This window comes from Homo sapiens, chromosome 1, assembly GCF_000001405.40.
Source record: "Homo sapiens chromosome 1, GRCh38.p14 Primary Assembly".
Classification (NCBI taxonomy): Eukaryota; Metazoa; Chordata; class Mammalia; order Primates; family Hominidae; genus Homo; species Homo sapiens.
Genome location: NC_000001.11, coordinates 145989515 through 146464677, shown reverse-complemented (window position 1 = coordinate 146464677; position 475163 = coordinate 145989515). Strand labels below are relative to the sequence as shown.

The 475163-nt window shown below is 41.9% G+C and overlaps 5 protein-coding genes, 9 long non-coding RNA genes, 8 other non-coding genes and 3 pseudogenes across 40 annotated transcripts, besides 30 other annotated features; 11 read left to right on the top strand and 14 right to left on the bottom strand.

Annotated features, from left to right (window-relative positions):
- Positions 1-12140: 12140 nt before the first annotated feature.
- LOC105371233 (uncharacterized) lies at positions 12141-16219 on the bottom strand. Of its 2 annotated transcripts, XR_922082.3 has the most exons (5): positions 16142-16219; positions 13609-13718; positions 13304-13464; positions 12425-12481; positions 12141-12165 (listed from the first exon to the last, which is right to left on the bottom strand). It is a non-coding gene; the product is annotated as an uncharacterized LOC105371233 (long non-coding RNA). The 2 variants fall into 2 exon arrangements; XR_922083.3 differs by lacking the exon at positions 13609-13718 and having other exon boundaries at positions 16142-16215.
- A 4371-nt stretch (positions 16220-20590) lies between these two features.
- LOC105371235 (uncharacterized) lies at positions 20591-44033 on the top strand. 2 transcript variants are annotated; one of them, XR_001737741.3, is made up of 4 exons: positions 20591-21172; positions 28897-28969; positions 42530-42683; positions 43529-44033. It is a non-coding gene; the product is annotated as an uncharacterized LOC105371235 (long non-coding RNA). The 2 variants fall into 2 exon arrangements; XR_001737742.2 differs by lacking the exons at positions 20591-21172; positions 28897-28969 and adding an exon at positions 36358-36447.
- On the bottom strand, positions 31570-34279 carry LOC124904407 (uncharacterized). Its single transcript, XR_007066579.1, has 3 exons — positions 34118-34279; positions 32516-32671; positions 31570-31652 (listed from the first exon to the last, which is right to left on the bottom strand). It is a non-coding gene; the product is annotated as an uncharacterized LOC124904407 (long non-coding RNA).
- Positions 44034-44821: 788 nt separating the features above from the next.
- On the top strand, positions 44822-87865 carry LOC112268274 (uncharacterized). Of its 4 annotated transcripts, none has more exons than XR_007066567.1 (4): positions 44822-45003; positions 53859-54767; positions 63057-63180; positions 87091-87865. It is a non-coding gene; the product is annotated as an uncharacterized LOC112268274 (long non-coding RNA). The 4 variants fall into 4 exon arrangements; XR_007066568.1 differs by lacking the exon at positions 44822-45003 and adding an exon at positions 64350-64473 and having other exon boundaries at positions 46991-54767; XR_007066566.1 differs by lacking the exon at positions 44822-45003 and adding an exon at positions 64350-64655 and having other exon boundaries at positions 46991-54767.
- LOC124904634 (U1 spliceosomal RNA) lies at positions 54616-54775 on the bottom strand. The gene has a single exon (XR_007067136.1). It is a non-coding gene; the product is annotated as a U1 spliceosomal RNA (small nuclear RNA).
- On the bottom strand, positions 76589-78131 carry LOC100996756 (uncharacterized). Its single transcript, XR_159169.5, has 2 exons — positions 77356-78131; positions 76589-77132 (listed from the first exon to the last, which is right to left on the bottom strand). It is a non-coding gene; the product is annotated as an uncharacterized LOC100996756 (long non-coding RNA).
- Positions 87646-87925: a silencer, noted in NCBI's record as "silent region_1276". NCBI's record gives its function as "represses an Ori minimal core promoter by ATAC-STARR-seq in GM12878 lymphoblastoid cells {active_cell/tissue: GM12878}" and the evidence as "EXISTENCE:reporter gene assay evidence [ECO:0000049][PMID:35858748]".
- On the bottom strand, positions 87708-87871 carry LOC124904613 (U1 spliceosomal RNA). The gene has a single exon (XR_007067091.1). It is a non-coding gene; the product is annotated as a U1 spliceosomal RNA (small nuclear RNA).
- SEC22B4P (SEC22 homolog B4, pseudogene) lies at positions 88116-149121 on the top strand (annotated as a pseudogene).
- On the bottom strand, positions 94504-94577 carry TRN-GTT24-1 (tRNA-Asn (anticodon GTT) 24-1). The gene has a single exon. It is a non-coding gene; the product is annotated as a tRNA-Asn (tRNA).
- On the top strand, positions 119913-120672 carry PPIAL4H (peptidylprolyl isomerase A like 4H). Its single transcript, NM_001368128.3, has one exon. It carries the CDS (start codon positions 119963-119965, stop codon positions 120455-120457), a length of 495 nt encoding a protein of 164 aa, NP_001355057.1. The 5' UTR covers positions 119913-119962; the 3' UTR covers positions 120458-120672.
- Positions 149122-163067: 13946 nt separating the features above from the next.
- NUDT4P2 (nudix hydrolase 4 pseudogene 2) lies at positions 163068-166905 on the bottom strand (annotated as a pseudogene). Its single transcript, NR_104005.1, has one exon. The product of NR_104005.1 is annotated as a nudix hydrolase 4 pseudogene 2 (transcript).
- Positions 166112-167005: an enhancer, noted in NCBI's record as "H3K27ac-H3K4me1 hESC enhancer chr1:145139173-145140046 (GRCh37/hg19 assembly coordinates)". NCBI's record gives its function as "activates a minimal SCP1, AML or CMV promoter by ChIP-STARR-seq in naive H9 embryonic stem cells {active_cell/tissue: H9 hESC(naive)}" and the evidence as "EXISTENCE:reporter gene assay evidence [ECO:0000049][PMID:30033119]".
- Positions 167006-167876: an enhancer, noted in NCBI's record as "OCT4-NANOG-H3K27ac-H3K4me1 hESC enhancer chr1:145140047-145140919 (GRCh37/hg19 assembly coordinates)". NCBI's record gives its function as "activates a minimal SCP1, AML or CMV promoter by ChIP-STARR-seq in naive H9 embryonic stem cells {active_cell/tissue: H9 hESC(naive)}" and the evidence as "EXISTENCE:reporter gene assay evidence [ECO:0000049][PMID:30033119]".
- RNU6-1071P (RNA, U6 small nuclear 1071, pseudogene) lies at positions 175982-176082 on the bottom strand (annotated as a pseudogene).
- On the top strand, positions 179036-183900 carry LOC124904408 (uncharacterized). Its single transcript, XR_007066580.1, has 3 exons — positions 179036-179718; positions 180545-180671; positions 181984-183900. It is a non-coding gene; the product is annotated as an uncharacterized LOC124904408 (long non-coding RNA).
- Positions 183901-202917: 19017 nt separating this feature from the next.
- On the top strand, positions 202918-211376 carry LOC124904401 (uncharacterized). The gene is made up of 3 exons (XR_007066571.1): positions 202918-203003; positions 206372-206471; positions 209792-211376. It is a non-coding gene; the product is annotated as an uncharacterized LOC124904401 (long non-coding RNA).
- Positions 211664-212194: an enhancer, noted in NCBI's record as "OCT4-NANOG hESC enhancer chr1:145185134-145185664 (GRCh37/hg19 assembly coordinates)". NCBI's record gives its function as "activates a minimal SCP1, AML or CMV promoter by ChIP-STARR-seq in primed H9 embryonic stem cells {active_cell/tissue: H9 hESC(primed)}" and the evidence as "EXISTENCE:reporter gene assay evidence [ECO:0000049][PMID:30033119]".
- Positions 226877-235945, bottom strand: LOC105371254 (uncharacterized). Of its 2 annotated transcripts, none has more exons than XR_007066565.1 (2): positions 231222-235945; positions 226877-229054 (listed from the first exon to the last, which is right to left on the bottom strand). It is a non-coding gene; the product is annotated as an uncharacterized LOC105371254 (long non-coding RNA). The 2 variants fall into 2 exon arrangements; XR_922087.4 differs by having other exon boundaries at positions 234944-235543.
- Positions 235539-236039: an enhancer, noted in NCBI's record as "H3K27ac hESC enhancer chr1:145209006-145209506 (GRCh37/hg19 assembly coordinates)". NCBI's record gives its function as "activates a minimal SCP1, AML or CMV promoter by ChIP-STARR-seq in primed H9 embryonic stem cells {active_cell/tissue: H9 hESC(primed)}" and the evidence as "EXISTENCE:reporter gene assay evidence [ECO:0000049][PMID:30033119]".
- Positions 235657-315813, top strand: NOTCH2NLA (notch 2 N-terminal like A). Of its 4 annotated transcripts, none has more exons than NM_001364006.2 (5): positions 235657-235969; positions 275305-275378; positions 299668-299927; positions 307863-308198; positions 308449-315813. In NM_001364006.2, the coding sequence occupies exons 1-5, from the start codon at positions 235967-235969 to the stop codon at positions 308523-308525; spliced, it is 750 nt and encodes a 249-aa protein (NP_001350935.1). In that variant the 5' UTR covers positions 235657-235966; the 3' UTR covers positions 308526-315813. The 4 variants fall into 4 exon arrangements, with proteins under 4 accessions (NP_001350935.1, NP_982283.2, NP_001382160.1 ...); NM_203458.6 differs by having other exon boundaries at positions 275297-275378; NM_001395231.1 differs by having other exon boundaries at positions 307863-315813.
- Positions 236040-236520: an enhancer, noted in NCBI's record as "H3K27ac hESC enhancer chr1:145209507-145210007 (GRCh37/hg19 assembly coordinates)". NCBI's record gives its function as "activates a minimal SCP1, AML or CMV promoter by ChIP-STARR-seq in primed H9 embryonic stem cells {active_cell/tissue: H9 hESC(primed)}" and the evidence as "EXISTENCE:reporter gene assay evidence [ECO:0000049][PMID:30033119]".
- Positions 265733-265932: a silencer, noted in NCBI's record as "fragment chr1:145239247-145239446 (GRCh37/hg19 assembly coordinates)". NCBI's record gives its function as "represses an EF-1alpha promoter that drives an FKBP-Casp9 reporter gene in an ReSE screen in K562 erythroleukemia cells {active_cell/tissue: K562}" and the evidence as "EXISTENCE:reporter gene assay evidence [ECO:0000049][PMID:32094911]".
- Positions 271774-271974: a silencer, noted in NCBI's record as "fragment chr1:145245299-145245491 (GRCh37/hg19 assembly coordinates)". NCBI's record gives its function as "represses an EF-1alpha promoter that drives an FKBP-Casp9 reporter gene in an ReSE screen in K562 erythroleukemia cells {active_cell/tissue: K562}" and the evidence as "EXISTENCE:reporter gene assay evidence [ECO:0000049][PMID:32094911]".
- Positions 281415-281915: an enhancer, noted in NCBI's record as "H3K4me1 hESC enhancer chr1:145254930-145255430 (GRCh37/hg19 assembly coordinates)". NCBI's record gives its function as "activates a minimal SCP1, AML or CMV promoter by ChIP-STARR-seq in primed H9 embryonic stem cells {active_cell/tissue: H9 hESC(primed)}" and the evidence as "EXISTENCE:reporter gene assay evidence [ECO:0000049][PMID:30033119]".
- Positions 281916-282416: an enhancer, noted in NCBI's record as "H3K4me1 hESC enhancer chr1:145255431-145255931 (GRCh37/hg19 assembly coordinates)". NCBI's record gives its function as "activates a minimal SCP1, AML or CMV promoter by ChIP-STARR-seq in primed H9 embryonic stem cells {active_cell/tissue: H9 hESC(primed)}" and the evidence as "EXISTENCE:reporter gene assay evidence [ECO:0000049][PMID:30033119]".
- Positions 286628-287210: an enhancer, noted in NCBI's record as "NANOG-H3K27ac-H3K4me1 hESC enhancer chr1:145260143-145260725 (GRCh37/hg19 assembly coordinates)". NCBI's record gives its function as "activates a minimal SCP1, AML or CMV promoter by ChIP-STARR-seq in naive H9 embryonic stem cells {active_cell/tissue: H9 hESC(naive)}" and the evidence as "EXISTENCE:reporter gene assay evidence [ECO:0000049][PMID:30033119]".
- Positions 308042-308561: an enhancer, noted in NCBI's record as "H3K27ac-H3K4me1 hESC enhancer chr1:145281548-145282067 (GRCh37/hg19 assembly coordinates)". NCBI's record gives its function as "activates a minimal SCP1, AML or CMV promoter by ChIP-STARR-seq in naive H9 embryonic stem cells {active_cell/tissue: H9 hESC(naive)}" and the evidence as "EXISTENCE:reporter gene assay evidence [ECO:0000049][PMID:30033119]".
- Positions 317262-317449: a silencer, noted in NCBI's record as "fragment chr1:145290760-145290947 (GRCh37/hg19 assembly coordinates)". NCBI's record gives its function as "represses an EF-1alpha promoter that drives an FKBP-Casp9 reporter gene in an ReSE screen in K562 erythroleukemia cells {active_cell/tissue: K562}" and the evidence as "EXISTENCE:reporter gene assay evidence [ECO:0000049][PMID:32094911]".
- Positions 319874-399979, top strand: NBPF10 (NBPF member 10). Of its 2 annotated transcripts, NM_001302371.3 has the most exons (90): positions 319874-320083; positions 321926-322028; positions 322860-323074; positions 324122-324194; positions 324658-324869; positions 326233-326442; positions 328223-328325; positions 329157-329371; positions 330413-330485; positions 330950-331155; positions 332441-332492; positions 336396-336559; positions 337599-337650; positions 338270-338442; positions 339162-339213; positions 339818-339990; positions 340700-340751; positions 341400-341572; positions 342287-342395; positions 343008-343180; positions 343902-343953; positions 344550-344722; positions 345432-345483; positions 346136-346308; positions 347023-347131; positions 347734-347906; positions 348628-348679; positions 349276-349448; positions 350158-350209; positions 350854-351026; positions 351741-351849; positions 352452-352624; positions 353346-353397; positions 353994-354166; positions 354876-354927; positions 355564-355736; positions 356451-356559; positions 357162-357334; positions 358054-358105; positions 358702-358874; positions 359584-359635; positions 360282-360454; positions 361169-361277; positions 361880-362052; positions 362772-362823; positions 363420-363592; positions 364302-364353; positions 365004-365176; positions 365891-365999; positions 366602-366774; positions 367494-367545; positions 368142-368314; positions 369024-369075; positions 369726-369898; positions 370613-370721; positions 371324-371496; positions 372216-372267; positions 372864-373036; positions 373746-373797; positions 374444-374616; positions 375331-375439; positions 376042-376214; positions 376934-376985; positions 377582-377754; positions 378463-378514; positions 379165-379337; positions 380052-380160; positions 380769-380941; positions 381661-381712; positions 382309-382481; positions 383191-383242; positions 383901-384073; positions 384788-384896; positions 385499-385671; positions 386391-386442; positions 387039-387211; positions 387921-387972; positions 388637-388809; positions 389524-389632; positions 390235-390407; positions 391127-391178; positions 391777-391949; positions 392659-392710; positions 393359-393531; positions 394246-394354; positions 394963-395135; positions 395855-395906; positions 396503-396675; positions 397390-397498; positions 398117-399967. In NM_001302371.3, the coding sequence occupies exons 1-90, from the start codon at positions 319909-319911 to the stop codon at positions 398358-398360; spliced, it is 11388 nt and encodes a 3795-aa protein (NP_001289300.1). In that variant the 5' UTR covers positions 319874-319908; the 3' UTR covers positions 398361-399967. The 2 variants fall into 2 exon arrangements, with proteins under 2 accessions (NP_001289300.1, NP_001034792.4); NM_001039703.6 differs by lacking the exons at positions 387039-387211; positions 387921-387972; positions 388637-388809; positions 389524-389632 and having other exon boundaries at positions 398117-399979.
- Positions 320228-320729: an enhancer, noted in NCBI's record as "H3K27ac hESC enhancer chr1:145293725-145294226 (GRCh37/hg19 assembly coordinates)". NCBI's record gives its function as "activates a minimal SCP1, AML or CMV promoter by ChIP-STARR-seq in naive H9 embryonic stem cells {active_cell/tissue: H9 hESC(naive)}" and the evidence as "EXISTENCE:reporter gene assay evidence [ECO:0000049][PMID:30033119]".
- A 5899-nt stretch (positions 399980-405878) lies between the features above and the next one.
- LINC01719 (long intergenic non-protein coding RNA 1719) lies at positions 405879-412082 on the bottom strand. 2 transcript variants are annotated; one of them, NR_125967.1, is made up of 4 exons: positions 411730-412082; positions 406690-406984; positions 406217-406365; positions 405879-406120 (listed from the first exon to the last, which is right to left on the bottom strand). It is a non-coding gene; the product is annotated as a long intergenic non-protein coding RNA 1719 (long non-coding RNA). The 2 variants fall into 2 exon arrangements; NR_125968.1 differs by lacking the exon at positions 406690-406984.
- Positions 411764-412495: an enhancer, noted in NCBI's record as "NANOG-H3K27ac-H3K4me1 hESC enhancer chr1:145382090-145382818 (GRCh37/hg19 assembly coordinates)". NCBI's record gives its function as "activates a minimal SCP1, AML or CMV promoter by ChIP-STARR-seq in primed H9 embryonic stem cells {active_cell/tissue: H9 hESC(primed)}" and the evidence as "EXISTENCE:reporter gene assay evidence [ECO:0000049][PMID:30033119]".
- Positions 411764-413224: a biological region, named in NCBI's record as "NANOG-H3K27ac-H3K4me1 hESC enhancers GRCh37_chr1:145382090-145382818 and GRCh37_chr1:145382819-145383547".
- Positions 412345-412584: a silencer, noted in NCBI's record as "silent region_1275". NCBI's record gives its function as "represses an Ori minimal core promoter by ATAC-STARR-seq in GM12878 lymphoblastoid cells {active_cell/tissue: GM12878}" and the evidence as "EXISTENCE:reporter gene assay evidence [ECO:0000049][PMID:35858748]".
- Positions 412434-412597, top strand: RNVU1-6 (RNA, variant U1 small nuclear 6). Its single transcript, NR_104085.1, has one exon. It is a non-coding gene; the product is annotated as an RNA, variant U1 small nuclear 6 (small nuclear RNA).
- Positions 412496-413224: an enhancer, noted in NCBI's record as "NANOG-H3K27ac-H3K4me1 hESC enhancer chr1:145382819-145383547 (GRCh37/hg19 assembly coordinates)". NCBI's record gives its function as "activates a minimal SCP1, AML or CMV promoter by ChIP-STARR-seq in primed H9 embryonic stem cells {active_cell/tissue: H9 hESC(primed)}" and the evidence as "EXISTENCE:reporter gene assay evidence [ECO:0000049][PMID:30033119]".
- Positions 424579-424744: a silencer, noted in NCBI's record as "fragment chr1:145394896-145395061 (GRCh37/hg19 assembly coordinates)". NCBI's record gives its function as "represses an EF-1alpha promoter that drives an FKBP-Casp9 reporter gene in an ReSE screen in K562 erythroleukemia cells {active_cell/tissue: K562}" and the evidence as "EXISTENCE:reporter gene assay evidence [ECO:0000049][PMID:32094911]".
- Positions 425127-425296: a silencer, noted in NCBI's record as "silent region_1274". NCBI's record gives its function as "represses an Ori minimal core promoter by ATAC-STARR-seq in GM12878 lymphoblastoid cells {active_cell/tissue: GM12878}" and the evidence as "EXISTENCE:reporter gene assay evidence [ECO:0000049][PMID:35858748]".
- Positions 425127-425811: a biological region, named in NCBI's record as "NANOG-H3K27ac-H3K4me1 hESC enhancer GRCh37_chr1:145395462-145396128".
- Positions 425145-425811: an enhancer, noted in NCBI's record as "NANOG-H3K27ac-H3K4me1 hESC enhancer chr1:145395462-145396128 (GRCh37/hg19 assembly coordinates)". NCBI's record gives its function as "activates a minimal SCP1, AML or CMV promoter by ChIP-STARR-seq in naive and primed H9 embryonic stem cells {active_cell/tissue: H9 hESC(naive and primed)}" and the evidence as "EXISTENCE:reporter gene assay evidence [ECO:0000049][PMID:30033119]".
- Positions 425205-425277, bottom strand: TRK-CTT2-1 (tRNA-Lys (anticodon CTT) 2-1). The gene has a single exon. It is a non-coding gene; the product is annotated as a tRNA-Lys (tRNA).
- Positions 425507-425616: an enhancer, noted in NCBI's record as "active region_1630". NCBI's record gives its function as "activates an Ori minimal core promoter by ATAC-STARR-seq in GM12878 lymphoblastoid cells {active_cell/tissue: GM12878}" and the evidence as "EXISTENCE:reporter gene assay evidence [ECO:0000049][PMID:35858748]".
- Positions 426517-426716: a silencer, noted in NCBI's record as "silent region_1273". NCBI's record gives its function as "represses an Ori minimal core promoter by ATAC-STARR-seq in GM12878 lymphoblastoid cells {active_cell/tissue: GM12878}" and the evidence as "EXISTENCE:reporter gene assay evidence [ECO:0000049][PMID:35858748]".
- Positions 426563-426634, bottom strand: TRH-GTG1-1 (tRNA-His (anticodon GTG) 1-1). The gene has a single exon. It is a non-coding gene; the product is annotated as a tRNA-His (tRNA).
- Positions 427167-427216: an enhancer, noted in NCBI's record as "active region_1629". NCBI's record gives its function as "activates an Ori minimal core promoter by ATAC-STARR-seq in GM12878 lymphoblastoid cells {active_cell/tissue: GM12878}" and the evidence as "EXISTENCE:reporter gene assay evidence [ECO:0000049][PMID:35858748]".
- Positions 427457-427646: a silencer, noted in NCBI's record as "silent region_1272". NCBI's record gives its function as "represses an Ori minimal core promoter by ATAC-STARR-seq in GM12878 lymphoblastoid cells {active_cell/tissue: GM12878}" and the evidence as "EXISTENCE:reporter gene assay evidence [ECO:0000049][PMID:35858748]".
- On the bottom strand, positions 427546-427617 carry TRG-TCC2-1 (tRNA-Gly (anticodon TCC) 2-1). Its single transcript has one exon. It is a non-coding gene; the product is annotated as a tRNA-Gly (tRNA).
- Positions 428865-429104: a silencer, noted in NCBI's record as "silent region_1271". NCBI's record gives its function as "represses an Ori minimal core promoter by ATAC-STARR-seq in GM12878 lymphoblastoid cells {active_cell/tissue: GM12878}" and the evidence as "EXISTENCE:reporter gene assay evidence [ECO:0000049][PMID:35858748]".
- TRE-CTC1-1 (tRNA-Glu (anticodon CTC) 1-1) lies at positions 428915-428986 on the bottom strand. The gene has a single exon. It is a non-coding gene; the product is annotated as a tRNA-Glu (tRNA).
- HJV (hemojuvelin BMP co-receptor) lies at positions 442943-447208 on the top strand. Of its 6 annotated transcripts, none has more exons than NM_001316767.2 (4): positions 442943-443091; positions 444358-444543; positions 444944-444980; positions 445978-447208. In NM_001316767.2, the coding sequence occupies exon 4, from the start codon at positions 445999-446001 to the stop codon at positions 446599-446601; it is 603 nt and encodes a 200-aa protein (NP_001303696.1). In that variant the 5' UTR covers positions 442943-443091; positions 444358-444543; positions 444944-444980; positions 445978-445998; the 3' UTR covers positions 446602-447208. The 6 variants fall into 6 exon arrangements, with proteins under 6 accessions (NP_001303696.1, NP_998818.1, NP_001366281.1 ...); NM_213653.4 differs by having other exon boundaries at positions 444944-445503; NM_001379352.1 differs by having other exon boundaries at positions 444340-444543; positions 444944-445503.
- Positions 462241-462448: a silencer, noted in NCBI's record as "fragment chr1:145432616-145432823 (GRCh37/hg19 assembly coordinates)". NCBI's record gives its function as "represses an EF-1alpha promoter that drives an FKBP-Casp9 reporter gene in an ReSE screen in HepG2 liver carcinoma cells and K562 erythroleukemia cells {active_cell/tissue: HepG2 | K562}" and the evidence as "EXISTENCE:reporter gene assay evidence [ECO:0000049][PMID:32094911]".
- TXNIP (thioredoxin interacting protein) lies at positions 468099-472243 on the top strand. 2 transcript variants are annotated; one of them, NM_006472.6, is made up of 8 exons: positions 468099-468661; positions 469202-469274; positions 469387-469534; positions 469647-469749; positions 469878-470134; positions 470241-470397; positions 470511-470662; positions 470792-472243. In NM_006472.6, the coding sequence occupies exons 1-8, from the start codon at positions 468412-468414 to the stop codon at positions 470825-470827; spliced, it is 1176 nt and encodes a 391-aa protein (NP_006463.3). In that variant the 5' UTR covers positions 468099-468411; the 3' UTR covers positions 470828-472243. The 2 variants fall into 2 exon arrangements, with proteins under 2 accessions (NP_006463.3, NP_001300901.1); NM_001313972.2 differs by lacking the exon at positions 468099-468661 and having other exon boundaries at positions 468934-469274.
- Positions 470020-470069: an enhancer, noted in NCBI's record as "active region_1628". NCBI's record gives its function as "activates an Ori minimal core promoter by ATAC-STARR-seq in GM12878 lymphoblastoid cells {active_cell/tissue: GM12878}" and the evidence as "EXISTENCE:reporter gene assay evidence [ECO:0000049][PMID:35858748]".
- Positions 471891-471970: an enhancer, noted in NCBI's record as "active region_1627". NCBI's record gives its function as "activates an Ori minimal core promoter by ATAC-STARR-seq in GM12878 lymphoblastoid cells {active_cell/tissue: GM12878}" and the evidence as "EXISTENCE:reporter gene assay evidence [ECO:0000049][PMID:35858748]".
- Positions 472244-475163: the final 2920 nt, after the last annotated feature.

Genomic DNA, 475163 nt, shown 5'->3' with positions numbered 1-475163 from the left:
TTAAATAAAAAATGAGAAAAAGACAAAAGAAATATTATGTGTTCTTCCAAAAAGGATCAGAAGAAAAGGAAAGAGTCAAATGGAATTACAAAGGAAGGGTGGTGATTGTAACCATGGCCCAACTTATTATCCCTAATTCCCTGAAGTTGATTCCACACCTGGTTACACCTTAAGGCATTTCTAGAAACATGCTCAATATCTGATCAACAAAACTCTGAAGTAGAAAGTGAAAAGGATTAGTTTGTGTTTTATTACATTCTCCTCTCCCTGTTACATTTTTCCCAGAGTGGTTTGTTGGGAAAGATTTCTTTTTAGAATTTCATGCCAGCATCAAGGGTAGCATAAAAAAGTATTCATATATCATCTCTTCCTGAGTTTCAGTTTTTTTATTATTATTATTTCTTTTTTTTTTTTTTTTTTTTTTGAGATGGAGTCTCACTCTGTCACCCAGGCTGGAGTGTAGTGGTGTGATCTCAGCTCACTGCAACCTCTGCCTTCCGGGTTCAAGTGATTCTCCTGCCTCAGCCTCCCGAGTAGCTGGGATTATAGGCACGTGCCATCATGCGTGGCTAATTTTTGTATTTTTAGTAGAGACAGGGTTTCGCCATGTTGGTCAGGCTGGTCTCGAACTCCTGACCTCAGGTGATCCACCCTCCTCAGCCTCCCAAAGTGTTGGAATTAGAAGCATGAGCCACCATGCCCGGCCAAGTTTCAGTTTTTACTTATTATTATATTCTGTCTAGTGGAGTGAGACCTACGAGTTCTCTCTGAGGATTTGGCTGAATGACAAGAATTGAGCAAAGCAGAATTTTTACATTGCAGTGCCGAACCCATTAATGGGCTGTGGAATCAGTGTGTGGAAATGTAAACTGCAGGATTTATTTTAAAATTGAAAAGAAGGCTGGGCATGATGGCTCATGCCTAAATCCCAGCTCTTTGGGAGGCAGAGGTGGATGGATCACTTGAGGCCAGAAGTTCGAGACCAGCCTCGCCAACATGGTGAAACCATGCCTCTACTAAAAAATACAAAAATTAGCCAAGTGTGGTGGCAGGCACCTGTAATCCCAGCTACCCAGAAGGCTGAGGCATGAGAATTGTTGAAGCCACAAGACAGAGGTTGCAGTGAGCCGAGACTGCGCCACTGCATTCCAGCCTGGGTGACAGAGCGAGACTCTGTCTTAAAAATAAAATACAATAAAATAAAATTTAAAAGAAAATACTAAATCTGAATATGTGTAATATACGAGGTATTGTTTTCTGTATACTGGGTTTCAATACAATGACTATTTCTTATTTTACTTGTACTCAAAATTAAGCAAGTGTGCTTTAAGTAGAGAGACTACAGGTCTAATCCATCTATTTTCTTGTTTTTCTTTTTAATTTTTTTCTATGTTCTACAAATACTACTGTTGAGAGGTGAATACAGATCCCATCAATGTCTGATGGATATTCCGCCTTTTGTGTGGAGTAGCCACACAAGTGGTCATCTCCATGTTGAAAACCTGAGGTCAGAGTAGACCAGTGGTCCTTGTCATCTTCAGTTGTATATTAGAATATCATGGAAGTTTTTTAAAGGTACTGATGCTCACATCACACCCCAGACCATTTAAGTGAGAATCTCAAGATGTCAGTTCAAGGCATTCATCTTTATTGAAATTTCATCAGGTGCTTATTACATGGTAGCAGGATTTAGAGACAATGAATGAACCAACCTGATTTCCTATCATTTTCTTTCCTATCCTCATTTCTCTCGTGATTGCCTTCATTCTCTGTGGCTCTGTGGATTTTAGTCTTTCTTCTGACTATTTCAATTAAATCTCTCACTTGGGCTGGTCTGAGGCAAAGTCTGTCCTGTAGATAGGTTCTTGTCTATCATCTTGTGTAGACATAAAGCTGGCCCCTGGACTCACTTTTCTCAAAGTTAATTCATTAAATGCTCTCTTATTTCTCTGTCCTCAAGATTCACCTGAGTTGTGTTTTAGACTCTAACTGAGCTTGTAGAAGTAAATATGTGAATAAAAAGGACAGAGGTGAGAATGCACTTTGTGGTCTACGCAGGTTCAAAGTCCTGCCCTGCCCTCTGCATCTTTCTTTGGCTGAGGTCCCTTTGGAATGTCATAAATGTTCTCCAGTTAATGTCAGCTAAGTGAGTCCATGAGGAGCAGACACAGTCCCTGGAAACTTCATCCACGCTGGCATAAGGTTGCCCATCTAGAGATGAAGACACACCTGACTCCAGGCTAGTAGGGAACTCTCTTCTGTGACCCAGGTTCTAATTTAGTTTTTGATTTGGAGTTCTTAGTGCTCAGTTTTAACACTTCTCATTCCCATGTACAAGGTGAGGGTTACAGTTTGACTTAGTTGTGTTGCTCAAAAGCTGTCCCAAGAGAAAAATCTATGTGTAAATGACGTATTAAAGCAATGCTCCTGGCAGAAAGGGGCAATGGAGTTTGGGATGCAGAAAGGAAAGGCAAATTACTCAAGCTGTGCAATTCCAGGCAAAGAACCCTGTGTTTAGCAGCTCACACCATGCACTTGGAGGGGCACAAGGAAGTTGGGCTCTCCTGCAGCCATGAGAGGGACTCTTAGGACAACAGCGGTTGGAACAGAGCAGAGTTCAGAGAGCAAACAGGGGATGGGGATCAGAAGGACCTGGCAGCATGGCAGCCCATGGGACACAGAGGTAATACCAGACAGAGGTGACAGCAGCTGCTGGAGAGAACAAATACAGAAGAAAAAAGCAGTGGGAGAAGGAGCTGTCATCATAGACAGAGAGGAATAAGGAGTGAGTGCAGCTAAGAGCCATAGATGTGATTACCTTCCTGCTCTAAGCTTGCAGGCCAGGGAATCTGCATGCCAGTCTCCACTTGCTGAACAGCAGTTTTCTTTTGATCATCTTCGGTTTTAGGACACTTGAGGCATGAATGTGGCCAATGACTTGATGCCCATGTATGTTGTCAGCTGAGCCTTCAATAGCATCACCTTCCAGCTGGGGAGGGTTCTTCATTCAAGGGAAGGCTCCAAACCCAGCTCTGAAAATGAAACCACACCCACAGTGTTCACTGTCATCCATGATCTTACTGTGACTTTCTCTTCCACCCAAGAGGATCATCAGAGAAGGAAAGCGGCCTTGAATAAGAAAGTCCAATGGGTAAAGGGAAGCCAGGAAAGACATTTTGGTATTTTCTGTATTGTTGATTTTTCATGCATCACCCAGTAATGACAAGATTGCCAGGAGGAAAAGGTGATCCCAACTGACAAACATATTCAAAAAATTTAGGATCAATAAACACAAATATTTTCCAGGTAGATAAGGCAAAGGCAAGGAAGTCAGACTGGATACAGGCTGTGTTTTGGGAGGGAGGAGATTCTAAAACTCAACATTAAATGAACATATGAGAGAAAAGAATTGGATAGACTAAACATGAGATATTGATGAAATGAGCATGCAGATATGTATATAGCATATATCTACATTTTATTAAAAATACATGCCAAATATGCATAATATATATATCCAATGACATAAATGCATATATTTATATATATAAATCTATTGGAAGAAATTGTTACATAAGGATGTGGAAGATGTTGAATTAGCGTTATAATCACTAACATTATAATCTGGTCCACTGAAACTGGAAAAAATTTTAGAAAAATAAGATGAACGAGAGAGAGAAGACATGGTGAGAAACAAATGCCCTATTAGACAGCAAGGAGAAGTCACCAGGTAAAGGACAATGAAACAAAAGGCATTCACTCTGTCCTCTTGCCTGGAACCTGGTTAGTGATCCGGACTCCTGGGAAAGCCAGCAGGTAAGAGTGTTGGAGCCAGCGGGGTGAGTCCTGACTAGGGGTGCAGGAATCCATGGAGAAGCAAAAGAGACACCAGTGGGAAGAAATCAGTTTAAATTCTCAAAGTTATCAGGGCACGTGTCAGGGACTACGCATCCCCCGACACTCACTGAGCGTTTTCCATGTGTCCTCTCCATGGACCCAGATGGTGCTCGTTATCTCACATGACCCTCCCTCCTCCTGAGGACGTGGGTCTCCTTATTCCTCGGCTGGGGGCATCGATTGACAGATGAGCACCAGGCAGCCCCAGGGGCTCCAGGAGTAGATATTGAGTGGGACGGAGAGTAAGGATGAACACAACCCAGGGTTTTAAGGAAATCTGGGCAGAAGTGGATCCCTGTGAGAAGAAAACTGAGGACATGGCCGTGGGCATGAATGGAGATGATGAACTAAATGGAGTTTCATAAAAGAGACAGATTTATACCCTTTCCATGAGAAGGTTGCCCTTTCATTCTTTTATTTCAAAACGAGGGGAGAAAACAGAGCAAGAAGCTGGGTATGTCAGGAGACTGACTTGTGGGCCCAGGATTTGCACTTTTACTAATGTGCCTAATAGGTTGTTACTGAAGTGCATGACCGGGGGAAATTGACTTAAAAAGGGATGCTGAGGAAGAGAAAGAAAACTGGCAAAAGATACTTTCTAAGTAAACACAGGAAGGGAGTCTCTAGAAAGTAGAGATCCTAACAGTTACTCTTCCTCAGTTGAAACAATGCACGTGAAGTCATTTCCTGAGTGCTAACTTACCAGAAAGATAACAGAATTAGATAACATCTATTCATAGATTTATTAAGCAATTTTTACTGAATTAGCCCTTTGGAAATTATCATAATTAATGTTATCAACAATGATGGAATGTAGATATTATTTTTCAGGTCTCTCAGATGACAGGACTGAGATGTAAATGCCAACACCACAAATAACTTGGCCGAGATGAATAATGAGTAAGGGTTAAGCCCAGGACCTGAGAGCAGATTTGATCCTAAACCCCAGGCTCTTGCTCACCTCACTGGGTTGGAACATTGTGGATTTCTGCTTGACTCTGAGGGAGCACGAAGAGACCCCATTGCCTCCTCCCCTCACAGCACCATGACCAGGACACCCGGATTAGAGCTTCCTGGTCCCCTTTCCTTCCCTACCTTGGAAGGGCCATTGGTTCCCAGGATCACCGTTGGTTGTGAAGCTGCAGGTGGTGGAGGAAACATCCCGCCTGGCTAAGCGATAGCCACAGTCAAACCCTTGATCCAGTTGCAGTCACAGACAATTGGGCACCAGGGTTCTTGGCTCCAGCTGTGCCTGTGAAGTCTCCACCTCTGACAGGTGGTGGCTCAAGTCTCCACTCCAAGGCCCGTGAGGACAGGCCACCTGAGTGGGAGCTGAAAGGAGAAGGGGCTTCAGTAGGAATGCTCTCAGTTTTCCCTTTGTTAATCATGCCCAGAACACCCATCTCTGACATCTCCGCCTCTGAGGTAAGCCACCCAGTGGCCCAGGCCACAAAGACAGACATCATGTAAATGGGGTGATGTCACCTTCCTGTCTGTGCCTGGGGATGCTGAGATGGAAGGTACCCAGGCTGGATGACCCTGAAGTGAAAAACCCCCACTTCAGCCCAGAGGGCTTTGGATTGGCTAACAAGGCCATGCCAAATATTCTGTTATTATTAATCTCCATCCTGCAGCCTAGAAAGAATGTTCTGGAGAACCTTCAGAGCATAGGAAATGCTATTTTTCTCAACACACAGGAGTATAAGAACAGGGGAGGACTTAGAGCCTCCAGGCTTTGGGAAGGAACCATAGAAAAGGGTTTTGGGACACTGTAGACCAGCAGTCTCCAAACTTTTTTGCCTCGGGGACTGGTTTCGTGGAAGACAATTTTTCCTTGGACCAGGGGTGGGGGACGTGAAAAGAGGGAAGGATCATTTCGGAATGAAACTGTTCTACCTCAGATCATCAGGCATTAATTAGATTCTCGTAAGGAGCGCGCAACCTAGATCCCGTTCATGCACAGTTCACAATAGGGTTTGTGCTTCTATGAGAATCTAATGCCACCGCTGATCTGACAGGAGGCGGGGCTCAGGCTGGAATGCTCGCTTGCGGGCCACTCATATCCTGCTGTGCGGCCTGGTGCCTAACAGGCCCAGGACAGGTAGCTGACCACAGCCCCCGGGGCTTGGGGCCCCCTGCAAGAAACCAAATACTACATGAGGCGAACTTTTAAGAGTTCTGGAACATTTTGAATTTCCGTTGCCTATAATGGTTTTACCACCAACCCACACATATACATCTTGTTGCCACATAGTGGGTTTCCGCAGCCATACGCAATGTTGTAAAGGGACCAGTCCCTTCACGGACACTTAGGGGCCACAGGTATTACAGATCAGTATGTGTGGTTCTGTAGGGAGGCAACACCGAGCACAATCCTCATCTTACCCACTCCTCCAGTGGGGTCCGGGCAGCACCCCCTCATAAAAATTATTGCTGTTTCCACAGGAAGAGGAAATCACATTCTCAGAAAGTGGACAAAATGCATTATGATTTGCAGTGGTTTTCGTTTTCTTTTTTTTCTTTCTTTTTTTTTTTTTTTTTCCCCGAGACAGACTCTCGCTCCGTCTCCCAGGCTGGAGTGCAGTGGCGCCATCTCGGCTCACTGCAACGCGATTCTCCTGCCTCAGCCTCCCAAGTAGCTGGGATTACACGGACGCACCGCCACCCCCGGTTAATTTTTGTATTTTTTTAGTAGAGACAGGGTTTTACTATGTTGATCAGGGTGGTCTCCAACTCCTGACCTCAGGTAATCTGCCCACCTTGGACTCCCGAAGTGCTGGGATTACAAGCGTGAGCCACCGCGCCCGGTTCTTTTTTGAATGTTTGGAAGAGTTGAGCTGTGAGGCCATTTGGTCCTGGGCTTCTCTTTGTTGGGAGGTTCTTCAGTCCTTTTATTTGTTATTGGTCGTTCAGGCTTTCGGTTTCTTCTTGATTCAATCCTGGTAGGTTGTGTGTTTCTAAGAATTTATCCATTTACTCTAGGTTATCCAATTTGTTGGTATAGAGCTGTTAATAACAGTTTCTTTTTTCTTTTTTTTTTTTTTTTTTTTTGAGACGGAGTCTCGCTCTGTCGCCCAGGCTGGAGTGCAGTGGCACGATCTCGGCTCACTGCAAGCTCCGCCTCCCGGGTTCATGTCATTCTCCTGCCTCAGCCTCCCGAGTAGCTGGGACTACACGCTACTGGGTAGCTAGCTGGGTAGCAGGCACCCGCCACCACGCCCGGCTAATTTTTTTGTATTTTTAGTAGAGACGGGGTTTCACCGTGTTAGCCAGGATGGTCTCGATCTCGTGACCTCGTGATCCGCCCGCCTCGGCCTCCCAAAGTGCTGGGATTGCAGGCGTAGGAGCCACCGCGCCCGGCCTAATAATAGTTTCTTATGATCCTTTTTACTTGTGAGGCTTCTGTTGTAATGCCTCCACTTTCATTTCGGATGTTATTTATTTGAGTCTTCTCTATTTTTTTCTTAGTTAGTTTGCCAAGTGTTTGTTAATTTTACTTTTTCCAGAAAAACAACTCGGGTGCGAGAGGCCTACGTTGCATCACCACTGGAGGCCAGTAGTTCCCAATCAGCCTGGAAAGAATAGTAAGACGTTGTCTCTCCTAAAAAGAGAAAAAGAAAGAGAAAGGAAAAGGAAAAAAACAAAACAAAACAAAAACCAACAACTCACTTTTATTATTTTTCTGTAGTATTTCTGTTCTTCAGTTGATTTACTTCTGCATTGATTTTTGTTTCCTTTTTTCAGTGAACTTTGGATTTATTTTGTTGTTTTTTTCCTGGTTTCTTGAGGTGTAATGTTTATTTGAAGTCTTTCTAATTTTTTAATGTATGCATTTATGGTTATAAACTTGACTCTTAAGAGCTGTTTTTGCTGTTTCCAAAGATTTTGTTATGTTTGTTTTCACTTTTGTTGGCCTCAATATATTTTCAAATTTCCCTTTTGATTTGTTCTTTGATCAATCAGTTGTTCAAAGGCAAGTTGTTTAATTTCCACGTATTTTTTAATTTTCCAGTTTTCCTTATGTAGTTAATTTTTAGTTTCATACCATTGTGGTCAGAAAAGATACTCGATGGGATTGGAATCATTGTTAATTTGTCTAAGATGTACTCTTCATTATTTTAATTGATGTATAATTGTTGCACACATTTTGGGGATACACATGATATTTTGATAAACATATACAATTTATAATGATCGAATCAGTGTAAGTAGTATATCTGTCACCTCAAAACTTTATCTTTTCTTTATGTTAGGAATATCCCAATTCCTCTCTTCTAGTTATTTTAAAATATACAAGAAGTTATTTTGAGTTATAGTCTCCCTAATATACTATCAAATACTAGAACTTATTCCTTCTATTTAACTATATTTTATATGCATTAACCAATATCTTTTCTTCCTTCTCCCCTATCTCCTTCCCAGCCTCTTGTAACCACTAATTTTAATATATGATATGACACATGAATTCAGTTTTTTCTACTTGTTTATTTTTATATGGTTACAAATATGTCACATCCATTGCTTAAAAAGAAAATCTTCAATCGTTTGTTGAAATATTATGCATTTTTAAATACATTGCTTTTTCAAGATTGTCAAAAATCTGTTCTCAATATATGTGTTCATTTATATTTGGACTCTATTTTCTTTTGATCCATTTAATTGATCACATACCAAAGCTCTGTTGTGGCCATTACAACTCTGTGATTGTTCTTTAAATCAGGTGGAGCTAGCCCTCCAATTTTGCACTTCGTTATACAGGCATTTTGGTTATGCTAGTTCATGTTAATTTTAGAATCAGCTGCCATTTTCTACCAACGATGCATGCTGAAATTTTGAGTCGGATTGCATTGAATTCATAGATCAAATTAGGGGAAATGAACATCTCAACAATATTCTTACACATGAGCAAACAATATCTTTCCAGTTATTAGGCCTGCACTATGTTCTCCGTGAAATATGCTCTAATTTTCAGTCATATTCACATTTATGGATTTTATACACTTGACATTATTGTAAATGGTATTCCTTTTACATTTAAATTCTGCCGTGCAATTGCATAAACACAATTTATTTTTGCATATTGATCTTATATCCTGCTAGAAACAAATGCTTTTTGGATTCAGGTTTGATCGGCCAGTGGCAATATCTTTGGAAACTTGCGTATTTACCAGGTATGAAGAGTCTTTCTCATTTCAATTGGAGCTTTATCACCAGCCCAAGGGAGAGGAATGTCCTAACGCATATCAAGTTCTGAGGTTGGGAAGAGTTTGTCCTTTGTAGACAAATGCATGTGAAATGTTCTGTATGTTCACCAATAAGTTTTCCTTAAGATTACTCATGCAGTTATAAGGCTGCCCATCTGCACTTGTGTTTAGCTGCAATACTATAGTTGTAAAATTTAGAAGCCAATGTTCTCCCTTAGTTTAAAATTTAATATTCAAGAATCTATTCCAACATTATGTAGTGCCAAAAACTTTGGGATGATATGCAATGATATGTCCAGCAAGTATGAGTTTGTACCTGATCCTTATTAATCTTCCTTCTGATGTGATCTATTATAAAATGAGACCTTTAAGAGCTTTAAAATAATTAATAATGGCATGCTGAGGAGGTTAGTTTGTGGGATATTCAGTAGCCGTAGGAAACAGTAGTTCCTACTCTGTATCTCAAGTGGGAGTCCACTCTTCAGTATGTCAGCTTCAAGACCCTGATCTGCAGTGGAATTTGCAGCCCCCTGCTGTGTCAGCTTCATTACTTCAAGGGAGGGTGAATGCCTTCAGTTCTTTAGGTCACAATTGACACATGTAGCACATTTTGGTACCTCTTCAGTTACTGACCTTTATGCCCACTCATGTCAGGCTTGCTCACCTGAGTGATTCACAAGATCACATTCCCAATGCATCAGATCACAGTGTCACAAAAAAAAAAAGCATTTATTTTTCGTTATGTATCTCTCCTGAATTTCAACCTTGATAGGCTAACATGGCTCACAAACAGCTTTAAATTTGGTTTCTCAAATGTCTGTCTAATGGTTTACAAAAGTCCAGTTACTCAAATGAATTTATCTTACAGTCCGGTTTTCTATTGTTCCATGCTGTGCCTCAGTGACATAAACCAAGAGTCAGTATATAAAAAAGATTTATTCCCACTGGTTTATAACCAACCAATAACTAGTATGCCTGTTATATATAGTTCTGTGCATTGGGTTGCCAGTCTCCTTCCTTCTTTTGCCTGATTTTTGTTGGAAGTGGAGATGATGTAATGTTATGGGTCACTTCTATTAGTGTCCCTGGACTACAGTTCTACCATCTATTTTTTAAGCTATTTTACCTCGTTATTATAAGATCTGCATATTTGTGAGCATCATTTATGTTATTAATAGTTAACATCTGGGGGGGTGGGGGAGGGATAGCATTAGGAAATATACCTAATGTTAAATGATGAGTTAATGGGTGCAGCGCACCAACATGGCACAGGTATACATATGTAACAAACCTGCACGTTGTGCACATGTACCCTAAAACTTAAAGTATAATAATAAAAAAAAAAGTTAACATCTATGGTAGTCACTTCTTTGGTTATGTCAGAGACTAAAATCTGAAAATCAGAAATTCATTCTTTATTTCAGGTGTGTGCATGCTGTTGTGTTGATCCCTCTCCCCTCCCAGAAAAGTCATTGTAGGCCCAAGTCGATGAAGGGACAGACTGTGAAAGAACAGATGCAGAGCATGGACTAAGTATGCAGTGCCCACTGAATCAAAAACTTTGCTGAAGTTGCTTTTCTGCGATTGTCTAACATTCCTCTGAGTCACCTTATCTGCTGCTTAAAAGCCCCAAAGCATTTTCTTAACTGTCTTGTGGCCATTGTTATAAACTCTGCTCTGCTCTTCCTGTGTCAACTACCACACAGTCTGTTTCATTGCATGGCCCTAAAGGCAGAGCCATTTTTCCAACTTTAAGTGCACTAAGGGTATCCTGTTTCTACAAAACCAGTGGATGTTAGTGGTTCTCTTAGGGATTTTTTTTTCTTTTTTGTCATATAAGGCCATAATTGGAGTAATGTGAAAAATATTTTTTCCTCCAGAAGTTATTAGATGCTGCTATATCCAATATTTGTTCTATCAGTACACTATAATGTATCCCAGCTATGCATTTTATATTTCCTAAAACTTCACTTCTGAGAAGGCCCTTCATGTGTTTTTAAAAATTCATGGCCCACCCAGCAGCATTACTAAGTCTTTTGGAGTCTAGCCTCATGGTCTTTCTGTTGATTTTCCTGCTGTCAACATATAATCTGTGAAATGAAACAAAGGGAGGGGATCCAGGCCAAGACTTGGCGACATTCACTTATGACAGTCAGTAGTCAGACACTATGTGCAGAGATCCTCCAGATCCTGTTTGACCAGCATCTTTGGGAGGTTAAGAGCCCAGCCCTGTCAGAACCACTACTCATTATCATCGACCCTTTCACCAGAATGCACCTGTGGGTGTCGGCTACTGATTTTCTCACCTGCAGGCAACTCAGGCTGAGCTGAGAGCAGAAATCTTAAGCTCTTGTCACTAAGGACTCTTCTGTGCTTCCTCTGTATCACCCGCCGTAACTAGCATAATGCTTTACCCACAGGGGCTCAAGAGATGCATTTGTTGAGCTCAACAAATTGAGAATCCAAGTTGTCTTGATAAGCAGAGATGTTATGGTGTAGAGAATTGGATAGGGTAAGCAGAGGAACAAAACAGGTTGTCATTTTGTTGTTGTTGTTGTTGTTTCTAAGAGTACAAAAATTGTGACTGGCAACTGCTGGGGAATCCTAAGGCAGGACTTTAGTCCCTAACCCCCCTACATTCTCACTACATTCATGGAAGCTGCTTTACTCCTTTCCACCTTAGGTATTTCATCTATAATTAGAGGATAAAACACACAACTTCTAAATGCTAGTACTATGACTGATATAGAATTTATTTTGGACATGGGTGAATCTTGGAGTCTCCAAAGCATTTAAATTACCAGACAGAGGCTGGGAGTGGTGGCTCACGCCTGTAATCCCAGCACTTTGGGAGGCCGAGGTGGGTGGATCACCTGAAGTCAGGAGTTCGAAACCAGCCTGGCCGACATGGTGAAAACCCGTCTCTACTAAAAATATAGGAAATTAGCGGGGCGTGGTGGCGCACACCTGTAATCCCAGCTACTCAGGAGGCTGAGGCAGGAGAATCGCTTGAACCCGGAGGCAGAGGTTGCAGTGAGCCGAGATCATGCCATTGAACTCCAGCCTGGGTAAAAAGAGCGAAACTCCGTCACAAAAAAACAAAACAACAACAACAACAAAAACATATATATATATATATATATTACCAGACAGAAGATAGATAATCTGTGATTACTATGTCAAGGACAATTTTAGAATACTTGTTAAATTCACCCCTTTCTTTTCACAGCTGGCCAGGACATAGTCAGTAGCTACTGATACCTTGAATACCTTGGCTGTGTTAACTGTTTTGACCCATCATGGAGCCAAGATGTTGGTTGTACCTTGAGATGCTGATCTGGCTGAAGTCCAGGGTCACGGGCCCAGGATAGGTCATTCAGCTATTTGAAAAAAACAGAAGAGAGACCAGGCCATCCACTGAGGTCATCTCCATGCAGCATGGGCCACTGGTTCCAGTGAACCCACCATCACCATACTTCTCAGGAATCGCTGGTCACTAGACTGAGAGTTCTGTCAAAGCTGAGATCATATCTTGCTAATCTCTGTGTTCATGGTTCCCAGCTCAGGGTCTAGCACTGAGGGAGTTCTCAGGAGAGTGTTCATCAATTATTGAATAAAAGCGATTGCAAACCTCCTCTCACCTGCATTCCTGTCCCAAATATCCTGTCAGGGATGCTGAGATTTCTCCCAGGATGCAGCAAATCCCTTTCCTTAGACTGGCCCTTGCCTTACACCATTCATGCCCCAGGATCCCTCTCTGTGGGACATTGGAGGAAAATGAGTCTGTTCTGAAGAAGTCCTCTTATGGTTCCCCCTGTCATTAGGAGCAATGTCTTCACCTAAACTCCCACTCTATGGGTTGCCACAGCACCCCAATGTGGGGGAACTTTCATATTTTCTTAAAAAGCTATATTTCTGTTCTTTCTCTCATGGGCTTGAGTTCCTTTGGGGAGACATTAATATCTGAATCCCAAGTGTTTAACACAGCGTAAAGAAAATTAAACACCAATAAATATTTATGAGATATCATTTGGAAACCTCCTTCAACTGTAAGTACAGAAGAATATTATAAGTATCACTGCTTTGTATACTAGCAAGGGACACTTACTCTAGCACCTGACCTAGGGCAGAGCTTTTTAACATAAGAATGGATGTCTCCAACCCTTCTCCCAGCATGGTTATTCCCTCTAACCCACACTGACCTGAAGAGCATCCACTGCTACGGCAGCCCCAAGGTCAAGCCTCCTGGGTCTGGGGCGGGGCTCATGGTCACATCTTCCCCCTCTTGGAGTTGCTGCTGCCCCTCACTATAAACCAGATGTCATCCAGCCTGTGGCTCTCCCTGGCCAGGGGCAGGAGACTCCTGTGGAGTAAATTTCTCTCTCAGTCCCCACTGCTCAGCTCGCGCTGCTCCTTGAGAGTTTGGATGATGACAGGCATTGCCCATTTCCCCTGAGGCTTCTGTCCCAATTTGTCCTTATTCCCCCCTTCTTTGGTTTTCATTTACCAATGGCTTGTCCTTTGTGAGTTGTTCTCATCCCCTAAACCTGCTGACTTTCTTTCTTTCATCTGTTCCCTCAGTTCTGGGCTTCCAGTGTGTGGACTCAGCTCAGGCTCCTGCAGGAGACACACAGAGTCAGGTCTCAGCTGCAGGTCCTGGGTGGCATTAAAAACCATCTCAGCAGAGTTTCACCATGTCTGCCAGGCTTGGCCGGTTGTGGTGGTTCACGCCTGTGATCCCTGCACTTTGGGAGGCCGATGCAGGTGGATCGCCTGAGATCGGGAGTTCGAGACCAGCCTGGCCAACATGGTGAGACCCCATCTCAACTGAAAATGCAAAGGATTGGCTGGGCGTGGTGGCGTGCGCCTGTAGTCCCAGCTACTCGGGAGGCTGAGATAGGAGAGTTGCTTGAACCCGGGAGGCGGAGGTTGTGGTGGGCCGGGATTGTGCCACTGCACTCCAGCCTGGGCAACGAGAACAAAACTCTGTCTCCACCAAGGTGACATTTTCCACCCTGTGTCCTGTTCCCCAATAAAAACAAATTCACAAATTCACAAAAAAACTAAACTAAACTAAAACTGTCTCAAAAAAAAAAAAAAAAAAAAACCAAACAAAAAACCCCACCATGTTGGCCAGGCTGGCCTCCAACTCCTGTCCTCAAGGGATCCTGTAATCTCCCCATTTTGGGAGGCCGAGGTGGGCAGATCACTTGGGGCCAGGGGTTTGAGACCAGATTGGGCGACATGGCAAAGCCCCATCTCTACAAAACATATAAGAATCAGCCAGGCGTGGTGGCATGCACTGCCTGTGGTCCTGGCTACTTGGGAGGCTGAGGCTGGAGGATAGCTTGGGCCCGGAAGCTTGAGGTTGCAGTGAGCAGAGATCATACCATTGTACTCCAGCCTGGGTGACAGAGCGAGACTTTGTCTTTAAAAAAAAAAATAGAGGCTGGGCACAGTGGCTGACGCCTGTAATCCCAGCACTTTGGGAGGCCGAGGCGGGCGGATCACGAGGTCATGAGATCGAGACCATCCTGGCTAACACGGTGAAACCCCGTCTCCACTAAAAATACAAAAAATTAGCCGGGCGAGGTGGTGGGCGCCTGTAGTCCCAGCTGCTCGGGAGGCTGAGGCAGGAGAATGGCGTGAACCCAGAAAGCGGAGCTTGCAGTGAGCTAAGATCGCGCCACTGCACTCCAGCCTGGGCGACGGAGTGAGACTCTGTCTCAAAAAAAAAAAAAAAAAAAAAAAAAGAATTGACTTGAAGGAGTCAGGCCGGAAGGCCAAATAGGAGATGAATGGGGATAGCGGCTTGAATAAGGGCAGTGGCAAGGAAAATGGGCTAGGGGTTAGGGAAGGGGGCCGACTGGCTGTGCACCCAAATGCTAAAAAGGGTCCAGAAAGGAATGTGTTCAGCTATTTTTCAAGGACTTCTAAAACTCTCTTAAATGATGTTTATATTAAGGCTGGTGGTGGAGTCTTTCAGAGGCAGTGTTGGTGCTAGAAGAGCTCTTGAGGATCATACAGCCTCCCCCCTCAATTTCACAGTGAAAGAAAACCTCAGAGAAGCAAAGCAACTTGCTCAAGGTCACACAGCATTTCAGTGGTAGAACATGACTCGTGGTTCTTAGATAGCATTACCCAGCCTCCACTGAGGCTAATGGCTGTAGGCGCTATGCCAACATGACTAGATCTAAGGCGACGCAAGCAATATTTTAAGGGACTGAACGCAGATTCCCTCTCTTCCCCTTCGCCACCCCTTCCTCCACGCGCGACTCCAGTGATCAATGAATAATTGTGGAAACAGTTCCTTTGTGCAGAACACTTCGTTAAAAGAGGTGCAGAGATACACGTCTGCGGTAGGATTCCTTATCCTGAGATCTGAGAGCACCTCGATGCTTCCCCAACCTGCTAGGTGAGGGTGGAAAGGGCATTCCTGAGGCAGCCGGTGCCCCTCCTCTGCCCCCCAACTCCCACGTGGTTTCTCCAGCCAAGTTCTCACGGAGTGGCCCCTCCCTCAGCGGCTCCACTGTTGCCATAGCAATTGGGTGGGTGGACAGCCCGTCCTATCTAGAGGCCACCCAGCCCTCGCGTGGGGAGTTACCATAACAACCCCCTAGTAATAGAGGGGGTTGGGTACCGCCCCCTTCCCCCGCAAATGGAAAGGTGGGTGGCTTGATTGGCAGCTGGGCACACGAAAGAAGGAGGGAAAGGGAAGGAAAAAAATAAATAAATAAAAACCATCTCAGTTCCTCAGAGACTCAGAGAAAACACAGTAGGAAGGGACCTCAGAGAGGAACAATAAGCCCCTACCTCACTGAGGAGGAAAGTGAAGCCAAGAAAGACTAAGACTCTCCCAGGCTCCCTCACCACATGGTGGCAGCAGATCGACCACAAAAGCCTTGGCCTCAGCCTCCAGGTCCAAAGCACCTAACTCACCCACCAGGAACTCACTGCTGCGTTTCAGAAAACTTTGGATCAAAAACAGCAATTTCCACTGTGAAAACAAATAAAGTAAAAGGGCTTTTCCTTGGACAAACCTTTTATCACGGTTCTGTAGTCCTAGTATTTATACTCAGTCAGTTGTCATTCGCTGGCTGGTAGATTCAGGCAGGGAGCACATAAAGATTAAGTAATGCTTAACACAAGCCTGCTCTCCCAGCCTGGGATCTCAGCTCCTCCCTTCTTCAGGGAGTTTCCTCTGCTCTAACTGCTGGAGAGCCTCAGCCCTCATGTGGGTCATTTCTCCATGGTGATACCTATTATTTTCTTCCTCTCTTGGAGATAAGAGAGGGCAGAGATTGGTTCTGGGTCTCCACAATTCTAGGTTTTCTCCTAAACCAGCCAGCTCAGCTGAAAGCAATCATGACAGAGAGGTCAGGTCAGTGAAGAGGGTCCCAGGGGAGCAGGGGGTCACAAGGACAGCCCCTCATGGAGATGGTCAGGACCGTGACGTGGGCAACATTTGACCAATTCTGCTGGGGATGATGTGCCAAGGATTAAGGGGAGGATGCTGCCATAAGGAGAAAGGGGAAGAACCAAGGGAGTAGGAGAGGAAGGAAAATAAAATGATTGCCATAAAGATAGAAAGAAATGCAGACTCCAGAGGCAAAGCCCCATGTCACAGAAGGTTAGTTCCAGGTTGTGGATCCTAACCACGCAATTCCTGCTGGACTTTGCTCAGCCCCATTTCAAAAAGGTTTTGGATCAGTGACTTCTTTGTTACTTCCACTTTCCCCGTTTGTGAACAAGAATCACTAGAATTGTTTTTCTAGGAGGGGGGAGGGATAGCATTAGGAGATACACCTAATGCTAAATGATGAGTTAATGGGTGCAGCACACCAGCATGGCACATGTATACATATGTAGCTAACCTGCACATTGTGCACATGTACCCTAAAACTTAAAGTATAATAAAAAAATTTAAAAAAAAAAGAATCGTTTTTCTATGTCTGTCCCACCATTGCACACTGAGGGCAGATAAGCTGTTTGTTCAGTTTCACAGGTTGATAGAGGGAAGGGAATTATGTCAAGGACACCCTCAGAAGCCTCATTCATACTTGGTGTGGATGATTAAGATAAGATTTTAAATTTTTGATCTGGTGTGGTCTACATACCATTTTTCACTTTGAACTAACGCTTTAATGACATGAAATTTGGAAACCTTAGGGGAGAGGGTGAATGTATTTTGCAGATGGGGGAATGTGAGTGTCCAACTGCGGTAGATGGAATTTCTGAAATGGTCCCCAAACATGCCACACCCTTGTCTCTAAAGCCTGTTAAGGTGCTGAGACATCATTCTGGTGATTATGTTGTTATAAGCCAGTTATACGACTTTAAGATGGTGAGGTTACCTGTGTAAACTGGATCTAATCACACCACTGCATACATGCCAGTGGTTTCTCTAGCTGTCAGAAGAAGGTAACGTCAGGAAGAATGGGAGCTTGAGAAGGACTCCATGAGCTGTTATTGGGACAGCCAGCACAGAAAAAGAAAACCCAGTCTTTCAACTCCCACAAAATGAATTCCTCCTACACCTGAAGTGAACTTGGAGAAGTAGCCTGAGCTCCACATAATTACATAGCCAGACACACCTGGATTCAGCTTCCTAAAACCCTTATCAGAGAACCCAGCCTCTGTTCCAGACTTCTGTGGTTTCAATCCACTAGTTTGTTGCATGTGTTAATAGGCAGCAATAGAAAACTAGTACAGATGCCTATCTCTACTCTTGATTTATTATTTCAGATACATGGAAGCTAATCCCTCTAAGAGAAAAAAATTAAAGAGCAAAGAACTACAGCAAAAATCTTGCACTCACGTTCACCTTTATGTCACTATTCTGGAGCCCTTGCAACCTGAAGAAGATAATGAGAGGCATTCCAAGCATGTGAGGAGTATCTCTAATGTTACCAACCAAATTTCTGAAAGAATAAAGATGGTACAATACTAACTCCACATAATCTTATGTGCAAATTCATCATCTATCTCTATTTCTTATAGCAGATTTTTTTCTTTTTTAGCTCATTCATTTAGGCTTGCCAGACCAGGTTTGGTAGCAACTATCAGTTATCAGCAAAAATGAAACAATTCACGAAGAGCAATGAACAGGACTATTATTAAGTTCATCAAAAAAGTCCCTAAAATGCAATATTTCCTCAAATGTCACAAAAGTAAGACAATGATTCACTACAAAAAATCCCAATCTAAGAAAATTTGAAATTTAATGATGTCGGATTTCCAAATTTTTATTTTGTTGGGGCCCAGTCATGGGCACCAGAGATTAGGAAATGACTGTGCAGAGGCTTTAGGGTATTTGGGGAAATGACAAAAATATTCTAAAACGTGACTCTGCTGATGGCTGCACAATTCTACAAACCTCCTTAAATGGTTACATCGTAGATTTAAAATTGGTGAGTTTTATTACAAGTAACTTTTTTTTTTTTTTGAGACAGAGTTTCACTCTGCATTTTCCTCTCACCTGCCCCACACCTCTTCCAAATCTGTTCTTTCACTTCCAGGTCGTTGAGTTTTTCCATTTAAAAATATAAAAGATACAGAAAGAAGAAGATAACCAGTCATCCATATTCCCATCACCTGGAATTAAGTACTATTCACATATGTACATATTTTTTCTTCCAAATCATTTTGAAGTTACTCTCTTTTTTTTTAATTATACACGCTTAGCATAGACCATACCACCAATACAGAAAAAGTACAGATAGGTAAAATTTCTGATCACCTTAAGTTCAAAATAACTTTTGTTAACATTAGGGCAACACTGATCGAGTCATGTTCTTCTGGTATATCTACAGAGAGAAGAATGTATATTTTAGCTAGACTGTCCCCCCCGCAATAAATAAAGCTCTCTCTATATATACACACACATATATATGGGAGCTATATATTATATATACACACATATATATATATATGCTTTTGTAAAATTGAACTTAGACTCTATTTTTATTTTACAAATATTCCATTTAATAGTGCATGAATTTAACTGAAGACAAAGAGGCAGAAACAGAAATGAAGGAATTCCTGAACTCTCAATCACATTTAGAGAGACGCTTTTCTAAAGGAATCCTCTAAAGCTAAACATTCATTAAATTAAGTAGAATGCATTATGATTTGCTGTGTTTTTTTTTTATTTTTTTTGAGACGGAGGTTTTTTTTTTTTTTTTTTTTTTTTTTGGCTCTGTTGCCCAGGCTGAAGTGCAGTGGCTCGATCTCGTCTCACTGCGACCTCCGCCTCCCATCCGCCTGCCTCAGCCTCCCAAAGTGCTAGGATTACAGGCGTGAGCCACCGCGTCCAGCCTGCAGTGGTTTTCTTACTACTTTTTACAATCAAATTGATTAAGGCATTGGTTGAATATGGTACAATGCATCCATTTCAAGTTTGATGACATGTCTACTACTCCAGAAGGTCCTCTTGTGCCCTTTGCAGTCAGTCCCCTCGACTCCCTGACCCCAGCAATTAATGATGTATTTTCTGCCACTATACAGGTTAGTTTCACCTGTTCTAGAAATTCACCTTGATGGCACCACATAGAATGCACTCTTTTCATCACTCAGCATGAGGTTTTTGAGATTGGCCCATGCTATCTCATGTTTCCATAATTTGTCCCATCTTATTGAGGGTAGTACTCCGTTGGATGAATATATCACAATAGGTCCATTCACCTCTTGATGCATATGAACCTTTTCCAGTTTGGGGACTATTGTAAACAAAGCTGCTAAGAACAAGTTCTTTTTGTGAATATATGTTTTGTAAATTCCACTTGTCATTCTTTAGTATTAACTGATTTTGTAAAATGATGTCACCTTCACAAGTGCAAAATTCATTCAAATGTTACAGAGGCCTGAAGCATAAGTCTACACAATTTCCTTTGTTATATTTCATAATTAAGGGGAAAAAACTTTATCTGGGATGTTGTTTCCTATCAGCAAATCCTTAATGTAAGCCATACAGGATGCTAGCTGTACTATTAGACTATCTTCTGTAATCTGTGCAATAACTCTAAGAAGTACTTCGTATTATTATTTTCCTGTAACACTTTCCAACTTGAAGCCTAGCAAATTGAAGGACCTGGCCCCAGGTCAAACAGAAGGCAAGCGGCAGCGCCAGGACTGGAAGAAGGCCTTCCCAAAGGCAGACAGAAGCTCACGTCTTTGTCAGAACCTCGGTATTTCTGATGCGCCTGGAAGCCAATATCCAAGCCGTTCTCAGCCACTGGATTGGTGGGCTGCTTTGCTCAGAAACTCCTCGATCAGGAATCCCAAGCATACGTTAGTGATGACGGTCCCAAAACAAGGGACATTTCTTAACCATTCTAAAAACCCGTTTGCTCATCAGTAACGCAATAAGAGTTGCTTTCGGTCTTGGTTCATATATTTTATATTTGAGCAAGGCAATGTCCGCTGCTGGGGTTAGAAGTAAATGGCTCGTCTTCAGCAAACTAGATCAGTCCGTGGGACGTACGGCTTCCACTCGCCGTGTCCTGAACACTGGCTGGGCTTCCTGTGCGTTCTAGCCGGTTTTCTTTGGAGCGGCGGGTTTCTGCACGGCTCCGGGGTCGGGATGGCAGAGGCTTCTCGGAACACGCGGATCTATGAGTGCAGTCCCCGGGGTAGCCACCAGGGAACGCCATAGGCTTTCCCGCTGTGTTCCTCCTTGCCTTTTCCGTTTGGGCCAAGTAGTTTCTATTGACCATGACATTACAGATCAGAAGTGGGTGGGGTCAGAAAACACACCCTGGGAGAAGCTGGCAAAATGCCCAGAACCGCCATCACTAGGCCTGGGGTTTTCTTCTGTAGTGGAATTCTCGTGCTTATGTAGTACAGGGAGGAGCGCAGCGCATTTCCGCCAAGACAGGTGAGACTGCAGTTCTGACCTGCGGGCCTCGATGAATTGCTTTAGGGCCCCTGGGCGCCGGCAGAGCCGATCTCCTACACAAAGCAAGCGTGTTATGTCTACGACCGAACGGGGACACTAAGAAAGAGCCCCAAAGGCCCTGCTTTCATCCCAAAGAACAGCGCCTGTCTGCGTAGTTTCTACCTTGCTCTATGAGGTGAGAACACCTTCACCGCTGGCACGGAAATCCTACAAACTCCTGTGGGGACCGCGGTTACAAGCAGACGCTGTGTGAAAGGTGACTCTGGGGGCTAGGGAAAAACACGAAGATTTTCACAGAGCGTGAGACCCCAAGAGACTGGAGACCATGGACCAAATTTCTGCAAACAGTAGCCTTATGTAGAAAGAGCTATGCAATCTTCGTGCTAGTTAGCTTGTGATACACATGCTCACAAAGGCTGGCGCTTCCTTCTCCAGCGAAAAGCGAGGCGATATATCACTTCCCGATTCAAAGCATCCAACTGTAAGAATAACAGTGTAGGGAGAAAGGTCTATAGTCATGGCAATATTGCCTAATGATATTTTTTTCTGTGATGGTCATTTTATAATATTATTTAAAAGTTTTTTTTAATTAAACAAGCAATGGAACTTTGAACAGAAAAATATGAAATTAAAACAATAAAAATTACCCATAATCACACTAGACTGTGATAACTAAACTGTGAATATTTTGGTTTCATAAGCTTTTAATCTTTTTCCTTAGGTATATAAAAATATTTAAGAACCAAAGAAAATTATATCACAATGGGTATATCAACTTAGTATCAGTTTTACTCATTTAATATGCCAAAGGTAACCTACTTATCCTTTGACTACAAGAGCTTTCTAAATGTCTGTATAATATTACATCAGATGAATGCAATATAATTTATTTTAAATATTTCTTATTGCATATTTAGATTGTTTCTAATTTTTGAGTATGATCAACAACTCTTTGACCAGTATTCCTATAGCTAAGTGCTTATGTTGTAGGTCTGATTATTTCCTTAGTACAAATTTCTAACAGTGGAGTGTCAGTCAAAGGGTATGTACAATGTAAACATGTAGATGTGTATTGTCAAATTATCCCCCACCAAGTTCCTAAAATATGCATCTTTACTGTCATGGTGTAACTACCAAAGTCCTGTACCCTTGAAAACATAGATTCTTATTTCAGAACATCTTTATCAGTTTAAAAGATAAACTATGCCATCCTCTTGTTGTTAGTAAAGTGCATTTCTTTGATTACTCCCCTTTTACAGAAGAGTAAATGAAGATTCAGTAAGTTTGTGTGAGTTATGCATGGGTGCATAGGTAACGCGTGCAGAAAGCAATCACTTCAGTTTTCCATATTTGAGGTCCTCTCTGGGCCAGTACAGTTCGAGACACTAGAAATTCAAAACCACAGATAATGCCCTCCTGGGCCTGTAGGATGTACTTGTTAGGTGGCAGGGGCGAGGCCCAACCAGTGCGCACAACAATGTCATAGCCCCAGGTGAGTGTGGGAGGGGAAGTTGTAGAAATATTTTCCAGCCAAAGAAATCAGTGAAGTAAAGATAGGCAGGAGGCAGGCAAAAAGGAGGCAGAACTGGCAGGTTGTGGGGGCAGGAGTGGCCACGGATGAGGAGCCAGGCTTGGCAACACAGGTGCAGGTGGCACGTGTCATAGGCACAGGCGTGGAGATCTGAGGGCGTAGAGGGGAGAAGACCGTGCACCGCCAATGTCAACTGTGTGGAAGCAAACCTGGGCTACATCTAAGAGTCCTGAGAGCAGGGGAGGAGAAGGGAGGAAGAGACAACAGAAGTCCTGGGTGGGAAGCAGAAATATTTCCTGAGTCAATGAAAGAGCCCCAAGCCTCCAGACCTGCCAGGGCTCAAGCAGGCAGCTCCAGAGGCCAAGACCTATAATCCAGCAGTTCAGGTTGATTTTGCCAGAGTAGTGTGAAGAGGCCCTGATTTTCCCCTTTAATGTATACCCATACAAAAGGCAGAAGAGTTGTTGGAAAAGCAGGAGATTCACAGTTACAAGCACATAGGAAGCACAAGAAAAACTGGTAGAAGGGATCTGGGCCCTTCAATGTTGACAGCCTTCTCTAGGAGCCCTGGCTACAACAGAAGGAGAAGGATCCTTGGTGGGTATAAAAAGGTGGGAAGGAGAACAAGCCAAACAAAACACCACCCTCAGGACTACAGAGAAGTTATTTCAGGAGATGCATTGATTCCATGTTTTTGTTTCCATAGGTTGCTGTTTTGTAACTTTTTTTTTCTTAGGTGAAAGAATTAAGTGTCCTCCCCCACTGTCTGAAGAAAGATATGCCTGTCATGAAGCGTGCCCTTACTTACTTTGAAGGGGACAAGCCTTTTCTAGCTTCAATATTTATTTCCTATTTTGATGGGGAAACCTTTAGGGAAGTAGAAAGAGAGCTTAAAGCCTCGGGGGAGACATTTTACGTGCTTGCTAAAAAAATGCATTAAAATATTTAGTACATGTCCTGAATGTAACCCAGCCCTCCAGAGCTATTTTTTTCTCACTGTATTAGTCCATTTTCATACTGTAATAAAGAACTGCCTGAGACTGGGTAATTTATAAAAGAAAGAGGTTTAATTGACTCACAGTTCAGCACGGCTGGGGAGGCCTCAGGAAACTTACAATCATGGTGGAAGGTGAAGGGGAAGCAAGGCACCTTCTACACAAGGTGGCAGAAAGGAGAAGTGCTAAGCAAAGGGGAAGAAGCCCCTTATAAAACCATCCGATCTTGGGAGAACTCACTCACTATCATGAGAACAGCATGGGGGAAACCATCCCCATGATTCAATTACCTCCACCTGGTCTCTCCTTTGACAAATAGGGATTATGGGGATTATGGGGATTACAATTCAAGATGAGATCTGGGTGGGGACGCTAAGCCTAACCATATCAGGGGAGGGGGCTCACAACTGAATATTTCAGATAATTTTAATATGTGCTGGTATCCACAAACAAGAGCCAATGTGGACTCAGCAGGCAATGTCATGGGCCTTCTGTTTCAAAAATGATTCAGATAGACTTTTATGCTTTTACATGTGCCATATGGGAGTGGGGCATTCTCATCTTGTTCCTTGTTTTACCCTCAGCATCTACCTTTCATAGCAGTAACTGATGATCATGAAATGTTTGTTGATTGAATGGCTGAAGTATAGACAGATGCAGCTTCTGTCCATGAAAGGCATCCTGCTTGCTCCTTGCACTGTGTCCAGTGAAAACTCTTGTTTCTCTGAGCAGCTGCAACACGTTTCACATCACAAGGAGCACAAGGCACTGGCTTCCATTTCCACCCTGAAGCTCAGCAGCCCCATTTGCGTCCCATCAGCTGCCTGCTGCGGAATAGAGGAGGGAAGGGCTGGGCTTCAGAGTTTGCTTTTTTTTTCTTGGTTCTGTGAATGGAAAATGTCAAAGGATCCTGTGAAGGGATCCAGATTGATACCTTGGGGTCTGGTGTACGTAGGTCTGTTTGTGTTAACTCACCATTTAAAGACAGAAAAAAGGAAAACATACATATTTATAGCCTCCTAGAGAGAGCCTTGGTGCTAGTTTTGATGGCTTGCTGGGAACACAAGTGAAGCCAAGGGGGGTATTGTGGTTGGGAGCATTGATTTTGGGAGGAAAGTGGTGCTGGTATCATTTAGGGAGGGACAACAAGATGCTCCTGTGGACCACCACTGATTCTCTCACGCTGATGACATCTGGCAGTAGTGACAATGTGATGGGAGCCCAAAGAGGGGAGGGTCTTGTAGAAATTTCACGTGGTTGCATCAACTTCAGCTTTTGGTAACTGGTGGATAGCCAAGCAGCAGGAGTAGGGCAGAATACCATGAGTCCGTGAACCAGGCAGAGAGTTGAATGACATGAACTTGAGTCAGGGAGGAGAAAACTAGGGGCCGGGCACATCTTTGATTAGTGAGTAACCAACAATGTGGACCCCCAGAGGGCTTAAGGCCCTTCGCTGGAGAACTAGATGGTTATCCCTGGGTCCTGTTATTGAGGCTAGCTTCTCTCAAGTTTCAACGCTAGTCAGACCACCATATCTAAATCATGGAAAGTGTACCACTGGTTATGTTAAGAGGTGATGTTTGAATATTTAGATGGAGATAATCAAAGTATTACAAAAATGACAAAGGATTCAATGCAGTAAACAAGTTAATTTACACACCAGAGTCAAAATTTCACAAATATTATTGCATAGAGTGAAGATAAATTTTTAAAATTTAAATTAATTTAACAAAATAAACATAGTACTTAAATGTGGCTTTTTTGGTATAGATTATTTTCTTATTCAAGATTTTTCCTTTCCTAGTTTATAAGTATTTTGTTGCTATTCTTTCACTCTCTGAAAATTGCAAAATGCATACTTAACTTTTCAAATACAAGTTTTTCCAAAAATTGTATACATCTCCTGAAAACGAGTGCCTTTGAAGATGGCAACTCCATTTCTGCTCCCTCTAATTCACGAGTTATTCTTGACTTGTTTTGTGGAATTAATTAGTTTCATCTTTTTCTTAATGGCAAAAACTACTTGTCATGATTTTTGCATGTTTCCTACCTTCTTGATCCTCATCTTTTTCTCTGATTTAATTACATCCTTTTCTGAGGATATGCTGCAGATAAACTCTCTTTTTTTGTTTGCCCAAGAATGTCTGCATTTCATCCTACTCTTAAAAAGTGGGTCCTAGAAATTCTAGGTTGGCAATTATTTTTTATTAGCACTTTGGTGATCTCATTCTTCTGGCATCCGTCTTTCATCATTTCTGTTGAGTAGTTAGTGGTCAATGCCATTCTGCCGCCTTGAAAGTAAGCTGTTTTATTCACTACCTTGTGGATTTATGCATGTGTGTGGTTGTTCTTTGGTTTTACTATTGTTTTTGGTTCGTCCAACTCACCATGACATGTTCAAGTGTAGTTTTATGTTTGTGTACCCTCTATAGATTTAGAAACTTCCCGTTGGCTTTCTTTTGATGTAGGGTATCAGTCATTATCTTAAAATATTACTTACAAACGTTTTCTCTGTTCTATGTTCTTTCTCCTCTTTGTTTAGGAATCCAAGTAAAAATATGGTAAAATGTCTCACTGCCTCGTTTTGCTGTGATGCATTCTACATAATTTCTTCTGACTGATCTTTGGATTCACTAGTACCTACTTTAGCTACTACAAAATAGTGAACAGCCATTGCATTTAAAAATTTATTTTTTGCATCTTTCTATTTTAGAAATGTTCTTTGTTTCCTTTTTCACACATTCCAGTCATTTAAAAAATATTTATTTTATTTTAGATTCAAGGGGTCCATGTGAATGTTTGTTAAATGGGTATATTGCATACTGGTGGGGATTGGGCTTCTAGTTCACCCATTACCCAAATAATGAATATTGTACCTAATAGGTAGTTTTTCAACACTCACATCCTCTCCCCTTTGGGAAACCTCAGTGTCTATTATTTCCATCTTTATGCCCATGTGTACCAATTGTTTAGCTTCCCCTTGTAGGTGAGAATATGCGGTATTTTATTTTCTGTTTCTGAGTTAATTCACTTAGAATAATGGTCTACACCTCCATCCATGTTGCTTCAAAGGACATGATTTCATTCTTTTTTATGGTGGTGTAGTATTACATGATGTGTATATATATCACATTTTCTTTATCCAATCAATTATTGATGGACCCATAGGTTAGACTTAGGTTGGTTCCGTGACTTTGCTATTGTCATGGTATTGTCCTATAATGATTTGTTTTCCTTTGGGTCGGTGTCCAGTTATGAATATTTCTGGGTCAAATGGTAGTTCTGTTTTCAGTTCTTTGAGATATCTTCATACTGTTTTCCATAGAGCTTGAACTAATTTATATTCCCACCAATAGTGTATAAGCGTTCTCTCTTTGCTCTGCATCCAAGTCAACCTCTGTTTTTTTCTTTTTTCAACTTTTTAATAACAGCCATTCTGACTGATATAAGATGATATCTCATTGTGGTTTTAATGAGCATTTCTTTAATGATTAGTGATTCTGAGCATTTTTTCATGTGTTTGTTGGCTGCTTGCATTTTTTTTTTTTTGAAAAATGTCTGTTCATGTCCTTTGCCCAGTTTTTAATGGGGTTGTTTCTTTTTCTCTTCTTGAATTCTTTGAGGTCCTTGTAGATTCTTGATATTAGTCCTTTGTCAGAGACATATTTTGCAATTCTGTTTTTTTTTTTTTCAAGCATGGCGAGAAAGATTTTATTCAGGACCAGAGCAATAGTTACAGGGACCACTGAAATGTTGTCTGACATGGGGAAGAGAGATTCCATGCTGGTCATTTTTAACAGCTTTCTTTTATTATTATTGTTATTATTATTATTATTATTATACTTTAAGTTCTAGGGTACATGTGCACAACGTGCAGATTTGTTACATATGTATACATGTGCCATGTTGTCGTGCTGCACCCATTAACTTGTCATTTACATTAGGTATATCTCCTAATGGTATCCCTCCCCCCTCCCCCTACCCAACGACAGCTCCTGGTGTGTGATGTTCCCCTTTCTGTGTCCAAGTGTTCTCATTGTTCAGTACCCACCTATGAGTGAGAACATGCCGTGTTTGGTTTTCTGTCCTTGCGATAGTTTGCTGAGAATGATGGTTTCCAGCTTCATCTATGTCCCTACAAAGGCCATGAACTCATCCTTTTTTATGGCTGCATATTTGACAGCTTTCTTTTGCTGAGATTGTTTCAAGTATGTTCCAACTTTGGGCGTTATGAGAAGAGTTGTTTTACAACATTTTTCTCTGATTATTTTTAAATCTAGGGTCTTTGTAGAACTGTTTCTTTCTCCACTATTTCTTCTAGTTCTCTGTAACGGTTATATGTATATATATATGATACATATGTACTTATCTATCAGCTATATACATCATATAGGTGATACATACATACGCTGTGAGTGCATTATTTTCCTTGGAATATTATTGTGGAGATTCTTTCAGGATGAGGAGGAACTGCACATTTGTTTCTATTAGGTATTGTGAACTGTTTTAAACTAAATTTATAGCTTGAGTTTTTGAGAATGTAATTTATGCAACAGCAGCATTTTCCCCATGCTTTGTTCAGCACCAACGAACACTTCCTTGCCGACACATGGAAGCAGGAGTGAGGTAGTGTGGGTTTACTTTTGGTTTATGCTTATTGTGAAATTATAGCTCTTTGGAGGTCTTGTTTCATAGGGGGAGAGTCTTCTATTATCACATGCGTGTTGCTGGGGACTTGAGATTTTTTCCTTCTTCCATATCACTCCACAGAGACTGAAAAACTGAAGCTCAAATTCACTGCTTTCATGAATTCTCCAAGGGCCAAAGGGAATTCAACATTTAGCTTTCTTTTCTGAGATCAAGACATCACTTAGATTTTGGTCTTGTAATTCCTTACCATCTTGTATGCTCTTTGTTGCTCCAAAATCTTCTTTTTCTTCTATCTTATGCAGAATTTCTAGTTGTTTTTATCAAGAATGTGGGTTTGAACAACTGAGCATATTATTTTATTGGAAAAGTGCAATTGCTTTTTACTACCGATTCCTAATTATCCAGAGGATCTAGAAAAAATGGATTTAACTCTTTGGCCAATTAAAACACAAATTTATTCCGAAAATGGATTATCTGTTCTTATAAAGCTATAGTATATTAAAAGATATTTAATACATAAATAACAGTAAACAAAGTATCCTCTACTATGGTTTGAAAATTATTTAGAATCTTGCAATTGTCCTGGGTCTCTCTAAATGCTAATGATCACCAATGAGTTTGACAAATAGAGATGTTACAAGTGATTGGTTTAAATCTTTGATGCACCTTAAATGTATTTTAAAATGTGCCCCTAACTCTTTATTTTACCTGACTGTATTTCAGTGCATCAGTTTAAGAGAAGACATGAGATCATGGGTTTAAGTGAGGCTTCATCATACTAAGACAACGTGATCAGGTAAGTACTTGCCCCTCTACATGTCAGCATTCTCACCTGTAACATAGTACAAACAGGACTTTGTCTGAGTCCCTTGCAACATTTTGTGGAGCATGAAATACAATAAAGACCGTGGATATGCTTTGTAAACCTTGAGTTTCTACACATATGCAAATATAAGTACTGGTAAGATATAGAATGAACAAGGGAAATAGAATCCTATTTTTATGTTTCAATTTTATGGATTGCTGGAAAATTGAAGTGTATAGGAGTCTTCCTGTGTTGCTCACTAGAATGCCTTTGGCTGGGTTTACTGGTATTGCACTAAAACAGCTGTTAGCAAAGACAAGACTTAGGCACCCAACAAGACCTTTTATTTTCATATGACTGAGCCTCTGACTTCAATATGCGTTCCGTGTTTTTCCCAGAAGTTCTTTTGTGTTATGTACAATTACTCTGCTGAACAGATTGTATTTGTTTTTTTCTTTGTTTTTTTGTTTGTTTGTTTTGTTTTGTTTTGTTTTACTGTGAGACAGTGATGCCAATGCTTGTGTATTTAGGATGGGGGTCGCAGACTCTGTACTTCCAGGAGAAGCCCCCGGAAGGTCTTAGCTGGCTCCTGAGGGGGCACATTTGCTGTGCTCATTGCACTTTACCTGGTGTCATGAAGCATAAAGAGCACAAACTTGGACACCAAGAGTCTACATTAAAGTCCCACTCCTTTATGTTTGTAAATATGGGATATTGGGAAGTTGCTGCACCTTTTTTTGCTCATTTTCTTCACTGAACAGCAGAAATAGAAAAATTTCTTCTTAATAGGGCTTAAGGGAGACTCAAATACAACACTGTATATGATGTTCTTTTGCAAATTGTAAAGCAAAGTACAAAGTTTCAAATATATTCATTATACGTATATATCTAGCTTTTTATTCCATTTGGTTCAAAAAATTTATGTGCTCCAAAAAATTATGGAGGTGATACATATCTAAGTAGAGGATTTGTCAAATATAAATATCATGATGTACTAACAAGGCTGGACAGCTTTTATTAACACATTGTCTGCAGCACAAAAAAACAATGCCTGGGCCTGAATAGGAACCATATGAAAATATTTCTTAAATCAATGAAAGATTATTTAATAATTAAGAAAAACTGGCCAGGCGTGGTGGCTCATGCCTGTAGTCCCAGCACTTTGGGAGGCCGAGGCGGGCGGATCACGAGGTCAGCAGATTGAGACCATCCTGGCTAACACGGTGAAACCCCATCTCTACTAAAAATATAAATATTAAAAAAAAAAAAAAACTAGTCAGGCGTGGTGGCGGGCGCCTGTAGTCCCAGCTACTCGGGACGCTCAGGCAGGAGAACGGCGTGAACCCGGGAGGCGGAGCTTGCAGTGAGCCGAGATCGCGCCACTGCACTCCAGCCTGGGCGATAGAGTGAGACTCCGTCTCAAAAAAAAAAAAAAAGAAAAAAAAAGGCGAAGACAAGGGTGAGTTTAGAAGGTGAAATCTGTGCTGTATATACTGAGAAATTGCTTGGGATGACTCATTTGATTCTGAATATCTGCATTAGCCAGTGCAGGCTGGCGTAACTAAATGCCACAGACTGGATGGCATAAGCAGCAGAATTTCATTCTCTTACAGTTTTGGGGGCAGTGAAGTCCAAGATCATGAAGCTGGAAGGGTTTGGCGTCTGTTGGGGCCTCTTACCGGCTTGGGCTGCTTTTTCCTTATGTGGCCTTTATACATGTGAGGTCGAGGGGAGAGACATCTGTCTCTTTCTTTCAGTATAAAGCCACCAGTCCTAGTAGACTGAGGTCCCACCCATATGACCTAATTTGACCTTAAGTGCCTACTAAAGGCCCTGCCTGTCTTCAAAAACAGTCACATCAGGGATCAGAACTTTTATACATAAGATTTTTGCAGGGACACGATTCAATCCAAAGCAATATCTTATCAAGATAACGATATGTTTGGCTACGTCTCCACCCAAATCTCATCTTGAGCTGTAGTTCCCATAATCCCCACCTGACATGGGAGGGACCTGGTGGAAGGTGATTTTATCATGGGAGCAGTTACCTCCATGCTGTTCTCCTGATAGTAAGTGAGTTTTCATGAGATCTGATGGTTTTATAAGGGGCTTTTCCCTCCTTTTTCCCACCTCTCTTTGCTGCCGCCATGTGAAAAAGGACATATTTGCTTCCCCTTCTACCATGATTGTAAGTTTCCTGAGGCCTCCACAGCCATGCCGAACTGTGAGTCAATTAAACCTTTTTCCTTTATAAATGTCCCAGTCTTGGGTATGTCTTTATTAGCAGCTTGAGAAGAGACAAATACGGATAATATGATTGGTTAGACAATTTGAGAATCTTTATAATATTTTTCAAAAGAAACATAAATATTGTAATTTTTGTCAATAACTGGTGAGCAAGGAATTTAATTTCTTTGAATGTGTTTTTGTACTTGTGAAATAGGGATTATAATTCATGCATTGACTTAATGTTATTATAACACTCAAAGAATGTATTGTGCACTAGTCCTTGCAAACCCAAGCAAAGCCCTTGGGTTACACATGTGAGTTGTCATCATTCAGTATTCCCCTTGCCATGGGAGGGGAAGGAAGCATGTATGATCTGCACTGCGATGCACACATGGGCCCCCTGGAGATGTGGAGCAGGTGATGGATCTTCAGTCTCCATTAGAACCTTATTATTGGACATTTAGAAAAAGGCAGAAAAAGTTAGCAGCTCCAGAACTGCTGGATCGTTATTGTGCTTCTGTTTTGTATATATCTCCATTGACTTCAAGTTACTGCCCACTCGGACCTATGATTCCAATCCCCCTCCCCATTCACCTACAGAATAATGAGACTGTGATTTAAACTAGAAAGCCAGTAGCTTTTCTTCTTTATTTTCTTTGAGTGATAGCCACAAAGGGGAGAGTTTAAGAAATAAGTCGTTGCTTGCATAAAGACTGCAGAGAAAAACCTTCATTTGTTTATTTTTTTCCTTTCTTCTATTTTCTATTCTAAAGCTGCATGTGGTCTCCTCCTAAAAGGAGTTTACTGGTAGCATATTAAACATGTCTAAGACACTTCTGAATATTTGAATATAAATTATTTACATAACTTGTTAATTTATTTGCTTATGTAAAAGATATGGTGGGTCAATTGGGTAAATAGCTAGCACACTGCAGACTACCTTGGCCTTTTTTTCTACCTGAATGCCTTGTGGCAATGAAAGAGTTGTGAAAAGGAGCAAAGAAGAAAAAGCAATTTATAGTCAAATTTTGAGAATTTTTAAAAGAGGAGGAAGAGGAAAACAATTTGACAGAGAAAGGAGGAAGGGAGGAAAGTAAGAAGAAAATAAAGGATCATATGTTAAAATCAGAAAGAAATATACAAAAACCTAAAGATGACATTGGAATCAATGAAAGCAAATATACTAGGGTCAGATTTTTGCCTCTCATCTCTAATCTAACACAGTCTAACACAGTCTATGTCAAATAGTTACAGCATCATAACTTCTGTCCCCTTTATTCAGAATTAGCAAAGTCTGAACTGACTTACCTGAACAGGAAGAACTAGTTGAGTAATTTCTTTTAGTAGCATGGTAGTGGAAAATTTTAGAATCATATAAACTTAGGTTGAAAATTCTGCTCCTTTACTCTCCCGCCCTGTGACTTCAGGTAAGCTTGTTGATCTTTCCAACTTCAGTTTCTTCTTCTGTAAAATAGAGATAGTAGGACCTGCCTTATATATTAAATATACATATAAACCATAGAGATGCCTCTGAAATTAGCATAAGCTCCTTTGGAAATTGAAAATGGCAATATTTGGGATAACTTTCACTGTTTATGTGTTTGCTGAAGGTAAAAATATCAGTTAAAAATATCTTTCACTGAAACAAGAGGAAATTTACTCTTAAATAGGAATACTTTATGCATCGAGCAGAGATAAAGAGAATTTACATGTGTCTCTAGGTTCCTTGGCTTCCAGTAGTATCTTTATTTGTGCAAGTTTTGTGTTTTGTAAAAGCTAGAAGGTCAATAATCAAAATGGCATTTGATTGCTTATTCATTATTTGGTGGTGCAAACATGTAGAACATTTTCTGTTTCTATTTCTGGCAAACGGAAGGGATGGTAAAACTAGACGCAATATTGGACGAACATTAGCGGCCCAGGACTGGCCTCAGTCATTGAAACTTTGATTAAGAACTCTGGGCATGATGGATAATTTTTGTGTCAAATTCACTTAGACATGAGGTGCCCAGACTAAACATGGGTCCTGGTTATGCCTGTGAGGCTGTTTCTGTATGAGATTAGCGTTTGAATCAGCAGACTGAGTAAAGCAGGTGGCCCTCCACCGTGTGAGTGGGCATTATCCAATTCACTGAGACCCGAATAGAACAGAAAGCACAGGAAGGGTGACTTCACCCTCTGCCTAACTGCTTGAGCTGACACATCAGCCCCCTGTGCTGTTCTTGACTGGGTCTTATACCATCGACACTTTGGTTCTCTCAACTACATCACTGCCTTTCCTGGGTCTCCAGCTGCAGATGGCAGATCGTGAGACTTTCAGCCCCCATAATCACATGAGCCAATTTCTTATAATAAACTCCCTCTCTCTCCTTCTTTCCCTCTCTCTCTGTCTATATATACACACACACACACACACACACGTATTAAATATATACGTGTATATATATATACACACACACACACATGTGTGCACACGCACACACATACTCTTGATTCTGTTTCTATAAAGAACCCTGATTAATACAAAGGGCAATTTCAAGGATTTGATTATATATATAAAATATTAAATCACTTATACATATAACATCGTGTGTGTGTGTGTGTGTGTGTGTGTGTGTGTGTCTCCTTTTACTGAGTTACCTCCTGATTTTTATGACTTTAGGATGAGAACCAGGGCTATTTTTCTAATAACACAGATACCTTTCCTGAGAAAAATCATCCTAGCCATCCACAATGGCAAAGATCACATATGTGTATGCATGTTCATATGGTCACATATGTGTGCATGCATGTATACATGTCTGCATGACCACATATGTGTATGCATGTGTATTAGGGTTCTCTAGAGGGACAGAACTGATAGAATAGATGTACATATAAAAGGGGGTTTATTAAAGAGAATCAACTCACATGATTACAAGATAAATTCCCATGATAGGCCATTTGCACGTTGAGGAGCAAGGAAGCCAGTGGTGCATCAGTCCGAGTCCCAAAACCTCGAAAGTTGGGAAGTAAACAATGCAGTCTTCAGTCTGTGGCCAAAGGCCCGAGAGCCCCTGAAAAATCACTGGTGTAAGTCCAAGAGTCTAAAAGCTGAAGAACTTGGAGTCTGATGTTCGAGACCAGGATGCTTCCAGCACAGGAGAAAGATGAAAGCCAGAAGACTCAGCAAGTCTGTTCTTCCATCTTCTTCTGCCTGCTTTATTCTAGCTGTGCTGACAGCTGATTAGATGGTGCCCACCCAGATAGAAGGAGGGTCTGCCTCTCCCAATCCACTGACTTAAATGTTAATCTCCTTTGGCAACACCCTCACAGACATGCCCAGGAACAATACTTTGCATCCTTCAATCCAATCAGGTTGACACTCAACATCAACTATCACAGCATATATGTATATATGTTTGTTTAAAAACACAGCAAGATATCGGAATAAGCTTTGTACACTAGGACTATTTGCAAAGTTATTGTGTGAATATAAAGAACTAATATATATCTTAAAATTTTCTGTAGAGGTAGTTGTATACACAGGCTGTAAAAGTCAGCATTTTTCCTCATATTATTCCAGAACACATAAAAAAGCAACAAGGAAAATGGAGAAAAAAAGAACCAAATATATCCTTAGTGAAACTAGAAAAAGTTAGAATCCAAAGATTTCAAAACGTATGTAGAGATGACCAAATCTAGTTGGAATCAGGCACAAGCCACATGGGAGTAAATGAAGTATGGAGGTAGTGAGGCCAATGGCTGATAATCTCAGAAAACACCAACAAAATGTACTCCCTGAAAATTTGGGAGTTCACTTCCATGTTCAAAACTTATACCCCTTTTTTTTAACCACAGGAGTGGGAACCAGGGTACACAGTCTACCAGAAAAAGTCCCCTCCTGGACCCAGTTTTGTTCAAGGGAGGAACAAGGGAGATTCAACCACACAGAGAATCACCAGAGGAGCCATACTTGCAGGAAGCAGTCTGTCTCTGTGATAGCCCAGTAGGAAAGAGCCATTCTGGTGTGAGGCCCAGAAGGTTGTCTTAATTCTCTCTCTGAACCTCTGTAGTTATCTAGGAAAACCCAAACCATTTAGTAGTATATTACAAAAATAAAAGGAAATAGATACCCATTTATACAAAAATTATCTAAGCAAACATCTGAAAAGCAAAACTCAAGTATTACAGAGAAAATGAGAACTATGGAAGACCGACAAATGGATTGAACACATACATTACTGGAACATCCAAAGAAGAAACCAAAAGAGACAGAACGAATACTTCAAAATTATAATTCAAGAACACTTCTGTGCAATGCATGAAGACTTGAATCTACCTTTCAAAAGGGCACATCAGAAGCAAGGTATATCCATTCATGACAGGCAAAAAGTGAACCACATCTTAATGAAGGTATTGGACTTAAAAAAAATAAGGTATCTATTGGGCAGCCAGAAAAAAAGAATAAGTCACTCACAGGAGAAATGAAGAAGGCTGTCCTGGCTCCCCTAGCTGTACTGAAGCTGGATGGTCATGAGGGAAGACCAACAAGATTCTCAATGCCAACCAAGGATTTTTATGTGCAGCCAAGCTAGTCTTACTATGCAGACATGATATATTACAATTTGTTGCGGTTTTTATCAAGCAAGAATTCAGGAAAAAATATTTTCATTAATGTTTTTGAGAGAACAAAAACATGGGTATGTGGAGAAAAAGGGCAATACATTTGGTTACAGAAGGAAGGAAAACAATAACAACCAATTAAAGGAAGATGCTTTGGTAAAATACAGCAAAAAAAAAAAAAGTTGTAAGTATTGAATGTATTTTACTGTAGACTGAAACCAAATGTGGATTAGGGTTACAGAATAGGCTGGAAATGTCGTATGCCCCAATAACATAGAAATAATAAACTTTTTTTTTTTTTTTTTTTTGAGACGGAGTCTCGCTGTCGTCCAGGCTGGAGTGCAGTGGCGCAATCTCGGCTCACTGCAGGCTCCGCCCCCTGGAGTTCACGCCATTCTCCTGCCTCAGCCTCCGGAGTAGCTGGGACTACAGGCGCCCGCCACCTCGCCCGGCTAATTTTTTGTATTTTTAGTAGAGACGGGGTTTCACCGTGTTAGCCAGGATGGTCTCGATCTCCTGACCTCGTGATCCGCCCGCCTCGGCCTCCCAAAGTGCTGGGATTACAGGCGTGAGCCACCGCTCCCGGCCAGAAATAATAAACTTTACCATGTCAAAGGTGAAGAAAGATAGTGAAGGTAAGGAAGCCTCATTAATTACCTCACTTGTTATGACTACGGTGCGAAGGATAAATTTTAAAGGTGGCAAATACAGCAAAATAAAAGCCTACTTAGCAGTGCAATGGTAGAGTAAGGAGGATAACATTTACTATCCTCCTTACTTACAAAGGGCACCTGCCACTGTATGGTGGTGGGCTGGTATCAACTCAGTCATACCCCTACCTGGAACCTAGGTTGTAATGTTAGTTCCACCAGTACTCTTCACATCAGGCAGCATGATAAAGGGAAGGAAGGCATTAATCAGCACAAGTAAACAATAGCTGATATAGGTTCTGCCTCTGCTGTTGGTCTATGTTCTATGTTGATAGTTCCTCTTTTTCATTTTTTCAAATCACCTATCAATGCTCCCTTTACCTTCTACCAACACCTTTCCCTATCAGAAATTTTAAACTAGTAGTATGACCAAAATTTTCATTCCAATAGACTGCAAATCCTTTACAGCTACAGTTTCCCACTAACCATTATCTTTGGACACTAGTGAATTAAGGAGCCCCAGTAAATTGCCCATGTTCTAGATGTAATCTTCTTTGCTCCCATTGTATACAAACACTCCAACATCCTTTCGGCACTGTAAAATGCCAGTTCAAAACAGGAATTCTCTATCTCGTAACATGAAAAGCCCAACATGATTATAGAACAGTCTCAGGTTCTCATTGAACGAAACCAGGACTATGTTTCTTGATGCAAAATTCTTCCCTTGGCCCTAGGACTTCACAACACACTGAGTATAAGGAATTAAAAATGAAAAATACAGATCCCATCAGTGTAAGACTGAGGGAGGTCATACCCAATTTCACCCTTTTGTTTTCTGACCGTGTGTTCTAGTATTCTGGCTTTGTGGAAAAGGTGGAGTGAACTTACAATTCAGTTATCTAAGTCAGGTCACTTTTGACGGTGAAAGGGGTTGTTGTTAATAATTATGTTAGAAATTATTATTATTATGTCCTGGGAAAACCGGAGCACATGGTCACACAAGAGACAGAGTCATACATTGGTCATTGCTCCACAGTCATTCTGCATGCTGGAGAGGAGTGCTCCAGGCCTGCAGCACGCCATCTCTCAGCTCGCACTGTGTGAGAACCTCCAGGAAGCCACCTCCCCTTCTGTAAAGCCACTGGGTATCTGCAAGACAGGCTACCAGCAGCAAAGGTGGGCAAAGAGGGCACTGGTCAATGCCCGAACTGTGGGATGTCTTAATCTGTTTGTTCTGCATTAACAGAACATGGACATGGAGGCTATGTAGTCTATTGAGAAAAACATATTTCTCACAGTTGTGGGTCCAAGATCAAGGTGCCAGCAGATCTGGGGGCTGGAGAGGGTTGCTTTCTGCTTCCAAGATGGCGACTCTTGCTGTGTCCTCACATTGCAGAAGGAATATAAAAGCAAACAGGATCTAGCTAGTCCCCTAGAGTGCTGTTATAAGGGTATATAATCACCTCCTCAAGGCCTCACATCTTAATCCTGTCACACTGAGGATGAAGTTTCAACATGAATTTTGGAGGGACACAAATATTGAAACCACAGCAGGAGGCAGGGAGTGTTTTCGTGGAGAGAATACTGTTGCCATCACTGCAGTTCCCACTGCAGAAAAGGAGTGGGAGAAAATTACCCCCAACTCTCTGTCTTCTGAGCATCCCATCACCTTACATTGATCTCCGTCAGCCAAATCCACATGGAAGTTCAAGCCCAGGAAAGCCAGAGTCATGCTATTTATAGAGATATTGGCAGTTTTGGGGTGCATAAAGAGGGGTAGAGAATAAAGAGGGGTTGAAAGACAAGTGAAGATAAGCCATCACTGATATCTGTCAGATACTGTGCAGCAGGGGTTTGGGGGGAACTGGCTGGTTTTGGTCAATGCTGTCTGTGAACACAGCCTTGGGAATGGAGAGACAGGGCTTGCTGGCTGGATTACAAGTGGGGAGCATCAGGGCAGGTTATTTGCTCCATGTGTAGCTGGCAGACTACCATGTGGTTTTAGAATTTGGAAACTTTAGTAACTTTGCAAAAACTGCGAGACAAAATTTGAAAACTATCCTCCATCATATTTTAAAATTAAAGAACACTATCATTTTAAACGTGTTCTAGGAACACATGTCCTTCCTCATGGTACTGGCCTTTTCTATAAATATCTCAAGCTCCGTTAAGCTTTTCTTAATAAAAGTATGGATGCACAAAAGAGGAATATTTTCTGCTTGTTCCAATATCTCTTGAGGTTATTAACATGTTTGACTTCTTAGTCATGATAAAATGGCTTTCAGTTATGACCCCTCCTCTCCTTTTTTTTTTTTTGAACTTTCCCAAGACCACCATCCAAACTCAAGCCTTCATTGCAACTGATCAAATCCAGTGCAAAAGCTTTATGGTCTTATACGTAGCATCTGCCTTCAATCTGCTTGCTTCAGTGCCTCTTCCACATTGCTACCCAAGTATCTTCCTAAAACATCACAATAACTTGGGTGATTTTTCTGCTCAAAAAGCGATCATGGATCCTCTTTGCATATATAATAGAACACAGTTCTTAGCCTAGCATTAAACATGTTCCGTAATCTGAGCCTAGTATGTTTTTTCTGGCTCTACTTCATTCTTAAGCTATCTATGCAATACAGATACGAATTTGAACATGCCCAACCTCTCTTGCCTCAGTTATTTCATTTGTCCAATTCCTTTCATCTAGCATGCAGTCACCAGGATTTGCCTGTGCTGTAAACCCCACTGTAGCTCAAGGCTCCATTCAGATTCACCCTCCTCCATCAAGCCTACTCTTGACGGTTACATTTAATCCTTCCTGATAGATTAAGTCCTTATCTTCATGGTGGACCTTCTGTTCTGGGTGCTATTATTCACCTTGTGGTTTCTGGGCTGTCTTGGCCAAGTCTTCCCCCATAATGTTAGCCATCTCCCAGACTTAAAGTTTACAAAGCGTACATTGTCCTTTTTTTTTGTTGTTGTTTTTTTGTTGTTGTTGTTTTGGTTTCTTTTTTTGAGATGAAGTGACGCTCTGTCGCCAGGCTGGAGTGCAGTGGCGTGATCTTGGCTCACTGCAACCTCCGCCTCCCAGGTTCAAGTGAGTCTCCTGCCTCAGCCTCCCAAGTAGCTGGGACTATAGGCACCTGCCACCACACCCAGCTAATTTTTGTACTTTCAGTAGAGACAGGGTTTCACCATGTTGGCCAGAATGGTCACAATCTCTTGGCCTCACGATCTACCTGCCTCGGCCTCCCAAAGTGCTGGGATTAGAGGCGTGAGCCACCATGCCCAGCCAAAGCATTCATTTTCTCATTTATCTTTACTTGTGATGTGCTACAATCATAGATATTAACATGTTTCCAATTTAGCAAGACTAGGAAACTGAAGCCCGTAGATTTTAGTCACAAAGCTAAGTAGTATACACCTCGGAAAGGAATTAATTCCCAGATACAAGGATGTATCCTGCACCACCACTGTCTCTGTTCTACAGCTGCCAAAGTGTAGAAGTAAAGTGGGTGCACATGCTTCATTCTTCAGCAGTCCACCAAGGATCCCCTGAATCCTTCTGCTCACATAGGTGATGGTAGTCAAGAGACCTGAAATGGGTCCGTCTGGAAAAGCAACTGATGAATTTAACTTTCTACATAGTTAGAAAACAAAAATCAACTCACTTGACAAGTACCTGGAAGAATTTGTATATGATTTAGCATCTTTGTGCTTTATGGACAAAATGAATACTACAGAAAAGCATTTATAAATGATAAATCTATCAATCCAAATAAAATACCATCTACTTTGTGATGTATTTCTTTTTCTTTTTCTTTTTCTTTTTTTTATCTGAGATGGAGTCTTGCTCTGTTGCCCAGGCTGGAGTGCAGAGGCATGATCTCAATTCACTGCAAGCTCCGCCTCCTGGGTTCACGCCATTCTCCTGCCTCAGCCTCCAGAGTAGCTGGGGCTACAGGTGCCCACCACCATGCCTAGCTAATTTTTTGTATTTTTTAGTAGAGACTGGGTTTCACCATGTTAGCCAGGAAGGTCTCCATCTGCTGACCTCATGATCTGCCCGCCTCGGCCTTCCAAAGTGCTGGGATTACAGGTGTGAGCCACTATGCCCGGCCTTTTTGATGTATTTCATAAATAACTAGAGTGGCATTACTTTAATCAGTTAAAAGCTTGTTATATGCAAAAATTTTAAAAGTTTGCTGCATGTAAAGGGCAGGCTTTCTAAGTTTGTGACCAATCACAAGGATCCAAACTATTTTATATTTGTTTCAGATAACTGTAAATACATAGAAATTCATGTTAAAATAAGTAACACACCATATTTTTGCATGTTTTATTTATTAAGCTTGTTATTATACGTTTTCATATATTTTTTCTTCTGTTTTGATCAAAATGATGGGAAAATAAGCTTGCATATTATAAGGAACACATTTCCCCCAATAGTAAGTGGCTTTTGTCTTTTGCTCTTTGATAAGATCTTTCAGAGAGACTTTTAATTTTCATCATTAAGTTTAATTAAATTTTGTAAAGTGGCTGGTTCAATAACACATGGCTTTGAGCATGAGTAATCAAATCGTACGTGTTTCCTGAATACTATCATCAACTTCAAATCTTGAGTTAGAATATGCACTTAGAGTGAGTTGACATTGATGACAATGGATATAACCTATGTTTCAAAATGCTTTCCTGATGATAATGTAGAATTTTTGGCTGACTCCTTGCCATTGTTTTCAACTTTGCTACGTGGTTGACAAGAGTATATACAACTAATTGAAGAAATGTAGCTCTGATATTTTATTGTTCTTGAATTATCATATTATCTAAATTTGGTATTTCTTTGTAGGAAATTTTTTAACCCACTTAACCTTTTGTGAAGTTAGTTTAGTCAAAAGTAGACAATTTAATCCTTGAATTCACTTGCCATGGTTAAGATGACTGTGCCATTTAACAATAGCTGCAAGAGACCCTGTGAGTGGGGCTGTGGGAACTCCTCTGCCCTCTGCAGGGCCCACATTTCTCAGGAAACCAGTGACTTCACTTGCTATGCAAATCTCTGACATGCAGCCTGAGTGGGGAGTCCAGAATCAGTCTACATGTTCAATATTAGTAACACTTAGATATGTGCCTACTTTTTAAGATAATAGAAATAGATACAGAAATTCTCACAATTTATTTCCAGAACCAAATTGACTATTTTTTAAAGCAATTTTGAATACTTTTCATCTTGTAGATCAGATAAGTCCATATTGCTTCTTGGTCCATACTGAGGGTTTGATTCTCTTGGATTCCTGAGGAAAATAGGCTCCCTGGCCCAGTAACTGCTGTGACCTCAAACTCTTTCCATCATTGGAGTGCGGTCAACATCAGCAGTTGATGAAACTGAAAGTCAACATTTCACTTTAGCTTGTCCTGGAACTAAACTCAGAAGACGTCTTTGGAACTGGTCACACAGGGAGAAGTATCCCGGTGTGAGGTCAGATGCATGCACATTTCTCAGTGATGTGACTACACACTGTGAACTCTGCGACTGACGCTTTCTCCATAGTGAGGAAAAAGACCTTGTTGAAAAATGCCAGAGTACTATCTTGGAACCCCAGAGTATTCGCATGACTCAAATATCAAGGGCTGGTTTTTTTTTCTCCCCAAAATGGCTTAGAAAACAAAATGTATGGATCTGATTGTCTCTTATACAAAGGCATGTTAGAGTTTGTAACCTGTGTAAATGCTGTAATTAAAACCTTGTTTTTACATGTATTCATTATGTTAAATTCTTCAGTAATTACTGACATTTTCTTTAATGTGTACATGTGGCGAACATAAGAATATGATTAGCTCGAGTTAAAAGTGTAAGCAGTAATGAGCATATTATGGGTCTCCCTTTGTCTTTGGTCACTCTAAGCTTCTTGACAATAAAGCTTGACTTTTTATAGATTTGCTGCACTATGCAATTTTCTGTAAGCAAATAAATGCATGTAAAGTAAAAATGACAACATTCATATACATATGTTGAATGGTACAGCTTCTCTTTACATTAGCTCCCCGAGTTACAACCTCTCCCCTTGTGTAGGTACAAGTCGGTGATTAAAGTGCAGAACAACTTCCCCAATACAGGAATCCAGCTTCTGAAAATATCTGTGCTGGAAAACTTGCAATGGAGGAATGGAAGACTTGAGAAAGGGAGGGCTGGGAAACAAGAGCTGTGACTCACCCTGAAGACATTCGTAAATATCTATTTTAATATCTATTACAATACAGCAATAAAGGCAAACTAAAAAAGGCTATACAAGGCATTTTGCACATCTTCATGTACTGGGTTCTCTGAAGCCCATTTCCTGTTAATATCTTTTGCTGGAAGAATCTTCTCAGGATCTCCCCTTCTGTCTGTTCCAACCAGACTCCCGTACATTCATTTTCGTTCCTCGTGGGTAATACACCCACTGAGAGACATGTTCCTTTGCTTTTTTTTTTCTTCTTAGGGGGTTTCTCCACAAGATTCCTGGTTGAGTTGATGGAGTGAAGGTCTGTCTGTCCCCCAATTTTTTTTTTTTTTTGGAGACAGAGTCTCACTCTATCCCGCAGGCTGGAGTGCAGTGGCGCTATCTCAGCTTACTGCAACTTCCGGCTCTTGGGTTCAAGCAATTCTCATACCTCAGCCTCCCGAGTAGCTGGGATTACAGACGTGCACCACCATGCCTGGCTAATTTTTGTATTTTTAGTAGAGACATGGTTTCACCATGTTGGCCAGGCTGGTCTCGAACTCCTGACCTCAGGTGATCCGCCTGCCTTGGGCTCCCAAAGTGCTGGGATTACAGGCGTGAGCCACTGTGCCTGGCCTGTCTGCCACCTTTGATGGACAGTGTGACTACAGGGACAGAGGAAGATTCCCCAAAGACCTGCACTCACCCCTCTAATGCATGTCCAGACATCGTCTGGCTCTCAGCACTCCCCTCCATTGCCCAAAGCCCTTTTGCAGGACCTCTGCCTGTTCTGCCTGCTTTGTGCTTTGTTTTGTTGCATTTTATTTCCTTTTCTTTCCTGTTTCTAACCCAGTCATCTCTTTTTCTAGTTATTCCCAACCTATATAACTCACATACACTGGAGGAAATATCTTCATGGAATTAAAACCACATGGAGTAACATTTCACGTAAGCAGAATTCAGGAAGGATTTCAGTAATTCCATCCCAAACACACACAGGCAAAGGGAGTGAAGATTTCTTCAGCAACATGGTGGCAGAAAGATCATGAAAAGATCTAGGCCAGGCAAGTATGCAAACAAGACTGACTCTTCCTTTCCACTGGAGCTTTGGGTAATTGCTCTGACAATTCTATGATTTGCTGAAGCCACAGAAAATCAGTTTTAAAACAGGATTTCTACCCCTGGCTCACTACATGACAAATAATTTTATCCTGTAATCTTCTGATGTTAAACAAAGATGGCCCTCAATGTAATTGTTACAGTGCCTCCTCCCCACTTCTGTTAGCTGTTGCTTCTCTGCCTCCCACGAGTTTAGTGTAATCCCAGAACTTTGGGAGACCAAGGAGGGCAGATCACTTGAGGTCAGGAGTCAGAGACCAGCCTGGCCAACACGGCGAAACCCCATCTCTACTGAAAATACAAAAATTAGCCAGGCATGGTGGCTTGCGTCTGTAATCCCAGCTACTTGAGAGGCTGAGACACAAGAATCACTTGAATCCGGGAGGCAGAGGTTGCAGTGAGCTGAGATAGTGCCACTACACTCCAGCCTGGGAGACAGAGCGAGACCCTGTCTCAAAACAACAAAAAACAAAAACCGAACAAACAAAAACTGTAATTGCTGAAACGCTCTTTTTCATCAATCATATATATTGAACCAGGGTCACGAAAACATGGGAAAAGTGTAATTTCTGCCTCTGAGGAACTCACAGTCTAGTGGGAGACACCATTTATTCATCCATTCTTTCATGATATACACATTGAGAATGTAACACACCCTGGGCAAAGGAGAGGTCATTTGACTATGACACAAGACAATAGTCATAGTCTTTGCCCTCATGGAATTCACAGCCTAGCCATGGAGATTAAAAATAAAAAGATCTAATAGAATAAAGAGTAGTAGATTTAAAAACACTGGAAACCCAGTGTGCAGTAAAACTAAAAAAGAGGGCTACCTAACCTAGTGTGAGAGGTGAGGTAGAGGTTAGGGTGAGAAAGGATGGTATAGGAAGGCTTTCTGGAAAATTTCAAGATAAATCTTGAGGATAAGTCAGAATTATACAGGTGAAAAGTAGAATAGTGCCTGCTACCTTGCAATTGTTCAGCAAACATCTGCAATGATTACTAACTGTCAGTTTTTGGCTCTGCTTCAATCCTCACAGTCCAAGCTCACTGCAGTTAAATCTTCAGTCTCCAGCACTGCACTTGGGAAAGCGTCAAGGAGTTGAATGTATATGTAATTGGAGTGCCAGAAGAAGAGAACCGAGAGAGAGGGGCAGAACAGCTCATGAGGGGAAAACCCACTACATACAATCAAGAATACTGCAGACTCCTCATCGGAATCTATGTAAGTAAGAAAAAAATGGCCAGGAACTATAGAGCTGTTCTTTAAAGTACTTAAAAACATTTTTGCCAACCTAGAAGTCTTTAACCAGCAAAAATGTCTTCCAAAAAGAAAAAGACTTTTCAGAACAAATACTGAGCTGATTCATTATTAGCACATTTGCACTACATAAGTGTTAAAGAAAATTTCTTTAGTAAAAGAAATATAATACCAGAAGGAAAATTTGATCTATAAAAAAAGAAATTAAGAGTCCCAGAAATATATAAAAATTATGTAAAATTTTTTTGTTTTTTCTCCTTAAAAGATAATTGATTATTTAAAGCAAAAACAATAAAGTGTTATAGGATTTGTGGCACATGTTAAATGTATGCATTTGAAGTAAAATGTATGATAACGGTAGTGCAAAGACAGAAGAGAAAAACTGACTTCTCCTGCTGTACATTCTTTATACTCTACATAGAGCTGTGATAAGTTAAAGATGTGTATTGTAAACTCTAGATGAAATAAAAATTTAAAAAATAAAAATAAAATTAAGAAGTAAGATGGAACAAGTAGAAAACAAATAGAAAGATGGTGGATTTGATTTTAGTTTTATCAATAATTATATAAATTCAAATAATCTAAACCCCCAGAATTTTTAAAAATGGGAGATAAAAAAACAATAAATATTATGTATTATTTGTTATCATCATTATTTTATAAAGGGACAGGGCATAGATTTGGACAGAAATAGTAAGTTTTACAATAAGAAATGTTACCAGAATTGCATAACATTTCATGATGTTAGAAGGGTCAATTCAACAAGAAGACACAACAATACCAAATATTGCCCAACAATAGAGCTTTAAAATATACAAAGAAGAAATATACAACAGAAAAAAGAAATGGATATATCCCGTTATTGTTGGAGACTGTAGATTCTAACCCATTTTTTTCAGTAACTAATAGAATGAGATAAGAAACCAGCAAAAGGATAGAAGAAAAACAATACTCTTAATCAGATTTACCTGATTGACTTTTCTAAAACAGTCCACTAAACAGCAATATAAAAGACATTGTTAGCAACTGCACATTTAAAACATTCACTAAAATTGATGATAATCTGGGCTATATAAACATGTCTCAGTACATTAAAAAGAATAGAAATCATACACAGTATGATCTCTAAGCACAACTAAATGAAACTAGAAATAAATAATTTCCAAATGTTCTGAAATGAAACAACACACTTCTAAAAATTCCTGAGTCAAGGAGGAAGTCACAGATGAACTTAGAAAGTATTTCAAAGAGAACGAAGATGAAAACAAAAACAGAATATATCACAATTTGTAGGATGCACTTAAAGTAGCCATTTGGGGAAATGTGATAGTATTACATGCTTATATTACAATGGGAAAAGTTCTGAAATTTGTAAATTTCAAATCATTCATGATATGTCAAGTCTTCTCAACTTGTTTTTCTTAAGGACTGTTTTGGCCTTTATTGTGTAGTTTATAAGTTCCACAAAATGTATTGGGAATTTATTGGAATTTTGTCAAACGTATATAATTTTGTCAAACTCAAGCATAATATAAATATGTTTGAGAATTAACATTATTATAAAAGTGAGACATTTAGCCTATGAATGTAGTACATATCACCCCTCATTTTGATGTTATTATTGTACAAAAGTTTTATATTATTGTATATAAAGACTTCGTAAACTATTTTTAAATTTATTCTTAAATTTTACACTTTTCACGAAATATGAAGTTAATCTTATAAATTATTATTTTTAACATTATTGCTGGTGTAAAGAAATACAATTCCTTTGGACAATGAATTCTGTATCTAGTAAACTCATTGAATTTGTTTATTAATTTAATTCATGTACAAATTTTTGGATTTTCTATTTAAATAATCATATTGAATGAAACTACTGCATTTTAATAGTTTCTCATTATTACATTTACATATTTACTCATCTTATTCCTAAACTCAAAGATAATATAGTTCACTCTTTAGTATAAGTACATTATACATTTAGTGTAGTACAGGTACATTATGAAGTGTAATGTTTACTAAAGCTTTTCTGTAAAATCTTTCTCAGGCTAAGAACATTTTTTTTTTTTACTAGAATATAATATTAACAAAACATATTCTAGAAAAGCGTAAAATTTACCAAATATTTAGATTTTTAATTTAAGCATCATGGAGAGAAATGACGCTCTCATGGTTGAAATGCAGAGGCTGGAGGCACAGATGTTCTTAGAGCTGCTATATTGTTTGAATCAACAGTGACGTATATAAGCAAAATTCCACAAAACCACAGATTTAACTGCCATTATTATTCAGAAGTATCTGGTGTTACTTCTGGTGTAACAAATGGACTATTGTTAGGATAAAGAATATCCATATGAAAAAGTGCTTTACATAAAGTAGAAACTTAAATAGTAACATAATCTGGGTACAATCCAACAATAATAATTAGAGCTTTGCTTTCCTGGAATACTATGTGCTAACCCTATTCTAAGGGATTTAGATAGAGATTTCACTGATTTCAAGAGAAACGTTTGTCTACTTGTTCAAATTTTAGTATCTGAAACTGCAATGTATCTTACATTAGATAAGCATAACTTAATTTCAGCATTATTTAATATTAGTGCATTAAAAAGTGTATGTCATTACCAATGGCATTTTAGATTTAGTGACATTTTGTATAATTTCATGAAACACTAGACACTATGGAATCATCTATAGTGTAAGGTCTACAAAAGCAGGAAATTCTATTTTAGTTACTCTTATAGGAGTCACTTGATAAATATATGTTGAATGAGTTGTCCAATGAAATAAATAAAGGCACAGCATTCTAGCATCATTCGAGGGGCAATAGTTCATCCTGTGGCCTCATAACACTTGAGCAATGATGTGGACATCACTTGGAAATGCTCAATTTAATCAGGTATGTTCATAATGAGGGCTTCTCATTTTTCTGTGAAAATACTAAAATATACTGTCTTTAGGGAGGAAGCAAACAATGTAATAAAATATAGAAAAATAGTTAAGCATGATTCAAATTAAAAGCCCTGGAATTTATAAAAATAAGCTTTATTTGTTAGGGAAAAAATTACATTGTGTAACACTCTATTCCCCATGATTCCTAGTAAATAAGACAATAAACCCTTTAAGAAGAACTTTGTCAGAAACAAAGGATCACTATTTCCCGAAGAGCTGCAAAATACCATAGGCCAGAATTAATACAGGTGATAACTGAGGTCATAAAAGCCATTTAGACAAGTTGAGTTGACAATGATCTAAGAAGGGCCAGGCCACTCTCCTGTGCCCCCTCCCTAAGCAGCTGCGCATTGCTTTGCTTTGACAACCTCCTTCCCATGCACCCCATCCCACACCCACAGCCCTGCTTGGAACTCTCCTAAGTTCCAGACTCACGTACTCGGCTGCCTCCTAGAGCCCTCTACCTGGAGACGTCCAGAACACTTTGAGTTCAGTATGCTCACAAGTGAAGTCATAAAGAGCCAAGAGTGCAGGATTGGGGTCAGGCAGCCCCATTTCTTAGTTATGCATAGACTTCTTAGTTTACTTGACCCTCTTCATTTTCAGATTTCATTTCTGTAAAATAGCAATGGGCTTTGTAGAATTGCTTTTAGAGTATTGTAAGATAACTTAGGTAATACCTCTAACAAAGAGTCAAACAGATATTGGACATATAACCAATATCTGGTACCGGCTTTCCCCTCCTTTCACAAGCTTAATGGCAATGCAGTTAAGTCAAGGACCTGGATCAGAATTACGGCATGAGGAACACACTCCATGTTTGTGCACACCCATTCCTGGATGACTTTTCAAGGGTCTTCTCTTTTCTTCCACCTGACAACAAGTTCTCCAACTTCCCTACTTGGAAGTGGCTGCCTGCCATGAGATAATCCCCTTTCTAATTTGTCCTCCCATGAACAATGCACCCAAGGAGTCCTTCCTCTTACTCCATGTCTCCTTGAGCCTGCAGAATGGAGCTCAAGTTTCCTAGAGCAGCCACGGTTCCCGCACCACCTCCCCTTCTGCCTTGTGGGCTGCCAAGCCTGCGTCCACCGTGCGCATGAACTCCAGCATCAGGAAGTTTCATGCGTGTGCCCCGTGCTCCTATCTGGGCTCACGTGAACGTGCTCTTCTCTCTTTCTGAAATGCCCCTTTCCTTTGAGCGATTGTGGAAATCCTCCTCATCTTTTACAACTAGTCTCAGATGCACCCTCCTTCCCGAAGCCTCCTCCGAATGGCCTGTCTACACATGGCCCAAACTTGGTTTCAGATCATTAAAATAGAAGGACAAAAATGAATGGTGTGCAGGGAACACACAGACAGCCTGTGGCATGGTTGGAAGCCGTGGTCTGATCTATGGCGAGTCCTGAGACCACGACTGTTCTATGATTTTTGCTGCAGCCCTGAGAACCCTGTAGGTCTGCTCAGGCATCTTGCTGCTCTTGCGATCGAGCCCTTTGTTTCTCTGCCTATCTTGTTTCCTGCTTTTCACTTTCTTGTTCTCACCTGGCTGATTTGTAAATAATAAAGTAACCGAAGTTAGACAATTCCAGCTACTTAAGATAACTGTGTTTCCAGGGAATCTGTTTCATGTGTAGAGAGGAAAAAATAAGTAGTCACAATCCTGGATTTTCTATGTGAATCAGTTTGCTTAGAGAGCAGCAGCTGTTAAAATATACATGTGATATTTGAGTTCAAACGGGAGCAGAAATTATACTTAGTGTGGGCCAAAGAAAGGCATTTCAATGACAGGGCTCTTTCATCTGGAGTGGCGTGCCTAATTCTGATTTAGAGAAAAGCAGGTCTGATCTTGTGCGGTGGAAAAGGAGGCCTGGGGCTGGGCATCAGAAAATCAGCTTTCAGACACTTCCTCCAGGTTGTAGCTGAGAAACTTGAGGCTCTTTAGTGAGATGAAAAAATAGTAGGCGTCTCATCCAGCACAGAACCATATTGTCACAGTGTACACACAGATGGCTGAAGGCAGAAAACACCACACCAGTTCAGTTCCCCCCAGTGAAACCTATCTTGCCTTGGTGGAAAGAAGTCACCAAATCTGAAGGTTTATCATGAACAGGCAAAAGAGTTTCACTTGTTTTCATGACTCAAAACATTTGGCTTAAACTGCATATCTCTCCATTTTAAATGTAAATTATAATAGGGAAACAGGAGGGAAATATGCAAGATTCTGGAAAACCTGAAGTTTCCATGTTTATCTTTTCTTTAGTTCCTTGCTCTTTAGAGTCAACCAACCCATTCCCTAGATATAGTTATAAAAAATGGCTGGGGTAAGAAAAACAAGTTCGGTGATATTTTTAAAACTGTATGCACAGTCACTTGGAGACCCTTGAATGATGTTAGGAGACTGAGCTTCCCATACTCACTGGGACACACACAGTTGCTCTTGTTTGTAAGAGAGGACGCTTCTGAAGTGTCATTTCCTCTGTTGCTAGTATCGGCCTGCCTTCCCCTTGACCCCTGCCTTGTGGTCACCACTGTATCACATGTCCACACCCTTCCTTGGCTGGGGCCCTGGAAGCCAGGGCATACTGAGTGGGACAGCTGGCAGGGGCTCGGGCTGGTGCGGTCACTGACAAAGAATCCTCCTCCAGCCTGTCAGTGGCAACTCTGCAGCTGTTGGCCCACATACCTGGCATACCTCCATCTCCAGGCAACTGCTGGGTGTGGGCAGGGATCCCAGCAGCACCCACTGGCGTCGGCTGCCTCCCACAATGCCAGCCCCCAGGTAGCCAAGAGGAGTCATCCAGGTGTCGGGGAGAGAAGCTGAGAGAAGCAGCGAGGGCGGTGGTTGTGGGAGAGAGGAGGAAGTTGGGAGGGTCACCCACACACTTACGGAAAGCTTGGTGCAAAGAGAAAGAGACCGCCTTTCAAAAACAGCCCTGCTCTACCATCCTGAACCTAGTCCCGATCATGCCTTGAAAAAATAGATTCCCAAGTGGGTCTTGCCTAAATAATGTAAGTGGACGTGGGAAAAGCACGGACTTGTCAGCAGTTTCAGAAGGTTCCTTGCTGCTGGTGACTTTGGAAAACTCCCTTAACCAGCGTGAGCCTCCATGTCCTCCTCCAGAGCAGGGGACTGTGTACCTTCCCCCAGGGAGGCCTGGAAGGATTTTGTTGGGTTTTCCTGATAAACTCACTCAGTGGATGAAAGGGGGGATGTTTGTAAAGTTGTCATATTTATGTTGAATGTAAGATCACTGAACTCTCACTGATATGCAGAAATCAACCTTAACGAGCGCTATCTGCAACACAAGAGATTTGTTTTCATGAGTACACACCTAGACGATGAACCTGTGCACACGACTTCACACTTTAAAAATGTCTCTTTTTTATCTTGCAGTTCTTTAAATACTAACAAGAATGGTTTTTAAAAGTGTTTTCAAATGTGAAAAAATACATATGACATAAAATTGATCATTAACCACTTAAGATGTGCGCAGGTCAGTGGCATCATGCACGTTGACAGTGCTGTGAAGCCATGACCACCATCCAGCCACAGAACCCTTTCATCTTGCAAAATTCAAACCCTGCACCCACTGAACAACAACCCCATTTCTCCTTCCCTCCAGCCCCTGGCAAGCACCATTCTATTTTCTCTTGCTATACATTTGACTATTCCAGGTACTTTATATTACTTTTAATGGCAAAAACCACAATAACTTCGCACCAACCTAAAATGAGTTGAATCGTGTAGTATTTATTTGTTTGTTTGTTTGTTTATTTTTTTGACTGGCTCACTTCGCTTAGCATAATGTCCATTGTTTATTATCAGCAATTACATTTTAAAATTTCTAATCTTAGAAAAAGAGGCATACTGTTGTCAATGAGAGGTCAGCAGTTTCAGAATATATGAATAGATGACAGACACAATAGACTTAAAAATTACTACCATTCGTTGTGCCAAGAAAACTTGCAAAAGTGTTCTTTCTCTGATGTAAGCATGCCAAAGGTCTGAATGTGTACACATGTATGTTACTTCCCCCACTCCTCTTTTCTTTCATTTTTATCTTTACTTTTTTCTAGGTAAGGACCGATTTTATTGTGGGGTGAAAAGTAACATAGAGCTGTACATTTTAAAGTGACTTGTATTCTCTATGTTAAGCTCAGTAAGTTGCCTCTGCTGCAGGTTGTAGGTATCTGTGTTTAGCCCTGCATACTATCTGCCCATTTCCCCTGCCTTTAGCACAGCTTGCTTCTCCCCATCCCCACAACCCTGCCTAATTCTACTTGCTTTCTTTGACTCACTCATGAAGATTAAGTAGGTACTAAGTAAAATACAAGTATTTTACTTATATCTAAATCTCATGCCTTTTTAACAATATCAATATTACTTTTCTCACTTCAGAGATAAGGAAACTGAGGCTCGAAGATCTTATGTAACTGCCTATAGCCTAGCATCCATCTCAATGGGCGTCAAGAACTAGATCGAGTGTGTTTTGAGACAAATCCCAGAGGCTGCCCTGCACAGGATGTGGCAATCATCACTGCCTTAGTCATCTGACTTTTGGTTTTTGTTTGTGTGCTTGTTTGAGACAAGAGTCTTGCTCTGTCACCCAGGCTGGAGTGCAGTGGCACAATCACTGCCTCCTGCAACCCTTGCCTCCTTGGTTCAAGTGATTCTCCTCCCTCAGCCTCCCAAGTAGCTGGGATTATAGGTATATCCCACCACACCCAGCTAATTTGTGTGTGTGTGTGTGTGTGTGTGTGGTTTTTTTTTTAGTAGAGATGGGGTTTCACCATGTTGGCCATGCTGGTCTCGAACTCCTGACCTCAAGTTATCTGCCCACCTCGGCCTCCTAAAGTGTTGGGAATACAGGCATAAGCCACCATGCCCGCCCCTGACTTTTGCTTTCTATTGGGCTTACCTGTGTATTCTCACACTCTCGGGAGAACTCAACACTCCTGAAGAACACAGCCCATGACTCCTCATTTCTGTCTCCTGGCAAAGGCTAGCACAATATTTTGTGCAAAGGTTTTGCTTTCTTAATGATAAGTGAATGAAATATGGAAAAGTTTTAACATAAAAATATATTCAAGTTAGCATTTTGCCTGAAATTTATACTTAATTACATCTAGGAAATTAAGTGTACATGATCAACATATATGTATATATCATTTTCCTATTTGAGTACTGACAAGATGGAGGAAAGGCAAGGAAAAGCTGGAGAATTTGAAATATGCACGAGGTCATTTCCATTCCAGAAATAGGAGACATAAAGTAGAGGTCGAGATCATTGACAGTGGGCTTTCTCGAGTCGGGTAGAGAAGGGGTCAGTCCTTCTAGAGCTGGATCCAACCATGTGTGGCTCTCTACCCAAGGGTATCCACCTGCTCTCCATTCCCTCATCTGTCCACTGGGGTGCACACAGCACCTCTCATGGGAATTAAAAACGGTGGTGCCTGAGCAGCTTTCAAGGAGCCAGTGGCACTCGCTGCTCAGTGCACATGAGCTAGAGAGGAGTGGAGGCCTCAGCACAGGGCCTGGTACTAACTCGAGAGATATTTGTTGTGCTCTATACCCAGCAGATACTGAGTACATGCTCAATGTTGTCATTATTTTGATAGATATTTTCTTAAATCTGGATTATCATCCTTCAGTTTGGATAAGACAGACAATATTGATGGGTTGGGGTACTTTGTCAAAGAATGTAAAGAAAGATAATGTGAAGAAAGGCAATTTTGTGATTAAAAAGGAAGCTTTATTCTTAGATTTGTTAATAAGTGTCTCTTACTGAATTATTTGCTTATTAGGCAAAACAGTGATATCATTGAATCATTCTAAAATTCCTTCCCTTTTATGTCTTGAGGTTATGAACACATGTAAGGCACCTCACCTGGCATCTGACAAACTCAACGAGACAATGAATGAACCAGAATAAATAATCATCTATTTTTTTTTCTCCCTGAACATTTCTACAGTTGAGACAGTCTTAGAATTTCTCTCTTGCATGCCAGGATATTAGACTGTTGAAATTGAATTCTTTTTTTTTTTTGAGACGGAGTCTCGCTCTGTCCCCCAGGCTAGAGTGCAGTGGTGCGATCTCGGCTCACTGCAACCACCGCCTCCAAGGTTCACGCCATTCTCCTGCCTCAGCTTCCCGAGTAACTGGGACTACAGGCACCCGCCACGACACCTAACTAATTTTTTTGTATTTTTTAGTAGAGACGGGGTTTCACCGTGTTAGCCACGATGGTCTTGATCTCCTGACCTCGTGATCCGCCTGCCTCGGTCTCCCAAAGTGCTGGAATTACAGGCGTCAACCACCGCGCCCGGCTGAAATTGAATTTCTTTCTTTTCACCAACTCGAATTTCTTCTTCTCATGTAAGGTCATCTTACATAAGTGAGACTCCTTTGTTCCCTTTCCCTTAATAACAAGCCTACACGGAGGCGAAGGTGGTGAACGCACCTCTTCTCATCTCAAAACACCCACGTGCTCTTCCATTTTTTTCTAACAAAGAAGGGAGAGGAGGTGACATGAAAACACACCATGGATATTGCTCAGCATTTGTAAAAGCTGAAAGTATCACTTGGTACACAAACTGCTTTTTGCACTACAACCTCCAGAAGAAAGCGAACGCAATTCCCCACCACCACAAATTACAGTCCAGTTTCCCCACATGTGGAAGTAACAGGAGTCAGTCAGCACATACTGAGTACAATGGAGAAATCGCCCCCGAAAAACACCAACTTCATGGCCGTATTTTCTCCTGTTACGTAAGTATGAATGAACGCACCTCCGCCCTGCCACAGCTCCATACGCCTCACCCCTTACACGCACGGTCACTTGCCCCGCGCATTCCCCCACCCCGCCCCCATGCCGCCTCAAGTCCTCCTAGCCCTGACACACAGCTGGGACTATCACGTCCAACCGGAGGTCCTGGACTAGCTCCCACAGCACGAGAAATCTTTCGTGGCGAAGCAGCAGCCCCTGAGCTGCCTCCTCTGCATAGGAATCGCCCTATCTGTGATGTCACCGACAGCGCCTTTCCCGTCCCCGTCTGCTCTTCCGCCCCACCCTCTGCCACTCGGCCGACCAACCAGCTGCGGGAGCGGGCGGAGAAAGTGACACCTGACTCTACCTCCTTTCCCTCCCATCCCCATCCCTGGTCTCTCCCAAAGAAGTAGGTTCTTAGCCTGTGATGCAAAGGACCCCTTTGGCGGCCAGCTGGAGCCTGTGCGCTTTTCTTCAAATAATGGCTTTTAAAGCTCAGACTAGAAAGTTTAGGATTACAAAGAAAAACGGTTCTTTTCACATACGGTTATCCTTGTGATGTAGCATTTCACTTGACATTTGGAAGTCGTTCAATATCAGAGAGAAACCGTATCTATGAAACTGGAGAGGCTGCTCAGATGACTGCAAACCAGCCATCCTTACTTGTTTTATCACTAGGAGTATTATAAAGACGGTCGTCCAGTTTCATGAATCTTGTAGGGTTTTTTTCAGATACAGCAATGTACAAAAATGTGCTGCCCCAGCAGAGCACACTGGACATTCAGGCATGGTGCTGGAGTTTGTCATCTCTTCACTGCCTTCTCTAGACCTTAGCGCTTACCTCATGTTAACACTTTATATGCTGCGAAGACAGAAACACAGTCATCCAAATTTGGCAAAAATATTTGGGAGAAATTTTATTTCAGGTGTTTAACTGATTACTTTTAATATGTAGACTACAACACCAAACTCTGAGAATACTCCACAGACTTATTAATGGTTTCCACCCCCATCTCTGCAAATCTATCAGGCAAGTTTTTCCCGCCCTTTACTTTCATATAAGCTGAGTCACAGTCTGTAGTGGGTTTTGGGGGGAGTGTTACTGCCCAACAGGTACACCCTGCCTGCTGCCTAGACAGAGCCAATTTTTCGACACAGGGGAATTGCAATAAAGAGCTGCACTCTTTATTTGGTGATTGGGGGCCGGTGAATTGAGAGTTCTGCTTGGCCAGGTCGGAGATGAAATCACAGGGAGCTGAAGCTGTGGTCTTGTGCTGGGTCAGTTCCTGCTTGGGGGCCACAAGACCAGCTGAGCCAGGTTATCAGTCTAGCTGGTGCCAGCTGATCCATTGAGTGCAGGGTCGGCAAAATATCTCAAGCACTGATCTTAGGTTTTCCAATAACGATGTGATCTCCAGGAACAATTTGGGGAGGTTTAGAATCTTGCAGCCAGAGGCTACATGACTCCTAAACCATAATTTCTAATCTCGTGGCTAATTTGTTAGTCCGGCAAAGGCAGTCTAGTCCCCAGGCAGGAAGGGGGTTTGCTTCGGGAAAGGGATATTATCATCTTTGTTTCACAGCTAAACCATAAACTAATTTCCTCCCAAAGTTATTTCGGCCTGTGCCCAGCAATCAACAAGGACAGCTTGTACGTTAGAAGCAAGATGGAATCAGTTAGATCAGATCTCTTTCACTGTGGTAATTGTCCCAGTTGTAATTTTTGCAAAGGCGGTTGCAGAAGCAGAGGCATAGGTCTGACTTCTTTCACTCAGTCCTATGTCTATGAATTTTTCATGTTATTCATATGGTTATTTGGTTCTACGTGTATTCCTTTGTAGGAATATACATTAACTTATGTATCTATTCTACTGTTGTTGAACATGTTGACCTAAAAGAAGGAGGCTGAAGCACAAAATATAATTTAGAGTTTACTTGAGTCAACATGAAGACAACTGCCTGGAAGACTCACACCAAGGAAGCTTGGATTTGAGCTCCCTTTGGCCTTTGTCACAAGCAGGTTTTTATTTTTTATTTTTTATTTATTTATTTATTTTGAGATGGAGTCTCACTCTGTTGCCCAGGCTGGAGTGCAGTGGCGCGAACTCTGCTCCGCCTCCCGGGTTCTCGCCATTCTCCTGCCTCAGCCTCCCTAGTAGCTGGGATTACAGGCACCCGCCACCACGCCCAGCTAATTTTTTTTGTATTTTTTTAATAGAGACGGGGTTTCACCGTGTTAGCCAGGATGGTCTCGATCTCCTGACCTCATGATCCGCCTGCCTCGGCCTCCCAAAGTGCTGGGATTACAGGCGTGAGCCACCGCACCCTGCCCACAAGCAGGTTTTTAAAGTTCAAAAGCAGGGACAGACAGTGGGCTGATAGGTGCCTATCAGGAATTCTCATTGGTTTACAGAAATAACATTGCTTGGTGATTGGCTATATGTTGTTAAGTTATAGGGTATGGGGGTATAGGGATTGGTGTGGCATTATTAGGTTAATTTACAGCTACTTGAGGCAATAGCAAGCAGTTTCAACGGATGAATACATAGCTCAGCGCAGCTCAAAAGGAAGGAGCGGAAAGTGGTTGCTGTCTCGATTTAACGTCTCTCTGGGCCTGATCATTTGAAAGGGCTCACATTCCTCAGATAAAAAGTTTTTTTAATCTTTCTTCTTGAAAGCATCGATGATCAAAAGCTAAGTCAAGGGTGTCCCTCTTTGCCAGAAAGGTTCATTCCCGGATAGTCCTGTCCCAAGCAGGGGACAGGGGAGGAAAGAAGCCACCTCACTGAGGAATTTTTAAGAATGCCCAAAAGTCCAATTGAAAGGGCATTACAGCCAGGCATGGTGGCTCACACCTGTAGTCCCAGCACTTCAGGAGGCCAAGATAGGTGGATTGCCTGAGTCCAGGAGTTCAAAACCAGCCTGGGCAACATGGTGAAACCCCATCTCTACAAAAAATACAAAGTTAGCCAGGTGTAGTGGCACACACCTTAGTCCCAGCTATTCAGGAGGCTGAGGTAGGAGGACTGCTTGAGCCTGGGAGTTTGAGGCTGCACTGAGCTAATATCACACCACTGCACTCCAGCCTGGGTGACAGAGTGAGACTCGGTCTTAAAAAAAAAAGGGCATCATAGAGTGGCAAAAAAAAAAAAAAAAAGAGAGAGAGAGAGGGGCCTCAGTTAAGTCTACAGCTGCTGTCACTTATTGAATCATCTCTACTCTTCAGAATACCATGAAATTAGTTTTCCCAGAAGTAAAACGATGAGAGATACATAACAATAATGACATTGCACTTCATCATTCCATGCCCTTCGACATTTATAGGGCCATGGATGGTGATCTTTTCAAGAGACAAAAATAAACGCCGAACAGGTAAGTGCGCTATAATTTGAGTACATCAGCTTTTGGGCATTTAAACCATGGGTCAGAAATGTAGAGCAAGAGGGCAGGTTGGATCCTGATAGCAGGAGGGAGTGTTTTTCTTTTAACTTTCCAGTGGCATCATGGTGTTAACCACTGTTATTTCAGAGTGAAGAAACAATTTTTTGTTTGGTTGGTTTTGTACTTTTTATTTTTATTATAATTACTTTTTAAGACAAGGACTCTGTCTCCCAGGCTGGAATTCAGTGACAAGATCACAGCTCAGTACAGCCTTGACCTCTTGACCTCCAAGGCTCAACGGCTCATCCTCCCAAGCAGCTGGGACTACAGGCACACACCACCACACGCAGCTTATTTATTTATTTTTTGAGACAGGGTCTCACTCTGTTGCCCAGGCTGGAGTGCAGTGGCGTCATCAGGGTTCGCTGCAGGCTTGAACTCCTTAGCTCAAGTCATCCTCTCACCTCATGCTCCTGAGTAGCTGGGACTACAGGTGGGCACCACCACACCCAGCTAATTTGTATATATTTTATAGAGTCAGTGTTTCACCATTTTGCCCAGGCTAGTCTCAAACCCCTGTGCTCAAGTGATCCTTCTGTCTTGGCCTCCCAAAGTGCTGGGATTACAGGCAGTTATTTTGACAATACGATTACGATGGGTTAAACTGAGACGTGCGGCAGGAAGGTTAGGGTGAGTCAGACAGATTAGATAAACAGGTTTTGCTTGATATGACCCTGAGTTGCATCGTGAGTGCAATCAGGAGGAATACAGGTGAAATTTAGCACAGGATGTACCAATGGGTCATTATGGTCAAAAGTGGTTTGTGGTTTTGAGTGGCAAACCTGGAACCTTGTCAAATTTCCCACAGAGGTAATGGTTTGTGAGATTCTAATCAGAGAATTATCCCTCCCTGCTGTAATCAAATTAATTAGGGACAGTAAAACAGAAATCTGATCACAGGTATTCTGCTATGTATGTATGTATGTATATGTATATACACATACACGCAAGAGGAGTAGTGTGTCATATCTTAAGAGAATATGCATATAGGGTGATTTTACCAAAACCACCAAGAGACAACCCCTACAACTTAAAGGAGCCCTAATGGTGTATGTATTCCAGTCAGCAAAAAAGAGACTAACTCTCTCAGGCACGGTCAGCACTGGAATTGTAACTGATTATACAGGCCAATATCTTGGGTGAAAGCGGACTACACCAGATGTCAGCTACTTGCCATCTCTGTCAGGAAGATTGTGAGTTACCTCTAAGTGAAAATCTCCACTGACAGATGTCCACTCTGGTAGGGTTGCCTTTTACAAGAGAAACATGAATCCATGTGTCAACGCCCTTAAGTTTACTGGCCTAGATTGGTCAGTAATACCTGTCGTCAGTTAGGTGCAGTGGCCTATGCCTGTGGTCCCAAATATTTGGAAGGTTGAGGCAGAAGGGTGGCTTGAGCCCAGGAGTTCAAGGCTACAATGAGTCATGATTGTGCCACTGCATTCTGGCTTGGGGAATAGAATGAGATCCCATCTCAAAAAAAAATATATAAAGTAATAATAATAGCTGATGTGGTCCCTTCCAACAGTCTTGGGGAGAATATTTTATTTGATGTTGTTTCCAGTAAACAACAACATCTCCAGGTTATAGGCCAAGATTTTTGATATTTTCATCTCCCAGGAGTTCATTATGAATGGAATTCTTTGTTAATGTAGAGTTCTTAGTAAGTTCTGTGAGATCTTAGCAGTAATGGAGAATGTCACCTTTAAGAAGTGCAGATTCATAAGCGCCTTCATCTAACCACTGCAAGGGTCTTCCTGTTATTATTTCAAAGAGGGAGAGTGTGGACATTTTCCACAACCAGTGGGAGATCCTTGTCCAAGAAAGGTTAAAAACTTCTGTTAGCTTTGCCAATTGAGTTTTTATTGTATCATTAGTGCATTCCATCGGCCCAGAGGATTAGGGGTGACAGGCACAATGGAAATGTTGGGACTTAGGCAAAAATGTTACAAATGGATCAAATTACCTGACCAACGAAGTGTGTTCCTCGGTTTCTATGGAGTTCAGATGGCACCCCCCATGAGGAATTACCTTTTCTAATCACAATCTACCTACTACTTGGGCTGTGGCTCATCGGCATGGAAATGCTCACCCCAGTGAGCATATACAAATTAGCACCAGAAAGTATCTGTGACCCTGAGATGGAGACAGCTGGATAAAGTCTAACTGCCATTTCTCGAAGGGTCCCAAAGGCAAAATGTCCCTGTGACCCATGAAGGGGTTTTCCAGGATTATGTTTGGGACAGACAGTATGGCAAGACTAAACATTTTCTGCAATCATAGGCAATGATTTTCAATACCATTGCTTTCCCCATGCCAACATTTTGTCTGAATTCCAATGAGTCAGCTTATGAAGTACTGTAAAAGGGTAATTGAAGCCTAAGGGATAGATCAGTGTATCATTGGGCCCATACCATATGACTGTTTCTGGAAGAAATTTGTTCCCTTTATCCTTCCAGAGATCCCTCTCCTGCTTGGGAGCTCCTACTTATGCTTCTTTTTTTTTTTTTTTTTTTTTTTTTTTTTTTGCCAGAGTCTTGCTCTGTCACCCAGGCTGGAGTGCAGTGGTGCAATCTCACCTCACTGCAACCTCCGCCTCCCAGGTTCAAGCAATTCTCATGCCTCTGCCTCCCAAGTAGCAGGGATTATAGACATGTGTCACCACACCAGCTAATTTTTGTATTTTTAGTAGAGACAGGATTTCACCATGTTGGCCAGGCTGGTCTCAAACTCCTGACCTCAGGTGATCCGCCAGCCTTGGCCTCCCAAAGTGCTGGGATTACAGGCATGAGCCACCATGCCCAGCCCACTTGTACTTCTAATGAAGTCTTCAATGGGTCATAAGTCAGCAAGGTCATTTCGAGGAGTTCTGTGTCTGATGTCACCTTCAGAGCTGCATTCTTAGCTGCAGCATCAGCAAAATGATTGTCCTTGCTCTCCAGAATGTCTAATTTTGAATGAACACGAATTTTGATGATGGCCAAAATTTGGGTCTTCAAATTGCTTCTAAGAGGTCAGAGATTTATTGGTCATTTTTGATGGCTTGACCTGATGAAATCAGATACCTATGTTGCTTCTAAAGCATTCCAAAATCATCACCTACTCCAAATGCATCTCTGCTCCCAGTGTAAATGTTAGGCTGAGGTGGAAGGATTGATTGAGCCCAGAAGTTCATTCAGGTCCAGCCTGGAAAACACAGCAAGATGTCCTCTCTACAAAAAAAAAAATCAAAGAATTAGCTGGGCATTGTGGCATGCACCTGTGGTCCCAGCTACTCGGGAGGCTGAGGTGGGAGGATTGCTAGAGCTGAGAGGTTGAGGATGTGGTGGGCCATGATGGAGCCACTGCACTCCAGCCTGGGTGACAGAGTGAGGCCCTGTCTCAATCAATCAATCAATAAATCTTAACCACTTAAAATACCAATGACAGATTTGCTTGGCCTTTTAAGTGCATTGCTGAATTCTCCCATCTACATTTTTGGGAACAACCTGGGGAATGGCAACATGGAGGTATTTGGCCAAAATGCAGACCCTTTCATTGTCTGCTTTAGTCTGTTTTTAAAAATCCTCTAAAGAATTATTCCAATTCGCCCTTTTCAACCATTTAGTGGCCCTGCCTTCTTACACCACATGTGAATTAATTGATAAAAATCAGAATATTCGGGCTAAAAGTTTGGACAATTAAGTCAAATTTTCTCCCAAACCCTATAGGATCTTGGAGGCTGCTTTAGAATTAGAAGGGGAAATTGATTTAAATTTCGATCAGGGAAGTCTTTTTTATTTTTTATTTATTTATTTATGTATTTTGATACAAAGTCTTGCTCGGTCACCCAGGCTGGAGTGCAATGGTGCAATCTTGGCTCACTGCAACCTCCACTTCCCGAGTTAAAGCGATTCTCCTGCATCAGCCTCCCGAGTTGCTGGGATTGCAGTCATGTACCACCATGACCGGCTAATTTTTGTATTTTTAGTATAGACCGGGTTTCACCATGTTGTCCAGGCTGGTCTCGAACTCCCGACCTCGTGATCCGCCTGTCTAGTCCTCCCAATGTGCTGGGATTACAGGCATGAGCCACTGCGCCCGGCCCAGGGAAGTCTTTTATAATATTCTTAATTCACATTTTGGTGAAGCAGTATACAGAATGGTAGGCTCCCCTCTTCCTGTGGAAGCCCCTACCTTGAAAGGGGCTGTCAGAACAGAAGTTTCAGGGGAGGGGCTAGAGCCCTGGGGACTTTCCTCAGGTGATGGTGATGGAAGAAGAGGCAAGGCAGGACCGGAGGGCTCAGGTAAGGGAGACTATGCAGGTGCAGGGGCAGGAGGAGAAGGAGCAGTTGGAGGCAAAAGAGACAAAGCCTCCTCAATATTTCTCAATTCAGAAAACGTGTCAGTTTACCTCCTTCAGCTTACTTCCTCACTGGAGGCAATTTTCGCAGTTCTTTTAGAAATTTCTAGGTATTATTGGAAGTAAGTCTCCCATTTAATTTGGTTCTAAAACCAAATTTTTCCAATTGTGCACACTAATAAATTATTTTAAGCATTTCAAAATATCCCCATTTTCTTCATTCTGCTTATGAGTTTTCCTGGTTAGGTGGGCCCAGTTTCTTGGATATTTACAAGAGGACGCTTCATAAGTGTTATACATAAACCCAGCTGATGTTTCTAAAGGTGGTTGTTTCTTCACAGTGTGCTAAATTTTGAAGCTTGATTTCCCATAATTCAGGAGCTTTTCAGATGACCAAGGCCTGTGATGTGTTTTGGGTCACAGTGTGGTGCTTATGAAGTCACTCTGACAGATAACACCGGAGTTGTGTATCGCTGTCTCAGTGGTTCCCACTGTTTCTAACCACCAGGTGGCCACAGAGTGCATGTGCTATGAGGGACCCGTCCGACATATACCCTCCCAGAAGAGCAGGAAAGGGGGTTCATAAAGATGTTCTTCTGATGGGGAGTGTCCTATAAGGCCACCTTCACATGGTGAGTAATGACCCCAACACCTCTGCAACATCCCCGATCACTTGGAGCACCTGAATGGATCAGCGGGAGCAGATCACTTCTTTTCTTCAGGGCAGGGGAATGCACCTCCATGCGCTTTCCAGTTAAGAACTAACAGGAATTAGTCACAAATGAAAAGCTAAGCCTGAATGTTCAAAACAACATGCTACATAAAATGACACCACCAGGGCCTACCTGCCAATACCTTGACCCAGAACTTCCTGCTGAGGAACAGAGGCAGGAAAGGCAGAAGCTCTCTGGAGAGCTCTTTGCCTGACTGTGACCCAAACTTTCTGTCCTGATGCAGAGGTGGAAAAGGCAGTTATTTCCCCCTGAGACTCAAACCTCTTACCCACAGGGTAAAGACAGAAAACCTCCATTCTAGAAAGGGAGAGCTGGAAAGGACACTCAAGCAAAGTCCAGGCCTTCAACCAAAGAGTGGGAAGGTCCAGATTTCAGGAGGATTCCCCACTTACTACTGCCCAACTGTTTCTCTCAGAGTCCAAACTCGAGGGCTTCAGAGCTGGCCAGGCACCCAGTCCAGGAGGAATGTGGTGTGATCTGAGAGATGAAAATACATGCCCCCTTATAGACTAAGACAGACTGTAAGGTTAAGGAAACAAAAGTTAGCTACAGGTCCAGGGTTCAGGGCTCATCTGGCATGGCAACGTCCTGAATTCCTATGGCTACAGGAAAAAACACACTGTTGCTAAACTCCTTAACAATAGGGGCTAGCAAGCAAACTGTCAAAATCTTCCCAGCCCTTCTCAACTGGATTTACAACCCAGATCACTAGAGCTCTGATGGGACAGAGGAGTGGCCTTCCATTCTTTCCCGATAAGCAACTGCAGATATCAAGCCAGTTTCAGCCATGTTACAGGGACTGCACACAAACTGACTTCGTGTCCAGTAGTTCACCTTTTGACATAAACAGCCAATTTCCACCTCATTTTAATGCTAAAATCCCTTCCCAATGTGAAGATGGGGTGCATGTTACATATATGTTTACCCGTTGCACATGAGCTCAATACCCCTCAGAAATGGCGTTTCCCCAAACCTGCTGAATATGTATGACTCTATTGTGTGATACACACCCTGTGAGGCACAAAAACCAACCTGCCCTCTCTCTCTCTCTCTCTCTCTCTCTGAAGAGAAAGCACCTCTTCAAAGACACACACCAGAGACTGTCTCTTCCCGGACTGCAAACTGATCTCACCAATAAAATTCTACCTACTATGTAGCCACCCTGGAGGCCTTTGAGAGGACGGTCAGATGGTCAGAGATAAGTTGCTCTGAATCCTGCTCCCAGGGCCAAAAACATCGACCTAGAAGGAAGGGGCTTAAGCACAACATATGATTTAAAGAGTTTGTTTGAGCCAGTGTGAGGATAGTTGCCCAGAAGGCTCAGAGCCAAGCAATCTTGGATATGGGTTCTGTTTGGCCTTTGTTACAAGCAGGTTTGTAAAGACCAAAAAGGGAGACAGGGAGTTGGCTGGTAGAAAGTTGCTTGTCAGGAACTCCCAGTGGTTTACAGAAATAACATTGATTAGGGATTAGCTATACATTGTTCAGCTACAGGGAATGAGAGATGGTGTCCAGTGCACGTGATTAGGTTACTTTATAGCTAACTGTGGCAATAGCAAGCAGTTTCAGTGGATGAATACATAGCTCAAAAGTGGGGAAGTGGCCGGTGGTGGTCATAATTCACATTTTGGTGGGCCAAGTTGGGCAGATCACCTTAGGTTAGGAGTTTGAGACCAGCCTGGCCAACATGACGAAACCCTGTATCTACTAAAAATACAAAAAAAAAAAAAAAAAAATAGGGGAGCATCGTGGTTCGCGACTTCAGTCCCAGCAACTCGGGAGGCTATGGCAGGAGAATTGCTTGAACCTGACTGGAGGAGGTTGCAGTGGGCCAAGATCCTGCCACTGCACTCCAGCCTGGGCAACAGAGTGAGACTCCATTTCAATACAATAAAAAAAATTTTTTTAACTTAAAAGATTTTAGAAAGCAGGAAGTAGGATGTGGTTGCTGTCTCATTTTAATGCCTAGCTCTGGGCATGCTAAGTTGAAAGCACTCATTTTCTTCACATGAAAAAGTTCTTTTCTTTTCTTTTTTTTTTTAGAGACACACTCTCACTTACTGTGCCACCCATAAAGTGAAGTGGCATCATCTCTGCTCACTGCAACCTCCACCTCCAGGGATCAAGCGATTCTCAAGCCTCAGCCTCCCAAGTAGCTGGGATTACAGGTGCCAGCCACCATGCCTGGCTTATTTTTGTATTTTAGTAGAGATGGGGTTTCACCATGTTGGCCAGGCTGGTCTCGAACTCCTGACCTCAGATGATCCACCTGCCTCGGCCTCCCAAAGTGCTACGATTACAGGCGTGAGCCACCATGCCCAGCCAATACCATTAATTTAATCTACAGCTAAATCTATTATTTTTTCATGTTACAAATTCAACAAGAAAATTTTTCCCTAATGAAACATCACATTTAAAGCATAAGTAGAATTAAAAAATGTAATAGACAGTGTCTTGCTGTGTCATCCAGGTGAGAGTGCACTGGTGCAACCACAGCTGACCAACCTGGAACTCTGGGCTCAGGCAGTCCTCCCAGCTCAGCCCGCCTTTTAACTTCTTAGAGATGGCATCTTGCCCTGTTGCCCAGGCTGGTCTCCAACTCCTTGCCTAAAGCAATCCTCCCACATCAGCCTCCTGATTTTCTGGGATTACAGGTGTGAGTCAACCAGCCTGGCATTGCAGGAAAAAAAAAAAGTCAAGAAATTATTCTTCATTTTCTTTTATTTTGAGTTGAGGTCTTACTCTGTCACCCAGGCTGGAGTGCAGTGGTACAATTATAGTTCACTGCAGCCTGGATCTCCTGGGCTCAAGCGATCCTCCTGCCTCAGCCTCCCAAGCAGCTGGGACTACCAATGTGAGCCACTGTGCTGGCTAGTTTTTTAAAATCAGCTCATTTTTAAATTTGTAGAGACAGGGGTCTCACCATATTTCCCAGGCTGGTATCAAACTCCTGACTTCAATCCTTCTTCTCTCCTCAGCTGCCTAAAATGCTAAGATTACAGGTGTGAGCCACCACACCCTGCTTAATTTCCATATTTTAATTTTATATACGTAATTATTACTGTCCTTAAGATAATTGGGGCAGTAATCTCTTTAAAGTTTTAGAGACTTAATTTATCTATTCACTCCACTGGAAGAGTATGCCAATTGGTTTCATAAGAAAATATATTTATAAATCAGAAAATTTCTTTCCACCAATCTAGGGGGCATTCGAAAGCAAATAATTGTGTTAAGTAACATCGTTTAAAGTGAAAACAGATGCAATGGTATTTATTAACAAGGCTTATCAGTGAGCGAAACAAACTGAAAAAAGGAACATCATTAGATCCTTGGAAAACCCTCAGTGCTGAAAATCTGAGTGATTCTGTGATACCCTTTTGAGTCTGGCAGGGCATTCTCTTTCCCCAGCATATAAAAGTGAGTAAATCATTTCTTTTCATCCATTTTCATTAAGAGCTGAACTTCCTTGATGTTCTGGAGATTATTAAATTTGATTTGTGGCCAGGCGCAGTGGCTTACGCCTGTAATCCTAGCACTTTGGGAGGCCAAGGTGGGCAGATCACTTGAGTTCAGGAGTTCGAGGCCAGCCTGGCCAACATGGCCAAACGCCATCTCTACTAAAAATACAAAAATTAGCCAGGCATGGTGTCACACGCCTGTAATCCCAGCTACTCAGGAGGCTGACGCACAAGAATCACTTGAACCCGGGAGGCCAAGGCTGCAGTGAGCCAAGATTGTGCCACTGCATTCCAGCCTTGGTGACAGAGCGCGACTCTGTCTTAAGCAAAAAAAATTTTTGATTTGTATAGTTGTGAGAAGTGCTTATGTTGCTGACTCCATTGCTTATTTGTGATCATATAAATCTCTTTTCCCCTTTCTGTAGTGTGATTTAAACTTAATCCTTAAAGGACATGTGTTTCAGCTGGTTAGAGGTTTTTAGCTACTAGAAACCTGAGTATACGAATCAAAGAAAACTGCTCCTTACCTGCCACAGACTTAGTTTTCTTTCTGTACTAAGATTTCTTTCAGGTATAGTAATTTGTTAAAGCCAAGAGCTCCTATGGAATGAAGTTAGGTGGCGGGAGTGGGTGGGGCATTGAGTAGTAAGATCGTCCTTATAATAGAGATGCCGCTCTTGCAGATATTGACAGCTATCGGGCCCAAAAAATTGTTACCAAACATTGGAAAGACAAGATATGAGCAAATTCTGATTGCTGCAGTCTCAAATATCAAGAAATACCATTATCCTCAGGACAATGAATAGACAATCAAAAAAGACTCACAGACTAGATTAGCTGTCATGTATCACCAAACACCTTGTCAAACACCACCCAACAGAGATTGTCCCCAGAAATTCATTTCATAACATCAAAACCAGAAACCCACACTGATGCCACTGATGGCAGAAAACAATGATGCAAGAAAGAGAGAGAGGGAGATAGAGAAAGGAAGGACTTGCCCAATGACCATACTTAGTATATAAAAGCAAAACAGCTCAATTTCTGCTCATGAGAACAAGAACTGAGGGAACAAGAACCAGTGGCTCTAAGGATCCAGGTCTGCACCAGGGGCCTGTTAGGTGCAGGATTCTGTTGGCTCCAATGATGGGTGTCAGATGGATTAATTTTTATGGACATAGCCTCTGAAAGAAATCAGTCGAGGAATAATACAGAGACACTTGTCTGCATGCTCATTCTCCATCAATATAGAAGAGGAACTGGCATTAGATTGTGTTCATCAAATAAAAGTAAAATCAACATTTATAAAGAAAAGAGGAAAGGGGAGGAGAAAAAAATGACTGGGACCATTGTGATTTTGCTCCCTTTGGATAAGCAACTTGGCAGAAAGCTATCAAAGAGGTCACTATGACCTGTCTTCTCCGGACCAGTGTGACTTGGTCACCACAGCAAACAATTACAGGCTGGGCACAGTGGCTCATGCCTGTAATATCGACACTTTGGGAGGCGGCGTGGGCGGATCACTTGAGCTCGCAAGTTGGAGAGTAGCCTGGGCAACATGATGTAACTCTGTCTGTACAAAAAATACAAAATTTAGCCAGGCATGGTGGTGTATGCTAGTAGTCCCAGCTACTCAGGAGGCTGAGGTGGGAGGATCACCTGAGCCTGGGAAGGTTCAGGCTTCAGTGAACCATGATTACACCACTGCACTCCAGCCTGGATGACAGAGTAAGACCATGTCTCTAAAATAAATTAAGTTTGAAAAAGAAACAGGGCCAGGCACGGTGGCTCACACATATAATCCCAGCACTCTGGGAGGCCAAGATGGGAGTATCACTTGAGCTCAGGAGTTCGAGACCAGCCTGGGCAACATAGTGAGACCTCATCTCTAAAGAATACATATATATTTTAAAATAAACATATATAATAAAATATATACTATATTTTATTATACATAATATATAATTGTATATATTTATTATCATATAATTTTAATAAAATATGTATATATTTTATTATGTATAATAAAATAAAAAGAAACAATTACAGATGTTGGAGGACTTTAAAATATCTCAGCCAGGTGCAGTGGTTCAGGCTGGTAATCCCGGCACTTTGGGAGACTGAGGCAGGAGGATCACTTGAGCCCAGGAGGCTGAGGCTTACAGTGAACTATGATCATGCCACTGCACTGCAACCTGGGTAACAGAGTAAGACTCTATCTCAAAAAATAAAATAACATGTCTTAGAAGTTTAGCTGTCCATCCTATGCAACTGAATATCCGTGTGTAATGTCCACCATGTCCTTCTGTTTTACCTCCCCCTTACTTAAACCGGAAAGGCACTTGTCCCCATATTAGAATATCATTGGCACATGGCCGGGCATGGTGGCTCATGACTGTAATACCAGCACGTTGGGAGGCTGTTCAGGAGTTTGAGACCAGCCTGGCCAACAAGATGAAACCTTGTCTCTACTAAAAATACAAAAATTAGCCGGGCGTGGTGGTGCAGGCTTGTAAGCTGAGATCACTCCACTGCACTCCAGCCTGGGCAACAGAGCAAGATTGTGTCTCAAAAAAAAAAAAAAAGGAAAGAAAAGAATATCATGGGCACATGTATAGAAAGTTTGTTAGGCCAGGTGCAGTGGTTCACACCTGAAATCCCAGCACTTTGGGAGGCCAAGGCAGGCAAATCTCTTGAGCCCAGAAGTTGGAGCTCCTGGGGGCAACCTGGGCAACATAGCAAGACCCTATCTCTAAAAAAAAAAAAAAAAGTTGGATTTGATGGTGCACACCTGTGGTTCCAGCTCTTCCGGAGGATCACTAGTGCCAGGGTGGCAGGGGCGGTGAGTTTGCAGTGAGCTGAGATCACGCCACTGCACTCCATCTTGGGTGACAGAGTGACACCTAGTCTCAAAACAAAAAGTAGGGGAGGGGAGAAAATTTGTTGTGTCAGCAAGTAAATGAAGAAAGGGACATTATTAGAGTTGAGAAATAAACTGGAATGTGATTTGGTACCTCTCCCGCAGAAGATAAGTTTGCTAAATGTGCTGAAATTAGAAGCATTGTATAAGGCCCTGTGCAGTGGCTCATGCCTGTAATCCTAGCACTTTGGGAGACCTCGGAGGTGCCCGAGCCCAGGAGTTTGGGGACCACCATGGGCAACATAATGAAACCCTTTCTCTACAAAAAATACAAAAGTTAGCTAGGCCTTTCGGATGCGACAACTAATTGTGCCACAGAGACACAACCCGAGTGGCTTAGGACTCTGGGAAGATATAATCTCCCCCGTTTATCTAGTGATCGATAATGCATGAACGCTTTAAAAGCTGGAATAGGCGGCCGGGCGCGGTGGCTCACACCTGTAATCCCAGCACTTCGGGAGGCCGAGTCGGAGGGACCACGAGGTCAGCTGATCCAGACCTTCCTGGCCAACAAGGCGAAACCTCTGTTTCTACTAAAACACAAAACATTAGCTGGGCGGGGTGGCGCGCGCCTGTATTCCCAGCTACTCCAGAGGCTGAGGCAGGGGAATCGCTTGAACCCGGGAGGCCGAGGTTGCAGTGAGCCAAGATCGCTCCACTGCACTCCAGCCTGGCGAAAGAGCAAGACTGTGTCTCAGGGAAGAAGAAAAACAAAACAAAACAAAACAAAACAAAACACCTGGAGCAGGCGTCCCTCAGTGGGCTCTAACCACCAAACTTTAGATTAACAGCCAAACGCGCTAACCGATTGTGCCACAGAGACACGTAGTGTACCTTCTTCTGGGCGCTGTAGGAAGGGTGCACTCACCAAACACTCCCCAACCCTCCCATCCTCAGAGCCCACCCGGCAGTACAACTGTGAAAGGCCTTGGAAAACTGGAGCGATGAGAGCGGTGAATCGTGTTGGTCTCATTGGAGACCCGCAGATTGGGAGATTCTGGAACCAGGACGACCTTGCCCCTCACCTGCAGCAGAAGCCCCCGGAAACGCCCGGCCCCGACCCGGACCTGAGCCGCCTGGGGGCCCAAGGGAAGCTGAACGCCCGGTGGGCTCCCGCGATGGTTCTTTGTGCCGCCTTGACCCAGTGAGGCAGCCTGTGCCCACCCTGCCCAGTCACTTTTGAGGCCGCTGCGGAACTTCCGCTGCCATCTTCGGATCCTGTGTCCCGCACGGGGGCTCCACCAGGGCAGGGATGGTGGTGAGGGTGGCTCGTGGGTCCCCTCGCGGAGAGCAGGGTCTGGCACTCACCAGCGCGCACGACGACTAGGACTTGTTGAATTAATCCATCGTCACCTTCAGCTTTTAGTCCTTTGAAGAGCCCCGAAAATGGAAATCATGAAATATTTTACCATGGGGAAGTTTTGATTTGTTTTTGAGACAGGGTCTCGCTAGGTCGCCCAGGCTGGAGTGCAGTGGTGCAAACACGGCTCACTGCAGCCTCGACCTCCCGGGGCCATCGTCGCCTTTAGCTTTTAGTCCCTTGAAGAACCCCAAGAATAGAAATCATGAGATTTTTCCATGGGGAAGTTCTTTTTTCAAAGCGTTTATTCACGTTGATTTCTAGGCATCCCCCGGGGAGGGCAACGGGCAGGGCCTCCAGTGCACCTTCTGCGCGGTGGAGCCGCGGGGGCTCAGCTGCGCAGTGGTAGGGTCCTGGGGCGGGAGGGCAGGAGGGAAGGGAAAAGCAAAAGCGGGGAAAGAAGCCGGGGAGCGGTGGAACACACATCCAGACCTCCTGAAAGGCTCGTGCAGAGGCACAGGCTGGATCTTCTGGAGGTGAGAATTGTTTTTTGTTGTTGTTGTTGTTGAAGCAGAATGGGGAGGAACTGAGGGGAAAATTCAGAGAGAACATGAAAGAGCTCCAAACGCGAGGACCTATAACTCCCCAAGAATAACATCTTCCAGAAGAACTAGACAGAAAACTGGGTGTCTGGGAACCCTGAAATCCCTGGAGGAGTAGCATCATCATGACCCTCTGTGTTCCTTTTGGCGAAAGGACTTGCTTCCCTTGTTTGTACAATTGTTTGTGTTTGTTAAATAAATAAAACCCTTTTCATATATCTTTGAAAGTACATTGGCTCTATTATTTTATGATTACAAACAATGCTGCAGTCATCATTCTTGTACACTTCTCATTGGCCACTAGTGTATTTCTATAGGGTAGAGGCCTGGAGAGCAGTTGCTCCAGCACAGTGATTACATGGTTTTTATATCATTCCATGTTCTTCTTCCCTTTGTTGGCTTATTAGCTATAACTCTTTCTTTCTTCTTGTCCACCTCATCCCCGACTTCTTTCCCTGCTTTTGCTTTTTCAGTGATGGCTTTAGGGTTTCCAGAATACATCTTTATCAGTGCCATCTAGTGACATTCTACCTCCCCTTCTGGCCATTATGCTGGTGTTGTCATGTAATTTGGTTTTAGACATGTTATAAACCCCACAATCCATTATTATTGCTTTTGTTTAATCGGTCAAATTATTTTAAAAGATTTAAATAAGAAGAACATATATATTTAACTGTGTACATACCGATTTCCAGTAGTCTCCATTTCTTTGTGTAGATCCAGTTTTCTGTCTGGTATCCTTATCCTTAGGCCTGGAGGACTCCCTTTGCATTTCTTGTCGTGTGGGTTGCTGAATTCTTTCTTTCTTTTTTTTTTTTTGTATGTCTTTAAATGTCCTTATTTCAATCACATTCTTGAAAGATTTTTCATTTTGGCATAGAATTCTAGGAAAACTTTATTTCTTTCAGTACTTTAGGATGTTGCCACTTTGTTTTTGTAAAACTGGCATAAAGCGGGCTTCTTGTACTTGTTATATAATTTTTGGAATGTGTATTTAAATTAAAAACATTAAAATGGGCTGGACAAGGTGGTGCACGCCTGTAGTCCCAGCACTTTGGGAAGGCGAGACAGGAGGATCGCTTGAGGCCCAGAGTTGGAGACCAGTGTGGGCAAGGCAGCAAGACCCTGTCTCTCTGTCTCTCATATATATACATACACATATATATATATATATGTATATATACATATATATATACACACACACATATATATATACACACACATATATATACACATATATATATACGCGCTCATGTGTATGTATATATGTGTGTATATATATGTTCATATATATGTATATATGTGTGTGTATATATATATACATATACACACATACATACATACATCGTGAATGTCCTAGATTCATCCTAAGTTCCACCAACAGTACACTTAAAGTAAAATGTGCCGAACCTGAGGGTCAAACCTACCTGCTGACGTGTAATTTGTGTTTGTGAGACATTCTCAACAGCATTTGCTTTCCCCTAGCATAGTGGTTTTCGTGTTTTCCTCACATCTGAATGTCTTCAGTGCAAAACCTGTCAGAATTCATTTCCTTTGCCGAAAGATTCTAAAATACTTTCTTTTTTTTTTTTTGAGATCAGCGCACTGCAACTTCCACTTCCCAAGTTCACAGGATTCTCCTGCCTCAGCCTCGTGAGTAGCTGGGACTACAGGCCTGAGCCAACACAGGCGGCTAATTTTTGTATTTTTAGTAGAGACGGAGTTTCACCATGTTGGCCAGGCTGGTCTCAAATTCCTGACCTCAAGTAATCTGCCCACCTTGGCCTCCCAAAGTGTTGGGATTACAGGCGTGAGCCACCTTGCCCAGCCTAAAATACTCTTACTTCAAGCAAAAGTGCATTAAAAACTAACTTCTCAGTTGCATCCCTGGAATCCATAGAAAGCCCGGGAGAGACAATCAAGTGCTACAGGATCAAGCGCTAAACAGGGGAGGACAAAGCATGGCTTCCTAACTAGGAGTCAGGGCAAAGTTATCTGCTTTGGTCTCCAATGGAGACCGGCACTTGGTTCACCTGCGACGGGAGGACCCGGCCCAGAGGAGGCGGACTTTCTCTTCATGGTGCCTTCAGACAGGAAATCTCCTAGGATTCCTTTCTTTCCCTTTGATCTACTCCCAACGCTCCCTTTCTGTTTCTTCAAGACCTTTTTTGGATCCCTACTGCGCAGGACCTAAGGGGCTGGTGCCCTTCCCTACCCTCCCTGCCTGGGTGTCTTCAGCACCCATGCTCACCCAGAACGTTACTGCCTGCCAGAGAGAGCGAGAGGACCAAGGAGGGCGGTGGGTGCAGTGGGAACCAGAGTCACCGTGTGCCTGTGCCTCGTGGGCTCCTCGCAGATTGAATAAACGCCCCCTGAAGCTTCTCTGCAGGTCACAGGGAAGGGGAGGGTGGCTGCCGACCCGGCGGGAGAAGCGTCAAGAAGCGTCGGGAGGACCTGACCCTACCCCTGGACCTTGAAGACAGGCCTGGCCAGGCTGATTTTAATGGATAGGCCCAAGGAAAAGGCTCAAGGGCGGCCCAAACCCCGACCCTGAGATTAAGGCTTTCAAATGTCTGAACGTTTTGATGTTGGTCAGTAGAATCCATCCCACCTTTATCACGAGACTCCTTTGCCAAAATTCAGAGATCTGGGATTCCTGCTGGTTGCCGCACAGAAAGCCAATCACCGAGACGCTTATCGCCAAGGAAGGCACTTTAATAGGGTGCTGCAGTGGGGGAGATGAGAACTCAGTCTCAAATCCATCTCCCTGACCAACCAAAACCAGAGGTTTAGATGGCAGGGAAGAAATGTTAACAATGAGTAAGAAAACAGGAAATAGGGAGGAGCAAGGAAGCAATCATGATGAATGAGGGGTCCCAGCATCTCATTTTCTGGATGAATTTCAGTACTTTGATAGCTTTTTTGACAGGCCTGAAGGTCATTTCCTGAGGAAGGAACTCAGATAAAACAAATACTAAGTTTCTTTCTTTTTTTTTTTTTTTTTTTGAGACGGAGTCTTGCTCTGTCGCCCAGGCTGGAGTGCAGAGTGGCGCGATCTCAGCTCACTGCAACCTCCGCCTCCCAGGTTCATGCCATTCTCCTGCCTCAGCCTCCCGAGCAGCTGGGACTACAGGCACCCACCACCACACCCAGCTACTTTTTTGTATTTTTAGTAGAGACGGGGTTTCACCGTGTTAGCCAGGATGGTCTCGATCTCCTGACCTCGTGATCCACCCGCCTCGGCCTCCCAAAGTGCTGGGATTACAGGCGTGAGCCACCGCACCCGGCCAACAAATATTAAGTTTCAAGCTGTAAGACCAGAAGGGTCCATTTCTAGGTTTATCCAAAAAAGCTACATATGGGACTGTGGGGTGGTTTTCAGACCAAGAAAGAAAAAGATTGTGCAGACCAAAGTCTGCAGTTAACCAAAGAAAAAACATAATTTTCTGACCAATAGGATGTATGGGATCAGAGAATGACCAGGCTATAGAAGAACCGTTTTTTGTCCTGAGCATAGGGGAAGGATGAAGTTGCACCAACTAAGGTGGAATTAAGCTGCAGATGGGGAAAAATCTGGATTTTGGTTCAGAGCCCTGGGGTCTTCCTTGAAAGAAGAACCCTGTCTCGGTTTCTGCCTCTCTCTGAGTCCTTTTGGAGGTTGAGGATGCTGAGGTCTTGGTGCTTGGCCCCCTCTAGCCCTGAGTACTTCCCCTCCTGCAGGGCAACCTGGCCCAGTGCCCAGGTCCCAGCCCCAGCGACCATTTCCCCCTACTTTGCTCCTAGCAAAGGCCTGAAGGCCTAGCGGTTCCTGCAGAACCGCTGTCTCCCTCTTTTGGATAAAGCAGAGAGGAAATGACCTGTGTGGAGGGAATCAGGGGCTGCATCTGCACGGAGGAGCTGAGGCAAGTAGGGCAGTTGCGGTCTGTCAATGTAAAGGACATTTGCCATCCAGGAGGTTGGGCTGTTATTATTAGTTTTTAAATTCGTCAATACAAACTTCAGGGAAATGTGTCTTCTTACTTGTAGGAACCTCACAAGACCTCCCATCTTATATTCCAGGGAGAATTGCTGCGTATTACACGAACACATAGGTGAGACTGCCATTCTGACCTGCAGGCCTCGATGCCCTGTGCAGGGGCACCAGGGCACTGGCAAAGCCCTTTCCATACAAAGAGCAAGCGTGTTATGTCTACAACCCAATGGCACCAGTTCCAAGTACAATTTCTACTTGGTTCTATGAGCTGAGTACACGTTCCCCCCAGCACAGAAATCCTACAAACTCCCATGAATGCTATAGGGAAAAGCAGGGGCTAGCCAGGTGTGATGGATCATACGTGTAATCCCAGCAGTTTAGAAGGCCAAGGCAGGGCGGATCACTTGAGTCCAGGAATTGGAGACCAACCTGGGCAACATGGCGAAACTTCAACTCTTAAAAAAACAAAACAACAACAACAACAACAACAAAACAAGAACAGAAATTAGCCGGCTGCGATGGCTCGTGCCTGTGCTACTCCAGAGGCTGAGGTGGGAGGATCGCTTGAACCAAGATCCCACCAGATACAGTGAGACTCTGTCTCAGGGAAAAATACAAACAAAAAAAAGAGGCTCTGTAAGAGGTGACTCCGGGGACAATGGAAAAACACTAAGGTTTTCAAGTGGTGTTAAAAGCCAGTAGGCCTTGGGGACCACTGAGCAATCTACAAAGCAGGGAAGCCTAGATCCCTGAGCTCTGCCCACCAAGTACCACCACAGCTAACATGAGAGACCTCCCCCACAGAGACTGAAATTTGCCTCCTGAGGAAACAAGTGACTACAGACATCTGTCCCAGGACAGTAAACAAGAAAATAAGGTCTCACAAAAACAAAAACAGCTGACCACACCATACAATCACTGAGACTGGGCCTGCGACTATAGATGAAAAAAACAAATGCTGTCTATTATTCATACCATGAAAGACCAGGGGAAAGCACGAACGCAGTCCCCTACTACTGTTGCGGGAATCAGGAGAACAAAGAGACCAACGGGTGGAACAGAAGGATTTTATTGAATGCACTCGGGCCTAGCATGAGCCCCGAAGAAAGACAGGGGGCTTGACTTTTATACACACTTCTGAAAGGGGGTTGGCTAGTTTGAATGGTGCAGCAGGAATTTGATGGTGTGAAACTCGCGGGGCAGGCAAGAGGGCTTACAGAAGCAGAAAGAAGGCAGTTAATCAAACTGTGACAGGTCTTGCAACGCAAGCACAGCTGGTAACCTTGCAGCTGCACTGAATGGAAATCAGGAACTTACAAAACTTGAATAATGACAAGTGGCAAGGGGGAAAGACAAGGCAGTAAAGACATTTGTTGTTTTTCCTCTTATACTTGCTGGGGGCGGACCGTGTTGACAAAGTCGCTGGAAATCACTGTCAGAGATGTAGCTTTTAGGATAGTATTGTCCAGGATCTGCTAGGCTCTATCCACTGCAGGCCTTGGTGGGGGGGAGGGGGGCCCTGCCAAGCACAGGAAAACTTGTCTTTTCGTTGTAACTTCTGCTTCGTTACTACAAATTACACAGCTGAGCTTCCCACCTTGGAGAAAATGACAGAACAGCACACTTGAAATGAAATAGTTGAGTCGGGTTTAAAAGGCATTTCAGTAACCATAATATCTGCCCTGCCACATAAATAAGATTGCACCTATCTCCGCCCCGCCACAGCTCCATACGCCTCACCCTTTAAACGCACAGTCACTTGCCCCAGCACCACTCCAGCCAATCCCCAACCACCCCCAGCCCTCCTAGCCCTCACACACAGCTGGGACTCTCAGGTCCGACCAGCGGTCCTGAACCCGCTCCCACGGCACGGGAAATCCTTCGTGGCGAAGCAGCAGCCCCTGCGCTGCCTCATCTACATAGAAACGCCCTATCGGTGATGTCACCGACAGTGCCTTTCCCAGTCTCCTTCTGCTCTTCCGCCCCACCCTCCGCCACTCAGCCTACCAACCCGCTGGGGGAGCCGACGGAGGAAGTGACGTCTGCTGTCCCACCTCTCCCTCCCGCCCTTGTCCTTTCCGGAGGTGCGCCCAGACCCCGCATCTAGTATCCCCCAAAGAAGCGACTACTTAACCTGTGTCCTGCGGAGGACCCTTCTGGCGGCCAGCTGGAAGCTGTGCGCCGGTCTTCAAATAGTGGCTTTTAATTCGCAGACTAGAACGTTTAGGATTACAAAGAAAACCGTTTCCTTTCAAAGCTGTTTATCTTTGTGAAGTAGCATTTTGCTTAAAATTGGAAGCCTTTGACTATCAGAGAGAAATCACATCTATGAAACTAGAGAGGCTGCTCAGATGACTGCAAACCAGCCATCCTTGCTGGTTTTACCAGTAGTAGTGTTATAAAGAATGTTGTCCAATTTCATGAGTCTCGTAGGTTTTTTTTTTTGTTTTTCAAATACAGTATTGTACAAAAAGGAAGCAGAATGTGGTTGCTGTCACAATGTAATGCCTCTCTGGGCCTGAGAATTTGGAAAGGCTCACACTCCTCATAAAAGTTCTCTTCTTTCCTCATTCTCCCTTTAGATAAAAAGTCTTTTTTTTTTTTTTTTTTTGAGACGGAGTCTCGCTCTGTCGGCGGGATCTCGGCTCACTGCAAGCTCCGCCTCCCGGGTTCACGCCATTCTCCTGCCTCAGCCTCCCGAGTAGCTGGGACTACAGGCGCCCGCCACCACGCCCGGCTAATTTTTTGTATTTTTAGTAGAGGCGGGGTTTCACTGTGTTAGCCAGGATGGTCTCGATCTCCTGACCTCATGATCCGCCCGCCTCTGCCTCCCAAAGTGCTGGGATTACAGGCGTGAGCCACCGCGCCCGGCCAGATAAAAAGTCTTTCTTGAAAGCATTGTCGATCAAAAGCTGTATCTCTCCTTGCCAGAAAGGCTCATTCCCAGATAGTCCTGTCCCACACTGGGGGCAGGGGAGGAAAGGAGCCCTCTCACTAAGGAATTTTTAACAGTGCCCAGAAGCTGAATTGGCATCACAGAATTGGGGGCGGGGGGGGGGGGGAGACAGAGAGATCTCGGCCAATTCTATAGTTGCTGTCACTTGTTGAATCATCTCTAGTCTTCAGAGTACCATGAATTTCGTTTCTCAAAAGAAGTAAAACAATGAGAAATACATAACATTAATAATTTGACTAGTGGAGATATAATGCACACAAGAATGATAATCACAAAGAGAATCTATATCCCGAAACAGTAAGGGAACCTATTCCATTAGGCAGCCAACTGAAAACATCAGGGAAAACATCAAATACCATTTCTTCTTTAGTGATTTCTTGTAGCCAAGTGGCTTCTTTTCTAATTTTTTTTTCTAGAGAAGGTTCTACTGCATGGGAAACATTTATGTATATGCAACAAAAGGTATTTGCCACCACACATACATCTCCCTGCTCAGCTAAATATATCATCTAAAGTGATGTGATTACCTAGTACAACCTTAGCCAGTGAATAAATAGCTTTTTATTGAGCTGCAAAAGAGGCCGCAGTTTCGTCAGCAATGTTTTTCTTTCTTTTTTCTTTTTCTTTCAGAGACAGCATCTGTCTCTGTGGCCTAGGCTGGAGTGCAGTGGTGCCATCATAGCTCACTGCAGCCTCCAACTCCTGGGCTTAAGTGATCCTCCTGCCTCAGCCCCCGAGTCACTGGGATTACAGGCCAGAGCCACCATGCCTGGTTTTCATCAGCAGTGTTTCCTGAGGTTACAGAAAGATTTATAATCCTGGGAAGAAACACTCCCTTGAAGCAAAAGTGCTCTCCCCGCAAAAATGCAAGGAGCTATCTTCTTGCTAGCCGGGCAGATAATTCTCAGGTTTTGCCGCACTGAATCTCTATCTAAAATAGAGCAGTGGTCATGCCTAGTGAAAAGTTAGAGGGAACTCACCCAATGTTGGGTTTCTTCAGATATATGTGTGTATATATATATATTTATATATATGTGTGTATATATGTGTGTATGTGTGTGTATATATATATATATATATATATATATATATATATATATATATCTCCAAATATCTTAAAGACACTGCCCTTCATCATTCCATGCCATTAGACATTTATAGGACCATGCATGGTGATCTCCTCCACACAAAAATAAATGCTGGTGCAGAACAGGTAAGTGAAATTGAGTACATCAGCTTTTGGGCATTTTAAACCATGGGTCAGAAATGTTAGAGCAAGAAGGCAGGTTGACAGCAAGAGGGAGTGTTTTTCTTTCAATTTTCCAATAGCAAAGTGTTGTTTGCCGCTGTCAGTTCAGAGTGAGGAGACAATTTGTTGTTGTTGTCTGGTTTTGTGGGGGTTTTTGTTTGTTTTTTAGTTTGTTTTTGAGACAAGGTCTCACTGTCCCCCAGGCTGGAGTGCAGTGGCATGATCAGGGTTACTTCTGCCTTGACCTCATGAATTCAAGCAAACTTCCTTACCAATCCTCCCGAGTAGCTGGGACTACAGGCATGTGACACCACACCCTGTGGTGTGAACTGCGATTTTATATTTTCAGTTGGCTCCCTAATGGAATAGGTTCCCTTACTATTCTGGAATACAGATTGTCTTCGTGATTATCATTCTCGTGTGCATTATATTTCTACTACCCTGCTAATTTTTTTCTTTTTGAGACAGAGTCTCGCTCTGTCACCCAGGCTGTATTGCAGTGGCAGGATCTCAGCTCACTGTAGCCTCCACCTCCCGGGTTCAAACGATTCTTTTGCTTCAGCCTCCTGAGTAGCCACCTGGCTAATTTTTGTGTTTTTAGTAGAGACAGGGTTTCACCAGGTTGGCAGGCTGGTCTCGAACTCCTGACCTCAAGGGATCCACCTGCTTCAGCCTCCCAAAGTGCTGGGATTACAGGCATGAGCTACCACGCCTGGCCCTCAAACCATTTTAAGTAAGCAAAGACAGATTTGTCTGGCTTTTTAGTACATTGCTGAATTATCCTCCAATCTATATTTTTAGGAAGGACCTGGGGAATGGCAACATGCACATATTTGGCTAAAATGTGAACCTTTCATGTTCTGCTTGAAAATCCTTCCAATTTGCCTTTTGCAACCAGTTAGTGGCCTTGCCTTCTTCACCAGAATGTGAATTAATTGATAAACGTCAGAATATTTGGGCTCAAAGGTTTCGACAGTTAAGTCGAATTTTCTGCCAAAGCCTATAGGATCTTGGAGCCTGCTTTAGAAATAGAAGAACGAAATGTGTTTAACTTTAGATCAGGGAAGTCCTTTATTTTTTTTTTATTTATTTTTATTTATTTATTTTTTTTGAGATGAAGTGTTGCTCTGTTGCCCAGGCTGGAGTGCAGTGGCGCGATCTCGGCTCTCTGCAAGCTCCGCCTCCCGGGTTAACGCCATTCTCCTGCCTCAGCCTCCTGAGTAGCTGGGACTACAGGCGCCCCCCACCACGCCCCGCTAATTTTTTGTATTTCTAGTAGAGATGGGGTTTCACCGTGTTAGCCAGGATGGTCTCCATCCCCTGACCTTGTGATCCGCCCGCCTCCGCCTCCCAAACTGCTAGGATTACAGGCGTGAGCCACCGCGCCCGGCTATAATATTCTTAATTCACATTTTGGTGAAGCGGTGTACACAATGGTAGGCTCCCCTCTTCCTGTGGGTTTGGGTTTTACCTTGAAAGGGGCTGTCAGAACAGAAGTTTCAGGGAAGGGGCCAGAGCCCTGGGGACTTTCCTCAGGTGATGGTGATGGAAGAAGAGGCAAGGCAGGACAGGAAAGCTCAGGTAAGAAAGACTATGCAGGTGCAGGGGCAGGAGGAGAAGGAGCAGTTGGAGGCGAAAGAGACAAAGCCTCCTCAATATTTCTCAATTCAGAAAACGTGTCAGTTTACCTCCTTAAGCTTACTTCCTCAATGGAGGCAATTTTCTTAGTTCTTTTTTTTTTTTTTTTTTTTTTGAGATGGAGTCTGGCTCTATTGGCAGGCGGGAGTGCAGTGGTGTGCTCTCGGCTCACTGCAACCTCCGCCTCCCGGATTCAAGCAATTCTGCCTCAGGCTCCCGAGAGCTGGGACTACAGGAGCCCGCCATCAAGCCCGGCTAATTTTTGTATTTTTAGTAGAGACGGGGTTTCACCATGTTGGCCAGGATGATCGCCATCTCTTGACCTCATGATCCGCCCGCCTCGGCCTCCCAAAGTGCTGGGATTACAGGCCTGAGCCACCGCGCCCGGCGCAATTTTCTCAGTTCTTTTAGAAATTTTAGAAATTTAGAAATTTGGAAATTTCTAGGTCTCATTGCAAGTAAGTCTCCCATTTAATTTGTCTTGTTCTAAAACCAAATTTCTCTCTCTCTTTTTTTTTTTTTTTCCTTCAGACAGAGTCTCACTCTGTCGCCCAGGCTGGAGTGCAGTGGCGCGGTCTTGGCTCACTACAACCTCTGCCTCCCAGGTTCAAGCAATTCTTCTGCCTCAGCCTCCTGAGTAGCTGGGATTACAGGAGCCCGCCACCATGCCCGGCTAATTTTTGTATTTTTAGTAGAGACAGGGTTTCACCATGTTGGCCAGGCTGATCTCGAACTCCTGACCTCCGGCTCCCAAAGCGCTGGGATTACAGGCGTGAGCCACCGTGCCCAGCGTAACCAAGATTATTGAGCCATTCTAATTTGTCAAAAGAGTCACATTGATTTTTAAAAAAATAACGTAATGGGCCAGGTACGGTGGCTCACGCCTGTAATCCCAGCACCTTGGGAAGCCGTAGCGGGTGGATCACGAGGTCAGGAGTTCGAGACCAGCCTGAGCAACATGGTGAAACCCCGTGTCTACTAAAAATACAAAAATTAGCCGGGCGTGGTGGTGTGTGCCTGTAATCCCAGCTACTGAGGAGGCTGAGGCTGGAGAATTGCTTGAACCCAGGAGGCGGAGGTTGCAGTGAGCCAAGATTGCACCACTGCACTCCAGACTAGGTGACAGAGTGAGACTCCGTTTCAAAATGAATACATAAATAAGCAAATAATAATGTAATAAACGTTTTCATCGTTTACATATTAAATAGATGAAGGGGTGGCCTGCCCCTCCATACTTGTGGGCGTTTCTCGTCGGGTGGAAGGAGAGACTTGAGAAAAGAGAGAGACACAGAGACAAAGTATAGAGAAAGAAAAGTGAGCCCAGGGAACCGGCGCTCAGCATACGGAGGACCCGCGCCGGCACCAGTCTCTGAGTTCCCTTAGTATTTATTGATCATTATCGGGTGTTTCTCGGAGAGGGGGATGTGGCAGAACAATAGGGTAATAGTGGAGAGAGGGTCAGGAGGAAAACATGTGAACAAATGTCTCTGCATCATAAACAAGCTAAAGAAAAAAGTGCTGTGCTTTTGATGTGCATATACAGAAACATCTCAATGCCTTAAAGAGCAGTATTGCTGCCCACATGTCCCACCTCCAGCCCTAAGGGGGTTTTCTCCTATCTCAGTAGATGGAATATACAATCGGGTTTTACACCGAGACATTCCATTGCCCAGGGATGAGCAGGAGACAGATGCCTTCCTCTTTTACTAATCCTCCTCAGCACAGACACTTTACGGGTGTCGGGCTGGGAGACGGTCAGGTATTTCCCTTCCGGCGAGGCCATATTTCAGACTATCACATGGGGAGAAACCTTGGACAATACCTGGCTTTCCTTGGCAGAGGTCCCTGCGGCCTTCTGCAGTGTATTGTGTCTCTGGGTACTTGAGATTAGGGAGTGGTGATGACTCTTAACAAGCATGCTGCCTTCAAACATTTGTTTAACAAAGCACATCCTGCACAGCCCTTAATTCATTTAACCTTGAGTGGACACAGCACATGTTTCAGGGAGCACACGGTTGGGGGTAGGGTTACAGATTAACAGCATCTCAAGGCAGAATTTTTCTTAGTACAGAACAAAATGGAGTCTCTTATGTCTCCTTCTTTCTACATAGACACAGTGACAGTCTGATCTCTCTTTCTTTTCCCCACAATACTTACACTATTTAAATTGTTCAAAAGCATCAAAGATTCCTCTCTGCTGTCAACTTCATTCCATTTATTTTATTGTACCAAACTATCAAGACCATTAATTTAATCTACTGCTAAATCTATTATTTTTTTCATGTTAGAAATTCAACAAGAAAATTTCTCCCTAATGAAACCTCACATTTCAAGCATAAGTAGGCTGGGCGAGGTGGCTCACACCTGTAATCCCAGCACTTTGGGAGGCCAAGACAGGTGCATCACTTGGGGTCAGGAGCTTGAGACCAGCCTGACAAACATGGTGAAACCCCGTCTCTACTAAAAATATAAAAATTAGCTGTGTGTGGTGGCGTGCGCCTGTAATCCCAGCTACTCTGGAGGCTGAGGCAGGGAAATAGCTTCAACCTGGGAGGCAGAGCTTGCAGTGAGCTGAGATTGCACCACTTCAGTCTAGCCTGGGCTACAGAGCAAGACTCTGTCTCAAAAACAAATAAATAAGCATAAGTAGTAAAAAAAAAAAAATAAGATAAAAAATAAGGCGCAGGGTCTTGCTCTGTTATCCAGGCTTGAGTGCAGCGGGGCTATCATAGCTGACCAGCTTGGAACTTCTGGGCTCAGGCAATCCTCCTGGCTCAGCTTGCCTTGTATTTTTTTAGAGATGGGGTCTTGCCCTGTTGCCCAAGCTGGTCTCCAACTGCTGGCCTAAAGCAATCCTTCTGCCTCAGCCTGTTGAGTTGCTGGGAGTACAGGTGCAAGACATGCAGCCTAGCATTGTAGTAAAACAATTTTCAACAAATTCTTAATTTTCTTTCTTTTTCTTTTTCTTTTCTTTTTTTTTTTTTTTTTTTTTTTTTTTTTGAGTTGGGAGTCTCACTCTGTCACCCAGGCTGGAGGGCAGTGGCGCAATCATAGTTCACTGCAGCCTGCCTCAGTCTCCCAAGTAGCTGAGATTATAGTCATGCATTATCATGCCTGGCCAACTTTAAAAAATTAGCTAATACTTAAAAATTTGTAGAGACAGGGGTTTCACTATATTGCCAGGCTGGTATCCAACTCCTAACCTCAATTGATCCTCCCTCCTCAGCCTCCTAAAGTGCTGGGATTGCAGATATGAGCCACCATACCTGGCTTAATTTTCTTATTTTAATTTTATATAAGTGATTATTATTGTTCCTAAGATAATTGGGGCAGTGACTCCTTTAAAATTTTAGAGACCTAATTTGTCTATTCACTTCACTGAAAGAGTATGCCAGTTTGCTTCATGAGAAAATATCCTATATTAATAAAGCAAGAAAATTCCTTCCACCAAACTAGGGGGCATTCTAAAGAAACGAATTGTGCTAAGTAACATCACTTAAGGTGAAAACAGAGGCAATGGTATCTATTAACAATGTTTATCAGTGAAGGAAATAAACTGAAAATATTAACATCATTAAATCCTCAGAGGGCCTTCGTTGCTGAAAATCTGAGTAATATTGTGATACCCTTTTGAGTCCGGCAGGACATTCTCTTTCCAGGGCATATGACAGTGGGCGAATAATTTCTTTTCATTCATTTTCATTAAGGGCTGAACTTCCTTAATGTTCTGGAGATTATTAAATTTGATTTGTATAGTTGTGAAAAGTGCTCATATTGCTGATTCCATTGCTTACATATGATCATATAAGTCTTTTCTCTCCTTTCTGTAGTGTGGTTTAAACTTAATCCTTAAAGGACATGTATTTGAATTTTTCAGCTGGTTAGAAACCTGAATATACCAATCAAAGAAAACTGCTCCTTACATGCTACAGATTTAGTGTTCTTCCTGTGCTAAGATGTCTTTTAGATATAGTAAATTTGTTAAAGCCAAGAGCTCCTATGGAACAAAGTTGGGTGGGAGGGGGGACATTGAGTAGTAAGATCACTCTTGTAATAGAGATGCCACTCTTGCAGATATTGACAACTATTGGGCCCATAAAATTTTTAACAAACATTGGAAAGACAAGATATGAACAACTCATCATTGCTGCAGTCTCAAATATCAGGAAATACCATTATTCTCAGGACAATAAATAGACAATAAAAAAGACTCACAGAGCAGCTTAGCTGTCATGTATTACCAAACAGGGACTGGATCCTTGTCAACACCACCCAACAGAGATTGTCCCCAGAAATTCACTTCATAACATCAAAACCAAAAACCCACACTGATGGCAAAAAATAATGCTGCAAAAATGAGAGAGAGAGAGAGACAGAGAGAGAGAGAGAGAGAGAGAGAGGGAGAGAGAGAGAGAGAGACCTGTCCTACAGCCATACTTAGTGGGTAAAAGCCAAAGAGCTCAATTTCTGCTCATGATACTTAATAGAACAGAGGGAACATGAGCCAATAGCTCAATGGGTTCAGATCTGCACCAAGTGCCTGTTGGATGCAGGATTCTACTGTCTCCAATAATATGTCTCAGATGGACTAGTTTTTTTGTTTTTTGTTTGTTTTGTTTTTGTTTTTTATTTTTTATTTTTTAGAGAAAGTCTCCCTCTGTCGCCCAGGCTGGGGTGCAACGGCACGATCTCGGCTCACCGCAACCTCCGCCTCCCGGGTTCAAGCGATTCTCCTGCCTCAGCCTCCCAAGTAGTTGGGACTACAGACGCACACCACCACGTCTGGCTATTTTTTTGTGTTGTTTTGTTTTGTTTTGTATTTTTAACAGAGACAGAGTTTCACCATGTTGGTCAGGCTGGTCTCGAACTCCTGACCTCAGTTGATCAGAAGTAGGTGAGGTCAGAAAACATACCCTGGGAGAGGCTGGCACAATGCCCAGATCCGCCATCGCTAGGCCTGGGGTTTTCTTCTGTAGTATTCATGTAGTGCAGGGACAAAACCAATTAGATACTTCTGGGAGTTAAAAAGAGATTAATTTGCCGGGCGCGGTGGCTCACGCCTGTAACCCCAGCACTTTGGGAGGGTTCACGAGGTCAGGAGATCGAGACCATCCTGGCTAACGCGGTGAAACCCCGTCTCTACTAAAAATACAAAAAACTAGCCGGGCGTGGTGGCCAGCGCCTGTAGTCCCAGCTCCTGGTAGGAGGCTGAGGCAGGAGAATGGCGTGAACCCGGGAGGCGGAGCTTGCAGAGAGCCGAGATCGTGCCACTGCACTCCAGCCTGAGCGACAGAGCGAGACTCCGTGAAAACAAAAAAAAAAAAAAAAAAAAAGAGATGAATTTACAGTGTCATTTGAGAAGCGGTATTAAGGAATTTGCCAGGGTACTGACGCGTGTCAGGTGCAAACTGCAGGTTGAGAGAGAGCTAAGTATTTTCTGTCCATGAAGGTGATAAGCGAGGGCCTGAAGAAAGAGGAAGAGGGGAGGACACTGGCGCCAGAAATAGGAAAGGGCTGCTTGGGGGTGGGAAGGATGGGTCGGGGTGCTATCTAGAAAGCTGCCTGGCAATGGCTGTGGGATGCGGAAGCGAGACATCAAACAAGAAGCTGTCGCTTAAATAAAGTCTGAAGAAAGACTAGATATGTAAACGGCAGGAGATAGTAGGGAAACTGGACCCGTCTCCTCATAAAACTTCCCGCCTTATATTTCAGGGAGGATCGCAGCGCATTTCGGCCAAGACAGGTGAGACTGCGGTTCTGACCTGCGGGCCTCGATGAATTGCGTTAGGACACCTGGGCTCCGGGAGAGCCGTTCCACTCCGCAAAGTAAGCGTGTTATGTCTACAACCCAACGGGGACGCGCTAAGAGCCCCAAAGGCCCTGCTTTCATCCCAAAGAACAGCCCCCGCCTGCGTAGTTTGTACCCGGCTCTATGAGGTGAGAACACATTCCCCGATAGCACAGAAATCCTACAAACTCCTGAGGGGGCTGCGGCTAGAAGCAGACGCTGTGTGAAATGTGACTGGAGGTTAGGGAAAAACACGTAGATTTTCACAGACCCTGAGAACCCAAGAGACTGCAGACCATGGACAGACAAATCTCTGCAAAAAGCAGCCCCGCGTAGATAAAGGAAGAGCTGTGCGGCCTTCGCGCTAGCTAGCTTGTGTAAAGGTCGACGCTTCTTATTTCTCCCGAGGCGGGGAGAAAGCGACATATTACTACTATTCCTCAACCTCCGACTGTGAGAGAAACGATTAAGAGTAAAGCACAAGCCAGTAAAAAAAACAAGTAACCCTCGCCGTGCAGACTGTTCTTTAAACTACAAAAATCAGGGGAAAGCGCGAACGCAGTCCCCCACTACCACAAATTATGCAGTCGAGTTTCCCACATTTGGGGAAATCGCAGGGGTCAGCACATCCGGAGTGCAATGGATAAGCCTCGCCCTGGGAAAACCACCTTCGTGATCATGGTATCTCCCCTGCCAGGTAAGTATGAGCTTTTGCACCTCCGCCCCGCCACAGCCTCACACGCTTCACCCTTTACACGCACGGTCACTTGCCCCGCGCACCCCCCCCCCCCACCCCCCCCCACCCCCAGCCCTCCTAGCCCTCACACACAGCTGGGACTCTCAGGTCCGACCAGCGGTCCTGAACCCGCTCCCACGGCACGGGAAATCCTTCGTGGCGAAGCAGCAGCCCCTGCGCTGCCTCATTTACATAGAAGTCGCCCTATCCGTGATGTCACCGACAGTGCCTTTCCCAGTCCCCGTCTGCCTTTCTGCCGCTCAGCCTACCAACCCGCTGCCGGAGCCGGCAGGGGGAAGTGACGTCTGTCTCTCCCTTTTTCCCTCCCGCCCCGGCATCTGTTCTCGCCCGAAGAAGCTGGTCCTTAGCCTGCGCTGCGGAGCAACCTTTCGGTGGCCAGCTGGAGCCTGGGCACCGTTCTTCAAATAATGGCTTTTAATTCTCAGACGAGAACGTTTAGGATTACAAAAGAAACCGGTTCTCTTCACATCCTTATCCTTGTCATGTAGCATTCCGCTTGAAATTGGAAGCCGTTCAATGTCAGAGAGAAACCATATTTATGAAATGAAAGAGGCTTCTCAGATGACTGCAAACCAGCCTTCCTTACTGGTTTTATCACTGGTAATGTTATAAAGACAGTTGTCCAGTTTCATGAATCTTGTAGGTTTTTGTTTGTTTATTTGTTTGCTTTTGATGTTGTTGTTGTTGCTGTTGTTTTCCAAATTCAGTATTGTAGAAAAATATGCTGCCCCAGAAGAGATGATTGGACACTCTCCAGCGTGGTGTTGGACTTTGTCATCTCTTGCACAGCCATCTCCAGACCTTAGTGCTTACCTCACGTTAGTTTTTTATATTCTGCAAAGACAAAACCAAAATAATCCAAATTTGACACAAATACCTGGGATACATCTTATTTGAGATGTTTAACAAATGTCTGGATCATCTTTTCTTACATTGGATTATAACGCAGGAAACACTGTGAAGTAAGTAAAGTTGGAATCCAAGTCAAAGACCATTTGAATATTTACAAGTAGATTTGAGGCAGGAATAATACAGGGTGGCCGCAGGGTAACAAATTCTAGGCAGCAGATTTACATGACTTGAGGCTATGGGCTGATAAGACGCTGAAAAACCAGGGTGTGGACCAAGCTGGCTAAGACTGACTGGACCCAATGTGGTGCTAGATTTGAGGTAGGTTTTACCTAGGCCCTCATTATACGCTTATTAACATACTAAATCACACACCCACCAGTGCCATGACAGTTCTGAGACCAATATGTGATGTAAAAATGGATGGCACCACAGTTCCGAGAAATCTCCACCTTTACCCAGGAATTTTCACGAATATTCCACTCCTTGGTTAAAGAAACCCATCGAGATGAAACCCCAGAACCCATTGTTCTCTCTCGGGTATGCCCGAACTCCCCTTTCTTGAGTGTGTACTTTCTGCTTTGCAATACATCTCTTCTTTCACTATTTGCTGACTCATCCTTGACTTGGTTCTCCAGATGGTGTCAAGAGCCTGGACACCACAGCTGGGGTCGAGATCCCACCAGTGTCTGGGGACCTTCCCCAGGCCACCAGTATCAGATTCTATTCCATTGCTCAAATCACAAAACATTGAATGGAGAGGTCTCCTCTGGAGAGCATAAAGTAAAGATTCTGTGGCATGGTGGCCAGTTAGGCCACTGGAAGGCATGGCAAAATATTGAAAATGAGGGATTAGGTGACGGTATAGTAACTGCTGAATACTAAATACTTGATCCAGGCCCCATTCCCTGGAGACTGACAGAGAGACACATCGTCCAGGTAGTAGTGGAGAAATACTTTCTGGGTATCTGACCAGCCTTCGTGGAAAGAACTGGCACCATCCTGCAGGTGCAACTGCCTGATGGGTTCTTCCTGCCCATTGTACATACAAAATCAATTCATGGAGACCATGGCATTGCAGTAAAGAGTTTAATTGACACAGGCCAGCCACAACATGTGGGGGACGGAGTTATTACTCAAATCTATCTCACTGAAGGCTTGGAGGTAAGGGTTTTTTCAAAGACAGTTTGGTGGGGAGGGGGCCAGGGTTTGGGCAGTGCTGATTGTTGGGGATGAAATCACAGGGGTGTGGAAAATGGCCCTCCTGCATTGAGTCAGCTTCTGGGTGGGAGCTAAGGGACTGGTTGATTTGCGGGCCAAATGGTGACATCCAGTAGTCAGAAATGCAAAAGCCTGAAAAGGCATCTCAAGAGGCCAGTCTTAGGTTCTGCAATAGTGATGTTCTTCACAGTGGTAATTGGGGAAGCTGTAAATCTTGTGACCTCTGGAATAATGGCTGGTAATTATTTAACGAGGCATACATCTTAGTAGAATTCAGGTCCCTTTCATCCTCCTAACTTGGTGGCCTTTCATTAGTTTTACAGGGGTAATTTAGTTTTGGGGAAGGTTATCATTTAAACCCACCTTTCTGGCTGTCCCCAATGTTTTTGGCACCAGGGACTGGTTTCATGGAAGACAATTTTTCCATGGAAGGGGGTTTCCGGATGAAACTGTTCCACCTCAGGTCATCAGGCATTAGTTACAGTCTCATAAGGAGTGTGCAATCTGGGTCCGAGCTCCGACGAGAATCTAATGCCGATGCTGATCTGACAAGAGGCGGAGCTCAGGTGGTAATGCTCCAAAGCCTGCAGCTCACCTCCTGCCGTTTGGCTGGGTTCCTAACAGGCCATGGACCAGTACCTGTCTTGTGGCCCTGGGGGTTGGGGACCCCTGATTTAAACTATAAACTCAACTTTTCCCAAAGATAGCTTGGGAGAAATTGCACAGGAATGAGCAAAGACAGCTAGCCTGTGAGGCTAGAACCAAAATGGAGTCAGCCATGTCAGATTTCTCTGATTGTCATAATTTTGCAAAAGTAGTTTCAGAGGGACTACCCTGACACCTGTTAAAAGCATGAGGCGGATTTTATTGTATGTACTGCAGTAGGCAAGAGAGACCAGCAGAGAACCGAGCTCAACTCCAAATACAGCAAGAAGAGTTGAAGATTTATAGCCAATCGGCAAGGTAAGAAAGTCAGTGGATGGAAAATTACTAAGAGGAACTTGATTAGCTATCAAAGGTGGTTGGGAGGACTCTTGCTAAACTAGGCTCAATGGTATTCTTTTCTAAAACTGGACTTGGCAGGCCAAGAACTAATAGAGAAAAGGGCTCAGAGGAAACTGACTAAGGTTTGGTCAAAGATGGAGTCCTTGTCAACTCTACATTGAAGCTTCTGCAAATAAACAAAGACCAACCAAATGAAAAAAAGCAAAGGCTATTTATTCTGAGCTTGCTATGGCAGGGAGTCAGCCACTGTTACTTGTGTTTTGGCAGAGACTTGAAGGCAGTCAGAAGGGTGGGAAAGCTTTTTAAAAGGAAAGGCTTCAGGTATGCTTGGATTGGAGGCTGTCAGCACGGTGAAGCTATAGATAGACGAAAAAATCAAAATATTTTACCCCAGAATATATTTCTTTGACATATTTTAAGATGGCTGTCAGAGAGCCAGCAAACAGAAGTAACTCTGCAAAACTGTCTTTTGTAGGGGAAATTTACACCTGCAGAGAATCTGCATTAATCCAGCCTTCCCTTGTCAGCACTGAGAAATAAAAATAAGCCCTAGGCCCTACAACCAACTGAACGGACTCCCTCTTGGCTGACAGGACCACAGAGAAACCTTGAAAGCTGTTTCTGGCTATGACAGGATAGGAGGTCGGACATGCCCCCCTTAAAACCCCTCCCTCACTAACCGCCATTATGAGGCAGGAGAACAGCAGAGGGAGTTGGAAGTTGGATAAAAGGCAGAATGAGTAAAAGCAGAAACAGAAGCAAGGTGATGGGGTGGGAGAGCAAGAAGCAAGATAAAAGGCAGCAGTTGAGTGGCCAAAACAAAAAGTAAGATTAAAAAAAGCAAGCAAGGCCGGGCGCAGCCCCTCACCCCTGTAATTCCAGCAGTTTGGGAGGCCAAGGCAGGTGGATCGCCCGAGGTCAGGAGTTCGAGACCAGCCTGACCAATGTAGTGAAACCCCTTCTCTACTAAAAATACAAAAAAATAGCTGGGCATGGTGGTACACTCCTGTACTCCCAGCTACTCAGGAGGCTGAGACAGGAGAATTGCTTGAACCCAGGAGGCAGAGGTTGCAGTGAGCCAAGATCATGCCACTGCACTCCAGACTGGGCAACAGAGCGAGACCCTGTCTTAAAAAAAAAAAAAAAAAAGCAAGCAAGGACCCCATGGCCAGCAAGATCCAAACCAGGAAAGGGGCAGCTCTTCAGAGATAGGCATGTGCATTAGAGAGAAAAAGTATCCTTAACATGACTTCATATGATAATCAGCTCATTAAAGCTCATGCATACAGACTGCATATCATGCATGTACTTAAAATTATGGGATGGAGGCAGCATTCAAGCACACAAGGGCCAAAGTAACTAAGCAACCCACCTATCAATCAAAAGGCAAACAGTGGCTAAAGATTAGGCATCCTTGGCCGGGCACAGTGGCTCACGCCTGTAATCTCAGCACTTTGCGAGGCCGAGGCGGGAGGATCGTGAGGTCGGGAGATCGAGACCATCCTGGCTAACACGGTGAAACCACGTCTCTACTAAAAATACAAAAAAATTAGTCGGGCGTGGTGGCAGGCGCCTGTAGTCCCAGCTGCTGGGGAGGCTGAGGCAGGAGAATGGCGTGAACCCGTGAGGCAGAGCTTGCAGTGAGCCGGGATCGTGCCACTGCACTCCAGCCTGGGTGACAGAGTGAGACTCCGCCTCATCAAACAAACAAACAAACAAACAAAAACAGTAGGCATCCTTGTGAAGAGAAGGAAAAACACACACACACACACACAAAGACCCCAAGTACACCAAACTAATACTGATCTCATCTCCCAGAGGTCAGCCCACCCTCCCCACTCTGAGAGTGTTACTGTGCTTAATAAACTTTTGCTTTGCTTTGCTGCTTTTTGTGTGTCATGTACAGTTCTTTGTTTGGGACACCAAGAGACTGGAACTGCACGGCACCAGCTGGTAAGAATTAGGCTTTTTTGGCCGGGCGCGGTGGCTTATGCCTGTAATCCCAGCACTTTGCGAGGCCAAGGCGGGCGGATCACGAGGTCAGGAAATCGAGACCATCCTGGCTAACACGGTAAAACCCCATCTCTACTAAAAATAAAAAAAATTAGCCGGGCGTGGTGGCGGGCGCCTGTAGTCCCAGCTACTCGGGAGGCTGAGGCAGGAGAATGGCCTGAACCCGGGAGGCGGAGCTTGCAGTGAGCCGAGATCGCGCCACTGCACTCCAGCCTGGGCGACAGAGAGAGACTCCGTCTCAAAAAAAAAGAATTAGGCTTTTTTTTCCCTAAGGGTTAACAACAAACCAGCCCTTTGGAAAGACTTGCTTCACCACTGTTACCAACCAACGGCCTGATGCTTTTCCTCAGTTTTGTGATTTTGACAAAACAAGCAAGCAGCATTCCCTCCTGATAAGAGACCACCGACCTAGGAATGATTCTGGCCAGACTAGAGAGGATGCACAGTGAGGGTTTTCATGTCCTCTGCTTCAGCTTTTGATGTCAGAGGGCCACAAACTCCACTCTCAGATGATTGCTAATGCCACCATTTTATGAACATGGGCCCCATGGAGAGGCACGAAGCTCAATTGCACTTCTGCACATTTTTCCTCCTATAAATATTGCTATTGGAATATTATTTGGTACGGCTCCCGTGAAAGATACATTTGCAGAATGTACTCAAATTACAAGCATCATGTAAACCCTATAATGTAGCAATAGTGCATCAACTTCCCTACACTATAGAAATATCTGCGGTGTAGACATTTCCACAATGACCAAAGATATGTGTACAAGAAAGGTGGCTGCAGCATTCTTTGTAATCCTAAAACAATGAAACCTACCTCATCTCAAAAACTTTATTTTTTTATTTTTATTTTTTTTTTGAGATGGAGTCTCGCTCTGTTGCCCAGGTGGGAGTGTAGCAGTGCAGCCTCCACTGGTGCAGCCTCCACTGCAGCCTCCACCTCCCAGGTTCAAATGATTCTCCTGCCTCAGAATCCCAAGTACCTGGGATTACAGGCACATGCCACCATGCCTGGCTAACAAAAACATTTTGAAAAGGGTTAAATAAATCATGCACAAACTGAGGAAAAATACTCTTTTCAAAAATGATGGAGAGGATCACTATGATGATGAATGATTCCACTGGTCACATTATTGATAGAGCAATCAGTAAATCCAGGCACATCCTGGGGATATTACTGACCTCCTATTATTAAAATATGAAAAAATGGAGGCATGTAAATTACTCGTTTAAGCGTATAACGGACTGAATTAGAATTTTATCACACCAGAAGTGGGTTCCTAGGTCTCTGTTTCAGGATTCCTGAGTTACACACGTATAAACCCAGGATTTCAGGAGATACCCGGTTAAGAATCCGGTCGGGGAGGTGGGCTGGCCCTTGACATGGATAAGTCACAAATTAGTGGCTTAGGACTCCAGGAAGATAAAATCTTCCCCATTTATCTAGTGATTGACAATGCGTGAATACTTTAAAAGCTCGAACAAGCGTCCCTGGGTGGGCTGGAACCACCAACCTTGCGGTTAACAGCCGAACGCGCTAACCGATTGCGCCACAGAGACAGGTACTGTCAGTTCTACTGGGCGCTATAGGAAGGGCGCACGCACGAAACTTCCTCCGTCCCTTGCATCCTCAGGGCCCTCCCAGCAGGACGACTGAGCAAGGCCTTGGAAGACCGGAGAGATTGGAGCGGTAAGTCGCGCTGGTCACGTTGGACACCTGCGCGTTGGGAGATTCTGGAGCCAGAAGGATAGCCGAATGGCCTTCGCCCGCCCTGCCCCTCGCCTGCTTCAGAAACCCCCGGAAACGCCCCGGTTGAGACCCCGGCCCGAGCCGCCTGGGGGCCCTAGGGAGGCTGAACGCCCGGTGGCTCCCGGGATGGCTCTTCCCGTTCTTTGCGCCGCCTTCACCCAGTGAGGGAGCCTGTGCCCTCCCTGCCCAGTCGCTTTTGGGGCCGCTGCGGAGCTTCCGCTGCCATCTTCGGATCCTGTGTTCCGCACGGGGGCTCCACCAGGGCAGGGATCGTGGTGAGGGTGGCTCGTGGGTCCCCCTCGCGGGGAGCAGGGTCTGGCACTCACCAGGGCGCAGGACTAGGACTTGTCGAATGAATCCATCCTTTTAGCTTTTAGTCCTTTGAAGAGCCTTGAGAATGGAAATCATGAGAGATTTTTCCATGGGGAAGTTCCTTTTACAAAGCATTTATTTACGTTGACTTCTTGGCACCCCGCGGGGCGGCAACGGGCAGGGCCTCCAGTGCACCTTCTGCGCCGTGGAGCCGCGGGGGCTCAGCTGGGCGGTGGTCGGGTCCTGAGGCCGGAGGGCGGGAGCAGGGGAGGGGAAAAGCAAAAGCGGGGAAAGAAGCCGGGGAGCGGTGGACCAGACGTCCAGACCTCCTGAAAGGCTGGCGGGGAGGCACAGGCGGGATCTTCCGGAGGTGAGAATTTTTTTTTATTATAGCAGAATGGGGAGGAATTGAGGGGAAAATGGAGATAGAACCTGAAAGAGCCCCAAACGCCAGAACCTGTAGCTCCCCAAGAATAAGATCTTCCAGAAGAACTAGACCCAAAACTAGCCGTTGGGGAACACCGAAATCCTTGGAGGAGCAACATCCGCATGACCCTTTGTGTTCCTTTAGGCAAAAGGACTTGCTTCCATTGTTTGTTCAATTGTTTGTGTTTGTTAAATAAATAAAACGATTTTCATGTATCTTTGAAATTACTTTGGCGCTACTATTTTATGATTGCAAATAATGCGGCAGTGATCATTCTTGTACACTTCTCATTGGCCATTTGTGTATTTCTATAGGGTAGAGGCCTGGAGAGCAGTTGCTCCAGCATAGGGATTACACAGTTTTTGTTTGTTTGTTTGTTTATTTATTTATTTATTTATTTTTGAGACAGAGTCTCGCTCTGTCACCCAGGCTGGAGTGCAGTGGCGCCATCTCAGCTCTCACTGCAACCTCCGCCTCCCGGGTTCAAGCGAATCTCCTGCTTCAGCCTCCCAAGTAGCTGAGATTACAGGTCCGCGCGAGCCACCACATCGGGCTAATTTTTGTATTTTTAGTAGAGACGGGGTTTCACCGTTTTGGCCAGGCCGGTCTCAAACTCCTGACCTCAAGTGATCTGCCTGCCTTGGCCTCTCAAAGTGCTGGGATTACAGGCATGAGCCACCGCACCCAGCGATTACATGTTTTTTTTTTATATATCATTCTATTTTCTTTCCTTATTTGGCTTATTAGCTGTAACTCTTTCTTTTGTTATGTCAGTGATGGCTTTAGGGTCCCTAGAATACATCTTTATCCATCTGCCATCAAGTGACATTATACCTCCCCTTCTGGCCTTTATGCTAGTGTTGTCAGGGAATTTGATTTTGGACATGTTATAAACCCCAACATCCAAGTACGTACATAGCGATTTTCAGTCGTCTCCATTTCTTTGTGTAGGTTCAGATTTCTGTTTGGTATCCTTATCCTTAGGCCTGGAGGACTCCTTTAATATTTCTTGTAGTGTGGTTCGGTGAATTCTGTCATTTTTTTGTATGTCTTTAAATGTCCTGATTTCAGTCACATTTTTGAAAGATATTTCAATTTGGCATAGAATTCTAGAATAACTTTTTTTCTCTCAGTACTTTAGGATGTTGCCACTTTGACGCTTTGTCATTGACATATATTTGCTGTTTTTGTAAACTTGGCATAAAGTGGGTTTCCTGTACTTGTTATATGATTTTTGGATTGTGTATTCAAATTAAAAGTATTAAATTAAAATTAAAATGGCCTGGGCGAGGTGGCTCACACCTGTAATCCCAGCACTTTGGGAAGGGGAGGCAGAGGATCGCTTGAGACCCAGAGTTGGAGACCACCCTGGGCAAGATAGCAAGACCGTGTGTGTGTGTGTGTGTGTGTGTGTGTGTGTGTGTGTGTGTATGTGTGTGTATATATATACACATAAATATGTATATATATTATATGTATGTATGTATATATAAGTCCTACAGTCACCTTAAGTTCCACCAACAGTGCGCTTAAGGTAAAATGTGCCCAACCTGAGGCTCAAACCTACCTGCTGGCACGCAATTTGTGTTTGTGAGACAATCTCAACAGCATTTGCTTTTTCTAGCATAGTGGTTTTCCTGTTTTCCTCACATGTGAATGTCTTCAGTGCAAAACCTGTCAGAATTCATTTCCTTTGCTAAAATGTTTTAAAATAACTCTTACTTCAAGTAAGTGCATTAAAAATAAACTTCTCAGTTGCATCCCTGGAATCCATGGAAAGTCCAGGAGAGACAATCAAGTGCTACAGGATCAAGCCCAAACAGAACAGGACTAGGCATGGCTTCCTCACTAGGAGCCAGGCCAAAGTCATCTCCTTTGGTCTCCAATGGAGGCCAGAACTCGGTTCACCTGCAACGGGAGGACCTGGCCCAGAAGAGGTGGCCTTCATCTTCATGGTGCCTTCAGATAGGAAATCTAGGATTTCTTTTCTTCTCTTTGATCTACTTCCAACTCTCCCTTTCTATTTATTTATTTATTTATTTATTTATTTATTTGAGACAGAGTCTTGCTGTGTTGCCCAGGCTAGAGTGCAGCGGGGCAGTCTCAGCTCACTGCAACCTCCGCCTCCTGGGTTCTAGAGATTCTCCCGCCTCAGCCTCCTGAGTAGCTGGGATTACAGGCGCCCGTCACCGCGCCCGGCTACTTGTTGTATTTTTAGTAGAGACAGGGCTTCACCATCTTGGCCAGGCTGGTCTCGAACTCGTGACCTCGTGATCCACCCACCTCGGCCTCCCAAAGTGCTGGGATTACAGGCGTGAGCCACCGCATCTGGCCCTCCCTTTCTATTTCTTCAAGACCTTTTTCGGATCCCTCCTGCGCAGGACCTAAACGGGCGGTGCGCTTACCCACTGGTCCCTCCCTGCCTGCTGTCTTCGGAGCCCTAGCTCACCCGGAACATTACTGCCCGCCGGTGACAGCGAGAGGACCAAAGAGGGCAGCGGGTGAGGTGGGAACCACAGAGTCACCGCGCACCTGCGCCTCGCGGGCTCCTCGCAAATTGAATAAACGCCCCCTGAAGCTTCTCTTCAAGTCACAGGGAAGGGGAAGGTGGCTGCCGACCCGGCGGGAGAAGCCGGCCCTGCCCCTGGTCCTTGAAGACAGGTTTGGCCAGGCTGATTTTGACTGGTAGGCCCAAAGAAAAGCCTCAAGGGCAGACCAAACTCCGACAGGCTCCGAGATTAAGGCTTTCAAACGTCTGATCGTTTTCAGCTTGGTCAGTAAAATCGATCCCGCCTTTATCAGGAGATTCCTTTGCCAAAGTTCAGAGACCTGGGGTTCCTGCTGCTTGCCACACAGAAAACCGATCACTGAGACGGTTATTGCCAAGGAAGAGGCTTTAATAGGGTGCTGCAGCGGAGGAGATGAGAACTCAGTCTCAAATCCATCTCCCTGACCAACCAAAACTAGAGGCTTAGATGGCAGGGAAAGAAAGTGACAATGTGTAAGAAAACAGGAACTAGACCGGGCGTGGTGGCTCACGCCTGTAATCCCAGCACTTTGGGAGGCCGAGGCGGGCGGATCACGAGGTCAGGAGATCGAGACCATCCTGGCGAACACGGTGAAACCCCGTCTCTACTAGAAATACGAAAAGAAATTAGCCGGGCGTGGTGGCGGGCGCCTGTAGTCCCAGCTACTCGGGAGGCTGAGGCAGGAGAATGGCGTGAACCCGGGAGGCGGAGCTTGCAGTGAGCCAAGATAGCGCCACTGCACTCCAGCCTGGGAGTCAGAGGGAGACTCTGTCGCAAAAAGAAAAAAAAAAAAAAAGAAAAAAGAAAAGAAAGAAAACAGGAACTAGGGAGGGGCAAGGAAGCAATCAGGATGAATGAGGGGTCCGGCATCTCATTGTCTGGGTGACTTTCAGTTCTTTGATATCTTTTTTGAGAGGCCTGAAGGAAGGAACTCAAATAAAACAAATATCGAGTTTCAAACTTTCAGATCAGAAGGGTCCATTTCTATGTTTATCCAAAAATCTACGTATGGGACTATTGGGTGGGTTTCAGACCAAGAAAGAGTGTGCATATCAAAGTCTGCGGTTAACCAAAGAGAAAACATATTTTTCCGACCAATAGGATGTATGCGGGTCAAAGAACGACCAGCCTACAGTACTGTTTATTGGCCTGAGCATACGGAAGGATGAAGTTGCACCAGCGAAATGGGATTAAGCTGCAGGTGCGGGCTGGGCGCGGTAGCTCACACCTGTAATCCCAGCACTCTGGGAGGCTGAGGTGGGTGGATCACTTGAGATCAGGAGTTTGAGACCAGCCTGACCAACATGGTGAAACCTCGTCTCTAATAAAAATACAAAAATTAGCCGGGCGTCATGGCGGGCACCTGTAGTCCCAGGTACTAAGGAGGCTGAGGCAGGAGAATCATTTATTAGTAAGGTCATTTATTAGTAAGGAAGAGAAGCAAGCACCAAGATTTAAGGCAGGAAGGGATAGGCTAACTCTACTGCTTTGTGCAAATGTAGTCGGGTTTATGATCAGGGCTGCCCTTAACTATAAAGCTGCTAACCCCTGAGTCTTGAAAGGGAAAAGAGAAACACTAGTTGCCAGTCTTTTGGTTGTACAACAAGAAGGCCTGGACTATGAGAATGCTTTTTCTGGATTAGTTCCATCAATGCTTTGTCCCTGAAGTCAGAAGTACCTTGCCAGTAAGGGACTGCTTTTTAAAGTTTTTTGTTGTTGTTGTTTAATTGGAAAATGCCCCCTGGCCACCCAGAACCCCATGAGTTCAACACCAAAGGCACTGAAGTGTTCTCCTTTTCCCCCAAACACATCTCTACTTCAGCCTCTAGATAAGGGAGTCATAAGGACCTTTAAGGCTCTACATATGGCACTCTATGGAAAGGTTTGTCAACATTGCAAAAGAGAAACCCAATAGAGAGAACATCATGGAAGTCTGGAAGGCTTATACCTTTCAAGATGTCATCAGTTGATACAGAAAACCATGAAACTCAAAACAATAAATTCGTGCTGGACAAAAGTACAATTTGTGTCCAGATGTTGTGCATAGCTACAGAATTACGACAAACCCAATTTAGAGAAAACCATGGAAAGAAGTATGGATATGAAGGGAAAAAAAGGTGTGGAGTGAAGGGTTGCAAGATATGGATCTTGGAGGAATTTAAGAGCTAATACACACCACACCAGAGGAATTAACAAAAGATGACTTCATGGAGATGAGTGCTTCCTAACCAGTGCCAGATAATGAGGAAGAAGACATAGGAAAAGCAGTGCCAGAAAACAAATTGGCATTCAACAATCTGGCAAAAGAGCTTTGATTATTCAAGACTACTTTTGACTTCTTTTATGACATAGACCGTTCCATGATACAGGAACTGAAACTAAAGCAAATGGTGGAAGACGGATAGGTACTACACTGAAATGTTTTTAGAGAAATGAAAAAGCAAAATAGACAGAAATAATGATGTATTTTTGTAAAGTTTCACCAAGTGTGCTTGCCTCTTTTGCTTCCCCTTCCATCCCTTCACCCTCTTCCACCTCTGCTACCCTAAGACACAAAGACCAGCTCCTCCTCCTCCTCCTCTGCCTACTCAACACGAAGACAACAATGATGAAGACCTTTAGGGTGATCCACTTCCACTTAATGAATGGGTCATATATTTTCTCTTCCTTACAATTTTCTTGATTATAATTTCTTTTCTGTAGCTTAGTTTATTGTAAGAATACAGTATATAATACACATAGCATGCAAAATATGTCTTAAATGTAACTCATGTTATCAGTAAGCCTTCTGGTCAACAATAGGTTATTAGTAGTTTGGGGGGAATCAAAAGTTGTATGCGGATTTTTCACTGTGTGGGAGGCCAGCTCCCCTAACCCTATGTTGTTCAAGGGTCAACAATATTCTTTCTCACTGGCACTTTACTTTCCATAAATTCAAATCCCAAAAGTAGAACTGCAAGTTCAAAAGGATTTTTAAAAACATAATTACTGTCAGATTACAGAAAGTTTCCAATTTCCATTTTCACTACCAATGTACAATGTTGGCGTCCCTGAATCCTTATCAGCAATGAATTTTTAAATATACTATAAGAGATGAAAAAATTTTTTTTAAATTTGGAATTCCCTGATCACTAATGAAGTTAAGCATCAATATTATTCCTTTAATATGCAAATGCTGAAAATACATTTAACTATAATAGATGTCAAAAATCTGTAAATCAGGCTAGGTGTGGTAGGCACTCACCTGTATTCCCAGCCACTGGGAGACTTGAGTCCAGGAGTTCCAGACTGTAGTATGCAATGATCAAGCCTGTGAATAGCCACTGCACTCCAGCATGGACAACACAGCAAGACCCCATCTTTTTTTAAAAAAAAGAGTCTATAAGACAAAGGTCCTCATAAATTAAGAGAAGCCAAGACAGTCACTGTGACTGCAGAATATTTTAATTTTTTTTTATTATACTTTAAGTTCTAGGGTACATGTGCACAACGTGCAGGTTTGTTACATATGCATACATGTGCCATGTTGGTGTGCTGCACCCATTAACTCATCTTTTACATTAGGTATATCTCCTAATGCTATCCCTCCCCCAGCCCCCCACCACAGAGCAGACCCCAGTGTGTGATGTTCCCTTTCCTGTATCCATGTGTTCTCATTGTTCAATTCCCACCTGTGAGTGAGAACATGCGGTGTTTGGTTTTTGGTCCTTGTGATAGTTTGCTGAGAATGATGGTTTCCAGCTTCATCCATGTCCCTACAAAGGACATGAACTCATCCTTTTTTATGGCTGCATAGTATTCCATGGTGTATATGTGCCACATTTTCTTAATCCAGTCTATCACTGATGGACATTTGGGTTGGTTCCAAGTCTTTGCTATTGTGAATAGTGCCGCAATAAACATACGTGTGCGTGTGTCTTTATAGCAGCATGATTTATAATCCTTTGGGTATATACCCAGTAATGGGATGGCTAGGTCAAATGGTATTTCTAGTTCTAGATCCTTGAGGAATCACCACACTGTCTTCCACAATGATTTAACCAGTTTACAGTCCCACCAACAGTGTGAAAGTGTTCCTATTTCTCCACATCCTCTCCAGCACCTGTTGTTTCCTGACTTTTTAATGATCACCATTCTAACTGGTGTGAGATGGTATCTCATTGTGGTTTTGATTTGCATTTCTCTGATGGCCAGTGATGATGAGCATTTTTTCATGTGTCTGTTGGCTGCATAAATGTCTTCTTTTGAGAAGTGTCTGTTCATATACTTCGCCCACTTGTTGATGGGGTTGTTTGTTTTTTCTTGTAAATTTGTTTGAGTTCATTGTAGATTCTGGATATTAGCCCTTTGTCAGATGAGTAGATTGCAAAAATGTTCTCCCATTCTGTAGGCTGCCTGTTCACTCTGATGGTAGTTTCTTTTGCTGTGTAGGAGCTCTTTAGTTTAATTAGATCCCATTTGTCAATTTTGGCTTTTATTGCCATTGCTTTCAGTGTTTTAGACATGAAGTCCTTGCCATGCCTGTGTCCTGAATGGTATTGCCTAGGTTTTCTTCTAGGGTTTTTATGGTTTTAGGTCTAACATGTAAGTCTTTAATCCATCTTGAATTAATTTTTGTATAAGGTGTAAGGAAGGGACCCAGTTTCAGCTTTCTACATATGGCTAGCCAGTTTTCCCAGCACCATTTATTAAACAGGGAATCCTTTCCCCATTTCTTGCTTTTGTCAGGTTTGTCAAAGATCAGATGGTTGTAGATGTGTGGTGTTATTTCTGAGGGCTCTGTTCTGTTCCATTGGTCTATATCTCTGTTTGGTACAAGTACCATGCTGTTTTGGTTACTGTAGCCTCGTAGTCTAGTTTGAAGTCAGGTAGCGTGATGCCTCCAGCTTTGTTCTTTTCGCTTAGGATTGACTTGGCAATGCGGGTTCTTTTTTGTTTCCGTATGAACTTTAAAGTAGTTTTTTTCCAATTCTGTAAAGAAAGTCATTGGTAGCTTGATGGGGATGGCATTGAATCTATAAATTACCTTGGGCAGTATGGCCATTTTCACGATATTGATTCTTCCTATCCATGAGCATGGAATGTTCTTCCATTTGTTTGTGTCCTCTTTTATTTCCTTGAGCAGTGGTTTGTAGTTCTCCTTGAATAGGTCCTTCACATCCCTTGTAAGTTGGGTTCCTAGGTATTATTTCAAATATTATTGTAAAACAATGAGATATTGAAACATACATTGGAGCAAACTCTTCTTCATTCTTAAATCCTTTCAGCACAGAGACAATCAACTGACTGTGTGGGTACTACCTGACCACTATTGGAGTCTCTTTCATCTGCCTGAGTCTGTGCAACAATATGAAATTATAATTTTACTATGCACCTAAACTTTCCTCAATATATTGAATTCTTACAGAATTTGAAGAGTCAAATTTTGTAAATCCAGTTACCTTTTTCCACTACTCTAGGCCTCATATACTATCTGGCCTAAGGGTTAAAGGTCCACAATTGAATAAGCCAAACTTGTTAATTTGAGGGTAAAGCATGTCAAGAAATCTGGCCTTAATGTCCAATGAACTTATGTCATATTAAGTAGCTGGATAGAAACATGCATTCCAAAGTGGATACTGTTTATCAGGCTCAGTGCTCTATTCTTGACAGTAAATCCCAGAATAGGGTGGATGCTTTAATTTTGTATTAAATAGTATTAGGTGTAATATCAAAACCACTAAGGGAACACTAATGATGAGAATAAGAACACTAGCTGTGGAGCTGGCAATTTTCTATAGAAATCCTATCTCTTTCAATTGCCTGTTTAGTGGGCAAGTGTTTCAGTTCCTATAATATCTAAATTGGAGAAAATCACCCCACCTACTTCTTCAGGTGTTATGATAATTATGAGGGATAACATCTTTTTAAGTGTTTAACACAATTCCTCACACATAGAAAGCAATAATAAACATTGGCTAGCATTGTAAGGATGGATTATTGTCTTCCAATGTGTTTTCTTACATTTTCTTTCTGGGATCTTGAGTGAAACATGTGGATCTAGAACAAGAACAAAATGATGTTACCTTGATGATCTCTATGTAGGGTCACACTCAAGGCATCTTAAAATATTTTGCTGGCCAACAAAAGACACCTCCTGTTCTAATTGGGCATTGTCCTTTTCTTTAAACTATGCAGACAAACAATATTATAAAGTGAGAACATCCGCATAAAAAACCTAAACATAAATCTTAATAGTGAGTTCATGAAAATTCTTACTGATGAAATGGCAATGTCACAGACTGACTGTTTATGTCCCCCCAAATTTGTATATTGAAATCCTAACCCCCAAGCTACTCGTGTTAGGAGATAGAGCCTTGGGGAGGTGATTAGGTCATGAGGACAAGATTCTCATCAATGGAATTTGTGCCCTTATAAAAGAGATCCCAGAGAGCTCATTGGCCCCTTCCAAAGTATGGGGATACAGCAGGAAGTTGCCATCTATGAGCCAGAAGGGTGAACCTCACCCCAGATGCTGAATCTGCCTTGATATTGGACTTCCCAGCCTGCACAACTGTAAGAAATTTCTGTTGTTTATAAGTTACTCAGCTTGTGGTATTTTGTTACAGCAGCCTACACAGACTAAGACAAGTAGCATTTTGAGGATTAAAATTTCTTCATAAATGAATAGAGTATGCCCTGTTAAACCATATTCTCAGCTAACCCCGTTTACTCACTGTTCCTCTTTATTTTAGTTTCACATTTTTGCTATTTATCTCTGTAATTTTATTCATTCTTCACAATTTGCCATTCTTATACTTCGAATCATGTTATCAGTTTATAATACCTCCATCAAATGATAGTCTGCATTTGTTTATCCTTGGCTGATTCAAAACACTTGGCATAATTTCCTTAAAGGAAATCATCTTCATCCCACCTCACAACACTGTATTATTTTCAATTAATTTCCAATAAACTCTTAATTGTCCATGCTCTGTCAGAGTTGGCAGAGTTAATCCCTGTTTAAGCTAATAGGTTCAACTTCTTCAACAAACAAATCTTTCATGAAAGCTGCTGACAAGCCAGAGTATTAATTAAATCTAGTTTCATTGCTTCTCACTTTCCTTGATCTTTCTCTCTTGTTCTTTGGGAAACAGTCACAGAGTTCTGGCACTAATAAATACTATAAAAAGTAGGAAATACAGTCTAAAGAAGCAGAATATTCTGTTTAAAGTTGATGTGGTGCTTTTTGTGCACCAAGCATTGGCTCAAAAGCCTGAAAATTAGGCAGCAATACTTCCTAAGCTCATCTTCAACCATAAGGCAGAAAAGCCAAACATATCTGAAAATATAATATCACTGGTACCTTATACCAGCACTAAGAATAAGAAAACCCTGGAAAGTGGCTTGAGTACAGTATTTTTCTATTGGAATTAATTTTTCAAAATGGAAAGGACTTCATTGTTATTTTTATTATAAAATTAGTATATGTTTATTATTAAAAATAAGTACAAAAATCTCTAAAAGAAAAAGGGAAAAATTACCAGCAGTTCCACATTCCAGATATCATCACTGTTAGCATTTAGGATACAAATATCCAAACACTTCTTCTATCAATACATTTAATTTTTAAATTTGACCATTACGCAATGTACACATGCACTAAAGCACCACACTGTACCCCATAAACATGTGCAATTATTATGTCAATTAAAAACAAAATAAAAGCATTTTACAAAAAATCATGTTATTTTTAATAACTTGTTTTTCTAATTTTATACACCATAAAATAAATGTCTTTACATGACATTTATTTTATGATAATAACTAATTTATTCATTTAAACAGCAAGGTACATTTCGTTCTACAGATATACTATATAATATTTACTCCGATCTCTGGATGAGAATTTATGTTGCCTGTAAATATTGTATCACAAACATTATAAGAATAATCTCCGTAAAGGTTTTCTTCCTGAATTATTATTTGGGTAGAAAAATTACTAGAAATAGAATAACTGGGTCAAAGATTAAAGACAATTTAAATTTCAATATATAGAATCAAATTATTCTCCAAAATATTGTACTCTACAGTATTTGAATTTTGATTTTTTTCTCCATTTTCACTACTGCCAATAACTTTAATCTTTGTCAATAAATGAGACAAAAAAGACAAATAATGCAATATTATACAAGGGAGATTAATAGGTAGAAAAAGAAATGCAATGGCCAAGAGTAACAGAAGATGTTCAACATCAATCCAATCAAATTAATGAGTCTTTAAAATGCAATAGCAGTCAATGTTAGCAAGAGTGTAGGTATTAGACATTTTCATAGGAATATAAACTAGGGCCATGTTTTAGGATCATATTAGATCGCAGCAATTAAAAAATGTTAAATTCATATGTTCTATAGCAACTTCTCAGGTTGGAATTTATCACATGGAGAATCTTGTAAAATACATAAACCAAGATATGTTATTAATGTTATTGGTAGCCTATTGTTTAAATAAAAAATATATTTATACAATACAGTTGTTAAAAGTTAAGAATATCTTGAAGGTAAATTATTAAACAAAAATAGAAAGCCTAGGCCAGGCAAGACTTCATCTCATGCTTATAATCCCAACACTTTTGGAGACTGAGGCGGGAGGATTGCTTGAGCCCAGGAGTTTGAGACCAACCTGGGCAACACAGTGAGACCTCATCTCTAGAAAAAAAAAATACAAAGCCTAGTTCTGAACATCCTTTTGTGTAATACTAAAAGATAAAATTTTATTTTCTAACTTGTTTAAGATCTATATTCTATACGGGGGATGTGTATTAAGGTCATTTTTAAAAAGATACTCAAGAAATTGTCAACAGTGATTATCTTAAGGAGAGATTCCAGATGTCTGGGGGTAAGAGACTAGAGGAAAGAGAATTTTATATTTCATTTTTACCTTTATTTAATTTTTTGATTTTCTTACTGGGTGCATGAATTATATTTTTATGTCAGCATGTTTTATCAGATAAATAAAATTATGAGCTATTTCTGTTTTCTCTCATTTGTTTTATGTTTAAGTAAAGGAAAATGAGATATGTCTTTTTAAATTAGATAATCTTGAGTCCATGATTATTATGAAAGCCCTCTGTTATCTTTTTCCTTCCTTTCACAATGACTATTTATGTTGTAGAATCATTAATTTCTCAAGACAAATGTCTTAGAAGGTAGATACAAAAAAATGGTATACATTTTTTGATTCAAGCTAATTTCATGTTATGAACAAAATTACGTAATGTCATTTCTAAGACCTTTCTGTGATCTATCAATCCACTAGGTTAAAGAGCAGAAATCACTTCCAAAACAAATCCTTTTGCAGTCAGCAAAATGAAGCAATTATATGAATAAGTTTTTCCACTTGGCCTATTTTTCTACCCATGGTTATTAATCAGTCTCACTGACTACATTTTCCGTTTTACATCCCCTTTCAGGCACTACTGCAGATGGCCAAGCATATCACATTTTGTAAATAAAATAAAACAAAATCTTTTCCCATTGAGCAAATGGATATACTTCACCTCTAATGCTTCCAGTCTTTCTCAGATCATTCAAAAAGCATGATATGGTTTCCATAAAAGGACATTCATCCCATTTGACTAACTGGAATTTCTTTACTCCAGCTAATCTTTACCAAAGAGCTGAATTAATTCAAGTTGACACCCTGTTATCTACCAGCTCTTCCAGCCCTTTTGCTTGATTGTTTTGTCATTTTGCCTTTTCTTTTCTTCTAAAGTGGGAGTATGGAGATTTACCCTTCTGAAACAGCTGTGTCACATCATGATCCTTGAGGATACCAGCTCTTAACTGGCTGCACATCAAAATCACTGTTTCCTTTGACCAATACTCTAGACACACTCAAGCAGAGATTCTGGATTCTGATTTAATTGACACAGAGTAGGGCCTGGGCATTTTTACAGCTCCCCACATGATTCTATTGTGCCTCATCTATCCTAGCCCTTAAGCAGGACCAAACATTTGTTCTATCTTAATTATTATTCTCTTAAACTTAGTCCAATTCCTTACAACTGATAGCTTTCTATATACTCATCTGCCTTGAGTGATGACAATTGATATGGTTTGGCTGTGTCCACACCCAATCTCATCTTGTAGCTCCCATAATTCCCACATGTTGTGGGAGGGGCCCAGTGGGAGATAACTGAATCATGAGGATGGGTCTTTCCTGTGCTGTTCTTGTGTTAGTGAGTAAGTCTCATGAGATCTGATCATTTTTAAAATGGGAGTTTCCCTGCACAAGCTGTCTCTTTGCCTGCTGCCATCCATGTAAGATGTGACTTGCTCCTCTTTGTCCTCCACCATGATTGTGAGGCCTCCCCACCCATGTGGAACTGTAAGTCCATTAAACCTCTTTCTTTTGTAAATTGCCCGGTCTCAGGTATGTCTTTATCAGCAGCATGAAAACAGATGAATACAACAATACTGTAACAAATCTACTCACATCTGTTCTCTTTATAGGAATTGCAGTGCTACAATATTAGTGGCTCTTAATTCTAAGAGTGTTAAAAAATATTAATGCTTGTCTCACCCCTAAAGTCTAGGGTGTGACCTGAGTATTAGGTTATTTAAAACTTTTCTCAGGTAATAGACATGTGCAGCCGAGGTTGAGAGCCACTCTATAGGGCCAAGATATGTAAGAAAATTCAAGTCCTTTAGCTGGGCATGGTGGCACGCAGCTGTAGCCCCAGGTACTCTGGAAGCTGAGGTGGGAGGATTGCTTGAGCCCAGGAGAGAGAGGCTGCATTAAGCTATGATCACATCACTGCACTCTAGCCTGGGTGACAAAGTGAGATCATGTCAAAAAAAAAAAAAGAAAGAAAGGAGAAAGAAAAAGAAAGGAAGAAGAGGAAGGAAGGAAGGAAGGAAGGAAGGAAGGAAGGAAGGAAGGAAGGAAGGAAAAGAAGACAGAAAGAAGAAAGAAAGAAAGGAACAAAGAAAGAAAGAAGGAAGAGAAAAAGAGAGAGAGGAAGAAAGAAAGAGAGAAAGAAAGAAAAGAAAAAGGAAGGAAGGAAAGGAAGAAAGAAAAAGAGAGAAAGAAGAAAGAAAAGGAAAGAAAGAAAGAAAGAGAGAAAGAAGGAAAAGAAAGAAAATTCAAGTCCTGCCTTGTAAAATGCAGTACTCCATTTTCCCAAAGAGATCCCAAGGGAAACTTAACTACAGGATAAAGACAGACAAAAGGACATAAATTACAACTACTCTAGGTTCACATATTATTTTGTTTCTGAAATGGGTTTTAAAATATCTATGTCAGAGTTCATTTCTAGAACTTTATCTCTAGAAAACATATTTTCACTTCTCAATACAGGAAAATGGAGATTGGAAAAATGAGGTTGGAAAATGATTTCCATGCTTATCTCTCAGCTTCTTTTTTCAACTTCCCTTTTTTCATCTCCGTATCTTCACTGATACCTAGGAATCTCTGTTACATCACAGTCTTCAAGAGCTTTGCTCACAGCGAATTAGTTAAGACATTAGCTTTCAAAAGTATATGATATTCTCTCACAAGCATTTGTCTACTTTTAATAGGGCAAGCTATGTAAAGATGTTAAATCTCATTCCAGAAATACCACATCTACTCTACCTATTTATGAGAACAGTCGTCTCTAGACCAAGATAGAAATTCATAGTTAGGAAATAAATCCCTGTAGGGTTTTTCCACAGTCCCAACATGTCCCCTACTGTCCCGATTTTAGCAACAAAAATCCCCCATCCAGAAAATCCTTCATTCCTGAGTAAGTTGAAAGATTGGTCACCCTATTTCTATCTGTGTCTCTTTCTTTCATAATTGGCTCATAATCATAGCAGTCACAATTTTGAAAAATTTTATTTTACTGAATTACTCATTGCTGTTTTCTCATTTTTTAAATAATAAACACTTATTAAGAAACATTGGAAATATACCGAAAATAGTAAACAATAAAACAGAAACCATTGGCAGAAATCGTCACTATTAAAATCTTAATATACTCCCTTCCAATGTTGTTTCTGTTAATGCAAATTGAAAAATCAGAGATTCGCCTCTGTGAACTAGATCTCTTTTTACCTTTAGATATTATTTGACAAATACATAGCTCAATCATCTATCCAAACTTCTCTTTTACAGACTCCATGCCAATTAACCTTCTCCTATGAAACTATTATTTCTTCACATAGGATAAATATGGTTATTGACACACAAACTTTCTTAGTTACACTGCAATCCAGTTGTGCGTCCCTAAATTTATACCAATTGGATTTAGAATGATCATTACTAAAGAGGCTTGGCCTTATCTCTTGCAATTTGCTTCTTCCTTCTTAAATTCAATTCTTGTAATGTAACTATAATTTGGGGGTATCTTTTTGCCTCATATTCAAGTTCTCTTTCAAACTGAGGTACATTTCTGTATTTCTGTATTTGTATATTGCATATAATAGTATAGAAAACAATAATGAGATTATAGTGTACATAAAAGTTTTGAAGTATAATTAAATATTTAATATATAAATATATTAAATATGGGCTGCTGACTCACCAAGCCTGGTTTGGCTTCCATCACTTGTGTAATCAATCACCTGTATTAAATCACCTCTGCTTGAAAGACGAAGAATAGTTTCTGATTTATAAGCAAACATTGAAAGCTCTTCTATTTCTTGTTTGCTAAACAAGATTTGTCAAAGTTAAATATTTCATTTTATTGAATTCACTTTTTGCCTCTCCTACAATGATGATTTGCTTTTCCTCCTTTAACTTGTTAATGTGATGAATTATACATAGTTTTTTTTTCTATTGTTAGAAATCCTTGCATTCATGGAACAAACACAATTTTCATACTATATTATCTTTTTTATAGACTTCTAAACTTAATTTGCTAACTTTTAATTTAAAATGTTTGCCGTTAGGTTCATGAGGAAAGTTGGCATGTAATTTTCCTGTCTTACACATTTCTCATATAATATTGGTATCAAGGTTGTACTGGCCTCATGAAATGAACGAACAAATGGACCTTTTTTTATTCTGGAGTTGTTTTTATAAAATGGAAATAATCCATTTCTTGAAAACATTTGATAGAACTCACCAGTAAAAATGTCTGGGCCTGCTGGTTCTCTTCTTCTAAGAAGAATTTGGAACTTATAATTAAAGCTCCTTTAATGTGTTAGAAAACTTTCCAGGTTTCCTTGAACATTAATAAATTCCAATGACGAAAAGCCCTCAGATATTAAATATAACCTTAAATATAACCTTCCCCCAATTCAATTTTTCTTTTGCAGATATGATTAGATACTCTAATTTTTCAACCTCTATTTCACATATCCATTTTCCTTTCCTCCTCTGTACTGTCTTCAGCATAATTTGTTTAGTCTAACTTCCAACTCACTTATTTTCTTTTTGGTTCTATCCAATATTGTGTTTAACCTGTCCATTTAGTTTTTAATTTTCATTATATTTTTTATTTCTAAAAGATCTCTTAAATTCAGTTTCAATCTGCTTAATATAAGATACATACACTGTCTCAATTTATATTCCTGGCACACCTCATTGATTTTTTAAACATATTAAACACAGCTTTTATAGTTATATAATCATCCTAATATCTGAAATCTTTATGGGCATAATTCTGTTTCTGCTCATGATGTTTATTTCCTCATGAGTTTTGTAAGAGTCTTACTTTTTTCTCATTTTGGATGAAATTTTACCTGTGGCCATTCTTTGAGACATGGGCTGAATGTGGGTTTCTCCAAAGACACTTTGCCTTCGTCTTGTGTTTGGTGGTAATACCAACATGGGATAACTATAAAATAAATTATCAGTTTCATGTGTGGGTTTTTTTTAACTTATACTTACAGTGAAAATTTAAACCACAAATTCATGTGAAGATGGCCTTCTCATTTTTCCTCTAAATAGCACCGAGTTTGAGGCAGGAAAATTTCCTGGTTGTCTCCCGCTGAGGAACAGGTTTTTATCTAGTTTATCCTTTCCCTGAAATTATAGTCCTTCGTATCTCTGGCTTTCAGCAGTTTTCTCCTGTAAGACTGCTATAATGGGCAGGCACTAGGTTTTGTCTCACACTCTCCCATATCCCAGGTGGTCATAAAAATTGAAGCTCAGGGTACTAGGGCCAGGACTGTCCTTATGGAAGCTTCTGGTTTGGGGGTCTGCATACCTCTCTGGATTTATGTATTCTCCTTATGCTTGGCCTATGTGGTTCACCTTAGTTTCTATTCAAGTCAGTAATATACTTTTGAAAAATGACATGTACATTTTATCTGGTATTTGTAGATTTCATATAGCAGGATAGTGATTCAGCAAATTTAGTCTACCACAATGCTGGGAATAGAATTCCCCTAATTTTTGAAAACATTATATCAAATCATGTTTATTGCCATTAATAGTCTTATAAATGTGCTTTTAAGTAACTGCATTTTGTCATAGCTCATTGTGATTGTATATTTAACTAGTTCACCCCTACCTCATGTTTTTTGGGAGTGAAGGTTGTACTCAACTCATTATGTTAAGTAATACTACAGTAAACATCAATCTATACATGCATTAATAATGATTTCCAAGAAAGTAGTGACACATGGTCATAATCATCTTTGAGGCTGATGGTACATATTTTCAAATTGCATCTCAGAAATAATATACCAATCTGTGCTCTAATCAGCCGCATATGAAAGTGTCATCTTTCTGTTCTCCAACCAATACAACTACTACTGTTTTTATACCTACAAATCTGACAAAGATGGGAGAAGGGATCTTATAGTTTCAATTTGTATTTCTTTGGTGACCAATGTACTAAATTACTCAATGTACTAAATTACTCTTTTCCTGTTTATCATCCATTTCAAACAAAATGTAAACCATTTTTTAAATTTTTTTATATTAATGCAAATTGTAAATCACTACTTTATTTATTCAACTTCCTAAGCAAAATTATATGTTGTCCCATTTATACATTTTATATTAGATCATTCTGCCTTACATTTATATCCTAAAACTGTCAGAATTATATAATAATTATGAACAGTTGATTATAAATAATGTCTTTATTAGGATATTTCACCATAAATCTAAATTTCATCAATCTTTCTTTAAATATCTCTACACAATGTCCTCTTGTATTATATTAATAATTGCAGATACACTTCTTTTTGCTATTTCTATTAATTCTTTCCTATTCCTATTGTATGTTAGTCTCCCATTTTCTCCCATAAAATAAATAAAAATTTTTCTATCAGATTCTGTGATATATTACTTCTTATTCCCAGCCTTCAACATTTTAAGAATTCAGATTGACCTTTTCTCCCATTCTTATTTCAAGTTATCAGCATGTCGATACTTGGGAAATCTCATCAAGTGTTTAACAGTGCATACCTTACTGATTCATTATTTATTTCAATTTAATCTTTCTTATTTTCATTCAACTTTTTTCTCAGTAATACAACTTTTTCAAGCTTTTTATTTTCTAATGCATTTCTCCAAATAGCAGCCATAACCCTTATATGCCCTCTTTCAATGACAACAACAAAAGTGTGCTAGGCTTCTTGGAAGAAAATAATGATACCAATTTAAGAAGGAGAAAATTGATGTACTGATAAACAAATGGGCATCTTAGGATCATGTTTCTCACAAGTAAGGCAGTTCCAGAAATTCCTAGGACCATAATGGGTTTTATTCTAAATAGGTTAAACATATCACTTAAAAAATTGTTTTCTACAGTTCTCTAATATTGCTTACAATTGTCCACGTTTCCATGTTTATAAACTTGCACTTTTTTTTTTTTTTATGGAGTTTTGCTGTTGTTGCCCAGGCTGGAGCCCAGGCTGGAGTGTAGTGGCGTGATCTTGGCTCACTGCAACCTCCACCTCCCAGGTTCAAGCAATTCTTCTGCCTCAGCCTTCTGAGTAGCTGGGATTACAGGTGCGTGCCACCACACCTGGCTATTTTTTTGTATTTTTAGTAGAGACGGGGTTTCACCATGTTGGCCAGGCTGGTCTCGAACTCCTGACCTCAGGTGATCCACCCGCCTTGGCCTCCCAAAGTGCTGGGATTACAGGCATGAGCCACTGCTCCCGGCCTTATACTTGCACACTTTTTAATTCTAAGACCTTGCTACTCAGTGAGGGATCCTGGGACTAATACCATCAGCTTGACTTGAGGCCGTTTGAAGGCAGACTCAGAATCTGCAATTTATCAGGATCCCCAGGTAATTTGTATGTGCAGTCTAGTTTGGTAGATCTGCTCTGGCAGACTGGAAGACTCTTCTATCTGCCTCACGTAAGGTGCAGGTGACATAATTAGGTAATCAAGCAAAAGATCACATATTTTAATAAGAAAGAGACACTGGCTATTATTTTGAGTGGCAAAACAGGTTATTCAGTCCCAGTTTAAAATGGAAATGACAGAGACCAAGATGAAGATTTTTAATTTGAGATGTGCCTGCGATGCAATTACATTTGCTGAATGAAACTGCTTCAGTAATTAGATGCAGGTTTCTTCTCTCTTCTTTTTGAGATGTAAAGAAGACACAATAGACTCATGGAACTTAAAGAACTAGACGCCAGCTAACAAAACATGCTATCCAGACTCTTCCGTTTCACCATATTGCTTTCTTGAAAACATAGGACAGTGCCAGTTTAGCACTGAAAAAAATCAGTTCTCCTAATTCTAAAAAGAGGAGACAGCCAGGCGTGGTGGGTCACTAAAAATACAAAAAATTAGCGGGCATGGTGGTGCATGCCTGTAATCCCAGCTACTTGGGAGGCTGAGGCAAAAGAATCACTTAAACCCGGGAGGTGAAGGTTGCAGTGTGCTGAGATAGCGCCATTGCACTCTCGCCTGGGCAACAAGAGCGAAACTCCATCTCAAGAAAAAAAAAAAAGAGAGAGAGAGAGAGAGAAACTGTAATTTCATTTCAGAAGTTTTATAGGGTACTATTTCCAATTCTTTTTTTCTTACTCCATTAAAGTGTAATTAGCAGTATGTGAAAATTTCCACTTTATCCTCAATCAGAAGCCTCTCCTTCCAATTAGCATATATTTTTTCTATTAACTTTGTAAAGTGGGATTCTTGTTTTATACATACCCCTGGAAAGTATACTTAAACTGTGAGACCCTGGGATTTTATATTTCCAAATAGAAGATACCATCCTCTTGTATCACAAAATGTACCTAAGATGGTTTGGATTATATTTAAATATTCTTGAATGAAATAGACTTACTGACTGAAGCCAATTATTATATTTTTCCACACCAAAATAAATGCAATAGGAAAAGATGAAAGTTCTATGTAGTATTCCTGCTTCCATATTGCACAAATTAGAAACATACATATTCCATTATGTTACAGGGTCTAGGGCTTTGGGAGGACAAGGCTGCAGGCAGCCGAGATTGTGCCGCTGCACTCCAGCCTGGGCGACAGAGTGAGACCTTTTCTCAATAATAATAATAAAAGTAAAAAGAAATATAATATTTAATCAATATATGCACACACATGGGTTTATCATGACACACATGACATGTGTGTACACTGAAAAAAATGAGTAAATCTAGAAACCTGTATTGCCTCAATAGCTAGCTAAGTACTTCAATATGCATGTTTATTTCAACAATTTTGTGTTAAGCTTCAGTGGTAAATAAGCAGAGTACACTGACCATAATGAATACTTCTTTTGATGAGGGTTATCACTACACAATTAAAATATTACATAGTTGGCTGGGCACGTTGGCTCACACCTATAATCCCAGCACTTTGGGAGGCCGAGGCAGGCAGATCACCTGAGGATGGGAGTTCAATACCAGCCTGACTAACATGGAGAAACCCCTTCTCTATTAAAAATACAAAATTAACCAGGCGTGGTGGCACATGCCTGTAATCCCAGCTACTCAGGACGCTGAGGCAGGAGAATCACTTGAACCTGGGAGGCAGAGGTTGTGGTGAGCCGAGATAGCGCCATTGCACTCCAGCCTGGGCAACAAAAGCAAAACTCCGTCTCAAAAAAATATATAATAATAAATATATATATATTATATATAATCAATATAAATATAATATGTATTATACATATAATAAATATATATATTATATATAATAAATATATCATATAGATGATATAGTTTAGAGTTAAATACTGACTGCTCTTGGGAACTTTGAGGTATTCTGAGGGATATAAATAACACGAAGAGAATAGCACATTGGCTTGAAGCAGATTAGAGTCTGCTACCTGCGTGAATACTTGCTTTTCATGAACTATGAGGATGCCCTTAGCTTTTGAACCACTTCTACTTGTGTTGAAATTTACCCTTTAATTTTGGGGTTTGACAGGCTCTGCCCTTCTGTTATGCTTGAGTCTGGCTTTTCCTACTCTGACTCACTTTGATTCTTGACCTCTGAATCTTATTCCTGTTTTACAATAAACACACATCGCACATACGCCAATTAGTAGAGTGGAAGAGGGAAAAATTGCCAAGGAACTATGTTTAATTTTGTTCCTTTCGCAAACCAGACACCATAACAGAAAAATTTTAGGAACATGTGCATGTTCAGTAGCCTTCAATGCAATTATACTGGTTATTAAAAAGTGTTGGATAATCAATATTTTTTAAAGATTCACTAGTCCCTTCTGATAATTTTAGAACTTTGGGAAGTAATAATACAAATGTATTTTTAGCTGTGTCCTTTAATCTTTTACTGTTTCCTCTATGTGTGGTGTTTGGTTTGTGTGTGTGTGATAATTATTATAAAAATCAGAGGCTAACAGAGGTGTTATTCACGAACTTTTAAATTTTTTTTATTTTTATTTTTTTTAGTTTTTTTAAGAGACAGAGTCTCGCGGTGTTGCCAAGGCTGGATGCAGTGGCGCCAACTCAGCTCACTGCAACCTCCGCCTTCAGGGTTCAAGCGATTCTGCTGCCTCAGCCTCCCAAGTAGCTGGGACTGCAGGAGGGCACCACGATGCCCCACTAATTTTTGTATTTTTAGTAGAGATGGGGTTTCACCATATTGGCCAGGCTGGTCTTGAACTCCTGACCTCATGATCCGCCCACCTCAGCTTCCCTAAGTGCTGGGATTACAGGTGTGAGCCACCGCGTCTGGCTGCATGACCTTTTAACTTGTCTCATACACTCAATATTCTCAAGATATACCTTCCAAAGTGAAAAATTATGGCACTTTGCAGCCCTGACCACTAACTGAGAACTTTGATGCTTTGGATTTTGGAGACCTCATTTTATCACCTGGTCCTTTTACTTCATGACTTGTCATGCTGCCACCTTTTGATGGGATTGAGATCAAGATAATAATTCCCAACTGGTCAGGAATATTGTGCCCCTTTGTTTTTATATCCAGATGCAATAGAGCCTCTGACACACCACTACTATTGTTCTTAGGATTTGGAACAAAATGCTTCTTTCTTTGACAAAATAAATGTTTTCTTTAAAGAACTCTTGATTGATCCTGGACCATTGTAGAAACTGAAGTCCTATCAATGCAAAAAAATATGACAACATGAGCTGCTTATCATGAAATAAGTGTTTTCCAATTAACTATCCTGCTTCATCAGCAGGTAGGAATAATAGAATCTATACCTATGTCTTCATGGGAAGTTCTCTATGGCCAGTTGATTAGTGAGGGAAAAATTGAGCCTGATTTACAGAAGTCACTGTACAACATCACAGCAGCAGCCAAAAGTAGATTGCTTAGGCATTATAACCTACGTGAATGCAATTTTAAAAGAAATTCAGCCTATGTAATTGGTTGTCCACGATGTCTAGAAGGAGAGATATTATTGATGTATATGTGGCAGCTAATAATTTGTCTAGATAATTAGGGACTTGGAGCCAGGCCTGATGGCTCACACCTGTAATCCCAGAACTTTTGGAGGACAAGACAGGTGGATTGTCTGAGGTCAGGAGTTCGAAACCAGCCTGGCTGACATGGTGAAACTCCGTCTCTACTAAAAATACAAAAATTAGCCAGATGTGGTGGTGTGTGCCTGCAATCCTAGCTACTTGGGAGGCTGAGGCAGGAGAATCTCTTGAATCCAGGAGGAAGAAGTTGCAGTGAACCAAGATTGCACCACTGCACTCCAGCCTGGGCAACAAAGCGAAACTCTGTCTCAAAAAAAAAAAAAAAAAAAAAGAAAAGAAAAGAAAAGATAATTAGGGACTCGGAAAGACAAAGACTGAAGGATTGGTGGCAATGAGTTTTGGGGAAAAAATATGTAGATGAACCACAGAAAATGAGCCAGAGTGTAAGAATATTTGTGCTTAATACGAATGCTCACCAAACTATCATCAGGAAGGTTATCAAATAGATATGAAGGTATGAAACAATCTCTTTCACCAGGCACTACATTGCTTGCTCAGAAGGCTAATAAACAGCAACATTGGTGGTAGCAGTAGAGAATACACATAGGTTTAGCAACATGTTGGACTTTACCACTCTCGCTTACAAAAGCCTATTTAGCTGTCAAGACTATTAGGTGTCCAACACACAAGCAACAAAGTCCAAGGCTAAGCACACAATAACATATCCTGGGTGAATAAACCAGTCACCTTTTGTCAGACTTGTTGATTTTATTGGAGCTCCTCTATGATAAAGGCAACAAGGAATTTTGTAAATGGAATCTACCTTTATCCTTGAATTACATTTGCTTTACCTGACATCATTTTTCTCTGATCGCCACTCTCCACGGGTACATTGAATGCCTTATATATACTGCCATAATATCCTGTTCTACATCCTTCTATTAAAAGAACTTGTTGTATAACAAATGAGTAGATATTCATTGGACTCACCTGGTCTGCCATTTATCCTATCACTAACCAAAATTATTATTATTATAGAATGGTGAATATTTTATTAAAGACTCAATCACAGTGCCAGCTGGAGACAATGGCTTATAAGGTTGTACTCATGCTAGAGGATGTGGTGGTGTATCCTCTGAACTAGTAACTAAGTATAAGCTTGTCTGGTGTCTCCCATATAAAAAATACAACAATCTTTGATATTTGTTATGAATGTTGAAGTGACTCCTTTTGTCATTACATCTAATGATCCACTCCAAATACTTGTCTCTTGTCTCTGAGATTCTAGGTTTTTGCAGAATTAGTACCCAAAGGGAGAGTCTTAGCAGTATTCCATTTTACAATCCATCCTTCGTTAGAGGATGAGAGACTTCTATCTAGCCTTTTAGGTTGCCTGAGACCTTTAAACAAACAGTCAAAAATTTAAAATTTAAAATGCGGCTACACTGTTGCATGGGGTAGTAAATCTTGACCTTAAAACTGGTATTTGTAAGAAAAACAGAAAGAATTCAGGGATCCCCTTTGATGGCTCCTAATTCTATACAGTCCTGTAAATATTCCTGAAGACTAACCAGGTGTGGTGGTGCACACCTGTAATCCCAGCTACTCCAGAGGCTGAGGAAGAGAATCACTTGAACCTGGGAGGCGGAGGTTGCAATGAGCTGAGATTGTGCCACTTCACTCCAGCCTGGGTGACAGAGCAAGACTCTGTCTCCAAAAAAAAAAAAGAAGAAGAAAGAAAGAAAGAAAGAAAGAAAGAAAGAAAGAAAGAAAGAAAGAAAGAAAGAAAGAAAGAAAGAAAGAAATGAAGACTGCCAAAGCTTGGAAGCAACCAAGATGTCCTTCAATAAGTGACTGCATAAGCAAACTGTGGTATATTCCTACAGTGGAATATTATTCAGTGCTAAAAGGAAAAAACTATCAAGCCACAAAAAGATACAGAAAAAACAAAGACATTTTGCTAAGTGAAAGAAGCCAGTCTGAAAAGGGTACATACTGTGATTTCAACTATACGACATTCTGGAAAAGGCCAAACTATAAAGACAGTAAAAAGATCAGTGGTTATCTTTGCAGACGCCACCATCGCTGTGAGCCCTGTACTATCAGCCATGGTCAACTCCGTCGTCTTTTTTGACATCACCGTCGACGGCAAGCCCTTGGGCCGCATCTCCATCAAACTGTTTGCAGACAAGATTCCAAAGACAGCAGAAAACTTTCGTGCTCTGAGCACTGGAGAGAAAGGATTTCGTTATAAGGGTTCCTGCTTTCACAGAATTATTCCAGGGTTTATGTGTCAGGGTGGTGACTTCACACGCCCTAATGGCACCGATGACAAGTCCATCTATGGGGAGAAATTTGATGATGAGAACCTCATCCGAAAGCATACAGGTTCTGGCATCTTGTCCATGGTAAATGCTGGACCCAACACAAATGGCTCCCAGTTATTCATCTGCACTGCCAAGACTGAGTGGTTGGATGGCAAGCATGTGGCCTTTGGCAAGGTGAAAGAACGTGTGAATATTGTGGAAGCCATGGAGCACTTTGGGTACAGGAATAGCAAGACCAGCAAGAAGATCACCATTGCTGACTGTGGACAATTCTAATGAGTTTGACTTGTGTTTTATTTTCACCACCAGACCCATTCATTCTGTAGCTCAGGAGAGCACCCCTCCACCACATTTGCTTGCAATATCCTAGAATCTTTGTGCTCTTGCTGCAGTTCCCTTTGGGTTCCATGTTTTCCTTGTTCCCTTCCATGCCTAGCTGGATTGCAGAGTTGAGTTAAGTTTATGATTATGAAATAAAAACTAAGTAACAACAACAACAACAAAAAAGCTCAGTGGTTGCCAGGAGTTTGGGGATGGGTAGGGAGATAAATAGTTCTGAAACAGGCGATTTTTAGGGGATTGAAAATACGTTGGTAATAATGTAATGATGGGTACATGACATTATGCGTTTTGCAAAACTCCTAGACCTGTACCACACAAAGAGTGAACCCTAATGTAAACTGGGGGTGGGATAAAGGTGACAGTATGTGAGAACTCTGTACTTTCTGCTCGATCTTTCCATAAAGCTAAAACTGCTCAAAAAATAAAGTCTATTATTTTGTTAAATGAAAGAAATTAACAATGACCATGGCACGCTCACACAAAAAGATTACCAAGGACATTTCTCTGTCAGGAATGAATATTTGGTCATCTCACAAGGCAAAACCCTGACTAGCAGAGGTGTTAGCTGAGGGCACATGGCCATAGATGCCAATAGTGACCTGCTGGCCACTTGCAGAAAGGAGAGCCTTGACATCCAAACACATTGTTTCTCTTGTATTGTCCTGTGCATACTTATGTATCTTAACAACTTTCCTTCCTTCCTCTCCATTTATCCCTCTTTTTAAAACAGGGCTTATTGAGGGTGATTAACTTAATTTTTAAATGATATATGGCAGAATGTCAAGAGAGTATAGTGAAGAACTTCGTAGAGGAATGGACATAACCCAGAATTCTTAGACTTAGAGTACATGGTGTGATTGAGAATTTTTTATTGTTTCATTGTTCAAGAGATTGTAGGTACATGTTCAATTATTAGAGAAATAGTTGCACTCTGTTAGAAGGAAGCTTGGGTCTTTCGTGTTTACTTTCAAAAGGGAAAGTTTATATTGATATTGAGCAAGTTAAAGCATGAATATTTATTATTTGATGTTTGTTTCTGTGTTTGAGGAATTCCTCAGCCTCTCAGTTTTGACGAAAACAAGAAACCACCTCCTGCTTTAGAAGCTAAAATGCCAAATGCTTGCTTTCTCAGCCTCCTTTGCAGCTAGGGTACAAGCATATGACTTAGGTTTTGCCAATCTGTTTGCCAGTGCTGAATTTCGACTTTGGAATTAATAAAAAAAGAAGCAGATTCAGTTATGCTTTCTCTTGTTTCTGGTGGAGGCCATGTAGCAGCTGCTACAATATCTGTTGCAAAGCGAACAAGTGGGAGTGGTGCTGGTGGCTTTGCAGTTAGCCTAGGATTGAGCAATTGCTGCAATTGTTGCTCTCTGCATCTTCGGTGTTACTTCTTACTGGTGGTGACAGTGGTTTCCTCCCTGGATGAGTTCTACAGCATGGTTTGGGGTACATTTCCTGGCTGCCTAGCTTTGATCTGGCTCTCTAGCCTTCTCAACAGTTCTACAAGTTCCCCACTATTTCTGTGATAAACCTATTTATTGTTAATGTCAGCCATAATTGGCTTCTGTGGTTTATATTTTTTAAAATTCCAAGATATACCAACGTAACAGATAGCTCAACAAACATATGTCTTTTTAAATTAAGATATATTCTGTGTCACATGAAGTACAATGGACAAAATGCAACAAATTGAATTGAGCTAAAGACCAAATATATATTAAGCCTGGCTGGTCTTAAAAATGTAACTGGATACAGCCAGGCATGGTGGCTCACGCCTATAATCCCAGCACTTTGGGATCCTGAGGTGGGCAGATCACCTGAAGTCAGGAGTTTGAGACCAGCCTGGCCAGCATGGTGAAACCCCATCTCTACTAAAAATGCAAAAATTAGCTGGGTGTGGTGGTATGCCCCTGTAATCCCAGCTACTCAGGAGGTTGAGGCAGGAGAATCACTTGAACCTGGGAGGCAGAGGTTGCAGTGAGCCGAGATCATGCCAATGCACTCCAGCTTTGGCAACAGAGCGAGACTTTGTTTCAAAGTAAAAAAATAAAAATAAAAAAATAAAAACGTAACTGGATAGACCTAAGGTTCTTGAATAAGCAGAAAATAATTTAGGTAAAAACCAAATAATAAACTAACATTCTGAAAGGTTTAGGATTTAGAGGCCCAAATGTCTTAGCTAAAAGTGTTCATTCTAACCTCACAGGAAAATTGAAATATGAAAATATACAGAAAAATCTTAGGCAGTATTTATCAATTTTAAGAAACAACTATTTACAGGTTTTTCAATAGGCATTACATTAAAAATGAAATATATAGTTAATAAATATGAAAACTGTGGATATAATCAACACATTTATTTTACTTCTTGAAGTGTTAACATGTGCTGTCTCAAATATCAACAGTGTACACGTGAGAAAAAACATTTTACATAGATTTTCTGCGACAGAAAACAGCATCTCATTAGACATCCCAAGTTTTTTCATTTGGAACACACACCCATTCCCCAGTATATTAGGGGTAATAATAATTTAAAGAGTTTAATTACTTTTTACTACTAGAAAACTAATTTTATGTTTGGCACAAATTTCTGAAATGATATTCCACTGCAAAGAATAATACCTATATATGGCCAGAATTACTTTTTTTCTATAACATTAAGATAATACTTGTCAGCCTGAGCAACAAAGTGAGACCTCATCTTTACAAAAAATAAATAAATTAGATGGGTGTTTTGGTGATGAGGGTCTGTAGTCCCAGATACTCAAGAGGCTGAGGTGGGAGGATCCCTTGAGCCTAGGAGGTCGCGGTTGCAGTGAACTATGATTGCACCACTGCACTCCAGCCTGGGTAACAGAGCAAGATCCTGTCTCAAAAAAAAAAAGATAATATTGGTATAATTCAGGGTTTTTGCCTCAATCCCCATGCTTCTTCATTTGACCTTCCCTGACTCCCTGATGAATTTTAGTTTGAATTTTTGCTATAGTCCAGAAGTTAATTTAAAAGATCTTAAAATTTCCACCTGCCTAGATATTACTTATTTGTTACACTTTAGTCCATGATTTCTATTGTCATTTACATTACCCCAAAAATATGACCTGCTGAATTTCTGCTGTCATGAATTGACTAACATATTTTGGGCCTAAAACCTTTACATTTAGAATCTTTTTGTTTCGTATTGGAAAATATTGTAAGTCCTCCATTTATTGGTCAAAAGCACTGCCTATTTATTTCCATGCTTAATCAGAGAGACTTTCTAATAGTTATTTAATATTATTTACGTTCATTCACTTGTTGACTATAATGACGTTAGTTGCTATGATATTTTTAGGTCATTAATATAATAAAAATATGTCAACTTTTCTCTTCCAATGTGTCTTTGGGTTATTAATTTTTAACTCAGGTATCAAGCTTGTAAAATGTTTAATGGCTTATAATAATGTCTAACACATAGTATCCACTGAGTTCTGATAACTCCGGTTTATCAAATTCTCTTTTTTTGTACCATTCTCCAAATGCAATGCTATTTGGTTTTATTTTTATTTTTTAAAAATGTGCTGCCTGTTTTGAGTCTCTAAAAGTGTGAAATGCTCAGCATTTCCCAAATGTATTTGAACATGGAGTGTTATATTTACTAAAAAGTTAACAAGCAAGTATTCCCCTAAACACTCTAGCAAATACTACTAGTACAGACAAATTATGATGTAACGTTATAGTACATTTTAACTTATTAGGTTAATTTTGGTTGCAAACAATCAAAATTCAAAATGGCTTGTATAATAAAGAGATTTTGAACAATAGTATAGGCTCAAGATAGTTTAATGCAGAAGTTTAATAATGACACAAAATAAATGCTTCTTGTCCTCCCTGTTTCTTCACTCTACCTTAAGTGATATAGATTGAATGTTTGTAGTCCCCCAAAATTTGTATGTTTAAATCTAATCCCTAGTGTGATGATATTTGGCAGTGGGTCTTCGGGGGGTGATTAGGTCATGAGGACAGAGCCCTCATGAATGGGATTAGTGCCCTTATAAAAGAGACCTTAGAGAACTTCCTAGCCCCTTCCACCATGTGAGGACACAGCAAAAAGACAGCTGTCTGTGAACCAGGAAACAAATCCTCATTAGACCCTGAATCTGTTGACACCTTGATCTTGGACTTCCTGGCCTCTAGAACTGTAAGAAATAAATTTATGTTGTTCATAAACCATCCAGGCTGTGATATTCTGGTATAGCGACCTGAAAGGACTAAGACATTAGGTCTCAGTTTTATTCTATGGCTTAAAATATCATGTCATGAGTAGACAACTTCCAATCCTAGTACCTCGTGCTTCCTCTGCTGCATTTGGAAAGAAGGCATTTCCCTCTTCAATCATGGAATGAAAAAGTTGTACTTCATTCTGATTTGATTAGCAGAAGGCACAGGTTCCTTCCATGCACCAATTACAATGACCAAGAATTGGGCATGGGACTCATGTCACTTAAACATTGTGAAGCTGAGAAATTCATTATTTGGTTAGGAGTGTGTGAGAGCAGGGAACACTGAATGCTTGAGACACCACCACGATGTCCACTACATGTATTTCCATTTCAGTAAACATTTCCATTAAGATAATGCTAGAACAAAATCAGAGGGGTAGATCTTGGTGTCCCCAACTTTTGTTGACCTAACAAAGTGAAGTTGCTTCAACTGGACACTTCTGAACCACATTTATGCCTATATGTTCAGTTCAAATCTATTATAAGCAATTTTCAGGTCCATATGTTTAGGATATTTCATTTGTTTGGTTATGCATTATATGTATACATGTTTTTAACATACATACGCCTCTACATATATTTTGGAGGCCTTTACACAAAAGTGTTTTCCCTAAAGGGAGAAGAGAAAAGTTGAATGCAGAAGTAGAAAAAAAAATTCATTTGCACTTGTAGTATTTATAGCTAAATATTTTACATTACAGATGTATTAAAATTTTTATAATTTTAAACACTACTTTAAAACAGGGAGATGGTTTACCTTCAAAAAATTTGGCTCTCAACTCAAAGTTATCAAAGTATATCCTAGATGTAGTTTGCTTGTCAGGCTTCTACATGAAAATCTAAAATGCTCCTGCATTTCAGAATGAGCCTAACATATGTAATTGCACTCATCCACTATGTCTACATTGCCAACCAAATACTGACAGAGAGAGCTAGAGTGCCACAGAGAGCTGGCAGTTCCTCTGTTTGCATTAGCTTCTACTTGCTTCTTCATCTTTCCTCTATGTCTGACACATTTCATGTTACTGTTTTTAAATGTTCCCTTAGCTACAGAGCTAATGTGCTTATATCTGTAAGGGGTCTCATGTGAACCTCTAAATAATTAAAGATTCATTAGCTCCCTGGAGGGCCACCATGATTTCCAAAACAAGTCACAATACCTAAAGATCTAATTGTACAATTTCCCTCAGAAATAGCCTTGAGAAAGAAGTCACATCACTCAGCAATGAGTATTATAATTACTCACAGCAGTTTTCATGGTACTATATAACATCCAATTTACAGAAGTAAAGGTAATGTAATTCGAAAGAAAAATAGCTGGTTTTAAGGAATGAAGGGCCATGTCAACTATTGGAAGCATCTTTGAACTGGAGCCTCTATGTTCGGGTTTCACCAGGTTTATGTTTTTAATTAATATCCTATTCAGCTTGCTGTAATTTCCATTGAGGTTTTCTAGAACAAGACAAGTCAGAAATTGATCTTTAATTATAAGCTAAGAGCAAACTGCCAAAGAACTGAGAGAAATTTTGAAGAAACAGGTCTATCAGGACTAACCATTTTAAGATAATAAAGACTAATCAGACACACACACATATGCACAAAAAGAGGGAGAGAGAGAACAAAAATCCTATGAAATACATTTTAAAAACTTAATTTTTTTAAGAAGAAGCATTTGATCTGCCAAAGAGAAGAGTTAGCAGTTTGGAGATCTGACATTGCTAATCTCAGGGCAAGAAAATAACAAAATAAGACACCAAAGAATTACCTAAACTGTGGAAGATGAAGCTTTCAGAGTTCTCACAGAGAAATGGGATACTAAAGTACCAAGTTTAAGAGGTGTAATCTATTAATGTTTAATTTATGTCCCAAATACTTAAAAACTATGTTTCATTGTTATACATATTTATTTTATTATAAAGATAATGAATGCAGTAGGGTTAGATTTAAATAATTCATTGGGTTTAAAATGAGAAATGAAAGTCTGGCTTTTTACAACCTACAGTCTTATCACCAAAGTTAGCTATTGTTAATAACTTCTTGTCCATTCTTGTATGTGTTATGGTTTCTTTCTTAGAAAGAAGTATGCTATACTAGTATACATGCTATTTATTCATGAACCTTGCACTTATCATGTAATCATATGTCTTAGTGGTCTTTTCATAATAGATGTCTCTCTTTCCCACGCTGTCAGTGGTGATTGCATGAGGCATTGTACAGACGTACCAATAATTACTTACTCTGTGTCATATTGTTGGTTATTCAGATTGTTTTCACTTTGCCCTTGCAGACAACACTGCAACGAACATCCTTATGCATATCTTATTCCAAATACATCATCGTGATGGCTGTGTGAGAGAAATATACATTGTTGATTTTATTTTTTTATTTTTTATAATTTCAACTTTTGATTTTAGATACAGTGGGTACATGTGCAGGTTTGTTACATGGGTATGTTGTGTAATGCTGAGGTTTGCGGCATGATTGATCCGATCACTCAGGTACTAGGCATAGTAGTTGTTTTTCAACCTTTACCCCCTCCCTCCTTCTACCCTCGAGTAGTCCCCAGTTTCTATTGTTCCCATCTTTGTGTCCACGTGTACTCAATGTTTAGCTCCTGCTTATAAGTGAGAATATGTGGTATTTGGTTTTCTATTCCTGTGTTAATTCGCTTAGCATAATGGCATCGAGTTGCATCCATGTTGCTGTAAAGGACATGATTTTATTCTTTTTTATGGCTGCAAAGTATTCCATGACATATATGTACCATATTTTCTTTATCCAAGCCACAGTTGATGGGCACCTAGGTTGATTCCATGTCTTAGCGATTGTGAATTACACTGCTGATTTTAATAGAAACCACTAATTTTTATGCCAAAAAAATCATCAATGTGCACATGCTCCAAGGCTGTGTGAGCATAGCCCTTTTTCTTGGGATGTCAACAACACTGGGTTTTATCAAAATATAATTTTTGCCAATTTATTAGTTAACAAATGCTAACTCAGTGCTACTTGGATTTGAACTACCACTGCTGCTGAGCAACTTTTTACATATTCACTGGCAATTTATTTATCTTTCTCTGTTGTTTATCTTTTTCTGTGTAATAATTTTCCCTATTTCTACTCTTTTAAACATTAAGGTTTCACTGTTTTTTTTTTTTTTTTTTTTTTTTTTGAGACGGAGTCTCGCTCTGTCGCCCAGGCTGGAGTGCAGTGGCGCAATCCCGGCTCACTGCAAGCTCCGCCTCCCGGGTTCACGCCATTCTCCTGCCTCAGCCTCCCAAGTAGCTGGGACTACAGGCGCCCGCCACTATGCCCGGCTAATTTTTTGTATTTTTAGTAGAGACGGGGTTTCACCGTTTTAGCCGGGATGGTCTCGATCTCCTGACCTCGTGATCCGCCCGCCTCGGCCTCCCAAAGTGCTGGGATTACAGGCGTGAGCCACCGCTCCCGGCCTCACTGTTTCCTTAATAATTTTTAAGTTTAAAAAGTGACCTTTTGGCTGGGCGCAGTGGCTCACGCCTGTAATCCCAACACTTTGGGAGGCCAAGGCGGGTGGATCACAAGGTCAGGAGATCATGACCATCCTGCCCAACATGGTGAAACCCCGTCTCTGCTAAAAATACAAAAATTGGCTGGGGTGGTGGCATGTGCCTGTAATCCCAGCTACTCGGGAGGCTGAGGCAGAAGAATCACTTGAACCAGGGAGTTGGAGGTTGTAATGAGCCAAGATCACGCCACTGTGCTCCAGCCTGGCGACAGAGCGAGACTCCGTCTCAAAAAAAAAGTGACCATTTTATCTGCTGCATATAATTCTAATGATATTTCTCAATTTGTTTATCTTTTAACAATGGTAATATATAATGTCTTGCTATTTAGAAAGATTTTTAAAATTATTTTACATAAAGAAATTTTTATTCTTTGCCATTAATACTTGCAGGTTTGGAATTTTCAGGACCTCCTCAAAGGCCACCTACAGGAAATGCTCTTCAAAGACATTTCACTTTTTCCCCACTTGATTGTGGAGCAAAGGCTAACACTGGCAATGCTTTGAAGTACTTGAGTCAAATGGGCCTCTCATGTGGTCATTACTATACTCACTCTTAGGCTCCAATGCAAATTGTTTGCTTACACCAACTACTCTTGCTTTCCTTTAATAGACCTATTCCTCCTGGGCTGTCTGAAACTAACATTTCATTGTAAATAAAGTCCTGCAAGTCCTTGGTATCTCAAAGAACCCTCCTTCCATTTAGTTTTAGGAAAACTCTCCTCCTAAAACTCTATTCTTGTCCCTGGAGTCCAGATCCCCATTCCTTGCAACAAATGAACTCTTGATTTGAACACTGAAGGGAGATAATTGGAAGTTTGACTTTGTGTTCTAGGTTTTCCCTGCCAATATATGCAGCGTCTTTAAAACTAATTGGGCTGAGGCAGGAGAACTGCTTGAACCCAGGAGGAGGATGTTGCAGTGAGCCGAAATTGCACCATTGAACTCCAGCCTGGGTGATAGAGCAAGGCTCCATCTCAAAAAAAAAAAAAAAAAAAACAGCAAAAAGAAACTAATTAGGTTCAAGAAGTTTGAATGAATTCAACTTAAACAAGCTCTTAAGCAGACATGTTGGAAGTTCCAGAAAAGACAGTTTGGGAAAATATTTTATTAAAAAAAAAAAAAAAGACTGTCCTCCACTTCCTCACTCTTTCTTCCCACTTATTTTCACTCCACTGGTGCAGTTTGGTGTCAACTCTCCTCACTCTACTGAAACTGCTGCAGCCGAGGTTACTAGTTATTTAATTAACAAAAGCAATAGATTTTGTTTTTTTTAATTGCATTATACTCTACTATTTTTTGACATTTAAACTATTGACAATGTCTTTCTTGAAAATGTGTCCTTTTTGTTTTTTTCAAAACACGACTTTCTCCTTGATGTCCTCCTTTTTCTCTCATTATTTCACCTTTACATTCTCTGCTGACACCTTTCACCTTACCAAACCTTAATTAAATGTGTATGCTTCCCAGTCTCCCGTTCTTGGCTCTCTTCCCTTCCCTCTTATTGATCATTATTGTATTCTGTGATCTCACCAATTCTCTTGGCTTTAACAATAACCAGATGACTCCAGAAAACTATTCAAAATTCCGGACCTATGGAGACTTTGCACCCAGATATGTACCAACAACTCAACCTCAGTTATCTCTAATATTATCTCATTAAGTGCCCTCTAACTACAGAATGACTCCTCCTTCTGGGTTTCCTCTGCCTGAATGGCACCACCATTCAGTGGCCCACGACAAATGTGGACCTCATTTGGAACTTCTCCCTTTCCCTCATGTTTCATTTTCTCTTGGCTAAAGAGTTATTAGATTCTTCATTTTTAGCTTTTCTCTAGCCTATCTTCAATTTTATAGTGGACAGTTATGTATACCCTATATCCCAGGAGAGAAGGGATATCTTCTTCTATGCCCCTACTATGAACTAGCATATCCTTTGAGTCCTTTCTTTGTATGAAGCACTGGGGAAATTTAATCAACTTCATAATCACTTATAATCCTCACAGTAATTTTATGAGATAAGTTCTATTTATTATCCCTACCTTAAGGATGAGGAGACTGTGGTTTAAAGAGCTTAAGTAATTTGGGCAAATCATAAAAGAAGCAGTGAAGACAGAATTCAAATCTAGGCAACCTGAAATCTGAGCCTGAGCACTTTGCCTCCCTAATAACTATCTCCCTTTGAGAGTTGTATTACAAAGTTGACAACATTTAGCAACCCTTATTCCCCTCCCCACCCCTATCTCTCTCCAAGAAATCTGCTGTGAGGTAGAGAATGTGTTGATTTTCTCTGCAGTTTTTAGTGCATAGCATAGGGCTTAGAAAGGAGAAAATGATGAAAAATATTTATTAAAATAATTGTTTTTCTTTGATAGTTGTTATAACCATCTAATTGTGAGTGCTTAACAATTACTATAAAGGAGAATGGAAATCACAGATCTTTTCACAGAATTTTTTTTTTTTTTTTTTTTTGAGTCAGAGTCCAGCTTGTCACCCAGGCTGGAGTGCAGTGGTGTGATCTCAGCTCACTGCAACCTCCACCTCCTGGGTTTAATCACTTGCCTTGGCCTCCTGAGTAGCTGAGATTACAGGCGTGCACCCCCACGCCTGGCTAATTTTTGTATTTTTGGTAGAGATGGGGTTTCACCACATTGGCCAGGCTGGTCTCAAACTCCTGACCTCCAGTGATCCACCCATCTCAGACTCCCAAAGAGCTGGGATTATAGGCTTGAACCACTGTGCTGGGCCTTTCTTAGAGAATTTATAGTTTACCTGGAAATGTAAACCATATGTACTTAAACTGAGGGATATTTACAAAAGAGCTTTCTACTTAACCCACAAGAAGCTATATTAATAACAAAGCAAATCAAGCTTGTTCACAGGCAACTGAATGGAATGAATGGTTTTGATTGGTCTTGCCAGTTATATTTCTAACAAGAGAAAATTCAATGTGAGCCTCATTTGGAAACAAGATATTACAGAGAGGAAAATTTGGGATTAAGGTCAGATTTGGTGCAACTATGCTAGATACAGAAAAGGCAAACTTTCAGCTCAATCCCCAGCTAAGTACAAGTTCAATGGTGAAGGCATAAGAAAATGAGCCATTATAATAAGTCTGAAATAAGTTTATGATTCCACCTCAATATGGGCATGCAATATATTCTAACATTTAATCCCTGGAAAAAATGATGACATCACACTGAAATCTTGACTCATAAGAGAACTTTTTTATGCTGTTCCCTAAGTCAGTTTATTTCTACTTCATTCTTGTGTTAAGGGTAGGCTCAATTCTTACTCATTCAAAAACGGTATCACCTGAAGCTTTTCTTTAATTCTTGTTTTCTCTGCAGTGAGAAAATTAATCAAGGGGTTAAAATGTATATTAAATTATATATGTATTATATATAAAAGTTATATAATATAGATCAGAGAAGAATATATTGCATATGTTATAGGCTGAATTGTGTCCTTTCCCCAAATTAATATGCTGTACCCTGCCCCCTGCCATCCCAGTATATCAGAAGGTGGCTATATTTGGAGATAGAGACTTTTAAGAGGTAACTAATGTAAAATGAGGTCACATGTCTGGGTCCTAATCCAATATCACTGGTGTCCTTATTTGAAGAGGAAATTTAGGTACAGACATACATGTGCACAGAAAAAAGTCCATGAGAAGACAAGATGAGAAAATGACTATCTAAAAGCCAAGGAGAGAAATTTCAGAATAAAATTAACATATCTGATGCCTTGACCTCACACTTCTAGCCTCCAGAACTGTGAGAAAATAAATTTCTGTTGTTTAACTCATCCAGTCTGCAGTAATTGTTATAACAACCCTAGCAAAGTAATATAGGAAGTATATATATATATATATACACACATACATATATATATATACACATATTTGTGTGTGTGTGTGTGTATATATATATATATATATATATATATATATGTGATAGAGTAGATAGATAGAGACATATACAGTCATCCCTCAGTATTAGTGGGGTATTGCATTCAGGAGCCCTGCATATACCGAAGTCTGCACATACTCAGGTCCCACAGTCAACCTTGCAGAGCTCGCATATGAAAAGTTGGCCCTCCACATATGTGGGTTTCACGTCCCACAAATACTATATTTTCAATCTGTATTTGGCTGAAAAAATCCACCTATAAGTGGACTCACACAGTTTAAACCAGTGTTATTCAAAGGTCAACTGTTGATATATAGATATATAAATATCTCATATGTATAGAGCAAGCGGGAGAAAAAATCTCTAATCTCTCTTCCTTCCTGCTCTTTTTGGATTGCAAACTCTTCTCTCATAAGTACAAAAAGTAATGTTAACAAAGTAAAGAGAATTGGAAATAGTAGTGTTTTTGACCACTAGTGTTTTGTAATTTTAGAAAAAAAATTACTGAAATGTAACTTTTTATTTATATTGAGATGTTTTGACTCATACTCCAATCATACAGAAATAATAGATAAAATATGAAAAAGACTTCTTTTTACATACATAGCTGGATTAAAATATTAGAAATAATTTTCTTCCCTCAAAGGATCCCCTATTTAATAAACGGTGCTGGGAAAACTGGCTAGCCATATGTAGAAAGCTGAAACTGGATCCCTTTCTTACACCATACACAAAAATTAACTCAAGATGGATTAAAGACTTAAATGAAAGACCTAACACCATAAAAAACCCTAGAAGAAAACCTAGGCAATACCATTCAAGACATAGGCACGGGCAAAGACTTCATGACCAGAACACCAAAAGCAATGGCAACAAAAGCTAAAATAGACAAATGCAATCTAATTAAACTAAAGAGCTTCTGCACAGCAAAAGAAACTCTCATCAGAGTGAACGGGCAATCTAAAAAATAGGAGAAAAGTTTTGCAATATACCCGTCTAACAAAGGGCTAATATCCAGAATCTACAAAGAACTTCAACAAATTTACAAGAAAAAAACAACCCCATCAAAAAGTGGGCAAAGAATATGAACAGACACTTCTCAAAAGAAGACATTTATGCAGCCAACAGACACATAAAAAATGCTCATCATCTCTGGTCATCAGAGAAATGCATATCAAAACCACAATGAGATACCATCACATGCCAGTTAGAATGATGATCATTAAAAAGTCAGGAAACAACAGAAACTGGAGAGGATGTGGAGAAATAGGAATGCTTTTACACTGCTGGTGGGAGCGTAAATTAGTTCAACCATTGTGGAAAGCAGTGTGGCGATTCCTCAAGGATCTAGAACTAGAAATACCATTTGACCCAGCGATCCCATTACTGGGTGTATACCCAAAGGATTATACATCATGCTACTATAAAGATGTATACATGCACACGTATGTTAATTGTGGTGCTATTCACAATAGCAAAGACTTGGAACCAACCCAAATGTCCATCAGTGATAGACTGGATTAAAAAAATGTGGCACATATGTGCCATGGAATACTATGAAGCCATAAAAAAGGATAAGTTCATGTCCTTTGCAAGGACATGGATGAAGCTGGAAACCATCATTCTCAGCAAACTATCACAAGGACAGAAAACCAAACACCGCATGTTCTCACTCACAGATGGGAGTTGAACGATGAGAATGCATGGACACAGGGTGGGGAACATCACACACTGGGGCCTGTCAGGGGGTGGGGGGCTGGGGGACAGATAGCATTAGGAGAAATACCTAATGTAAATGACAAGTTGATGGGTACAGCAAACCAACATGGCACATGTATACCTATGTAACAAACCTGCATGTGATGCACACGTACCCTAGAACTTAAGATTAAAAAAAAAAATTTCTTCCCTCATGAGGTACAAAGCCAAGCATTACACTGGGGCCATGATAGTCCAGGTTGCTGAAAGATTTAGATCTAAAGACTGAAAATTGGGATATATATTGAGAGAGAGAGAGAGAGAGAGAGAACAAATGGTAACCTAAATTTAATAAAATAATAATAGACAAATTAGGGTAACAGGCATATGAGTATTTTTTGTTCTAACAATTCTTTTATTTTCAAACTTATCTATAATCTTACATTTATTTCCCAATAAAAAGGATTTTAAGTTAAAAAAAGAAAGTTTTTCTGTAGTAACATTTTCACAACTAGGGCCTTTAAGACTGAGGAAATACTCCAAGCTCTGAGCAAACTCAGTAAGTATAAATCCATATGTAGACATACCACAGTAAAATGCAAGATACTAAAGACTAATACAATATTTTCAAATCAACCAGAGATGGAAGGCAGATTACCTGCAAAGGAAGGACAATTACTTTATCACAGACTTCTCTTCATCAACGAGAACAGACAATACAGGAATAACATCTCCCAAGTTGTGAGGGAGACTAACAGATGACATGAAATTCTACGACCAAATAAAGCATAATTCAATGGGCAGCAGTTAACAGAATTAAGCTGTTTCCAGACATCTATGGAGAGATTTAACTCAAAGATGTCACTGTAAATTTGATTGTTGAGATGTAGTAATGCATACTTGGCAAGGTTATTGAATTAGTTAAACGATCTTCAAAGCTTAGGTCATGTATCTTCATTAAACACATGGTGCTTTGCATTTACTAAAGAAGGGCTTCCGTTTTCTCTCCAAATAAATCATTGCGACCTTAGCACCCCAAGTGTAAAAACCTCTTTTATTTCTATTCTTGATCTCTAGTCCCTGCTTATGTGTATGCATAAATGCATGACACCGTGCTTCTCTTTTAGTTATTTATTTCTAGAGATCATGTCTTTGAAAATCATTATATTCCCAACAACTATTTAGAGTGGTACTAAGCTAACTTGGTTTATGGTGTCAACCGCATAGCAGTTATTTGATTGGCCCATTCCTTTATAAAATATTTTATGCTTAGATGATGAACTCTACATAAATTCAGCCAGGAGAATGTTTTCCTTGGCAATCTCTGGGAGATTACAAATGTTCCTTTTTTTTTTTTTTGAGATGGAGTCTCGCTCTGTCTCCCAGGCTGGAGCCCAGTGGCGCGATCTCGGCTCACTGCAAGCTCCACCTCCTGGGTTCACGCCATTCTCTTGCCTCAGCCTCCCGAGTAGCTGGGACTACAGGTGCCCGCCACCACGCCCGGCTAATTTTTTTGTATTTTAGTAGAGACAGAGTTTCACCGTGTTAGCCAGGATGGTCTCGATCTCCTGACCTCATGATCCGCAAGCCTCGGCCTCCCAAAGTGTTGGGATTACAGGCGTGAGCCACCGTGCCCGGCCTACAAATATTACTATTAACTCCTCCTTCTGCTAAGAAATAAACCAAAATAAAATTATTCACAAATATAACTGTTTTGATCATGCTTTCAGATGATATGTAAAGTAGCCCACAGAAGGTAAATAATATTCAGGGGAAATAAATTATTACTTAAGAGTGGGTGCTGAGAAAAAGAAATGTGTGAGGTGTGAGGTAGGAAGTATGTGAGAAAAGCTAGGGCACAGTTGTGTCTTATATTTTTGTTAAAATCTGCCTGTTAAGACTTCCTGATTGGGTAATGGGAATGATACAGTAAAATACTCTTCCTCAGAGTGTCTGACACCATTGTGATAATTTACTACATAAAAGTACAAGTTACATTATATAAAAAGACAGAATGGCCTGGCTCAGTGGCTCACGCCTATAATCCCAGCACTTTGGGAGGCTGAGGCGGGCGGATCACGAGGTCAAGATATGAAGACCATCCTGGCCAACTAACGTGGTGAAACCCCGTCTCTACTAAAAATACAAAAATTAGCTGGGCATAGTGGCGCACGCCTGTAGTCCCAGCTGCTCGGGAGGCTGAGGCAGGAGAATGGCTTGAACCCGGGAGGCGGAGGTTGCAGTGAGCCGAGATAATGCCACTGCACTCCAGCCCGGGGGCAGAGCGAGACTCCGTCTCGACAAAAAAAAACCAAAAACAAAAAAAAAAAGAATATACATCTAATAATGGGAAGATGTTTGCTTTCTGATTCCAAGGATTTGCGGTTTTAAATTGACTCTCGTTTAGCCAGCCTCAAAGTATTTAGGCTAGATTTTTAAAAAAGTTTGCATGGTACAGAGATTTTGCTTTAAACTGTTGTCAGTGCTATTACTTTACAGACAACTTTGTCTTGCTTTTTATGTCTCACCAGCTACATTATTGAGCAGGGGGTGTGTGATTTGGTTTTATGTGAAGCTGCCTTCCCTAAGAAGTTGGCTTTTGCCTACCTAGAAGATTTGCACTCAGAATTTGATGAACAGCATGGAAAGAAGGTGCCCACTGTGTCCCAACCCTATTCCTTTATTGAATTTGGTAAGTTTTTGCCCCTCACTTCTCTCTATCAAGGGAGCAAACAATATGGAGAAGCTATTTGTTACACTGATATAATATTTATACATTTTTTCTGATGTTTACTTGCTGAAGTTTTAGCTTCTGCTTCCTTTTCCATTCCACTTCTTTTTGTCTTTTTGAGTGACTAAGGCTTTGTTCTGAAAAGTAATTTTCTCTAGTCTTTTGATCTTTCCCCCATAGAAATTGTTGCCTTTTGCCCTTTCTGTTATTTGGTTTGATTCTTCTTTAGAGTCACATGTGACAGGAACTTTGCTAAAGATCTACTTGATTGGCATATAATGGCTGAGTTCTTCTTTACCCCAGTCCACAGACTCACACTCACAATAAGGCTCATTTTATGGAGATCAGAATTGGGAAATCAGAAAGAATGATGTTTTGTTTCTTTTAGTAGAATAAGATCCTCTAATTAAAAAAACAAAACAGAACAAAGAAATAGAAGATACCTGGTACTCATGGTATTGGGGTATAATATTTACTACATTCAGGAATAGTGAGCATAGGTGTCTGTATTTGTACAAGAATTATAGAAAGACTAATTACTAATCAGACCTGGTAAAGTATCTGATGGTAAGGGATCAAAGGAAATGTCCTAAGTACAGTAAGTACAGGGAGTGAGAACAAGTAGGATCAGGCTATATCGCTGAAATTTTTAGTTAAAAGAGAAATTGGTTTTACTGGCTTAGAATTTTTGAAGTGTTTCAAGTTTGCTAGATAAATGGGTCATCTTGCTTTGGAAAAACACTCTAGTGTTTCATAACTATATACTCTCCAAGTGCTGCTTTATATAATGTCCAGTTTTTCAAATTTTATTTTTATAGACAGTAATACTCCCATAAACCTCCCTCAAAAATAAGACAAATGTATCAGGGTCATACAGGAAACAGATGGCACACCCAAATTAGCTTAAGGGATTATATACAAAGATATGACTAGGCTGTAGGAGAATTACAAGGTACAGTAACCTCTGACCAGTAGCATACTGGTTGTTACCATCCCTAGGCCTGAATGTATAAGGGGGAGGAGCAGTTTCTGAAACTGAAAAGGAGAAAATTTCTAGAGAAGGCCAACTTGAGAGGAGCGTAACTTTTGGTAGAGGGATACTTCCAGAAGAAGGTTATTTCCTTCTCTGAAAGAAGCCAGGGGAACAAATACCCGGACATCACTCACTGTCTGTTCTCCTTCTTCCCTACTGTTGGGGCTTCTTCATTGCCTGAACCTAACTGGCACAGAGCAAGGAGTCTATTGAGGCGCTTCATCCAAGTCAGCTTCCCAGTGCAGAAAGCAAGGTGCAGGAGGGCAGAGAGGAGATCTAAAGAGGCAAATGAAAGGGGTACAGCACACTTAAATTAAGATTTTTGCCAAAAGTTGAAAATATCTTTAATAATAAGTCGTTCTTCCTATAGTTTTGAGAAATACTGATATGAGCAAAAGATGGATGAGACTTCAGTTTTTATTTATTTATTTATTTACTTAGAGACAGAGTCTCGCTCTATTGCCCAGGCTGGGGTGCAGTGGCATGATTTTGGCTAACTGCAACCTCTGCCTCCTAGGTTCAAGTGATTCTTGTGCCTCAGCTTCCTGAATAGCTGGGACTAGAGGTGCACGCTGCCATGACCAGCTAGCTAATTTCGGTATTTTTGGTAGAGATGGGAATTTTGCCTTGTTGGCCAGGCTGGTCTCGAATTCCTGGCCTCAAGTGATCCACCCATCTTGGCCTCCCAAAATGCTGGGATTTATACGTGTGAGACACAGTGCCTGGCCGAGACTTCAGTTCAGTTTTATATTGGTATTTTGGAAAACTCCCTATTACATACTTGCTTTACCTGAGGTTTAAGAATGGAATGAAACTGGGAATGTATATTAGAGAAAATAAGGTTAAGTTTCTCAGCTTTTTAATGATCATGAGCCCTTTTGCCATGTTAGGCTGTAATAATGCTAGAGTGTTACCAGCATCCTTTTAAGGAATGTGTAGAGGTAAGTAACACTTAGCCTAAGGGTCCTCAGAATACTGTTTGAAAATTTCTGTTTTCAGGAAAGGCTTACTATAGTGGGTCTTAATTTCTCTAAGGATTCTGATAGCAGCCTTAGATAGCAAATACTTCTAATTTAAAGGTATTCAAAGGACATTTCTCCTGAATGGTCGTCTAATTATACCTTTACATCTTACAAATGAAATAATCAAAGCCTAGATTTTGATATTCAACCAAGAGTTTGGTTAACCATGGACAGTGGCAAATCCAGGAATAAAGTCAGAACTGTTTTGGTTTTTTTGTTTTTGTTTTTGAGACAGAGTCTTGCTCTGTCACCCAGGCTAAAGTGTGGTGGTGTGATCTCAGCTCACTGCAACCTCTGCCTCCCAAGTTCAAGTGATTCTCCTGGCTCAGCCTCCTGAGTAGCTGGGATTATAGGCGTGTGCCGCCACGCCTGGCTAACTTTTTATATTTTTAGTAGAGACGGGGTTTCACTGTGTTAGCCAGGATGGTCTCGATTTCCTGACCTCATGATTCACCTGCCTTGGCCTCCCAAAGTGCTGGGATTACAGGTGTGAGCCACTGCACCTGGCCAACTCAGAACTTTTAATTTCCTACCTCAGTACTTTGATGGCCATGAAAGAAATGGTCAGTTTTCTTCATCATTCTAGATACTTTCATTCAGAAAACCAAGAAGCTCTACATTGACAGTTGTGCTTGAAGAAACCTAGGCTCCATCAACACTGAATTGCAAGATGTGCAGAGGCTCATGGTGGCCAATATCGAAGAAGTGTTACAACGAGGAGAAGCACTCTCAGGTATCTAAAAGCAATGAGTCTTATGAAGAAATGGTTCTCATTCCATAGACAAGGATAGCTTATTTTGCAGTGCCTTTTATGCTATTAGATTCTACCTAGAACTGTTAAGAATTTATCTCCCAGAAGTACATTACATTACAATGCTTCCAATATATTTTTTTTCCTAGCATGATTAGTTTTTATTGAGTTGGAACAGTGTAAAGGACTCATCCATATTAGAAGCAATGATTATTTCTAAGATATTCACAAAATTAATTAAATTATGTAACTTGTATAAATTAAGGGAAATGAGTGAGAGAAAACTCAACAATGTATTGCAGTGGTTTTTTGAGTAGCCTCTTTGGGAGACTTTACTGCTGCCAGATCAATCTTTATAAAATGCCATTTTCATCAAGGCATTCCTCTCTGAAAAACTTTTAAATCTGGGACTACAAGATAAGATCCAGTCTGACTTATTTTTCCGTCAGTCAGCCATTGTTATTGAGAGCTTGTTATTTGTAAGGCGTTGTGCTCTACATATGGAAAATAAGGAAGATGCAAATGTCTGTCATTCTCTAGTTCACAAACATTCTTCTGTAGCCACACCAGCTTCTTTACTATCCTTAGTGGTCTATTCTGCCTTATGCTGGACCTGTTCTGTATGTAAGACCTCCATAAGAACTGTCTCTTTAAAGAACCTTTCTCTGATCCTTATAGCCTGTATCACACTAATCTCTTCTGTCCTTTAAACTCCTAAAGCACTTAGTAACATAATGGTTTTAGCACATATTACATGTATGCGTGTTTACCTAATTTACCTTAAATATATTTATTAAATACCTCTTACCATATTAAATATATATTTAATATATATTAAATATATATTTAATATATATTAAATATATTTCCATATAACATAAGTATATGTTTCATATATTTATATTAAAGTAGGCAAACATATTTGGATAATTAAATATTTTTATATAATTTCATATATTTTTTTGAGACAGAGTCTTGTTCTGTTGCCCAGGCTGGAGTGCAATGGCACGATCTTGGCTCACTGCAACCTCCATCTCCTGGGTTCAAGCGATCTTCCCACCTTATCCTCCTGAGTAGCTGGGGCTACAGGCATGTGCCACCACGCCTGGCTAATTTTTGTATTTTCTTAGTAGAGATGGGGTTTTGCCATGTTGTTCCGGCTGGTCACAAACTCCAGGGCTCAAGCAATCCACTCACTTCAGCTTCCCAAAGTGCTGGGATTACAGGCATGAGCCACAACACCCAGCCCTTTATATAATTTTAAAAGTGTAGGTAATTAGGTAAAATTAGGTTAAAAGTATATGTATATTTACCTGATATTTCAATATTACCTAAGTGTTTAATGTGGACATGTAAGCTCTTTAAAGATAGTGCTTATGTATTTTATATCTGTTTCACATACTCCTTATATATCCCCCACAGAAATGGTCACAAATAGTTTCCTTAATAAGTATTTTTGAATTCAGCCATGCTATATATTCATTAGTAAGTGAGTTTTCTTTTATTATGAACTACAAACTTTAACCTTTTTTTGAGTAGTGAGCAGTTATTCATTTACCTTCACACTCTTTAAATACCAAATTTTGAGTGAGTGAGTGTGTAAGGTTTTGTCATACAGACTTGCAATTCCTATATGGGATAAAGTAGACTAGCACAGGAATTTTTCTTGTATCACTCATGCAAGACTCTAAATTCCTTAAAGGCAGGGATCATGTATATTGTGATCACTGTTGTATCCTCAGCACTTCACATGGTGCCTGTCACATAAATATTTGTTAAATGACTTCTCCAAGCAATAGCTTTGTCTTTATGTTATCCTGTATTTCAAAACGTTCATATATAAATTCTCTCAACTATGACTTGTTTCATAGGGTCTAATAATTGTTCCTCTGCTGAGTTATTCTCAGCAGATTTAGATTCATTTAGCAAATGTTTATTGAGCACTAACTATATACCAGGCCCTGTTCTGGGCATTCAGGATATAGCAGCAAACACAATAATTTAAAATCCCTGTCCAGTGAAGTGTATATTCTTGTAGGCTCTGTAAAAAGATGCCCTGTGCATTGTCATGGTTATTTCTCAGTCCCTGACTCTTCTTCCGTGACTAGATGTTTTTCTTACTCATGTGATCAGTTGCTAATTCAGACGTGGCTGTCATGCCTGTGTTATTAAGTAACGCCATGTTTCCCAATCAAAACCAGTCTCTATTAAGCAACTCCAAATATTCCAAAAGCATTCTTTAAGGAAGAAACAACCGGATTGCAAAATAGTTTTTTCTGAAATTTCAAGAAGTGAAAAGTTTGATCAGAATTTATTATGTCAAATGGAGAGTTTGTGTTTATTATTAAAATATGCCCTATATTTTAATATGGTCTAGCTTGTGTCTATCTGGCTATTTCTCTAAGTGTTTAGTTAACTGTTATAAGAAGATAACAACATTACAAATGTCCTTGGGGGTGAAAAAACTTGCCAGAAAATACTAAAAAGCTTAATTTACTTGCGTTTTTTTTTGTAGTACTTATTGTATTTTAGTTACAACTTTCCTATGTCTTTTGAAATATAAATCCTGATAGCTTTAACTTCATAGTAGTCTCTACTATGTGGAGAATCTTAGAAATGTTAGCAGTCATCATTGAAGTATAGCTTAAGACTGTGTTTGGTAAATTGAATTTTCTGGTTATCTGAGTTTGTTTTACATGGATTATCATTATCGTTTTTCAAAATATAAGAGAATATGATTCAGACCATTAGAAGATTATGAAGATAATAATTATTAACATGTAATAATTATTATAATTTATCATGTGCAGGCATTGCTGCTCACTTTACAGGCAATCTCATGTACATACAACTTTATGACATAGTTACTGTTATTATCCCCAATTATAGATGAAGAAACTAGGTTTTAAATAGGTTACATGACTTGACCAATGTCACATAACTTGTACAGGTGATATCTGAACCAAAGAGTCTGAGGCCAGAACCTGCACTTCTAACCACCTTACTATATAGCCTCAAAAATTCAGACATAATCTGATCAGCATCATCAGTTAATTAGTATATGCAATGTTAGCCTCAAAATAAAAATGATGATTTAAGATTCATGGTTGTTGCAGTGCTGCTCATTTTGGTTATTTTTAATGCCTTAATACTTTCGGTAAAATACTTCCAGGGACTAATTAATGTTTTCCTTTTTTCCTCTTTGACAGCATTGGATTCAAAGGCTAACAATTTGTCCAGTCTGTCCAAGAAATACCGCCAGGATGCGAAGTACTTGAACATGCGTTCCACTTACGCCAAACTTGCAGCAGTAGCTGTATTTTTCATCATGTTAATAGTGTATGTCCGATTCTGGTGGCTGTGAAATAATGAATACAGTCACTGGTAAGGGAGAACCTAGAACCCAGTAGGTGTATATTTTCAGGAAACTGAGCTCACAGAGATGTGTATTAGAATCCAAGTGGAACTTCTGCCTCTAAAGACCTTGCAAGAAAAGAGATGTCCTGAAAATGAAAGGTTGCACCTCATTTAATGAAGCTTAACCCTATGTAGAAAGTCTCTTTCGGGGGCAGAGGCTTTCTCTGGGTGCCAAGCCATATATATTAGGGAATAGTAGATTGTTATTTCGTTTTTTCCCTCCCAGTGCATTTTAAAAACAGCACTGGCTGGGGCATTCTCATTCTCTGATGGAGCCATCAATGAGATTTAACTTAGTCAACCTGTGCTAGCAACATTCTGAAATTCCTTCAAAGAAGGCAGTCCTTTGGGAAGGTGTTTTTTTTTTTTTTTTTTTTTGACTCTAATCAACATTCCTTTTGTTGGTGACATTTGTGATTTTCAGTAATCTGAGTTTTTGATGGCCTTTTAAACAAGACTCCAGTATGTGAAGGTTAATTGCTGTGCTCCACAGATCTTGTCTATTGGCCCCTGTAGAAAGTTAACCTTTGTTGTTTTCCTTTTATAATTTGCTTATTGCACAATTGCTTTAGGGTAAGTGAATTATATTAAGATGCCTTGAAATTATAGCACTCCTTGATTAAGAAGCTAAAATGTTTCTCTCATTTACTCCTTAAACAAAAGACTTAAATTAGTTTGGGTCATTATTACTTTTATTTTGCAGCATTTGGTTTGTTATTAGTGTAAGAGCAAGTATAGGATATGGAGAGGCCCCTGGCTTCATGAGAACAAAGGCAGGCCCAGGTTATAATTACAGCTTTCTCCTGCCCCTTCTTTACTTTCTCTACCACAGTTTTCTCCACTGTTTGTTTTCCTCTTGCCACAATTTGCTAACACTTAAAAAATTTTCCTGCACCCAGTAGTTTCATATCCTGTAGACATCCTCTTAGGACATTCTCAAATTTCAAAATAAAAAATGTTCATCTATGTAGTTAATTAAAGTTAAAGTTTTTGCAGATCAACTACTCAAACTACTAAATACATTTACCTGAGAAAAAGTCTCTGAGAGCACTTCATTCCTGTTTTAGTTCGTGTAAATTCTCTGAGAATGTTCTGGAGATAGATAACTCATTTACAGTGGTTTCTATTAACTAATTAAAGTACCCATGATTTTTTCCTTTTCTGCTCAGGGATGATGGAGATTTCCTTTTACCTTTTTTAATGGGGTAAATTTTTTAATGGGGAAAATAGGCCTTTTAAATATTATTGCCAGGGTCTGCAATATAACTTAAAATTCCTGTACATACTGCAAATATTTCTTTAAATTGCACAGGAAAATGAGCAAACTTTTTATTTCTTAATATCTTTGGCAAAAAACTTTAACCAGTAAGCAATTTTATAACCCTGAGGGATCATCAAAGATACTATCCTGATTCCTGGTAAGGAAAAATATATTATTTCCTTATAACAAGGCAAGGAGAAATGCTATTTTATTCCTGATAATTTATATAACTAGAATAATTTTTTTCCTTTCTTTTATGGACCTAAATCTGCCAATTGGGAATTTTGTGCATGAAATATGAAGTTACTTTTTATAGATAATCAGTGCTTTTAAGTCCCTAAAAGGCTCCTGCTGAAGTAATGATGATGTTAATAATAAAAGCCTTTGAAAGGCTGAAAACCTACATAGTGGTACCATAGTATTTGGAGCTTCTATAGGAGTGGAGAGGGGCAGCTCATTGTTGAGAGTTGCATGCTGCAACCTAATGGTCAGCAATGAAAGAAATACTTGTAGAATGTTCACTTCAGTGTGAAGTTTTGTTATCTAGTTAATTTATATACATATATCCTTTGTAGATACATTTCTATCTAATCTTGTTGAGCTAATTAAGAAATAAGGGGTGGGGTAATTGTCAACAAAGGGAGAAGAAAGTGGTTTAAGATCAGGGCAGCAGAAAAATTAGAGAACAAGAATATCATAATATGGCTCCTGGTTTTCTTTATAAGAGACAGTGGGAAGATCTGACTAGATGAAATGTATCATCAACCAAACTGGCATCTAAAATAGAATGGGATAAATACTGTATGGGGTTATTGGAGGCATATTAAGAAAGGACACCTAATTTATTTTGGGAAGAAGTATGTTAAGAGAAGACTTTCTAGAGAAGGAGAATGGGGCATTCTAGGAAGAGTCAATGGCATGTGCAAAGGCATGAATAAAGACAGTGAGGCATATTTTGGAAATGTAACAGCTTGATTCAGCTTAGCCCATAGGGTAAGCATAGACAACAGAGGAGACTTGAGGAATGAGAACTAGATGGGTACACTATCATAAAGGGACTTGTCTATCATGCTGAGGAGTTTAGACCATCTTAATGGTAGTGGCCAAGGATGGCATCAGATTTATAGTTTCAAGTGATCATAATATTGGCATAAAAGATATATTAGGGAGGAAGCCTGAAGTAGGGAGATGAAAATAAGGAGCCATCAAAGGCAGAATGAAACTTAGGCAGATTTCAAGTGATTTTCAAAAATGATGTGATCAGAGGTACCAGATAATAACTATTACATAACACTTTCTTTGTTAGGAGCTTATTTCTCACACTGACCAAAGCTTTTGAAGTAAGTACTCTTTACACCACTATATAAATAAACCTTACAAAGGATTCTGCTTTGAGGCATGAGAGAGTTAAGTCATTTGCCCAAAGTCACAGAGTTAGAAAGTAATAGAGCTAAGATTTGAACCTAGGCAGTTTGGCTCCAGAGTCTGTGCTCTTACACTATATTACCACCAAGAGGTCAAATAAATACCAAAGAATGTATTTTCGAATTTAACAATGAGGAACTTAATCATACAGGCAGAAGTAATTCCAGAGCACCGGAGACAGAAGCCAGATTGCCATATGGGTTAAAGAGTGTGTAAACCACTAGGAAGTAAAGACATAGAACTACTCTCACAAGTGCTTTTCTGGTTATTGTGACGCTGAACTTCATGGCTTGTTTTAATTAAGACATCTTACAAGTGTCAAAATTTGGAAATATTTGGACACTGTACACTCTGGTTATTTAAATATCTAACAGCGGTTCTTGAGCATTTTGAGAAACCTTTGAAAATCTGATGAAAGGTATGTGCCATTACTCTAGAAAAATGTTCCTGTGTACATGCACATCAAGTATCACATACTGTTTCAGGCTGTTCAAAGACTACAAAGTCTGTTCATGACCTAATGGTCCATGTTCCCTCAGTTAAGAGCTCCAGAGATAAAGGATGTGGAACTCAAAGGTAAGTACCCAGAGCCTTGAAAACTCCATTTGTGACTTGGAAGAATTCTACAATTTGAATTAACTTTGTGGAGAGAGATATATTTTTGAAAAATTGTGTGTACCCAAAAAATTTCATATCAAATAATATTTTCCTGTAGTGCATTCAAGGATCTGGTTCCACAGCAAAAAATTGTTTTGGTCTCAGTTCCTCAAAATCACATTTAAGGAGCTTGAGATTTATATTTTCTACTTAATAAGTCTTACAAAAGCAAGTTAAGAAGGAAAATGGACAATCATTTCTGCACATATAGGGTTTAATAAAACATGTATAATAAAATATCTCATATTTTAAATTTCCACCTTATTGGTAGCTTTCATGACAAAGGGCTAGGGTGCTGGTGGCCATACAATTAAGGTTTTTGGTTAGTTAGTTAGCAGAACTGACTGACTCCTACCTGGTGGGTGTTTCTTTTGTTTGTTTGTTTGGTTGGTTGGTTTTTTCCCAGATGGCTCAGGAGGAAGGTAAATAGCAGTCATTGTATGTGTGACAGAGTTTGAGATAGAATGAGCATATTGAATCTCACATCCTGTTCTTATTACTGTCAGGCAGCGCTGACCTAGCAGTATAAAACTATCTGAAGCAATGTAGTCACTCAGTTCTCATAAAGTTTATTTCAAGTACTGTAACAATTCATGTTTGGATTAGAAAAGTCACTAGAAATTTGACTTCCATATAGTAATCTATACTTTTTTCTCTCATTTCCTTCATTTTTTGAGCCGTAAGTGTAAGGCATTTTGGTGGTATTATTACAATGGTTATGAGGAGTTTCTTTGCTTGCCCAAGGTCACATAGCTAGCAAGTTAAAGTAGATTCAAATCCAGGCCTGCTAGATACCAAATTATTATTTAAGAGTACTTTTCACTACTCCTAAATAATGACACAGATATGTTTGTCTTACACATTTCACTTTATTGTCAAGTTATTAGTATGTTTATTTTCAAAAGGTATTTTTTGCAATTTCTTTTTATTATTCCGTACTTTTTAAATTTACTTCATTATCACGTCTTCCTTTATTCTTTTTAAATAGTTTTTGCTTTTGTTATTTTGTTTTCCCTTTTTTACTCTTGGTTTGTAATACATCTTTCCTTATTTGCTCCTTTCTCATTTGATCTCAATGTTAATCCAACTGTTTTCCACATCTGATTCACTAAAATTTTAGCCCTTAAAAAAAAATTCCTGTTTTTCCTATCTCCTCTTGCCCATTCTCTTCTCCTTGCCTCACTTCTTTTATCTTTTTCCATTTTACTTTCATTTTTTGTTTCTCTAGATGTTGTTTTGACATATGAGTTAATGTACTGGTACAATTTTGCATCTGTAAATTAGAGCTTCAGAATCAACTGAGTGTATTTATTCTTTATTTTTAGGCCTAAATTTATCTTACCTTTTATTGATTTTATAATATACTATACTCTTTCATTTTAGTCTGCATATGTTAGCCAAAGAAGATATGCCCCTGTTTTAAGAAATCTCTGTAAAAAATGTCAAGTGTGACAAGAATTCTTCAAGAAACAAGCTCCTCTAGTTTGTCTTCTATATTTAGAGCTTCAACAGTTACCTATATTACTGGTAACTCCCAAATATACCTTCAAACTTGTTTTTTGGGCCCAAGTTTTTTGCTTCATAGATATCTGTTTTGAATATCCCATAAATAATTGCATCTAAAGCATACCTCCACTCCATTGTTCTCACAGATAAAACCAAACCTGTGCTTCTTCTTATATTTCTAGTATTTAAGCGTCACCTGCCACCCCTTTACCTGAGCTACAAGTCACGCATTGCATTAGACTCCTCTGCTTTCTTCTTTCACCTCTAACTAGACTATTAACCAAAAATTTTTAAATATAACTTTCAAAAGGTGGGGTTTTATTACATCATTTCCATCCTTTATGTTTGGGTTCGAGCCCTCATTAACTTTAACATGGATTCTTGGAGTACCCTCCTTACTGATTTTGTTACACGTGTCCCTCTTTTAGTCAGTACTACCATGATAATACCATGGATAATAATTTTTTCATTTTTATTTTTAGTCTTGCTCTGTCGCCCAGGCTAGAGTGCAGTGGCGCGATCTCAGCTCACTGCAACCTCCACCTCCCGGGTTCAAGTGATTCTCCTGCCTCAGCCTACTGAGTAGCTGGGATTACAGGCACCTGCCACAGCTCCTGGCTAATTTTTGTGTTTTTAGTAGAGATGGAGTTTCACCGTCTTGAACTCCTGACCTCATGATCCACCCTCCTCGGCCTCCCAAAGTGCTGGGATTACAGGCATGGGCCACTGCGCCCGGCCAATAATTTTTCTTTTTTTTGTGCTAATCATACTACATTTTCTTTAGAATAAAAGATCACATACTTCAGTTTGCCATTCGCAGTCTGGCCCCATTGTGCCATTCTAGACTTACCTCCTGCCACTCCCCACCAGCTTTGTTTTGTCTTAGCCACACAAAATAATCTAGCGTCTCTAACCAGTCAAACATTTTACCTTGTGCCTTGGCTCACTCTGTGCCTTTTCTCCAGAATATCTTTCTGTGTACTTTTCTCCCATCCTTTTACCTTTAAACCTGCTGCTATGGTTTGGATGTTGTTTGGCCCCTCCAAAACTCACGTTGTAGTTCAATTGCCAATGTAATAGTGTTGGGAGATGCTGCTTTTAAGAGGTAATTAGGTTGCTAAGATGGATTAACATCTTTCTCTTGACACTGAGACTGGGTTCTCCTGGGAATGGTTAGTTCCCAAGAGAGTGAGTTGTTATAAAACAGTGCTGCCTCTTCTATTTTGCGCTTTTTGTTTGCACAAACTCGGTCCCCTTCTGTTTCTCTACGATGTTTTGATGCAGCATGAGGCAGTCATGAGAACCCACCAGATACAGCTGCCTGATCCTGAATTTCCCAGCCAACAGAACCAAGTGCTAAATAAAACTCTTTTTAATAAGTTACCCACTCTCAGGTATTCTATTATCGCAACAGAAAACAGTTTAAGACACCTGCTAGGCTCCTAACCTTGAGGGGCTAGAAAACAAAGCCAGAGGTCCAGTACCAGCCTCCTCAGAGTTAGAATACACAGCTCATGAGTGCTGAGCTCAGCCTTGGCCCCTACAATCTTCCAGAAATGAGGCCACTTGGCTGAGCCCATTATATGCAACATTCAGACCCCCAAGGGCATCAAAGAAGACAAAAGCAGAAAAACCTATCCAAGAAACAGCAACTTCAAAGGTTGAAGCAACATCAGACCACACAGGTGAGAACCAGCACAAGAACTCCGGCAACTCAGAAAGCCAGAGTGCCTTCTTACCTTCAAGCAACTGCGCTATTTCCCCAACAGTGGTTCTTAACCAGGCTGACATGACAAAAATAGAGTTCTGAATATGGATAACCTTGAGGAACATAGATGCAAAAATCCTCAACGACTCAATTTGCTGGACTAGCAAACCAAGCCCAGCAGCATGTCAAAAACGAATCCACCACAATCAAGCAAGCTTTATCCCTGGGATGCAAGTTTGGTTCAACATATGCAAATCAATAAATGTGATTCATCACATAAACAACTAAAAACAAAAACCACATGGTCATCTCAATAGATGCAGAAAGGGCTTTCAATAAAATTCAACATCCCTTCATGTTAAAAACCCTCAGCAAACTAGGCATTAGAGGAACATACTTCAAAATAAGAGCCATCTATGATAAGCCCACAGCCAACATCATACCGAATGGGCCAAATGCTAGAAATACTCCCTGTGAGAACCAGAATAAGACAAAGATGCCCACTCTCACCAATCCTATTCAACATAGTACTGAGAGTCCTAGTCAGAGATAACAGGTTAGAGAAAGAAATATAAGACATCCAAGGAAAAGAGGAAGTCAAACTATCTCTGCAGACAATATGATTCTGTAGAAAACCCCATAGTCTTTGCCTAAAAGCTCTTTGATCTGATAAACAATTAGCAAAGTTTCAGGATACAAAATTAATGTACAAAAATTAGTGGCATTTCTATACACCAATAGCATTCAATCTGAGGGTCAAAATCAAGAATGCAATCTCATTCACAATAGCCACACACACACAAAAATACCTAGAAATATAGATAACGAGGTGAAAGATCTCTACAAGAAGAATTACAAAACACTACTCAAATCAGAGATGACACAAACAAATGGAAAAAGATTCCATGCTCATGGATAGGAAGAATTAGTGTTGTTAAAATGGCTGTACTTCGCAATGCAGTTTATGGATTCAATGCTATTCCTATGAAACTACCAGTGACATACTTCACAGCATTAGAAAAAAAAACTTTTAAAATTCATATGGAACTTAAAAAAGAGCCTGAATAGCCATAACAATCTTAAGCAAAATGAACAAAGCTGAAGGCATTACACTACCCAATTTCAACTATACTACAAGGCTTCGGTAACCAAAACAGCAGGGTACTGGTACAAAAACAGACACATAGACCAATGGAACGGAAAAGAGCCCAGAAATAATGCTGCACACCTATGATCTGATATTTGAAAAAAGTTGACAAAAACAAGCAATGAGAAAAGGACTCCCTATTCAATAAATGGTGCTGAAATAAGTGGCTAGCCATATGCATAAGATTGAAACTGGACCCCTTCCTTATGCCATATACAAAAATCAACTCATATGAAGTAGAGACTTAGATATAAAACCTAAAACTATAAAAGCCGTGGAAGATAGCCTGGGAAATACTATTCTGGAATAGGACCTGGCAAAGATTTCATAACAAAGATGCCAAAAACAATTGCAACTACAACAAAAATTGACAAATGGAATCTAATTAAAGAGCTTTAGCATAGCCAAAAACAAACAAACAAAACAGTGAACACGGTAAACAGATAACCTACAGAATGAGAGAAAATATTTGCAAACTATGCATCCTAGAGAAGTCTAATATCCAGAATTTATAAGGAACTTTATAAGCAAAAAACAACCTCATTAAAAAGTGGGCAAATGACACGAACAGACATTTTTCAAAAAGACATACATGTGGCCAAGAAGCATATGAAAAAATGTTCCACATCACTAATAATTAGAGAAATGCAAATCTAAACCACAATGAGATACCATCTCATACCAATCAGAACGGCTATTAAAAAGTCAAAAAGCAATAGATGCCGGCGTGGTTGCAGAGAAAATGGAACACTTATATAGTGCTAATGGGAATGTAAATTCGTTCAGCCGTTGTGCAAAGCACTTTGGTGATTTCTCAAAGAACCGGCAACAATTACCACTCGACCCAGCGATCCCATTATTGGATATATACCTAAAGGAATATAGATTGTTCTGCCATAAAGACACATGCACGCATATGTTCATCGCAGCACTATTCACGATAGCAAAGACATGGAATCAACCTAAATGCCCATCAGTGGTAGTCTGGATAAAGAAAATGTGGTACACGTACACCGTGGAATATACACAGCCATAAAAAAATAAGATTATGTTCTTTGCAGCAACATGGATGGAGCTGGAGGCAATTATCCCAAGCTAAATTATGTAGGAACAGAAAACCAAATACCGCATATTCTCACTTATAAGCGGGAGCTAAACATTGAGTACACATGTACACAAGGGAACAACAGACACCAAGACCTACTTAACGGTAGAGGGTGGGAGGAGGGAGAGGACAGAAAAACTACCTATTGGGTACTGTGCTTATTACCAGGTAACAAAATAATCTGTACACCAAAACCTTAAAGAAAAGTGTTTTAAAAATGTAAAATAAAGCATATAGCAAAACAAACAAGACACCTGGTAAAGTTCTGCTCTTCCTTCAAAGACCCAGCTCAAATGTCTCTTTCATAAAGCCTCTCTGACATTCTCATACCCCCCTTCTCTCTGACCTGGGAGAAGCTGTGTTTTCATTCTCCCACAATAACTTGTTCATATTTCTATTATAAAACCTACAAATTTAAACTAGCTGTCAGTGCATACTTGTTTGTCTCCTTGGCTATGTGCCTCATGAGATGCCTGGGATAGAGATCAATTATTATTCAATTTGAATCCTTGGCATTGGGTGCGGTGGCTGACACATTGGAGGTGGGCAACAAATATTCGTGGTATAAGTTCATTGAATTACAGAGATGTATGCATAAGTTTTTTGGAACTGGGTTTCATGAATCATAGGTACACACAATTTGAATAAAAGAAGGAAACAAAGTGGGGCAAAAGGGTGTAGGTCTAGTAATGAAATGGGAAAAGAAAGGCACATTGAAAAGTCGCAACAAAAGAGAGAACCAGTACAATTATATCAACATATAGTAAACACATTGGAGAAGGGAAAACAATACAGCAAGTGAAATTGATTCTTTGGTGGCAGAAACAATTGAAAGGTATGGAGGCAAAGAAGGAGGAGAAATTAAGGCATAGAGATAAATTAGACTTGGGGAGAAAGCACAGAAGTCAAATATAGCAACAGATCTTGGACTGGGAATGTTTCCAATTGACCATTATGCTTACGATTACTTTTATGTTGTGGAGACAATATTTAAGGAGCATTTCAGATCTGTTAACTAATTTTTTGAAAAAGTGACTCCAGTTCACTGATAAATACCTTGACCAATATGCCATATAAAGTAAGAAATATTTTACCGTACCCAAGAAACTGGTTTTACTGGCTTAGTTTTGACCAACTGATGGCAATTTGTACTTGCTAAACTCCCAATTTTTTACTTGCTGGTTGTGTAGGTAGGCAGTGAGGTTTGTTGGACTGGGCATGCAGGGACAAGCAGTTAGGCCAATACATGGACTGAAGATTATATCTATTTTTCTGCCTTTTGTTTAGCTATTTGCATAAATATACAGAGTGGGTTTATTTGCACACTTAGAGCTTTAGAATAAAAGAACTTTGACTTTCAAATTGGTTTTTCTTGATTTTTTAAAATTTTTATACTCCACTTTTTCTTCCGTCTTTCTCAAACTCATTTTTCCCTAGTAGCAGAGTTGAGACTTAATATTACAAAACTCTGCTTGCTTTAAAGAATCTAAGAAGAAGAAGAAGAAGAAGAAAAGACACTAAAGAACTTCCAAGCAGAAGTTTAAGAAGTTCTGCTATAGCCCATCCACTCGTTTGTGGAATTTAAATATATCCGTTTTTGCCACAATAACAGCGTAGCCTTGCTAGAATCATATACAAAGCAGCAGATTTCTTTCTATAAATTACTGGACACTGTGGTGTAATGTAGACATTGCTGAGGAGGGATGTAACTGCAACAGAAACAAATTACTTACATTGCATGCAGTAGGGAAGTGGGTGAAAAGAGCATTGAACTCTGAGTCGGGAGACGACTTCAAGGCCCAGCTCAGCACTCTAGCAGAACTTTAGGTAAGTTTTTTAGACACTATGTACTTCAGTTTCCCCATGTGAAAATGAGAATAACGTCTGTTCTGCCTACTTCACTTGAACTATTTGAGGATAAAAGAAGGTAAAATGCAATAATGGTCATGAAGATTTTATAAACCTTGAAGTGATGTACAAGTATACCATACTGTTTCACTTTTATTACTATTATAACTGTTTAAAAAAGCATTTGTGACCAGTACAATCCTGGCTTTTCTCTGGAGACTAACATCCAGTTTCATAGTTATTTTACTTTTGATAGGGAAAAGGGAATTATTCCTGTTATATATTGCAATATTTAGGATCCTCTAGCAATTTCTCAGGCTATGACTTCATGTTCCCAGAAGAGGGCAGCAACACTCCAAAGGCTCTGCCTTTTCCTCAATTAAAATGTCTAAAGCAGTTTTTCCTTGAGAGGAAAAGAACTATACTGTAAAGAATAGCCCTTTAAAAATGATGGTATTTAGGTGACAAAGCTAATCCTATTACAATAAATATAACATTCATTCCAAATAAGATTTTTCCTTTTCTCTGTCCTGTGAAGAAAATAATTGACTGTTTCTTCAATCTCATGTTAATTATTTGACTTATATTTCCAGAAACTCCTACCCATGTTTTTCCATTTAACTCTAGATTTGTAGATCCTACTTAGCACCAGTTTTTAAATAAATTGTTTTGTATGTGTAAGAGAAAAGGTGTTCAGGCCTGATTTATAGTTTAGGATGCCTACCTAAGTCCAAAGAGTGATCCTCAGCAGTGTCTAAATGTGTTCCTATCATAGAGTATATGTTTGTCATTCAGATAAAATGTTGTCTACATCTAATCTTTCTCATTCTTTCATTATTCAAATATCCCCGTGCCTTTCTATCTTTAGTCAGTGAATTATCTTGTAATGACAAGAGCAGCTAACATTTGAACTGTTCTTAACTCACTTAGGCCGGAGGTTGCAATTTTTTTTTGTCAAAAAATCAGACCTTGGTGATAACTTGAGCAGTAGGCTATAAGTAACTAGTAGGCTAGCCTACTATAAGTAGGCTAGGCATATTAATAGCGTATAAGGTGCTCTCACAGACATGTTTTCCCTTTGATACTCACCATAGCCCTGTGAAGTTGATAGCTACTATCCCCCATTTTACAGATAAATTTTCTAATCTGTAATCAAAATAGCTGCTCTTTGCTTGAAGAAAAAGTCCAGAGGGACACCCTATATGTCAAGAGAGCTCCAGGGGGTGGGTAATTTCTTTCATAATTGCTAGAAGAGCCAATTCTGAATATGAGGCTTTTTCTGTCTGCTTTATTACAACCAGAGATGGAATAGGAAGGCTTTCAGTTACAGTTTATCAATTCCTTCTGCTTTTGCCAGTTAATCTCTAGCTTTACTCTTTTGAAAAAACTACCTGTTTCCCACTCCACTTCTGCTACCACCACTACCAAGTCAGAGTCCTCTTTCTATTCCAGCCAAACCTCTTCCTGTTCTTGAGAATTGCATCACATTCTTGGCTTAACGTAACCAACACCCCCACATTGGCACCAGGGAGTGTGTAGCCCTTCTTTATTGGCTGAAAGTTCTTGTCTGGTGAGCATGGAATAAGTCACTCACTTCCTGAATTTCAGCCCTGGCTAAATTTGCTTCTGGAAAAACATATATATATTCCTCAGATTTTTGTCTGTTGGTTTGCAAATCTCCTTCACTCCAGCCCTGTCCTGGAATGAGCAAGATTTACCAAATAGGGACAGCGTGAAAGGGAATTTAGAGGGTAGAGGTAGAGGGAAAAGGAATAGTATGTGTAGCTTGCTGAATGAGATGTCTGCTCTTGCTGTTTCCATTTCTTCACTTCTCAAACAATTTTTAACCCAATCTAAACTGGCATCAGCTCCCATTGTATTGAAAGGGCTTTCACTCAGGACACTAACGCCCCCCCCCCACCTCCCATATTACTAAATCCAGTGGATACATCAGCCTTGATCTTACTTGGCATCAGGGTAGCATGTGATGCTTTTGGTCACATCCTCTTTGATAGATTCACTCTTCCTTTGCACTATTATTTTTTCTCTATCTTAGTCATGGGTCTTCAGCATCCTGTGCAAGCTCCTCTTTACTCCTAAAGTACTGGTGTTCCTCAGAACCCTGTTCTATATCAGCCTCTTTTCTCTCTAAACATTTTCTGTGAGAAATATCATCCCTTTCCATGGCATTATTGAGATCCATCTGCCAATTATTTCCAAATCTCTATCTTCCCTGACCTCTTTTGACTGCTTTCTAGAACTTCTTCAATTAGAAATTCCTGAAAGCCTGTTAACCAACTCCCTCCCTCAAACCTATTCCTCCAATAATGCTCCTCATCCAAACATATGCCACACCATCTACCCAGTTTTTCTAGGCAGAAATGTAGGATTCATCCTTAATGCCTCTTTTGCTCACCTTCCACATTCAGTCAATAACCAAATTCAGTATAATCTACATATTTGAATCCATCAGTTTCTCCCTGTCCCCACTGGCCTAAGTGATCACCATCTATGTGGCGTTTTGCACATCCCTTTGCTAGTTTCCTGCCCCCAGGTTTTCTCCCCTTGGATCATTTTCCACTAACCACTAGATGGTTCTTTATGTAAATGCAGTTCTGTAAATTCACCACTTGTGTTTAAAATCCTTTAGTTGCTTCTCACCGTCCTTAGGATGGAGTCCGAACTTCTTATCACGGTTCATAAGCCTCTCATGATCAGTAACTTGCCATCAGTCTGAACTCCACTCACACTGACCTCCAGTGTTTCAAACATACCCTGCTTCCTTTTGCCTCTAGGCCTTCACAGATGCTGTTTCCTCTGCTCGGAGCGTTCTACTGTAGGGCCTCTAACATCTGTAGACTAAATTCTAGCCTCAAATTATCAGTTATCTTATTCCTGAATCAGAACTGAACTGGGATTCTTAATATTTTTTTTATTAATTCTTGAATTAAAGCCAGGATTTATATTATCCTATATATTTCTTTGAAAAATGCAAAGATATTTTCTAATGAAACTGTATTTGAACTAATTAACTTAGGGTTCAGTTTTTAAAAATCATAGCTGAATGTAAACTGGAACGTATTTTTTTTCATGGTACTGGAATGTTTTCTTGGTTGTTATTCATCATGACATTCTAGCTTTGGAATTTTTCATTTCCAGCTGACTTCTAGCAGTCTCCTTTCTTACCTCTCAACCCCTTACACTCTGGTTGCCCTATACTTGCCCCTAGATGGATCCAGTTTGCATGCAGTGGTAGTTGCTGTGAGGCTGCGGTTAAATAGAGCTGCTCAGACTGCAACAGGAAAGCATTGAATCGAAAGCAAAGGGGAGGAAGCACAAACCGATACCCACCACAAAGCTGCTGAGTGCCCAGCATGACCCAAGCCGCACCCTCTGATGAGGAGTCTTGTGGAGGAGTAAGAAGCCACAGACTTTAATAAACCATCAGCACAGCCTGTCCTCCACTTCCCTGGTCCAGCCTTCCCGGATCACCATGAGTATCACCGGGTACTGACCTAAGAAGCTGGGTGATGACAGAAAAGTGACCAGAAATGTAGAGTCCAGAGGAAGGTACCCGAAATGAATGACTGTAGACCATTTTATCTCAAACTCCCTACACAGTCAAGCGTGGTGAGCACGAAGGTCCGGGGCATGAGAATGTTTCTGAGGAGCTCCCTGCTTGGGGTGATTCCCAGATGAAGACTCCTAAAAATGTTCCCTAAAAATGCCTTTGCTACCTCCCTGAAAGGCTGCTTCTAGTAGTGGCCAAAACAACTTATAAAAATTTTGTAACTAAAAATAAAGCCCTTGCGAGATACAGTTAAGAGAACTTTAAACATACACTAAGGTACGATGACTATTTTTAGATTCCTGACTTCAATGGAGGGAGGAGAAAGGAAGGAGATGGAGCAGCAAAGACATGTGTTACCTACTTGATTTTGCTCATGGCCTACCCTGTTTACATCTGTCCCTTTTGCTATCAAAGGAGATATTAAGGAATTATAGGAAAGGGAATGAAAAGTGTGGAAAAATATATAGGAACTAAGTACAGATTTTAAACACCGGTAAGGTGGAGAACTCCTTGGAAATCTAGAGCTTCACAGTGGCTCTATAATTCACCTGCTCAGGTTCACTACCTCAGAATCTAAGAAGGTGAGATCTGGGCCCTACTTTTGCAGCTGGAAGGTCAGAACACAAAGAATGGAGGTGACTGACTCAGTCTGGAGGAAAGGTTGCTTGGCTTGGCTGGAAGTGGGCACTTGTGTCATCATAGAGTGCCAACCTCACACTTCAGATAACAGAACAGGAAATATTGTTAGTTCAGATGGGAGAGCAGAGGACTGACTGTGTATCCAAGACCATTAAGTTATTCAGTCACCTCTTTGTGTTGTACTTTCTATCCTACAAGGGACCAGAGCTGGCTGTGGGGAGCTTGGGCAATAGATGAAGCAGGCCATCAGGCCAGTCCCTGTTCCTTGCAGCTTTCTTCTCCCTTCTATCACGTTCAGCTTCTTTAATCTGCTCAACCCAGAAAGTCTTCCAAGATTGACATCATTACCAAAGTTTAAATGGAAGAATCTCAGGCATTTTGATAGGAGACAGGGGTGACAATTCTGGAGTAGAGGAACTGTCTCTCACAAGGCCTCTCTACTACAAGTGGTAAAAATTTGTGCTTTATTTTAACAACCACAACAACAGTGAATTGGAAAGGATCTAATAACAGAACAGAATTTGTAGTCAGACAACTTTGTTTTGAAACTATTCTTCCTTTCTTCCCTTCCTCCCTCCCTCCCTTCCTTCTTTCCTTCCTTCCTTTCCTTCGGAAAGGAAAGGACAGGGAGGATAGCCATAGAATGGGAAGCTCCTTAGACCTCAGAGGAATGCCGCAAGCTTCCCAAGTCTGAGTGCCTGCCCAGAGTTTGCCTACTTTCTTCAGTAGTCAAGGATATTCCTCAAGTTGTGTTTAATATCTATGCATGAGCCAAACTGTGGTAGGTGGGTGACTGCATTCCCCAGGTGCAATCTTTCAGCATGTGACCTGATGTAGTACATTACATTCCTTAGACAAGGAAAAAATAGCGATATGAATGCAAAGAGGGGGAGGCAGAGAGTGTAAGCTACTCTAAAACACTTAGTTATGAAAGAAGAAAGATTGGCTAGAAAGCATGTATAATAAGGAATGAATTCCATTTTTTTAATTGAGAGAGGTTCAGGAATGTTTATATACTTGAGGAAAAAGCATAGTGAGAGATCTTAACAAGTCACTTCATTCCTAAGCTTTGATACCCTCATCCGAGGTGAGGAGGAGAGGAGAAGAGTTTCTATAAAGATTAAAATTGAATTAAAATCATATGCACAGTAGTGGCTTATATGCCACAAAGCCCTTTACACATGTTAATTTTTATAACTATTATCATCTAGTGACTGTACAGATGAGTAAGCCCTGGTCACAGCTGTTCTATATTTTCTACCCTATATGACAGAGCTGTCAAGAGGAGACAGGCTCTTGAGTAGGCAGGGCTAAGACACATAAATAAGAGGCTAACACTGGTGTGATTTGTATCTTGACATGCTTTGAGCTTTTGGAGGATGGTGTGTGTATGTGTCTGACTTACTAGACGCAATGAGTTACCATTTATTTCAACTTGCCCTGTATTCTTATTTTAAAAATCTTACTTAAAACATGGACACATGTCAAATCCAACATGTCTCTAAAAAGAGCTAATGTTTGGAGAAAATTTTAGAAATATTCACAAACTATGCATCTGATAAAGGTCTATTCAGAATCTATAAGGAACTTAAACAATTCAACAAGCAAAAAATAACCCCATTAACAAGCGGGCAGGCCAGGTGCAGTGGCTCACACCTGTAATCCCAGCACTGTGGAAGGCTAAGGCAGGTAGACTACTTGAGGTCCGGAGTTCAAGACCAGCCTGGCCAAGATGGTGAAACCTCCCCTACTAAAAATACAAAAATTAGCCAGGTGTGGTGGTGCACACTTGTAATCCCAGATACTCGGGAGGTTGAGGCAGGAGAATCGCTTGAACTCGGAAGGTGGAGACTACAGTGAGCTGAGATGGTGCCACTGCGTTCCAGCCTGGGCGACAAAGTAAGACTCCATCTCAAAAATAAATAAATAAATAAATAGAATACATTTAAAAAGTTGGAAAAGGACATGAACAGATACTTTTCAAAAGAAGTCATACAAACAGACAACAAACGTGGAAAAATACTCAACATCACTAATCATTAGAGAAATGCAAATCAAAACCACGGTGAGATACCATCTCACACCAATCAGAATGGCTATTATTAAAAAGTCAGGCCGGGCTCAGTGCCTCACACCTGTAATCCCAGCACTTTGGGAGGCCGAGGAGGATGGATCACCTAAGGTCAGGAGTCTGAGACCAACTTGGCCAACATGGTGGAACCCTGTTTCTGCTAAAAATACAAAAATTAGCCGGGTATGGTGGCACATGCCTGTAATCCCAGCTACTCAGGAGGCTGAGGTAGGAGAATTTCTTGAACCCGGGTGGCAGAGGTTACATTGAGCCAAGATCGCACCATTGCACTCGAGTCTGGGTGATAGAGCAAGACTCTGTCTCAAAAAAAAAAAAAAAAAAAAAAAAAAAAAAAAAATAGTCAAAAGCCACAGTTGCTGGCGAGGCTACCAAGAAAAGGGAATGCTTATCTATTGTCGGTGTGAATGTAAATTAGTTCAGCTACTGTGGAAAAGTAGTTTGGTGATTTCTCAAAGAACTTAAAACAAAATTACCGTTCAACCCAGCAATCTTCATTACTGAGTATATATCTAAAGGAAAATAAACCATTCTACCAAAAAGACACATGCACTCACATGTTCATCACAGCACTATTCACAATAGCAAAGACATGGAATCAATCTAGGTGTTCATCAACAGTGGATTGGATTTTTTAAAATAGGGTATATACATAGCATGGTATAATACACAGTCAAAAAAATGAGTGAAATCATATCCTTTGTAGCAACATGGATGGAGCTAGAGGTCATTATCCTGAGTGAATTAAGGCAGAAACAGAAAACCAAATGTGTTAGTAAGATCTCACAAGTGGGAGTTAAGCATTGGGTACTCATGGACATAAAGATGACAACAATAGGTACTGGGGACTACTAGAGGCAGGAAGGAGGAAGGGGGACAAAGCTTGAAATACTTACCTATTGGTCACTATGCTCATTATCTAGGTGAGGGGATCATTCACACCCCAAACCTCAGTGTTATGCCATATACCCATGTAACAAACCTGCACATGTACTCCTGAGTCTAAAATAAAAGTTAAAATTATTTTTTAAAATAAATAAATAGATCGGGCGTGGTGGCTCACGCCTATAATCCCAGCACTTTGGGAGGCTGAGGCGGGTGGATCACTTGAGGTTAGGAGTTCAAGACCAGCCTGACCAACATGGTGAAACCCCATCTCTGAAAAATACAAAATTAACTGGGCGTGGTGGCATGCTCCTGTAATCCCAGCTACTTGGGAAGCTGAGGCAGGAGAATTGCTTGAACCCAGGAGGCAGAGGTTGCAGTGAGCTGAGATCGAGCCATTACACTCCAGCCTGGGCAACAAGAGTGAAACTCCATCTCAAAAAAAAAAAAATTAAAATTAAAAAATAAATAAATAAACAAAATTAAAAGTTGCCATGTTGAAAAACACTAATCCATCTTGAGATGCAAGGATCTGTACAAATAAGACTATATACATGAACTTCAGGTTACATAAAGGAGCAGTTTCTGTTTGTAGGTGGGGGGAGTAAACTTTTTGTGTTTCTTTCTGGCTCATTGCAGGATCACATTATAATTTTGCTTTGATACAAATTTGGCAACAGGAATCATAATTCTTTTTCCAACTGACTACAGTGCTTGTATACTTTTAACGAATAATCGCTGTGAGTTGTACAAAGCCTTATATATTCAACAAATCAGTGAAGTTTTTATCCTCTTAATATTTACTTTGTAGCTTTGCTTTGAACCACCTCAGCCCCAGTTCTACACAGTTGGCAGTAAAGATATCTGCAAATTCCACTCCCCCATTTCCTTTCTGTTTTGCCCTTGGTTTTTCAACAGTGAGATGATTGTGCCTTCATTTCTGGGTGCATCCCTTCACTTATTCCTTATTTCCCTTCTCCATCCCTTACTCCTTCCTTCTCTTCCCCAGGCCTTCACAACCTCTAGATTTTATTACTAGCAACTTCTTAGGCCAATCCCATAGCATGCTCCTTCATGCATTACATGAACAAATTTTTTGAGGGTGCTGAACCAAACAATCAGGTGTCTTTTTTCAAGAGTGAACAAGAAGCCACTTTTTAAAAACAGTTTTACTGAGATATAATTTGTATTCTATAAAATTCGCATTTAAAGTGTACAATTCAATGGTTTTCAGTATATCTATTTAGCAGGGCACCCGTCACCATAATTAATTTTAGAATATTTTCATCATCTCCAAAAGAAACCTTATATTCATTAGCAGTCACTCATCAATTCTGTTCTCCCATACCCCACCCCTTTATTCCCTCTAGTCCTAGACAAACACTAATCTGCTTTCGGTTTCTATGGATTTGCCTATTCTGGACATTTTATATAAATGAGATCATATAATATGTGGTCTTTTGTGACTGGCTTCCTTCACTTAGCAGAATGTTTTTGAGGTTCATCTATATTGTGGCATCTATCTGTACCTCATTCCTTTTTATTGCCAAATAATATTTCATTGTATGGATATTTCACATTTTGTTTATCTGTTCATCAGTTGATGACAAATGGATTGTTTCTACTTTTTGGTTATTGTGAATAAAGTTTCTGTGAACATTTGTGCACAAGTTTTTGTATGGAAATATGTTTTCATTGCTTTTGGGTAGATTCCCAAGATAAAAGAATTGCTGGGTCATATGGTAACTCTATTTTTAGCATTTAGAGGGACTGTCAAACTTTTCCAATGTGGCTACACCATTTTACTTTCCCACTAGCAGTGTATGAGCTTTCCAATTTCTCCACATCCTTACCAACAATTATTATTTTCTGCCTATATTATTATAGCCATTCCAGTGGGTGAAAATTGATATCTCATTGTGCTTTTGATTTATATTTTCCTAGTGACTTTTCATGTGCTTATTTGCATATTTTTCTCTTGAAAAATATCTTGTAATCCTTTGCCCATTCCCAACTTAGATCATTTGTCATTTCTTATTGATTTGTGTTTTTTATATTCTAGTCCCTTAACAGATAGTATAATTTGCAAATATGCTCTCTGATTCTGTGGGGCTGTTCTTTCACTTGTTGGTGTCCTTGAAGCACAGAAGTTTTTCATTTTGATTAAGTTCAACTTATCAACTTTTTTTCTCTTTTATTATTTGTGCTCTTGATGTTGCATCAAAGAAATTACTGCCTAACTCAAAGTCACAAAGATTTACTGCTTAACTCAGGTCAAAAGAGTTAGTTTTCTTCTAAAAGTTTTATATTTTAGCTTCTTTTTTTTTTTTTTTTTCATTTTTTCCATTTTTATTTGATGTTTCCAAATATAAAAAAGTCAGGATGCTTACATCAATTATCTCAAATGAGACCATGCAAAGCAATTCAGTGTATACAACAATCATTTTTCCCCTTCAGTTCTGCTGCTTTATACAACAGTGTGATTGACAGAAAATTGGATGGCATGTGCCTGGTCAGAAAATGTCATCTGTTTACAAAATAACATCATGCAGCACAGTTTCTACTTTGTCTGCAAGTCAATTCACAAAAACTACTTATTTTCTGTTTTTTATTTGGGAGGCACATGGAACTGAAAAATTTAGCTGCCCAATTTTATTCAACTACCCCACCAAAAAAAAAAAAAAAAAATCACAAATGACAGTCCCAACACTCTGCAAATTTTGGAGGGTTGAGATAGTAGACACTATTTGTCATACTCAGCAGAGTTAACTACTTAACAGAAATAAATCTCCCTAGGGCCTTTCCTCTCATTTTGCTAGACTGGGTTCCAGGAGAATCGTGAAGAACCCCTCATGTAAAATTTGAAGTGTGAAAACTGTGTTGTTGCATTATGCAGATTTTTGCTAGTTGCATAGACTAAAGACGTTTTGCTAAATGGCACTGAAAATCCTTACCGAGTGTCACTATTCAGTACAAGTGTTTCTGACCAAAGAAAATTATACAACAATATTTATAGGCTAACTTTAAAGAGATGGTTGACGTTAATACTGTACATATTTTACATGTCAAATACATAGTCCAAGAGTTTATAAAATAAATTCATGCATCATTACCTTATTACCTCTAAGAATATCATGTACAAGATGGGCACTCCCCCACCCCCCCAGTACTTATGACAGCATTTCAGGTGGAAGCAGTCTTATATACAAAAACAATCCAGTTTCTCTGCTATGTTAAGTATATAATTTAAGGAAATTTCAGAGATTACTGACCAAAAAAATCTTAGTCCATTGAAGATAGAAAGTGTCAATTTGTGGGATTTAAAATGTTTCCTTTATAAAAGAACACCCAGAATATGTAACCTCTGTACAAAGAAAAAAATATACAAATTCTGGATGATCATGTTTGATCACACTACGTACTTGAAATGTTGCTGGTTAAAAGTTTTTCTGCTTTACTCATTCCTTTGACAGCATTAATTTGTGAACATTTATATTCAGTTCAGCTGTATTTATGGCACAAGATCTCATTTCCAAAATGGCACTAATTTTCCTTAAGTGTAACAGCACTCTATTTTTAGCAGTAATTATATTTTTAAAGGTTAATTTGTAGAACAAATGTTTTAACTATACTTTTTTTCTACTCTATACTCCCCAGTTACAATATTTACAAAGGGCTGAAGTCTATATAAAAAAATGATCTTTGGCTGGGCATGGTGGCTCATGCCTGTAATACCAGCACTTTGGGAGGTCGAGGCAGGCGGATCACGAGGTTAGGAGTTTGAGACCAGCCTGACCAACATGAAGAAACCCTGTCTCTACTAAAAATACAAAATTAGCCAGGCATGGAGGCAGGCTCCTGTAATCCCAACTACTCGGGAGGCTGAGGCAGGAGAATCGCTTGAACCTGGGAGGCGGAGGTTGCGGTGAGTTGAGATTGTGCCATTGCACTCCAGCCTGGGTGACAAAGCGAGTCTCAAAAAAAAAAAAAACATCTTTTACTTTCCCCCATCCCTCATTTTAGTCAAACTTCTCCCACCTCATTTCTGCCCTGGTTGGGGAAGTGCAAGAGTTTCAGATAAGGTACCTATGTGTTTTAGATGGGATTCTTGATTTTAAGTGAGTATAAAGTAAAAGACTTAATTCTTAGTTCAGGTATGTTCCAGTGCCTCGAAAGTTAGTTATGTGACAAATAGTACCTGTTGACAACCTAGAAAAGATGAGACATTCTAAGGTGCCCTAACAATCTTCAGTCTCTAACAGCTGAACAGGAAGGCCATTTCACTCAACTGTGATGCGATCATCACTGACTGGCATTTAGAATTAGATTTCAAGACTCCACTCCTGTGGGGGCCACTAAATAACTGAATACATTTTAAGAGCAATCTACACTGAGGGAAATAACGGTTCTAAGGTATTCTGCATAGAAAGAGTATCGATAATGGGAACTGGCAACTGAGCATGCTAAATCAAATTCCATGAATACAGTTTTCATAAGATGTCTTTACTACATGCATTTTGCTAATATTTCCCTAAAATATTCACCAACTCTACAGAGTTATACTTTGTGTTAAGGTACTATTGAGTTATAAGGGAAATAGCCATATCAGGTAGCTAGTGACATAATACCAGTTGTGAAAATTCAGACAAAATGAGTCGACAAATCCCCAAAAATGGCAAATTAAGCCCTGTGACAAAATAAGTTATTGGATCATACAGAAATAGCCCAAATCTGGAAATTTTGAATTAAAATTGTAATCCTGTAAAACAAGTTTTGGGGTGAATGGATTTCTTTAAAACCAATAATATTTTTAATTCCCACCACAGATGGATTTGCTGAATATGCTAATGCTGTGAATGAGAAAACAATTTTGGGGTAGGTATACCCACAAGTAATCTGATGACAAAATAAACCACAGACTGATGTCAAATGGACAAAAAACTGAAAATATGCTGTGAGAAATAGACAACCAAAATAATATAGGGGGTTGTGGGGTGTGGCACAGTTAAGGCATCTAAACAAAAATTCCACATGGCTTTGGCTTATTAAAATATTTTACACTATTTTTTTAAAAAAAGATTTGAAAGCATCTGAAAAACATGCAAATTGTTTGAAAACCTTGCATGGCAAATTCAGACAGTTTGCAAGCGTCAATCAGATGTTTGACGAGGAAACGAAAGAAGCCTCTCCCCATGAGACTGCACATGGTGGGAGAGGCCTACCCAGTTCTCTCTATCTTACACTAGATGGCAACCCAGAGGTCTGTGCAGCGGTTACAAACAAGGCATTATTATCCGGAAGGGAAGGGACTGTAGAATTTCCATTGGCTGGGGAACAACCCAGCTTTAGCTTTTCCAGATACTCTGCATGTACAGGTTTATGACACTGGAGAACTTTGATAGCATCTTCTACTTTGAACCACTCTCTCTTCCTTCCAATATTAACAGAATCTTCCCAATCTTCTAATATTTCAGTGACTGTTAGAACATAAACATATGTTCTGTGCTTTCGGTCTTGGTTCTGCTCAAATATGCCCAGAAGTCTGCCTAGTTTTCCTTTGACTCCAGCCTCCTCATAAACTTCCCTCACGGCAGCACCGCCAGGTTCCTCCTCGGGTTCCATTCCTCCTCCTGGGACAATCCACTGGTCTGGGTACCGGCTGCTACTCACCAGCAGCACCTCGTCCTCCTGCTCGCTCCGGAAGCACAGGCACGCCGCCCGCTTCTTGAAGCCCTCGCGGTCGTAGGTCCGCGTCTGGTTGGGCTTGAACTTCATCATAGAGGCGGGCTCCTGCTGCTGCTGCTGCTGCTCCGGCCGCCGCCGTGGGGGCCCGGCCGCCGCCACCCCGCCGGGGAGTGGGGGCGAGGGCGAGTCGGGCGCAGGAGCGCCCGGGAGCGCTAGTCGGTGCGGGAGGTGCGGCGAGGCCGGTCAGTCCCGGGGCCGGCGGCCGCTCCGACGCGGGCGGGACGGGACGCTAGCGCGGGTCACTGGAACCAGGGTGCCGAGATGAAAGCTCCGCCTCTGCCCAGTTGTCCGCCGCTCTCCATGGAGCCCGACTCCCGCTCGCCTCCGCTCCCTCCAGCCGTAGCCGCCAGGGGAAGGGCGGCTAGAGGCGCGCGCCACGCGGAGACAGTTGCGAAGACCCGCTCCCACTGAGCAGCAGCACCACGGCGACTGTATTTTAGCTTCTACATTTAGGCCTATGATTCACTTTGAGTTAATTATTGTGTACAATCTTAGGGGTCCAAATTAATTCTTTTGCGTGTGGATATCCAGTTGCCCAGCACCACTTGTTGAAAAGACCATTTTTTTTTCCCCATTGAATTGTCTTGGCTCTTTCGTTGAAAATCAATTGATTGTAACTGTTAGGGTTTATTTGTGATTCTCAATTCTGTTCCATTGATCTGTATGTTTATCCTTCTGTCAGTAACACACTGTCTTTGTTACTGTAGTTTTGTTGTAAGTTTTGAAATTGGGAAGTGTGAATCCACCAACTTTGTTCTTCATTGTTTTGGCTTTTATGAGTCCCATGCATTTCCATATACATTTTAAGAGCAGCAGAAATTGACAAGTTGATTCTAAAATTCATTAAAAACCCTCACTTCTAAGAAACAATTAAAATATTTTCTTTCCAACTTAGGATGAAATTGGATAAGGAGGACTGAGCAGGTACATTTTTGAGTTGTGGTGATGGGGGATGGGTCATTTGAAAGGGGGACCAACCTGATGGAGGAGGGGAATAAAGGAGCCACAAAGTTTGGTAAACTTCCCACCCTGGTGAGAGGAATGTTTGTTCAGAGGAGGCAGTTTGTTCTAACACCAGGGAATATTATGAAAGATAATTGAAATTGTAAAGTCCATTGATATCTCCCCAGAAGACAAAAAGGTCTCTAAGTAAGCAGTATTGTTAGCTTGTTGATTCTTACAGAAGAAGATTTTCATCCAACTAAGGGAAGCAGCTGGGACTTTCTCAGGGCTGTAAGACAGAAAAAAAATGAAGAAATCCTTCTGTATCTTTTCTTACCTCTCCCTGTGGCCAGCCCTAACTTTTGTCCATTTTTGTTACCCTTCCCTTTTATAAGCTCCCCAAAAAGAGAGAGAGGAGAAAGAGAAAAAGAAGAAAACCACAGTGGGAGAGAGGGTTAGAGATCCTGGGGATGGGGGAGGAATCCTGGAGCATTTCAAATTAAAGATCCCTAAGGTACTATGGGTGGAACCTACTAAGTAATATGACAACTTGTAGCAAGAGTCATAAGGATGATCACATCTTCAACTCAGTGATCCAATTCCTGGGAATTTATGTAAGGAAATAAGACAGGCAAAAAGTGTGAGTGGGAATGTTAATGAAAATATTACCTATAATAGTGCAAACAGGAACAACCTAAATCACCAAAATAGAAGCATGTTTTATGACATCATGGCATGTAAAGATGGCAGATTATAATACTAGCTTCACTGTCAAAATATACTCTGAATTGTATCACTTTTCACTGCATTCTGTATCACTCTGGATCAAGTCACTATTATTCCTCATCTGAATTATTGCAATGGCCTCCCAACTGGCATTTCTGCTTTCACCCTTGTTCCCCACCCCCGGTCTACTCTCAACACAGCACCCTTAGCAGTCCTTTAAAAACTTAAATGTAAAATTCATATGGAATCATAAAAGGGCCTAAATAGCCAAAGCAATCCTAAGCAAAAAGAACAAATCTGGAGGCATCACATTACCCAACTTCAAATTATACTACAAGGTTATAGTAATCGAAACAGCATGGTACTGATATAAAAGTAGATGCATAGACCAGTGGAACAGACTAGAGAACCTGGAAGTAAAGCCAGATACTTAGAACCAACTGATCTTCAACAAAGCATACAAAAACATAAATTGGGAAAAGGACACCCTATTTAGTAAATGGTTCTGTGAAAACTGGAGAGCCACTGGATAGAAGAATGAAACTGGATCCATCTCTCTCACCACATACAAAAATCACCCTAAGATGGAATAAAGACTTAAATATAAGACCTGAAACCATAACAATTCTAGAAGAAAACATAGGAAAAATTCTTCTGGACTTTGGCCTAGGCACAAAATTATGACTAAGACCCCAAAAGCAAATGCAACAAAAATTTAAACAAATAAACGGAACCTGATTAAACTAAAAGGCTTTTGTGCGGCAAAATATATAATCATCAGAGTAAAGAGAAAACCCACAGAATGGGAGAAGATATTTGCAAGTATCCATCTAAGAAAGGACTAATATCCAGGATCTACAAGGAGCTCAAACAAATCAGCAGGGAAAAAAAAACCAAATAATTCCATTAAAAAGTGGGCAATTTACATGAATAGATGCTTCTCAAAAGAAGATACACAAATGGCCAATAAACATGGAAAAAATTTCAACATCACTGAACATCAGGGAAATGCAAATCAAAGCCACAATGAGATACCACTTTACCCCAACCAGAATGGCCATTGTTAAAAATCCAAAAAGCGATAGATGTTGTCACAGATGTGGTGAAAAGGGAACACTTATACACTGCTAGTGGGAATGTAAATTAATATAACATCTATGGAAAACAGTATGACGATTTCTCAAAGAACTAAAAGTAGCAATCCCACTGTTGGGTATCTACCCAAAGGAAAATAAGTCATTATATCAAAAAGGAAAATAAATCATTATATCTGCACATGTATGTTTATCGCAGCACAATTGACAATGGCAAAGGTATAGAACTAACCTAAGAGCTCATCAACCAATTAGTGGATAAAGAAAATGTGGTATATACATGCCATGGAATACTACTCAGCCACAAAAAAGAATGAAATAATGTCTTGCACAACTTGGATGGAGCTGGAGGCCATTATTTTAAGTGAAATAACTCAGGAATGGAAAACCAAATGCCATATGTTCTCACTTATAAGTGGGAGTTAGCTAGGATTTATGTATTTTGCTCACTACTATATCCTCAGTGTCTTGACTATTCCTGGCACAGAGTAGCTGCTTAATAAATAATTTACTGAATGAGTGAATACATCCACAAAAGTAGTGATTATGAAAATTGGGTCATAATTTGAAAAGTGGAAAGTATGTTACTGTAAGCTGTGATGTGCACAGTGGCTGTGGCAATGTGGTGTAGCATAGTCTGGGAGCTGCAGATGAGAGAGATCTGGATTTGAATCCTGAGTCCACTACTTCCTAGTTATGTGAACTTCGGCAAGTGTACCTAACCTCTCAGTTTTATCATCTGTGGAACAGGTAGAATAATACCTCCTTCATAGCATGGTGAAAATTAAATGAGAAGATGTAGGAAAAACCTGGCACATAATAGGTGTTCTATGAACATTAACTCTCTCTCTTCTCCTAAAGAATATATACACAGTGGGTAAGAATTGCAAAATAATTGGGTGTTTCAAAGACAGGGATGATGCACTTTTATAAAAAAATTTTAATACACAAGTCCTCTCTAAGCATGGATATATATATAAAAACAGTGCCAGACTAGGAGTATGGAGACCTGGGTTCTGGGTTCACCTCTGATGCAGGCTGTGTGACATTAAGCAAATCCTAACCTCTTGGGACTGTCTTTTCATCTGCAAAATGAAGAGGTAGAATTTAGTAAGTTTGCGTCCCATCAATGCTTAAAATTCTATAATTCAGAAAGGCAGGCCATTCTACCTAGTTTCATCCCGCTTTAGCTCAGCCTTACTCAGATATGCTGGCCAGATGTTTCTAATCTTACACATAAAAGACTCTGGTATTCAGAGGCCAAAAGAAACTGGACAATTTAAGAAAAGTACTAAGCAGATGAGTTTTCCTTCTGTCTGATTCTTAAACAGCTACATGACAATTATTCAAACTTAAGAAAACAGGAAAAGAAAAGCAAGTATGCACATTTAGGTTTGAATCAACTATGTGAATATTTAGCCATGAAGAAAAATGTGTTTTTTTGTGTGTGTTTTATTAATTATTATTTGTACAACAACCAAAAAGTAGACGTCAGCAGTTTTCAACTGTAACTATAACCTTGTACCATGTGGCTGTGGGCCAAAGTGCAGGAGGGAGTAGCTGGAAGGGAATCTGGCTAGAGCCTTCCCCTGCTCTGGAAAGCTCGTGGCTTTGTTTTTTTCACATTGCTACACCGAGACGGAGGAGGGGAGGATGTTTGGGTTTACAGGCCACCAGCCACTGTCAGCAAGTTTGTAGCCCCAGCTTCACTTCCCTGAAAGGGCGGGGGAGTTTCAGCTGCCCTGGCCTCCCTCCAGCAACTGAGCCACAGAGGATTCAAATACCCCATCAGTTGCAAGGCCCTGACTTTACCCAGCTGAAAACTGACTATCTCATCTGGGAAGGGTCAGTTAAAAAATGACAGAACTGCCTAAAGTAAACAAAGGGAACAACCACAACAGAAACTTTCTCTGCAGTGTTTCCTTATAATTACCGGCCCATCCCACCAGGGCTCTGGCTTGAGTCCCCATCCACTCTCCCTGTTGCCCCCACAGGACCTTGTTTGAGTAAGCCCTAGCTGACCTGAGGATCGCCTCCCTGTCTACATGCCTCTGTCCCACCCTCTCCATGGAGGGGAGGGAGACTCCCGATTGCAGGAAGTTTTGAGAATGGAGTTTGAGGATTGTCAGGCAAAAAGACCCTCTAGAGCTCATTCATTAGGACCCCTAATAGATGAGTAAACAGCTTAAATGAAGTGCCTAAAGTTGAGAGCAAGTATGGGACAGAACTGGTTTTCTTCTTGCTAACCGAGTGCTCTTTCCAGTAATCATATACTGTTGTAAGGCACTAAAGATAAGGAAACTAACATTGAAGTTCTTTCTCCACCTTTTCATTCTAACCAAATCCTACTTTGTTGGACTTTTACACTTTATAGATAGGCTGGGCATGGTAGCTCACACCTGTAATCCCAGCACTTTGGGAGGTCGAGGTAGGTGGATCATAATGTCAGGAGTTCAAGAACAGCCTTGCCAATATGGTGAAACCCCATCTCTACTAAAAATAAAAACAAAAAAAAAATTAGCTGGGTGTGGTGGCGGGCGCCTGTAATCCCAGCTACTCAGGAGGCTGAGGCAGAGAATTGCTTGAACCCGGCAGGCGGATGTTGCAGTGAGCTGAGATCATGCCACTGCACTCCAGCCTGGCTGACACAGCGAGACTCAATCTCAAAAAAAAACAAAAACAAAAACAGAAAAACACGCTTTATAGATAAACATATTTTGAATTTAGACTTAAGGACAAGGACTAAATCTTACACTCTGTGTACCTTGTTCGTACTTCAGAGTTCATGAAGTGTGTTCATGGTCAGCAGCCAAGTAGAGCGGGTAGGACATTTGCTTCAGAGTTGAGCAAGCCTCAGAATCCCATCTCTGCACATTCTAGCTGTGTAAACTTGTAGGCAGATTACCTACTCTAAAACTTAGTTTCCACATTTGCAAAAGGGGAACAATAATAGCTCCACCTCATTATTTTGTCATGAGGATTTCATGAGATGATACATGTAATGCACATTGAAAAACTCAACAAATGTTAGAAATTGTAAATAGTTCTGGAAGGCATTTATCATTCCCATTTTACAGATGAGAAAATTAAAGCTCAGAGAGTTTAAGGGCTAGAGTCATACAATTGGTTAGTAAGATAGCTAGGATTTAGCTCAGCCTCCCAGCTCCATATCCACAGTACTTGCTGCCCCACCATTGAGTGTAGACAATTGGGGGTGGCTCTAAGCCATGGGCCAAGTATGTCTGTCCCTATCATCATGGAATGACATGTTATTTATTAAGCCCATATATGCTTGAGGTGCCAGGAAATGGATGCTTCTGGGGTGAGGTAGGCTCTTCATGTGCAGCCTTCATGTACAGATTCCAGCCAAGGAAACCAAGCCTGGCACTAATCCCTTGTCCAAGCCCAGAGACGCTGTGCCCACGGAGTAGGTCAGAAGTCCTTGAATATCCTCAGCTTTCCTTTCCTCTGGCAATGCTTCCTTGATGCCCTAAGAATATTTTGCTTACCCTGACATTAGAGCCCTCTTCACACTCCCAAGCTTTCTAGTATTTTGGGTGTGCATCTGATTCTCCTGTTGAAACTGGACTCCAAAGTGAAGTGCTCAAAATGGTACATAGAGGTATGAGAAAAACATATGTGAATACTTGCTTCTATTTATTTTTTAATCTAAAATATTAAGAAAATTAGGCTTTACTAATATTAAAATGTCACAGTAGAGTGTACGGAATTTATAGCAAACATGCAATTATTAGGCATGTATGCTGGTTTTCTTTTCTTTCTTTCTTTCTTTCTTTCTTTTTTTTTTTGATGGAGTGGTATGAAGAAAAGAGACTAGAGGTAACTGTTCTAGAAAGTAAGGTCCTACAGGCAGAAGATGTGTCTTTTTCTAATGTGTATTCCACCCCTCCCTCATTAGCACTAAATGACTCCTCCCTGATTAAATAAATTTGGCATCTATGTAAACTTGGTGGTCTTTCTTGTTTTTCCCCTCCTTTTGTCATCCATCTGATATAATGTCTTATTCAATATTCTCCCAAGACCTGAACAAATAATAAAGCTGTGTTAGTAAAGAGTGCAAATTGCCATAAAAAGACTGAAAAGTAAGATTCATAGTCCCCAAGGAGATGGTTAATGGTAGTCAATAAGGCATATAGCGGGCAAAAGAAAAGCTAAATGTAAAACTTCATGGAAGAACTCATGGACACAGTCAGGCAGGGAGCCCCAGCACTACAGCCTGAGAAATCAAATGTAATCTGAGCATATGTGTGTTTTCAAACTAACCACTGCCCTCTCTCTCCTCTGAAACTTGCAGAAAGCAATGCAACACAATGCAATGAGCCAGGGTCTTGGAGAAAGAAAGAAATCCCAACTCTGTCACTGTCCTGGTTGGGTGATCTTGGGCAAGGTCCATAATCACCCCCACTCCCAGGAAAAATAGTTCTTCACCTACAAATGAGGTTGAGCTAGATGATTTTGGAGGTTACTTTCATGCTTTGAAGCAGCCCATGTTTTCTTCCTGAGGCAATTTATACTTCAAGTGACACCATGAAGCTCACTGGACCAAAAATATCACCTTACCACCAAGCCTTTCATGGTTTGTGACATCCTCTCCTCAGGCACCGTGTCTCCATGCGGCGCTTCCCAACCTAGCAATAACTTACTGGCATGAATCCACTTCAAGTATCAGTTATGTCCATGATGCATGTAGAGTGGGAAAGCAAGATATGAAAGGTTATATATGTGGTATGCGTATGTCTATAAATACCTACAAATATATGTGCATACACATAGAAAAAGAACTGAAAGATACTCAGCATACTTTCAACACTGATTATTCCTAGGGAGTAGGAAAGCAAGATGAAGGTATGAATTTTACCATTTACTTTAAATCCTCCTATATTTTTGTTGTTTTTTAAAAATAAATGATTTTACTATTTACAAATAAAAATTTTAAAAAATAAACATTAAAGTCCTATACAAATGTTTAATAATATTTGTAATAAGTAGCACCAGTTTCTTCAAGAAGCCCTACCAGAAGCAAATCTGCATCTTGATACTGCATTAGAGCCTTGGCTGAAGTACTAATAATACCCGAACATTCTATGGAGGATTGGGCCCTGGACTGGGAGAACCTAATCACATAATCAGAAACTCTTATTGAGTAATTTTGGGCAACTTGAGTTTTCCCAAACTTTACTTGAGTTTGTTTTTCTCGACTAGAAAACAATGCTTTTGAACTAAATCCTCTATCGGGAACTTTCTACTCTGAAGTCCTGTGATTCTTAACAACAGTACATGCAAAAGACACAGGAAAGTGAGTATGTCATATGGCATCCAGGATACTTTCCCCCAAAGCAAAGTGAAAACTGATGTGAAACTCCTTCTTCCTTCCTTATTTTCCTCTCTCTCTCTCTCTCCACCTCTGTTATCTAAATGCTCTATATTTGAAGCATTCATCACTTTATAGGCCTTGATGGGATACAGAGGACAACCTTTTACTTTAGAAGCTGAAAATGTCAGATACTTGTTTTCCAGCTTCCCTTACAGGTATGCATAGGCATAAGGATCTGCATTGCTTTTTGACTCAGGAGCTAGTGACCTCAAATAGCAAAGACTGTTGAATCTGTTCTGCAGCAGGGAGTGGCATTAGTTGTAATAACAACATTCATTTTTTAGATGCTACAGTGGTGGTGGTTCTGGTGGTTCTAGCAGCAGGGACCAGCATCCAGGCTTGGGGCATTCACTGAGCAGTGGTTTCCATGCAGTGGGGGCATTGATGACTTCATGATATTGTTCTGCAGTACAATTTTAGGTGTTGCTTCTGGCTATGTAGCCTCTAAACCTGGGTTTCTAGTCCTCCTGGAGAGCTTGTGAACTACCTAATATTTTTTAATAAATTCATTTACCGCTTAGATTAACTACAAATTGTTTCTGTTGCTTGCGACCGAAAACATTTACTAATGTACCTATTATTTTTTTTAAAAATCATGCACTTGGAGATTATATATATATACACACACATATGTTTTTAAGGGAAAAAAACTCCCCTTCCCTTTGTTGATCCCTTATTTTCCCAGTTTCTTCTCTGGAGGTAGTAATAATGATTTGTTTCTTATGTATTCCTCCAGAGATATCTTGTGTGTACACAAGCACATCTATGTATTTAAGAAAAGTTACTTAAAAATCACTCAAATAGGATCACTCCATATACACTGTTCCATAATTTGCTTGTAACCTTAAGACTACATGTTAGAGATAATTCCATAAATATAAAGCTGCCTCATTCTTTTTCTTATTTTTATTTTTAGAGACAGGTCTTGCTCTGTCTCCCACGCTAGAGTGCTGTGGTGTGATTATAGCTCACTGCAACCTCTAACTCCTGAGCTCAGGGGATCCTCCTGCTTCAGCCTCCCAAGTAGTTGGGACAACAGGTACGTGCCACCACTCCTCGCTAATTTTTTATTTTTTGTAGAGTCAGGCCTTGCCATGTTGCCCGGGCTGGTCTCGAACTCCTGGCCTCAACTGATCTTCCCATCTTGGTCTCTCAAAGTGCTGGGATTACAAGTGTGAGTGACTGTGCCTGGCCTGCCTCATTCTTTTTATTGGCTGCTTAATATCCCTCTGAATGAATATACTGTAATTTATGTAGCCAATTTCCTCCTGTAAGCAGTTGGGTTGCTTACAGTTTTTGTGACTACAAATAATGCTGCAGTGAATATCGTTGTAAATATGTATTTTTAAAAAAATATGGAATGCTTCATGCATGTCATCCTTGTGCAGGGGCCATGACAATCTTCTCTGTATCCTTCCAATTTTAGCATATGTGCAGCTGAAGTGAGCAAGTAAATATGTCTTAATGCCCAGTGCAAGCAGATACATGTCTGATAGGGAAGTTGCAGCGTCAAAAGGTAAATGTAACTTTAACATTTTGATAGATAGCACCAAAATGCACTGCAAATTTAGTAACAATTTTTAATCCTACTAAAAATATTTTAGACTCCCCCCCACCAAATCTTTACGTCACCAGTGTATATTATCAGATTTTATAATTTTGCTGTTCTAATAGGTGAAAACTGATTTTCTCATTGTTCTGATTTTCATTCTTTAATTTATGAGTGAGGTTGAACATTTTTCATGTATTTAAAAGCCATTTGTAAGTATTCACCTGTGTAGTATATTCATGTCCTTTGCCTGTTGTTTTCTATTGGATTTTTATCTGTGTTTAATTGCTTTGTAAAAACTTCATCTTTTTTTTTTTTTTTTTTGAAATAGGTTCTTGCTTTGTCACCCAGACTGGAGTTGCAGTCTGGCACCCTCCTGACTTGGCCTTTTTTTTTTTTTTTTTTTGAGACAAAGTCTCACTCTGTTGCCTGGGCTGGAGTGCAGTGGCGCAATCTCAGCTCACTTCAACCTTCGCCTCCCAGGTTCGAGTGATTCTCCTGCCTCGGTCTCCCAAGTAGCTGGGATTACAGGCATGTGCTACCACTCCCGGCTAATTGTTTTGTATTTTTCGTAGAGATGGGGTTTCACCATGTTGGCCAGACTGGTCTTGAACTCCTGACCTCAAGTGATCTGCCTGCCTCGGCCCCCCACAGCACCCAGCCCTGCCTCAGCCTTTTAAAGTGCTAGGATGACAAGTGTGAGCCACTACACCTGGTCAAAATTCCATATTTTAAAGTAAATTTGCCTTTTGTCATACTTGTTGCAAAATTTTTTCCCAATTTGTTTTTGGTTTTCTGATCTTTTTAAATTTGATCTGATTTTTGGTTTTTGCTTTGCATAAATCTTTAATTTTCACAAAGCCAAATTTGTCTATATTTTTGCTTATGGCTCTGGATTTGTTTGGAATGGCTTTTGGCTGGGTAGCTTCTCATGGTTTCAACATTGAAGCTGCTAATTTAGAAAAACAATACTTGAGACTTCTGGTTAAAGACAGCAGATTAAACACATGCTCCACTCCCTCCTAGAACTCAACCAAAATTTAATGTTTTGATTAAGTGATACATTCACATGGTTTTAAAACCAGAAAAATACAAAGATGCACAGCCTGAAACGTTTCCCTCATCTATGTCTCCCATCAGCTCAGTTTCCACTTTCTCCCTGTCCAGAAATAAGGACTGTTATGCTTTCTTATGCGTGTTTCCAGAGTTTCTTTATGCATATGTAAGCAAGTAAGAATTTTGGTGAGTTTTTTTTAAGGAGAAACCTACAAGGACAAAAGAATATAAAAAGGACAAGAGTAAGAAAGATAATTTTAAAAGCTGGAACATAAGGCCGGGCACAATGGCTCACGCCTATAATCCCAGCACTTTGGGAGGCTGAGGCAGGTGGATCACTTGAGGTCAGGAGTTCAAGACCAGCCTGGCCAACATGGTAAAAACCCATCTCAACTAAAAAAACAAAAATTAGCCGGGCATGGTGGCGGGTGCCTGTAGTCTCAGCTACTTGGGAGGCTGAGGCAGGAGAATCACTTGAACCGGGAAGGTCGGGGGTGGGGGTTGCAGTTAGCCGAGATTGCACCACTGTACTCCAGCCTGGGTGACAGAGTGAGACTGCGTCTCAAAAAATAAATAAATAAACAAATAAAAGCTAGAACATAGATGAATGAGTGGTAACTGAATCAAGAGACCTGAGAAAGCTGAATCCTAAGCCTGCAGATGAGAAAGGTAAAGCAACTCACTTTACATTTCAGAATCCCCCAAATGCTCAGCAATTGGTGGCACCAGGTACTTTTGGAAATAAGGGTGAAGTTGTGGCTAAAAACAGTAAGTTGCATTGAAAATCAGTTCAGGAAACAATGAAAGCTCCAGGCCCCCTCTTCCTCTTGCTGTTAGATGGATTGCCCCTTCCCCACGATGTCCAAGAATGGAGGTTTTTCTGGTGGGAGAGTAAGACAGAGAAGGGACAAGGCACTATTGTGTGAAAGGACAACATGCTGGGAAAAAACAGGAGATTATAAGCCCATTGCCTTCTGCCATCTTCTCTTACTTAGGAAACCCTGACAGCCAGCCTGAATATTAGGAAAGCCTTCTCTGAAACCCTGACACACTGGAGAGAAATGCTCCAAAGATAACTCAGAAATGACAGCATCTCTGAAAGAAAAAGAAAACAAGAAGTATTAATAATATCTCCAGAGAAATAAGAGAACTAGTGCATATATGAAATAAGAACAGAATGCTATGTTTTAAAAGGAACATTCAGAGAACAAAAAAAACTTAGAAATTTAAATATGATAGCAAAAATATAAAAAAGCTTAGTAGATTTGGAAAGTAGAAGGGAAAGCAGAAAGATAACAGATAGAAAATAAAAAATATGGCCGGGCGCGGTGGCTCACGCCTGTAATCCCAGCACTTTGGGAGGCCGAGGCGGGCGGATCACGAGGTCAGGAGATCGAGACCATCCTGGCTAACACGGTGAAACCCCGTCTCTACTAAAAATACAAAAAATTAGCCGGGCGTGGTAGCGGGCGCCTGTAGTCCCAGCTACTCGGGAGGCTGAGGCAGGAGAATGGCGTGAACCCGGGAGGCGGAGCTTGCAGTGAGCCGAGATCGCGCCACTGCACTCCAGCCTGGGCGACAGAGCGAGACTCCGTCTCAAAAAAAAAAAAAAAGAAAAGAAAAGAAAAAATATAAGAGCAAAATTAGTTTATTTGGGAGATGACCCCAGTAAACATCTGTACGGGAGTAAAGTAACGAGAAAAGGATCCTACGGAAGTTAATATATCTTTTTTTTTTTTTTTTTTTTTTTTTTTTTTTTGAGACGGAGTCTCGCTCTGTCGCCCAGGCTGGAGTGCAGTGGCGGGATCTCGGCTCACTGCAAGCTCCGCCTCCCGGGTTCACGCCATTCTCCTGCCTCAGCCTCCCAAGTAGCTGGGACTACAGGCGCCCGCCACTACGCCCGGCTAATTTTTTGTATTTTTAGTAGAGACGGGGTTTCACCGTTTTAGCCAGGATGGTCTCGATCTCCTGACCTCGTGATCCGCCCGCCTCGGCCTCCCAAAGTGCTGGGATTACAGGCGTGAGCCACCGCGCCCGGCCGGAAGTTAATATATCTTGCAAGTTACTGTGAACCAGTGGAACTTGACTCCATCGGGGAACTCTGGGAGACCTGTGTAGAAAGCATGCTTCAGGGTTAAACCGCCTCATGGTTGAGCAAGCTGGGATATTTATCTACTAACTCTCATCAGTCATTGGTTAAGGGTCTCTCCCAGGGAAAAGGGGGTTAATTCCCCAGCACTTCCTGAGCAAACTTTCAGTAGCTAGAAAAAGCCCTCAGGCAAACAGACATATGTGCTGGCAGTTTTGAAGGCCTGGATGTTAAGTGCCAAGAGAATTTGGGCAGGGCACTGATGGCAAATGTTATATCTTCCCTGCACTCTCTCTTAGGAAACTACTGAAGAATGTGCTCCACCAAAACAGTGTTGTGAGTCAAGAAAGAGGAAGAGGCGGAATTCAGGAACCAGAGCACTCAACACAGAGGTGAAGAGAGTCCCCAGGATGTGGGTAAAGGGAAGTCCCAAGATGACAGATGCACAGCAGGCCTAGAGGTCAGTTAGCCCAGAGAGGAGCAGATCAGTAGGCTCTGGAAGAGCTCTCTTCCAGATGAAACTGATGGAATACCAAGTTTGTTTGGACATATTGAGAGGAGACTTAAACAACTACAGAGGAGTATGGATTAAATTAGTGGCATATGCATAGAAAAACTAGGCAAATGAAAAATGAGACAATTATTAACTCCAGAGAAAGCAAAATAGTTTTGAAGAAAGTGATCATAATTTATTATGCAACACAGGTGTGAATAGTATTTATTTGATCATAGTAATATAAACACTGAGTGTCAGTTTAATAGTGACGTAGAAATATAGGCCCATGTGGTATAGGAAGAGGCGAAAACTGAATCCCCATCTTCCACAGTGGAAAGTCAATAGAGAAAACTAAGAGGTAGCTATTTAGAGATACAATGATTTCCCTCCTCCCCCTAAAAAAAGATTTAGTGAAAGCATTGAAAGTGATTTCCTCTGAGGAGTGGGAAATGAAGGGGTGGAGTAGGGGAATGCTGTTTCTTGTAATTAGTAATTTAGAAATATTCGATTCTTTAAACTATGTGCATATTTAACTTTGATGTTTAAAAAAACTAAATAAAACTCAGTAATTTTTTTCCTTTGCTGTATGAAAAAGGGAGGAGGTGAGATGGAAAATGTACCTCATTCCTAGCTGATAAGAAAACTGGGCAGGCAAAATGAAACTTGCTTGTTCCATGAGTCCATCAACCCAGCAGGGTCAATGTCTTTTCCATCTTCTTCAGTCAGAAGAAAAGCTATGAGCAACTGGGAAATCAAAACTGAAATTCCTTTGAAAGAGCCATTGATGCCAAACTGACCTGAAATCTGGGGCTACCCTAAGAGGGCTTTGGCCTAAATAAATGGTCCAGGGTAAGTACAAAGAAAGGATTCTATCAAATGCAAAAATGAGACCAGGATTATATTAAGGGAGCTAGTAACAGCACTTGAGTGCAAGTAGAATACATTCTTAATTATGTCTAGTATGAATTTCTTTAAATTCTTTAAAAGCCAGTTGTTTTAAAATACAGAAATTAAAAATATTACTATATTGATTTATAGTTTTAATTTTAAAAACCATGGGAGTACTTTGTACAGTCTTTTAATTAACCGTATCTATGACTGAAATTGCACATCGTTTAGGTCTCTGGCCCGATCATGATACCAGAGTCTGTTACTTTCTGATTGCAGGCAAAATAACTACAGGAATGAGGCCTCCTGAAGGCAGAATCAGTTCTCCTTTCTCTTCCTGCCTTCAATCTTTACCTACTAGATCCTTCTCCTCAGCCTAGAAAAATGCCCAAAAAGTTCCAATCTAAAATAAAAATAAAGAAGGAATTCTCACTTAAGCTATCACCCAAACTTTCTCTTTTCCTTCATCATAATACTTCTAAAAAAATACGCTAACTTCCTTTTCTTCCTTTACTTCCTCACCACATACTACTTCTTAACTCCTTGTAATCTAGCTTTCACTTTGACCGTTGCACTGAACCTGCTGTCTCAGAGGTCTCAAAGGACTTCTTACTTGCTAAATTTCGGTCCTGCTTAGCCCTCATCCTCCTCAACCTCTCTGTTTTTGACTTTCAAAATGTCTCACTGTGTCTCTCTCTGTTGCTCTGTCTCTCTCTCTTCTCTCTGTCTCTCTCACCCACCCACCCTCTAGCCCCCTTATTCTGTGTTATTCCTCTCTTTTGGTTTTCTCTCCTCCCTTATTATTCTTCCTTTGAGTCTTCTGTCCCGCTCATTCTCTTAAGAATAGGCATCCAATGAGATCCCATGACTCCCTGCAATATCTGGGATCTGCCTATGTCTCCAAACTCATATGCACCCTGTTCCCCCTTGTTCATTTCACTCCAGTCACACTGATGTTTCAGTTCCTCTAATGGGCCAATGAGCTCTTTATTACCTTAGGACCTGCTCTCTCTACCTGGGACACTCTTCCCCATGTTCCCCCACACCCAAAGCGCTTCATCTGGCTATTTCCAAATCAACTTTCAGGTCTCAGCTTCATATTACTTCCTCAGAGTGGCTCTCCCTAAGTGCATCCCCTCCCCACCCCTCCAAATTAAATCTGTTTCCCCATTTTTTCTATTTTAGAAATAGTTTTTTTATCAAATTATTATATGGTTTAAAATGAAAGACTACTTGTGTGTTTATTTGCTTAAATCTCTACCTTTCTCTCCAGAGTGTAATTTCCATGAGGACAGGAACCATGTCAGTTTTGTTTAACACTGTATCCTTAGCATTCAACACAGACCTTGAAGCAGCAGACAACAAATATTGGTTGAATAAATGAGTGAACGAAGTGCCAGGCACTACAGTAAGTACTTCTTCCTGCCAGGCGCTATGGCAAGTACTTTACATATATCACCTCGTTTTTATTCTTACCACAACCCTATGCATAGGTACTACTATCAGATGAGGAAATGGAAGCTTACAGAGACAGACCAATATGCCCAAAATCTCACAGAAAAATGAATGTAGCTATCACGACGTGAAAAGATGTAGAGGAACCTTAACTGCAGATTATTAAGTTAAAGAAGCTAATCTAAAAAGCCTTCATACTGTATGATTCCAACTATGTGACATTCTGGAAACAGCAGAACTATAGAGACAGTAGAAAGGTCAATAGTTGCTGGGGGTTGTCCTCGGGAGGGATGAAGAGGCAGAGCACAGAGGATTTTGAGGAACGAAAATACTCTGTATGATATATAATAGTGGATACGTGTCATACATTTGTCCAAACCCATAGAATGCACGATGCCAAGAGTGAATCCTAATTGACACTACGGACTTGGATGGTGATGATGGGTTGATGTAGGTTCATCAGCTGTAAAAAATGTACCACTCTGTGTGGGGATGTTGATAATGGAGAGGGCCTTTGCATGTGTGGGGACAGGGAGTATATGAGAAATTTCTATTCTTTCTGCTCAATTTTGCTGTGAATCTAAAACTGCTCCAAAAAATAAAATATTTTAAAAATGAGTGTCAGAGGTAGGATATGAAAACATTTGTTTGACTCTATGTAGGGCTTAATTATAATATTATACTGCTTCCCAGTTGACAAATCTAATACTTTCACCGTCCAAAACTTCCCTCACACTTACTTCCTGTTGTCTGTTTCTATGGTTTCTCTTGAGTCCTCCTTCCAGGATCCATTCCAAGCCAGACAATGGTATGTGGGTGAGAAACTGTGGTCATGGAGGAGACTGGACAGACCGGAAAGCTTTTCTTTTCTAACACATGTTTCTGAGGAGCCCTCAGGAAGCCTGTGAACCAGGAAAACCACGGTGATGGTCAATGCTCTGACAGCTCCCCTGCCCCTTTCTCCATGCTCTTCTCCTGCCGTGCCTTCCCCAAGGCTGTGGGTTGCTCCCCACTGTGCTGCTCCCCTTGGGCCTTCTCTCCCTGCCCACATATGCATGTGCCAGCCCTTTCCCCTCACAAAAATGTCAACATAGAATGGTAAGTAGAAAAAAAATAAGATGCAATATCGTACAAATAGTTGTTATGGGTTGAATTGTGTCCTCCCAAAATTGATATGTTGGAGTCCTAACCCCCGTTACCTCGGAAGGTGACCTTATTTGGAAATAAGGTTGTTGTAGGTATAATCAATCAAGTTAAGATGAGGTCATAATGAAGTAGGAGGGAACTTAATTCAAAATGACTATTATCCTTATTAAAAGAATGCCATGTGGAGAGACAGACATGCACCAAGGATACTGCCATGTGGAGAGGAAGGCAGAGACTGGGGTGATGCAGCAGAAGCTGAGAAACACCAAAGACTTCCAGAAAAACAGCAGAAGACAGGAGAGAGGCCTGGGACATATTCTTTCTCACAGTCCTCACTAAGAACCAATTTGCCAACACCTTGATCTCAGACTTCTAACCTCCAGAACCGTGAGACAGCAAATTGCTGTTACTTAAGCCACTCAGTTGTGGTACCTTGTTATGGAAGTGCTAGCAAGCTCATAGAAATAACAGAATCCTGATCTTGTAAAGCAAAATAAACTCATGTATTACGGGTTATCATCTTGCATACGCACATACACATATACATAGATGAACACATAGAAACAATGAAAGGCAATATATTTTAAAAGTTATCAATACTTCTTTGGGGATAATGGATGCTGAGTAATTTTGCTTTGTACTTTTCTCTGCACCTTTGGGTATTTTCTCAGTTATCTTACCTCTCTACAATATTATGCATTATTACCTAGACCAGCGGTCCCCAACCTTTTTGGTACCAGGGACCTGTTTTGTGGAAGACTATTTTTTCCACAGGTGGGGCAGCAGTGGGGATGGTTTCAGGATGAAACTGTTCCACTGCAGATCATCAGGCATTAGATTCTCATAAGGAGCATGCATCCTAGATCCCTTCCATGCACACTTCACAATAGGGTTTGTGCTCCTATGAGAATCTAATGCTTCCACAGATCTGACCAGGAGGTGGAGTTCAGGGGGTATATGGCCTGGTTCTTAACAGGCCATGGACTAGTACCTGTCCATGCCCCGGGGGTTGGGGATCTCCGACACAGACAGATCCCCAGACCTCAGTTTCCTCATCTGTAATTTGAGAATAGTTATACCAATCTTCCAGCATTGTTGTGAGGAATAAAGTGCCTGACACAAATAATAGGTCAGTGGGTCTTCCTAGAATAGGGAGAGCAGCTCCAAAGAAGTAAACCTGGACAGACCTCTGTACCTCTATTCATCATCAGGCTTCAGTGTTGCTGCTAAGCAGGCATGCGGATGCTGCTCAGCACTGGCCTCCCTGTGTGGTAAGGGTGGGTGTGCAGAGATGAGATGGCACAGGGGAGCTAGCTGGATGTCTTGGGTTTGGGAAGGTCAGCAAAGAAAGGTAAGAGAGGGTGAAAGTTTGATTGAAGAATGTTGGCTATGTAAGGACAACTTAACCCATTGGGGTAACATTTCTTAGTTTGGGTTGGGGTCCAATGGGGCAACTGAAAAGGAAAAAGGAACCAAGAGAATAGAAAGCATAGCCAAGAAGCCCAACAATCCCCTCCTACAGGAAGAATGCCTTGCCTCCTCATTTCTTCTCTGAAACCCCTCTGGAAATGGGAGTGGACAATGTAACTTACTTATCATTTTCCACAGCCCATGGGAAGGTGTTCTTTCCCCAGGAGGAATGTTTCCCAAACAGCCCTCCTTCTGGCCTTATCTGTGATAAGTTGTTCTTTTCTGGGGACTGTTTGGGTATCCTTGACTCTGACATACTCAGTAGGGCAGGTTAATTCTCTTGAATCTTAAATTTAGCCATCTGTGACTTCATATTAATCTTTGGTCTCCAAAAACATTGGGCTGTTTTGCCTCTTTCTACTCACTTATGTCTTCTTTATCTTAATTCCAAATCCCAGCAACTCAGAGAAGAAATGGGTCCTGCAAATGATATTCACAATCTATTGCTTTATGGGAGGTCAGTGAAGGCCTTTCCCATTTACTTTGTTAAAATCTATATCTATTTTCATTCCTAATTTTTTATCTGCAAGATTATGTAGCAACATGGGAAACATTTATAATATTAAATAGTGAAAGAAGGGGACACAAAAATTGCATGTAAATTATGATTCTATTTGAAAAAAAGACTGAGCAAATAGACAATCAAAAAGACATACACACATACGAGAAAAATAAAACTGGAAGAAAACAGAGCAAAAAATGAATAATGACTATGGTAAAGTGCTGGAATTGTGGATTTTTTAAATTCTTCTCTATTTACCTAAAAATTTTAAGGTAATAAGAAAATACTTTTATAATTAAGAAACAGACTTACTAAAATAAAGTAGGGGCAGAAATGAGGAACAAAGTTTGCTAAAATAAATAAAACAGGAAAGCTTGTAGATAAGGTTTTATGGAAGTAAATATACGTAGCTCCCAGCTTAGTGTGTGTGAGCTGATGGAGAAACACGACTACAGAGCTCTTATGGAAAGCATTTAACCATTTGTCACCCTTGCAGTCTACTTCAAGAGTGACTAAAAGGAAGAACAACATGAGGAAGACTTCAAATGTGTTGAGGATTTGAGAAGAGGGGCTAGAAGTCCAGGCATGTTAGAGGTTTGGGGGCTGTAGAGAGATACTGTAGAAGTTACTAAATTGGGGGTTTTATGGGAAGTGCTTCAAGCATGACATTGTGAGGCTATGATACTGTTTATTTTTAGAAGTCCTGTTGAGAGGAGTATCTTTCACCTCTCACTAAATTAGCTATGCTCCTTGGAACCATGGACATCTTTCTGCTGTAGCAGCAATAGGATCAAAGCACGTGTTTAGAAAGAGAAGTGAAAAACACCAGATGTGAGCAAAACCACAAGGGGAATTTCAGACAGGCAGCATGCACCAGATGACCCAATTTGGAACGTGGCCCAGGCCCCAGGACAGGCAGACCCTGTAAGGATCAGGCTGGACAGTCAGAGGTTATTGATCCCGATTTAAGCCAAATGTTGCTAAAACTTGATCTGTGACCTTGCTTAAGCCATTGACCTCCTCTAAACCACTTTCACCATCTGTAAAATGCAAGGACTGTGAATTTCCTCTCAGGAATAGCTAATGGAAACCATGCTAAAAAGTAGAGATAAGAATGAAGCACGATCTTGCGATCTTGAACAATGGTGGTAAATTGTATTTGATTATATAAATACCACAACATACACACACTTACAGTGTATAGATGCGCACACTTTATGAGAAGAATGTGTATAAAAAACATAGAATTGGCCGGGCGCGATGGCTCATGCCTGTAATCCCAGCACTTTGGGAGGCCGAGGCAGGTGGATATCTTGAGGTTAGGAGTTCCAGATGAGCCTGGCCAACATGGTGAAACCCCGTCTCTCCTGAAAACACAAAAATTACTGGGGCATCCACCTGTAATTCCAGCTACTTGGGAAACTGAGGCACAAGAATCACTTGAACCCAGGAGGCGGAGGTTGCAGTGAGCTGAGATTGCACCACTGCACTCCAGCCTGGGCAACAGAGCAAAACTCCATCTCGAAAAAACAAAACAAAAAAACCCCATGGATTAAAGATTGTGTTCCATCAATTCACAGAGTAAATAATCTATGTGTTGACAATTGAAGGGGTAGAAAAAATATTTTTTCTCTTACACATAGCTCTTTAAGATTCCTAGGGCCAGATTCAGCATACTGTCTAGCACAGTTAGTGACAAATGAATGCTAGTATAGAATAGAGATTATGCTTCAAATTTCAACTGTCTTCACCACTTAGTTGCTATGTGGCTTTGGGTAAGGCACTCCATCATTTTGTGCCTTGGTTTCCTAATCTGTTAAATGGGAAAAATACTAGTATCTACCTCATAGACTTGTGAAGATTACATAAAGTGATATATCTAAAGAGCTTAGATGAGTGCTGGGTGGATAATGTTAGTTATTACTATCTTCTAAAGTCTTCTATGTGGACTTCAAAGCTCTCTGCATTTCTTTATTTCATCTCTGTTTTCTCATTTAAATGTTTCCCACATTCTTGCTCCATTCAAGAATATTTCTTGTTTGTCTTATTCATCTATGTAGGATATTGCTCCCTGTAGACTTTAAACCAGCTTACTCATTCCCCCTCAAAGCCATTACTGTTTTCCTATTTACGTCAATTTTGAGTCAGTCTCTAAGTTGACCCTACAACCAGAAATCTATGAAGCGTCACTCAATCCTCTGTTCTCCCACTCCTGGGCTTCTTATATAACAGGATGTCCTCTTAACCACAGGGGATGTTTCACTAAAATTAAAATGTATATCTTTATTTTCTTTAATAGAAGAAGTAATCAGTTATGGCATCACAGTATATAACAGAAAATCAGCTTGGGATCACTGAGCATGGCTGTCTTTAAGAGGATGGGGCAGTGAAAGGAGTCCTGGGTGCAGTGAAAATGCCTTCTACCCTTTGGAGAGATGTTGACATTGGAGAGAAAGAGGGATGCAGTACTGGGTCCAGGAAGGGAAGATGTTGGAATTCATCCTAGGTCTCATGTACCAAGGAAGTGACTCTGTATGAGAACAGAGGGGAAAATCAACAACTGATCAGTGATAACTATGGTATTTTGGCCTTAGGGCTATTAGGGGATGATGAGGGCAAAACTGAGAGGAATGTTAGGGAATCACTTTCTCTAAAGTATCAATATAAATTGACTCTACTTTTGGCACTCACGGAAACAGCAGAAAGAGGACATCACAACCCCTACCTGGACAACTTCTGATCCAGTTTCACCAACAACAGCGTCACTCCTTTCGAAGAGCACTCTTGTCTTCCACTGTTACCTTGTATGATTATGTGATTGTTATCGTCCTTATCATTATCACTCTCAAATCACTTGAATTTCTTGCATCCCTCCACTATGTTATCTTCTAAAATAATTTTACTATAAGATGATTTAATCCCATGGAAATTTTTGAGCCCCTATTATGAAGGCTAAATCCTAGGGAATACAAAGATGAGTAAAAGAGTCATTGCTCTTAAGGAGCTCATATCACAAGATTTAGGCAGATTGAAATTGCTAACCAACATTTAACCCAGGTCCAGGTGCTCCTAGTTATCTTCCCTATTGGTTTGTCTTGTCCTGTTCATTTATTTAACACATATTTATTTATTTCTTTATTTGAGACGGAGTCTCGCTCTGTCGCCCAGGCTGGAGTGCAGTGGCGCGATCTCGGCTCACTGCAAGCTTCGCCTCCCCTGGGTTCACGCCATTCTCCTGCCTCAGCCTCCCCAGTAGCTGGGACTACAGGCACCCGCCACCATGCCCAACTAATTTTTTTGTATTTTTAGTAGAGATGGGGTTTCACCGCGTTAGCCAAGATGGTCTCAATCTCCTGACCTCGTGTGAAAGTGCTGGGACTATAGGCGTGAGCCACTGCGCCCGGCCTTAACACATATTTATTGAGCACCTACTATGTGCTAGGCACTGGGCTAGCCTAAGGATGCAATAGCAACTAAAATAAGCATCATATTTACTTTTAGAGAATATAACTGCAATGTGAAGAATTAGGCTCAATGATATACCTGGTTGACTACAGAAGAAATATTAAGTATTCCTGACTCTCCTCCACAGAGTGGGGTGCACTCCAGTGCACTCCTCTTCCAACCATTACGTAGTGAAGTTATAGCTGAGACATATTTAGTTCTTATGTGAGTCCAACTTGAGAGGCACCTGACAATAAGAGGACAAATCTCCACTGTAATGCTGAATAGCTGGTAGTCTCATGTCCAGTATTCCTGTGCAAACACCCTTGCAGGAACCAAGTACCCTTCATATTATGCCCTGATTCTATATGGGTTAGACATATACATCAAATAATTTTGGTTTGTCAATAAACAATCTAAATAATAGAAGGTAAAGTCAATTATATAAAGTTTCCAAAGAAGGATAGGGGAAGAGTTTCCAAGAAAAGTTTTTTCTTATTGGAAGAAGCATATCAGATGAAGGCAAGCATTACTTTATGTATATATGTATGTTTGTATGTATTTTAAGGCAGGGTCTGGCACTGTCACTCAGGCCAGAGTGCAGTGGCATGGATCTTGGCTCACTGCAACCTCAGTCTGCTGGGCTCAAGTGATGCTCCCACCTCAGCCTCCCAAGTAGCTGGGACTACAAGCATGCACCACCACATCCAGCTAATTTCTGTATTTTTTTGTAGAGATGGGGGTCTTACCATGTTGCCCAGGATGGTCTCGAACTCTTGGCTCAACTGATCCTCCTGCCTCGGCCTCACATAGTTCTGGGATTACAGATGTGAGCCACCACACCTGGTGGCTCACTAATTTTCACTAATGGCAATAAAACCACTACTTACAATATCAGAGTGTACAACTAATGTATTAGCTGACTAAATAAGGGATGTAGTAAATTTAGTCAGGGCTTCTGCCTATATAGAGTAAGACCCCAAGGCATGGAAGAATGACTCACTGTAATAAACTAAGCCAACTAAATATTGATGAATAGTGCTCACATAACAGCATAATATTAGAACAGAAAAGAAAATTATAGATTGTACTGGATAACTCATTCAAGCATAAAATTTGGAATCTGATGGTCCTAGGTTCAAATTCCAACTCAGCTTCCTCTTTGCCACCTCTGTGGCCTTGGGCAACTTGAGTATTTTTAAATTTGAATACTACAGATCTATATTCCTAGCTAGTAGAGTTCTTTCTCTTATGGATTAAATAAAGTAATACAATTGAAGTCACATGGTGCACAGTGAGCACTTCATAAATACTCTAGTCTTCTTTTCATTGTACAGAAAAGGAACAAAAGCCTGGAGGACTGATCTAACTTTCCTGAAGGCCCACAGTTAACCAATGTCAGATCCAGATGAAAGCCCCTGGCTTCCTGACTCCTGGTCCAGCTGGCTGTCTATGATTTCCAAAACAGGGCTGTGCCAAAGACAACTGAAAATACATTTACCTCTGTTTTTTTAAAGCTGAAGAGAATGAAGTAAAAAGAGAGGAGGAGGCTGATGTGGGGTGAGAGGTATAAGAAGCAGATTTACTTTCCTGGTTTTGCATTACCTTCCTGAGTTTACACTGCCTGAGCACACACCCACTAACGGTGGGGGGAAGTGGCAGAGCGTAGCCAACATGGGATTAAAAATTGTGTTACATCAACCCACAAAGTAAATAATCTACCTGCCCACAGTTGAAGAGGGTGTAACAGGGTATTGTGTTTTTTCTCACACATAGTTCTTTGGGTCTGCTAGGGTCATTCCAGATCTAATTTTCCAGAAGATCCTATATACGCCTTTCCATTGGAGTTTTGAGCTTGCTAATGTGTGGATTTGGCAGACAAATGCAAATTAAAGAAGATATATATGAAAAATCACTTGTAGCCTAAACATGATTTCTGTGTGGGACTGGTGCTCCACATGGATAAAAAAGCCATGGGCCAGAGACAGGATGCTTGACTGCTTCCCTGCACTGCTGTTAACACTCGGGGGGACCCAAGAAAGGAGATTAACTTCTCTGGGCATCTATTTTGTCACCTATAAAATACCATCAAGTAGTCATTTGCTATACATTGAATGCAAGACGTTTGTCACATTTTATTTTTCTGTATCCTTTTAAGAGCTTCATGGGGCAGATTGTACTCCCACATTACAAGTAAAGAAATAAGGGCTTAGAGATATTGTGACTTGTCCAACGTCATTTAGCTGGTAAGTGGTAGAATCTGACAGAACCTGGATTTGAACCCAGAATCTGCTTTCAACCTCCAAGCTACACTACTTAATATTGTGAGGGAGGGAAAGGATGTTAACCTTCAAAGTACTTTACATCAGTTTAAACAAATGTTCAATACAATCATTTATTAGGGGTATAATTCCTAGGAGGTGCCTGTACTTAAGTCATTTTCAGCTCATTGACTTTCTCATTCATTGCCTCTCATCTGACCTGTGAGCCTCAAACCACAGTTATCCTATTTCATTTCCTTTGTTTTTGGTGTCAGTACTCCTCCCACATTGGCTGATTTCAGGGGGAGCCGGCACCACTTCTCTTCAAGTAGGGGAGTGTAAGTGTAGGAAGCCACTCATACACACACACATAAATATGCGCGTGCACGCACACACACACACACACATTCATATTAGTTTGTGATACACATACGTGGTTTCAGAAATTGACAATTTAAGAATATGTCATTATTATGACAGTGCATATATCATGTATAAATAATTCCCCAGAATTGGGGTTGGGTGAAAAAAACGCTGTGATAAGGTGATAGAAAGTGAAGAGACATGTACTAAGGAGAATACTAAGAGACTTAGAACCTTCTGGCTTCAGCCCCCACCTTGAATTTTAAAAGAAGTTCATGAATTTTTTCCTGCTCATTCGGTCTCCTGAAAGATCCTTACCCTTGGTAGGAAATGAGCTTGATACAACCCAGTGTTGTATCAACTGATACTGAGCTTTCACTCTGTTATCTGTATCTGCATTCCAGGTAGTGGTGGTCATCAGACTGTAAACTTTGGAGGCTCAGGGTCACATCTGTGGAATTCTCTCTTCTGTGGTCCGGCATGGCATACAATTAGCAAATTGGTGATGACAACGTTTTTCATTCCTTCTATTGCTTTTTATTTGGTTTGTTCAGGAGACAGACACAAAATATTTTGAGACTCATTTAATTATAGCCCACAACTGTCATGGCATTCAACAAGTGCAGTTATTCGTTAAATATGTACTTGTTGAACATCATGGTACTATTATTGAACATCACAATAATATTTCATTTTTTGCATTAACCCTTAATGGTTACAAAGTGCATCTATAATTAGTGTCACACCTAGGCTTCCTAAGAATCCTTTGAGAAGGGAGAAAGGGATAAAAGCATTACCTACCTTATGAGGATTTGTGAGAATCATACAATAAAAGACAAAAGTGCTTAGCACTGGAAGCTGATGCAGCGTAAACAATCATGAAATGTTACTACTAGCACAGTTATTAGCCCATATTACTGATGATATACCTCACTTCCTCAAGTTTGCACAGTGAAGTAGTAGAATTCAGCTAAGAATCTGTTTCCAGACCCCAAATCTGTCTTAGGAAACTATCAGTTGAGATCGCAATTATGGAAGGCAAAAAAACAGAGCCTTAAAGGGAGAGCAAACATGACAGGTTTTATGGTGGGTGAGTAGGCAGAAGTGTTTAGGGACCTTATGTGCATTGTCAAGTGCTCAGGGGAGAGGGTGAGGCCCAGGCTATGTACCACAGGCAGCTGTACAATTCATTTTTGGTTCCTCAAATGTTCTATCTTCCCTCAGCACCTTCACATAGAATGTGTTCCTTCTCCCCTGTCTTATTCTCTGTCTTCACCTCTCTTCCCAACACTTCACCCAACATTCACGCTTCCAGGCTCAACCCAAACATCTCTTCTTCCAGGATGCTCTCCCTGAGCCCCTGTCTGCACCTACTGACAGGCACTCACAGTACTCTGCATGCCTCCTTTAGAGAATAGTTGTCCAATATTTGTCTTCCCAGCTAGGAGGTAAGCACTGAGAAGTCTGCAACTTTCCCTTGCTTGCCGGCTGATGTCTCCCCAGCAGCAGTGTCCAGCACGTTTGTCAAGTGCGGAGCAGCTGCTGGCCACCTTAAAGATGGAAAGGAACGAGACTGAAAAAAGGGTGGGAAGTCATGAAAACAAATTTAAAATGCTTTACTATTTTGCCCTAGAACCACTCGGGGTGGTGCTATTGGGAAGAGCTAGGCAGTGAGAAAACATAAAGGAGGCAACGGAAAGGAGCGAGAAAAAAGACACAAGAAAGGCATGGAGAAGTCACTTGATGCAAAGAGTAGCAGACATAGGTGCTCATCCTGAAGAAGGCTGGGCCATGGATGCCAAGCCTTCCGCAGACATATGAAAGGTTGCTGAGAATTAGCCGTTTCTCTTTCTTTCAAACTTCCCCTTGTTTATGTCTGCCGTCTTTTGTCAGAAAGAGATGCAGGGGCCCTGCTCTCTCCAGAAGACTAACCCCTGCAGCAGTCCATGGAATCCAGGGCTAAGTCTGCTGAGGGGAGAGGGAGGGAGGGAAGAGTTTCCACCAGGATGACATATTTCTGACTCTGCCCTCTGACAACAAAGGGTGCCGGTGGTGGGACTTTTGGCAGGAAGCACCCACCTTTGGGGGAGTCAGAATCATGTTGCGGGGTGACAGTGACTGAGGCGGACCCTGGAGCCCTGGCCGTCTTCCCTGCGCGGCCCTAGGCAGCGGTGCCTGGATGATCTCCTGGGCGCCTCCTCCGAGGTTCAGGCAGGGCTGAGGGAGGATGCGATGCCCGAGCTCCGGCAGGGCCCATTTTGTTTATGTTCCCACTCCTTCGCCCTGGGAAGCCCCGAGTTCCCACACTCACTGAGGCAGGAAGGTCACCACGGACACCTCATCTGTCTGGGCCGTTGACTAACTACAGATAAGCAGCAGCTGCCACATCCATGTTGGGGTCACCTCCCAGTCTGCCCACCCTGGAACCAGGGGAGAAGCCCCCATCCCCGCCCACTTGCACATGATGCCTCCCCAGCAAGGTCAGCTGCTCCTGAGGCCAGGATGGCGACATGGGGCCACAGAAAAACTTGCTTTTGCGGGAGAAGCAAGACATGACTAAGGGATTGAAAGGTCTTAGACATGACTACCCGAGAGCCCAGGCTTATATTTCCACCTTACCTTTTTTTTTTTTTTAGATGGAGTTTCTCTCTGTCGCCCAGGCTGGAGTGCAGTGGTGCGAACTCTGCTCACTGCAACCTCCGCCTCCCGGGTTCAAGCAATTCTCCTGACTCAGCCTCCCGAGTAGGGATTACAGGCACGCACCCCCACGCCCGGCTAATTTTTGTATTTTTAGTGGAAATTGGGTTTTACCATGTTGGCCTGGCTGATCTGGAACTCCTGACCTCAAGTGATTCGCCCGCCTCGGCTTCCCAAAGTGCTGGGATTAAAGGTGTGAACCAGGGCACCCAGCCTACCTTACATTTGCTGAGCACTTTAGAGTTTCACAGCGCTCTACTGCCTGCATCTTTTCACATGACTCTGACCACCACCCGTGAAGATCGCAGAGCAGGTGTTTTTGTGTCCATTTTGCAGATGAGTAAACAGCCCCAGGATGTTCGAGACGCTTGCCAAATTCACACAGATAGTTAGTGGTAAAAGTCATGTTCACGGGGGCTTTGTGCTACCCCATGCAAACACACCACACCAGCTGAACAATCCCAATTTTTATCCCTAAAAGAGGACTCTTTCTCCCAGGTTTAACCTGTTTTCCACCCAAGCCTGCCGTGTAGTGAGAAACATAGCAGTTTTGGAGTTTGAATCTGATTCCTCTTCTTGTTAACCAAATGATTTAGCAGTTGTGTATTTGGGACTTGATTTCCCTGAATATTTGCTTCCACATGTATAAAATGCAGATAATGCTGCCTAACTTGAACGGTTGTTGTAAGGTTTAAGAATAACAAGAAACATCTATTCTCTGTTTTCCATACCCTAAGCTTGGTTCTAAGCACCTTATGTTCATTGACTTATTAAATTCTCACAACATGCCTGTGTGATTTCATGCATGCTATCATTATTTCATTGTACAGTTGAGGAACAATGGCAGAGAGGTAAAGAAACATACCCCAGGTTACACAGAGAGCAGATGGCAGAGCCAGGATTGCAACCCAGACTACAGAGCCGAGTGCTTAATCTCCAAGCTATATTGACTATGCAAATTATGTTTACTGTCCACAATCGGCACTCAATCAACAGCTATTACTAAGAATTGGGGAAGGGTTTGTTTGAATTACAAGAAAAATGATCAGCTAACTACCTGAACTAATTAGATGAATCAATAGTCCTGTCTACTCAAAAATATTTTCTATGTAGTATTCTGGTTTCTAATTTCTTCCCACTAGATTCATAGCTTTAGAGCACGAAGTCACCCAAGGGACTTTTGGCAATGTCTAGAGACATTTTTGGTTGTCACAAATGTGGGGTGCTACTGGCATCTAATGGGTTAGGCCAGGGATACTGCTAAACATCCTACACAGAAGAGTTCCTCAAAAAAGAATTATCTGGCCCGAAATGTCAATATGCTGAAGTTTAGAAACTACTTTAAAATTGAGTATTTAGAGTTGAGTCATGATTACTTAAGTTTTGAAGTGCCCTGCTGGATCCAAATTTGACACATATACTAATTTGTTTATTCAAATTGGACACATATACCAGTAAAGTAATGCCCTGTTTAATATCTAGTGATACATTAACATGGTTCCTTATATGTGATCATTTGTCATTACTTATTGTTGCTGCTGCTATTGTTACCAAGCAAAGCAGATGTGTGCCCTAGAAATGGCCAGGCTGATTTGGGGTTTGTGGTAGAGTTAGAAAATTGAAGCTGTTTTTCTGTTAAATTACGTTACCAACCTCCAAATTGCTGGCATTTCTTCCAATATATTGAAGTAGGTCATAAATAAACTCACAGCAATGCCATTTCCTTTCAGCATACAACTCTATGAATCCCTGGTATCTTTCAGTGCAGTCAGCTCTTGTTTTGTGTGTTATGTACACACCAAACAGATTTTTAAAGTTTAATTTTGTTGGCCCCTTTTGAAAACTCCTGTAGCTAATGACATTTTCAAAATGATAAAAGTTTTATTTTGTCAAACAGAACTTTGACCAACAGAACACCCTTGGTACCCGATGCACGTGTGGCGCATCTGTGATGCCTGGCAGCATACTGAACTTTCTTACTTTGTTGGAAAACACTGCGTGTCACATCATCAACACTGATTTTCATATCATCATGCATTAGCTTCAAAGACTGTGTTTATAATCCTCAAAGGAGTTGTATCAGTCAGTTTTAGCCAGGTTGTGATACAGTAATGGATAATCCCCATATCCTAATAACAAAATAGATTTGTATTTGTTCATGTTACATGTACACCGTAAATTGGCCACTGATTACTTCATGTCTTTTGCATTCTTAATCTAGACTGAAGGAGCTGGCCCTATTTGGGATATGGTAGCATCATAGCAAGGGAAATGAGAAAGATGAAACCACATGATGGGTCTTAATAGTTTCTGCTCAGCATATATGACATATGTTTGCCTTCTATTGGTCAATGCAAGTCCATGGCCAAATTCCTTCCATAGGCCCCATAGGCAGGGGCAGCAAATATTTTAAACAATAAGATAATCTGCTATAAGAGTCTGTTTTTGCCACCAAAGTCACAAACTTCTAAAGAGCCAGGGACTCAGCCTTGAATCATTGCTTTCTAAAGATGTTTTTATCAAGAAATGGGGAGAGAATGTAAAATGAAAAAGTTGAAGAAGTAAAATTATCAGATTCTAATGGTTAATTTGACAAGGAGCAGAGTTGGGTGGCAATGCCAAGGAAAAGACAGAAATGAAAAATAATTTCTAAGATTCCAGACTGATAAATGATAGTGTCAACAAGTGAGGTAGAGAAGAGAGAAGAAAAAGAGGTTTAGAAGGAGACAAAACAAGTTTCATTTTTGATGCAATGAATATAAGGTGTCTTTGGAACATCCGTGTAGAAATATGCAGTGGACAGCTGGATATACGAGTGTGGCTCCTGAGAGAGTACTAAGCTGGAAACAAAGCTCTGAGATGCAAGACCATGTAAATAATAATAATCACTATTAGGGTTGCATTTATTGACTATTTGCTATGTGTCAGGCACTATGCTAAGAATTTTCATACAATTTGCGTATGTTGTATTATTTAATTTTCATGTAACCATCTAAGCTGGGTATATATATATATATATATATAGTCGATGTTATTTATACTCATTTGGCTGATGAGTTTAAAAGAGGGAAGCTTAGGGCCGGGCGCGGTGGCCCACATCTGTAATCCCAGCACTCTGGGAGGCCGAGTCCGGCGGATCATGAGGTCAGGAGATTGAGACCAACCTGGCTAACACGGTGAAACCCTGTCTCTACTAAAAATACAAAAAGTAGCCGGGCGTGGTGGCGGGCACCTGTAGTCCCAGCTACTCGGGAGGCTGAGTCAGGAGAATGGCATGAACTTGGGAGGCGGATGTTGCAGTGAGCCAAGATTGCGCCACTGCACTCCAGCCTGGGTGACAGAGCGAGACTCCATCTCGAAAAAAAAAAAAAAAAAAGAGGGAAGCCTAAAAGTTGATATAATTTAGCCTAGGTCTCACAGCTAGGAAGTTGCAAAAAAGATGCAAGTGTTTAATCTGTGTAACTGACATTTTAGCCAGGTACAGTCTCAGTTGGAACCATGACGGCAAATGAGAACATCCAGAAACCAAAGATAGAAAGAAAAGAGAAGAGCAGTGGGCCAAGGGCAGGACCCTAAGGAATATGAACACTTAAGGAGCAGGAAGAAAAAGAGCCCTTGGAGAAGACAGAGAAGGAACAGCTAGAGGGAGACTTGAAGAGCACAGTCTCAGAAGCCAAGTGTGCAGAGAGTGACAACGAAAGGGAGGGTCTAACAAAGTCAGGGATAACAGAGTAGCTGAAGAGCAGACCTTGGAAATGTTCCTTGGTGTTGAGAGTTAGGTCTGCTCCCTGACAGCATCTCTAATCTCAGGGAAGCATCTGTAACCAGCCTATTCCCCACCCACAACTCAGGAATAATAATAATAAAAAAACACAGGTGGCTAGTCACACACTGACTTTGGAAACATCAACCTGTTGCTGGTTCACTCTCTGAACTTTGTTTCTCAAGACTGCCTTGAATTTTTTACCTGTCTGGATAGATCTTTGTTTCTGGGTCTTAGTGACCTGGCTTTCAGTCTCTACCTATGTACACTTCTCTGAGGTTCTGGACTGTTCTCTCAGCTTAGGAAACCCAGCCTTACACCACATCCTTATTTTTGGTTACTACCCACTCCCACCTACAGTCAGTGAGGTTGGGCACTGACCCTCAATCCACAGGGCTGTATCTCCAGCTGATTCTCTGAAACTCAGCCTCCATACGGGAAATGAGTTGTGGTCTCAGCTGGTGGTTGCTGTATCTGTTCTGTAGATGTAGCAAATGTCTGACAACAGGGCTGCTGCCTTCGAGATCACAGGTTGCTGGTCAGATTTGCCAAGTCTTGCACTGCCTGTTGCCAGAGCAAGCTGTCTGTCTTCAGGTGGGCCTTCCCAGTTGCCATGTTATTTTTTGTCACAGCTCCAGTAGCTTATGGAGATAGAAGGCTTATATTTGGGGAAGAGGATACTTATGTAAATGGGACTTCTCATGTCTTCTGGATAGTGGCCTGGCTATAGTCTGGAAGCCCACACTGTGTGGACACCACTGGGACTTTCTCATAGCCCTGATTGATTGGCAAGAGTCCTTGAAATCTGTAGAGTAGGCAACTACAGCATCAGAGTGGGTAAGTATCCAGACCTGCCTCACTCTCAGAGATTTGAACCGAATGAGCCAGTATTATGAAGAAAAGCAAAAAGCATCTCCTCGAAAGTCCTGCAAGAAGAGTCCCCTCTGATGTGAGGGCACCAGAAACCTGTAGCATCTCTATTATTTTTGTTTAGTTGGAGGCTGCACCCACCCATCAGCCTTCCCTGACCATATCCCTCAGTGAGGGTTACCAGACTTAGAAGATGAAAATACAGGATGCCCAGTTAAATTTGAACTTCAGATAACAAATACATATTTGGTATAAGTATATGCCACACAATATTTGGGATAGATTTATATTAAGACATTATTCAACATTTATTTGAAATTCAAATTTAATTGGTGTTCTGAATTTTATCTGGCCTCCCTGTGGCCACCACAACACCCATAACTTGAGACTTGGTAGGAATTCATAGGCCTTGAAATCCACTGGGGCCCTATCTCTCCCAAGAAGGCAGTGGAGAACTTTGTGAGGAAGAAAAGCAGATGACTGGGCCTCTGCTAGGATTACTGGGATCCTAATACTGTCTGGTTCCCTCTCCTGGGCCAGCTCAGAAGGACCATAAAATTAGATCTTCTGAGTGCCTAGCACCTTGTCTGCCTTCCATCGTTGCATTTGGATGACAGAGAGTTTGCAGAGAACACAATGCCTCTTGACCTATGGCAGCAGCATGATCAGTATCCTGCAGGACTTTCAAGGGGATGCTTTTTGCTCTTCTTGGAAAATGTCCTAATATATCCTGAAACATCCACATGCAACCTGACTAGCTATGCTTCATACAATACTCTAGCCCCAACAGTTCTGAGTTACCTGAAACATCAGCACCTTCAAAACAGCACAGAAATGTGTGACATTTCTGAACCAAGTTCAGTGTAGCCAGTTATCTGTGATTCTGGAGTGAGAGACACCCTGGTCACTGAGGTTACCTAGACATTTTCAAGAGATGTCTAACACCATTTTGTCTTTTTCTGTGCAACTGCCCTAGTAATGACCTCCTAAAATAGAGAAGGAAGTTTCCTGATGTGCTGAGGTTGACACTATGTTTGGCAAGTCAAGACTCGCTGCACCTCTGCTCCAGTACAGCACAAGCAAGCACTGACGATGTGCCAGGCACTGCTGAAAGGGCTTGCCTATATTAACTAATTTAATACTCATGATAACCCTATGAGCTATATGCTATTATTATTGCTGTTTTGCGGATGAGGAAACTGAAACATGGAGTGATAAAGTAACTCCTATAAAGCCATACAGGTAAAAAATTTACTAAGAATAGAAATGAATGCAAGCAACTCAGCTCCACAGTGTGTCCTCTGCACCTGCATGCCAGCTCTACACAGCTGGAACCTAGCTTCATTCAGCATCACACTGTTGAGACTGGTGCTGCCAACACTGTGGAGTGGGCCACCCTGACCCAGGAGAAGCTTTATGCCACACTTCATTATCCCTGCGTGGAAAGGGGAAGGGCCTGTGGTCAAGCATGTTTTCAAGCCCTAGAGGGTCCAATGTGTGATAGGGACTTCAGTCTGCCATAGCCTGAAAGCTCAGCTCATGCTATGCAAGGCAGCTCACCTTATCTGTGCTTGGGTGCTCCATCAGCTGTGTGCCCAGCACTCAGAATCACAGACCAGATTCTCTATCCTGAAAGCCTGAGTACAAGAGGTAACAGAGAGACTCGCTCTGGAAGACTATGGCTTGAGTATTTCACAATCATTCTGCTCAAATGATGTATTTTAGACATTTATGCATGGTCTTAATCCTGATACAGGGCCTCTTGGGGCAATTTGGATTGATGTTAAATGCCACGAAGCTCTTCATAGGAGCAAGGCAGTGCTCATCCCTGCTAGGAAGGCCAGAATGCAGCCTCAGCACAGCCACTGGCCCTCCCTGAGGTGATATGGTCTGGTACACTACCACAAAAGCACCTGGACCCAAAGCAAAGATACCTCAGGGTTCCTCTAGAGCCGCGGTGACTCCTTCTGATCCACACTCGCATCTGAAACTCCAGTTTTGGGACTTCTATTTGTTGTCTGCCCGCTTCCTGGATTGATTGATTGATTGATTGTTATAGAGACAGGGTCTTGCTATGTTGCCCAGGCTGAACTCAAACTCATGGGCTCGGGTTATCCTCCCACCTCAGCCTCCCAAGTCATTGGGAGGTCTGCCCCTCTTGACCTCTTCCCTGACTCTGCCCTCTTCCCTCCCTGCATTGCTCCTCCACCCATTCCAGTCATTTATACCCTGATAGGTAAAAGAGGGCTTCTACTTTCATGGTCTCTCAAAGCACTGCTTTCCAACCACAGCCCTCAGCTGTGCCTCAGTTTGGGCCTATCAGGTCTACATCCACATACCCACCACCCCTAGACAGGTGACAAAAGTAGTGCTTAAGAAACAAATGTGCTTTTTTGCCTCCCCCACACAACTGACTGCTCTGGCTAATATCACTGCTACACACTTTGCTTTCACTAATTATTATTGCCTGCCCTCCAGAACTGCTTTTTTGCATACAAAGGTTTTTGTCCTTAGTGTTTTTTTTACACCTCTTCTTGGTATTATTATTATTGTTTTTTATTTTTTTATTTTTCGAGACGGAGTCTCGCACTTTGGCCCAGGCTGGAGTGCAGTGGCGCGATCTCTTGACTCACTGCAAGCTCCGCCTCCCGGGTTCACGCCATTCTCCTGCCTCAGCCTCCCGAGTAGCTGGGACTACAGGCGCCCGCCACCATGGCTGGCTAATTTTTTGTATTTTTAGTAGAGACGGGGTTTCACTGTGTTCGCCAGGATGGTCTCGATCTCCTGACCTCATGATCCGCCCGCCTCGGCCTCCCAAAGTGCTGGGATTACAGGCGTGAGCCACCGTGCCTGGCCCTCTTCTTGGTATTATTGATATTCCTGCAGCTAGACAGTACCCGGGAAGGAATGCACCAACTAGAAGGAGCTTTAATGAGCCTACTGTGTTATGGCTGGCATCAGCCTTCAGAGAGGTTTGAGCATAGGATGCCATCTAATTCCCCGCCAGCCCATTCATTCTATCCAACTAATGGGAAAACTAGAGGATTGCTGATAATAATAGCATCAGCAAAAATAGTTACCATTTATCAAGCATTTACTATGGGCCAAGTACTACGCTAAATGCTCTGCATATATTTTCTCACTTAATTCTCAAAAAATGCAATGAGGAGAATGCTATTTTATCTCTAGCTCACAGCTGAGAAAACTGACCTGCCAAAAAAGCCGCATAATGAATAAGTGATAGAGCAAAATTTTGAACGCAAGTTAATTTAAAGCCTGGGCATTCAGCCACTCTGCTGCCATTATCATACATCATCTGACTTCCTTCATGTCCCATCTCCCAACTTCTGTTTTTTATTTTCTCTTTTCCTGATTCTCCAGTTACCCACCCTAGCAGTGGAGGTGATATATATGAACTGCATGCCAAAGTGGGTGTAGACTCATAATGACAACATAATGACACCAACTGGACCATGGGAAATGGTGAAGGCAAGAGTAGTTATTTCAACTTGGCCCTTTGAAACAGAGACCCTGCCGCAAGTTATGAGGGGTTTAAGTATTTTCCTGTTTCATTTGCCCTTAGATCCCAAACACCTAGAACTGTGCCTAGCTCATAGTAGGAGCCCAAGAAATACCAGCATGGAAACCTGGAAAGCTGGGGTAAATCTGATGAAGAGCACAGGAGCCTTAGTAAATCCGGGTGATCTGAAACTGGCTCTTAGTTGAGCCAGATGATAGGATCTTAATGACAATTGTGCACCACTTCTCATTTCTTGCGACTCTTTGCAGGTTTGCTTCTTGCTGTCTTATTCCAACTAAAAAATTCTGTTTACTTTTCATGTATTTTCTCTACCTCAGAATTGTTGCTTATTCATAAATTCTGCCTTCTTATCACATGGTTCTGCTTCCTCATAGTTTTGGTTTGCTATAATCCTCCATGGCTCCACTCCATTGTATGCCATCCTTTCAGCTTCAGCTCCCATGGCTAACTGCTTCTTTCTATCCATGTTTCCCAATTCAAATCCCAGAAGGAGAGAATCTGATTGATCAAACTTACCTTTTCCACTCAAGCCCTGGTTTTTGGGAAGGCAGCCCCTAATGTCAAGGGCCAATCACTGGTCCAATCAGGAGCCATCCCTGGGCAAAGAACAACCTACCTCTGCTTCTCAAAGCAGGGGGCTCTGGGTGGGGCACTTTCATCTCAAAGAGGAAGTTGGGTGTGGCAGGCACTGTGTTGACATATCTCATTTCTGAAAGAGATAGCATTGTAGATCTGGACGTTTCATCACATATTCCCAGGAAAGCCCAGCCAAATGCAGCTGGTAAGTTGCTGAATGTGGAATTCCTCTTGGCCTTCCAACTCCTTGCACTCTTCCTTCTGGGACTACTTTGGTTTTTCAGTTTATTACCTGTTTGGAGTTGGCTTGTTTCTGGACTCTCTCTTCTGCTCAGGTGAGCAGACTTCTAACTGGAACGCCTGGCTCTTGGACAAGGTGAGTGTTTGGATCCAACTTTGGTTCTGCACCATTCTTTCAACTTGGATGACATTGCCTCACCTCTTGTATCCTTGTCCTCTCCCTTCTACTCAATCCACTCTGCTCTGGGTTATTATTTACCTGAGGGTGCCTTCCCTTCCCAGACCCACCAACATACTCCTGAGGGAAGAACATTCAAAAGCAGCTGGTGGCTTCAGTGAGATCAATTTTTAGAGGAATGATCGGGGCAGAAGCTAGATAGAAGCAAGTTGAGGAAGTGGAAATAGTGAGTGCAAGACACTTTTCTGAGAAGTTTAGATGAAAAGGAGGGGAAGAAAACAGCTATGTGTCAAGAGTTTGGTGTGTGTGTGTGTGTTTTATTTTTTTTGAAAGAATTTGCTTCTTATTATATAACACATGATTTTGTAAAACATTTTGAAAAAAACAAAAATTATAAACAATATGTTTACAATTGCCCATTAAACTACTACCTAAGTAATTACAATAGTTACCAATTTTTGAATACCTACTAAACAGAAGAATTATGCTAGGAACTTCATGAATTATTTTTCTATTTCTTGTGCAATACAATGTCCCAGATGGGTCAGAATTCAGACAGATATGGCTGTGATGCAGAATTAGACAATGTCTCTTCCCTTTAAGCAATGATTGGCATCCATTGATTTATAAGGGGGCTGAGAAGTTTGCTGGGGGCAAAATGGAAATATTTGCCTCAGTAGGGTCTTCAGCATTCATGGGCATGTCTGGAGACAGTTCCAGAGGTAGGCAGAGTGCTGGCAGGAATGGTGGGGCCCCTGGAGAGAGCACCGTTGGTTGAGGAAGGAGTTTGTAACGGTAAGACTGGGCTTTAGACCTGGAAGGTCGTGGTAAGTCTGACTGTCACAGGGAAGGGCCTAACCCAGCTTCCTTGCATGTGTCTTCCCAGAAGAAAACAAAGAAGGGCCTCTGAGTCATGGAAAGAGCCATGAAACTCTTTAATGCTCTAGGGCCTATCGCCCAGTAACTGGTAACTCAGTGTTATATTAAGGAAGAGAGCTTTTCTTTTCCCACTTTGAAAGAGGATGCTGACAGACATCACAGGGGCTATCATAGCCCTCAATTTCCCATAAAACCGGCACCACAGTGCCAGCTGTGATTGCAGAAAAAGGTTTTTATCCAAGTTGTGTTAAGGAAATAGTAGTTGATTTCAGTTAATTCAGTCATAACACTTTACCTTGAGCATTAATGCTGAAAAAGTCAACTCTCTTACTTCCTGTTTTTCAAAAGCATTATTGGCTAGGGTAACTGTGCAGGGCTCCACGCTGACACCGTTTGTGGACTTTTAGCTCACAGTGGTGCTGTCAGTGCCAGCATCTTGGTGTCTGGCTAACTATAACAATACACATGATGACAACACTGGCTTAAGAACACAGGTAAGATCTGTCCACCAATGACACCCAAATGTCTTTGTACAAAAACACCTACTCGATGAGGCCCTCCCTGACCACCTTATGTAAAACCGAGCAACCCCTCTGCCTTCCTACCCTCTGCCTACCCCGACTTTCTTTCCATAGCACTTATCATCATCTCATGTTTTGTCATTTTTGTTTCTTTTTCTTCTTTTTTAATCATCGTTTTTCCTGTCCCAAAAAGCAAATGCCAAGAAAGCAGTGTCCAGGTCTGTCTGTTTATTGTTGTGTCCCCAGAGCCCACATCAGTGACTCACACAGAGTGCTCAATATTTATTGAGTTAATCCATTTCATGAATTTCTCATAAATATTTGGGGAAGGATAAGAACTATGAAGATTTTTAATTAACATGATCACATTTGGATTTATGGCTCAGGAGAACCAAGGATATTTGCTTACATTTATACCACCCTTACAAGGTCCATACTCTAATATGGCCACTTTACAGGTGAGGAAACTGAGGATCAGAGTGAAAGCAACCTGCCTCAGCCCCCATAGATAATAACGATCAGAGCCAATATAAACTGGTGTAGTAAGTAAGAAGACAAAGTAGGTAGTATTGCTATAGGTAAAGCAAGAGCTAAGGAAAGCCTTAGTTGATATGGCAGAAATAGGAACAGAGAGAAAGGGACAGAAAAGGAAGAAACTGTGAAGCCTGATTAGAAATATGGAAGGCAGAATTCAATATACTCCTAGAAGCAGCCCATGAAAATAAAATGAAGAAAGAAGGATTGTTTTTCTAAGAGGAGGGTGGCTTCAATTTCTTTCAGAAAAGATTGGCTAACTGAAAACTAAGAAAGAAACAGACCAAATCCTTGTAGCTTCTAGCACATCTATGATAAAATTCTGTTAATTGGATTTCATACTTGGATTATAACTGCACAACACATGAGAGTAAAATGCCTTAAGACAAAAAGAGTAAAAATTGAGTCATAATATGGAGACGATACTATTCTGGCAATAGTATTCAAAGAATGGACCAGGGAGCAGTGCACAGCTTTGGGAAGCAGGGGTTGTCAACATTAGGACTCAGAGTTGTTAGTGATGAGGTTCCCAGGCAACATAAGAGACCCTTGAAAAAGGCTTTGGCTTAGGGAAAAAGAATTATAGGGGCCAGACGCGGAGGCTCACACCTGTAATCCCAGCACTTTAGGAGGCCGAGGTGGGTGGATCACCTAAGGTCAGGAGTCCAGGACCAGCCTGACCAATATGGTGAAACCCCGTCTCTACTAAAAAATACAAAAATTAGCTAGGCATGGTGGTGTGTGCCTGTAGTCCCAGCTACTCCGGAGGCTGAATGACTTGAACCCGGGAGGCAGAGGTTGCAGTGAGCTGAGATTGGGCGCCACTGCACTGCAGCCTGGGGCAACAGAGTGAGACTTCGTCTCAAAAAAAAAAAAGAATTATAGGACCCAAGTAAGAAGGTCTGGCTCCCTTGGCATTTCTCACCCCCTGGCCCATTAGCTGGTGTTGCAGACTCCACTGTGGTACTCCAAGGGGTTTTAGAGAAAGAACCAGGGCAGATGACCATCCAAATCAGAAGGGCCAGGTAGGATGGTCAGCCACACATGTGAGGGGCAGATAGGGAAACAGAAGATTAATGCATATGGGAAGCCCCAGGAAGCTAAATCCATCCCAGATCACACTGGATACTGGCTCTGTTGAGGCAGGTGGTGGGGGGTCAGCCTGGTGACAGCATATTTGTTCATTCAATCAATATTTACTGAATGCTCTTTATATTCTAGGCACTGTGCCAGACATTGGGCTAGGTGCTGGGAATTGAAATAATAAACTATTTCCTGATTTCTCTTCTCTCTTCTGGAGAAAGAATTGGATTAGAACAAGGTATGGTTCTCACTGGCACAGGGATTGGGCAAGGCCGTCTGCAAGAGGCAGACATCAGCTTGGGCAATGGGGTCAAGTTGGGGATGGCAGGCCCTGGCTGATACAATACTTATATTTTACCTGAAATCTGTGTTTATTTTCTATCTTGAACCTGGTATTGTTTATATTTGATAAGCAAATTTTATGTTTTAAGTAATTCCTAGACATACAGTTAGGACATTTTGCAGGGGAGGGCTTTTGATTTTTAATCCTAAAAGCATTAGTTTGTCTGTATTGCCGGGCTTGACAATCACATAAAATAAGTGTATTTCAAATCACTCAATAGGAGTGGCTGCAAATAGGGGAAAGAACATGATCTATTACTACTTTGGATTACTACTTTTTACTGGCAAACCATAAATCACAGTGGGGAAGCCACAGTGGAGTATAAGGAACTTAAATCATGGCAAGAGTGATTTAAGGTCAGTCAGTGCAGCAGATAATCTGGAGAGATGATCCCACTCATAACCCTTTAAGACATGACACTTGGTAAACTACCTAACTCATAAGGGTGTCCTGGCAGTGAACCTCCACACCTCCTGGTTGGGGTGTGTGCTCCATCTCACCCAGCTTAAGTAGGCCTGAAAGACCACCCTGTTCTCTCAGGCAAGAGTATTCCTCTTCATTACTGGAAGGGAATTAAAGACAAAGCTGGTCTAATCAATAACCGCAGGCCCTTGTCTCACTGAGAAGAATAAAAATGAATACGCAATTATTTGCCATTGTGGAATGTGTTTTCCCTAGTATCAATGCTGTATGTAATACTAAGATTTCTACAGCCTATTTAATATAGAATATATACATACACGCACATGCAAACACATACACACAGATATATATATATATATAGTTGCCTCTTGTATGGTATCCAGTCAAGTGTCTTTACTGTAACTGGAAATCAAAATTACATCAATAGAAAAAAATGCTACACCAGTAGAAAAGGTGGGGGGGGGGAATAGGAGAATGAAAAAGGGGAGGAGCAAAAATGAAAATTCACTTTTAAACAAATGTAACTTTGGCTATATGGTTACAGGTATAGGTTCTGGCTGAAAAGATTTCAATGTCTGCTTTAATGTAAATTATAAGTATTCCAGAAGACAGATAATTTTATTTTACTTTTTTTTTTTTTGAGAGGGGGTCTTGCTCTGGCCCCCAGGTTGGAGTGCAATGGTGCGATCTCGGCTCACTGCAATCTCTGCCTCCCAGGTTCAAGCAATTCTCCTGTCTCAGCCTCCCGGGTAGCTGGGACTACAGGCACCCGCCACCACGCCCGCCTAACTTTTGTATTTTTACTAGAGATGGGATTTCATCATACTGGTCAGGCTGGTCTCAAACTCCTGACCTAAGGTGATTCACCTGCCTCAGCCTCCCAAAGTGCTGGGATTATAGGTGTGACCCACTGCACCTGGGTGACAAGATAATTTTAGGAGCCACTTTAAAAAGTTTCCGGAACTGTAGTCTATTATTTCAGTCTCAGTCCCATACACCATGAAAAATTTAGGGCATTTCATTGCTACAAAGAATTTTAAAGCAGAATCAATCCATGTAATTAAATCTTAACATTTATTAAGTGCTTATTGTATATCAGGTACTTTTACTTTTCTAATCATTGTACAGTTATTAATTCATTCAAATCTTACAAAAGTCTATGAGTTATTGTTTCCATTTTACAGATGAGGAAATTGAGGCACAAATATTGCCCAAGATCTCACAGTTAGTGATTGACAGTAAGATTCACACTCAGACCATCTGACTCTGGAGGCCACACTTGTCATTCATGTTAATCTTACTTAACATGCTTCATGCTAACTACAGACTTAGTTATCTCCATATGCATCTTTCAAGTAGATGGCTTATCACAACAGCAATTAGACCTGTTTACATGTTTGGCGCTTATTTATTGAATGATTACCTACTACACACTGAAATTGGTTAAGTTTGTTTCTAAAACTGACAAGCTTTGTTTTAAAAACAATTCATCTTCTTCCGCTCTTTTTTTCACAAGAGGTAGTTGTTTGGATAGTAACCTTTTGAGAACCAAAAGAAGTGAAGGAGAGCTACTTTTGTGAGAATGAAAGGTGGAGGGTCATTCATTCAAGAACTTGTTTTTACCAGGTACCAGTTGTCAGTATGCAAAAGCAGCGAGGTATGCCAATGTAATTCATGTTCAATAAACATCATAAAATTTATTTCTATACATTAAAATCTTCCTGTGTAACAAAATGCATGTTTTATTTTTATCTGCCACTTTTCTTAAGTCAGTAGACAATTCCCTCTTCTTTCTCCCAGGCTTGATATGAGGTTAGCTTTTCACAATTGGTACTTCTGGGGGGGCAAAAAACAGGCAAAATAAGTGAATGGGAAAGCACTCAGACTTATTATTTATTAATTTGTGATATTCTAGCCTTTCAGTGACTCTTTTCATGCTATTTTTTCCAACTTCTGTGGGATGGGGAAAAAACTTATCCGGAGTGACAACATTTCTATTTTCCATTATTATTTCTTGCATAAGATATTCAAAAACAATTGTTTTGGCATCATCTCACTTCGAAGATAAAGAAAGCAATAGTAAATATCAGCCTGCATATTGGGAATTCTTCTAGAGAATATTATTTAGACTTCATGAAACAAAAGAGGAGCTAAAATTATGCTTTGTGTAAATCTCAGATAGTGGTTTTGGCTTAAAATTTGCTATCCCAGCACTTTGGGAGGCTGAGGTGGGCAGATCACGAGGTCAGGAGATCGAGCCCATCCTGGCTAACACGGTGAAATCCCGTCTCTACTAAAAGTACAAAAAAATGAGCTGGGCGTGGTGGCGGGCGCCGGTAGTCCCAGCTACTTGGGAGGCTGAGGCAGGAGAATCGCTTGAACCCAGGAGGCGGAGGTTGCAGTGAGCCGAGATCGGGCCATTGCACTCCAGCCTGGTGACAGAGTGAGACTCCGTCTCAAAAAAAAAAAAAAAAAAAAAGAACTTTCTGTTGTGTTAAAGTTAACTAGCGAGGAGACTCTTGATTCCTAAGAAATATTAACCTTATATCCCCAAATATATTTCATGTGCAGTTCAACAAATGAAAGTTAGGTGCTCTGAATAGGTTTTGGGGTTAATGAGTCTATTAGAATACAGGCTTTTTGTATAGCAGCCTCGGAGAGCTAGCCCAGCCAGGCCCAGTTTCTGCTGTTTCTCAAGCACAGGAGGCTGAGAGTAGAGAAAAGTGCTCTGTAAGAAGGCTGAGCCCCTCACTGGAGGTGGAACTACTACCCTACATGTTTTGTTTGTTTAGATGATACGCTGAGAACCAAATCTACCCTGTCAGCTTACTCTTCAAGAACAAGCCAAGCAACTGAAAACTGAGTCCACGCTCAGCTAAGTCAAAGCCCAGGGGATTACTGGCATCACCACCCACCCCACCTGGAGCATGACAATGTCTGTGAGAGAATAAGAGATGGGTGGTGTCACCACTATCTTTCTCTTTCTGTTCTCCAAATTATAATAATAACAGTCTCTTTTCCTCCTCTAAACATTTTTTATAAAGGAGGTTGAACTCAGTTGAAATATCTTGAAATTACTGTGGCTGGTTTACAAGCCACTCTGGAAAGTTATGCTCTGGCATAAATTTAGCAGCTATGTTTTACTGTAAAAAGAAACCCAGGGACATAGCTTATTAAGAAAATGTGGTCAAAGTGAGAATTTTCTTTGGTTTTATGAATAAATATAGATATTATATTACAAAATTAGATTTATATCGTTGAGCTTGATACTAGACAGTAAATATTATTTCTTAGGAAAAGGTTAATACATCATTAAATTTTAAAAGTTGAACACAAAATCTCTAACAAATTAAATTTAAATATTTCCATTTCAATATCATTGCAGACAGTTCATGGTAGTGAAGTACATTGAGAAAACTTGTTCTTTAAGAAAACAAACTTCTGGGTAAAAGATAGTAATATATCAGCAAAAAAAGATTTTTATCAAGAGGGTTGAAGGCTATAGCATCATCAAGGTAAAGATCAAATAGCATGGAGGCTAAAATAAACCTGTGCTTTTTTGAGCGGGTGGTCAATAGAAATTGGCTCTGTTGCTGGAGATCCTGAATTTTAAATTCTGGTGATCAGGCCAGTAATATGCTGATGAAGCAGAAATGTCACAGCATATTTTACCAAGTCAAAGACAGGCAACAGTTATGAGAGGGACATGGAGAACCTGGTAGAGCTCTGTGTACTATGCTGAATTAATAAATAGAGAACTAACTTAAGGTGGACAAAACTGCTGGGTGTCTCTCAGGCTTCTAATGTTTTCAAAATGTATTTGAAGACTTAAAGCCTTATAATAATAAGAAGAAGAGTAGTCCAAGTTCTGTTTATTTCCTTTTAAAAGGAGTCAACACTTGAGGAGACAATTCTGTACTCCCACAACAGGAAAAATGCATCCTTTTACCGTGTGAATAATTGAACCAGAGTCATTGCCCACTCTTCAGGAAATAGCTCATGTAAACTTTTGGCCGACCTGTGCTTCACAGTGCACTTACCTCTTGACATCCACCTCTGTAAACTTTTATTTGTATTACCAAATATTGACTGCAAACAAAAAAAAAAAAAAGGAAGAAAAAGGAACCTCCCTTATACAATTACAGAACGTTAGAGCAAAAGAGAACTGAAAGATGATCTTGTGCAGGCCACCATTTTATAGATGAAGAAACAAAAGCACAGAGTGACTTGCTAATGCTTCACCAAGCTGGCACAGCCTGGCCTAGAGCTACATTCCCCTGTGTCCCAGACCCACATGCCAGCACCAACATCATGGATCCTCTCTCTCTCTCTCTTTTGAGACAGAGTCTCACTCTGTTGCCCAGGCTGGAGTGTAGTGGTGCAATCTTGGCTTACTGCAGTCTCTGCCTCCCGGGTTCAAGAGATTCTCCCGCCTCAGCTTCTTCAGTAGCTGGGACTACAGGCATACTGCCACCATAGCCGGCTAATTTTTTTGTATTTTTAGTAGAGACGGGATTTCACCATGTTGGCCAGGCTGAAGATCCTCTCTCTTATTGCTTGATGAAAAAATGTATTAGGCACTGGGAGGATAGAAATTAAAGAGCCCCAATACTTGACATCTAGGAGCTCACAACCCAATAAGAAAAGTACACATGTAGACCACCCTCCAATATTTTACTGTACTCTGTACACTGTTGCTAGAATGATCTTTCTGAAAATACAAATTGTAATGTATCTAACCCTGTGTAAAACCGTGCAGTGGCTCCTTGTTGCCTGTAAGGTAAAGCTTTCCCCTTGTTCTCCAGCCTTCTGTCTAACTGGGTCTATGCTGATGCTCAGGATCCAGCCATAGAGAACCAATTGCTTTTCCCTAAATATAGCAGGCTTTTCCCTAAATATAGCAGGCCCTTTCATCCTGCCAGGCCTTTGTTATGCTGTTCTCTGCCTGGAATGACCTCCTCTCATTACCCTCCAGGAGGGTTATCTCTCTTGTAATAGATTTCCTTAGGTTTCTCTCCTTCCACCTCCAACCCCACAGACAGAATTAACCATTCCTTCCTTTGTTTATTTGTCCTGCCCATATTTCTCCTACAGCACCTATAGTGCTTTGTAACATTGATTTTTTTTTTTTTTTGAGACAGAGTCTTGCTCTGTTGCCCAGGCTGGAGTGCAGTGGCGTGATCTTGGCTCACTGCAAGCTCCGCCTCCTGGGTTCACGCCATTCTCCTGCCTCAGCCTCCCGAGTAGCTGGGACTACAGGCGCCCGCCACCATGCCCGGCTAATTTTTTGTATTTTTTTTTTTTTTTTTTTTTGAGACGGAGTCTCGCTGTCGCCCAGGCTGGAGTGCAGTGGCGCAATCTCGGCTCACTGCAGGCTCCACCCCCTGGGGTTCACGCCATTCTCCTGCCTCAGCCTCCGGAGTAGCTGGGACTACAGGCGCCCGCCACCTCGCCCGGCTAATTTTTTGTATTTTTAGTAGAGACAGGGTTTCACCGTGTTAGCCAGGATGGTCTCGATCTCCTGACCTCGTGATCCGCCCGCCTCGGCCTCCCAAAGTGCTGGGATTACAGGCGTGAGCCACCGCGCCCGGCCAATTTTTTGTAATTTTAGTGGAGACGGGGTTTCACCGTGTTAGCCAGGATGGTCTCGATCTCCTGACCTCGTGATCCGCCTGCCTCAGCCTCCCAAAGTGCTGGGATTACAGGCATGAGCCACCGCGCCCGGCCGATTGTTTTAAAATACATAAATGTACTTGCCATTTACACTTATGTCTTTCTCTACTAATTGAAGATAAGCTCCTTAAGAGCCATCTTTGTAAGGGCCATCTTTATCTTTGTACCCCTAGAATCTAGCTCAGTGCCTGGCTCAGAACAACTCCATTGAATGAACCATCCATACAGGCCCTTACATCATGCTATGGGAATGCAACAGAAGGAGCAGTGAACTGTGCTTAGAGGAGTTGCCTTGGAAGCTGAAGCATGTATACCAAATAGAGGAACATCAGGGCAGGGCAAGGGTTGGTTCATAGCTGGTCGCCAGAATAGAATGCTCAAAGGTACAGGGGCCTGAGAAGTGGTGGAAAGGTTGGCAGGTTTGGGAAATTTGAGGATACCTGAGAGGATGGACTGTGGGATGTGGTGGTTTGCTGTTATTATTCTTATTGTTAAACCAGAAGAAGAGGCTATGAGTTAGTCAGGGGCTGTGTGTTAAAAGGCCTGGCAATTCATGCTGAGAAAGGAGTTTTGATTATATTACAAAGAGCTAAAGAAAGAAGAGTTTTGAAGGTCAGTATTCAAGAGTAGGGATGATTGGATATGCCTGTCAGAGACAAAGGACAATGCAGTGACCAGGAGAGGTTGCTCCAGGGAGGAGTGGGACTGCATCTTAGAGTCTGGGTGGGGCATTGGTGATCTGAGGGTTCAGAGAACTGAGAATGGTCCAGGTGAAAACTGATGAGGGCCTGAGGCAAGGCAGTGGAGATGGAGAAAATGAGAATGATTGGAGAAATAAACACAGCAGTGGTGGAATGGTGACTGGCAATCAGCTGAAGATGGGGAATAAAGGGAAATGAGGAGTCAAAAATGATCCCAAGTGTTTATCTTGAATGTTTAAGCAGATGGCGTTGTCCTGATATGGAATGCAGAAAAATAACATCGAGTTGAGTTTGTGATGCTTTCGAGATACTTAAATGAAAATGTTGAGAAAGCAGTTGAAATTACATGTCTCATATTCAGGAAAGAGTTGAGGGCATGAGTCTCTCTAGGTAATAACTGATTCCATAGGACAGGATGAGAGCATCTGAGAGCATGTGAGGGCGAGAGAAGGTCTAGAATGAGGCCCTCGGTTAAGGAGGAGAGAGAGGAGAATGAGACAACAAAGAAATCCAATGTGGAGTCATGAGAGCCATAGAAAAAGAGTTTATTCACAGGGAAGAAAGAGTTTGTAGTGTTAAAAATCAAAGAAAGGATATAGATTGAAAAAAAGGTCCTGAAAGAACTGTAATATAAGGCTACAAACATACTCATTGGGGGCTGGAGGAAGTCCAACATAAGCCAGCCCCAGCGTTGAGCCAGTGAATCGGAGACAAAAGGCTCCCTCTCTTTTTTAGTCCCAGCCAGTTCATAAGCCTGAGGTTGAATTGCAACTATGATTTATGCTAAATAGCTTTATCTAATTAGGGCTGGTAAAATTGAAGTGGTTGGAATACCTCTGGCAAGAACTTGATAAAAATTTGAGAGTCTTTCACGTTAATTTTAATCTTCGTTTGCATGAAATGGGATGGTTAAGGAGAAGTAAAAGAAAAACATGAAAAGGAAGGCACAATAAGAAGCATTCATTCTTTAAAGGAAAATGGTGTACCAAAGAGTCGTCCCAGAGCTCTTCCTTCTCCTGCCTCCACATAGTCTAAGGTCTGTTTACAGGAAAAACCTAAGCTAGCATGGCCAATATAGGTTTTAATGGGTGAGCCAAAAAAAAAAAAAAATGCTTTCATGGCAAAAATACCAAAAGCAATTTCAATAAAAGCAAAAATTGACAAATGGGATCTAATTAAACTAATGAGCTTCTGCACAGCAAATGAAACTATCATCAGAGTGAACAGACAATTTACAGAATGGAAGAATATTTTTGCAATCTATTCATCTGACAAAGGTCTAATATCCAGAGTTTACAAGGAACTTAAACAAATTTACAAGAAAAAAAAAACCCCATTAAAAGATGGGCAAAGGACATGAACAGACACTTCTCAAAAGAAGTCATACATGTGGCCAAAAACATATGATAAAAAGCTCAAAATCACTGATCATTAGAGAAATGCAAATCAAAACCACAATGAGATACCATCTCATGCCAGTCAGAATGGCTATTACTAAAAAGTCAAAAAACAACAGATGCTGGCGAGGTTGTGGAGAAAAAGGAATGCTTTTATGCTGTTGGTTGGAGTGTAAATTAGTTCAACCATTGTGGAAGACAGTGTGGCAATTCCTCAAAGAGCTAGAGGCTGAAATAACATTTGACCTAGTAATCCAACTATTGAGTATATACCCAAAGGAATATAAATCATTATATTATAAAGATACATGCATGTTTATGTTCATTGCAGCACATTCACGATAGCAAAGACATGGAATCAACCTAAATTTCCATCAATGACAGACTGGATAAAGAAAATGTACATACATACCATGGAATACTACGCAGCCGTAAAAAGGAATAAGATCATATCTTTTGCAGGGACATGGATGGAGCTGGAGGCCATTATCCTCAGCAAACTAACGCAGGGACAGAGAACCAAACACTGCATGTTCTCACTTATAAGTGGGAGATGAATGATGAGAACACATGGACACATAGGGGGAACAACACATGATGGGGTCAGTCAGAGCGGGGTGTGAGGGGAGGGAGAGTGTCGGGAAGAATAGCTAATGGATACTGGGCTTAATAAGCAGGTGATGGGATGAATTGTACAGCAAATCACCATGGCACACATTTACCTATGTAAGAAACCCCCACATCCTGCACATATACCCCTGAACTTAAAAGTTGAAGGAAAAAAAAAAAGTAAAAAAATGCCATCATGATACAATTAGGCACTTATAAAAAATGTGTTCCAAATCCCTCAAAAGTGTTTTAGTAAGGGGCTTACTAAGTATGGAGATTTCAAATGTGGTATGTGGATGGTGCTAAAATTGAGAGTAAGCATTTAGAAATTTTTAGAGCAAATCGAGAATGCTGTAACATACAAGCACATTGTCAGTGGACTCATGTCAATGAGCAGGGTATGGACTGGTCTGGGTGTTGTGGAATTCTCATAGTGAGTCACAGGTGGCATGACCTGTGCCCTAGTCATACGCAGGAAGACACTTAGACCACAAGCTTGGAAATTAAAAAAAAATTAACCACACAGATAGTTTGAAAATCACTGCTTTAGATCACAACCTATTTGTAAGTTAAGAGGCCCTACAGCTCGTTTGGTGCAAGGAAGTTGACAGAGAGCTTGAGCATACACCAAAAAATTTAGATATAAAGTGACGGGAAATTTGAAGCCATTGTAGAAGATACGAATTGGAGATGGAACTACCCAAAATTACCTTCTATAAGGATCTTCTAGATTAAATGCAAGCTAACTTATTCTTAAAATTGTTTTGTTCATTATGATATGAACAGAGTCTATATCAGAACCTGGAACATGGCAGGCACTAAATAAATATTTTATGAATATTGAATTAGTTGTTCTAACAACATCGTGGAGAATAGCTTGAGAAGGGTAAAGGCTAGAATCAGAAAAAGTGGCTAGGAAGACTTTAAAGACTGTCTAGACATAGGTTGATGGGTGGATTAGCCTAGTGGATACAGAGATTCAGAAAATATGAATCTAAGAAATATTGGGAGGAACTTCCAGTTTTTCCCATGTCAGTAAGCACATGGACATTCATCAAAGTCCAAATCAGAAATGTGGGGTCATCCTTGACTCTTCTCTTTCTCCTTGCTCCTCATATTTGGTCACTCTCTGAATCCTAAATATCGCTACCCTGCCTTCTCCTGCTATTCACACTGCTTTAGTTCAAGCCCCACCACGTCCCTCCAGGACTTTGTTATAGCTTCCTTAAATGGTCTCCCTGCCCTGGGTTCTTCCCCATTAAGCTTTTCTTCCAAAATTGAAAATTCAGTGTTTTTCCTTTTTTGTGTGAAACCATGAAATGGCTCCTGATTTACCTTCTAAGCTTCAGCATACCTAAGCTCCATGGTAGGGCTGCTCCTTACCAGGCCTTGTGTCATCTGGCACTTGCTTTGCATGCCAGTGCATTCTTCTGCTCCTTACTTGGTGGTTCTTAAACCAGACCAACACTAAACAACTGGTAACCCCTGCCCCAAGGGTTTGCCATGTTATTTCATGCCTCTGTGCCTTTGCTTATGCTATTCCTTCTGCCTGAAATGCTCTCACTCCCAGCACCCTGGCTGCTTTTCCATCTGTATTCATTTCCTGTTGCTGCTGTAACAAATTATCACAAACTTACTCTTTTTGAGGTCAGAAGTCTGAAATGAGGCTATTTCATGAGGCTAAAATTAAAGCATTGGCAGACCTTCATACCTCCTGGAGCTGGAGGAGAGACACTGTTCTTTGCCTCTTCCAGCTTCTAACCACAGTTTTTGTTTTTGTTTGTTTGTTTTTGGTTTTGGCTGATGGTCCCTCATTGTCACATCTCTTTCTCTGACACTCCTGCCTCCTTTTTCTATAAGGACCCCTGTGATTACATCAGGTTCGTCTGAATAATCTAATCTTCCCATCTTCCTTAAACGTAGTCATATCTGCAAAGTCCTCATTGACATGTACGGTAACATTTACAAGTTTGGGATGTGGATATCTCTGAGAAGCCATTATTCTGCTTACTGCACCACCCAACCCCAATTAGTCTCTTAAAGCTCTGCTATCACTTTTTCTCTGAAACATGTTCTGCTCAGAGCTAATCACTCTCTATTTTGTGTCATATACATACTACCTTCACTGCATGGGTTGGCTTGTATTGCACATAATAACTTTTAAAACACATCTACCTCTCTATTATATTTTGATTTCTTGAGGGGACAGCTTATTTATCTTTGTATTACCAGCGGTAAGCATGTTACATGGTATATAGCAAGTAGTAGGAGCTAAATTATACTATTTAAAAATGAATGTCCCAGGCAGTGCAATGATCCATTTGAATGTTAACTAGACATGTAGGTTTAAATGGTGACTACAGTTGTGGTGCATTCCTAACTTTGCAGGGTCGTTGCCTACCACTCTCCCTGCCCACGCTTGTCTGCTTCCCCTCCAGTCACATGGCCTTTCTAACCTTCCTTGGTCATGCTGTTCCTATCCCATCCTCATCTCTCTGTCTGTAATGCCCTTCCTCCAACTTTTCTTTTCATAAATCCCTAATTCATTCTCAAAGCACAAATCAAAACTTTTTCCTTCTGCAATGCCTTTTATTTGTCTCAAGACAGAATTCATCACTTCCTCTTTTGAGTTGCTAAGACATTTTGTACAGATCTGTATTACATATTTCACATTGTGTTTTGCTTGGTTTTATATATGTATCTGTTCCATCACAAGAATGCACAAAAGCCATATCTTGTTTATATCAGTACTAGGCATATAGCAAGCACTCAATAATGTTTATGACCTTAAAGCGAACATATAAACAGATGAGAATGGAGGGGCAACAGAAAGGAACCAAAAGATTAAAAGAGTGCCTTTGATAAAAGATAAAGAGGAAGGAAGAGACTGAGAAGACCCTCAAAGACAGCATTCAGAAGACCCTAGAGGCAGAGTGTGATGAAGGCTGGAGTTAGAGTGGCTGACCTCTAATTAAAGAGGAGAATGTGAGAGGCAGCACCACATGCAGTGAGCTGCAGGCCTGAGAAAGAGAAAGGCTGTTGGATGTGACCACGAAGAGATCCTAATGGTTTTAGGAAGCATAATGAGAATGCCCAGTCAGGACCCTGGGTCTGCTCCTGTTTTTAGGTTAGGAGAGATTAGGTTAGGTTAGGATCTCCAGAGGATAAATGACTTGAGGAAAAGGAATATCACACCTCATATCCAATCAACTTGCTTGAATGCTTGAGGCCATGAACACCTCAGCACAGCTCCAAGTCAGTTTGGAAGGCTTGGTTCTTTCATCTGATACCACGACTTCAAAGTACTAGGAGATGTAGATGGTTCTCAGGGAATACAGAAGCCAACATAATGTATTCCCCTATAATAATCAGAGATTTTCATCAATAGGGCACAGTTGGCTGGGTGGTCCAGGCTCCTGAGGAACAAAGGCAAAATGTCTAAATCTGGCTTCAGAACTGAGAATAATTTCTCTTTCACGGAACTTTTCTGGATGATGATATTTCTCTATATAAAGCATTCTCTGACCCAGTGGACAAATATTTCTCACATCTCTGCCTGCCTTGAACCTTGCCCTCCTATCTTCCATCAACACTGCTGTCAGCTGTATTCTCCAACCTGTGTCTTGTTTGGCTAACCTGTATGGCCAACTGTCTGTCTTTACCTTTACAAAGCCTGATCTAGACAAACTTCTATGCTGGACATCTGCACTGATTTTCGCCCAAATCAATTGTCTAGCATCTATTTCTGTGATCTGCTTCTGCTGTGTCCTGAATCAGTCTGCTGTGGTCTGATAGGTTGCACATTCTCAATGGGAGTGAGAATTGATCTTGGGGGATAAAAAACAACTTAATTTTTTAAATGTACAAAGTGCAGATATACATACAATGCATAAACCGATATCACAATATATCTGCGTGTATTAGGGCTCTCCAGAGAAACAGAACTGATAGCATATATTATATATAGATACACAGAAATAGATTTATTACGAGAGATTGGCTCATGCAATTATGGAACCTGTGAAGTCCCATGATCAGCTGTCTGCAAATTGGAAGCCCAGGAAAGTTACTGGTGTATTATAACTCCAGTCCAAGCCAGAAGGCCTGAGAACCAGGAGAGCCAATCCTGTAAGTCCCAGTCCAAGTCCAAAGGCCCCAAAACCAGAAACACTACTGATATCCAAGGGCAGGAGGAGATGGATGTCCCAGCTCCAGAAGAGAGAGTGAACTTGTGCTTCCTCCACCTCTCTGTTTTATTCAGGCCTTCAAGGGATTGCTTGATGCCCACTCACACTGCCAAGGGTGATCTTTTATTCACTCTACCAATTCAAATGCTAACCTTTTCCAAGAACACCCTCCCAGACACACCCACAAATAATGTTTTACCAGTGATCTCAGCAATCCGTAGCCCACTAAAGTTGACACACAAAATTAACCATCACACTATGGTACCAAAATTTGATAGAGGAGAGCAATTTTTAAAAACATCGGAAAAGCCTCCTTAGGAAGGCAATAATGAAAAGAAAAGGGTTGAGAAATATTGTGATAGGTGATGAGGCTGCAATTCCTGTAACAGAAGGAACATAAGGAGACTGGATTGTGAGGAAATGGAGGTAGTCACAGTTATTTGACTGAGAAGTAGACTACAGAGAGAATTCCGATGAAGCAAACAAATTATGAGCACTTATTATGTGCCATGAACTGTGTGAAACCCTTTCACATTTGTTAGCAAAGAGCTTCTCCTTTAGTAGTAATGTACATATTCCTTGCAGAAAAAACAGTGACATTTTCCATTGAGACAGTAGCGCACCTATCTCTCCTCTGCTTCAGCAGCCTTTATGCTAATTACTGTTTTGGAAGTAACTCCTCATTCACTTTTTGCAACATAAGATAATGAGAAATACAGCCCAGATTTTGTTTGTAGAAGCTCCTTTCATGGCAGCCTTTCAACAGTTTGGGTAATTTAAAAGATGCAGTTGTAATCGTGACTAACTCATTAAGATGCTTGATGAGCATCTTAATGAGTTAAAAAACCTGGACATTTTTAACGCACTTTTGGAAAGAGGCAAGAAAAATATAAGAGTGGGAATAATCCAAGGAAAACATTTCAAGTCTTTGAACAATAGACCCTAGAATTTCCTTAGCTTGAGATAGGTTAGGACAAGAAAACAGAATGTTGCTTAAAAGAAGCCCAGTGATCATTTGTGTCTACTTGCACTTCTGGAATATGACTTTTGTTTGTTAGTTGGTTCATTTTGACTTAAAAAGTGTTTTTCGGCCAGGTGCAGTGGCTCACACCTGTAATACCAGCACTTTGGGAGGCCGAGGTGGGCAGATCACAAGGTCAGGAGATCGAGACCATCCTGGCTAACATGGTGAAACCCCGCCTCTATTAAAAATACAAAAAATTAGCCAGGTGTGTTGACGGGCGCCTGTAGTCCCAGCTACTCGGGAGGCTGAGGCAGGAGAATGGCATGAACCTGGGAGGCGGAGCTTGCAGTGAGCCGAGATCGCTCCACTGCACTCCAACCTGGGCGACAGGGGGAGACTCTGTCTCAAAAAACAACAACAACAACAACAACAAAACCCACAACATTTTTCTTTGTTCTCTCTCAGTACTCATTAAGAATTTACTACTGCGTCTTTAGATTTTATCTCAGGCAGATCAATGCTATGTATTTGTCCCCTGTACTTGATCCCTGTGCTTTCCTTCTCTCCTACTTTCCTACTCTTGTCATGAGTGCTGAGGCAGGGATGATGTTGGGGTGGAAAGCTGAAGGGTGAAGATGAATGAGCCACAGTGTCCACTTAGAATCTACAGCCAACTCTTGGCAGCTTATCCGTGGTAATTCTTGTTTCAGCTTCTTGTTGACTTTATCACCCACTCAATGTGCTTAATTCTATGATGGATGTTATCACCAGCTCTGTTTATTCACAATGCCAAGAACACCAGTGGAACAGGGAAATATTCAGGAAAACCCACTTTATGGTGTCAACTTGACCAGAAAACGAAACACAACTCCATCATTGCTTTATTGAATTTGGCATCGTTCTAGAAATAAACTATCATTTATATTTTGTCAAACAAAAAGAAGAGGAGAAGAGATTTCAAAAGCACTGCTTCTGGGGAGGGTCTGGATCAAAGGTAAATGTGTGACTTTAGGTGACAGAAAAGCATCTCCACTCAGATGCATCCAACTTTGAGGGGGCACTGACTACAGGACAGTAGAGACAAGGGACACTCATGAACAAGCAGCTTTTCCAATTCTGGGTCCTTTTCAAACTGTAGTATCAACATATATTTTTAAGTTTCATAAATTCTTGGAACATTAAACATATCCATTCAAACAGTTCTTTCAATATGGTGGATATTTGTAGGCTGCCCTGGAAATCAGAACACCTTGAATTTAATTCCTGCTATGACACTGGCTGACTCTGTAACTTTCACCTTTTTTAGTTCTCCAAGATGATATAAATAATGGAAAACATATAGGACTCTAAAATGGTTGCAACATAGGTTCAAATCTGACCCCTACCACTTGTTAGCTTGTCAACATTGGATAAGTTATTTGACTTCTTTGAGCATCAGTATCTTTATTTGTTAAATGGAGATAAAGATATCTTTCTTGCAGGAATGTTGTATGGATCTAATGAGATCATGTATGCAAAACACCCAACACATAGTTGTCACTTTATAAATGGCTGTTCTAGTAGCCATTTGCACAGAGATGGGGAAAGGCTAGGTGACAAAAGGCATGGGCATTCTGAGCTCATCAGTTGATAGGGCTTCCTTAATGCCATAGCTTTATTAGAGAAGGAGGAGGATACAGCCCAGCCACATAGGAACTCAGGCCTCTTTTATTTCTGCAGGATCTGGTCACCACAACAATCAGAATGTGCAGGGGTAAGACTAAGGAAGAGAGAGAGAGGAAGAATGGATGGTGGGGGGGGGGCGGCTCTCTTCTTCCTAGCGGCAGAGAATCCCGCAGTATTCCTTCAGTTGCAGAAACTAAATGGAAGGCAAATGGCTGTCTGCTTGTGGTGCATGCACCAAGACAAACTACTAAAGTGTTTCCTGCCCAGTCCCCACAGGTGTTGCTTCTCAGCTTTGGATAAGTCCTCCAGCAAGTACTTTGTTGAAAGCGAGAAAGGCAGCTGCATAACTCTCCAGTCCACAGAGCTGACAAATCACTGTGTCATCAAAGAAGAGGGAATCATGGGAAATAGCCTGTGGTTCACCCTCTAAGGCAGGGAGTCAGGAGGCTGTGAGGTGGCACATTTGATTCTTGCTCATTAACATAGTTTCTCTTTGTGTCCTCCTCCTCCTCTTTGCCTGCTTGCCTGTTCCACTGGGTAAGCAGCAAGTGCCTACTCAAATCATTATTTATCAAATGTGTACTATGTTCCCAACATTCATTCAATACACCTATATTGAAAGCCTTTTATGAGAATAACAAAAATAACAAGATAGATTCAGAGTAAGATTCAGAGACTGAAGCAAGTCCGCATATAGTAATCACATGTTCAACTAGTTGTTAAGTGGTATATATAATACATAGAAACCAACCGTGGAGGACCTCAGGGAAAGGAGCCAGGAAGCTGAGGAAGGCTTTGGAGAGAAGATGACATTGGAGCTAGGCCTTCACCCAAAATTCCATAGGTGTTGGTCCATTTTGCATTGCTATAAAGGAATACCTGAGACTGGGTAATTTAAGGGGAAAAGGGGTTTATTTTGGCCAGGACTGGTGGCTCACATCTATTATCCCAGAACTTTGGGAGGCTGAAGCGGGTGGATCACTTGAGGTCAGGAGTTTGAGACCAGCCTCCCCAACATGGCAAGAGCCTGTCTCTACTAAACATAGAAAAATTAGCTGGGTGTGGTGGCACAAGCCTGTAATCCCACTTACCCAGGAGGCTGAGGGATGAGAATTGTTTGAACCTGGGAGGCAGAGGTTGCAGTGAGCGGAGCTTGCACCAGGGCACTCCAGACTGGGAAACAGAGCAAGAATTTGTCACGAAAAAAAAGAAAAAAAGAAAAAAAGAGGTATGTTTGGCTCACAGTTCTGCAGGCTGTAGGTGAAGCAGAGTGCTGGCATCTGCTTCTGGTGAGGGCCTTGGGAAGCTTACATTCATGCTGGAAGGCAAAGGGGAGCCAGTGTGTCATATGGCAAGAGAGGGAGCAAGAGGGGGGGGGTGTCAGGCTCCTTGTAAACAACCAGGTCTACTGTGAACTAAAAGAGTGAGAACTTGCTTATCACCAAGGGGATGGCGCTAAGCCATCCATGAGGGATCTGCCCTCAAGATCCAACACCTCCCATTGGGCCCCACCTCCAACATTGGGGATCACATTTCAACATGAGATTTGGAGGGGACACACATCCAAACCATATATCACTATGGGTCAACTATATCACTATGGATCCAGGGGAGGATGGGATAGGGGAGGGGAGGCAGCAAGGGCATTATAGGCAAAGGGAAGTGCACATATGAAGGTGAAGAGGACATGAGCCCACAGCATGTCTGGGGACTGGCTGGTAGCTTGATGTGCCTGGAACAAAGGCTATGCAATCCTGGGCAGCAGCAGGGGGAGAGGTAAATGTGGTCGGAATGCCAACGATTTTCCATGCCAGTCTGTCCAGTTTGGGCTTTAACTGTAGAGAATGGGGAGCCATTGGTGAGTTTTAAGTATGAAGTGATGGGTTTATACTTGTATTTTGGACAATCCTGTGGGCTTCAGAGTACTGAATGGACTAAAAGAGAGGCTAAAAGCTGGGAGACAGTTAAGAGCTCACTGAAATTGCCAATGATGTCAAATGCTGCAAACTCATCAAGGAAAATGAAGACTGAGAATGAGTTCATTGCATTTGACAGTTGGAGATCTTTGGTGACATCTAAAAGTAATTTCACTATAACGACTGAAGCAGAAGCTGGATTACTAAGCCAGTAGTTCTCAAAGTGTGGTCCCTAGATCAGCAGCACTGGCATCACTTGAGAATGTTATAAATGTAATTTATCTGGCTCAACCCACACCCCTTTCAAAACTTTGGGAATGAAGCCTAGCAATTGGCATTTTTACAAGTCTTCTGGATGATTCTGATAAATGCTAAAGTTTGAGAACAACTAGCCTAAATGACTCTTCATCTCTTCCCCAGACGTTCCTTACTCTGATGACACCTGAATTATTTGATATTTCCTAAGTAATCATTAATATGGTTTCTCAGTTATCTGCATAAATTGTTCCTGTCAGTCATGTGCAATATATGTACAGTCTCTGCCTGATAATATTGAACTCATTGTTCAAGGCCTAACTCAAATGTCACCTCCCTAGGAAGTCTCTCCAATTTCCTCCAGGCAGCCCCCCATGGATACTTGTGCACATATTTATGTCATAAAATGTATATTATTTGTTGTGTTGATTTGGTTTACTATCTTCCCTACTAACTAGAAGCTCTTCGGGAGTAGGGACTGCTTTATCGATCTCTATTTCCATATTGTTTTTACATCTTAAGTGCTCAATAAATGTAAGAAGAGGAAGCTGTAATAAATTGCAGAAATAAAAACAGAAAGGGACAAACCACTGTTTTAAGAGGTTTGGAAGTGAAAGATGAATTTGAAATAGAAATACAATAGAAAATGTGTGTGTGTGTGTGTGTGTGTGTGTGTGTGTGTGTGTGTGTGTGTGTGTCTGGAAGAAAACTGTTGGCTGAGGGATTAAGCCAGTAGAGAGGGAAAGATGAATGATGAGACAGTGGGAATCAGTGGGTATTGAATGCAAAATGGTCCTGGAGAAGGCAGAAGGGAATTAAATCAATGGCCAATGCTGAAGAATTAGCATTGAAAGAAGGAAAGACTCTTTTTTTCTGAGATACAACACAAGGAAGTAAAGGTGGGTACATAAGTGATGAGTTGTGAGGTTGAGATGGGAGATGGTAGGGAGTCCTTAGATGGCCTGTCAGTGTAGAAATGGTGAGGGCTAGGGAAGGTTTTGCAGGGGAGGTGATATTTGAACTAGGAGATGTCTTTAGTGAAGTAGGAAGTGAAGCCTTTTGCTGGGAAGAAAATGGGGAACAGAAAGAAGGAAAGAGGCTACAGCAGAGAGGTGAAGACTTGTAAATGCTAGGGAGGGGATTGGAGAACAACAGCAGGGGATTCTTTTGGGCTGATCCATCTCCCTGATTCAAGACAAAGAAAGAGTCCACTTATTCATCCAATTGTGATTGGCAATAAAAGAAGTATGGAGGGATTGTCCCCAAAGGCTGTCTTTGAAATAAGATGGACAACTTCTGGATACAGATCCCAATACTAATATAGAAAGTATTCTAGCTCTATATATTAATTAAGGCTGGAATATTTTGCAGACAATAACAATGCTATGTATGGCAACTATGTACAACAAAGGAAAATATTTATGGTATATGAATTGCCTAAGAAATCTGGATAAAAACTATATGTATGTCGGCCAGGTATGGTGGCTCACGCCTGTAATCCCAGCACTTTGGGAGGCCAAGGCAGGTGGATCACCTAAGGTCAGGAGTTCGAGACCAGCCTGGTCAACATGGTGAAACCCTGTCTCTAGTAAAAATACAAAAATTAGCCAGGCATAGTCACGTGCGCCTGTAATCCCAGCTACTAGGGAGGCTGAGGCAGGAGAGTCACTTGAACCTGGGAGGTGGGGGTTGCAGTGAGCCGAGATCGCACCACTGCACTCCAGCCTGGGCGACAGAGCAAGACTCCATCTTAAAAAAAACAAAACAAAACAAAACTATATGTATGTCTTGATTACAACTCTGTAAGAACATACATATGAAGAACAAATGAATAAAACACATGAAAATGCTATTAGTGGTGGTATTATAGGTCATTTTTCCTTTAAATTTTAAATTGATGTTTTAATGTTTATAATTAGTTGGCAATAAATAGAATTTTTTTTCCTTGCTGGCTTTAAAAAATTTACTAGGAACACTTAGAAGAGAGTATTTCAAAATAAAAAGTTGTAAGGTGAAAACAATCAGTAGAATTGTATGAACACCTCCCATATAAGGGACAGATGCCAGGAAAAGAAGTCCTTAAGTTGAGCCAGAGTTGGAAGCTGACAAGCAAGAGGTTGGATGCCACGATATAGAAGAGCACAAAAGAGGTATATGACCTAGCCCTTGACTCACAGTAAACTTGAGAGACTAGGCTTACAATAAATGATTCGAGGATAACTTATTCAGTTATCTAAACAACGGATGGGACTGGATCACTGAGGCAGTGACCTGTGGGCAGGCGGGACAATGCAGAGGTCAATTATGTGCCATCGGAGTTGATCAGATGGACCTGGGCTTAAATCCCTGTGCCACTGCTTAGCAGCTGTGTGATCTAAGACAACTTACTCAGGTTTCATTTTCTGCACTGTGAAGTAGAAATAATAATACCTTCTCATAAGCTGTTGAAGCATTACAAACAATAAAGCAGGTAAAATGCTTAATACAATGTTTGACACACAAAATTGCCATTATCGTTATTAACGCTTTATTGTTGCGTCATCTATGAGTATTTATGATGGAGGAAACTGATTTAGACTAGGGGCACATTGAATTCTTTGGAGGGACTTCAGGGAGGTATCTTAAGAGCCGTGAGAGAGTCTCAGGAGGCAGTGAAGACTCCCTCACTGCTGGAACAATGCTGTGGGCTCACCCTAGGCCTTCAGGAGGGGAGAGAGATGTGCAAGGAGGAACTCCATGGTGGTTCTTCTTTTGCTAGTGTTTGTGCTACTTCCCCACTTCTAAACAGGTGCATAGTACTCCATAGCACCCTTTCATCTTCCTTTCCCACTCTTCTGTTCTGTTTTTCTTCTCTTCAACTCTTCTTACTTCCCTTTTCTCCTCAAAACCAAGTGGTGGATGGGTAAGGAACTATACTATCTTTTGTGTGTTCTAACTTTGCCGTTTTTTTTTGTTGTTGTTGTTGTTGTTATTGTTTGTTTTAATTTTTGTTTTTTCTTGAGACAGTGTCTCACTCTGTCACCCAGACTGGAGTGCAGTGGTGTGATCACAGCTCACTGTAACCTCAACCTCTGGGGCTCAAGTGATCCTCTCACCTCAGCCTCCTGAGTAGCTGGGACCACAGGCACAAGACACATGCTAGGCTAATTTTTAAATTTTTCATAGAGATGGTGTCTCGCTAGGTTGCCCAGGCTGGTCTCGAACTTTTCGCCTCTTGTCTCAGCCTCCAAAGTGCTGGGATTACAGGGTGAGCCACTGCACGTAGCTCGGATATAATTGTTGAGTAGCTGAATAGGAGACCTAAGTCAGCCTTGAAAATCACCTGTTCCTGCTTATTTTCAGGGATCTCTTTCCTATTTGCCAATAAACACATTTTAGTGGACTAATCATGAATCGTTTTATGGTTGGCCTCACATTTAAAATGTTGGTGGTGCTCCTCCTGCCCTCCAAAGCCCTTTATGGAGCACATTAACAGAGCCCTGCCAGCGTTACAAGCTGGGCCCCACCTGAGGTTGTCTCCATTGCCCCCTCCACCCACTTTACTGGCCACAGAATGTTTGTGCTTTGGTGTTTTCATCAGTTGAGTTCCTTTTGCTCACCAAAGAAACACCACAAAAGACACTTTTGCCAGAAAACCTTTCTCCTCCCTTGCTTCAAATACATCACTTTACAAAGAGTGTTTTAATTAAAACAGCTTATAAAAGTTTATGCTTTGGATTTTTTTCCTCCCAGGGAAACAGTATTCAGGCTGCATAGAGTCATTCTACTTGGTGGGATGACTGTCCTAAAGATGTCCTTTCCCTAAGCCCAATTTCCCCACCAGAGAGAAGAGCCTGCCAGGGTTGTTAGGGCCGAGAAGATGGTCTCAGATGCAGCAGCGTGCTGGGCCCATTGCAGAGTGCTCAGTTCATCTTCTGGGTAGTCTGTGTCTGGTTTCATGCCAGGAGGGAGAGCTAAAGGGAAGCTACAGAAGCATCCACGGTTGGCAGGACTGTTGGACATTTGCGGCTTCAGCAGGGTCACCCTGTTTGGTTGAGCAGGTTGTTTCTGTACAAGGCAGCGAGCATCCAGGGTCTGAGTCAGGGACTGAGATCCAGACTGTGCCAGGCTTGACCTATGCCTGCCATGGGGCTGGGTATTAGTTTCCTGTGGCTACTGTGATGAACTGTCACCAGCTGGGTGCCTTAAAACAACACATTTCTTCTCTCACAGTTTTGGAGGCCAGAAGTCTGAAATCAAGGTGTCATCTGGGTTCTGGAGGCTCAGAGGGAGAATCTGTTCTTAGCTTCTGGCGGCTACCAGAAATCTTTTTTTTTTTTTTTTTTTTTAATCTTAAAAGTTGTCTTCTAACTTCAGCACTCAGAGTTTACATAAGTAAGCCTGGGTTTACCCTACCCACTTTTTCCCTTATTTTTAAAATATCTATTTCCCCAACCATTGTCTTTAGTAAGTACTCTAAAATGACAGTCATCAGCAGAAACGCAAGGATTCCAGGCCATAAGAGTTTGATCAAGAAAGGATTTTTTGAGGTAGCTATATCTTGCAAAAGAAACAGAGGTGTGAACTGTCTGCAGGGCTCTTCTCGGCAATGAGGTGTTCCTTCTGGATTCAGATATAGATCTTAATGGGGTAAACATTCTAGGTCTTACCACCATCTGTTCTTCTTTTTCTGCTTAGACTGTTAGTACCTGTTATAAGAGGAAAGGAGGCAAAAGTGTGAAAGAAAAATGGTTGGATCAGTGGTCTGAGAAAGAGGATAAAGTAGTCATGTGACATTATTCTTAACAGAGATTAGAATGATTAAAAACAAAAACAAGTTGGTATCCAGGATATTCAGGTACAACCACCCCTTACCTGCTGATTCCAATTTCACATTCCATTCCACATTGATGAATAATAATAATGATGTACTTTTAGCTTTGTCAGAAATCCTATCTGCATATTTATAAGGTCATTATGTTTAGTTGTTGCTGATACCTGGTCTGAGTCCAGCAATTACCACCTCTGTCTCTTTGCACACACTGGTAGACATACACACCACTGATTTGTACTTTCCTATAAAATTACTCTTCCCCTTTTTAATTAGAGTGTTTTCAGAAGCAAACCCTATCGTTAAGGCCATGTATGCTTCCATTATAAATACCTGTTTCCAGCCATTAATTATCTCCCAATGAATTACTTACTTAGAAGGAGATTTTTAATGCATTTTTTTTTTTTTTTTTGGAGACAGGGTCTCACTTTGTCACCCAGACTGGAGTGGTGGAGTGGTGTGATCACGGCTTACTGCAGTCTTGACTTCTCAGGCACAGGTGATTCTTCCACCTCAGACTCCTGAGTGGCTGGGACCATAGGCGTGCACCACCATGCCCAGCTAATTTTTGTATTTTTTGTAGAGTTAGGGTTTCAACATGTTGCCCAGGCTGGTCTTGAACTCCTAGCCTCAAGTGATCCTCCCGTCTTGGCCTCCCAAAGTGCTAGGATTACAGGTGTGAGTCATTGTGCCTGGCCTGTGCACACTTTTTATAATGGGATTTCTCTTCCTTACTTTTGATGTCCCCTCTCTCATACTTAGTTAACCATTTTGAATTCCACTTAGTAAGAAAAGTTTCCATTTTCTTTTTCTTCGGGGGACTTAGATATGATCTGCACCTAGATGGTAAGAAGATTTTCCATATTTTGAAGTAGAAACTTTCTGTATGCCTGAATCTTGCTGTCAAGAATGTCTTGGCTAATTATGAAGGAAGAATATAAGAATGTGAGTAAAAACAATTCAACAGTCCCTGAGAACAACGTCAATAAATATTCAAAATTGCATAACCATTTTAGTGACTAAAGCACTGAGACTCATCCAATAATACTGTGGTTTGATAATTACACAGTTGTGAATTTATGATACTGTTAAATTGGGGAGACATCTTGGTGCATACAGGTCAACCTTTTCATACATCATTATATACAAAAAGTACACACCTACTTAGGAATTGAAGTGTAATACCTCCTAGCATAAAATGCTTAAAAGAAGATTTTAAGGGAGTGATACAGTGAGCATTCCTATATGAATTTTCCTGCTTATCTCAAGCATAGCAGAAGATGTGAAATTTCTAGGTAAGTTTTTTTTTTTTTTTTTGACAGGGTCTTGCTCTGTCACCCGAGCTGAAATGCAGCAGTGGTAACATGGTTCACTGCAGCCTCAACCTCCTGGGATCAAGTGGTCCTCCCACCTCAGCCTCCCGAGTAGCTGGGACTAGAGACATGCATCACCATGCCCAGTTAGTTTTTTAATTTTTTGTAGAGACAGGGTCTCACTTTGTGGCCCAGCCTGGTCTTGAACTCCTGGGCTCAAGCCATCCTTCTGCCTTGGACTCCCAAAGTGTTGGGATTACAGGTGTGGGCCACTGTGTCCTTCCTTAACATAATAAAATTGAGATAATCACATTCATAAAAGGGCAAAACTATGTCAACAAGCCCACTGTATTAGTCTGTCTTCACAGTGCTGTAAAGAACTGCCCAAGACTGGGTAATTTATAAAGGAAACAGGTTAACTGACTCACAGTTTAGCATGGCTGGGAAGGCCTCAGGAAATTTAACAATCATGGCAGAAGGCAAAGGGGAAGCAAGGTACCTTCTTCATAAGGCAGCATGAAGGAAAATTAATGCAGGAGGAACTACCAAACACATAAAACCATCAGATCTCGTGAACTCGCTCATTATCAGGAGAACAGCATGGGAGAAACCGCCCCCATGATTCAATTACCTCCACCTGGTCTCTCCCTTGACACATGGGGATTACAATTCAAAATAAGATATTGGGTGGGGACACAGGCAAACTATATCGCCCATATTACAATTACTTACATTACTGATTCCCTTAATTAGAGCAGAGGTAATTAATTGGGTCTAGGCTCAGTGGAAGGGTCTGGCTGGTTCTTAATTCTCAGAGCTAGTTTGAATCTTGAGGTTAACGTCTTGCCTTCTAGAACTTGTCCTGTGTTTGGCTGAACTCTGTGAACCTTTCAGAAAGTAGGTCTTTATTGAGCACATACTCTATGCAAGGCAAAGAACCAACTACTGTGGAGTTTACAAACATGAATAAGGGGTAAGAAATGACTCTTGTCACATGGTTTACAGTCCAGCTGTGTGGGCCACCACAGTTCATATCTTTCAGGCTGGGGACTGGATGAGAGGAAAGTGGACTCAAAATTAATCCCAGTGCTCTCTACTTTCCCATATCCCTGTGCTTTATCTCTGTTGTAGTTATGTTATTTGTATGTTGGCCTGCCTCACTGCTCTGTGATCTCCAAAGAACAGGGACTAGGTTTTATTTATTTCTGCATTGCCGCAGAGCCTAGTATGTGCTTTATAGAGAACAGGCTCTCAAAAAAATTTTAAATTAAAAGAATGTATTCACTTGTTTATGTTTCCTAGTTACAGTGGGCCAGCTTGTTCTGTGCTAATATGGAAGTGACAAGAAACTGGTGTCCCTCTACGCAGAGGTCCCCACACTAAATATCATCTTGGATGTGCTTCACATTGTTGCACAAAGGTACAGTGGAGTGAGACTGAGTAAGAGGACAGAAATAGTGGGGGGTTTGTCTCAGCTCACTAATTACTTATTTAACCTTGGGCAAGATACTTAAAGCTCTATCTCAGTTTCTTCATCTGCAAAATGGGGATAATAATGACTGGGGTGCCTATTTCCCACGATTGTTTTGAGGATCAAATGAGATAATATAATTAAAAGTGTTTTTGGAAGGTCTAAATCACTGTGCAACTGCAAGGCATTATTAAAAGAAATCTTCCTTTTAATTCCTGCTTCCACAAACATCTCATCACATATCCTTGGGTTCCTGGGTTACATGGAGAGATTCGTGGTGTAGCTCAATCTATGTGTCATAGCTATCCCACAATCTCTTCTTCAACTTCTCCAACACACCAAGACATTCTTCCAGTCTTGCACTGCTCCCCAGTTTATATAGATATATATGTTCCTCATTCAGCATTTATGTAAAACATATATTATTGAGCACTTATGTGATAGAAACCGGGGCAAAACAGAAAATAAAACAGAGTTTTATTTTGAGAGTTTTTTACAGCTTGTCGGCTCTGAGAGGACAGACATGAGAACAAATAAGTGCCCAATTCTGCATTTATTTTGGAAGGCAGTTTTATGTGAGTTTAAATCAGTAAAGACATAGATGTATATTTTTAGTTTTGATTAAAACTAAAACAATTGGTAGCCCTTACTCATATTTTTCTATCATTAAAACTTATCTTTAAAAAATGTCTTCAGTCATATTTTTCCCTTACTTCCATTCATATTTACTCTTTACTTCTCTTGTCCTTACCAGAATGTATGCAGTAAGTTTTCATATTGTAACACATTCAACAAAAGTTATATGTGAACATAATAGCTGCTTTCTTTAAAACGGTTACTTTGAGAAACTGCATACCTATTTTTTTTTTTTTTTTTTTGAGACGGAGTTTCACTCTTGTTGTCCAGGCTGGAGTACAGTGGCACGATCTTGGCTCACTGCAATCTCTGCCTCCTGGGTTCAAGTGATTCTACTGCCTCAGTCTCCTGAGTAGCTGGGATTACAGGTGCTCGCCACCATGCCCGGCTAATTTTTGGTATTTTTAGTAGAGACGGGTTTTCAACATGTTGGCCAGGCTGGTCTCGAACTCCTGACCTCAGGTGATCTGCCCACCTCAGCTTCCCAAAGTGCTGGGATTATGACATAAGCCGCCACGCCTGGCCTGCACATTTATTTTAATAATGTTGTCATAGCTACAGTCGCTTCTAGAGTTGCTCTTTGGGGATAACTATCTTATATTCTTCTGAATATATTTTAATAGTGACAAAACTTATCTTTGCAGGTGATTTTTAAAATTTGTATGCAGCCAAGTCACTATGAATTATCTTTAGTGAGTAAAGAGGAAGATCGAACTGGTAACACTGTGGGTAAACAACTGAAAAATAATGTTATCTTTCTCTGAACATACTTGCACAAGACAAATTCCAAAAATATTTTGACTACGTTATTTTTGAAAAGGGTTTCCAGTATTTCAATGTGACTACTTTCACTAATGATACTTGCTTACCTAAAGTGCTTGTTAACATGCAGTTTTGGAACTTCATAGGTCTATGCCCATACTGACTTGTACTTGCTTAGTGTTGTTTTACATTCTAGTTCAACATCTATTATGTGATAGACACTGGGGATTAATAGGCTGTGGTCTTTGCCCATGAGGACCTCAAAACTTAGTTGAGAACACAGAAATACAAAGAGTCCTGTGTGAAAAATAAGTATCGGTGTTAAGATAAAGAAGCGGCAGTGGAAGACAGTGGAGGGACTGTCTGTTAGAGGGAGGAATTTATTGTGGTGTCGGCAAAGCCTTCTTTGGACTGAAGGATGAATTATGATTAGAAGTTCATTAAGAGGAGGAGGGAAGGGGACTACAGGAGTCATTCCAAGCCAAAGGAACAAAAGATACAGGGACAGAAACAGCAAGATATGTTTGGGGGAATCTCAAGTAATACTGTTATTGTGTGAAGTTCACAACAGGGGCAGGGAGGACAGGAGATGGGGCCCAATGACGAAAAGGCCTTGTATGTACCATGTTTAGAAGTTTGAATTTTATCCTATAGGAGTCAGGGAGAGGTTCTATGGGTAGGATTTCTCATCCCAACAGGATTGTAAACTCCCACATCCAATTAGTCACACCTCCATTTTTTTTTTCTGTTTCTTTAACATTGTCTCAGATTCATTCCTTCTGAAATCTACCTTATTAGTTCAGGTCTTCTTAAATTTGTGCCTGGACTGTTCACCAACTCTTGACTGGTCCTGGGGCTCCAGTTCACCTCTTGCTCCCAACAATCAATTTTCTACAGAATTATCAGAGCAATCTTCCTTTCCATCAATCTCAACTCTGTTCAAAAACTTTCAATAGTTTTATGTGACCTAAGAGGTAGCTGCCTCCCCACCCTTTCAGCTTGCCATTCAAGGCTGCATAATTTGGTCCCAACCCCCTTTCCGTCCTTGACTCCTCTCACTGCTAACAGAGACAGAACTCATTTACTTACTCTTCTGACTGTACCTTTGCTTTCACGAGGGCTCTTTCCCGGAATGATATGTCCATACAACTATTGTTGTTGTTCTTACTTTTAGCTCTTTTCTTAGAAGCCCACTTGTACCCAGGTTTGATCACACCCCCTACTCTCCTGCCCTGGAAGTAACTACTATTCTGGTTATAGTCTCTTAATATCTATATCTATATATATGCATCCACAGATAATGTGTAGTATTGTCTTGAAAAAAATATACATAAATGGTATACTTTGTCTCCCTCTGCGATTATTTTCACTGTCATTTAGTTTTTAAGATTTATCCCTATTGACATAAATAGCTATAGTCTTTTCAATTACTGTGTTGCATTTCATTTTATAAATATACCATACATTATTCATCCATTCCTCTAAGGGTGGGCATTTATGTTGTTTTCAAGGTTTTGCTATTACAGTGTTACAACGAATATCCTTAGCTTAGCTGGTCTCCTTGTCTTATACAAATTTTACTGACCTTTCAAGATCCTGCTTTCATCCCAGCTCCTCTGGGAAAGCCTTCCCTGAATCCCCCAGCCCACAGCGGCAAAGTCTTGGTACTCAAAGTTGCTTGTGCATCTTTGGTATCATCCCACTGCCAAGCACACAGCTACGCAAAGTAAGGCACTTAAGAAATATTCGCTACACGGATGAACAAATGAATGAATGAATGGGGCAGCACCACTCCGTGATGGCTCTATTCCTTTTTAATGGACTTTGGCGCCTTGGCCCACTTTCCTTCTTTGACAGCACTGGTCCTACTCCAGAGCATTCCTCTAGCTAGCAAAGCAGTGTGTGGATGTGTGGGTGTAGGTGGCGATACAGACCTCACTGGATGAGGACCGCCTCTCCCTGCAAGTTCACGATCCCGGCAAACTCCAGTGCTTGAAGTTCAGAGTCCTACCCCACCCCGCTCACCTCCACGCCCCTTCTGCACTGGTCAAGCCAGCGAGCCGCTGCAGCCCTGATCGAGTTAAGGCGCGGCGGCCCCCGGGGCCGCTGGAGAAGGATGCGGACGGGGCCAGTGACTCGTAGTAGATCCCTCCGCGCGGAGCTCGGGCCGGCGCTTCTTCCTGCGGGAAACCCCTGGGTGCCCAAGGCGGCGGGGCCGAGGCCGCGGCGACAGTGGGGCGGGGCTTGCGGTGGGAGGAGGCGGCTGAGGCGGAAGGACACACGAGGCTGCTTCGCTGCACACCCGAGAAAGTTTCAGCCAAACTTCGGGCGGCGGCTGAGGCGGCGGCCGAGGAGCGGCGGACTCGGGGCGCGGGGAGTCGAGGCATTTGCGCTGGGCTTCGGAGCGTAGCGCCAGGGCCTGAGCCTTTGAAGCAGGAGGAGGGGAGGAGAGAGTGGGGCTCCTCTATCGGGACCCCCTCCCCATGTGGATCTGCCCAGGCGGCCGCGGCGGCGGCGGCGGAGGAGGCGACCGAGAAGATACCCGCCCTGCGCCCCGCTCTGCTGTGGGCGCTGCTGGCGCTCTGGCTGTGCTGCGCGACCCCCGCGCATGGTGAGTATCGGGCTGAGGGGCGCTGTCCGCGGCGCCCGGGGCTGCCACCTGGGGCGACCCTTCTCCCCCTCGGTCCTTCTCTGTGTGGGAAGGCCAGGCTCGGCCGCCGGCGCGGAGCGAGGCCACTCGCTGGGTTCCCGAGAGTTTGGACATCGCCGGGGGCCCCTCCCGTGGTGCCCCGCCAACCGCCGGGGTTCCCCGCCAACCGCCGGGGTTCCCCGCCGCCTCTGCTCCCCGCGGCCCGGGACCCCTCACACGCCTCCTCGGCAGGAGGGAGGCCGGCAGCAAGTCTCAGAAACTCCTTTTTCGTAGTGCCAGGGTGCAGGGAGGTGGGCAGTTTTGCCCTTCAGGTTCCGCGTTTCCTGGGGTCGAGCGAGAGCCGACGGCGGGCCTCGGAGGGGCTGAGCGAAGGAATGCCAGATTCTGGCGTGGAGAGCGGGGGCAGGGCCGCCAAGCCAAACGGCCTGCACCTTCGCAGCCAGCCTCGCCTTTGCCAGGGGGCGGCACATGGGCCGGGTGTGTGGGCTTGGTTTGGATGGGGACGGGGTTTTGCGGCGCGCCTGAGTTTTGACACTCCAACCCCACCGAAAGTCCGGAGGAGCCGGGTGTGCTGCTCGCGTCTTTGAAAGGTGGAGGCAGGAGAAGTAGGGCAACTGGTGTGGCTGCATGCTGAGGCACATGATTTAAAAATCTCAACTGCTGTTATTCTTTCTGAGGCGCGGAGCTCTGCTGCTGTTTCAGGCTGTGTCCAGACCCAGGAATGTGGTGTGACGATCACCAATTCCTCCAACCTGGCAGCAGCATTTGCTGCTCCTTTGGCATGGCTGGGGGTGGGGCACGGGCGGGTGAGAAAAAGTGGATACGTCAATTCAAAGGGCTTCCTTAGAAAGCTTCTTTGTGGTTGGATGTTTCTAACACGGTTGGACCAAGGAAAGGGAATCAAATCATATCTTCCCCATCCCACCCACACTTTTAGATTCTACATTTCTTCAGACCCTTTAGTGGAAATAACTTGGGCTTTGGAGCCCTGCTCTGTAATCCTGGATTCAAATCCAGCTCTGCTATATGAACTCACCAATAAAATGGGAATGAAATTATCCAGCTAATAGGATTAATTAAAATAATGTATATTAAACGGATGACACTCCAAAGGTGTTCAGAAAGTCCTTTGAGGGCCGAGGCTGTGTTTTACTGCTTCTGAGATTGATGCTCCCAGTGGGATGGTGTCTTGTGCATATTTGTTGAACGGAAAGCAGCCCCTTCTTTTTCTGAGCCTAATCTGAATAAAGATTTTTACCTTCACCAAAAAACTAGTACATGAACTACATCTGTTTTCAAAGAAAAGGTTAGGAAGATGATGAGCTTCAGAAAAATATGGTCTTTGTTCATTGTTAACAGTCAGTCGACATGTCAATCGCAGATGTTTAAAAAGAGAACAAGGTTATTTATCACCCGAAAATAGTACTGGGTTGTTCAGCACCAACTAGATACTTCTTGGAAAGTTCAAATTTCGTACACGTCTAGGTCACTAAGAATTTCAGAAGTGGACCAGGAGGCTTTGTAGTGATGAAGCAGAGCTGTTGTTTCTGAAGCATTTAATAAAGAGCATATATGATGGTGTTTTTGCTTTTCCTTTTTCTTTGAGTGAAAGCTTTAAGTGTAGCTTTAGGATAGAGAGGAGTATAATCAATGAGACAGTCTGAGGGTAATAATCCTTGGTCTATCATTAACTTGTTTTGGTAAATAACTTAATCTTCATGATATGTAGTCTCCTCACCTATGAAGCAGGACTAAAGGAATAACCTGCTTTAGAGAATTGTAGGGAATAATAAATATGATTGTAAAGTGATTTGAAAAATTAAGTATTAAATAATATGTCAGAAATGGGATTACTCTGACACATAGGGCTTCTTTTATTATAGGATCTCAGTGCGTAAAACTATGCCCTCCACCTCTGCTCTGCTGAGGTGCTGCGATTATTAGCTAGCTTTTAGGTAGTCAAGTTGAGTGTTAGTCAAGTTGACTCAAAGGATAGGATTTAGATATTTTGATTTTTAGACAGGTGTTCTTTAGATGCTAAACTAATGCAGTAGAAGAGATTTAGAAGCCTGTTTCTTGGTACAAATCTTAAATCTTCTTAGAGTCTACAGTGAAGGCTTCTTGAATCCTCCTAATTTATTATTGTGTTTTGCTAAGGTACCAATTACAGCACACCCTTCTAAACTTTTGAGTGTTCCTGTGTTTGGCTTGTGGCCAATTGTTAATTTAAACATCACGGAGTTTCTAAGGCAAGGAGATGTTAGCAGTATGTCTGATTGTCTAAACAGCTATCCAGGACCATACTCTTGCTCCTTGTTTTCTTTTGCTTTGCAATGGGAAGTGACTCCCTGATTTTGCTGCCTGCTAGATAATTTCTCAGCTGAATTCTTCTCTTGCTTAAACAAAATCGGAGTAATTTTCTTTCAGATGGTGATGAAATTTAACCTAAAACTATTTTTCCTTTCACTTTCTTATTATTCCTTTTTTTTTGGTGTGGTGGAGAGGAGGAGGAGAGTGATTCCTAGTCTCTCTTATTTTTCTGAATGTTTAGATTTAAAAAATATTTACCCATAACTTCTTGGGATCTCTCTGCTCCATTCCCACCCTACTGCCTCTCCTGTAGGCTTCTATGACATAGAGAAGCAACTTTTGGTTCACCTGGATTGTAGTTGCTGACTTCAGGACCTTTAGAGAATGTTTAAATTCAGTGGGATATGCTTGGATGGTTCAGAGCAGCCTTACAATACATTTTAAAAATATCACACCCACAGAAATTCTATTTTGCCCACAAAATTTGCATTGATCTAGTTCCCACTCTGTGTTGCCATTCCTAGTGATCCTCCTCCCTACCTCTCCCATTATGGTAGAAAAAAACTCTGTGTCCTGGCTACATCAAAATCTGTTGGGGTGGATCTTGGACTCAGCACCCAGGGATTCTGATAAGGTAAGTTTGAGAATCCATATTTTTTCAAGGTTTACAGGTGATTCTGACAAGTAACTTGGTTGCAACCCACTGATTAAGTACATTTTTTTTTTACCTTCAGGTGTGTGTATGAGGTCTTTCTAAATTTAAGAAATTTCCATAACAAATGTAACCTTAGTCATTCCAGTGTTTAACACTTCTGACTCAAGAATTTTAAAATTGCTAACGTAAGAGATATAGAATATAATGTCATTTCTTCTGTTTATCTGGGTGCAGTATGTCTGCATTGACCCTTTAGAAGGGCTTCATATATTTAGATGATATAATAAATTCTCTACCTCTCCTTTTCCCTTTTCTTCTGTTATCTCTTTTTCCTTAAATGTCATTCATACATGTTGTTTTTTGACCCTTTATCTATATACGTCTGCAATGATTTTAGAGTAAAAAACTGCAAGGCGTGATTTGAATAAGGATATAAGAAATTTTACATCATTTTCTTTATATTGTGTTCACAGTCCATAGTTACATGCTTCCTTTCTTGATGTCTCAGTTCGAATGCCTAAATTTGAACTATTAATTTTCCTTCCACCCTTTCCTGATTTTCCTGTTTTTGTTTCCCCCCCTTTCTCTGCAAATGACTTGAAACCAAAAGGTCTTCTTTTCTTTCTTTGTCAGTCTACCATATGTGTAGTATTTTGGACAGATCACTGAACTAGGAGCCAGAAGACCAGAATTCTTCTCCAGGTCTGTTATTAATTGGTTTGGTGACCTTGTAGGAGAGCCACTGTTTTGGTCCTCCATTTTCTGATGTTCATTGTTCATGGTCACAGAGCCAATTAGAGTTGAGACTAGAATTCCTTTCTTCTGGTGTCCAGTGCCTCATTCACTGTCCACATTGCTTCCATCTCGTGTACAAATGCGCTTATGTGCACAAAAACTCTTATAACATCCTCAAGTGCTTATTGTTAATGCGTACATGAGGAAGGAATCGTGTATTTTCATTTATGTGTTTATTCTAATGCCCATACCCTACCCCTGTACCTGGCATGATGCCTTGGTATCTAATAGGCACACAATAAATACTTGTTCAGTCGAACAATTATTTTTAGCCACTTTCTTATTTTGGACAACTGTGGTACTCCTAGACATTTTAAAAATAGTATTTGCAGGAGTCATGCTTACCTTACATTTGGGGAAAAACCAAATTTTTCCCTTCCCCAGATGTTTCATTTAAACTTGTAATTTTGAATTTCTTTGTGTGTGGGGTTTCTTTCTTTCTTTTTCTGATCACTTCTGCAATTTATAAAGGTCACTTTGACTTTGGAATCTCACTTCAAAGGCACTGCCATCCACCCCCTGCCTCTCATTCAAGTTTGCTTCCACTGCTTCCTGTATTACTGTATTACTAGGCCAGCAATTTCTGTTATTTTGTCCAGAATAGCCACACCTTATTGTAATTTCATCATTTTGGGGACTAGTCATTTTTGGAATACTATTTTTAAAATTAGAGTTAACTAAGTTTATATTTATTTTGATAATTTTTTTTGAGATTTTTTTCATTGAGTTGGATATTGCAAACTTGTACTGGATTGAGAGAATATGTACATTTAGTAAAGTATATTTGCTTTTTTTTTTTTGAACCAAGAGAGTCCCCTGAACACCCTACTGACAAAAACTAAAGGTGAAATATGATGAATAAATATTTGAGAGAATCACATGGTGTTGAGTTGTCTCTGCCACATGATTTTGATCCTTGAGGGCCAGGTCTGTGCTACACACATTTCTTCTCTGTACTACAGAACTTGTCTGGCATGTGCCCCAAATTCAGAGTCAACTGAGCGGCAGGTCTTAGTCACAGCATCTGTGACTCCTGCTTTCCCACCTTTAGAACATTCTATAGGAGAGGCTGATGGTGAGTTGGAGTGTGTTTCTATGTTCTTTTTTCCTTTGAAGAGATAGGATCAGTTGAAAGCTGACCCCACCCACAGACTTTTTTTGCTATCTCTTTTAATTAATTAAGGAGTGGCTGAAATTTTCCTCTTTGTTGACTTATGCATTGGCGGGAACTTTAAAATTCATCTAGTCTTTCTGTCCATCCCATGCTGGATCTGATGTTTACAACATTCTAGTCAAGAGGTACCATATTTTCTCTCTTCTTGAACATCTCTTGTGGTAGACAGCTCTCCACAGCAGTTTATTCCATCTTTGGCCAGCTCTAATTCTTAGAAAGATCTTCTTATATTCAGCTGTAATCCATCTCCTCATGACTTGTCCTCATTGACATCTACTCAGAAATTTGTCTCAGAGTCCTGAGACCTGTGCAGGTGATAGGGACCCAAAGAGATGCTTGTCTGTAGACTTTACTGAGCTGACACCCAGCTCTCCATAAAAGGAGTCAAACCCAGTGAGGAGCATGTCTGGGGTGATTGCTCAGGTAAAGCATCTTAGCCCTACTTGTTTCATACCTCCCTGCACAGGTGGGCACTGGTGGGAGAATAACATTTATCAAGCAGTGTTTCCCTAACCTCTCTTATGATAAGAATAGCTCAGGTGTTCTCATGGAGATTCTGATTCAGTGCATCTGGAATGTCATCTGGGAATTTGTGTGTTCAAGAAATAGCCAGGTGATTCTTACATTAGGAAAGTTTTAGAATCACTGCAGAGTGAATCTGGGAAATCAAAGTGTTTGTTTTTGTTTGTTTGTTTTTTGAGAGTATTAGAGACAGGTTGCTTTGGCTAGATCCTGTGGTCATTTTTCCCCCTTGGAAATGCCTCCTACTTGCTGGCCTCACTTAGTACAGAGAAGAAAGCTGCTATGGTATAAGGTTAGTAAAGTTGTTTGTTTTGTCTTAAAAGAAATTTGCGAAATCCAGCATTTTCGGACTTCTGTTTGTGTTGTATGACTTTGTTGTAAGCCTCCTTATTCCTCCATTAGAATGTTACCTGAGATGTTAGAATGCATAGGAGTTCCACAGCCTTTTTGGTGTCCACTAAAGAATTCTGTCCTCAGCCGTTGCAAATGGTGCTTCCTTTGAGGATTTCTGCTTCATTAGCTCATGAACACATATTTGGTGTCGGCAGTTTCCCTCAGATGTGTTAGTGTGGAGAGATATAAAGGTCACTCATTTCTGGTGGTCCTGCTTTTGGGGTTTCTGGGCTGCTGCAGCAAATGAAATAAGGAAAGGAAAATAAAGGAGGAATCTAGGGCTTCTTGAGCAGAACAAAACAATCTGCAAGAAGGGGCACAGGATTGCTCCTCTCACAAAGACACTTGATAATACTGTCCTTGATAGGAAGAAGGAAGTGGCTTCAGATCTGAAAGGATATGCTCATAGGCTTGAGACGGGACAAACTGCATCACTGGTAGTGGTAGGAGGTTTGCCGTAGATCTGTTTTTTCTCCTGTCTCTCTTTTTTGAGGAGAATATTATCTGTATGGCAGAACATACATTGTGGTCTTAAAAAGGAGAGTAAAGCCAAGAAAGGGGGATGATAAAGCCATAGCTTGGAATAAGAAAAGCAAAGGAATTATTGTATTAATTTGTGTATGTAAATACATAGGTTTCCATGTAATTCACTGGTAGGATCACTAGCCCTTGGCACTAACATTTGCTATCTTTGTAGCTCTGCTGTCTTAGTGGTGTATTGGGGGAGCATTGTGGTGTGTTGTCACACTTAATTTGTGTGCTTCCCTTGGCATCATGTGGTAGCAAGTACAGGGTATTCTACTCTTCTAGATGTGTGGGAATCATTGACCAAGTAGAAAATATGGTCCTGCTCCCAAGGAGCTGACATCATCATGGAGACAAGACAGATAAGCACACAATTAGGAATATGAAATACAGTTATTTTATCATTTATCTATGCTCTCTGAAAGCAGTTTCCTGCAGTCAGGGTGACTCAGAGCTATAGGGTCTTGGGAGTAAACTTCAGGTCTTAATACCACCAGGGAAAGGCGACCTCCAGCTCACCCTTGCTGGGCTTGTCTGCTGTCGTGAGCTGTCTGCCATTTTCCTCTTTCTGTGTTGTAATTTAGAAGTATTAGAACTTGGCTTGGGGAAAAGACAAAAACCCCTTTGTCTGGTGAGGGTGTAAATATAAATTTGGCACATGTTGTGGTGTCTATTATGTCTGTTAGTGGGTTTGCGGCAAGAGAGAGTGCTGTGTTCTTAGTCCCGAATGCCAAGCCTGAACTAGGACAAGTTATGGTGGAAATATCTTCCTTGGAAGATGCAGTTCTCAGTGGCAGTGGCTGAAGGAACTTCTCGTCACAGCCAGGCAGTGACTGAAGTGTGGTGTGGACACACCCAGAGTTGCTGCCTCAGGTGGCATTGATTAATCATACTAATATCTCCCTCACCCTTTTGTACTTGTCTTGGCAAAACCCTGTTCTACTAGCTCCCCAATAGTTTGGCCTTTACTAGGTATGATTGAACAAGCTCTTGGGGGTTCACCTTAGTGTCCCTTGCCCCTCTCGCATTTCCAGCCAGCTACGTCGCTCCAGCCATGGTACCCCGGGTCCTCTGGCCAGGCAGTGAGGGGCTGGGTTTTTCTTCCCATTGGACTGAAGCACCTTTCCCTGGAGGCTTGCCTAGGGCAGTTTCTGGTCTCTGAGTCAGTTCCTTCTGCAGGATACTGGCAGCTGGCAGAACTCTGGGTTATTTGAATACATCAGCCAAACATCTTGCCAAGATGGACTCATTGTTGCATAACGACAGGTTGGATCTATGGGTGTTGCAGAACCTGTTTCTGGGTTAAGAGTAACTCTCTCACCTTTATTATATATGTTTATTCATATGATGAATGTATGTGTGTATTTTGTGAAGTAAGGAAAACATGATGATAATATTGTGGTTGGAGTTAGATACCTTATCCTAAATATGTTGTCTTTTTAACAAATAGCATTCCTTTAAAATACAGTTGTGCTTGATGAATAAGGTGTTGTACAAGAAGCTGTGGTTACATTCTAAAATAAACTGCCTTGTTCTGAGGCAGGCACGTTTTAAAATTGTTGTTTGCTTCTTTTTCATCTCTTTTTATTTTCATCTTTTTTTGTGTGAGAAGATTCTGGAAGTTTTTAAGCCTCAAATATTTTCAATAATCTATTTTAACGGGTACCTAGCAGGGAGAGGTTGTTCTATTGGTATACCTAACCAACATTCAAATAAGAATAATTGAATACTGTTTACTCACTAATCTATTCTGTTGAGTTTCTAAGTATGAATAATCACAAAACTAGATAGTGCTGATATATTAACTTCTCTAAATGGTAAATGTGGTAAGTAGCAAAGACATTTTTGTTTAATTCTCTCCTTACACATGCTTTGGTTCAGACGCTGTCAAGACACATTGAAGTTTGAGGACATGTGTATTTCGATTATTTTATTATATTTTTATTTGCTGTGAATATGGGTTTATTTATTTGCTAGATCTTCTTTAGTTAGAAACATTAAGGGCATTTACTTTATTACAACATTTAAAGTGCATTCTAATCTTCATGAGGAATTTTAGGTAAAAGACCGTATCCTGAGATTCATGCAAGTCTTTGGCATTATGTTACTATTTAAAGTAAGTAATATGTAGTGGCTTCTCTGACATATTCTTTCTAAGAGAGTTAAGGAAAATAGTTGTAACTAAAAGCAAACATTGAAACAGTTTAAGGTAGGTTTACGTAGCAACAGAATTATTCGTTATGTTTACAGATAATTAACTCATATTTATACTTTGCTGATTTTCTCTGGCACCTTTACAAGATTTTTTTATTTTTGTAATATAAAAAGTAATTATGTTTGAAAAAGTAGTTAAGGATGTTTGAAGAATCTAGAAAAGCATAAATAAAATGTCCACAATCATGCTGCCATTAATTTTTTGGTATACGTCTTTGGTTTTTTTACCCTTAGATTTAGAAAAGCTGTTGATTTATTTATATATATATATATATTTTTTTTTTTTAGTTTATGAACAGATCTACATATATATATATGCACACACACATAATATACTATTGTCAACACTAGGTTTTATTTTTAAAAATCTTTACCATTTGATAAGTGGTAAATATTACTTAATCTTAATATGCCTCTCTCATTACAGTGATATTGAATGTTTTTTCATATCATCAGTGGCGTTTGTATTGCCTTTTTTCCTACTTCTTTTGTAAATTGTGTCTTTTACTCATTTAATTATTTTCTTACTGGTTTGAAAAAGCTCTTTAAATATTAAGGGTGTTAGTCTTTTGTCTTAAATATGTCACAATATGTATGGAAATAATTAGCAGTATATAACATAACATCAAATTGCTACCAATGTTGATATAAAAATTGTTCATTTCATAGGTTAATTTTTTTTAATCCTTTGGTTTCTAATGATATTGGTTAATTCATTTGTTAACTGCTATTTTCTGTAGCTACTTGAAAGTTCTTATCTGACTGTATCGTAAATCAGCATGCTTTCAGCTGTATATGTCTAGGAAATTGACATTTACTTTAATACTTAATAAAAAAATATGTTGGAGAAAAGCAGTGTATTCTGGAGTCAAATACATGATTTTGGGTGGGTGACGTAATCGGCTACTGTCCTCCTTTTCTAGATAGCCAAGATTTTTGAAGCATTTAACATCCCTGAAAGGCAGGACTAATGCTATGTCTACCATGCACTGCTAATTCTGACACTTTGACCTAATGGATAAATGCCAGTACAGTGGGTCTAGCCAGTTAGCTTGGTCAGAGAACAAGATGACTAAGATTCTCTCCCCCTTTCCTCACCAAATTGATTAGTTGTAGGACAGAACTGACTGAAGCAACCTGTTGTTTTGGCAACCCATGGACACCACCTGTTTCTTCCATTCCTCCGTCCAGCCTCTCACTGCCCTAGTGCAGTGCTGTGTGCATAGTGGGTAGGAGATCAATGTTGTTGCTAAAGAAAGTAGCAATAAAGAAGAGTAGATTGCTTTTTTTCCAAGCTTTTGTGTTTTTAAGGCACCCCGCTGGTTTTGACATTCGTTGCTCCAGCTGAACTGCTCTATGCTGAAGCCCTGCAGGTCTCAAGTGTTTGGTTCAGAGTAATTTCAGGCCATATGAATGCTTTCTTAAGTATCATTGGAATTTACTGGGCTGGCTGTCTGCCAGCTATTACCATATTTAGCATGAAGAGACCTGGGGAATGAGGACATTTCTGATCAACCAAGGAAGGAAACCTATTTGAAGGATTACAATATTTTCTTTTTTTTTTTTTAATGGTGTAGTTCAGAAAACGCCAGTTAGACTGAGACTCAGATTTATGTCCACTGGTCTTTGTTTCTGTGCCCCATCCCAAAATTAATTTATGAATAGGAAAAGAGATTTGATAGTGAAGTTCTTTCTCACTCTGAAGTCTAATACTGTTTCTGGGAGGAAGTAAGAGAATTATTATGCCCACACTGTGCACTGAGAGGCTTAACCAGCAGGTGAAGCTGTTGATTAAAAACATAGGTTGATGAGTATTCTCATTTTTCTCCTTTGAAGCTTTCAGAAATTTTCTGCTTTGTCCTGGTCTAAATTTATTTTGGCCCAGCCCTTGTCTCCACCCTACATTTCAAACCAGTAGCCTTCCCTCTATGGCTCAACATTTCTCTGCCTCAGTTTTTTCCATTTTAAAGATGAAGATATTGTTTGGAAGGACCAGTAAATACAATTAATATAAAAATTGCTTCTGTAGAATCAAACAACCTCCAACATTTCTGTTGGAAATTTATAGTTTATAGAGTATTCTTACACAATGATCTCCTTTAATCCTCACAAACTTGGTGGAAATGGAGCCTCACAGGGGCTAGGTGACTTGTATACATTGTTTACCCCTACATAATAAGTGACAGAGCTGGTACTTAAACTTGTGGCTTGATTTTTCTTTTTTTTTTTGAGTTGGAGTTTTGCTCTTGTTGCCCAGGCTGGAGTGCAATGGCGCAATCTCGGCTCACCGCAACCTCCACCTCCCGGGTTCAAGTGATTCTCCTGCCTCAGCCTCCCGAGTAGCTGGAATTACAGGCATGCACCACAACGCCTGGCTAATTTTTTGTAGTTTTAGTAGAGACGGGGTTTCTCTATGTTGGGCAGGCTGGTCTCGTACTCCTGACCTCAGGTGATCCGCCCGCCTCAGCCTCCCAAAGTGCTGGGATTACAGGTGAGCCACCGTGCCTGGTCCTTGCAGCTTGATTTTTTAAACATCAGATTTTTTTTTCTTTTTTGATTTTTATTATTATGTGTCTGTCATTCTGCTAGGGGCTTTGCAAATATTGCTTTATTTAATTCATATGGCTATCCTTTGGAGTAGACAATATTTTTCTACATTATAGGTAAGGAATTTGGAACTTAGGTTCACAGCTTTGGATGTTGGCCTATGGTTAGTGAGGGGTGTAGCCAGGATTCAAACCCCTGTCTGGCTCTAGGGCCGCTGCAATAAATCATGGTGTTTTATGTACATTCATACACTTAACACTTTGCAACAACCCTAAGAGACAGGGGTAGGTATTTAGGGAAACTGGGGCTTCTAACTTGCACAGGATAATGCAATTAGTAAGTGGCTTAGTCGAGATTCAGAGCTAGATCTGTCTCCATAACCCTCACTCATTCCAGGATACTGCAGATGCCTATTTTTATGATATGTATAAGTAAAAATTAATTTAAAAAACTACCTTCTTTGAAGGGTCAGCCAGTTAGAACTCTTTTGTATCTTCTGAATAAGTAAGAAGTGGATGGACATTAGCTGACCGATACATTGATGGCTTTTAACCTTCTATCAGTTGATTTCCATTACCAGGACAAGCAAATATAATTTGGAGGGAAAAGAGGGGAGTTTCCATTAAGGATGAATCTTTAAGCCGAAAAGGGCCACAGTGATGAACTCTTCAGAGGACTGCTCTCAGGAGCAATGGCCCTTCTCCTCTGGGCTCTGCTTGGGGCATTCCTGTTTGTATTTATGGAGACATCTTTTTGAAAGGCAGATGCCAGCTTTGGTGGGGAGAAGGTTGGAAAACATACAAGCCTTGCTCTAAATTTACTAGCCCCGTGTCTTTGGGCTAGTTTCTGAAGCATGGTGTGCCTCAATTTTATTATTTTAAAAATAAAGATAGTAGCAGTATATTTTGGAGTTGTTATGAAGATAATATCAGTTAATAAATGTTAGATTCATTGGACAGTACCAGGCACATAGTTAAAGTGCAGTAAATAGTAGTTATTGTTGGTATTGGTGTTATTTTATGTTGCAGTACAGACTGGCTTCTTGGTGCATTCACTTTTCTTTAATCAAAAGTGGATGAGTGATTGGGAACCTTCATGAGGAAATAGGAACATCATCTTTGCAGCCTGTGGATTGTTCACTGGTTTCCTGTGATCTAATAATTATTTAAGGGTTTCATATTTGAGTCTTTTCCCTTAATGAGGTACACTTTCAGTTTGGGGAGATTTTATCTATAGGCATACCTTATTTTATTTTGTGTTCCCTTTTATTGTGCTTCACAGATTTTGTTTTATTTTTTACAAATTGAAAGTTTGTGGCAACCCTATGTCGAGCAAATGTATCAGCACCATTTTTTCCAATAGCATATACTCACTATATGTCCCTGTGTCAGTATTTTTTAGCAATAAAGTATTTTTAAACTCAGGTATATGCATTATGCTTTAGACATAATGCTGTTGCATGCTTAATGGACTAGAGTATACTGTAAACATAACTTTTGTATGCACTGGGGAACCAAAAAATTTCTGACTTGCTTCATTGTACTGTTTGCTTTATTGAGGTGAGCTGGAGCTGAAGCCACAATATCACAAAGGTATGCTTGTATTATGCAAGTTGCATTGATAGGTGTTAAATCATTTTCCCAATTTTTATTAACCACACATTTGTGATTGGATGTTATGTTTAGTAAAGATATTGTGATTTTCTGAGGTACAGCTTTGAGAACAGTATCAGGTCTAACACTCTTGTTTCCAAATTTCCTATGATATGACAAACATAATCACATGCCATCCAGTGTCACCATGCAGAGTACTAATGTGAAGCCAAAATACTTGGTGTTTTAATTAGCCTTAAAGCAGTTAATGAACTATCTCTGTTAGACATTTTGAAATAATAAAAATATCCCATTGTCTTTTATTACAACCTCAGGGGCTCCTGGAGATTTTGGGATCTTGTGTGGGGAACCACCCATCTAATCCATCCTTGTTTTAAAGAGAGAAAACCAAAGAAGCAAAGTGACTGGCCCAAGTACCTAGAGCTGGGTCAGGGTTGGGGCCAGAATCCAATCTCTTGACTTTTAGTCAAGTGATTTTTCCACTATGCTCAGTACTCAAATTATGTATCAATATGTCGGCCCTTGTTTTTTGAGGTCTGAAAAGGGTTAGTGCCAGTCAACAACAGTAGAGGAGTAGAAAGGGTGTTGGGATGGGAGAGGTGTGGCTATATTTAAAATTTCAATGACAGCAGTGAAAATAATTTGCCTGTGAACCTCTGCCTGTCCCTTTGGACTTCTTTGTAGTAGTTGAGACAGCCCGGCAGGTCTGGTGTCATTAGTGATTCAGAATTGGATTAACCTGGACTGGTGGAGTTACTTTCTCAGAAAAGGGCTTTATATTTTAACATTTGTTTCCCTTGACAGTTTGCTTCTTCTCAAGTTTTGGCAGCCTTGAACAAGTGGTTGTCAGGTTTTTATTTTGTTTTGTTTTAAGAAAAAATTCCAAATTTTATTTTGCCGATTTAGTAAGTTATCCTCTACCTGCCACTCCCTTCTGCTCCCTCTATAATTATTTCTAAGACTTTATTTTTCCATTGTGGGAACATTATGGAAGGTTTTCTTTTACAGTCTGAGATATTTATAATTATGTGTAAGCACACAGTTTATAGAATATGTAAATGGTCCATATGTTAACTTAAATACCCTTAAAATATTTTCCAATAATTTAAATCTTTCCATAAAAGTAGCTGAAGCTGCTTATAATAAAAGAGAAGTATACACGAAGGATAGCAGAATTTGGATGTAGTTAATATAGATAAATATGAATGTCACTTTGGAGGAACTGGAAGTATTTGCATGAATACTGATCAAGTCATGCCTCCTTGTTAATAGAGTGAACAAAACAGATGAATGTTTCTGTTTTCATGAAGTTTATGTGACTATCAGTAGCTTCCATATTCTGAGGGTTTATTATGTGACAGATGCTTGGGGACAAAATACTTTACTTGTTTCCTTTAGTCCTTAAAATAGATGTTAGGATTCTTGTTTACAGAAAAGTTAAGGAATGTTCATCCAGATCACCTAGCCAGTCAGTGGTAAAGAACAGTCACTGGAACCCCTCTTTCCTGATCCAAAGCCAACATACTTAACCATAATAAATAATGCCATTGTCTGGTGGAATCCTGTAGTCCCTTAGATAGTGTAATTTTGTATTTAATGTAAACATTTTGTGCACTAAACTGACTTACATTTTACTTTTTAAAACAATATTTTAATTCTGAATGAACATTTGCATAATAGGAGAATGATCTAAATTGCAAACTTCCATTTTGAAGAGTTGTAGTTCTTTTAAATCTTTTTGTAACTGGGAAGAAGAATGGAATTATGTTTGTTGTAATCCAAGGAAAGTTGGTTAGCATTCTTTCCTGTTACTTTTTGATCCCAAAAGAAATTCTTTAGTAGATTAAGACCAGGAATGAATGTGTGGATTTTTTTAAATAAAAAATTGAGAGAGATTGCAACTAGCAATTCAGAGCCAGATTTATGTTCAGAAATGTTTGATGCCAGCCGTTTTAGTTACAAATAGCTTTTTCTTGACTGTACAGTTGTGTTCTTATGGTACCATTCTGAAAGTGATGTAAGAGACCATGTAAAATGATTGGAATGCCTCAGCATCTGAACAATGCACATAGCCAATTATTAAAATTACCCAGTACTAACCTGTCTTGGCTTAGGAACTATGAAATTAACTGTGGGTAGCATTTCTACACATATCATTACAGAACAAGCATAAAGACAAGCTTGTTTTTTTCCTTTTCTGTGGATTTGTTTTTTCTTATTACCATATCTTTTGTTACTGAAAACTGGTGGTCATCTGTACTAATAGATAAGAGAAGTGTGTTTGACACCAATACCTAATCTTAGATTATCCCTGCTATTTTAAAACACAGTCCTTCGCCTGCATGCTCAGACATGTGGGTTCTTTCAAACATACTGGACTTCCTCCTTAGGTTTTAGTTGTGTTAGTCAATAGTTGAATGTTGAAGGAGAGGATGCCAAGGGATATTAAAGAAGGTAAAAGAGATAAGTGACAGCAAACATTATTTATTTTTAATTATCTCTCAGAATGACTTTTAGATACCCTTCCCTACTACCTTTTGATTTTTGCTTTAGCATAGCTGGTGAGTTTTGGAATCAGAGAGACTGGGCTCTGATTTGTACTAGCTAAGAATATTAGACAAGCCACTTAACTTCTTTAAGTCTCAGTACCCGTATTTATATAATGGGAATAATAGTAATATCTAACTTGCAGGATTGTTTGTAAAGATTGAAAGCAACATATTTAATTGTGCTTGCGTGGTTCTGGGCACAGAATAGGCACCCGAGTGTAGGGGCCCCTGAACTTTAAAGTTCATTACTTTCATGGTAATTCCTCCTTTGGAATATATAGCCTGGGAACATTTGTCTCTAGACCTTGTTTCAGTTTCTTTTAATGACTCCCTTTAGGCTCTGCTTCATGGCCAATGCAAGATTATGGATCACCTAAAGAGTAGACTAAAAGTACTATTGTCTAGTAACTTCAAGTTTGTAGGTTAACTCACTGTGAATCAAAAGCTTTTAAAAATCTTTTGTGTGGTCATAGTTTGTAGTGTCTTGTACCTCTCATCTCAGAAGCAATTGATTCATAGAAAAAATTATTTAGGATTTCAGATTAAAGATGAAGAACTCTTTCAATAAGAAGGAACTGATTTGGTTGGATTATTTGTTTCTTTCACCCCTGAGTTTTCATGGAAATCAGGTTTAAAAGGTTAGAAGCAGTTGGTTTTCAGCATTGGGAAAGCTTATCTGATCAGGCATGCGAAGTGGCCTATGTCGGATTTCTGAGCTAGGAAAGGCTAGGGGAGGTTGAGGAGATTATTGTACTTGTAATTCCTGAGCATGGTTGAGACACAAGGAGAGGATTGTGGAAATTGTTTTTAAAAAATTGTTGAAGTTAATGCATTCTTGGGTGGATTTGCAAAACAGAACAAAACAAAAAGTTGTTGAAGTTAGTTACACTGGTCTAACAACGTATACTTACCACCCCCATTTGGGCTGGAGGAATGGATCTAATAATAATATAGGTGTTTGTGATCTAATTTGAATCATGTAATCATTTATCATTTCTGGGTTAGATGGTAAGGATTTTCTGTTTCACAGATTTTTAGACTGGGAATTGTGCTATTATAAAATAATATTTTACATTAAATAATGCTATCTAGGTTGTAATCACCTTAATAGACATGATTTATTTGGGCCACAAATGAACTCTGGTAAGAATGGAGGGCTGGTTACATTATTTTAGTTTTACAGATGAAAATAATCAGTCTCAAATAGCTTAAGGGAATTCCTTTAGACCATATGGTTAGTATATGGAAAAGCCAGAGCTAGAACCCAGGTTCTGATTTCCAGAGCAGTTCTTATTTCATGATACCGCATAATTTTATAATGTCCCTAAATCCGAATTTCATTTCTCATGATGTGAAAGGATTCTCTTTATTTCTGTTTGGTTAGCTGCATCAGAGCATGACAGAAATGGAGCAGAATTTGAGTATTCTTTCCCCAGATGGGTCAGTTAGCTTTTCTTAAAGCTATTCTGTGCTTACATTGTTAATCAGTTGTCCCTGGTTCCTAGACAGGATGTTGATACATGTGAAATAGGCAGGAATATGTGTCTGACTCAGCTTAACTCATCACAACTTTCATATGTCCTGCTAGTGGGTCTATAACGTCACCCTCGTTTACAGGCGTTTTTAATTTTCTGATGTCTATTTCTTAGTATTTTTCCTCAGCCATTTTTAATGTCTCAAGCCATAGTTCTTCCTGAGTGGCCTGAAGTGATTTTGCTGCTCTTTAAAGCTTCCTTAAGGTTTTTCAAGAGCGTACAACATAGGCTGCTTCTAAGTGTATTTTTATTTCCTAGCTCTTAGCATTTCTCACCTTATCATTATAACTTTAAATTTAAACAGAATACAAATTGTGTACACAGATGGTGTGTCACTATTGCACTGTCACTTATGTAAGTGCAGTTTAGCATTTCTTCTTTCCTTTTAATCAAAATGAGGAAATAGAAAATGTTTTGTTATGGTAGTTTTACACATACACCCACAAGGAAATGTGTATCTAGAGTCTGTGGGAACTGTGACTGATACATTTCAGGGAATAAAATGTATGATGGCTAAAATTTTAACTCTGCCAAATGTTCACGGGGAAAGAAAAATTAACAAACTCACATTTTACACTTTATTTTAGCCTAGTCTCTGCCTTGTTTACATCTATATGATAATGAAGCTATACTTGTCTTTCCACAACAGTGTATTTTATAAGTTGTACCTTTTGTTTAAGGGAGCCTTCTTAACAAACTTTCTTTCAGTTGTCCAGTGTACAGAAGCTTACTGGAAGGAGTGGCCAACTAGTTAAAGGTTTGACACCTCAATATCAACAAAATGCCAAGTGGATCATTTTGACTCTCACAGCAATCCAACTGGACATTTGACCATGCCCCGTGGTCAGTGGAGAGCTTCTTCTCTGAAGGCCACTTTTATCTAGCACATCAAGGCTATACACCTCTTTCACTAAGAAGAATTTGACACTTTTATGTTGTGAGAGCTGAGATTCACCATTCTCCACCATCCTGAGAAGAGCTTTGATAGAAGGGCTACTCGTGAGGTACATAGATTATCTAAAATACATACAATTTTTTCATAGAAAATTATATATGTATTATAATTTTTATTCAAGACAGGTTGAAATTAATAGATTTCTTACATTCACTGCATTAAAGGAATATTTATGGCTTTGGTAATATTTTAAATTTCAAATTAAAAAATTTGAATATCTGAATTAAGTATCTCTGATTTAACTCTGTGTGTGTGTGCGTGTGTGTGTGTGTGTGTGTGTTGGGAGGAGGAATAGACCTTGGAATTGTTTTTTCAAAACTTTTTTTATAATAGTGCCTAATCTCAGTTGGCAAGGAATAGCTGTCCAGAATGCTGCATAGATCTAGTGAAAAGATTTAGGGAAGTTGTAACTAGTTTAATAACCATCTGTGGAGTGACATAGATTGACACACCCAATTACACAAGACCTGAGTCTGAGAACTGTTGATGTGCAATCATCCCATCAGCATCTGCTCGTCATTATCAACAACAATAATGGCTCAACTATTTCTTTGAGGCCACATGAAAAGACAGTGTACCCATAGCAAAGGATAAGTCAGACCTGAAAAAAACATAGCCCTCTGCATCCCCTTGTTCCCAAACTTCTTTTTAAACATAACCTTTTGTGAAGTTCTGAAAGAATTCATTTTATGTTTTCTTTTTATTAATTTTTCTTCTTAAATACCATGTCTTTCTGGCTGAAATCCTTGCCAAAACCAGGAAGGGCCAGTGTACTGTGGGTGATTTTTCTAATTCATTTCTTTGTCATTTGAAGCCTTCTGTGGCTTCATGCTGCTTTATGTGTGTGTAAATATTCAGTATCTTTTCTAGTTTACACTTTTGTCACAACTGCTATTAAGCCACCTATGGACACATTCTAATATAAATTATTTTGGCCACTGTGAGTGGGAGGGAAAGAATCAGTTCACAGGGATAAATTTGCATGTTGAGAAGATAATATATAATAGTTTGCAAAACACTTCTATGTACATTGTATCTTTTATAGAGACAAGGCCATGTTTTTATTTGTGGAGACTGAGACAGAGACCCCATGAGATCTAATGCAGAGTCACATGACTCCAAAGCCAGGTCTTCTATCTGCTCTTTGGTATATAACTGGATCATTATTCTATTGACAGAAATAAGGAATCTTCTTATTTTTCAAAGGCACCCTTTTGCCCTTGGAAGGTATATTTAGAAATCCTTTACCAGACTAGAAAGAAGACAGTTATATTTTCCTGCCTTTTGATAAAAAACAGTGTGTTTTTTCTAAATCTTGTTGTGTTTGACTAGAGTCTGATTAAGGTACCTTTTGGGAAATTAAGGTTCTATAGAAATTACTGGGCTCAATCTAGTGATACAAATATGTGTTGTTTGATTTATCAACACATTACAAACCTTAACTTTGGAGTTTTAATATCTGGTTATCTTTAATATCTGGTTATCTTCTTTCTGAAGTGTATGTACACAAAATTGATGCTAAATAAGGTCTTGTTGTTTTGGCAAATAGTGAAATGCAAGGTATTGGTAGATCAGTACTGTTATAACTTTGGTGCAAAGTTGCTGCATGCAGATTGGCTGTGGGACCTTGTTCATTTTTTGAGAACTAATGTAGAGTTTGAAAAAACACCGTAAGCCTGCATTCCAGAAGTTCTGGTATGGATAGTGTGAGCCCAGGGAATGTGCTTAGATAAAAGATCATTTAACAAATAGGTTTTGCATTTTTTTAGCAATCAGGCTTTGTGCTGAATATTAGAGTGGTTGTTTCAGAGAGTTTGCAGCAATTAGGCTTTATTGGTGCACTAAGGAGAAGCAGAGAGGAGAAGCAATTCTTGGTAACTTCCTTGGAAGTTGCAGCTAACTCTGAAAAGTCTGGGTTGAACTAGGTAAGTAACTAATTCCTAGAATCAATAAACTTTGCAGGAGTCCGTTTGATTGTACATGTAGCTCCCTGGAATTGCTATTGGTCCCTAAATCATCAGTTTGTAATGCTGGTTTTCAAACTTGAGTGCACATCAAGTTTTGGAGGACTTGTTAGAATACAGATTGCTGGGCTCACCCCCAGAGTTTCTGATCTGGTAGGTCTGGAGCGGGACCTGGTAGATTGCATTTCTAAAAAGCGTCCAGGTAATACTGCTGCTGTTTGGGAAAGTACACTTTGAGAGTCACTGGCTTACAGCAATCTCAAGGTGTTTGGATTTTTGGGCAGGGGTGCTGTGCAGGCGTTGCTGGGATCTCTTCACAGCACCTCCACTGCATAGAGGTGAGCCTCCAGATGTTTTCATTCATTCAACAAATATATGTACCTATTGTGTGCTGGGCACTGCTTAAGTTGCGAGGGGATATTGTGAAGAAAGTAAGCAAAACCCCTTTGTTTGTAGAATTTCAGTGAGCATAGTCCTGGGTTAACCTGACAACAGTCCTACTGTTTATTGATGCTTATAGGTGAGCCTATTTCTCTTTCTAGCTTTCTTCCACTTAATTTATTTTCTTTTGGAATTCTTGAATTTAATAATAATAATATTGATGTTATTAGTCATCACTATAACTTTTTATTGAGTATGTATTTTATGTCAGACACAGTGTGGCTAAGTGCTTTACATACATTATCTCATCTAATCCTTAGAAAAAACCCTGGTGTATTAGTCTTAATTTAAAAGATGTACTTTGGAAAGGTTAGTAGTTTAGCCAAGATTATGCAGCTAGTTAAAAGTGGTGCTGGGGCTGGGCTTGGTGGCTCACACCTGTAATCGCAGTGCTTTGGGAGTCTGAGGCAGGAGGATCGCTTGACACCAGGAGTTTGAGACTAACCTGGGAAACATAGCAAGACCCCATCTTTACAAAAAATAAAAAAATTAGCCAGGAGTGGGGGTGCACACCTGTGGTCCCAGCTACTTGGGAGGCTGAGGCAGGAGGATTGCTTGAGCCCCAGAGGTTGAGGCTGCAGTGAGCCATGATTATGCCACTGCACATCTGTCTGGGTGACAGAGCAAGATCCTGTCTCCAAAAAAAAAAAAAAAAAAAAAAAGAAAGTGGTATTGGGCCTGTCTAATTGCAAAGCCACATTCTTTACTGCATGCTTTAGTCCATTGTTTTTTAAACTGCAGATCATGACCACGAATGGGTCATGAAACCAATTTGGTAGGTCTCCAACAGCACTTTGGGGGAAAAAGGGGTAGAATAGAGAGTATCACATAGTATGGACAAGCATTGTTTCTTGAAATTTTTGTTTTTGCTATGCACGTATATATGTGAATATTGAGGTCTGGTACAAGATATATTTCTCACTGTAGGTCACAGTAAAACATGTTGGTAAGCTACTATTTTCTTGGCTATGGGACTATATGTCATCTAATCACTTTTTAAAAACAGATTACAAACTGTAGGCCTTAGAAAGGTAAGTAATTTTTCAGCTGGGCATGGTGGCTCATGCCTGTAATCCCAGAACTTTGGGAGGCCAAGGCAGGCGGATCACGAGATCAGGAGTTCAAGACCATCCTGGCCAATGTGGCAAAACCCCGTCTCTACTGAAAAAAATGCAAAAATTAGCTGGACATGGTGGCGTGCACCTGTAATCCCAGCTACTCAGGAGGCTGAGGCAGGAGAATCGCTTGAACCTGGGAGGAGGAGGCTGCCATGAGCTGAGATCACGCCATTGCACTCCAACCTGGGCAATAGAGAGAGACTGCATCTCAAAAAAAAAAAAAAAAACACCAAGGTAAAGTAATTTTTCAAGAGCACAAAAATAGTCAGTGGCAGTACAAAGACAAGATGACTGACTTTTTTTTTTTTTTTTGAGACAGGGCCTCACTCTGTCACCCAGACTGGAGGGCAGTGGTGCGATGTTGGCTTACCACAACCTCCACCTCCCAGGCTCAAGCGATTCTCCTGCCTTAGCCTCCCGAGTAGCCGGGATTACTGGGGTGTGCCACTACCACCCGGCTAATTTTTTTGTATTTTTAGTAGAGACGTGGTTTCACCATGTTGGCCAGGCTGGTTTTGAACTGCTGACCTCAAATGATCCACCTGCCTCAGCCTCCCAGAGTGCTGGGATTACAGGTGTTAGCCACTGTGCCAGGCCAGATGTCTGACTTTTTAGCCCTTGGTCCATTGCTTTATTCTTCACACCATACCACTTCCTTAGAAGTGCACCTGGGAATGCCTGGGAATTGAATTTTATCTTTCCACATGATGGCAGATATGCTATGGAACCTTCAGGGATGTCGGTGAAACCTGAAAAGGGAAGTTGAATCTCAGCCTGCTCTGAGTAGGTGAAAATTCTGCCTTGGATCCCCCAAAGTCTGCAGATAAAGATGTGACATTTCTCGTGTTCTGCTGTGCTTGAAGGAAAGAGGGTAATAATCTTAACAGTGCCAAGCTGTAAGCATGTTGCATATATTAACTTGTTTAATTACTAATTATTTTGATACAGCGGCCATGCCTGGGATATGAACTCAGCTGTTTTGAGTGAGAAGGGGCATCCTACCAGTGTGAGTTAACACTTCTCTGTACTCTCCCCGGTTCCTCATTTTGTTCCTGCTGAGTTCAGAGCTATGTTCCTCATAGCCTGGCTTACCTGTGGATGTTCTCAGCCTCATTTTCTTTTGCTAGATCATATATCTTCATTAGGTGGGTGATTTTGGTTTCTGTTACTTTTTCCTTAATATTAGTATATTGCTGATTTGGATCAGGGGCCAGGCTGTAGATTTTCAGCATGGTGAGGTGATAATACATGTTGGTCCCCCATGCAGAATGCTGCCTCTAGCACTTTAGCCAAAGGAGCTCTACAGTCTGTCCAGAAGTACTGGGGGACACTGGTAATAACCTGAGAACACTTACAGAGCCTTCCAGAAAGTGCCCTTTCACATCATATAAACAGATCATGGGAAGCTGAGGGAATGCAAAGTCAAGGCCTCATTGGAGAGCGGAAAGGAGGCTGAGATTGGTGGAGAGGAGTGGCTGTTACATTCTAATTAGAAGAATGACATGTGCAGGGCCATGAAGCAACTAAAGATGGGATGAAAAACTTAACTTGTGAATCGCAAAATTTGAGTAGGAAGGAGCTGGAAAGGCCTGGAAGTGCGAAGTGATTGGCCCTTGGTCAGATGGCTAGAAGATAGAGAGCCAGGCATAGAACCCAGAATCCAGGCCATCATTTTGTGGCCTCTTTTATCCTAATGACATGTTAGCCAGAGGTGTCTTCCAAAGCACCTGATTATAGGGAAGAATGAATGTCACTTACCCTAGAGTGAGTGAAATAGAGATGCCAGGAAGATATACCAGGTTTATCCAGTTTCTTTGCATTTTTCTGGCATACTGTATACTCTTGAGCGCATATGTATCCTACTTTGTGAAATCTGGGGGTAAAGCAGGACCCTTCAAACCCTTAAAAAATGTATACCCCAAGAAAAACATTTTTAAAGCATGAACGCTTCCTCAAGTAAATACATATTTATACATTATATAAATGTCTGGCTATTAAACCATGTATGCATATGTTAACTCTAAGTAAAGCTTATTATATGTTTTTTAGCCCATAAATATGGAGATGTTTTAAAATTTCTTCCAGTGCCCCAGTGGATGATCTTACACCTCCCGTGCTTCTGGGATACACACACCTAATTTTGCAGACCACTGGTCCAGAATGTAAATTGAAGAGTTTAATGTCTAAGATATTTGTTCTTTTGTTTGTAGCTTATCTTTTACTCCCCACATTTCAAATATCCGTTTGCAAAATAATTTTTGAGTTAAAATTTTCAATTAAAAAACTGTATCCTTGAGGTAGAAAAGATAAAGATAGAAGATATATGTGAATTAGGTTGTATCTCTCCTTAAGAGGGAATACTGTTTTTTATCTAAGGAGAACTAACAACCCTCCCTTTCATTGTCTGGGTTGGTATAAGTAAAAATCCTTGTTTGAAGTTATTAAGCCTTCCCACCCATATGATGATTAGTTTGGTTCATAAGCTAGAGTTAGGGCTTGGTAAAGGCTCCTTTTTTTTTTTTTTTTTTTTTAAAGTCTTTCCACCTTAACTAGCAAGTAAGCTAGAAATGACAGAGCAGTAGAAGGGGGAATCTACCAGAGTGTCCTACAGGACCTTGTTGAATGCTACTGCTGCATGCAAGGGTTGTGGATTTGGTGTGGGCCTTCTGCAGTATCACCCAAATTTGAGCAGTACATGTAACTAAAAGTAAGAAAAATAAATTAGACAGTTTATTTCATTTCAGACTTTGGAAGCCCAGGACTGTGGGGATTAGCTATTAGCTAAGACAATGATTCACTGAGCAAATGCAGTGAAAGATTCTTTTGTTACACTGATCATCATTTGTGGAGAGACTCTGAAGAAGGATAAAGCTCTGGCTGCATAGTCAAACCAGACCTACTACTCAAGGACATGCATACTAGATATGTAGGTGTTTCCAAATATTTTTTTCAGTTGTGGGGGTGCAAATCATTTCAATAGTAGAGTAACTCAGTTCATTACTGTTACTGGAAAAACAAGTTTAACCAAGCACATATCCTACTGAGGGTGAGTCAACAGTGTCATTTTAACATAAGAAGGACAGTACATGAAGTGAGTTATTCCAAGTCCTGTGGTTTTCCTACAGCTGAGCAAAGACAGCTGTTCTTTCGGAAGTGGGGCTCTAAAAAGAAGTTGCCCATCTCCTTTCTTTCTTGATTATAGCCTTTTAGTTTTCTTTTGGCCTGAGACATTTCAAAAATTCATTTCCTCCTTAGATTTCTATCACCAAATACCCTGAATTTTGATAATTTATTTATAGAGTATATTATTTATTATAGACTTATTATAGTTTAAAACTTTATTTTAATTTATCTCCCATTTCAAGATCCACGTTTGCTATATGTGTCAGATAATAAAAATGCCATAAGGAAAACAGAGGAGTGATCTTTTTTAATATGTCATTATTTTCTATAGTTCTTTAGTGGTATGGACATGGAATAAGGTGGCATTTTGTGGGACAGTATACCAAACTTAGTGATAAAATTTATACTTTTAATTTTGGAGGACAAAAGTCTTGTATTCTCAGCCTTGTGGATAAGACAGTGCTCTGAGCTGTCTGAGGTTTCCTAAATTGGGATTCAACATCATGAAGGGTATGTGTCTGGATAGTTTATTTGTTGGTTTGGGAAGGTGAGTTTTTGTCTTTTTTCCCCCTCTGAGTTGATTTCTTTAGTTGGAGAGAAGCAGACCAGATGAAGAAAATACTTTATCTCTTATGGCATTTTTGGTTTACCACATTAGTGATGACCCGTCTTCTCTGAGCAGCAGGCCATGCTTCTCTGTTCAGTAGTTCAGTTTTCACTAACTTAACTGCAGATGTGTTCTTGGAGGGATTTATTTCTAATCAATTGAATTATGGGTACTTGGATAAAATGATGATGGGTTACCTACTTTTAATAGGGCCGTCATTTTTAAGAGTAAAATCTTGTCAAGATAGGGTATATCATACTTATGATCTGGTTCCATCTCTAACTCCATAATTTCCTTTTGCTCCTGTGTTGCTACTCTATTATTGAGAAGAGATGGTATCTTGTCAGTGTCAATTTTACAAAGAAAAAATTCTAAACAATTTCAGTCATAGGGTAGTTTTTTTTTTTTCCTGGAGAAATAATGCATAGTGTAGTATGTTGAATCCTAGAGTTGGCAGGTTTTCAAAAGTGGAGTTCTTTTGTTGTGTAGGTAGGGGTGATGCTAGTCAATGGGTGTTAGTCATTAGGGCATGTGTATGAGTGGTAGTTCTGAGATACAGCATTGGCAGCCCCTCTTGTCCCTGGTTTTGTTTTTGATAAGCAAGTCCTGGTTTTGTTTTAATAAGCAGGTCATTAGCTGATCTTTCGTGTAAATGTTTTTGATGTGCATAGCTGGTATGTGGGTGGTTACCTACCTGAGAATGTTGTAGTCACAAATGTATATTATGGAAGTTTGCAGATTATGGTGGATATCAGGTTTTTCTAACTGCGTATTTACAGATGTAGTGAGTGAAAGGAATGTTGGGTCAGTAGGTAAAAGACTTGTGCTCTGGTCCTGGTTCAGACATCTTGATTTGTGTGACTTTGGGCAAGCCCCTTATTTCTTTGAGTTGCAGTTTCTTGTGTAAAATGGTGCTAATACCAATTTACATGCCTCATAGTGTTGTTGTGGGGATCAAATGAGATCACTGTTTATGAGCAGCCTTCTCAGGAGTGAGAAATAGAGGGTTGTGAGCTGACTTTCTGATTTGTTTGGCTGAGGTGTTCACACAAGCCATAGAATGCTTTGTAGGCTTGGGTGGAGGAATGTAGATGGAAATCAGCTGAAAATCCCTGCCTATTAGAAGCTGAGATGTTAATCCTAAATATATTCTATGGAGTACTATCAGATGCCTTGCTTTTCTTCATGATGCCCTATTAGCTTCATCTTCAGGTAGCATAGGTGCCTGTTACTCTCATTTTACTTGAAGAAACTGACCAGCCAACTGATTTAGGATATGGCTGGCTATCTTCTGGAACTCACATTAGAGTTACTCCTTGAGAGTAAAGTCTTGTATTTTCTGAAGGTTGCTGCTTTTGGGGTATTTTCCGTGGAGGTGGGTGGGCACACACAAAAACTCACTGTGCTCAAATTTATAAACTTGTTCTTCTTAACAATTTTAAAGCCAGATTACATTGGATTGGGGGAGGGGAGGATACTAGATTTAGTGTTTTTTAATATAAAACTTTGTATTTGAAACTTTATGTGGTAACATATATTTAGGCTCATAGCCAAAGTGATTACAATGCATTGGTTTTAATATTTTCAGTGAGGTAATGTGTGCTTTAGTGGGGAGGAGGAGAAATATTATTTAATCACCAGCACTACACTAATAACCACATTTACTAAATCCTTTGTCCCTTTGCTTGAACTGAGGGTTCCTTGCTTTTATACTGGTTTTCCAAAGGACTTAATCTTGTTAATGTGATGAGGTGATGATGGGAAGGACATTCCCACTGGGCCCGAAGTGGTGAAACTGGTAAAACTCCCTTTGTAAGTCCCTCTTGTTCAACATGAGTGTCACTCCCATGTCCCTAAAGTAGAACGGAGTTTTATTGAAGAGAGAATTTTAAGAGTGATAAACAAAAGAGATGGAAATATCTCCTGTGCCAGGTCATTGTTACCATTAAAGACTAGAATAAACTGTAATTTTGCAGATTTTCTTTTTGTCTTATGGGAAATTAAAGACTTGGTTATCCTCTCTCGGAGGAAGATAGAAAACTACTGGGCCTGCTCATTAACAGTTTAGCTTGGCTGACATTTTTCAAGCACTTACCATGGTATTATAGCTGGGCTGAAGCTAGGTGGAGCAGACCTCACTTAGGTGTTGCCTAGCTCCAGAATCTGTCTTCTGGTGGAATTCCCTTAGGCTTCCAGACAGGAGTGGCAACAAAGCAGATGAAATGGAAGGTAGGCCAGGGCATCTGCTCGTTCGCTCGCTCGCTTGCTCTTTCTCTCTTTCCCTTTTCTTTCCTTTCCTTTCCTTTCTCTCTCTCCTTTCTTTCTTTTGCTTCCTTCCTCTCTCTTTCCCTTTCCCTTCCTCTCTCTCTTTTCTTTTTTTCTTTCTTTTTTTTCTTTTCTTTTCTTTCTTTTCTCTCTCTCTCTTTCTTTAGCAGTTTATTACTCATTTGTGAGAATCAGGGAAGCACTGGGCTCAAGAAAGCCAATACCCCTTCTAGGGCTTACCCCCCATTTTAAAATTTAATATATTGGAATTTATATTGTTTCTTTTGATCCGAGATCTTCAGGCTGAAGCTGGAGAGAAATCTTTTGACCTCTCTAGAACAAAGAAAGCCTTTATCAAAGACAATGTAACTTTTTGAGTTTGCCAAATTAGGTGTTGCTGCAAATGGAGAAACCTAGAGTTCTCTTCTGTGCTTAAAGACACAAACATGGAAAGTTTTAAGTTCCAATATGGTCACTTAATATATACAAAATTTTCTGTCTTTGCTGTCTTTGTCATTCCAGCAACAACTGGATGAGCAAATAGAATGATTGTGAGCACTTGCAAACCAAATTGTGACTGTTAGTGTGTTGAGCTGCTTTTTTATTAAAATGACTGCTACAACTCTGCAGAAATCTGAGTAGTCTTAAAGATAAATTCTTGCTTGCATTTACAATAAAGAAAGAATATGAGTAATCAAAACGCTGATGGAGTTGGAGGACTGGCGTTTTTAAGAGGAACTGATTTGGACATTGAGATTATCAGCTCCTCATCAAATATCATTAAGTACACATTATTATTTTTTTCTGTTGACCAGGAGACCCAAGTTGTGTTGATGTGGGACATAGTTGTATGTCTGAAGAAACAAAGCAAGGGAGAATAAAATAAATAAAAATTGAAGTTCAGGAATATATATATATATATATATTTTTTTTTTTTTTTCTCAGGCAGAGTCTTGCTGTGTCACCCAGGCTGGAGTGCAGTGGCACAATCTCGGCTCATTGCAAGCTCCGCCTCCCGGGTTCATGCCATTCTCCTGCCTCAGACTCCCTAGTAGCTGGGACTACAGGCACCCGCCACCATGCCCAGCTAATTTTTTTTTTGTACTTTTAGTAGAGATGGGGTTTCACCGTGTTAGCCAGGATGGTCTCGATCTCCTGACCTCGTGATCCGCCCACCTCGGCCTCCCAAAGTGCTGGGATTAAAGACATGAGCCACCGCGCCTGGCCGTTTAGGGCTATATTTTATGTTTTCTTCTCCCTTTGGTATTTAATAAAGATTTGATATTTTTCTATTATCTGCTTTCCTCTGTTCCAAGGTTTTTGGCCTCAGGTGTGTTCTCTGGAAATGGCAATGATAGGCATTTATAATCTCCATATTTAGATATTTCCCTCACAGTGCTAGTTTCTGAGCTTATTAGAACCTAATGTTAAATGACGAGTTAATGGGTGCAGCACACCAACATGGCACATGTATACATATGTAACAAACCTGCACGTTGTGCACATGTACCCTAAAACTTAAAGTATAATAATAAAAAAAAGAAATATCCTGGCTATGAGTCAAGGGTTTAGGACCTTTTGAGGCACTTGGGTTTAGACAATTCTCAGTGATGTGTACAGGAATTTGGGTACAGGAATACTATTCACAGGTGAACAGAGTTTGATTTTGGCTGAAGGCATATTATTTGATCCAGATAATAATATAAAAATAATCCAAATGTTAGGACCTTAGCTTCTGCGAACCCTGACTTGAGAATAGTTAGCCATACATGTAGTTGGACTTTATGTAGGACTAACCAATCTCCTCTGCACTATTTTTGCACAGTACATTGATTATGGTATCCCTGATGACCTCTGTCCCCATCCTTGTGAGTAGCCTTCATTGCTACCACCCAAGGATGTTTTAAAAAGGCTATGAGGAAGGATGCATGTAGGGAAATCTGAGGTTGTTCTTTGGATTTTCCCTGTTTTGTTTTAGGAAGTATCCATGATTTTATATAATAATATGTAGCAATCTTAGGTTTTTCCATTTTCATTTTTAACATAATTTTGTTATTCATTCTGTTTGGGTGTCTACCTCTAAATTAACAAACATGAGAAATTGTGTACTCCATTTAAAAAGTGTCCTGAGCAATTTAAGCTAAAAGAATATGTTGTTTCTTTTGTGTGTATAGCAAGAAGATTATATATATTTATAAATTTTTTTCCAGCAAGTGTACTTAAAAGCATGTACTTAAAATTAAGGACTTAAAAAAACTAAGCTGTACTTAACAAAATAATCTTTAGAAAGCTTTAAGGCCGGGCGCGGTGGCTCACGCCTGTAATCCCAGCATCACGAGGTCAGGAGATCCAGACCATCCTGGCTAACACGGTGAAACCCTGTCTCTACTAAAAATACAAAAAAAATTAGCCGGATGTGGTGGCGGGCACCTATAGTCCCAGCTACTTGGGAGGCTGAGGCAGGAGAATGGCGTGAACCCAGGAGGAGGAGCTTGCAGTGAGCTGAGATTGCGCCACTGCACTCCAGCCTGGGTGACAGAGCGAGACTCCATCTCAAAAAAAAAAAAAAAAAAGCTTTAAAAAGGGAGTTTACTAAAAGCACAGGAAATTGGTGACAGGCAAAATTTGTCTTGATAATAGTACAAATACAGATAGTGGAACAGAACAGATAATACAAGATATAAGACAAGACATGGAATAACACTTCATATTCACTTTCTTTGACCACTAAGCAGCACACAAATATATAGCACTTTTTGTAGAGAATAATTAAATTTCTAGATATGATACAGCTTCTTCCTCTCTGTTGGGTTTTATTACACTGAGATCCTGAACCTTTTGGACATGTAAACTGTGATCATGTTGGTCAGTGTCATTTGGATCTCGTTGGTGCTTATTGTTCTGCCGATGTGTATTAGTGAACCTACTCATGGGGAAGATAATACTATACAATGAATTTTCCCATTCAGTTGGAATTTTTTTATTACTCTGTTTTCTATGTTTTTCATTTAGATGTAAATTATTTTGGCTTCCATTCAACCTATTTCAGCTAGTTTTTACCATAATACACATGGCTTAAGATTTATAGGAGGCTAAGAGTGGAGAGTGTATCTTCATTCAAACAAATGGTAAGAAAGGAACTTTCAAAACTGTTTTAGTTTTGCAAAGATTAGAAAAGTACAATTCTACTTTCTCAACTTTTCATCCTTGTTAAAGGCCTGGAAATTTGCAGCATTTTTTTCTTTCTTATTTTACTTTTCTAATTTGTTACACAAAGTGAAATTCCACACATAAACATGCAAGCTGAAGGTTGGGTTTATTCATAGGTTTTGTCTTAATTATAGATATTTAGTTTATTGAATATCTTATTGAGTATTGAGTACCTGCTGTGGTCCAGGCATCTTCTTAGGTCCCAGGTGTACAAAGAGGAGCCAATTGTGGTTACTGCCTCTATGGAATTTGCCTAGAAGTGGGAGAGAGAGAGATGAGTGAGCCAGCACTTATAATACATCTACCTAGGATAAAATGGGAGCACAGAAGAGGAACATCTGTATCAGTGGGTCTCTGAGAGCTTCTTCAGGAAAATAATGCTTTATCTGTGATTTGAAATATAGTAGGAATTTAGCAAGATAGAGAAAAAGGAAAAGGAGGTAAAATATTTTTCAGGTAAAAGAATGTACATGGGTATAGAGGTGATCATTATTAGCAAATTGGCTACATCCTAATTTGTAAGTATTTGTGGATTTTTCAAACCTTATATTTCATGTAGAAGAGCTGAATGCATTAGTCTCATCTCCAAGATCCAGGTATTGAAATTTAACCCATGCATAAATTGAATTTTTTTCTGAAGTCTTTAATAAGAGAAAAATAAAAGGAAAAACTACACAGTGTATAGTAGATTTCAATATAGCACAGCAAACACTGATGAATTTTTTTTGCAATGAGTTCAATATTATAAAATAGAACAAAATTGGAGTTTTTAAAACCAAAAATTATTCTAGATTTATCAGCTAACTGGAATGATTTTTTTATAGTATGAAAAGTCTGTTAGTAATACAAAAAATATTCATTTATAAGTTGTTATCGTTGATTATATTTTCTTAAGGTATATTTTCAGTTTTTGAAAAGCAGTAATAATTTGCTATGACCCTATAGCCCAGTTCTTAATATCTGGATCTGATACTAGCATCTCTTAGGTAGAAAACACACTTTCTATATGATAATATCTGTAAAGAGCACATAAATCCTTGGAACACTATTAGGAAAACAAAATCGATTTATCTCTTATTGCTTTTTTTTGGTTTTTTTTTTTCCTTTTAATCAAGACAAATTTCAAGGAGGAAGACATGTTTCTCCGCTTCGTTTTTATTTAAATGTACCACTTGGGATTTGAAGCTTCCGCACTTCTTCTGTTTGTTTGGATTTTTTTTTCATGGCTTGATCCCAAAAAATGGAATACAAAATTTAGAGAAAGTTTTGTTTGAAATTGCAGGGCGCTATGAGAATTATTGCAAATCCCTGATGTCTCTTTGTCTGCCCTCAATTCTCCTATTTTTGGTAATAATGCAGGCAGTCATTTTAGAAAACTTTGCTTTGTTCATTTTACTGAGCCTCTTCCAGAGGCCATGTGCCAGAATCAACAGCAGCCAACCACAGCCAAGATCCTAGGGCGTAAACTCAGACTTCATCTCTCAAATATTGCTACTTGAAATTTGCATAAACATTGAAGAAAAAGTTAAAAGAGCCTGTATAACTCCTCTTCATGTATTTTAGGAGCCTCAGACAGTCAAGACATTAAAATACCTTCCGATTGAGCAGTGGGTCTAAGCACAGATACCACACTGCAGATAGGGAGAAGGATATGAAAAAAATCATGTGAGATAGACGACAGAGGCTTATTTGAAGAAGCTACAAAGCAACAAGTAATGCCAGTTTAAAACGATTACATGTTAATGCAACAAGTAAAACACATTGAAGGCTGCTCAGATTACACTGGCTGAAGTACAGACTTAATTACTCATGTTAGAGATTCCTAAAACAAAGGGAGGCTTTTAAGCCAGTGATATGTAGCTGGTATGATATTGAAAAGCATTGGAAAACCTAGGTAAATGCCTAGAGGAAATTTTAAGGAAGAGTCCATCAAGTCTGGATACCTTAGCCTTATCCTTAAATGAATAAATTTCTGAGGCGCTGGAGCTGGTTAAAATCAATGGCAGCTTGTTCTGTTGTTGGCAGTTTTGATGTATAATTGGGGCTGATAAACCTGAATAAATAAAAGAGCCTTGTCTGGATTGAGTTACAGTTAGTGCTAAACATCAAGGGTTCCTATTGTATTTCTTAAAAGTTCTTTTTGGAGTGATTCCAAGATTGGTATTAAGAGGGTATGCCAAGGGTATATATTGGCAATTTTTATTTTGTTTGTATTTATCTTAGAGTCATTTGGGTAGGTCACATTCTCTCTGCCCCTACTCCCAACTTCTCATTAGATTGTAAGGACCATGAGGACAGAGATTGTTTGTTTTATTTGTGCTTAGTTTTCATGCAGTGCCTAGTAGGGGACAATGCTGACAGTAGTTTCTCGACAAATATTAGTGGAACTGTATTAAAATTGAGTTTTTGCTCACATATATTGTTTATTTTACCTTTAGTGGATCACTTCTCCTTATGCCTTCAGTGCTATAGTTTTTTAAAAGAAGTATGTTAGTCTGTTTTGCATTGCTCTAAAGGAATACCTGAGGCTGAATAATTTATAAAGAAAAAAGGTTTATTTGGCTAATAGCTTTGCAGATTGTACAAGAAGTTTAGAGCCAACATCTGCTTCTGGTGAGGGCCCAAAAAACTTTCGTGGCTGAAGGTGAAGAGGGAGCAGGTATGTAACATGGCAAGAGAGGAGGGAGCAAGAGAGATGTCAGTCTCTTTCAAACAACCAGCTCACATGGTAGCGAGAACTCACTCATTACTGTGGGTGGGCACCAAGCTATTCATGAGAGATCTGCCCCCATAACCTGAACACCTCCCAGTAGGCCCCACCTTCAACATTGGGGATTATGTTTCAACGTGAGATTTGGAAGGGACAAAATAGCCAAACTGTATCAAGCACAAAGAAGATACAGAGATAGTCAATGGTGGAGCTAGTATTCAAACCCAGATTTGTCTGATTTCTGCATCCGTGCTTTCAACTGCTTAACTGCATTGCTTCAAATACTCAGAAAAGACGAAATGTTTTCCATATCCCAGGAACTTAAAAGTGAAAAAGCAGAGAGCTAGAAGACCCTGTAGTGCTGAATTGAGAGTCATGAGTGTTACAAGGATGGGGGGGGGTGGCCCTGTGAGGACCAGAACCCTCCAGGGGAAGCTTTCTGGGTGAGGCAAGAGGTGAACTGGGCCTTGAAGGAATGGGTAGAATTTAGATAGTAATGAGGAAGGCAGAAATCAGTGGAAGCACAGACATGCATGGAGGAATGGAACTGAGTTCAATGACGATCTATTCAGGAAAGAGGGCATAAACTGGGCAGAGAATGCAGTGGAAGTGGTGGGGAGTAATACTGGGCACGTAAGGTAAGCTCTGATCTGGAAGGCCAGCATGGGAGCCTAGACTGGTTAAAGTAAGAAATGGCTTGTCCTTGGAAGAAAAAGTGTCAAACTTGGTACTGTGTGAAGGTACTGCACAGACCTCCCAACTGGTTCTTAGGAGAGCCAAACTGAGGCTAAGTTCTGAGAACTAAGTAAGAACTGACAGCCATTGTAGGTTAGAAAGTAGTGGGGCAACATGTTACAAGTAGTGCTTCTGGAAGGTTAGATGCGGTTAGAATAAAATCATTGCCATTTTGGGGAGCTGGGAAAATGGATGTCTTCAGTCTAGTCTAAAAAGGGATGACTTGAATAAGCTTATATAAGAAAGAAAAGAAAAACCTTTTTACTCACTGGACCATTTCATAATCTTGACTTTTTTCAAACATAAATCTGTGTCATTTTTCTTATTTAAAACAGCTGAGCAGTTTACTCTCCTACTTAGAGCTGTGATCCTTATCATGGGCTCTTGTGATCTAACCCCAGCCTGCCTCCCTGGCCTCTGTCCTTGCTTAATAACCTCTAGCCATATGAACCTGGAATACCAGTCTAATTCCCACTTCAAGGCTTTTACACTTGTTGTTTCCTCTGCCTGGGGTGCTATTCCCTCATATCTTCATGACACTTGTTCATTTACATTGTAGCTCAAAGCATACCTCCTCAGGGAGGCCTTTCCTAGACACTATCTGAGGTACACTCCTGCACCCCCAGCCTTCATGATTGCTTTTTATACATTACTGGGTTTTGTTTCCAATGGAACTTATCGCTTATTACTGTCCTAAATTATTTTATTTATTAATTTTTTAGCCACCTTTCTCTTATAGAAATAAGGTTCCTGAGGACAGGGAGTTTATTCTGTATACTACGGTATCCCTGACATCAGGGCTTGTGCCTGCCGATAGTAGATGCTTTCTAAATATGTTCTGAATATTAGATAGCTAGTTCCCAAATGCACTGCACTGAAAGTGTATGAAAATTGGAAATTGGCTTCTAGATTTTTGTATTATATTGCCAAATGATGGAGTGATGAGATTGAAATCTACTACTTCTTTTTGCCTTTTTTTTTTTGGTGGAGTAGAGGAGGGCCTGCACAAACAGCAGATACACACACAGTAAATAAGATTTATTTCAGCCAGCAAGTATTTATTGACATGAAAATTGGGGTTAAATGTGACTCTTTGTGAGTGACTAGTTTCTTGGAGTCTATTAAAGCATCAGTTTAAACATCAATTCTCTATGGTATGATTAATGTTTCTTTTTTTACTTTATAAGCATGAAGCTGCCTTCAATTTTATTGTTAAATTTAAGTGTTTTACATTGGAAAAAAGTAAATTGAATTTTGAAATGAGGTCTGTCCCGGTCTCACTTTCATGGCTTCAGGTTATCAAAGTTTTAATTTCTCTTTGTATGGAAGATAATTATAGTATTCATTTTTGCTCCTGAGTAAAGCCACGAGTCTCAAGATTATTTTTCTTTTTTAAAAATTAGAATTGTCAGTTTATAGTTGTATACATTTATAGGGTACAAAGTGATGTTATAATTTGCTAATACAATGTAGAACAATTAAAAGGTAGGTAGTATATCCTTCATCTCAAATATTTAACATTTTTTGAAATTTACTCTCTTAGCAATTTTGAAATGTATAATACCCTATTATTAACTATATTCACCACACTATGCAATATATCTCAAACATATACAAAAAAATTCTTCTTGTGTAACTGTAGCTTTTTGTACCCATTGATCATCAGGCCCACAGCTTCCGTAACCACCATTTTCCTCTCTGCTTCTATGATTTTGATGGTTTTCAATTCTACATATAAGTGAGAACATGCTGTATTTGTCTTCCTGTGCCTTATTTCACTTAGCATAATGTTCTCCAATTCTATCCATGTTGTGTCAAATGACAGAATTTATATCTAAAGGTGGAATAGTATTCCATTTTATGTATCTACCACAGCTTTTTTTTTTTTTTTTTTTTTTTTTTTTTTTTTTTGAGATGGAGTCTCTCTCTGTCACTCAGGCTGGAGTGCAGTGGAGCAATCTCGGCTCACTGCAACCTCCGCCCCCCAGGTTCAAGTGATTCTCCTGCCTCAGCCTCCTGAGTAGCTGCGATTACTGGCGTGCTGTAATTTTTGTACTTTTAGTAGAGATGGGGTTTCATCATCTTGGCCAGGCTGGTCTTGAACTCCTGACCTCGTGATCCACCCGCCTCAGCCGCCCAAAGTGCTGGGATTATAGGCGTGAGCCACTGTGCCCGGCCTATCTACCACCTTTTATTTATCCATTCATCTGTTGATGGACACTTCCATAACTTGGTATGGGTGTACAGACATCTTTTCAATAAACTGATTTAAAATATCTGGGGTAAATACGCAGCAGTGGGATTACCAGATCATGTGGTGATTCTATTTTCAGTTTTTTGAGGAACGTCTGCACTGTTTTTCACAATGGTTGTACTAATTTACATTCCCATTAACAGAGTAGAAGGGTTCCATTTCTCCACATCCTGTTTATTCAGACGATATGTTATCATCTAAATCATCTAAGACCTCTATATTATATAGCTTTTGAGTATTTTTAAAAGTGGACACTCAAGCGTTCATATAGTCATAGTCAGTGTGTGGTTCCTCAGACCTGTGGTATCAACATCACCTGGGAATTTGTTAGGAATGCAGATTCCCAGGCTCCCTGCAGACTTAGTCAGAAATTGTGGGGGTCGAGTCTAACACTCTTTTTTAAAAAGCCCTCCAAGTGATTCCAATGCTTACTAAAGTTTGAGAACCGTGGCTCAGTAAATGCTAAAGGTTCAAGGTAGCATGATCCCACACATCAGCCAAGTGGCATTAATTATTAGCCTGGTAAGCCCACCTTCTTTTCAGTCACTGAGTTTGATTGGTTCACTAGGGCTAGGCTGTAAAGTTATTTGCTAGATTGATTGCTACATATTGACTTTGGGTTGTTTGTATTTCTCTGAACCTGTCACTGTAATGATTTGTCAGGACACTTAATAGGAACAGGCCGTGATTTTTGCACCCATGGCATTCTGAGTCATGGGTGGCTGGGTCATTATGTACTCCAGGTTTCTTCAGGCACTGGGCATGCCATTCATGTACTTATAAGGAGGGAGCTGTCGCTGGTGGATCACAGGGAACCTTTAGGGACATTTAGTTCGCTCTCAGCTTGGTACAGGTAGGGAAATTGAGCCCCCATGAAGTTGTGCTTTGCTTGCAGTTAGGGGTACAGACAGGATTTCAGGTCTCCTGAGTCCCTCCACTGCACCAGGATTCCTGCAGGGGGACAGAGCTACAGCTTTTTCTGTGCCTACAGGACATTCCTTTCCTACTGTGAGGGTTTTATTTATTTATTATTTTATTTAAAGAAAAAAAGTAAATAGAAAAAACCCCGGAAGTTCTCACTGAAACTAATAAAAGTGTCTAAAGAGAATGAAAAAATCAGTTTGAGAACTTTGGTATGGAGGAAATAACCTGACATTAACTGTTTTAATTATAGTTGTTGCATTGGGCTTATCAGTGTGGGAAGAGGGAGCATTTGAGCCTTACAGGGAAGTGGGATATGGACAACAAGATGACCCTCTTCCTGAATTTGCCTGTTTGGGCCTGCAGCCTGGTGACTCTTTGTGTGATCCCAACAGCTGTCATAGAGATGGGTTGGACTTTTACTGAGACCTGGGTCCTAGGCCCAGCACTGCCACCAGCTAGTGGCGCGATGCCCCGTAAAGAGGCCACTTATTCTCTCTGGCCTCTACTATTGGTAAATGGGTATAATAATATCCACCCTGCCAATCCTGAGAAATTTCAGGTAGTGGGAAGCAGTGTATCTTGGTGGTTAAGGGCAGAGTCTCTGGATTCAAATTCTAGCTTTCTAACTCACTGGCATGGCAGTAGGCAGGCCACTTATCCTCCCTGTTTTCTCACCTGAGAATGGGTATAATGAAATTTACTTCTAAGGGTTGTTGTGAAGATTGAATTAGTTAGCTAATTTATGTAAAGTACTTAGGATAGTGCCTGGTATTTAGTAAGTTCTATGTGTTAGCCTATTATTATTACTATTACCATTTAAAAATACTATTTCAAGGATGGGATGCATTTTCTGTAAACATGTTCTCAAATGATTCTACTACTGGATACAATACTGGGCTTTTATGCAGTAATTGTTGTTGGAGGAGTTGTTCTGACATCCAGCTTGCACCTGGGCTACTGGTTTCGTGGCCAGGGATGGCCAGGCCTAGCGTCTCTGATCTTGCACAATTTATGCATAGAGTGGTGTGGTTAGAGGAAACTTGGAGGGGGGAACTTCTCAGTTTTGCTTTCAGGTATTTATACATTAACTATCATAAGAGATGGACATCTTAATAACTTCCAAGAAAGAGTTCATGAGCTTCAATTTGATATTTATTGTTTGACTAGGTTTCTTTCTGTCTTACCTTTCCAGTTGTTAGGGTTCTTGATATGTATTTTGGTGATGAAAATTTCAACTCTAAAAGCTAAACAATCAAGATATTGTAATTATCCAGCAAGTGATTAGCAGATTTCGAGTAGACTTCTTCCATTCTTGGCTGAAATCAATGAAAATGTCTACTATTGCTGTTGTTTTTGTTCTTTTCTCTGAAAAGTCTGTTTTTGGGAGGGCCTGAGATGGTAAAGTGCCTTTTTATTGTCTCTTAAAGGGAATGGGGGAATCAACAGTTTGAGAATTTTTGTTTTATCTGTATGTATAAAATTGCCTTCTCCTTTTATTTCTTTTGATACTCTCTCTGCAGTCTCTATTCATGATCTACTCCCCATCTTTTTATGGGCCCCTTAAAGCTAGAGATTATGTTTATTCGTTTATTTATGTATTCCATTTCTCCTTTTTTCTGGATCCTAATTTTGTGCCTGGTGCATACTAGGCTCTCAATTTTAGTTTGTCGAATTACTGTTATTGCTGTTTCTGATTACTTCTTGAAGCGGTCTGTTTTAAAACTTCACCTGAAGGCTAAGTAATTCATCAGTATAATGGTGATCTATTATTTATCTAGCATTTTCCTAAACACTCATTGATGAATCCTTATAATACTCATCTGAAGTATCTAAATCCCAAGATGATGTGTCATGTCATAGATGGTATGGCTTTAATTTTTAATTGGGAGATGGAGATGTAACAGCTGGAGATACTGAAACACAGAGAAATAAGAGCATGATTCAAGACCACAAACGTGGTTATTGTTGGAAGATAGTTTTGGGATGGGCTTCTGTGCTAGAAGCCAAAACATAAAAAACTGATTAAAACTCTAAAAAGAAACCCAGATTAGGTGGGAATGAATGCTGATCTGGATTGGATTACACTTCTTTGGTGTCTGAGGGTTATGATTAGTGACTTACTTCTAATGTGCATTTGTTTTTATTTTTAGCATTGCAGTGTCGAGATGGCTATGAACCCTGTGTAAATGAAGGAATGTGTGTTACCTACCACAATGGCACAGGATACTGCAAGTAAGTTTTTCTCTTCATATATTTTCTTTTTGCGATAGAACACTGGACAAGATTTGATTCTACTCCTCTATTTTTAATGCTTCTGTGGAATGTTACTGGTTCTTGAGCTTTCCTGGTACAGATTTTGGTTGGGGGTGAGGATGGAAGGATGTGGATGCCAGATAATTGGCTAATAAGAACTTCTTACTATCTTACTGTTATCTTTCTCACTATGAAAAAGACTTTTCAGTGAGTGGCTAGTTAATGTATATGGGGTAGACCAGGCATGGTGGCTCATGCTGGTAATCCCAGCACTTCAGGAGGCTGAGTTGGGCGAATCACGAGGTCAGGAGTTCAAGACCAGCCTGGCCAACATAGTGAAACCCTATCTCTACTAAAAATACAAAAATTAGCCGGGTGTGGTGGCGCATGCCTGGAGTCCCAGCTACTCGGGAGGCTGAGGCAGGAGAATGACTTGAACCCAGGAGGCGGAGGTTGCAGTGAGCTGAGACCACATCATTGCACTCTAGCCTGGGTGACAGAGCAAGACTCCGTCTCAAAAAGAAATAAAAAAAAATAAAAAAATGTATATTAGATTCCCTTGTGTTTTTCAGATTAAGGAATACTCTTAGAGTCTCCCCTTAACATGTTATCTATTATCTTGTTTTTAAGTAAAACCAAATAGATATCAACTTTAATATTCGGCCCAGTATATGTGAATATTATATTCATATTTTTTTCTAGTGTAAAAAATCTAATTCTGAAAGTGAGACAGTGAGAGAGGAAGATGTGTGCATATGTGTAGATTGAGGGGGAGCAGGGGCTTTGGGTGTGTATTATTATATGGGGATAAAAGAGTAAGGATGAAGGAAAATGTAGGCTAGTTCTTGGCTTAAGAGCATTTTTTTTTCCTTTTTCTCCAACCATCTACTCTAGCCAAGACGTTTTGTTTGTTTGAGGAAGGCTGTGAGATAATTTCATAATAGCTTTTCTATGTTTCCTGCAAATAATTTTTTTTCTTCTGCCTCAATTGAAAATTTTTAAGAGGAATATGTATCCATTCTGTTTATTTCAGGGAAGATGCTGGAGAAATAAAATTTGGTAATATGAAATTTCTCTTCTTTTCCTTCATTTTTGTGAGGAGTAGTTCTTCTTTGCTTTGGTGGAGGTACTTGCTTAGTAAGCATTTTAAGTGAGTTTATCCAACACATTTTTATTTCTTACCAGGAATGTAATTACAACTTTTTTCCAGTGAGATCTGTTCTGACACCAGGATTTAGTTTTTTAATGTTATAAACAAGATTTTTTTTTCAAGTCAGAAATAATTTTCTTCACTAAAGTGAAAATTAAGCTGTGATGACAGTAAAGCTTAACAATAGGTTGTTTGGATTGGAATAAAGATAACATTGGAAATAAAGGTTTTATGTAGCTTATTATGGGCTGCTCATTTAGTTTTTCTAGCTGGGGGAAAAAAAAATGTGGTGCATTCTCCTCTAAGAATGGAGATACAACTGGAGATAATAAGGGAGGGAACTTAATACCTTAGAGTAGGCCACTGAAATCTTGTTTAGTCTTTTTGTGGCATTTGGTGCGTTAGTTGCTTGCTTTATTCTGTTATGCAACTCTTGTGGTAGTTAACCCCATTGCATTATGGTCATTTGTTGATGTGTTTCTTTTGCTAGAATGTGAGGTCTTAGTCTTATGCATTTTTTGCATAGTTAATGCCTAGTACAGTGCCTGGTGTAGTTATTGTTCAGCAATGTGTTTCTTAAACTAAAAGGTGCTAAGTAGATACCGTCATGCACATGTTTCTTATCTATTTATGTTAAATAAGAAGACACTGGTTCTCTCCTTTAAAAATTTCAGTGTGGCGATTCCTCAAGGATCTAGAACCAGAAATACCATTTGGCCCAGCAATCCTATTACTGAGTATATACCCAAAGGATTATAAATCATTCTACTATAAGGACACATGCACATGTGTGTTTACTTCAGCACTATTTACAGTAGGAAAGACTTGGAACCAACCCAAATGCCCAACGGTGATAGACTGGATAAAGAAAATGTGGCATGTATACACGATGGAATAGTATGCAGCCATAAAAAAGAATGAGTTAATGTCCTTTGCAGGGACATGGATGAAGCTGGAAGCCATCATTCTCAGCAAACTAACACAGGAACAGAAAACCAAACACGGCATGTTCTCACTCATAAGTGGGAGTTGAACAATGAGAACACATGGACACAGGGAGGGGAACATCACACACTGGAGCCTGTCAGGGGGTGGGGGGAAAGGGGAGGGAGAGCATTAGGATGAATACCTAATGCACGTGGGGCTTAAAACCTGGATGACGGGTTGATAGGTGCAGCAAACCACCATGGCACATGTATGCCTATGAAACAAACCTGCACATTCTGCACATGTATCCCAAAACTTAAAAGCAAAATTAAAAAAAAATTTATTTATTTCACATAGCATTCAGGGTGGTAATACCATACAGAGAGGCAAATTGGTTCTATTTGAAGATCATTCAACTTGGTGACTTATATATGGAGAATTTCAAATATGTTCTAAGTGTTCGCCTATATATTTTTGGTCTGACATGGGGAGAGAAGGTTTCTAGGGGAGACTAATCTCTGAGCACTTACCAGGAGAGGACACCTAAGGGTCACTGTTGGGAAGAAGTCCAATAGTTCTTTGTTGGACTGTTGGGCTGCTAGTCTCATACTCTCCAACCAAGGTTGGAGACCATCCTGGCTAACACGGTGAAATCCCATCTCTACTAAAAATGCAAAAAATTAGCTGGGCGTGGTGGCACGCACCTGTAATCCCAGTTACTCGGGAGGCTGAGGCAGGAGAATGGCCTGAACCCAGGAGGCGGAGCTTGCAGTGAGCCAAGATTGCACCACTGCACTCCAGCCTGAGCGACAGAGCGAGACTGTGTCTCCAAAAAAAAAAAAAAAGAAAATGGAGCTGCCTAAATTCTGTCCCTGGCTACTTGTTAATTGTTGATAGGATGGAATGCTTATGGATACAGTTCTGGGTATGTCCCTCAGATGTCTTTCCTGTTTTGAGGGAAACAAACTCCTTGAGAGAAAGAAAAAATTTGGTGAGGCCATCCTTTTGGGAGACCAAGATGAACAACAAAACTTGTATAAAGAGAGTGATTCCCTACCTCAGCAAAAGTAATATTAGCATATTTAGGAGTGGCAGGGTCAACATAAGTGGACAAAGAAAAAGCAAGAACAATATCAAGGCAGCCACGTCAATCATTCTACAGTGCTTTGCCAGCCTCCACAGAATTTTAAGCAAAATTTTATGCAAAAATAATGTGTACCTAGCAGAGCTTTCAGTGTATTTTCACCAACCTTACCTTTTTTTCTGTGGAGAAAGAAGATGATCTAGCTTGTTCAGTAAATATTATTTTCACAAAATAGAAAATAAATATTAAAACAGAAGATTTATAAAAATTCTATCAGGCATGCAGGGCATGTGATTATCTTTTTATTCATGCGATTGCTTAGTGGATTAAGAAAAGAAAGTTGAAGCCAAATTCCTTTTACAGGGCCAGCGTGGGGGTGAGTGGTGAGTGGTGGGATGGGAACTGGTAGAAAGTGTTTTAAAATAGAAGGAATCTGACTATCTGTTTAGACAGCATAATGCTACTGATTCAGCTAAAATATAATGATTGTTTATAGAAATTATAAAAATCCTTGATAAGATCACATTGACAGATGAAGATAACTACTTTTGAAGATTAGTTTTGTACTCAGCTCAACTGTTTTTTCTCAGTGTTAGGAGCCTAAGTACCCTATCAGTCTGTGATTAGATTTTGATGCCAGATTAGGAGAACTTGTATAATCTTGCATAAAACTCAATTATTGCTGTTAAATAACTACTGTCAAATCTTAATAAAGCCCTCTCACTACAGGGAGATAAGATATTTTATTCTTTCCCTTGTCCTACTGGGAGGTGTAAATATGTAATTAAATTTGATGTCATTAATCACTTTCAAGTTGTTTGCTTCAGATTTTCAAATATAAACCATTCTAAATCCCAATTTGATTAAAGATCATGGACAACTCAAGTTCACTAGGATTCTGGGGGTAGGTTAGGTTATGATTTGTATAATTGACAAAATATGTATTTTAAGGACATTTATTGTAGTTATTTAAAATCTTTGTCTGCTGGTTCTTAACATCTGGGTTGTCTATGGATGTGTTTCTGTTTCTATCACCTGCTCCTTCTTTGGACCATGGGTATGACTTCCCTTTACTTTACACATGTATGGTAGTTTTACATTACTTACTGGACATTGTGGGTGATAGATTTTAAAGTTTATCTCCCACTAAAGAATGTTGAATTTTGTCAAGATTGGCAGATCATCTTGATCCTATGGATGCTAGGTTTTAGGACACGTTAGGGTGGGCCTACTTCTGTTCTGCCCTTAGTCCGATGACACAAATCTTAGTCATGGGATAGGGCTCTTATTCCCAAGATGTGACCCTTCTAGGGGTTCAGTGGAAAGTGTGAGGGGCCTACCAAGCCCTGAGGTGTTCATTAAGCCCCTCTAAGGCAGAACTTGTCCTCCCAGCCCCAGGAGCCTTCTGCTCAGTCTTTTCAGCCGTCCAGCTCTTACTTTCTCTTGGGTTTCTGAATCTTATCTTGCTCATGCATAGTCAGGAATTATTTAAGGATTTGAGCAGAGTTGTATGCATACTTTGAAGCTACCCACTCTGTGGTTCTGTCTTTTCCAGGAATTTTTCTCCTCATATTCTAGCTGCTGTGACAGCTCCAGATACCTCTGACTCCTCAGTATCGCAGGACTTCCGTTTTCTGCTTGCACACTCTTCCTCTTCTGCTGCATGAACTGGGGTGTACCTTCACGATAAAAAAAAAACAAAAACAAAACTGTAAATGTGGGTTTCATATAGTTTGCTTCGCTTTTTCTGAGGCTTATATCCCTTCTAGTTTATGCCTGCTTTCAGTGATTCTCCAGTGCCTTTGATATTTTGTCCAGAGCAAGAGGGCTAGTCTGATATAAGTTACTCTGCAATTATTTTTAATGATGAAAATTGGAAATATAAAGGGGCCTTTCAGAATTTCATACATACCACTTGGTAAATATCTAACATAGTGTTTGTAAAACAGCAGAAAGTCACCGTGAGTTGTATACGTTCCTGTAGATGGGTGCTTGCATTTGAGAATGTCCACTTTTTGCTAAAGTGCTGATCTAAAAACTACACTTTAAGGTAAATTATTATAAATATAAAGTGTTATAAAATATAACTTTGTGTCACATTTTGTCTAAAACTTGTCTGCTAGCTGTAATAAACATTAAACATTAACAGCTAACAATTCTCCTTGCCAGGATTAGGCAGTCATGTTGGTGGTCCAGATTTCCTGAATCCATCCAAGAAAAACTAGAGCCATTGCCTTCTTTGTCTTCTTGGTAAATGTCTGTATAGTAAGTAGAGAGTAGAGACACTCATAATCCCTTAGAACTTAGCTTTTTATGGAGGATGCATTCGCAATGTTTCTGTTGTGGTGCTTCTCCCCCAAAAAGGCGTTTTCAGAAGTCATGGCTGACTCAGCATTTCCCCCTTTCCTTCACCTTCTTGTGAGTGCATTCAGGGAGGCACAGGGGCATTGTCAGATCAAAGAAATAGACAGGGAAAAATATCAACTGTTAAATTACTTTCTCTTTCTTCTCAGCTGAAACTGGTTCTGCCAGCCTAGTTCCTTCAAGTACGGTGCCTATTTAGCTGAACATTGTGTGTATAGTTTTTCTGGAAAATGATAGCAGAAGCTTGGCCAGTTTTCCATAGTTCATTTATCTTTTTAACATAAAACAAAGAATGCTGTTTTTTTGGCTCATTAAATACCTCTCATAGAGTAATCTTTTCTTAAAATGTAATATGTTCAGGTTTTATTAATTCAAGAGTTATTTATTGCATGCTATTTATGCGTACCACATATAATAGATAACTCAAGTCTGTGGTAGTAGTTGCAGTTAATCAATATTGTTATCATATTATTTCACACTTCTTTGGGAAGTCATAAAATAATTACCAGTTCATTAACTTGGGCTTCTTAGAGAGGTTCAGAGTAAAGCCAAGTATGAAAAAAACTGACTATAATGTGGCCTTCTGTACAGGGGCCACCAGTGAATGGCAGGGCTGGGACCATGGTGAGGCAAGTAAGGCACAGGCCTCTCTTGTGAAATTTAAGAGAGTGCCAAAAAACTCACTAATCAAAATAATGTTTGTATGTAGTTGTTCAAAAAATCAAAATTAATGCAAAATAAGTTGAAAATTATCAAAATTTTAAATAAGGAGATCAGTAGTACTGATTTTTTCTTTTGCCTTATGACCTAGTATGGTTCAGCCTGCACTGGTGAGTGGAGTAAGGGTCCTGGAAGATCCTTGACTGGTGACATGAAGAGGACATAGTTTTTTGTTGTTGTTTTTTTTTGAGACAGAGTCTCGCTCTGTGGCCCAGGCTGGAGTGCAGTGGCGCTTTCTTGGCTCACTGCAAGCTCCGCCTCCCGGGTTCATGCCATTCTCCTGCCTCAGCCTCTCAAGTAGCCGGGACTACAAGCGCCCGCCACCACACCCGGCTAATTTTTTGTATTTTTAGTAGAGACGGGGTTTCACTGTGTTAGCCAGGATGGTCTCTATCTCCTGACCTCATGATCTGCCCGCCTCGGCCTCCCAAAGTGCTGGGATTACAGGCGTAAGCCACCACGCCCAGCTGAGGACATAGGTTTTTTTATGCCAGATAGACTTAAGTTTGAGTCCTGATTCCTATTAACAATTGGATCTTTGGCAAGTTAAAGTCTATAATGCTAGCTAACATTATTGCGTATTAGGGTCTGTTCTCAAGTAGTTTACATGTATTTACTTTAGTCCTCATGTGAGAGAGAGACTATATGGAAGCTAAGAGAAGTTAAATAATTCACTCAAGATCCCATCACTCTGTAGCTAACCTGAGATATACTCGTGGAAAATGTACTGTCACGTTGAGTCTCAGTTTGCCTGTCAATAAAATGGGACAGAATTACCTGTTTTAAGTTGGTAGTTCAAATGGAACCTTCTGAAAAGGAAGTGTGGAACATTTGAAAGTATACAAAAAGGGGACTTTTCAGATCAGGAATATGATTAAAACACTGCTTTATGTAATTTCTAAATTTAAAGACAGTAGCATTAGGTAGGCCTGAGTACCTCATATCATTCTAGAACACTAAATCTGCATATAGTTACATGAGTGTACATGGGCCAGGTTTGGTGAATACTGCATTTCTGAGAAATGGCCTTTAACATGAAAGCTCAATGTAATAACTGTGGATGAAATAGAAGAAGAGGGCAGTGAAGGTGGGGATAGAGGATATTGTCTATTAAAGTGTGCTTCAGTAGAGAGAACTAATTTGAAACTTCTCCTTTCTTTTTACTAATGGAACAGGAGCAAGTCCAGACAGATTTATGCAGTTGTGAAATTGAGACAGGTTAAATTCAGTGATTTTTGATAAATGTTGTTGCCAGCACAAAAGTCACAAGTTGTTGAATATGGCACCTTACATTTGCATAGTGAGTTACAGATGCATAGGAGTATGTCCTGTGAGGCTTTTCCTTGTATTAGGACTTGAGATCTGGACCCTTTAACAGTACCATTCCTAAGTGATTCTTATTAATACTTATGTCCTATTAAAATCCTTTATCAAATATGATGTTTCCCTAAGGGGTCTTTTGTAAAGGAAGTCTTGGTTACTAGCATCTCCATCTGTGGCCCAGGCTTGAGTGCAGTAGAGCAATCATGGATCACTGCAGCCTCCACCTCCTAGGCTCAAGCCATCCATCCTCCTGCCTCAGTCTCCCATTTTTAAAACTTTTTATAGAGACACGGTCTCACATGTTGCTCAGGCTGGTCTCGAATTCCTGGGCTCAAGTGATCCTCCCACTTCTGCCTCCCAAAGGGCTGGAATTACAGGCCTGAACCACTGTGCCTGGCCAGTTAGTAGCTTCTTAACACATAGCAACATAATTTCCATACTATTTTCAACTAATTTTTATTCTTTCAGTTGGGACCTTTATATATTTCAGTGTTCAGTGAAGAAGTAGGAGAATCTGGTTCTTAGGCTCTGCCTATATCCTTTTACCTGTCTTGGGTAACTGCCAAGAAATTAAATCAACAAATTTTGGCCTGCAGTCTGGCATTAATAGATGTGAATTTAGCTAGGTTTCTTTCAACACAGTCTCCAGGTCAATCGTAATCTTATGTGAAGTTTCTTATTCAGGCATGTCTCGTTAGCACCATTAATTTCACACAGGAATTCTTTTTTTCTCCCTTTTTTTGTGACTAAGCAAAATGAGAAATATTTCTCTTTCAGGATATGGAGAGGCTTAATTAAATTCTTTAATTTTGTCTACATCTGCCCTTATGAATGATAGCAAAGGAATGGGGGATATCAGAATATGAGAAAAAGTAATCATCTAAAAATTTCCAAGCACTTTAAAATTTATTAAGCTAGCATAAATATGTGGGTGTGATAGAGGTTTTCATTAGGCCTCCTCTCAACATACAGTAGTTAGGAATGAAGTTTAGTGTCTCTCCGTCCTCCTGTCATATGTGTGTATGCACACGTGTGCACATGCGACTGTGTTATGCATTTTGTTTTCATATTTCTTTTAGTTGGGTTTTACCTTACAACCCAACGTAAGGTAAATTAAAATTTCTATTGGATTTCCGCACATTTTCTAGATCCTATTTATTCACTGTCAGTGACCTTCACTAGCACTTAGTCCTCTGAGTCCAAAAATGTATTGCCAATTCTTAGACTCCATCAGCCTTCTCCTATGAAAAAGTAATGCAGTTAATTTCTGCTCAAAATGCTCTTCTCCTAAACAGTCTTCTACTTGATCTTTATGAAAAGAGTTTTATGAAAGAAAAGTGAAAATAAAGACTAAGAAAGACATTATTTAAGTGATGGGTGATATTATTCAGTGAACACATTCAACTATAGCATTCTATCCAGTTTTTTGCCTTCACGTAAATATGAGGAGAAAGGTAGGTGTTAATAAGAAAATAATCTGATTAGGATTTATGTAGAATGGTAGCATTTAGGGTATTAAATCTGTATAGATTCAGGTCATTTTCCTGCAGTCACTGTCTATAATCCTGTGTGCTGAACACTGAAAGTTAGATGGACTCTGAAGCGCTATAGAATCCTCACTTTTCAAACAAAAGTTTAATTTTTATCACACTAGTATTTATTGAGCAGGCTACTATAACTGATCACTGTACTGGGTATTGTGAATAGACAGAAAAGCCCAAGAGGCCTGTGTTACCTGACTTCTTTATTCACAAGTATACGTACCCAGAGACTGTCTGACAGTGAATGCAGTTTCTCCTGCATAAGACATGGTGGCAGTCTTCTGAAGTCTTGCTGGGGAGATGAAGCATACAGAGATGTGTAAAATAAAACAGTTTGTAATATCCCAGTGTAGGGGCACAGATAATAACTATGGACACTCAGACAAAGGAACAAGTACTGTGGGACAAAAGAGTAAAATCAGAGGACTTTTGGTGCACTGCTTAGATCCTAAATCTTTGAATATTAGTGGTGCCTTAGAAGATGGATAGGTAGGAGAAGGGTGAGAGGAAGGGAGCTGAGGAGACTAGAAGGGACTGTTATTTCCTGGAATAATCATTACCAATTTCTTCATCACGTTTTCTTAATGACACGGTTTCAAACGTTTTCTTCATCTTGATTGCTGTCTTCTGTGTATATGCTGGTTTGTGTGAGGTTTTACTAAACCAGTATGTGGATTAATCTAGTTTCACAGTGACAGGTAAGTGATTTAGAAAATCATTCCTTTAGCACATGTTAACTTGAACGTTTGGAGGTAGAATGCCTAGAGTGAGGGTGAAGGAGAGGACCTGGGGACAGGAAGAGAGGGCAGCTGGGAGCAATTATGCTCCTTCCCTCAGACCTTTTTGGCCTTGACTCTTGATTCTTGTACTTCTACCAGACAGAGAGGCGGTAGGCTTGTGGCCATGTTTTGCGAGGAAAATCAGAATCTAAGAATCTCTAAGGCAAGAGCAAGAATGGATTGGGATAGGGGAAGTGATAGGAAAACAGAGGCACTAAGAAGAGGGTTGGTTTTCATGTACTGCATAGTTCATTCCCTTAGTTGAGAAATCAGGTATCTCAACCTCAGATATCTTCTGTCCAGCATATCGCTGGCCAGATCTGATTCATATGAGGGATCCAGAGTAAGGAAGCATCTGTTAGCCAAGTCTTTGGTTACCCCAAATTAGCTCAGGTCCTTTACTGCTTGTTTCCTCTGATTATATAGTACATATCCAAACCCTCAATTTTCCAGAATAAACTAGGTCTGCCTATTCTGTGTGGAAAACATTTGATGGTGGTTAAGATTCTCTTGCCTAGACGATGGTAGTGCCTTAGTCGTTTAACTGCCTGTCACTTTAAGATTTTGAAATACTGGTTCTTGTTGTGTAAGCCAGACACATCTTGAGAATATTTTACGGGGCAACTTGCCCTTTCTGAAACCTCAGTCATCCTGAAAAGTAACTCTGTACCTCCTTGACTTTAATTTTTCTGTCTTAATTCTATTTGTATACAATGTTTGTGGTGTCTGATTCTCTGTCTCGTATTGCTGAAACTCATGGCCTTGAATTTCTGGGTCACTCTTAAAAAATAGACATAACTTGATTACTAATGAAAAAGTGACTCATTTTCTTCCAGGCAAAGGCTGACACTGACTGTCACAGTTTGTGACAGAAGCAGACTCTCTAATTAGGAGACATCACCTATTCTTTTCTAAATTTTATAAGAATTGATGATAGCATCATGAGATGGGAAGTGAGTAAGATAAGCGTTTATGCTTGTAGAGAGGATGCATAAAAATGAAATCTGGATAAAGTTCTATCTGAATTTACCTTTTTAAGTGGTTGATTCCCTGTGAGCTTAAATTTAGTGCTTCTCTTCCCAGACCGTTGTCTTACATACACACTTCAGTCAGTTTTAGCCTTGTATAACTAATCAGCAGGTCAGATTCCATCGAGGCTGAAATACCTACCACCATTCTATGCTCAAGAAAACAGGCTCTCATGTTGGCCAGTTGTTTGGGATAGAAGATGGTTAGACCTTTCTATCCTTTTTAAACACAAGATTCTTTTTCATTCCCCTTATCTTGTTTAAATATATTGTTCCTTCTCTTTGGTTGTTCTTTGCTTTCTTATGCATCTGTGAGGGGCTAGCTGAAAGTGTGAGTTGTGGAACAATTCATTTACATAAGTGTATATTGAATTATCTGTGCACCTAGAGGGTGATGGGCACTGTGAGGGATATTAAAAAAGAGACACAGTACAGTTCTTACCCTAGGATCCCCTGCTTGGAGTGGGACAGTGGTCAAGACATATACAACCACAAACACCCAAACATTAACATCAACAAGCATCATTACATCCTTGGGTGGTATTGCCAAGGGACTTCAAAGGCCAAGATTATAGAGTCATCACACTTAGGAGGTCAAAGGGACTTTGGAAAGCACCTTTGTCACTCATTTTGTTTTATAAGTGAGGAGGCTGAGGTGTAATACAGCTAAGCGAATTAGCCTTTATTACATAACTCATTAGGATGTAGACTGGGACTAAGAGCTGTTTCTCCAGATCCCATTAGGCAATCTAAAGATTCTGCACTATTTCTTTTTCATTTTTGGTATCCAAATAGGTACAGTTGTTTTTGATCTAGGAAAATCCTTTTAGACTAAACAGTAAGCTTTTTAAATTACTCTGCTTTTAGATATTTTTTGGACTTCAGAACTTTGAAGGTGGTCATCCACCAACATTGGGGAATGGAAAGAAGGCTCCAACACTTTTCTTTCTAGAGATCTTCTTTAATTTTCAATGGCAGTCACTACAGAATCTAGCAGTTCATGCTATTGAGGCCACTTTGTAGGATTTTTTTTTTTTTTTAGTCAGGGCTCCAGGTCCCTGGTGGTTTATGTAGTCAGTCTTATCAACAACCGATGAAAGACCAATAAAAGTGCAAGAGGGAATGAGGACTGTGTGTGTGTATGTCTGCACATGCACACATGCCTCTCTGTGTGTGTTGGTTAACTTCATATTTGGTAGGTGGGAGGGAAGGTGATTAAAAAATAATCTACTTTGCATGGAGTTGGCCCAATTTGACTGATATAGGGGTGAGTGGGGGTTAAGAAGTAGTCTATATATCAGGAATCTTAATTAGTTTTGAAAATCCTTTAGGTAAATAGCTCAACCCAGTTGTTCCCAAACTTCAAGTGTATTTATAGGGTCTTTTTAAGGGGTAAAGATTCCACAGAGCCCTTCATTTTGACCTTTTGCTTCTGCACTGAATAGTCGAATGCCTTCTATATGCCAGTCATTGTGTTAGGCACTGGGAGTATGAGAATTAATAATTTTAGTCTGTTGACAGATAATCATAATAAGGGCTAATGAGTAACACAGGCTCAGGGTTATAAGAACAGAGGGGGTGTCAAGGCTGTTTTTCACAGGAAATAACATTTAAGTTCATACAATGAAATTTTAGGGCTTAGCCATGAGAAGGTGGGGAAAAGCATTTTGGGCTGACTGAACAGCGTGTACAGAGGTCTGGAAGTGAGAAGTAGTGTACTATAGCATTTTCTAGGAGCTGAAAGGCATTTAGCAAGAGTATAGCGCATAAAGGAGAGAGCTTGAGATGAAACAATTTCTCAGTGTGTTGTTTGAATACAATGTATACTGTCAAAATCTAAGAATTCAAGAATCATTTAATATATCTTTATGTTTTACTAGTCATAAAAGCATATACATATATTTAAATATGGACAAGATACTGTTTAGTAGTTTAGAAAGTGATTTATGAGGATTGCAATCCCTTGCAATAACTCCACAGCCCATACCTTGGGAACAACTGAGCTAACTCATTCAGTTTTGTCCATTACATCGAAGGGTGTTTTTTGTAAACTCATATGTCTAGAATGTGTTTGCCATGTTTTAATCACAAGTAGATATTTTCTCAGAGTCCAGTGCAGTGAAGTATGGTAAGATCCTGATTGTGTTCTGGAACACAGAGGAAAGACCACCTTCTGTTATAGCAACAACACAAGTCTTTTAACACTGTGTGCCCCTTCCCAATCTTTCAAGTGATGATTGAAGAGACTAGGTGCTCAGCTCAGCCTTTGAGTTCTGATAAATGAGCCCAGACTGTAAACTGGAAGATAAGGATGTTTGTAAAGTTCTTGTATAAATAAAGCATGGTTTCTCATTGCAGTGGTTACTGATTTCATAGTCTGAGTGAAGATGAATGATGCTGTGAATCAACAGCTTTAAAGTCCGTACCACTTCAGCTTCTTTTTGGTTTAGGTTTCTTAAAATCAGTGTGTATTTAATGCTTTATTCAGATGAGGGGGTGAAAAACCTAACACATGTAAACTAAGTGAGGTGGGGTTTCAGAGATAATTCCCAGCCTCACAATTCCTCATGAAGTTCTTTTCCTGTGGGAAACTTTTAATTTGGAAGCATGCAACCTAATGTGGGAACCAAGATTAACATTTTCTGAAATACTTCTACAAGAAAAGCAGAAATGGTCTGTCCAGGAAGCTGAATTTACATAGTAGAAAAATGAGCTGCCCTGCAGTATTTGGTAGTCTTTGTGTATTGGTTGTGATAAAAGTGTGTATGTGTGTGTGTACGTGTGTGAGAGTGAGAGATTGTATACTTGTCTTTGTTTCCTTCACATACAACTAGTAAGGCCCTAGAAAAACTACACTAGAAAGTGTGTTTTACCACAAGCGTCCCAGTTCTGGACACCAATCTATACACAAATACTTTTTTTTAAAGTTCTTTTTGTTTTTCCTTCTTGCTGAGTAAGCTATAGTATTTCCTTTTTTTTCTTTCTTTTTATTTGAGAGAAGGGGGGGTTGAGAGTAGAGTGGGAATGGCAAGAAGTAGTATGACAGAGCTTCTTCTCTTTTTTTCCCCTCTTTACCAGGAAGTTAACTAGAAGTCTTCATGCATGTTTTTAAAACAAAGTTGGTAATTAGCATAACCTAGTTAGTTACCTTTACACAGAGTGACAGAATTAAAAAGTTGACAAGCCCATCAGACCTCAGCCAGGAGGTACTGAAAGGAGGGAGACCAGTGAGTCTAGACCAATAGGTGGGTTAGGCCTCCTGAATGCCAGCCTAGAAGTTTAGACTTGATTCTATAGGCTCTAGGGTACCTACAAGTTTGTAGTCGCAGCCTTGGGAATTGAATGTTACATAGGAACTTTCACTGGTTCCAGCTAGCCTTGGCTGTTAGCAATTATTTTTATCTACTTTAACAGGGGGGACAGAGTAGGGGGGCAGGAAACTAAGCTGGCATTATGGTCACAGGAAAGAACAGACTGATTTGGAGCCTTTCAAACTGCAGACCTTTGTTACTGACCGATGCTTAATTTGGTTTCTGGGTTTTGTTAGTTTTTTCCCCTGCCCTTACCTCATTTACCTTAACGACAGCTCCCCCCTCTAGAGCTCAGCTAGGGCAGGCTGCCACTGTGGATTGGGGGGCCAAGAGGCCCAGTGCAAGAAGAAAGTGGGTTGAAAGCAGAGTTCTGTTTAAAGAATTTTCTGCTGGAAACTAGCCCAGAGGGAGTAAAGAGGAGCTTTAATGAGGAGCAGCTGCAGTGCCGACGCAACCCACATGAGACTTTTTTTTCCCCTTCGTTCCACATTCTGTATAGTTTTTTTAAAAATCATGACTTTGAAATAGCTGTTTTGTAAAGCATGCCTCTCTTTTTCTTCTTGTATGTGGTGGGATTTTGCTTTGTTGTTGTTGTTGTTGTTTCTTGAATGGCCAAATCCTCGTTTTAAAAAAAAAAAAAAAAAAAAAAAAGCTAAAGACAGAGCTGCAGCAAAGCCCTGGATGCAATTTGGCCTCACCCTGCTGATACAGAACATTCGGTGGAGAAAACAAGGGGAGAGAACACTGGCTTTTATTTGGAAAAGGGGCTTATTTCCTGCTCAGACTTCAGTCATCTTGGAGCTGACACAAGCTGCTACACTGTTTTAAGCTTTTCTGTAGACGAGTGGCTATTCACTTAGGAAACGTGAAAGAACAAATTTTTCTGTCCTGTATTACTAGAGAGACTGATCCTGAACTGCAGCCATTGCCAGATAGATTGGAATTGCTATTCAGATCCCAGCTTCGTTGAAATCTGTAAAGTGGCTACATGTAAACTAATCCAGGCTGCTAGTGAGATGTGAGGGTTGGGGTCTGGTTTTCATCTGCTTAAGTGAGAGGAAACTGTAGGGGTATCCTTCAAATGGAATGTTTTCTAGTTCCATTAGGAGGAATCCCTTGTTTTTCTCTGTTTTCTTCCTTCCTTTGCTTTTCTACATCCAACCCCATGCGTATGTTTGAACAGTAACAATGGAAATGTGGACCTCTCAATGTCAGAAATGACACTTTTTTTTTTTTGAGATGGGGTTCTCACCATGTTGCCCGTATTGCCTAGGCAGGTCTCGAACTTCTGCTCTAGCAATCTGCTCGCCTTGGCCTCCCACAGTGCTGGGATTACAGGTGTGAGCCACTGTGCCCAGCTGAGACTTTTAAAGAAAAAGTCATAAATATATCTTTATGGACCTGGTAAGTATTCAGATTAGTTTATAGAGTTTAAAATGGAAAAATGCTCCCCAAACCTTTCTCTGTATTCACAACCTCATCTGCGAAGTATGTTCTTTCAGAGTTCCAATGCTAGAGAAGAGAGAGTAAGTAGAAGTCACTGAGAGACATTGAAGAGACAGTTATGAAAATAATTAATAAACTCCCTACAGGAGGGAAACATTCATATAGTTTTGCGGATGAAAGGCATCTGTTAGATTTTTGTGGTTATTTTTTAGAATATACACCTTTAGTTCAAGTGGTAGACTATTTTCCAAAATGTGTGCTGGGTAGCTTAATGGAATTATAGATACGTAAGGGATGTTGGGTGTTTAGCCATGTTTTCACTCTCTAACCAAATTCAACTTTAGCCATCTCAAGAAGACAGCTATTTAAGCCCTTGTTTTCAAGCAGAGAACCTTACTTTCCACCAAGACTAACAGAGTATATTTTCTCCTTATACCACAGTTGAACAGGGATTTGCAAGTTGAAAGATCTCCTGCCTTAGGAAACAAGGGTCTGTTATTTCTGACTGTCTTAGCTATTACTCCCCTTTCTTCCCATGTCCATAATGCTGCTTAGCTTCCTGGGGTGTGAAGGATAATTCTATACCTCAGGATGACTATTAGGTTGATTTGGCCTGTTATTCTACCAGACAGATCACAGAGTAGAGATGGATTTTGTGGAACATTTGGATTGAGAGACTGACTTTATCCATCACATGAAATTTAGCCTGCTTTGGAACCAGCTGCTTAGTGGGGTTTATGTACTCAGGTATTCAGGGAACCTACACCAAGGGTTCAAGACAGGGTCTTCCCCACAAAAACTATCTAGATGGGAGTTTGAGAAAGGTACAGCAAAGACATAACAGTGGCTTAAATAAAGAAGAACCATACCAGCGGAGACAATGTAGTGCATGACATGGCACTACATCTGCTGTTGGAAGGATCAGAGACAGGTGGGATGATTTGTAGAAGGCTTACTATAGGACAGGTTTACAGCAGATTTTTGAAAAAAGGGTGGAAGAAAGGAACCTAAGTTGGAGATATACCAGAAGGGAAGCATGATGTTTCTCACTGGAAATTAAAAAGATTTCAATATAGGGGACAGTAAACAAGATTGTGGAAATAATATGGAGTGTTCGAGTTATGGATTACTAAAGAGTAAGATGGTTAGATGATTGGAATGGGACAGACAAGCAGATCAGAGATTGTAAAGAACTTGGATTTGAAAGGCTTGGTATTAATACTGTTGCTAGTTTCTGAGCAGAAGAATGACATGAAAATTATGCTTAGGAAAGATTATTCTTTTAGTCATATGCTTAGGTTCAGCAAGGAATTTCCAGACTGTCCTTAGGGAGAGGAGAGGTATGGATAGGATGCTGGTCCATTTAGGATGTTAGAGCTGATTGAATAAGTGCTAGTCTTGGGGCAAGACTTAGTCATACACTTTCAGTTAAGTACTGTTTCATTGCAAGGTCTAGGTGAAGATAGGGATATATTTGTAAAACTGGGGAAATTGCTAGATTCACAGATAACCAACTTTGGGTAGATCAGTTAGCTTTGGTGTCCTTCTCAGTGCTATAGGGGTTCAGACCATTTGGTTTCTGAGATCACTGCTGAAATTCTGTGATTGTATGAGTATAATGTAAAAGTTGTCTCAATCAAGGAAACTTGGAGTAAAGACTCAATATGATGGATTTAAAAGGAATGAATGATAGTTCCAATTATTGGGTTCAAAAAACATGTGCTACAAGTATAAGATGAGAAAAATAGGGTACACTAGTAGTTCATGTGAAATAAGGCTCTGAATATTTTAGCTGAGTGTGTATTCCATAGCACATAGTAGTATTTTGTGGCTTCTAAAAAAGTACACATATCCATTGGGTATGAGTCGGAGCGTTATTCTTTCTTGAACTGCGCTCTCACGATGCCTCCTCAGTTTAAGAACTTACTCTGAAATAGTAAAAGCATAGTGTCCAGATCAGGAGGTCATGGTTCAGCTCTGTGCTGCACTGGTAAGAACATGTGTTAAGCCTTTTTCCATTTTGAGCCTCACTTTTTAAAGAGGTTTTTGATGAACTGGAGTCATCCAGTGATGGGGAGGCAGGATAGCCTAGTGTTGAAGCACACGCACTCTAGAGTCTACTTGGGTTTGAATCCTGCCTCTTCCATCTACTAGCTGTGAATTTTTTTTTTTTTTGAGAGGGAGTCTCGCTCTGTTGCCCAGGCTGGAGTGCAGTGGCGCGATCTTGGCTCACTGCAACCTCCAACTTCTGGGTTCATGCCATTCTCCTGCCTCAGCCTCCTGAGTAGCTGGGACTACAGGCGCCCGCCACCACGCCTGGCTAATTTTTTATATTTTTAGTAGAGACAGGGTTTCACTGTGTTAGCCAGGATGGTCTCGATCTCCTGACCTGGTGATCTGCCTGCCTCGGCCTCCCAAAGTGCTGAGATTACTGGTGTGAGCCACCGCGCCTGGCCTAGCTGTAAAATCTTAATCTTTCTAAGCTTCGAGTTCCTCATATATAAAATGGAGATTATAATATAGCACTGGAGCGAGTAATACAAGAGACAATAGCTATCAAATGCTTAGCAAATATACAATACATAGTTAAGTACTTAGAAAATATGTTTTCAGTTACTTCGGGTATATACCTGGGAAGGGAGGCAGAAAATTTTGGTCATTCTGATTATTATTACTACTGTTAAGCATAGAAGCACCACTAAAAAGGTGAAGAAGCCTGGAAATAACCCTATACTGAGGAATATGCCAAACCATTGAATCCTGGAAAAAAGAAAACAAAAGGCCCACATAACTATCTTCAGATTCTTGAAGGGCTACGTGTAAGAGAAGCAGAAGGCTTGTTCTTTTTTGTTCTAGAGGGTAGAGATAACCTGGAAATTGTAGAGAGACAAAGTTTGTTCTTTTCAAAGTTAAGACATAATTTATGTATCATAAAATTTACCCTTTTAAAGTGTTTAATTTAGTAGACTTCAGTATTTCCAGAGTTATGAGACCACCACCATTATCTAATTTCGAAACATTTTTATCACCCTGAAAGAAATTCTCTACTGCTTAGTAGTCACTGTCTATTTCCCTTTCTTTACAGCTCCTGGCAACACTAATCTACTTTCTATCTCTACGGATTTGCATATTCTGGACATTTCATATAAATGGAATTATATAATATGTGGCCTTTTGTGTGTGGCTTCTTTCACTTAGCATGTTTTCAAGGTTCATCCATGTTGTAGCATGTATCAGAATGTCATTCCTTTTCATGGCCACATATTTCATTTATGGATATACCACATTTTATTTATCTGTTCATCCGCTTATAGGCATTTGGGTTGTTTCTACTTTTTAGCTATTATGAATAATGCTGCTATGAACATTTTTATTATCTGGGCATATGTTTTCAGTTATCTCGGGTATATACCTAGGAAGGGAGGCAGAATTTGAAGAATTAAGAAAGAGCTTTCTCACAGTGGAATCCACCCACATTGAAGACTGTTCTTTTGTTGAAGTAGTCAGCCAGTAATTTCACTTAACAAATGCATAGTGTTTACTATGTGCTGGATAGTGTTCTAAGTGCTTTACCCTTATTTAAAAATCCTATGAAGTAGGCACTGTTATTACATCTCTTTTACGACAGGGAAGTTTAGTACCTTGCCCAAGACTACACATTGAGTAAATGGTGGAGTTGGGATTGAAATCCAGGTGGTCTGGTTCCAGAGTCTGTACTCTTAAGAGCAGAACAATAATAACTCCAAGCATTTATTAAATTCTCAAGATTTATCCGGCACCATGCTACATGCTTGTATTCAAGCAGAGGCTGGTGATCATCTTTTAGAAATATTTTAGAAATGATTACTTAATTGGATAGAAATTAAATTTCTTGAATCTGAAGGTTCTGTTATTCCAAGGATGGCTGGAAATGGGGGAAAAGCCAGCAACAAGATGATGTCTGGCCTGAGGCTTTTAAGATGATCAGAATTTGTATCAAAAAGGAAACTGTGAACACGAATGATAAGTATTATAGGAATTCAGTTAACAAGTCTTGTCAGAATGTGGTAATAAATTATATACAACTTAAAGAGATGAAGTTACTTTAAATTGTGTGTGGAAGCCTTAGAAAAATTGAATAATTAAAGTTTCTTGGGAAGATGATCTCCTTTTACAAATGTTTAGTTTCAAATAGTGGCAGCACATATTAGGATAGAGAGATGACTTCTAGAAAACTGAACATATGGGACTGGAACAGTGTATTTTGGAGTCAGTTACAGGAAGGAAGTTGTTTAAAACCAAGTGAACAACAACAGTAACAAATGCATTTGAGAGAAAGAGCAGTGCAGTCCAGACTTAAACATTAGGGTGGCCATAATAGATGGGGAAGAAGGAGAAATCAGCAATCCAGACTAAGACTTCACTGGGTTTTGAGTTAGACAGAGGGAGGCATAGAAGCCAAGGTAAAATGATTAAAACGGTACATGGAGTGGTTAGCAATTCTCCCTATAGGAGAGAGAATTTCCTTATGAAGTTTCAGATGAGACCACTGAACTTGACTAGAGGAAAGTCATTGTTTTTAGAAAACAGTTTCTAAACAATAATTAGAATTAAAGTTTTGTTGCAGAGGGATAAGTAAGAAGTAGATGGAAAAGAAAGAGGAATATCTGAAATTAGGCTACAGTCATAGAAGGTTAGCTGTGAAACAATAATTTGGAAAGGGAAATGGGACCTCATGAAAGTGTGGGTTAAAAGAGACTTGTATATCTTCTAAGGTAAAAGTAAAGAACTAAGCTGATGTCCAGCCCTCTAAAACATTTTAAATAGAAATCAAACTTTATTAATACAGTAGGTCTAGTTTCACGTAAAGCAAATATATGGTTCTGTACACGGGCTTTAGGAGAGTAAGTCTGTTGTACCTCATATGTAAGTATTATCCCATTTAGAGGAAAACCCTAAGTCTTTCTTTACAGTGGCTTAAAGGCCCCAATTGATCCACATCCCAGTTACAGCTCTCATCTATTTTCTGCTGCTCCAGATATTCTTGCTGTTTCTCAAACACGCTAGGGCTGCTCTCTGTGTTATGGCCTTTGCATTTGCTGTTCCCTTTCTCATGAATGTGTTTTCCTAAGATACCTGCATGATTACTCTCACCTTATTTAGGTCTCAACTCAAGTATTGTCAGTGAAGGTCTTCTCTGATTTTCCTATTCTAAACTGAGATACTTCTCTTTGCTCACCCCACACCCTCATCCCCAGCTCCATTCCTTCCTGTTTAATTTTTTTTCACAGCACTTAACTCCATCTATTGTGCATCTTTTACTTAGTAATTTTGTTTTCGTCTTCCGCTATTAGAATGTAAACTCCAAGAGTGTAAGAATTTTTCTAGCACTGGAAAAATGCCTGGCACATAATAGGCATTTACTAATTGTTGTGTGAATGAACGATTATAAGTTTAATATTCTTTGTGGAAACTAATAAGGTTGATTTCCTATCAGAAACCGATCATTATTAATAAGCATATTGGATGGTATTTATAGAATTAGCCTTCATATGTTCTCTACTCAGAAGTTGGCAAACTTTTTCTGTAAAGTGCCAGAGAGTAATTATTTTTGCAGGCTTTGTGGTCTCATTACAGCTACTTGACTCTGTTGTTGTAGTGGAAAATCAGCCATAGACAATCTATAAATGAATGAGCATGGCTGTGTTCCAGTAAGACTATTTATGGACACTGAAATTTGAATTGTATATAATTTTGAAATGTCAGAAAATATCCTTCTTTTGTTCTTTTTTTCTAATCATTTAAAAATGTAAAAAACTATTCACAGGCCAAACAAAAACAGGCAGTGGTCCAAATTAGACTTGCAAACTGTACTTTGTCAATCTCTGGTTTTACTGATTTCTTAAATATATCTTAGGTTAAAACTTATTTTTCCATACTTGATAGGGAGCAACAATGTGAATTAAACTGTAGAAACAAATAATTCAGAAATACATCTGTTTAGCTTTAGAAACTTCCATTTTGCTTCATTTTTGTTTTCCTGGGAACCTTATATTTCCATTATATGTTTATGATGCTACCATTTAAATGACTTTGCATTCTCTTAGCATATGCCACATGATAGTGTTAGGGTGGTGTAATAGTTCAGGAGCAAAGCTGAGCAAAGCCCACCCACGTTTAAAAATTTGCCATTATTTAGAAGGTGCATAATTCCCATATGGGAGAATGAAGAGTCATCTAATAATGCCCAGAGGGCTGCACTGTGAGTGAGAATTGTGTTGCAGTTTTTAACATTCATAACACATTTCTTGAATAAGCTGCAAATGCTTTTAATAATATATCTCAGAGTTAATTTTAGCTATGCTACATTGGCACTTTTTGCTCCTCCACTTCAAAAAACCAACACAAGAAACTATTCTCAAATCAAGCTGTGATTTGGATGGGGCATTGTATTTTCCTCAATAAGCACAAAGAAGAGAGAAAAGATGTTTTCACTTGGCAAAACTTTTTTTTTTGAGATGGAATCTCACTCTGTTGCCCAGGCTGGAGTGTAGTGGCACAATCTCGTCGGCTCACTGCAACCTCCGCCTCCCGGGTTCAAGCAATTCTCATGCCTCAGCCTCCCGAGTAGCTGGGATTACAAGCGTGCACCACCACCCTGGCTAATTTTTGTATTTTTAGTAGAGCCAGGGTTTCACCTTGTTGGCCGGGCTATTCTCAAACTCCTGACCTCAGATGGTCCTCACACCTCAGCCTCCCAAAGTGCTGGAATTACAGGTGTGAGCCACTGTGCCCAGCCCACTTGCAAAACTTTTTAACATTTATAAGGTTTTTTACATACTTGATTTTGTTCAGTTCTTAGAATAATCTCATGATGTAGGTGACCTTATTAACTATTTACAATGTGAGAAAATGGATAGTCAATGAAGATAAGTAACTTGTCCAAGGTCACAGCACCAGAACTCCAAACCAGACCTTCTGACCTTCTTGATACAGACTCCTCACAGTCACCTGCATGCCATCTTTGGTTTCAGTGCTATGAACTTTCTTCACTGCCTGTTGGTCTGTAGCTACACCTACTCATGAAGATGCCCAGAGCCTTAGCCGCTCCTTGCTCTGCCATGCTTATCTTATGCAGCTCTGGGAGGGGTGAAGAGGCTGTGGCCAGTTACCTCACTACCACTATAGCTATTCACCACCCTGTTTTCTCCTTTAGCCATTTTAGCTACTACACAATTCTTCTGGGCATTTTCTGTCTTAGTTCCCTAGTATCTGGCCTTCCCTCTTTTCTCAGTAACTGTGACCCCTGCTAGCTAGCCTTGCCAACCAATGGTTAATGAAAGGTCTTGGATATGACTGTCAAAGACAAAAGCACTCATGACCCCAATGTTTCAGGTCACAATGATTAGGAAAATCAGGACAACAAGGCTTGGGCACAGAAAAGCTGGTTTTTGAGAGGGGGATTTAGAGTTTGGTTTAAATGTGTAATCTTTGAGGTAATGGTGGAACAGCCTACTAGATTCAGTTTTCTAGTCCCTGAAAACTAAAACGAGGAATAAGTTGAATCACATATTTGGGGCACCAGCCAAATATATAGCAGCATTTATAGTTAGAATCAAAGTGTTTGTGTTTCTTAATTTAAATGCTTCTCAGAGATTCCATTTAAACAACTTCATTATGAAAATGGAGACTTACCATGCCTTTTTGATATTGTTCAGAGAAAATTGTCATAAATAATACACACAGTTTGAAATGGTTGTACATCTTATGAATCAAGGGGTGGCATGTAAAAAGGTTCCTCAGTGCCTCAATGTGGAAAATATCATAGAATGTTATTCTTCAATTGATTCCTTCCTTGACTTTGGTGTTTATATGGTATCTTAGATATTTTATGTTATTTTAATTATATTTTGTGTCTTTTTATTTGGTTAAAAATGCCTACTTAAATATTAACAGATTTTTAAATATCCCTTTGAACTCTTCCCCATTCCTGTACCTCCTTTCCCTTTTTCCGTTGTAATGTCAGCCACCTGAACATAACCCAGAAAACTAGGTATCATCCAATTGATGTTTCAGTGGAAATAAGAGAAAGAAGCACTTACTATTTCTCAATGCTTAATTGAGGAAAAGCACATGATATCTTACATATTTTAAATTGGAGGGGATAATAGGGTCAAGTTCATGCATTATATTGTGGACATCTTAATCCTATCAAATGGCTTAGTCAAAATGAGAAAGTTAATGAATTTAAGCAGACAAGTACGAACAGTGCTCTAAAAAAGGTGCTGTTACACCATCCCAACCTGTACACACATGAAAAAAAGCTGGGGTGCATTTTGCGTTTGAATAAGGGTCATGTTGACTGGCCATGGCAGACCCTGCTAGACCATACACCTGATACTCTGTCACCTGCCAGGACTCAAAAGGACATGGGAGTATGTGGTTAAGTTCTCTAAGGACTCTTTCTTCTAAAGGGAAGCAGTTTTATAGGTGGTCCTTGTAGGTCTGTTGATTCACAATCTCGTGCTTTCTTGATTGGACTGTATTGTTTTACTGTAATTTTTTGGACTTACAAGAAGTCAGGTGTTTTCATGGACTCTTCTCTTTTCCATACAGATGTCCAGAAGGCTTCTTGGGGGAATATTGTCAACATCGAGACCCCTGTGAGAAGAACCGCTGCCAGAATGGTGGGACTTGTGTGGCCCAGGCCATGCTGGGGAAAGCCACGTGCCGATGTGCCTCAGGGTTTACAGGAGAGGACTGCCAGTACTCGACATCTCATCCATGCTTTGTGTCTCGACCTTGCCTGAATGGCGGCACATGCCATATGCTCAGCCGGGATACCTATGAGTGCACCTGTCAAGTCGGGTTTACAGGTAACTAATGAGACCAAAGCCAGTGCTTTCCTACCTTCAGCAGATACCTTTATTTAGCATCTTTTAGATCATGGTGTCTGGCTCTTAAATGTCCCCCAGCTCTGGTGCACATTTAACATTATGATAAGGAACTGGGATGTTCCAGACAACTATCCCTAACTTCCTTTTAAGAGTTTCAGGGGGCAGAGAAAGAGAAAGAAAAAGGACCAAATACTTTGACTGCTTAAAGTATATATGTCAGGGCCAGGTGCGGTGGCGCACGCTTGCAATCCCAGCATTTTGGCAGGCCAAGGCAGGAGGATCACTTGAGGCTAGAGGTTTGAGACCAGCCTGGGAAACATAGCAAGACCCCATCTCTACAAAAAAACAAGAATAAAAATAAAACAAAATTAGTCATGTGTGGTGGTGTGCACCTGTAGTCCTAACTACTTGGGAGGCTGAAGTGGAAGAATTGCTTGAGCCCAGGAGTTTGAGGCTGCAGTGAGCTATGATCGCACCACTGCACTCTAGCCTGGGTGACAGAGTGAGACCCTGTCTCAAAAAAAAAAATATGTACACCAGGATGGGGAATCAGAGTTTACTTCACTAAAAGAAATAAGTACACTGTCACCAGAGGAAAAGTTGCTGATGTTATTGACTATTTGCTTTTAGAAATCTCCCTCCCTAGACATTCAGGGCACTGGCTTTTCTGGTTTTCTGAACCCTGTTCCTTTTGCTTCTTCATTACCTTGTTCTTATCCATTAAATGTTTGTGCTCCCTGGAGCACTGTTTTGCGCCCTCTTTTGAGCCACATCACAGCTCTCCCTAGGGAATTTCACTGTCTGTATTCGCCTCCACTGCCACTGTCTTCATTAGCTTGCTGATGAATCTCACCATCATTCCCTTAGCTCCACCCAACCCTGACATTCAGGCTCATGTTTCTAGTTATCCTTTGTATGTTCTCCTTGGAGATATTCTACAGGTACTTTCAGCTCACCTTGTTGACAGAAATACGTAGCAACCATGTACATCCCAAATACCCACGCTAGAAACTCCCTGTCCCTTGTTCTGACCTCATTTCAACTCAGTCACCCAAGCCAACCTCTGAGTTGCCTTTCACCTGTCTATTCCTCCCATTTCCTCTGCTACCCTGTAGTTGAAGGCCATGTTATCTCTCACCTGGGCTTCTGAAGTAGTTTCTGAATACGTTTTCTTGCCTTTATTCTCTCCCCATCTCATTCACCCATGATATTACTACATCTTTGATTATAAATGCAAATATTCTAACAATCTCACCTGCTTACAATGTCTAATATTTTTTCATCATCCGCAGAATAAACTGCAAACTCTTTTACATGACTTCCATAGCTCTCTACAGCCTAGACTTTACATCTTTTTATAGCCTGGCCTCCCCACAAGCATCTAGGCCTAGTCACACCAAATTCTCCTTATTTCCTGAAAATGTTGTACTTATTATTGCTTCCATACAGTTACACACCCTTTTGCCTGGAATGCCCTTTTCTACAACTGGTGATTGTCCAATGTTATTTAAAACTGTGTCTCAGTGACCCTTTCATGATTCCTTTAGGCAAATGGTCTCTAAGTTTTATTAGTTTTATGTATCACATTTTATTGTAATTTTTTTTACACATATCTCACCTGAATAGATTGTGGGTTTTTCTAGGTGGGTCTGAGCTTTATTCAAAAGTGTTTATTAAATTAGATGAGAAAAGGAGGAACATTCTTCATTTTTTCTCCTGCTTTAAGCACTAAACCAAGAGTTCTATAAATGCAATAAGCAAAAAAGTGAAAAATGTACTCAGAAGACTATACTGGATCAGTTAGTGTAGAATACTGTTATATTAATTTTTCATTGTATTAGGGTTCTCTAGAGGGATGGAACTAATGGAATATATATGTATGTATATATATTCCAACCCAAAGTGTCTTGGTGGCAATCTTAATATATATATATTGGCAATCTTTATATATATATAAAGGAGAGTTTGTTAAGTATTAATTCACATGATCACAAGGTCCCACAATAGGCTGTCTGCAGGCTGAGGAGCAAGGAGAGCCAGTCTGAGTTCCAAAACCGAAGAACTTGGGGTTCGATATTTGAGGGCAGGAAACATCCAGCACGGGAAAAAGATGTAGGCTGGGAGGCTAGGCCAGTCTCGCTTTTTCATGTTTTTCTGCCTGCTTTATATTTGCTGACAGATGATCAAATGGTGTCCATCCAGATTAAGGGTGGATCTGCCTTCCCCAGCCCACTGACTCAAATGTTAATCTCCTTTGGCAACACCTTCACAGACACACCCAAGATCAATATTTTGTATCCTTCAATTCAATCAAGTTGACACACTCAGTTTTAACCACCACAAATCTACCCCTTGTCAACTTGAACCCGTACACATCTCCTGAGATCACACATAATCTTCAAATAAAGACAATAATTAGGTCATAATTACACCTGATGTAGTACAACTATTCTTCATACATCCGGAAACACACTAGTCCCCAACTGAAACACTCTTACATAAAGTTAACGATACTTAAATGCTGATGTGAAGTCAATAAATCTTATGTCACATGATAAAGGAGAAAGGAAATAAAATGAAGATATTTTCTTAGTACAAGTGTGTGCAAGCACAGACATGTTTTTAATAAAAGAAGGAGGAAATACTGAGGACAATTACAGTCCTCATTTCTGCAGCTGGTCACATGGTAGTAGCTGGTATTGATGACTACCTTCTTCTACCCATTTTGTATTCCTTTTGCCTTCAGCAAACACCTCAGCAGGTTGTGTTTTTTTTTTTCCTGATGGAGAGGCCCAAACCATTTGTAGTCCCGCCTGGATTGGGCTGTTGTAGTTGCCCATTGACCTTAATCACAGGGCATGGTAATACTAAGAGACGCCCTAATGGATCTCCTGTATTCCATGAATACTCTTTCTTACCTCCGTTCTGGAGTAGTAGACTGATTTCATCTTGATAGCCTGGGTCTTGATAGCCTTGATGTCCCAGCCAACACTGTAACGCCTTTCTTAGCCTGTTTACTTAAAGGTAGGAACCCAAAGTGTCCTGGTGGCAATCTTAACTACCAGTTTAATGGAATTGTTGTTGTGTCTTCTGATGGCAGCGTTCCTCCCTCTGGAACTAAGACCTCTAGGCCAGCAGAACTTAATGTTACGGGAACAGGAAGCAAACATTTTGCTAGTGGATCACTAGGGGTGATGGTGAGTGGTACCACTTCCATTTCCACCCCTTGATTCCTGGACCTGTGAATCCTGGCTATGGGAGAAACAGTACCACATATTGGACGCTGATTCAGAGCATACACAGCCTTCTTGAGAACTTTGCCCCAACCCTGCAAAGTATTCTCACCTAGTTGGCATTGTAATTGTGACTGCAAAAGGCCATTCCACCGTTCTGCTTCAGGATGTTGGGGAACATGGTAAGACCAGTGAATTCCATGAGCATGAGCCCACTGCTGCACTTCTTTAGCCATAAAGTGAATGCCTTGGTCAGAGGCAATGCTGTGTGGAATACCATGACAGTGGATAAGGCATTCCATGAGTCCGCGGATGGTAGTCTTGGCAGAACCATTGCATGCAGGATAGGCAAACCCATATCCAGAGTAAGTGTTTATTCCAGTAAGGACAAACATCTGCCCTTTTCACAATGGAAGAAGTCCAACATAATCAACCTGCCACCAAGTAGCTGGCTGATCACCCTGAGGAATAGTGCCATATCAAAGGCGCAGTGTTGGTTTCTGCTGCTGGCAAATTGGGCACTCTGCGGTGGCAGTAGCCAGGTCAGCTTTCCACCGGCCCATCTTGTTTTCTGCACTGGGAAGGTGGGGCATGAGCACAAATGTTAGGACCTGAAAGGTGGTGAACTCTGCCTGGGCAGGGCAAAGCCAGAGGAAACTCTGGTGGAGGTCCGTAGCAGTCCTGATGTGCAAATCGGTCATCCAACCTGGGTGTAGGGGCGAAAGACTAATTGAACCATCTAGTAGCTGGTTCCCTCCAAAGTTTCCCTCGGGATAGCTGGCACTCTCGCAAAAACCCCACTCTTGGTACCAATTTACTGTATTAGTCCATTTTCACGCTGCTGATAAAGATATCCCCGAGACCGGGAAGAAAAGAGGTTTAATTGGACTTACAGTTCCATATGGCTGGGGAGGCCTCAGAATTATGGTGGGAGGCAAAAGGCACTTCTTTCATGGTGGTGGCAAGAGAAAATTAGGAAGAAGCAAAAGCAGAACCCCTGAGAAACCCATCAGATCTCATGAGACTTATTCACTCTCATGAGAATAGCACAGGAAAGACTGGCCCCCATGATACAGTTACCCCACTGGGTCCCTCCCACAACACATGGGAATTCTGGGAGATACAATTCAAGTTGAGATTTGGGTGGGGACACTACCAAACCATATCATTCATCAAAAGGTGTTGGTGGGGTAGAGGGTAGTTAGGATGATCCATGATCTCCATCATGATGATGATGGTATTGATGATGTAAGTCACTGAAAATATTTGGTGTTATAAGAATAATTTCTTCCTGATTGTCAGTTTTGAGTTGTTTTGCTATTAGGAGGCAAAGTAGGGGGGCATATACCCACTTAAAATATTTTAATTCTGGCTAGTGGAAATGACAGTAATGCCTTCTTCATAATTAAAATGTCACTCTGAAATGGTCCCAAATTAAAACTTCTTCCTTTGTTGTTAAGAAGGATCTCTTCTTGGTGTGTTCTGCAAGATTCTGATCACCTTTTTTTTTTTTTTTTTTTTTTTTTTTTTGAGATGGAGTATTGCTTTGTCATCCAGGCTGGAGTGCAGGGTGCAATCTCGGTTCACTGCAAGCTCCACCTCCCGGGTTCACGCCATTCTTCTGCCTCAGCCTCCTGAGTAGCTGGGACTACAGGCACCTACCGCCATGCCCGGCTAATTTTTGTATTTTTAGTAGAGATGGGCTTTCACCTTGTTAGCCAGAATGGTCTGGATCGCCTGACCTCATGATCCACCCGCCTCGGCCTCCCAAAGTGCTGGGATTACAGGTGTGAGCCACCACACCCGGCCGATTCTGATCATCTTTTATACATATGCTATTTTTGTCTATCACTTTAGGAATCATCACAGATCAAGGTCATCCTTTTGGTTTTTGTGATAGCGCTATACCTCAGTCAGCTTACTAGCTCATCTCCACTCAGAGATGAAGAAGCATAGGCAGCAAGTTAGTGCCTATACATAATATATATGGAAACCAAATTCAGGGTTGATTCTTTCTTTCTTTCTCCCTTCCTTTCTTTCTTTCTTTCTCTTTCTTTCTTTCTTTCTTTCTTTCTTTCTTTCTTTCTTTCTTTCTTTCTTTCTCTCTCTTTCTCTCTTCCTCTCTCTTTCCCTCTCTCTTTCTGTCTTTCTTTCTTCTCACTCTGTTGCTTAGTACAGTGGCGCAGTCTCGGCTCACTGCAACCTCCACCTCTTGGGTTCGAGTGATTCTTGTGCCTCAGCCTCCCAGGTAGCTGGGATTACAGGCATGCGCTATGAAGCCCGGCTAATTTTTGTATTTTTAGAAAAGATGGCGTTTCACCGTGTTGGCCAGGCTGGTCTCAAACTCCTAACCACAAGTGATCTGCCCACCTCAGCCTCCCAAAGTGCTGGGATTACAGGCATCAGCCACCACTTCCGGCCCGGGGATCTTTCTGTTTCAGTTGTGGGCATCACTCTGAAAATCACACTTGCTAGAAGTGAGCATTTATATCTCTTCTCCACTGTAAATAAGTGCCTCTTAGTGACATGAGTGGAAAGACAAGAAGAATTGCAGTTCCTTCATTTTCTGTCTTAGCTCCCTGAGATGTATATGCTGTGCCTAAATTTGTGTTATAGTTTTCTCCTTTGATTTGACATTCCTTGATAGGCAGAGAGCACTTTTCTGTGCTCATATGTCACATCTCGCATCTTTTTCCCTTATAGAAAAACTCTTGTGTCTCCCATTTACCTTTCTATGAGGTCAGAGATTTAGATACTTTCCTAGACAATCAACTGGAGTATTAACAAATTCAAGGAGTTCTCGCCATCCCATTACTGGGTATATACCCAAAGAATTATAAATCGTGCTGCTATAAAGACACATGCACACGTATGTTTATTGCGGCACTATTCACAATAGCAAAGACTTGGAACCAACCCAAATGTCCATCAATGATAGACTGGATTAAGAAAATGTGGCACATATACACCATGGAATACTATTCAGCCATAAAAAAGGATGAGTTCATGTCCTTTGTAGGGACATGGATGAAGCTGGAAACCATCATTCTCAGCAAACTATTGCAAGGACAAAAAACTAAACACCGCATGTTCTCACTCATAGGTGGGAATTGAACAATGAGAACACTTGGACACAGGAAGGGGAACATCACAAACCGGGGCCTGTCGTGGGGTGGTGGGACGGGGGAGGGATAGCATTAGGAGATGTACCTAATGTAAATGACGAGTTAATGGGTGCAGCACACCAACATGGCACATATATACATATGTAACAAACCTGCATGTTGTGCACGTGTACCCTAGAACTTAAAGTATAATAATAATAATAATAAAAATTCAAGGAGTTCTTATCTCTGTAGTTTAAATAATAAGCGACTTAGACTAATGACAACAAAAAGCCAGCCATGTGAATACCAAATTTACTAGTTCTGTGAGGATATTTTTTTCTCTTTCTCTTTCTGCCTCAAAGAATCTGCTTTGCTTCCCCTGGCATCATGATTTAGTTTTCAACCCGTCAGAGTCTTCCTGCTAGTGCTGGTACTTTCCTACTTGAGAAAGTCCACGGAATACCTTCGAGACCTCTGTCCTCCTGATGGCTTCTATTTCATTTGTTATATAGGGACCCAGAGGTCCTTCATCATTTTCAAACACATCAACAGATATTTATAGCAAGGCCACAATTAATAAAATGTTTCCCAGAATATATGTGTGTGTTACATTTAGAGGAAACAGAAGTAGTATTGACTTGTTTCTATCACCAGAGGTCTATTTAGTAACTATATTTTGTGGAAAATATCGATATATTTTATCCATTCAACAGACATGATTTGAGAGCATACCACGGAGACCCAACCCTGCCAGTGTGGCAGGTGGTATAATAGAAGAAAATAGCAAACTTGGTGTATCTGTCTTTGCGCACATGTATGTATGTGAGGGGCACTAAGGATGACTTTACAGAGGTTGGAACTTTTGAGTAGAGTTGCCAAGATAGGGAGAGTTCACTAGGAAAACAGAAGGGAAGTTGATTTTTTTTTTTTTTTGAAATGGAGTCTTGCTGTGTCGCCCAGGCTGGAGTGCAGTGGTACAATCTCGGCTCACTGCAACCTCCGCCTCCTGGGTTCAAGTGATTCTTCTGCCTCAGCCTTCCAAGTAGCTGGGATTACAGGTGCGCGCCACCATGCCCAGCTAATTTTTGTATTTTTAGTAGAGACAGGGTTTCACCATATTGGCCGGGCTGGTCTTGAACTCCTTACCTCATGATCTGCCTGCCTCGGCCTTCCAAAGTGCTGGAATTACAGGTGTGAGCCACTGCTCCTGGCCCGGAAGTTGATATTCAAACAGGAGCAGCATATGCAAAGACAGTGAGCTCTGAGAGAGTAGATGGATCCAGACTCCTATTGCTGATAGCGTCCTGCAGGATTGGGCTTCAATGTGACTAACCTACAATTGCCTCCAGGTGCTCCACCCACTGAGTCCTTGTGTCTCTGCTGAGGTCCTTGGAGAGTTACTGGAGAGGGCTCTGTGTCAGATGACCTTGAGGAGGCTCTGATTTAGCCTTTTGTAAAATGCAAAGAGTTGAGGTCTTCTCCACGCAAGAGCTCGCTGATGTCAATGAGGTATTGAGGATGGGGCCATCTCCTATTTCTGTGGCCAGTACTGAGTTTTGTTATCCTTCCTTTAGGTAAGGAGTGCCAATGGACCGATGCCTGCCTGTCTCATCCCTGTGCAAATGGAAGTACCTGTACCACTGTGGCCAACCAGTTCTCCTGCAAATGCCTCACAGGCTTCACAGGGCAGAAGTGTGAGACTGATGTCAATGAGTGTGACATTCCAGGACACTGCCAGCATGGTGGCACCTGCCTCAACCTGCCTGGTTCCTACCAGTGCCAGTGCCTTCAGGGCTTCACAGGCCAGTACTGTGACAGCCTGTATGTGCCCTGTGCACCCTCGCCTTGTGTCAATGGAGGCACCTGTCGGCAGACTGGTGACTTCACTTTTGAGTGCAACTGCCTTCCAGGTAAGGAGCTCCCTAGTGTCCCAGGATTAGGGGACAAACCCCTAGCACAGGAGGTAGTGGGTGTGGCTCAATTGCTTTTTTTAGGAAGCGCAAGGAAAAAGGGAAGTGAGAATTTTGTGTGGGGTGGGTTGCTAGTGAGGGAGGAGTTTTATGGGCCCACTGTGGTCCATAAACTGAGCAGGGGATAATTTAGCATGTCAGGGTTTATGATGATGAGTGGCTAGAAAATTGTTTATTGTCCCTTTTGTAGAAACAGTGAGAAGAGGAACAGAGCTCTGGGAAAGAGACAGGGAAGTCTGGAATGGAAAAGAACACGATGAGAATTAGACACTGGAAAATATGTATGTGTGGTTAATAAAGTGCTTTAAACTGAATTGACATTAACAGTGGGTGATCAACTTTACTATGTGCTTGTGCTTTTGCTTTTGATGGAGTAATTCATTGTTTTCTTATCCACCTAAATGCACCCAGCTGCCCTTGATTTTCTCTGGGCTACTGGCCTTCACAACCCTCTCCCATGTACCCTCTCTGACTTTGGGGTAACCCTCCCCTAACTTAAAGCTAGAGAATTCTGAAACTGAGGAGGGGATCCTCTGTTAATCAGTGAGCACTTTTTGATGAGCTGATAGATGATATATGAGAGACTATGCGTGGCACAATACTTTGTTACACTCTTCACTGATACAAGTGTTCTAGAGTGTACACACAACCCAAAGATAGAAATAAAAAGAGGAGCAGTGTCGGGGAGCTTGGGGCCTGGTGTTCCATGGAGAGGGAGAAAGGAACAAGCTTGACCAATTCATTCAACTCCTTATAAAAATGATGAGGAGGCTGAAAACCAAGAATTTTGATTGGGAACAGAATACAAGCAGCTGAATCAGATGAATTACTAAGCAACAAAGATCCTGTTTTTATACAAATATCCTTAGTACAAAAACAAAAGAAGGAAAACTGTAGGGGGGAGTAATGTGCTAAGTAAGCAGAATTGCCTCAAAAAGAAGTTGTTCTAGTTACTCTTTCAGAGTGGGAATCTTAGATTCTGGTATTGTGGATATGGTTCACATATAATGGGATTGTGTGTTTTATTTTGGAGGGATTAAAGGTCATAGTTTGGTCCTCAGTATAAAATCAACTGGTAATTTATTCATTTCATTTGGTAAAAATGTATTGACTGCCTGCTATGTTCTAGGCACCATGCTATGTATTTGGAATACAGCTATACAAAGCATTGTCACATAATTGAAATGAAAATTTTATATTATTTAAGTCACAAGAACAAGCTATTTAATTATATTACTTTTAGTTTCTCTTTTAATAAAGAATAGATAATGCTATCATTCTAGATACTAAATAAGTATTTTCTTAACATAATATTACTATCCACTTTATCTTGTAGAAGAAATAACTAAAATACATCTGTCTTCACTCCTGTATTTGTTTGCATTTTAAGGATTAAAGACAGAAATAGAAATGTAAACAACTTTATTTTGAAAATATTTCAACACTGCAAATATCTCTGGGTCTGATATTCTAGTAATCTAATTGGCTAGTAATTGATGTTAGTGTGATTTATTGTTGAAGGCTAAATGTGTTTTTCAGTTTCAAGAAAATTGCTTTTAATAATTGCCTAGAACAAGAGGTTGATTTGGCAGCAAGATGTTGACGGGAAGTTAGAGAAGTCAATAAAGGAAGTTTTTAGCTGAGAGAGAGTGATTATTCACTCCCATAGCCTCTGCATTGTTATCCATTAGCCACGATAAGAACCTTAGGGAATTCTGAGAGTGTGTCCAGGAAAGGATCTGTCAAACTAGAATAGTATCTCCTCCTTGAGAAAGGAAATAACCAAGGATTCCGCAGCTGAGAGGCTGCCAGGGCTAGTGAAATAGAGTAAGGAAATCTTGGCTGTCTCTTATTCTCTGGTTGTAGTTTAACGCAAGACACTTATTTACTCACTGATGGTGTGTGTGTGTGTGGGAGGGGAGATTAGCATGAGGGGTGGGAATGGGGAGATTCGATGAAGAGAAAACTAACATTTTTTTGGTGACTCAGGAACTGTGCCAGGTACTTCCATGCTTATTAGCTCAATTACACAAAAATCTTGGGACCAGGTATTATTTTTCAAGTCTTCCCACATGAAGTAACTGAAGTTTGGAGATGTTAAGTGATTCACCCAAAGTTGTACAGCTAATATGTGGTTAGGCTGGGTCCTGAAACCGAGGCAGTTTATTTTCAAAGCCTTTGCTTTGTGCATCTTACTGCGCCACATTGCACTGCACATCTGCTTCCTGAAAGCACTTTGTAGGTGTGTAAAACTTTTCGTTAAATGCTTTAAGCTGTTTGGGTTAAAAATATATGTTCATGTTATAAGAAAACCAAGACACTCCTAATTATAATCAAATAGTACTTGTTACATATCAATATGTGTGTGTGTGTGTGTGTGTGTGTGTGTGTGTGTGTGTGTGTGTGTGTGTGTATGGCGTTGTGCAGATGTTTAAAAGTAGTTACATAGACTAGTTCTTGCTTTTCAGGGTCCCATAATCTAAACCAGATGACTTCAGCTTTGGATAAATATATAGAAGGAAATTTAAAGAGAATTCAAAACAATAGATGATGCAGTGACACTGTGAATAAATGTTATTTATACAGTTTGTAAGATTTCATGCTCATTGTTCATATGTCCCAGGTGGAGTTCAGAAAATATTCTCTTCATTTCCACAAAGGGGAATAGTGCCTGGAGATGGTTTTCTTTTAAAAAGTCCTTTTCATAATGCAGTGCCCTTCCTTCCATTGCCCTTCATTCCATTGCTTCCCATGCTTGTCAAGAGACTAAAATGTTACTTATAGTAATAGTCACTATCTCAATGTAAATAGCACCCTTATTTGATGAGAATTATTATTTCAGTTCTAAAAATGGGGAAACAAAGTCAGCAGGAGGCAAAGTAGCTTGTTAAAGTATTCTGCAACTTTCAAATGGTTGCTTCCACTGCATTTCACGTCTTGGCACTTCTAATTGAGGGTTACTCTAACCACCCTATTTAAAATTGTAACTGTCCCCCACCCCCTTAATTACTAACCCTGGTCTACTTTTTGTTTTCTTTTTCTGTAACTCTTATCTTCTTACTATATAATTTATACTATATAATTTACTTCATTATGTCTATTGTTCATTGTCTGTCTTTTCCAAATTCTACTGCCTCTTACCCTCTCCAGAATGAAAACTAGTATCTTTGTTTTTGTTTACTGATGTAACCCAAACACCTACAAACAGTGCCCAGTATATACTAGGCCCACAAATATATATTGGCTGACTGACTGTATGGTTTAGTATCATGTCATAGTATTGAGACTGTAACTTTGGTCTTCTCATTTTCTTCTTTGTATTGTGCGTCCTAGACTTAGTTTGGCCTCTCCTTTTGTCCTTGTATACTCTAATACTGGATAAGAATTTTGGAGTCTTTTTCAACTCTGAGTCAGTGAATGCCACATAACTTAGTGACTATATTTAAATGGTTAATTTACAATTTTTTCCCTGCAAAGGATACTGTAGTCACTGTGAGTATTTTAGTATTATTGTAGGACTCAAGAGGGAATTAAAACTACAAAAATGACTCCTCTTGTATGACACAGAAAGAAATGTTTCTTCACAGAGGGAGGAGAAAAATATCTTCAAGAGAGAACTAATAGAATCAAATCAATGAACCATGTCTCATCTTTTTGGATAAGTAACTGTTAGTAATCCAGACACTTCATGAGCTTTCATTATGTAAAGTCTTTAGCAGAAGCTAAAGGAGGGGCACCAACCACAGTAATTTTAACTTAAGAACAAAATGGAGCATGAAAATAAATTATTAAATCATTTACTCCCACTATTTTTGGGTTAGGGCCAATAATGGGGAGAGAAAGAGGTAGACTAGTTTTGTGTTTGTGGCTATTTTAATAGAGTAGCACAAGTAATCAAAAAACAGTAGGCTGTTTTGAATTTACTGGCTGTCCCTTATGAGTTCACAGTTAGATTGGACTGTCCTCAATGTACTTTCTTTTTTTTCTTTCTTTCCCACATCTCTTTATTTCTCTGATTTTGTTTAAACTTCATAAAGAGCTCTCTGATCTTTCCTTTCCAAACAATGAAGGTTTATCCTTTGTAAACTACCTCTGTACTCCACAGGCTGATGATATGTGATATCCCTATATCATTAAAGTAAAGCCTAAGCACATTCTATGGCTTTTGTGTCTACTCTGTTGTTGCTGAGCTTATGAACTATTAGAAATAACTCCCTCTTGCATTTTCACACATGGGGAATGTGATGTTCTCTTGGGTATTATGCTAATCATATTTTGGCAGGTTTCTCTGGAGCAGATGCAGAAATGATCATACCACTTTCCAGGGTGTATTATTTTAGCTCCTTTGACTTGGGCCCTAAGTCTGTTTTACCTGATGTTCCTGAAAGATGTTCCTGATGTCCTTCACTGTTCTTTCATGCTGGATGTTCTTGCCTATGCTGCCTCCTCAGCTATCACCCTCTCTTCCCCTTTTTAATGTAGAACTCATTCTTAATGATTTGTCAAAGGCACCCTATTTCACTGAAATGCCTTCTATATTCCCTACCCTCCAAGTGGATTGTAGACCTTCTAAGGTCTTTTGACATCTGCATATCTCTAGCACAGCACTTATCACGGTGATTATTTATCTGTTCATCTTTCCAAGTAGACACTCTCATTTTAACTCCCTACCCTAGTCGCCAGCATCCCCAGCATAGTGCCTGTCATAAAATGGTGCCACAATGAAAATTTGAAAAATGAATGAACGTGATAAACATAGATGAGAATCCTATATTCTACAATTTTTTAAATGTACTGAAATTATTCTTTTTGAATCCTCCTATTTATTTCTGTGACTTCTTTGATGACAAAGTTAGAAAAAAGTGGAGGTCAGTAGGGAGATATGAAGGGACGCAGGTGGAAGCAGTGAGCCTGGGCGGGTGATGGAGTGGGAGATACGTGGCACAGGGGTCAGTGAGTTAATCTGGGCTCATTCAGAGAATGGAAGGTGTGTGCCAAGAAAACTGGTTGGATAGGGATAGGTCAGGGATTCCCTCTTGCATTCTCACACTTGGGGGCATGTGTCATTTTCTTTTCTTTTCTTTTTTTTTTTTTTTTTTTTTGAGACGGAGCATCGCTCTTTCTCCCAGGCTGGAGTGCAATGGTGCTATCTCGGCTCACTGCAACCTCCACCTCCCGGGTTCAAGCTATTCTCATGTCTCAGCCTTCCAAGTAGCTGGGACTACAGGTGCCTGCCACCATGCTCAGCTAATTTTTGTATTTTTAGTAGAGATGGGGTTTCACCATGTTGGTCAGGTTGGCCTCGAACTCCTGATCTCAGGTGATCCACCTGCCTCGGCTTCTCAAAGTGCTGGGATTCCAGGCATGAGCCACCATGCCTGGCCGCATGTGTCATTTTCTTGGGTGTTATACTGATCGTATATTTGCAGGTTTGCTTTTGTGACAGACTTCTTCTGGGGGAAAAAAAGTATCCTTCTATCTTTTTACTTTTGTCCAGTTCCAGGTATCCCTGTTTTTTTCTTCACTCTTCCTTCCTTGTTCATGGGAGTTTTTCTTGAGGACTTCAAGCCCAGCTTCGGAGAATCCTGGTTGTGTCATCTCATCTCCTTTCTGCTCTCTTCTCTACCTAGCCTTTCCACCCTCACACCTCCCGGGGTCTGAAAATGGAAAGATAAGGGTGTTTCCCTGAAAGTTGCTCTTCTGTGTGGGGATGACAGGTTCTAAAGACTCTTTTCTGGTCCCTGCCCTCATTGCCATGATTAATCAGTTAAGTGGCCCGAGGTTTTATAACAGCACAGTCTTAAAATGCTTCTCCCAAGTTTAATTTCTCTCCATTTGACCTTTTAAGGATGTGAATTGGCTTTAAGCAGTAGACTCCCTTTAGTACGGTGCTGTGAGCCTCTCAGTGAATCTGCTACATCCATTCCACCCACGGGTCTGGAAACTTGTCTGTTTACCTTTCCCTAAAAACCTAAGATATATTTTTAAGAAGTGCCTTGTAACTTTTCATATAGCCTTTCCCCTACTTTGGGTAGACTGTTTCTTACAGGAATTTGGTAGATCTTTCCAAAGAGAATTCTGTATCTGTATTTTTAAAGCATAAATCCTGTCAACTTTGGAGGAGAACTGATTTGGCTTGAGTTTTCTCAGACATGGGAACTTTTGACCTAAGTTTGTATTTTACATTGTTGAAAGGGAACTCCGGGATCCCAGAAAACATATGGACTGCAATTGGGTAAAGTTTCTGTTCCAGAAATGCCTCTTCTGGACATTTCATACAAATGGAAACATGCAGCATGTAGTAATTTATGACAGCTTCTTTCACTTAGCATGAGGTTTTCAAAGTTCATTGATGTGGTAGCATTTGTCAGTACTCTGTGCCTTTTTATGGCTGAATAATATTTTATCATATGGATTTACCACATTTTATCATTTTATTTATCCATCATCAGTTGATTGACATTTGAGTTGCTTCTACTTTTTGAGTATTATCAATAATTCTGTTATGAACATTCTTGTATAATTTTTTGGTAGACATTTATCTTCATATTTCTTGGATATATACCTAGGAGCAGAATTGCTGCGTCAGATGGTAATGCTGTTTAACCTTTTCAGGAACTGTCAGACTGTTCTGAAGTGGGTACATTATTTTACATTCCAACCAGCAGTGTATGAGAATTCCAGTTTCTCCACATCCTCATCAACAGTTGTTATTGTCTGTCTTTTTTATTATATTCATCTGTAATGTGAAGTGTTTATCTCATTGTGGTTTTGATTTACATTTCCCTGATGGTTGATGATTTTCAACATCTTTTCATATACTTATTAGTCATTATGTATCTTCTTTGGAGAATGTCTGTTCAGATCCTTTACCTACTTTATAATTGGTTTATCTTTTTAATATTGAACTGTAATAGTTTTTAAAAAATATATCCTAAATACAAGTCTCTTATCAGATAATATGATTTGCAGATATTTTCTGTCATTCTATGTACTGTCTTTTCACATTCTTGATGATATACTTTTCAGCCCAAATGTTTTTAACTTGATGGAATACAATTTATTTTTTCTTTTGTTGCTTGTGCTTTCAGTCATATTTGTGAAAACTTTGCTTATCCCACATTACAAAGATTTACTATTTCTAAGTGATTTATAATTTTACCACCTACCTTTAGGTCTCTGATCCATTTTGAGTTAATTTTTATGTGCGAGGAGGGAGTCTAACTTGATTCTTTTACATGTGGATATTTAGTTGTCCCAGGACCATTTGTTGAATTAAGTGCCCAGAACAAGTACATCTATATATAGAGAAAGTAGATTAGTGGTTGTCAGAGACTGTAAGAAGTGGGGAATTGGAGAGTGACTGCCCATAGGTACAGGCATGCTTTTTGGCATTATGAAAATATTCTGGAATTAGGTAGTGGTGATGGTTGCAGAACTTTTGGAATATGGTAAAAGACACTGAAATATATGCTTAAAAATGGTGATTTTTGTGATATATGAATTATACTATAGAACTAATAATAACAGTAATAAAGCAAGGTGTCTTTCCACATCTCCATGCCTTGTATTTTCATTAAAAAAAAAAAAAAAAAAAGCATTTCAGGGCCAGGCTCAGTGGTTTACTCTTGTAATCCCAGCACTTTTGGAGGCCTAGGTGGGAGGATCACTTGAGGCCAGAAGTTCAAAACCAGCCTGAGCAACATAGCAAGACCTTGTCTCCATGAAAAATAAAAAATTAGCCAGAAATGGTGATGTGTGCCTAGAGTTCCAACTACTTGGAAAGCTGAGGCAAGAGGATCGCTTGAGCCTAGGAGTTCAAGGTTGCAGTGATCTATAATCACCACTGCACTCCAGCCTGGGTGACAGAACAAGACCCTGTCTCAAAAAAAAAAAAAAAAAAAAAAAAAAGGCATCTCACTTTAATAGTAAGAGGCCAGAATATGATGCTGGCAGCATGTTGTGAGGAAATGTATTAGATGAAAGAAGTTAAATTCCAGTTCTCCTTTTTTCAGAAATGAGGTATAGGGGAGAGAAACACGTACTTTGAAAGAATTGACCCAGCTGAATTGGAAAATGTGGGAAGGGGATGGGGAAGAGGCTGCTCCACCTGAGATCTGGCTCCAGGACTTACAGCAAGGGGAACTTGGGCAAGTTACAGACTGTCTATGCCTCAGTTTCTTTATCAGCAAAACAGAATCATCCCATAAACTATAAGGTCGATGGTATCAGCGGGTCCCCAAACTGACTGCACATCTGAGTCATGTTAACAAACACATTCCAGGCCCCACCTGAGCCCTCTGAATCAGAATCCCTGTAAGGAGGATGATGAACTTGAATTTGCACTGACTTTCCCAGCTGTTTCTTACTCTGATCAACTTGGGGGTAGGACCCATTGAGCTGCATCACATCATTCCAAAGCCAAAACACAACAGCAGGACAAGAATATTTTCAAGGCAGTCTCTAAAGCAGAGGAGAAACTGTTGAGGGAACTTAGAAGTAAAGGAGATCTGGCTTGCTGGGCTCCATTTGAACTTTGAGTACAACAGAGACATGAGCCCTTCGGGACACATGCCTGAGGTAGTGACAATCCAACTTTGGAAGAGTGGAAGCCCTAGTTTCAAATTCAAGCATGCTTTGAGTATAAATTAAGTTTACCTCTTTTTGCACAGCAACATGGCCAATCTTTCCTAAGCTGCTCAGCTTACAAGAAAAGGAATCATACTGCTAAGAATTCAAACTTCAGCAGTCATAGGTAAGTAAGGAAGTCTTATAAACCTATTCTAGCCACCTAACCAGAAACTCGAAATTTAGCAGGTTCTTTCAGTTTCAGGACAGTTGTGTTCACTAGATCAGAGGCATTGAGACATGAAGAACAGACCCTTAAAAAGGGAAAGTGTTCCCTTCAGTTTGAGGACATCACTGGAACATTAGGGAAGTGGGAACACAGCTGCTCACTCTACAGTGTGGGTTGCCTTTGTGTCTGGAATGTGTCTGACGTCCTGATCCCTGTGCACATTTCAGGGAGCCTTGGGAGGACCCCGAATCACTGATGGAATTGCGCAGTGCATGGAGATGGCTCAGCAGGATGAGGGTAAATGCAGGGGCAAGTCCAGGCCATACTGAGAGACAATGAGTGGCGCTGATGAGGACAAAGATAAAATCAAAAGTTTGTGCTTCATCTTCAAAAACTCAAGCTGATAACAAACTTGGCCTGATGAGAAATAATAAGTATTTTTCTATTTACATGAGAATTTAATCTCAAAACAGAAATCAGAAAAATATGAAGTCCAGGGCATAAAACCTAAAACTATTGCTCATATTTATTCTTTCTAAATAGAGCAAAGTGTACAATCTTCTCCATAAGACATACATTGTGGTTATAAAAAGGCAAAAGTCTTAGTGAGAATCATTGGTATTCCATAGAAGAGTGAATTAAACACAGCCAAGGGAAGACCCACGTCTCATACTTCTCTTGTATATTCCAAAGTTCCAGGGAAATTCCAGGTGATAGAGGTTATTTCCCATACTGTTAAAGCAAGGTTTCAGACACTTCTGAATTTTGGTCCCAGTACTCTAGAAGGGCACACCTCTGTCCTGGAAAATAATACAAGAATGAATACTCTTCCCGTGACCCATTCTGGTCATTCTTCCAGCATCACAAAAACCAAAAAATGGAAATATGGCCAAATACGTGATTAGCTGTCCCTCATCTTCAGGTTTCTTATCTGTTACTTATAGATAATAGCATTACCTTAAGGATTATGATGAAGATACAATGTCCAAATATAAACACAGTTTTGAGCAAAATGCCTTGTACGAATTGGTCAATGAATAATTACTAAATATGTGAATATTTACTGGATTGTATGGATCCTATGAATAATTACTGAATAATTATTGTGATTGCTTTTATTGGCAGTGCTGAAAACTCATCCCTTTGTGACCTCAAGTAACCCATGACACTTTGTGAACCTGCAGTTTTTTCATTTAGAAACTTGACAGATTTTCATTCTGACACAGAATGTCAGGTCTCCCAGACCCTAGAAAATACATTGACTTAAAGCCTTTGATACATCTCAAAGCAGTATCCTTACAGTGTCACTGGAAGATGGTGCGGGCTGCAGAGAGGGATGCTTTCAAATGGGATTAACCAGTCCTCCTTCCTTCACTTCCACATGAATGCTGGGCAGCCCAGGGTCAACCCACTGCACCCTCAACTCAGGCAAGTCCAGCAGCCAATCTTAGGAGACCTGGGCTACAGAACAGTCTCTCAAGTTCCAGGCTCACAAAACCTAGGTGGGGATGAAAGCTGAGAAAGCGAAGAGGTGGTTCAGGGGATCACTCTTTCCTACTTGTTCCTCTCACCTCAAACTCACCTTCTACTGCACAGCAACACTGAGGATCGCCAACCAACCCTGACCATAACCTTGATCTTGCCATGTTCTGTTAGTGGAATGCAACCCAAAATCAATGGTGTTAGGTCATCTCAACAAAATATATATCAAACCATATTCCATAAGAACTGCTCGTGGCCCTGTTCTTTTCAGTATATGGGAAAACAAAATGGAAACAACAAAATAGCATCAGGTTTACAAAACTTCCCAAGATAGATGGTCACACATGTTTTCAGGAGACCTCTATATAAATGACTTTGATCACTTGATACCTTGAAAAGAGGTCTTGGGGCACTAGAATGACATCTATAAGTGACAAGTATAAAATGTAGTGCTCAGTGACATTAAAAAACAAATCAACCCACATAGAGGAAGAGCTTTGGACGTAGGGATGTCAAACTGGTCTAGAATGTAATGAAAACCCAAGAAGGTGCCCCAGTAAGAAAGAAGAAATCAATCTAACAATGGGATGCAGCAGCAAGAATACTGAGACAGGAAAGAAAATATTTTAAAAAAATGAATTATTCATTCACTTTCTAGTGGATACAGAAAAAACTGCAGAAGACCCGGAGGATATCAGGGCAGGCTAAAAGTTTGATATCTTACACCTGTGGAAAAGCCTTAAGCTCTGTTTTAACTGAGAGCAGGTGGGGTGACTTCATGACTACCATTAAGAAAATATAACCTGTTGGGAAACTGTTTCTGCCTTGATGATGTTGTACAGACAAGAGATAAACAGTGAGGAATATGCTTAGATGTATTGGGAAAGACACGGGTCTGTGGCATTGTCACAAGGGTACACGAATACTGAGAGTGAATGCTGAAGGAATGATCCCCATTGGTGGTGACCCTCAGGTGAGAGTAGGGTGCCTGTGTTTCAGCAAAGCCTGGGCAATTGGAATGCAGAGCTCCTAAGATTCCATGACACCCCCACCTTCTAATTCTGTTATTGCAACTGCAGACGGTTACCTGGCACGCTGGCCACATTCTGCCTCACTCTTATCAGAGTCTGAGCTACTGGCAGTGCTTTCAGCTCTGAGTTGAGGCACCTCGAACCTTGTTTTTGTGGTGAAGGATCCTAAAGTGCTGTGGGGAGTGATCACATTTTTCACAACAGTAAGTTAAGAATTTCAGTTACTGACATCCCTCAGTCCTCATTAAACCGATTTGATTTCACCAGTTTTTAACCCATCATATGTTTGGGTTTCTTCTCCCCAGTCCCTGACTCCACCTCTTCTGCCACAAACGTCAGCATGGTGGTATCAGCCGGCCCTTGGTCCAGTGAGAAGGCAGAGATGAACATTCTAGAAATCAACGAGACATTGCGCCCCCAGCTGGCAGAGAAGAAACAGCAGTTCAGAAGCCTCAAAGAGAAATGTTTTCTAACTCAACTGGCCGGCTTCCTGGCCAACCGACAGAAGAAATACAGTAAGATCTATAGGCTCACCATCATGAAAGTGATGAATGATATCCTGTCTTCTCTCTGAGACACTAAATGCTCTCTCCATCAAAAATAATTTCATCCTTCCTGTACTTCTAGGAAAACAGAAATGGGTATTTTAACATTTTGTTAAAGTTGGAAGACAGAGGTGCCAAAGTATTTAGCAACTTTCCATGTTTGCAATCAGATGGGGGTGGAACTAGAGTTAAACTCACAGTTATTGATTTCTAACACAGGCACAGAATGACCTGTTTTCTCCAAGGGGCTCAATCATGTTTTTAAGAATCCTCTCTGTACCATATAAGATCCTGCAGACAAATAACATCTAGTCTGTTGTTCTAAATGTCTAGGACTAGTGAACTTTTATTCAGTTCAAGTTTCTGTTGAGGCCCAACAGGCAAAGCTCTGTTCTAGTGACTCTGAGGGGAACTTGGTGATAGTAGCCAGTACCTGCTCTGAGGGGCTTCAAGGGGAGTCTGCTCCTAATAGAACCTGTGCTATCTATAAGTGACAGCATCAAGAGCAGGGAGTAGGGGCCGTGCAACGTGGCTCACTCCTATAATCTCAGCACTTTGGGAGGCTGAGGCGGGCAGAGCACGAGGTCAGCAGTTTGAGACTAGCCTGGGCAACGTGGAGAAACCCCATCTCCACTAAAAATACAAAAAGTAGATGGGCATCGTGGCGGGCAACTGTAATCACCACTAATCGGGAGGCTGAGGCAGAAGAATCCTTTGAACCCAGCAGGCAGATGTTGCAGTGAGCCAAGATTGCACTATTGCACTCCAGCATGGGTGACGGGGCAAGACTCGTCAAAAAACAAACAAACAAAACGATAAATAAATCAAAAATAAAAATAAAAAGCAGAGAGTACCTTGGTGAGAGTGAAGTCCTGCTTCCTGGTGCACAGGCTCTTGTTCCTAAAGAGGAAAGATCACACCGGAGAATGTGTGGAAGCAGCAGTGCAGTGTGCAAAGCAGGGACCCTCAGCCTGTCTCCTGGGCTCCATCCAAGTTGCTTGTCTTGTCTGTCCCTCAGTTTCCTCATCTGTTCAGAGGGTACTACAATAATACCTACCTCTGTAAATTGCTGCAATGAATTACCTGAGGTATTTCCTGTCAATCTCCTTGAACATTAATTGGCACAGTGTAAACACTATCTATTAGTTCTTCATTCTGATGTTTCTAAATTAACACAAACTAATCTTATGCTGTTTCTAAATTAACACAACTAATCTAAATCTTAATGCTGCCTCTCATACTAATAAAGTATTTGGGCATATTTCCTTCATGGCCTTATTGTCTTATGTCTCACACTTTATGCTTCAGATATGATTCTTAAAACCATATCTGAATATTGATTTAAAAGTGAAATATTTTTAAAGTCCTTGACATATTTGTCCTTGAAATACCCAGTAAAAGGGAAGCCATCAGTCCCATAGTCCTAGGGGCCTTCCCGACTGTACAAGAAATCACTACTTCATGCCCCAGTGCAGTGTTTTAGAGGAGAGGCTGCAAGGCTTGGGAAAGTGGCCCCGCATTCAGAGTCAGACCTCAGGGGCTGTGAGTTCTGACTCCACTTCGTTGTGGTTGAATCATCTTGTCAACTTCCTTGATGTGCCCTTGAGTTTCTCTTTTTTCGTCTTTAAATTTTGGAGGATCAGATGCCAGAAAGTCAGGAGACTGAAGAGTAAAGATGTGGAAATCCCTGTCTAGACCCTGGTACTGGGGAGAGTTTTGTCCTTGGGATGGACCTGGCTCCTGCCCTGTAGGCAGTGACCACAGCAGCATGTCCAGCCTTCCACTGAGGCAGGCGTGTCTGTCTTTTTTCAGAGTATGAAGAGTGTAAAGACCTCATAAAATTTATGCTGAGGAATGAGCGACAGTTCAAGGAGGAGAAGCTTGCAGAGCAGCTGAAGCAAGCTGAGGAGCTCAGGTGAGGGGACCCCATAGGGGGAGGCAGGCGGGTAGGTGTGTAGATCTCTGAAGTACAGCAGCTCGGCGGGGAGAAGTAAGAACGAAGCTGGGCCAGGGGAAGGGCAGAAATTGCCATGGCAGGCTCATGACACACAAATATTTATCAGAGAGCAAGGATAATAATAAGTTCTGTGTTGCAGTTGTTTCTTAGAGCCTTGTTTTCTCTTTTTCAAACAAGTAATTGTTGATGTGAAATTTACATAACACAAAATTCACCAAAGGAGTGGGAACCACCCAGCAGCATTCAGTATAATCAAAATGGTGTGCTATCGCCACCCCACTTACCCTTAGTGAGAATCACCTCCTGACTGACTGCGTCTTCTCATTCTTTCACTCAATCAATGTTGCCTCCTCGACCCTGTCCTTCTTTTCTTCTTTCATCTTTTCAATTCGCCCCATCTGCACCTGGCCTCATTTCTGTACGTGGCTTTGTATCTAGTGGCCGCAAGATGCACTATGTGTATTTTCACATGGAAATGTCCATGGCCAGAGTGAGGAACTGAAAGGATGTCTTTTTGAAACGGAATTAGGAAGACACCTACTTTTGTTTACAGAAGAGAAAGATGAATGGAACATCATCGAGGATCTTGCAGGAGCCCTCTCTGATAGAGGGAAAGCCTGTAGACCATTTTCTATTCTTTCTCTTGGCCACAGTCATTCCTTTCAACATGTGCTGACCTTCTGCTTGGAGGTCTCCTTGACGACATTGTCTCAGAAGTCTCTGTTGCAATATTTGAACGGATCACTCAACCCTTTCTACTCTTAAATTTTCTCTACCGTCTCACCTTAGGCAATATAAAGTCCTAGTTCACTCTCAGGAACGAGAGCTGACCCAGCTAAGGGAGAAGTTACGGGAAGGGAGAGATGCCTCCCGCTCATTGTATGAGCATCTCCAGGCCCTCCTCACTCCGGATGAGCCGGACAAGTCCCAGGGGCAGGACCTCCAAGAACAGCTGGCTGAGGGGTGTAGACTGGCACAGCACCTTGTCCAAAAGCTCAGCCCAGGTAAGGTGGCCATAGGCCCTGATGACCCAAAACCCCAGGCTTATGAGAGGCTCCAGACCTCCATACTTTCACAATGACAGTTGTATCAGTGGGGTTTTTTTCTACTACACCTATGTGGCCATGACATGATCAGGACTTCCTGGGTAAGAACAGAGATGGGAAACCCATGGGTTTGGAGGTCACAGTATTGCAAGTGTCCCTCCTTCCTTGATGGAAGGTGGTCTTTGGAGCAAGAGGCAGCATCTATCTAGTTTTAAAGGACAGGAAGGAGGCTGTGATGGAAGGGTGCTTGTTGGAGTGAAAAGAGCTCTGGGCTAAGAATGAAGGTTCCCAGGCTGTATTTTTGGCAATGTTCTTAGTAAGTGTCAGTGAGTGATTTATCTTTTCAGAGTTTCTCTCTCTCCATCTGCAAAGGCAGACAAATTGTCTCTTGCAAGGGTCTGAAGCATCCAAATATGGGAACACTTACGAATGCTTTTCAAAATGAGATGAAGCCCCTCTCCATGTGGTGTTGGAGAAGGCACTTGATGTGGGGGCATTTGGTGGTAGGAAGTGCTTCAGACTGGAGCACTCCCCATGGATAGAATGTCCCTGAATAACACAGCAGAAGCCACATGGAGGGCCTGTGCAGTCTCATGACGCATAGAGGACTGTGGGACAAGTTTGTCCTCTCCTAAGAGAAAGAATGAGGTTTGAAATGCGAACTGTGACAGGACACCAAGCCTGTTCCTGGGAATCAGATCTGTGGCAGGATGGGGGAGACAGCTGCCAAAGTCCAGAGAGAGGCTGCACAAGCCTCCAGTGATATGGGAAGCAAAAGGTCTTTTCGGTATTTGGCCACATCTTGATGGTGGCCCTCCACATCAGAAATGCATTGCCCGATGGAGCAGGAAACCATGCCAGGGCATTTTGTGAAAGATAAAACATGAGAGTTTTCAGTACAATGCTGAACCATACATAGATGTTCATGTCTCTGTGCACGTTGGGCTGGCTGTGCTTGCAGAATGTGAAGTGGGAAATATCTGAACGAACATTTTGTATTTCTAGAAAATGACGAAGATGAGGATGAAGATGTTCAAGTTGAGGAGGCTGAGAAAGTACTGGAATCATCTGCCCCCAGGTAACACTGAATACTCAGGAGCAAGTAATGGGTGGTAACGTATGAAAATGTCTAGGAGGCACACCCTCTCTGGCATCTATGATGGGCCAAATGCCCGCATTCCCTTGGCCACAGTATGTGAAATTGAACCCAGCTTAGACACAGGGTGCGGCAGCTGTCGTGTTTCTCTATGTGTGCCAAGTGTCATGTCTGTACCATGCAGGGATAGCTGAGTCTTCATCCTCCTCAGCTCCTATCTGTTCAGTGCACTGAACACCAGCTGCTCTCTTCCTCTCTGGCTCCCATGGCAGCCATGGTCTGTTGCAGAGAGAAGAGGATTGCCTGTTCCCTCTTTAAGGGAACCTCCGTTTTGCTTTCTGGAACCACTCTCTTAATGCCGCCTGTCAAAACCAGCTAGGACTCCCTGGGGTCCAATCCCTCTGTGTTTAATCTTCTGTCATCTCTGTCCCACCTGGCTCATCAGGGAGGTGCAGAAGGCTGAAGAGAGCAAAGTCCCTGAGGACTCACTGGAGGAATGTGCCATCACTTGTTCAAATAGCCACGGCCCTTGTGACTCCAACCAGCCTCACAAGAACATCAAAATCACATTTGAGGAAGACGAAGTCAACTCAACTCTGGTTGTAGACAGAGAATCCTCTCATGATGAATGTCAGGATGCTCTAAACATTCTCCCAGGTAGCCTCTATTTTCCTTGTGTCTCATACCTCTGTCTAGGCTATGGAAGATCAATTCTGAGGACAGGCTGTATATACACATATTGTTATTGTTTTAGTCAGAAACTAGGATGGAGCTAGGTGCTGTGACTCACACATATAATCACAGCACTTTGGAAGGCCCAAGTGGGACGATGACTTGAGTTCAGGAGTTGAAGACCAGCCTACACAATATGGTGAAACCCATCTTTACAAAGAATACAAAAAATTAGGCAGGCATGGTGCTGCACGCCTATAGTCCCAACTGCTCAGGAGACTTAGGTGGGAGGATGGGCTGAGATGATCCTCCCACTCTCATTCACTTCTGTCAGGCTAGACTCTCTCTCCTTTTCATTGGCTTGTCTTAGCTATTAATAAGTCTCGGCTGGGCGCAGTGGGTCACACCTGTAATCCGAGCACTTTGGGAGGCCGAGGCGGGTGGATCATGAGGTCAGGAGATTGAGACCATCCTGGCTAACACGGTGAAACCCCGTCTTTACTAAAAATACAAAAAAAAAAAAAAAAATAGCTGGGCGTGGTGGTGGGCGCCTGTAGTCCCAGCTACTCAGGAGGCTGAGGCAGGAGAATGGCATGAACCCAGGAACCGGAGCTTGCAGTGAGCCGAGATTGTGCCACTGCACTCCAGCCTGGGAGACAGAGCGAGACTCCATCTCAAAAAAAAAAAAAAAAAAAAAAAAAGTAAGTCTCTGACCAGGGGCGCTGGCTCACATCTTAATCCCAGCACTTTGGGAGGCTGAGGTGGGCGGAACACCTGAGCTCAGGAGTTCGAAACCAGCCTGTCCAAGATGGCGAAACCCCGTCTCTACTAAAAATACAAAAATTAGCTGGCATGTTACTTGGCGCTTGTAATCCCAGATGCTTGGCAGGCTGAGGGATGAGAATCGCTTGAACCCGGGCGGCAGAGGTGGCAGTGAGCTGAGATTGTGCCTCTGCACTGCAGCCTGCGTGACAGAGTGAGACTCCGTCTCAAACAAAAAACAAAAAACCAAAAAAGAAAAAAATTAAAAAAGCAAAATGAAATCTTTTGTGCTACACAGAAACATTGGCCACTCATGGGGTAAAAATCTCAGGGCCAAGCCTTGCTTTATAGAAACGTATAAGCAAGAAAAGTGTAGAAGTGTTTATGTCCTGGTTTCAAGGTGACTGCATAGCTAAGACAAGTTGACTTAAAGGAGATCAAGACTGGAGATGACAAGAGTGAAACCAGGGAAACATCATCTTCAAATAAGTAAACAAGGCTGCCAGTGACATCCCTCAGTCCTGATTAAGCCTATTTGATTTCACCAGTTTTTAACCCATCATGTGTTTGCCTTTCTTCTCCCCAGTCCCTGGCCCCACCTCTTCTGCCACAAACGTCAGCATGGTGGTATCAGCCGGCCCTTTGTCCAGCGAGAAGGCAGAGATGAACATTCTAGAAATCAATGAGAAATTGCGCCCCCAGCTGGCAGAGAAGAAACAGCAGTTCAGAAACCTCAAAGAGAAATGTTTTCTAACTCAACTGTCCGGCTTCCTGGCCAACCAACAGAAGAAATACAGTAAGATCTATAGGCTCACCATCATGAAAGTGATGAATGATATCCTGTCTTCTCTCTGAGACACTAAATGCTCTCTCCATCAAAAATAATTTCATCCTTCCTGTACTTCTAGGAAAACAGAAATGGGTATTTTAACATTTTGTCAAAGTTGGAAGACAGAGGTACCAAAGTATTTAGCAACTTTCCATGTTTGCAATCAGGTGGGGGTGGGACTAGAGTTAAACTGCCATTTATTGATTTCTGACACAGGCACAGAATGACCTGTTTTCTCCAAGAGGCTCAATCGTGTTTTCAAGAATCCTCTCTGTACCATATAAGATCCTGCAGACAAATAACATCTAGTCTGTTGTTCTAAATGTCTGAGACTAGTGAACTTTTATTCAGTTCAAGTTTCTGTTGAGGCCCAACAGGCAAAGCTCTGTTCTAGTGACTCTGAGGGGAACTTGGTGATAGTAGCCAGTACCTGCTCTGAGGGGCTTCAAGAGGAGTCTACTCCTAATAGAACCTGTGCTGTCTATAAGTGACAGCATCAAGAGCAGGGAGTAGGGGCCGTGCATGGTGGCTCACTCCTGTAATCCCAGCACTTTGGGAGGCTGAGGCGGGCAGATCATGAGGTCAGGAGTTTGAGACCAGCCTGGGCAACATGGAGAAACCCCATCTCCACTAAAAATACAAAAAGTAGATGGGCGTGGTGGCAGGTGACTGTAATCACCCCTGCTCAGGAGGCTGAGGCAGGAGAATCCTTTGAACCCAGGAGGCTGAGGTTGCAGTGAGCCAAGATTTTGCCATTGCACTCCAGCCTGGGCGACAGGGCAAGACTGTTAAAAATAATAATAATAATAATGATAAATAAAAATAAGAATAAAAAGCAGAGAGTAGCTTGGTGAGAGTGAAGTCCTGCTTCCTGGGGCACAGAGTCTTGTTGCTAAAGAGGAAGAAAGATCGCACCCGAGAATGTGTGGAGATAGCAGTGCAGTGTACAGAGCAGGGACCGTGGGCCTGTCTCCTGGGCTCCATCCAAGTTGCTTGTCTTGTCTGTCCCTCAGTTTCCTCACCTGTTCAGAGGGTACTACAATAATACCTACCTCTGTAAATTGCTGCAGTGAATTACATGAGCTATTTCTTGTCAATCTCCTAGAACATTTATTGGCACACAGTAAACACTATCTATTAGTTCTTCATTCTGCTGTTTCTAAATTAACACAAACTTTATTAGCATTTGGGCATATTTCCTTCATGGCCTTATGGTGTTATGTGTCACACTTTATGCTTCAGATATGATTCTTAAAATCATAACTGAAGATATGATTTAAAAATCAAAGATTTTAAAAATCTTTCGCATACTTGTCCTTGAAATTCCCAGTAAAAGGGAAACCATCAGTCCCATAGTCCTAGGGGCCTTCCCGACTGTACAAGAAATCACTACTTCATGCCCCAGTGCAGTGTTTTAGAGGAGAGGCTGCAAGGCTTGGGAAAGTGGCCCCGCATTCAGAGTCAGACCTCAGGGACTGTGAATTCTGACTCCACTTCATTGTGGTTGAATCATCTTGTCAACTTCCTTGATGTGCCCTTGAGGTTCTCTTTCTTCATCTCTAAATTTTGGAGGATCAGATGCCAGAAAGTCAGGAGACTGAAGAGTAAAGATGTGGAAATCCCTGTCTAGACCCTGGTACTGGGGAGAGTTTTGTCCTTGGGATGGACCTGGCTCCTGTCCTGTAGGCAATGACCACAGCAGCATGTCCAGCCTTCCACTGAGGCAGGTGTGTCTGTCTTTTCTCAGAATATGAAGAGTGCAAAGACCTCATAAAATTTATGCTGAGGAATGAGCGACAGTTCAAGGAGGAGAAGCTTGCAGAGCAGCTCAAGCAAGCTGAGGAGCTCAGGTGAGGGGACCCCATGGGGGCAGGCAGGGGCGCAGGTGTGTAAATCTCTGAAGTACAGCAGCTCGGTGGGGAGACGTAAGAGCTAAGCTGGGCCAGGGGAAGGGCAGGAATTGCCATGGCAGGCTCGCTACACACAAATATTTATCAGAGAAGAAGGATAGTAAAAATGTATGGGTTGCAGTTGTTTCTCAGAGCCTTGTTTTCTCTTTTTCAAACAAGTAATTGTTGATGTGAAATTTACATAACACAAAATTAACCAAAGGAGTGTGAACCACACAGCAGCATTCAGTATACTCAAAATGGTGTGCCATCACCACCCCACTTACCCTTAGTGAGAATCACCTCCTGACTGACTGCGGCTTCTCATTCTTTCACTCAATCAATGTTGCCTTCTCGACCCTGTCCTTCTTTTCTTCTTTCATCTTTTCAATTCGCCCCATCTGCACCTGGCCTCATTTCTGTACATGGCTTTGTATCTAGTGGCCGCAAGATGCACTATGTGTATTTTCACATGGAAATGTCCATGGCCAGAGTGAGGAACTGAAAGGATGTCTTTTTGAAACGGAATTAGGAAGACACCTACTTTTGTTTACAGAAGAGAAAGATGAATGGAACATCATCGAGGATCTTGCAAGAGCCCTCTCTGATACAGAGGAAGCCTGTAAACCATTTTCTATTCTTTCTCTTGGCCACAGACATTCCTTTCCACATGTGCTGACCTTCTGCTTCGAGGTCTCCTTGAGGACATTGTCTCAGAAATCTCTGTTGCAATATTTGAGCGGATCACTCAACCCTTTCCACTCTTAAATTTTCTCTACCGTCTCACCTTAGGCAATATAAAGTCCTGGTTCACGCTCAGGAACGAGAGCTGACCCAGTTAAAGGAGAAGTTACGGGAAGGGAGAGATGCCTCCCGCTCATTGAATGAGCATCTCCAGGCCCTCCTCACTCCGTATGAGCCGGACAAGTCCCAGGGGCAGGACCTCCAAGAACAGCTGGCTGAGGGGTGTAGACTGGCACAGCACCTTGTCCAAAAGCTCAGCCCAGGTAAGGTGGCCATAGGCCCTGATGACCCAAAATCCCAGGCTTATGAGAGACTCCAGACCTCCATACTTTCACAATGACAGTTGTATCAATGGTGTTTTTTTCCACTAAGCTTATGTGGCCATGACATGACCAGGACTTCTTGGGTAAGAACGGAGATGGGAAACCCATGGGGTTGGAGGTCACAGTATTGCAAGTGTCCCTCCTCCCTTGATGAAAGGTGGTCTTTGGAGCAAGAGGCAGCATCTGTCTAGTTTTAAAGGACAGGAAGGAGGCTGCGATGGGAGCAGGCTTGTTAGAGTGAAAAGAGCTCAGGACTAAGAATGAAGGTTCCCAGGCTGTCTTTTCGGCAATGTTCTTAGTAACTGTCAGAGAGTGAATGACTTGTCCTTCCTGAGTTTCTCTCTCTCCGTGGCAGACAAATTGTCTCTTGCAAGGGTCTGAAGCATTCAAATGTGGGAACACTTACAACTGCTTTCCAAAATGAGATGAAGGCCCTTGCCGTGTGATGTTGGAGAAGGCACTTTATGTGGGGGCGTTTTGTGGTAGGAAGTGCTTCAGACTGGAGCACTCCCCATGGATAGAATGTCCCTGAAGAACACAGCAGAAGCCACTTGGAGGCTTGAAATCTTCTGATGCATAGAGGACTGTGGGACAAGTTTGTCTGCTTCTAAGAGAAAGAATGAGGTTTGAAATGCAAACCGTGACAGGACACCAAGCCTGTGCCTGGGAATCAGATCTGGCAGGATGGGGGAGACAGCTGCCAACGTCCAGAGAGAGGCTGCACAAGCCTCCAGTGATATGGGAAGCAAAAGGTCTTTTCAATATTTGGCCACATCTTGATGGTGGCCCTCCAGATCAGAAATGCATTGCCTGATGGATCAGGAAACCATGCCAGGGCATTCTGTTAAAGATAAAACATGAGAGTTTTCAGTTGAACGGTGACCCATGCCTAGATGTTCATGTCTCTGTTGCACATTGGGCTGACTGTGCTTGCAGACTGTGAAGTGGGAAATACCTGAACGAACACTTCTGTATTTGCAGAAAATGACAACGATGACGATGAAGATGTTCAAGTTGAGGTGGCTGAGAAAGTGCAGAAATCATCTGCCCCCAGGTAACACTGAATACTCAGGAACAATTAATGGATGGTAACATATGAGGAATATCTAGGAGGCACACCCTCTCTGGCATCTATGATGGGCCAAAAACCCGCATTCGCTTGGCCACAGTATGTGAAATATAATCCAGCTTAGACACAGGGTGCGGTAGCTGTCATGTTTCTCTATGTGTGCTGAGTGTCATGTCTGCACCGTACAGGGATAGCTGAGTCTTCATCCTCCTCAGCTCCTATCTGTCCAGTGCAATGAACAGCAGCTGCTCTCTTCCTCTCTGGTTCCCATGGCAGCCATGCTCTGTTGCAGAGAGAACAGGATTGCATGTTCCCTCTTAATGGGAACCTCCATTTTGCTTTCTGGGACCACTCTCTTAATGCCGCCTGTCAAAACCAGCTAGGACTCCCTGGGGTCCAATCCCTCTGTGTTTAATCTTCTGTCATCTCTGTCCCACCTGGCTCATCAGGGAGATGCAGAAGGCTGAAGAAAAGGAAGTCCCTGAGGACTCACTGGAGGAATGTGCCATCACTTATTCAAATAGCCATGGCTCTTATGACTCCAACCAGCCACATAGGAAAACCAAAATCACATTTGAGGAAGACAAAGTCGACTCAACTCTCATTGGCTCATCCTCTCATGTTGAATGGGAGGATGCTGTACACATTATTCCAGGTAGCCTCTGTTTTCCTTGTGTCTCATACCTCTCTCTAGGCTGAGAAAGATAAACTCTGAAGACAGGCTCTATAAACACAAATTCATTTGAATAAAAAACTGTGATGGGTTTCTAAACAGATATCAGGGAGTTTGTTTGTCCTTCTCAGCTAATGTCATGACTTTGTCTGCCAGTCCCCAGTATCAAGTTACTCAACCCCAGGCAAGTGTGACAATCTCATAGTCACCTGAGTGCAGGAGGTGCACAGGCAGTATCTGTCAGGCCTCCTATCTTCGATTCAGTATCTCTTGTCATCTGTGATTAAGTCATCTGTCCCTGAACAATGTCCATGGAGTTTCTATGCCTGTTTAAGGAAGCTGGCAGCCTTGCCTTTGTATTTGGAAATATTGTTCCCCAGGCTTCACTGCTCTCAGCTTTCATCTGGATCTCCTTTAAGTCAGCTTGCTTAGCTGCACAGTCACCCTGAAATCAGGACGGAAACTTTTCTTCTTTACTTTGCTGATATATTTCCATAAAGCAAGGCTGGACCCTGGTTCTCCACCCTGTCAATGCAATGGCTGATCCAATGTTTCTTTGTAGCATCGTGGATTTTTTTTTTTTTTTTTTTTGCAATGGAGTCTTGCTCTGTCACCCAGGCTGGAGTGCAGTGGCACCATCTTGGCTTGGTGCAACCTCTGCCTCCCAGATTCAAGTGATTCTCCTGCCTCAGCCTCCTGAGTTGCTGGGACCACAGGTGCACAACATCACATCTGGCTAATTTTTGTATTTTTAGTAGAGACAGGGTTTCCCCATATTGGCCAGGGTAGTCCTGAACTCATGACCTCAAATGATTCACCTGTCTTGGCCTCCCAAATCACAGATTCTTTTTAAAGCAAGAGTTGTTCAAATTTATCTATCAGTCGTGTTTCATGTATAGATGCCTCTAAACATTTAATGTCCATGTTACCTGGTGATATAAGTCCGTATCGCAGCAACACTCTTAGAAAATTGTTTGACCAATTTTTGGAGATTTTTTTGGGGAAAAAATTTTGTTTAACTTTGACTCAGGCAGGGAATATGGCATTATGGTCTACACGTAGAGGGAGATTTTGGCCTGTGGGTCTGGAAAGCAGGGTCATCTAATTCTCACCAAAGTTAATCTAGGACACCCTAGAATATTCCTGTCAGAATCCTTATTCTTGCACTGAGAATAGTTATGTCCTTGTGCTATGACTGGACAGTGATTTGTTCATATGTGAAGTATGAATTGCTTAATGTGACCTGCTTCTCTGAATTTATTTACAGAAAATGAAAGTGATGATGAGGAAGAGGAAGAAAAAGGGCCAGTGTCTCCCAGGTAATGTTGTGGAATTGTTGGCTGTTAATTCAGTAGTGACATCTGGAGATTGTAGATTTAGGGAAAATGAGGAAGTGATGAATAGAACTATTTCTTCCATTCACCCAGCTACAAATTGTGCTGATTTACAATGTTGTATGTTATTTGTGGCACTTGTATTGGTTTTAATTTCATAGTCCTCTCAAGATAGGAACTTGCCATCAGATGAGCCAGGTGAACTAGCCAAACAGGGTTTTCTTGTTGATCTTTTCAAAAAACCAGCCCTGGATTCATTGATTTTTTGAAGGGTTTTTTGTGTCTCTATCTCCTTTAGTTCTGCTCTGATCTTAGTTACTTCTTGTCTTCTGCTAGCTTTTGAATTTGTTTGCTTTGCTTCTCTAGTTATTTTAATTGTGATGTTAGGGTGTCAATTTTAGATCTTTTCTGCTTTCTCTTGTGGGCATTTAGTGCTATAATTTTCCCTCTACACATTGCTTTAAATGTGTCCCAGAGATTCTGGTATGTTGTGTCTTTGTTCTCATTGGTTTCAAAGAACATCTTTATTTCTGCCTTCATTTTGTTATTTTCCCAGTAGTCATTCAGGAGCAGGTTGTTCAGTTTCCATGTAGTTGTGTGGTTTTGAGTGAGTTTCTTAATCCTGAGTTCTAATTTGATTGCACTGTGGTCTGACAGTTTGTTGTGATTTCCATTCTTTTACATTTGCTGACGAGTGCTTTACCTCCAACTATGTGGTCAATTTTGGAATAAGTGTGATGTGGTGCTGAGAAGAATGTATATTCTGTTGATTTGGGGTGGAGAGTTCTGTAGATGTCTTTTAGGTCTGCTTGGTGGAGAGCTGAGTTCAAGTCCTGGATATCCTTGTTAAGCTTCTGTCTCATTGATCTGTCTAATATTGACAGTGGGGTGTTAAAGTCTCCCATGATGATTGTGTGGAGTCTAAATCTCTTTGTAGGTCTCTCAGGACTTGCTTTATGAATCTGGGTGCTCCTGTATAGGGTGCATATATATTTAGGATAGTTAACTCTTCTTGTTGAATTGATCCCTTTACCATTATGTAGTGGCCTTCTTTGTCTCTTTTGATCTTTGTTGGTTTAAAGTCTGTTTTATCAGAGACTAGGATTGCAACACCTGCCTTTTTTTGTTTTCCATTTGCTTGGTAGATCTTCCTCCATCCCTTTATTTTGAGCCTATGTGTGTCTCTGCATGTGAGATGGGTTTCCTGAGTACAGCACACTGATGGGTCTTGACTCTTTATCCAATTTGCCATTCTGTGTTTTTTAACTGGGGCATTTAGCCCATTTACATTTAAGGTTAATATTGTTATGTGTGAATTTGATCCTGTCGTTATGATGTTAGCTGGTTATTTCGCCCGTTAGTTGATGCAGTTTCTTCCTAGCGTCAATGGTCTTTACAGTTTGGCATGTTTTTGCAGTGGCTGGTACCGGTTGTTCCTTTCCATGTTTAGTGCTTCCTTTAGGAGCTCTTGTAAGGCAGGCCTGGTGGTGACAAAATCTCTCAGCATTTGCTTCTCTGTAAAGGATTTATTTCTCCTTCACTTATGAAGCTTTGTTTGGCTGGATATGAAATTCTTGGTTGAAAATTCTTTTCTTTAAGAATGTTGAAGGTGCTGGAGAGGATGTGGAGAAATAGGAACACTTTTACACTGTTGGTGGGACTGTAAACTAGTTCAACGATTGTGGAAGGCAGTGTGGCAATTCCTCAGGGATCTAGAACTAGAAATACCATTTGACCCAGCCATCCCATTACTGGGTGTATACCCAAAGGATTATAAATCATGCTGCTGTAAAGACACATGCACACATATGTTTATTGCGGCACTATTCACAATAGCAAAGACTTGGAACCAAGCCAAATATCCAGCAATGATAGACTGGATTAAGAAAATGTGGCACATATACACCATGGAATACTATGCAGCTATAAAAAATGATGAGTTCATGTCCTTTGTAGGGGCATGGATGAAGCTGGAAACCATCATTCTCAGCAAACTATTGCAAGGACAAAAAACCAAATACCGCATGTTCTTACTCACAGGTGGGAATTGAACAATGAGAACACATGGACACAGAAAGGGGAACATCACACACTGGGGCCTGTTGTAGGGTGTGGGGAGGGAGGAGGGGTAGCATTAGGAGATATACCTAATGTTAAATGATGAGTTAATGGGTGAAGCACACCAATGTGGACATGTATACATATGTAACTAACCTGCACGTTGTGCACATGTACCCTAAGACTTAAAGTATTAAAAAATATATATATATATATACATACACACAAAAAATAATAAAGGAAAACTATACATATGGAAAAAAAAAAGAATGTTGAATATTGCTCCCACTCTCTTCTGGCTTGTAGGGTTTGTGCCAAGAGATCTGCTGCTAGTCTGATGGGTTTCCCTTTGTGGGTAATCCGACCTTTCTCTCTGGCTGCCCTTAGCATTTTTTCCTTCATTTCAACCTTGGTGAATCTGACAATTACGTGTTTTGGGGTTGCTCTTCTCGAGGAGTATCTTTATGGTGTTCTCTGTGTTTCCTGAATTTGAATGTTGGCCTTCCTTGCTAGGTTGGGGAAGTCCTCCTGGATAATATCCTGAAGAATGTTTCCCAGCTTGGTTCCATTCTCCCCGTCACTTTCAGTACACCAATCAAACGTAGATTTGGTCTTTCCACATAGTCCCATATTTATTGGAGGCTTGTTCATTTCTTTTTACTCTTTTTTCTCTAAACTTCTCTTCTTGCTTCATTTCACTAATTTGATCTTGAATCACTGATACCATTTCTTGCACTTGATCGAATTGGCTACTGAAGCTTGTGCATGCATCACGTAGTTCTCGTGCCATGGTTTTCAGCTCCATCAGGTCATTTAAGGTCTTCTCTACACTGTTCATTCTGGTTAGCCATTTGTCTAATCTTTTTTCAAGGTTTTTAGCTTCCTTGCGATGAGTTCGCACATCCTCCTTTAGCTCAGAGAAGTTTGTTATTACCGACTTTCTGAAGCCTACTTCTGTCAGCTCATCAAAGTCATTCTCCATCCTGCTTTGTTCCATTGCTGGCGAGGAGCTGCGATCCTTTGGAGGAGAAGGGATGTCAGGTTTTTGGAATTTTCAGCTTTTGTGCTCTGGTTTCTCCCCACCTTTGTGGTTTTATCTACCCTTGGTCTTTGATGATGGCGACCTACAGATGGGGTTTTGGGGTAGATGTCTTTTTTGTTGATGTTGATGCTATTCCTTTCTGTGTGTTAGTTTTCCTTCTAACAGTCAGGTCCCTCAGCTTCAGGTCTGTTGGAGTTTGCTGGAAGTCCACTCCAGACCCTCAAACAGGGATTTCTTGGTGTTGCCTATTCTCTCCCATGTGTTTAAATCCAGGGAGAGGTGTATATATTCTTTCTTCCTATTTGTTGGTAGTATGTTGGCTAGTATTTTTGCAAGAAAAGAAATTGAAAAAGTAAATATATTATATCAAAATATTGGGAAAATGGGGCCCTTAATACACAAGATCTGTGTCTGCACTGCGTCAAGAACTCTCTTCACTTGAATGCTGCATGTAAAATTCAACCCAATTTATGCAAAGTAGTTGAAGCCCTGTGTCAGTTCTCTGTGCTGCAAGTCATGATGGTAGTTTACAGGGAGAGTCCGGGTGCCCTGAGTTGGCTCATCTGTGGCAAATGTACTGAGCACATGCTGCCCATTTTTGCTCTGTCCCCAGAGCAGTCACCCTCCACCCTGTATTTAGAAGGATAGTTTTATTTCTCTTGAAGGAAAAATGCCTTTGGTTTCTGTGACCACTCCATTCTGTCTCCCATCAGATCATCTGGGAGGTTTTGTTGTCTAATGTCTGTTGGTTAAATCTTCTATCATCCCTGTCCTGCCTGGCTCATCAGGAATCTGCAGGAGTCTGAAGAGGAGGAAGTCCCCCAGGAGTCCTGGGATGAAGGTTATTCGACTCTCTCAATTCCTCCTGAAATGTTGGCCTCGTACCAGTCTTACAGCAGCACATTTCACTCATTAGAGGAACAGCAAGTCTGCATGGCTGTTGACATAGGCAGTGAGTACTCCATTGTGAAGGTGATAAAGCTCCAGTTCATGGCCCAGGTAGACCCCATAATCTTTGGGCCTTGTGCCCCTTGTTGGGCTGAGATTTGCCATCACCGTGGGCTGAACCTATATATCAATGTAGACTTCAGTCACTCTGGAGTCAAGTCTGAAGCACAGGCATGGGGTGGGTCAGTGAGCTTTACTCTCTTCCTAGTCTCAGGCCATGCCCGTGCCAACCTGGACTGACTGTCACGACATTAAACTCAAGGCAGGTGTGGCAAACTCACACCAAACTATGTAGCACATGCCCAGGAGTTGTCTGTCAGATCAGCTCATCTGAATTAAATGTCTCTTGCCAGCTACAAAATTCCTTATGAGTTTTGTTCCCAAAGCATGTCTGTGTGGTTCTTTACCTGCCCAAGGCCAGTGTCACCCTTGTCTACCTCTCAGTGAAAGATGTGACCCAGGTTTCACTGAATTTATTCCCATTTTCTGTGTCTTCTAAGTTCGCTTGTTTTAGCTCATCTGTCCGTCATGTTCCTGGTATGTTTTCTAGATAAATGGCTGACTTTTCACCCACAAAAGCCATAATAGCTGATGCTTCTGTGTAGAACCAAGTTTCATTTTGACTCAAGAGCTGGTACATTGCACCCCTTCATCAAATCTCTGTGTCCACAATCTCATAAACTATCAAATTCTGGGTATTTGATGAGAGAAAGCTTAATATTGAAGTATCTCTCCTATGAGGTGTTAGAACTATTTGCCTACAATTTATTGGGGAAAAAATTGCTCATTTGTGTACATAAACCTAGGACAGAGCACATAGGGAAGATAACATTCCAACACAGGGGAATTTTGCCCAAGGCTCATGAAAGAACCCAAGCCAGTTTTCTCAAGACTTGACCTCAGGCCTACTGGAATATTTCTCTGAAAGTCTCCTGTTCTCACACTGACAAGACTGATGTCCCTGTGTTAGGATTGGACAGAGGAATGTTTCTGTGTGCAAGGAAGAACTTAATGTAAGAGGGCACATCTGAATTTATTTGCAGGACATCGGTGGGATCAAGTGAAAAAGGAGGACCAAGAGGCAACAGGTCCCAGGTGAGTCTGAGAAATTGTGGACAGTTAATTTGATGTTGACACCTGGAGATGCCAAGTCCAGGGAAAACAGTACATCCTGAAAATAATGATTTTGTCTTGTCAGACAAGTCTGAATTATGCCTACTACATTGCTTTTTGGTTCTCATTAGAGTAAATGTTTAGGTTTCCATTTCTTCCTACCCTTATCATTTACTAACCTAGTGAAAGTTGACCATACCTCAAAAGCTGTATTCTCATGGTAACTGCCGGGAAACTTGAGCACATTTTATGCAAAATTATTGAGGACATGCTTTTCATGATCACTGTTCACTGTGTGTCCTGAGAGCACAAATACAGAGTGTCCTTTGACTCCCTCATCAGTGTGTCACCTGACCAATTGACTGAGCTCGCTCTGTGTGTGTGTGTGTGTGTGTGTGTGTGTGTGTGTGTGTCTTTCTCGTTCATCCTTTTCTACCTGGCCCTAGTCAATCCCAACATAAAGGCAATAATTTGTTACCTCATTAATGGATCTGTCCTTTTTCTTTTCAAACTCTTCCTTATGTTAGCCATGAAATCTAGCTGGGGCTGTGTGGTTTCTGATTCCCCCTGGCTTATTCTTTACTTTTTCCTACTTTTCCACGCTCAGCAGGGAGCTGCTGGATGAGAAAGGGCCTGAAGTCTTGCAGGACTCACAGGATAGATGTTATTCAACTCCTTCAGGTTGTCTTGAACTGACTGACTCATGCCAGCCCTACAGAAGTGCCTTTTACATATTGGAGCAACAGCGTGTTGGCTTGGCTATTGACATGGATGGTGAGTACCTTTCTATGAAGGTGATAAGGATCCACTGAGTCTTCTGGTTAGGGTCATATTCCTACTGCAAGTGGCCGTTACTGAGCTGAGAGATGTCATTGCCACAGGGAGGACCTATAGGCACATGTAGGTTGAATGAAACTCTAGTTCCACTTGGAAGCCCAGACAAGGGATGGGTCAGTGAGCAAGGCTCTCTTCCTAGTCTCAGGCCATGCCTGTGGCACCATAATCCTACTCTCAAGATGTTGGATCTGGGCAGATATGACAAATTCACACAACTCTGATTTTGTCTAAATTTTGTAGATCTTGTAGATTTCATCCTTTACTCTAATTTCAGCGTCTAAAATCCTCGCTACCATGAACAATCTGAGTATTTGATGAGACAGGGCTGAATAGTGCAGTTTTTCTCCTAGCAACCATTTGGGGGCATTTGCTTTAAATCGATTGGAAAAATATGGCATAACCATTTGCACAAACTTGGGACAAATGATATTTGGATAACGATCTACCAGAATAGGGAATTTTACCCACAGTTTCTGGGACAAAAACCAAGGAATCTCTGTGGTGATCAGCCTTCAGGCCTCCTGAAGAATATCTCTCACAGTGTCCTATTCTCATGCTGAGGAGCCTGAAGTCCCTGTGTGAGGATTAGACAGTGGATTGTTATGTGTGTAGGAGAACGAGCTTAATATGTCTGTCCATGTCTGAACTTATTGCAGAAATTGAAAAGTACCAAGAAGTGGAAGAAGACCAAGACCCATCATGCCCCAGGTAACTTTGAGCAATTATGGATGCTTAATTCTGTGTTGACACCTGGAGATGCCAGGTCCAGGGAAAACAAGAGTGTGTTCAATTTCATGTTTTCAACGAAGGTTGAATTACTCCTACTGACATTGCTGTTGGTTTTCATTGCAGTAGATGTTTAGGTTTCCATTTCTTCCTCCCCTTATCATTTACTCACTTACTATAGGTTGACCATACCTCAAAGGCTGTATGGCAACTGCATGGAATCTTGAGCAAGTTTATGGAAAATTATTGAGCCCACTCTTTTCATGATCACTGTTCGCTGTGTGTCCCGAGGGCACTAACTCAGAGTGTCCTTTGACCCCTTCATCAGTGTGTCACCCGGCCAACTCGCTGAGCTCACTTTCTCCTCTCTCTCTCTCTCTCTCTCTCCCTCTCCCTGTCTTTCTCTTTCATTCTTTTCTACCTGGCCCTGGTCTATCCCAACATAAAGGCAATAATTCATTACCTCGTTAATGGATCTGTCCTTTTTCTTTTTAAACAGTTCCTTATGTTAGCCATGAAATCTAGCTGGGGCTGTGTGGTTTCTGATTCCCCCTGACTTATTCTTTACTTTTTCCTACTTTTCCAGGCTCAGCAGGGAGCTGCTGGATGAGAAAGAGCCTGAAGTCTTGCAGGACTCACTGGATAGATGTTATTCGACTCCTTCAGGTTATCTTGAACTGCCTGACTTAGGCCAGCCCTACAGCAGTGCTGTTTACTCATTGGAGGAACAGTACCTTGGCTTGGCTCTTGACGTGGACAGTGAGTACCTTACTGTGAAGGTGATAAGCCTCCACCTGGTCTTCCAGATAGGGGTGATATTCCTGTTCCAAGTGCCCCTTACTGACCCGAGAGACGTCATTGCCGCAGGCAGGACCTATGGGCGCATATAGGTTGTAATGAAACTGTAGTCTCAGTTGGAAGCCTAGACATGAAATGGGTCAGTGAGCAAGGCTCTATTCCTAGTCTCCAGCCATGCCTGTGGCAACCTGAGCCCGCTCTCAGCACATTGGACCCAGGCAGATGTAAAAAATTCACAGAAGTATGATTTGGACTGAAGGGTTTGTAGATTTCCTCCTTCATTCTAATTTCAGTGTCTAAAATTCTTGCATCCATGAACGAGCTGGGCATTTGATGAGACAGGGCTGAATACTTTAGTTTTCCTCCTGGAAATCATCTGGGGCATTTTCTTTGAACTGATGGGAACAATAAAGCATAACTGTTTGCACAAACTTGGGATAAATGATTTTGGGATAACGATGTACCAGAATGGGGATATTTCACCCTTGGTTCTGAGATGCAAACCAAAGAATATCATGACCAGCTTTCAGGCCTCCTGAAGTATATCTCTCACATTGTCCTGTTCTCATGCTGAGGAGCCTGAGATCCCTGTGTGGGGATTAGACAGTGGACTGTTATGGGTGTAGGTGAATTGGCTTATTTTGTCTGTCCCTGTCTGAATGTATTGCAGGAATTAAAAAGGACCAAGAAGAGGAAGAAGACCAAGGCCCACCATGCCCCAGGTAACTGAGCAATTGTGAACAGCTACTTCTGTGTTGACATCTGGAGACTCCTGGTTCAGGGAAAACAGAGCGGGCTGACATTATCGATTACATCTCTTCAACCAAGCCTGAATTATTCCTACTAACATTGCTGTTGGTTTTCATTGCAGTAGATATTTAGGTTTCCATTTCTTCCTCCCCTTATCATTTACTAACCTACTGTAGGTGGACCAGACTTCAAAAACTGTATTCTCATGGTGACTGCATGGAAACTTGAGCACATTTTATGGAAAATTATTGAGCACAGTCTTTTCATGATCCCTGTATGCTGTGTGTCCTGAGGGCACTAACTCAGAGTGTCCTGTTACTCCCTCATCAGTGCGTCACCTGGACAATTCACTGAGCTCGTTCTCTCTCTCTCTGTGTGTGTGTGTGTGTGTGTGTGTGTGTGTGTGTGTGTGTGTGTGTGTGTCTATCTGTCTTTCTCTTTCATTCTTTTCCATTTGGCCCTGTTCTGTCCCAACATGAAGGCAATAATTTGTTACCTCATTAATGGATCTATCCTTTTAGTTTTTTAACCACTTCCCTATGCTACCCATGAAACCTAGTTGGGGCTCTGTTGTGTCTGATTTCCCCTGGCTTATTCTTTACTTTTTCCTCCTTTTCCAGGCTCAGCAGGGAGCTGCTGGAGGTAGTAGAGCCTGAAGTCTTGCAGGACTCACTGGATAGATGTTATTCAACTCCTTCCAGTTGTCTTGAACAGCCTGACTCCTGCCAGCCCTATGGAAGTTCCTTTTATGCATTGGAGGAAAAACATGTTGGCTTTTCTCTTGACGTGGGAGGTGAGTACCTTTCTATGAAGGTGATAAGAATCCACTGAGTCTTCCATATAAAGATCATATTCCTGCTCCAAGTGGCCATTACTGAGCTGAGAGATGTCATTGCCACAGGGAGGACCTATAGGCACATGTAGGTTGAATGAAACTCTAGTTCTACCTGGAAGCCCAGACAAGGGATGGGTCAGTGAGCAAGACTCTCTTCCTAGTCTCAGGCCATACCTGTGGCGCCCTGATCCTATTCTCATGACATTGGACCTGGGCAGATGTGACAAATTCAGAGAACTATGATTTTGACTCAAGGGTTTGTAGATTTCCTTTTTCACTCTAATTTCAGTGTCTAAAGTCCTCACAACCATGAACAATCTGAGTATTTGATGAGACAGGGCTAAATATTGCAGTTTTTCTCCTAGAAATCATTTGAGGGTATTTGCTTTAAGTTGATTGGAAAAATATGGCGTAACTGTTTGCACAAACTTGGGACAAATGATATTGAGATAACGATCTACTAGAATAGGGACACTTTACCCACAGTTTCTGGGAGAAAAACCAAGGAATTTCTATCATGACCAGCCTTCAGGCCTCCTGAAATATATCTCTCACAGTGTCCTATTCTTATGCTGAGGAGCCTGAGGTCCCTGTGTGAGGATTAGACAGTGGATTGTTATGTGTGTAGGGGAATCAGCTTAATGTGTCTGTCCATGTCTGAATTTATTGCAGAAATTGAAAAGAAGGGGAAGGGGAAGAAAAGAAGGGGAAGAAGATCAAAGAAGGAAAGAAGAAGGGGAAGAAAAGAAGGGGAAGAAGATCAAAACCCACCATGCCCCAGGTGACTTTCAGCAATTGTGGATGCTTAATTCTGTGTTAACACCTGGAGGCAACAGATTCAGGGAAACCAGAGTGTGTTTGATGACATGTTTTCAGCGAAGGCTGAATTACTCCTACTGTCATTGCTGTTGGTTTTCATTGCAGTAGATGTTTAGGTTTCCATTTCTTCCTCCCCTTATCATTTCCTAACGTACCATAGGTTGACCATACTTCAAAAGCTGTACTCTCATGGCCACTGCATCGAATTTTGAGCATATTTTATGGAAAACTATTGAGCTCACTCTTTTCATGATCACAGTTTGCTGTGTGTCATGAGGGCACTAACTCAGAGTGTCCTTTGACTCCCTTACCAGTATGTCACCTGGCCAATTCACTAGGTCACTTTCTCTCTGTCTCTGTCTCTGTCTCTGTCTCTCTCTCTCTGTCTTTCTCTTTCATTGTTTTCTACCTGGCCCTGTTCTATCCCAACATAAAGGCAATAATTTGTTACCTCATTAATGGATCTGTCCTTTTTCTTTTCAAACTCTTCCTTACGTTAGCCATGAAATCTAGCTGGGGCTGTGTGGTTTCTGATTCCCCCTGGCTTATTCTTTACTTTTTCCCACTTTTCCAGGCTCAGCAGGGAGCTGCTGGATGAGAAAGGGCCTGAAGTCTTGCAGGACTCACTGGATAGATGTTATTCAACTCCTTCAGGTTGTCTTGAACTGACTGACTCATGCCAGCCCTACAGAAGTGCCTTTTATGTATTGGAGCAACAGCGTGTTGGCTTCGCTTTTGACATGGATGGTGAGTACCTTTCTATGAAGGTGATAAGGATCCACTGAGTCTTCTGGTTAGGGTCATATTCCTACTGCAAGTGGCCCTTACTGAGCTGAGAGATGTCATTGCCACAGGGAGGACCTATAGGCACATGTAGGTTGAATGAAACTCTAGTTCCACTTGGAAGCCCAGACAAGGGATGGGTCAGTGAGCAAGGCTCTCTTCCTAGTCTCAGGCCATGCCTGTGGCGCCCTAATCCTACTCTCATGACATTGGACCTGGGCAGATGTGACAAATTCACACAACTCTGATTTTGTCTCAATTTTGTAGATCTTGTCGATTTCATCCTTCACTCTAATTTCAGCGTCTGAAATCCTCGCTACCATGAACAATCTGAGTATTTGATGAGACAGGGCTGAATAGTGCAGTTTTTCTCCTAGCAACCATTTGGGGGCAATTTCTTTAAATCGATTGGAAAAATATGGCATAACCATTTGCACAAACTTGGGACAAATGATATTGGGATAACGATCTACCAGAATAGGGAATTTTACCCACAGTTTCTGGGACAAAAACCAAGGAATCTCTATGGTGATCAGCCTTCATGCCTCCTGAAGAATATCTCTCACAGTGTCCTATTCTCATGCTGAGGAGCCTGAAGTCCCTGTGTGAGGATTAGACAGTGGATTGTTATGTGTGTTTAGGAGAACCAGCTTAATATGTCTGTCCATGTCTGAACTTATTGCAGAAATTGAAAAGTACCAAGAAGTGGAAGAAGACCAAGACCCATCATGCCCCAGGTAACTTTGAGCAATTATGGATGATTAATTCTGTGTTGACACCTGGAGATGCCAGGTCCAGGGAAAACAAGAGTGTGTTCAATTTCATGTTTTCAACGAAGGTTGAATTACTCCTACTGACATTGCTGTTGGTTTTCATTGCAGTAGATGTTTAGGTTTCCATTTCTTCCTCCCCTTATCATTTACTCACTTACTATAGGTTGACCATACCTCAAAGGCTGTATGGCAACTGCATGGAATCTTGAGCAAGGTTATGGAAAATTATTGAGCCCACTCTTTTCATGATCACTGTTCGCTGTGTGTCCCGAGGGCACTAACTCAGAGTGTCCTTTGACCCCTTCATCAGTGTGTCACCCGGCCAATTCGCTGAGCTCACTTTCTCCTCTCTCTCTCTCTCCCTCTCCCTGTCTTTCTCTTTCATTCTTTTCTACCTGGCCCTGGTCTATCCCAACATAAAGGCAATAATTCATTACCTCATTAATGGATCTGTCCTTTTTCTTTTTAAACAGTTCCTTATGTTAGCCATGAAATCTAGCTGGGGCTGTGTGGTTTCTGATTCCCCCTGGCTTATTCTTTACTTTTTCCTACTTTTCCAGGCTCAGCAGGGAGCTGCTGGATGAGAAAGAGCCTGAAGTCTTGCAGGACTCACTGGATAGATGTTATTCGACTCCTTCAGGTTATCTTGAACTGCCTGACTTAGGCCAGCCCTACAGCAGTGCTGTTTACTCATTGGAGGAACAGTACCTTGGCTTGGCTCTTGACGTGGACAGTGAGTACCTTACTGTGAAGGTGATAAGCCTCCACCTGGTCTTCCAGATAGGGGTGATATTCCTGTTCCAAGTGCCCCTTACTGACCCGAGAGACGTCATTGCCGCAGGCAGGACCTATGGGCGCATATAGGTTGTAATGAAACTGTAGTCTCAGTTGGAAGCCTAGACATGGAATGGGTCAGTGAGCAAGGCTCTATTCCTAGTCTCCAGCCATGCCTGTGGCAACCTGAGCCCGCTCTCAGCACGTTGGACCCAGGCAGATGTAAAAAATTCACAGAAGTATGATTTGGACTGAAGGGTTTGTAGATTTCCTCCTTCATTCTAATTTCAGTGTCTAAAATTCTTGCATCCATGAACGAGCTGGGCATTTGATGAGACAGGGCTGAATACTTTAGTTTTCCTCCTGGAAATCATCTGGGGCATTTTCTTTGAACTGATGGGAACAATAAAGCATAACTGTTTGCACAAACTTGGGATAAATTATTTTGGGATAACGATGTACCAGAATGGGGATATTTCACCCTTGGTTCTGAGATGCAAACCAAAGAATATCATGACCAGCTTTCAGGCCTCCTGAAGTATATCTCTCACATTGTCCTGTTCTCATGCTGAGGAGCCTGAGATCCCTGTGTGGGGATTAGACAGTGGACTGTTATGGGTGTAGGTGAATTGGCTTATTTTGTCTGTCCCTGTCTGAATGTATTGCAGGAATTAAAAAGGACGAAGAAGAGGAAGAAGACCAAGACCCACCATGCCCCAGGTAACTGAGCAATTGTGAACAGCTACTTCTGTGTTGACATCTGGAGACTCCTGGTTCAGGGAAAACAGAGCGGGCTGACATTATCGATTACATCTTTTCAACCAAGCCTGAATTATTCCTACTAACATTGCTGTTGGTTTTCATTGCAGTAGATATTTAGGTTTCCATTTCTTCCTCCCCTTATCATTTACTAACCTACTGTAGGTGGACCAGACTTCAAAAACTGTATTCTCATGGTGACTGCATGGAAACTTGAGCACATTTTATGGAAAATTATTGAGCACAGTCTTTTCATGATCCCTGTATGCTGTGTGTCCTGAGGGCACTAACTCAGAGTGTCCTGTTACTCCCTCATCAGTGCGTCACCTGGACAATTCACTGAGCTCGTTCTCTCTCTCTCTCTCTGTGTGTGTGTGTGTGTGTGTGTGTGTGTGTGTGTGTGTGTGTGTGTGTGTCTATCTGTCTTTCTCTTTCATTCTTTTCCATTTGGCCCTGTTCTGTCCCAACATGAAGGCAATAATTTGTTACCTCATTAATGGATCTATCCTTTTAGTTTTTTAACCACTTCCCTATGCTACCCATGAAACCTAGTTGGGGCTCTGTTGTGTCTGATTTCCCCTGGCTTATTCTTTACTTTTTCCTCCTTTTCCAGGCTCAGCAGGGAGCTGCTGGAGGTAGTAGAGCCTGAAGTCTTGCAGGACTCACTGGATAGATGTTATTCAACTCCTTCCAGTTGTCTTGAACAGCCTGACTCCTGCCAGCCCTATGGAAGTTCCTTTTATGCATTGGAGGAAAACCATGTTGGCTTTTCTCTTGACGTGGGAGGTGAGTACCTTTCTATGAAGGTGATAAGGATCCACTGAGTCTTCCATATAAAGATCATATTCCTGCTCCAAGTGGCCATTACTGAGCTGAGAGATGTCATTGCCACAGGGAGGACCTATAGGCACATGTAGGTTGAATGAAACTCTAGTTCTACCTGGAAGCCCAGACAAGGGATGGGTCAGTGAGCAAGACTCTCTTCCTAGTCTCAGGCCATACCTGTGGCGCCCTGATCCTATTCTCATGACATTGGACCTGGGCAGATGTGACAAATTCAGAGAACTATGATTTTGACTCAAGGGTTTGTAGATTTCCTTTTTCACTCTAATTTCAGTGTCTAAAGTCCTCACAACCATGAACAATCTGAGTATTTGATGAGACAGGGCTAAATATTGCAGTTTTTCTCCTAGAAATCATTTGAGGGTATTTGCTTTAAGTTGATTGGAAAAATATGGCGTAACTGTTTGCACAAACTTGGGACAAATGATATTGAGATAACGATCTACTAGAATAGGGACATTTTACCCACAGTTTCTGGGAGAAAAACCGAGGAATTTCTGTCATGACCAGCCTTCAGGCCTCCTGAAATATATCTCTCACAGTGTCCTATTCTTATGCTGAGGAGCCTGAGGTCCCTGTGTGAGGATTAGACAGTGGATTGTTATGTGTGTAGGGGAATCAGCTTAATGTGTCTGTCCATGTCTGAATTTATTGCAGAAATTGAAAAGAAGGGGAAGGGGAAGAAAAGAAGGGGAAGAAGATCAAAGAAGGAAAGAAGAAGGGGAAGAAAAGAAGGGGAAGAAGATCAAAACCCACCATGCCCCAGGTGACTTTCAGCAATTGTGGATGCTTAATTCTGTGTTAACACCTGGAGGCAACAGATTCAGGGAAACCAGAGTGTGTTTGATGACATGTTTTCAGCGAAGGCTGAATTACTCCTACTGTCATTGCTGTTGGTTTTCATTGCAGTAGATGTTTAGGTTTCCATTTCTTCCTCCCCTTATCATTTCCTAACGTACCATAGGTTGACCATACTTCAAAAGCTGTACTCTCATGGCCACTGCATCGAATTTTGAGCATATTTTATGGAAAACTATTGAGCTCACTCTTTTCATGATCACAGTTTGCTGTGTGTCATGAGGGCACTAACTCAGAGTGTCCTTTGACTCCCTTACCAGTATGTCACCTGGCCAATTCACTAGGTCACTTTCTCTCTGTCTCTGTCTCTGTCTCTGTCTGTCTTTCTCTTTCATTGTTTTCTACCTGGCCCTGTTCTGTCCCAACATAAAGGCAATAATTTGTTACCTCATTAATGGATCTGTCCTTTTTCTTTTCAAACTCTTCCTTACGTTAGCCATGAAATCTAGCTGGGGCTGTGTGGTTTCTGATTCCCCCTGGCTTATTCTTTACTTTTTCCCACTTTTCCAGGCTCAGCAGGGAGCTGCTGGAAGAGAAAGGGCCTGAAGTCTTGCAGGACTCACTGGATAGATGTTATTCAACTCCTTCAGGTTGTCTTGAACTGACTGACTCATGCCAGCCCTACAGAAGTGCCTTTTATGTATTGGAGCAACAGCGTGTTGGCTTCGCTGTTGACATGGATGGTGAGTACCTTTCTATGAAGGTGATAAGGATCCACTGAGTCTTCTGGTTAGGGTCATATTCCTACTGCAAGTGGCCCTTACTGAGCTGAGAGATGTCATTGCCACAGGGAGGACCTATAGGCACATGTAGGTTGAATGAAACTCTAGTTCCACTTGGAAGCCCAGACAAGGGATGGGTCAGTGAGCAAGGCTCTCTTCCTAGTCTCAGGCCATGCCTGTGGCGCCCTAATCCTACTCTCATGACATTGGACCTGGGCAGATGTGACAAATTCACACAACTCTGATTTTGTCTCAATTTTGTAGATCTTGTAGATTTCATCCTTCACTCTAATTTCAGCGTCTGAAATCCTCGCTACCATGAACAATCTGAGTATTTGATGAGACAGGGCTGAATAGTGCAGTTTTTCTCCTAGCAACCATTTGGGGGCAATTCCTTTAAATCGATTGGAAAAATATGGCATAACCATTTGCACAAACTTGGGACAAATGATATTGGGATAACGATCTACCAGAATAGGGAATTTTACCCACAGTTTCTGGGACAAAAACCAAGGAATCTCTATGGTGATCAGCCTTCATGCCTCCTGAAGAATATCTCTCACAGTGTCCTATTCTCATGCTGAGGAGCCTGAAGTCCCTGTGTGAGGATTAGACAGTGGATTGTTATGTGTGTTTAGGAGAACCAGCTTAATATGTCTGTCCATGTCTGAACTTATTGCAGAAATTGAAAAGTACCAAGAAGTGGAAGAAGACCAAGACCCATCATGCCCCAGGTAACTATGAGCAATTATGGATGCTTAATTCTGTGTTGACACCTGGAGATGCCAGGTCCAGGGAAAACAAGAGTGTGTTCAATTTCATGTTTTCAACGAAGGTTGAATTACTCCTACTGACATTGCTGTTGGTTTTCATTGCAGTAGATGTTTAGGTTTCCATTTCTTCCTCCCCTTATCATTTACTCACTTACTATAGGTTGACCATACCTCAAAGGCTGTATGGCAACTGCATGGAATCTTGAGCAAGTTTATGGAAAATTATTGAGCCCACTCTTTTCATGATCACTGTTCGCTGTGTGTCCCGAGGGCACTAACTCAGAGTGTCCTTTGACCCCTTCATCAGTGTGTCACCCGGCCAATTCGCTGAGCTCACTTTCTCCTCTCTCTCTCTCTCCCTCTCCCTGTCTTTCTCTTTCATTCTTTTCTACCTGGCCCTGGTCTATCCCAACATAAAGGCAATAATTCATTACCTCATTAACGGATCTGTCCTTTTTCTTTTTAAACAGTTCCTTATGTTAGCCATGAAATCTAGCTGGGGCTGTGTGGTTTCTGATTCCCCCTGACTTATTCTTTACTTTTTCCTACTTTTCCAGGCTCAGCAGGGAGCTGCTGGATGAGAAAGAGCCTGAAGTCTTGCAGGACTCACTGGATAGATGTTATTCGACTCCTTCAGGTTATCTTGAACTGCCTGACTTAGGCCAGCCCTACAGCAGTGCTGTTTACTCATTGGAGGAACAGTACCTTGGCTTGGCTCTTGACGTGGACAGTGAGTACCTTACTGTGAAGGTGATAAGCCTCCACCTGTTCTTCCAGATAGGGGTGATATTCCTGTTCCAAGTGCCCCTTACTGACCCGAGAGACGTCATTGCCGCAGGCAGGACCTATGGGCGCATATAGGTTGTAATGAAACTGTAGTCTCAGTTGGAAGCCTAGACATGAAATGGGTCAGTGAGCAAGGCTCTATTCCTAGTCTCCAGCCATGCCTGTGGCAACCTGAGCCCGCTCTCAGCACGTTGGACCCAGGCAGATGTAAAAAATTCACAGAAGTATGATTTGGACTGAAGGGTTTGTAGATTTCCTCCTTCATTCTAATTTCAGTGTCTAAAATTCTTGCATCCATGAACGAGCTGGGCATTTGATGAGACAGGGCTGAATACTGCAGTTTTCCTCCTGGAAATCATCTGGGGCATTTTCTTTGAACTGATGGGAACAATAAAGCATAACTGTTTGCACAAACTTGGGATAAATGATTTTGGGATAACGATCTACCAGAATGGGGATATTTCACCCTTGGTTCTGAGATGCAAACCAAAGAATATCATGACCAGCTTTCAGGCCTCCTGAAGTATATCTCTCACATTGTCCTGTTCTCATGCTGAGGAGCCTGAGATCCCTGTGTGGGGATTAGACAGTGGACTGTTATGGGTGTAGGTGAATTGGCTTATTTTGTCTGTCCCTGTCTGAATGTATTGCAGGAATTAAAAAGGACGAAGAAGAGGAAGAAGACCAAGACCCACCATGCCCCAGGTAACTGAGCAATTGTGAACAGCTACTTCTGTGTTGACATCTGGAGACTCCTGGTTCAGGGAAAACAGAGCGGGCTGACATTATCGATTACATCTTTTCAACCAAGCCTGAATTATTCCTACTAACATTGCTGTTGGTTTTCATTGCAGTAGATATTTAGGTTTCCATTTCTTCCTCCCCTTATCATTTACTAACCTACTGTAGGTGGACCAGACTTCAAAAACTGTATTCTCATGGTGACTGCATGGAAACTTGAGCACATTTTATGGAAAATTATTGAGCACAGTCTTTTCATGATCCCTGTATGCTGTGTGTCCTGAGGGCACTAACTCAGAGTGTCCTGTTACTCCCTCATCAGTGCGTCACCTGGACAATTCACTGAGCTCGTTCTCTCTCTCTCTCTCTGTGTGTGTGTGTGTGTGTGTGTGTGTGTGTGTGTGTGTGTGTCTATCTGTCTTTCTCTTTCATTCTTTTCCATTTGGCCCTGTTCTGTCCCAACATGAAGGCAATAATTTGTTACCTCATTAATGGATCTATCCTTTTAGTTTTTTAACCACTTCCCTATGCTACCCATGAAACCTAGTTGGGGCTCTGTTGTGTCTGATTTCCCCTGGCTTATTCTTTACTTTTTCCTCCTTTTCCAGGCTCAGCAGGGAGCTGCTGGAGGTAGTAGAGCCTGAAGTCTTGCAGGACTCACTGGATAGATGTTATTCAACTCCTTCCAGTTGTCTTGAACAGCCTGACTCCTGCCAGCCCTATGGAAGTTCCTTTTATGCATTGGAGGAAAAACATGTTGGCTTTTCTCTTGACGTGGGAGGTGAGTACCTTTCTATGAAGGTGATAAGGATCCACTGAGTCTTCCATATAAAGATCATATTCCTGCTCCAAGTGGCCATTACTGAGCTGAGAGATGTCATTGCCACAGGGAGGACCTATAGGCACATGTAGGTTGAATGAAACTCTAGTTCTACCTGGAAGCCCAGACAAGGGATGGGTCAGTGAGCAAGACTCTCTTCCTAGTCTCAGGCCATACCTGTGGCGCCCTGATCCTATTCTCATGACATTGGACCTGGGCAGATGTGACAAATTCAGAGAACTATGATTTTGACTCAAGGGTTTGTAGATTTCCTTTTTCACTCTAATTTCAGTGTCTAAAGTCCTCACAACCATGAACAATCTGAGTATTTGATGAGACAGGGCTAAATATTGCAGTTTTTCTCCTAGAAATCATTTGAGGGTATTTGCTTTAAGTTGATTGGAAAAATATGGCGTAACTGTTTGCACAAACTTGGGACAAATGATATTGAGATAACGATCTACTAGAATAGGGACATTTTACCCACAGTTTCTGGGAGAAAAACCGAGGAATTTCTGTCATGACCAGCCTTCAGGCCTCCTGAAATATATCTCTCACAGTGTCCTATTCTTATGCTGAGGAGCCTGAGGTCCCTGTGTGAGGATTAGACAGTGGATTGTTATGTGTGTAGGGGAATCAGCTTAATGTGTCTGTCCATGTCTGAATTTATTGCAGAAATTGAAAAGAAGGGGAAGGGGAAGAAAAGAAGGGGAAGAAGATCAAAGAAGGAAAGAAGAAGGGGAAGAAAAGAAGGGGAAGAAGATCAAAACCCACCATGCCCCAGGTGACTTTCAGCAATTGTGGATGCTTAATTCTGTGTTAACACCTGGAGGCAACAGATTCAGGGAAACCAGAGTGTGTTTGATGACATGTTTTCAGCGAAGGCTGAATTACTCCTACTGTCATTGCTGTTGGTTTTCATTGCAGTAGATGTTTAGGTTTCCATTTCTTCCTCCCCTTATCATTTCCTAACGTACCATAGGTTGACCATACTTCAAAAGCTGTACTCTCATGGCCACTGCATCGAATTTTGAGCATATTTTATGGAAAACTATTGAGCTCACTCTTTTCATGATCACAGTTTGCTGTGTGTCATGAGGGCACTAACTCAGAGTGTCCTTTGACTCCCTTACCAGTATGTCACCTGGCCAATTCACTAGGTCACTTTCTCTCTGTCTCTGTCTCTGTCTCTGTCTGTCTTTCTCTTTCATTGTTTTCTACCTGGCCCTGTTCTGTCCCAACATAAAGGCAATAATTTGTTACCTCATTAATGGATCTGTCCTTTTTCTTTTCAAACTCTTCCTTACGTTAGCCATGAAATCTAGCTGGGGCTGTGTGGTTTCTGATTCCCCCTGGCTTATTCTTTACTTTTTCCCACTTTTCCAGGCTCAGCAGGGAGCTGCTGGAAGAGAAAGGGCCTGAAGTCTTGCAGGACTCACTGGATAGATGTTATTCAACTCCTTCAGGTTGTCTTGAACTGACTGACTCATGCCAGCCCTACAGAAGTGCCTTTTATGTATTGGAGCAACAGCGTGTTGGCTTCGCTGTTGACATGGATGGTGAGTACCTTTCTATGAAGGTGATAAGGATCCACTGAGTCTTCTGGTTAGGGTCATATTCCTACTGCAAGTGGCCCTTACTGAGCTGAGAGATGTCATTGCCACAGGGAGGACCTATAGGCACATGTAGGTTGAATGAAACTCTAGTTCCACTTGGAAGCCCAGACAAGGGATGGGTCAGTGAGCAAGGCTCTCTTCCTAGTCTCAGGCCATGCCTGTGGCGCCCTAATCCTACTCTCATGACATTGGACCTGGGCAGATGTGACAAATTCACACAACTCTGATTTTGTCTCAATTTTGTAGATCTTGTAGATTTCATCCTTCACTCTAATTTCAGCGTCTGAAATCCTCGCTACCATGAACAATCTGAGTATTTGATGAGACAGGGCTGAATAGTGCAGTTTTTCTCCTAGCAACCATTTGGGGGCAATTCCTTTAAATCGATTGGAAAAATATGGCATAACCATTTGCACAAACTTGGGACAAATGATATTGGGATAACGATCTACCAGAATAGGGAATTTTACCCACAGTTTCTGGGACAAAAACCAAGGAATCTCTATGGTGATCAGCCTTCATGCCTCCTGAAGAATATCTCTCACAGTGTCCTATTCTCATGCTGAGGAGCCTGAAGTCCCTGTGTGAGGATTAGACAGTGGATTGTTATGTGTGTTTAGGAGAACCAGCTTAATATGTCTGTCCATGTCTGAACTTATTGCAGAAATTGAAAAGTACCAAGAAGTGGAAGAAGACCAAGACCCATCATGCCCCAGGTAACTATGAGCAATTATGGATGCTTAATTCTGTGTTGACACCTGGAGATGCCAGGTCCAGGGAAAACAAGAGTGTGTTCAATTTCATGTTTTCAACGAAGGTTGAATTACTCCTACTGACATTGCTGTTGGTTTTCATTGCAGTAGATGTTTAGGTTTCCATTTCTTCCTCCCCTTATCATTTACTCACTTACTATAGGTTGACCATACCTCAAAGGCTGTATGGCAACTGCATGGAATCTTGAGCAAGGTTATGGAAAATTATTGAGCCCACTCTTTTCATGATCACTGTTCGCTGTGTGTCCCGAGGGCACTAACTCAGAGTGTCCTTTGACCCCTTCATCAGTGTGTCACCCGGCCAATTCGCTGAGCTCACTTTCTCCTCTCTCTCTCTCTCCCTCTCCCTGTCTTTCTCTTTCATTCTTTTCTACCTGGCCCTGGTCTATCCCAACATAAAGGCAATAATTCATTACCTCATTAACGGATCTGTCCTTTTTCTTTTTAAACAGTTCCTTATGTTAGCCATGAAATCTAGCTGGGGCTGTGTGGTTTCTGATTCCCCCTGGCTTATTCTTTACTTTTTCCTACTTTTCCAGGCTCAGCAGGGAGCTGCTGGATGAGAAAGAGCCTGAAGTCTTGCAGGACTCACTGGATAGATGTTATTCGACTCCTTCAGGTTATCTTGAACTGCCTGACTTAGGCCAGCCCTACAGCAGTGCTGTTTACTCATTGGAGGAACAGTACCTTGGCTTGGCTCTTGACGTGGACAGTGAGTACCTTACTGTGAAGGTGATAAGCCTCCACCTGGTCTTCCAGATAGGGGTGATATTCCTGTTCCAAGTGCCCCTTACTGACCCGAGAGACGTCATTGCCGCAGGCAGGACCTATGGGCGCATATAGGTTGTAATGAAACTGTAGTCTCAGTTGGAAGCCTAGACATGAAATGGGTCAGTGAGCAAGGCTCTATTCCTAGTCTCCAGCCATGCCTGTGGCAACCTGAGCCCGCTCTCAGCACATTGGACCCAGGCAGATGTAAAAAATTCACAGAAGTATGATTTGGACTGAAGGGTTTGTAGATTTCCTCCTTCATTCTAATTTCAGTGTCTAAAATTCTTGCATCCATGAACGAGCTGGGCATTTGATGAGACAGGGCTGAATACTTTAGTTTTCCTCCTGGAAATCATCTGGGGCATTTTCTTTGAACTGATGGGAACAATAAAGCATAACTGTTTGCACAAACTTGGGATAAATGATTTTGGGATAACGATGTACCAGAATGGGGATATTTCACCCTTGGTTCTGAGATGCAAACCAAAGAATATCATGACCAGCTTTCAGGCCTCCTGAAGTATATCTCTCACATTGTCCTGTTCTCATGCTGAGGAGCCTGAGATCCCTGTGTGGGGATTAGACAGTGGACTGTTATGGGTGTAGGTGAATTGGCTTATTTTGTCTGTCCCTGTCTGAATGTATTGCAGGAATTAAAAAGGACGAAGAAGAGGAAGAAGACCAAGACCCACCATGCCCCAGGTAACTGAGCAATTGTGAACAGCTACTTCTGTGTTGACATCTGGAGACTCCTGGTTCAGGGAAAACAGAGCGGGCTGACATTATCGATTACATCTTTTCAACCAAGCCTGAATTATTCCTACTAACATTGCTGTTGGTTTTCATTGCAGTAGATATTTAGGTTTCCATTTCTTCCTCCCCTTATCATTTACTAACCTACTGTAGGTGGACCAGACTTCAAAAACTGTATTCTCATGGCGACTGCATGGAAACTTGAGCACATTTTATGGAAAATTATTGAGCACAGTCTTTTCATGATCCCTGTATGCTGTGTGTCCTGAGGGCACTAACTCAGAGTGTCCTGTTACTCCCTCATCAGTGCGTCACCTGGACAATTCACTGAGCTCGTTCTCTCTCTCTCTCTCTGTGTGTGTGTGTGTGTGTGTGTGTGTGTGTGTGTCTATCTGTCTTTCTCTTTCATTCTTTTCCATTTGGCCCTGTTCTGTCCCAACATGAAGGCAATAATTTGTTACCTCATTAATGGATCTATCCTTTTAGTTTTTTAACCACTTCCCTATGCTACCCATGAAACCTAGTTGGGGCTCTGTTGTGTCTGATTTCCCCTGGCTTATTCTTTACTTTTTCCTCCTTTTCCAGGCTCAGCAGGGAGCTGCTGGAGGTAGTAGAGCCTGAAGTCTTGCAGGACTCACTGGATAGATGTTATTCAACTCCTTCCAGTTGTCTTGAACAGCCTGACTCCTGCCAGCCCTATGGAAGTTCCTTTTATGCATTGGAGGAAAAACATGTTGGCTTTTCTCTTGACGTGGGAGGTGAGTACCTTTCTATGAAGGTGATAAGGATCCACTGAGTCTTCCATATAAAGATCATATTCCTGCTCCAAGTGGCCATTACTGAGCTGAGAGATGTCATTGCCACAGGGAGGACCTATAGGCACATGTAGGTTGAATGAAACTCTAGTTCTACCTGGAAGCCCAGACAAGGGATGGGTCAGTGAGCAAGACTCTCTTCCTAGTCTCAGGCCATACCTGTGGCGCCCTGATCCTATTCTCATGACATTGGACCTGGGCAGATGTGACAAATTCAGAGAACTATGATTTTGACTCAAGGGTTTGTAGATTTCCTTTTTCACTCTAATTTCAGTGTCTAAAGTCCTCACAACCATGAACAATCTGAGTATTTGATGAGACAGGGCTAAATATTGCAGTTTTTCTCCTAGAAATCATTTGAGGGTATTTGCTTTAAGTTGATTGGAAAAATATGGCGTAACTGTTTGCACAAACTTGGGACAAATGATATTGGGATAACGATCTACTAGAATAGGGACATTTTACCCACAGTTTCTGGGAGAAAAACCGAGGAATTTCTATCATGACCAGCCTTCAGGCCTCCTGAAATATATCTCTCACAGTGTCCTATTCTTATGCTGAGGAGCCTGAGGTCCCTGTGTGAGGATTAGACAGTGGATTGTTATGTGTGTAGGGGAATCAGCTTAATGTGTCTGTCCATGTCTGAATTTATTGCAGAAATTGAAAAGAAGGGGAAGGGGAAGAAAAGAAGGGGAAGAAGATCAAAGAAGGAAAGAAGAAGGGGAAGAAAAGAAGGGGAAGAAGATCAAAACCCACCATGCCCCAGGTGACTTTCAGCAATTGTGGATGCTTAATTCTGTGTTAACACCTGGAGGCAACAGATTCAGGGAAACCAGAGTGTGTTTGATGACATGTTTTCAGCGAAGGCTGAATTACTCCTACTGTCATTGCTGTTGGTTTTCATTGCAGTAGATGTTTAGGTTTCCATTTCTTCCTCCCCTTATCATTTCCTAACGTACCATAGGTTGACCATACTTCAAAAGCTGTACTCTCATGGCCACTGCATCGAATTTTGAGCATATTTTATGTAAAACTATTGAGCTCACTCTTTTCATGATCACAGTTTGCTGTGTGTCATGAGGGCACTAACTCAGAGTGTCCTTTGACTCCCTTACCAGTATGTCACCTGGCCAATTCACTAGGTCACTTTCTCTCTGTCTCTGTCTCTGTCTCTGTCTGTCTTTCTCTTTCATTGTTTTCTACCTGGCCCTGTTCTGTCCCAACATAAAGGCAATAATTTGTTACCTCATTAATGGATCTGTCCTTTTTCTTTTCAAACTCTTCCTTACGTTAGCCATGAAATCTAGCTGGGGCTGTGTGGTTTCTGATTCCCCCTGGCTTATTCTTTACTTTTTCCCACTTTTCCAGGCTCAGCAGGGAGCTGCTGGATGAGAAAGGGCCTGAAGTCTTGCAGGACTCACTGGATAGATGTTATTCAACTCCTTCAGGTTGTCTTGAACTGACTGACTCATGCCAGCCCTACAGAAGTGCCTTTTATGTATTGGAGCAACAGCATGTTGGCTTGGCTGTTGACATGGATGGTGAGTACCTTTCTATGAAGGTGATAAGGATCCACTGAGTCTTCTGGTTAGGGTCATATTCCTACTGCAAGTGGCCCTTACTGAGCTGAGAGATGTCATTGCCACAGGGAGGAACTATAGGCACATGTAGGTTGAGTGAAACTCTAGTTCCACTTGGAAGCCCAGACAAGGGATGGGTCAGTGAGCAAGGCTCTCTTCCTAGTCTCAGGCCATGCCCGTGGCGCCCTAATCCTACTCTCAAGATGTTGGATCTGGGCAGATGTGACAAATTCACACAACTCTGATTTTGTCTCAATTTTGTAGATCTTGTCGATTTCATCCTTCACTCTAATTTCAGCGTCTCAAATCCTCACTACCATGAACAATCTGAGTATTTGATGAGACAGGGCTGAATAGTGCAGTTTTTCTCCTAGCAGCCATTTGGGGGCATTTGCTTTAAATCGATTGGAAAAATATGGCATAACCATTTGCACAAACTTGGGACAAATGATATTGGGATAACGATCTACCAGAATAGGGAATTTTACCCACAGTTTCTGGGACAAAAACCAAGGAATCTCTATGGTGATCAGCCTTCAGGCCTCCTGAAGACTATCTCTCACAGTGTCCTATTCTCATGCTGAGGAGCCTGAAGTCCCTGTGTGAGGATTAGACAGTGGATTGTTATGTGTGTAGGAGAACCAGCTTAATATGTCTGTCCATGTCTGAACTTATTGCAGAAATTGAAAAGTACCAAGAAGTGGAAGAAGACCAAGACCCATCATGCCCCAGGTAACTTTGAGCAATTATGGATGCTTAATTCTGTGTTGACACCTGGAGATGCCAGGTCCAGGGAAAACAAGAGTGTGTTCAATTTCATGTTTTCAACGAAGGTTGAATTACTCCTACTGACATTGCTGTTGGTTTTCATTGCAGTAGATGTTTAGGTTTCCATTTGTTCCTCCCCTTATCATTTACTCACTTACTATAGGTTGACCATACCTCAAAGGCTGTATGGCAACTGCATGGAATCTTGAGCAAGGTTATGGAAAATTATTGAGCCCACTCTTTTCATGATCACTGTTCGCTGTGTGTCCCGAGGGCACTAACTCAGAGTGTCCTTTGACCCCTTCATCAGTGTGTCACCCGGCCAATTCGCTGAGCTCACTTTCTCCTCTCTCTCTCTCTCCCTCTCCCTGTCTTTCTCTTTCATTCTTTTCTACCTGGCCCTGGTCTATCCCAACATAAAGGCAATAATTCATTACCTCATTAATGGATCTGTCCTTTTTCTTTTTAAACAGTTCCTTATGTTAGCCATGAAATCTAGCTGGGGCTGTGTGGTTTCTGATTCCCCCTGACTTATTCTTTACTTTTTCCTACTTTTCCAGGCTCAGCAGGGAGCTGCTGGATGAGAAAGAGCCTGAAGTCTTGCAGGACTCACTGGATAGATGTTATTCGACTCCTTCAGGTTATCTTGAACTGCCTGACTTAGGCCAGCCCTACAGCAGTGCTGTTTACTCATTGGAGGAACAGTACCTTGGCTTGGCTCTTGACGTGGACAGTGAGTACCTTACTGTGAAGGTGATAAGCCTCCACCTGGTCTTCCAGATAGGGGTGATATTCCTGTTCCAAGTGCCCCTTACTGACCCGAGAGACGTCATTGCCGCAGGCAGGACCTATGGGCGCATATAGGTTGTAATGAAACTGTAGTCTCAGTTGGAAGCCTAGACATGAAATGGGTCAGTGAGCAAGGCTCTATTCCTAGTCTCCAGCCATGCCTGTGGCAACCTGAGCCCGCTCTCAGCACATTGGACCCAGGCAGATGTAAAAAATTCACAGAAGTATGATTTGGACTGAAGGGTTTGTAGATTTCCTCCTTCATTCTAATTTCAGTGTCTAAAATTCTTGCATCCATGAACGAGCTGGGCATTTGATGAGACAGGGCTGAATACTTTAGTTTTCCTCCTGGAAATCATCTGGGGCATTTTCTTTGAACTGATGGGAACAATAAAGCATAACTGTTTGCACAAACTTGGGATAAATGATTTTGGGATAACGATGTACCAGAATGGGGATATTTCACCCTTGGTTCTGAGATGTAAACCAAAGAATATCATGACCAGCTTTCAGGCCTCCTGAAGTATATCTCTCACATTGTCCTGTTCTCATGCTGAGGAGCCTGAGATCCCTGTGTGGGGATTAGACAGTGGACTGTTATGGGTGTAGGTGAATTGGCTTATTTTGTCTGTCCCTGTCTGAATGTATTGCAGGAATTAAAAAGGACCAAGAAGAGGAAGAAGACCAAGGCCCACCATGCCCCAGGTAACTGAGCAATTGTGAACAGCTACTTCTGTGTTGACATCTGGAGACTCCTGGTTCAGGGAAAACAGTGCGGGCTGACATTATCGATTACATCTTTTCAACCAAGCCTGAATTATTCCTACTAACATTGCTGTTGGTTTTCATTGCAGTAGATATTTAGGTTTCCATTTCTTCCTCCCCTTATCATTTACTAACCTACTGTAGGTGGACCAGACTTCAAAAACTGTATTCTCATGGCGACTGCATGGAAACTTGAGCACATTTTATGGAAAATTATTGAGCACAGTCTTTTCATGATCCCTGTATGCTGTGTGTCCTGAGGGCACTAACTCAGAGTGTCCTGTTACTCCCTCATCAGTGTGTCACCTGGACAATTCACTGAGCTCGTTCTCTCTCTCTCTCTCTGTGTGTGTGTGTGTGTGTGTGTGTGTGTGTGTGTGTGTGTGTGTCTATCTGTCTTTCTCTTTCATTCTTTTCCATTTGGCCCTGTTCTGTCCCAACATGAAGGCAATAATTTGTTACCTCATTAATGGATCTATCCTTTTAGTTTTTTAACCACTTCCCTATGCTACCCATGAAACCTAGTTGGGGCTCTGTTGTGTCTGATTTCCCCTGGCTTATTCTTTACTTTTTCCTCCTTTTCCAGGCTCAGCAGGGAGCTGCTGGAGGTAGTAGAGCCTGAAGTCTTGCAGGACTCACTGGATAGATGTTATTCAACTCCTTCCAGTTGTCTTGAACAGCCTGACTCCTGCCAGCCCTATGGAAGTTCCTTTTATGCATTGGAGGAAAAACATGTTGGCTTTTCTCTTGACGTGGGAGGTGAGTACCTTTCTATGAAGGTGATAAGGATCCACTGAGTCTTCCATATAAAGATCATATTCCTGCTCCAAGTGGCCATTACTGAGCTGAGAGATGTCATTGCCACAGGGAGGACCTATAGGCACATGTAGGTTGAATGAAACTCTAGTTCTACCTGGAAGCCCAGACAAGGGATGGGTCAGTGAGCAAGACTCTCTTCCTAGTCTCAGGCCATACCTGTGGCGCCCTGATCCTATTCTCATGACATTGGACCTGGGCAGATGTGACAAATTCAGAGAACTATGATTTTGACTCAAGGGTTTGTAGATTTCCTTTTTCACTCTAATTTCAGTGTCTAAAGTCCTCACAACCATGAACAATCTGAGTATTTGATGAGACAGGGCTAAATATTGCAGTTTTTCTCCTAGAAATCATTTGAGGGTATTTGCTTTAAGTTGATTGGAAAAATATGGCGTAACTGTTTGCACAAACTTGGGACAAATGATATTGGGATAACGATCTACTAGAATAGGGACATTTTACCCACAGTTTCTGGGAGAAAAACCGAGGAATTTCTATCATGACCAGCCTTCAGGCCTCCTGAAATATATCTCTCACAGTGTCCTATTCTTATGCTGAGGAGCCTGAGGTCCCTGTGTGAGGATTAGACAGTGGATTGTTATGTGTGTAGGGGAATCAGCTTAATGTGTCTGTCCATGTCTGAATTTATTGCAGAAATTGAAAAGAAGGGGAAGGGGAAGAAAAGAAGGGGAAGAAGATCAAAGAAGGAAAGAAGAAGGGGAAGAAAAGAAGGGGAAGAAGATCAAAACCCACCATGCCCCAGGTGACTTTCAGCAATTGTGGATGCTTAATTCTGTGTTAACACCTGGAGGCAACAGATTCAGGGAAACCAGAGTGTGTTTGATGACATGTTTTCAGCGAAGGCTGAATTACTCCTACTGTCATTGCTGTTGGTTTTCATTGCAGTAGATGTTTAGGTTTCCATTTCTTCCTCCCCTTATCATTTCCTAACGTACCATAGGTTGACCATACTTCAAAAGCTGTACTCTCATGGCCACTGCATCGAATTTTGAGCATATTTTATGGAAAACTATTGAGCTCACTCTTTTCATGATCACAGTTTGCTGTGTGTCATGAGGGCACTAACTCAGAGTGTCCTTTGACTCCCTTACCAGTATGTCACCTGGCCAATTCACTAGGTCACTTTCTCTCTGTCTCTGTCTCTGTCTCTGTCTGTCTTTCTCTTTCATTGTTTTCTACCTGGCCCTGTTCTGTCCCAACATAAAGGCAATAATTTGTTACCTCATTAATGGATCTGTCCTTTTTCTTTTCAAACTCTTCCTTACGTTAGCCATGAAATCTAGCTGGGGCTGTGTGGTTTCTGATTCCCCCTGGCTTATTCTTTACTTTTTCCCACTTTTCCAGGCTCAGCAGGGAGCTGCTGGATGAGAAAGGGCCTGAAGTCTTGCAGGACTCACTGGATAGATGTTATTCAACTCCTTCAGGTTGTCTTGAACTGACTGACTCATGCCAGCCCTACAGAAGTGCCTTTTATGTATTGGAGCAACAGCATGTTGGCTTGGCTGTTGACATGGATGGTGAGTACCTTTCTATGAAGGTGATAAGGATCCACTGAGTCTTCTGGTTAGGGTCATATTCCTACTGCAAGTGGCCCTTACTGAGCTGAGAGATGTCATTGCCACAGGGAGGAACTATAGGCACATGTAGGTTGAGTGAAACTCTAGTTCCACTTGGAAGCCCAGACAAGGGATGGGTCAGTGAGCAAGGCTCTCTTCCTAGTCTCAGGCCATGCCCGTGGCGCCCTAATCCTACTCTCAAGATGTTGGATCTGGGCAGATGTGACAAATTCACACAACTCTGATTTTGTCTCAATTTTGTAGATCTTGTCGATTTCATCCTTCACTCTAATTTCAGCGTCTAAAATCCTCACTACCATGAACAATCTGAGTATTTGATGAGACAGGGCTGAATAGTGCAGTTTTTCTCCTAGCAGCCATTTGGGGGCATTTGCTTTAAATCGATTGGAAAAATATGGCATAACCATTTGCACAAACTTGGGACAAATGATATTGGGATAACGATCTACCAGAATAGGGAATTTTACCCACAGTTTCTGGGACAAAAACCAAGGAATCTCTATGGTGATCAGCCTTCAGGCCTCCTGAAGACTATCTCTCACAGTGTCCTATTCTCATGCTGAGGAGCCTGAAGTCCCTGTGTGAGGATTAGACAGTGGATTGTTATGTGTGTAGGAGAACCAGCTTAATATGTCTGTCCATGTCTGAACTTATTGCAGAAATTGAAAAGTACCAAGAAGTGGAAGAAGACCAAGACCCATCATGCCCCAGGTAACTTTGAGCAATTATGGATGCTTAATTCTGTGTTGACACCTGGAGATGCCAGGTCCAGGGAAAACAAGAGTGTGTTCAATTTCATGTTTTCAACGAAGGTTGAATTACTCCTACTGACATTGCTGTTGGTTTTCATTGCAGTAGATGTTTAGGTTTCCATTTCTTCCTCCCCTTATCATTTACTCACTTACTATAGGTTGACCATACCTCAAAGGCTGTATGGCAACTGCATGGAATCTTGAGCAAGGTTATGGAAAATTATTGAGCCCACTCTTTTCATGATCACTGTTCGCTGTGTGTCCCGAGGGCACTAACTCAGAGTGTCCTTTGACCCCTTCATCAGTGTGTCACCCGGCCAATTCGCTGAGCTCACTTTCTCCTCTCTCTCTCTCTCCCTCTCCCTGTCTTTCTCTTTCATTCTTTTCTACCTGGCCCTGGTCTATCCCAACATAAAGGCAATAATTCATTACCTCATTAATGGATCTGTCCTTTTTCTTTTTAAACAGTTCCTTATGTTAGCCATGAAATCTAGCTGGGGCTGTGTGGTTTCTGATTCCCCCTGACTTATTCTTTACTTTTTCCTACTTTTCCAGGCTCAGCAGGGAGCTGCTGGATGAGAAAGAGCCTGAAGTCTTGCAGGACTCACTGGATAGATGTTATTCGACTCCTTCAGGTTATCTTGAACTGCCTGACTTAGGCCAGCCCTACAGCAGTGCTGTTTACTCATTGGAGGAACAGTACCTTGGCTTGGCTCTTGACGTGGACAGTGAGTACCTTACTGTGAAGGTGATAAGCCTCCACCTGGTCTTCCAGATAGGGGTGATATTCCTGTTCCAAGTGCCCCTTACTGACCCGAGAGACGTCATTGCCGCAGGCAGGACCTATGGGCGCATATAGGTTGTAATGAAACTGTAGTCTCAGTTGGAAGCCTAGACATGAAATGGGTCAGTGAGCAAGGCTCTATTCCTAGTCTCCAGCCATGCCTGTGGCAACCTGAGCCCGCTCTCAGCACATTGGACCCAGGCAGATGTAAAAAATTCACAGAAGTATGATTTGGACTGAAGGGTTTGTAGATTTCCTCCTTCATTCTAATTTCAGTGTCTAAAATTCTTGCATCCATGAACGAGCTGGGCATTTGATGAGACAGGGCTGAATACTTTAGTTTTCCTCCTGGAAATCATCTGGGGCATTTTCTTTGAACTGATGGGAACAATAAAGCATAACTGTTTGCACAAACTTGGGATAAATGATTTTGGGATAACGATGTACCAGAATGGGGATATTTCACCCTTGGTTCTGAGATGTAAACCAAAGAATATCATGACCAGCTTTCAGGCCTCCTGAAGTATATCTCTCACATTGTCCTGTTCTCATGCTGAGGAGCCTGAGATCCCTGTGTGGGGATTAGACAGTGGACTGTTATGGGTGTAGGTGAATTGGCTTATTTTGTCTGTCCCTGTCTGAATGTATTGCAGGAATTAAAAAGGACCAAGAAGAGGAAGAAGACCAAGGCCCACCATGCCCCAGGTAACTGAGCAATTGTGAACAGCTACTTCTGTGTTGACATCTGGAGACTCCTGGTTCAGGGAAAACAGTGCGGGCTGACATTATCGATTACATCTTTTCAACCAAGCCTGAATTATTCCTACTAACATTGCTGTTGGTTTTCATTGCAGTAGATATTTAGGTTTCCATTTCTTCCTCCCCTTATCATTTACTAACCTACTGTAGGTGGACCAGACTTCAAAAACTGTATTCTCATGGCGACTGCATGGAAACTTGAGCACATTTTATGGAAAATTATTGAGCACAGTCTTTTCATGATCCCTGTATGCTGTGTGTCCTGAGGGCACTAACTCAGAGTGTCCTGTTACTCCCTCATCAGTGTGTCACCTGGACAATTCACTGAGCTCGTTCTCTCTCTCTCTCTCTCTCTGTGTGTGTGTGTGTGTGTGTGTGTGTGTGTGTGTGTGTGTGTGTCTATCTGTCTTTCTCTTTCATTCTTTTCCATTTGGCCCTGTTCTGTCCCAACATGAAGGCAATAATTTGTTACCTCATTAATGGATCTATCCTTTTAGTTTTTTAACCACTTCCCTATGCTACCCATGAAACCTAGTTGGGGCTCTGTTGTGTCTGATTTCCCCTGGCTTATTCTTTACTTTTTCCTCCTTTTCCAGGCTCAGCAGGGAGCTGCTGGAGGTAGTAGAGCCTGAAGTCTTGCAGGACTCACTGGATAGATGTTATTCAACTCCTTCCAGTTGTCTTGAACAGCCTGACTCCTGCCAGCCCTATGGAAGTTCCTTTTATGCATTGGAGGAAAAACATGTTGGCTTTTCTCTTGACGTGGGAGGTGAGTACCTTTCTATGAAGGTGATAAGGATCCACTGAGTCTTCCATATAAAGATCATATTCCTGCTCCAAGTGGCCATTACTGAGCTGAGAGATGTCATTGCCACAGGGAGGACCTATAGGCACATGTAGGTTGAATGAAACTCTAGTTCTACCTGGAAGCCCAGACAAGGGATGGGTCAGTGAGCAAGACTCTCTTCCTAGTCTCAGGCCATACCTGTGGCGCCCTGATCCTATTCTCATGACATTGGACCTGGGCAGATGTGACAAATTCAGAGAACTATGATTTTGACTCAAGGGTTTGTAGATTTCCTTTTTCACTCTAATTTCAGTGTCTAAAGTCCTCACAACCATGAACAATCTGAGTATTTGATGAGACAGGGCTAAATATTGCAGTTTTTCTCCTAGAAATCATTTGAGGGTATTTGCTTTAAGTTGATTGGAAAAATATGGCGTAACTGTTTGCACAAACTTGGGACAAATGATATTGGGATAACGATCTACTAGAATAGGGACATTTTACCCACAGTTTCTGGGAGAAAAACCGAGGAATTTCTATCATGACCAGCCTTCAGGCCTCCTGAAATATATCTCTCACAGTGTCCTATTCTTATGCTGAGGAGCCTGAGGTCCCTGTGTGAGGATTAGACAGTGGATTGTTATGTGTGTAGGGGAATCAGCTTAATGTGTCTGTCCATGTCTGAATTTATTGCAGAAATTGAAAAGAAGGGGAAGGGGAAGAAAAGAAGGGGAAGAAGATCAAAGAAGGAAAGAAGAAGGGGAAGAAAAGAAGGGGAAGAAGATCAAAACCCACCATGCCCCAGGTGACTTTCAGCAATTGTGGATGCTTAATTCTGTGTTAACACCTGGAGGCAACAGATTCAGGGAAACCAGAGTGTGTTTGATGACATGTTTTCAGCGAAGGCTGAATTACTCCTACTGTCATTGCTGTTGGTTTTCATTGCAGTAGATGTTTAGGTTTCCATTTCTTCCTCCCCTTATCATTTCCTAACGTACCATAGGTTGACCATACTTCAAAAGCTGTACTCTCATGGCCACTGCATCGAATTTTGAGCATATTTTATGTAAAACTATTGAGCTCACTCTTTTCATGATCACAGTTTGCTGTGTGTCATGAGGGCACTAACTCAGAGTGTCCTTTGACTCCCTTACCAGTATGTCACCTGGCCAATTCACTAGGTCACTTTCTCTCTGTCTCTGTCTCTGTCTCTGTCTGTCTTTCTCTTTCATTGTTTTCTACCTGGCCCTGTTCTGTCCCAACATAAAGGCAATAATTTGTTACCTCATTAATGGATCTGTCCTTTTTCTTTTCAAACTCTTCCTTACGTTAGCCATGAAATCTAGCTGGGGCTGTGTGGTTTCTGATTCCCCCTGGCTTATTCTTTACTTTTTCCCACTTTTCCAGGCTCAGCAGGGAGCTGCTGGATGAGAAAGGGCCTGAAGTCTTGCAGGACTCACTGGATAGATGTTATTCAACTCCTTCAGGTTGTCTTGAACTGACTGACTCATGCCAGCCCTACAGAAGTGCCTTTTATGTATTGGAGCAACAGCATGTTGGCTTGGCTGTTGACATGGATGGTGAGTACCTTTCTATGAAGGTGATAAGGATCCACTGAGTCTTCTGGTTAGGGTCATATTCCTACTGCAAGTGGCCCTTACTGAGCTGAGAGATGTCATTGCCACAGGGAGGAACTATAGGCACATGTAGGTTGAGTGAAACTCTAGTTCCACTTGGAAGCCCAGACAAGGGATGGGTCAGTGAGCAAGGCTCTCTTCCTAGTCTCAGGCCATGCCCGTGGCGCCCTAATCCTACTCTCAAGATGTTGGATCTGGGCAGATGTGACAAATTCACACAACTCTGATTTTGTCTCAATTTTGTAGATCTTGTCGATTTCATCCTTCACTCTAATTTCAGCGTCTCAAATCCTCACTACCATGAACAATCTGAGTATTTGATGAGACAGGGCTGAATAGTGCAGTTTTTCTCCTAGCAGCCATTTGGGGGCATTTGCTTTAAATCGATTGGAAAAATATGGCATAACCATTTGCACAAACTTGGGACAAATGATATTGGGATAACGATCTACCAGAATAGGGAATTTTACCCACAGTTTCTGGGACAAAAACCAAGGAATCTCTATGGTGATCAGCCTTCAGGCCTCCTGAAGACTATCTCTCACAGTGTCCTATTCTCATGCTGAGGAGCCTGAAGTCCCTGTGTGAGGATTAGACAGTGGATTGTTATGTGTGTAGGAGAACCAGCTTAATATGTCTGTCCATGTCTGAACTTATTGCAGAAATTGAAAAGTACCAAGAAGTGGAAGAAGACCAAGACCCATCATGCCCCAGGTAACTTTGAGCAATTATGGATGCTTAATTCTGTGTTGACACCTGGAGATGCCAGGTCCAGGGAAAACAAGAGTGTGTTCAATTTCATGTTTTCAACGAAGGTTGAATTACTCCTACTGACATTGCTGTTGGTTTTCATTGCAGTAGATGTTTAGGTTTCCATTTCTTCCTCCCCTTATCATTTACTCACTTACTATAGGTTGACCATACCTCAAAGGCTGTATGGCAACTGCATGGAATCTTGAGCAAGGTTATGGAAAATTATTGAGCCCACTCTTTTCATGATCACTGTTCGCTGTGTGTCCCGAGGGCACTAACTCAGAGTGTCCTTTGACCCCTTCATCAGTGTGTCACCCGGCCAATTCGCTGAGCTCACTTTCTCCTCTCTCTCTCTCTCCCTCTCCCTGTCTTTCTCTTTCATTCTTTTCTACCTGGCCCTGGTCTATCCCAACATAAAGGCAATAATTCATTACCTCATTAATGGATCTGTCCTTTTTCTTTTTAAACAGTTCCTTATGTTAGCCATGAAATCTAGCTGGGGCTGTGTGGTTTCTGATTCCCCCTGACTTATTCTTTACTTTTTCCTACTTTTCCAGGCTCAGCAGGGAGCTGCTGGATGAGAAAGAGCCTGAAGTCTTGCAGGACTCACTGGATAGATGTTATTCGACTCCTTCAGGTTATCTTGAACTGCCTGACTTAGGCCAGCCCTACAGCAGTGCTGTTTACTCATTGGAGGAACAGTACCTTGGCTTGGCTCTTGACGTGGACAGTGAGTACCTTACTGTGAAGGTGATAAGCCTCCACCTGGTCTTCCAGATAGGGGTGATATTCCTGTTCCAAGTGCCCCTTACTGACCCGAGAGACGTCATTGCCGCAGGCAGGACCTATGGGCGCATATAGGTTGTAATGAAACTGTAGTCTCAGTTGGAAGCCTAGACATGAAATGGGTCAGTGAGCAAGGCTCTATTCCTAGTCTCCAGCCATGCCTGTGGCAACCTGAGCCCGCTCTCAGCACATTGGACCCAGGCAGATGTAAAAAATTCACAGAAGTATGATTTGGACTGAAGGGTTTGTAGATTTCCTCCTTCATTCTAATTTCAGTGTCTAAAATTCTTGCATCCATGAACGAGCTGGGCATTTGATGAGACAGGGCTGAATACTTTAGTTTTCCTCCTGGAAATCATCTGGGGCATTTTCTTTGAACTGATGGGAACAATAAAGCATAACTGTTTGCACAAACTTGGGATAAATGATTTTGGGATAACGATGTACCAGAATGGGGATATTTCACCCTTGGTTCTGAGATGTAAACCAAAGAATATCATGACCAGCTTTCAGGCCTCCTGAAGTATATCTCTCACATTGTCCTGTTCTCATGCTGAGGAGCCTGAGATCCCTGTGTGGGGATTAGACAGTGGACTGTTATGGGTGTAGGTGAATTGGCTTATTTTGTCTGTCCCTGTCTGAATGTATTGCAGGAATTAAAAAGGACCAAGAAGAGGAAGAAGACCAAGGCCCACCATGCCCCAGGTAACTGAGCAATTGTGAACAGCTACTTCTGTGTTGACATCTGGAGACTCCTGGTTCAGGGAAAACAGTGCGGGCTGACATTATCGATTACATCTTTTCAACCAAGCCTGAATTATTCCTACTAACATTGCTGTTGGTTTTCATTGCAGTAGATATTTAGGTTTCCATTTCTTCCTCCCCTTATCATTTACTAACCTACTGTAGGTGGACCAGACTTCAAAAACTGTATTCTCATGGCGACTGCATGGAAACTTGAGCACATTTTATGGAAAATTATTGAGCACAGTCTTTTCATGATCCCTGTATGCTGTGTGTCCTGAGGGCACTAACTCAGAGTGTCCTGTTACTCCCTCATCAGTGTGTCACCTGGACAATTCACTGAGCTCGTTCTCTCTCTCTCTCTCTCTCTGTGTGTGTGTGTGTGTGTGTGTGTGTGTGTGTGTGTGTGTGTGTCTATCTGTCTTTCTCTTTCATTCTTTTCCATTTGGCCCTGTTCTGTCCCAACATGAAGGCAATAATTTGTTACCTCATTAATGGATCTATCCTTTTAGTTTTTTAACCACTTCCCTATGCTACCCATGAAACCTAGTTGGGGCTCTGTTGTGTCTGATTTCCCCTGGCTTATTCTTTACTTTTTCCTCCTTTTCCAGGCTCAGCAGGGAGCTGCTGGAGGTAGTAGAGCCTGAAGTCTTGCAGGACTCACTGGATAGATGTTATTCAACTCCTTCCAGTTGTCTTGAACAGCCTGACTCCTGCCAGCCCTATGGAAGTTCCTTTTATGCATTGGAGGAAAAACATGTTGGCTTTTCTCTTGACGTGGGAGGTGAGTACCTTTCTATGAAGGTGATAAGGATCCACTGAGTCTTCCATATAAAGATCATATTCCTGCTCCAAGTGGCCATTACTGAGCTGAGAGATGTCATTGCCACAGGGAGGACCTATAGGCACATGTAGGTTGAATGAAACTCTAGTTCTACCTGGAAGCCCAGACAAGGGATGGGTCAGTGAGCAAGACTCTCTTCCTAGTCTCAGGCCATACCTGTGGCGCCCTGATCCTATTCTCATGACATTGGACCTGGGCAGATGTGACAAATTCAGAGAACTATGATTTTGACTCAAGGGTTTGTAGATTTCCTTTTTCACTCTAATTTCAGTGTCTAAAGTCCTCACAACCATGAACAATCTGAGTATTTGATGAGACAGGGCTAAATATTGCAGTTTTTCTCCTAGAAATCATTTGAGGGTATTTGCTTTAAGTTGATTGGAAAAATATGGCGTAACTGTTTGCACAAACTTGGGACAAATGATATTGGGATAACGATCTACTAGAATAGGGACATTTTACCCACAGTTTCTGGGAGAAAAACCGAGGAATTTCTATCATGACCAGCCTTCAGGCCTCCTGAAATATATCTCTCACAGTGTCCTATTCTTATGCTGAGGAGCCTGAGGTCCCTGTGTGAGGATTAGACAGTGGATTGTTATGTGTGTAGGGGAATCAGCTTAATGTGTCTGTCCATGTCTGAATTTATTGCAGAAATTGAAAAGAAGGGGAAGGGGAAGAAAAGAAGGGGAAGAAGATCAAAGAAGGAAAGAAGAAGGGGAAGAAAAGAAGGGGAAGAAGATCAAAACCCACCATGCCCCAGGTGACTTTCAGCAATTGTGGATGCTTAATTCTGTGTTAACACCTGGAGGCAACAGATTCAGGGAAACCAGAGTGTGTTTGATGACATGTTTTCAGCGAAGGCTGAATTACTCCTACTGTCATTGCTGTTGGTTTTCATTGCAGTAGATGTTTAGGTTTCCATTTCTTCCTCCCCTTATCATTTCCTAACGTACCATAGGTTGACCATACTTCAAAAGCTGTACTCTCATGGCCACTGCATCGAATTTTGAGCATATTTTATGTAAAACTATTGAGCTCACTCTTTTCATGATCACAGTTTGCTGTGTGTCATGAGGGCACTAACTCAGAGTGTCCTTTGACTCCCTTACCAGTATGTCACCTGGCCAATTCACTAGGTCACTTTCTCTCTGTCTCTGTCTCTGTCTCTGTCTGTCTTTCTCTTTCATTGTTTTCTACCTGGCCCTGTTCTGTCCCAACATAAAGGCAATAATTTGTTACCTCATTAATGGATCTGTCCTTTTTCTTTTCAAACTCTTCCTTACGTTAGCCATGAAATCTAGCTGGGGCTGTGTGGTTTCTGATTCCCCCTGGCTTATTCTTTACTTTTTCCCACTTTTCCAGGCTCAGCAGGGAGCTGCTGGATGAGAAAGGGCCTGAAGTCTTGCAGGACTCACTGGATAGATGTTATTCAACTCCTTCAGGTTGTCTTGAACTGACTGACTCATGCCAGCCCTACAGAAGTGCCTTTTATGTATTGGAGCAACAGCATGTTGGCTTGGCTGTTGACATGGATGGTGAGTACCTTTCTATGAAGGTGATAAGGATCCACTGAGTCTTCTGGTTAGGGTCATATTCCTACTGCAAGTGGCCCTTACTGAGCTGAGAGATGTCATTGCCACAGGGAGGAACTATAGGCACATGTAGGTTGAGTGAAACTCTAGTTCCACTTGGAAGCCCAGACAAGGGATGGGTCAGTGAGCAAGGCTCTCTTCCTAGTCTCAGGCCATGCCCGTGGCGCCCTAATCCTACTCTCAAGATGTTGGATCTGGGCAGATGTGACAAATTCACACAACTCTGATTTTGTCTCAATTTTGTAGATCTTGTAGATTTCATCCTTCACTCTAATTTCAGCGTCTAAAATCCTCACTACCATGAACAATCTGAGTATTTGATGTGACAGGGCTGAATAGTGCAGTTTTTCTCCTAGCAGCCATTTGGGGGCATTTGCTTTAAATCGATTGGAAAAATATGGCATAACCATTTGCACAAACTTGGGACAAATGATATTGGGATAACGATCTACCAGAATAGGGAATTTTACCCACAGTTTCTGGGACAAAAACCAAGGAATCTCTATGGTGATCAGCCTTCAGGCCTCCTGAAGACTATCTCTCACAGTGTCCTATTCTCATGCTGAGGAGCCTGAAGTCCCTGTGTGAGGATTAGACAGTGGATTGTTATGTGTGTAGGAGAACCAGCTTAATATGTCTGTCCATGTCTGAACTTATTGCAGAAATTGAAAAGTACCAAGAAGTGGAAGAAGACCAAGACCCATCATGCCCCAGGTAACTTTGAGCAATTATGGATGCTTAATTCTGTGTTGACACCTGGAGATGCCAGGTCCAGGGAAAACAAGAGTGTGTTCAATTTCATATTTTCAACGAAGGTTGAATTACTCCTACTGACATTGCTGTTGGTTTTCATTGCAGTAGATGTTTAGGTTTCCATTTCTTCCTCCCCTTATCATTTACTCACTTACTATAGGTTGACCATACCTCAAAGGCTGTATGGCAACTGCATGGAATCTTGAGCAAGGTTATGGAAAATTATTGAGCCCACTCTTTTCATGATCACTGTTCGCTGTGTGTCCCGAGGGCACTAACTCAGAGTGTCCTTTGACCCCTTCATCAGTGTGTCACCCGGCCAATTCGCTGAGCTCACTTTCTCCTCTCTCTCTCTCTCCCTCTCCCTGTCTTTCTCTTTCATTCTTTTCTACCTGGCCCTGGTCTATCCCAACATAAAGGCAATAATTCATTACCTCATTAATGGATCTGTCCTTTTTCTTTTTAAACAGTTCCTTATGTTAGCCATGAAATCTAGCTGGGGCTGTGTGGTTTCTGATTCCCCCTGACTTATTCTTTACTTTTTCCTACTTTTCCAGGCTCAGCAGGGAGCTGCTGGATGAGAAAGAGCCTGAAGTCTTGCAGGACTCACTGGATAGATGTTATTCGACTCCTTCAGGTTATCTTGAACTGCCTGACTTAGGCCAGCCCTACAGCAGTGCTGTTTACTCATTGGAGGAACAGTACCTTGGCTTGGCTCTTGACGTGGACAGTGAGTACCTTACTGTGAAGGTGATAAGCCTCCACCTGGTCTTCCAGATAGGGGTGATATTCCTGTTCCAAGTGCCCCTTACTGACCCGAGAGACGTCATTGCCGCAGGCAGGACCTATGGGCGCATATAGGTTGTAATGAAACTGTAGTCTCAGTTGGAAGCCTAGACATGAAATGGGTCAGTGAGCAAGGCTCTATTCCTAGTCTCCAGCCATGCCTGTGGCAACCTGAGCCCGCTCTCAGCACATTGGACCCAGGCAGATGTAAAAAATTCACAGAAGTATGATTTGGACTCAAGGGTTTGTAGATTTCCTCCTTCATTCTAATTTCAGTGTCTAAAATTCTTGCATCCATGAACGAGCTGGGCATTTGATGAGACAGGGCTGAATACTTTAGTTTTCCTCCTGGAAATCATCTGGGGCATTTTCTTTGAACTGATGGGAACAATAAAGCATAACTGTTTGCACAAACTTGGGATAAATGATTTTGGGATAACGATGTACCAGAATGGGGATATTTCACCCTTGGTTCTGAGATGTAAACCAAAGAATATCATGAGCAGCTTTCAGGCCTCCTGAAGTATATCTCTCACATTGTCCTGTTCTCATGCTGAGGAGCCTGAGATCCCTGTGTGGGGATTAGACAGTGGACTGTTATGGGTGTAGGTGAATTGGCTTATTTTGTCTGTCCCTGTCTGAATGTATTGCAGGAATTAAAAAGGACCAAGAAGAGGAAGAAGACCAAGACCCACCATGCCCCAGGTAACTGAGCAATTGTGAACAGCTACTTCTGTGTTGACATCTGGAGACTCCTGGTTCAGGGAAAACAGTGCGGGCTGACATTATCGATTACATCTTTTCAACCAAGCCTGAATTATTCCTACTAACATTGCTGTTGGTTTTCATTGCAGTAGATATTTAGGTTTCCATTTCTTCCTCCCCTTATCATTTACTAACCTACTGTAGGTGGACCAGACTTCAAAAACTGTATTCTCATGGCGACTGCATGGAAACTTGAGCACATTTTATGGAAAATTATTGAGCACAGTCTTTTCATGATCCCTGTATGCTGTGTGTCCTGAGGGCACTAACTCAGAGTGTCCTGTTACTCCCTCATCAGTGCGTCACCTGGACAATTCACTGAGCTCGTTCTCTCTCTCTCTCTCTGTGTGTGTGTGTGTGTGTGTGTGTGTGTGTGTGTGTGTGTGTGTCTATCTGTCTTTCTCTTTCATTCTTTTCCATTTGGCCCTGTTCTGTCCCAACATGAAGGCAATAATTTGTTACCTCATTAATGGATCTATCCTTTTAGTTTTTTAACCACTTCCCTATGCTACCCATGAAACCTAGTTGGGGCTCTGTTGTGTCTGATTTCCCCTGGCTTATTCTTTACTTTTTCCTCCTTTTCCAGGCTCAGCAGGGAGCTGCTGGAGGTAGTAGAGCCTGAAGTCTTGCAGGACTCACTGGATAGATGTTATTCAACTCCTTCCAGTTGTCTTGAACAGCCTGACTCCTGCCAGCCCTATGGAAGTTCCTTTTATGCATTGGAGGAAAAACATGTTGGCTTTTCTCTTGACGTGGGAGGTGAGTACCTTTCTATGAAGGTGATAAGGATCCACTGAGTCTTCCATATAAAGATCATATTCCTGCTCCAAGTGGCCATTACTGAGCTGAGAGATGTCATTGCCACAGGGAGGACCTATAGGCACATGTAGGTTGAATGAAACTCTAGTTCTACCTGGAAGCCCAGACAAGGGATGGGTCAGTGAGCAAGACTCTCTTCCTAGTCTCAGGCCATACCTGTGGCGCCCTGATCCTATTCTCATGACATTGGACCTGGGCAGATGTGACAAATTCAGAGAACTATGATTTTGACTCAAGGGTTTGTAGATTTCCTTTTTCACTCTAATTTCAGTGTCTAAAGTCCTCACAACCATGAACAATCTGAGTATTTGATGAGACAGGGCTAAATATTGCAGTTTTTCTCCTAGAAATCATTTGAGGGTATTTGCTTTAAGTTGATTGGAAAAATATGGCGTAACTGTTTGCACAAACTTGGGACAAATGATATTGGGATAACGATCTACTAGAATAGGGACATTTTACCCACAGTTTCTGGGAGAAAAACCGAGGAATTTCTATCATGACCAGCCTTCAGGCCTCCTGAAATATATCTCTCACAGTGTCCTATTCTTATGCTGAGGAGCCTGAGGTCCCTGTGTGAGGATTAGACAGTGGATTGTTATGTGTGTAGGGGAATCAGCTTAATGTGTCTGTCCATGTCTGAATTTATTGCAGAAATTGAAAAGAAGGGGAAGGGGAAGAAAAGAAGGGGAAGAAGATCAAAGAAGGAAAGAAGAAGGGGAAGAAAAGAAGGGGAAGAAGATCAAAACCCACCATGCCCCAGGTGACTTTCAGCAATTGTGGATGCTTAATTCTGTGTTAACACCTGGAGGCAACAGATTCAGGGAAACCAGAGTGTGTTTGATGACATGTTTTCAGCGAAGGCTGAATTACTCCTACTGTCATTGCTGTTGGTTTTCATTGCAGTAGATGTTTAGGTTTCCATTTCTTCCTCCCCTTATCATTTCCTAACGTACCATAGGTTGACCATACTTCAAAAGCTGTACTCTCATGGCCACTGCATCGAATTTTGAGCATATTTTATGGAAAACTATTGAGCTCACTCTTTTCATGATCACAGTTTGCTGTGTGTCATGAGGGCACTAACTCAGAGTGTCCTTTGACTCCCTTACCAGTATGTCACCTGGCCAATTCACTAGGTCACTTTCTCTCTGTCTCTGTCTCTGTCTCTGTCTGTCTTTCTCTTTCATTGTTTTCTACCTGGCCCTGTTCTGTCCCAACATAAAGGCAATAATTTGTTACCTCATTAATGGATCTGTCCTTTTTCTTTTCAAACTCTTCCTTACGTTAGCCATGAAATCTAGCTGGGGCTGTGTGGTTTCTGATTCCCCCTGGCTTATTCTTTACTTTTTCCCACTTTTCCAGGCTCAGCAGGGAGCTGCTGGATGAGAAAGGGCCTGAAGTCTTGCAGGACTCACTGGATAGATGTTATTCAACTCCTTCAGGTTGTCTTGAACTGACTGACTCATGCCAGCCCTACAGAAGTGCCTTTTATGTATTGGAGCAACAGCATGTTGGCTTGGCTGTTGACATGGATGGTGAGTACCTTTCTATGAAGGTGATAAGGATCCACTGAGTCTTCTGGTTAGGGTCATATTCCTACTGCAAGTGGCCCTTACTGAGCTGAGAGATGTCATTGCCACAGGGAGGAACTATAGGCACATGTAGGTTGAGTGAAACTCTAGTTCCACTTGGAAGCCCAGACAAGGGATGGGTCAGTGAGCAAGGCTCTCTTCCTAGTCTCAGGCCATGCCCGTGGCGCCCTAATCCTACTCTCAAGATGTTGGATCTGGGCAGATGTGACAAATTCACACAACTCTGATTTTGTCTCAATTTTGTAGATCTTGTCGATTTCATCCTTCACTCTAATTTCAGCGTCTCAAATCCTCACTACCATGAACAATCTGAGTATTTGATGAGACAGGGCTGAATAGTGCAGTTTTTCTCCTAGCAGCCATTTGGGGGCATTTGCTTTAAATCGATTGGAAAAATATGGCATAACCATTTCCACAAACTTGGGACAAATGATATTGGGATAACGATCTACCAGAATAGGGAATTTTACCCACAGTTTCTGGGACAAAAACCAAGGAATCTCTATGGTGATCAGCCTTCAGGCCTCCTGAAGACTATCTCTCACAGTGTCCTATTCTCATGCTGAGGAGCCTGAAGTCCCTGTGTGAGGATTAGACAGTGGATTGTTATGTGTGTAGGAGAACCAGCTTAATATGTCTGTCCATGTCTGAACTTATTGCAGAAATTGAAAAGTACCAAGAAGTGGAAGAAGACCAAGACCCATCATGCCCCAGGTAACTTTGAGCAATTATGGATGCTTAATTCTGTGTTGACACCTGGAGATGCCAGGTCCAGGGAAAACAAGAGTGTGTTCAATTTCATGTTTTCAACGAAGGTTGAATTACTCCTACTGACATTGCTGTTGGTTTTCATTGCAGTAGATGTTTAGGTTTCCATTTCTTCCTCCCCTTATCATTTACTCACTTACTATAGGTTGACCATACCTCAAAGGCTGTATGGCAACTGCATGGAATCTTGAGCAAGTTTATGGAAAATTATTGAGCCCACTCTTTTCATGATCACTGTTCGCTGTGTGTCCCGAGGGCACTAACTCAGAGTGTCCTTTGACCCCTTCATCAGTGTGTCACCCGGCCAATTCGCTGAGCTCACTTTCTCCTCTCTCTCTCTCTCCTTCTCCCTGTCTTTCTCTTTCATTCTTTTCTACCTGGCCCTGGTCTATCCCAACATAAAGGCAATAATTCATTACCTCATTAATGGATCTGTCCTTTTTCTTTTTAAACAGTTCCTTATGTTAGCCATGAAATCTAGCTGGGGCTGTGTGGTTTCTGATTCCCCCTGACTTATTCTTTACTTTTTCCTACTTTTCCAGGCTCAGCAGGGAGCTGCTGGATGAGAAAGAGCCTGAAGTCTTGCAGGACTCACTGGATAGATGTTATTCGACTCCTTCAGGTTATCTTGAACTGCCTGACTTAGGCCAGCCCTACAGCAGTGCTGTTTACTCATTGGAGGAACAGTACCTTGGCTTGGCTCTTGACGTGGACAGTGAGTACCTTACTGTGAAGGTGATAAGCCTCCACCTGGTCTTCCAGATAGGGGTGATATTCCTGTTCCAAGTGCCCCTTACTGACCCGAGAGACGTCATTGCCGCAGGCAGGACCTATGGGCGCATATAGGTTGTAATGAAACTGTAGTCTCAGTTGGAAGCCTAGACATGAAATGGGTCAGTGAGCAAGGCTCTATTCCTAGTCTCCAGCCATGCCTGTGGCAACCTGAGCCCGCTCTCAGCACATTGGACCCAGGCAGATGTAAAAAATTCACAGAAGTATGATTTGGACTGAAGGTTTGTAGATTTCCTCCTTCATTCTAATTTCAGTGTCTAAAATTCTTGCATCCATGAACGAGCTGGGCATTTGATGAGACAGGGCTGAATACTTTAGTTTTCCTCCTGGAAATCATCTGGGGCATTTTCTTTGAACTGATGTGAACAATAAAGCATAACTGTTTGCACAAACTTGGGATAAATGATTTTGGGATAACGATGTACCAGAATGGGGATATTTCACCCTTGGTTCTGAGATGTAAACCAAAGAATATCATGACCAGCTTTCAGGCCTCCTGAAGTATATCTCTCACATTGTCCTGTTCTCATGCTGAGGAGCCTGAGATCCCTGTGTGGGGATTAGACAGTGGACTGTTATGGGTGTAGGTGAATTGGCTTATTTTGTCTGTCCCTGTCTGAATGTATTGCAGGAATTAAAAAGGACCAAGAAGAGGAAGAAGACCAAGGCCCACCATGCCCCAGGTAACTGAGCAATTGTGAACAGCTACTTCTGTGTTGACATCTGGAGACTCCTGGTTCAGGGAAAACAGTGCGGGCTGACATTATCGATTACATCTTTTCAACCAAGCCTGAATTATTCCTACTAACATTGCTGTTGGTTTTCATTGCAGTAGATATTTAGGTTTCCATTTCTTCCTCCCCTTATCATTTACTATCCTACTGTAGGTGGACCAGACTTCAAAAACTATTCTCATGGCGACTGCATGGAAACTTGAGCACGTTTTATGGAAAATTATTGAGCACAGTCTTTTCATGATCCCTGTATGCTGTGTGTCCTGAGGGCACTAACTCAGAGTGTCCTGTTACTCCCTCATCAGTGTGTCACCTGGACAATTCACTGAGCTCGTTCTCTCTCTCTCTCTCTGTGTGTGTGTGTGTGTGTGTGTGTGTGTGTGTGTGTGTGTGTGTGTGTGTCTATCTGTCTTTCTCTTTCATTCTTTTCCATTTGGCCCTGTTCTGTCCCAACATGAAGGCAATAATTTGTTACCTCATTAATGGATCTATCCTTTTAGTTTTTTAACCACTTCCCTATGCTACCCATGAAACCTAGTTGGGGCTCTGTTGTGTCTGATTTCCCCTGGCTTATTCTTTACTTTTTCCTCCTTTTCCAGGCTCAGCAGGGAGCTGCTGGAGGTAGTAGAGCCTGAAGTCTTGCAGGACTCACTGGATAGATGTTATTCAACTCCTTCCAGTTGTCTTGAACAGCCTGACTCCTGCCAGCCCTATGGAAGTTCCTTTTATGCATTGGAGGAAAAACATGTTGGCTTTTCTCTTGACGTGGGAGGTGAGTACCTTTCTATGAAGGTGATAAGGATCCACTGAGTCTTCCATATAAAGATCATATTCCTGCTCCAAGTGGCCATTACTGAGCTGAGAGATGTCATTGCCACAGGGAGGACCTATAGGCACATGTAGGTTGAATGAAACTCTAGTTCTACCTGGAAGCCCAGACAAGGGATGGGTCAGTGAGCAAGACTCTCTTCCTAGTCTCAGGCCATACCTGTGGCGCCCTGATCCTATTCTCATGACATTGGACCTGGGCAGATGTGACAAATTCAGAGAACTATGATTTTGACTCAAGGGTTTGTAGATTTCCTTTTTCACTCTAATTTCAGTGTCTAAAGTCCTCACAACCATGAACAATCTGAGTATTTGATGAGACAGGGCTAAATATTGCAGTTTTTCTCCTAGAAATCATTTGAGGGTATTTGCTTTAAGTTGATTGGAAAAATATGGCGTAACTGTTTGCACAAACTTGGGACAAATGATATTGGGATAACGATCTACTAGAATAGGGACATTTTACCCACAGTTTCTGGGAGAAAAACCGAGGAATTTCTATCATGACCAGCCTTCAGGCCTCCTGAAATATATCTCTCACAGTGTCCTATTCTTATGCTGAGGAGCCTGAGGTCCCTGTGTGAGGATTAGACAGTGGATTGTTATGTGTGTAGGGGAATCAGCTTAATGTGTCTGTCCATGTCTGAATTTATTGCAGAAATTGAAAAGAAGGGGAAGGGGAAGAAAAGAAGGGGAAGAAGATCAAAGAAGGAAAGAAGAAGGGGAAGAAAAGAAGGGGAAGAAGATCAAAACCCACCATGCCCCAGGTGACTTTCAGCAATTGTGGATGCTTAATTCTGTGTTAACACCTGGAGGCAACAGATTCAGGGAAACCAGAGTGTGTTTGATGACATGTTTTCAGCGAAGGCTGAATTACTCCTACTGTCATTGCTGTTGGTTTTCATTGCAGTAGATGTTTAGGTTTCCATTTCTTCCTCCCCTTATCATTTCCTAACGTACCATAGGTTGACCATACTTCAAAAGCTGTACTCTCATGGCCACTGCATCGAATTTTGAGCGTATTTTATGGAAAACTATTGAGCTCACTCTTTTCATGATCACAGTTTGCTGTGTGTCATGAGGGCACTAACTCAGAGTGTCCTTTGACTCCCTTACCAGTATGTCACCTGGCCAATTCACTAGGTCACTTTCTCTCTGTCTCTGTCTCTGTCTCTGTCTCTGTCTGTCTTTCTCTTTCATTGTTTTCTACCTGGCCCTGTTCTGTCCCAACATAAAGGCAATAATTTGTTACCTCATTAATGGATCTGTCCTTTTTCTTTTCAAACTCTTCCTTACGTTAGCCATGAAATCTAGCTGGGGCTGTGTGGTTTCTGATTCCCCCTGGCTTATTCTTTACTTTTTCCCACTTTTCCAGGCTCAGCAGGGAGCTGCTGGATGAGAAAGGGCCTGAAGTCTTGCAGGACTCACTGGATAGATGTTATTCAACTCCTTCAGGTTGTCTTGAACTGACTGACTCATGCCAGCCCTACAGAAGTGCCTTTTATGTATTGGAGCAACAGCATGTTGGCTTGGCTGTTGACATGGATGGTGAGTACCTTTCTATGAAGGTGATAAGGATCCACTGAGTCTTCTGGTTAGGGTCATATTCCTACTGCAAGTGGCCCTTACTGAGCTGAGAGATGTCATTGCCACAGGGAGGAACTATAGGCACATGTAGGTTGAGTGAAACTCTAGTTCCACTTGGAAGCCCAGACAAGGGATGGGTCAGTGAGCAAGGCTCTCTTCCTAGTCTCAGGCCATGCCCGTGGCGCCCTAATCCTACTCTCAAGATGTTGGATCTGGGCAGATGTGACAAATTCACACAACTCTGATTTTGTCTCAATTTTGTAGATCTTGTCGATTTCATCCTTCACTCTAATTTCAGCGTCTAAAATCCTCACTACCATGAACAATCTGAGTATTTGATGAGACAGGGCTGAATAGTGCAGTTTTTCTCCTAGCAGCCATTTGGGGGCATTTGCTTTAAATCGATTGGAAAAATATGGCATAACCATTTGCACAAACTTGGGACAAATGATATTGGGAAAACGATCTACCAGAATAGGGAATTTTACCCACAGTTTCTGGGACAAAAACCAAGGAATCTCTATGGTGATCAGCCTTCAGGCCTCCTGAAGACTATCTCTCACAGTGTCCTATTCTCATGCTGAGGAGCCTGAAGTCCCTGTGTGAGGATTAGACAGTGGATTGTTATGTGTGTAGGAGAACCAGCTTAATATGTCTGTCCATGTCTGAACTTATTGCAGAAATTGAAAAGTACCAAGAAGTGGAAGAAGACCAAGACCCATCATGCCCCAGGTAACTTTGAGCAATTATGGATGCTTAATTCTGTGTTGACACCTGGAGATGCCAGGTCCAGGGAAAACAAGAGTGTGTTCAATTTCATGTTTTCAACGAAGGTTGAATTACTCCTACTGACATTGCTGTTGGTTTTCATTGCAGTAGATGTTTAGGTTTCCATTTCTTCCTCCCCTTATCATTTACTCACTTACTATAGGTTGACCATACCTCAAAGGCTGTATGGCAACTGCATGGAATCTTGAGCAAGTTTATGGAAAATTATTGAGCCCACTCTTTTCATGATCACTGTTCGCTGTGTGTCCCGAGGGCACTAACTCAGAGTGTCCTTTGACCCCTTCATCAGTGTGTCACCCGGCCAATTCGCTGAGCTCACTTTCTCCTCTCTCTCTCTCTCCCTCTCCCTGTCTTTCTCTTTCATTCTTTTCTACCTGGCCCTGGTCTATCCCAACATAAAGGCAATAATTCATTACCTCATTAATGGATCTGTCCTTTTTCTTTTTAAACAGTTCCTTATGTTAGCCATGAAATCTAGCTGGGGCTGTGTGGTTTCTGATTCCCCCTGACTTATTCTTTACTTTTTCCTACTTTTCCAGGCTCAGCAGGGAGCTGCTGGATGAGAAAGAGCCTGAAGTCTTGCAGGACTCACTGGATAGATGTTATTCGACTCCTTCAGGTTATCTTGAACTGCCTGACTTAGGCCAGCCCTACAGCAGTGCTGTTTACTCATTGGAGGAACAGTACCTTGGCTTGGCTCTTGACGTGGACAGTGAGTACCTTACTGTGAAGGTGATAAGCCTCCACCTGGTCTTCCAGATAGGGGTGATATTCCTGTTCCAAGTGCCCCTTACTGACCCGAGAGACGTCATTGCCGCAGGCAGGACCTATGGGCGCATATAGGTTGTAATGAAACTGTAGTCTCAGTTGGAAGCCTAGACATGAAATGGGTCAGTGAGCAAGGCTCTATTCCTAGTCTCCAGCCATGCCTGTGGCAACCTGAGCCCGCTCTCAGCACATTGGACCCAGGCAGATGTAAAAAATTCACAGAAGTATGATTTGGACTCAAGGGTTTGTAGATTTCCTCCTTCATTCTAATTTCAGTGTCTAAAATTCTTGCATCCATGAACGAGCTGGGCATTTGATGAGACAGGGCTGAATACTTTAGTTTTCCTCCTGGAAATCATCTGGGGCATTTTCTTTGAACTGATGGGAACAATAAAGCATAACTGTTTGCACAAACTTGGGATAAATGATTTTGGGATAACGATGTACCAGAATGGGGATATTTCACCCTTGGTTCTGAGATGTAAACCAAAGAATATCATGACCAGCTTTCAGGCCTCCTGAAGTATATCTCTCACATTGTCCTGTTCTCATGCTGAGGAGCCTGAGATCCCTGTGTGGGGATTAGACAGTGGACTGTTATGGGTGTAGGTGAATTGGCTTATTTTGTCTGTCCCTGTCTGAATGTATTGCAGGAATTAAAAAGGACCAAGAAGAGGAAGAAGACCAAGGCCCACCATGCCCCAGGTAACTGAGCAATTGTGAACAGCTACTTCTGTGTTGACATCTGGAGACTCCTGGTTCAGGGAAAACAGTGCGGGCTGACATTATCGATTACATCTTTTCAACCAAGCCTGAATTATTCCTACTAACATTGCTGTTGGTTTTCATTGCAGTAGATATTTAGGTTTCCATTTCTTCCTCCCCTTATCATTTACTAACCTACTGTAGGTGGACCAGACTTCAAAAACTGTATTCTCATGGCGACTGCATGGAAACTTGAGCACATTTTATGGAAAATTATTGAGCACAGTCTTTTCATGATCCCTGTATGCTGTGTGTCCTGAGGGCACTAACTCAGAGTGTCCTGTTACTCCCTCATCAGTGTGTCACCTGGACAATTCACTGAGCTCGTTCTCTCTCTCTCTCTCTGTGTGTGTGTGTGTGTGTGTGTGTGTGTGTGTGTGTGTGTGTGTGTGTGTGTGTGTCTATCTGTCTTTCTCTTTCATTCTTTTCCATTTGGCCCTGTTCTGTCCCAACATGAAGGCAATAATTTGTTACCTCATTAATGGATCTATCCTTTTAGTTTTTTAACCACTTCCCTATGCTACCCATGAAACCTAGTTGGGGCTCTGTTGTGTCTGATTTCCCCTGGCTTATTCTTTACTTTTTCCTCCTTTTCCAGGCTCAGCAGGGAGCTGCTGGAGGTAGTAGAGCCTGAAGTCTTGCAGGACTCACTGGATAGATGTTATTCAACTCCTTCCAGTTGTCTTGAACAGCCTGACTCCTGCCAGCCCTATGGAAGTTCCTTTTATGCATTGGAGGAAAAACATGTTGGCTTTTCTCTTGACGTGGGAGGTGAGTACCTTTCTATGAAGGTGATAAGGATCCACTGAGTCTTCCATATAAAGATCATATTCCTGCTCCAAGTGGCCATTACTGAGCTGAGAGATGTCATTGCCACAGGGAGGACCTATAGGCACATGTAGGTTGAATGAAACTCTAGTTCTACCTGGAAGCCCAGACAAGGGATGGGTCAGTGAGCAAGACTCTCTTCCTAGTCTCAGGCCATACCTGTGGCGCCCTGATCCTATTCTCATGACATTGGACCTGGGCAGATGTGACAAATTCAGAGAACTATGATTTTGACTCAAGGGTTTGTAGATTTCCTTTTTCACTCTAATTTCAGTGTCTAAAGTCCTCACAACCATGAACAATCTGAGTATTTGATGAGACAGGGCTAAATATTGCAGTTTTTCTCCTAGAAATCATTTGAGGGTATTTGCTTTAAGTTGATTGGAAAAATATGGCGTAACTGTTTGCACAAACTTGGGACAAATGATATTGGGATAACGATCTACTAGAATAGGGACATTTTACCCACAGTTTCTGGGAGAAAAACCGAGGAATTTCTATCATGACCAGCCTTCAGGCCTCCTGAAATATATCTCTCACAGTGTCCTATTCTTATGCTGAGGAGCCTGAGGTCCCTGTGTGAGGATTAGACAGTGGATTGTTATGTGTGTAGGGGAATCAGCTTAATGTGTCTGTCCATGTCTGAATTTATTGCAGAAATTGAAAAGAAGGGGAAGGGGAAGAAAAGAAGGGGAAGAAGATCAAAGAAGGAAAGAAGAAGGGGAAGAAAAGAAGGGGAAGAAGATCAAAACCCACCATGCCCCAGGTGACTTTCAGCAATTGTGGATGCTTAATTCTGTGTTAACACCTGGAGGCAACAGATTCAGGGAAACCAGAGTGTGTTTGATGACATGTTTTCAGCGAAGGCTGAATTACTCCTACTGTCATTGCTGTTGGTTTTCATTGCAGTAGATGTTTAGGTTTCCATTTCTTCCTCCCCTTATCATTTCCTAACGTACCATAGGTTGACCATACTTCAAAAGCTGTACTCTCATGGCCACTGCATCGAATTTTGAGCATATTTTATGTAAAACTATTGAGCTCACTCTTTTCATGATCACAGTTTGCTGTGTGTCATGAGGGCACTAACTCAGAGTGTCCTTTGACTCCCTTACCAGTATGTCACCTGGCCAATTCACTAGGTCACTTTCTCTCTGTCTCTGTCTCTGTCTCTGTCTGTCTTTCTCTTTCATTGTTTTCTACCTGGCCCTGTTCTGTCCCAACATAAAGGCAATAATTTGTTACCTCATTAATGGATCTGTCCTTTTTCTTTTCAAACTCTTCCTTACGTTAGCCATGAAATCTAGCTGGGGCTGTGTGGTTTCTGATTCCCCCTGGCTTATTCTTTACTTTTTCCCACTTTTCCAGGCTCAGCAGGGAGCTGCTGGATGAGAAAGGGCCTGAAGTCTTGCAGGACTCACTGGATAGATGTTATTCAACTCCTTCAGGTTGTCTTGAACTGACTGACTCATGCCAGCCCTACAGAAGTGCCTTTTATGTATTGGAGCAACAGCATGTTGGCTTGGCTGTTGACATGGATGGTGAGTACCTTTCTATGAAGGTGATAAGGATCCACTGAGTCTTCTGGTTAGGGTCATATTCCTACTGCAAGTGGCCCTTACTGAGCTGAGAGATGTCATTGCCACAGGGAGGAACTATAGGCACATGTAGGTTGAGTGAAACTCTAGTTCCACTTGGAAGCCCAGACAAGGGATGGGTCAGTGAGCAAGGCTCTCTTCCTAGTCTCAGGCCATGCCCGTGGCGCCCTAATCCTACTCTCAAGATGTTGGATCTGGGCAGATGTGACAAATTCACACAACTCTGATTTTGTCTCAATTTTGTAGATCTTGTCGATTTCATCCTTCACTCTAATTTCAGCGTCTCAAATCCTCACTACCATGAACAATCTGAGTATTTGATGAGACAGGGCTGAATAGTGCAGTTTTTCTCCTAGCAGCCATTTGGGGGCATTTGCTTTAAATCGATTGGAAAAATATGGCATAACCATTTGCACAAACTTGGGACAAATGATATTGGGATAACGATCTACCAGAATAGGGAATTTTACCCACAGTTTCTGGGACAAAAACCAAGGAATCTCTATGGTGATCAGCCTTCAGGCCTCCTGAAGACTATCTCTCACAGTGTCCTATTCTCATGCTGAGGAGCCTGAAGTCCCTGTGTGAGGATTAGACAGTGGATTGTTATGTGTGTAGGAGAACCAGCTTAATATGTCTGTCCATGTCTGAACTTATTGCAGAAATTGAAAAGTACCAAGAAGTGGAAGAAGACCAAGACCCATCATGCCCCAGGTAACTTTGAGCAATTATGGATGCTTAATTCTGTGTTGACACCTGGAGATGCCAGGTCCAGGGAAAACAAGAGTGTGTTCAATTTCATGTTTTCAACGAAGGTTGAATTACTCCTACTGACATTGCTGTTGGTTTTCATTGCAGTAGATGTTTAGGTTTCCATTTCTTCCTCCCCTTATCATTTACTCACTTACTATAGGTTGACCATACCTCAAAGGCTGTATGGCAACTGCATGGAATCTTGAGCAAGGTTATGGAAAATTATTGAGCCCACTCTTTTCATGATCACTGTTCGCTGTGTGTCCCGAGGGCACTAACTCAGAGTGTCCTTTGACCCCTTCATCAGTGTGTCACCCGGCCAATTCGCTGAGCTCACTTTCTCCTCTCTCTCTCTCTCCCTCTCCCTGTCTTTCTCTTTCATTCTTTTCTACCTGGCCCTGGTCTATCCCAACATAAAGGCAATAATTCATTACCTCATTAATGGATCTGTCCTTTTTCTTTTTAAACAGTTCCTTATGTTAGCCATGAAATCTAGCTGGGGCTGTGTGGTTTCTGATTCCCCCTGACTTATTCTTTACTTTTTCCTACTTTTCCAGGCTCAGCAGGGAGCTGCTGGATGAGAAAGAGCCTGAAGTCTTGCAGGACTCACTGGATAGATGTTATTCGACTCCTTCAGGTTATCTTGAACTGCCTGACTTAGGCCAGCCCTACAGCAGTGCTGTTTACTCATTGGAGGAACAGTACCTTGGCTTGGCTCTTGACGTGGACAGTGAGTACCTTACTGTGAAGGTGATAAGCCTCCACCTGGTCTTCCAGATAGGGGTGATATTCCTGTTCCAAGTGCCCCTTACTGACCCGAGAGACGTCATTGCCGCAGGCAGGACCTATGGGCGCATATAGGTTGTAATGAAACTGTAGTCTCAGTTGGAAGCCTAGACATGAAATGGGTCAGTGAGCAAGGCTCTATTCCTAGTCTCCAGCCATGCCTGTGGCAACCTGAGCCCGCTCTCAGCACATTGGACCCAGGCAGATGTAAAAAATTCACAGAAGTATGATTTGGACTGAAGGGTTTGTAGATTTCCTCCTTCATTCTAATTTCAGTGTCTAAAATTCTTGCATCCATGAACGAGCTGGGCATTTGATGAGACAGGGCTGAATACTTTAGTTTTCCTCCTGGAAATCATCTGGGGCATTTTCTTTGAACTGATGGGAACAATAAAGCATAACTGTTTGCACAAACTTGGGATAAATGATTTTGGGATAACGATCTACCAGAATGGGGATATTTCACCCTTGGTTCTGAGATGCAAACCAAAGAATATCATGACCAGCTTTCAGGCCTCCTGAAGTATATCTCTCACATTGTCCTGTTCTCATGCTGAGGAGCCTGAGATCCCTGTGTGGGGATTAGACAGTGGACTGTTATGGGTGTAGGTGAATTGGCTTATTTTGTCTGTCCCTGTCTGAATGTATTGCAGGAATTAAAAAGGACGAAGAAGAGGAAGAAGACCAAGACCCACCATGCCCCAGGTAACTGAGCAATTGTGAACAGCTACTTCTGTGTTGACATCTGGAGACTCCTGGTTCAGGGAAAACAGTGCGGGCTGACATTATCGATTACATCTTTTCAACCAAGCCTGAATTATTCCTACTAACATTGCTGTTGGTTTTCATTGCAGTAGATATTTAGGTTTCCATTTCTTCCTCCCCTTATCATTTACTAACCTACTGTAGGTGGACCAGACTTCAAAAACTGTATTCTCATGGCGACTGCATGGAAACTTGAGCACATTTTATGGAAAATTATTGAGCACAGTCTTTTCATGATCCCTGTATGCTGTGTGTCCTGAGGGCACTAACTCAGAGTGTCCTGTTACTCCCTCATCAGTGTGTCACCTGGACAATTCACTGAGCTCGTTCTCTCTCTCTCTCTGTGTGTGTGTGTGTGTGTGTGTGTGTGTGTGTGTGTGTGTGTGTGTGTGTGTGTGTGTGTGTGTCTATCTGTCTTTCTCTTTCATTCTTTTCCATTTGGCCCTGTTCTGTCCCAACATGAAGGCAATAATTTGTTACCTCATTAATGGATCTATCCTTTTAGTTTTTTAACCACTTCCCTATGCTACCCATGAAACCTAGTTGGGGCTCTGTTGTGTCTGATTTCCCCTGGCTTATTCTTTACTTTTTCCTCCTTTTCCAGGCTCAGCAGGGAGCTGCTGGAGGTAGTAGAGCCTGAAGTCTTGCAGGACTCACTGGATAGATGTTATTCAACTCCTTCCAGTTGTCTTGAACAGCCTGACTCCTGCCAGCCCTATGGAAGTTCCTTTTATGCATTGGAGGAAAAACATGTTGGCTTTTCTCTTGACGTGGGAGGTGAGTACCTTTCTATGAAGGTGATAAGGATCCACTGAGTCTTCCATATAAAGATCATATTCCTGCTCCAAGTGGCCATTACTGAGCTGAGAGATGTCATTGCCACAGGGAGGACCTATAGGCACATGTAGGTTGAATGAAACTCTAGTTCTACCTGGAAGCCCAGACAAGGGATGGGTCAGTGAGCAAGACTCTCTTCCTAGTCTCAGGCCATACCTGTGGCGCCCTGATCCTATTCTCATGACATTGGGCCTGGGCAGATGTGACAAATTCAGAGAACTATGATTTTGACTCAAGGGTTTGTAGATTTCCTTTTTCACTCTAATTTCAGTGTCTAAAGTCCTCACAACCATGAACAATCTGAGTATTTGATGAGACAGGGCTAAATATTGCAGTTTTTCTCCTAGAAATCATTTGAGGGTATTTGCTTTAAGTTGATTGGAAAAATATGGCATAACTGTTTGCACAAACTTGGGACAAATGATATTGGGATAACGATCTACTAGAATAGGGACATTTTACCCACAGTTTCTGGGAGAAAAACCGAGGAATTTCTATCATGACCAGCCTTCAGGCCTCCTGAAATATATCTCTCACAGTGTCCTATTCTTATGCTGAGGAGCCTGAGGTCCCTGTGTGAGGATTAGACAGTGGATTGTTATGTGTGTAGGGGAATCAGCTTAATGTGTCTGTCCATGTCTGAATTTATTGCAGAAATTGAAAAGAAGGGGAAGGGGAAGAAAAGAAGGGGAAGAAGATCAAAGAAGGAAAGAAGAAGGGGAAGAAAAGAAGGGGAAGAAGATCAAAACCCACCATGCCCCAGGTGACTTTCAGCAATTGTGGATGCTTAATTCTGTGTTAACACCTGGAGACAACAGATTCAGGGAAACCAGAGTGTGTTTGATGACATGTTTTCAGCGAAGGCTGAATTACTCCTACTGTCATTGCTGTTGGTTTTCATTGCAGTAGATGTTTAGGTTTCCATTTCTTCCTCCCCTTATCATTTCCTAACGTACCATAGGTTGACCATACTTCAAAAGCTGTACTCTCATGGCCACTGCATCGAATTTTGAGCGTATTTTATGGAAAACTATTGAGCTCACTCTTTTCATGATCACAGTTTGCTGTGTGTCATGAGGGCACTAACTCAGAGTGTCCTTTGACTCCCTTACCAGTATGTCACCTGGCCAATTCACTAGGTCACTTTCTCTCTGTCTCTGTCTCTGTCTCTGTCTGTCTTTCTCTTTCATTGTTTTCTACCTGGCCCTGTTCTGTCCCAACATAAAGGCAATAATTTGTTACCTCATTAATGGATCTGTCCTTTTTCTTTTCAAACTCTTCCTTACGTTAGCCATGAAATCTAGCTGGGGCTGTGTGGTTTCTGATTCCCCCTGGCTTATTCTTTACTTTTTCCCACTTTTCCAGGCTCAGCAGGGAGCTGCTGGATGAGAAAGGGCCTGAAGTCTTGCAGGACTCACTGGATAGATGTTATTCAACTCCTTCAGGTTATCTTGAACTGACTGACTCATGCCAGCCCTACAGAAGTGCCTTTTATGTATTGGAGCAACAGCATGTTGGCTTGGCTGTTGACATGGATGGTGAGTACCTTTCTATGAAGGTGATAAGGATCCACTGAGTCTTCTGGTTAGGGTCATATTCCTACTGCAAGTGGCCCTTACTGAGCTGAGAGATGTCATTGCCACAGGGAGGAACTATAGGCACATGTAGGTTGAGTGAAACTCTAGTTCCACTTGGAAGCCCAGACAAGGGATGGGTCAGTGAGCAAGGCTCTCTTCCTAGTCTCAGGCCATGCCCGTGGCGCCCTAATCCTACTCTCAAGATGTTGGATCTGGGCAGATGTGACAAATTCACACAACTCTGATTTTGTCTCAATTTTGTAGATCTTGGAGATTTCATCCTTCACTCTAATTTCAGCGTCTCAAATCCTCACTACCATGAACAATCTGAGTATTTGATGAGACAGGGCTGAATAGTGCAGTTTTTCTCCTAGCAACCATTTGGGGGCATTTGCTTTAAATCGATTGGAAAAATATGGCATAACCATTTGCACAAACTTGGGACAAATGATATTGGGATAACGATCTACCAGAATAGGGAATTTTACCCACAGTTTCTGGGACAAAAACCAAGGAATCTCTATGGTGATCAGCCTTCAGGCCTCCTGAAGACTATCTCTCACAGTGTCCTATTCTCATGCTGAGGAGCCTGAAGTCCCTGTGTGAGGATTAGACAGTGGATTGTTATGTGTGTAGGAGAACCAGCTTAATATGTCTGTCCATGTCTGAACTTATTGCAGAAATTGAAAAGTACCAAGAAGTGGAAGAAGACCAAGACCCATCATGCCCCAGGTAACTTTGAGCAATTATGGATGCTTAATTCTGTGTTGACACCTGGAGATGCCAGGTCCAGGGAAAACAAGAGTGTGTTCAATTTCATGTTTTCAACGAAGGTTGAATTACTCCTACTGACATTGCTGTTGGTTTTCATTGCAGTAGATGTTTAGGTTTCCATTTCTTCCTCCCCTTATCATTTACTCACTTACTATAGGTTGACCATACCTCAAAGGCTGTATGGCAACTGCATGGAATCTTGAGCAAGTTTATGGAAAATTATTGAGCCCACTCTTTTCATGATCACTGTTCGCTGTGTGTCCCGAGGGCACTAACTCAGAGTGTCCTTTGACCCCTTCATCAGTGTGTCACCCGGCCAATTCGCTGAGCTCACTTTCTCCTCCCTCTCTCTCTCTCCCTCTCCCTGTCTTTCTCTTTCATTCTTTTCTACCTGGCCCTGGTCTATCCCAACATAAAGGCAATAATTCATTACCTCATTAATGGATCTGTCCTTTTTCTTTTTAAACAGTTCCTTATGTTAGCCATGAAATCTAGCTGGGGCTGTGTGGTTTCTGATTCCCCCTGACTTATTCTTTACTTTTTCCTACTTTTCCAGGCTCAGCAGGGAGCTGCTGGATGAGAAAGAGCCTGAAGTCTTGCAGGACTCACTGGATAGATGTTATTCGACTCCTTCAGGTTATCTTGAACTGCCTGACTTAGGCCAGCCCTACAGCAGTGCTGTTTACTCATTGGAGGAACAGTACCTTGGCTTGGCTCTTGACGTGGACAGTGAGTACCTTACTGTGAAGGTGATAAGCCTCCACCTGGTCTTCCAGATAGGGGTGATATTCCTGTTCCAAGTGCCCCTTACTGACCCGAGAGACGTCATTGCCGCAGGCAGGACCTATGGGCGCATATAGGTTGTAATGAAACTGTAGTCTCAGTTGGAAGCCTAGACATGAAATGGGTCAGTGAGCAAGGCTCTATTCCTAGTCTCCAGCCATGCCTGTGGCAACCTGAGCCCGCTCTCAGCACATTGGACCCAGGCAGATGTAAAAAATTCACAGAAGTATGATTTGGACTCAAGGGTTTGTAGATTTCCTCCTTCATTCTAATTTCAGTGTCTAAAATTCTTGCATCCATGAACGAGCTGGGCATTTGATGAGACAGGGCTGAATACTTTAGTTTTCCTCCTGGAAATCATCTGGGGCATTTTCTTTGAACTGATGGGAACAATAAAGCATAACTGTTTGCACAAACTTGGGATAAATGATTTTGGGATAACGATCTACCAGAATGGGGATATTTCACCCTTGGTTCTGAGATGTAAACCAAAGAATATCATGACCAGCTTTCAGGCCTCCTGAAGTATATCTCTCACATTGTCCTGTTCTCATGCTGAGGAGCCTGAGATCCCTGTGTGGGGATTAGACAGTGGACTGTTATGGGTGTAGGTGAATTGGCTTATTTTGTCTGTCCCTGTCTGAATGTATTGCAGGAATTAAAAAGGACCAAGAAGAGGAAGAAGACCAAGGCCCACCATGCCCCAGGTAACTGAGCAATTGTGAACAGCTACTTCTGTGTTGACATCTGGAGACTCCTGGTTCAGGGAAAACAGAGCGGGCTGACATTATCGATTACATCTTTTCAACCAAGCCTGAATTATTCCTACTAACATTGCTGTTGGTTTTCATTGCAGTAGATATTTAGGTTTCCATTTCTTCCTCCCCTTATCATTTACTAACCTACTGTAGGTGGACCAGACTTCAAAAACTGTATTCTCATGGCGACTGCATGGAAACTTGAGCACATTTTATGGAAAATTATTGAGCACAGTCTTTTCATGATCCCTGTATGCTGTGTGTCCTGAGGGCACTAACTCAGAGTGTCCTGTTACTCCCTCATCAGTGTGTCACCTGGACAATTCACTGAGCTCGTTCTCTCTCTCTCTCTCTGTGTGTGTGTGTGTGTTTGTGTGTGTGTGTGTGTGTGTGTGTGTGTCTATCTGTCTTTCTCTTTCATTCTTTTCCATTTGGCCCTGTTCTGTCCCAACATGAAGGCAATAATTTGTTACCTCATTAATGGATCTATCCTTTTAGTTTTTTAACCACTTCCCTATGCTACCCATGAAACCTAGTTGGGGCTCTGTTGTGTCTGATTTCCCCTGGCTTATTCTTTACTTTTTCCTCCTTTTCCAGGCTCAGCAGGGAGCTGCTGGAGGTAGTAGAGCCTGAAGTCTTGCAGGACTCACTGGATAGATGTTATTCAACTCCTTCCAGTTGTCTTGAACAGCCTGACTCCTGCCAGCCCTATGGAAGTTCCTTTTATGCATTGGAGGAAAAACATGTTGGCTTTTCTCTTGACGTGGGAGGTGAGTACCTTTCTATGAAGGTGATAAGGATCCACTGAGTCTTCCATATAAAGATCATATTCCTGCTCCAAGTGGCCATTACTGAGCTGAGAGATGTCATTGCCACAGGGAGGACCTATAGGCACATGTAGGTTGAATGAAACTCTAGTTCTACCTGGAAGCCCAGACAAGGGATGGGTCAGTGAGCAAGACTCTCTTCCTAGTCTCAGGCCATACCTGTGGCGCCCTGATCCTATTCTCATGACATTGGACCTGGGCAGATGTGACAAATTCAGAGAACTATGATTTTGACTCAAGGGTTTGTAGATTTCCTTTTTCACTCTAATTTCAGTGTCTAAAGTCCTCACAACCATGAACAATCTGAGTATTTGATGAGACAGGGCTAAATATTGCAGTTTTTCTCCTAGAAATCATTTGAGGGTATTTGCTTTAAGTTGATTGGAAAAATATGGCGTAACTGTTTGCACAAACTTGGGACAAATGATATTGGGATAACGATCTACTAGAATAGGGACATTTTACCCACAGTTTCTGGGAGAAAAACCGAGGAATTTCTATCATGACCAGCCTTCAGGCCTCCTGAAATATATCTCTCACAGTGTCCTATTCTTATGCTGAGGAGCCTGAGGTCCCTGTGTGAGGATTAGACAGTGGATTGTTATGTGTGTAGGGGAATCAGCTTAATGTGTCTGTCCATGTCTGAATTTATTGCAGAAATTGAAAAGAAGGGGAAGGGGAAGAAAAGAAGGGGAAGAAGATCAAAGAAGGAAAGAAGAAGGGGAAGAAAAGAAGGGGAAGAAGATCAAAACCCACCATGCCCCAGGTGACTTTCAGCAATTGTGGATGCTTAATTCTGTGTTAACACCTGGAGGCAACAGATTCAGGGAAACCAGAGTGTGTTTGATGACATGTTTTCAACGAAGGCTGAATTACTCCTACTGTCATTGCTGTTGGTTTTCATTGCAGTAGATGTTTAGGTTTCCATTTCTTCCTCCCCTTATCATTTCCTAACGTACCATAGGTTGACCATACTTCAAAAGCTGTACTCTCATGGCCACTGCATCGAATTTTGAGCATATTTTATGTAAAACTATTGAGCTCACTCTTTTCATGATCACAGTTTGCTGTGTGTCATGAGGGCACTAACTCAGAGTGTCCTTTGACTCCCTTACCAGTATGTCACCTGGCCAATTCACTAGGTCACTTTCTCTCTGTCTCTGTCTCTGTCTCTGTCTCTGTCTGTCTTTCTCTTTCATTGTTTTCTACCTGGCCCTGTTCTGTCCCATCATAAAGGCAATAATTTGTTACCTCATTAATGGATCTGTCCTTTTTCTTTTCAAACTCTTCCTTACGTTAGCCATGAAATCTAGCTGGGGCTGTGTGGTTTCTGATTCCCCCTGGCTTATTCTTTACTTTTTCCCACTTTTCCAGGCTCAGCAGGGAGCTGCTGGATGAGAAAGGGCCTGAAGTCTTGCAGGACTCACTGGATAGATGTTATTCAACTCCTTCAGGTTGTCTTGAACTGTGTGACTCATGCCAGCCCTACAGAAGTGCCTTTTATGTATTGGAGCAACAGCGTGTTGGCTTGGCTGTTGACATGGATGGTGAGTACCTTTCTATGAAGGTGATAAGGATCCACTGAGTCTTCTGGTTAGGGTCATATTCCTACTGCAAGTGGCCCTTACTGAGCTGAGAGATGTCATTGCCACAGGGAGGACCTATAGGCATATGTAGGTTGAATGAAACTCTAGTTCCACTTGGAAGCCCAGACAAGGGATGGGTCAGTGAGCAAGGCTCTCTTCCTAGTCTCAGGCCATGCCTGTGGCGCCCTAATCCTACTCTCAAGATGTTGGATCTGGGCAGATGTGACAAATTCACACAACTCTGATTTTGTCTCAATTTTGTAGATCTTGTAGATTTCATCCTTCACTCTAATTTCAGCGTCTACAATCCTCGCTACCATGAACAATCTGAGTATTTGATGAGACAGGGCTGAATAGTGCAGTTTTTCTCCTAGCAGCCATTTGGGGGCATTTGCTTTAAATCGATTGGAAAAATATGGCATAACCATTTGCACAAACTTGGGACAAATGATATTGGGATAACGATCTACCAGAATAGGGAATTTTACCCACAGTTTCTGGGACAAAAACCAAGGAATCTCTATGGTGATCAGCCTTCAGGCCTCCTGAAGACTATCTCTCACAGTGTCCTATTCTCATGCTGAGGAGCCTGAAGTCCCTGTGTGAGGATTAGACAGTGGATTGTTATGTGTGTAGGAGAACCAGCTTAATATGTCTGTCCATGTCTGAACTTATTGCAGAAATTGAAAAGTACCAAGAAGTGGAAGAAGACCAAGACCCATCATGCCCCAGGTAACTTTGAGCAATTATGGATGCTTAATTCTGTGTTGACACCTGGAGATGCCAGGTCCAGGGAAAACAAGAGTGTGTTCAATTTCATGTTTTCAGCGAAGGTTGAATTACTCCTACTGACATTGCTGTTGGTTTTCATTGCAGTAGATGTTTAGGTTTCCATTTCTTCCTCCCCTTATCATTTACTCACTTACTATAGGTTGACCATACGTCAAAGGCTGTATGGCAACTGCATGGAATCTTGAGCAAGTTTATGGAAAATTATTGAGCCCACTCTTTTCATGATCACTGTTCGCTGTGTGTCCCGAGGGCACTAACTCAGAGTGTCCTTTGACCCCTTCATCAGTGTGTCACCCGGCCAATTCGCTGATCTCACTTTCTCCTCTCTCTCTCTCTCCCTCTCCCTGTCTTTCTCTTTCATTCTTTTCTACCTGGCCCTGGTCTATCCCAACATAAAGGCAATAATTCATTACCTCATTAACGGATCTGTCCTTTTTCTTTTTAAACAGTTCCTTATGTTAGCCATGAAATCTAGCTGGGGCTGTGTGGTTTCTGATTCCCCCTGGCTTATTCTTTACTTTTTCCTACTTTTCCAGGCTCAGCAGGGAGCTGCTGGATGAGAAAGAGCCTGAAGTCTTGCAGGACTCACTGGATAGATGTTATTCGACTCCTTCAGGTTATCTTGAACTGCCTGACTTAGGCCAGCCCTACAGCAGTGCTGTTTACTCATTGGAGGAACAGTACCTTGGCTTGGCTCTTGACGTGGACAGTGAGTACCTTACTGTGAAGGTGATAAGCCTCCACCTGGTCTTCCAGATAGGGGTGATATTCCTATTCCAAGTGGCCCTTGCTGACCCGAGAGACGTCATTGCCGCAGGCAGGACCTATGGGCGCATATAGGTTGTAATGAAACTGTAGTCTCAGCTGGAAGCCTAGACATGAAATGGTTCAGTGAGCAAGACTCTCTTCCTAGTCTCAGGCCATACCTGTGGCGCCCTGATCCTATTCTCATGACATTGGACCTGGGCAGATGTGACAAATTCAGAGAACTGTGATTTTGACTCAAGGGTTTGTAGATTTCCTTTTTCACTCTAATTTCAGTGTCTGGAGTCCTCACTACCATGAACAATCTGAGTATTTGATGAGACAGGGCTAAATATTGCAGTTTTTCTCCTAGAAATCATTGAGGGTATTTGCTTTACGTTGATTGGAAAAATATGGCGTAACTGTTTGCACAAACTTGGGACAAATGATATTGGGATAACGATCTACTAGAATAGGGACATTTTACCCACAGTTTCTGGGAGAAAAACCGAGGAATTTCTATCATGACCAGCCTTCAGGCCTCCTGAAATATATCTCTCACAGTGTCCTATTCTTATGCTGAGGAGCCTGAGGTCCCTGTGTGAGGATTAGACAGTGGATTTTTATGTGTGTAGGGGAATCAGCTTAATGTGTCTGTCCATGTCTGAATTTATTGCAGAAATTGAAAAGAAGGGGAAGGGGAAAAAAAGAAGGGGAAGAAGATCAAAGAAGGAAAGAAGAAGGGGAAGAAAAGAAGGGGAAGAAGATCAAAACCCACCATGCCCCAGGTGACTTTCAGCAATTGTGGATCCTTAGTTCTGTGTTAACACCTGGAGGCAACAGATTCAGGGAAACCAGAGTGTGTTTGATGACATGTTTTCAACGAAGGCTGAATTACTCCTACTGTCATTGCTGTTGGTTTTCATTGCAGTAGATGTTTAGGTTTCCATTTCTTCCTCCCCTTATCATTTCCTAACGTACCATAGGTTGACCATACTTCAAAAGCTGTACTCTCATGGCCACTGCATCGAATTTTGAGCATATTTTATGGAAAACTATTGAGCTCACTCTTTTCATGATCACTGTTTGCTGTGTGTCATGAGGGCACTAAGTCAGAGTGTCCTTTGACTCCCTTACCAGTATGTCACCTGGCCAATTCACTAGGTCACTTTCTCTCTGTCTCTGTCTCTGTCTCTGTCTCTCTCTCTCTGTCTTTCTCTTTCATTGTTTTCTACCTGGCCCTGTTCTATCCCAACATAAAGGCAATAAATTTTTTTTTTACCTCATTAATGGTTCTATCCTTTTTCTTTTCTAACCACTTCCTTATGTTGCTTCTGAAATCTAGCTGGGGCTCTGTGGTGTCTGATTTTCCCTGGCTGCTTCTTTAGTTTTGTCTCCTTTTCCAGGCTCAACGGCGTGCTGATGGAAGTGGAAGAGCGTGAAGTCTTACAGGACTCACTGGATAGATGTTATTCGACTCCGTCAATGTACTTTGAACTACCTGACTCATTCCAGCACTACAGAAGTGTGTTTTACTCATTTGAGGAACAGCACATCAGCTTCGCCCTTTACGTGGACAATAGGTTTTTTACTTTGACGGTGACAAGTCTCCACCTGGTGTTCCAGATGGGAGTCATATTCCCACAATAAGCAGCCCTTAGTAATCCGAGAGATGTCATTCCTGCAGGCAGGACCTATAGGCAAGTGAAGATTTGAATGAAAGTACAGTTCCATTTGGAAGCCCAGACATAGGATGGGTCAGTGGGCATGGCTCTATTCCTATTCTCAAACCATGCCAGTGGCAACCTGTGCGCAGTCTGAAGACAATGGACCCACGTTAGGTGTGACACGTTCACATAACTGTGCAGCACATGCCGGGAGTGATCAGTCAGACATTTTAATTTGAACCACGTATCTCTGGGTAGCTACAAAATTCCTCAGGGATTTCATTTTGCAGGCATGTCTCTGAGCTTCTATACCTGCTCAAGGTCATTGTCATCTTTGTGTTTAGCTCATCCAAAGGTGTTACCCTGGTTTCAATGAACCTAACCTCATTCTTTGTGTCTTCAGTGTTGGCTTGTTTTAGCTGATCCATCTGTAACACAGGAGGGATCCTTGGCTGAGGATTGTATTTCAGAACCACCAACTGCTCTTGACAATTGTTAACCCGCTAGACTCCTTTGGTTAGAGAAGCCACAGTCCTTCAGCCTCCAATTGGTGTCAGTACTTAGGAAGACCACAGCTAGATGGACAAACAGCATTGGGAGGCCTTAGCCCTGCTCCTCTCAATTCCATCCTGTAGAGAACAGGAGTCAGGAGCCGCTGGCAGGAGACAGCATGTCACCCAGGACTCTGCCGGTGCAGAATATGAACAATGCCATGTTCTTGCAGAAAACGCTTAGCCTGAGTTTCATAGGAGGTAATCACCAGACAACTGCAGAATGTAGAACACTGAGCAGGACAACTGACCTGTCTCCTTCACATAGTCCATATCACCACAAATCACACAACAAAAAGGAGAAGAAATATTTTGGGTTCAAAAAAAGTAAAAAGATAATGTAGCTGCATTTCTTTAGTTATTTTGAACCCCAAATATTTCCTCATCTTTTTGTTGTTGTCATGGATGGTGGTGACATGGACTTGTTTATAGAAGACAGGTCAGCTGTCTGGCTCAATGATCTACATTCTGAAGTTGTCTGAAAATGTCTTCATGATTAAATTCAGCCTAAACGTTTTGCCAGGAACACTGCAGAGACAATGCTGTGAGTTTCCAACCTCAGCCCATCTGCGGGCAGAGAAGGTCTAGTTTGTCCATCACCATTATGATATCAGGACTGGTTACTTGGTTAAGGAGGGGTCTAGGAGATCTGTCCCTTTTAGAGACACCTTACTTACAATGAAGTACTTGGGAAAGTGGTTTTCAAGAGTATAAATATCCTGTATTCTAATGATCATCCTCTAAACATTTTATCATTTATTAATCCTCCCTGCCTGTGTCTATTATTATATTCATATCTCTACACTGCAAATTTGGGGTCTCAATTTTTACTGTGCCTTTGTTTTTACTAGTGTCTGCTGTTGCAAAAAGAAGACATTCTCTGCCTGAGTTTTAATTTTTGTCCAAAGTTAATTTTAATCTATACAATTAAAACCTTTTGCCTATCACTCTGGACTTTTGGATTGTTTTTTACATTCAGTGTTATAATATTTGATTATGGTGATTGGTTTTGGTGGGTACTGATGCGAATTAATAAAAACATTTCATTTCCATGTTTATTTTCTAATCTCTTCCACATTGTAGGCTATGTTTACCATATGTAGCAGAATGTATTTACATTTCTTGGTTCTAGTCATTTGTATTCTTCGTGAGTGTGAGTGTGTGTGTGTGTGTGTCTGTGTGTGTGTCTGTGTGTGCCTTTGGCATTTAGGAAGGGTTGTATAGCTCATGTTAAATATTGCACTAAAAATGTTTTTGATGGTTTTCCTCCCTTTGGACTAGACACACTTCTAATATTTGGTTTATAGTTTTAAATTATAACTTTCAGCATCAAATATTTCCATACAACAGTCAATTACATGATGTGTTTTCTTTTTCCTACCTCCTTTACCTGCCACTTCTCATAATAGTATTTGAACCTAAACATATACCGGTGACATTCTGTGATTATCATCTTGCCCCTACCTTGGTTTTTGGTTTAGATCCACATTGAAATATATTAACGCTCATGAGCTATTCAAAAGTGAATGTCACAGTCGTCACTTGCTGAGTGGTACTCATCCTTAACAGAGTCCTCATGAGGGAATCAGGTCTCGCTGAGTTTAGCATGTTTAATAATCTTTTCTCACGGTCTCGATACATGGATCGCATTACTAGATATAAGGTGCTTGCCCAAAATGATTTTTCTGGAGTTTTTAGGAGATATTGTCTTCCTTGGGGGACATACATGGTGTATGTTCTCATTGTGGGATTCTATTTTGTTCTACCAGGACCTCTAATTTCTGCCAGTTACTTCATTCATTTGTTCTCTTCACCATGAGTCTCCAGAGGATACTTCCATGGTCCGTGCCTCCCCATCTCCCAGCAATTCTGCATTTCCAAGATTGGCACCTCTGGTCCTCTGCACGGTGAAGCCCCTTCCTTTCAATTCCCCAGTAGCCAGTGCTCTAATCCACCAGGTCTCAGGCATGATCTATGTTTCTCCACACTCGCTTTCTGAGGAGAGTTTTGCCTGGGTTCTATCATGAACAGGCCCTCCCTGCTGTCCTGGCCTCTATTTGCATAGTGTTTCCTGCTCCCTCTGCCGTCGTGTGGCTCCCAGACCTGGCTAAAGAAAATCACCTGAGGGCCACAGTGTTCCCTAGCCCTGGTGTTTAGGGCAGGATTATGGGTGAGATTTTTGAGTCTCTAAGTTGACCCCTACAGCTCTGAAGTGTATGTTGAGAAATTCAGCTGTTATCATCCTAGGTGGACTTGCTCCCTCCTATCCTCCTACTTCAAATGCAGAACTTCAATCGTTTACAAAAGAAGACTGAATCGTATAATAGAACACACCCTTATTCATTGGCTGGCTTCACCAATCTCATGGCTGAACTTGTAAAAATACAATCTTAGCCACATACCTATGAAATGTATATGTGTGTATATATATATACATGAATTTGCTTCTGAGATTATGGAGGCTGAAATTCCCAAGATGGAAGGAAAGCTGGATACCCAGGAAAGCATTTGTTTCCCATTAGGCCTCTTAATTCTCTCCTGGCCCTTGATTGATTGCATGAGGCCCACCCCTATTAAGGAGGGCAATCTGCTTCACTTAGTCTGCCCATCCCAATGTTAATCGTATCTGAAAGACTCTCTGGAACACAACCAGAATCATGTTTGGCCAAATGTCCTGGCACCCTGGTGCTCGGTCACAGTGACAAGTACAAGTAACTATCACACATGCCCTTTGTCATATTGGTGATTTCCACTGTTTTTCTCCCAAACTGCAGCTTATATTTGTTCTCTTAATACTGTTGAGCAAAAACTTTTAATTTTTATAAAGTCGAATTTATCAATGTTTTCTTTAATGGTTTGTGTTTATTGATAATAAAGAACACTTTGCCTAACTCTGTGTCATGAAGATTTTGTCTTATATTTTCTGCTATACTTTTTCTAGTTTTATAGTTTATATTTAGTTGCATAATCCATTTTGAGTTAGTTTTTGAGTTAGTATTGAGGTTCAGGTGAATTTTTTTCCTTTGGGGATAAAAAAAAACAAATTGTGTAAAAAAAAGTTGTTTCTAAACAATTTGTTGACAAGAGAATGCCTTCTCCACTGAATCATATTTGCACCTTTGTCAATCCATTGGGTGGTTGAGACTGGTGAGAGGACTGTCCTGGTGTTTGGACAGAGAGACAGGGCATGAAGTAGGGTGGTTCTTATGGGAAAAATTAAGGAAGACACATTTTTCCATGAGGAATAGGAAATCCCCAAGCACAATTGGTGGTACCCTCTACCAGCATGTTGTAGCACATTCATCTCTGCTCTACCTGTCCTGCTGCAAAAGCTTGGGTGTGCATAGACACTGAGGTTGAGTGGTGTCTTTGGGCATTTTGAGCATTGACACCAAAGTTCCAGCATCAAATCTTAGAATATCAAGCAGCCAGATGGATCACCTGAGGTCAGGAGTTCACGACCAGCCTGACTAACATGGTGAAACCCCATCTCTACTAAATACAAAAAAATTAGCCAGGCATGATGGTGCATGCCTGTAATCTGAGCTACTTGGGAGGCTGAGACAGGAGAATCGCTTGTGTACCTGGGAGGTGGAGGTTGCAGTGAGCTGAGATCACACCATTGCACTCCAGCCTGGGCAACGAGAGCAAAACTCTATCCCCCCGCAAAAAAAATAAATAAAAATAAAAGAATATCAAGCAGCCAAAGAAGCAGGAAAACATGACACATAATGAAGAATCTAATAATCTAGTTGAAATTGACAGACATGTTGGAAATAGAAGAAAAGGACATTACAGCAGTTAGTATAATTGTATTTTAATTAAATGGGGAGGTTGAAGATTTTTTAAATATCAAATTCTGTAGATAAAAAGTATGATTTACAGTCTGAAATGGAAGAAGGCAGTGGATTAAACATTGCAGAAGAGAAGATTATTGAACTAGAAGGAATAGAAGTTGAAACTAACATAAATGAAACACACAGTAACAAATGACTTGAAAACATAAAAACACCATCGGCATCAAAACTTTAAACGCCCCAGTATAGGGCTAAATGGAATCCCTGAAGGGCGTGTAGTGGAGAAGAGAGACAAAGATATTTAAAACATACTGGATGAAAGATTTAGAAGCTCCATGGAAACCATAAACTTCAAATATTACAGAAATATGATTATTCTAAGAACAAGAAACATGAAGAAAACTTCACCAAGGAACGCCTTAATCAAATCCATCAAAACCAGTGATAAAAAGGAAATCCTAAAAGGAATAAAAAGGGAAAGAACATGTTACATACAGAGCACTAAATATAAGGATGGCATAAGATTTCACATACAAACAAGAAGTTTGCAATAAAGAACTTAAAAAAAGAAAAACTGTCACCTACAATTCTACACCTGGCCAAATTATCTTTTAAAAATAAACATGAGAAAAAGTATTTTTGAACAGAAAACAAAATGATCTCAATTTGCAGATGGTGTGATCCTATGCATAGAAAATCCCAAATAATACCTACAGATGCAAACACACATACATGCACACAGAGGCCAGACACACACACACACACACACACTCACATACACACACTACTAGAGTTAATAAGTGAATTCAGCAAACTTTCAGTAAACAATCAGTTGTGTTAGCAATGAACAATCTGAGAAGAAAATTGACACAATGATTTCATTTATAATAGCACTTGTAAGAATAATATGCCTGGGAATAAATTTGTTCAAGAAGGTGCCGTACTTGTACACAGACAACTACAGAACATTGCTCGAGGAGATTCAGGAAGACCTAAATCAATGGACAGACATCTTGTGTCCATGGGTTGGAAGTTGTAACATGGTTAAGATAAAAATACAACTCAAAGCAACCCACAGATTCAATACAATCCTATCAAGAAGTGGCCTTTTTTACAGGAATGCCTAAGAAGAACTTCATATTCCTAAAAAATAGTGTGTCCCCCCAAAACAAAAGCAATCTTGAAATGCAAGAAGAAACATTTTCTATTCCAAAGGTCTTTAACTGCTCTAAGCAGTACTTGGTAGTCTTCAATATATAGGCTTTCATATCTCTTTTTTTCTTCTTTTGTTTCTGCACAGGATCTCACTCTTTCACCCAGGCTGGAGTACAGTGGCACAATCACAGCTCACTGCAGCATGGAATTCTCAGGCCTATGACATCCTAGGGCCTCATCCACTGATTCCTGGGACTACAGGCTCACACCACCAAACCCGGGTAATTTTTCTGATTTTCAGTAGAGATGAGGGCTCACTATGTTGCCTAGGCTAATTTCAAGCTTCTGAGATCAAGCAACCCTCCTGCCACAGCCTTCCAAAGTGCTGGGATTCGAAGCCAAGCCTGGCTGGCTTTCATGTCTTTTCTATGTAGTTTATGTTTCTGGATGCCATTGAGAGTCTGGCTGGCTTTCACATATTTGCTATGTCGTTTATATTTCTTGATGTTATTGTAAATGTTTATTAAAGGAATCTTTTAAAAACTTTGTTTTGGCCAGGCGCGGTGGTCCACGCCTGTAATCCTAGCACTTTGGGAGGCCGAGGTGGGTGGATCATGAGGTCAGAAGATCGAGACCATCCTGGCTAACATGGTGAAACCCCATCTCTACTAAAAATACAAAAAAAAAAAAAAATTAGCCTGGCGTGGTGGCGGGCGCCTGTAGTCCCAGGTACTTGGGAGGCTGAGGCAGGAGAATGGCGTGAACCTGGGAGGTGGAGCTTGCAGTGAGCCAAGATGGTGCCACTGCACTCCAGCCTGGGAGACAGAGTGAGACTCCATCTCAAAAAAAAAAATTGTATTAAAATTATATATTTAAGGAATTACATATATATTTATATATATATAATACATATCCTTAAACTATATATATTTAAGGAATACAACCTGAGGACTACATATACATATACATAATGAACTAATGCCTACTAGGTGAGGGGCTGCCTTGTGAGCAAACCCAAGGTCCCTGGCTTATGAAGCCTTTGTCTAGAAGGAGGGAGGGATCAGCAAGGTGGGCACGCAGCAGGTTCTGTCTTTGGTGTGGGCATCTGCCCACTCGGGTCTCTGGCAATACTAACCAGGCTTCACGATGGGTGAGGTGAGCTAGGAATGGGAAAGTGGATGACTTCAGATCCAGAGACTGCAGTTGTCACCTGGGGACCTGGCGTAGGCGTGGAGGAGTCTCCCACTGACTTGGCCCTGGGTCAATGCCCAAACATGCACAAGGACGGGACTCTCGGCCTCAATGCTTTAGGAGCCCCCAGTCTTCTAAAGAGGGTTTGTGGTGGGGAACAATGTTCAACAAAACAGAAGAGTTATGGGTGCTCTAGCTTGGCAACGGAGAATACTTCCTTGTGCTACTAAATGCCAATATTTGACAATTACGGATGACACAATTGAGCAACAGCATTCACTGTTTAACAAGCAGTGTCTCTGGAACACTGGGTTAGTGCTGTCAGATGTTGACTGAAAAGTCAGTGGTTTGAGCCCATCCAGTCATATTAATGTTTCTAGCTGACGTGACCTTCCATCTGAAGAGTCTCTTCCTTGGACCAAATATCTCTTAAAGCTTCTCTTCTTCTTGTCTCTTGTCTATTTTCTAAGGTGCCTCTTTGTTGCTTGGGGCAAAAAAAGTCCATTTTTAATCCACACCCAACAAACATCTACCCTTACGTATCCGGTTTTTAGGGTTTTGAGTTTGTTGTTTGTTTTCTCAGCTTCTCATATTTGGAATACTGGAAATTCCTAAAGTGGAGAATGACAGAACGTGAATCACAGCTATGGTGAAGCCACAGGCTCTGGATGAAAAACCTAATCTGCCAGGGTTTGAAGTTAAACACATTAATCTTCTGTGCCTCCATTTCTATCTGTCCAATGGGATAAATCAGAACACTTAGGTTGTCCAGTGTTTAAATGAGCAGTGCAGGAAAAGCATGGAGCCAATGCCTGTCACGTAGTAATTGGTCCACACGCATGAGCTCCTATCAGCGCCATGGTCTCCAGCATTTCCATCAGGTTTTGATCTTTGAAATGTCCTTCTTGATATGAATGGATCATTCCTCAAACATTCTCTAACCGATGGCCATGAAATTGCTCCAATGTGTATTATTACAAATACAACTGCAGGGACCAGACTGACACATGTATCTGTCGTGCATCACTTGTCTATTTCTCTGTAGACACCTGGAGATGGAATTGTCAGACCAAAGTATTTATACATGTTTGATTTTGCTAATTTCTGTCTAAATTACTGTGAAAAGAAGATATAACAGGTCATACCTTTAACATTTTTTGAGAATTCTTTTTTCTCCATCTTCTGGCCAAAACTGGGAAGTACTTGCCTACCATTTCCTCTGAACTCACTTTTGCCAACATTTGTGTAGTCATACAGTGGGATCACATTGTATGCAAGACATCAAACTCAAATCCTTAAATGAAAGCGATTAACATGACTGTGTAAAAATTTATCTTCAAAATACAATGAATACATATATACACATACTTATATGGGAAAGGAATTATTTTATTTGGATACTTTATCAAAGTTATATATATTTGAAAATTTGTTTAGTAAAATAGCAGTCCCCTTGTGTACTCCCAGAGTTTCATCACATAGAAGCAATTATTTCGTTATTTATCTCCTTATGTCTAAATAGATATTATTACTTTTTGATTTTCAAGTTTAGGCACTACCTCTCCTTCACATACTTGCTCATCACCACCACCCCCAAACACGCCTCTCACCACCTTACCCTCCAACACGTTTGTGTCCTCGTTTGCTGGGTCAATTGCTACATTGTTATAACTTGTATATTTTATTCAGAGTTCAGTCACATTGGATATACATAGCAGGAATGAGAGGCCAGTATCTTCAGGGACTCTCTCTCAAGTAGATAAGCTTCAGAGATTTTTGTAATCTTTGGTCACTCTCTCCATCTTTTTCGTATTCCAGGTAAGTACTGGATCTGATGGGCCCAGCTCAGGTCAGGCACTCTCTCCTTGAGCAGGGGAGAGCGGGACATCTTCATGTGTAGTACCAGGAAGACACTGTCCAAAGAGGGACAGGTAGTTCTAAGACAGAAAAGTCTGTCTGGGGTACAGGTAGGCAAAACAAGGACACACACACAAAAATTAGTCTGTTCTGTGAGGGGAGCATGCAGTAGAGGGTGGATTCAGAGTGGGAGGGGAGAGTTTTGAGAGATATGGGCCATGGATATCACTCTGTGGGCCGGAGCCACACAAGACGGTTGGGGTCTCTCAGGGGCAGGGAGCTGAGGAGGATCTGCCCTCCCCAACCTGGGAGACTGGTGAGGGGACTGTCCTGGTCACCAGACAGAAATGGGGTCTGGGCCAGGGCAGTTCTGGTGGGAAAGAAAGAACAGGACATCTCCTTAAGGAAAGGTCCTGAGTCAGGTCTTGGCAGGGAGGGAGGTTACCTTGCCCATTGGCAGCTGAAGATGGTTGGCCAGATGAGGGCACTGAAATCCATGTCCTCTAAACTTGTAGTTCAGTAAAAGAACGACAGCAGTAAAGGGTCTTTAGGAAGAGGAGGTGGAAGACCTGATTTGGGTTGGGGGCTCCAAGAAGAATGTCTGCCTTGCTGTGCAGAAGCCTCTGCATAACCTCCCTGGTCCCCTTGCTCAGTCTCCTGGCCAGACCCCTGTGAGCCCTGGAAGTGCACAGTCAGCTTAGCCAAGGCATCTCCAGCTGGGACTCATCCCTGGGCATTTCTGTGGCCTTGGGTTCCCTGGCCTCCTCCAGGCCCTGTCTTGCAGGCAATCGTCCTGCTAGGGAAGGGGGAAAGGAGGCTACTTGACAGTTAACTCTGAGCAGCTCCACAAGGTCCTGACTTAGCTCCTAGTCACTTGCAAACCTATATACCCCCATCTCATCCCCCAAACGATGAAAAGAAACTTTGCAGGACTCATGCCAGACAAATAGAGTGGGACCGTTCTGTAGAGCCAAGTTCTCAGGACATCAATAAGAGATGGAAACCACCTGCTGGAAGGTGCCACAGTGGGAACTTTGGGGCCAGGGAGCAGTCACTGAACTGTCAGGGTGAATCCTGGCTCCTGGCCCTCACACACCCTTTCTCCCCCTCCCTCCTTCTCTCCTCCCTCCTGTCTGCTCTTTCCCCTCTCTCTCCTGAATCCCTCAGGTACCTTCCATGGGCCCTGACCCCTCCTTTTCAGAGGCTCCAAAGTGAGCCCTCAAAACACTTGGTAACCTTGGACACTTCCAAAACTGGAGAGACTTGACCACAGCATTTTTATGAGCTAGGAAGGTCCTCCAGAGCTCTTGCCTAAATTTTTCTGCTGATGAGAAGAGAACAAGAGTTTCCATCTGATCTGGTCCTAAGGCAACTTCTCCTTGGAGCAGAGTCTGGGCAGGAAGAAGGGGGTTGCCCAGGACCCTGGACTTGCCCCTCCCAGCTGCTCTGCTCCTCTCCCCTTCACTGCGGGAGGCTGGCCAGGGATCAGGAACCTCCGTTCTCCACAGATGCTGGGATTCCAGGCTCAAATCTAAATATTGGCTGATTTAGGAGGCGAAGGGAGGCAATTCCCTGGAGGGAGGTGTCAGGATTTGGGACAAGAGCAGCATCTAGTTGTCATCCACAGAGACCCCAAGGACAGGAATCCACTGGTAGCCGGTTGGAGGGGATCCCATGAAAACAAGATGAAACGCGCCATTAGTACTGGACCCAAGATCAGGAGATGAAAAACTGCACTGTCCTAAGGGATGAAAGAATTAGGGAATCCTGGAAGTAAAGTTTTTCATATAGGTCATTTCTTCCAAAGAGACATAGGGCAATGGCCCAATGACATGAACAAAAGAAAACTCGGGGTCTAGGATTGAGGGGAGGCAGCCTTTTTAGTGGAGACCTGTGACCTGGAGGCCCAGGGTCACCCTGAGAGGGGAGGGGTCTTGCTGGTCGCTGGGTCCGGGACTCCAATTGCACACAGCCAGTGGCATGGAGGGTCTGTGACCACGATTGGGCAATTTCCCCCATTCTGCTTATGGAGCAATAGAGAGGAACCTCACTGGAATTATACAGAAAGGTCCCAGTGAGACTTGAACTCTGATCACTGTATTCAGAGTCCAAAGTGCTCACCATTACACCATGGAACCTCACACTAGCTTATAACTGGAGGTAACTGAGTTCATACTTAGCAGCCATAGTTCCCACACACCTATGTTAAGGCATTTCTTCTGATCCCTCAAGCAACACCAAGGAAGGTGGACCTGCGAGAGAGGAGTCATCCTCTTTCTTTCTTTCTCTCTGCCCTCTCCTTTGATCAACTTTTATCATTTCATTTGCACCTCAGAAAATGAGGCAAAATCCAGTTTGGGCTTAGGGCCAGAGAAGAGCCCTTGAGGCCTCCCTCTGGAAAACATACTCTCTCAGTTTACCAGAGTTTCCTGTACCAAGGGGAAATTTCCGCAAACAGTAGTGTTATATTCTTTTTGCCTTCCCTCTTTTCCCTTTGCCCAGGGAGGCCAGATGATTGTGAGAACAGGACTTGGGACTTCCTGTGTGTCTTGCCCCCTTCCTCCATGTGATAAATAATGGCTGACACCAAGCAAGTGGGATTGGGAGGCAGGGAATCTTTCATTTTCTTCTTCATATACTTCTACGCATTTGTTTGGTTGGTTTTGGCAAGATTTTCTCACCAGAAATGGAGATTTGTTGGATTTAAAATAAAAAGTAATCAGCCATGTTTTACATTTCTATAAAACACTCAAACCAGGCCATACTCCCCTGCTGTGCCTCAAAATCAACCATAAACTGTCGAGGTCAGGAGGCAGGGCCCTCACACTTAAGCACAGTGTGTTTCCTCAGAATTGGCCAAGTTGATGCCACTCCAATTTCTCAATATACCACAACCCATTAATTGCGGTTTTTAAAAGTGTACATGTATTTTTACCAAAACCCCAGGGCTTCAGTGTTCTCAGCACACAGAAAGACAATCATTGAGACATTGAGTATTGCTGAGGAAGAAGGCTTTAATCAGGTGCTGCAGCTGAGTAGACAGGAGATGAGTCTCAAATCTGTCTCCCTGATTGACTAAAGTTAGGGGTTTATATAGCGCAGAAGAAAAGTTAACTGTGTGTGGGAAAAGAGGAACTAGAGAGGGGTGAGGAAGCACTCGTGATGAGTGAGGGGACTGGCATCTCATTGTCTGGATGCTGTGATTGGCTGAGTTTCGGGTCTCTGATGCTTTTTGAGAGGCCTGAGAGTCCTTTCCTGAGGAAGGAACTCAGATAAAACAAATGTAAGTTTGTTTTATAGAATGGCTTGACCTCAGGAGTTTGAAACCAGCCTGGGCAATATGGTGAAACCCTGTCTCTACCAAAATACAAAAAGAAAAAGAGGGTTGCTTCCAAGATGGCTGAATAGGAACAGCTCCGGTCTACAGCTTCAAGTGAGATAGACGCAGAAGACAGGTGATTTCTGCATTTCCAACTGAGGTACCTGGTTCATCTCACTGGGACTCGTTGGACAGTGGATGCAGCCCACGGAGGATGAGCCAAAGCAGGGTGGGGTGTCGCCTCACCCGGGAAGTGCAAGGGGTTGGGGGATTTCTTTTTCCTAGCCAAGGGAAGCTGTGAGTGACTGTACCTCGAGAAGCAGTACACCCCTGCCCAAATACTGTGCTTTTTTCCACTGTCTTTGCAACCGACAGACCAGGAGATTCCCTCTTGTGCCTGGCTCGGCAGGTCCCATGCCCATGGAGCCTTGCCTGCTGCTAGCACAGCAGTCTGAGATCAACCTGTGACACTGGAGCATGGCAGGGGGAGGGGGTTCTGCCACTGCTGAGGCTTGAGTATGTGGTTCTATGGTCACAGTGTAAATAAAGTGGTAGGGAAGCTCGAACTGGGTAGAGCCCACTGCAGCTCAGCAAGGCCTACTGCCTCTAGATTCCACCTCTGGGGGCAGGGCATATCTGAATAAAAGGCAGCAGACAGCTTCTGCAGACTTAAACGTCCCTGCCTGACAGCAGGGACTGCTGTCATAATCATTATGATTATGAATCATAATCATGAAGACAATCTGTATTCCAGAATAGTAAGGGAACCTATTCCATCAGGGAGCCAACTGAAAACATCAAATCCCAGTTCACACCCCAGGGTGTGGTGTCATGCACCTGTAGTCCCAGCTACTTGGGAGGATTAGTAAGGAGGTTTGCTTGAATTCGTGAGGTCAAGGCAGAAGTAAACCCTGATCATGCCACTGTACTCCAACCTGGGCGACAGTGAGACCTTGTCTCAGAAACAAACAAACAAACAAAAAACCCCACAAAACCAAACAACAACAAATTGTCACCTCATTCTGAAATGACAGTGGCAAACATCACTTTGCTATTTGAAAATTAAAAGAAGCCGGGCGCGGTGGCTCACGCCTGTAATCCCAGCACTTTGGGAGGCCGAGGTGGGCGGATCACAAGGTCAGGAGATCGAGACCATCCTGGCTAACAGAGTGAAACCCCATCTCTACTAAAAATACAAAAAATTAGCCGGACGTGGTGGCAGGTGCCTGTAATCCCAGCTACTGGGGAGGCTGAGGCAGGAGAATGGCGTGAACCCGGGAGGCGGAGCTTGCAGTGAGCCGAGATAGCCCCACTGCACTCCAGCCTGAGCGAAGAGCGCGAGACTCCGTCTCAAAACAAAAAAAAAGAAAATTAAAAGAAAAACACTCCCTCTTGCTATCAACCTGCCCTCTTGCTCTAACTTGTCTGACCCATGGTTTAAAATGCCCAAAAGCTGATGTACTCAAATTATAGTACACTTACCTGTTCTGCACCAGCATTTACTTTTGTCTGGAGGAGATCACCATGCATGGTCCTATACATGTCTAATGGCATGGAATGATGAAGGGTAGTGTCTTTTAGGATAGTTGGATACATATATATATATATATATATATATATATATATATATATGCGGAATGCTACATCACAAGAATAAGAATGTGAAAAGAACCAGTTTCTTTTGTAATCCTAAACGTTCTAGTCTGAGAATTAAAAGCCATTGTTCGAAGAAGGGTGCCCAGGGTCCAGCTGGTCGCCGAAAGCTTGCTCCGCAATACAGGCTAAGGACCAGCTTCTTTGGAAGAGAACAGATGAGGGAAGCAGGAGAGAAAAAAGGGAGAGGCAGACGTCACTTCCCCTTGCCGGCTCCGGCAGCGGGTTGGTCGGCTGAGCGGCAGAAAGGCAGACGGGGACTGGGAAAGGCGCTGTCGGTGACATCACGGATAGGGCGACTTCTATGTAGATGAGCCAGCGCAGGGGCTGCTGCTTCGCCACATGCTGCTTCGCCACGAAGGAGTTCCCGTGCCGTGGGAGCGGGTTCAGGACCGCTGGTCGGACCTGAGAGTCCCAGCTGTGTGTCAGGGCTAGGAGGGCTGGGGGGGAGGGGGGTGTGCGCGGGGCAAGTGACCGTGCGTGTAAAGGGTGAAGCGTGTGAGGCTGCCGGCGGGGCGGAGGTGCAATAACTCATACTTACCTGGCAGGAGAGATACCCTGGTCACGAAGGTGGTTTTTCCAGAGCGAGTCTTATCCATTGCACTCCGGATCTGCTGACCCCTGCAGTTTCCCCAAATGTGGGAAACTTGACTGTATAATTTGTGGCAGTGGTAGACTGCATTCGCGCTTTCCCCTGTATTTTTGTCGTTTTAAAAATAGGTTTTGTTTGCTGCAGAAACGCATACTGGGCGTCAGCGTAAGCTGAGAATCAGGTCTTTGTTCCCATCTGTAACTTCACTGAAACTAAAAATTTGGGACATCGTGGTTCTCACGTTTGTAATCCCAGCAATCTATGAGGTACGTCGATAGGTTATGTTTATGTTAATATCGCTCGACCTCAGGCGTGTGTGGGCAAATATAGTGAACCCGTCTCTACTAATCTCTTATCTTTTTTTGTTGTTGTTCTATAGAAATAAAACTAAGCTTTTCTTTTCCCTATGGGATTAACAGCAAACAGTCCGCTGGAGTGTATGGCGCGATCTCGCCTTACTGCAACCTTTGCCTCCTGCGTTCAAGCTATTCTCCTTCCTCAACCAGAGAATACTCAGCCTCCCGAGTAACTGGCATTACAGGCTCAGGCAACCAAAAAATTAGGTCCGGCTAATTTTTTGAATTTTTAGTAGAGACATGGTTTCACCGGGCCGGGCGCACTGGCTCGCGCCTGTAATCCCAGCACTTTGGGAGGCGGAAGCGGGTGGATCATGAGGTCAGGAGGTCAAGACCATCCTGGCTAACACAGTGAAACCCCATCTCTAATAAAAATACAAAAAAAAAAAATTAGCCGGGTGTGGTGGCACGTGCCTGTAGTCCCAGCTACTCAGGAGGCTGAGGCAAGAGAATCGCTTGAACCCGGGAGGCAGAGGTTGCAGTGAGCTGAGATCGCACCACTGCACTCCAGCCTGGGCGACAGAGTGAGACTCCGTCTCAAAAAAAAAAAAAAAAAAAAAGAGTGACAGGGTTTCACCATGTTGGCCACCCTGGTCTTGAACTCCTGACCTCAAGTTTTCCGCCTGCCTCGCGGCCTCCCAAAATGTTGGGATTACAGGCCTGAGCCACCGCACCTGGCCTGTTTACAGACTTTACAGACACATTTTGTTTACAAGCTTTACAGGTACAGTTCAATTGCGATTAGTGTATATTATGTTTGGCCCAAGACAAGTGTCTTTTTTTTTTTTCCAGTGTGGCCCAAGGAAGCCAAAATTTAGACAACCCTGCTCTAGAGGGTTTGATTCATGGTTCCACTGGGTTATGCTTATTGCCTATAATTCCATTTGATATTTTCCAAATTTGATTTTTTAAAAAGCGTTTTCCTGAAGCACCCTAAAGCTTTCCTAATAATATGAGAACTTAAACCAGATTGGATGTGACAAAACCCTGCTGGAATCCTGCAACTTCTAACCTTAATGTTAGATCAAGAAGCAAAACACCCACCAGTCCAAGGGTCAGGGAAGCTGAAGATCATGCCTGAGCTGTAACAACGCCCTTCCCAGTATACAAAAGAGTGTAACAGCCACTCGAATTCTATCTTCCAAGTGTCTCCTGTTGCCCAGGCTAACCTAGAGCTATCTAAAGATGGCAAATCTGGGAAATGTGCATTCAGCTTGGCAAAACTGATACATTACAAATCCACCACAGTCCACTTCTTCTCAAAGTGGCATCAATGTACATCTTCCTCCTCTTCTTTTTTTCCTCCTCTTCCTCTTCTTTTGCTTCTTCCTCCTCCTTTTTCCTCCTTGTAAAATCATACTTAAGGTTCAAATAAAGACAATATGAAAATCATACTTTTTCTCATTCAGTGAAAATATGCCAACCCTTTCCCCAACAGGATAAAGTCTTTGTCTTTGAATGATGTTCACTCCTTTTTTAGCTAGATAGATCACATTCCATATTTGCTTTCCTGTAACCTAAATATTGAGATTTCTAAAAGTTAATTATTAATGAATGTGCTAGCTAGGGTGATGGAAGAGGAGAATTCTCAAGAAAAGTTTTGGTTAATATACACCCAAATGTATTCATCTCAAAATAATGAAGAAATACTCATAACTATTACAAGTCCTGATTTCTGCAACTGGCACTGGCACTAGCTGGTATTTGTAACTATCTTCACATCTTGTACCCACAGCCAGTTCCTTTGGGCCTGGGCCGGTGGACGTGAGCGTGGGAAGGACAAGAACCCGCGGTGCCCCCCACCGCACTATCCTCGGGTCTCCAGAGGTGGGATCCACCGGGCAGGGGCCTTTGCTGGATTCTAAACCGGCTCTGGGGATACAAGAACAGCTGCCTTTGAGAAACAGTTCAGGTCTCTATATTCCAGACTTCCTAGTAGGACTAAACGCTTAACGTTCACACGGGAATTCATGGTTCTCCTAAAACCCTGCGGTGGAATGCCTTCCTTCACCAAGCATTTATTGGGCACCTACTAGGTGCTAGGCTGGCTCTGGGCGAAGGGCTGCAGCCTGTGCAAACTCCAGGTCCCTGTCCGGTGGATCCCACCTCTGAGGGCCCGAGGGTGACGCGGTGAGGACACCACGGGTTCTGGTCCTTCCCACGCGCGCGTCCGCTAGCCCAGGCCCGGCGGAAATGACTGTGAGCTCAAGGTGTGAAGCGGGGCTAAGAATGGGAAAGCGAGTGACTTCCGCCGGAGAAGCTGCAGTTGTCGCCTGTAGAGGGGCCGGCGACTTTTGAGACGGTGAAGAGCAGGCGGGGGAACCAGTGAAGAGCAGACGGTGAGGAGCAGGCGGCCGTTTGGCCGTTGGAGTCCCCCAGCTGACTCTGCCCGGGTAGAACGTCCAAAGTGCCCAAAGACTCGACTCTTGGCTTCAATGTCTCCCGTGTTCTGGGTTTCTGGAGTGCGCGGGATTGGACAGGCTACAAACATATGAGATTATCTACGGCCAGAGGTTAAAATGCCATTTCTGGTATCAGCAAATCTAAACCATTAGAGTCTCTGTGGCGCCATCGGTTAGTGCCTTCGGCTGTTTGAACCGAAAGGCTGGTGGTTCAAGCCCACCCAGAGATGGTACCTTTTACTTAGGCAAGATTCACGCTTTCTGTTTAAAGACTTTAATCCTGGGAATCTTCCGGACCTCTACTAGCTTTAAATTCGATGCCAAAATACGCTGTGCGAAGGCTCAAGTTCCATGGAAGTTCCTAAAAACAAGAATATTTCAGCAAAAGTAATTTTTCAATAGAGCCTGAGCCTGGGGCTTCAGAGCTTACTCCAGAGCCACTGCACTTATTTCATCACTTCCTGAAGCTGGGTTTTTACAACTGCACATTCCTGGAAATCCAAAACTCCCAATAATTGAAAACAAGAAAATCCCAGTCTTCACTTGTGGTGAAGCCTCAATTTCCAGGTTGAAATCTTGGTTGGTTCATGATGTGACTTTTAAAACGTTACTGAATTTTCTGTATCTCTATTTCTTCATCTATAAAAACAGAAAAAAAAAAGTGCTTCCCTTTCCTGGGTGTGGTGGCTCATGCCTGTAATTGCAGCAGTTTGGGAGGATGAGGCGGGCAGATCACCTAAGGTTAGGAGTTCGAGACCTGCCTGGTCAACTTGGTGAAACCCCATCTCTACTAAAAATACAAAAATGAGCTGGGCGTGGTGGCAGGTGCCTGTAATCCCAGCTACTTGAGAGGCTGAGGCAGGAGAATAGTTTGAACCCAGGAGGCAGAGGTTGCAGTGAGCCAAGATTGCGCCACTGCACTCCAGCCTGGTAACAGAGCCGACTCCATCTCAAAAAATAATAATAATAATAAATAAATAAACAATGCTTCTCTCATGGATTAATCTAACATTTGTGAATCCAAAAGTATGTGAGACAGGTCTCAATAAATTTAGAAAGTTTACCTTGCAAGGTTAAGGTGGCACCCATGACACAGTTTCAGGAGGTCCTGGCAACATGTGCCCAAGGTGGTCGGGTACAGCTTGCTTTTATTCATTTTAGGGAGACAGAATACATCGATCAATACATGTAAGATTTACACTGCTTCAATCTGGAAGGGCGGGACAACTCAAAGGGTGGGGGGCTTCCAGGTCATAGATTTAAAATTTTTCTGATTAGCTATTGGTTGAAAGAGTTCTTATTCCAGAAGGGAATTTCTGGGTTAGATAGGGGGTTGTGGAGACCAAGGTTTTACCATGCAGATGAAGCCTCCAGGTAGCAGGCTTCAGAGAAAATAGATTGTAAATGTTTCTTATCAGACTTAAGGTCTGTGTTGATGTTAATGCTGGTTGGCTTTTCCTGAGTTCCAAAAGGAAGGAGGGTATAATGAGGCATGTCCAACTTCTTCCCATCATGGCCTGAACTAGTTTTTCAGGTTAACTGTGGAATGACCTTGACCTAGAGCAGGGGTCCATTCACATGGCTGGGGGGCCTTAGAATTTTATTTTTGGTTACACATTTGATGAGAAATACACATAAAGCATTTGAGCACCTAATAAATGTTCATTAAACGTTAGCTGCTATAATTATTTTCAGTGGCATCATCATCACCACTTTCATATTTTACCTCAGGCTTTTAAACAACTGCTTATCTTTTTATGGTATGGATGAACCAGTATATATTTAAATGGCCCTCAGCTAATGGACACAAAATTGTGTCTAATGCTTATTCTTATAAAAAATTATTCAGAGAACATCCTTATACAACTATCTTTCATCATTTGTGCAGGGATTTCTTTTTTTTTTTTTTTTTTTTTTTTTTTTTTTTTTTTTTTTTTTGAGACGGTGTCTTGGTCTGCTGCCCAGGCTGGAGTGCAGTGGTACGATCTCGGCTCACTGCAAGCTCCGCCTCCCAGGTTCACGCCATTCTCCTGCCTCAGCCTCCAGAGTAGCTGGGACTACAGGCGCCCGCCACCAGGCCCAGCTAATTTTTGTATTTTTAGTAGAGACTGGGTTTCACTGTGTTAGCCAGGATGGTCTCGATCTCCTGATCTCATGATCTGCCTGCCTTGGCCTCCCAAAGGCCTGGGATTACAGGTGTGAGCTGTGCAAGGATTTCTTAAAACACACTTCTAGAAATAGACTTCCCTGGTCAAAGTATTTGTGCCTTTCCAGTTTTTCTAATTGATGCTTAATTGACCTCTAAAGAAGTTGGGCCTAGTCATATTCCCACATCCTAAGAGAATGCTCCTTCCTTGGCCACACTATCTGACATTTAATAGCAGCACAAACTCTTCACTTTTGTTTGGGGAATATTATTGCTTGCAGGTCTCACACATAGCACTGAATCTTACAGGTAAGGAGCTGGTGCTACCCTGTTCTCCTTTGTTCTCCTGACCCCTGAGAATTCTGGGAAAGTGGTTCACAAGAGAGACTTGAGGTTGGATTCACCTGACTGTAAAAGTGCTGACAATGGGTGTTCCCACTGTTCCTGTGACAGAGAGCCCAGGCTTCAGCTGCTGAAGAAGAACTCAGACCTAACCCTCCAGGGCGGGACCTTTAATTTGGCACAGAGTTGGTCCTTAGCCAAATAAAAATTGAAAAGGGGAGATTTTAAATTTTCATCTAATTAAGACTTTATATAATGGATCTTTTTCTTATTGTGGCAACAAGAGGAGAGATTGCATTCTTGGGCTTTTATTGTTGGAACTTAATAATACTGGCTATTCTACTGCTCTTGTGGAATTGTTTGGTCTATGCTGGTACATGGTACTTGCTATGAAACACTGTCTGGTGAGCTGGATAGGCAAGTAGCTAAAGAAAACGTCATAAGAAACAGAAATAGGAGTTGAGTCCAATCTCTCTCCTGCACTGCAAGATTCTGTTGCAGTGGTACCTACACCTATTGCCATAGCACCCCCCAAATTTTCTTTAAAGCTAAGAAAATAGAAATAGAGGATGGATTCTCAAATAGATATACCTAGAGTTAGTTAAGTAAAGTCTGATTTTGATTCTTTCAGAGGTTTGGATGTCTTAGTTATCTCAGGCTGCTGTAACAAAATACCATCTACTGGGTGGCTTAAACATTTATTTCTCACAGTTCTGGAGGCTGAGATGTCCAAGATCAAGGTGCCAGCAGGTTTGGTTCTTGGTGTGAGTCCTCTTCCTAGCTTCTAGATAGTGATTTTTTTTTTTTTTTTGTACAGTATTTACCCTGGCAATAATAATCTTATTTTTCCATTTGGTTAGTTTTTCATGTATTTATTACTTAATACTAGCCAATTTCTCCCCAGCTCTGTAAATCTCCCCTCAACACATAGAAACACAAAATCATTTTGATTGGTTTGCCTGCTTGTATGTTTGTTCAAGAAATTTTTCCTGGCCCAGCGTGGTGGCTCATGTCTGTAATCCCAGCACTTTGGGAGGCCCAGGCAGGTGGATCACCTGAGGTCAGGAGTTCAAGAACAGCCTGGCCAGCGTGGTGAAACCCCGTCTTTACTAAAAATACAAAAATTAGTCGGGCATGGTGGGGGGCGCCTGTAATCCCAGCTACTCGGGAAGCTGAGGGCAGGAGAATCACTTGAACTGGGCAGGCGGAGGTTGCAGTGAGCCAAGATTGCACCACTGCATTCCAGCCTGGGCAAAAGAGCGAGACTCCTTCTCAAAAAAAAAAAAAAAAAAGAAAGAAAGAAAAATTTTTCCTGGCACATTTCTATCTGTTCCGTTCTGGATGACTTGCTCTTCAGGCTTATCCCACAGCTGTTATCATAATATCTCTCTTTACTGCACCATCTTGGGATTTCCATCGCCTCTCTCTTTTGTTAGATCCCCTGCTTCATGGATCTCAAGGGGGTTCATTCTTCACTCACTTCTTCCTTTTGATGATGCATATCCTCCAAAACCTCCTATAAAGTGGTTACCTTAGAAATAAACTTTTTGAGACACTGCATGTCTGAAAATGTCTATTATACCCATACACTTAATTGATATTTTACTAGATAGAGATACATAGAGATAGGTTGAAATAATTTCTCTCAAATTTTTAAAAGCACTGCTTTTTTTTTTTTTTTTTTTTTGAAACAGAGTCTCGCCTCGCTCCGTCGCCCAGGCTGGAGTGCGGCGGCGGGATCTCGGCTCACTGCAACCTCCACCTGCCGGGTTCAAGCGATTCTCCTGCCTCAGCCTCCCCAGTAGCTGGGATTACAGGCACCCGCCACCACGCCCGGCTAATTTTTTAATTTTTAGTAGAGATGGGGTTTCGCCATGTTAGCCAAGCTGGTTTTGAGAGGAGAGCACTCCTCATATTGTCTTATACTTAATTTCTTGTTTGCTGAAAAAGTGGAGGTTGAAAGAATGGGCAGAAGTGAAAATCGTGGTCAGACAACCGGGCGCCACATTTCGGGCCTTGTTGTTAAAATTCAACCCCTGACCTCACCACTTGCGCTGTCTATAAATTCCAGACATTGTATAAAAACGCATTATGAAACTCCCTTTTCTGTTCTGTTTCGTTCTGATTACCGGTGCATGCAGCCCCCAGTCACGTACCCCTCGCTTGCTCAATCGATCATGACCTCTCCCTCCACCCACAGCCCCTTTAGAGTTGTGAGCCTTTAAAAGGGACAGGAATTACTTATTCGGGGAGCTCCGTTTCTAGGACGTGAGTCGGCCGACGCTCCCAACTGAATAAAGCTCTTACCTTCCACAATCCGGTGTCTGAGGGATTTTGTCTACGACCTCTCCTGCTACAGTTTCAAACTCCTGACCTCAAGTGATCCGCCTCCCTCGGCTTTGCAAAGTGCTGGGATTACAGGCGTGAACCACCGCGCCCGGCCCTTGTTGTTTACTGTTTCCCTATAGTCTTTTTTTTTTTTTTTTTTTTTTTTTGAGACGGAGTCTCGCTCTGTTGCCCAGGCTGGAGTGCAGTGGCACAATCTCGGTTCACTGCAACCTCTGCCTCCTAGGTTCAAGCGATTCTTCTGCCTTAGCCTCCCAAGTAGCTGGGACTACAGGCATACACCACTATGGCCAGCTAATTTTTGTATTTTTAGTAGAGACGGGGTTTCACCATATTGGCCAGGCTGGTCTCGAACTCCTGACCTCGTGATCCGCCCGCCTCGGGCTCCGAAAGTGCAGGGATTACAGGAGTGAGCCACTGCGCCCGGCCTACTGTTTTCCATAGTCGTTTCTGAGAAAGAAAAAGTAACCCTTTTCTGCTCTCAGCTAGAGCTGGTCTGATAAACACCTAGGCCATGATGTTCTCCGGTTCAAACTAAAAATTTCACAACACCAATATCAGACAAAGCTACCCTCTCACCAAGATGAAAGAAAGACTATTTCACAATCATATTTGAGCACAAACAGAACACTGTTCAAACCATAATATGATCAAACATTCCCCTTTCCCAGCTACTAATAGTGACTGTTAATTCTTTTATTTTTTATTTTTTTGAGACGGAGTCTTGCTCTGTCGCCAGGCTGGAGTGCAGTGGCGTGATCTCGGCTCACTGCAACCTCTGCCTCCCGGGTTCAAGCGATTCTCCTGTCTCAACCTCCGGAGTAGCTGGGACTACAGGCGCCCACCACCACACTCAGCTAATTTTTGTATTTTTAGTAGAGACGGGGTTTCACCATATTGGCCAGGCTGGTCTCGAACTCCTGACCTTGTGATCTGCCCGCCTTGGCCTCTCAAAGTGTTGGGATTACAGGCGTGAGCCACTGCACCTGGCCTTATTTTTTATTTTATTTTATTTTTTTGAGACAGTCTCTGTCACCCAGGCTGGAGTGCAGGGACGTCATCTCAGCTCACTGCAACCTCTGCCTCCTGGGTTCAAGCGATTCTCCTCCCTCAGCCTCTTAAGTAGCTGGGATTACAGGCATGCCCAACCATGCTCGGCTAACTTTTGTATTGACTGTTGATTCTTTACCAATTATGTGTTTAGTTCTGCAACCATTCCTCCCACTTTCTAGATAAAAATATCGAGATTCCCAGGGGAAGAATTGTCCCACAATTTCCCCATAGTGTTTGCTGTCTCCTCTGTTGCAATGAGCCAATATACTCAGATTTGACTATAGGTTTGTTCCTGATGGTTATAGACTGGAGCGCCTCAACACCGTAGAGAAGATGGATGCCGTTCTGATTCTTTGTTATTTGCCTTAAACTGTTCTCCCAGCTCCCCTCCCAAAAGCTTATAGAATCTTCTACCTGTTCCTACTATTCTGAAACTTCATGATCTATTTTCATCCACCATGCTGGGTACACAGTGTGCTCTTTCAATATAGGAATGTATATTTTGGAGGTATCATTCCAAAGATGTTTATGCATATACAGTTAAAGGTATATATTTATTTCCTGCAACTACCATCACCCTTTTGATATACTTTTGCTGCATAATAAACCATCCCAAGCTTATTGACTTAGAATAACAATAAGTTATTATTTTGTGAAGGCACCAACATTTGCCCAAAGCAAGTCACATAGCCAATCCCAGATTCAAACAGAGGAGAAATAGACTCTCTTGATGAGAGAAGCTGGAAAATATAACCAACATTTTTTTCTTTTTCTTTTTTTTTGAGACGGAGTTTCGCTCTTATTGCCCAGGCTGGAGTGCAATGGTGCAATCTCAGCTCACCGCAACCTCCGCCTCCCAGGTTCAAGCTATTCTCCTGCCTGAGCTTCCCTAGTAGCTAGGATTACAGGCATGTGCCACCACGCCTGGCTAATTTTGTATTTTTAGTAGAGACAGGGTTTCTCCATGTTGGTCAGGCTGGTCTCGAACTCCTGACCTCAGTGATCCGCCTGCCTCGGCCTCACAAAGTGCTGGGATTACAGGCGTGAGCCACCGCGCCCGGCCATGACACAAAGTTTAAAAGAAAAATTTTTTAAAATTTTTTTTGGTCAGGCGTGATGGCTCACACCTATAATCCCAGGACTTTGGGAGGCCAAAGTGGGTGGATCACGAGTTTGAGAACAGCCTGGCCAATATGGTAAAACCCCATCTCTACTAAAAATACAAAAAAATTAGTCGGGGGTGGTGGTGCGCACATGTGGTCCCAACTACTGGAGAGACTGAGGTGGGAGAATCACTTGAATCTGGGAGGCGAAGGTTGTAGGGAGCCAAGATTGTGCCACTGCACTCCAGCCTGGGCGACAGAGATTCAGTCTCCAAGAAAAAAAGTTTTTTTACTTTTATAGATATTGTCATAAGGCACCCTGTAGAACTTGTACCAACTTATCCTCCATTCACAAGGTATATTAACCTTCCCGCCGGGCGCGGTGGCTGAAGCCTGTAATCCCAGCACTTTGGGAGGCCAAGGCGAGCGGATCACAAGGTCAGAAGATCGAGACTATCCTGACTAACACACTGAAACCCCGTCTCTACTGACAATACAAAAATTAGCAGGGCGTGGTGGCGGGCGCCTGTAGTCCCAGCTACTCGGGAGGCTGAGGAAGGAAAATGGCGTGAACCCTGGAGGCGGAGCTTGCAGTGAGCCGAGATCTGCCACTACACTCCAGCCTGGGCGAAAATGCGAGACTCTGTCTCAAAAAAAAAAAAAAAAAAAAAAAAAAACCCTCTCCAACATAAACTTTAGGAAAATTTACCATTAGTTTGGGCACAGTGGCTCAGGCCTGTAATCCCAACACTTTGGGAGGCTGAGGTGGGCATATCGCTTGAGTCCAGGAGTTTGGGACCACCCTAGGCAATACAGTGAGCCCTCATCTCTACAAAAAGTTAAAAAATCAGCCAAGCATGATGGCAAGCGCCTGTAGACCCAGCTACTTGGGAGGCTAAGGTAGGAGGATCAGCTGAGCCTGAGGGAGGTGGAGGTTGCAGTGAGCCAAGATCATGATACTGCCCTCCATCTTGGGTGACAGAGCGAGATACTGTCTCTAAAAAAAAAAAGAAAGAATTCCTTGGATATTTCTCCTTGGTATTTTCCTTTTGAACTTTATAATCATATTGTCTAGTTTGAATAAAAAAGAAAAAATTCTTTGGACAGTTTTATGAAAATCATGTTAAATTCAGACACCAAGTAAAGGAGAGGTGCTGTCTTTATGATGTTGAGTCTCCTATCCAAGAATATGATACACCCTCGGTTAATAGGGAAGGAGGCTGCCCTAATGCAGTGGTTCCCAAACTTGAACATTCCAAACTCCCTAGAGAGCTTGTTAAGTAACAGATTGTTGGGGCCACCCTCGGGGTTTCTGATTCCATAGGTCTAAGGTGGCACTCAATAGTTTGCGTTTATCTCAAGTTTCCAGGTGATACTGAAGATGATTGTCCTGGGACCACACTTTGAGAATAACTGGTCATTTTGGAGATGGTTGGTGGACTATATGTAAGTGAGACTAAAGCATATTTACACTCTTAAAAAATAAAAAGTACTGGTAAATGATCCTTAGGGAAAGGAGGTGGAAGATCTGTAGGAGGAGTTGAAAAGGAATGTTCAGGCCGGGAGCGGTGGCTCATGCCTGTAATCCCAGCATTTTAGGAGGCCAAGGCGGGCAGATCACCTGAGTTCAGGGGTTCGAGACCAGCCTGGCCAACATGGTGAAACCCTGTCTCTACTAAAAATACAAAAATTAGCTGGGCTTGATGGCGGTCGCCTGTAATCCCCAGCTACTCGGGAGGCTGAGGAGGGAGAATCGCTTGAACCCGGGAGGCGGAGGTTGCAGTGAGCCGAGATCGGGGCACTGCACTCCAGCCTGGGTGACAGAGCGAGACTCTGTCTCAAAAAAAAAAAAAAAAAAAAAAAAGAATGTCTCTTGAATGGTGCCAATCTTGGCTTCCACCCACCTGGCAAACCAACTTAACCTACGCCAGCAAAAGCAACAGTTAAAGCTAATTTAGCAGGAACAAATGTAAGGCAAACAACTCCAGGCTTTCGGGAACAGAAAAAAGTTCTCCGGTGGATCAATAACTAATTCAAAGTAGTGGACCCAGCACTCTGGAGTGGCAGCCTATATTCATCAAATAAGACTGCAACTGTTAACTCCCTACTCGCTGCCCTACCCGTTCGTCTTTGCTCCTCCTTTTCTTTGCTCTTCCGCTTCTCTCCTCCGCCTCCTCAACTTCTTTTCTAGAGCCCTCTCCTCTTTTTCCTGACCTTCCTAAAATGGTTGTATTTTACAGCCCTTTGCGGCTGATGAAGGCTTCAAAACCTAAAAAGCAAACAGATGCTCCCTAACACCTAGCTGAGAATATTTTAACTCACTACAAAGGCCTTTCAAAACCCCATTCAAAATTTCCCACCAACAAGAAGAGAACCAGTATTTCCCTCTGGAGCCGTCCTAAGGCTGTTCTCCCTGGAGCAGTGTCGGAGCGATTTTGGACTCTTCTCAGAGCTGCTCAGCTTGTCTGCCTTCGCCCAGTTGAGAAGCCCATCGTGGATTCGAAGTATGTGGTCACTACAGACACTAGAATCCCCAGATTCCTCTTTTCTTTTTTTTTTCTTTTTTTTGAGACCGAGTGCAATGGCGTGATCTCGGCTCACCGCAACCTCCGTCTTCCAGGTTCAAGCAATTCTCCTGCCTCAGCCTCCCGAGTAGCTGAGATTACAGGCATGCACCTCCACGCCCGGCTAATTTTGTATTTTTAGTAGAGAAGGGGTTTCTCCGTGTTGAGGCTGGTCTCGAACTCCTGACCTCAGGTGATCCGCCCACCTCGGCCTCCCAAAGTACTGGGATTACAGGCGTGAGCCACCGCGCCCGGCCCAGATTCCTCTTTTCTTGATGAATTTGGGGTGAATGGAGATGATTTCTGGAATCAGTTACCGTAAAAGGACAGTAGCCGCTGTGGCGATTTAGAAGTTCATGTTTCCATGGTAGCTAAGCGAGAGGGTTAAATAAAAACACAGCGCCCAACGTGGGGCTCGAACCCACGACCCTGAGATTAAGAGTCTCATGCTCTACCGACTGAGCTAGCCGGGCACTGATTACTGGCGTCTTCTTATATGGAATCATTTTCCACTGACGGAGCGGTTGTATGATCTAATTGCATATTATTGCGTGTGAAAGAAGTTTCAGGACCTAGGACTGGTGGACACGGCAGTAGCCTTTTCATAATAGCTTTTTGCCATGAAGGAATTCGGGGTTTAGAGAGCGATGGGGGCTGCAGAGAGCCAGGAAGTCTCGCGGAGGACTCGGGAATCACGAGTCCTGCCTGAAACCTTAGTGTTTTCCGCACATTCCTTCCACTGAGGGAACCTCCTCACCCACTTCAGAGGAGGGTGCGAAAGAGCCCAAGGAAACTCAGATGAGAGGCGCAAAGACCTCTCTGCAAAGCATTTTAATTCTCCATCCTGGAAGAGGCACTGAGTTCCAGAGTCACAAGGGAAGGGTTCTCTCCTCTGCTCAAGTGAAGGCCAAAAGAACAACCGTGGTCCCAGCTCCGTGGGCCTCCATATCGCTCTAAAGCTTCCCGCCTGGGCTGCTTAGCACCTTGGTGGGCGAGCCGCAGTGTGAGCCAACTGGAACTATTGTTGTTTGAGACAGGGTCCCGCTCTGTCGCCCAGGCTGGAGTGCAGTGGCGCGATCATAGTTCATTGCAGCCTCTACTTCCCGGGCTCAAGCGATGCTCCCACTTCACCCTCCCTAAGTAGCTGGGACCAAAAGCGCCCGCCACCATCTTAAAAATTCTTTTTCTGGCCGGGGGCGATGGCTCAAGCCTGTAATCCCAGCACTTTGGGAGGCCGAGGCGGGTGGATCACGAGGTCAGGGGTTCGAGACCAGCCTGACCAACATAGTGAAACCTCGTCTCTACTAAAGATACAAAAATTAGCTGGGCGTGGTGGCGGGCGCCTGTAATCCCAGCTACTCAGGAGGCTGAGGCAGGAGAATTGCTTGAACCCGGGAGGCGGGGGTTGCAGTGAGCCGAGATCGCGCCACTGCACTCCAGCCTGGGCGACAGAGCAAGACTCTGTCTCAAAAAAAAAAAAAAAAAAAAAATTCTGACATTGTGGGGAGGCGTCTCAAGCTGGTCGCGAACTCCTGGGCTCCAGGGATTCTCCCGCCTCCGAGACTTCCCAAAGCTGCTGGGATTACGTAATGGCGCGAGCCACCACGTCGGCCTGGAGCTATTGTTATTCACCGAATCTGTGGACTGCACTTCCGCGGGGATGCCTTAAGCGAAGGCAGAATTACAAGCATGTGTCACTCTTTTAAAAGTGTTAATTAAAAAAAAAAAAAACCGCCACCCCAGCAAGTTAGAACCACCTGCCGTGACTCGGATTCGAACCGAGGTTGCTGCGGCCACAACGCAGAGTACTAACCACTATACGATCACGGCGAGCCACTAACCAGGCGGCGCGCTACAGCTGGATTTAATGCCTCTTGAAATAGGAATGGCTATTTCGTGCTACTTTTATTTGGCCAGTCCCTGACGTCCGCATCAATCAATTCCAAACTTTTTCACTCTGCAACCTTGAAGCTCCGACACCTGAATCAGTTTCTTAGACTCTAAATCCCTCGATGCCAGCGATAGCACCACCCGCTCCGCTGGGCGGCGGCGGGCCAAGGTCCTGACTAGAGGGCAGAAAGCGTCAGCTGCAACCCGGGACCACGCCGCCTCTCGCCTCTCTCCTCTCACCTCTCTGCCTCCATTTCCCTCTTCCCCCTCCAAGGAATCAAGCTGCTTCGCCCAGGGATGAGAGGGGCAGCCTCGAAGGATTTTTCAAATTACATCTGCAGCCTGTACCACGGAATTGAGGTTTCTCTTCCCAGAATGGTGGAACCGGAAGAAAAACGGAGCTAGTGAGCTGGGGAGGGGATGAGAGCCCCGTCTTAATTTCTTGCTTCCCTCACAGGTACAAGAAGCGCTGTGTACTCTCTGGCATTGTGGGAGCTTGTGCTGACTTCCTCATCTTGACTCATAAATATATCAGAGCCACCTCTGCCGATTCAGAAAAACAAATCCAACCAGCCTCTATTTCAGACACTTCCTTAGACCCCTAGGAGAGTTATTGTTAACTTCCCTAGACCCCTAGGAGAGTTATTGTTTGGACGCCAGCGGCCGAACCCATCAGACGGGCTAGGCGCGCACGTGCAGTTACCAAAATACAGATGTTTACTGTGGGAGGGACAGACCATACTGGTGCAGACCTAGGACACAAAAGTGGTCAAAACTCTTTTCCTGTGTTCCCTACTTTGCTCGGTTTCCAGGCCTACTCAGTCTAAAAAGCTGAAGAGAAAAACTGACACTGCGTTGGCCGGGAATCGAACCCGGGTCAACTGCTTGGAAGGCAGCTATGCTCACCACTATACCACCAACGCATCTGAAATACGCTTGATTCCTTTAGAGTATCAGAACTAAATAATCAGGTTTGTCTTCCCGTTTATTTCTAGGCTAAGCAATTTAGACTGCAGGAAAAACCTACAAGAGGAAAATTAAAAGGAAGCTCTCTGGAATTTCTCCTATTAAAAATTCTGTAGTAGTATCTTGTTTCACAGCTTTAAGAAAAGTCAATTCTAGTTTCCTGGACATTTATTCCACACATGCGCAAAATTACATATGTACAAGACCGTATATGACAGCATTTTTTTTTCCAAAGAGCAAAGGGCTAGAAATAACCTAAGTGTCTATAATAGGAAGCTGGCTAAACTAATTATGGAAAATCCATACAACGGAATGCTATGTGCCAGAAGAAAGAATGAGGAAGTTCTTCATGTCTAATCTGTAAGTACTTCCAAAATATACTGTTAAATGGAAAAGGCAAAGTGCAGAAAGTGTGTATAGATTACTTCCATTTGTACAAGGGGGAGAGAATGTTTAAATATATATACGTATGTATATATGCATGTACTTGCATTTGCATAAAACATCTCTAACATCATGAAGAAACTTAACAGCGGTTACTTCATTAGAGAGAAAATAAATGGTAGAGGTGAAAGGTTTATCAGTTCTGCCCTTTTGTATATTTGAATCCTAAACCATGTAAATATATTACCTTTTCGAAAATCCAGTAATTAAATTGAAAGAAAATACGTTACTGAAGGATATTTATTTCCACTGCAAAGTGTTAGAAATACATTGTTAACCTTAAAAATAGCTGGTGTTGGCCGAGCATGGTAGCTCACGCCTATAATCCCGTCACTTTGGTAAGGCAGAGGCGGGTGGATCACCTGAGGTCAGGAGTTCGAGACCGGCCTCACCAATATGGTGAACCCCGTCTCTACTACAAATACAAAATTAGCCGGGCGTGGTAGCGCAGGCCTGTAATCCCAGCTACTTGGGAGGCTGAGGCAGGAGAATCGCTTGAACCCGGGAGGCGGAGGTTGCAGTGAGCCGAGATCGCGCCACTGCACTCCAGCCTGGGGCAACGACAGCGAAACTCCGTCTCAACAACAACAAAAACAGCTGGTGATAAAATAGTATTATAGCATACTTCCACTTTGTTTCAAAACCTAGATATTGAGTGGTCTTCGGGTGATAGAATGGTGAGCGATTTCTTTATTTGTGTTTTTCTACATTTTCTGTATTTCAGTTTTCAGTGGGATGGGGAAGATTGACTAGCAGATAACGTTTATTTAAAAGATCCTGAGAGAAAGCAGTAAAAGAAGATGTTACTCTTTCCCTGACCGGGAATCGAACCCGGGCCGCGGCGGTGAGAGCGCCGAATCCTAACCACTAGACCACCAGGGAAGCTGCTAACCCTTCCCGGTTGCAGCTATATGATTCTACTAAGTGCTGCGGTTCGTGCCTGTAACTGCTAAACACTGAAGCCAAAGTGGCCAGATTGCTGGAGCTCCTAGTTCGAGACCAGCCTGGGCAAAGTGGCAAACCCGGGCTCTATCAAAAGCACAAAAAAATTAGCCGGGCGTGGTGGCGCTTGCCTGTAGTCCCATCTACCCGAGAGGCCGGATCGCTTGAGCCTGGTAGGCGGAGGTTGCAGCGAGCCGTGATCGTGCCACTGCACTCCAACTTGATGACAGGGCCAGAGCCTTCCTCAAAAAAAAAAAAAAAATTACATTATTCTAACTAAAAGTTTATTTCCACTTATTCTTTTTCATATTATTTTTCACTGCCTAGATTCTGAGATTCTTGCATACTGGGCCTTTCCTATGTTGGGGCTTCTTCCCGGTACTTCTTTCCTGCAGTAGAAAACATTGTGAAAGAATTCTCCAGCCCGGCTCTCAGAGCCTAGGGAGCATCGTGTACACGTGATTACAGTCCCCAAGACCAGAGACCAATGTCCGGAGAGAAGAGGGTGAGACAGAGAGGAAGCTCACCTCCTTGTAGTTGCAGTGATTTCCGAAATTGTGAACATTAGAAAAGTAGAGACCCAGCTACGTCTTTGCCAAAAACAACCAGGAACTTTTCCTTAAGGAACATAAAAGACGTCATGCGAGTAACACTAGGAGATCCTGGGCCCACTGTACCTTTTTTCATGTCGTGTGAATTGTAGGCCAAACTGTTAAAACAAATATTACAGACGAGTGAAAATCACTCAGCCTAGAGGTACTTGGTGCTCAGCAGGATCTGAGCTCAACTCACTAGTGGGAGACTAAGAGAAACTCAGGGCCTTTAACCTTTAAAAATTACGAGGTCCCGGGCGCGGTGGCTAATGCCTGTAATCCCAGCACTTTGCGAGGCCGAGGCGGGTGGATCACGAGGTCAAGAGATCGAGATCATTCTGGCCAACATAGTGAAACCCCGTCTCTACTAAAAATACAAAAAGTAGCCGGCGTGGTGGCGGGCGCCTGTAGTCCCAGCTACTCGGGAGGCTGAGGCAGGAGAATCGTTTGAACCCGGGAGGCGGAGGTTGCAGTGAGCGGAGATTGCGCCATTGCACTCCAGCCTGGGCATCAAGAGTGAAACTTTGTCTCAAAAAAAAAAAAAAAAAAAAAAATTATGAGGAAGCCGGGCGCAGTGGCTCAGACGCCTGTAATCCCAGGACTTTGGGAGGCTGAGGCGGGTGGATTACCTGAGGTCAGAAGTTCGAGACCAACCTGGCCAACATGGTGAAATCCTGTCTCTACTAAAAATACAAAATTAGCCAGGCGTGGTGGCGCTTGCCTGTAATCCCAGGACTTTGGGAGGCTGAGGCGGGTGGATTACCTGAGGTCAGAAGTTCGAGACCAACCTGGCCAACATGGTGAAATCCTGTCTCTACTAAAAATACAAAATTAGCCAGGCGTGGTGGCGCTTGCCTGTAATCCCAGCTACTCGGGAGGCTAAGGCAGGAGACTCGCTTTAACCCAGGAGACGGAGGTTGCAGTGAGCCGAGATCACGCCATTGCACCCCAGCCTGGGCAACAAGAGCAACACAAAATAAAAATTGCGAGGAAGGAAAAGAGGGAGTGAAGAGAAAGAAAACTGGGGTGCATGCATTAATGTGTTGCAAGCTAACTTTATGAGCGAGAAAAGAAAGCAAATGCGGGCTGGATACAGTGGCTCAAGCTTGTAATCCCAGCACTTTGGGAGGCTGAGGCAGGTGGATTGCTTTGAGCTTAGGAGTTTGAAACCAGTCCGGGCAGCAGGGTGAAATCCTGTCTGTACCAAAAATTACAAAAAAAAAAAAAGAAAAAGAAAGAAAGAAATCTTAGTGAATTGTGTTTGCCATATTGTACTTTCAGCTTTTCTGTAAGCTTGAAGTTTTAAAAAATAAAAGGTTAAGAAAAAAATGAAACAATCAAAAGCCTCCCCTTCTGGTCTTTTTTGGTCAGATGACCCCAAGTGATGAATTCTGTGCCCATGAGTTCAAGCAGAAATTTTTAAAAGCAACCCCACTCCCCAAACACACTCTTACATCAGAAAATATTTTTGATAATGAATTTAAAAACTGAAAGATTGAATCATCAATGGTGTCTGTATATCAGCAAGGCCTGACAGAAAAAAAAAATGGATGGTGAGATACAGAGTTTGGGGGGATTATCATAGTTGTTGTTTTGAGACACGGTCCCACTTTGTTGCCCAGACTGTAGTGCAGTGCTGAGCTCCTACCTCAGCCTCCTGAGTAGCTGGGACTACAGGTTCCGGCCACCACACTCAGCTAATTTTGTGTCTGTGGTAGCAGAGATACTAGGCCTCACCATATTGCCCAGGTTGGTCTTAAACTCTTGGGCTCAAGCCATCCTCCCACCTCGGCCTCCCAAAGTGCTGGGATTACAGGCATAAGCCACGAAGCCTGGTCTTGTTTGGCTTCCAAAGTATCAATGTTAAAACGTTGTTCAAGAAACGTTGTTTAAATCTTCCACTCATCCAGTCTCCACTTTTCTATGGGTTTAAATGCCATAAAATAGGAAGACGAGTAACTAAATGCTAGACATTTATTTTCACAAAGACAACAAGAATCCTGTTGTCATGTCACCAAGGAGCCTAACAGAGCCCACTTCCTTTTACTCCAGCTGTTTTCACTGGACCAAGGCTGAAAAACAAAAAGCATCTAACCTTCAGAACAACATCTCAGGATCTTACCCAGAGTGGGGACAAGGCAGCAGAATTTATTTTTCTATGTTGCAGAGGAAATCAGCCTCCTGTTTTGGTCAACAGTACTTTTTCATCAATTATTCTGCCACCTGCTGGTAATTTTTTGTTAAGGACAGACCGAGGAAGGACAGACAGTATGAGCTATGGGAGCTAGCCACTTGTCTCAACATCAAAGTACCAGAAGGAATCTGGTCAAAGCACCAAGACAGGATTAAGCCTCCTCTTCTTGCCGGTAATGCATACCTAAAGTGGATGAGGAAGGAGTGTGGCTCATTTGCTTCACTCTGAGTTCTATTTTCCTTTTTTTTTTTTTTTTTTTGAGACAGAGTCTTGCTCTGTCGCCCAGGCTGGACTGCAGTGGCATGATCTCAGCTCACTGCAACCTCCACCCCTGGGTTAAAGCGATTCTCCTGCCTCAGCCCCCTGAGTAGCTGGGACTACAGATGCCCATCACCATGCCCAGCTAATTTTTGTATTTTTAGTAGAGACGGGATTTCACCATATTGGCCAGGCTGGTCTTGCACTCCTGACCTCAGGTGATCTGCCAGCCTCAGCCTCCCAAAGTGCTGGGATTACAGGCATGAGCCACCGCACCTGGCCTATTTTCCTTTTTAAAAACATTTACAGATCATGTGCCAGACGAGGTATTGAAAATCTAAAAATACACCTAAGCTGGGTGTTGTGGCTCATGCCTGTAATCCCAGCTACTTGAGAGGCTGAGGCACAAGAATTGCTTGAACCCCGGAGGTGGAGGATAGGGTGAGCTGAGATCATGCCACTGCACTCTAGGCTGGTGATAGTGCGAGACTCTGTCTCCAAACAACAGCAAAACACTTAAAGAGCTGAAAATCTAGTGTAAAACCAAATAAACAAGTGAATAAAAGAGAATGGATCAGGGAGGATTGAGTAGATGTGATCTTCCCTCGTCCTCCTCCCTGGACATTATATATAAGACAACCCTAAGAAGACTGAAATGTGGAGAGAAGGAGGTAGACCAGCTAGGAGCCCCAGAAACAAAGGCAGGACACAATGCTGATTTCTGTGGACTTTCTTTTTGCCTCATATATGCCATACTTGGAGCTAAAGAAACCAGCAACCTGGAAATCCCAATAGGAGCAGCCTAAAAATTCCCTAACAAAAGCCTGTTCTCTCTAGCCAAAGGATCAGGAATGAGGCAGTCTAGCAAAACAGAAAACTTTTAGACAATAATTGCACTATTCCAGCCAAATGCCACAGAAACAAACTGTGGCTTGTCCTCTCCTATTCTGGCAAAGACTGAATGGGGTGCCTAGACTTCCACCACCAGCAAGTCTATTAGGAATCATCCCTCTCTTTCCTGTTGGGGTGGTAGCAGAAGAAACTTAATAGAGAGTCAGGACTTTCACCCAAACTCAGTGAGTGGTAATGAGGCTACCCCCTAAGGAAAGAATCAGTGAACTGAAAGAACAGTAGAAATTACTCAATCTGGGTCAGGCGCAATGGCTCACGCCTGTAATCCCAGCACTTTGGGACACCAAAGCAGGCAGATCACTTGAGGCCAGGAGTTCAAGACCAGGCTAGCCAACATGGCAAAACCCTATCTCTACTAAAAATGCAAAAACAATTAGCTGGGTGTAGTGGCACACACCTATAATCCCAGCTACTTGGGAGGCTGAGGCTTGAACCTGGGAGGCAGAGGTTGTAGAGAGCGAAGATCGTGCCAGTGCACTCCAGCCTGTGCAACACAGTGAGACCCTGTTTCAAAAAAAAAAAAAAAACAACTCAATCTGAAAAACAAACAAAATAGACTGGGGGAAAAATGAGCAGAGAGCCTCAGGGACTTGTGAGATTATAACAAAAGATTTAGGCCAGGCACGGTAGCTCACGCCTGTAATCCTAGCACTTTGGGAGGCCAAGGCGGGCAGATCACCAGGTCAAGAGATCAAGACAATCCTGGCCAACACGGTGAAACCCCATCTCTACTAAAAATACAAAAAATTAGCTGGGCGTGTGCCTGTAGTCCCAGTTTCTGGGGAGGCTGAGGCAGGAGAATCGCTTTGAACCCGGGAGGCGGATGTTGCAGTGAGCCAAGATCGTGCCACTGCACTCCAGCCTGGCAACAGAGCGAGACTCTCTCTCAAAAAAAAAAAAAAAAAAAAAAGATTTAACATTTGCGACAGCAAATTTCCTGGAAGGAGAAGAGGAAGAGAACACGACAAAAAAAGTACCAAAGGATTTGGTACAGGGATAAACCTACAGATTCAAGAAGCTGAATGAACTCCTAACAGGATAAACCCAGACTACTTCAGGCCAAGACACATTGCAATAGTTTGGATGTTTGTCCCCTCCAAAACTTATGTTGAAATGTGATCCCCAATATTGGAGGTGGGGCCAAATGGGAGGTGTTTGGGTCATCAGGGTGGATCCCTCATGAATAGATTAATGTCCTCCCTCACCAGCAAATATGTTCTCACTCTTAGTTCCTGCAAGGGCTGGTTGTTAAAAAGAGCATGTCACCTAACCTCTTTTCTTTCCTCTTCTCTTGCCATTGATCTCTGCCCAAACCAACTTCTCTTCACCTTCCACTATGGTTGGGAGCAATCTGAGGCCCTTGCCAAATATAGATGCCCAATTTTGAACTTTCCAGCCATCAGAATCGTGACCCAAATAAACCATTTTTCTTTATAATTACCCAGCCCTCAGGTATTCCTTTATAGCAACACTAAATGAACTAAGACACACATCATAGTCAAACTGCTGAAGGCTAAAGACAAACAAAAAATATTGAATGCAGTGAGGGGAAAGCAATTTGAATAAAAGCAGATTTCTCTCTCTTTTTCTTTTTACTTATTTTGTTTTGTTGGGTTTTCTCCCATGTTCAACCAAGTTAGAAAGCCATTTTCTCATCAGAAGCCATGGAGGCCAGAGGGAAGTGGCACAAAATTGTTCAAGTGCTGCGGAAAAAGACTGTCAACTCAGATTGCTATATCCAGTGAAAACATCCTTTAAAAATGAAGGGGGTATGATTCAACAACAAAAAGACAAATAACCCACTGAAAAAATAAATATGTGAAAAAATGCTCAATGTCAACTGGGTGCGGTGGCTCACGCCTGTAATCCCAGCACTTTGGGAGGCCAAGGTGGGCAGATCACTTGAGGTCAGGAGTTCAAGACCAGCCTAGCCAACGTGGTGAAACTATACTAAAAATACAAAAATTAGCCGGGTGTAGTGGCACACACCTGTAGTCCCAGCTACTCAGGACGCTGAGGTAGGAGAATTGTTTGAACCCGGGAGGCGGAGGCTGCAATGAGCCAAGATTGTGCCACTGCACTCCAGCTTGGGGGACAGAGTGAGACTCAGTCTCAAAAAAAAAAAAAAATGTTCAATGTCATTAGTCATTAGGGAAATGCAAATAAAATCACAATAAGATAACACTTCACCACCAGAATGGCTATAATTTTTTAAAATGGAAAATAACAAGTGTTAGGATAGGGAGAAATTTGAATCCTCTTGTATTGCTGGTGGGAATGTAAAATGGCACACCTGCTGTGAAAAACAGTTTGGCAGTTCCTCAATAAGCTAAACATACAACTAAATATAGAATATGATTCAGTAATTTCACTCCTAGGTATATACCCCAAAGAACTGAAAACAAGCACTTAAAAAAATACTTGTACATGCATGTGGATAGCAGCACTATTTATAACAGTCAAAAAGTGGAAACAATCCAAATTCCATTAATAGATGAATGGCTAAATAAACTGTGGTATATAAATACAATGGCATATTATTCAGGCATAAGAAGGAATGAAGTATTGATACATACTACAACTTGTATAAGCCTCAAAACATTATGCTCAAGAAGCCAGACACGCCGGGCATGGTGGCTCACACCTGTAATCCCAGCACTTTGGGAGGCTGATACAGGTGGATCACGAGGTCAGGAGATCAAGCCCATCCTGGCCAACATGGTGAAACCCCATCTCTACTAAAAATACAAAAAAAAAAAAATTAGCTGGGCATGGTGGTGTGTGCCTGTAGTCCCAGCTACTCGAGAGGCTGAGGCAGGAGAATCGCTTGAACCTGGGAAGTGGAGGTTGCAGTGAGCAGAGATTGCGCCACTGCACTCCAGCCTGGCCACAGAGCAAGACTCTGTCTCAAAAAAAAAAAAAAAAAGCCGGACACAAAAGGTCACATAGTGTATTATTCCATTTATATGAAAGTCAAGAACAGGTATTAATAAATCTAGAGAGACAGAAAGCAGACTGGTGATGGCCAGAGGCTGAGGACTGACTGGCTAATAGGTACAGGATTTCCTTTCAGGGTGATGAAAATGTTATGGAACTAGATAGTGGTGATGTTTTGATGGTTGCACAACATTTTATTTTCTTTTTTCTTTTTCTTTTTTTTTTTTTTTTTGAGATGGAGTCTCGCTCTTGTCACCCAGCCTGGAGTGCAGTGGCACGATCTCAGCTCACTGCAACCTCCGCCTCCTGGGTTCAAGTGATTCTCCTGCCTCAGCCTCCCGAATAGCTGGGATTACAGGCACATGCCACCACACCCGACTAATTTTTCTTATTTTTAGTAGAGATGAGGTTTTGTCATGTTGGCCAGGCTGGTCTTGAACTCCTGACCTCAGGTGATCCGCCTGCCTCAGCCTCCCAATATGCTGGGATTACAGTCATGAGCCACCGCGCCCGGCCGACAAAATTTTCAATGTACTAAGCGCCACTGCATTGTATACATTAAAATAGTTAAAATTGTGAACTTTATGTTGTGTGTATTTTACTACAACAAAAAAATAATGAAGGGGGCCAGGTGCAGTGGCTCATATCTGTAATCTTAGCACTTTGGGAGGCCGAGGCAGGCGGCCGGGAGGTGGAGGTTGCAGTGAGCTGAGATCATGCTACTGCACTCTAGCCTGGGCAACATTGAGCATTGAGTGAGTGAGACTCCATCTAAAAAAAAAAGAAGAAGAAAGGAAAATCCTAGCAGGATTTTCTACAGATACAGACAAGATTATTACTATTACTATTATTATTATTATTTCCTTCGAGATGAGGTTTCACTCTGTCACCCAGGTGGAGTGCAGTGGCGGGATCTCAGCTCACCACAATCTCCACCTCCCAGGCTCAAGCGATCCTCCCACCTCAGTCTCCAGAGTAGCTGGGACCACAGGCGCATGCCACCACATCCAGCTAATTTTTTTGTATTTTTGGTAGAGACAAGGTTTCACCATGTTGGCCAGGCTGGTCTTGAACTCCGGAGCTCAGGCGATCCACCCACCTCGGCCTCCCAAAGTGCTGGAATTACAGCATGAGCCACGACCTTGTTTTAAAAATCTGTAACTTTAAGACAAGAGACCGGGCGCGGTGGCTCACGCCTGTAATCCCAGCACTTTGGGAGGCCGAGGCGGGCGGATCACGAGGTCAGGAGATCGAGACCATCCTGGCTAACACAGTGAAACCCTGTCTCTACTAAAAATACAAAAAATCAGCCGGGCGTGGTGGCGGGCGCCTGTAGTCCCAGGTACTCGGAAGGCTGAGGCAGGAGAATGGCGTGAACCCGGGAGGCGGAGATTGCAGTGAGCCGAGATCACGCCACTGCACTCCAGCCTGGGCGACAGAGCGAGACTCCGTCTCAAAAAAAAAAGACAAGATTATTCTAAAAGTTATATCAAAGGCAAAGAAGCGGACATAGCTAAAACAATTTTTAAAAATAATTAAATGAGGTTGGGCGCGGTGGCTGACACCTGTAATCCCAGCACTTTGGGAGGCCGAGGCGGGCAGATCACTTGAGGTCAGGAGTTGGAGACCAGCCTGGCCAACATGGCGAAACCCCGTCTCTACTAAAAATACAAAAATTAGCCAGGCGTGGTGGTGTGTGCCTGTAATCCCAGCTATTCGGCAGGCTGAGGCAGGAGAATCACTTGAGCCCAAGGCAGGGAGGTTGCAGTGAGCTGAGATCATGCCACTACACTCCAGCCTGGGCAACAGAGGGAGACTGTCTCAAAAAAAAAGAAAGAAAGAAAGAAAGAAGGAAAGAAAGAAAGAAGGAAGGAAAGAAGGAAGGAAGGGAGGGAGGGAGGAAGGAAGGAAAGAAAGAAAGAAAGAAAGAGAAAAAGAAAGAAAGAAAAGAAAAAAGAAGAGAAAAAGAATTACATGAATTAAAGACTGTGTGGTATTGGCAGAGGGATAAATATACAGATCAGTGAAACAATATAGAAAACCCAGTAGTAGACCCACACAAATATACCCAACTGATTTTTTTTTCTTTTTTTTCCAATGAGAAAATGCTAAAACAAGCAAAACTTCATGAAGGGACATCTCATCAAAGACGATATACAGATGGCAAATAAGCTCATAAAAATATTTTCTACATCATTAGCCATAAGGGAAATACAAATTAAAACCCAAATTAGATATCATTACACACCTATCAGAATGGCTAAAAAATTGTTGACGACATCAGCCAAGTGCAGTGGCTCACACCTATAATCCCAACACTTTGGAAGTCTGAGGGGGCAGATCACTTGAGGTCAGGAGTTTGAGACCAGCCTGGCCAACATGGTAAAACCCCACCACTACTAAAAATACAAACAATAGCCTGGCATGGTGGTGCACACCTGTGGTCCCAACTACTTGGGAGGCTGAGGTGGGAGGATCCCTTGAGCCCAGGAGGTGGAGGTTGCAGTGAGCTGAGATCACACCACTGCACTCCAGCCTGGGTGACAGAGTAAGATTCTGTCTCAAAAAAAAAAGAATCTTTGTTGGTAAATTCCTTCAGGTTTTGATGTGTTTGAAAATGTTTTACTTATTTTTAATTCTGGAATAATATTTTAGCTGAGTATGGAAGTCTAGGTTGGCAGTTACTATCTCTTGGCTTATCAGAGCCACACCACAACTGTATTCTCAACAAAAGAGAGATGACACACCACTCTGCTACCACAAAAATGACCAGATAATCCCCTCTTCAGACTAACATGAGTAACTAATGCTTTTTTCTCTTTACCAATTTGGGTTATAATCCTCTTGCTTCCTAGGTAAGAATTATTTAGACACCCAATCACTGAAACGCCCCCACTTCTTAACAGTATTCAATCCCAAATTAGTCCTCATTCAGAGTTTTAGAGACTAGGAAAAAACAAACAAACAACAAAATCAGCCCTCACTATTCTAAACTGTAGTTCAGAAATATCCAACAGAAGCTGAAACTCTATAAGAGGTTCCTTTTAACCTCTCCTTAGGGAAATGGTCCCATAATTCCTTTGGGGCATTCTCTCCCTTGCTACAGCAAGCCAGTAGATTTAACTTTTTTGACTACAGATTTGTTTCCAGTGGTGTTTAGTTAATGAGCTTTGACAAAGATAATGGTCAAATTTCTCCAATATCAATTGACTATGTGAAGAATATACATATATATACACACACACACACACACACATATTTGTGTGTGTGTATGTAATATATACATATTTATATAAGAACATATTGGCAGGGCGCAGTGGCTTATGCCTGTAATCCCAGCACTTTGGAAGGCCAAGGTGGGCGGATCACTTGAGCCCAGGAGTTCGAGACCAGCCTGGCCAACATGGCAAAACCCCATCTCTACTAAAAATACAAAATTAGCTGAGTGTGATGACACATGCCTGTAATCCTAGCTACTCAGGTGGCTGAGGCATGAGAATCACTTGAACCCAGGTGGCAGAGGCTGCAGTGAGCCGAGATCTCTGGGTGACAGAGGGAGACCCTGTCTCAAAAGAAAAAGAAAAGAAAGAACGAACCCAGGTCATTTGTCCTGTAGAGTATTCACAAAGTCTGAATTTGCACCTTTGAGTTACCACTTAATGTCTCCTGTATTTCCTGTAAATTAGTAGTTAGCTCTAATCAGATTCAGACTGGTTTGTTTGTTTGTTTGTTTGTTTGTTTGTTTTTGGTATGGCTACTTCATGCAAGGTGGAGTTATGTACTCTATGATCAGGAAAACATGTTTATCTCTGTTTTCATGATGAATAACAGCCACTGTTTTTTTGTTTACGTAGAGATGGGCTCTTACTATGTTGTCCAGGCTGGTTTTGAACTCCTGGGCTTAAGCAATCCTCCCACCTCAGCCTCCCAAAATGCTGGGATTACAGGTGTGAGCCACTGTGCCCTGCCACAGTCATTGTTGACCATTGCCTAGATATATTAATTCATTTGGATTTACAAAATGTTGATATTCTAATTATATTATCCCTTCTTCAATTATTTACTGGAATGCTTCTATAAAGAGAAATTTCCCCCTCATCTTGAGATACAGTTCCCAAAAGAAAACCAGGATAAATACTTGATTCTTTCCAATTACCAGCAGTTTTTAAAATAATGAGTTGATCTGCCAGCATTCTCCAACAATGACCAATGGGTTTGTATTTTTAAGTATCATTGTGAATTCATGGATTTAAACATATTTTATGAATTTCAATCCATTGCAGATAGTATCCATTTTGATACTTAAATTGCCCCATCTTTGGCCAATGGGAACTATTCTAGTTGGCTCCTAAGTTCTTTTATTACAATCCTAACACTCTTTGAAAGCTTCCTTGCCTATCTTGGACAATACCTGCCCCAAACCTGAAATCAGCCACTTATCCAAGGAGTTGTTTGTTGGTCCCTTTTAACAGAAAATGGTATTTACATAGCACAATTTGAGTACTAGAGGTGTTTATTTTTACTGGATCATTGTTTCCAGGCCTTTTTAGGGTAAAGCTAGGAAAATTTTAAGGATAAAATAAACCATGAGTTCAGAGTTATATTTGCAATTTAAATTCAGAATTACGGAGTTTTCTCTTAACTTCATCAATCGTAAATATGTATCTCTTTATTCCACCCCAAAAATTCTGGTTCTCAGAGACACTAACATTATTAATCATTTGTTTTATCTCATAACTAAAATAATCTCAGAATAACAATACCAACACTAACACCATAATATGGCTATTTAAAAATATTTTTGCATTTATTTTCTGGCATTATAGTATATCCCACTTAGGCTGTCATAGTCAAATTATTATGTTTTAAAGTCACTTGAATAGTTTGGTTAGAAGCATTTTACATTTCTATAATGAAACTGCTTGTGATATGGCCTCTAATGGTTGAGAAATATTTGTCATATATATATACCTGAGAAGTATATATTTGACAAAAATATTTGTCATATATATACCTGAGAAGAGTGCTATGAGGGCCTCTAGACTCTGTATTAAAATAGAGCCAACTGGTAAAGATGGCTTAGTGATTGTGTTGGTTATTACTGAGTGTCAATTTGATTGGATTGAAGGATACAAAGTATTGATCCTGGGTGTGTCTGTGAGGGTGTTGCCAAAAGAAATTAACATTTGAGTCAGTGGGCTGGGAAAGGCAGATCCACCCTTAATCTGGGTGAGCACAATCTAATTCACTGCCAGCACAGCTAGAATAAAAAGCAGGCAGAAAAATATGAAAGGAGAGACTGGCCTAGCCTCCCAGCCTACATATTTCTCCCATGCTGGATGCTTCCTGCCCTTGAACATCAGACTCCAAGTTCTTCAATTTTGAGACTGAGACTGGCTCTCCTTGCCCCTCAAGCTTGCAGACAGCCTACTGTGGGACCCTGTGATTGTGTAAGTTAATACTTAATAAATTCCCCTTTATTTATATATCTACCTATATAGATATCCATATCTATATAGATATTAATAAATCTAGAGAGACAGAAAGCAGACTGGTGATGGCCAGTCTAGATGGCTAGATAGATAGACATGGATATAGATATAGATCTCTATATAGATAGAGGTAGATACAGATATAGATATATGCCCTATTAGTTCTGTTCCTCTAGAGAACCCTAATACAGTGACCGTATTTGGAATCGGTCCTTCTGTTAATTTCACTTGGCAAGTACTAAAAGATGATGATCTCAGATATACCTATGGCTGCAAAAACATGACATGGCTAAATCCCTTGGTTGCAGTATCTCTTTTCTTTTTTAAGGGGGGTGGGGGGGCGGGTCTCACTGTTGCCCAGGCTGGAGTGCAATGGCGTTATCATAGCTCACTGCAGCCTCAAACTCCTGCGCTCAAGTGACCCTCCTGCCTCAGCTCCCAAAGTGCTGAGATTTTGCAATATTTATGGTCACAAGATTATGTTATTCCATAAAAGTATCTTTCTGAGGCTAGGCATGTTGGTTCACACTTGTAATCCCAGCACTCTGAGAGGCTGAGATGGAAGGATTCATTGAGGCAAGGAGTTCAAGACCAGCCTGGTCAACATAGTGAGACCTCATCTCGGAAGGAAGGAAGGAAGGAGGGAGGGAGGGAGGGAGGGAGTGAAGGAAGGAAGGAAGGAAGGAAGGAAGGAAGGAAGGAAGGAAGGAAAAGTATATTTTTGAATCTTTTTCTATTTCTCCAACTCTTTCTTTAGAAGAATTCTATTTCCATTCTTTCTTCACCTCTTTGCCTTTGTTAGCCTTCTCTCCAAGCAAATCGGGAGCCTTTATTTTTTGTGTATTCATGAGGGAGAGGAAGATGAATTGCTGTACAAACTAAAGTAATGAAAATGGAGTAGGTAGGAGGATAGACAGCTGCAAGGATCTGAGCTGGATAGACTGAACAAACCCTCATCCTAAGCAACTCACAGCTCAGATTTCTTCTCTGGACAGCTGGCTTTTTTCGTCCTTCTGAAATACTCTGCAAAGATAGGAGAGGGGCTATGAACTACCTCTGCTATGGATCTTATTCAAAGTCAGCTACCTCCTAGATACTATCTGTAGAACCTAAATGTAATATTCAGCATAGCAGGGATGAACATGGTAAATGAAAGGTATCCAATTGCCCACTGTAATTTTTAAAGGCCAGGAGCTCAACATTATTGAAAATGCTGGAGGGCTGCCTGGAGTAGGCAGTGACCACAGAGTCACACAAGCTGGAATTGGATATCCAACTTGTCTGTCATATTTCTCTCCTCCCTCCCTGACTTGGCACTCAATACTCCATATTCTTTCTAATCCTCTAACCCTCCCCACTCCCCCAACTCCCACACCCTACCCCCACCAACGTTCCTGGAATTTTGGACTTAGCTATTTTTAAAACCGTCAACTCAGTAGCCACCTCCCTCCCTGCTCAGCTGTCCAGTACTCTGGCCAGCCATATACTCCCCCTTCCCCCCATACCAAACCTTCTCTGGTTCCCTGACCTCAGTGAGACAGCAGCCGGCCTGGGGACCTGGGGGAGACACGGAGGACCCCCTGGCTGGAGCTGACCCACAGAGTAGGGAATCATGGCTGGAGAATTGGATAGCAGAGTAATGTTTGACCTCTGGAAACAGTAAGTCAAAATGAAATTGCAATTCCTTTAATAAGCTTTTATATTGAAGTTAGACTTTTATAAAATTACAAACACCTACTTGGATGTCTCTCGTCCAAATGCTGGGATCTCTCCCTACCAAGGTGCCCCAATCTCCATTTCTCTTTCTGTCTTATTTCTTTCTGGCCTCTGGCCTCTAGCTTTTTGAAGTTTAATTCTCTGTCTCTCCTCTGGCAGTCTTAGCCCTCTCTTTACCTTATTACCTCAAGACTCCTGATGAAGTTTTAGAAGGAGTTCCCTACGTCCTCTATTCTGTAGTTTTCTTACCAAGGCCAAATATGACCTCAGATGATGAGTCACTGATACCCTTCTATCCTGCCCCCACTTAGCAATGCCCTTCACATTGAGATTCCAAGCATGGGGGCTGCTCCCTGTAAATGATTTCTCCCCACAACTCTAGTCCCTCCATTCTATTCTCCCTCTTGCAGGACTCTTCCCCCAATCATATCCTTACCCATAAGATAGGGGAGTTAGGCAGGAGGGATTTAGCCCCTCTCCAACTCCTGTCATCATAAAAGACTGAGAACTTCAGAATTTGAAAAGAAGAGATTAATGGAAGGAGTGATATTTGGGAAAATACAAGAACTGTTGACTTAGAAAAAACAAATATTGATTTGCATGTTTGGTTTGCATCCCATTATTCCATGAGAGAGGGAGATTAAAATTGCAGCTCTCTAGAGCTGATGAAAAGAGATTGGTTTCCTTTTCATTTGAATACTGATATTCTAGACGGGATGGGTATGCCACCCTTAATCCTTCTTGTGTTCTGACACAAAGGAGGAAAAGAAATGTATGACTCCTAGAGGGCATCTCCTCCTAATGGAGAGGGACAAATAAGAAGTATGTTTCTGAAATATTTTCAGGTCCTAATTTTACTAGGGTACCCACTAGGATTACTGGTATCTGATCTAGCCCCATGATTCCTCCATCTTTGACATACCTGCTGTTTGGTAGCTCAGAATGGAGCAATACAGTGGACTCTGCCCCCTTGAGTTCACTCAACCTTCCCTCCACCCCCACCTAGGGGTATTGCACAAGGGCCCTAAAAGTGGCCACAGGAACAGGGCAAAGAGGCTTAACTGCCACACTTATAGTTTGAGGAACTCCAATCTCCCCAAATTCCAGTCTGTTCATCCTTTTCTTGATCTCCCCAGATTCACTCCACATTATCCTTACCAATCTTCAATTCTTCTCTCTCTCCATGTCCAGCCAAATTTCTTTTTTCAGTCACTTACAGGGCTTCCGGTCAAAATTCACTAGGTAGGAGGGTCATCAGCTGGGAAGAACCGGCGCCTGGGAAACCTGGCTGGATAGGTATGGGGGAGCCAGGCCAGTCCCCTAGTCCCAGGTCCTCCCATGGCAGTCCCCCAACTCTAAGCACTCTCACTCTCCTGCTGCTCCTCTGTGGACATGGTAAGGAAGGGCCAGGGAAGGGTTTGGGGAAATCTAGAGGGTAGGCTGCTATGTAGGGGTGGGCATGTGAGCCTGAATGAGTGAGGAGAGATAGGCGCTGAGAGTCCCGATCACTCGCCCTGCTCTCAAATACTAATATTTTATTTCCCGTTCAGTCTGGGGAAGGCCACTGGGGAAGCCCTTGGTCGACAGGCAGAAGAGATGTGGCAGGCTTACACACTTTTAGTAAGACAGCCGAGAGAACTAGGGACTAGGGGGTTGGGGGCTGGGGAAGGCCCTTAGTTAGGTTTTAGGAAGGCTGGAAACCCCTGATGAGATTTGGAAGAGTTATGAGCAAACTACACTCCGATAGAGCAGAGGTCTGAGGACCGTCTCACAATCCTCTCCCTTCTGTCTTTAGCTCATTCTCAATGCAAGATCCTCCGCTGCAATGCTGAGTACGTATCGTCCACTCTGAGCCTTAGAGGTGGGGGTTCATCAGGAGCACTTCGAGGAGGAGGAGGAGGAGGCCGGGGTGGAGGGGTGGGCTCTGGCGGCCTCTGTCGAGCCCTCCGCTCCTATGCGCTCTGCACTCGGCGCACCGCCCGCACCTGCCGCGGGGACCTCGCCTTCCATTCGGCGGTACATGGCATCGAAGACCTGATGATCCAGCACAACTGCTCCCGCCAGGGCCCTACAGCCCCTCCCCCGCCCCGGGGCCCCGCCCTTCCAGGCGCGGGCTCCGGCCTCCCTGCCCCGGACCCTTGTGACTATGAAGGCCGGTTTTCCCGGCTGCATGGTCGTCCCCCGGGGTTCTTGCATTGCGCTTCCTTCGGGGACCCCCATGTGCGCAGCTTCCACCATCACTTTCACACATGCCGTGTCCAAGGAGCTTGGCCTCTACTGGATAATGACTTCCTCTTTGTCCAAGCCACCAGCTCCCCCATGGCGTTGGGGGCCAACGCTACCGCCACCCGGAAGGTCAGGCACTCAATCTTCCTTCCGATCCACCTCATGAGATTCTTCCACGGGCACCATTCCTCCCCATCCCCACTATTCAACAGCAATGCTCCCTAATTCCCTTTTCTTCCTCAACCTCTCCCCCATCTCGAATCACTCCCTTCTACCAAACACCTGGAGCTGTAAATCACTTCCCCTTGATGGGAATTTGACTCAAATGCAGAAAACCTTGAAGAGACAGTCGGAGAGGGCGGACCTGAGGAGTTTCAGAAGGGAAACTTTTCCCTCTCCTAGGAAGTTGCCACGATTAAGTAGAGAGGGGGTTAAGTAGGGATGAGGTAATACTGGAACATAAATAGGAGAAGGGATCAAGGATTGAGGGCCATAGTAGTCCTGCATCTCTACTTGGATCAGATCTCTAACTATGTATGAGGTCTGATTGGGGGGAAGATGCACTGAACCCAAAATGAACTGTTTTCCCTCTTGTCCTCACAGCTCACCATCATATTTAAGAACATGCAGGAATGCATTGATCAGAAGGTGTATCAGGCTGAGGTGGATAATCTTCCTGTAGCCTTTGAAGATGGTTCTATCAATGGAGGTGACCGACCTGGGGGATCCAGTTTGTCGATTCAAACTGCTAACCCTGGGAACCATGTGGAGATCCAAGCTGCCTACATTGGCACAACTATAATCATTCGGCAGACAGCTGGGCAGCTCTCCTTCTCCATCAAGGTAGCAGAGGATGTGGCCATGGCCTTCTCAGCTGAACAGGACCTGCAGCTCTGTGTTGGGGGGTGCCCTCCAAGTCAGCGACTCTCTCGATCAGAGCGCAATCGTCGGGGAGCTATAACCATTGATACTGCCAGACGGCTGTGCAAGGAAGGGCTTCCAGTGGAAGATGCTTACTTCCATTCCTGTGTCTTTGATGTTTTAATTTCTGGTGATCCCAACTTTACCGTGGCAGCTCAGGCAGCACTGGAGGATGCCCGAGCCTTCCTGCCAGACTTAGAGAAGCTGCATCTCTTCCCCTCAGATGCTGGGGTTCCTCTTTCCTCAGCAACCCTCTTAGCTCCACTCCTTTCTGGGCTCTTTGTTCTGTGGCTTTGCATTCAGTAAGGGGACCATCAGTCCCATTACTAGTTTGGAAATGATTTGGAGATACAGATTGGCATAGAAGAATGTAAAGAATCATTAAAGGAAGCAGGGCCTAGGAGACACGTGAAACAATGACATTATCCAGAGTCAGATGAGGCTGCAGTCCAGGGTTGAAATTATCACAGAATAAGGATTCTGGGCAAGGTTACTGCATTCCGGATCTCTGTGGGGCTCTTCACCAATTTTTCCAGCCTCATTTATAGTAAACAAATTGTTCTAATCCATTTACTGCAGATTTCACCCTTATAAGTTTAGAGGTCATGAAGGTTTTAATGATCAGTAAAGATTTAAGGGTTGAGATTTTTAAGAGGCAAGAGCTGAAAGCAGAAGACATGATCATTAGCCATAAGAAACTCAAAGGAGGAAGACATAATTAGGGAAAGAAGTCTATTTGATGAATATGTGTGTGTAAGGTATGTTCTGCTTTCTTGATTCAAAAATGAAGCAGGCATTGTCTAGCTCTTAGGTGAAGGGAGTCTCTGCTTTTGAAGAATGGCACAGGTAGGACAGAAGTATCATCCCTACCCCCTAACTAATCTGTTATTAAAGCTACAAATTCTTCACACCATCCTCTGTTGCCTATGTTGAATCTCTTTACAGATGCTTGAAATGGAGTAAATGCAATGTGTTCACTCCACTGAAAGAGGGCTCGGAAGTATCAGATACTGTTGCTATCTCAGGGAGTTTACAGGCTATTGGAGAGACAAAACCAATTCACATGAAAGAGTGATGAGTGTGTAATTATTCACTAAATCCTACAGTATGGTACATTCAGATGGGAAGATGGTAGATTTGAACTAAAGTAATAAGAATAATAAAAGGTAACAGAGAAGATGGGATTTGAAGTGAGCTTTGAAGACTGGGTAAGATTCAAATTGTTAACGATCTTCCAGGCAATGAAAACCATCTGGAGTTATGCATGGATTCATGATTCAGCAAGGAAATGAGCAAAACTCAAATGCAGTAGACAAGGAGTAATGGGACAGAAGGTTAGATGGGCAGAGGCCAGATTATGAAGCACCTTAAAAAGGGGGTAAGGGGTTTAAATTTGATTAATATCTAACACTTATTGAAGCTTAAAATCTGCCAGGCAATGTTTTAAACACTTTTAAAACATTGACTTAATTCTCATAGCTCTCTAAGGAAGGTGGTATTCTTATCTCTATTTTTATATAAGGAAACTTGCCTCCAGTCACACAGCTAACAAATTATGGAACTTGCCTCCAGTCACACAGTTAACAAATGGCAGAGCCAGAAACTGAACCTATGCCGTTTGGATCCCGAAACTTAATTTTTAATCACTATACTATATTGTCAAGGAAGCAGAGAGCCATTAAAGATTCTGGTTGTGGAGCTGGTAAAGATTCTAAAAGGGGAGTTGTGGTGGTCAATGTCACCACAAAAGCTACTCTGAGGCTGGGCGCGGTGGCTGACACCTGTAATCCAGCACTTTGGTAGGCCAATGTGGGTGGATCACTTGAGGCCAGGAGTTCGAGACCAGCCTGGGCAACATGGTAAAACCCCATCTCTACTAAAAATACAAGAAATTTGCCAGGCATGATAGTCCATGCCTGTAATCCTGTAATCCAAGCTACTCAGGAGGCAGAGGCATGAGAATCGAGAATTGCTTGAACCCGGGCCAGGAGGCAGAGGTTGCAGTGAGCTGAGACCACGCCACTGCACTCCAGCCTGGGCAACAGAGTGAGACTATCAAACAAAAAACAACTACTCTCTTCTCATATTCTCATATAAAGCCAAAAAGAGAGAGTTGGAAAAGGAGGGAAAGCCCAAAGTTGAAGGAATCTAGTTTGTAGAAGAAAGACTGAGAAGAAATGCTGTTCTAGATGAGGGTGCTCTAAAGTAACAATGCTGCTCTGAACAAAATTATGAAGGAGGTAACTTTTACATTTAATATCTTCCCTGTTTCTGGTCTCATCCTCCCCTCTCAGGTACTCCATAACCGAGGACCTGTCCTCCCTGCCCTAATCAAGTACTCACCATTATCTTCCACCTCTCCTCTCAGTCCCTGACACCCGACAATACTCCCCTGAACAAATATTACAGTAGGGCCCTTTGTATCTACTAATTCTGCATCCACAGATTCAACCAACCACGCACTGAAAATATTTGGGAAGTAGCCGAGCGCAGTGGCTCACACCTGTAATCCCAGCACTTTGGGAGGCTGAGGCGGGTGGATCACAAGGTCAGGAGTTTGAGACCAGCCTGACCAACATGGTGAAACCCCATCTCTACTAAAAATACAAAAAATTAGCCAGGTGTGCTGGTGGGAGCCTGTAGTCCCAGCTATTCGGGAAGCTGAGGCAGGAGAATGGCGTGAACCCCGGAGGCGGAGCTTGCCGTGAGCGGAGATCGCGCCACTGCACTCCAGCCTGGGCGACAGAGCGAGACTCCGTCTCAAAAAAAAAAAAAAAAAAAAGTAAATAAGGCTAGCTCTAAGCCCGCGCGAAGGAAGAGTATTACATGACAGGTGTCATCAAAGAATTTCACTTACCACTTGGCTGTGAAATTCTTTTTTTTTTTTTTTTTTTTTTGAGACGGAGTCTCGCTCTGTCGCCCAGGCTGGAGTGCAGTGGCGCAATCTCGCAATCTCGGCTCACTGCAAGCTCCGCCTCCCGGGTTCAGGCCATTCTCCTGCCTGAGCGTCCCGAGTAGCTGGGACTACAGGCGCCCGCCACCACGCCCAGCTAATTTTTTTGTATTTTTAGTAGAGACGGGGTTTCACCGTGTTGGCCAGGATGGTCTCGATCTCCTGACCTCGTGATTCGCCCGCCTCGGCCTCCCAAAGTGCTGGGATTACAGGCGTGCGCCACCGCGCCCAGCCGAAATTCTTCTCAATTCACTTGAAATTCCCACACCTGAGGGATAAAGTTACTCTTTTAAGAGAACCAATACAAAGAGTATTTCTTCAAAAGGATGTTTTGAGTTAAAATACCTATATTTTCTGTGAAGTGAAGAGACAGCCCTGGATATGTCTCTTCCCCCAATTTTTTTTTCTTCATTACAACACATTATTTTCTCCATTAGCTAAAGGTTACTTTGGAAAGCATAGAGACAGTGCTTTGAGGGAATGGCAGAATGGCTGTGGTCCTTAAAAGAGGTGGAGAGGAGGGAATAGAGGATAAAGAATTGCAGGAGAAATTTGAAATGGCAGACCAGATACGTCTCGAACTCCTGGCCTCAAGTGATCTGCTCGCCTCAGCCTCCCAAAATGCTGGGATTATAGGCATGAGCCACCATGCCCAGCCCAACTAGCCCTATTATTAATGGAGCATTTTTAAATAGGTAGCTCAAAATAAGCATATGAAAAGATGCTCAACATCATTAGTCACTGGGGAAATACAAATCAAATGAAAACAACAATGAAAAAATACTACATACCCACTAGAATGGTTAAAATGGAAAAGACTGTTAAATAAAATACAAAATGTTAGGAAAATGTGGAGCTTTCATGTGCTGTTGGTGGGAATGTAAAATGGTACAACTACTTTGTAAAACAGTTTGGCAGTTCGTTAAAAGGTAAGTGTACACTTACCATACAAACCAGACATTCCAAACTTAGGTACTGACCCAAGAGAAATGATAACATGTGCTGCACAAAAACTTATATACAAATGCTTATAACAGTTTTATCTGTAATAACCAAAAACTGGAAACAACTCAATGTTGAAATGGTGAATGGATACACCAACTGCAGTAAATTCACATAATTGAATACACAGCAATAAAATGAAATTAATTCCTGATATACACAACATGGATAAATCTCAAAGTAATTATGCAAGTGAAAAAAGCTGTTGCCCCGCAAAAAAAAAAAAAGAGTATATACCATCTGCTTCCATTCATATCAAATTATTAAAAATCTTCAGCAGATCATGGACTGTAAAAATATATAAAATGTTAGCAAACATATAGTGAGAAAAGGTGATCAATGGTTGCTTAAGGAATGGGCAGAGTGAAGGAGGGATGGCTTACAAAGGGGCATGAAGTAGGCCGGATGCGGTGGCTCACACCAGCAATCCCAGCATTTTGGGAGGCTTAGGAGGGTGGATAACTTGAAGCCAGGGGTTTGAGACCAGCCTGGCCAACATGGCAGAACCCTGTCTCTAATAAAAAGCCCTGTCTCTACTAAAAACCCTGTCTCCACTAAAAACCCTGTCTCCACTAAAATGCCCTGTCTCTACTGGGTGTGGTAGCATGAGCCTGAAATCCCAGTTACTCAGGAGGCTGAGGCACAAGAATCGCTTGAACCCAGGAGGTGGAGGTTGCACAAAGCCGACATCACGTGACTGCACTCCAGCCTACGCGATACAGCAAGACTCTGTCTCAAAACAACCCAAAGGGGCATGACGAAACTCATGGGGGTGATAGATATGTTCATCATTTTGATTGTGACAGTGGTTTCATGGATATATATATATATTTGTATATGTCAAAACCCATGAAATGACACACCTTAAATATGTACAATTTATCATACACCAAGTATACGTCAATAAAGCTGTAGTTTTTTTTTTTTTTAATTGAGTAGCACATCTTTCTCTCTTTTCTTGGTAGATCAGACAAAAGGCTTAGAATGACCATAGCATGACAAGGAAGATTACAACAGAGACTTTTCTTCTTCTAGGAAACATACAAAAGAAGAGGATAACAGAACAAAGGAAAGACCTTATTTAGTGATTTTATATTCTCCGCTACTCCTATGACAAGGACCACATTCCTTCCTCCAGAATGTCATTCTCAAAGTCAGAGACCACAGAAAGGAGATTTTCCGATTTAAGAACATCAACCCTGTGAATCATAATTCTGTCTTTCCACTTCACCAAGAGTCAGCAGGTGGTGCTAGTGACTAAAAAGTGACTTGGCAGACAATGAGGCAAGTTTCCAGGAAAAGAAAAATTATCGTCTAAGATTATCTGATATGTTGACCATTTGAAAGAAAATATTAATAGGCATTTGCCAGAATTGACATTTAGGAAATAAACTGAAGATAGGTACATAGTAAACAAAGTAAAATTTTAAATAAATTATAATTTAACAATAAAGGGTTGTTCAAGACATGAAACAATCAATATATACTACTTGGCTCCTCAATGGATATCATTTACACAGTAATACTAATGTAAACACTGACTATTGATTCAGCCAGAACTATGCTATAACTTTCTATTGGGAGGATGAGGTAAGGGGAAAGGAAAGGTGGGAATATAGCATGATGTAAGAGTTAAAATTTCAATTACTATAACCATAAGAGAGTAGATATGTCTAATATTTATTTTGTTTCCTTTTTTTTTTTTTTTTTTGAGACAAGAGTCTCTCACTGTTGCCCAGGCTGGAGTGCAGTGGCGCAATCTCAGCTCACTGCAACCTCTGCATCCCGGGTTCAAGCGATTCTCCTGCCTCAGCCTCCCAAGTAGCTGCGACTACAGGCATGCACCACCAGGCCCGTCTACTTTTTGTATTTTTAGTAGAGATGGGTTTCACCATGTTGGTCAGGCTGGTCTCAAACTCCTGACCTCAAGAGATCCATCCACCTCAGCCTCTCAAAATATATATGTAATGTTAGCACATATATAGTGAGAAAAGGAGCTCAATGGTTGCTTAAGGGATGGGCAGAGAGGAGGAGGGATGGCTTACAAAGGGGTATGAAGCAGGCTCTGTCGCTCTCGCTGTATCGCCAGACTGGAGTGCAGTGGCCCAATCTCAGCTCACTCTATCCTCCATCTCCCGGGTTCAAACAATTCTCATGCCTCAGCCTCCCAAGTAGCTGGGATTACAGGCGTGAGCCACCACACCCAGCCTAGTTGTATTTTTATATTTTCAACACCTAGTCTGGCACATGATCTGTAAATGTTTTTAATAAGGAAAATAGTCCAGGCACGGTGGTTTACGCCTGTAATCCCAGCACTTTGGGAGGCCAAGGCTGGCGGATCACCTGAGGCCAGGAGTTCAAGACCAGCCTGGCCAACATGGGAACCCCATCTCCACTAAAAATACAAAAATTAGCCCAGCGTGGTGGCGTGGGCCTGTAGTCCCAGCTATTTGGAAGGCTGAGGCAGGAGAATCACTTGAACCCAGGAGGTGGAGGTTGCAGTGAGCTGAGATTGCGCCACTGCACTCCAGTTTGGGTAACAGGGCAAGACTCTCTCTCAAAAAAAAAAAAAAAAAAGAAAGAAAGAAAAGAAATATGAAGTGCATACCAGATGAAAAAGCTGAAAGAGGCAGGGTGCAGTGGCTCATGCCTGTAATCCTAGGCATGGATTTAAGAGGCCTAGGTAGATGGATCCCTTGAGCCCAGGAGTTCAAGACCAGCCTGGGCAACACAGCAAAACCCTGTCTCTACAAAATATATAAAAATTAGCTGGGCATGGTGGTATGTGCCTGTAGTCCCAGATACTTGGGAGGCTAAGGCAGGAGGTACACCTGAGCCCAGAAAGTCAAGGCTGCAGTGAGCCATGATCATGCCACTGCACTCTGGCCTGGGTGATAGAGTGAGATCCTGTCTCAAAAACAAGGGGGCGGGGGCCGGGTGTGGTGGTTCATGCTTATAATCCCAGCCCTTTGAGAGGCCAAGTGGGGGGAAGATCACTTGGGCCAGGAGTTCAAGACCAGCTGGCCTACATGGTGAAACCTCATCTCTACTAAAAATACAAAAATTAGCCAGACGTGGTGGTGTGGGCCTGTAATCCCAGCTATTTGGGTAGCTGAGGCAGGAGAATTGCTTGAAGCTAGGAGGTGGAGGTTGCAGTGAGCCGAGATCGCACCACTGCACTCCAGCCTGGGGCTGAGATTGCCCCACTGCACTCCAGCCTGGGTGACGGAGTGAGATCCTGTCTCAACAAAAAAAAAAAAAAAGAAAGAAAAAGAAAAAGGGGCTTGGGCTTGAGGACTGCTGTTTTTTGTAAAATCATTTAATATCATGTGATTTTTAACTACATGTTACATTACATTGATTAAAAAGAGGAGCATTTGGCTGGGCGCAGTGGCTCATGCCTGTAATCCTAGCACTTTGGGAGGCTGAGGTGGGAGGATCACCTGAGGTCACGAGTTCAAGATCAGCCCGGTAAACATGGTGAAACCCCGTCCCTACTAAAAATACAAAAATTAGCTGGGCATGGTGGTGCATGCCTGTAATCCCAGCTACTTGGGAGGCTGAGGCAGGAGAATCGCTTGAACCCAGGAGTCCGAGGTTGCAGTGAGCTGAGATTGTGCCACTGCAGTCCAGCCTGGAGACACAGTGAGACTCCCTCTCAAAAGAAAACCCAAAAAACAAAAAGAGGAGCATTTCTGGGCAGGTGCAGTGGCTCACGCCTATAATCCCAGCATTTTGGGAGGCCAAGGCGGGTGGATCACTTGAAGTCTGAAGTTTGAGAGCAGCCGCGGACATGGCAAAACCTGACTCTACTGAAAATACAAAAATTAGCCGGGTGTGGTGGCTGGCACCTATAATCCCAGCGGCTTGAGAGACTTAAGCAGGAGAATCACTTGAACCGGGGAGGCGGAGATTGCAGTGAGCCAACATCATGCCACTGCACTCCAGCCTGGGCAACAGAGTGAGACTTCATTCCCCACCCTCAAAAAAAAAAGGGAGCATTTCCACCTTGGCCTGAGCTTTTTCCCCTTAACTTTGTGGCCATCTCAACCACTTCTCAGATCAAACAAACACCTCCCTCCCTACTATACTCCACCCTATGTACTTCATGGCAAGTTCCTTCCCACATTTCTTCTCAAGGAAACAGATAGTAGCCATGGCCCAGTAATTATAGTTTTCAAAATCAGTGCCAGGAAACCATACCAGCACTAAGGAAGGGAAAGAAGACATAAAACTAGGAAATAAAAGGCCTTCCTCAATTTTTCTGTGTACTCCCAAACCAAATTACTAATCATTTTTCCAACAATTAACAGAAGAAATAAGTTACATATGTTTCCTCAGATAAAAGTTATATAAGTGGAGGGTGGGCTTTGAGAAACTGAAAAAGAAAAACCAGGAAGAATAACTAGATTCTACCTCCAATACAGGGCGATTTTGGAATCATTCTTTGCTATTGGTTCAAAGAACTAATTTTTTTTTTTTTTTTTGAGACAGGTTCTCACTTCATCACCCAGGCTGGAGTGCAGTGGCTCAATATTAGCTCACTGCAGCCTTGACCTCCTAGATTCAAGCAATCCTCCTGTCTCAGCCCCCTAAGTAGCTGAGACTACTGTGCTAGCCACCACTCCCATCTAATTTTTTGTTTTTTGTATTTTTTTGTATAGATGGGTTTTCGCCATGTTGCCCAAGCTGGTCTCGAACTCCTGGGTTCAAGCAACCCACCTACCTTGGCCTCCCAAAATGCAATGATTACAGCCTTGAGCCACCACACCTGGCACAGAACCAACATTTTTAATATTAAGCGTTTCACATAGTCAGTCTTTGATACAACACTTCTACCTTTGAGAAACTAAGTCATATTTTCAAAAAAGTAGGCTGGCTGGGAGCGGTGTCTCATGCCTGTAATCCCAGCACTTTGGGAGGCCAAGGTAGGAGGACTGCTTGAGCCCGGGAGTTTGATACCAGCCTGGGCAACATGGTGAGACCCCCGTCTCTACAAAAAAAATAAAAATTAGCTGGCTGTTGTGGCATGTGCCTATAGTTCCAGCTACCTGGGAGGCCGAGGTGGGAGGATCAGTTGAGCCCAGGAGGTTGGGGCTGCAGTGAGCTATGATCGCACTACTGCACTCCAACCTGGGTGACAGAGCAAGACCCTGTCTCAATAAAAGAATTAAAAATAAATTAAAGGCCAGGCGCAGTGGCCCATACGTGTAATCCCAGCACTTTGGGAGGCTGAGGTGGGCGAATTGCTTCAGCTCAAGAGTTCAAGACCAGCCTGGGCAATATGGCAAAACCCCTTCTCTACGAAAAATACAAAAAATTAGCCGGGAGTGGTGGTGTGTGCCTGTGGTCCCAGCTACTCGGGAGGCTAAGTTGGAAGGATTGCTTGAGCCCAGGAGGTCAGGAGGTCGAGGCTGCAGTGAGCTGAGATTGCACCACTGCACTCCAGCCTGGGTAACAGAGTGAAATACTGTCTCAAAAAATAAATAGGTAAAAATTTAAAAATTAATTAATTAAAAATGAAAAATAAATGTAGAAATCAGAGAAAGCTTTACAAAGGAGATGACTTTTTTTTTTTTTTTTTTTTTGAGACAGAGTCTTGCTCTATCACCCAGGCTGGAGTGCAGTAGCACAATCTTGGCTCACTGCAACCTCTGCCTTCCGGGTTCAAGTGATTCTCCTGCCTCAGCCTCCCGAGTAGCTGGGATTACAGGCACCCACAATCATGCCCGGCTAATTTTTGTATTTTCAGTTGAGACGAGGTTTCACCATGTTGGCCAGGTTGGTCTTGAACTCCTGACCTCAGGTGATCTGCCCGCCTCAGCCTCCCAAAGTGCTGGAATTACAGGTGTGAGCCACCACACTTGGACAATCTTGGACTTAAAAAAAATCTTTTTTTTAAGGCTCAGGGACTCACTAGGAATTTTGTCCTAGCTGTGTGATCATAGGCAAGTCATTTGAGTTCTCTGAATCACAATATTCTCTTCTGCAAAATGTCTTCCTGCTTACCTGGTGAGAATCAAATGTTTGTGCAACTGCGTTATAATGCATATATATAGATATATAGATGACAAAATATAATTAACAAAGAAAGTACTGGCCGGGCATGGTGGCTCACACCTGTAATCCCAGCACTTTGGGAGGCCAAGGTGGGCAGATCACCCGAGGTCAGGAGTTCAAGACCAGCCTGACCAACATGGAGAAACCCTGTCTCTACTAAAAATACAAAATAAGCCAGGCGTGGCGGCGCATGCCTGTAATCCCAGCTACTTGGGAGGCTGAGGCAGGAGAATCGCTTGAACCTGGGAGGTGGAGGTTGCGGTGAGCCGAGATCGCCCCATTGCACTCCAGCCTGGACGACAAGAGCAAAACTCCATCTCAAAAAAAAGAAAGTACTGATCTGGCACAGTGGCTCATGCCTGTCATCCCAACACTTTGGAAGGTCGAGGTAGGAGGATCACTAGAGCCCAAGAGTTAGAGACCAGACTGGGCAACATAGCAAGACCCCCATATCTACAAAAAACTTAAAATTAACTAGGCATGGTGGTAGTCCCAGTTCCTCAGGAGGCTGAGGCCGAGGGTTGCTTGAGCCCAAGAGTCAGAGACTGCAGTGAACTGATCGCACGACAGCACTCCAGCCTGGGCAAGAGAGAGGCCCATCTCTTAAAAAAATTAATTCATTTTTTCAAAAGGCATTGATGGATCTAGAAAAATAAATAAATGTTTTAAAATTTTTTCTTAGAAAAGAAAGTATTATTAATTGTCAGTCTGGATAAAAAAATAGAAACTTGTTTTAATGTAGAATTTCTTTCCCTCAGTCATGAACACCACATTTCCTTCATTTGTTCCTTCTCATAATCAAAAATCATCTTTGCCACTCAGGGGAGTGATCTGGGCTGTTTTGGCTCTCAGAAAAGCTTTTATTTGTTTGAGACAATTCTTGGACTAAGAATTTTGACAGTATATTAAACTGCCCACTAGGTGGCAGAGCTGAGTCAACTGTATTTCTGAATTGTGTAAGAAATAATTTCTCAGAAAAGGGGAAGTTGGGTTGAGCACACAATGTCCCATCTCCCTCATACTTATAAACACCAACGCAGTCCAATTTTCTTCTCACAGAAAAACAAACCACCACCTCTCGCCTCCTTACCGTCCCTGCTCTGATACATATTTGGGCCACAGGCTTTGAGGAGGGACAAATATGATACAGTTTAGCATAAGAAACTGAGGTTGAGGTGTCAAGTCTAATAGTAATAAGAAATAATACTAGGATCTGAATTACTGGTATATTCTATCCAGAGACATAACCCAATCTATCAATTCAATCAATCTATCTCTATATGTATGTGTGTGTCTGTGTGTGTGTGTGTGTGTGTGTGTGTGTATATATATATATATATATATATTTTTTTTTTTTTTTTTTTTTTGACATGGCAATTCAAGCCATCCTCCCACCTCAGCCTTCCGAGGAGCTGGGACTACAGGCGTGCACCATCACACACAGCTAATTTTTTTTATTTTTAGTAGAGACAGGGTTTCCCCATGTTGCCCAGGCTGGTCTCGAAGTTGTGAGCTCAAGTGATCCGCCTGCCTCAGCCTCCCAAAATGCTGGGATTACAGGCGTGAGCCACTGCACCTGGCCTCAATTTATATTTAATAATACATTTATTCTGTGAAGTGTACTCTAATAGATGCTAGGAAGAATACAAAGATAAAAAAGGGCAGAGTTTCTATTCTCTAGGAATTTAGGAGAGAAAAGGCACTTTACGTGTTAGTGCTATGTAAGAAATATGAATGTGCTATGGAGTATTCCAAAGAGAATGAAAAAATATTTGATTGTAAGGTAAAAGATGAGGGGATTGGCTGGGCATGGTGGCTCATACCTATAATCCCAGCACTTTGAGAAGCTGAGGCGGGTGGATCGCTTGAGCTCAGGAGTTCAAGACCAGCCTAGGCTACATGGTGAAACCCTGTCTCTACAAGTTTTTTTTTCTTTTCTTTCTTTTTTAAGTTAGCCGGGTGTGGTTGCATGCCCCTGTAGTCCCAGCTACTCGGGAGGCTGAGGTGGGAGGATTGTTTGAACCTGGGAGATCGAGGCTACAGTGAGCCATGATAGCACCACTGTACTCCAGCCTGGGTAACAGAGTGAGACTCTATCTAAAAAAAAAAAAAAAGTTGAGGGGATTGGGAAGCAAGAAATGTTTTTGGTTTTGCTTTGTTGCTTTGAGATAGAGTCTCACCCTGTCACCCAGGCTGGAGTGCAGCAGCATGATCTCAGCTCACTGCAACCTCCACCTCCGGGGTTCAAGCAATTCTCCTGCTTCAGCCTCCCGAGTAGCTGGGATTACAGGCACCTGCCAACCATGTCCTGCTAATTTTTGTATTTTTAGTAGAGATGGGGTTTCACCGTGTTGGCCAGGCTGGTCTCAAACTCCTGACCTCAGGTGATCCACCCACCTCGGCCTCTCAAAGTGCTGGGATTACAGGCGTGAGCCACTGCGCCCAGCCAAGAAAGGTTTAATAGAGGAAAAATTATTTGGCTGTCTACAGAAGAGTGGGTAAAATTTCAAAAAGCAGAGATGGGGAAGGACAGGCACACTAGGTACAAGGAAAAATGTAAGCAGGGACATAAAGACAGAGAAGGATATATTAAGGGAACACTGAGTGCTCAGTTTTGGCTGAAGCATAGGGTACATGTATGAGGAAATAGTGGGAAATGAATGAGAAAATTTGGTTGAGGACATTTCGTGAAGGCTTAAATGCCAGGTTGAAGCATTTAAACGTGATTCAGTAAGCAATACATTTTGCATTATTATAGGAACACACAGGAACTCAATTCTGTGAGATTAATCTAGTGATGTTCTATAGATTACAGCAGGAAAATCAGTTAAAATCTATTAAAGTAATCTAGGCAAAAGTAACAAAAACATGAACCAGAATGGTGGCAGTAGAATAAGAAACAGGAGACAGGTGCTAGAAACACTAGAAAGATGGCTCTATAGAATTCAGCAGTTGACTGGATGTGGGGCATGACAGAGAGGAAGGAATTAAAGGCAATCCCTGGATTTTAAGCCTTTATAACTTGGGGAATATATAATGGTTCTATTAAAACAAACAAGGGGGCTGGAGGCAGTGGCTCATATCTATGATACTAGCACTTTGGGAGGCCAAGGTGGAATGATCCCTTGAGCCCAGGAGTTTGAGACCAGCCTAGGCAACAAAATGAGATCCCATCTGTACCAAAAATTAAAGAATTAGCTGGGCATGGTGGCATATGCCTGTGGTCCTAGCTACTTGGGAGGCTGAGGCAGGAGGATCCCTTGAGAGCGGGAGTTCAAGATTGCAGTATGCTATGATCCCTGATCCCACCAGTGCAATCCAACCTGTGTGACAGAGCGAGACCTTGTCTCAAAAAGAAAGAAAGAAAAAGAGGGGAAAAAAAAAGGCCGGGCGCGGTGGCTCACGCCTGTAATCCCAGCACTTTGGGAGGCCGAGGCGGGCGGATCACCTAGGTCAGGAGTTTGAAACCAGCCTCAACATGGAGAAACCCAGTCTCTACTAAAAATACAAAATTAGCCGGGCGTGGTGCTGCATGCCTGTAATCCCAGCTACTTGGGAGGCTGAGGCAGGAGAATTGCTTGAACCTGGGAGGTGGAGGTTGCGGTGAGCTGAGATCACGCCATTGCACTCCAACCTGGGCAACAAGAGCGAAACTCCGTCTCAAAAAAAAAAACAAGGCAAAGAAATGGGTTTGACCACCAGGGAAAGATTATGAATTCATTACTAGACAAGCTGAATTTGAGATAACAGCTGGAACTTTGGAGACAGGCTAAAGGTATAGCATAGATTTAAAGTCATTTACACAGAGTGATGTACAGACAGTCAAACTGAAAAGTGAAACTTCAAGAAAGAAAAGGAGAGGGCCCAGGACAAGCCCTTAAGAAGAATTTTCAGGGAGTAGAAAAAAAAAGAATTGTTAGCAAAGGAGAAAAGGATGAAGTCCAAAAGTCAAGATTTAAGTGTTTAAAATTTTAAAACATGGCAGTTTCCAAATCATATAGAAGTCAAAAGGAATAAAGCCTATAAAAAGTACTCTGACTGGCCGGGCGCAGTGGCTAATGCCTGTAATTCCAGCACTCTGGGAGGCCAAGGCAGGTGGATCGCCTGAGGTCAGGAGTTCCAGACCAGCCTGGCCAGCATGGTGAAACCCCATCTCTACTGAAAATACAAAAATTAGCCGGGCGTGGTGGCACGTGCCTGTAATCCCAGCTACTCAGGAAGCTGAGGCAGGAGAATTGCTTGAAGCCAGGAGGCGGAAGTTGCAGTGAGCCAAGATCGCGCCATTGCGCTCCAGCCTGGGCAACAGAGTGAGACCCTGTCTCAAAAAAAAAAAACACCCTACGTTGATTTTGCCAGGTATGGTGGCTCATGCCTGTAATCCCAGCACTTCGGGAGGTCGAGGTGGGCGGATCACTTGAGGTAAGGAGCTTAAGACGAGCCTGACCAACATGACGAAACCCGGTATCTATTAAAAATCAAAAATTAGCTGGGCGTGGTAGCACATGTCTGTAATCCCAGCTACTTGGGAGGCTGAGGCAGGAGAATTGCATGAACCCAGGAGGCAGAGGTTGCAGTGAGCCAAGATCGCACCAATGCACTCCAGCCTGGGTGACAGAGCAAGACTCCATTTCAAAAAAAAGGAAAAGAAAAGAAAAACTACTCCAATTTCCGCTGGAGACCTTGAAGAAAATAGTTTCAGAGAGACCAGAAGGCAGACTACAAAGGGACAAGTTCAGTCCACAGAAAAAGCTGATACAGATTATTCTCTTAAGAAATTTGACAGTAAAAGAAGAATACCGCCTGGGCACAGTGGCTCACGACTGTAATCTCAACACTTTGGGAGGCCAAAGTGGGTGGATCATTTAAGGCTAGGAGTTCGAGACCGGCTTGGCCAACATGGTGAAACCCCATCTCTACTAAAAATACAAAAATTAGTCGGGCTTGGTGATGGGCACCTGTAAACCCAGCTACTCGGGAGGCTGAGGCAGAAGAATCGCTTAAACCCAGGAGGCGGAGGCTGCAGTGAGCCGAGATCGAGCCACTGCACTCCAGCCTGGGTGACAGACTGAGACTGTCTCAAAAAAAAAATACTGTAATAACATGAGAAGGGAAATAAGATATTTTTATCACATATAAAGGCAACTTTAAGAACTATGGCCCAGCACAGTGGCTCACGCCTGTAATCCCAGCACTTTGGGAGGCCAAGGTGGGTGGATCACTTGAGGTCAGGCGTTCAAGACCAGCCTGGCCAATGCCTGTAATCCCAACTACTCTGGAGGCAGAGGAGAATCGTTTGAACCTGGGAGGCAGAGGTTGCAGTGAGCCAAGATCGTGCCATTGCACTCCAGCCTGAGTGAGACTCTATATAAAAAATAAATAGATAAAGCTGGGCATGGTGGCTCAAACCTGTAATCCCAGCATTTTGGGAGGCCAAGGCAGGTGGATCACCTGAGGTCAGAAGTTCAAGACCAGCCTGGCCAAAAAGGTGAAACCCCACCTCTACTAAAAATACAAAAAATTAGCTGGGCATGGTGGTGGGTGCCTATAATCCCAGCTACTAGGGAGGCTGAGACAGGTGAATCACTTGAACCTGGGAGGTGGAGGTTGCAGCGAGCCGAGATCACGCCACCGCACTCCAGCCTGGGTGACAGAGTAAGACCTTGTCTCAAAAGTAAATAGATAAGTAAATAAAGCTAATTACAAAAAAAAGAAAAGAAAAAGAACTACCTTTAGGAAGTTATTGTAAGGGCCTTCAGAAAAGAAAAAAAACTTTTTTAGGTTTTTTTTTTGTAGACGGAGTTTTGCTCTTGTTGCCCAGGCTGGAGTGCAATCTTGACTCACTGCAACCTCCACCTCCCAGGTTCAAGCTATTCTCTTGCCTCAGCCTCCTGAGTAACTGGGATTACAGGCATGCGCCACCACACCTGGCTAATTTTGTATTATTAGTAGAGACGGGGTTACTCCTTGTTGGTCAGGCTGGTCTCAAACTCCTGACCTCAGTTGATCTGCCTGCCTCGACCTCCCAAAATGCTGGGATTACAGGCGTGAGCCACCACGCCCAGCCAAAAAGAACTATCTTAAATGAGCCTACAATACCTCCAAACAAGTTAATTCAGCCCCTCTCCCCATCTTGCCATGACATTGGACAATACTGAGATCTCTATCCTTTGCTTATCATGGTAGAAAAATTGATCTCAGTAAACACGAAATGTGGGCCTCCAGATGAGATATTTTTAAAAGTTAAAACTAAATTAACAAACAAGATTGGACATGGTGGCTCATATCTATAATTCCAGCACTTTGGGAGGCCAAGGTGGGTGGATAGCTTGAGCCCAGGTGTTCCAGACCAGCCCAGGCAACATGGCAAGACTCCATCTCTACCAAAATATATGAAAATTAGCCCGGCATGTGCCTGTAGTCCCAGCTGACTCAAGAGGCCAAGGTGGAAGGATCACCTCAGCCCTGGAGGTTGAGGTTACAGTGAGACATGGTCATGTCACTGCACTCCAGCCTGGTGATGAAGTAAGACCCTTTCTCAAAAAAAAAAATTAGCTGAGTATGGTGTGTGTTCCTAGTAGTTCCCGCTACTGAGCTATGCTTGTGCCACTGTACTCCAGTCTGGGCAACAACAAAATAAACAAATAGATAATAAAGAGAATCCTGGGTTTGGAGAGTGGCTCCACCAGATACTAGCTTATGTCCCAGGTCAAGTCACTTAACCAAAATAAGAACTGGTTTTAAAAAAATAAAAGACTGCTACAGTCCCATTTAACTCTAAAATTCTCTGAGTCTTGCCCTGAATCCTTTATTAGACTATTGTGAGAATCAAACAAGATACTGTGTATCAAAGCACTGAGAGCCAAGACAACACATTTTTATAGTACATACTTTTAGACAGACATGGGCGGGTTCAAGATCTTGCTCTACTTACAAAATCTGTGACCTCAGGCAAATTACTTCACTTCTGAGCCTGACTGAACCAACACCGAGTCACAAGGTTATTGAGAGAATTAAATGAAACAATCTAACCTCAAATACTTTCTTTTTTTTTTTTTTTGAGACGGAGTCTCGCTCTGTCGCCCAGGCGGGAGTGCAGTGGCGCAATCTCGGCTCACTGCAAACTCCGCCTCCCGGGTTCACGCCATTCTCCTGCCTCAGCCTCCCGAGTAACTGGAACTACAGGCGCCCACCATCACGCCCGGCTAATTTTTTTTGTATTTTTAGTAGAGACGGGGTTTCACCGTGTTAGCCAGGATGGTCTCGATCTCCTGACCTCGTGATCCGCCCGCCTCGGCCTCCCAAAGTGCTGGGATTACAAGCGTGAGCCACCGCGCCCGGCCAACCTCAAATACTTTCTAGAACAACATGACAGATGACAGATAATTATCACTGACATAATTATATAAAAGACTTGGTTCATTATAGGTGCTCAATAAATGGCAATTACTTAAAAAGTCACTTGGAACTCTAACATGCTATACAATTCTTTTTTTTTTTTTGAGATGGAGTCTCACTTTGTCGCCCAGGCTGGAGTGCAGTGGCGAGATCTCGGCTCACTGCAAGCTCCACCTCCCAGGTTCACGCCATTCTCCTGCCTCAGCCTCCCGAGTAGCTGGGACTATAGGCGCCTGCCACCACACCCGGCTAATTTTTTGTATTTTTAGTAGAGACGGGGTTTCACTGTGTTAGCCAGGATGGTCTCAATCTCCTGACCTCGTGATTTGCCTGCCTCAGCCTCCCAAAGTGCTGGGATTACAGGCGTGAGCCACCGCGCCCAGCCTTTTTTTTTTTTTTTAAAGAGAGATGGGGTCTCACTACAATGCCCAGGGTGATCTTCTTGAATTCCTGGCCTCAAGTGATCTTCCCATTTCAGCCTCCCAAAGTGCTGGGATTACAGGCATGAGCCACCACACCTGGCTTACAATTGTTAATTTATTCTTATTGATCTATGACTTGGGGCAGTCTTCAAACTCTTAATTTGCCTCTAAATTCCTTAGGGAAAAAATTGAAAGGGAAAAGGGTGCCTATAATCCCAGCACTTTGGGAGGCCGAGGTAGGCGGACTGCTTGAGCAGGAGTTTGAGACCAGCCTGGCCAACATGGTGAAACCCCATCTCTACCAAAAATACAAAAATTACCTAGGCGTGGTGGAGCACATCTGTAGTCCCAGCTACTCGGGAGGCTGAGGTGGGAGAATCACTTGAGCCTGGGATGCGGAGGTTTCAGTGAGCCAAGTGACACTGCATTCCAACCTGGTTGAGAGTGAGACCCTATGTGGAAAAAAAAAGAGAGAGAGAAAGGAAAATGGGTAAGGGTAAAAGGGAAGTTTACAGAGTAGAGGTGAGAGAAGTGATTAAAAGGACCAAGAAAGGGCTTTGTTCTGCATTAAGAACTATGAGTCTTCATGTTCTAAATGTTTGTCAGGCCAGAGGTTAAAGAAAAGAGAAATGCAATCAGTGTCTTGTCTCTGACTGGCAACAAAGTGCTGAGGGCACTTCCCTCCCTGAAACTGCTGGCTTTATTCTGTCACCTGCAGTAAAGCAAACAAACAACAATCACCACTTGGTTTCCTGTTGGCACTGGGACTGAAGAGGGTAGAGAAGGGGCAGATAAAGATGATCCAACTTGCAAAACTCTTTGACTGTGCCCTACTTTGCTGTTCCTCCTTGGCCCACCCCTTTTCCCAAACCTCACAAGTGTTTTTATACCCTGATTTTAGGACAAGAGTTTACAAAATTTCTTTCTTCTTAGACCCAAGAACTGGGAAAGGAGAATCGGGGCAGGTTTTTATCAGAATACCAGGTTACAAGGTGAAAGGTCGTAAACAACCGTGTCCAGGAGGACTCCACTTCAGAACATGCCTTGGCTACAGGCCTGGTAGGCAGCAGCTGCTGCCAAAGCTAAATAATTTTTTGGCATTTAAAGGAACCCAGGCATAACACAGAGCAACGTAGTCTGTAGTGAGCTCTGCAAATGGGAAGATACAAGGAAACCAGAGCCCAGAAGAGAAACTTAGAACGAGAGAATTGTCATAGGATTTTTTAAAACTCAGCAATTCAGTACTTCAGAGATGTGCCCACATAAATATCAAATAAATTGAAAGGGAAAAGGGTGCCTATAATCCCAGCACTTTGGGAGGCCAGGTAGGCGGACTGCTTGAGCAGGAGTTTGAGACCAGCCTGGCCAACATGGTGAAACCCCATCTCTACCAAAAATACAAAAATTACCTAGGCGTGGTGGAGCACATCTGTAGTCCCGGCTACTCGGGAGGCTGAGGTGGGAGAATCACTTGAGCCTGGGATGTGGAGGTTTCAGTGAGCCAAGTGACACTGCATTCCAACCTGGTTGAGAGTTGGATGTCTTAAGATGTCCCATATTACCACCACCCTGATCCATCACTAGCCACCATCTTTCCTATTCCCTCAAAATGTATGTAGTTAAGATTTAACAATATTTAACAATATTGACTATGTAGTTAACAATATTGATTCATATATTTGTCAGCATTTTGATGTTTGATAGTTACACTTTCATACCCATCAAACTAAACGTTCTCCCAGAAGCCACAATTTTGAACTTTTAAAATTACTTCAGTCAGGCCAGGCACGGTGGCTCACGCCTGTAATCCCAGCACTTTGGGAGGCCAAGGCGGGTGGATCACCTGAGGTCAGGAGGAGTTCAAGACCATCTTGGGCAACATGGTGAAACCCCATCTCTACTAAAAATACAAAAATTAGCTGGGCGTGGTGATGCATGCCTGTAATGCCAGGTACTCAGGAGGCTGAGGCGGAGAATCGCTCTAACCCAGGAGGCAGAGGTTGCAGTGAGCTGGGGTCAGGCCACTGCACTCCAGCCTAGGCAACAGAGCAAGATTCCACCTTAAAAAAAAAATTACTTCAGTCAGAGTTCCACCTCCTCTGCTCCCAGTAACTCAATCAATATTGTTAACCAACTGAAAACACCTCAAGCCTAGCTGGTTAAGTTTCTAGAACAGGGTGCCGCCTCAAACACACCCTAAGGATCAACATGTTCCTGGGGTTTAATGCATGTGTGTGTTTTCGAAGAGACTCATGATGCCTATTCTTGAGCTTGCTTAATATTGGGGTTGAGTTGTAACTCTCGTTAGCCTTAGAGTGTCAATCCAGCTAGGCTGTCTGAGGAAGGAAGAAGGCTCTTTAACAGCAATGAATATTGTTTTTTTTTTGCTGATTGGGTAGGGTTTCAATATACTTGAATGCTTCTTAATTACCTCCCCATCTCAATCTTGGGACATTATCTTCCTCTTTCCAGCACAAGGAATTAAATAATAATCTTCTGATACCCCAGCACAGATATAGGAAGGGTCTATGAATCAAATAAAAGGAGGAAGAATCCCTGCACTTTTGCATACAGGTTTTTCCTATTACATTTAAGAGTAAGTTCTCAGTACTCAGCTCCTAAAGCATCTCACAGCCAGCAGGGGAAAATCCATCTGACAGCTGGCCAAACGAAACCAACAAAGAATGAAGAGAGAGGGTAGGGTCTCTTCTGGCTTGAATTTATAGTGCTCTGTTGACCGATCTTTCTTCTCTTTTCCTTCTTACTGTTTTCTAAACCGTTTAGGGAAAAACCTTTGAAAATAGTTTTTAAAATTGTTCCTTCAAACAGGTGTGTGGCCATCTCTCCACTGAAAATTTGGATATAAACAAGAGGACTTTCTCACTTTTAACCAGATTTATGGATGTACATTTGATTTAGTGAGTTGGAAGAGGGGATGGAGACAAGAAAGAGTGAACATAACTGGAAAAAAGTGAAAAGAGTGAAGCATCCTTTTTTTCCCGCTTTTCCTTTTCCTCCAGAAGCAGGTAGGAAGTGGGAGATAATGAGCGCCTGGACACACCTCACTAAAGAGGTAATGAGGTAAATGGGGAACACAGACAAAGTGTTCCCCAACTTTGCAGGTAGAAATTGAAGAGATGACAGGATAAGCAACAGGATGTAAACACGCCCCTCCTATTTCCGTTCCACAGAACAGAGAGAACAGAAGAGAGGGTACAAGCTGGGGGTGGGTGACGAACAGCACAGGCACGCAGCCCCCAGCCCTAGCCCCAAGGGATTGGAACGGGAAGGAGAAGACATCGGTCCTACACACACAATGAGGCCTGAAAGTTCTCCTTTCCCTCAGAGACGGTGGTGTTTTTTATACTTAATAGGGATGCGGGGCAAGAGAAGGACAAAGGGCTGTTCCTGAACAGTAACACCAAGCATTCTGCGCTCCACAGCCCCAAACCTGAAAGTATTCTTGGAGCTATGGGATTTTCACACACTTGCTATTTATGAGCCAGGAATAACGACAGGCTCTAAAGTAACTGCACTGGCTAAGACTAGGCATGAAATTCCCTCATAAGCACATTTTCCTTTTACCTCAAAACACCGCTCTCAGACCAGAAACGTCCACACCCGCCCTCCGATGGCCTGTCGCCCTGGCTAGGTTTTAGGGTCAGTGGGATCCTCCTTCCACTGGACCCGGGAGAAGACGCTCAACAGCCCCCTCCTTCCCCTCCTTCCTCTCCTTCCTCTCCTTCCCCCCTCCCTGCGCCGCTCCAGAGCGCAACAACCATTTTCCCAGCCAGGAGCACACCGTGTCCACGCGCCACAGCGATCTCACTGATTGGTCGGGCTCCTGGTAAACAAGGACCGGGCAGCCAATGGGAGGGATGTGCACGAGGGCAGCACGAGCCTCCGGGCCAGCGCTCGCGTGGCTCTTCTGGCCCGGGCTACTATATAGAGACGTTTCCGCCTCCTGCTTGAAACTAACCCCTCTTTTTCTCCAAAGGAGTGCTTGTGGAGATCGGATCTTTTCTCCAGCAATTGGGGGAAAGAAGGCTTTTTCTCTGAATTAGCTTAGTGTAACCAGCGGCGTATATTTTTTAGGCGCCTTTTCGAAAACCTAGTAGTTAATATTCATTTGTTTAAATCTTATTTTATTTTTAAGCTCAAACTGCTTAAGAATACCTTAATTCCTTAAAGTGAAATAATTTTTTGCAAAGGGGTTTCCTCGATTTGGAGCTTTTTTTTTCTTCCACCGTCATTTCTAACTCTTAAAACCAACTCAGTTCCATCATGGTGATGTTCAAGAAGATCAAGTCTTTTGAGGTGGTCTTTAACGACCCTGAAAAGGTGTACGGCAGTGGCGAGAAGGTGGCTGGCCGGGTGATAGTGGAGGTGTGTGAAGTTACTCGTGTCAAAGCCGTTAGGATCCTGGCTTGCGGAGTGGCTAAAGTGCTTTGGATGCAGGGATCCCAGCAGTGCAAACAGACTTCGGAGTACCTGCGCTATGAAGACACGCTTCTTCTGGAAGACCAGCCAACAGGTAAGCGGCCCAATTCATTGTTGGAGGGTGAAAGCTGATTAGAGAAGAGAATTGAATACACAAAACCTGTACGAAATGTTTTAAGTTGCTCAGTTTGAGTGGTTTGAATTACGTGTTGTTGCTTCCTTTTTTCTGTTTTAATTTGCAGACATTCTCCTCCCCCCCCAAAAAAAAGGGTGATTTGTACAATTTTTTATGGTGCTGTGTCCTAAAGGGGATCCTGAGGGGCGTTGCCTCGGGTAGTTAAAGTCTTATGTGTGCATAAGTTGCTTATTCTTTGTCTACTTCCTATTTGAGATGTTAGTAGAGAACTGTCCTGGGTGAATCTTTCAGTATTGCAGGGCTTGGCAACTTGCTGCCCGACAAAATACATCAGAATTTCTCTTTAAGAACAATATGGGATGGATTAAAAAATATATATATGGGATGAAATTGGGGGTACTTCAATACCTTGCATGCCACCCAAGCATTCCTTATCACACAGATGCATTTTAAGTGTAACAGCAAGCCTAATGGCTACTCGATTTTCTTTCCCTTCAGGTGAGAATGAGATGGTGATCATGAGACCTGGAAACAAATATGAGTACAAGTTCGGCTTTGAGCTTCCTCAGGGGTAAATATCAGCTAAATGCATCTTTGAACTTTTCTGTCTAAAATATCTTGCCCTCCTTTGATCACTTACTGTTCTTGGAGAGCGTTTTAAAATTTTCATTTTCTTGACACAGGCCTCTGGGAACATCCTTCAAAGGAAAATATGGGTGTGTAGACTACTGGGTGAAGGCTTTTCTTGACCGCCCGAGCCAGCCAACTCAAGAGACAAAGAAAAACTTTGAAGTAGTGGATCTGGTGGATGTCAATACCCCTGATTTAATGGTGAGATCCATTTTAAAGATTCTATTCTCCTGGGTCATGAGGATGATAAATCAGACGTCTTGGGCATTAGATTGAAGCATCTCAAAACACCTTTTTATCCCCTTCTATATAGGCACCTGTGTCTGCTAAAAAAGAAAAGAAAGTTTCCTGCATGTTCATTCCTGATGGGCGGGTGTCTGTCTCTGCTCGAATTGACAGAAAAGGATTCTGTGAAGGTAAAATCCTAGTGCTTATGGCAGTTAAAACAGGAACTGGGTTTAGGGGCAAGGGCATGGGACTGGGGTAGAGGAAGTGTCATTAACTATACTGAGTATCAGTAAGTTTTCATCTTTCTCATTGCTAGGTGATGAGATTTCCATCCATGCTGACTTTGAGAATACATGTTCCCGAATTGTGGTCCCCAAAGCTGCCATTGTGGCCCGCCACACTTACCTTGCCAATGGCCAGACCAAGGTGCTGACTCAGAAGTTGTCATCAGTCAGAGGCAATCATATTATCTCAGGGACATGCGCATCATGGCGTGGCAAGAGCCTTCGGGTTCAGAAGATCAGGCCTTCTATCCTGGGCTGCAACATCCTTCGAGTTGAATATTCCTTACTGGTGGGTAGATGCAGGGTGGCTTCAGCAGAGAAATTGTTCATCTGTTACCACAGCTGTCTTGTTTCTCCAGACCTCTGGTGTAATAAACTGCCATCTTCCTTTCTAGATCTATGTTAGCGTTCCTGGATCCAAGAAGGTCATCCTTGACCTGCCCCTGGTAATTGGCAGCAGATCAGGTCTAAGCAGCAGAACATCCAGCATGGCCAGCCGAACCAGCTCTGAGATGAGTTGGGTAGATCTGAACATCCCTGATACCCCAGAAGGTGAGCCAGACCTAATGTCTTTTCTTTGTTTCTGGTCTACCTGGGTTTGTAAAATTGTGATGGTCCAGCATTTCTTGGGCAGGATTCTTATGTGGCCATATTTTCTTTTCTAGCTCCTCCCTGCTATATGGATGTCATTCCTGAAGATCACCGATTGGAGAGCCCAACCACTCCTCTGCTAGATGACATGGATGGCTCTCAAGACAGCCCTATCTTTATGTATGCCCCTGAGTTCAAGTTCATGCCACCACCGACTTATACTGAGGTGAGGATTGTCATCTTTACTGTTAAATTTGTCCTAAGCTTTCTATAAGAAGTTGACTTAGACGGATTGCTAAACTGGTTTGTTCTTTTTGTTCTTACCTGAACTGAAATAGTCTGTTTCTTTCTTTAGGTGGATCCCTGCATCCTCAACAACAATGTGCAGTGAGCATGTGGAAGAAAAGAAGCAGCTTTACCTACTTGTTTCTTTTTGTCTCTCTTCCTGGACACTCACTTTTTCAGAGACTCAACAGTCTCTGCAATGGAGTGTGGGTCCACCTTAGCCTCTGACTTCCTAATGTAGGAGGTGGTCAGCAGGCAATCTCCTGGGCCTTAAAGGATGCGGACTCATCCTCAGCCAGCGCCCATGTTGTGATACAGGGGTGTTTGTTGGATGGGTTTAAAAATAACTAGAAAAACTCAGGCCCATCCATTTTCTCAGATCTCCTTGAAAATTGAGGCCTTTTCGATAGTTTCGGGTCAGGTAAAAATGGCCTCCTGGCGTAAGCTTTTCAAGGTTTTTTGGAGGCTTTTTGTAAATTGTGATAGGAACTTTGGACCTTGAACTTACGTATCATGTGGAGAAGAGCCAATTTAACAAACTAGGAAGATGAAAAGGGAAATTGTGGCCAAAACTTTGGGAAAAGGAGGTTCTTAAAATCAGTGTTTCCCCTTTGTGCACTTGTAGAAAAAAAAGAAAAACCTTCTAGAGCTGATTTGATGGACAATGGAGAGAGCTTTCCCTGTGATTATAAAAAAGGAAGCTAGCTGCTCTACGGTCATCTTTGCTTAGAGTATACTTTAACCTGGCTTTTAAAGCAGTAGTAACTGCCCCACCAAAGGTCTTAAAAGCCATTTTTGGAGCCTATTGCACTGTGTTCTCCTACTGCAAATATTTTCATATGGGAGGATGGTTTTCTCTTCATGTAAGTCCTTGGAATTGATTCTAAGGTGATGTTCTTAGCACTTTAATTCCTGTCAAATTTTTTGTTCTCCCCTTCTGCCATCTTAAATGTAAGCTGAAACTGGTCTACTGTGTCTCTAGGGTTAAGCCAAAAGACAAAAAAAATTTTACTACTTTTGAGATTGCCCCAATGTACAGAATTATATAATTCTAACGCTTAAATCATGTGAAAGGGTTGCTGCTGTCAGCCTTGCCCACTGTGACTTCAAACCCAAGGAGGAACTCTTGATCAAGATGCCCAACCCTGTGATCAGAACCTCCAAATACTGCCATGAGAAACTAGAGGGCAGGTCTTCATAAAAGCCCTTTGAACCCCCTTCCTGCCCTGTGTTAGGAGATAGGGATATTGGCCCCTCACTGCAGCTGCCAGCACTTGGTCAGTCACTCTCAGCCATAGCACTTTGTTCACTGTCCTGTGTCAGAGCACTGAGCTCCACCCTTTTCTGAGAGTTATTACAGCCAGAAAGTGTGGGCTGAAGATGGTTGGTTTCATGTTTTTGTATTATGTATCTTTTTGTATGGTAAAGACTATATTTTGTACTTAACCAGATATATTTTTACCCCAGATGGGGATATTCTTTGTAAAAAATGAAAATAAAGTTTTTTTAATGGAAAAAAAAATGTCTGTGAGATGGCTTTGGAAAAGTTTTTGGAAAGAAGGTGTGTCTAAAGGAGTTTTCCTCTACTTAACAATCCACACTAATGAAAACCTTGTGGAGAAAACACTCCCTATGGACCCTAAGGAATGTCGGCAGAGTGGGGGCTAGAAGGTGAAGAGGGAAACCGTTTGAGGCATGTTTCAGATTCACTGAACAACTATACTGGGATTTTCCGGTTGTCTAAACTAGTTTTCCAAATCCATAGGTAATCATTACTAAATTCCTTCAGTTTTGGAGTTCATGGGTTCTTGAAATACAGGGAGATGATGTTTATGAGGGCATTTGAAAGAAAAGAGTGGCGGTTCCTTTTTTTGAGACAGTCTCACTCACCCAGGCTGGAGTGTAGTATGATCTTAGCTCACTGCAGCCTTGATTTCCTGGGCTCAAGTGATCTTCCCATCTCCGCCTCCCACATAGCTGGGCTACAGGCATACACAACTACGTTCAGTTAATTGTGTGTGCGTGTGTGTGTGTGTATGTGTTTGTTTTTTCTACGCTCAGCTAATTTTTTGATTATTTGTAGAGTTCGGGTTTTGCCATGTTGTCCAGGTTGGCCTCAAACTTCTGGGCTCAAGTGATCTGCTGGCCCTGGCCTCCCAAAGAGTTGGGAATACAGGCGTGAGACACCACACTCAGCTGAAGATCCCCTTTTTACAATATGGTTTTATCATAGGGTTTCTTCCCAATGTAAACTTGATTTATATACTAACAAGGATAACTTCAGGACTTAAGAGGTTATAGAGTTATGAGTATTAAATTCTTTGGAGGCAGCTAACCATTTTTTATTTTCACAGTTCCTAACCAAGCACATAACTCAGTAAATGTTTGCTAACTATTCAACTTCACCCTCATCCCTTAGATGATTTGATGGTTCCTATTCCTTGTAGGGTAATAGTAGTAGAGTAATACCACAATCCCATGTTTAATTGGTGTGATTTTCTTTCTTTCTTTCTTTCTTTCTTTTTTTTGAGATAGAGTCTTGCTCTGTCTCCCAGGCTAGAGTGCAGTGGCCCAATCTTGGCTTAATACAATGTCCGCCTCCCAGGTTCAAGCGATTCTGCTACCTCAGACTCTTGAGTAGTTGGGATTACAGGCATGAGCCACCACACTCAGCTAATTTTTGTATTTTTAGTAGAGACGGGGTTTCACCATGTTGGCCAGGCTGGTCTCGAACTCCTGACTTCCCGTGATTCACCCGCCTCAGCCTCCTAAAGTGCTGGGATTACAGGTGTGAGCCATGGCGCCCAGCAGTGATTTTCATTCCTAAAGAACCGACAGGTGGAGAAACCCTGGGATGGCCAATTTAAATATTTGCACAGATCTGGTCCTGGTCCTTATTTGGGAATTGATTTTTCTGAGGACTTCCACAAACTAATTCCAAATAACAGGCTCCTGGAAATTCTACATGAAATCAGTGTGGGGTGTTGTAGCTCTAGCTACTCACAAGGCTGAGGCAAGAGGATCATTCAAGCCCAGAAGTTCTAGGTTACAGTGAGCTATGATTGCACCACTTGCACTCCAGCCTGGGGGACAGATTTTGTCTCAAAAATAAATAAATAATAAGCAAACTAAAATCAATGTGAATTTAACAGAAAGTGAGATTTAAAAGATCCTTTTCCATTTCAATCCTCATTTTTCGTTTATCTTTCATTTTCCATAGCACTCTCCTCCCTCTCTTTGTCTCTCTTTCATTACCAAAGTGTCAGTCTCTATTTCTCCCTATTGCCAGGGTGACTTTCACCTGAACTCTCCGCCCCTTTCTCACCTGTGCAAGAATTTAGTGGCTCCTCTCCTTCAAATCTGTGACCAGGAAATTAGGTCAAAGTTGATGGAAAAGTTTTTTCTGTAGCTTGTTTTCCAGGGCCTAGAGGGGTGAAGCAATGATAAGAGCAGGCCAGAGAGCAGGACAAAGGAATGGAGAGACCATGGAGTACATGAGCCTGGTTGTGTGCACAGTTGGGCTACCAGTACCCAATATGAGAAGAGGGATGGCTTCGAAAGGATAGATAACTTTATACCCAAGGCCTCTTAGAGATCTGATCCTAGGGCCAGGCGCGGTGGCTTACGCCTGTAATTGCAGCTACTCGGGAGGCTGAGGAAGGAGAATCACTTGAACCCAGGAGGTGGAGGTTGCAGTGAGCCCAGACTGCACCACTGCACTCCAGCCTGGGCGACAGAGCAAGACTGTCTCCAAAAAAAAAAAGAGATCTGATCCTGGAAGGGCCAGAACATGGGCATCTCCTCCGGATACCCTTAATATCCTTTATCCAGCTGTCCAAATAGAACTTTCTATGATGATGGAAATTTTCAATACAGTAGCCACTAGCCCTGAAATGTGGCTACTATGACTGATAAACTGATTTTTTTTCTTATCTTTTTTTTTTTTTTTTTAGATAGGGTCTCATTCTGTCTCCCAGGCTGGAGTGCAGTGGCACAATCTTGGCTCACTGCAGTTTTGACCTCCCAAGCTCAGGTGATTCTCCCACCTCAGCCTCCCAAGTAGCTAGAACTACAGGCACATGCCACCATGCCCAGCTAATTTTTTCTATTTTTTGTAGAGACAGGGTTTCACCATGTTGCCCAGGCTGGTCTTGAACTCCTAGGCTCAAGCAATCTGCCCACTTCAGCCTCCCAAAGTGCTGTGCACACATTTTTTTTTTTTTTTTAAACAGGGTCTTGCTCTGTCTCCCAGGCTGGAGTGCAGTGGCATGATCTCTGCTCACTGCAGCCTCCACCTCTCAGGGTCAAGTGATTTCCCATCTCAGCCCCCTAGTAGCTGGAACTACAGGTGCATGGCACCAAGCCCGACTAATTTTTGTATTTTTCATAGAGATGAAGTTTTGCCATGTTGCCCAGGCTGGTCTCAAAACTCCTGGGCTCAA

Excerpts from the sequence above, each read along its gene's own strand:
- NOTCH2NLA (NM_001395231.1), top strand. Across the intron at positions 275,379-299,667 it reads AATGGCACAGGATACTGCAA|ATGTCCAGAAGGCTTCTTGG; the intron begins GTAAGTTTTTCT and ends TTTTCCATACAG. Across the intron at positions 299,928-307,862 it reads CTGTCAAGTCGGGTTTACAG|GTAAGGAGTGCCAATGGACC; the intron begins GTAACTAATGAG and ends TCCTTCCTTTAG.
- NBPF10 (NM_001302371.3), top strand. The coding sequence starts at position 319,909 with ATGGTGGTATCAGCCGGCCCTTGGTCCAGTGAGAAGGCAGAGATGAAC. Across the intron at positions 330,486-330,949 it reads CAGAAATCATCTGCCCCCAG|GGAGATGCAGAAGGCTGAAG; the intron begins GTAACACTGAAT and ends CTGGCTCATCAG. Across the intron at positions 360,455-361,168 it reads CTTTTCTCTTGACGTGGGAG|AAATTGAAAAGAAGGGGAAG; the intron begins GTGAGTACCTTT and ends AATTTATTGCAG.
- TXNIP (NM_006472.6), top strand. The coding sequence starts at position 468,412 with ATGGTGATGTTCAAGAAGATCAAGTCTTTTGAGGTGGTCTTTAACGAC. Across the intron at positions 470,135-470,240 it reads GAGTTGAATATTCCTTACTG|ATCTATGTTAGCGTTCCTGG; the intron begins GTGGGTAGATGC and ends CTTCCTTTCTAG. Across the intron at positions 470,663-470,791 it reads CACCACCGACTTATACTGAG|GTGGATCCCTGCATCCTCAA; the intron begins GTGAGGATTGTC and ends TTCTTTCTTTAG.
- HJV (NM_213653.4), top strand. The coding sequence starts at position 444,447 with ATGGGGGAGCCAGGCCAGTCCCCTAGTCCCAGGTCCTCCCATGGCAGT. Across the intron at positions 444,544-444,943 it reads GCTGCTCCTCTGTGGACATG|CTCATTCTCAATGCAAGATC; the intron begins GTAAGGAAGGGC and ends TTCTGTCTTTAG. Across the intron at positions 445,504-445,977 it reads ACGCTACCGCCACCCGGAAG|CTCACCATCATATTTAAGAA; the intron begins GTCAGGCACTCA and ends TTGTCCTCACAG.
- PPIAL4H (NM_001368128.3), top strand. The coding sequence starts at position 119,963 with ATGGTCAACTCCGTCGTCTTTTTTGACATCACCGTCGACGGCAAGCCC.